Consider the following 576,716-nt stretch of genomic DNA (forward strand, 5'->3'; position numbering starts at 1 on the left):
TTATCTGATGTGTATGTACAGTACATAGAAAAAGAGAAACACCTGTTTGTTGAAAATGGACTCTGAGGAATTAGGGAGCAGAAGTTTGTAAGTTTTGATTCTCTATATAATGCTGCATTTATTTTACATCATAAGCTGATTTTCAAGTGTTTGGATAGATGGCTTTAAAGAGGAAAATATGATTGCATCTGGAACCCAGAAGTTTATATAGAAAGTTGTGTGGTATCTAGAAATTGTGTGGGACTGGACGTTAGCTGAGAATAACCCCTACCCTGACTATAAACATTGTGAATGAACATCAAATGAGATAAGCCATATGAAATTGCTTTCAGAGCATAGCTATTGAAAAACTAAGACATTTCTTATGTCTTTACCTCAAGCATCACTTATTTTCAAAGATCTTTTAGAAATTCAAAACAAAACACAAAATATTAAAGAAATGATATGCAATTTGTTTTTACCTCATGGCAATATACTGTAGACTTTTTTTTTACATGTGAACCTATATTGCATTTTTAAAATTAGATGCTAAATACTATTTCCTTATATGAAAGTAAAATATACATCCTGTATTGATAGATATTTAAATAATTTTGTTGGATTACTAAAAAATAAACGCTATGTCAGCATTCATGTCACATATACTTATTTTTATTTATTCTCGAACATCTCATTGAAGATAAAGGATACGAAACAAAAGGAAAGACTCATGCAAGAGGATATGTTATTAAAGATATGGGCTAATTTTATTTATAACTATGGGATAAAATTTTACATCAGACAATCCGGGAATCAACTGTTAGGGTAAAGTCATTTCAAAATTGTAAGAGACAATCCACCTTGGCTTCTGCATCTATTTTTTACAAATATTTTGTTTATTTATTTGAGAGAGAAAGATATATATATAGAGAGAGAATACATGAGCAGAGTGAGGGGCAGAGGGAGAAGCAGAATCTGTGCTGAGCATAGAGTCCAAAGTGGGGCTTGATCCTGGGACTACAGGATCATGACCTGAGCTGAAGGCAGACGCTTAATGACTGAGCCACCCAGGCGTCCTTGGCTTCTGCATCTAGGAAGATGAGGTAGACAACCTTTTCCCTATTTCTCTTGCCAACTAAAAGCATTGGACACTTTATGTACACAAAATAAATGTTAGATGACTCTGAATGATGAAGAACGGAAGGTAGACTGGCTAAGGACATTAGAACCTAGACTTTGTTTTGTCTCATGTATCTGAGATTGGGCATTAGAGAAACTGGCAACCTGGAAATGCCAGTGGACACAGACTAAAAAAACCCCAAGATAAGTCTTCAATCTCTAATCAAAAGGCCAAGAAAAGGACACCATAGTAAGAAAACTTTTAGATAATATCTGCTCTATTCCAAGCAAACACCATAGAAAAATTGCAGTGCCATCTCCTTGCATTGTCCTGGCAGCAAATACCTAGACTTCCATCCTTGCCATCAGGTAATGAGATGCTCCCACCCCACTGATGAAGTGTCAGTGAGCTGAGTGGGGAAGACACACACACACACACACACACACACACACACACACACACACCCCAGCCCTGCCTCCCACAATGTCAGTGGAAATAACATGGAATGACTGGACTTCCACACTTCCCCCTTGCTAGTGTCAGAGGAAGCCAAGTGAAAGCCAGGGTTTTGACTGCTGCTAAGTAGTAAGGAGATCATCCTCTATAGTGTGAATGTAGACCACCTGGGCAACAGTAATGAAGTGAAGTGCCTTCCCCAGGTGTCAACAGAGGTCAAGTAGAAAACTTGGTATTAATGAGTGGCACCACCAGAATGGTGTTAGAGGAGACCCGCTAGAACATAAGATTTAAATAAGATCCAGACTCCATAACATCATGCTCCAAATGTCCAGAGTTCAGTTGAATATCACTCAACATATCAAGAACCAGGAAAATACCAATTAGAATAAAAAAGGTAATTAACAGAAATCAAAATTGAGATGATACAGATATTAGAATTATCTAACAAAAATTTTAAAGCAATTATCATAAATGTGTTTTAATGAGCAATTATAAACATTGTGAAACAAATGAAAAAAATCAGAAAGTCTCAGGAAAGAAATAAAAAATGTCGGAAAAGAAATAGAACATATAAAGACGAACCAAATGGAAATTTGGAACTGAGAAATATTATAACAATAAAAAAACGAACAAAACCCCCCACAAACTTAACGGATGGGCTGAATAGCAGAATGTGGACTACAGATAAAGGAATACATGAAGTTGAAGACAGCACAATAGAAGTTATTTAATCTGAATAACAACAACAACAACAAAAAACTAAAAATAATGAACAAGGCCTCAGTGGTATGTGGGACTATAAAAAAAGATCTAAGATTCATGTCATCAAAGTGCCAAAGGGAGAGAAGAGACCAGGTGAGGTTGAAAAGTATTAAAATAAATAATAGCTGAAAAGTCCCCAAGTTTGTCAAGAGACATAAACCCACAGATTAGAAAAGCTGAGCAATCGACAAAAAGGAGAAAATAAAATATTTCTGTGCCAAGACACATCACAGTCAAACTTTTGAAAGCTAAAGACAAAACAAAACAAAACAAAAACTTGAAAGTGGGAAGAGAGAAATGCTGCATTACCTATAGGGGAAAATCAATCCAAATGATAGTGGACTTCTTGTCAGAAGCAATAAAGACCAAAAAGAAAGGGCACAACATTTCAAGAGCTGAAAGAAAAGAATTACTAACCCAGAATTCTGTATTTCTTCTGCTCTTAAACAAGGGAAAGAGAAAAAAAAACACCTAAGGAGGGACAAAAAAACTGAGAAACACTTGTGAGGTTCACAGTAGAGAGGCAACAGCTTACTAAAAGACTAAAACCTAAGCATAAGACATAAAACTCTTCTCTGCCCACCCCCTACTTCACCACTACATTACTAAAGGTCTATTTTAAACAGTTACTTTTACCAAGTACATCATATCCAGCTATCAAGAAAAAAACTTATAATGCATACTAAAAGGCAAAAAACGCAATTTGAAGACAGAGCAAGCATCAGAAACAAATACAGCAGAGATGTTGGAATTATCAGATCAGAAAGTTAAAACAACTATGATTAATTTGCTAAGGGCTCTAATGGATAAAGTAGACAACATGCAAGAACAGATGGACAATGTAAGCAAAGAGAAGAAAATCCTAAGAAAGAACTAAAAAAAAAAAAAAAAAGCTAGAGAAAAAAAAAACTCACTATAATAGAAATGAAGAATGCCTTTGATGAGATTATTAGTAGATTGGATAAAGTTGAGGGAAGAATATCTGAGTTAAAGGATATATAAATAGAGTCCTTGAAAACCAAAGGAGAGAGTATAAAGATTGAAAAAACAAAACAGAATATCCAAGTATTCTATGAAAACTACATGTAACATACAGGTAATGGCAATGCCAGAAGGAGAAGAAAGACAGAAAGGAGCAAAAAAAAAAAAAAATTGACACAATAATGATTAAGATTTTCCCCAAAATTAACATCATATCCAGGAAGCTCAGAAAACACCAAGCCGGAAGGCTTTAAAAGCTGCAAGTGAGAGGGAGGGACTTAAGATGGCGGAGGACTAGGGGACCCATTTTTCAGCCGGTCCCCTGAGTCCAGTTGGGTAGGTACCAGACCAGCCTGAACATCCATGGAATCAGCCTGAGATGCAGGAAGATACATCTGGATGTCTACAAATGAACATCTCCAGTGCTGAGTATTGAGGTACGAAGCAGGGAACCATGAAACTGCGCACAGATATCGGAAGATAAGCGGAAGGTGGAGGGAGCCACCGCTTTTGGGCGCTGGGAAGCGGTAGCCACCTGCACGGGGGAGCAGGCAGACTCACGGACTGGCACCCACAAGAAAGCAGACTGAGACCGTGGGCCTGGGAACGCGCGCGACCAGACTGAAAACCGGAGCTCCGGTGTGCTCACTGGAACCAGACTGAGACCGGGAGCTCCAGCAGCGCACGGGGGTGGCTAGTGGCTGGCGGTGTTAGAAAAACAAAGGACAGAGACGTGCCAAACCTGGAAGTGAGGGATGGGATGCCAGGTGTGGGGCGCACATCCTGGGATGCTGCAGGGTTGAGCAGCACCAACAGAAACAGAGTTAAAGTGGCCAGAACATCAGTGGAGAACAGTCCTTGATCCCTCTGTTCTGAGACAGAGTCTAAGATTCGGCCACTACTGCTCTGACTCTCAGAAGAGGCACAGAAAACCGCCAGGGAAAGCTGCCAGAGAACAAAAGCCTGGAAATACAGGCTCACAGTGTGCCCATCCCCATTCCCCCTCACAGGGGACATGGAGACTGTACCCAAACAGGGTTGCCTGAGTATTGGCATGGCAGGCCCCTCCCCCAGAAAGCAGGCTGAAAAATTAAGAAGCCCACATCCCTAAGATCCCTATAAAACAAGGGCGACAGCATGGGTCCCGGTCAATAATTTGGGCTCTGGACAACCCCGCAACCTCTCCTCATCAGAATGACGAGAAGGAGAAATCCCCCCCAGCAAAGAAAAGACAATGAGTCTGTGGCCTTTGCCACAGAACTAATGGATATGGATAGAACCAAATTATCAGAAATGGAATTCAGAGTAACAATGGTCAAGATGATGTGTAGACTTGAAAAAAGTATTTATGAAAATGTTAATGAGAATATAGAATCTGTAAGGGCAGAAATGAGAGTGAATCTGGCAGAAATTAAAAATTCTATGAGCCAAATGCAGTCAAAACTAGAGGCTCTAACGGCCAGGGTGAATGAGGCAGAAGAACGTATCAGTGAATTGGAGGATGGGTTAGTAGAAGACAAAGCTAACATAGAATCTGGACTCAAAAAAATCCACGCTCAGGAATGTAGGTTACGGGAGATTACTGACTCAATGAAACGTTCCAATGTCAGAATCATCAGCATCCCCGAGGGGGTGGAGAAAAATAGAGGTCTAGAAGAGATATTTGAACAAATTGTAGCTGAAAACTTCCCTAATCTAGCAAGGGAAACAAACATTCGTGTCCAAGAGGCAGAGAGGACCCCTCCCAAGCTCAACCATGACAAACCTACACCACGTCACATCATAGTGCATTTCGCAAATATTAGATCCAAGGATACAGTATTGAAAGCGGCCAGGGCAAAGAAATTTCTCACATACCAAGGCAAATGTATCAGAATTACATCAGACCTGTCCACACAGACCTGGAATGAGAGAAAGTGTTGGGGGGGGGCATTTTTAAAGCTCTTTCAGAGAAAAACATGCAGCCAAGGATCCTTTATCCAGCAAGGCTGTCATTCAGAATTGATGGAGAAATAAAGACCTTCCAGAATTGCCGGTCATTGACCAATTTTGTAACCACAAAACCAGCCCTACAGGAGATATTAAGGGGGGTTCTATAAAGGTAAAAAGGCCCCAAGAGTGATACAGAACAGAAAGTCACAACTGATAGGAACAAAGACTTTCCTGGCAACATGGCATCATTAAAATCATATCTAATAATCAGTCTCAATGTAAATGGCCTAAATGCTCCCATAAGAAGCCACAGGGTTGCAGATTGGATAAAAAGACATGACCCATCCATTTGCTGTCTACAAGAGACTCATTTTGAACCTAAAGATACATTCAGACTGAATGTAAGGGGATGGAATGCCATCTTTCATGCCAATGGACCTCAAAAGAAAGCTGGGGTAGCAATTCTCATATCAGACAGATTGGATTTTAAACTAAAGACTATAGTTAGAGACACAGAAGGGCACTATATTATTCTTAAAGGATGTATCCAACAAGTGGATATGACAATTATAAATTATGCCCCCAACAGGGGAGAAGCAAGATACACAAGCCAACTCTTAACCACAATAATGAGACATACAGATAAAAATACACTAATAGTAGGAGACCTCAACACTCCACTATCAGCAATAGACAGATCACCTAAGCAAGAAATCAGCAAAGAAACAAGAGCTTTGAATGCCATACTCGACGAGTTGGACCTCATAGATATATATAGAACACTACACCCAAGAACCAAAGAATACTCATTCTATTCTAATGCCCATGGAACATTCTCAAGAATAGACCATGTTCTGAGACACAAAACAGGTCTCAACTGATACCAAATGACTGAAATTATTCCCTGCATATTCTCAGACCATAATGCTCTGAAATTGGAACTCAACCACAAGGAATAATTTGGAAGAAACTCAAACACTTGGAGACTAAGAACCATCCTGCTCAGGAATGATTTGATAAACCAGGAAATCAAAAATCAGTTTAAACAATTTATGGAGACCAATGAGAATGAAAACACAATGGTCCAAAACCTATGGGATAATGCAAAGGCAGTCCTAAGGGGGAAATACATAGCCAACCAAGCCTCACTCAAAAGAATAGAAAAATCTAAAATGCAGTTTTTATATTCTCACCTCAAGAAGCTGGAACAGCAACAGAGGGACAGGACTAATCCACGCACGAGGAAGCAGTTGACCAAGATTAGAGTAGAAATCAGTGAATTAGAAACCAGGAGTACAATAGAGCAGATCAACAGAACTAGAAGCTGGTTCTTTGAAAGAGTAAATAAAATTGACAGACCACTGGCAAGACTTATCCAAAAGAATAGAGAAAGGACCCAAATTAGTAAAATTATGAATGAAAAAGGAGAGGTCACAACCAACACCAATGAAATTGGAAGGATTATTAGAAACTTTTATCAACAGCTATATGCCAATAAATTAAGCAATCTGGAAGGGATGGAGGCCTTCCTGGAAACCTATAAACTACCAAGACTGAAACAGGAAGAAAATGATTTTTTAAACATGCCAATTAATTTTGAAGAGATTTAGTCAGTGATAAACAACCTTCCAAAAAAAAAAAAAAAACTCCAGGCCCGGATGGTTTTCCTGGTGAATTCTACCAAACATTCAAAGAAGAAATAATACCTATTCTCCTAAAGCTATTTCCAAAAGTAAAAACAGAAGGAAAGCTACCATACTCATTCTATGAGGCCAATAATACCTTGATCCCCAAACCAGGCAAAGACCCCATCAAAAAGGAGAATTACAGACCGATTTCCCTAATGAGTATGGATGCCAAAATCCTCAACAAGATCTTGGCTAATAGAATCCAACAGTACATTAAAAGGATTATCCATCATGATCAAGTGGGATTCATCCCTGGGATGCAAGGGTGGTTCAACATTTGCAAATCTATCAGTGTCTTAGATTTTATCCAGAAAGAAAAATTCAAAAATCATATGATTCTCTCAATAGATGCAGAAAAAGCATTTGACAAAATACAGCATCCTTTCCTGATTAAAACCCTTCAGAGTGTATGGATAGAGGGTACATTCCTCAATCTCATAAAAACCATCTATGCAAAGCCTACAGCAAATATCATTCTCAATGGGGAAAAGCTGGAAGCCTTTCCCTTAAGATCAGGCACACAACAAGGATGCCCACTCTCACCACTATTATTCAACATAGTACTAGAAGTCCTTGCAACAGCAATCAGACAACAAAAAGGGATAAAATGTATCCAAATCGGCAAAGAAGAAGTCAAACTCTCTCTCTTCTCAGATGACATGATACTCTATATGGAAAACCCAAAAGAATCCATGCCCAAGCTATTAGAAGTTATAGAGCAATTCAGTAATGTGGCGGGATACAAAATTAATGCTCAGAAATCCGTTGCATTTCTATACACAAATAACGAGACTGAAGAAAGAGAAATTAGGGAATCCATCCCATTTACAATAGTACCAAAAACCATACGTTACCTTGGAATTAACTTAACCAGAGACGTAAAGGACCTATATTCTAGAAACTATAAATCACTCTTGAAAGACATTGAAGAAGACACAAAAAGATGGAAAAATATTCCATGCTCATGGATTGGAAGAATTAACATAGTTAAAATGTCCATGCTACCCAGAGCAATTCAAACTTTGAATGCTATCCTGATCAATATACTGATGACATTTTTTAAAGAACTAGAACAAATAGTCCTTAAATTTGTATGGAACCAGAAAAGGCCCCGAATCACCAAGGAACTGTTGAAAAGGAAAAACAAAGCTGGGGGCATCACAATGCCGGATTTCAAGCTGTACTACAAAGCTGTGATCACAAAGACAGCATGGTATTGGCACAAAAATAGACACATAGACCAACTGAACAGAATAGAGAACCCAGAAATGGACCCTCAGCTCTTTGGGCAACTAATCTTTGATAAAGCAGGAAAAAACATCCAGTGAAAAAAAGACAGTCTCTTCAATAAATGGTGCTGGGAAAATTGGACAGCTATATCCAAAAGAATGAAACTTGACCACTCTCTCACACCATACACAAAGAAAAATTCCAAATGGATGAAAGACCTCAATGTGAGACAGGAATCCATCAAAATCCTAGAGGAGACCATAGGCAGCACCCTCTACGACATTGGCCAAAGCAACTTTTTTCATGACACATCTCCAAAGGCAAGAGAAACAAAAGATAAAATGAACTTGTGGGACTTCATCAAGATAAAATCTTCTGCACAGCCAAGGAAACAGTAAAAAAAACTAAGAGGCAGCCCACGGAATGGGAGAATATATTTGCAAATGGCACTATAGATAAAGGACTGGTATCCAAGATCTACAAAAAACTTCTCAAACTCACTATGCGAGAAACAAATAAACAAATCATAAAATGGGCAGAAGATATGAACAGACACTTTTCCAATGAAGACATACAAATGGCTAACAGACACTTGAAAAAATGTTCAAAACCATTAGCCATCAGGGAACTTCAAATCAAAACCACACTAACATACCACCTTACACCAGTTAGAATGGCAATAATTGACAAGGCAAGAAACAACAATTGCTGGAGAGGATGTGGAGAAAGGGGATCTCTCTTACATTGTTGGTGGGAATGCAAGTTGGTACAGCCACTCTGGAAAACAGTGGGGAGTTCCCTTAAAAAGTTATAAATTGAGCTATCCTATGATCCAGCCATTGTACTACTGGCTATTTACCCCAAAGATACAGACGTAGTGAAGAGAAGGGCCATATGCACCCCAATGTTCATAGCAGCATTGTCCACAATAGCTAAATCGTGGAAGTGACCGAGATGCCCTTCAACAGATGACTGGATTAAGAAGTTGTGGTCCATATATACAATGGAATATTACTCAGTTATCAGAAAGAATGAATTTGAACATTTTTTCAACTCTCTCTCTGTCAAATAAATAAATAAAATTTTTAAAAAACAACAAGAACAACAACAAAAACAACCAGACAATGGGATATTACTTAGCGTTGAAAAGAAATGAACTATTAAGCCCCATGAAAAGACATAGAGGAAACTTAAATGCCTATTACTAAGTGAAATAACTCAATCTGAAAAGGCTACATACTATATGATTCCAGTTATATGACATTCTGGAAAAGGCAAGAGTCTGTAGACAGTAAAAAGATCAGTGGTTGCCAGGGTTATGGCAAACCTCATTTGGCTCTCAGGCCTTCAGTTTGTGACTACAACTCTAGGGTTAGGTGTCTAATCTTGCTCTCACAGATTAGTTAGTTATACTTCTGAAACCTACACCTGACATGGGCATTGGCAGATCTGCCCAGTTCCATTTCCTGGTTGGAGTTGAGAATCGAACCTGGTGCCTGCTCCTGGGTTCCACACTGCCATGTTCTGACCATAGCAATGAGATCCAGTGTGGTGGAAAGATGGACTTGGGGTCACCTCTCAGCTGTGGCATTACTAACTAGTGGTTCCCAAGGGATATTTTGGAAAATGGAATGAGTGTGGACTTTGAAGTCACATCAAAGAAGAATCCTCTGAAGGCAATAGTCTTAAAATTATGAGTGAAAATTCATAGTTTAATGACAGGCACCTGGGAAGCTCCACTTTTATAAGGTAGTGGTAGTCATATTTAAGGCTGGGATAAATATTACATGAATTCACATGGCAAAAAGCCTCACATACCATGCATGGTAATGTAACACACAAGTTCAAGAAAAAGGTCAGTTGCTAACTAGATCCTGGTACATGAGCCCTAAATGACTACATTGCAGGAATTTGATACATTTCTGAATAGAAAGTAAATATAGTAATAAATAGTTGACAGTTTTTTAAAAAAGGGTAACTTCCAATAAATTGATACATATTTATTGAATGCCTACTATAAGCTCACGACTGTGATGATGAAAGAAATAATAAGAGGCTAACACATAGCTGAAGGTTTGGGGGGGGACGAAAAAGAATTATACATAAAGTGCTGATTAACAATTCAAGGAAATACATATGAAATACAGGAAATACATATCTATCATATGATATTTTATGGATTTTGCATGCTTTACTATATAACATGAATGTTTAAGAAATTGTAACAATTGACAACAGTCTTCTTTCTAACACAAGAGCAGAATCATTCTTTCAAATCATATGCCAGGTTGTGATATGCCTGTCAGAAGTAACACTGTTCATGAGCACCTGGTGGTTAGTTAAGTGGCCAACTCTTCAGGTCATGATCTCAGGGTCCTGGGATTTTGCCCTGCATCAGACTACCCACTCAGCAGGGAGTCTATTTGTCTCCCTCTCCCTCTGCCCCTCCCCCCATCACGTGTAAGCATTCTCTCTTTCTCTCAAATAAATAAATAAATCTTTTAAAAAAGAAGTATCACTGCTTAGTATGATCAATACTATTATTTATATTTGAGAGAAGAAAATTTTCCTTTTTATCATTGATCTCTTAAGAACACTAAAGAACACTAAATCTAATGAAATATTTGAATATTTTGACTCAAAATTAGGTATGTACCTTATTTTTATGAGTATTGTTTTTAGTGGTCATATAATATTTCATAATGTTGCTATCCCATTAATTTATTAAACTATTCCTCAATTCCTGAGAAATAGGTGGTTTCTTGTCACTCAGAGTTAAATTTTGATATAATTGCAACTGAAATATGACTGTTTAAATATAGCACAACTGAGTAGGGTTTGTGGATGAAATATAAGATGGCTCATCATTTATTATCTTTAAAAATTTAAGGGAAAAATCATGACTATATCAACAAATGACCAAAAAAGCAAATAATTAAATTTAGGAGTAAATTCTAATTCCTTTTTAAAAAAAGCTTTAAGTAAAATATGAATCAAATAAAATTATCTTGAAAATAAACACAGTTATTAGGTGGAGGTGATATGGCAATATTCCTAAAAATCTAATAAATTCAACAGAAATTGTTAAACTACTAAGAGGATAAGGTGGCTTTATGTAAGACAAAATACAGAAATAAGTATTGCTTTCCTTTTTTATCAGTATTGGACAATTAGAAACCGAAATAAGCAAAGTCATATTCAAGATAGAGTCAAAATTAGTCTGTAAAACATCTAAGAATTACTTAATAAGAGAATTAAAATTTTTATTAAAGGATGTATAATAGGAGTAAAATGAATAGATAACAATAATTCCTCATGGAAAGATGAAATAGCTTACAGGTGCCGGTTCTTCTCAAATTAATGCACAACTATAATGCAAATTTGACTAGTATTCCAAGAAATTGTTTTGGGATATAAGCAAGTTGATTTTTTTTTTTAATTTGAGACAGAGAGAGAGAGCATGTGCACAAATGGGGGAGAAGGGCAGATGGGGAGGGAGAAGCAGACTCCCAGCTGAGTAGGGGGTCCAAGTCCAGTGGAGTCTGGGCTCAATCACAGGACCCTGGGTTCATGACCTGAGCCAAAGGTAGATCCTTAACCAACTGAGCCACCCAGGCACCCCAAACAAGTGGATTCTAAGGTTTATTTGGAATAATAAAGTAAGAGTTTGAAAAAGAAGAATCATGAAGGAGGATTTTCTCTTCATGATATTAAAATATATAATTATTTAAATCAAAATAGTTGAGTAATGATACAAAAATAGATAAATAGATCAGTGGTACATTACAGAGAATGCAGAAACAATACATTTGTATATGTGAGTTTAATATTATGATAATGAAGGTATTTTAAAGAAAATAAAATTTCTCCATATTGCACACTGTTATAAAAATTATAGATGAACTGAACATCAAAATGTAGAAAAAATTATATGGTATTGTTATATTAAGGTAACTATGTATAATAGCAAAAGCATCTTAGGATCACCGTGACTTAACATAGGAAAGAGTCTTTTTTTTTAAAGATTTATTTATTTGAGAGAGAGATTGAGAGTGGGGGGTGGGGCAGAGGGAGAAGGAAAGAGAATGCCAAGCGGATTCCATGCTGAGCATGGAGCCCAACGTGCAGCTCAGTCTCATGAACCCAAGATCACAATCTGAACCAAAACCAAGATTTGGATCCTTAACCAACTAAGCCACCCAGGCATCCCAGGAAAGTGTCTTAATTAAGCAGAGTCTGAGGTGAATCTGAAGACTTCCCATGGCGGTTCCTTCCAGGTGATGATTGTTCCAATTGTTCCTGTGCAATTTGAAATATTTGGTTTTGAGGTGAGAAGAGAGGGATGGAGGGTCAGACAGGGGTATTCATGGTCAGGGGTAGAAATGACACAGACTGTATGTGTCACTTCTGCCCCCACTCCATTGGCTGACACTAGTGAGCTACTTATAACCTAATTCTAAAACGGGCTGGAAAATGTGGTAGAGCACATGGAAATTCAGTCAGCATTAAATGTCTCCATCAGAAAAGTATTACAACAAATACAGATAACACATTTTTATAAACTCAGGGTTGGAAGAATTTCTTATGATTGTCTAGGAAAAAAGCAATAAAAGGAAAAATAGATTCGACTACAAAAATGTTTAAAAGCATTAAACAGTGAAAGATAACAACAAAAAACTTAAAGGAAAGTGACAGATTAAGATATTTGTCACATACATAAATGGCAAAACATTAAAATCCCTAAAGTGCAGACTTTCTATAAGGAAAAAATGACAAACCAATAGAGAACATATCAAAGGATGTTAAAAATTCAAGTACAGATGGTCAGCCACATATGTACAAGGAAGTACATTGCAGTATTGTGGTAATGGCATAAAGATTGAAAACAATTTAATTTTTAATAGGAGTCTCACTGAATTGTATTTGTTGTATCTATACAATAGAGTACTGTGCAGTTATTAAAAGAGAATGAGGTAGGTCTCTATACTGATATAATCACATGTGTATGATACATAAATGGAAAAAAAAGAGATGTAGATCACCAGAGACAATGATTATAGAAATTAGTGATATAGACAGGTGATTGATAAATAATCTAGATAAATAAATACTGTGATACAATGAAATAGGGAAGAATAGGGACAAATTGTCAACATTGCTTTTCTCTGAAAAGTAGAGAAGGTGATATTCACTTTTGAAGTCATATAGTATTCTAAGTAGCAACTTTTTATCTTTTTGATATTTTCTGCATTGTTCAAATAAAAAAAACCCATTGATAACATTAATTAATTAATTCATTTATCCCTCCACTCGTCTACCTATCCATACATTCATCCATCTACCCACCCTTCTCCCTCCCTCACAGGACCCACCTGTGTCCCTCCCTTGCCTTCTATTATTCACTTATGCATCCATCAATCCATCCATTCATTCTATCATGTTCAAGCAACGTTCAGTCAGTACCTATTCTCTGACATTGCGTTTGCCATGCATATTACAATTAACATTGAGTTTCACTCAGCTTAGAATAAAAAGAAGGATACCCAAATGTTTTTTCCTCCTTCTAGTTGACCGTTTATTTAAAAACAAACCAACAAAACATCAAGATTCTGGCCCCAGGCTCCTTGAACACACCATCTGGCTTGGCTTCCCTAGTCTCTGGCCTTTGTCTGCCCTGTAGATGACAGATTAGTGAGGAACATCCTTTATAGTAGGAAATGGAGGTCAATAAAATTTGCACCAGGCTTTCCAATTTAGTATCATCCCAGTCAGGACATCCCAAAATAAAATTTGTTTCAAAAATAGATCTAGGAGGAGAAAAAGTCAGGATTGAAAACAAACAATTAATCCTCTTATGTCATTGATTCTGTGAGAAAACTAGATTTAAAAAAAATCAGTTTCTTGTTCAGGTGCAAAGATTCTGTTGGTAGACAAAAAGCAGAACAAAAATAGTGCGGTCAAAGAGTCCGGTGTGATAAACGATACTATAGAGCAAAACAGGAAGTTGTTTAATGGAAGAGAATAATTGACCTCAGAGCGTGAGACACAAATAGACTGTTGGATGCAAAGGTTTTTGCATTTGCAAAGCATCATATTGATGCTTTATTGATCAGAATTGGCTTGTACACTATGTATTCTTTTGTGGTGATCCATTGGCTTATCTACCAGGTAAAGAGATGGCATCCATAATGTTGAATGATAAAGCATTCCAAGGTCATTACATTACACATTAGTTTCTATCCTAATACATGTAACTTCCACAGGCACATATCTGCATGCACATGCTTGTGTGCATGCATAGGCATGTGAGATTTTGTGCAATAGGGATTTTAATTGATGTTATGAGCAATTGGACAGGAACCCCAAACCAATCTGATTTTTTTTCTTGCTATAATCTTAAAAAAGTAAGAGCTACATCACAGGAATATATATATTTTTTCTTATTTTTTTTCAAACTGTTAAGGAATGCATGTTCGAAGTGTATACGCTCAAAAGGAAAAAAAATTTTTTTTCTTGATATTCCATATGATTGGTTCGTATAGTGCTACTCTGGGATAATGTCAATCTAGAGCAGTTCCCTCTGGGAGAACTTGTCTCGATGCCAAGAAAGATTGTTAGGCTTAAAAATTGTCTTCATATAACTTAAATCCATAGTCTGATAATTCAGGCAGAACTTCTCCTTACATAAGATAAAGGAAAGTGGTGGAGGCTGCTCCCAGAAGTTTTTTTTTAATCTCCATTTCCATTTTACAGAGGAGGAAACTAACACTCAATGAGATTCTGTACCTTGTTAGAGTTAGAGCCGTGGTGGCAGAGCTGATCTCAAACCAGGTAACACCAACCCCCAAACACTTGCAAAATGTGCTCTTCACGTGAGATCCAAAAAGCTTATGTATGAGTCTGTTGACTTGCTGTCCTCTGTGATCCTAGCTGTCTGTAGCGACAGCCTCGTGTGCCCCTCAAACTCATGCAGACAGCAAGGAAATGATTCCAAGACTGAGGAACTAGGGTCCTTGGAAGAGAAGAGGGTTGTCTTGTTTTGTTAGTTGTTGTTTTCCTGGGATAGGCCCTTGTCAACACATTCAGATACATAGCGGCTGTTTCCTGGAAGTTGGTCCCTGAAAAGGCCCTGCCTTTCTACCCTTTTGTGGGGGCTGTGGGCTGAGCCTCTGCCCCATCCAAGGAGAGTGAGCTGAACAGATGGCAGCTGACACCGAGAGGGCACGTGTAGGAACACCGGCCCCAGCAGGCTTCCTGAGCTGCAATTCTGTGTCCCTCCCTTGCCAAGGCAGCTGGGGGGAGCCTGATGACTTGGCCTGGGACCAGTGGACTGGTAGCCAAAGGGCAGTAAATCAAAGTGAAAAAGAGGTGATATTTTAAAAGCAAATGACATATTTGTTTGTTTGTTTTAGAGGGCAGAAAGAAGTTATTGTAATGGCAAAATGGTAGGTGATATAAAACAACACTGTCTTAGGAGAACTTAAAGTTGTTTGTTTCTAAAAGCCTTTTCCTGAGAGTATGCTCTATTCTTATTTGGCAAGATTCCTAATGTTTCTCTAGATGAGTATGGAAAATGGGTGCATTCTGGTTTTACCTGGAAATTGGTGATCTAGTGTTAGTGAGGTTCTTATCACTTTAAAATAAATAGAATATTCTAGTTCATAATCTCCACTAGGGTATTAAAATGTTTTCTGTGTAAAATTTTTGGCCCCCAAATCTTTCTTTCTTATCCTAATTCAAGTTCTGTTTCCTCTGTCCTTGATGACTTTTTTCACCTGGACTCTCAGAGATAGAAAAATGTTTCTAAATTCTCACCTCCTGCAATCAGCTGAGAATGGCTTGGCATCCCCAGAGAAGGATGTGTGGCGAAGTCAGAACTGGGTATTAGAAAGCAATATTATAGGAACACAGATCTGGGAGTGCATTTCCACAGAACACAGAGGACATAGAGTCATTCACTTGTTTATCGTGATTGTAACTTTGTTTTTACTTATAAGTATAAATGTTTCAGAAATATAAAAAATGTATAAAGAATAATATTATGAAAACCCAGACACTTGCCACCTTGATTAAGAATTAAGGATTACACTTTAATTATGGGGGAAAAATATAATGTCACCAAAGTATGAATTGAAAGCAATATATGATAGAGTGGAAAGAATGCTAGATTTATTGTTCCTTTAAATTTACTAGTCACCTTTATTGAGCTCCTGTTTGTGCCCCGCCCTGGGGCTGCAGACATGAAAGATACCCTTGCTGACTCAGATGTGATGAGATAATCAAGGAAAAAAAGGAAAACCCATAACACAATATATACTCTTGGAAGTGCTATGGCAGATAGAAGCTCCTGGAGCTAAGGGCTACAAGGAAGGAGAATCAAGGGGCACCTGGGTGGTTCAGTTCATTAAGCATCTGCCTTTGGCTGAAGTCATGTTCCCAGAACCCTGGGATTGAGTCCCACACGGGGATCCCTGCTCAGTGGGGAGTCTGCTTTTCCCTCTCCCTCTGCCCCTCCCCCTGCTTGTGCTCCCTCTCTCTCTCTCTCTGTCAAATAAACAAATAAAATCTTAAAAAAAAGAAAAAAAGAAAAAAAAAAGGAGAATCTAATTCAGTGTGGAAGGTGGGGATAAGGATGAGTGGTCAGAAAAGGTTTCTCAGGGAGAATGATCCTTGAACTGAGTGTGGAAGTGAAGGGTTGAGCCAGGCACCCAGGACAGGAAAAGCGTGTCAGGCAGAGAAGTGCCATCTACAGACTAGGGTGCACTGGCATACAAGGGCAACTGCTAAGGCTTTGTTATCTGGGATAGACTGTGTTAAGGGCTGGGACTTGCAGGAGGGGATTTCAAATGATCACATCTGCATTTTAGAACAAGACCCTTGCTCAGAGACTAAGGTAGGGTTTACTAGCTAGAAGTGTCTGTAAATGGCTTTAGGGGTTCTGTGGATCCTTTGAAATCGTATGCAGTGGGGTAGGAGCATGTGAGCATGGGTGTGCGTTCACGTATTCATGTTTTTCCCCTTGGAAAGCCAGCTCTTTCTTTCCATCTTAAAATCCTTCGTAACTCTCACAAAGGGTAAAAATCTCAACTTAGTGGTTTTTGCCAAATAATCTTTTAAAATTTTGTGACTTAGTTTTAAAATATTAAAATAGTTAAAATATTTCTAGCACAGCTTATCAGTACTAGCACATGGTGTAAATTGAAGGTCAAGGATTCAGTACAATTATGCTTCTTATTTTTTAAATCAGCCATTTATTCTTTTTTTAAACTAGTTTTCTACTCTTAAAAATTGTAGTTTAATGAGATTATACTTTTGTGAGCTTTAAACAAAATTTCTTTATACTGAAGAAAAAGGTCCATAGTTCTTGGGTTTGAGCTTATGATATAGTTGTTTGGCCCCTTGAAGTGTTTGAAGTAGAAAGCAACATTTACGTGGAGCTTCACTATTTTGAAAGTTTTCTTGCATGTATGATTCTAAATCCTTCAACTTGAGGAATTTTTGGGGTCAGTAAGTGCGTATTGCTACTCTCATCAATTTGTAATTGAGATTAAAGAGCAGTGGTCTTAATTGATTTGCCCTGAGACCTGCTGACCTTGGAGGGACTGGAGCTAGCATTCTAATAGGAAGGGCCTGGCATGACCATTTGGGCTCAGTCCATGAGGACCTGCTACTTACCCCTCACAGACCATGGCTTACTGATTTGGTCCCCTCCTCTGTACTGGAATGTCTTTTCCAGGCCACTAGTGGCGTGCTCCACACACCCTCCTTCTGTGCAGAGCAGCAGCAGCTCTTGGCAGAGTTGGTCACTCCCACTTCTGTTCTTGCCCTTTCTCAGTCTCTGCCACTTGCAAACATCTAAATATTGGACATGTCAGGGTGTTATTTTTGAATTGCTCATACACCTACAAGCATTTGTTATTTTCTGAGCTCAAAATATCATAAATAAATACACAGTGAATAGAGAAGTGAATTATATGAAAGATCTTGGCTTTTGATTTCTGTGCCTCACCACTGCCATAATGTTGAGAGCTAAATCATTCTCAGAGAACAATTAGTGGCTGATTTTTTATTACAGTTTGGATGATGTCAATGCCAGAAGTGGTACTACAAGAGCTAGACTTAGTGAAGCCTTCAGAAACGAGTTTTTCCCCTTCAGCTAATCCCAACCTCAAGTTATGGGCCAGTTTAGGAGCCCAAATACTAGGCAGAGTTCAAAATGCTGAAATTCAGCAATTTTAAGTGCAAGTTAAGGGTAGGGGAGAGAAGCAAATGAGACCTTTTCTAAATCTTTGGGAGACTGTGTCTTCCCCTTCAAGTTAGGCAGCAGATAAGAAGCCTGGAATATACCAAGCACCATTCCAGGTGCTAACAAAATAGATCTAGTTGGAAGAGGCAGACAATGAAATAGGTACAGAGGAAAGTGGAAGGCTTTTTGGTAGATGGAAGATGGAGGGTCTCCTATCTGATGGTTCCTATTTCCCCCATGAGGCAATGTTAACATCTGATGGGGAAGGGTACGTATTTTTATAAGAGATTTGAGACAAGAGAAAGAAACAGAAGGAAGACAAAACCCCAATCCTCAATCCCCCATTTTTATTTTCATCATATGAGATGCTCAAGCTCATGAAATATTAGTGCCCATTTTTATATCAAGCAAAAATATTTGAATTTGAATCAGAACTCAAATTCTTACAATTTCACTAAGTAGGCTTTTAAATTTACTTTCTTGTTCTTAACACTCACTTATTTTCATATTTTTGTGTTCAATGAAAAAATGTAAGCACACCCCAAATTATAGTGTTATTAATTTTTTAAAAATGTAGCTTATTAAGATTTATCACATAGATGTGCTTGTCATTTATGTGTAGTAACTGGAATCCCAGTCCCTGTTCCTCTCCATTTTGGGAAGAAAAAACAATTTTATGGGTCTTAGAATGAGATTTTCATGAGAGCCAACGTGGTGTCCATACTTCTTTATGGTTGAACTGTGTGAAGAAAAAATCCATTGCATACTTTATCAGGATTAAAAAAAATCATGTTGTGTTGGAATGCCACGGTTGAGTCAGCTAAAACATGGTAGAGGACATTAGGTATGTCTTAGGAGTATTGTTTTCCCCTGTTTTGTGGAATTTGAGATGTAGAGTTGTGTTCTACAAAGTCACTGTGAACCCTAAATTAGTGAATATTGAACCATTGCTCCTAAGGGAAAATACAGGGTTGGGTTCCTGTGAGCCTTTGACTACTACATTTTTGTCAACTGATCAATACATAACTTTGTTTTATGTGTTTTTGTTTAAAGACACCTTATTTAATGTATATTGTTGATTCATTAACATAAATGAGTCAGCACTATAACTCATGACCAACAGCATTATAACTCATGCCTGAATGAATCTTCTCTAACACATGTATTTTCTCCATAAGGCACATCATAGCCTTCTTGCACTTAGGAACACTAGACAGAGCTTCAACACTATGCTTGGGAACATTTGAAATAATAAAACACCAACAATCCCAGAATTGGGAAAATGTGGCAATAGAAACTCAAGGACACTTATTTACAGTATGAAAGCTGAAAAAAGAAGGCAGAACATAGGCTTGTTTGACCTTGGTTGGGAATGTCATGTTGGATGATTCAAAATTTTTACTTCTCTGTGCATGACTGTGAATGACTATGAAAGTGCCACAAGTATTGATTTGGGGTTACAAATTAATTTTAGCAAGCATTGGTGAATTCACAAATGTGGAATCTACAAATAATGAGGACTGACTGTAATTCTTTGTCCATTGTACACAATTCAAATATTTTCCTCCAGACTGTAATTTGTCTTTTAACAATATTTATGGTGTTTTTTGTTATGCAAAAAATTTTATTTTAACTTTGTCAATTTTACTAATCTTTTTTTTTATGGTTTATGGGTTTCATCTTGTTTTGACATCTTTCCTTACTTTGGTATCAGGGAAATATTCTCATATATTGTCATCTAAAAGTTGTGTAGTTTTGCCTTTCCCATTTGGATCTTTAATTTATTAGCATTTTTTTGAGTAAAAGGTGAATAGGATTTGGATAAGTGATTTTCCAGAGTTGTTCATTAAGCAAAGATTTGGATTTGATTCATAATATAACTTCTGTTATATACCATGTTGCCATGCTTTGTTTCTAGGCTCTCTATTTTTTCCAGGTTTATTTGTGTATTCTTTCATCAGCCCTAAACTTTCAAAAATTATTATGACTTTATAATAAGTTAATATTTGGTAGGGAATATTCTTTATTCTTCCACTTTACTCTTCTTCAAAATTACATCTTACTTCTTCAAATGAATTATAAGATTTGTCAACTTCCTTGAAAAAGTTGGTTAGTATCATAATTAGAATAGCATTAGATTTACAGGTCTACTTCGGGGAATTTACCTTTGTAGAGATAGTGAGTTTTCCTGTCTGTGAACATAGTATTTTCCTTCCTAAGTCTTCTGTAATAGCCTTCAAAAAAGTAATTGTAGTTTTTCTCAATATAGATCTTACACAACATTTGGTAGATGTATTTCTAGGTACCTTATATCTTTGGTTGTACTTTGAATAAAATTTTTATGAGATGATATTCCTGATAGATTTTTGCAGGTGTATAGTAAATTATTAACCTTTCTCTAGCAAGCTTGCTGAAGAACTCACTAGTTCTAATCATTTGTCTATATATTCTCTTGGATTTTTATGTAGATAATTATTTCACCCAATAAAAATAATTTTGTTTTTTCTTCAGCAAATTATTTCTTTTTCTTATTTTATTGTGTTGTCTAGTATTTTTATTTTGGTGCAACTCTGTACCTGCACTGTAGCAACTCTGTGTCCTTAAGTGATCAACTGGAACCAAGTTTATTCTCCATTCATAGTCTGCATGAGGCTTCACTATTACCAAAGTCTGGAACACTGCCTAGTTTCATATCATGGGCAAATAGCTTAACCACTTCACTATCCTGACTGATAAAATAGGCATAATAATAGTATACTCTTGATGGGGCTGTTTTGAAGACTAAGTAAGTTAACACTTATAATACTCTTATAGCAAGAGAAATGGGGAATTTTTTTTTCTATGGGCATAATTTCAGTTATGCTAGATAAATAAGTTCTAGAGATTGCTGTGCAACATAGTGCTTATGGTTAACAATATGGTGTTGTACATGTCAAAGTTTGTTGAGGTCGGGTCTCATATTAAGTGTTCTTCACATACACACAGAACAAAATGACAAAAGGACACAACAAAAGTGGGAAGTGTTGGATATGTTTGTTACCTTGATTACGGCGATGGTATCATGGGTGTTCACATATGTCTAAATTGATCAAATTTTATACATTGAATATGTGAAGTTCTTCATGTATCAATTGTGTCTCAATAAAGCTGTTAGAAAACAACAACAAAACGTCTTATAGTGGTGCCTGAAATGTATAAAGAACTAATAGAGTTTATCAATTAGTACTACTACTACTACATAAAAATGAGATTGGCTGATAAGCTTCCTTTCTCATATTTATTTCATCTGTTTTTGTTATCAAGATTTATAAACTTCCAAAAGTGAGCCGTTTAGTTTTCATTCTCTTTCTATTTTCTTGAGTGGGTTAATGTGAAAATACGAATTATCTGTTCCTTAATCTTCTGGTAAAACTCACATTTGAAACTTTTTAGTCCTGGAAGTGTTCTGATACTGATAATTGATTCAATTCTGTAATATTTATGTCTACTCATATTTTCAATTTCTTTTTGAGTTGTATTTGGTAGTTCATATTTTCCATCCCACTTAAGTTGTCAAATTTATGGCATAAAGTTGTTCAGGGTATCCTTTTATGATGTCTTAAAGTTTATTGTATCTTTAATGACCTATTTTTTATGGTAAGAGTAAAATCTGATTAGTTATTTCAAAGAATCAGCCTTGGCTGTTATCTATTCCTCTTTTATTTCTTTAATTTTCTCCTATTTCATCATTTTTCATTTTTTTCCTTTTACTTTTTTTGAGTTAGCTGTGTTCTTTCACTAAATCCTAGAGTTGAGTGCTTAGCTCATTAATTTCCATTTTTCCTAAAATATATACTTATGCATATACATTCTTTCTAAATATTGATTTTGGGTAGCCTGCGGAATTCTACGTGTGCTTGGCTTAAAGAGTCACTAAGGATTATAATGAAAGAAGCATTCTTTTCTCACCATTTCCATCCCTAATTCACATCTTTTTTTAACAGTTTCTTTTGGTCTTTATCTTTTTTTTCTAATTCACATGTTATACTTTCATTCCTTGATATTTTAGTTTAACTGTTATTTTCTACTATGAAAGATGACTTGTCCCACATCCTCCCTCTCCCCCCATCCTTTTAACAGAACTAATGTCATCATTTTCACTAAATTGATATTCAGTGTTTGCATTATTAGATGGATATGTAAGTATTATTCACAGAAGAGCTATGAGGTATACTGTGATTACACTTCCTGTTTTGGCAATCTTTCTCCTTTTTTTTAAATTAAGACTTTAGTTATTTGAGATAGAGAGAAAGCAAGCACAGCAGGGTTTGGGGGAGGACAGAGGGAGAGGGTGAAGGAGGAGTAGACTCCTCACTGAGCAGGGAGACTGACTGGGGCTCAATCTCAGGTCCCTGAGATCATGACCTGAGATGAAGGCAGATGTTTAACCAACAAAGCCACCCAGGCCATCTGATTTTTTTCCTTCTTAAAGTTAATAACAGGTTTTTGTTTTCCTTAGTTTTCTATTTTCTTGTCGTTCCTTCCTTCTCAAGTTCTCCTCCCTAAGTTTAAATATTTTCTCACTGTGGTCATACACATCGGGTATTTGAATTTATCTCTTTCTCAGAGATAACGCTTCTAGAAATCTATGTCTGTTCCTTCTAATCTAGACTTCTTGTGCTCTATGCCTGCTATAGGGCTCTTGTCCAGGGATTTCTCTTCACTATCATGCTGGTGCCAGTGGCTTGATGATGGGTGAAAGGCAAAATGAACTTTCTCCAGCGTTCAAGCTACTAGTTTCCTGCATCCTGTATTTTCCCTTTGTTTATGCTATTATTTTGGTAAAGCATTTTCTTCAGTAGCTTCTTGAGAATGAGTGCATATTTTTCCTGATCATTTTATAGAATTCTTTAAAGTTTCTGAAATATTGTAATGTTTATCTGTCTCTATTATTCTGGATATTAAGCATAATGTGCATTGGTGCTTTTTCTTTTATTGTCCTGAGAACTTAGTAAGCCTATTCAATTTGGAAATTCATGTTGTTCAGTAGTAGGGAAATTTCTAGAATTATTTCTATGATAAAACCATCAGTTTTATTTTCTTCTTTATGTCTTTATGGTAAAACTTTTAATTAGACGTTAGAGCTTCTGAACTCATCCTGTTTTTTTTCTATATTTCTTATCCTTTCTGTCTTATTTTCCATCATCCTCTTTGTGTGTGTATGTGTACACACACATACACAAACACGCATATATGTTTACATATTTATATGTATATATTTATATATTTGTAAGTATATATTTATATATAACATATATATTTGTATGTATATGAACAAATGGGATGATGGAAAAATATGTATCACTTTCATGCTCACTTAAATATAAATATTTAATAATTTTTCTTATGATTTCTCCTTTGACCCATGAATAATTTACAAGTGTGGACTGTAATATCACCAAGAAGGCAACATATGTTGTTCACTTTCCCCATAGGAAAAATAACTAACATCTATTCATGAACAAGACACCAGTGAGAGAATCCTAGCACACAGGCATGAAGCTGAGGCACCCCCTGCACCACAGATACCAAAACAGACCACACTGGAAGGTAAGAGAAGTGGCTACCTGCTGACCACATTGCGTCTCTCCCAGGACAGCATAGCACCACATGGTGAGTTCTCTTCTGAGCCTCCAGTTTGGTGAGGAAAGAGAACCCAGGGAGAGCAACAAGCACCTCCACCATCATTGTAGGCCACTTTGTAGGAGCCCCTACTCTGATCTCAATCCATGGGGTTGTGAGAGAATCTGCAGGGTTCTACCACTGGGAATATGACTGTGATGGAGAAGTGAGGAGGGCTTGCAACAACCAGCACATGGATTTTGGCAGACCCAATTCATATCTGCAGTGACCAAGTAGTAGTCCCAACCAACGGTTCGGTTTGTCTACAGAACAAAGTTGGGGGTGCACTCTGATCAAAGAACTTATGAAGTGCAGATCTGCCTAATTTGGATCCTCAAGTCAGGAAGTTTGCCAGCCCTAGAGCTAGGTTTGCTCAAGTTCAGACAAGGTGCTAAATCATAGTCCCACCCACTGCGGAGAGTGTCTTCCATCCCCAACCAACCATAAGGGATGGTAAAAACCTCTGAAAACTGTGTGGTCCAATGGCAGTCAAGGCAAGAGAGGGGCAGAGCAAAGTTAGTAGCCCTGTTCAGCCAGGGAAACTGGGGTGTGGGTCAGCTTGAGTTAAGGAAACAAATAGAGCTTTACTGGTTTTAGAGATGCTCTTCTCACTGTGCCCAGGCTGGGAATCTAATTCAAAGTCCTGCTCATTGCTGAGTACAGCCTTCAGCCTGTCCAATCAGAGAAACTAACCAGAACATACCAGAAGCTGTGTAGCCCTTTTAACACCCCCATGTACAGTGGTGCTTGGACAGAGAACAGAGCCTATGGCTTCTCTAACTGGCAGAGCAAAACTGATGGCCTCACCCAACCAGGAAATTCAGTACACACTGATTCAGGCTCCCAAAAATCAGTCATATAGGCCCTGGGCCCTGGCCTGCTGTCCTGCCAGAGCAGGGAAGCTAATTCATAGCCTCATCTACTACTGAATATATCACCCAATCCCAATCATCTGGTAAACCTGACCAGAGAATCCAGGCAACCATAGAACCCATCCTACAGCCTCACTTGGGTAAGAAGCCAAGCCAGTAGTGCTATCCAACTGTTCTCAGCCAATGGCACATCCCCATCCCCAACCTCAGAGCTTGAATAGTTGCTTCACCCAAAATAGACCATAATAGCAGGCCTCACTTCTCCAAAGACAGTATCAGCAGACACACCTAGAAACCCAAACCGAGCTGACTCGTGAAAAACTGTCTCTGCCAAAGCTAACCTGTAAAGTGTGGAAGAGGAGTCCCATTACTCAAATGAGCAGAAACCAACATAAGAAATCAAGGATCACAAAAAATCGGGTAAGTATGACACCACCAAAGGAAACATAAAACCTTTTAAGTAAGTCTAGCGAACTACAAGAAAACACGGACAACTTAACACAATTAGAAAACAATGGCATGAATGAAAAAATACAATAAACTGAAGAATTCAGTCAAGAGTTTCAAAAGTAAACTCAGCTCTTCAGAAGAAAGAATCAGTGACCAGGAGGATAGGAGACTGGAAATTACCCAGTCAGGAGAGCAAAGAGAAAAAAGAATAAATGAGAGTAAAGAAAGTTTATGAACATTATGAAACACAATGAAAAGAAACAATATTCACATTATGGGAATTCCAGAAGGAGAAGAGAAAGAAAAAGGGACAGAAAGTATATTTAAAGCAATAGTGACTAAAACTTTCTAAACCTCGGGAAAGAAATGAACATCCCCACCCATGAGGCACAAAGGACCCCAAATAAGTTAAACCCAAACAGAAGTGTACTTTGTAGTTTCTAAAATGTGTGTGTGTGCGTGCGTGTGTGTTGGGGGGTATTGGCAATCTCTTGTTACTGATTTTTAATATTACTGAATTTTGATCAGATAATGTGATCAATATATAATTTTTTTAAAAAGATTTTTATTTATTTATTCGACAGAGATAGAGACAGCCAGCGAGAGAGCGAACACAAGCAGGGGGAGTGGGAGAGGAAGAAGCAGGCTCATAGCATAGGAGCCCGATGTGGGGCTCGATCCCATAACGCCGGGATCACGCCCTGAGCCGAAGGCAGACACTCAACCGCTGTGCCACCCAGGCGCCCCTCAATATATAATTTTTAAAATATTTATTGGATTTCCTTTTGACATGCTGTGTGTTTTTCTTAATATCTCATGTATGCTTGAAATGGAGGAATATTTTCTATTCATTGGGAGTGGTGTTTTATATGTACTTCCATTAGATCAAGCCTATTAATGGGAAGAAACACTCTGTGCTTCACTTGTGTTTTGTCATTTTGACTTATCATTTTCTGGGAGAGTTGTGTTCAGTTATCCCAGCCGCATATCCTCTTGAGCAGTCTTTTTTTAGTCCACCACTCCTTCCACCCTTAACTCCTGATCCTCTTTCTGTACAATTTTGCTTTTCAGAATGTCATATAAATGGAATCTTACACTATGAAGTCTTTGGGGTCTGGCTTCCTTCATTAAGGAAAATTCATCTAAATTGTATAGTGTTGCATGAATCAGTAGTTGTTCCTTTTTATTGCTGAGTTGTAGTAGTTGACTATGGGATGTACCATAATTTGTTTATCCAGCCACCTGTGGAAGCACATCAGGGTTTTTGCCAGTGTGTGGGTATGAATAAAGTGTTACAAATATTTACATAGAGGTTTTTAGGTGAGCATAGGTCTTTATTTTTTTATTTTTTTAAGATTTTATTTATTTATTTGACAGAGATAGAGACAGCCAGCGAGAGAGGGAACACAAGCAGGGGGAGTGGGAGAGGAAGAAGCAGGCTCATAGCGGAGGAGCCTGATGTGGGGCCCGATCCCATAACACCGGGATCACGCCCTGAGCTGAAGGCAGACGCTTAACCGCTGTGCCACCCAGGCGCCCCATGAGCATAGATCTTTAATTCATTTGGATAAATACTAAAAAGGGAGATTTCCCGGCCACATGATAAGTATATGTTTAAATTTATAAGAAATTTTTGAACTGCTTTCCAAAATGGCATGTCATTTGCATTCCCATTGATAATGAATGCGGATTCCTGTTGCTCTATATCCTTGCAGGTCTTGGCATTGTTAACTTAAAAATTTTAGCCATTCTAAATATGTGATGGTGCCTCTTTATGATTTTAATTTACCTTTCTTAATGACATTAATGTTGATCATCTTTTCATATGCTTATTTGCCAGCTGTATATTTTCTTTGGATAAATTTCTTTCCATATGTTTTGCTCACATTTTTTAAAAAAGATTTTATTTATTTATTTGACTGAGAGAGAGAGCAAGACAGAGAGTACAAGTGGGGGAATAGCAGAGGGAGCAAGAGAAGCAGGCTCCCCATTGAGCAGGGAGCCCGATGAAGGGCTCCATCTCAGGACCCTGGGATCATGACCTGAGCCGAAGGCAGATGCTTAACCTACTGAGCCATCCAGGTACCCCTGTTTTGTTCATTTTTATATGGGGGTTGTTTGTTTCTTATTGTTGAGCTTTAAGAGTTCTTTATATATTCTACAAGGGTACAAGGCCTTTATCATATATTGGATATATACATTTTTTTCCTCCAGGTCTGTGGCTTTTCTTCATTCTCCTAACAGTGTCTTCTAGAAAGCAGAAGTTTTTAGTTTTTAAAAGTCCAATTTATCCATTTTTCTTTTATGGCTCGAGTTTTTAGTGTCATACCTAAAAGTTTATCACCATACCCTAGTCACACAGATTTATTTTCCCTTCTGTTTTTTCTAGAAGCTTTAAAGTTTTAGATTTAGAATTAGGTCAATGATTTATTTTGAGTCAATTTTTGTATAAGGTGTGAAGTATGTGTCCATCTTCTTTTTTTCCCCCTTTTTTTGCACATGGATATTCAATTGTTCCAGCAACATTTGTTGAAAAGATAAAACTTTCTAAGTTTATTTGCCTTTGTACCTTAGCCAAAAAACAACTGACTATATTAGTGTGGGTACATTTCTGGGCCCTTTATTCTGTTTCATTGTTATATATCTATATCCTTTCACCAATATTATACTGTCTAGATAAATGTAGTTTTATAGTAAAAGTAGAAATCAGATACAGTGAGTCTTCTAACTTTTTCCATATAAATTTTATTTTATTTTATTATTTTTTTATTTGCCGCATAATTTTTTTTATTTTTGGCAATTTACCAAGGCCCTTTTTCTTGCCTTTTATTGTTGAAAAAAGTAGGTAACATTATCCTGTAGAATTTTCCACTTTCTGGATTTGACTTATCACTTCCTTGGTGCTGTTTGGTTTTTTTTTATTATAATAATATTTTTTATTGTATTATGTTAGTCACCATACAGTACATCCCTGGTTTTTGATGTAAAGTTCGATGATTCATTAGTTGCGTATAACACCCAGTGCACCATGCAATACGTGCCCTCCTTACTACCCATCGCCAGTCTATCCCATTCCCCCACCCCCTCCCCTCTGAAGCCCTCAGTTTGTTTCTCAGAGTCCATAGTCTCTCATGCTTCATTCCCCCTTCTGATTACCCCCCTTTCTTTATCCCTTTCTTCCCCTACTGATCTTCCAAGTTCTTATGTTCCATAGATGAGAGAAATCATATGAAAATTGTCTTTCTCTGTTTGACTTATTTCACTTAGCATCATCTCCTCCAGTGCCATCCATGTTGCAGCAAATGTTGAGAACTCGTTCTTTCTGATAGCTGAGTAATACTCCATTGTATATGTGGACCACAACTTCTTAATCCATTCATCTGTTGAAGGACATCTCGGTTCCTTCCACGATTTAGCTATTGTGGACAATGCTGCTATGAACATTGGGGCGCATATGGCCTTTCTCTTCACTATGTCTGTATCATTGGGGTAAATACCCAGTAGTGCAATGGCTGGGTAATAGGGTAGCTCAATTTTTAACTTTTTAAGGACCTCCACACTGTTTTCCAGAGTGGCTGTACCAACTTGCATTCCCACCAACAATGTAGGAGGGATCCCCTTTCTTCACATCCTCTCCAACAATTGTTGTTTCTTGCCTTGTCTATTTTTGCCCTTCTAACTGGCGTAAGGTGGTATCTTAGTGTGGTTTTGATTTGAATTTCCCTGATGGCTAATGATTTTGATTGTTTTTTCATGTGTCTGTTAGCCATTTGTATGTCTTCATTGGAAAAGTGTCTATTCATATCTTCTGCCCATTTTATGATTTGCTTATTTGTTTCTTGTGTATTGAGTTTGAGAAGTTCTTTGTAGACCTTGGATACCAGTCTTTTTTCTGTAGTGTCATTTGCAAATATATTCTCCCATTCCATGGGCTGCCTCTTAGTTTTTTTGACTGTTTCCTTGGCTGCACAGAAGCTTTTTATCTTGATGAAGTCCCACAAGTTCATTTTACCTTTTGTTTCTCTTGCCTTTGGAGATGTGTCATGAAAAAGGTTGCTGTGGCCGATGTCGTAGAGGTTGCTGCCTATGTTCTCCTCTAGGATTTTGATGGATTGCTGTCTCACATCGAGGTCTTTCATTCATTTGGAGTTTTTCTTTGTGTATGGTGTGAGAGAGTGGTCAAGTTTCATTCTTTTGCATGTAGCTGTCCAATTTCCATATAAAATTTAGAGTTAAGTCATGTATATCTCCAAAAACCTTGCTAGAATTTTGATTTGGATTACAGTACAGCTGTATATCAATTTAAGAGATAGATACCTTAAAATATTGATTCTTCCAATTCATGAACATGGTATATTTATTTATTTAGATGTTAATTTCTTTTATTTGTGTTTTATATTTTTCAGCATCCAGACCCTGCATATATTTTATTATATTTATACCTAAGTATCTCATTTTTAGTGCTATTGTAAATGGTATTTTCTGAATTTCAAATTTTGATTGTTCATTGCTATATGTAGTTCATTGCTATGTGAAAACAATTGACTTTTATATATTGACCATGTATCCTGTAACCTTGTCAAACTCACTTTTGTAGTTCAAAGAGATGTTTTGTAGATTCTTCAGGATTTTCTCAATAGACAATGGTTTTCCATTTCTAACAGTCTTCATTTCTTTGTGCAGACCCATTTCTGACCTATATTATATTCCTTCTGACTTAAGATTTCTTGTGGATTTGGACTGCTGGCAATGTATTGGACTGCTGCCCACTCCCTGCCCCCCATGTCATCTGCAGCTTCTAGGGTTTCAAACTCATTCTGCCTCTACACTTGGCTTTCAGGAATTCATTAAAATCTTCTTACTGGCTTATATAGCATCTGATAACATCTGCCCCAAGTAGGAAAACCTTGGGTCCTGTTTCCTCCTGCAAGCACCTGTCTCTTTGAGGATTTCCAGTTAGTTGTTTGCTCTTATGACCCTGGCTCTTGCCAAGGGAGATTCAAGAAAGTCATTATTTTGCAGTTTGTCCAGCATTTTTCTTATTGTCAGGGTGGGTGTGCCTTTTTCCTAGGTCTCTGAGTCTCCATGATGAATCTAGAAATTTAAAGAATCTGTTTTAAAAATGTCTACATTTTATATCTGCTTTTTTTTCTCAAATATTCTTGATTTTAAAAAATGCTGTCCTGCCTTTTGTTATTGCTTATATTCCTTTTTTAGTTTATATAAATTTAAATATATCTTTTTAATGGTGTTTTTCTGATTTTCCTATTTCCTCTCATTCCTGAGCTCTAATTCCCTTCAAGGTGGTTCCTCATGTAGTTTTGATGGTGTTTGCATGTGTGATTTTGACTATGTCACTTTGAATTTTGATTTATGGTCAGTAAGTGCTCCTCTTTCTATGGAAGATCTGGACTATGCAAGTTTTCCTAGGGAGCACTTTTATATTTGCCTTTCCTAGAATCTCAGAATTCAACTCTCCTGGACCAGTCTTCATGTTTAAGTCTCAAGCTGTGGTTCCTGCCCCCTGCAGGTGGTGTAAATTCACATCCACACATGAGATAGCCTGATGTTTTGATTTCTTGGGAACAAGTTGCTTTATCCAAGGCACCTTAGACTGAAATTTTCCTTGCTACTGCTTCTTTCTCTTTTTTTTTTCTTTTTAAGATTTTATTTATTTTATTTGACAGAAAGAGACAGAGAGAGAGAGTACAAGCAAGGGGAATAGCAGAAGGAGAGGGAGAAGCAGGTTTCTTCCCTGGGCAGGGGCTCAATCCCAAAACCCCGGGATCATGATCTGAGCTGAAAGCAAGTACTTAACAGACTGAGCCACCAGGCGCTCACTTTGTTGCTTCTTAGGACAAGTGCACAGAATTTTCTTGACTGCTCTTTAGTCTGGCCAGCCCTTCAATACATCTGGGCATTTTGCAGGTAGCACCATCCCAGCTACCTCCTTTTTTCTTCTCCTATCCTTCCCTTGGCATTAAGATCTAAGTTTTCAGGCCAAGTCTGAAATCCTTGTGGATCCTCATGGCAACAACTTCTGCACACTGTTTCAAGAGTCTTCTCTTCATTTCTTCAGCCTAGGGATTTCCATTATCCAAGGACATTGTTAACAAAAAGTGGTATTATACCCTACAGTTCTATTAGTTTGTTTTTGGAGGACCCTTCTTCACCATTGCCCCAATGTACTCACTCTGACAGTCAGTCAGCCATGTTGCTGGAAGTGGCCTGAGCGCAACTTCCAAGTGACTAGAATTCTGATGTCAGCTAAATGCAGTATCTCCCTTCAGTTTCTTTAAGAAAAAGAGCTTCATGTCAAAGCCAATTTGAACCCTCTTCCTCCTTAGTTACTTAGAATAAAGGTATAGAATTTAGTGATATTATATTTTTTCTTTTTCCTCACTTGAATGATTTGTAAATACAGTGGTTATACTTGATTCTTATTGTCCACATGGCAATGAAGTCAAGGCATTTTGCTTTATATTTGAGGAGTTTAGATTAGATCCTTAGTTTATTTGAATGCACAGGCAAACACGACCCATGCTTACTTAAGTCAACCAACTTGCTACTCACATTAAGAAAAAAGTCACCTTCCCAAGATCACCAGCAATTCCTATTGGCGAGTTTTTTTCAAGTTCCAAAATAATCAACAGTAGAGGAACATTCTGAATTAAGTGTCTTAAATTTCTGCTCTTTGGGTTTCATGAAGAAGTTGCTTTGCAGGAGTTCAAGCACGCTTGCATCCCTTGATGATGTCCTCAGGAGGGATGTGACCAATAGAGATGAAATGGAGGAGAGACAAGATATTCTTAGATCATTAAATCCTTAAGTTATTCCAGTGAAATAAAAATATAAATGTTAAATGGAAACAGTCTCCTTGGTAAGGGATTGAATTTCTTGGTATTTTACTAATTACTAACATACTTGGCTGTATATTTTTACTTTACTGACTTTCTTCCAGCAAAGGGCAGATCTCCAAAGGGAACTTGACAGGGTAAAGCAGTGTGTCTTTAATCTGTAAGATGTGGTTTATTAGGACTTCATATTATATTTCTCTGGCCCTTCAAAGCAGTTTCATCCAGCAATTAGCTTGGAGATGAGTGTCATAGACAGCATAAGAAGTGGAAAGGCTTTGCATGAAGACATGCTGCTCAGTTGGCCAGTTTTTTTCTCATCTGTAAAATAAGGTGCTCTGTTAAATTGGCTCCTAGGTTGTTTCAAGGTTAAGAAAGAACTATAGTCATAAATCAAAATTCAGAGGAATTATGGGTTTGAGGTGCTATAATTCTGGTAAGTTGATAGAATAAATTGATAAAGATTACCAAATAAAATGCCTCTGATTCCTGAAAGGGACACCAAGGAGAACTTGCCAGATCCCACTTCTGCCTGCTTTTTTTTTTTTTTTAAGATTTTATTTATTTACTTGAGAGAGACAACACAAGCGGGAGTAGGGTTGAGGGGCAGAGGGAGAGGGAGAAGCAGACTCCCCACTGAGAAGGAAGCCTGATGCAGGACTCGATCCCAGGACCCTGAGATCATGATCTGAGCTAAAGGCAGATGCTTAATTGACTGAGCCACCCAGGCACTCCTCTGCTCTTGTTTTAGAAATTCTGTTTCAAGAGTTTTAGGAAGAGGTTTAGTTACTCATTTACATATAGGCCGCTCTCCCAGGCAGTAAACTTCTGTAGGATTCAGGTCTCATTGTTTTCTTGAGTCTCAAAACTTACCACAGGTACATACTCACTGACTGAATAAATGGCAGTACTGTTTTTCTCACATTTGTACGTCCAGATCATACGTTCTAAGGTTGGTTTGGGAAACACATTCATACTCCTGATACTGGTAACTAGGGTGACTATTGTTCCTCACTGTATTTTTCAGCTCTCCCTTACCATCCTCAACCCTGACAGGCTCACATGAGCACTTCTGGCTGATCTCTACTTTCTAACCCAGATTATTAGTCATCATCATTAAAACCACATTGAAGACTTGTAATTGATTGTGCATTTGAATTGTTTCCTTGGTCCTATGTCTTGCATAGGAAGTAGAAATCTGAGTCCCTTGGGAAAGGCAGCACCACATTACATCTGAAGAAGATCAGATCCATGTGTGGGAGAAGCAGGCCAGAGTGACCAGGGCATCAGTGCCAGCATCAGTCAGGAGGCTGCTTGGCTAATGTAGCATTGCTTCCCTATTTATAAATGCTTATGTTAAATCCAAGATTCCTTAAAGATAATTTCCAAGGCATGGAAGAAAAGGAAATTTTTATTTCAAACTTACAACTTGGAATGGAAGAAATGACTAAAAAAATTTTCTCTTTACCTAGGTGGCTCATTAAAAAATATTTTGGGGGAGGCCACTAATCAAATATGGGTATGGTGTTACATTTATTAAATAACAGTGGTGAGCAAAAGGAAAAAGGTCAGTCTGATTTTACTTTGAGACATTATGAGAAGAAAAGACTGCTGGGCAGATCAAGAGAGTGATGCCAGTACTCCCTGAGCCCCTATGTGCCCCTGTGAACTCTCTCTCCATAAATGCCTCCTCTGTTGTCAGTTCTCAAGGTGCACTGATGCCTATGCACCACAAGATGGAGCCTTCAAAGCAGCTTATTTCCCAGTGCTTCCTTCCCATTTCCCCTTTTGGACAGTGACGATCTGGGTCTGTGAGTGTTTGGGAAAGCAAAACCAATACAGCAATGGGGAGACACACAGATTTGGAGGGAGTCTAGAGGATTGTTCTAGTCATTGTCATAATGAAAACTGATTGGTCTTTGGCCCTATCCTGATGAACATTGTTATCAGCATCTTCCAAGAAGATGCAAGAGACATGCTTAGCAAGTGTGTGATGACACAAAGCCAGGGAGGATAATTGGTGCATTTGGATGATATTGCAAAATTCTGAAAGTTTTCAATGGGCTGAAATCTACAAGATGAAAAGTGAACGGGGATAAGTCATTCTAACACAGCGTTACTCAGAGTGTGGTCCATGGACTACCATTCGCCAAACTGCTAGTGGCCTTTCCTTGACAAGATAAGGAGCTCCTGCCAGGGTGTCAGTGAATTTTATTACAAGACACATTGTTCAGCAAAGCCAAACAAACAAAACTTCCCTGGTGAAGGAAGTGGGGCATTGGCCTACATTCTAGCATGAACTCGTCATCTCGTGGAGGGTACGCCTGTTGAATGGCATGGGCCTGGACCGAACTGCCTCGGTCTCTTCATTTGACGGATGATTACAATCATATCTAACATAAAGGTGAGGGTTAGAAGTATCAAGCACTTATTTTTACCCACACATGGTATGTGCTCACTACATGGAAGTAAGTATGACTGTGTTTCTCCTTAACACTTCTTGGAGGAAAATACTGTTGTTACCCCTGCTTTATAGACGAAGAACTGAAGTGAATGTAAGTGAAGCTTAATCGTGTCCTGTGGTCATGCAATTCCTAGGTGCCAGAGCCAAGATTTGAAACCAAAGATTTTCCGACTCTAAATTTCAAATAAGCGCTTATCCATTATAGCACACTGCTCGTTCCTGGTTGGACTAGATGATTGGCTTTAACATTTTTTGACCAAAACTTAATTATGGTCATAATTTAGTATGCACATGCGTGCATACGTACACAGACACGTATGTATATAAATCTGAAACACAAGTTTCATGAAATAATACTTGCCCTTCGTAAGTGCAATGCACGCTGATATCTTACTCTATTTTATTTTTGTTTTATTTTTAACTTCAATTTATTTTTTAATATTTTATTTCATTTTTAAAAGAAAATTGATTTCGTGACCTGCAAATGGGCTGCAACCCACAATGTGTACTAGCAATATCAACAGACTATTTAGCTCTAAACTTCTTGATTCTTCTAGAAAACAAACAAATGAAACAAACAAAGGCCTTCCAACCCAATTGCTTTAGTCTAGAACAGAACACCTGGGCTTAGAAGTGGTTGGTTCATGTGAAGAAAGAGTAAGGATTTTAGCTTAGGTCGATATATGGAAAACACGGCAGTGTTGGGACAAAAAGCTCACTTCAAGTTTCCCTCAGGAATCCCGCATTCCCTCTTGGGTGCTGTACTTTGACAGAAATCGACAACCTGACACAGTCAAGATGAGGAAGGGTCTGAAACCATTTAAGGAGCCAGGGGTGTTTAAATCCAATTTTGAAGGAAAAGAGTCTATAAAGAGTTATTTATATATACATCTATATCTATCTATTATCTATCTATCTATCTATCTATCTATCATCATCTATCTATCTATCATCTATCTATCATCTCTCATCTATCTATCTATCTATCTATCTATCTATCTATCTATCTAGATATAAATGATAATAGATCCCTAAGTTAGTAGAATTATTTTGCAGGACTCAATAGGTCTTGGCCAGTCTGTCATTATCTCACAGAAAGCTTACTTCCATTGCATTTTTGGATTTTGGTGTCTGAAGTGAGAATCCTGCAGAATGATTGTTAGTTACTCCACTTCCCTCCTGTGAGAGGCCACGAAAAGCAGGAAACCACTCCTCCCAGGGTGAGAGGAGGAGTTCTCCAGCTTGACATTGGCAAGACTTTTGCTCAGCTTCAAACAGGTTTGCAAGGGTGGTGTCAGACTCCAGCCCAAGCTGTGCCTTGGAACAGGGACATTCCTTCGCCTAGATCCTGGCCTGGCCTTGTGGGAAAGCCCCCAGTTCCTGGTACTTTGGGTTGGTAGGAAGCACTTGCCTGGTTGTTTTCCTCCCTTGTCAGCTCTGCAGAGAGCTGATTCTCTATGTGAGTCAGGAAAGGAGGCAGTGAAAGGCTGGAACAGTCCCTCTGCAGGTTTGCAGGAGGCCTCAGGAATGCCTGGAGCTGGAAATCCCCCTGGAAGGTGGTTACAACAATAGAGGTTTGCACTGCTGCCGCTGGGGTAGGGCATTACATTGGAACAAGTAGCAGCAGATTTGTTGGTAGTTTATTCAGGAAGGAAAATTCAGGAAGGAAAGGGGAGAGGGGAGTCAAGAATGACTCAAAGGTTATGTGGTTGGGAAATTGGGGAGCAAAGTAAGGTCACCAAAACAAAGTGGAAAAACAGAAGTGGTATAAATTGTGAGGAGAAAGGATGTATACTTTTGATGGTACTGTGTGATTTAGAGTCAGAACTGTGTTTGTGAAAGTTTGAAATGAAGCTGGAGGGGTTAAAATATATTGATCTTACTGTTGAACTGTCTACTATCCAATGTTAAATTCAGACACTTGGAGCCAAATGTGATCATATTTGAGAGTGAGGTGACTCTTAACGATGTTGAAACTGCTTGGATAACATATTCATTCATTCGTTCATTCATTCATTCATCGATTCATTATCTGTTGGGATCTCAGATTAACTTTCAGGATATAATTGACACATTCATTTTTTGTGGTTCTTTATGTAGAATTAAACTAAACAGGCTAGGGGCACCTGGGTGGCTCAGTCAGTTAAGCATCTGCCTTTGGCTCAGGTTGTGATCCTGGAGTCCTGGGATGGAGCCCCACAGGGCAGGCTCCCTGCTCAGCAGGGAGTCTCCTTCAGCCTCCCCTATCCAGCCCCCCTTCTGCTCTCTTGCTCACTCTCTTTCTCTAAAATAAATAAAATCTTAAAAAAAAATAAAATAAACAGACTAATGAGGTGGTTTCTGAAAATGACTGTCTACATTTTATTTCTGATCTCTCAGGCAGATTGAGTCAAATGACACTGGTTATTCTAGATTGAGTCGTGTCAGGTGACATGGAGGGACGGCTGCTGAAGCAGAGAACGTCTTGTGCATGTGTGCTTGTGGACTAAGTGTGGAGAGATGAACTGATGGATATGATGATGATAAAAGCAGCAGTTAACATTTATCAGGCATTCCCTCTATGCTCAGCGGTATTCTAAGCACTATATATAATTATCTAATTTGATCTTCAACAACCCAATTAAATAATTACTATTAATACCTTCCTTTATAATTAAAGAAACTAAAGCACAGAGAAGCTAGTAGATTTGGCCAAGATTGCAGAGCTGGGATGGTCTGACCACCGAGCCACAGCATGAGCACTAAGTAGGAATGTATTGTTTTTGCCTGGCTTGATAAACTGACACAAGGCAACTAGAAATTCAAGAAGTAGTCAGAAGACGTGAAGAAACTTTCTTCTTTTTTTTTTTAAGATTATTTATTTATTTATTTGACAGAGAGAGAGAGCACACGCAGGGGAATAGGAGAGGGAGAAGCAGGCTCCCCGCTGAGCAGGGAGTCCAATGTGGGGCTTGATCCCAGGATCATGACCCGAGCCAAAGACAAATGTTTAATTGACTGAGCCACCCAGGAGCCCCAAGAAACTTTTCTAAGAGACACTGTTCCTTCCAGTGCCCAGCTGGCATGTGTGATCCAACACTGGGGAGAGGGACATTCTCATCTCATCCAAAGATCGTAGGCAGGCCGTGGGTTTCCAGCAGGGAAAGTCATAGCCCTTTGAGGAGCTGCCTGGGCTCAGAGAGCCAGCAGCCCCGCCTCAGGAGGAGCCTCTTTCAAGTGCTCCTATGCAGTGGATTTCCATGAGGAAGCGGGATGCACTGATTTGGGCCTGCATAGCCTTATCCTGGACTCACCTCATAAGCCCAAGGGGACCGTGGAGGAGTACAGTTAGAAGGTTTCCAAGAACTAAGTTTCTATAGCCACTCAAGTAAGGCCTCACAAGCTAGCAAATCTCAGGAAAATGCAACTTAATTGTACCCACAAGTAGGGGGGGTCTGGATGTGTGCTGAAAGAATGAAGACTATCTAAAAATAAATCTTTATTCAATTTTATTCTATTACTAAAGTTCCTAAAGCCTGTTCAGAAGAACAAATGAGAGAATACTTTCTATCGGCAAAATAAGCTCACCTTAGTTGTCAGGTATTTTTGGAAGAGCAGGAACTCTTTACAGCCTGTTTCTCTACTATGTGTATGTGCCCAGAGCCAAATGTGCCATAGTCAGTGGCACATAACAGATGCTCAACAAATGGCCATCAGCCTGAACATTTCACAGGTAAGTGGAATGTGAAATGTAGGGCTTTTTTTTTTTTTTAAGTAACCTCTACCCTCAACATGGGGGCTCAAACTCATGACCGTGAAATCGAGAGTCTCATGCTCTACCCACTGAACCAACCAGGCACTCCTGAAATGTACGTATTTCAGGGGATAAATGTAAGGTTCTCCCCTGAAGCTTTTTAGATGCTACATGAGGAAATGCTAATAGGAAACATCTGGACAGTGACCCAACAAGCAGTTATTACATAAAGATGAAAAATTCAGTCACTGTAATAAAATAGCAAATAGAGATGAGGAGACACAACACTTTTAAGCCAGAGCAGGGGGAGAGAAGGCAATAGCACATTTAAATTCTGCAGGGAAATGTCTTTGAGAGATAATTCAGGTTTTAAAGCTTTCGTCAAAAATTCCAATCTCAATTTATAGGGGGAAAAAAAGGTCCATCGACCAGGATCCCACTACTGCAACACATCAGCTACATTTAACCATGTTTTCTTACTGGACAGGTGCCCAATCAGTTTGCGTGGAACCTCTAGTCATAAAGTTCTATTTATCTTCTGAGCCAGAGTGGCCACTCCTGAGAACCAGGTTTCTCCGTGAAGATAGCAGAGCGTCTTCAGAAGGTGGTGCTGGGTGGCAGAAGCCCCTTCCTGTCTGAGGGCTCCTTGCAGCTGCCAAGGAGGGGACAGTGAGGTGCCCCACTCTTTCACTCCCCACCATTGGCAGCTGTCCTAGCCCCCTTTGAGGGAGTGGAGAAGGGAAGCTACTGATTACATTGGAAAAGATTCTCTCCTTGAGCTCAGATTAAATTAGTCCACAAATGACCCAAGGGAGCTTTCTTTTTTAAATTGTGGCAAAACAGACATTGCGCAAAATTGACCATCTTAACCATGTTTAAGTGCCCAGTGCAGTGGCATTAAATCAACTCTTGTTGTGCCACCAACACCTGTCCGTCCCCAGAACTGTTTCCATCTTGCAAAACTGGAACTGTGTCCAAGGAAGCCTTTGGTACCAGTGTCTCTTAAACTATTTTTTTTAACCAAACTTTGCTTTCTTGTTGCTTTCAAGAAATCTAGCGAGAAAGGAAGGTAGCAATATGAAATGTATTGTTTTTCATAGGTGCGGTTGTCATGTTTGGGACAAATGTGTTTGTTAAGATCCATTTTAAGGGGCGCCTGGGTGGCACAGCGGTTAAGCGTCTGCCTTCGGCTCATGGTGTGATCCCGGCATTATGGTATCGAGCCCCACATCAGGCTCCTCCGATGTGAGCCTGCTTGTTCCTCTCCCACTCCCCCTGCTTGTGTTCCCTCTCTCGCTGGCTGTCTCTATCTCTGTCGAATAAATAAATAAAATCTTAAAAAAAAAGATCCATTTTAAGCCTGCACACTTACAAATGAAGCATGACCTCTAAAAAGCCTCAAGGATACCTTTATTAAGAGCCATTCAAAATCAACCAAAGCTTCCAGGGGTTACGGTTGTGCAAATGCAACATTTCCTGTGAAAAGAACTGTGTTATACTAAAGAATTTGTCTGGTCTTTGTCCTGGGTTTCTGATTGGGGGTGGGGGGACTGACATTGTTATGCTAACGAGATGACTCACAGGAGCTCCTAGAAAGCTTCAGGATGGGGGCTGGTCACCAGAAAGATCAACCTTTTGATTAGAGGGTTGGGATTCTTAGCCACCTCACCTCCGGCAGGGAGAGGAAGGCTGAAGGTCTGATTCAATCACATTGCCAATAATTTAATCAATCCTGCCTACATAATGAAACTACAATAAATAACACTGGACATGAAACTCAGTGGAGCTTCCTGGTTGGTGAACATGGATATTCAGGGAGGGTGATGTGCCCTGACTCCACAGAATTCACAGAACTTCTTACCCAGAGCTTTATAGGTGGTATGTGTATTAGTCTGGGTTCTCCAGAGAAATTGAACCAATAGGAGATTATATATATATGTGTGTGTGTGTGTGTGTGTATATATATATATAGTGAAGTTTTCTGGAAGGACTTGGCTTACGTGATCATGGAGGCTAAGAAGTCCCAAGGTCTATAGTTAGGAAGCTGGGTACCCAGGAAAGCCAAAGGTATAGTTGCAGTCTGAGTCCAAGTCTGTCGGGAGGAGAGAAGACCCATGTCCCAGGTCGAACACAGGCAGGCAGAAAGATTGAATTCTACCTTTTTCAGCCTTTTTGTTCCATTCAGGCCTTTAACGTATTGGATGAAGTCCATTTACATGGGGAAGTGCAATCTGCTTTACTCAGTCTACCCATTAAAATGTTAATCTTATCCAGATACACCTCACAGACACACCCAGAATAATGTTTAAGCAAATATCTGGGCACCTGATGGCCCAGTCAGGTTGACACATAAAATTCATTACTACAGTAGGCAACTGTTTGCTATTGCTGCTATAATAAATTACCAGAAACTTAGTGGCTCAAAACAACATAAATTTATCATTTTACAGTTCTGGAGGTCACTAGTCCAAAATGGGTCTTTGTGGGCTAAAATCAAGGTGTCCCAGGACTGCATTCCTTCTGGAGGCTCTACGGGAGGATCAATTCCTTGCCTTTTTTTAGCTTCTAGGAGCTGCCTTCCTTCCTTGGATTGTAGGCCCTTCTTCCATCTTTAAAACATAGCATCTTCCAATCTCTCTCTGACTCTGGCTCTCCTGTCTCCCTCTTATAAGAATCCTTGTGGCGCACCTGGGTGGCTCAGTCGGTTGTGCCTGGCTCTTGGTTTCTGCTCAGGTCATGATCTCCAGGTCCAGAGAAGAGACCCATGCAGGTGCAGGGCTCTGTGCTCAACAGAGAATCTGCTTCCCCTTTCCCTCTCCCTCTGCACCCCCCACCCCACCATGCATTCTCTCAATCCCTCTCTAGAATAAATAAATACATCTTAAAAAAAAATCCTTGTGATTACACTGGGCTCACCTAGATGACCTAGGATAATCCTCCCATCTCAAAATTCTTGGTGTAATCACATTTGCAGTGTCTCTCTGGACATCTTTTGGGGGCTATTGTATCATAGCAATCAATAAATACTATTGAATTAATGAATTATTGGTATTGTCACTTAACTGGTTTCTTTATATTCAGTTTCACTGCCTTCGAGCTCAACCATATCATCAGAATGGTAACTATAAAAAATACCATGTACCTCCTCTGCTAAACTTCTTTAGTGGCTTCTCATAGGTTGTAGTATAAATCTAAACCCCATGATGGGGTAGCCCCTGCCTACCCTTCTAGCAGCCTCTCTCATTGCCTTACTATACGTATATAATGTTAAATGATATGAAATTACTGGTAATTGACCATTTTTGACACACAAAAATCGGAATTTATACAGCTCAACCTAATACCACCATTAGCCACATTGATATTCTGTGCTTCCTTGTCTCAATGCACAAAGCTTCTCTCGTTTCCATGTTTTTGCAGATGCTGTTCTCTCTTCTCCCTTCCCTGATATAACTATATCCCAAGCAAATTGCTGCAGAAATTATGAGTGAATTATGAATTTGAATTCATAATTCAAATTATGAATTATCAACTAATGTGATAAAATTGTGCATGTTTTTTTATTTGAGCTTCAGCCCACAGTACAGTTTGAGCATTGCTTTATCTCTACTGACTTGTCTTTAAATATAGTTGTGCGTCCTGAGATTACATCGGGACCCTTCCCCTCCTGTGAAGACTGGGGTCAGGCTGGTCTTTAGTAACTATGCAGAGAGCAGGAGGAGGTTGATGGAGTTTTTTTCAAGCATCTATAGATCTGTCTGGGAGCCCATTGAATTTGTAATCCTCAGAATGTGTGTATCCAGTCAAACAGGTCCTCAATAAATGTTTACCGAGTGAAGGAATAAAAATAATTTCCTTTGTCCCATTGTTTACTTAGATCGTGAACCATGACCATGTGGGTATAGTAGCTGCTTTTCAGTGGATTAAACAGCCCAGAGGCTGAGTTTGAGATTAGACTCAGCTACTAAAGGGGTGTCTGATCTCAGGAAAAAGCTCTGTCTCTCTGGGCTCAATGTCTGTATCTGTGAGACCAAGTACCTTTGTCTTGCATTATTCTTTAGTCTGCCAGCTAGTCAGTGATGTTATCTGCTGCCTGGAGCTGGGGCGGGGGAGCGTCCCTCAGCACCCTCAGTGCTGGGCTGTTGTATAACTGGATCCTGAGGAAGGTGGAAGGACTGGTGTATTTTTGGCACCTGTATGCTTTCTTTGCTTGATGGGGTTGTAAGTATAGGCTGGAATGTTTTCTGTGTACATTGCCCATTGCATCACTCCTTGTTGTGACACACCATTAAGGATCTGACTCTATTGTCTGGCCATTGCCGTTGCTGTTTTCTAAAGTCAGAACTTCAGAGCACACCAAAGCATATTACTGGAAGCTTTTCCGAATATTCACTAAACTCTAATTCTAATTCATGATCTAATTGACGTATCCTCTTTATGTTTGATACTTTGCTGGGAGCTTTCAATTATCCTGTTTAAGAATCAGAAAAGAATCCTACCAGGAGGGACTATTAGCCTCATTTTAAAACAAAGGTTTAGAGAAATTAAGGGCATTGTCGAGATTCCTTTACTAAAAGAGAAAAATTCCTGGTGCATATATGTGACTTCTTTTACAAGATGTGAAATAGACAAATAGATAAATAAGTAAATATGTTCAATACCTACCCCTCATTAAAAATATTCTTCAGAACATCCTTGGAAGATAGTTCAGAAATATATTTTTTTAAAGATTTTATTTATTTATTTGATAGAGAGAGAGAGCATAAGCAGGGGGAGCAGAGGGAGAGGGAGAAGCAGGCTTCCTGCTGAGTGGGGAGTCCAAGGAGGGCCTGGATCCCAGGACCCTGGGATCATGACTTGAGCAGAAGGCAGACACTCAAGTGACTGAGCCACCCAGGTGTCCCAGAAATTCTTCTTCGTTCTGTAGTTTGTGGGACATTCTGGACAAAGTAAAAATGAAATCATTTGTCCACCTGCATATCAATAATAATAATAATAAAAAAACCCTGGCTATTTAGAAACTACATTCTTCTAAGTAAATTAGTAATATTGTTTTAGACAGTGCCAAATGCCCCAAATGAAATAAAACAAAGTGCTGTGCTGTTCAGTGACTGGGGGAGGGTGAGCCAGTATTGGCCAGAGTGGCCTCAAAGGAGTGACATCAGAGCTGAGACTTAATTGGAAAGTCTCAGGAAGAAAAAAGCAACCCAGCATGTGCAAAGCCCTTAAAGGGGTCAGGACTAGTAGGGAGAGGTCAGGCAGAAGGCCAGCGGTGGTTTACTTGTAGTGTTCAGCACTGTCTGAAACAACGTGACTCATGAAATTACTTGTAAGCTGCCTACCATCCATATAAGAACATAAACTCTAAATGGCCAGGTCTGTTCCAGCACATAGTAGGTATGCAATAATATTGCTGAATGAAAGAAAAAATATTCTGGGTGCAGCTCCTTACTGTGCAGACTGGTTTAACAGGAGCAGCAGAGGGGAAACCAGTCCTAGGTTTCCAGCTGGCCAAGCTCTGATCTTTCTGTTGCACCATCCTGCCCCCTGCTGCTGAACTTATCAAGAGATGCCAAGTTTTTCAAATGCACCAGTTCTTTTTTTTTTTTTTTTTAAGATTTTGTTTATTTATTCGACAGAGATAGAGACAGCCAGCGAGAGAGGGAACACAAGCAGGGGGAGTGGGAGAGGAAGAAGCAGGCTCATAGCGGAGGAGCCTGATGTGGGGCTCAATCCCATAATGCCGGGATCACGCCCTGAGCCGAAGGCAGACGCTTAACCGCTGTGCCACCCAGGCGCCCCATCAAATGCACCTGTTCTTTTAGATAGAATTTCTTGATCTCTGGAATTGAAATTCTGTGGTCACCTTTGAAGGAACTTTGCTTCTTGTGTGTTCTACCTCACAGAAAAGATAATTTTGCATTGAGGAGAAAATGAAACAGATTGTGCCTTTGCCAATCTAGGCGATAAAACAATATGAGACTACCACTAAATAGCCAAAACGCCTAAATGACCCAATAAAGAAATGGGTAAAGGACTTGAACAGACATTTCCTCAAAGAAGATATACAAATGGCCAACATGGATATGAAGAGATGCTCAACACCATTAATTATCAGGAAAATGTGAATCAAAACTACAATGAGACTTCACCTCACATCTGTTGGGATGGCTATTAATTAAAAAAAAAAAAGAACAGATGTTGGTGAGGATGTGGAGAAACTGGAACCCTTGTACTCTGTTGGTGGGAATGTAAATTGGCGTAGCCACTGCAGAAAAAAAAACAGTATGGCGATTTATCAAAAAAGTAAAAATAGAACTACCATATAGGCCAGCAATCCCACTTGTGGGTATTTATCCAAAGGAATTGAAATTAGGATTGCAAAGAGATATTTGCATTCCCATGTTCACTGCAGCTTTATTCACAATAGCCAAGATATGGCAACATTCAAATGTCCATTGACAGATAAATGCAAAGAGAAAATGTGACACATACATACATAAAATGGAATATTGTTCAGCTTTAAATTTGTCACAACATGGATGAACTTGGAGGACATTATGCTAAGTAAAATGAACTGGTCAAAGAAGGGCATATAATGCATGATTCCACTTATATGAGATTACTAAAATAGTCAAGTTGATAAAAGCAGAGAACTTGATAGTGATTGTCAAGGCCTGGGGGTCTGAGTGGGGGGAATGGAGAGTTGTTGCTCAGTGGTTGCAGTTTCAGTTATGCTGGATGAATAAATTCTAGAGATCTTTGTACAACCTAGTGACTACAATGAACATATGATATGGTGTGCTTCAACATTTAAGAGGGTTAAATACTTAACATGACATCTACCCTCTTAAAAAACAAACCAACAGACAAAAACAAAGGGAAACAAGGAAACTTTGGGAGGTGATGGATATGTCTGTTCTCTTGATTGTGATGAATGTTTCACGGGTGTTTGTATATGTCCAAATTCATCCAGCTGTACCCATTAAACATGTGTAGTTCCTGGTATATCAATTATACCTCAGTAAAGCCGTTTGAAAAAACCCAGAAAATGATATAAGACCTCTGACCAGGGGTTCTGAAGGTAATGATGATGACAAGTGATCTGATACATTTGTCATCTTCTGGGGTCCCCTCGTCCTTCATCTGTGGCATTGCTCAGAGCCCATTTCTGCCTGGCCAGAATAGGTACTTACGTGGTTGTTGAGAGAATAAGTGAAAAGTAGAGATAATATGAGCATTTGGTAGTCATCTATAACAAAAAGTAACTGACTTGTGAACTCTTTGAAGTCAGACTTTTTTTTTTTTTTTGGCAGGCACATGTTTTAAATGGAGCAGCAACTCACTTGTTATGGGGACTTACCTCCACTTTGTAGTGTCTAGATGAAAACATACTTTTCAAGATAAATATTCAAAATATCAACTTCAAAATAAGGTAAAAAGCTCGTAGGCTCATATGCCAAATTATATTTATATGCCACAAAAGATTTGATTAGAAAAAGAACAAAATAGGTTCTTTTGTGGCCATAAAATTGAATTTAAAGGAAACATTTATGTATGTTGTAGTTTGTACTATTTTTTTTTTTACCAGAATGAGGGAATCTACTCACTGATCCATGATAACAGTCCTGATTCTGACCCCAGCTCTATGCTTTGTTATTGTGTGGCTTGGGAGTTATGTGAAGTGTTTGCTGTTGCTACAGGTAATGCATGTAACAATGCAAACATTGCTCTTTCCTTTGACCAGCACAAAAGAAAACCAGGTTTACTCCTAAACAGCATTGAGCAACAGGAGCCCAGTGATGCCAGGCCCTTTGCTCTGATTCTTTCCAACTGTAGCCATCTTGATTAAGACATTCGGGAGGCAACTGAGGACTTTCTACATACACTTTGGATGGTACAGGTAAAATACATGATTTTTTCTCTCCTGTTTTTTTTTTTTTTGTGGGAAATGGTAAATAAAATTTATAAAACTTTATTAGGTTTTTAAATGGGAGGATATCTTTAACTTTTATTTAAATGAGGAAGATTGCTTACTGGTGTGGAAAAGTTTGCCAATTGGGTAAAGCAGGAAAGGCCTGAGCTAAATAATTTTTAGTCTTGGTTGCTGTGGGGGAGGTGAGTGAACTAATTTTTCTTGTGTAGCGTTTTCGCAGATGTTTCTGAGATATTTTAGTTTTGAGAGGTTGTTTGGACACTTGTCCTTAAGTTCAAGAGCCTGTGGGCTAGCAGAGGACTTGGGAGTTAATCCTTAAAGCCCTGGGGATAAATTGGAGGGTGTAAGGCAGAGAAATATTATGAGTAATCTTTGTTTTTAGAAATAACAACTGACATTTATTAACTATGGAGGAAAATAGGAGAGTGGCTCATGATGGGGCAGAACTAGATATATGCCTGAAGACCACTTAGGAGGCTATCCAGATATGTCCAGATACTCTAATATGGGATGACAGAGATAAAATTAAAGAATGGGAAAAGAATATTCAGAGAACAAGATGGAGTCGGGATATATTTAGAGACAGTCCCCGAATGGGAGAAGCAGTTTAATATGGCTTCTAACGTGGAAGTTTCTAACTTGGTTTCTAATGTGGATGACATTAATTTCCCATAATCTTGCAATTGCAGTTTTTCATGTTCAATAAGTTAACATTCAGCCTGCAAACATCTTCCTAGTTTGCAGAACGGGTAGACTGGGAGGAGAAGCTTGGATGCCTCACGGCAAGATCACAGGAAGTGGAGTCAGAGCATGTAGGCCTGATCTGGTAGCCCTGGGATGTGCCTGCAGGCAAGTCCCGCAGGGCTCCTCACACTCTAAAGTGCTGCGTGAATGTTAGTTATTATCTTAGATTTTTTTTTCTTATCAGTTGAAGCGGAAGTTTGTTTTCATTTTGATTAAGTGACTAGCTGTTCTGACCGCGGTGGAGGTGGCTGGAGCAAGGAGGGTTGCACAGGGTCCACCAGGCTCAAGGCATTTGCTAGCTATGCAGGCAAGGAGCCCTTCCTACCTCGCCCAGTGCTGTGTTATATGTACATTCTCCCTAGTGAGAAGACTACAGCTGGCCCTGAGGTCTCTGCTCTGAGGTGGTGGCTCAGAATGCGTGCTCCAAGTCCTCCAACCCTGTGCAAATTATTCCACCTCCTCCTTCCTGTTTCCATCTGTAAATTGGGAACAGTAAGGGCAGGGCTGTGGAAGGCCACCACATACAGTGCTTAGCACACTGTGAACACACAATGTATAAATAGATCGATCTTCTTTGTTCTGGGTCTGACATGCTGACATCATTTGAGCAGGGAGACCCACACTCTCTGTAGCATATTTGGTGTCATCCCTACATGGGTGGCCTTCAGTGCTTTATGCGGGGCTAGAGCTGGAGCCTCCATGTGGGGAATATGAGCACATAGCGGGCTCTTGCCCTCGCCTCAGCACTGGAGACAGAGCTACTCTGCAGCCTCAGGACTTAGGATAGAGATTTGGACACTGGAGAGATTGGAGCTGATTTCGAGAGGACCACATAGTGAAGTTGTTTGAGATCGGAGTGGTAGGACTAGGTGAGCCCCATTACCCCAGAAGTTGGATCCTCAAAAGAAGGTTCTGTCAGTCTGGCCCCATAGACTGAAAACCCAGTTCAGCTAAAGCTTTTTACTGCTAAAGGTTCTTAATAAATCCCCAATCTCCTTACTTCATTTGACATATTTGAAATTAATGACATAATACTTTCATAAGAACACACACTATAACGTCACTTTCTTCCTTTTGGACAAGCAGTGTACGTATTTTAAATTTGTAATGTAGATTCTGAGGAGACTCAAAGTGACTGCTGAATTCCTTGTCATCGGCACCATAGCAATAGGTGTTTAGTTTCTGATTTATTTACTTTATTCAGTATCTCAGAATCATTTAATAGCAACGTAACATAAAAGCCAAACAGCACCCTTAGAAACATAAACACAGTGAAGACTGGGGCATGTGGAAGTATTCCCTTGGTACAAGCAAATGCTAGACAAGTTTGGGGGGCATGACTTACCTGGTCAAGTTGGACAGAAAGTGAACAGCACAGATCATCAGCTTATGAAAAAAGAAGTTATGGTGTTTCAGGTGTTAGTGTTAGAGTATATAAGGTCCGGCCAATGGATTATTTTATTCCAGGTTGGCTTACTTAGTCACAAAAGAATTTTAGTAACTAGAAAACAGAAAAAAGATCAATGACATTCTGTTGTTGCTAGAACATTCTGTGAATACACTTCTGTTTTTGATGCATGGTTGGTGAATGCCAAATTCCAGTTAATTATACATCCCGATAATAAACAAATTAATATCAGAATATCAAACATGCAATAACTGTACTCAAATAAAGGAAATACAGTAAAGTACAAATGAAAATAATTTTTGTTTTCCTTTGAGAAGGTATTTCAGAATTTTATAGCATTTCAGGGACATTAATATAAATGTAAGTAACATAAATATTACTTATCACAACAGAGTACCATAGCTAAGAAGGTATATGAGATTGGCTGTCGAGTGAATGGATGGTTCCTAACTTGTTTACAGAAAGATGAGATCCTAATACTTAATATTAAGTAATTTAAAATGAATCTTCCTAAAAAACTCAGCAGATTTTCTATTACTCAAAGGATTCAAAGCTAAGAATTTCAAATTTCTTATTTATAAGTAAAACTAGTGAATATGGGTGTAACATTTTTATGCCCATTAAGAAAATGAAGACTGATTGATGAGTGTTTCATTTTAAAGTATTTTTGTTAAGATTTTATTTACTTATGTGTGAGAGAGAGAGAGAAAGCAGAGGGAGAGGGAAAAGCTGGCTCCCCACTAAGCAGGGCCCTGGGATAATGACCCGAGCCGAAGGCAGATGCTTAACCGACTGAGCCACCCAGGCACCTTGACTGTTTTGCTTTAAATAATTGCATTCTTCACATCTGAAGTTACCTGATGTTTCAGAAATGCCTTTCCTAAAGAGCATATTGAAATGATAACATTTGCTTATGATATATAAACCGGTTACTGGGATAAGTTAAAAGAAACATTTCTGTAATATTAGGGTTGATGAAGTATCACTATTAATTTATAATTATACAGATTTCAATATTAATTGATTAAAAAAGCATTTTCATAGTAGATGTTAGACAATGGCACCTTCTTTGACATAGAAAAATAATTTTCCAAAGATCTCAGAAAGTTCTGTGCAAGGAACAAGGGACCAGGAAAACGCTTTCTATTTCTATAGGCTTTGCCCTGAATGAGCATTGCAGGCACTGGTCAATCAGGCAGGCCATACTGAGTCATCCTTCACTAAGTCCCACAACACTCAAGACACACCAGTAGTACTTACAGTCTTTTCCCCTTATCTACCACCCTGTTATTTGCCTCTTAAGTCTTACCACTCTGGTACAGAAGAAAATAAAAATCTAAAGAAAGAAGGAAGAAAGCATAATTAGTTTTCCCCTAAGGCCCAGAAGAGAAGGACCAGCCTTTAGGGTTGGGTCTGGCTGCTGTGTGGCTTCCTAAGCAGATCAGAGATTGGAAGTAGGCAAGGAGGCAGGAGGTCCAGGGCCTCTTGTTTCCTCAGCCATACTGGAAATCTAGATTTCTGAGACATGCTCACTTGCTGGGATGGGCCTCTCAAAAAGAAGTGCAGTGCAGGAGGGTGTCATTTACCTCCTTGGGTCTCCATTTCCATGTATGTGATGCAGATAAAATACCTTTCTCATAGGGTGGCTTGATATTTAAGAACCCAGTGCATTTTAAATGCCTTACAAGTGTTAGCTATTATTTTTTTGATACCCAAATCTTCATTTCCTGGCCTCAAGGCCCATCCATTTGTCTAACACATGGAAATAGCAGAAAAGGACTAATCTATAAGCAGTGATGTTGGCCATTTCATCACAAATGTGGGTAAATGCATCCCAGGAGGAGCTACTCAAGATATGCTGATGTGACAGATTTAGCAGCCATGGTGGCTTTTCCTCACAGAAATGATGACTTTCCCCAGAACATTTCAGTCCAGGTGTCCTGTGAGTGGGGCTTGGCAGCTTTCATCCCTGTCTTGGTCTTCTTTTTCTTTCTTCTTTCTTTCTTTCTTTCTTTCTTTCTTTCTTTCTTTCTTTCTTTCTTTCTTTCTTTCTTTCTTTCTTTCTTTTTCTTTCTCTCTCTCTCTCTCTCTCTTTCTTTCTTTCTGCTTGTCTTGGTATTCTTGATAGGGCTGGTCAACTCAGGGAACAGATATTGTTTGAGATTGGCAGCAGTGGTCTTCAACTTGTGGAGGCCAATTTTCTTATCATAGACTTCTTTGCCAGAAGGATTTCTCCAATTTGGTCATGACAGGGTCTGATGGTGATACTAAAATGAATGCCACTAAATGCCAGGTACCTGCCACAGTTTATGACAAGAGTGGGGGTGGAGTCTGGAGCCCTTACCCGGCCTGGGTTGAAAACAAGGACCTGCGCTTCATGGTGCAGACATAGAAAGTACCCGGGCTCTCTAAACCATAGTGTCCTTTTTATAATATGGGGAGAAGAGTAAGAGTGGCCTCAGAAGGTGATCATCAGGATTATGTGGGCATGATAAGAGACAATTCACAAAGTCCATCAACAGAAGACTTGTGGTTAAGGATTTGAGAGGAACATAGCCCTTCACTGTTACTCTCTGGGGGTGCAAAGCAGGGCTTGGAGGGTCCTGGGCTCTAAACAGTCCTGATTACTCTGGTTTGTTCAGGGCCTGTGTCTTGTTAGTTAGACACCTTCTTCATTAGTGTTGTAGGGCTGCTGTAATAAAGCACAATGGACTGGGTGGTTAAAGCAACAGAAATTTATTATCTCATAGTCTGGAGAATAGAAGTCAAAGATAAAGGTGTCAGCAGAATTGGTTCCCTCTGACCATTGTGAGGGGTAAATCTCTTCCATGTCTGGTGCCAGCTGGCAATATCTGATGTACCTTGGCTTATAGAATATCACTTCAATCTCTGCCATCATTTCCGGTGGTCCTCCTGTGTGTGTGTGTGTGTGTGTGTGTGTGTGTATCCAAATTTCCCCTTTTAATAATGATACCAGTTGTATTGGATGAGGGGCCCACCCTATCCAGTATCACTTCATCTGGACTAATTACAGCTGCAATGACCCTATTTTCAAATAAGGTCACATTCCAAGGACTGTGGTTTAGACCTTCAACAATATATGAATTTGGGGATGGGGACAGGACACAATTTCACCCATTATGCCTTCCCTTTCTTTAACAATAATCTTTGACTCTTTTCAACACAAACTTAATCAATGTTCTCCTGAAAAGTAAGGAGACAGGAAGACTTGAATCTCTATTTCAGGAGGCAGTGAGCTAACCCCAGGCTATCCTAGAGGTAGGTCAGGATGCTGCTAAAACTTAATATAGGTCCTCTGCATTCCTCTTTCCAAATCAAAGGAAAGCTCACATGTTTCAGGCTGTGCTCTCTAGGAGAGTGAGGGACCTCACCAGGCAAAGCCCCACCCCTTCTATTTCCTTCTCCACTGTGGGAAGGATTGACCAGAACAGGTGCTGGTCAGATGGAAGCCATTCAGTTTGAGAACCTCCATCTGGTGGCTGCCTTGTTCTGTCTTTCTCATTAAGAGCTATCTTAGTTCAGTTGGGTTTGCTTCTCCTGTTTGAGCCGTAATTTGTGACTGGAGGCTGGCTCCAGAGAGCTGTGGTCAATGGGCAGTAAAGAGCCAGAGCTGAGCTCAGAGCTCTTCTATCTCCTCAGATACTGGCCTCCACCCCACTTGTCTGAAAGTGAAATAAAGGGAAAAGATAAGAAATTTAATGCTGACTAATTACTTACAAAGGGCTCAAACCAGCAACTATTACAAGCCACAGAGACAAAACCACCTTATAGGACCAGGGAAAGTATGCTGAATTTGACAAAACAGAGTAGGGGTGTTCACAGGGCCTGAAGTGCACTGTGCGGAGCGCTGTCTGAGGAAAATGGCGAAGGTGAAACATTCAGGCTTATCTGGTCCTCCACACCCCCTGGTCTGACTCTCCTGGAAGTTCTGGGGAGGGGGGTAAACAGAGCTGACCAACCCTCTTGCAAGTCCTGGCTGCCTCTCTGGGCTCACCTTCAGCCTTGGGAGTTCCCTGCTTTTCTTCCAGTTGATTTGAATACTTAAATCCCTGTAGCTCAAAAGGCAATCTGACTTTTGCTTTTCCAAAGATAAATCTTAAAGGAAAAACTCTTCAATATAGGCAATTATTTTGTCTGCTTACTTCTAAATGCCTGTTTGACATATTTTGTCAAACTTCCCTTTAGTCACAGAATGTACTATTGTTATTCATCAATTAAGGGCTTTAGACTTACAGAGGGATGCCTACACTTGGCAAAAAAGAGCAGAGAACTTCCATTATATTCTGATAAAAGGGCCAATTTAATATGGGCATCAATATCTAAGGAATTTTTTTTTACAGTCTCAGATCCAAATACCCTTCAGGAATCTACAAAAAGCTCTATTTTAACAGGATAATTCAAAGCTTATCAAGGTCACAGACATTTCACTTATTAACAAGAGGCTTCCTGAGGAAAAGTAAAGCAAAAATACAGGCATGCAGGCTTCCAGAACTTTACTTTTTAACAGGTAGGATGGAGAAGGAAAAATATTCCCACTGGTTTTGAGGTAATTATTTTCAGTGCAATGGTCTTTGAATACAATAAGCAATGGGAAACTAGACCTCACTTTGTAGATTCAGGAAAAAAAAAACATTGTGTGTGGGAGAAGAGTCTATTAAAAAATCATGGATTTGAGAATGTTTCACAAAACTTCAGGGTCCTCTGAGCATTTCTGTACAATTTTTGGAAGAAATGTTTATGGTCAGTGTGATCTATTTGTGATTGCTTCATTAGATCAGGCATTGCTGAAATACCCAAACTATTTATTTTCTGTGTGTGTATGTGTGTTGGGGGTGGGGGAGGCGAAGGGAGATTTGTTTCTAGTGTAATGCATGGCAAATAGTAGGTGCTTTTCTTAGATTATTTTTGCTGTGCATAACTAAAACATGAAAAATAGACTTAAATGCATTTTCTCTCTTATTAAAAAATGTGAATATACAGTCCAGGGTTGATACGGTAGATCTATAATGCTGATACTCAGGATTCTTCTGTCTTTTCATTCTGCTGTGACTGGCTACCATTCCCAGGATCACCTTGTGGTCCAAGATGACTGCTAGAGCTCCAGCCATTGAACCACATTTCAGGACAGAAAGGGGGAAGAAGGGGAAAAAAATGAACCCCTCCTTATTAATGAGTTTTCCTGAAAGAACCATACAATACTTCTGTTTCGACCTCAGTGGTTGGAACAGTGACATTGTCATAGGTGGCTGCAACAGACATTGGGAAATATGCTTAAATCCTTTTACCAAAAATAAAGAAAAAGATGGATTTTGAGATACAAGTAGCAATCCTTGCTCTACAGATAAAAAAAATATTTGTTTAATTGGATTGGATCAATTGGCCGGAACTGGTGTACATGAGATATTTTGTTAACTGATCTTCTCTCATGAAAAACTGGGTAGGAAGCTTCTTATCATACCTTGCAGTGTGATAAGCTGGGATTTGGAGAGAGAATGCTGGTCTTGAGCACACCTCAGGCTGACCTTGACTTACTGTGGGCAAGGATGTTAGAACTCATGTTCTTTTACTCTTCAAGAAGTTGGGTGTGAACATGAATAGTGTAAGACAAATGCTTTCAAGTTCTAACAAATGAAAATCAAATGCTGTGAAGGTGAACGGGATTGATCTAACCTCTCCAGTTTCCTTCATATAGTCAGCACATGGGACAAGATCTTGGGAAGACCCCTCCTCCCTCACGAATTTGCAGAATGTTCTCATCACTCTTTAGAAACAAATTCAGTGAGCTTTAAGTGTTCTGTGTTATCTTTCCTTTCATGTTGTTTAAAGTAGTTGTCAAAGTGTTCTTGGCTATTTTTAAATAAACAAGTAAGTACACAAATAAGAACACACCCTCTCATAGGAACCTAATGACCAAAACTCGTTGAAAGGAAAACTGGCTTTGTAGTTTAGTTTAAGTCATACATGCTTATTCATAATTTCTGTTTTCAGCCTGCTAAAATCCATTTTTTAAAATAGAAAATGGAAAGAATGTCATTAGGCCCAAGAGAAATCTAAATATAACTGAAGTCAGGCACATAGTAGGTGGCTCATGACGTGAGTCTTGATGGTAGGATTCCTTTGAAACTCGCACTACTCTGCTGTAAACATTGCCTCCTTAGCCCTGTGTGGTCTTGATGGGCTGTGACTGACGGCCATCGCTATATCATGGAAGACATGTTTACTCCTTCACTTGCCAGCCCTCCATTCTCCCCTTTCTGGCTGTCTAGGCTGTCCCTTCCCTTGAGAAGGGTGGATGGTGTGAGCCCTGTGCTGGTCCTGCATGGAACATGCACACCTTACCTTTCTTTGTTGGGGTGCTAATCCCTCACCCTCATTCCCTTCCCCTGTTTGCTCATGGAAATCTCCCCTGGCCCACAGACTAATCTAATTTTCCCAGGGCAGCCTCTGTGTCTGCACAGCACACATCACACTTGTCATTACTTGTTTAGAGCTGATCTTCCCTGGGAAACCTGGATTCAGGGTCACAGGGATTGTGTCTTCTGGTTCATGGCTGTGTTCCATGCCCAGCTTGGTGCCTGACATGTAATAGGTGCTTCGTGAATACTTGTTCATTGTCTGACAGATGTAGCCCCTCCCCTCTCATTATCGCAGACAGGTTCCCAGGGCAAGGTATGCACTTGGAGCCCCTGTCCACGCCTATATAGAATGGACGTGTTGGTCCCCAAGGGCTGGTGAGATCAATTAGTTCACTCTTTCCTTATTTCAGATGAAGGAATGGTTTTAGTTTACTAGGTCTGACAAACAAATTACCACAAGCTGGGTGGTTTAGATGACAGAAAGTTATTGTTTCAACAGTTCTGGAGATTAGAAGCCCAAGATCAAGATGTCTGTAAGGGTGGTTCCTTCTGAAGGCAGAGAGAGAAGGATTGGTTCCCTGGCTTTCTCCTAGCTTCTGGTGTTTGCTGGCAATCCTTGGTGTTCCTTGGCTTGTGGAAGCATCACCCCGATCTCTGCCTTCATCTTCACGTGGTACTCTCCCTTAGGACATGTTAGTCTTCAAATTTCCCCTTTTTATGAGGACACCAGTCATATGGGTTGAAGGCCCACCCTAATGACCTCATTTTAATTTGATCATCTGCAAAGATCCTGCTTCCAAGCAAGGTCACATTCACAAGTACTGGGGGTTAAGGGACACAATTAGCACACAGCAATGACTCAGTTCATAACACATTGTCCTCTCTGTTGAAAGATAATGCTACTGACTCACCATTTTTGTAACATGGGGGTTGGGTTATTTTCCAAGGTCTAGTCTTATTTGTTGTCTTTTGTGAGCAAGAACAGTACGAGGAAAACTTGGGTTATAAATTAAGAGGTTAGTTCATTCAGGTAATGGAGCTTGTTTCCTAAGTGTGGAAAATGGTCTTCACATAGTGTTTTCAACTGATTGACATTAGACCCACTTGGCTGCATATCTACCAAGAAGCACAGTCACAAGAGTTCATTTATTTTCATGGATCAATAAACAATTATTTAGAGAAAGTGACTTTGTCAACAATTTAATTAAAGTCACCCAACCTTTGAAATGAGAAGTAATTCAAGTTTGGCCACATATTAGCTGTATGGCCCTAGGCAAGTCACTTAATTGTCTGGACCTCAGCACACTATCTGTAAAGCTCTGGTACTAGACCAGGTAACATTCAAGAACCCTTCTGGCTGGAATCTCCTTTGGATTGTGTAGTTCTTTTAGTGTTGAAAGCAGAACAGATCTTTAAGGAATTGGGATGTGCAAGGTACAAAAAGGAATCAATTGTTGAAACAGTTTTCCTATTCATGATCATCAGTAGATATGAGGTGGTTCTAGGCTCAGCATTGAAGGAAGAGGCTTGGTCCCTGCCATCATCTACTTTTATGTGCTCATTGTCTACTCCATGCAGACAGACCAGTAGACAGGACACATGTCCTCTGCTAACAGGGCACTATTCCCCTGGCCCACCCCAGTGATCATACGCTGGTGGGTTTGTAGTATCAGAATTTGCATGGGTTGACTATGTCATTTTCATCCCCCAAATAAGTAATTTTCTAAGGAGTTATTTATGTGAATGTCTGCTAACATGTTTAAGAACCTGATCAGAGTTTTAGTTACTTGTTACAACTGAGCCTTTGGGGTGTACATGCTCCTCTTTATAATCTCGGCATAAAAACTCTGGCTAATAATAACATCTTTACTATAAATAGAGATCTTTAGATGCTCTGTCCTTCTATTGTCCTGCCTCTTACAATGCTCAATGTATCTTAATCCCTTCTCTTTATTTTGTTATTAAACTGTGACCCCTGATTGTAGGGAGGATACAAAATAGACCAGATGTCTTAACCATGTTTGGATAAATCAGTCATCACCCTTCTCTTTTCCAAGAAAAATGAGACATAGCGCCTTGAGTGAGGGGCGTAGACCCTACTTTCCATTCAGTCTTTCCAAAGCAAACAGAAAAGAGGTGTAAATGCCTGTTAACTGTGCTGTGTCACTTGTGTGGGCATTCAATTTTAAGGATGCAACCATCGTTATTGTGAACAAAGAGGGAGACCAACTGTCAGTGTTTTGTCTCATTTAATATCAAGACTAAAAATAACAACCTCAGGAGAAACAATTAATTAATGAACTTAATTCTAATGTTTGAAAGGAATAAAGATTTTGATAGGAAGCCAGGGAGGCAGGCTCTCAATACAGTAATCTTTCCCTCAAATTTAAGAATTCTTCGATTTACATTTAAATAGTATCTGATTTCAGAACTTCACTTTTTGAAAAAAAAATTTTAAAAGTCTCCTTGACAACATTACAATGAGGCAAAGAATTGATTTGCAGCAACATAACAATAAAGTCAATCATCAGAGTATTTTGTCCCAATATTTTATATTCTGTGTTAGGTATCAGTCACTATGTTAGGTGTTGAACATAATACTTAAAGCAAAACAACTTTATGAGATCCAAACAACTCCACTTTTTACATGGAAAAAACATAACACAGAGTGAGTTCAATAGTCTGCTCAGGTTTGTCCAGTTAGGAAATAGTATACTCAGGATTCACGCATGGAGCAGAATCATTTGACTCAAGCCCTGAGCTCTTTCCAAATACTCTGGGGTCCTATTAACAGGGTCCTGATTTGCACACATGTTGCTGTCACACAGCTTTGCATGAATGGTAATCAGATGACTACAAAGGCCTTATTCTGATTGGATTCCTATGGCATCATTAATCTAAGCCAGGCCAGTACTGGTGGAGTTAGGAAGAAGAGGACCGGAAGCAGGTACTAATGGGCATGCAGAGATAAGGGAAACAGTTCCTCAGAGTACGTTTAGGAGGAAAAAAGTCCACATATCATTATGATAAAAGAGACAGTACAAATGCCATATGAAACTATTAAATAATGTTATTGAGAGCCTAGGGAGGGAGAGATCCTGGTCTGCAAAAGCCATTCCGCACCCCACTCTACCTATGACCACCCACGGTAGTGGGCTGTATCACTGGGGAGAAGATAAGGAAAGACCGATTTGAGGAAGAACACGTGGATGGGCCTGAAGGATGGCTAGGGTTTTGGTAAGAGGAAATTCAGGTGGGCTACAGCATTCCAAGCAGAGGGAATGGTATGAGAGAGGCATGAAAGTGTTGCTACTGTATAAGCAGAAAAAGATGCTACTGTAGAATATAGCATCACTTAGGACAAATATTTGAAAAGCAGCCCAAAGTTTGTAAGACTGGGGCCTGGGAACATTCCAGTCCAGGGATTTCAAACTCAGTCTCGTGGTTCTCTAAGGAGCCTAAGAATGGGCTTCCGTTAGTCTATGAGGTTTTATTTGAAACTCTGAGTATATGCCCATGTTTCAGTTACCTATTGCTCTGTAACAAACCACTCCAAAGTGAACTAAAATTGAAGTGACTTGAAACAATTTATTATTTCTCATGATTTTGCAATCTCAGCTGGCTCAGCCAGGAATTAGAAGTTTGCCCTAAAACTCCAACCGGGTGTTTGGGGCCCTGTCACCTATTTTCAGACTTCCTTCCTGTTTAGTGCTTGCCCTCCTGCCTAGAGTTTGAAGGAACAGCTACCCTTATCCAGAGGTTCCCCATCAAAGGCCACTTTGGGGGACATTTCCACAATTTACATTGAGCTTTCCGTTGCTGTCAAGTACAGAACTTAAACAAAAGAGAGGACATCTTGAGGATCAGTTTGGCTCAATATGAATCAGAATTTTCTTATATCTGGACTAACTCTGGACCTTGTCCTCAGCCTATGAGTCCTATTTTTGGATGAATTGAAGAAGTGGATGCATAACTGTGACTCAGGGATTCTGTAAAAGCAATTCTTCACTCCAAGGCGATGGTCTTATGATGACTTGGAATTTAAAGGTCCTGAATTAGTTGTTGCCTAACAAAATGAAGCTCTTGAGATGCAGAAAAGCCACGGAGATGTCTCGAAAGAACAGGGTACTTGATCATTGGAGGCATAGAAAATGTCCATTTCCACAGCATCATGATTAATTGGTGGGAGAGGAGTACTTTTTCACCCTGAGAGTAGGAGCAAGGAGAAGGAAGACACCACTTAGTCAATCACTCTTTGCTGCCTTAGAAGTGTTCCAGCCTATGTGCTATTTACATATTCTAAGGCGAAAAAAAAAATGAAAGAATATGTCAGACTCTTACCACTGATTAATGCTAGCAATCAGCCTTACAACATCCGCTCACTTAACAACTTTATTAGCAGCCACGGAAGTGTATGTTTGTACTTCTCTTGCATTACTTAATGACGACCTAATTTACATTGGGTCTCTTGCTTTAAACGTATTCTTCAAAGGTATGTTAGATATCAGAAGAGTCATTGTCAGCTATGTTAAAAAAAATGATGTCACGTGAGTCACAAGGAAGCGATTCCAACCAGCAGGTTCCCATTTGATTTGGCATCCGAATATAATACATCACCTTTGTTACAGACATGTAACAGTTCTGGTCATATCCAAAACTGCAAGGAAAATGTTAGAAGTCTGGAAGTAAAAACACAGGGGAGTGATTTATTTCAGGACAAGAGTTAATCTCTTTCCACTTTGGGTCCGGAAATTCATGGGCTTTGTTTCCTAGATAAGACTCCCTACAGCTCTGGCTAACAGGAATAAGGTGATGAGGCAATCCTAGGTGTGGACAGTGTTATCAATAGCCTAAGGCTAAATTTGATAGCTATTTCTGAAAACCAGTCTTGATTAAATTCATCAATGAGAATGTTTTAGATTTCTTTATAATGCTATTATCTATAGTTGCTGTATCTACTATTCTACAAGTTTAAATATGAAATGAAAACTTTAAATAAAAGAAAGCTATTTGAGTAATGGGAAAAAACTGGCTATTTTTGGTGTAAAAAATACCAGTCCCTTCTATATGACTTCCACGTTAGGGAGAAAATGTTACTGTCATTGCAGTAAATAAAAGATAAATAAGGAATCTGCACTCCAAGTTTATGGTCTATGTGATTTTCCTTGTATGAATAAGTACTTTTTTGCTTTTGCAAAATAATGAATAATGTATTATTAAATTCATATTTCCTTCTTACACAGTAAGTATATTATGGAGCAGTCACATGTGTTATGAATTGCTTGTTGGTAATAGTTATGGCTAACAATTTCTTACTTGGTGCTATGCTACTTTATCCCATTGAATCCTCAAACTAAAACTATAAGATAGATATGATGATAACCATATTGTAGATGAGGAGGTAGAAGCTTAGACTATATAATTACTCAGGACACATAGCTGGAAAGTGTACAGGTGGGGTTCAAATCCAGGTGTGTCCACTGTCGAACTATGCACTTCATCAGGGTACTCCACTGGCTTTTCGCATGGTACATTGATAACATCAGACTTGGATAAATTCCATCGAGGAGAAACTTGGTAGACATTTTCAGAAAGGAGAAATTGGAAACATTGAAATATTTTCTAAATATAGAGTGAGAAATGGCTCAGAGGAATCAAGTAATTTCTTAAAGAATATTAGTTGACAAAAATTAGTTGAAAGTGTACAAAAGTAATTCTGTATTTCATTTCTTTTACCTTGGATTTTTGCTCTGGAAATGAAATATTTTTAAATTTCTTACAAGGGTCCCAGAATGTTGTGGTTCCTTTCAAATAAAAATATCTTATATTATGGCTTCACAAAATGAGCTGCTCTGTTCTTTGGTCCAGTGAATCAAAGGAAGGACCCTAGCATTTGTTAAGCACAAGACACTGTGCTAAGCAAGTTACTTCATTTGATTCTCACAGCACACTGTGAGCTGGGTATTAGAGTAGACATTTTTCAGCTGACAAAACAGTCTTAGGAAAGTTAGGTGCCTCAACACAAGTTATATATGCTATAAGCCATAGGGCTGGTATTCCAACTCATGTCTGCCACGCCCTTCTTAGAAATAGATTTATTGTCCCTTGAAAAATGAGGGGAATGAAATAGTTTTCCCAAATAAGCAGATTCTTAATTAACTTTCTAATTCTTTTTGTTCCAATGCTTCATTCTGAAGGTTGGATATACAGTCAACGAGAATTCCAATTCAAAATCTGCAGCAAGTTTGAAGAGCTGTGTTGGTGTGTTGTTTCAAGAACTGCCAATCTAATCAACATAGCTTTTGTCTAGGAAAGTGAAGTCAGGGGCTCGAAGTGTCCAGATTTCCACTTGTGTTATCTCAGTAGACACACAGCTGCAAATCAGTAGCTACAGTCAGGTTTTTTTGATTATTCTCAACATTTCCTTCCAAATGAGGGAGAAAACTAAAAAAAGTGATGTTGAGTCTAGTCAGCACATTTTACCCATAAAGATTCAAGAAGCTGAAATGTAGGATCAATTCTGAAGGCCCAAGAGCAGGGAGGTGTTAATGACTCACCTTCCTGGGCAGATGTGCTCCTCCCTTGTCACTTTGGTTAAGGAAGACTTTGGTGACTCGTGGCATATCTCCATCCTTTGTTAATCTGGGGCGTTTGGGATTATTGAGTCACCTGCAGTGTCTTTCTTCTCCCTTAATCTGCTCAGACCCTGATCCAAGCCTTGGATAGATCCAGGATCCCTGAAGCCACCACGGAATGATCAGCAACATGACTGCTGAGTATCAGAAACTGCTGTTCCCTGGCCCTGGTCACTCCCCATTTAGGGAAGCTGGGAACTTTAGCCTCTGAGTCTAGGTTCCTCATTCCCACAAGTTAACTCCATTCACCAACCCCTTCCTTAAAATCGGTCTACACACCTACAATGTTCACCGACTTCTCTCCGAGCCTGTCTCCAGAACTTTTAGAGGCAGTTTATCTCCTGGCAAGTGTAGTATTCTGCTTCATCCTTGTCTTCAAGGATGTTAGTATGTTATGGAGCAGTCTGTTTGGACTTGGAGAGCCCCAGACTGGGTGTTGATACTCTCTGACAATGATGCAGCAATAACAGCAGAGGGCAGCAGAAAAAGCAAGGGTTTGAGCCAGAAGGACTTAACTGAAATATTGGCTCCAACATGCATTTAAATGGCCAGGGGACCCAAGACAAGTCTCAGTTTCCTCATATGTAGAATGAGAGAAATAACTGCTGTGTGGGGTTGTTGTAAGGTCACAGTCAATGCATATAAAGCACTTGGCTTAATGACTGGTATGTATTAGCCATTTAATAACTGGTAGTGTTTATCATGTCTTTCAATGAACTGTTTGGACTGTGGGAAGCAAAATGTAATTTAGACATACTTAAGCCTCTGGCATGGTTTGCAACATTGAAAACAAGGAAACTAGGACTTGAGTTCTTCTGTACCAGCCCAGGGATCTTTAGAGAATGCTTATCCTTTGGTAAGGTCACATTCTCAGCTTTCTTAGGTATTTTAAAGGTAGATTTGACAAGGGAGAAGAAATTCTCCCTCTAGTACTGTATCTGGATGGTGCAGCCAGAAAGGCCAAGAAAACCTTTGGAGCCTCCTGGAAAGTTAGATTTAGGCTGAAGAACTGGAAGGGTTGACAACTTACAGAGGTTTGTTAGACAGCAGAATAGCTTTACAAATGAAGTGCCTGAAGCCAAAACTGTTAGGTCATCTAAAATTAGACTGGAAAATGCTTGAGAGTGAGCTATGCTGGCAGGGAATTGAACAAGGTGGCCTAAGGACTTTTTCTATTTCTAATTTCTGTAAGTCTATAGAAAGATCTTTCTTTTCTGTATTTTCGAATTTATTTTTTTTTCTTTAGCCTGAGTTTTTTTTTCTCTCAGATACATTTATAAATTCTACTTACAAAGCTTAAAATTACAGCAAAAATGCCATTTCATACTGTTAAGTTTAGTCCATTTTAAATCTTGTCTTGCAAATTTCTCCTCCTACAAAGCAAAGCTGTCCCATCATGTTGCCTTATGGCCATTGCTATTTTTGAATTACATTTAGAGTAGAGTTAATCCACCTTTGATAAGGAATTTAATATCCATTGGCAGGTCAGCTTGTGACTTTATGCTGTGAATATAGCTGCAGATTATGGAGCATCTTTCATTTTAAATTATTCCCTGGGATGGAAAGCCAGTCCAAATGCAGAATACTTTGTGGTATAAAGATTAAAGCAGCAAACTTGCAGAAACAATGCTTCCGCAGTGGACAAGTCTTTCAGGATGGACTCTCACAGAGGAGTGCAATTGGTTGTGAGCATATGGAAGGGAGTTGGGTGTGAAAAAGCAAATACAAGAATGGAGAAGCAATGAGAGGGACCCAGAGAACATTAATCATGGCACTGAGGTTCAGAGCTGGGTGGGCTCAGAATCCAGTCTGGTACAGGAAGCAAATTTTGAAGATTAGAGCAAGAAATTGGACTGGGGTTTAGTAAGTAGCTGCAGTGTTAGGATCTCACCATGGCAGGAGGCAGGACCCAAGAAGCAACTGGATAATGGGCTTTGGCAATAGAAAAGGACACAAGCTGACATTTCAGTTTAGCCCGAAGTTTTATAATTGTCATGTTAGGTCACGAGCCAGTGTCAGCAGCCTGTAGGTGTAGGTAAGTGAGAATATTGGGGAGACATGCTATCGAGTGAGATTTACAGGAAGAAAGAAGGTTGCTGACTTGATAACAGCTCAAGACACAGGTCTACTTTGATTTCAGTGTCCCTTGGTTTTTAGTTTTTACTCAGATACTGGATCTTCCATCTGGGAAGTAAAATGTAAGGGAATTAAACAAACACTTCTAGAATGTCTACCATTTGAATAGGATTTGGCTGGCACTTTCATATGCTACTCCTTGAACTGTAACAGGAGCCTATGACATGTTATTTTTATTTCTATTTTATAGAAGATGGGGGGCTCAGATGGGTAAGTAATTCACCCTAGTGCAAACAATTAATAAGTGGTGGCCTTTATTTTTTTATTTTACTTTTATTATTTTTTTAATGATTTTATTTATTTATTTGACAGAGATAGAGACAGCCAGCGAGAGAGGGAACACAAGCAGGGGGAGTGGGAGAGGAAGAAGCAGGCTCATAGCGGAGGAGCCTGATGTGGGGCTCCATCCCATAACGCCGGGATCACGCCCTGAGCCGAAGGCAGACGCCTAACCGCTGTGCCACCCAGGTGCCCCAAGTGGTGGCCTTTAGATACAGTTCCAGGTCTGCACGATTCTAAAGTCCTCACTGTTTCCACTCCACCATGTTGCTTCCTATGGAGGCTGAGTGACTCTGGAGGCTGGGTTTGGCATTAAGCATTAGCTGCTGTTGACTTCCTCCCTGCCTGCATCTCCTTCTCCTTCTACTAATCACTTAAAGATCCATTCTTTCATTTTTCCTCCAATTTAAAAAAAATAGACTTCATTTTTTAGAGCAGTTTACGGTTCATGGCAAAATTGAGCAAAAGGTACAAAGACTTCCCATCACTACTGTAGTAACTACCTAACAAGGCTCCAGCATCTACAGCAGTTCTAACATTCATCCTCCTCATAGCAACCAGAGTGAACTTTCTAAAACGTAAATCAGATTACTTGGTAAGTAAACTCCAAACTCCTTACCATTGCCTAAACAGCGCTGAACAATCTGGTCTTTTTCTATTCCTCTGATGTCACCTTTGTTTACTCTCTACTTTGTTCATATTTTTCAGCCATACTGACCTCATTTCTGTCTCAGGGCCTTCGCACATGATGTCCCTTCAGTTTGGAACACATTTCTTCTTTATCTTTGCATAGCATTTTTTTGTCCTTCAGATTTAAGTTTCATCTTAAATGTCCCCTTCTTAGAGAGGACTTCTCTGAGAAACTGAGTGGCCCTTACCACTTTCTACTAAATTAACCTATTTTATCTTTTTAAAATCAGTTCTGCATCTGAAATTATCTTATTTACTATTTTTTTTCTTTCTTCTTGTTTTAGTTTCTAATGACACAGAAAATCATCCCAAAGTTAGTGGCTAAAACAACCACTTACTGAGCTCACAGTTCTTTGGGTGAGCCAACTGGACTGGGCTCAAGTGAGTGACCTTCTGGGTTAGACTGGGCTTACTCATGCATCTATGGTCAGGTAGGTAGCTCTGCTTCTGAGGGCTGGTTGCCTGTTGGCTGGGGTGACTGTGGCACCTGGACTAGGTTTGTCTCATCATCTAGTAGGCCAGCCCAGGTTTTTCATATAGTGGATAATAGGATTCTCAGAACAGAGTATACCAGTTCTCTTGAGGTTTTTGTGCTGGCATAATGTCACTTCTGCCTCATTCTATTGGTCAAAGCTGCCCAAATTCAAAGGGTGGGGAATAGACACCACCTCTTGATTTACAGATTACATTGTAATGGAGTGTGGCTATAGGGAAGGAATACATAATGGTAATAATTTTTTGCAAATAACCCACCATAGTAGTGTGTATTTGTAATTTATTTTAGGTTCTTAGCATCTGAATCCCTTTTAGAGTTTGGGAGATTACCCACCTTATGGATCTTCCTAGGGCAAGGATTATTTCTTCCTTGAGGAACCAAACAAGTTATATAATTTTTCATTTTTTCCCCCTTAAGGCACAGACACTTGCACAGGTTGGAAGTGAACAATGTAGGTCAGTAGGTTCCTGTGGAATTGGTTTTTTGGTAAGGGTGACAGCAAAGGTGACTGTTCTAGGTTGGTCTTATTTGCAGTATAGTTGTTTTCCTGGTAGAAAAGCAACAAGAATGCAAGCTGTAACACCTCAGGCTCTGTGACAGGCAGGTGATTTCCTCATCAGGCCAATTCTTTATTTTATTAATTAATTAATTAATTAATTTATTTATAGATTTTATTTATTTATTTGAGAGAGAGAGAAAGAGAGCATGCATGAGCAGAGGGGAGGGGCAGAGGGAGAGGGGAGAGAAGGGGCAGAGGGAGAGGGACAAGTAGGTTCCCCGCTGAGCAGGGAGTCTGAAGTAGGGCTGGATCCTAGGACCCCAAGACCATGACTTGAGCCAAAGGCAGATGTTTAACCGACTGAGCCACCCAGGTGGCTCATCAGGCCAGTTCTATGAAAGGTTTTGTATGTTGTTTCTGGAATCTTAAGTTTGAGCCTCATTCTTTAGACCTCTCACAGATCTTGTGAACCACTCGATATTCTTTAAAGCACTCCTTTTCTTTGTAATCCTCCAGGGTCAGATTTTGTTGCTTTCCACAAAGAGTTCTCTTCCAGCAGTTGGTATCAGGAATGGAGTTATTTTTTCTTATGTAACAGGAAGAGTTAGGTGGTTGCTAGGTTAGCCCAGCTGCTCACACAGCTATCAGGATTCTTCTATCTTCCTCCTTGGCCGTCCTTAGTGTGTGTTTTATCTTTACGTTGTTGCCTCCTGCTAGCTCCATGTATTACTTTCATGTTCCAGGCAGGAAGGGATGACACCAGTTATGTCTGTTTCTTTTATTTAAAAAAGCAAAAGTTTCTAGAAGTGCCCCTTTAGATTTTCCCTTACACTGCCTTGGCCTAAATAAGATCCCTTAGATTACCAACTTGAGAGACTGGAAGTTGAGTATCTGACTCTCTAACCCCTCTGAGGAAGGCACAAAGGGAGGAAGCTAGAGAGTGTGTGTTGAACAAAATGATGGCCAGTGCTCCTCGCATTCTTAGTCACCCTTTTTACAATGAGGGTTCCTGGAGACCAGAGGCTGTGCTTCATTCATTGCTGTCTCTCAAGTGCTTAGAACAGTGCTCAGCAATTCATTGACTGAGTGGCAATAGCTGGAGATTCTTTCTTTAAAATTTATCTCATTTTTTACTTTCATTACAGAACTACCATTTTATTCCAGGCCAATTTTTAAAGATTTGTTTATTACAGATCTGTTTTTATGTTATATTTCTCTCCCTAGTCTTTTCCATCCTCTATCTGCATTACATTCTGCTACTAGCATATCATCATGAATATTATTTTTGTCTTGTCCTTTTTTTCTTCTCAAAAATCTGTGTTAGTGTTGTAGTAAATCTCAATCTCTCAGCCTGGGATTCAACTCCTTGCATTAGCTGTCTGTTACTTCTCCTACATCAACAACTTAGTTGGTAAGCACTCACAAATCCAGATAATCTTATGGCCATCTGGTATATGCTGTCATAGCCAGTGTATGCAGAGTGACAGACTGCAGGGCTCAGACGGGGAAAGGCAGAAGGCTTCCCTGTGAAGGGAATAGGTGACATACAGGGAAGACCCTCAATATAGGATGGGCTGCCATGTCATTTTATTGAAAGGGGTAGGGGCAGTTATCATTCACTTTGAACTTGTACTTAGTCTACAATCTCATTGGTAGAACTCATATAAGGCAGGGGGTCTGAGTGGGTTAAAGCAGGACTGGGCTAGCTCAGTCCAGTAAGTGGGGTGCTTGTGCAGTCTTTTTGAGAACTGGAGCATGAACCTGGATCAAGAACAGCAGATTGAAACACAGACTGGTCCACAGGGCAGAGAGTACAGGGAAGGCTGAAGGTCAGGGGCATGTAGGTGTCCAAGGGCTCCCTGTCTAGCTGAGCAGGAACCAAGCCATTCCTAAATCCCTAGAGTGGAAAGGACCATGGAGAGTCAGCCTTTGGTCTTGTTAGTCTGAGACTGGGGAGGTTGAGTCTATAATTTGTGGGACCTCACTGTTGGCAGCCAGACCATGTTGGATCATGCAGGGAATGACCGCATTTTCCACTTGCTTTCTTTTCTCTACTTTTATAAATGTTCCACTTTTTGTTAGAAACATGTTAGAAACACTCTTTTCTGGTGTGCTTAGAAGGAGATTTTGAAAAACTATGGGGGGCAATTATGATATATCTCAATTTATTTGATAAAAAATAATTTGAACCATTTTCACAATTAAACAGTATAGACACAGATAAATTTGACATGATGTTTGTCAGGCAAAATTAAGAGTTAAATTTCAAACTTTGATTTAAATTCCAATCTATGATTATACATTCATTCATTTCATTAGGGGTGCTAAGATGCAAAAAACAGAAATAGAGAATTCTAAGACAAATCAAGGGCCACGAGAGACAATGTAATCATTATGGAAGTTGTTCATTGAAGATACATGTACTAAGAATTTAAACTGAATTCAGAAATTTCCATTTTTATAATGAGTTAAAAAGACCATGCTTGAGATTTAAAAAAAAAATTCTATAACAGGAAAGGAAAGTTCTTGATGATAGCATTTGGTGTTAAGGATTAGAATAAAACTGCTGTTTGGAGAGAATATCTAAATGTCTTCTTTCATAAGGTAAGAATGTCAACTCAGGGGTGACTGGGTGGCTCAGTCGTTAAGCGTCTGCCTTCGGCTCAGTGATCCCGGCGTTCTGGGGTCGAGCCCTGCATCAGGCTCCTTTGCTGGGAGGCTGCTTCTTCCTCTTCCACTCCCCCTGCTTGTGTTCCCTCTCTCGCTGGCTGTCTCTCTCTCTCTCTCAAATAAATAAAATCTTCAAAAAAAAAAAAAAGAGAATGTCAACTCAGTCTAAAAGAATTTCAAGGTATTTTTCTCACTTAAAAAATAACCTATATCTCTCTTAAAATAAATAAATCCTTCTGCATAGTGTACTTTTATTCAAGAATGTCTGTGTTTTCTAAGCAATATGGATCCTCCAAACATTTTAAACTAACAGTCTGATCACATGGATAGATTGAAACTTTTCAGTGTCATTGTTTCATAGCAAATTGGAATCTTCAAGCACCTAAATATTTTCCTGTGGCAGGGGCTAAGAATACATTAGGGGAGTTTACCCCAAATCATTCTTTTCACTGGCAGCTTCGAACAATTGATTTGAAATCCCAAGAACTGCTTATCAATTGAGACAGAAAATTATAAGCCTGGGTTTATTTACCTGATTATTTTAAGTAGAAACTTTGCTTTATTGTTTTGCTAATGTATTTAGGAACAATTTTGTGTACTGACTAGTCTCTTAAGCATGCCTTGGTTATACATATTTTGAAGATAACTGCATTTTCTTTCACTCATAGTGAAGTTATTCCTTTTTATGGTGAAATAAAATATATTCCTTACCACTATTTTGAGCACTCTTGAAGACTTTATGGAAGAGGTGACTGATTCCTGACAGGCAATTTTTTTAGAGAAACCCATTTTTTTTTTCATTCAGTAAATACTTACCAAATTCTGACCAAGTGACTACAACTCAATAATTTGTCCTGAATTAAAAAATAAGTTTTGTCGGGGGGTGGGGGAATGGGATAGACCGGTGATGGGTAGTAAGGAGGGCACGTATTGCATGGTGCACTGGGTGTTATATGCAACTAATGAATCATCGAGCCTTACATCGGAAACCGGGGATGTACTGCATGGTGACTAACATAATATAATAAAAAAACATTAAAAAAAATAAAAAATAAGTTTTGTCAAACCACAGAAGTGATAAGTTTTAATTTTGTATAGCTTAAATTCTTGGAATGTATAGAATTCTACTTCAATAATACTATTTCTCTGTAAGACTACAATAGACTTTAAGACATTTAAACCAGAATCATTTGAATTTTAATTTAGAGTACATTTAGATCAGTTTCATCTCATCAGCCACTAATGGGAATGTGAAATTCCAGTGCGATTTGGGAATTTTTCTGTCATCTCAACTATCTTGTCCATTTTAGGCCCTATCCATATCATAACTCTAAATACATTATTTCTTAAGTTTGCTTACTTCATTACCTGAGTAATAATCTTCACCTTTTTCACAACTCTTTCTCTCAGTGATTCAAAGACACAGATTACATCCTCTACTTGAATGCTTCTACTATCTCTCGCTTATTCTGACTTCTTTCCTAATCTTCAGTGTCATATTAATAACTGCTTTTTCAACATCACCACCTGGATGTCTTTCTATGACCTCAACTAAGTATGTTAAAATGGAATGGATTTATACAATCAGTGACTTAACATTCTCTCTTCTTATGAGAATTGTTGTTTAAGACACTATAATTTTGGAGGCTTGAAAAATTCGAGTTGCTCATTTAAATAAGTCCATGGCAGCACTTGATAAGAGCCAACTCTTATCATTTTTGCTCCTCCTGCTTCATGCAAGTTTTGCTGAACTATGCTCTGTGCTGGATTCTTTAGTTACAAAAGATTATTCATTTAAAGGATTAAATAAATTACCTATCTCCTTGTCCTCCATAATCAACCTATTGTTATGTTATTTTGGGGCTACCTCTGAAATTTTTTGGGAATAATTTCCTTCCTTTCTATTCTTATTTTCATTACTCTAAGTCAGGCTCTCAGGAACTCTTGATTTAACTATTTTTAGAGCCATCTCTCTGGTCTGTCATCACAGTCTCCTCCCTCCAAATTATCTGACTTAGCAATGTCAAGGAAGTGTGCAGTTCTGATGATGTCATTTCCCTGCTCAAAAATCTTCAGTGCATTTCCATGTTCTGTAGAATAGAATCAAAACTCCTCAGCCTGGTGCTTTTGAACCGCCACACAGATAGCCTTCAACATTAAGTAGAGAACATTACTGCAACGTAGTTAGGACACTGTACTATTTACTAATTGTGTGTCCCTTGGTAAATTACTATTCCTTTCACAACCCTAGTATTCCTACCTGGAAAAAGGGATAATAATAGTACATACCTCATAGAGCTATTGTGAGGATTGAATAAAGAATTCATTTAAAGCATTAAACACGGTGCCTGGCACAAAATAAGTAATCAATACATTTTATTATTATTATTACAGCACTGCTAGATGAGTTGATAAATAGATGTTATTGATGGAACTTGGTATCTGTTCAGTTCTACTCTATGAGTTTTACAAATGGGGACATGAGTCTACCTTAGCACTGGGAATTATGCTTTCCCACCATTTAGTTCCCATGTATTTCTCATTAGCAATTATTTCCAAATGAAGAGCTCTGCCTGTTGTGTTGTATGGAATCCATTAAAAACTGTAGCGACCACTTGCTTAACAGGATTAGTCATAAAACCCAGAAGGCCAACAGTTGGTGAATGGATAAACAAAATATGGTATATTCATACACCAGAATATTATTCAGCAATAAAAAGGAATGATACACTGATATATGCTAAAACATCACCAAACCTCAAAAACGTTATGCTAAATAAATGAAGCCAGACACAAGACTCCATATTGTATGATTCCATGTATATGAAATGTCAAGAATAGGCAAATCTTTAAAGACAGGAAGATTCCTGGATGCTCTGGGCTATGGGTGGAAGTGACAAATAACTAAATGGGGACAAAATGTCTTTCTGGGTTGATGGAAATATGTATGTATAGTTATGTAATTTAATCACATGTGTAACCATCACCACAGTCAAGACACAGGACTGTTCAATCCCCACAAAGATCTCCCTTGGGTTACCACTTCCCCACACCATTGTTACCTCTGACAACCATCAGCCTGTTCTCCATCTCTATAACATTGTCATTTCAAGAATTTTATATAAATGAAATCATAAAGTATGTGAGGCTGTTTCCATTTAATATAATTTTAGGTATCTTAGGGGTTAAGTATGCCATATTACTTTTTAATTTTCCATCTGTTTTTTAATTTTTCTATTTTCTCTTTCATGCCTCCTTGTGGGATACTTGAACAGTTTTTAGAGTTCCATTTTTATTTATCTAAATTTTTTGAGCATATCTCTTTGTTATGTTAGTGGTTGCTGTAGGTATTACATTATACATATATAATGATCAGTTTACTGATGTAGACATTTTACCAATTTAAATGTAGCAAGCTACATTTAACCTCCCCCATTTATAGTTGTTTTAATATTTCCTCTATATACACTGAAAATTATATAAGGCAATATTATACTTTTTCCTTCAACTGTCAAAAATCATTTAAAGATTCAAGAGAAGGGAAGTCTGTATTTACTCATATTTTTGGTCTTTCTGTTGCTGTTTCTTCCTTCCTGATTTTCCAAAATTCCTTCTTTTATCATTTCCTTTCTATTAGATGACTTCCTTTATCAATTCTTTTAGAGTAAGTCTGCTGATGATAAATTCTCTTAGCTTTCCTTCATGGGAGCATGTCTTGGTTACTCTTCATTCCTCAAGTATATTTTCACTGGATTAAAACTCTCATTGACAGCTGTTTTATTTTAAGACTTGAAAAATGGCTGCAATTTCCTTTTGGCCTCTCTGGTTTCTGATGAGAAATCTGCTGTCGTTCACATTGTTTTCCCCTTATAGGTGATGTGTCATTTCTCTTTTCTGTTTTCAAAATTTCTTCTTTGTCTTCAGCCTTCTGAAGTTTGATAATGAATTACCTTGGTGTGAATTTCTTTGAGTTTATTGTCTCTGGGGTTCAGTTAGCTACTTGAATCTGCAGTTTGTCTTTTGCAAAATTTTTGGAAAATTTCAAACATTATTTATGGCAATATTTTCAGCTCCATCTTCTTTCTCTTTTCCTTTTGCAACTCAGATGACCCAAATATTAGCTCTTTTATTAAAGTCCTAGAATTCCCTGAAGTTTTGTTTATTTTTCAAAAAATGTATTTTCTTTTTGTTGTTCAGATTAGGTAATTTCTATTGTTTCATCTTCAAGTTTACTGATGCTTTCTTCTGTCTTCTTTATTGTGCTGTTGAGACCATCCATTGGGCTCTTAAATTTCAATTATTATATATTTTCAGTTGTAGGATTTCCTCTTGGTTTTTCTTTATAGCTTCTATTTCTTTGCCAAGGCCTTTTATTCTTTGTTTCAAGTGTGTTTGTAATTACTTATTACATTATATTTTTATAATGGCTGCTTGAAAATTATTGTCAGATAATTCCGACCTTTTTGTTATGTTGGTGTTGGCATTCATTGACCATCTTTTTCAGTCAAGTTCAGATTTTCCTAGTTCTTGGTATGATGTGTGTGTGTGTGTGTGTTTTTTTTTTTTTTTGCATCCTAGATATTTTGGGTATTATGTTATGAGACTGTGGATCTTGTATAAAACTTGTGTTTTAGCAGATCTCCTTTGACAAAATGCTGCCAGGGGAAAGGGAGTACCCCTCTTTACTGCCATGTATGGGTGGAAGTCCAGGTTCCCCACATTGCTTCATTTGACACCCTGGGGAAGGCGGACCTCATTATTTATGGGTGGAGGTGGATTTCAGTTTTCCTGTGTGGTCTCACTGACCCTGGGGGTTGGGGTGGCCTCACTACTGCTGAATGGTGGTGAAAACTCTGGCTTTCTTTTGGGTTCCTTCTGACCCTCCTCTGACACTGCAAGGAGGGGAGCTGTGTGGATCCATTATTGCCAGGTGAGGATGGAATTGCTAGGTCTCTACTTGGTCTTCACCGATGTCATCTCAGCATGGGAAAGGGTGAGATGCCATATTGAAGCTGGGAAAGGATAGAAGTTAAGACTTTCCAAAGCAGGTGGAGGTTTCTTCCCCATGATATTTCGTTGTGTTTGGTAGCTATTATTTCTGCATTGTTAGGGTTGCCCCTTTCCTGGACTTCTGGCTAGAGAGAGCTGGCTTCTGTGGGGGCATTTTTATCTCCTTCCATTGGTGTTTCTGGGTTGCTGGCTTCTCTAGTAACCAGTCTGGATGCATCAGGCAAAAAGACAACTCGGGGAACAGATTGTCATATCATTCCTAAGATACCTAGTCCTTCTGCCTCTTTCTCTATATCTATCAGGGTATATGTTTTATATATAGTGTCCACGGTGTTGAGTTGTACTTAGCAAGAGGAATAAGAAGTGGTCCTTTGTTAAAATCCTGTAGGTTCCTGAGATTCTGTTCATTTTTTTAATAATGTTTTTTTATTATATTATGTTAGTCACCATACAGTACATCCCTGGTATCTGATGTAAAGTTCAATGATTCATCAGTTGCATATAACACCCAGTGCAACATGCAATACGTGCCCTCCTTACTACCCATCACCAGTCTATCCCATTCCCCCACCCCCTCCCCTCTGAAGCCCTCAGTTTGTTTCTCAGAGTCCATAGTCACTCATGCTTCATTCCCCCTTCTGATTATCCCCCTTTCTTCCCCCACCAATCCTCCTGTTCTTATGTTCCATAGATGAGAGAAATCATATGATAATTGCCTTTCTCTGCTTGACTTATTTCACTTAGCATTATCTCCTCCAGTGCCATCCATGTTGCAGCAAATGTTGAGAACTTGTTCTTTCTGATAGCTGAGTAATATTCCATTGTATATATGGACCACAGCTTCTTAATCCAGTCATCTGTTGAAGGGCATCTCGGCTCCTTCCACAATTTATCTATTGTGGACAATGCTGCTATGAACATTGGGGTGCATATGGCCCTTCTCTTCACTACGTCTGTATCTTTGGGGTAAATACCCAGTAGTGCAATGGCTGGGTCATAGGGTAGCTCAATGTTTAACTTTTTAAGGGATCTCCACACTGTTTTCCAGAGTGTCTGTACCAACTTGCATTCCCACCAACAATGTAGGAGGGATCCCCTTTCTCCACATCCTCTCCAACAATTGTTGTTTCTTGCCTTGTCAATTTTTGCCATTCTAACTGGTGTAAGGTGGTATCTTTGTGTGGTTTTGATTTGAATTTCCCTGATGGCTAATGATTTTGAACATTTTTTCATGTGTCTATTAGCCATTTGTATGTCATCATTGGAAAAGTGTCTGTTCATATCTTCTGCCAATTTTTTGATTTGATTATTTGTTTCTTGTGTATTGAGTTTGAGAAGTTCTTTGTAGATCTTGGATACCAGTCTTTTATCTGTAGCATCATTTGCAAATATCTTCTCCCATTCGTGGGCTGCCTCTTAGTTTTTTTGACTGTTTCCTTGGCTGTGCAGAAGCTTTTTATCTTGATGAAGTCCCACAAGTTCATTTTATCTTTTGTTTCTCTTGCCTTTGGAGATGTGTCATGAAAAAGTTTGCTTTGGCCTATGTCATAGAGGGTGCTGCCTATGGTCTCCTCTAGGATTTTGATGGATTCCTGTCTCACATCGAGGTCTTTCATCCATTTGGAGTTTATCTTTGTGTATGGTGTGAGAGAGTGGTCACGTTTCATTCTTTTGCATGTAGCTGTCCAATTTTCCCAGGACCATTTATTGAAGAGACTGTCTTTTTTTCACTGGATGTTTTTTTCTGCTTTATCAAAGATTAGTTGCCCAAAGAGCCGCGGGTTCATTTCTGGGTTCTCTATTCTGTTCCATTGGTCTATGTGTCTATTTTTGTGCCAGTACCATGCTGTCTTTGTGATCACAGCTTTGTAGTACAGCTCGAAATCCGGCATTGTGATGCCCCCAGCTTTGTTTTTCCTTTTCAACAGTTCCTTGGCGATTTGGGGCCTTTTCTGGTTCCATACAAATTTAAGGACTATTTGTTCCAGTTCTTTGAAAAATGTCCTCGGTATTTTGATCGGGATGGCATTGAAAGTGTAGATTGCTCTGGGTAGCATGGACATTTTAACTATGTTAATTCTTCCAATCCATGAGCATGGAATATTTTTCCATCTTTTTGTGTCTTCCTCAATGTCTTCAAGAGTGATTTGTAGTTTCTAGAATATAGGTTCTTTACGTCTCTGGTTAACTTAATTCCAAGGTAACGTATGGTTTTTGGTGCTATTGTAAATGGGATGGATTCCTTAATTTCTCTTTCTACAGTTTCATTATTTGCATATAGAAATGCAACTGATTTCTGAGCATTGATTTTGTATCCCGCCACATTACTGAATTGCTCTATAACTTCTAATAGCTTGGGCATGGATTCTTTTGGGTTTTCCATATAGAGTATTAGTCATCTGTGAAGACAGACATTTTGACTTCTTCTTTGCCGATTTGGATACATTTTATCCCTTTTTGTTGTCTGATTGCTGTTGCAAGGACTTCTAGTACTATGTTGAATAATATTGGTGAGAGTGGGCATCTTTGTCCTGTTCCTGATCTTCAGGGAAAGGCTTCCAGCTTTTCCCCATTGAGAATGATATTTGCTGTAGGCTTTTCATAGATGGCTTTTATGAGATTGAGGAATGTACCCTCTATTCATACACTCTAAAGGGTTTTAATCAGGAAAGGATGCTGTATTTTGTCAAATGCTTTTTCTACATCAATTGAGAGCATCATATAGTTCCTGAGTCTTTTCTTGTTGATATGATGTATCACACTGATCGATTTGCGAATGTTGAACCACACTTGCATCCCAGGGATGAATCCCACTTGATCATGATGGATAATCCTTTTAATGTACTGTTGGATTCTACTAGCCAGGATCTTGTTGAGGATTTTGGCGTCCATATTCATTAGGGAAATCGGTCTGTAATTCTCCTTTTTGATGGGGTCTTTGCCTGATTTGGGGATCAAGGTAATATTGGCCTCATAGAATGAGTTTGGTAGCTTTCCTTCTGTTTTTACTTTTGGAAATAGCTTTAGGAGAATAGGTATTATTTCTTCTTTGAATGTTTGATAGAATTCACCAGGAAAACCATCCGGGCCTGGAGTTTTGTGTTTTGGAAGGTTGTTTATCACTGACTCAATCTCTTCATAATTAATTGGCCTGTTATAAAATCAATTTCTTCCTGTTTCAGTCTTGGTAGTTTATAGGTTTCCAGGAAGGCCTCCATCCCTTCCAGATTGCTTAATTTATTGGCATATAGCTGTTGATAAAAGTTTCTAATAATCCTTCCATTTTCATTGGTGTTGGTTGTGACCTCTCCTTTTTCATTCATAATTTTTAAAATTTGGGTCCTTTCTCTATTCTTTTGGATAAGTCTTGCCAGCGGTTTGTCAATTTTATTTACTCTTTCAAAGAACCAGCTTCTAGTTCTGTTGATCTGCTCTATTGTACTCCTGGTTTCTAATTCATTGATTTCTGCTCTAATCTTGGTCAACTGCTTCCTTGTGAGTTGATTAGGCCTGTCCCTCTGTTGCTGTTCCAGCTTCTTGAGGTGAGAGTATAAAAATTGTATTTTAGATTTTTCTATTCTTTTGAGTGAGGCTTGGATGGCTATGTATTTCCCCCTTAGGACTGCCTTTGCAGTAACCCATAGGTTTTGAACCATTGTGTTTTCATTCTCATTGGTCTCCATAAATTGTTTAATTTGATTTTTGATTTCCTGGTTTATCGAGTCATTCCTGAGCAGGATGGTTCTTAGTCTCCAAGTGTTTGAGTTTCTTCCAAATTTTTCCTTGTGGTTGAGTTCCAATTTCAGAGCGTTGTGGTCTGAGAATACGCAGGGAATAATTTCAGTCGTTTGGTATCGGTTGAGACCTGTTTTGTGACCCAGAACATGGTCTATTCTTGAGAATGTTCCATGGGCATTAGAATCGAATGAGTATTCTTTGGTTCTGGGGTGTAGTGCTCTATATATATCTATGAGGTCCAACTCATCGAGTATGGCATTCAAAGCTCTTGTTTCTTTGCTGATTTCTTGCTTAGGTGATCTGTCTATTGCTGATAGTGGAGTGTTGAGGTCTCCTATTATTAGTGTATTTTTATCTATATGTCTCTTTATTGTGGGTAAGAGTTGGCTTGTGTATCTTGCTGCTCCCCTGTTGGGGGCATATATATTTATAATTGTCATATCCACTTGTTGGATACATCCTTTAAGAATAATATAGTGCCCTTCTGTGTCTCTAAAGACTATAGTCTTTAGTTTAAAATCCAGTCTGTCTGATATGAGAATTGCTACCCCAGCTTTCTTTTGAGGTCCATTGGCATGAAAGATGGTATTCCATCCCTTTACTTTCAGTCTGAATGTATCTTTAGGTTCAAAATGAGTCTCTTGTAGACAGCAAATGGATGTGTCATTTCTTTTTATCCAATCTGCAACCCTGTGGCTTCTTATGGGAGCATTTAGGCCATTTACATTGAGACTGATTATTGAGAGATATGATTTTAATGATGCCATGTTGCCAGGAAAGTCTTTGTTTCTATCAGTTGTGACTTTCTGTTCTGTATCACTCTTGGGGCCTTTTTACTTTTATAGAACCCCCCTTAATATCTCCTGTAGGGCTGGTTTCGTGGTTATGAAATTGGTCAATGACTGGCGATTCTGGAAGGTCTTTATTTCTCCATCAATTCTGAATGACAGCCTTGCTGGATAAAGGATCCTTGGCTGCATGTTTTTCTCTGAAAGAGCTTTAAAAATGCCCCCCCCCCAACCCTTTCTCTCATTCCAGGTCTGTGTGGACAGGTCTGATGTAATTCTGATACCTTTGCCTTGGTACATGAGAAATTTCTTTGCCCTGGCTGCTTTCAATACTGTATCCTTGGATCTAATATTTGCGAAATGCACTATGATGTGACGTGGCGTAGGTTTGTCATGGTTGAGCTTGGGAGGGGTCCTCTGCTTCTTGGACATGAATGTTTGTTTCCCTTGCTAGATTAGGGAAGTTTTCAGCTACAATTTGTTTGAATATCTCTTCTAGACCTCTGTTTTTCTCCACCCCCTTGGGGATGCCGATGATTCTGACATTGGAACGTTTCATTGAGTCAGTAATCTCCTGTAACCTACATTCCTGAGCGTGGATTTTTTTGAGTCCAGATTCTATGCTAGCTTTGTCTTCTCCTAACCCATCCTCCAATTCGCTGATTCGTTCTGCCTCATTCACCCTGGCCATCAGAGCCTCTAGTTTTGACTGCATTTGGCTCATAGAATTTTTAATTTCTGCCAGATTCACTCTCATTTCTGCCCTTAGAGATTCTATATTCTCATTAACATTTTCATTAATACTTTTTTCAAGTCTACACACTATCTTGACCATTGTTACTCTGAATTCCATTTCTGATAATTTGGTTCTATCCATGTCCATTAGTTCTATGGCAGAGGCCACAGACTCATTGTCTTTCTTTGCTGGGGGGGATTTCTCCTTCTCGTCATTCTGATGAGGAGAGATTGTGGTGTTGTCCAGAGCCCAAATTATTGACCGGGACCCTGGCCGTGCTCCCTTGTTTTATAGGGATCTTAGGGATGTGGGCTTCTTGATTTTCCTGCCTGCCTTCTGGGGGAGGGGCCTGCCGTGCGGATACTCAGGCAACCCTGTTTGGTTAGAGTCTCCGTGTCTCCTGCGAGGGGGGATGGGGATGGGCATATCGTGAGCCGGTCTTTCCAGGCTTTTGTTCTCTGGCGGCTTTCCCTGGCGATTTGCTGTGCCTCTTCTGAGAGTCAGAGCAGCAGTGGCCAAATCTCATCCTCTGTCTCAGAACAGAGGGATCGTGGCCCATTCTCCACTCATGTTCTGGCCACTTTAACTCTGTTTCTGTTGGTGCTGCTCAACACTGCAGTGTCCCAGGATGTGCGCTGCACACCCAGTATCCCAGCCCTCACTTCCAGGGTCGGCGCATCTCTGTCTTTTGTGTTTCTAACACCGCCAGCCGCCCCGCACGCTCCTGGAGCTCCCAGTCTCAGTCTGGTTCCAGTGAGCACACCGGAGCTCTGTTTCAGTCTGGAGGCATGCGTTCCCTGGCTCACGGTCTCAGTCTGCTCTCTTGCGGGTGCCTGTCCGTGAATCCGCCCACTCCCCCGTGCAGGTGGCTACCGCTTCCCGGCGCCCGAACTCAGCAGCTCTCTCCCCCTTCTGTTTATCTTCCGATATCTGTGTGCGGTTTCACGGCTCCCCACGTCGTATCTCAATACTCAGCGCTGGAGATGTTCATTTGTAGAGATCCAGATGTATCTTCCTGTGTCTCTGGCTGATTCCGTGGATGTTCAGGCTGGTCTGGTACCTATCCAACTTGACTCAGGGGACCGGCTGAAAAAGGGGTTCCCTACTCCTCTGCCATCGTAACTCTCCTGTTCATTTTTTTAAAAAAGACCTTATTTATTTATCTGAGAGAGAGAGAGAGAGCACACAAGCAGGGGGAGCAGCAGAGGGAGAAGGAGAAGCAGATTCCTCACTGAGGAGGGAGCCTGATGCAGGGCTTGATCCTGGGACCGTGGGATCATGACCTGAGCTGAAGGCAGACATTTAACTGACTGAGGTACTCAGATGCCCTGATTCTGTTCATTTCTTTAAAAAATCTATTTTCTCTTTATTGTTCAGGCTGGTTAATTTCTATTGTTCTATATGAAAGTTCACTGATTCTTCTGTCTTCTCCATTATGCTATTGAGACCATCTACTGGGCTGTCAAATTTTATTTATTATATATTTTCAGTTCTAAGATTCCATTTGGTTCTTTATATCTTCTTTATATCTTTCTTTGCCAAGGCTTTCTTGGTCTGGATAATAAATTTTTATCAATTAATTTGACCTCTTTTTTTTTTGCCATTCTGCTTTATTATGTAGGAGTATTGATTTGCAAGACCTACAAGGAACTTGTATAATGATAAAACAGGCAAGTAATGGGGTTTATCAAAGATATACTCTCTTCACTACAAAAAATTAAGCTTTGAAATCCCATCATAAGAAATCAAGGTAAGTTGAAAGAAAACCAAAAGTATATTCAAATTGTGGATATGTATAATTTTTTTTCTCTTAAAAAGAAAGAGTATCACCAAAAATGTACAAATAAATGTTCATAGAAGTATTATCCACAGGAACCCAAGACTGGAAACAACCCAAATGCCCTTCAACTGGTGAATGCATAAGTAAAATAAAACAAATTTTAAAAATCCATAAAATGAATTAATATTTGGCAATAACAGGGAATTAAATACTGATACATGCTACAACATGGATAAACCTTAGAAACTATGCTAAACTATGCTATAGGAGACACATATCACAAAAGACCACATATTATATGATTTCAATTATAGGAAATGTCCAGAACAGGTAAATCCTATTAAAAAATGATAAAAAATAATAGGGGGAAATTTAGTGAAAATTAGAAAGTCTTAAATATCGTTACTATATTAGTCGCAGATATCATGACAATAATCTGTGTTTACTGAAACTTCTGTTTTTTTTTTTTAAAGATTTTATTTATTTATTCGACAGTGATAGAGGCAGCCAGCGAGAGAGGGAACACAAGCAGAGGGAGTGGGAGAGGAAGAAGCAGGTTCACAGTGGAAGAGCCTGATGTGGGGCTCGATCCCAGAATACCGGGATCACGCCCTGAGCTGAAGGCAGACGCTTAACCGCTGTGCCACCCAGGCGCCCCTAAAACTTCTGTTTTTTAACTTTTTTTTAAAGTTTTTATTTATTTATTTGATGGAGAGAGAGACAGCCAGCGAGAGAGGAAACACAAGCAGGGGGAGTGAGAGAGGAAGAAGCAGGCTCCCAGCAGAGCAGGGAGCCCGATGCGGGGCTTGTTCCCAAGACCCTGGGACCAGGCCCTGAGCCGAAAGCAGACGCTTAATGACTGAGCCACCCAGGTGCCCCTGTTTTTTAACTCTTTTACCTCTATGGTAAGGGTCTCCCTGAAGTCTTCCATTCTTTTGTCAAGCCCAGGAAGTATATTTATGATTGTTGCTTTAAATTCTTCATCAGGCATGTTACTTATATCGGTTTCACTTAGATCTCTGGCGGTGACCTTATCTTGTTCTTTCATTTGGGATGAATTCCTCTGTCTTGGCATTTTGTCTAAGTCTCTACCTTCTTCTCTGTGTTAGAAAAGCCAGTTATGTTTCCTGCTTCTGAGAGTAATGCCTTTATGAAGAAGAGATCATATGTTGGCCAGGGCCTGGTGTTTCAGGGAGTGTCTCCAGAGTGTGCTGCATGCACTCTGCTGCTGTTTTGGCTGCTCTAGCCTTCAGGCCACTCATCTGCAGAGGCTCTCCTTGCCTGCAGTGGGCAGTGTTTGGTCCTTGGTCAGTATGTGGTAAGTTTTAACTGGGTATGTCTGCTTGTTAAAGGAGATCTGATACTACTTCCACTAGAACTGAAGCCCTGTAGAACTCTCTGGTGGGAAGACTCGGTGTGAGGAGGGGTTTCTGCTGGTCTTCTGGGAAAGGGGCCTGCTGCCCTGGGACTGAGGCAAGCTTTACCAAGAAGGGCAGCACCACCAGAGTGCAGGGCTGTGGGAGGTGGCCAGTGCCAGTGCTGTGCTGCTTACCTCCCACAGGTGGCGCTGTGTTCATGCTGAGGGGCAGAGTAGGAAAATGGCACCAGCCAACTTTTGTTCCTGGAGAGGCACCTCCATGCACACTGCCTCTCAGGCAAGCACTCTGAGAAGAGCAAATAATCTCCCGGCTGTGTGTCCCAGGCATATTTCAGATTGCTGTTTTCACACTCTCTGCCTCTGGGTTGTTTGCTTGCTCTATCTCCAGGAGCGATGCAGTGCACATTGGGCTCTATCCCAGCCAAGTCTGACTTTTAAAACTCCAGGCTTTAGGGATGTGGAATGGGCAGGGGCCTGTGCTGGTCTTCTGGGGGAGGGTCTCGCTGTGCTGGGATTGAAGGAAATTTGACAGAGAAGGGAAGGGCAGTCAAATGAGAACACAGCGGTGTGGGACTTGGCGTAAGCAGGCTAGGCAACCAGTTTCAGGGTTGAGCTGCTTTCCACAGGTGGCTGTGTGTTTATGCTGAGTCAGGGGAGGGAAATGGCTCCTGCTGACTCCTTTGTCCCTGGAGAGGCATCTGCCCCAAGAAGAGGGTATAATTTCCTCTCTGTGTGCTCTAGGTGTTCTCCAGATCCTTGTTTCCATGCTGTCTGCTCACCACCCCTTCCGGGGTTGTTTGCCTGCCTTCTCTCCAGGAGCAGGACAGTGCCCTTAGGGCTCTATTCCAGCCAAGCCAGCCTACTCCTACAACTCCAGTCTTCAAGCTCCCCAGCTTTGCAATGAAAATCAGCTCCTCCGGTTTTCCCAGCCCATGGTTTTGGGGAAATATTCTCCTTGAGCAATCCCCTGTGCATTCTACTCTCTTTCCTCTTTCTCTGTGACCAGGGCTCCCTCCCCTCTACAGCACCCATAATCTGTTTCTCCCCCAAACCACATCTCCACACTTCCTGCCTTCTTCGATGTGGCCTCTTCTTTCCACTTAGTTGTGGAGTTTGTCAGTCTTCAGGTTGATTTCTGGGGTATTTAGAATGATTTGATAGTTATCTAGTTGTGTTCAAGGGATGACATGAGTCTAGGGTCTTCCTACTATGCTGACATCTTAGCTCCCTTCCTATACTATATCTGTGTATATGGAAATCTTTGCTAGCTATCTCTCCCTTCCAAGAAGCATTCCGTACTACAATGTTTTGGTTAGTAAAGTGTATTTGGGCTGAGTTTGTCTCCCTGTTAGGCAGTGAGCACCATGAGGACAGAAGCTGGGCCTGTCTTATCTATCATCACATTGTAGGATCCAGCACAGATTAGGCTCTTTTGCTTGGTTCTGAAGGACTCTAGGTTACAGACAGGTCTGCCAAGGCATGGGAAAAGCTCTGTAGTTGGGGCCAGGAATGCCCAGGTTCAGCCTGGGTACTGGCAGTAAACTGTGATGGATATATGTCAGGAAAAATCAAGGGTACAGACCAAGAAATGGTCCCATCCTATAAGATAACAGCAGGTTAGTGCTGTACAGTGTGTACCAGCCTCTATCCTGCTGCTTGGCATCATTTTACATTTGTGACCCACAAAACTCAATTCAGCCTGCAAGTTTACTACACCTTGTTCAGTCACTCTTCCACTCCATTGGGTGACTATTCCACACATTCTCTCTTCTTAGATTATAGCATTTTCTCCTCACTTGCACCCTCAATGGGTAGCCTCTTACTGAAGGTTGCTGATATCAGAAAAGTCCTCAGAAAGAAGTTTTACATCCACCTGCCTCTCTGCATCCCTTCCTGTTACTAGGGAAGATCTTCCTTGCAAGCCCTGCTAAGGTCTGACTTCCATATCCCTGTTATCCCCCCAAGGACACTACTCCAGCAATTCTTCCCTCTTACCTTCTGCATCAAACTTTCCCTTTTGACTGGATCATTCTTACCAGAATGTACACACACATCCTGTACTATATCTGATATTGAATAGGAAAATCAAACCAAAATTAGCAAAACAACAACAACAACAACAAAAAAAAAACAACACACCAAAAAAACCCTCCACACTCTGGCTCAAATCCCTCTCCTTCCAGTTTTCTTTTTCTCCTATTCTAGTGAGGCTTTTACCCACTCTGTTCCACCAAAACAGCTTTTGTCAAGGTTACTGATAAACTCCACACTGCTAAAGCCTGTGCCTAATTCTCAGTAGTCCTCTGAATTGACCTATAGGCAGTACCACTTGATACAGCTCCTTGCTACCTCCTTTTTTGAAACACTAGCTTCCATTGGCTTCTAGGACACCACTCAGTTGATGCACCTTTCCCCCCCAACTCCTTTGTGGGTTCTTCCCCATCTCTGTGTCTGTTATACTTTGGAGTGCCCTAACCTCTTACCTTGGACCATTCTCTTCTCTGTTTATACTCACTTCTTAGAGTTTCTCCTCTAGACTCATCCAAATACCATCAGAACATCAGTTACTCCCAAATTTTTCCTTCAGCTTGAACTTCTAGTATACATATATCTGATTGTCAACTTGATAATTCTACTTGGATGTCTAATATGCTTTTTGAGATGATATTCACCACCATCTCCCACCCTCCAGACTGCTACTTCTGAGGTGTTCTCTAATCAATAATTTCATTCTTCCTATTACGATGGATAAAAATCTTAGTCATCCTTGATAATTCTTTTGCTCTCATCCCTCACAGCTGACTTGTAAAAATCCACATCTCATCCAGCAGCAAACGCTGTCAGTGCTACAGCAGAGATGTCCAGTATCTCACCATGCCCCCCACCTGCACAGCAACCCTTCTGGCCTGAGCCACACTCACCTCTTGTTTGGATTATTAATCACTCTCCTAATGGCCCTACCTTTATTTCTTTTTAATAATTTAACTTAACTATCTAATTTGTACCAACTTAATAGCACACAAAATCTCTGCTTCTATACAGTTTTGTTTTCCTCTCTGTTACTGACATCACAAATTAGTTCTTTATACATTTTGAGTGCAGATATGTTTCTTAACAATTATTTTTATGCATTTTTATTTTAATAAAATAAATAATAAGAAAATAAAGAGTGGAGTTACAAATCAATATTACAATATACTAGCTTTTATAAATTGCCCATTTACCTTTCCTGGAGATCTTTATTTCTTCACAGGGATTTGAGTTACTGTTTAGTGTCCTTTCATTTCAACTGGAAGGACTCCTTTTAGCATTTCTTACAGGGCAGATATAGTGATAATTAACTCCCTGAATTTTTGTTTATGTGGGAATGTCCTAATATCTAATTTTTGAAGGGTGGTTTTGCTGGATATAGAAGTCTTGGTTGACTTTTTTTCTTTCAGAACTTTGACTAGATCACCCCCTGCCTTTTGGCCTCTAGGGTTGAGCAATCAGTTGATAATCTTATTGAGGATCCCTTATATGTGAAAATTGCTTCTCTTTTGTTGCTTTTATGATTCTTTGTTTTGGCTTTTGACACTTTGATTATAATGTCTCTTGGTGTGGGTCTCTTATCTTACATGGAGCTGAGTTTCTTTAATTTGTTAATTTTTGTCTCTCATCCAATTTGCAAAGTTTTTTGGGGGCTCCTGGGTGGCTCAGTTGGTTGCGTGGCCAACTCTTGATTTCCAGGTCCTGAGATCGAGCCCTGCGTGGGATTTTATGCTCAGTGTAGAGTCTGCTTGTCCCTCTCCCTCACCTTTGACCCCTCCCCCTGGTGCACACATGCCTTGCTCATGTGTACCCCACCCCTGCACGCCCCGCTGGCACACTTGTGGTCTCTCTCTTAAATAAATAAAATCTTAAAAAATTTTTTGGGAAGTTTTCAGTCATTATTTATTCAAATAATTTCTCTGTTTCTTTCTCTCTCTTTTCTCCTTCTGGGACTCCCCAATGCATATATTCATCTGCTTGCTGTGCTACAGGTCCCTTAGGTTCAGTTTACTTTTCCTTAATTTATTTTCTTTCTGTTCCTCTTGTCTTTAAGATCTTCTGGTTCTTTCTTTTGCCTGCCCAAATCTGTTTTTGAACCACTCCAGTGAATCTTTCATGTCAGCTCTTGTGTTTTTCAGTTCCAGAATTTTTTAGTTCCTTTTTATATTTCTTTTTATTGATATTCTCATTTTGTTCATGTATCAATTTCCTCTCTTTGTTAATGTCTTTCTTTAGCTTTTTAAGCATCTTTAAGACAGTTGTTTTAAAGTCTTTGTTTAGTATCTGGACTTCCTCAGGGATAATTTCTGTTGATTTATTTTGTTCCTTTAAATGGGTTATACTTTCCTGTTTGTTTGTATGCCTTTTTTTTAAATTGTTGAAACATGGACATATGAGTACTATATTGTGATAACTCTGGAAATCAAATTCTCCCCTTCCTCCAGGGTTTGTAGGTTTTCTTTTAAATTGTTGTACAGTGTCTCTTTGCCAAAGAACAGCCTTGGTTGAAAGCTTAAGGTGTTTTCAGGTCTTTTCTGAGCCTGTGTTTTTCCCAGGGCATGCAAGGTGATTTTCTTTTCTTTTCTTTTTTTTTTTTTAAAGATTGTATTTATTTATTTGACAGAGATAGAGACAGCCAGCAAGAGAGGGAACACAAGCAGGGGGAGTGGGAGAGGAAGAAGCAGGCTCATAGCGGAGGAGCCTGATGTGGGGCTCGATCCCATAATGCCGGAATCATGCCCTGAGCCGAAGGCAGACACTTAACCACTGTGCCACTCAGGCGCCCCAACAAGGTGATTTTCTAAATCTTCCCATACACAGTTACTTCTGAATATGCCTGCTCCCAAAAACGGGAAAAGGTTAGAAAAAAAGGGGAAAAATTGCAGGTTTTTAAAAAATCCTTTAAATCCTGTTAGCCACTTTAGCCAGTGGGGGTTGCAACAATGGGCACCCACCTCTGTATGCACGTCCATCACCAAAAGCAGTAATCAGCAATTAGAACACAGAACTGCAGTATTTGGAGGACAAGGTCATTATTGCCCACCCTGGCTCTCATAAGTTGTTCCAGGAATGCAGGCTCTTGTTTCCATAGTTGTCTGCCACACAGGGCTGGAGGACAAGAGATGGGTAGTCACTACCATGCTAATGGCTGAAATAGACCAAAATTACCTACAATTTTACCAGCCAAACCCTCCCCTGGAAGCTGCAAGCATTCAAATAGACTCCAGAGTTCCAAAATAGATGCTTCAGACAGTTTCTGCCAGTATAAGTGCTGTCCAGGTGTTCAAAGTCCTAGCACTTTCAACCCCACCATCTTCCCTCTCACCTATAGCTATGTTTAGCTTCAGTTTTTTTTTTTAAAGATTTTATTTATTTGAGAGCAAGCACAAGAGAGCGAGAGAGCATGAGTGGGGAGAAGGGGCAAAGGGAGAGGGAAAAGCAGACTCCTCACTGAGCAGGGAGCCCAAAGCAGGGCTGATCCCAGGATGCTGGAATCATGACCTGAGTCAAAGGCAGAAGCTTAACTGACTGAGTCACCCAGGTGCCCCTTAACTTCAGTTTTTAACACAATATCCAAAGTAATAATCAAAGTAATACTTCACAGTAATCTTTGAAATTATTCCTCTTCTCAAAAGCATCCTTTGGGTTCTCATGTCAAAGGAGACATGTTAAAGTCAAAGTCTTTACCAAAAGGCACAGGGCCTTATATAACTTGATGTCCTACTGCTCTAGCCACCCTGGCCTTCCTATCACTTCACATACCTCCCACACACTCTACTCTTGACTTAGGACCTTTGCACTTACTTTCTCTCTAGGAACACTCTTCTCTCAGATACCTAAATACCTCCTCCCTCACCACTTTGAGGTATCTGCTCACACATAACCTTCTCAAGGAGGCCTTCCCTCACCTCCAGCACCACTCATCCTGCTTTGCTTCATTTTTCTTCATAGCACCTATCATTGTGTAACATGTTGGAAGACTTGTTTGTTCATAGTTTGTCTCTGCTGGGTAATGTAAGCTCCATGAACACAAAGATATTTTCTGTTGCATTCACTTGTGTGTGTGCCTGGTGCACAATGTGTGCATTCAATATCTGTAGAATGAATGAACAGATGAATTTATTCATTCAAGGTTGTGTGAAAAACCCCAAGTCTATAGGGCAGTGCTGCTATGGACTGAATTATGTATCCCCCAAATTTGTTATCTTGTAGCCCTAGCCCCACAGTGTAATGCTATTTGGAGATGGGTCTCTTGGGAAGTAATCAGGTAATGAGGGTGGAGCCCTCTTAATGGGATTAGTGCCCTTTTAAGACAAGACATGAAAGTTCTGTCACTCAGCTAAGCATGCAGACTCTTGCACTGTCTCGCTCCTCACCTCACCATGTGAGGACATAGTAAGAAGCTGGCTATCTGTACACCAGGAAGAATGCCTTCACCAGCAACCAAATTGGCTGGCACTTTGACCTTGAATTTCCTCGTTTCCAGAACTGTGAGAAATCAGTGTCTGTTGTTTAAGCCACCCAGTTTATGGTATCCTGTTACAGCAGCTTGAATGGACTAAGATCCCAATTTCAAAGTCCAGGATATGTGTAATGTGAGGAATGGTCTCCAAGACAGAGACCACTCAGGTTCAACATCCAGTAATTTAATTTCATCAGAAATGGATGTTCTATATGGGTTGGATGGAAATGACAACAAGTTTGTTCCATGGTAACTGCACAAAATGATTGTGCATCCTGATAAAGTCTGATATCTGCCCTGGGTTCTTTGGGTCTGCCTGAAGAGGTAAATTCTAGCAGTTAAGGCAGGTTTCTTCAGGTATATATACCTCTATAACATACTGTACTAAACACAAGCAGAGGATCATTCTTTTAGTCAATATTTATTGATTGTCTACTGTACAGAAGGTACTGAGCTGTTTCCGGAAATTCTGAGGTGATAAATAAGTAGCACTTCTGGTGCTTAATGAGCCTACTGACTAAGAAGCTACCAGTTGTAATGCAGTATGAAATGTGTAAGAGCATATAGTTTTACAGATAAGAGATTACAGTGGAAGGTATCTATTCCACCAGGGAATATCTATGTAGTGGGAAGGCAAGGGTTCAAGAAAGGTTTCTGAGGATGAACTGAGAATTGGAGGAAGAGATGAAAGGTGGATGGTGATTGGAGGGCAGGGAGTTTGGGCTAGGAGAAGGCATTCCAAGTAAAAGGAACAATATGTGCAAAAGTTTGGAGCCACATTTAAGAAGTATCAAGTAATTTAAACTAGAGTAAGACACATGGTTGAGATGAAATTAGAAAGGTGAGCTGGTGTCCGATCATAAATGGTGTGGCAGGGTAGGTGTGGGGATATTCTACCAAAGGCTGCAAGGACCATGGGAGTGTTTGGAAAGATTAACGTAGAAAAAAATAATAAGTTCCATTAATTATTAGGACATTCAGGCACTCTGCCAAACATGTAATATGTATTATTCTATTTAATCCTCACAATGACCCTATAAGTAGGTATTTCCTCAAATTTTATAGCCAGGGAAATAGGCACAGAAAAACTAAGTAAATGGCCTGAGGCCACCCATCTAAGTGGAAAAAACAGATAGGATGTGAACTGAAGTCTGACCGATTTCAAAGCATGTATGCTTAACCATTGTGCACTGGACTCCCCATGATCTGGCTACTCTGTCAATAGTGACCACATAGAATTTCACAGAATTTAGACATGTCAGACGGGTCACCTCAGAGGTCATGGCTATCAAAGCCATTAGCAGGGAAGAACCTTAAAATGAGCTGTGTCATAGAGGCTTCTGGTATTTCTTAGACTCAATATAATCAAAGTGTGATCTAATGTCAGCAGCATCAGCATAGGGGATTAGAAATTCAGGCTATCAGGCCCCACCCCACACCTACTTAGTCAGCCACTACAGTTCAGCAAGATCTCCAGGGGATTTGTGTGCAAATTCAAGCTTGAGAAACGGTGGTGTGGACTTCCCACAATGGCATGTGCTAGCGACAAGTGATGCTTGGGGCAACAGGTGCGCTCAGTCTCTCTACCCAACTGGAGTTGTGGGAGTGCAGCATGTGTTACAGGAGTTGCTTAGAAAAGGAGAGCTCCTTTGTGCTGATGCATGAAATTTTACTTTTCCTAAAAATGCCCAAAGACTTCCTTTAGTTGGCATTCCTTCACTGTTGCAAAAGAACCAAAGGATGTGAGTTCTTTATCAGACACAGATTATAGGATTCAAAATAAAGTCAACAGAAATGCCTCATTAGTCTGTAACTATTTAAGGGCAGGTTATAATGGATTCCAAACTTTTTAAATGTGCACTTTGATTTGGAGCTACGAATGCTGCCATTCATGCCAATTGGTACCCTGTAAACATAAGCTTCTTTATTGAGTCAATAGCCATGTCTTTGTGTGAACAGTGATGATTATAAATGAGGTTTGTATCAAAGTTAAACACTACTGTTTCTCTTATCTACTCCTCCCTCCCTCCATCTTTCCTTTCATTATTCAGTGACTGTCTCTCTTCTCTCCCCTCCCTCCCTTATTTATTTTTTAAAATTTTTTAATAGGTGACAAGTTAGGAAGTCAGTATTTACCAGGCACAGTGTGCCATTTCATAGTCTTTTTCTTTTTGTGATCTGTTTGGAGACAACATTTGAGAGCACATGTTTGAATATGATCCTTTTTTCCTGGAGGACCCCTTACCTTGTTTTTGTGGTTCAGAGCTGAGGGAGGAAGCCTGGTAAGAAATCTGATTAGGTGAGGTATTTTCAAATCAGATTAGACTACAGGTAGCCATTAGAGGCAGCAGGTGTCATCTGGGGACCTCATGTGTGACAAAGTCCTGAAACATGCTCAAATCTCATCATGATTAAGCAAAGCGAAAGAGTGCTGCGTATGCAGAAGCATAAAAATCACTTTGTCGCCTGGTGCCTCTCTTATTTGTCTTGTGTTATGCTGAGCAGCCAAATCGTTCACATTTACAGCCATTTTCATTAGAACTACATTGATGCAGTAATAAACGGGAGTGCTTAAATGACTACCATGAGCAAATACTGACTCAGAATTACTTATCAAAGAATGATAAAATGTCAAACTGTTTCATTTTTAGCAGCATAACAACCTTTTTTCTTTAACATAAATAAATGAGAATTTAAGGCTGTCTGAGAGAGAAAAGCTCATGAATTGGTGATCTTCTCCTGAGAAAGATACTGGGTAAGCAAGACAAGGCAAGAAAAACTCTAATTAGGAAGACTTCACAACTGTGGAGCGTGCAAGGAACTGGTTTGTTTCTGGCTCTGGTCCCCTTAAGGTGAATTCTGTCTGGTGATTAGCATCACCTTGGATTAAATTAATTGGCTGTACTCAATCCCTGGGTAGATACGCTAAGAATAAATCCAAAGACATTAGTTTCTTTGCACAAAATGAGCAGGTTACATATCCAGCAACATTGTGTGAATTATATAAATGACTTAAAACATCTTTTTCTTTAAAAGGGAAGTTTCAAGTTCTGGTAAGTATAAAACTATTTGAAATCTCTATTTTGAAAACAATCTGTGTTTAGCTAGTTGTATTTTATTTTCCATTTTATATCTAGATTACATAGTTCTATTCTATCTTTAACCATTAGAAAAAGGAATAAATATTGCTAATAATTATTATCTTTTATCCAAATATGCTAGAAACCTCCACAATTTGCTGATATTGAAGTAGGAGGGAACTTCAGTGTCAGGATATCAGGAAATTCTAGCGTATTCAAACAGGGGTAAAGGCTTTTTGTTTTTTTTTCTTCTGATTACAAGAGCACCATTTACTTATGCATTAGAGGAATTTGAGCGATCCATTAAAAAAGGAAGCTGCTTTTAATTCAACAATGCTGTGACCACCTTAGGGGAGAATTGGTGTTATTTCCTTTTTGAACTCCCACCCTCAATCCCACCACAGAGAGTTATGATAAACTGTGAAATGAATGAATTTTTCTTGTAATGTCAGAGATTTCTCTGAATTGCCACAGGGCTAACCTTATGAATATACCAGTGAGGTAGAAGTCTACTTCATTCTTTCTGAATTGCCTGAATTCCTAGTGTGCAGTAGAAAATTAAATTTAAAATATAATTAGTGAAATGACACACGTGTATCTTGTTATTCTGCAATGTGTTTCATCAAGTGAATGGTGGTAAGAAGGTACAGCCCTCTTGGTAGAGCAGGTGTTTAGCTCTGAGCAGTACAGGTATTGAAAACAATGATGGCAGAGATAAGCACAGTTATGGGTAAACCTAGTGAACCAAAAGGTGTTAAAAATATCTGCTTAATCTTAAAAAGCAATACAAGTATTCATGACAGTTCCACGGTCTGACTTTTGCCAATGAAGAGAACGCAGAGAAGAGGGGAAGATATTGGCAGCATGCTGTCAAGTCACAAGTCACTGGAAGTAGATTTCACTATAACGTGGGCTGTGGGGAAGAGATTTTGTTAACCAGGTCCTTTGCTATTTCTAGGAAAGTCAGCAGTGAGAAAAGTGGAGGGCCTTAGGAATCTTGTTTCCTTTTGTTACTTCTTTGCACCCCTACTGCTCCTTCAGCCTAACCTGCTGGGAGAAGAATTAGACCATTTCAGTCTACTTTGTTCCCTAGATATCCCCCCACCAAGAATATTACTGCCATATCCAACTTCAGAGGGCATGGAATAAACCTTATTATTTAAAAAGTATGGAAAGAGACATTTAAAAATTTCTATCCACATTCTGATCAGTTTTTAAAGCTGATTAAGAAGAGTGCACAAGTAAGACAAGTTAACTAAAAGTTGTGGACGGCTGGTAGCTCTGTTTCACAAAAAGGGACACTCTACTGTCCAGACACACTGACCATGTCTCTGGTCTTGCTCATGTCTTTGGCAGAAGCTGCACGAATCCCTGCCTTCTTCCTGGAGGGCATCTTTACCATTCTAACTCTGGCATCTCAGCTTCACACAGGCTTTCCTGTGGAAGCTGCCATTTCTTCCCACCTTCAGTGCCAATCCCTCAGGCTGGGCTATAGATCCCTCCTTGATATTCTCATGACACCCCCATTCTTCCTTAACGGTGCTACTGAATTTCTTGGTGAATTTTCCATGGGAATTGTAGGAGATACATATGATTATACCAAGACAAAGGTTGAAACACTTCTTCTGGAAGGAATCTGGCTTGCACTTTCTTTCCCAATAATGATATTGTGTACTATATGCACATAGATCCTTTTATTCGATGATAATACTGAATCTTCATCATGTTCTGTATTACATACAAAATGCCCATCTTACCACAGACTCTTAAACCTCACTTGTATGGATACAAAATACTGACACTCTAAAACTTTCCCCAATGATGTCTAGGCATTCCCAGAGATCCTTCTACCTGTAGTGAAGACCATATGAACTTATATTGTTTAGTTCTTGCTACAGCCTCCTCCTCAAGGAGCCTGGCAACCATCCTATAGGTTCTTTATAAATGCTCCTCCACCGCTGGGCATATGGCATCTTCCTAGGACATGGTACCTTCAGTTCAAGGTTGGGCAGCAGTAGGATAGCACAGTGGGGGCCACCTCTTCCCTCCAATTGTCCTTATTTTCTATGTTTTCCTTCCTGGTCCCAGCACAAAGTGTCCATTCTTTTATTTGAGGGGGGAAAAAAGCTATCCCAAGACAAACCACTTAAGCTATTAGCTTACATAACTGTGTCTTAACTTGATCACCAGGTCAATGGCTCTCCAAACAGTGAGATCCAGGCAGAAGACTACTGTAATTAAAAGCCTTGCTTTTGGGTGCCTGGGTGGCTCAGTCAGTTTAGTAACTGCCTTCGGCTCAGGTCATGATCCCAGGGTTCTGGGATCGAGCCCAACATTGGGCTCCCTGCTCAGCAGGGAGTCTGCTTCTCCCTCTGCCTCTGTCCTCGTCCCTGCTCATGCTCTCTCTTTCAAACAAACAAAGTATTAAAAAAAAAAGCTTCACTATGCATTTACATATAAATAATTTTCCAAAATTAGGTGAAAATGTGTTTCAAACACTATTAATAGAAACTATTTTAAAATAAGTATGTAAGTAAACTAACCTAAAAAGTACTTGGAGGCAAAGAATTCTGAAGTTTTTATTAAATACTGAAAAGATTCATCCCTCTTATAGTTAGTGAGGGCATAGAGATTAAGCAGCATGCTCAAGGTCAGACCATAGTTTAGTTCATCAGCTGAGGATAAGAAGAGGTGCAGTTTTGCTGACTCCATTGCAAAGGTGGATTCCCCAGCTTCTGAAGCACAAACCTGCTACAGCGCCTTTATTGTCTTAAGTACTATAATTAAACTGTTTGGGGTGGAGAGTAGGGGAGACATATCTAACTTCTAGGCTGATCTCTGAATGTATTTTCCTAAATTACACATAAAAAATTTGCAAATCATATTGGAGATATACAAAGAATCTTAGACAACAGTTTGCAAACATTTGGGTCGGTGATTTGGGCCAAATTTATAGCTGTTTTATAATGATAAACATGCCTTTTTCATGATCATACTGATCACTTTTATTTAGTTTGCTCAATTTGTCTTCAAGGCTGTAGGGCATTCTTACTCTGTTAAAAGACAATAATAATTACATTGACTTAAAATAGGAGAAAGTAGTCACAGTATGCTACAAATGAGAAGTGAACCCAGAACCAGATAAACCCTTCCATGAGCTGCTCACTTGTCAGTCAGACTCTGGCTTCACTTAGAAAGTAGAAGAGAAAAACTTCAGTGATTGGCTGAAAATGGCTCTTAAATTCCCTCCCAGTGGTTAATTTTAGAACCAGTAATGGGAGCAGTACCTCCATTTTTAGTAGTTCACAGCAATGCTGTCATTCATTCAAAATATTTAAAGCAGTGTTTCCCAAAGTAGGATTAATGGTGCATTAGATAATTTACTTGGATTTTTTATAATATATAATGGAAACATTTTACATTATCTTAATATGGCCCCTGTTTAAGAATTTACATGATACATTTCTTCTAGAATTTAATGTCAGGAAACATTTTCCTCCAGATGAACTCATTTGGTTCTACCCAACAATTTGGACTCAATAAACTCTTCCTGTCTCCCCATTTTTCCTTAACTGCCAGGACATGCAGAACCAAATGGATCAATTGCAAAACTCTCTTATTTCTTTCATAAGATGGCTTTTGATGTGTGTCTCTTTTGTTATTTTTTAATTGTTCAAAAATACCTATTAATTTTCAAGATTCACAAAATTTAGCAATGTATAAGAAACAAATATTTATCCATAGTTTAGCCACTCAGTGATAACTACCATCAACATTAGGGCTATATATACTTTTGGATTTTTTAAATTTTTTTTATTTTTATTTTTTTATTTATTCGACAGGATAGAGACAGCCAGCGAGAGAGGGAACACAAGCACGGGGAGTGGGAGAGGAAGAAGCAGGCTCATAGCGGAGGAGCCTGATGTGGGGCTCGATCCCATAACGCCGGGATCACGCCCTGAGCCAAAGGCAGACGCTTAACCGCTGTGCCACCCAGGCGCCCCTACTTTTGGATTTTTTTCCACTAGTAGAATAAATATGTATATACTGGCAATGGCAAGGCATACATATTTTATAAACTGCCTTTTCACTTAGTAATAGATTATGATCATTTTTCTGTGCCAATAAATACAGACTTATAAAGTCATGTTTAATGGTTGCATAGTTTCCCAGTCCATGGGTGTATACAATATAATTTATTTAACGACATTATTCGTGTCTTTAGATTGTTTTTATCTTTGAATTATAAATATCCTTATTTAACTCTTATGTCTTTTTATGTCACTTATGTCTTTTTATTGTAAACTCCTTAAAGTTATCATTCAAAATAGGCAAGCATAGCGAATGAATGAATGAATGAATGAATGAAATGCTAGGAATAGCCTAGATATCTAGAACTGTAATTAGACTGCAGTTGCATTATCATGTATTCTTTATAGTGCTGTCATTATTGGAGATGAATAATTTTTTTCTCCTTCTAGTTCTCGGCCAAAATGAGCGAAACTTCTTCCACTAGTTTTTCCATGTTTCATCGGACTTCTTCTGAAGGTCAAGTTCCTTCTCCTCGCCACCTGAGCATCATGCAACCTGTTGTGGCCAAAAAGATCAGTTTCTACAAGAGCGGAGACCCGCAATTTGGCGGGGTCAGGGTGGTGGTCAATCCTCGTTCCTTCAAGACATTTGATGCTTTGCTGGATAACTTGTCAAGGAAGGTGCCCTTACCTTTTGGGGTGAGGAACATCAGCACCCCTCGCGGAAGGCACAGCATCACACGTCTGGAGGAACTAGAGGACGGCCAGTCGTACCTGTGCTCCCACCGCAGGAAGGTGCAGCCAGTGGACCTTGACAAGGCCCGCCGGCGCCCACAACCCTGGCACAGCAGCCGGGCCATCAGTGCGCACTTGCACCATTCCCCCGCAACCGCCGCAGCTGCCGCAGCTGCTCCCGGCATGCTGCGCGCCCCGCGAAGGCTCTTGGTCTTTAGAAATGGCGATCCGAAGACTAGGCGTGTGGTTATTATGAACAGAAGGGTCGCGCAGAGCTTCCAGGCCTTTCTGCAGCACCTGACAGAGGTCATGCGGTTCCCGGTGACCAAGCTGTACGCCACGGATGGAAGGAAGGTGAGTGTTCCCGGGGTTTTTCATGTCTGAGCTCACGTCGTGTGGGACATGGATGGAGGCCCCAGAGCTAAAGGAAGGTTTCATGTACGTATGTGTGTGTTCCCACCCTTATGGGAGGGTGCTGGCTCACCTGGGTGGGTGGCCCCACTCTTCTCTGGTCAGAATCTGAAGAAGGCACTGCCATGAGGGGCTCTTTTAAATCTCACACTCCCTCCCCCTTTCTGCCTTCCATGAGCACCGAGTTGTATAATGTGTTGGCACAGAATGCAATCGCGATAATATTTCTTGAAAAACCATGGCCAAGAATGATATTGTTAGGTAGAGAAAGCATTTTTTCTGCCATCCTTGCTGGAGGATGGGTGGAAGAACAGGGGAGAGCTTCCCCTCATCTGTCAGCGTGTCCACCAGGCCCTTTCTCAGCTGGTTTAGGGTAGACGTTTGTCTACAGCTGGATATTTTGGTGGGGGAAGCAGAGGCAGAACTGCATACCTTTTAAAGATTTCTTTAGTTATGGTAGAAGACTGATCTCTCTTCAGTTAGTATATAGGTTGAATAAAGATGTTGGTTTTGTCACCCCCACCTTGATATTTAGTTACTTTGTATACATTATTGGTGCCTAATGAACACTTGGTGATTATCCCTTTCAAGCCTTTAAGGTTGTTGAATTGATTCTACTCACTATAAAATTAATATATGGAAAGGTGGCACTTGGCTGGCTCAGTCCAACTGACTCTTGATATCCGGGTTGTGAGTTTGGAGCCCCACGTTGGATGTAGAGATTATTTAAAAAAATAATAAAATCCTAAAAAAATTACCATATGGAAAGAACAACAACTTCATGTTGCTCATGTAAGGACCTTAAATCTTTGGTTTCTTCTAGGTTCCCAGTCTCCAGGCAGTGATCCTCAGCTCTGGAGCTGTGGTGGCAGCAGGAAGGGAGCCATTTAAAGCAGGAAATTATGACATCCAGAAGTACTTGCTTTCTGCAAGATTACCAGGAATCTCTCATCATGTATACACCAAGGGAAGTGCTAGGTCAGAAAGCAGAAAGAGTAAGTCACTTAAATATGTAGCTCTTATTTTTAGCCCTGAGTTGTGTTTTTTTTTTTTTTTTTTTTTTGCCACAACATCAAAGGAAAAAAAAGCAATCTATGCTTAAATGGCCAATTTCCTTTGTCACATGAGAGAAGTGAGGGTGTCAAAAACATTCTAAACTGGAATTGGTTATATGTATAGTTGGAAAGAGTCATAGAGATTGTATGATTTTTTTTAGATTCTTTTCAAATCAATCAATGATTAAATTGATGAGGTAAGCCTTTATTTGTGTGTGGGGGGCATATAATACCTAGATAAAAAATAAAAATACCAGCATTTCTTGATTTGGAGAGGAATTCTTTGGAATTTGTATAAGTGACATCGGGTAGTTACAGAGTTTTCTCCAAATAATACTATGCAACATCATAGCTGAGCTCAGCAGGTTAGTTGAGTGACTTCTTTAAAAAATCTCTAAGTACATATGAACTCCACTTTCTGAAGTTATTCCAGTAGAAATCACAGCCCTTGGATCCATTTTTTAATTTATTATAAGAATTCATGTAGTCAGTTCACGCTGGTTAATAATAATCTAGGTTGATAATTCCTTAGGAAATGCTACACAATATAGCATAATCCTTTGGGTAGGGGAGAAGGAGGGCTTGTTGATGCCCAAGAGTGTAGGATGGGCTGTAAATTCTCTATGCAGGCATGGTTAATCATATTATTCATTGTGCTCAATATTTTAATCTCATTATTCATTATGCACAGTTTTTTAGCTCTATGCTAAGGAGCTGATTGCCACTTATACTTAAATTTTGGTTTTTATTTAGATGTGGAATAATAAACCCTTTAAGTAGTATTAATCCCTCTACTTATTGCTAAAGCAGGTAAAACTCATCTATTATGGATATACTCGTAGATATCTATTAATGTTTCTATTTCATAGGCATTAGCTACCAAGTATCTGTTAAGCATATGGTAGTACTGTTTCACTGTGCTCATTTTACTAAATTGATTTTATTATTTTGTGTGATATGGGTTGTGAATACGGTTTTTGATGGTGTTAGGGAATCTGAGGGCTTTGTTAAATTTTACCTAAAAAAATTTTAAGTGAGGCCTTTTCATTTGTAATTTTGGTAAATGCATACAAAGAATAAGAGAAAATATTTTGAGGCTTATACTCTGAAATGTTGAAGGTATTTAATTGATGCCCAGTATATGTAAATCTATACAAACTACTAATAAGAATTTGATTGTGTTTAAGAAGCTTGAGTACTAAAGTTTTCTTTAGAGACACACAGTTATATTTTTAAATATAACTAGATATGTTGGTCTGTTGTCTAGCTCTGTTCTCTTTTGTGCCCTATATTAAATCAAGTGTACTAATTATACAAAGTGAATGCTAAATTAATAATTATTACTTGATTAATGTTGACTTCTAAATAAATTCTAAAAATGTTTTAGCTTTCATAATGTTATAGATGTCTCTCTTAGATATGCACAGGTAGGAAAATGAGTATCATTATAAATCATTACTCACTTTGCATAAGTAAGCAGCACTTAGACTCTAGTTTCAGTACTGGTAAACAAAACAACAAAACAAAATCCCACAAAAATCTTTTTATTTTTGCTAGAATCCTTAGCAATTTCTACTTCATACTTTCCTTATTAAAATTGCCTAATTAAACTCACTAAAATTAAAATTCTGTGAATCTCATTATTGAAGTAGGATTATAGGTTCTCTTTCTGAGAGTGGCTTGTAGAAATGTACCAGATACTATAGTGAATTCAAATAATCAATGAATATATAGAGGTGAGAAACATATTAATAATGTGTTACTATGAAATTCAGAAAATATGATTTTTATACTAATTATTTTTCTTTTCTTTCTTTGCTGCCTCTTCTGTTGGATATTTTATAACTTCTCTGTCTTCTGCATTTTGATGTGGGGCATCTTTTACTCTTAAAATCTTGAAAGTGAGGACACATGTGCCTTCGAGCCCAAAGTCCCAGATTTATTCTGTTTCTTCTGACAAAATACATAATAGTGATTGCTACTCAGACCATTCTTTTGCTTCTGAAAATTACTTGGCCTTAGAAAAAAATGATTCTCAGAATTTATTGATATATCCTTCTGAAGATGATATTGAGAAATCAATTATTTTTAATCAAGATGGTACCATGACAGTTGAGATGAAAGTTCGATTTAAGATCAAAGAGGAGGAAACCATAAAATGGACCACTGTCAGTAGAGCTAGTCTTTCTCATAACAATGAAAAGAGTGAGATAGGTGGTTTTCCAGGAAGAACAAATGATCGGTCTTCTGGCTTAAAAATTACAGCATGCTCATTGTCTGCAGATGTCTCATCCCTGGAGAAAGACAATAATCAAGAGGGCAGTTTGGCAGAGGACATAAACACTCAAATGACAGATCAAGAGACTGAAACTTGTGCTTCTGCTAGTTGGCAGAATGCTGCTATGGACACAAACACCATCCAGAAGACTAAGGATCAAGCAAAGCATCATTTTTATAGGCCCCCTACACCAGGACCAAGGAGAGTGAGACAAAAGAAATCTGTGAGAGGGAGTGTGACCTTGGTATCTGAAACTGAAGTTCAAGAGGAAATGATCTACAGTGAAGAGAGGGAAGACGGGGAAAACAAATCTGAGTACTGTATGTTCACACATTCTTGCAGTAAAATGTCATCAGTATCTAACAAACCAGTGCTTGTTCAGATTGATAACAATGAGCAGATGGAGTCATCTTTAGAAGGAAAAAAGGAAAGCAGGCTGCTCAAGTCAGGTGCAATATGTGCTGGTGTTGTAGAAATTACAAGTCAGAAGATGTTAGAGATGTCTCATAATAATGGCTTGCCACAGACTATATCAGAAAACTCAATTGTGGAGGAAGGTATAGTTGATAGTGTAACATCAGACAACAAAACTAGTATCAAAAACTTGAGACCTTGTGGTAACACCAGTGATAGATTCAGGCCTATTTTAGCAGATACAACTGATTCTTTAAGTAACACCTCTGGAGCAGACAGAACTATTTCTGAGACCCCAGCTTTGGTAGGGTCTTCCACTGTCACCACAAGAATCGACAGACTAATTAATGAATTTGCTCAGTGTGGTTTAACAAAATTTCCAGCAAATGAAAAGCAGATTTCATCATCTGTTGCCAGCAAAAAGAAGATGAAATCTCAGCAACAAGTGATAAATTCCAGGTATCAGGATGGGAAGATTGCAACCAAAGGACTTCTTAGTAAGAGAATAAACACAGGAGGTAGAATTGCACAGGAAATCATATTGGAGGATTCAGACTCTTCCCTTAAAGGAGGAGTACTTTGTGAGGAAGACCTCCATGTAAGTGATATGGTAATTGAATCAAATTATTGTTGTTCTGAAAGTAATCTCAATCCTGTGAATTCTAAGAATTTCCATGTAAATAAATTAAATACTCTTCAGAATCCTAAGAAGGTTCAAGGACTTTTAACCAAAAGGAAGTCCAGACCACTAAACAAAGTAAGTTTAGGAGGACCTACAAAAAGAGAAATTGGTCAAGACAGTGAAGTATTTCCCCATAATGACTTTAGGTGTTACAAAAATAATTTTGAAGATCACAATTTATTTCATGTGTTTAACTTCCTTGAGCAAAAACCCAGTGCTTTTTGTGGACCACAGGCTCAAGCAGAAATAGCATCTTGGTATTTGAGAGGAATGACCAAGAAAAGTTCAGTTTCAAATGTTAATAATTCACACATAACTTTAAAAACCCAGAAAAGACAAAAAGGGGGTAAGTTGAAATCAAGTACTATTGTAAATAAACAACATGTTACAACCAGGGCTAATTCCTTAGCTTCTTTGAAAAAAGCTGTTTTTCTTGAGGATATTAGCCATCATTCAGTTCAAAATTATATACAGAGATGGTTGCAGAGCATAAATCCGCATTCAGCTTTGCAACGTAGAAAATCGGCTCCACTATACAAAAAGGAAAGGAGTGTGGTAAGTTATAACAACAATGGTTTTGTAGGAGCTAATTCCCACACAAGTTTTGGAAAAGGAAATAATTTTGTTAGGGAAAGTAATAAATGCATAACTAAGTTAAGTACCAGTTCGACAGAAAATCTAGGCAAAAAGGTAGATAAATCTTTTGACAAAGATAACAGTGAAGAACTTTCCAAAGATCTCTGTGAGAATCAGGTTGAATCTCTGAATGATGCTTGCTTGCTTCCCTTGCATGAAAATTGTGCTTTGTCACAGTCAGCTATCAGTGATCATACTAAAATCCAAGTATGTGCTGAAAAATTAGGACCAGAGGTAAGCCTTGTTTACCAAGAAATAAACCTAGCTACAAAAAGGCACAGTGTAGAGGCTGCTATTCAAGTAGATCTTATGAAAGAAGATACTCCAAAAGACCTTTTACTAGTCTTGTTGCTTCGCCAACTGCAAGCTTTAGTTCCTAGTATTCATAAGACTCAGAATGGAATTATTCAAATGCCAGGTTCACTTGCAGATGTTCCCTTCCCTTCCTCAATATGTAAGTCATATACTGATGTCCTTCTAGCTTGGCTTTTGGTGCTAACCTTAAAGGGAAGTATAGATAGCTTCTGCCAAGGTGATGCTCACAAGACTACCAACAGAGCTTCAGAAATAATTGGATTATTGGAGGTTCTAAAGCATACTGTCATCACAGAGGAAGCTGATGATTTGAAGGCTGCTGTTGCCAATTTAGTGGAATCAACCACAAATCAATTTGGACTCACTGAGAAAGAACAAGACATGGTTCCAAGAGGATTTTCTGCAAATTGTTCCACACCCAACATCCAGAGAGTTCCTCAGTGCATTGAAAATGAAAAAACACAGAAAATCTCCTTTTTAGATGGAGGCTACTCTGCCAGTGAGGACTGTGGCCCTGGAGTCTGTGTTTCAGAGTTGACTTGTTCTTCATGTCAGATGTGCACTGTGAATAAGACCTGTCTTCCAAAAGAGACTTGTAACCTCAGTGACATTTTTTCCCCTAGTGATGGCTGTACCATTGATCAGACCTCCATGAATAAGGCTTGTTTCCTAGGAGAGATCTGTTCACTTACTGATGCTCTGTTTCCCCATCAGGCTTGTGCTCATGATGAAAACCATAATTATGAGGCATCTTGCCCAGTTGATGAGACCTACATTCCCAAGAAAGTCTGCAATACCAGTGACTTTTTCAATTCCAAAGAAAACACATGTGCTGATAATTTGGAATTGGCTGAAGAATTAGAAAGGATCAATGAAGTTCAGAAAGACCAAAATATTTTGGCAGACCCTTTGTGTAAACATGGCTTTAATATATTGTTGTCACACCAAAATGTCAGCAATTTAAGCCATTGTGTCTTTCCCATAAATGAAACTGAACCAGAAATTGATAAGGACCGTCGTTCTGTAGCTGAATTTAAAAATTGTTCATTAAAGAAATTTCAGGGTAAAAATGCATCTACATCCTCTGATAAGGAAGACTCAAAGACTTCTGAAGAACCAGGCTCAATAACCAATAGCATGACATCAAGTGAAAGAAACATTTCAGAATTGGAATCTTTTGAAGAATTAGAAAACCAGGACATTGATATCTTTCATACAAAGGTAAATGCAGGAGAGCAGGCCACTGAAGAATTGATCAAAAAAGAGTTAGAGGCTAGTGAAAATTTGGAATTGATAGAGGTCTGCAGCAGGAACATTACACAAGAAGAAAAAAGAAATGGTGTAATTTGCGAGGCAATCAGTAGGAGGCTGACACCACCACCATCTCTAGTGTTTTGCTATGATTCTAAGCAAAATACTGAAAAGGAACTCAATGAAAGAGAAACTAAAATGAGTGTAAAAATGATGGTGAAACACATGGAAATTGGAAGTTACTCAGAGTCCTCTCTTGATTTTAAAAATTGTTTCATAAAACCAGTGACTTCTGATTGGTCAGAATTTAGACTAGACAGTGAGAATGAGCAGCCATATAAAACATCCAGTGATGGCCCCAATGGCAGTGAGGAGATTGCCCAAGAGAAAGAATACAATAAAGGATTTGTTAAAAGGACAGTGGAAAAACTTTACGGTAAAAGGGAAATTATGAAATCATCTTTTTTTTCTGGGTCTGTGCACAGATCTCAGGTTTGTCCTTACAATTCTATGGAATTTCAGTGTGCCGCGAAAGTAGGTCTTTATGATTCTGAAGGTCAGTCATTTGGGTCTTCTGAACAGGTATCTAGTAGTTCATCTATGTTGCAGAAATTTCCAGATGAAGGTCAAGATAAATGTGACTTTAATGATGTGGGGGCCAGTTATCATGGGGGAGACATTGTAGGACATGACACAAAGCAAAATGATCATAACAGAATCATTAGAGACATAGAGGAAGGGGTACTGATTGATAAAGGAAAGTGGCTCCTGAAAGAAAATCACTTGTTAAGAGTATCATCTCCTGAAAATTCTGGCTTCTATGGCAATGCAGACACCACATCAGTGGATACTGTACTTAATAACAGCAGTGAGGTGCCATATTCACATTTTGGAAATTTGGCTCCAGGCTCAAACATGGCTGAGCTATCCTCTTCAGAATTGGAGGAACTGACTCAACCCCTTGAACTGAAATGCAGTTATTTTAACATGCCTCATTGTACTGACTCCGAGCCTTTTTGTGAGGATTTGCTAGATGTTCGAAGTAAAACTGGTGCCAAGGAGAAAATACCAGATCATCATGCAGGAGAGAAGGCTAGTCATAAGTCAGAAAGAGTATGCACATCAGTCACTCATGTCTTTACGTCTGCTGGTAACAAAGTCCATCCTGTCTCTGATGATACTATTAAAAACCAACCATTGCCTGGTAGTAATGTAATTCATGGTGCACTTCAAGAAGGTGACTCTCTGGATAAGCTCTATGCTATTTGTGGCCAGCATTGCCCTATACTAACTGTTACCATCCAACCTATAAATAAAGAAGACCGAGGATTTGTATATTGCAAAGATTCTGATATTGAAAATTTCTTGGGTCTCCATTTATGGATGAAAATACACCCATATTTACTATCATCAAGCAAAACCATGTTCAGAGATGAGAACAATAAAGCAAGTGGTAGAAAAGCATTTATTGATACTGCCATTGATGATACATTTGATCAGCTTTATTTTAGCAATACATTTTACTTGATGGATAAAAGAAAATTAAGAAAATTAAAAGGAATTAACTCCTTGGGCTTAGAGGAAGAAAATAATTTAAAGAAATTTCAATTATATTTAAAGAAAAAGTTTTGTGTGAATTTCTTGCACACATCATTTTTGGTTATGGACGATGTGAATTCAAATACATGGGACCCCACCAGTCAGACAAATGAAATCTTCGAAGTAGCTGATGAGAATAACAATTTACTAGATAGCAGATTTCAGAACTCATTAACAAATCTCAACCAAGTAGTAAGAGAAAATAGTGACTGTCATTTCTCCTTTGAAGCACGTGGTCAAACCTGCCTATTTTACCAAGTTGAGACATCCTTAAATATTAGCAACAGAAATGTATTAGAAATATTTTATATATTTGAGGATGAAAATCTTTTTATTTGGGAAGAGGAAAGCCAATTTGATCTTGAAAACAGTGATGGACAAGATTTGTAATTTTAATACCAGCACAGCTTTTTTAAATCAATGTGTTTTTTCCTCATAATGAGATGAAACACATGGGATGGATATAGACTAGATAACCTCTAAAAATTTTGGACTTTAAAATGAGCTTATTTTAGAAAGCATGCACTTGGGTAATCTGATTTGACTTTCATTATTCTGCTCTTCCTCATTTTTCCAAAAATTACAGACTCAGTTTTTACTCTGTTATTTTTGAAATTTCTGTGTTTTTCTTGAACATATGTAATTTCCTGGAACTGTGATTTGTTTTAGGACATCATAAAAGCCCTACGGACAGGAATTATATCTTTTTTCTCTCTTTTCATGTTGTTCACTTTAGTGCAAAATGTGTATTGGTGAATAAATGGAATAGACATAGTCTCCAACTGTACTTCATTTATTAATTTTAACTCTGATTTAATAAAGGTATGAAGGTAAGATCTCCACAACACTCTCGTAAGTTTCTTGTTCCTAATGTGTTGAATCTCGTTTCCTCAGAACATCTATCTAATGAACTCACAAGCTTTTCCAAGGGACAGGATTCACCATTTTTCCTCATGATTAGAAAAAGATGCTTTACTACTATGCTGCCTCTCCAGTACTTTGCCTAGAAATTATAATCTTTTAAACAGTAGTAAAATATCAAATCCAAATAGGTCAGAAAAAAAAAAGGAAAAACTTAAGGGATGCTCTGTGAAGAAAAAGGAGGTGGAATGGTTTAATTTGGGAAAGAAAATTTAAAATGTAAAATTCTCGAGGGAGTTAAGATGGCGGAGGAGTAGGGGACCCCTTTTTCAGCCGGTCCCCTGAGTCGAGCTGGATAGGTACCAGACCAGCCTAAATAACCACGGAATCAGCCTGAGACGCAGGATGATGCATCTGGATCTCTACAAATGAACATCTCCAGCGCTGAGTATTGAGGTACGAAGCGGGGAGCCGTGAAACCGGGCACAGATATCGGAAGATAAACGGAAGGGGGAGGGAGCCGCCGCGTTTGGGCGCCGGGAAGTGGCAGCCACCTGCACGGGGGAGCGGGCGGACTCACAGAGGGCACCCGCGAGAGAGCGGACTGAGACCGGTGAGCCGTGAAGGCGCGCCACCAGGCATCTCCCGGAACACCGGAATCCCGGTGTGCTCAGGGGATCCAGACTGAGACCGGGAACTCCCGGAGCGCGCGCGGGGCGGCTGGTGGCTGGCGGGCCACCTGCACGGGGGAGCGGGCGGACTCGTGGTCGGCACCCGCGAAACAGCAGACTGAGACCCTGAACCGGGTGCGCGCGCCACCAGGCTGCTCACGAAACTCCGGAATCGAGGTGTGCTCACCGGGCATAGACTGAGACCGGGAGACCCGGGAGCCTGCGGGGCGGCCGGTGGCTGGCGGCATTAGAAACACAAAGGACAGAGACGCGCCGGCCCTGGAAGTGAGGGCAGGGACGCCGGGTGTGGGGCGCACATCCCGGGACGCTGCAGGGTTGAGCAGCACCAACAGTAATAGAGTTAAAGTGGCCAGAACATCAGTGGAGAACGGGCCGCAATCCCTCTGTTCTGCGACAATGCAGCCTCTGCTGCTCGGACCCTCAGAAGAGGCATAGCCGGCTGCCAGGTAAAGCCGCCAGAGAACAAAAGCCTGGAAATACCGGCTCAGAGAGTGCCCATCCCCATCCTCCCTCGCAGGGGACACGGAGACTCTACCCAAACAGGGTTGCCTGAGTATCGGCGCGGCAGGCCCCTCCCCCAGAACACAGAAGGCAGGCTGAAAAATCAAGAAGCCCACAACCCAGGCGCCTGGGTGGCGCAGTCATTGAGCTCCTGTCTCCGGCTTAGGGCATGATCCCAGCGTTCCGGAAAGGAGTCCCTCATCGGGCTCCTCCGCTGGGAGCCTGCTTCTTCCTCTCTCACTCCCCTGCTTCTGTTTCGTTCTTGCTGACTGTATGTCTCCCTCTCTCAGATAAGTAAATAAATAAAATCTTTAAAGAAGAAGCCCACATCTCTAAGATCCCTATAAAACAAGGGGCACGGCCTGGGACCCAGTCAATAATTTTGGGCTCTGGAAACCCCGCAACCTCTCTTCATCAGAATGACAAGAAGGAGAAGCCCCCCCCAGCAAAGAAAAGACAGTGAGTCAGTGGCCTCTGCCACAGAAGTAACGGATATGGATGTAACCAAATTATCAGAAATGGAATTCAGAGTAACAATGGTCAAGATAATGAGTAGACTTGAGAAAAGTATTCAGGAAAATATTACTGAGAATATAGAATCCCTAAGGGCGGAAATGAGAGCGAATTTGACAGAAATTAAAAATTCTATGAGCCAAATGCAGGCAAAACTAGAGGCTCTGACGGCCAGGGTCACGGAAGCGGAGGAAAGGGTTAGTGAATTGGAGGATGGGTTAATAGAGGAAAAAATAAAAATAGAAGATGGTCTTAAAAAAATCCACGCCCACGAATGTTGGCTACGGGAAATTACTGACTCAACAAAACGATCCAATGTTAGAATCATCGGCATCCCCGAGGGGGTGGAGAAAAACAGAGGCCTAGAAGAGATATTTGAACAAATTGTAGCTGAAAACTTCCCTAATCTAGCAAGGGAAACAAAAATTCGTGTCCAAGAGGCAGAGAGGACCCCTCCCAAGCTCAACCATGACAGACCTACACCACGTCACGTCATAGTACAATTCGCAAATATGAGATCCAAGGATACAGTATTGAAAGCGGCCAGGGCAAAGAAATTTCTCACGTACCAAGGCAAAGGCATCAGAATTACGTCAGACCTGTCTACACAGACCTGGAATGAGAGAAAGGGTTGGGGGAGCATTTTTAAAGCTCTTTCAGAGAAAAACATGCAGCCAAGGATCCTTTATCCAGCAAGGCTGTCATTCAGAATTGATGGAGAAATAAAGACATTTCAGAATCGACAGTCACTAGCCAATTTCGTAACCACGAAACCAGCCCTACAGGAGGTATTACGGGGGGTTCTATAAAAGTAAAAAGGCCCCAAGAGTGATACAAAACAGAAAGTCACAGCCAATACAAACAAAGACTTTACTGACAACATGGCAGAATTAAAAGCATATCTCTCAGTACTCAGCCTGAACATTAATGGTTTAAATTCTGGCTTCAAATGCCACAGGGTTGCAGATTGGATAAAAAGAAATGACCCATCCATTTGCTGTCTACAAGAGACTCATTTCGACCCAAAGATGCATTCAGACTGAGAGTAAGGGGATGGAGTACCATCTTTCACGCAAATGGACCTCAAAAGAAAGCTGGGGTAGCAATTCTCATATCAGATAAATTGGATTTTAAACTACAGACTATAGTTAGAGATGCAGAAGGGCACTATATTATTCTTAAAGGAAGTATTCAACAAGTGGATATGACAATTATAAATATATATGCCCCCAACAGGGGAGCAGCAAGATACACAAGCCAACTCTTAACCAGAATAAAGAGACATATAGATAAAAATACATTAATAGTAGGGGACCTCAACACTCCACTCTCAGAAATAGACAGAACACCCTGGCAAAAACTAAGCAAAGAATCAAAGGCTTTGAATGCCATACTCGACGAGTTGGACCTCTTAGATATATATAGAACACTACACCCCAGAACTAAAGAATACTCATTCTATTCTAATGCCCATGGAACATTTTCAAGAATAGACCATGTTCTGGGACACAAAACAGGTCTCAGCCGATACCAAAAGATTGAAATTATCCCCTGCATATTCTCAGACCACAACGCTCTGAAATTGGAACTCAACCACAAGGAAAAATTTGGAAGAAACTCAAACACTTGGAGACTAAGAACCATCCTGCTCAGGAATGACTCGATAAACCAGGAAATCAAAAATCAAATTAAACAATTTATGGAGACCAATGAGAATGAAAATACAACAGTCCAAAACCTATGGGATACTGCAAAGGCAGTCCTAAGGGGGAAATACATAGCCATCCAAGCGTCACTCAAAAGAATAGAAACATCTAAAATGCAGTTTTTATATTCTCACCTCAAGAAGCTGGAACAGCAACAGAGGGACAGGCCTAATCCACGCACAAGGAAGCAGTTGACCAAAATTAAAGCTGAAATCAATCAAGCAGAAACCAGAAGTACAGTAGAGCAGATCAACAGGACTAGAAGCTGGTTCTTGGAGAGAATCAATAAAATTGACAGACCACTGGCAAGACTTATCCAAAAGAAAAGAGAAAAGACCCAGATTATTAAAATTATGAATGAAAAAGGAGAGGTCACGACGAACACCATTGAAATTGGAAGGATTATTAGAAATTTTTATCAACAGCTATATGGCAATAAACTAAGCAATCTGGAAGAGATGGAATCCTTCCTGGAAACCTATAAACTACCAAGATTGAAACAGGAAGAAATTGATTTCTTAAACAGGCCAATTAATTATGAAGAAATTGAGTCAGTGATAAACAACCTTCCAAATAACAAAACTCCAGGCCCGGACGGTTTTCCTCGGGAATTCTACCAAACATTCAAAGAAGAAATAATACCTATTCTCCTAAAGCTATTTCAAAAAATAGAAACAGAAGGAAAGCTACCAAACTCATTCTATGAGGCCAATATTACCTTGATCCCCAAACCAGGCAAAGACCCCCTCAAAAAGGAGAATTACAGACCGATTTCCTAATGAATATGGACGCCAAAATCCTCAACAAGATACTTGCTAATAGAATCCAACAGTTCATTAAAAGGATTATCCACCACGATCAAGTGGGATTCATACCTGGGATGCAAGCGTGGTTCAATATTCGCAAATCAATCAGCGTGATACATCATATCAACAAGAAAAGACTCAAGAACCATATGATCCTCTCAATCGATGCCGAAAAAGCATTTGACAAAATACAGCATCCTTTCCTGATTAAAACCCTTCAGAGTGTAGGAATAGAAGGTACATTTCTCAATCTCATAAAAGCCATCTATGAAAAGCCTACTGCAAATATTATTCTCAATGGGGAAAAGCTGGAAGCCTTTCCCTTAAGATCAGGAACACGACAAGGATGCCCACTCTCGCCACTATTATTCAACATAGTACTAGAAGTCCTTGCAACAGCAATCAGACGACAAAAAGGGATCAAAGGTATTCAAATCGGCAAAGAAGAAGTCAAAATGTCTCTCTTCGCAGACGACATGATACTCTATATGGAAAACCCAAAAGAAGCCACTCCCAAACTATTAGAAGTTATAGAGCAATTCAGTAACGTGGCGGGATACAAAATCAATGCTCAGAAATCAGTTGCATTTCTGTACACGAATAACGAGAACGAAGAAAGAGAAATCAGGGAATCCATCCCATTTACAATAGCACCAAAAACCATACGTTACCTTGCAATTAACTTAACCAGAGACGTAAAGGACCTTTATTCTAGAAACTATAAATCACTCTTAAAAGACATTGAGGAAGACATAAAAAGATGGAAAGATATTCCATGCTCATGGATCGGAAGAATTAACATAGTTAAAATGTCCATGCTACCCAGAGCAATCTACACTTTCAATGCTATCCCGATCAAAATACCGAGAACGTTTTTCAAAGAACTGGAACAAATAGTCCTTAAATTTGTATGGAACCAGAAAAGACCCCGAATCTCCAAGGAACTGTTGAAAAGGAAAAACAAAGCTGGGGGCATCACAATGCCAGATTTCAAGCTGTACTACAAAGCTGTGATCACAAAGACAGCATGGTACTGGCACAAAAACAGACACATAGACCAATGGAACAGAATAGAGAGCCCAGAAATGGACCCTCAGCTCTTTGGGCAACTAATATTTGATAAAGCAGGAAAAAACATCCGGTGGGAAAAAGACAGTCTCTTCAATAAATGGTGCTGGGAAAATTGGACAGCTACATGCAAAAGAATGAAACTTGACCACTATCTCACACCATACACAAAAATAAACTCCAAATGGATGAAAGACCTCGATGTGAGACAGGAATCCATCAAAATTCTAGAGGAGAACATAGGCAGCAACCTCTACGACATCGGCCAAAGCAACCTTTTTCATGACACATCCCCAAAGGCAAGAGAAACAAAAGATAAAATGAATTTATGGGACTTCATCAAGATTAAAATTTCTGCACATCCAAGGAAACAGTCAGAAAAACTAAGAGGCAGCCCACGGAATGGGAGAATATATTTGCAAATGACACTACAGATAAAGGACTGGTATCCAAGATCTACAAAGAACTTCTCAAACTCAATACACGAGAAACAAATAAACAAATCAAAAAATGGGCAGAAGATATGAACAGACACTTTTCCAATGAAGACATACAAATGGCTAACAGACACATGAAAAAATGTTCAAAATCATTAGCCATCAAGGAAATTCAAATCAAAACCACACTGAGATACCACCTTACGCCAGTTAGAATGGCAAAAATAGACAAGGCAAGAAACAACAATTGTTGGAGAGGATGTGGAGAAAGGGGATCCCTCCTACATTGTTGGTGGGAATGCAAGTTGGTACAGCCACTCTGGAAAACCGTGTGGAGGTCCCTTAAAAAGTTAAAAATTGAGCTACCCTATGATCCAGCCATTGCACTACTGGGTGTTTACCCCAAAGATACAGACGTAGTGAAGAGAAGGGCCATATGCACCCCAATGTTCATAGCAGCAATGTCCACAATAGCTAAATCGTGGAAGGAGCCGAGATGCCCTGCAACAGATGACTGGATTAAGAAGTTGTGGTCCATATATACAATGGAATATTACTCAGCAATCAGAAAGAATGAGTTCTCAACATTTGCTACAACATGGACGGCACTGGAGGAGATAATGCTTAGTGAAATAAGTCAAGCAGAGAAAGACAACTATCATATGATTTCTCTCATCTATGGAACATAAGAACTAGAATGATCAGTAGGGGAAGAAAGGGATAAAGAAAGGGGGGGTAATCAGAAGGGGGAATGAAACATGAGAGACTATGGACTATGAGAAACAAACTGAGGGCTACAGAGGGGAGGGGGGTGTGGGAATGGGATAGACCGGTGATGGGTAGTAAGGAGGGCACATATTGCATGGTGCACTGGGTGTTATACACAACTAATGAATCATCGAGCCTTGCATCGAAAACCGGGGATGTACTGTATGGTGACTAACATAATATAATAAAAAATCATTATTAAAATAAAAAAAAATAAAATGTAAAATTCTCAGAATTGAAGAACTGCTGTGAAGAGGAATTTCACATATTTTTTTATGTTCAACTGCAATGATAAAAATTTAATTAGATATAAAGAAAAACATATTGCCTAGAAGGATAAATAAATTTGATTAGACTATAAATTTCCTGTTTTGAATACTTGTATTTTGCCTGGGATTTATCCAGGGAACCTTTTAAGATTCTTTCCACTTCATGACTATATCACAGACTATATTGATGGTATAGAGACAAGTCTTCTAAAACATTGAAATCTATGTCTCTTGTCTGGAATGGACTTAAAGTAGAACAATTAATGTTTTTTGGAGCCACATATGGAGGTGCTAAAACAACTTAAATTTGGTATTGAGTAACTAAAGGTAATTACATAAAAAACAGTTTTGGTTTCAGTTTAGCATGAGTCTCAAATCCATAAAAAATTATGAGTTGCTATTTATTTTACCAGATGAAGACTTACCTCTACGTAGAGTATGCTTTTTCTTTTTTCTTTTTTTAAAGATTTTATTTATTTATTTGACAGAGAGACAGCCAGCGAGAGAAGGAACACAGGCGGGGGGGGGGGGAGTGGGAGAGGAAGAAGCAGGCTCCCAGCAGAGGAGCCCGACGTGGGGCTCCATCCCAGGACTCTGGGATCACGCCCTGAGCTGAAGGCAGATGCTTAACGACTGAGCCACCCAGGCGTCCCTAGAGTATGCTTTTTCTACATTAAATGATACACTTTTCTCATTGAAAAGTAGAGTGTGCCATGTTACGTGAGTTTCTGTAATGACCAGTGAGAATTTTATTGAAATAAAGGGCTGTAATTGTTGAGAAATGATAGAAAAGGGGGAATTAATGTTAATTTTGTGCCTACTTTATAGTAGGTCTATGGTAGTCTTACAGATCTGTTAAATGTAATCCTTCCTCATAAAGACACTGTGAGTTTGGCTTTGCTATACTCCCTTTTTATAGGTGACAGAACCTAGAGACAGGGAGGTAAAGTACTTTCATCAATGGTGCATAGTACTACTGTCAGAATTTGAACCCAGACCTTTGTGCTTGAAAATCAGTGTTATTTTTATTACACCTTTACTCTTTTTATGTGAGGAAAAAGTGGTAAAATACTTAAAAAACTGGGCAGCTGTGTGGCTCAGTCAAGTGTCTGACTCTTGATTTCAGCTCAGGTCATGATCTCAGGGTTGTGAGATTAAATAAATGACATAAATTAAAATTCTCTCTCTCCTTCTCCCTCTGCCCCTCATTCCCCCTCTATCTCTCCCTCTAAATATATGTATATACGTTACATATAAAAATATATGTATATACGTTACATATAATATATATATACTTATATTGTGTATATTTGAAAATTTTAAAAAAATTAAAAAAATTAGTGCTCTCCCCAGAGAAGAGAGAGAAGGAAATTAGTTTGGAAAGAGAATCGTATTTAGATGTATCAAGGAGGTTGGGGAAATCACAACAGCCGGGAGCTTATAGGAAAATATGCATGTAGCACGTATGGTTTTTTAGCAATTATACTACATTTGTTACATTAATACAATAACACTGCTACGTGGCCCAGATGATATTGGGAAAAGAAATTGAGAGTGACCTACGTGAATTAGAAATGCATGACTGTGTAATGTGCGTATTTAAGATGAATGGGTTCATGTGCATTGAATTCTGAGATTTGGATCCACATCTTATATCATGTTTTTATCCCAGTTCTAGCATATTGGTTGGGACATGGTAAGCACCTAGTAAATGTGTGTTGAATGGTTATCCCTTATTATCTACAAATACATATAGGGATATATGCAAAGATGCTGAGGGATAGAGCTAAGTTTTTTGTATTTTATAAAGCCATATTTCAATCATTAAAAACGTCTGTGAAAGTGATTTTTTTCTTTTAAACATTCAAATGATTTTTAACAGATTTTCACCAGGCTTGCATTAAAAAAATATCTTGTAACACCGTGAAAGAAGACTAAATGAAACTTCAGAGGAAATTTAAGAATTTTGCATAGACCTGGCTTTTTCTTTAAAGATGAAGTGCCAGAGGATTGAGGAAGGGATTCTAGCCTATTGTGCTCTGGAGAACATAGCCAACGTCAGAATCTTGAAATCCAGGTGGAATGGTGTAATTATTTTTATGCCCACAAGATGTCAGCTGCGTTACGGTTTGCCTTCAGAAGCTCAATTGCAGCGTTCAGAAAGAGACTTGCATGGCTAAAAGGGAGTGCAAAGATTGAGACAATCTCCAGGAAGTTTGGTTCTGCTTCAAAGATAACTGAAGACCCAATTGTACAGGCAGGCCGCTCTCCCCCCACCCCAGGTTTTAAACCTAGAGGGCATATCAGTACTCAGAATTGAGGAAATAGTCTGTTAGTAGCAAGGAGCTGAAGTTCAAAAGTAGAGGGCATACTAAAAAATGCAAGCTATTCAATAATCATCAGAGTTGATCCCAGGGAGGGCTGAATTTGGAGAAAGTGGGGACAACCTAGAGTCCTAACTCCAGTTGAAACTAAGTTAATGAATCATTGGTTCAGTGGGTAGGGGTGATTTTTCTATGATTTACAGATATTTTATGTCTTAACCTTTCAGTGACATAAAACATATATCCCATTTTCAAGGTTTAAACTGAAGTATCAAAGCCATGTCTCATGTTTGTAGCACATATTTTGTTAGTTTCCTCATCTGTAAAATGGGGCTACCACTTTATTTTTTATATTAAAAAAATATTTTATTTATTTGAGAGAGAGCACAAGCAGAGGGAGCTGCAGAGGGAGAAGCAGACTCCTCACTGAGCAGAGAGCCTGACATAGGGCTTGATCCCAGGACCCTGGGATCATGACCTGAACCCAAAGCAGATGCTTAACCAACTGAGCCACTCAGGCACTCCTGTGGCTACTACTTTAAAGGTCTTATCTGTAAAATAAATGTGCCACCACTTTTAGCTACCTTATAAGATTGTTGTGAGAGGATCACTTCAGAGAATGTTAGTAAAAGCTATTAGCACAGGACTTGGCACACAGTGCTTAATACATTTTAGCTGTTTTGTTTTTTATTTACAATCTATTATTTTTTTTTGGCCTTAAAAATTGAGGTATAGTTAACACACAATGTTACATTAGCTTCAGGTGCACAAGTTGGTGATTTGACAACTCTACATATTATGCTATGCTCACAAGTGTAGCTACCATCTTGTCACCATACAACGCTATTACAGTACCACTGACCATGTTCCCTATGCTGTACCTTCATCCCCGTGACTTATTCATTCCATAACTAGAAGCCTGTACCTCCCACTCCCCTTCGCCCATTTTGCCCATCCCCCCACAGCTTGTCCTCTGGCAACCACCAGTTTTTTCTCTGTGTTTATGTGTCTGTTTCTGCTGTTTTGTTTTTTAGATTCCACTTATAAGTGAAATCATATAGTATTTGTCTTTCTTTTTTTTAATAATAATATTTTTTATTATATTATGTTAGTCACCATACAGTACATCCCTAGTTTTTGAGGTAAAGTTCCATGATTCATTACTTGCGTATAACAGCCAGTGCACCATGCAATACATGCCCTCCTTAATACCCATCACCAGCCTATCCCATTCCCCCACTCCCCTCCTCTCTGAAGCCCTCAGTTTGTTTCCCAGAGTCCATGGTCTTTCATGGTTCATTCCCCCTTCTGTTTACCGCCCCCCCCACTTTCTTCTTCCCTTTCTTCTCCTACCGATCTTCCTACTTCTTATGTTCCATAAATGAGTGAAACCATATGATAATTGCCTTTCTCTGCTTGACTTTCTTTGACTAATTTTACTTAGTGTAATGCCCTATAGATGGATCAATGTTGTTGCAAATGGCAAGATCTCATTCTTTTTTATGGCTGAATACACACACACACACACATACACACGCGCGCGCACACACGCACACACACACACACCATTTCTTCTTTATCTATTGATGGATGTTTGTGTTGCTTCCATATCTTGACTATTGTAAATAATGCTGTGATAAACATAAGAGTGCATATATTTTTTGAATTAGTGTTTTTGTTTTCTTTGGTGGAATTACTGGGTCATATGGTATTTCTATTTTTAATTTTTTGAGAACTTCCATAAAGTTTTCCACAGTGGCTATACCAGTTTACATTCCCAGCAACAGTGCATGAGGGTTCACTGTACTCCACATCTTTGTCAACACTTGTTATTTCTTGTCTTCTTGATACTAGCCATTCTGACAGGTATGAGGTAATATTTCATTGTGTATGTGTGTTTTTAAAGATTTTATTTTTAAGTAATTTCTACACCCAACATGGGGCTTGAACCTAAAACCCCAAGATCAAGAGTCCCATGATGTCCCTCATTGTGGTTTTAATTTGTATTTCCCTGATGGTCAGTGATCTTGAGAATCTTTTCAAGTATTTGTTGACCATCTATATGTCTTCTTTGGAAGAATGTCTATTAAGGTCCTCTGCCCATTTTAATTTTTAATTTTAATTTAAAAATTTTTAATTTTTGGTGTTGAGTTGTATTATAAGTTCTTTATATATTTTGGACATTAGCCCCTCATTAGATCTATCATTTGCAAGTATCTTCTCCCATTCAGTGTGTTGCTTTTTCTGGTGTGTTGATGCTTTCCATTGCTGTGCAAAAGCTTTTTATTTTGGTGAGGTCCCAGTAGTTTATTTTTATGTTTGTTTCCTTTGCCTGGGGAGACATATCCAGAAAAATGTTGCTAACAGCAATGTCAAAGAGATGACTCCCTTTTTCTTTTATTGTTTTTTTTTTAAAGGAATTTTATGGTTTTCAGGTCTCACATTTAGGTCTTTAGTCTGTCTTTTAGTTTATTGTTGTGTGGTGTAAGAAAGTGGTCAGGTTTCATTCTTTTGCATGTAGCTCTCCAGTTTTCTAACACCACATAAGACCACTTGTCTTTTCCCTATGGCATATTGTTGCCTCCTTTCTTGTGGATTAATCGATCTAATTGGTGTGGGCTTATTTCTGGGCTCTCTCTTCTGTTCCATTGATTTATGTGTCTATTTTTGGGTCAGTATCATACTGTTTTGATTACTTCAGATTCGTAGTATATCTTGAAATCTGGACTTGAGATACTGCCAAATTTGTTCTTTCTCAAGATCGCTTTGGCTATTTGAGATCTTTTGTGGTTCCATACAAATTTTAGTATTATTTGTTCTAGTTCTGTGAAAAATGTTGTTGGTATTTTGATAGGGATTGCATTGAATCCATAGATTGCTTTTAGTAACATGGACATTTTAATGATATTAATTCTTCCAATCCATGAGCATGAGGTATCTTTCCATTTGTGTTTTCTTTCATTTCTTTGATCTGTGTTTTATGATTTTCAGAGAATAGGTCCTTTAGCTTCTAGGTATTTTTTTCTTTTTGGTGCAATTGTAAATGGGATTGTTTTCTTAATTTCTCTTTCTGCTAATTTGTTACTAGCATATAGAAATGCAACTGATTTTTGCATATTATCTTGTATCTTGCAACTTTATGAATTTATTCATCAGTTCTAATAGTTTTTTGTTGGAAACTAGGGTTTTCTAAATATAGTATCATGTCATCTGCAAATAGTGACAGTTTTACTTCATATTTACCAATTTGGATACCTTTTATTTATTTTTTCTTGTCTGATTGCTGCAGCTAGGACTTTCAGCACTATGTTGAATAGAAGTGGTGAGAATGTTTCCCAGAGTCCATAGTCTCTCATGGTTCATTCCCCCTTCTGTTTACCCCCCCTTTCTTCTTCCCCTTCTCCTACCGATCTTCCAACAAACTGAGGGCTTCAGAGGGGAGGAGGGTGGGGGAATGGGGCAGGCTGGTGATGGGTATTAAGGAGGGCACTATTGCATGGTGCACTGGGTGTTATACGCAAGTATTGAATCATGGAACTTTACATCGAAAACTAGGGATGTACTGTATGGTGACTAACATAATGTAATAAAAAAAAACCTCATTAAAAAAAAAGAAGTGGTGAGAATGGAGTTCCTTGTCTTATTCTTGTTCTTAGAGGAAAAGCTTTCATTTTCCACCATTGATTATGATGTTAGCTGTATGTTTGTCATTTATGGTCTTTGTCATGTTGAGGTATATTCCCTCTAAACCCACTCTGTTGAGAGTTTTCTTTTTCTTAGATTATGAATGGATATTGTATTTTGTCAAATGCTTTTTCTGCATCTATTGAGATGATCATGTGGTTTTTATCCTTCCTGTTAATTTGATGTATCATATTGATTTGTGAATATAGAACCACCCTTTTATCCCTGGAATAAATCCCACTTGATTGTGGCAAATAATTTTTTCAAATGTATTGTTGAATTTGGTTTGCTAATATTTTGTTGAGGATTTTTGCATCTATGTTTATCAGTGATACTAGCCTGTAATTTTGTTTTTGTTTTTGTAGTTGTTCTTTGTAGTGCTTTTGTCTGGTTTTGGTATCAGGGTAATGGTCGCCTTATAGGACAAATTTGGAAGTTTTCCTTCTATATTTTGGAATAGTTAGAGAAGAATAGATATTAACTCTCCTTTAAATGTTTGGTGGAATTTGCCCGTGAAACCATCTGGTCTTGGACTTTTCTTTGTAGGGAGATTTTTGAATACTGATTCAATGCCATTACTAATAATTGGTCTCTTCAAATTTTCAATTTCTCCCTGATTTGGTTTTAGGTGATTATATACTTCTTCACTATGTCTGTATCTTTGGGGTAAATACCCAGTAGTGCAATTGCTGGGTCATAGAGTAGCTCTATTTTTAACTTTTTGAGGAACCTCCCCACTGTTTTCCAAAGTAACTGTACCAACTTGCATTTCCACCAACAGTGTAAGAGGCTTCCCCTTTCTCCACATTCTCTCCAACATTTGTTGTTTCTTGCCTTGTCAATTTTTGCCATTCTAACTGGCACAAGGTGGTATCTCCATGTGGTTTTGATTTCAATTTCCCTGATGGCTAGTGATGTTGAACATTTTTTCATGTGTCTGTTAGCCATTTGTATGTCTTCATTGGAAAAGTCTCTGTTCATATCTTCTGCTCATTTTTTGATTTGATTATTTGTTTTTTGGGTGTTGAGTTTGAGAAATTCTTTATAGATCTTGAATACCAGCCTTTTATCTGTAGTGTCATTTGCAAATATCTTCTCCCATTCTGTGGGTTGCCTGTTTGTTTTGATGACTGTTTCCTTTGCTGTGCAGAAGCTTTTTATCTTGATGAAATCCCAAAAGTTCATTTTTCCTTTTGTTTCCCTTGCCTTTGGACACGTGTCACAAAAGAAGTTGCTGTGGCTGATGTCAAAGAGGTTGCAGCCTATGTTCTCCTCTATGATTTTGATGGATTCCTGTCTCACAATGAGGTCTTTGATCCATTTGGAGTTTATCTTTGTGTATGGTGTGAGAGAGTGGTCAGGTTTCATTCTTCTGTATATAGCTGTCCAATTTTCCCAGCACCATTCATTGAAGAGACTGTCTTTTTTCCACTGGATGTCTTTTCCTGCTTTGTCAAAGATTAGTTGACCATAGAGTCGAGGGTCCATTTCTGGAGTCTCTATTCTGTTCCATTGGTCTATGTGTCTGTTTTTGTGCCAGTACCATGCTGTCTTTGTGATCACAGCTTTGTAGTATAGCTTGAAATCAGGCAATGTGATGCCCCCAGCTTTGTTTTTCTTTTTCAACATTTCCTTGGCGATTTGGGGTCTCTTCTGATTCCACACAGATTTTAGGATTGTTTGTTCCAGCACTTTGAAAAATGTCATTGGGACATATTTTGATTGGGATGGTGTTGAAAGTGTAGATTGCTCGGGTAGCATAGACATTTTAACTATACTTATTCTTCCATTCCATGAGCATGGAATGTTTTTCCATCTTTTTGTGTCTTCTTCAGCGTCTTTCATCAGTGTTCTGTAGTTTCTAGAATATAGATCCTTTATCTCTCTGGTTAAGTTTATTCCAAATTATCTATGGATTTTGGTGCTATTGTAAATGGAATCAATTCCCTAATATCTCCTTCATCAGTCTCATTGTTTGTGTATAGAAATGCAACTGATTTCTGAGCATTGATTTTGTATCCTGCCACATTACTGAATTGTTGTTTGAGTTCTAGTAATTTGGGGGTGGAGTCTTTTGGGTTTTCCATATAAAGTATGTCATCTGCAAAGAGAGAGAGTTTGACTTCTTCTTTGCCTATTTGGATACCTTTTATCCCTTTTTGTTGTCTGATTGCTGTTGCTAGGACTTCTAGTACTATGTTGGACAATAATGGCGAGAGTGGACATCCTTGTCATATTCCTGATCTTAAGGGAAAGGCTCTCAGCTTTTCCCCATTGAGAATGATATTCACTGTAGGCTTTTCCTAGATGGTTTTTATGAAATTGAGGAATGTACCCTCTATCCCTACACTGTGAAGGTTTTTAATCAGGAAAGAATGCTGTATTTTGTCAAATGTTTTTTCTGCATCAATTGAGAGGATCATATGGTTCTGATCTCTTCTCTTATTAATGTGTTCTATCACACCGATTGATTTGGGAATGTTGAACCACCCTTGCATCCCAGGGATGAATCCCACTTGGTCATGATGGGTAATCCTTTTAATGTACTGTTGGATCCTATTAGCTAGGATCTTGTTGAGAATTTTGACATCCATATTCATCGGTGATATCGGTCTGTAATTCTCCTTTTTGATGGGGTCTTTGCCTGGTTTTGGGATCAAGGTAATGCTGGCCTCATAGAATGAGTTTGGTAGTTTTCCTTCTGTTTCTATTTTTTGAAACAGCTTCAGGAGAATAGGTATTATTTCTTCTTTGAATGTTTGGTAGAATTCTCCAGGGACTCCATCAGGCCCCGGACTCTTGTTTTTTTGGAGGTTTTAATCACTGCTTCAGTCTCTTCACTGGTTATCGGTCTATTTAGATAGTCAATTTCTTCCTGTTTTAGTCTTGGTAGTTTATAGGTTTCCAGGAAGGCAGCCTTTTCTTCCAGGTTGCTTAGTTTTTTGGCATATAGTTGTTGATAATAGTTTCTAATGATTATTTCTATTTCTTTGATGTTAGTTGTGATCTCTCCCCTTTCATTCATAATTTTATTAATTTGGGTCCTTTCTCTATTCTTTTGAATAAGTCTCGCCAGTGGCTTATTGATCTTATTAATTCTTTCAAAGAACCAGCTTCTAGTTTTGTTGATCTGCTCTACTATATTTCTCATTTCTAATTCATTGATCTCTGTTCTAATCTTTTTTTAAAGATTTTATTTATTTATTTGTCAGAGAGAGAGAGCGAGAGAGTGAGCACAAGCAGGGGAGAAGCCAGCAGAGGGAGAAATAGGCTTACCACTGAGCAGGGAGCCCCATGCCGGGCTTGATCCCAGAACCTGAGATCATGTCCTGAGCCGAAGACAGACGCTTCATCAACTGAGCCATCCAGGTGCCCCTCTGCTTTAATCTTAATCAGTTGTCTTTTCGTGGGTGACTGAGGCCTGTTCTTTCATTCCATCTCCAGCTGTTAAAGTGTGAATATAAGGACTGCATTTTAGATTTTTCTGTTCTTTTGAGTGAGGCTTGGATGGCTATGTATTTCCCCCTTAGGACCACCTTTGCAGTGTCCCATAGGTTTTGGACCGATGTGTTTTCTTTCTCATTGGTTTCCATAAATTGCTTAACCTCTTCTTTAATTTCCTGGTTTACCCTATTATTCTTAAGCAGGATGGTCCTTAGTTTCCAAGTGTTTCAGTTTCTTCCAATTTTTTTCTTGTGATTGAGTTCCACTTTCAAAGCATTGTGGTCTGAGAATATGCAGGGAATAATCTCAGTCTTTTAGTATCGTTTGAGACCTGTTTTGTGACCCAGTATATGGTCTATTCTGGAGAAAGTTCCATGTGCATTCGAAAAGAATGAGTATTCTATTGTTCTAGGATGGAGTGTTCTATATATATCTATGAGGTCCATCTGGTCCAGTGTGTCATTCAAAGCTCTTGTTTCTTTGTTGATTTTCTGCTTAGGTGATCTGCTTAGGTGATTAACAGTTGGCTTATGTATTTGGCCGCTCCCCTGTTGGGGGCTATAGATATTTGTAATTGTAAGGTCCTCTTGGTGGATACGCCCTTTAAGAATAATATAGTGTCCTTCTGTATCCCTAATTACAGTCTTTAGCTTAAAATATAATTTGTCTTATATGAGAATTGCTAACCCAGCTTTCTTTTGAGGTCTGTTGGCATGAAAAATGGTTCGCCATCCCTTCACTTTCAGTCTGGATCTATCTTTAGGTTCAAAGTGAGTCTCTTGTAGACAGCATACGTATGGGTCATGTCTTTTTATCCAATCTGCAACCCTGTGGTGTTTTATAGGAGCATTTAGGCCATTCACATTGAGAGTGATTATTGAGAGATATGATTTTAATGTTGTCATGTTGCCTGTGAATCCTTGTTTCTATAGATTGTCTCTGTAAATTTCTGTTCTGTATCACTCTTGGGGTCTTTCTACTTTTATAGAACTCCCCTTAATATTTCTTGTATGGCTGGTGTAGTGGTCACATATTCTTTCAGTTTCTGCTAATCTTGGAAGCTGCTTGTCTCTGTATCCATTCTGAATGACAGCCTTGCTGGACAAAGAATTCCTGGCTGGATGTTCTTCTCACTTAGTGCTATGAATATGTTTTGCCAACCCTTTCTGGCTTGCCAGGTCTCTGTAGACAGGTCTGACGTTATTCTGATGTTCCTCCCTCTGTACAAGAGGAATCTCTTCCCCCTGGCTGCTTTCAAGTTTGTTTCCTTGGATTTAAGATTTGCAAATTGTACTATTATATGTCATAGTGTTGGTCTGTTCTCATTGATCTTGGGAGGGGTCCTCTCTGCCTCTTGGACACGAATGCTTGTTTCCTTCACCAGATTAGGGAAGTTCTCAGCTACAATTTGTTCAAATATCTCTTCTAGACCTCTCTCTTTCTCCACCCCCTCGGGGATGTCGATAATTCTGACATTGGAACGTTTCATTGAGTCAGTAATCTCCTGTAGCTTTTTTTCATGAAGATGGAGTTTTTTCCCCGTGTTATCTCTCTTTCCTTCTTTTCTATCATCTCATCCTCTAACTCACTAATTCGTTCTTCTGCCTCATTTACCCTGGCAGTCAGAGCATCCAGTTTAGACTGCATTTCACTCATAGAATTCTTAATTTCCCCCAGATTTATTCTCATTTCAGCCCCTAGAGATTCTATATTTTCCTTAATATTTTTCTCAAGCCTGTACATCATCTTCATAATTGTTACTCTGAAATCCATTTCTGATGACTTGGTCATATCCATATCCATTAGTTCTGTGGCAGAGACCATATTCTCTTTCTTTTCTTTGTTGGGGGTTCCTCCTCCTTGTCATTCTGATGAGGTGTGGTTGTGGGGATGTACAGAGTCCAAATTATTGACTAGGACCCAAGCAAGATGCACCTATCTTATAGGGACCTTAGGGATGTGGGCTTCTTGTTCTTTCAACCTGCCTTCTGGGGGAGGGGCCTGCAGTGCTGATACTCAGGCAACCCTGTTTGGGCAGAATTTCCCTGCCCCCTGTGTGTGTGGGGGCAATGGGCACAGTGAGAACTGGTTTTTCTGGGCTTTTGTTCTCTAGGGGCTTTCCCTGGTGAGAGTCTTCTGAGAGTCAGAGCAGCAGTGACCGTATCTAAACCTCTTTCTCAGAACAGAGAGATCGCATTTTGCTCTTCACTGGGCTCTACAGGCCACACTGACTCCATTTCTGTCAGTGCTGCTAAAAACCTGCAGCATCCTGGTTTGTGTATGCCACAGCAGCTCTCCCAGTCCTTGCTCCCAGGGCCGGCTCATCTCTGCCCTCTGTGCTTCTAAAACCACCAGCTACCCCCCAGTTTGCGTGCACGCTCCCAAGCTCCAGAAGCTCCAGGTTTCAGTCTGGTTTCCCCACTGCTACCAGTCTGCTAGTGCAGCCCGCTCCCCAGCGCAGGAGGCTTCTGCCTTCCTGGTGCTCAGACGTGGCAGCTCCTTCCCCCTTCCATTTATCTTCTGATATCTGCCCACAGACTCTCGGCTCCCTGCTTCATACCTCGAGACCAAGTGCCAGAGATGTTCTGTTTGTAAAGATCCAGATGTATCTTCTTATATCTCAGGCTGATTTTGTGGGTGTTCAGGATGGTCTGGTAGATATCCAGCTCGATTCAGGGGAGAGGTTAAAATAGGGTCCACTACTCCTCTGCCATCATTTCCCTCCTTTTTTATTTGCATTTCTGTAATGACTTATGACATTTGCCATTCATCTGTCTTTTGTGATACAGTGTCTTTTCAAATCTTATTTTCTTTTGGGTGTTTGTAGTCCTAGGGTGGTGAGAGTTCTTCATGTATTCTGGGCACAATGTATTTTGATACGTATTTTACATATATTTTCTCCCAGTCTATAGCTTGCCTTTTCTTCTTCCTTTTCTTTTTTAAGTGGTCAGACTTTCAATGAGCAAAAGTTGTAAATTTTGGTAACATTCAATTTATGTTTTTTTTGTGTGTTATGTCTTTCAAATTCTATCTAAGAAATCCTGCCTAGCCCCATCATAAGATTTTCTTCTATGTTTTCTTTTAGGAGTTTTATAGTTATAATTCTTATTTACCTCATTGCTGAGTAGATAGCCATTGAAATAGTCTTCACCCTTATAGTTCTTGGTGAAAATAGAGAAGATAGAAAAATGCAGGAGTTGAGTCAGCTTAGTGCATAGAGCCAGTGTGCAAAAGTGTGCAACAGGGAACCATACTCATTGACCCTGCCCATTTGTGAGGCAGTCCATTATTGTCTTGGACTTTCAAATTCGTATTTTGCTACTTTAGGAGGGAGAAAGCAAAAAGAAAGGCTTTTATGGCATGATTAAAGAAACAGTTTTTTTCTATCAGTTTTATATCTCTTACTACTCAGAAGTTATTTATTTTACGGCTACTTCTAATTTCACACAATCAATCTTCTTCAAACAATCGTAGCTAAGATTAAACACTCTTTGCTTATTGCCTTGCTTGGAATAAGATTTCCAATGGTTTAATTCCAAGTATTTGTGATTTATATTTGGCTAACACACACCAAAATTAATTTCCTTATAGACACTGCTGTCATCCAGTGGCTACATAACTATGTCCTAAAGGCTCATCCCCTTTCTTTTATATTTCTTTTTATTGCTGCATATATGAATTGCAATCATTCATGTGTGTAGACAGCAACAGGCACTATTTCTCTAATTTTGTACTTCAGAATGTTAATTTTCATTTACGTAAACATTTTAGTCTTTGAAATTTACAAAGCTGATAACAGTATTTGTATATAATTCTTAAGGGAGTTATTAACCTAATTCATTCTTTCTTAACTTTCATTATTGCCTTTTTTTAAAAGATTTTATTTTTAACTAATCTCTACACCCAATGTGGGGCCCAAACTCACAACTCTGAGATCAAGAGTTGCACGCTCCATTAGCTGCATCAACTGAGTCATCCAGGTGCTCCTCATTATTGCCTTTTACTTTATTTATTTTCATTATTGCCTTTTAAGGAGATAGATTAAATAAGAAGGAATAATATTTTGTTGGGTAGAGTTGAGTTTAGAAGAACCACAATCTATTATAATGTTTAAGCTTTCTGTGCTCTAAGAACAAATTTTCCTCCTTTGAGAGTAATATTGCCCCATTGAGAATGCGTGGTATACTTGAAAGGAAAGGTAATTCAATGACAATTATGATGATAATAACTTTCCTTTATTAAGTGACTCTTTTGTACCAGACACTGTACCATGTGCTTAACAAATGTTATCTGATAATAGTTCTCATAAAAATCATGAGTGTATAATTTCTATTTTTTGAATAAAGAAACTGAGGCAGAGTTGTTACCTTATCTAAAACTGAGTTTCAAAGTATAGATCTCAAGATAATTCTGTGACCTCAAAAATCTCCTTCTACTATCTATTCCTTATAATGATGCTATTCAGATTAGTTGAAAAGTCATACTATTCTGTGGCCAGAGATACATAATTTATTGTGGCACTTAAATTTCAAACATAATGTCTTCTAGGAATGGTTCTGTCCTTCCTGTTTGGCATTCCTTGTAGGTCATCAAATAATTTTTGGTCTGTGAGTGCTTATATTTTACTGGGAAGAACAATTAGGAAGTGATTATAAGGAAATGTGGAAATAAAAAAGAATAATTCTGGAGAGAATTTTTATAACCACAGAAAACATTATTTTGTTTCTGAAAAATTTAGGCACATTTTCCCTGTATTTTGAGTATCCTAAAGAGCTCTTCATGTATAGTATGCAATTCATCATTTAAAGTTCTATTTTTTTCCTTTCACGTATTTGCCCATTTAAAAAGGTGAAAATAGTATGGTATACGATAAAAATCAAATAGTATAGGCAAATATAAAATGAAAAGTTAGACTTTCTCCAGGTCCAGCTGCTAAACTCTACTCAAAGAGGTCTTCAGTTTTTCCCCTAAATTTTATATACATATGTCACCATATATATATGTATACCTATGGATATCCTTTTTATTTATAAAATTGAGATTACAGTATTCAAATTGTGCCATATTTTGCTTTAGTTGTGCTTTTAAAATCATTGCATTGTGTAGCGTTTCATTGTGGCTATTTTGTGATTTGTCTCATTCTGTATTAAAACATATATAGTTATGTCCAAATATTCACTCTTCCAGGAATCTTGAAGAATGTCCTTAGTACACATAGTTTGGCATCTTTGTGAGTATATTTGTATAGTAAATTATAGCAGTAAACCTCTTAGATGAAAGGGTATGTGTTGTAAATTTTCATAGATTTTGCCAAATTGCCCTTCAAAAAGGGTTTAGGGAAGTACACTGATGCCAAACAGTATGGGAAGGCCCACTGTCACAGCTCTAGATATTCTAAAACTAAAGATTTTTCCAATCTTATAGGTGAACAATAATGTTTTGTTTTGATTTGCCTATCTTTAATTATAAGGGAGGGTGAGCATATTTTCTGTTTCTTTGCTACTTCCGTGTGTGTGTGTGTGTGTGTGTGTGTGTGTGTGTGTATTTTAATGAATTGCTAAATTCATATTGTCTATTTTTCTATTGTGAAATTCATGTTTAGCTTTGTTTTATTGATTGTATGAGCTATTTGCAAATGAAAGATCTTAGTTCTTTTTCATCTGTGTGGCTTCCCCCCTCTCAACTTTATCAGTTTCAGTATGGCTTTTACAAGTTTTTATTTGATGTTTAAAACAATTAATTGTATTGAGGCATTTATATAAACAACATGCATGCATTTTAAGTCTACAGTGTGATGAGTTTTGACACTTGAACTTACCCTATAACTATCATTATATTAATAAAAATATAGAATAATTATATCATTCCAGATAGTTTCTTCATACTGTTTGCAGATAATTCTGTCACTTCTGGCCTTAGGAAAGAATTTATTTGCTTTTTGTTACTGCAAGTAAGTTTGTCTTTCATAAAAGTTCTTATGTGGAATCATATAGTGTATACTCTTTTGTGACTAGGATTTTGATCAGCATGAAGCTCAATATTGACTGAAATTTTTGTACCTGTAGTTTATGCCTTTTAGTTGCTGAGTTGTATGTATTTATCTAACACAAGTTGCTTATGTAGTTACTTTTTGCATTAGTTTCCTAGAGCTACTGTAACAAATTATGATAGACAGGGTGGCTTGAAAAAACAGGAATTTATTCTTTCATAGCTCTGGGGGCTAGAAGTCTGAACTCAAGATATTGGGAGTGTCATGCTCTATCTGATGGCTCTAGGGAAAAAGTTTTCCTTGCCTATTCTTAGTTTTTGATGGTTGAAGGCAGTCCTTGACATTCTTTTATTTGTAACTGGACATTTCTAAGCTTTGCCTGGCATTCTTCCTTCTTCTCCGTCTCTGTCTCTTTATCTCTTTTCCTCTTTTTATAAAAACACCAGTCATAATTAACTAAACCTACCCTAATCAAGTGTGACTTCATCTTAATTATAACTGCAATGACTGTTTCCAAATAAGGTCGCATTCATAGATACCAGGAATAAGGACTTCAACATATATTTTTGGGGACACAATTCAACCCACAACAGTTCTCTGGTCCTAGAAAAATTATGTCCTTCACATGAGGGAAATGCATTTACCACACTCCAAAATTCCCTAAGTATTAACCATTCCAGAGTCAACTTTAAGTATAAAATATCATCTAAATGTAATCATCTCAAGAAGTTTGAAATTTCATCTTCGATTTCATTTAAGTCAGGAGTGGGTGAGACACTGGGTATAATCTGTTCTGGGCCAAAATTACTCTCCATCCACAGACCTGTCAAACTAGAAAAGAAGTTATCTGCTTCTAAAATGCAGTGGAGCAGGTATAGATAGATGCTCCCATTCCCAAAGGGAGAAATTAGAAGGAAAAATGGGGTCAAATCCCCAAGCAGGTCTGAAATCCAGCAGGGCAAATTCCATTAGATTTCAAAGCCTGAGAATAATCCTCTGTGGCTTACTGCTTTGTTCTCTGGGCCCTAGTAGGGAAGTAGCCCCATCTTCTTGGCCCCAGGATGGGGGTGTTGTGCTAGGGCAGTTATTCCATCCACTTTGGCCCTCAGAATCATTCTGTTTATTTCATTCCATCTCTGTCCTTTTCATCTGCTGGAATAAAATTACTGAAAAACTTGCTGGTCTTCTGTGGATGTAATGGGAATTCACATCATTAGGCACAAGAGTACCCTATAGAGTCTTCCTAGATGACTAATTTTTACTCCTGGCTTCTGCTGAGATAGTTGATTGGATCCATAAATCACATGCCTGATCTCTTTAGCAAACAGTTTTCCTGCTACATCCTAGGCTCTGTTTATAGAACATGGTATCTAGATAGGTTGAGAATTTTCCAAATTATTAAGTGCAAAATCCTTTTTGCTTAACAAGTCCTGCCTTGGTTTATCTCTCTCCTCTTGAATTTGACCATAAGCAGCAAGGGAAAACCAGGCCACACCTTCTACATTTTGATTGGAAATCTCGTCAGCTAAATTTCCAAGTTCATCATTCCAAGTTCTGTTTCTGCTACTGAGTAATACAGCACAATTCAGCCAAGTTCTCTGCCAGCTTCAAAATAAGAATACCCTTTACTCCAGTTTTCAATAACATGTTTCTCATTTCTGTCATTTTCAGTAATAAGTTTCTATCATGAATGGCTATTTAATTTTCCCAAGTGCTTTTTTTGGTCTAATGAGGTGGACAGATACATGTTCTCCTATTCTGTTAATATGATGATTACATTGATTGATTTCCAAATGTTAAAAAGCTTTGAGTTCTGGGATAAATCTGCAGGTTGTGGTTGACTTGATTTCCTAATTTTTTTTTGAGAATATTTTCATTTACATTCATGACAGTTATTGCTTTGTAGTTTTCTTATTATGCCTTTGTTTGTTTTTGGTATTAAAGTAATGCTTATCTTACATCATGAGTTGGGAACTATTTCAAAAGGTTTGTGTAGGATTGGTATTTTTTTAAATAAAGTTTTGGTAGAAAATTCACCATTTTGGCCTGCAGTTCTTTGTGAAAAGAAATTAACCATAAATTTATTATTTTTTGGAATATATAGGACTATTCAAATTGTATAGTTGTTCTATATCTGATATGGTATTTGAGTCTTTCTTCAAGTTATATATCCATTCCCTGCATCCTGTTTTTCTCCAGTCCATTTACTTACCCCTTCAGCCTACTCTTTTTCAAATTGGGGTCTAATGGGATATAAAGATTAAGAAGGTTTTTAGATTTTTATCTCCTCACCTTTTCTCTCCCATAATGTTGCTCAACAAGCTGAGTTAGGTGCCCTACAAATTCCTAAAATCTGTGTTACTCTTCTCTCGGCTTCTACTTTACAGAGATTATAGCATGAGTTTCTGTACCTTCTTTGTTTAATTTCTGCTATTTTTTTGCCAGTTTTTTAAATTAAAAAGTTATTTTTCATGTTTGTTTTGGTAGTTTCTCTGTGATCTGGTCTCTCTTCTCCAAAAATCTTACAATAAGAATGTTCTGATTTTTTCCCCTTTTTGTATGTTGGCCTTAGTACCTCATATAGATTATAAACTGACAGAGGACAAAGACATCATTTTATGTTTTCCATCTATTCCTCCCCATGACATCAGACACCTAGTAATGATTCAATGACTTGTTGGCTATTGATTGAAGTGTAAGTTATAAACTTAAAGATGAATCTTGGCTCATGATCTTTACATTCTACTCCAGCTTTTACAACATCCCCTTCCAAGGTTAAGGTTTTAATGATTTAAAGAGGTGTAAAGACCTACGGTAAACTGACATCATATTTCATTATTTTCTTTTTTATTTCTATTCCTATACTTTTTATCCTTTTTCATCTTAGTTGTTGGAAAATGCAATTTCTTTCCCTATTGATTTGGTCCTTGTACATTTAGCAAGTATTGATTCTCCCCTGAACTGTTTTTGCTTGCATTTCTAAGAGAGTAGAAGCTGAAGAGCTTTATTTCATTTTATTCAAATAAGCACTAACATACTAGTCTACAAAACACAGCTAGAATTTTCCTAGTTCTTTAGTTTGTAATTGCAATTTAACTATTTTTGCCATTGTTAAAGATAGCGTATTTTCCTCTTTCAGTTTTTAAAAATGAGGTTTTTATTTACTAACTGATTGTCTACCAGGATGATTGGTAGCCTAACTTGGTTTTTTGCCATGTGTTAGAAAAATAAAGTAGAATTCCCTGTTTCAAAGTAGATTTTTAAACACATGCATTAATTTAACATATATTCATTGTACCATATAAATAAAACTTAAATTTAGGATTTCATTACTATTTGAATGATCAAAATGGGAAATAAACTTTAGTTTATTTATTTATCTTTTTAAATTTTTTTTATTACATTATGTTAGTCACCATACAGTACATCCCTGGTTTCTGATGCAAGGTTTGATGATTCATTAGTTGTGTATAACACCCAGTGCACCATGCAATATGTGCCCTCCTTACTACCCATCACCAGTCTATCCCATTCCCCCACCCCCCTCCCCTCTGAAGCCCTCAGTTTATAACTTTAGTTTGGACATGGGAGAGAGAAAACCACAATTTAAAGAACAGAATGTAATTTAAATCCATAGTTCTGACGTTTTTGCCTCATATTCTTACTTCTTTTATATAATCGAGTATATTCCCTAATTTCACATTATTGCACTTTTCTCTTTGATCAACTCTTGATGTTTTTTTCCAGAGAAACCTAACAAAGTTAAATTGAAATCCTAGGAAGTAATATCATACCACTATCAGTGTGCTATAATGTTTAGTTAATCTCAGTTATATTCACCATGAGCCTATATTTTTTAGCACTGTTTATTTGTTGCTGGGATACAAAATTTATTTAACATTTGTGGAACTCAGTTACTTCATCTATTGATGAAGGATACTTAAAACAATAAGTGTAGAAATTGCCAGATGACTTCTCAAATCCCTTCTAATTTATCTGATTCCATTTTTTATGATTATATAAATTATTACATAATTTTTTACTTTGGAAAATAAATATCTAAACTCAGAAGATCTTAAAATGTATAATTCTGAATGCACATATTACATGGCAGAGCTAACAATATTGGAAATATATTGCCAAAATACAGGGAACTTTAGAGAAGTTATATAGCAACTCTCTTGGAGTCCAAGCATGACCAAGTATAACAGGATAATTGTATGTCTTTAACTTTATTATTAAAGATCTAGGAAATATTCTCACAGTTACATTGTAGGACATAGTAATTTTATTGGGTATTTTAAAAACCAAGTCTAAATCTTGTGTGATAGTACTTGCCAAAGGAGATGGCAAAGAGTAAGTTATGTCTTTCTGAACTCTCCTGGCTTTATGATGACCAGCTCTTCTGAGTCTTCTGTTTTTATAAGTTGCTTTAATGCTGTGTGTTATTTGTGCTTCTGTAGGTGGTAACTGGAAAGTTTCCATAATCACCGGTGACTTTCCAAATTCAGGGACCAGCTCACAGGTTTATATTATACTGTATGGACAACATAGAAGTTCAGCTCCTATATATCTTTATGGAACAGATGGATCTCAATTTCAGAATGGCCATGAAGACATATTTACTGTAAGTAATAAAACTGAGTGAAACCTGTTAATATAAGTGATACAGGTAGTTGGTACTTTGGAATGAATGCAATCTATCAAATTGGTGCTTTCCGTTATAACACCCACCACGTGTCCTGTAGAAGATCAATCAAAAGTAATTCGGCAGTTTTTGTTCATCCAGATTATACACAAGTAAAACTGCAATATGGTAAGAGACAATAGCTGGAGAGAAATACTAGATGGCCAGCTTCTGTTGTTTCTGTACTTGTGGCTGTCAGGAGCAAGGGCTTATGCCTTTTTGGCTGGGGCTCAAACAGATCAGGGTCAAAGTCAAAGTTGCAAAGGAAAAAGTACAATTATCAAATAAAGGAGAGCAATGAAGTCATAATTAAATTATTAGTTCATTACTAGACACACTGAGATCAAGATAAGGGAGAAACAGAGGCAGCAGGGGAGACCAGTATCAGACCAGTTGTTAAACTAAAGTCAGAAAGATTAGCAACCAAAGAAAAGATTTGAAATGAGTCAAGCACTTTGCACTTTATAGGTATTTAATAATATCTGTTGAATGAATGATTGGATGCATAGAGAGATTATTTTAGACTGGGTAGAAATAGAGAATAAAATCACAATCAGAAAAGAGTATCCTTAGGTATCTCAAATCATTATAGAATACTCATTTCCATGTGGTCCTGGGTGTTTGGTTTACTACAATCTGTGTACTCAGGTGACAGATGTCACGGGAGAGGCTGAATCATTTGGAACCAAACTAATAGTTTAGTTTGAACTATCCTTTCCATAGTTTCTATAGAGTCAATATTTAAAGAAACTCTTTCTTGTGTTGAAAGGCACTACAAGTAAAAAATGAAGATTTTATTATTATTTCGCATGTGTAAGAAATAGTTTTAGAAGTGACTACACCAAAAGAGTCTAAGTTGTTTCTGTTGTTGTTCTGCTATTATATTATTTCATGTGTACTTTTAAATCAAGTTATACATATGGTGTATTCAGGTAAATTATTCCGAATTCTGTAGTAACAAAGGAACAACTTTAACTCTTCATTCCTGTTTTCTTCTCCACAGGAAACCATTTTCATAGTTTGATGCTTCTTTCTTTCTCAGCACTGCCACCTACATTTCAGCTCTTTCTGTTGTCTTGTTCTTTCTTTCTTTCTTCTTTCTTTCTTTTTCTTTCTTTCTTTCCAAATGTTAAAAAGCTTTGAGTTCTTTCTTTCTTTCTTTCTTTCTTTCTTTCTTTCTTTCTTTCTTTCTTTCTTTCTTTCTTTCTTTCTTTCTTTCTTTCTTTCTTTCTTTCTTTCTTCTTTCTTTGTCTTTCTTTCTTTCCAAATGTTAAAAAGCTTTGAGTTCTTTCTTTCTTTCTTTCTTTCTTTCTTTCTTTCTTTCTTTCTTTTCTTTTTTCTTTCTTTCTTTCTTTCTTTCTTTCTTTCTTTCTTTCTTTTCTTTTTCTTCTTTCTTTCTTTCTTTCTTTCTTTCTTTCTTTCTTTCTTTCTTTCTTAGATTTTATTTATTTATTTGACAGAGATAGAGACAGCCAGCAAGAGAGGGAACACAAGCAGGGGGAGTGGGAGAGGAAGAAACAGGCTCCCAGAGGAGGAGCCTGATGTGGGGTTCGATCCCAGAACGCCGGGATCACGCCGTGAGGCAGACGCTTAACGACGGAGCCGCCCAGGCGCCCCTTGTTCTTTCTTTCTTGAGCCCTAGGACCTATACATTTGCATCTTGTTTGAAGAAGTGATGGCTTCTTTAAGTTTAGTAACTTGTTGATTTTGATCATAGTTTTCACTCATTCTGATGAATTGGTTTCTTGTAAGTATTCTTAGGTTCTTTTGCTTTTCCTTCTTTCCTTTTTCCTTATAGTTTTGTTGAACAGATATTTTCTCTTTCATTGTGGTAAAATCCAGAAAATAAAATTTACCATTTTAACCATTTAAAAGCTTGTCATTTAGTGGGAGGTAGTATATTCACAAGGTTGTTCAACCACTACCTAGTTCCAGAACATTTTAGTTACTCCAAAAGGAAACCTCATAATACAGCCTCTTCATTTCCTTTCCCCCAGCCCCTAGCAACCTCTTATCTACTTTCTGATTTTAAGGATTTGCCAATTCTGGATATTTCATGTAAATAGAATCATATATGGCCTTTTGTGTCTGTCCTCTTTCACTTAGCGTAATGTTTTCAGTGTTCATCCACGTTATAGCATGTATTAGTACTTCTTTCCTTTTTATGGCTGAGTAATATTTAATTGTATGGAAACACCACATTTTGTTTATGAATTCATCTGTTGTTGGATATTTGGGTTGTTTCTACCCTTTGGCTGTTGTGAATAGTGCTGCTATGAACATTTGTGTGTAAGTAATTTTTTATTTAACACCCGTTTTCATTTCTTTTGAGTATATATGTACTTAAAAGTGGAAATTCTGGGTCATATGGTAATTCTATGTTTAATGTTTTGAGGAACAGCCAAACTGTTTTTCACAGTGGCTCTATTATTTTATATTTCACCAGCAAAGTATGAGTGTTTCATTCTCCACATTCTCACTAACATTGTCGATTAGAAAAATTCTAGTTAAACCTCATGGGTAGGTGTGAAGTGGGATCTTATTTTCATTTTGATTTACATCTTCATAATTAATGATATTGAGTATCACTTTATGTACTGTATGCTATTTGTATATCTTTGGAAAAATATCTATTCAAATGCTTAATCCATTTTTAATGAGGTTGTTTTTCTTTTGTTGTTGAGTTGTAAGAGTTCTTTATATATTCTGAATACTAGACCCTCATCAAAAATAAGATTTGCAAATATTTTCTCTTATATTGTAGGTTGTCTTTTCACTCTTTTGGTAGTCTCCTTTGATGCTTAAGAATTTTAATTTTTAATAAATTTTTTAATTTAAATTCAATTTAGTTAACACATAATGTTTTATTAGTTTCCAGGGTAGAATTTAGTGATTCATCAGTTGCGTGTAACGCCCAGTGCTCATTACATCAAGTGCCCTCTTTATTTATTTTATTTTATTTAAAAAATTTTTTTTATTATGTTTCAAGTGCCCTCTTTAATGTCCATTACCCAAGAACCTCATCCCTCCACCCAAATCCCCTCCAGCAACCCTCAGTTAGTTCCTTGTAGTTAAGAGTCTCTTATGGTTTACCTCCCTCTCTGTTTTTATTTTTCCTTCCCTTCTCTATGTTCATCTGTTTCATTTCTTAAATTCCACATATGAGTGAAATCATATGGTATTTGTATTTCTCTGACTGACTGATTTCACTTGGCATAATACCCTCTAGTCCCATCCATGTCATTGTAAATTGATTTCTGCTCTAATCTTTATTATTTCTCTTCTCCTGCTGGGTTTAGGCTTTATTTTCTATTCTTTCTCCAGCTCCTTTAGGTAAAAGGTTAGTTTGTATATTTGAGACTTCTCTTGCTTCTTGAGCAAGGCCTGTATTGCTATATACTTCCCTCCTAGGATTGCCTTTGCTACATCCCAAAGGTTTTGAACTCTCATGTTTTCATTTTCATTTGCTTCCATGTATTTTTAAAATTATTTTTAAATTTCCTGGTTGACCCATTCATTCTTCAGTAGGATGTTCTTTAACCTCCATGTATTTGTGGTCTTTCCAAAATTTTTTTTGTGGTTAACTTGAAATTTCATAACATTGTGGTCTGAAAATATGTGTGGTATGATTTCAATATTTTTTTACTGGTTGAGTCCCGATTTGTGACCCCGAATGTGATCTGTTATGGAGAATGTTCCATGTGTACTTAAGAAGAACGTGTATTCTGCTGCTTTAGGATGAAATGCTCTGAATATATCTGTGAAGTCCATCTGTTCCAGGGTGTCATTGAAAGCTTTTGTTTCCTTGTTGATCTTCTGCTTAGAGGATCTGTCCATTGCTGTGTGTGGGGTGTTACTATCTTTACTGTTATTGTATTATTATCAATGAGTTTCTTTAATTTTGTTATTAATTGATTTATATATTAGGTGCTCCCAAGTTAGGGGCATAAATATTTACAGTTGTTAGATCTTCTTGTTGGATAGACCCCTTTAACATGACATAGTGTTCTTCTTCATCTCTTATTACAGTCTTTGGTTTAAAATAAAGTTTGTCTGATACAAGGATGGCTACCCCAGCTTTCTTTTGATATCCATCACTATGATAAATAGTTCTCCACCCTCTTACTTTTAATCTGAAGGTGTTTTTGGGTCTAAAATCACCTTTAAGCAGTATATTTGATGGGTCTTTTTTCTTTTATCCATTTTGATAGCCTATGTCTTTTGATTTGGGCTTGATTCCATTTACATTCAGAGTAATTATAGAAAGATATGAATTTAGTGCCATTGTATTACCTGTAAAGTCACAGTTTATGTAGATCGTGTCTGTTTCTTTCTAGTCGGTGTTAGTTTTGATCTCTCTCTCTCTGCTCAAAGGGTCCCCTTTAATATTTCTTGCAGGGCTGATTTAGTATTCATGAATTCCTTTAGTTTTTGTCTTGGAAGCTCTTTTTCTTTCCTTCTATTCCGAATGATAGCCTTGCTGGTTAAAGTATTTTTGGCTGCATATTTACCCCATTTACCATGTCGAATATATCATGTCAGTCCTACTGGCTTGCCAGGTCTCTGTGGACAGGTCTGCTGCTAGTCTTATGTGTCTACCATTGTAGATTAAAGACCTCTTGTCCCAAAGTACTTTCAGGATTTTCTCTTTATCTTTGAAATTTGCAAGCTTCACTATTATGTGTTGAGGTGACCTTTTTTGTTGATTTTTGAGGGGAGTTCTCTGTGCCTCTTGGACTTGAATGTCTGTTTCCTCCCCCAGATTAGGGAAATTCTCAGCTGTAATTTGTTCAAATAAGCCTTCTGCCCTCTTTTCCAGCTCTTCCTCTTCTGGGACTCCTATAATATAGATATTATTTCCCTTTATGGAATCGCTGAGTTCTCTAAGTCTACCTTCATAATCTAATAGTTTTTTTCCCCTCTTTTTTTCAGCTTTATTATTTTCCATAATTTTATCTTCTGTATCACTGATTTGCTCTTCTCCTTTGTTCATCCTCATTTTTATGGCCTCCACTTGGGACTGCATCTTGGTTATAGCATTTTTAATTTTGGCCTGACTAGATTTTAGTTCTTTTATCTCTACAGGAAGGGATTCTCTAGTATCTTCTATGCCTTTTTTCATGCCCAGCTAGCACATTAAAATTGTTGTTTTAGGGGCGCCTGGGTGGTGCAGTCATTAAGCGTCTGCCTCCGGCTCAGGGCATGATCCCAGTGGTCTGGGATCGAGCCCCACGTCAGGCTCCTCCCCTAGGAGCCTGCTACTTCCTCTCCCACTCCCTCTGCTTGTGTTCCCTCTCTCGCTGGCTGTCTCTCTCTGTCAAATAAATAAATAAAATCTTTAAAAAAATTGTTGCTTTAAATTCTAGTTCAGACATCTTGTATCCATATTGACTAAATCCCTGGCTACAGGTACTATCTCCTGTTCTTTCTTTTGGGATGAATTTCTCTGTCTTGTCATTTTTTTCCAGAAAAAAAAGTGGGGGAGAAAAAAGAAAAAAGAAAAAGCAAAACAAAAACAACAATCACAACAGTAACAGAAAACTTCAGGAAGTGTTTCTGGTGTATGCTGTATACATTCTGCTGTTGTTTTGTCTGCTCATTCCCACTGGTCTGTCTTCTACAGAGTTCATCCTTGCTTATAGTGGGAGTGTTTGGACCTTTAACTAGGTGTGCTTTGATTTGTTTGCTAAGATAAGCCTGGAAAAGAATAAAGAAGAAAAGAAGGAAAAAAAAGTAAGGAAAGAAGAAAAGAAAAAAGAAAGGAAGAAAGGAAGAAAGGAAGAAAGAAAGAAGCCAAGAAAGAAAGAAGCCTGATCTTAAAAATAAGAGAAAGAAATCAGCCAACAAATGAACAAAAAATTACAAGCCCGATACCAAATACATACATACATACATATATGTGAATGATTAAAAAATAAAAAAATAAGAAATAGAAAAATTAAAAATCAAAAATTAAAAAAATTAAGGGGAAAAAAAAAGGAAATAAGCCAGGTCCTATTTCCATAAGAAGCTGATGTCTTGGGCCACTTTTTAATTACTAGACTTGATACATGTGGGGGGGTCTGCATTCGTCCTCTGAGTGAGAGGCCTGCTGGGCTAGCTCACAAACCGATTTGCCCTTGTAAAATGACCCTGCCAGGCACAGGGGGTGGGGTTTGATGTAGCGTTCTCCAGCTTCCACTGGAGGCAATGTGTTTCTGAAGTCCTCCTGTGTTGGTGGGTGGGGGGAGGGAGGGGTGGTGGAGGAGGAATATGGCATCGCCCCACCCTCTGGTCCCTGGGTACAGGAATTCCTGGTCACCACTGTTCAGGAGGAAAAGTGAACAATCTGTGTCTCGGGCTTTAGTCACTTCCCTGCCTTTAACCTGTCTGTTTCCTGACCATTGGTGCACCTGGCACCACAGATCTCCTGTATTTTATCTGTGGCCCGTGTCTCAGATTAAAAACTCCCAAGTTTTACAGGGTTTTGCAAGATGTGGACCCCTGCCCCTCTCCCAGAGGAAAGTGTCATAGTGTGCCCAGCACTGCCTTGTCCCAGAAGAGCAGTTGCATAGTGCGCACAAGGTGGCTAGAGTTTATTGTGACGCACATGGAAAAGCTGCAACCAGGTTCTGCCACCTGCGTGACTCAGTCCGTGACTCTGTTCTGTCCCAGAAAAGCAGTTGCACAGAAGCTTGAATCCATTGTTGCAGACAGTTAAAAGCAGTGGCCAGGTTATTTGCAGTCTGCCCGTGTCTCCGCTTTCTGCTCAGTTCTGTCCCAGAAAAGCAGCCACTCTGCGTGCGCTTGGTGGTTTAAGCTTATTGTGGCTTACAGTGAAAAGCTGCTACAAGGTTATCTGCCCTCTGTGCACACCTCTGTCTCTGCCGTTGAACACTGCTCAATGGCTTCCAGCTGGCCTTTTGTCCGTGGAGAGGCAAAATATGCTCTTCCAAATGTACTCAGGGAAGGGGAGTGATCTCTCCCAGTGTGACCCAGGGGACCTCTTCACTGAAGCTTATTCTGTGATCTCTACCTGCTCTCCTCTTTCCTGCTCTCTCCCTCTCCCTCACTTTGCTCTGTGAAAAGGGTTCCCTCCCCTTCGTGGCTCCATGACTTTCCTCTCCCCCAGTTTACGCCTTGGAAACTTGGATCTGCCATGCTGTCTCCTTCCAACTGTGCAGATTGTTTTCTTAATCCTCAGATCCTATTTATAATTTTTCAAAATAGTTGGATGTTGATCTGTCTGTGTTCAAGGCATGAGGCAAGCTCAGGGCCCCTCTACTACTCCACCATCTTAAATCCTCCCTCTATACCACCTCTTCTTTATCCATTCATCTATTGATGGACACTTGGGCTACTTCCATGTCTTGATTATTGTAAATAATGTTGCTGTAAATGTAGGGGTGCATATATCTTTTCAAATTAATGTTTTGGTATTCTTTGGGTAAACACCCAGTAGTAGAATTGCTGTATTGTATGATAATTCTATTTTTAAATTTTTAAAAGATTTTATTTATTTGAGATAGATTGGAAGAGCACAGAGGGAGAATGAGAGGGAGAAGCTGACTCCCCACTGAGCAGAGAGCCTGATGCAGGGCTTGATCCCAGGACCCTGAGCTGAAGGCAGATGCTTAACTGATGGAGCCACCCAGGCACTGCTCTGTTTTTAATTTTGAGGAACCTTCATCCTGTTTTCTATAGTGGCTGTCCCAATTTATGTTCCCATCAACAGTGCGTGAAGGTTTCTTATCCTTGTCAAAACTCGTTATTTGTGTTTTTCATTTTAGCCATTCTGATAGGTGTAAAGTGATATTGTGATTTTAATTTACAATTCCATGATGATTAGTGATGTTGAGGACTTTTTTATGTGTCTGTTGGCCATCATTATGTTTTCTTTGGAAAATGTCTATTCAGGTCTTCTGACCATTTTAAAATAAGATTATTTGTTTTTTTTTTTTTTTTTTGGTGTTGAGTTGTGTAAGTTCTTTATATATTTTGAATATTAACATTATCATATATGTTATTTGTAAATATCTTCTCCCATTCAGTAGGCTTCCTTTTTGTTTTGTTGATAGTTTACTTTGCTGTGCAGAACCTTTTTATTATGGTCTAATTCTAATAGTTTATTTTTGCATTTGTTTCCCTTGTCTGAGAAGAGCTATCTAGAAGAATTTTCCTATGGCCAATGGCAGAGAAATTACTCCCTGTATTTTCTTTGAGGAGATTTGTGGTTTCAGGTTTCACATATAGGTTCCTAATCCATATTTATTTATTTGATAGAGAGACAGCCAGCGAGAGAGGGAACACAAGCAGAGGAGGTGGGAGAGGAAGAAGCAGGCTCCCAGCAGAGCAGGGAGCCTGATGTGGTGCTTGATCCCAGGACTCTGGGATCACGCCCTGAGCTGAAGGCAGACGCTTAACGACTGAGCCACCCAGGCGCCCCAGCTTCCTAATCCATTTTGAGTTTATTTTTGTGTATGGTGGAAGAAAGCAGTCTAATTTCATACTTTTGAATGTAGCCATCCATTTTCCCCAACACCATTTGTTTAAGAGACTGTCTTTCTTCATTTTATATTCTTGCTTCCTTTTCTGTAGATTAATTGACATATAATTCTGGCTTTATTTCTGGGCTGTCTCTTCTGTTTTGTTGATCTTTGTGTATATTTTTTTGTGCCAGTACCACGCTGCTTTGATTACCACAGCTTTGTAATTTGTCTTAGAATCTGGGATTGAGATTCCAGCTTTGTTCTTTCTCAAGACTGCTTTGGCTATTCACAGTCTTTTGTTCCAAACAAATTTTAGTATTATTGTAGTTTGGGAGAAAAATGTTGTTGGTTACCCAAAAACAGGGTCTGTTGGTTGCAGCATTAAGTTCACTTACATTTAAAGTAATCACCAATAGGTATGTACTTACTGTCATTTTGCCCATTGTTTCCTTGTTGTTTTTGTAGTTTTTCTGTGTTCCGTTTTTCTTTTCTTGCTCTCTTTCCTTGTGTTTTGATGACTTTCTTTAGTGCTGTATTTGGATTCCTTTCTATTTATTTTTTTGTGTGTCTACTATGGGTTTTTGTTTGTAGTTACTATGAAGTTTATATGTAACATCCTAGGTATATAGTTGTCTATTTAAGTTGATGTTTATGTAAGTTCAAACATTTTCTTAAAGCACTATATTCTCCCCACTGCCTTACTATTATTATAGATATATAGTTGTGGGTATATATAATTGATTTTTACTACTTTTTTCTTTTAACCTATATAGTGGCTTTATAAGTGGTTGATCTAGTACCTTTATTATATGTTTGCTTTTCTTTTCTGCTTAAAGAAGTCCCTTTAACCCTTCTTGTAAGACTGGTTTAGTGGTGAAGACTTGTAAGACTGGTTTAGAGGTGACTCCCTTACCTTTTGTTTATCTGGGAAACTCTTATTTCTCTTTCAATTCTGAATGATAACCTTGCTAGGTAGAGTATTCTTGATTGTAGGGCTTTTCTTTTCAGCACTTTGAATATATCAGTTCACTCCCTTATGGCCTAAAATGTGTCTAGTAAAAATTCAGCTGATAGTCCTATGGGGGTTCCCTTGTTATGTTACTAGTTTCTTTTCTCTTGCTGCTTTTAAGATTCTCTCTTTATCTTTAATTTTTGACATTTTAATTATTATGTATCTTGGTGTGGACCTCTTTGTGTTCATCTTGGGGCTCCCTGTATCTCCTGGACCTGGGTGTCTGTTTCCTTCCTCAGATTCAGCTGTTATTTCTTCAAATAAGTCATCTGCCCTTTTCTCTTTCTTTTTCTAAGACATCTGTAGTGCAAATGTTAGTACACTTGATGTTTTCCCAGAGGTCCCTTAAAATATCCTCCTTTCTTTCTTTTTTCTTTCTTTCTTTCTTTCTTTCTTTCTTTCTTTCTTTCTTTCCTTTTCTTTCTTTCTTTCTTTTTCTTCTCTTTTTTATTATGTTTGGTTAGCCAAAATATAATACATCATTAGTTTTTGATAGTGTTCAGTGATTCATTAGTTGTGTATAACACCCAGTGCTCATCACAACAGGTGCCCTCCTTAATACCCATCACCCAGTTACCCCATTCCCACATCTCCCTCCCTTCTGTAACCCTCAGTTTGGTTTCTGGAGTCCAGAGTCTTTCATGGTTTGTTTGTCTCCCTCTCTGATTTCTTCCCATTCAGTCTTCCCTTCCTTCCCCTGTGGTCCTCTTCACTATTCCTTATGTTCCACAGATGAGTGAAACCATATGATAATTGTCTTTCTCTGCTTGACTTATTTCACTTTGCATACTCTCCAGATCCACCCATGTCGATGCAAATGGTAGGTCTTCATCTTTTAAAAAATTATTTTTTTCTTTCTGTTGTTCATCTTGGGTGATTTCTACTATCCTGTCTTTCAGGTCACTGATTTGTTCTTCTGCATCATCTAATCTGCTTTTGATTCCCTCTAGTGCATTTTTTAATTTCAGTTATTTATTCTTTAGCTCTGATTGGTTCCTTTCTAAATTTTCTGTCTTATTATAGAAGTTCTCACTATGTTAATCCATTTTTCTCCTGAGTTCAGTGAGCATCTTTATGACTATTACTTGGAACTCTTTCTCAGGTAGATTGCTTATTTCAGTTTTGTTTTGCTCCTTTTCTGAGGTTTTATCTTGTTATTTCATATGTAACATATTCCTCCATCACCTCCTTTTGCCTGACTCTGTTTCTATATATTAGGTACATGAGCTATGTCTCCTGGTCTTGAAGGAGTAGCCTTATGTAGAAGGTGTCCTGTGGGGCTTAGAAGTGCAATACCCCCTGGTTACCAGAAATAGGTGCTCCAAGGGTATCTCCCGCATGTGCTGTGTGTGTACCCTTTTGCACAGCTGGGACATGACTGCTGTGGGCACACTGGCGGGTTGGACTGGCCTTTGGCATGGGTGGCTGAGAGGCCTGGAAACAGCTGCTGTGAGCATACTGGTCAGTGGGATCCACTTTGTGGGGGTTATGGTCCTAGCTGAGGCTACCTGTCAGGGGAGATGAGGCAAAAGGCTCTTTGGAAGGGCATCTGCCAGGGGTTGCAGTTTGAGTGTGGTGGGTCTGCAGGAGAATGCCAGGGAGGGTGAGTAGTGCTAGTAAGGTAGATGGATAGTGTTAGAAATGGTGCCCATCAGGCCTGGATCTGCTAGTAGAAGAAGTATAAGAAAAATAGCACCAATCAGTGGTGCTGTTTCTGGAGAATGTTCCTACAGATCCCTACCTCTGTGGCACAGGCTCTAAAATTAGTCAATAAATATCTTTTACTTATGGTCCAGGCACTTTTTATCTGCTGCCTTTGTGCTGGGTCTTAGAGTAAGTGAGATTGGGCATCAGTATTTTAAGAGCAGAGTCTTGGTTTCTCCAGATTTCCCAGAGTTAAGCCCTATTGATATTCAAAGCTGAACATTATAGGGGCTTGTTTTCCTGGTGCAGGTCCCCAGGGCAGGGGTGCCTGATGTGGGGCTTGATCCTCTTATTCCTCAGGGATGACTTCCATGTTTGTGATATCCTTCCCATATGTAGGTCCCCACCAGGGATGTGGGTTGGCTAGACTGTCTCTGCCACTTCTATCCATCTTGATGTGGCTTTTTCTTTATGTATTTGGTTGTGGGAGAGCTGTTCTACTAGTCTTCAGGTCATTCTCAGAGTTGTTTTGGTGTGACCATGGGAGGAGGTGAGCTCAGGATCTTACTAGTCTGCTGTCTTGATTTTATCTCTATTTCCATACTAAAGGCTGCTGCTTGAGGGTCTGGTTTCCAATCAGTCTGAAAGTAGGTGCCAATTGAGATCCCTCCCTTTGGAGGACTGACAGTTCTTGGGACAGCCTCAACAACTGGAACCTATAAAGAATAAGTCAGGCTGCTTACACAGTCAGAAAGGTCCAAGAGACAACCAAGTACTAGGACAAGGTTGAATGATAAGGTTCAGTTCCTATACAAGGGCATTCTCTCAAGATTGGAATAGGTGGCTGTTTTACTTTATATATAGAAATAAACATAGAGAATCAAGTAAAATGAAGAAACAGAGGAAAATATTTTAAAAGAAAGAACAAAACAACTTGCTACATATAAAGGAACCTCCATAGGATTATCAGTGGATTTGTCAGCAAAAATATTGCTGGCTAGAAGGGAGTGGCATGATATATTCAAAGTGCTAAAGGGAAAAAGCTTGCAACCAAGAATGTGAACTAGAAGATTATCTTTTAGACTTGAAGAGAGATACAGAGTTTTCCAGATAAGCAAAAACTAAAGAGTTCGTCTTCACTAAACTGGCCTCATAAGAAATGTTAAAGGGACTTCTTTAAGCTGAAAGGAAAGGGTGATCATTAGTAAGAAGAAAACATCTGAAAGTAAAAAATGTCTCTGGTTAAAGTAAATCTATAGTAAATGTAGTGGCTTAAGTACTTACAAAGCTAGTAAAAAGATCAAGAGACAAAAGCAGTAAAAATTACTATAACTATAATAATTATTTAAGGGACACACAAAAAAAGATGTGAAATGTGACATCAAAAACATAAAACTTGGAAAGGGGAGTAAAAATGTAGTTTTAGAATGTATTTAAACTTAAACTGCTATCAACTTAAAATAGACTTTTATATATACAGGCTGTTATATGTGAGCCCCATGGTAACCACAAAGCAAAAATCTATCGTAAATACACAAAAGATAATAAGAAAAGAAATTAAGCATAACATTAAAGAAAGTCATCATACCACAAGGGAAGTGATCTAGAGAAGAAAGGAACAGAGAGGAACTATGGAAATAGCTAGAAAACAGTGAACAAAATGGCAGTAATTCATACCTATCAATAATTACTTTAAATGGAAATGGACTAAATGTTCCAATTGAAAAACATAGGATGGCTGAATGGATAAAAATCAAGACCGTTCTATATGCTGTCTACAAGGGACTCACTTCAGATCTAAACACGCACAGACTAAAAGTGAAGTAATAGAAAAAGATATTTCATACAAATAGAAACCAAAAGAAAGCTGGGATAGCTATACTATCAGACAAAATAGACTTTAAACAAAGACTATAATAAAAGACAGAGATGAGCATTATATAATGATAAAGGGGTCAATCCCAGAAGAAGATATAACATTTGTAAATATTCATGGACCCAACACATGAGCACCTAAATATATAAAGCAAATACTAATAGACCTAAAGGGAGAAATTGATGGCAGTATAATAATAGTAGGTGCCTTTAATTTCCTGCTTATGTCAATGTTTAGATCTTTTAGACAAAAAATTAATAAGGAAATATTGGCCTTAAATGACACAGTAGACCAGATGGACTTAATAGATAAATACAGATTATTTCATCCTAATGCAGCAGAATACACATTCTTCTCAAGTGCACATGGAATATTCTGCAGGATAGAATATTCTGCAGAATAGGGCGCCTGAGTGCCTCAGTTGGTTAAGCATCTGCCTTCAGCTCAGGTCATGATCCTGGAGTCCTGGGATCGAACCCCACATCAGCTCCCTGCTCAGCAGGGGGTCTGCTTCTCCCGTTGCCCCTCACACTGCTCTTATGCTCTCTCTCTCTCAAATAAATAAATAAACTCTTTTTAAAAAAGAATATTCTGCAGGATAGGAATAGTCTTCAGGCCACCAAACAGGTCTCAATGAATCTAAGAAGATTAAAATCATATCAAGCATCTTCACTTACCACAATAATATGAAATCAGAAATCAACTAGAAGATAAAAATCTGGAAAAATCACAAATATGTGGAGATTAAATAACAAGCTAGTGAATAAGGAATGGGTCAGTGAAAGGAGAAATAAAGAAAAATATCTTGGGACAAATGTAAATGGATATACAACATACCAAAATCTATGGTAAGAGCAGTAGCTGTTCTAATAGGTAAATTTATAGCAATACAGGTCTATCTTAAGAAACAAGAAAAATCTCATATAAACAATTTAACTTTACACCTAAAGAAACTAGAAAAAGAAGAATAAAGTCCAAACTTAGTAGAAGGAAGGAAATAAAGATCAGAGGCAAAATGTATGAAATAGAGATTAAATATACAATAGAAAAGATCAGTGAAACCAAGAGCTGGTTCTTTGACAAGATAAAATTAAAAAACATTGGTGAGACACACTGAGAAAAAGAGAGATGGCTCAAATAAAATCAGAAATGAGAGAGGAAAAGTTAAAACTGATATAAAAAGAAAAAAGAAAAGAAAAGAAAAAGGATCACCAGAGATTACTGTGGACAATAATACACCAATAAATTGGACAGCCTATAAGAAATGGATAAATTTCTAGAAATATACAACCTTCTAAGACTGAGTCATGAAGAAATAGATAATCTGAATAGACTGATTATTGGTAGGAGATTGAATCAGTAATCAAAAACTCCCAGCAAACAGAAGTCCAGTAATAGATGACTTCATAGGTGGATTCTACCAAGCACTTAAAGGAGAATTAACGCATGTCCTTCTCAAAATATTCCAAAAAATTGAAGAACAAGAGTTGCTTCCAAACTTATTTTTCAAGGTCAGCATTACCCTGATACCAAAACCAGATCAAGGAACCACACACACACACAAAAAGAAAATTACAGGCCAGTATCATTGATGAATATTGATGCAAAAATCCTCAACAAAATATTAGCAAAACAAATTGAATAATACATTAAAATGATCATGCAACATGATCACGTGGGATTTATTCCAGGGATACAAGGGTGTTTCAACATCTGTAAATTAATCAACATGATATACCACATTAACAAAATGAAGGATGAAAATCATGTTCATCTCAATAGACACAGAATTTTTTTGACAAAGTTCAACAGTCATTTATCATAAAAACTCAACAAAGTGGTTATAGAGGGGATATACCTCAACATAATAAAGGCCATATAGGACAAATCCATAGCTAACATCATACTCAGTGGTGAAAAGCTGAAATCTTTTCCTTTAAGATCAGGAATAAGATGATAATGTCCGTTCTTTCTTGTCATTTTTATTCAACATAGTATTAGAAGTCCTAGCCAGGGCAATTAGGCAAGACAAAGATATAAAAGTCACTTAAATTGTAAAGGAAAAAGTAAAACTGTCACTATTTGTGGATTACATGTTTTCATATATAGTAAACCCCTAAGAATCCACCAAAAAATTGTTAGAACTAATAACAAATTCAGTAAAGTTTCAGAGTACAAAACCAATATACGAAAATCTGTTGTGTTTTTATACATTGACAGTGAACTATAAGAAAGAGACACTAAGAAAACAATCCCAGTTACAATTGTATCAGGAAGAATAAAATACCTAGGAATAAATTTAATCAAGGAGGTGAAATTCCTGTACACTGAAAACTAGAAGAGAGTGATGAAAAATATTGAAGACATAAATAAATAGGAAGATACTCCATGCTTATGGATTAGAAGAATTAATATTGTTAAAATGTCCATATTAGCTAAAGCAATCTATGTATTAAATGCTTCCTTCTGAAAATTTATGGCATTTTTCACAGAAATAGATCAATCCTATAATTTGTATGAAACCACAAAGATCCCAAGTTGCCAAACCAATTCTGAGAAAGAACAAATTTGGAGGTATCACAATCCCAGATTTGAGTATACACTACAATAGCACCAAAAATCATACCTTATCTCGGAATTAATTTAACCAGAGAGGTAAAGGATCTATATTCTAGAAACTACAAATCACTCTTGAAAGACATGAAGAAGACACAAAAAATGGAAAAATATTCCATGCTTATGGATCGGAAGAATAAACATAGTTAAAACGTCTATGCTACCCAGAGCAATCTACACTTTCAATGCCATCCCGATCAAAATACCAATGGCATTTTTCAAAGAACTGGAACAAACAGCCCTTGAATTTCTGTGGAACTGGAAAAGGCCCCGACTTGCCAAGAAATTGTTGAAAAGGAAACACAAAGTTGGGGCATCACGTTGCTGGATTTCAAGCTATACTACAAAGCTGTGATCACCAAGACAGCATGGTACTGCCACAAAAACAGACACATAGACCAATGGAACAGAATAGAGAACCCCAAAATGGACCCTTGGCTCTATGGTCAACTAATCTTTGACAAAGCAGGAAAAACATCTGGTGGAAAAAAGACAGTCTCTTCAATAAATGGTGCTGGGAAAATTGGACAGCTACATGCAAAAGAATGAAACTTGACCACTCTCTCACACCATACACAAAAATAAACTCCGAATGGATGAAAGGCCTCGATGTGAGACAGGAATCCTTCAAAATCCTAGAGGAGAACATAGGCTGCAACCTCTTTGACATCGGCCACAGCAACTTCTTTCATGACACGTCTCCAAAGGCAAGGGAAAAAAAGAAAAAATGAACTCGTGGGACTTCATCAAGATAAAAATTTTCTGCACAGCCAAGGAAACAGTCATCAAAGCAAAGAGGCAACCCACAGAATGGGAGAAGATATTTGCAAATGACATTACAGATAAAAGGCTGGTATCCAAGATCTATAAAGAACTTCTCAAACTCAATACATGAGAAACAAATCAAAAAGTGGGCAGAAGATATGAACAGACACTTTTCCAATGAAGACATACAAATGGCTAACAGACACATGAAAAAATGTTCAACATCACTAGCCATCAGGGAAATTCAAATCAAAACCACATGGAGACCAACATTCTAACCTTATGCCAGTTAGAATGGTAAAAATTGACAAGGCAAGAAACAACAAATGTTGGAGAGGTTGTGGAGAAAGGGTGGATCCCTCTTACATTCTTGGTGGGAATGCAAGTTGGTATAGCCACTTTGGGAAACAGTGTGGAGGTTGCTCAAAAGGTTAAAAATAGAGCTACCCTATGACCCAGCAATGCACTACTGGGTATTTACCACAAAGATACAGACATAGTGAAGAGAAGGGCCATATGCACCCCAATGTTCATAGCAGCATTGTCCACAATAACTAAACTGTGGAAGGAGCTGAGATGCCCTTCTACAGATGAATGGATAAAGAAGATGTGGTCCATATATACAATAGAATATTACTCAGCCAGCAGAAAGAATGATTACCCAACATTTGCAGCAACATGGATGGGACTGGAGGAGATTATGCTTAGTGAAATAAGCCAAGCAGAGAAAGGCAATTATCATATGGTTTCACTCATTTGTGGAACATAAGGAATAGCAGGGAGATCGGTAGGAGAAGGAAGGGATGAATGGGGGGGTAAACAGAGGGGGAATGAAGCATGAGAGACTGACTCTGGGAAACAAACTGAGGGCTTCAGAGGGGAGAGGGGTGGGGGATTGGGATAGACTGGTGATGGATATTAAGGAGGGCACATATTGTGATGAGCACTGGGTATTATATGCAAATAATGAATCATGGAGCACTACATCAAAAACTAAGGATGTACTGTATGGTGACTAACATAACATAAATTATTATAAAAAATGAATATACACTACACACCTCTAGTAATCAAAACAGTATGGTATCAACATAAAACAGACACATAGATCAATGGAACAGAATAGAGAACTTATAAAGAAACCCATGCATATATAGTCAATTCATGATAAATGGAGGCAAGAATATACAACAAATAAATGGTGTTGGGGAAACTGGACAGCCACATGCAAAATAATGGAACTGGACCACCATGTTACACCATACACAAAAATTAGCTCAAAATCAATTAAAGTCTTGAATGTAGTATCTGCAACTGTAAAACTCCTGAAGAAAACATAGGTGGTAGCCTTTTGACATTAATCTTGGCTGACTCCAAAGGCAAGGGCAAGAAAAGCAAAAATAAACAAGCGGTAGTACATCAAACTAAAATCTTCTGTAGGAAGGAGACCATCAACAAAATAAAAAGACAACTTACTGAATAGGAGAAGATATTTCCAAATCATATATCTAGGAAAGGGTTAATATACAAAATATATAATTAACTCCCATAATTCAATATCAGAGAAATAATCTGATTAGAAATGGATAGATCTGAATAGACATTTTCCCAAAGAAGATATATAAATGTCCAACAAGCACACGTAAAGATGCTTAACATCACTAATCATGAGGGAAATGCAAATAAAAACCATGTGATATCACTTCTCACCTGTTACCAAAAAGATAAGGAATAATAAGTTGGCAAGAAGAGGAGAAAAGAGAATCCTTGTGCACTGTTGGTGGTGATATAAATTGGTACAATTACTGTGGAAAACACTATGGAGATTTCTAAAAAAAAAAATAATAGAAATACCATATGATCCAGCAATTCCAATTCTGGAATCAAAAAATGTGAAAATATTATTTCAAAAAGATATATGTACTCCTGTGTTCATTGCAGCATTATTTCAATAGCAAAGATATGGAACTAATCTAAGCATCCATTGATGGATGAATGGATAAAGATGTGGTATAAATACACAATGGACTACTACTCAGTCATAAAAAAGAATGACATCTTGACACTTGTGGCCATGTAAGTGTACCTTGAGGATATTATACTAAGTGAAGTAAGTCAGAGAAAGACAAATACCATATGATTTCACTTATATGCAGAATCTAAAAAAAAACCCACAAGGAAACAAAACAAAACTAGTAGATATCCAGAACTGGTAGTTGCCAGGTGGAAGGAGAGTTGAGGGTATAAATAAGTAACAGGGATGTAGTATTACAGCATTGCTGTAGTCAGTAATGTTGTATTGCACATTTGAAAGTTGCCAAGAGAGTAAATCTTAAAAGTTCTCATCACAGGAAAAAAATTGCGAAACTTTGCGTGGTGACAGATGGTAACTAGACTTATTGTGGTGACCATTTCATAGGTTACACAAATATCACATCATATACATGAATCTAATATAATGTTATATGTCAATTATAGCTCAATAAAAAAGAACGTTATATATTAATGATAAAGTATTTGGTAGAATTTACCAATGAAACCATCTGTTCTAGGCCTTTTTTTATTGGGAAGTTTTTGACTACTGCTTCAATCTCTTTACTTTTTATAGGCCTATTCAGAATTTCTGTTTTTTCCTGAGTCAGTTTTGATAATTTGTGTGTTTCTAAGATTCATACATTTCATATAGGTTAACTAATTTTTTGGCCTACAATTATTCATGATATTCTTTTTTTATAATCCTTTTTCTTTCTGTAAGTTTAGCGGTAATGTCTCTATTTTCATTTCTGATTTTAGGAGTTGGAGTATTCTTTCTTTTTTCTTTAGAGTAGCTAAATATTTGTCAATTTTGGTGTTTTTGAAGAACCAACTTTTGATTTCATTGATTTTATTTACTATTTTCTATTTTATCTCCATTCTAATATTTATTATTTCCTTTTTTTCTGCTAGCTTTGCATTTAGTTTACTCTTCTTTTTCTAGTTCCTAACATTGTATAGCTATATTAATTATTTGAGATCTTCTTTATTCTTTTTCCTCTTCCTCTTTCTCTCCTCCCCATCTGTTTTCTCTTCCCACCTCCTTTTTCCTTCCCTCTCTTCCCTTTCTTCTTCCTCCTTTTCCGCCCCCTCCCCCTTTTTCCTTCTTTTTGCTTAGAGTCTCTGGATTAATTAGGTCAGAATCTCCAAAGAAGTTTTTTTCTCACAGTAAGCTTGCCAACTTAGCTGATGGGTACCCATCTGAAATGATTTCCTTTTTAAGTACATTCAAACTTTAAGGAATTACAGCTAAAATTTCCCTCTAAGCTCTGCTTTCACTTTATTCCCTATATTTTAATGTAATTATTATTTTTCATTAATCTCAAGTTCTTTTTTAATTTCCTTTGCAATTTCTTTAACTTATTGGTTGCTTAAGAGTATGTTGTTTAATTTACACATAGTTGCGGATTTTCAATTTTTCCTTCTTGTGGTGATTTCTAGTTTTATTCCATTGTAGTTAGAAACTATTCTCTTTGTGATTTCAGTCTTATTTAATTTTCAAAACTTTTTTTGTGGTATACAGTCTGCCCTGGAGAATGAATGTTCCATGTGTACTTGAGAGAACTGTATTCTGCTTTTGTTGAGTGGAATGTTCTATAAATATCTGTTATATCTAGTTGGTCTATAATATTGTTCAAGTCCTTAATTTCCTTATTGATCTTCTGTCTAGTTAGTCTACACATCATGCAGAGTGATGTATTGAAATTTCTAACCATTATTGTAGACTATTTCTCTATTCAGTTTTGTCAATTTTTGTTTCATATGTTTTGGCACTTTGTCATGAGATATATACATGTTTATAATTATTATATTTCTTGATGGTTAACCCCTTTATTGATATATAATGTCCTAATATGAGAGCTATTTTTAAATAGATTTTGTGAGATTACTTTGAAAAGACATTTTCTTGGTTCTTTTCTAGATCATGATGGGAGATATTGGAACACTCTTTAAGATTCGTATTGGTCATACTAACTCTGGACCCTCCCCTTCCTGGCACTGTAAAGAGGTAAAGACACATCAACACTCCTGTCCTTTGCAAAACCCTCTGCAAATTCTGTTCAGGAATCAAACCTCAAAGAGGCATTTCACACCTGTTGCAAATTGATGGAATCAAACCTAGATCTTTTTAGTCAGTATGTTTGTCAAAACAACAGTATCATACGCCCTTATTAATAATTTAATTCCTAATTTATTGAGGGAAGCACCTCAAGTAAATAATCCTTTTACCTCTTTGCAAAGAAAAGAAAGTACTTGGGACTCTGGATAAACTCCCATTACTTCTTCTTTTTATTTTAGTTTTAACTATTTTATTATTATTTTTATTAAGTAGAGTTGAAACACAGTGTTACATTAGTTTCAGGTGTACAACATCGTGTTCTGACAATTACATTGCTTCTTGATATGGTTGCACTATTGATGAAAATGTGACTAGGTGAATGTTATCTGTTTTGAAAGGATTGTAAAAATAGACCATTTGTGTTGGTGAAATAATAATCTGCTAGACTTGAATGCCAGCTCTCAAATTTGGTCTATTCATGCTAAGCAAATAATGCCACTTGAATACATTTAGTAGCAAAAAAAAGGCTTACGTTTTCTAAATTATTCAGAATTAAAAATTTTACTTAGTACCATAGTTGCCAACAAACGCTCTTCAACATTGAAAATCAAAAATCTTGTTATCCATTTTTGTGTATGGTGTATTTCCATCTTTTGTCATTTCAAAATAAATGAACTTATGTAAGCAAGTTCTCAAAATGCAAAGAACATCTTGTCAATCTCTGATATTCTTGGCAGACTTGTTCTACAGTTTTGTAATATGTGAGAAAATTAATGAAAAATTTGTGGAAGATAAGTAATCCCTTAAAAATGCTTTTATTCTGTTAGCAGATAAATAGATATATGTATATATATATAGTTGTTAATAATGCCATCTTTGGGACGCCTGGTGGCTCAGTTGGTTAAGCATGTGCTTTCCGCTCTGGTCATGATCTCAGGGTCCTGGGATCGAGTCCATGTGGGGCTCTCTGCTCAGTGGGTGCCTGCTTCTCCTTCTGCTCCTTCCCCTGAGAATATGCTCTCTCTCTCTCACTAGCTTTCTCTCAAATAAAATCTAAAAAAAAAAATAATGCCATCTTCTTTGCATTGAAGTCACAAAAGATCCTGAAGGAAATTGAAAAATGAAACTCACTTTATGAAAATATGAATGTAGAAGTTAGATTACTGCTTTTCTTCTATATGGCATAATCCTCTCTTTTATGCTATATAGAGTTTTTGAAGTATGCTATTCAAATTGATACTTAAGTGATCATATATAACATCTTTTACTTTTTTCTCTCCTAGTAAGTTAATTTATGAAAATTATCATTAATACTCCTGCAACCTGATTTGATTGAAAACCAATAAGCAATATTATATTCATTATACATATATGTTCAGCTGGGATGTTGAGACAGTGGTTAAGTGATCTGACAAGATTTTGTAATATTGCAGAGGAAAGACAAAAAAATTGGCTGAACATTCCTGTTGTCTGTCTTTGTATGACAATTACTGTCATTGAAAGGCAACTTGTTTGCCTGAGTTTTACCTCACCTGTCTTTGAGTACCAATGAAGAAGAGAGGTGTTCTTGATTCAAAGGTTTATTCTAGGTAGATGAGGCACTTATATAATTTACTAATTTTGCCAAGTTAAGTTGCTAGATAATGTGTTAGGTATTTTCTGTTCAATTCTTATAGTTTAGAAGTTTAAAATTTAAAATTTAAAGTAAGCCAATTTGTGCCTATAACTTGAAGGGATTTGAATTAAAACATTTAGTCCATTATAGCAATAATGATACAATGTTTCCAGAGTCCATAAAATAATTGCATTACTTTTAGGACTTTAATCTTGGTTCTTTCAAGTTTAGTTAAGAAGATTACAAAATAAAAAGTTCCAAATGACGATTTATTTTGTATTTCTCAAGTAATTTGGCTTGGGCTTTACTTAAAATAACCAAATCAAATAGCAATGCCAGCAGTCTTGTAAACCAATGATAATCTGTGTTTCTCAGGAAACCTTTCTAAAAGTGTGATTGTACCAAAATCACACATGGTATGAATTATTGAATGCAAATTTCTGGGCCTTACAAAATCTACAGAATTAGTATGTTTAGGGATTGAAAATCTATCTTTATAACAACCTCATTTCTTAAACACATTAAAATAGAAAATCTCTGATTAAGGCATTTTAAAGATTATAAGATTAACAGATAAAATAACACTCACTGAAGCTTTTAAAACAATAATAGTACCCTACTCATGAAAGACAGATTTTAGAATCAGGAATCTTAGTTTCTACTTTCTGATGATTTTTAGAATTCATCTGATCCTAACAGAATTTATTAACATCTTTGTTTAACTCCAGGGTAAATGGAATAGAAAGAATATGGCATAAGAGATACCCAAATAAATAATTATTGCTTAAATTTCATTCATTGCTGAGGACCCACAGAAAAAATACTGTATAAGTTTGATTCTGTAGTGCATGAAATCTAAGCTCATGTTAACATTTTATAAAATCATTTTGAAATAAAAAATGTATTTACTAAGAGATTAGAACAGGGAAGTAATAGATTTTTGAAAATTGTGAATCTCTTTCTAAATAGGAAAATATTGACACTTAGAAAATTTGGGGAGGAAATTGGTATTTTTAGCATTTCAATATAGAGAAGTTAGAAATAGAAAAATTTCAAAATAAAGAAAAGAAATGTCATTGTACTTGAGATGGCAATAAAAGAAGAAATTTTCTTGTCAAGTATTCAACAACTTGTATTTAAAAAGAAGTATCATGATATTCTATGAGCTAAGTGTCAGGCTTGGACAAAAACTTTTATTTGACTCTTTGATAAAGTATTCTAACATGTTTTACAAGAAATACTGTTGCTTTGTAGATACAATTGTGGAACATGAATTCTGGAAAAAAGTTTTATATACCTGTTCAACGATGGTTGGCACGAGATCAAGAGGATGGGGAAATCTGTCGAGAATTTCCTGTTTTAAACAAAGGACAACCCATGCTTCCAGGTAGGGAAGATCCAACTCCAGGAAGCACAAATAAAACTTGTTTGCCTAAATGCTTAAGGACAGGGAACTTGATAAATACATGGTGAGTAAACAAATAAATGAACAAATAATGAGTAAGCAACTGCTCATTTTTTACCAATTATCTCTTCTGATGTGAAAGCTGCATCTAAATATTTTGTAGTTGTTTCATGTACTGGCATTCAGGAATATGTTTTTGTCTACAATTAACCTTGCAGAGAGGTCAAATGAGATTCCTCTATTTTTGTTTTAAGATTTTATGTATTTATTTAGAGAGAGACAGAGCACAAGCAGGGGGAGGGACAGAGGGAGAGGGACAAGCAGACACCCCGCTGAATGGGGAGCCCCATGTGGGGTTCTGTCCTGGGACCCTGGGATCATGAGCTGAATTGAAGTCAGACACTTAACCAACTGAGCCACCCAGGTGCCCCTGAAATGTCTCTTAATCAAAACAAGAAATTAATTTTTAGAAGGTCATGAGACAGTTGAGTGCCCAACGAAGAAGTTATTCCATGGCTAAGAAATGCAAGTCAGTGTACACTTTAGCCACCAGGTTCTACCTTAGTTTTGAAAGGTAGGAAATGAAAACAGAACTGCTCAGGAAATGAAAACAGAACTGCTCAATGACTTTTTAAGCATTTGGCCAAAAGCAGAGGTGTATTCAAGCCTTATGTAAATATGGCTGAGAAATAGGTTAGTGAGTCACTTGTACTGCGTAGTTCAGGGTGACTCTGTAAGGGTGCTCTTGTGTTGGCTGGCCTCTGCTTTGGAAGAGAATAGAAGAATAAGAAAAAGGTACATAAGAATTATTAAATGGGTAATTTACAAAAATAAATTTTTCTTCTATCCAGAATATTTCTTACCCAAAATGTGATATCTTAGTTTTCTAAAGCAATAAATGGTAATAAATCTTATGTGAAGATTAAGAAGAGTTCCACAATGTCATATAATCTGATATTAGGCTTAGGTACATAATAACTTGTGTAACTTTTTTAGGGAAAGTAAAACATTTGCAGAAGCTGATGATTCCATTGTGACTTTTTAACTAAGGTGTAATAAACTCTCTGTTAATTTTCTGAAGTTGAAATATTTTGATATATTTGAATAGTTCCATTTGCAGAAAAGTGAAGGCTTGTATGAGCATTGTTCTCACCATTCATAAGCATTTTTATCACCCTTTATAAGCATTCTTCTCAACATTCTTCCTCATCAGCCTATTTGCTTCACCCAAAATGAGACATTGGCCAGGCACCCTGTTCCTACCCCACTGTTAGTCAGGATGCAGAGGTTATTTTTTGCTTTTTTGTGTCTTATTTTAACTGTAAAATTCTGTTCAAAGGATGCATATTCTTCAAATACATATTAATTTTTCTTGCTTTGTTTGTAGTACTTGGTACTTAAGGTTTATTAATAAACATTTTCCCCCAGTTTCTTCCCCCAGTTGGAGAAACCTCTTATATGTTATCTCTGTGCTATCTGTACCCTCTCATGTACTCTTAATAAACTTGGTAAGCTTTTAGTTATCTAAATCTCATTAGTAGATATAACAAATGATAGCTGATCTTAGCCATACTTTTGTTTAATATTCTAGCAAAGATTGGTGCTATGTTGAAGTGATGTTATTGTAGATAAGTGACAGCTTTCTCTGGTGACAGAGACATCAGTTCTAGGTGGTATAAACAAGGAAATGCTCGATTAGTGTCTTTTTTGCTATATTGAGTACCTTTGAGTCCATAAAGAATTAGGGCAGTATTTGTCATTTTTTTTTAAAGAGAGAGAGAGAGTGGGAGGGGGCAGGGAGAGGCAGAGGAAGAGAGAGACTCTTAAGCAGGCTCTGTGCCCAGCCTGGAGCCTGACTCAGGGCTCCATCTCACAACTCTGAGATCATGACCTGAACTGAAATCAAGAGTTGGACACTTAACCCACTGAGCCACCCAAGCACCTCAGGACAGTATTTGTCATTTAAGGTAAAAAGAAGTCTTAAAGTGTTTGCCTGATTAACCAGTATACTATCATATATACCTGAAAAAAATATGTTTTATAATTATGGAATTATTTTCCTACAGTGGGTAAGGGTTACTAAGATAACCAGAGCAAAAAAATGGACTTTCTCAGGCTAGTGAGGTATTTCTTTTTAACTTTAATTTAATTTTTTTTATTATTATTTTTTTAAGATTTTATTTATTTATTTGACAGAGGGAGAGATAGCCAGTGAGAGAGGGAACACAAGCAGGGGGAGTGGGAGAGGAAGAAGCAGGCTCCCAGCAGAGGAGTCTGATGCGGCGCTTGATCCCAGGACCCTGGGACCACGCTCTGAGCCGAAGGCAGACGCTTAACGACTGAGCCACCCAGGCACCCCTAATTTTAATTTTTTAATTGTGATAACAAACACATAACAAAATTGACTGTCTTAACATATGTAAGTGTACATTTCAGGAGTGTTAAGTATATTCCCATTGTTTTGCAACAGATCTTTAGGACTTTTATCATCTTCCCAAACTGAAATTTTATTTCTTCTTTTGTGAATTTTGGCAGATTGTCTATTTCAGGCAATTGGTCCACTTTACCTAGGTCATCAAATTTGTGAACATAGAGTTGTTCATAGCATTCCTTTAGTATAATTTTAAGTTTCCATGGGATCTGTAGTGACATTCCCTCTTTGATTTCTGGTATTACTAATTTGTGTCCTCTCTCTTTTTTTCTCAACTAGCCTGGCTAGAGGCTTATTGATTTTATCAATCTTTTTGAATAACTTTTAGTTTCATTGATTTTCCTCTCTTGATTTCTTATTTTTGATTTCATTGATTTCTGCTCTAAGTCTTATTTCTTTATTTCTTGTCTACTTTGAATTTAATTTGCTCTTCTTTTTCCAGTTTCCCAGGGTGGAAACTTAGGTGATTGATTTTAGACTTTTCTTCTTTTCTAATGTAGGCATTCAATGTTATAAATCCCTTAGCATTGCTTTTGCTCCATCCCACAAGTTTTGATAAATTGTGTTTTTATTTCAGTTAAGTTCAAAATATTTTAGAATTTTGCTTCAGATTACTTCTTTGACCCATGTGTTATTTAGAAGTGTGTTATTTGATCTCCATGCATAATGGAATTTTTCAGTTATCTTTCTGTTACTGATGTCTAGCTTAATTCCACTGTGGCCTGAGAGAAGACATTGTATGATTTCTGTTCTTTTAAAGCTGTTAAGGTTTGTTTTATGGCCCAGACTGTGATCTATCTGGGTAAATGTCCCATGTGAGTGTGGGGAAAAATGTGTGTTCTGCTGTTGTTGGATGAAGTAATCTATAGATGTGAATTATAAACCATTGATCCACAGTGTTATTGAGTTCACTTATGTTCTTATTGATTTTCTGCTTGCTTGATCTGTCCATTTCTGTGAGAGGGGTGTTGAAGGCTCCAACTATGATAGTGGATTCATCTATTATTCCTTGCAATTCTATTACATATTCTACATGAGTTTTTGCCTCATGTAGTCTGATGCTCTGTTGTTAAGCATATACACATGAAGTATTATCATGTCTTCTTGGAGAACTGACCTTTTTATCATTATGTAATGCCTTTCTTTATACAGGATAGCTTTCCCTGCTTTAATATCTGCTGTGACTGAAATTAATACAGCTATTCCTGCTTTCTTTTGATTAGTTTAATATGGTATATTTTTCTCTGTTCATTTACTTTTAATTGATGTGTATCTTTATATTAAAAGTAGGTTTCTTATAGATAAAATAAAGTTGGGTCTTATTTTTTAATCCACTCAGACAATTTTTTAATTGGTTCATTTAGACCATTGATGTCCAAAGTGATTGTCGATATAATTGGATTAATATATACCATATTTGCTGTTTTCTATTTGCTTCTTTTATTCTTTGTTCCTGTTTTTGTCTTTCACTCTTATTCTGTTTTTGTGATTTTATTTTATTTTTTAAAGATTTTATTCATTTATTTGACAGAACATAAGCAGGAGGAATGGCCGGCAGAGGGAGAGGGAGAAGCAGGCTCCCTACTGAGCAAGGAGCTCCACATGGGGCTCGATAGGTCTCCATCCCAGGACCCTGGGATCATGACCTGAGCCAATGGCAGACATTTAACTGACGGAGCCACCCAGGCGCCCTGTTTTTGTAATTTTAAGAGAGTATTCAATTGAGAACATCATTCCATTTTCTTTCCTTTCTCAGCCTATCAGTTATACTTTAAAAAAAAACTTTATTAAACTTTATTTAATGGCTGCTCTACAGTTTCAAGTATACATTTACAGCTAATCCAAGTCCACTTTCAAATAACTATATCTCTTCATGGGTAATGTGAGTACCTTATAATAACAAATAATTCTTTTCTTCTATATCTTGTATCATTGCTTTATTTTTTATATATAATAACACACAAGCATATATTATGTATACATACATAAACATATATAAATAAATGCATTGATGCTATTATTATTTTAAATAAGCATATGTTAAATGAGTTAAGAATAAGAAAAATAAAAGTTTTTGTTTTATCTTCATTTATTGCTTCTTTGATTGTCTTTCTTTCTTTACATAGGTCTGAATTTCTGACCTATATTATTTTCCTTCTTTTTTAAGAACAGCTTTTAACAATTTCTGCAAGGCAGGTCTACTGGCAACAAATTTTCTCAATTTTTGTTTGTCTGAGAAAGTTTGTATTTCTCCTTCACTGTAGATAATTTCACAGGGTAGAGAATTCTACCTCGGTGTTTTTTTCTCTTAATACTTTTAATATTTCACTCTTTTCTTGCTTGCATGGTTGCTGAGAACTCAGATGTAATTCTTATCTTTGTTTCTTTATAAATAAGGTTTTTTTTTTCTTTATTTCTTCAGGATTTTTTTCCTTTATCTTTGGTTTCTTGTAGTTTGAAAATGATAAGCCTAAAGTAGTTAAAAATTTTTTTATTTTGGCATTTACCCTTCTTGGTGTCCTCTGAGCTTCCTGGATCTTTAGTTTGATGTCTGACATTAGTTTGGGGAAATTTTTAGTCATTATTGTTTCAAATATTTCTTTTGTTCCTTTCTTTCTTTTTTCTCCTGGTATTCGCATTGTGTGTACATTACACCTTTTGTAGTTTCCCAGAGTCCTTGTTTTTCAGTCTTTGTTCTCTTTGCTTTTCAGTTTTGGAGGACTCTATTGATATATATTTGGAGGACTCTATTGAGATATCTATTGATTGATAAGCTCAGAGATTCTTTACTTATCAGTGTAGCATCTAATAAGCCCATCAAAGGCATTCTTTGCTTTTGTTATAATGTTTTTTTAATTTTTAAATTTATTTTATTTATATTTTTTATTTTTTTAAAAGATTTTACTTATTTATTTAAGAGAGAGAGAGAGCACAAGTGGGGGGAGCTGCAGGCAGAGAGAGAGGGAGAAGCAGGCTCCCCGCAGAGCAGGGAGCCCAACACAGGGCTCGATCCTAGGACCCTGGGAATCATGACCTGAACCAAAGGCAGTTGCTTAACTAACTGAGCCACCCCGGATAATTTTTTTTTAAATTTATTTTTAAAGAGTGTGTGTGTGTGTGTGTGTGTGTGTGTGTGCACAAGTGAGGTGAGGGGCAGAGGGAGAGAATCTTCAAGCAGACTCCCTACTGAGTGCAGAACCTGATGTGGGGCTCGATCCCATGACCCATGAGATCATGACCTGAGCCAAAACCAAGAGTTGGATGCTTAACTGAGTCACTCAGTTTCCCCTGTTACAATGTTTTTTATTTCTAGCATTTCTTTTTGATTCTTTCTTAGGAATCCCATCTTTCTGCTTACATTGTCCATTTGTTCTTGCATGTTATCTATGTAATCTATTAGAGTCTTTGGCATATTAATCATAGTTATTTTAAATTTTCAGTCTGATAATTTCAAGTGCCCTGCCATGTCTGCTTCTGATGCTTGCTCTTTCTCTTCAAATTGTGTTTTTTGCCTTTTAATATGCCTTATAATTTTTTCTTGATAGCTGGCATGATGTACCAGACAAAAGGAAATATAGTCAATAGGCCTTTAGTAATACAGTGGTGAGGCATGGGGGGAGGGAAGGGTTTAATAGTCTTAGAATTAGGTTTCAGTCTTTTAGTGACTCTATGCCTTTGTACCTTGAACTTCATAACTATTTCTTAGTTTTTTTCCTTCTTTCTTAGATGGGACAGGATGGCTGAGTTGGGTATTTCCCTTCCCTGTGCTCAGTCAGGCTCCATTAATACCCTAGCGGGTTAGGATCTGGTTAATTTGTTTCTCAAGAGGGCAGGACTTATTAAGAACGTAGCGAGGGCACTGGTGTAGTTAAAAATGCTTCCCTCTGCCAGAATTAGGGAGCAAATTTTCTCCCATATTTACTGTGAGAACCTAGGCGAGCTCCTGAAGGCAAAACTTACAAAAGTGCAGGGGCTCCTATGATTAAGAACTCCCCCTGGAGTTTTTACCTCTCAGACGGCAATGAACCTCCAACAATTTGTTAATTATAGTTCAGAATTTCCTGTGCCAGCAGTGGTTGCCATGGCAGTTTCTTTTCTTTCTTCCTTTCTTCCTTCCTTTCTTTCTTCCTTCCTCCCTCCCTCTCTCCCTTCCTTCTTTCCTTCCTTCCTTCCTTCCTTCCTTCCTTCCTTCCTTCCTTTCTTTTTAAAAGATTTTATTTATTTTAGAGAGAACATGAGCAGGGAGGGGCAGAGAGGTAGGGAGAAAGAATCTGAAGTGGACTTTGTATTGAGCATGGAGCCCAATGCAGGCTTGATCCCAACCGGGAGATCATGACCTGAGCTGAAACCAAGAGTGAGACGCTTAATCGACTAAGCCACCCAGGTACCCCTCCATGGCAATTTCTATTCATGAGTCTCTGCTACCATCTAAGCTGTGACTCCTTCTTTGTGCATCTGTCTCTCCAATCTTGGGGGCTGTAGCTTGCCCTGGGTCCTTATCTCTTTTATGGATTCAAAAAGAGTTGTCGATTTTTTAGTCTGTTCAGCTTTTTGCTTGTTAGGCTGGAGTGGTACCTTTGAAGCTTCTTGCATGTGGAACAAGGACCAGAGCTGAAACTCTATACCCATTAAACAGTAATTCCCTCTCCTTCATTCACTCACCATTTGGCAATCAACTTTCTACTTTTTATTTTCTATGATTTTGACTACTTTAGAATCATGAGTGGAACATATATTTACCAATTTGTAATTGGCTTATTTCACTTAGCATAGTATTCTTGTGGTTCATCCATGTTGTACTATGTAACAGAATTTCCTTCTTTCTTAAGGTCACAACATGTTCTTTTTGCTCCTCTGACTAGATAATTTCAAATCACCTACTTGTCTTCAAATTCACGGATTCTTTTTCTGGTCAAGTTTACTTGTTAAATCTGCTTAATGAATTTTTCAGTTTGGTTAACTTCAGCTCCAGAAGTTCTGTTTGGTTCTTCACAGTTTCTGCCTCTTTTTTGATATTCTCATTTTGTGCATCGTTTTCCTGATGTTATTTAGTTGTAATTCTGTGTTCTCTTTTAGGTCATTTTTTATCTTTAAGATGAGTATTTGAACTCATTGTCAGGTTATTCATAGATCTCCATTTCTTTATCATTGATCTTTTTTTTTTATTTAATTTGTTCCTTTTATTGGGCCAAATATTTTTTTTTTGGCTTCATACTCTTTCTTCTCTCCTTCAGCTATGTGACATGAGTATCAGATTTTTATTGTTGTTCCACAGGTCTCGGAGGCTCTGTTTATTCATTTATTATTTTTTTAAAGATATTTTTCTCTTTTGTTAAGTTGGATAATTTCTATTTACTCTTTCTTCAAGTTCAGTAATGTTGTCTTCTGTCCTTCTCATTCTCTGGACCCTATTCAGTAAGTTTTAAAATTTGCTTATGGTGTTTGTTGAGATCTAAGATTTCCATTTGGTCTTTTTTAAGTTTTCTTTTGTTGATACTCTCTATATTTCCATTGATTTTGAGAGTGCATGATTGTTTACAGTAGCATTTGTATCATAGTTGCTGTAAAGATTTTGTCAGATAATTCCAGTACTTCGTATCATTTTGAAGTTGATATCTCTTCTTCATTGTCTTTTCCCATATGATTTGAAATTTTCCTGGTTCTTCATATGCTGAATAATTTTGAATTATATCCTGGATATTTTACATATTATTATTTGAGACACTGGATGTTATTTAAATCCTGTGGAGAATGTTTATATTTTTGTTTTAACAGGCAGTTGACCATTGGTTAGTTTGTCAGGCCACAAATTCCAACTGTCATCTGTGGGCTGTGGTTCCATTGTCAGTTTAGTTTTAAAAGACTTTGCAGTGCTATTCAGATTTGTCCCACCTGTATACTATTCATTGGTGAATCTGAGGCCTACATGAAGGTTTATCTATTAGTTTAGATCTCAAAGTCTTTGGTATTCATGCATCTTTAGCTTAGGGATTAGCCCAGGAGTTAATAAAGAGCTTTCTGTGTTTGCCTTTCTTCCCTCTATGAACCTCTTTGGTACTTTCCAGTTCCCTGGTTCCTGTTTTTGGTCTTTTAATGATTAGCTGATGCTTTAGTTTACCTGTTTTGCTGTACATTTCTGTAGTCTTCCTGTGTCCAGGGCTAAGTAATGGTAGAACAGAGAGAGTAAAGGAAACAATTGCGATTGACCCCACCCTATTAAAGCCCAGATCCTGTGAACAGAGGCTGAAGTTCTCCCTGAGAGTGTGGGTTCCTGTTTGCTTCTGTGCCTAGGCACTGGGATGTGAGAGAATGGGGAAATGAAAGGGCAAAAAAAAAAAATGTAGAATATCTGTACTGTCTCCAAGTGTTAGGAATTTTCTTTCCTGCTTCTTAAGCCTGAGCAAGAGGGCTCTCCTGAGCTCCCTGTGTCTGAGCTTCAGTACCTATTTCCAGGTTTCTGGTGAACTGAGTTCAGGGTGGAAGATACCAGAGGACAAAAAAAGAGGACACTGCCACTTCTTGGTACCTCCAAATCTGATCTTCTTTCCCAATCCCCCCAGTACATCAGCATTTTCCTACAGCTGTTCTATGCATTTCATCAAGATTTTATAGCTGTATTCAGTGGGAGAGACTGGGTAGAGTATGTTACTGCATTTTAACTGGAACTGGAACTCTTGATTAGATGTAAGTAATTTTTCTATCATATGAATAATTCTTGTCATATAAAGCTTAGTTTTCTTTTTTTGTCAGTGACAGTATATGAAGTGCATGTGGCAACAGGTGAGCGTTGGAATGCTGGAACAGTAGCAAGTGTGTACATTTCTATCTATGGGGAAAAGGGAGATTCAGGATCCAGACAACTAATTCGATCAAAGAGTTCCTTCAGCTTTTTAAGAGGACAAGTAAGTGACAAAATCTCTTGTCTGATTTTTTTTAATGTGGTAAAAAAATAAAATAAAAATTTACTACAGTCATAACTATGTTTAAGTGTTTTTAAGTTCACTAGTGTTAAATATATTCACAGTATTGTGCAACAGATATCTAGAAATTTTTCATCTTGCAAAACTAAACCTCTGTACTCATTAAAGAACTCCATATTTCCCCCTCCCCTCAGCCCTTGCCAATCACCATTCTATTTTCTGTTTCTATAAATTTGACTTCTTCAGATAACTCATATAATTGGAATCCTACAATAATTGTCTTTTTGTGACTGACTTATTCCATTTAGCATAATGTCCTCAATATTCATCCACGGTGTACAGTGTGGTAGGATTTCCTTCCTTTTTAAGGCTGGATAATATTTTATTGTACATATGTACCACATTTTTTGATCCATTTATCCACTGATGGAAATTTTGGTTGTTTCAAACTCTTGCCTATTGTGAATAATGTAATAGGTGTGCAAATATCTCTTCAGTACCCTTCATTCAATTCTTTTGAATATATGCTTAGAAGCAGGACTGCTGGATTGTATGGAACTTCTTTTTTTAATTTTTTGAGGAATTGGCATAGTGTTTTCATAGCAAATGCAACATTTTACAGTCTCACCATCAATACACAAGGGTTCCAGTTTCTTCACATCCTTGCTAACACTTATTTTCTGTTTTTATTTAAAAAATTTCTTACAGTAACCATCCTAATGGGTGTGAGGTGATGGCTCATCGTGGTTTTGATTTGCATCTCTCCATTCTTAAATGTCATTTTCACATCTTTTAGACATTTGTCTATTTCTTGTTGAGTTGTAGTTCTTTATGTACTCTGGATTTATTTCTTACCACAAGTATGATTTGTAAATATTTTCTTCCATTCTGGAAGTTGTCTTTTCATTCCTTTAATTGTATCCTTTGATGCTTAGAAATTTTTAATTGATGTAGTCTCCTTTGTCTATTGTGCTTTTTTCTTTTTCTATGCTTTTGGTGTCGTATCCAAGACATCTTTGCCAAATCCAGTGTTCCCAAGGTTTATCCCTATTTTTTTTCCCTAGGAGTTTTTAGTTTTGATTATTCTGTTTAGATTTTAAATCCATTTTGAGTTAATTTTTGTATATGCTATAAAGTAAGGGTCTCGTTCTTTTGCATGTGGATATCTAGGTTCATCAACAGTATATTGAAGAGATTTCTTTTCCCTGTTAAATGGTCTTGACACCTTTGTCAAAGATGATTTGGCCATATATATGCGGGTTTATTTCTGGGCTCCCTGCTCTATCCTATTTGTGTATATTTCTGTCTTTATGTTAGTACTGTGCTGTTTTAATTACTATAGCTTTGTAATATGTATTGAGATTAGGAAGTGTGAAATCTCTAAGTTTGTTCTTTTTTAAAGATTGTTTTACTATTCAGCATCCCTCGAGATTCCATGTGAATTATAGGTTGCATTTTTCTACTTATGCAAAAACACCTTTGGGATTTTGAAAAAATAAATGTTTTCTTAAAATTGAAGAATAGTTGACATACAATGTTATAGTACCTTTGGGTGTACAACATAGTGATTTGACAATTCTATGCATTGCCATTGGGATTTTGATAGGGATTGTGTTGAATCTGTAGATGCTTTGGTAGTATTGACAACAATATTGTCTATCCATTTACTTTTGTCTGCTTTTATTTATTTCAGCAATTTTTTAAATTGAAGTATAATCGATATACAACATCCTATTAAGTTCAGGTGTACATAATGAAACTCAATATTTTTAATACAATATGAAATAATCCCCATGTTAAATCTAGTTACCATCTGTCACCATACAAAGTTATTATATTACTGATTATATTCCCTAGGCTGTGCATTATATCCCAATGACTTACTTGTTTCATAACTGGAAGTTTGTATCACTTAATCTCCTTCACATATTTCACCTCTCCACCCCAATCCCTCACCCTTCTGGTAACTAGTAGTTTGTTTCTGGTATCCATGAGTCTGTTTCTGTTTTGTATGTTCATTTGTTTTGTTCTTTAGATTCTACAAATAAGTGAAATAATATAGCATTTCTCTTTCTCTGTCTAACTTATTTCATTTTGCATAATATACTCTAGTTGTATTCATGTTGTTTCAAATGCAAAATTTTATTCTATTTTATGGCTCAGTAATATTCCATTGTGTGTGTGTATATATACCCCACATCTTCTTTATCCATTCATCTATCAATGGACACTTAGGTTGCTTTCATATCTGGGCTATTATAAATAATGCTGTAATTAACATAGGGATACACATATCTTTTTGAATTGGTGTTTTCATTTTCTTCAGATAAATACCCAGAAGTGGAATTATTGGATCATATGGTAATCCTTTTTCAAATTTTTTGAGAATCCTTTTTACTGTTTTCCACAGTGGAAAACAGTACATTTCCAGTACATTTCCACCAATAGTGTACGAGGTTACCCTTTTCTTCACATCCTTGACAACACTTGTTATTTCTTATCTTTTGGATAATAGCCACTCTGACAGCCACGAGGTGATACATCATTGTGGTTTTGAATTGGATTTTCCTGATGGCTAGTGATCTTGAGCATCTTTTCATGTGTTTGTTGGCCATGTGTATGTCTTCTTTGGAATAATGTGTATTCAAGTCCTCTACCCATTTTTAAATCAAGTTACTTGTTTTTGATACTGAGTTGTATAAGTTCTTTATATATTTTGGATATTAACCTCTCTTTGGATGTATAACTTACAAATATCTTCTACCATTCAGTAGGTTGCTTTTTTGTTTTGTTGATGGTTTCACTCGTGTAAAAGCTTTTTATTTTGATATAGTTCCAATAGTTTAATTTTACTTTTGTTTCCTTTGCCTTCGGAGACATATCTAGAGAAATGTTGCTATGGCCGATATCAGAAACTACTGCCTGTGTTCTCTTCTAGTTGTTGTTATTGTTGTTGTTTTGTATAGTTTTAGGTCTCACATTTAGGTCTTTAGTCCATTTTGAGTTTATTTTTGTGTATGGTGTTAGAAAGTGGTCCAGTTTCATTCTTTTGCATGTAGCTATCAGGTATTAACTCTTCTTTAAATGGTATAATTCACCCGTGAAGCCATCTGGTCCTGGACTTTTTTTTTTTTTTTTTTGGTTGGGGGAGGGTACTTTTTAAAATTACTGATTCAGTGTAATTACTTATAATTGGTATATTCAGATTTTCTGCTTTTTGTGATTCACTCTTAAAATGTTTGTGTTTCTAGGAATTTATCTATTTGTTCTAGCTTTTCCAGTTTGTTGACATTATCTACATATGTCATAAATTATATCTTTATATATTGTAAAACCACTAACATAGTTTTTTATACTTTCGTCTTTTAGTTCTATATAGTAAAGTGGTCCTAGGCACCAAAATTATAATAGTAAAAGTTGCTGTACATTGTCTGTGTATTTACCTTCACTGGGAGAATATGTTTTTGTATGGCTTTGTGTTGCTGTCTGGTGTTCTTTTTTCCAACTTGAAGGAATACCTTTAGCATTTCTTGTAGGACAACCTGGTGGTAATGAATTTCCTCAGTTTTTGTTTTATCTGGAAAAATCTTAATTTCTTTCTTTTTTTTTGAAAGACAGTGAACATCTGATATAAAATTCTTGGTTAGCAGATTTTTCTTTCAGCGGTTCCAATACATTATACATTGTCATCTAGCTTGCATGATTTCTGCTCCAGAATCCACTCAAGAACTTGTAAATGCTTGCTAGTACACCATGAGTCATTTTTCTTTGTTGCTTTCAAGATTTTCTCTTTGTCTTTAACTTTTGACAATTTGATTTTAATGGATCTTGTTTGGGTCTCTTCAGGTTTATCTTAAAATTCATTGGTCATCTTGAATTCGTATGTCCATTTCTCTTAGATTTGTTGTTTTTGGCAATTCTTCAGATAAGCTGTTTGCCCCTTTCTCTCTTTTTTCTTCTTCTGTGATTCTCATAATGCATATACTGATCTGCTTGTGGTGTTCCATAAATCCCTTCTGTTCTCTTCACTTTTCTTCATTGTTTTCCTTTTTTTCTCCAATTTTGATGATTTCAAATGATTTGTCTTCAAGGTTGCTTTTTTTTCTTCTGCCTGATCAAGTCAGTTATCCAAATCATTTAATGAATTTGATTCAGTTATTGTATGTAGGAGCTACAGAATTTCTATTTGGTGCTCTTTTTGTTTATTTTTTTTAAATTTAAATTTTGTTAGTTAACATACAGTGTATTTGGTGCTTTCTTATTTCCATCTTTTGTTGATATTCTCATTTTGTTCATGCATCAGTTTTTGCTTTTGTTAAGTTGACTTTCAGTGTTATTTTTTTTAAGCTTACTGAACATATTTGACACAGTTTTAATTTATTTCTCAGAAAGTTCAGAGATCTTCATTTCCTTAGGGTTGGTTTCTCTAATTTATTTTGTTTCTTTGATTGGGCTGTGTTTCCCTCTTTATATGTCTTGTGATCTTTTGTTGAGATTTGGCATTTGAAAAAATAACTATCGCGCCTAATCTTAAAGGACTGCATTGTGAGGGGAAGACCCTCACCAATGAAGCTGGTTAGAGTTTTCAGGGCCTCTCATACTTTTTTGGCTATGTATCCTCTCTGGGCTTGTATATGTGCTTTTAACTGTCTTAATTTCCCTAAGCTTCTTGCTCCTGTTTCTTCTCCTGTGCTCATATTCTCTTGCACTCCACCCCATGTCTGCCTGCTATATACTTCACAATCTCTGTAGCTCTGACTTGCCACAGTCCTCTTCTCTGTTTTTGTTGTCTTCCAAACTCTGCTGCCATTAGTACTTGAGTTAAGTGAGAGAGAAATCAGTTCTTTGGGCAGCCCCCAGAAAAGCCAGAATTTTGTATACATTGTGTACTCTTTTGTTTTTGCCCCAAAAGAGGATCCAGGATATGGAAAGTTTCTTCTCAATTACAGCACACTATGCCAAGTAGGGCATGCAAAAGGTCATAAACTTCCCTACCTCTTTTGATGGAATTCCTTTTTTATTATGCATTGGAGTAGGTACTGCAGCTTCTCATCTAGTGTCCAGAATTTGCACAGATGTATTCTAGCCCCATATATTATTGTTAAAATGGTATCTCCCCTGGGGAGTGAGGGCTTGGTTTTGCCTGGTCCACTGTCTTACTGAAGTCATTTTCTATTGTCTGATTTTAAATCTACCTTTATGTTGTTAAATGACATTTACTGTATATAACAACTTTCATTGTCAAATGTGGAAACTGAATATGTAACATTATTTTTACTATTACCTGTATTAATTATATTTAACTGAGTAAAGCATAAAAGGCTCAATATATTTTAATTATTTCAATTCTTTTTGATGACCCAAATAATTTTTAAATGAGTATGTCAGGATATTTTAATTACATGTGTCCTTTCTTTTTCTTAGAATTCTCTATATCAATGATCATAAATATCATAACTCATAATTTTCTCTGCTATTATTTTTTTTGCACAGAAAGTCCTCCTTTTCTAGCAGATGTGTTTCATAGATAAAGAGAGGACAATGTTACCCATTAATCTGTACACAGACAACATTTTTCTTTGTAAATGAATGTAAATGGCTTTATCTGTTATTTATATTCTTTATAGTCCACTTATGTAGAGGCAGAGTGGTTGCAAAGGAAAGTAGTATTATGATATATCAGAGGAACTGATCTCTAATCCTTGTTCTGTGCCTCACTCTTCTTTTTGTGGAATGAATTTTTTTCTCACTGAGTGACTTCTAAGAATAAAACAAAATGTATCTGAAAATATTTCAAAAAGTTTAAGTCACTACATAAATGAAAATATTATTTTTGTTTCTGGATGATTTTTCAACTGATATGCTACATCATATATTTTTCTTACATTTTAACCTATATCATTATCTTAGATTTTATCAAAAGAACTTTGTGCTCCTTACTTTTGCCCATATTCTGAATACATAAACCTTTGGAGCACAAACATGAATAATTTTTATTGTAGCAGCACATTGGGACTTCAGATACATGTTCTAAATTTCCAATTATTTTCGCATCAATATCCTAAAATTACTTTAGAAACATTGTATTTGACAATGGCCCATAAACATTGCTTTAAAAATTTCATTCTAAGGCAGGTAAGAGTTGGTTGTATTTAAAGGAATGAAAAAAATTTAGTATATTTTGTAATTATTACATTTATGTTATTATTATTATTTAAAACATACATTTGTAAAGTCCCCAAATTTATGTTTTCAAAATGACATGGCCAACAAAAATGAGTGGAGTATATTAGAAATCTTATTATGTTCTACCAATTAACATTGTTTTACCTTTACATTCTTAATTTAGATTTATTGAATGACCCTAATTCTTTTCCTAATCAATTTTTAGTGTATCTTAATATATAATCTTATTAAAAATCAGACTCATAGTCCAGATCTAACTATACCCTTTTGATTTGTTACAGACAGCCACCTTCTCCCTAGAAGCTGTGCACCTTGGGAATTTGTATAAGATTGTCATAGGCCATGATGGGCTTGGCCCAGGTAAGAGTCTTACATAAGTAGATAGTCAAGGTTTGATTCCACTGTATTCGTGTAAAACCCTAAAATTTAGTTAATAATTACAGGAAATTTATAAGAAATTCATCTTTAAGTATGACTATCCGAAATTAGAGATAATGCTAAGTGAAATAAGTCAAGCAGAGAAAGACAATTATCATATAATTTCTCTCATCTATGGAACATAAGAACTAGGAAGATCGGTAGGGGAAGAAAGAGATAAAGAAAGGGGGGGTAATCAGAAGGGGGAATGAAGCATGAGAGACTATGGACTATGAGAAACAAACTGAGGGCTTCAGAGGGGAGGGGGGTGGGGGAATGGGATAGACTGGTGATGGGTAGTAAGGAGGGCACATATTGCATGGTGCACTGGGTGTTATACACAACTAATGAATCATCGAACTTTACATCGAAACCAGGGATGTACAGTATGGTGACTAACATAATATAATAAAAAAACATTAAAATAAAAAAAATAAAATATTGAACACAAATATTCTTTAAATTTTAAGTAGATGTGTATTTTCTTTTCTTTTCTTTCTCTCTTTCTTTCTTTCTTTCTTTCTTTCTTTCTTCCTTCCTTCCTTCCTTCCTTCTTTCTTTCTTTCTTCTTTCTTTTTCTTTTTGGATGTAAGCTTGTCCAAATGCATGCTCTGCCTAGAATGCTAGCATGAGTGATGCATAGAAATTGGGGGAATTTGGGATTTATATGCTGTGGCATGTGGCAGCATTCTAACATGCTACTTGTGGGTATAGCAGCAGTGTCTGCTGGCAGTGACATTCCATGAAGTACTAGCAATAGTGCCAACAGTGGCATATTAAGGAGACTGTCTTGGCAGCAAGTTCTCAGCTGTGTTTTCTGCTGCTATTTTGTTTATGCTTCTTTCTCAAGTTCCCCATCAGTTCAGTGAGATAACCTACATCTTCCCAATAAGTTCATTTTTGGCTACTGTGTAAAACAAACATAAGATAAAATTCTTCAACAAAAGATAGGAGTACTAAAGTGTGCATACCACGAAAAGGATAAAAAACTAAAAAGCATCAAACAAGAGGATAAACTCTTTCACTAAAAAGTATCAATACATAATTGTCAAAGTGTTAAAAACAAAGTTTTCTTACCAATATATACTAAAAATATGTTTCAATAATGAATGAGAAAATGAGCAAGGTGAGAAAACTCATTCAAAGGAAGTTACATGAAACTGAAAAATATATTCCTATAATCAGTGAAAACAAAAAGAATGATGGGTGAAATTGATAAATTAAATTAAAAATGCGGCTAATGCCCTAAGATAGTAAAAACATACCTGTGATGTTGTCTTCTCTCTTGGATGTAATTCGGTTATATTTTGACCAGATTCAAATCTTTTGCAGTTTATTTTCTATCAGTTGATGGCTAATTTTATAGTCTGGGCCCTAATCCATAGTAAATACTATGTTAAATAGCATTATGCTTCTGCAGGGAGTCAGATGACTCTCAGGCAGCCTTGTTAGACCATGCTCTAGTACAACAGTAATAGGACAAGTTCATGTGCACAAGCTAACACATGCAGCTAATTCAATTTTATAAATATTTTTGGTGGATCTACTATGTATAAAGTGCTGTACTTAGTACTTTCTATAGTAAATACAAGGATGACTAAGATGGAATGCCTGCCCTTTAGTCCACCAAGAACTAGCAAGATGATTTTAAATCCTAAAAGTTTGGGACAACATTTTGCTTTCTGATTCTAGTTGAAAGTCCTGTCTTTTTCCCTCCAAATTCTCATTTTCCTAGTTTATCTAAATAGAATCTAAGTAAATGAGATATCATTGCTGTGACATAATGAAGAGAATACTAGAATCTTAGCCAGCAACACAAATTTGAATTCAGACCCTGTCAGTTGTTGACTTTTTGATCCTGAGCAAATCACTTAACCTCTCTGAGTTTCTGTTCATATTCTATAAATGAGATGAATACTTCGTATAGTTATTGTGACAATTATGTGAAGTTGTTTATAAATGGCAAAGCAGGGGGCACCTGGCTTACCCTGTTGGTAGAGCGTGTGACTCTTGGTCTTGGGGTTGTGAGTTTGAGCCCCACATTGGATACAGAGATTACTTAAAAATAAAATCTTAAAAAAAAAAAAAAGAATGACAAAGCAGTGTACATTCAACAGTGAATTATCAATAGTCATTAGAACTTTTTATTTTATTATTTTATTTTTTTTACTATTTATTTATATAAAAAATATTTTTTATTATATTATGTTAGTCACCATACAGTACATCCCTGGTTTTTGATATAAAGTTCGATGATTCATTAGTTGCGTATAACACCCAGTGCACCATGAAATAAGTGCCCTCCCCACCACTCATCACCAGCCTATCCCATTCCCCCACCCGCCCCCCTCTGAAGCCCTCAGTTTGTTTCTCAGAGTCGATAGTCTCTCATGCTTCATTCCCCCTTCGCATTACCCCCCCTTTCTTTATCCCTTTCTTCCCCTACCGATCTTCCTAGTTCTTATGTTCCATAGATGAGAGAATCCATATGATAATTGTCTTTCTTTGCTTAACTTATTTCACTTGGCATTATCTCCTCCAGTGCCGTCCATGTTGCAGCAAATGTTGAGAAATCGTTCTTTTTTTTTTTTTTAATGATTTTTTATTATATTATGTTAGTCACCATACAGTACATCCCCGGTTTCCGATGTAAGGCTCGATGACTCATTAGTTGCGTATAACACCCAGTGCACCATGCAATACGTGCCCTCCTTACTACCCATCACCGGTCTATCCCATTCCCCCACCCCCCTCCCCTCTGAAGTCCTCAGTTTGTTTCTCATAGTCCATAGTCTCTCATGTTTCATTCCCCCTTCTGATTTCCCCCCCTTTCTTTATCCCTTTCTTCCCCTACCGATCATCCTAGTTCTTATGTTCCATAGATGAGAGAAATCATATGATAGTTGTCTTTCTCTGCTTGACTTATTTCACTTAGCATTATCTCCTCCAGTGCCGTCCATGTTGTAGCAAATGTTGAGAACTCGTTCTTTCTGATAGCTGAGTAATATTCCATCGTATATATGGACCACAACTTCTTAATCCAGTCATCTGTTGAAGGGCATCTCGGCTCCTTCCACAATTTAGCTATTGTGGACATTGCTGCTATGAACATTGGGGTGCATATGGCCCTTCTCTTCACTACGTCTGTATCTTTGGGGTAAATACCCAGTAGTGCAATGGCTGGGTCATAGGGTAGCTCAATTTTTAACTTTTTGAGGGACCTCCACACGGTTTTCCAGAGTGGCTGTACCAACTTGCATTCCCACCAACAATGTAGGAGGGATCCCCTTTCTCCACATCCTCTCCAACAATTGTTGTTTCTTGCCTTGTCTATTTTTGCCATTCTAACTGGCGTAAGGTGGTATCTCAGTGTGGTTTTGATTTGAATTTCCTTGATGGCTAATGATTTTGAACATTTTTTCATGTGTCTGTTAGCCATTTTTATGTCTTCATTGGAAAAGTGTCTGTTCATATCTTCTGCCCATTTTTTGATTTGTTTATTTGTTTCTCGTGTATTGAGTTTGAGAAGTTCTTTGTAGATCTTGGATACCAGTCCTTTATCTGTAGTGTCATTTGCAAATATATTCTCCCATTCCGTGGGCTGCCTCTTAGTTTTTCTGACTGTTTCCTTGGATGTGCAGAAACTTTTAATCTTGATGAAGTCCCATAAGTTCATTTTATCTTTTGTTTCTCTTGCCTTTGGGGATGTGTCATGAGAAAGGTTGCTTTGGCCGATGTCGTAGAGGTTGTTGCCTATGTTCTCCTCTAGAATTTTGATGGATTCCTGTCTCACATCGAGGTCTTTCATCCATTTGGAGTTTATTTTTGTGTATGGTGTGAGATAGTGGTCAAGTTTCATTCTCTTGCATGTAGCTGTCCAATTTTCCCAGCACCATTTGTTGAAGAGACTGTCTTTTTCCCACCGGATGTTTTTTCCTGCTTTATCAAATATTAGTTGCCCAAAGAGCCGAGGGTCCATTTCTGGGCTCTCTATTCTGTTCCATTGGTCTATGTGTCTGTTTTTGTGCCAGTACCATGCTGTTTTTGTGATCACAGCTTTGTAGTACAGCTCGAAATCCGACATTGTGATGCCCCCAGCTTTGTTTTTCCTTTTCAACAGTTCCTTGGAGATTTGGGGCCTTGAGAAATCGTTCTTTTTGATAGCTGAGTAATATTCCATTGTATATATGGACCACATCTTCTTAATCCAGTCATCTGTTGAAGGGCATCTTGGCTCCTTCCACGATTTAGCTATTGTGGACAATGCTGCTATGAACACCGGGGTGCATATGGCCTTTCTCTTCACTACCATCTTAACTCCTCTTCCAGTATGTTGTTTTGTAAAATTAACCTATTTTCTTCCATTTCTACATTTTCCCTGCATATATTTTAAGAAGGAAATGAAAAAAATCCTCTTATAATCTTGCCTCCTTCAACTCCTCTCCACCTCTTTATTTTTAAAATCAGCAGATATTTATCTAAGAACACTTTTAGGAATTGGTGGTAATGGAAATGGCCAGGGCAAGTAGGTTATGTTTACCACTGGTTAAAAAGAAAAAGGGTGGGGGTAGCCAGCATTTACTTCTTTACCTTGTTGTGCTACTTCCCTTGGTTTCAGTCAGCCAACATTCATTGAATCTTTGCTGCATGCGACTTATAGTCCTTGTTTTAGGAGTGGAAAAGTGTCCCTTCCATATGTCCACTTCTCTTCCACCACCCTGGATATTTGTCTTTATATAGTGTGGTGTTAATTCTGTAGGGAAATAGAACTTCAGTGTCTACCAAACCTCTGACCAAAGGTGGTTAAGCTGTAGGTCATTGTTTGGTTGGTTTTTTAACCTAAAAAAGTACTGTTATTTTTAACTTATGTCCATTTTATAATTTACAAACTAATAACATGCGAAGAATACTTTCTGAAATAGTTTCAAACTACTTCATTATTACTCTTACAAATTTTTCTCTCAGAAGGTCTTATTCAGAATCTCTTCAAAGAGTCATTATTTGTTTTTAGGAGGTGAAGAACATTAAAGTTACTGAAGAAATTCTAGTAGACCTGTGTTGCAGAGAAGTTTGGCAAAACTTATTGGGTAACTGGGTAAATTACCATTTCTTTTAATAACAGAGGGTGAGGATCTCAGTGGTTAAAATTTACTAGTAACCAAATAGTCTCCATTTCTCTTAACTCTCAGTCCTTTTGATAACATGTCAGAGGGAGACTCTACAGGATAAAAAGGACATTATTTGATTAAAAATGATAAATTTTTTAAAAAATGTGGTAGCATTTTGTAGCAGAGAGAAGTTTAAACACAGGAAAAAATGTTGGAGGGGTAATGCACAAAAACAAAGGCATATTTGTTTAAGTACCCTACATTATGTGAATATAATTTCCCCTTTTGTTAAGACTACAAACTACACTGTATAAATACGTGTATTGCATATTTGCAAACTGCTATGCTTCTTTATATGTGAGACTTAACTTACCACAAAGCATTTTGAAATCATATTACATTATTTTGGGTATTTGGTAGGAAATTTGCTTTTCTAACATAATAATTTCTATTTAATGTAGTTAATACAATATTTTTGAGGAAGTTGCTGAATAAATCATCTAAAAATGTACCTGTGAATATTTTTGGAGGAAGTACAGGCGTGTTTTGAAGATATTTCAATCTCTATACCACTTCAATAAAGTGAATATCATGATAAAGTTAGTCAAATGAATTTTTTGTTTTCCCAGTGCATATAAAAATTATGTTTACATCAAACTGTAGTCTTTTAAGTGCATGATAGCATTATTTCTGAAAAATGTATATACCTTAATTAAAAAATACTTTATTGCTAAAAAATATCAGGCATCATCTGAGCTTTCAGTAAGTTGTAATCTTTTTGCTAGTAGAGGGTCTTACCTCAATGTTGATGGCTGCTGACTGACCAGGATAGTGGTTGCTGAAGGCTGGCAGCTATGGCAATTAAAAAAAAAATAAGACAATGAAGTTTACCACATCAATTGACTCTTTCACAACCGATTTCTTTGTAGGATGCAGTGCTGTGAGATAGCATTTTTCCCACAGTAGAACTTCTTTCAAAATTGAAGCCAGTCCTTTCAAATAGAGTTGCTGCTTAATCAACTAATTTTATGTAATATTCTAAATCCTTTGTTGTCATTTCAACAATCTTCAAAGTATCCTCCCCGGGAGTAGATTCCAACTCAAGAAACCACTTGTTTTGTTCATCCATGAGCAGCAGCTCCTCATCTGTAAAAGTTTTGTCATGAGATTGCAGTGATTCAGTCACAGATTCAGGTTCTACTTCTTATTCTATTTCTCTTACAGTTTCCATCCCATGTGCAGTTACGTCCTCCACTGAAATCTTAAACCCCTTAGAGTCAGCCATGAGGGTTAGAATCAACTTCTTCCAAACTCCTGTTAATGTTGATATTTTGACCTCTTCCCATGAATTGCAAATGTTCTTAATGGCATCTAGAATGGTGAATGCTTTCCAGATTTCCAATTTACTTTATCCAGATTTTCAGATGAATCACTATCTATGGCAGCTATAGCCTTATGACATGTATTTTGAAAATAACACTTAGAAGTTAAAAGTACTCTTTGATCCATGGCCTGCAGAATGGGCATTGTGTTAGGCAGCATGAAAACAACATTAACCTTATTGTACATCTCCATCAGGGCTCTTGGGTAACCAGGTACATTGTATTATACATTGTGCATTACTGTAATATATTGCAGTAATATTTTGAAAGGAATCTTTTTTTTTCTTCCTGAGCATATCTCAGTAGTGGGGGTTTAATTTGTAAAAAAAAAAATGTATCTGTGAAACACAATAAAGTGAAGCACAATAAAATGAGGTATGCTTATAATGCTTAATATAGAAAGTATTTTCAGTTAATGTGAAGATATACCAGTTAATACTTTATTAAATTAGTAGAGATACCCTAAAAAAATGTCCACTTTCACCCCTTTTATTCAACAAGTAATGGAAGTCTTGGCCAGATCAATTAGTCAAGAAAATAAATAAAAGGCATCCAAATTGGAAAGGAAGAAATAAAACTGTCACTATTTGCAGATAACATAATACTGTATGTAGAAACCCCTACAGACTCCACCAAAAAATTATTAGAATTAATAAACAAATTCAGTAAAATGCAGGATGTAAAATCCATATACAAAATTCTGTTGCATTTCTATACACTAATAAGAAAGTTTCAGAAAAAGAAGTTAAGAAAACAATCCCATTTACATTTGCATCAAAAAGAATGAAATACCTAGGAATTAATTTAACCAAGGAGGTGAAAGACCTGTACACTGAAAATCAAGACATTGATGAAAGAAATTGAAGAAGACACAAATAAATGGGAAGATATTCTATGTTCATGGATTGGAAGAATTAATATTGTTAAAATATTCATACTATCCAAAACAATCTACAGATTCAGTGCAATCTCTATGAAAATTCCAATGGCATTTTTTACGGAAATAGAACAAAGAATCCTAAAATTTGCATGGATCCTTGAAGGACCTGAATAGCTAAAGTAATCTTGAGAGAGAACAAAGAACCAAGTGAACATCACATTTCCTGATTTTAAACTATAATACAAAACTACAGTAATGAAAACATTATGGTGTTGACATAAATGAAGCAGAATAGAGAGCCCAGCAATAAAGCCACATGTATATGGTCAAATAATTTACAACAAAGGAGCCAAGAATATACAATGTGGAAAGGATAGTCTCTTCAATAAATGGTGTTAGAAAAAGTGAACAGCCACATGCAAAAAAATAAAACTGCACTACTATGTTATACCCCACACAAGAATTAACTCAAAATGGATTAAAGACTTAAATATGTAAGACTTGAAACTATAAAACTTCTAACAGAAAACATAGGTGGTGAGCTTCTTAACATCATTCTGGCAAAGATTTTTTGGATTTGACATCAAAAGCAAAAACATCCAAAATAAAAAATAAACAAGTAGGATTACATCAAACTAAAAAGCTTCTACACAACAAAGGAAATTATCAAAAAAATGAAAAGATAACCTACAGTGTGGAAAAAATATTTGTAAATCACATATCTGATAAGTGGTTAATGTCCAAAATATATAAGAAACTTGTACAACTTAATAGCAAAAACAAAAACCAAAAAAACAAAAACCCTATACAATACAGTTAAAAAATGGGCAGAGGATCTGAAAAGATGTTTTTCCAAAGAAGTCATCCAGATGTCCAACAGGTACATGAAAAGGTGCTCAACATCAGTAATCATCAGGGAAATGCAAATCAAAACCACATTGGGTATTACCCTACACTGTTAGAATAGCTATCATCAAAAAGGCAAGAGATAACAAATGCAGGAAGGGATGGATAGGGAACCTTTATGCACTGTTGTGAGAATGTAAATTGGTACAGGTACTGTGGAAAGCAGTATAGAAGTTCCTCACAAAATGAAAATAGAACTACCATATGATCCAGCAATCCCACTTCTGTGCATATATTCAAAGGAAATGAATTCACTATCTCATAAACATAGATGCACTTGCATCTTCATTGCAGCATTGTTCACAGTAGCCAATACATGGAAACCACCTGTGTGTCCATCAGCAGATTAATAGGTAAAGAATTGTGGTCTATATATAGAATGAACATTATTCTGCTCTAAAGAAGAAGAAAATCCTGCCATTTGTGACAATATGAGTGAAGTTTGAGGACATTATGCTGAGCAAAAAAAGACAAAGACGAATACTGTATGATCTTATATGTGGAATATTAAAAAGCTGAACTCATAGAAACAATAGATTGGTGGTCGCTGGGGGCTGGGCAGTGGGGGAAAAGAGGAGATGTGATCAAAAGGTACAAGCTTCCAGTTATAAGAGGAGAAAGTTCTGGGGATCTAATGTATAGCATGGTAACATTAGTTAATAATACTATATTAATAATTGAAATTTTCTATGAGACTAGATTTTAAATGTTCTCACCATAATGACAACAGCAACAACAACAACAACAAATGTAATTTTTAAAAAAAGATTGTATTTATTTATTTGACAGAGAGAGAGAGAGAGCCAGCGAGAGGGGAACACAAGCAGGGGGAGTGGGAGAGGAAGAAGCAGGCTCCCAGCAGAGCAGGGAGCCTGATGCAGGGCTTGATCCCAGGACCCTGGGATCACGCCCTGAGCTGAAGGCATACACTTAATGATGGAACCGCCCAGGCGCCCCCAAAGAATGTAATTATGTGGTGTGAAGGATGTGTTAACCAACCTTATTTTGGTAATTATGTAGCAATATATACAATTTTCAAATCAATAAGTTGTATACCTTAAATTTATAAATTATTTTATGTCAATTATAACTCAATAAAGTTGGAAAAACAAGTTATGTAAAAAATAAAGAAAAATTTGGGGAAAATGGGAGAAAGAAAATAATGAAGACAAAAACGGAAATCAAAGACTGAAAATAGAAAAACAGAATTGATGTCACTTATATGAATGGATTCCTAAGGGAAAAAAGTACAAACTCTCACACTGTAAACCAACACTGAAAAGTCCAATAAAAGAAGAAAATAAATGCTGAAATAAGATATAGTGAATATAATACAAAAACATCAGATAAAAGTTTTGAGGCTATTATATACAGTTTTGGATAAATAAATCTAAAGCTCTGCATGAACTGGTTGATATTTAAGACAAATTGACTGAAGAAATTTAGCCTAAGAAATTATGAATGACCCAAGAAGATAAATTTGACCCAATATTGATTTAAAAAAAGTAGAAAATAACAGTAATCAATAATATTAAACATTTTTAGAAGGCTAATCTCTTTCCCAAACCTCTGTTTCTATTTGGATTTATCAGTGTCCACGAAGCAGGCATTTTCAGTGCCATATAAAATGTTCCAGACTATGGAATTGGAAACTTCTAAAAGGACTTAATGATACCGAAACTTGAAAATGTACAAAATATAGAACTATGATTTAGTGCTTACATTGTTCTGTATTATGTTTCCAGTATGAATAAGAATGCCTACAGACCTCAGAGGACCAATTCTAAAGGAGTTATCTTTTTGTTTGCATATTCATGTTTTATAATGAAAATTCAAGCAACTATTTTTATTTGATAATTTTTCCACATTTGTTTAGAAGTATTTGCTATGGTCTGAATGTTTGTGGCCCCCCTAAATTAGTACATTGAAATCTTAGTAGTTGGGGCCCGTGGGAGGTGGAGCCTTGAGGAATGCTCTTATAAAAGTGGTTCAGAGAGAGAATCCTAGTGCCTTTCTCCTTGTGAGGATACAGTGAGAAGGTGCGGGCTATAAACCATGAAAAGAGTCCTCACCAGGTGGCTATGCTAGTTCCTTTATCTTGGACTACTCAGCCTCCTGAACTGAGAGATGAATTTCTGTTATTTATAAGCTAGCCAGTTTGTGGTATTTTGTTATAGCAGTCCAAGCAGACTAAGACAATATTTTAATTTGACAGTTAAATTTCTCATTTCCCTTTCCTCCAAATATTCTAATAAAATTGACAATCCTGAGGATTTTCACAGGTGTACAATGTCATGTGTCCCACATGTGTTTGTATTGTGTTTGTATTGCCCAGAAGAACAGTTGTAGATTAGGCTTACTGATAAATGCATGCCCAGATATCCTAAGTTAAATGTGTACAAAATGAATCAAGAAGTATGATAAAAAAGTAGGAAGATTGGTAGGAGAAGAAAGGGAAGAAGAAAGTGGGGGGGGTAAACAGAAGGGGGAATGAACCATGAGAGACTACGGACTCTAGGAAACAAACTGAGGGCTTCAGAGGGGAGGGTGGTGGGGGAATGGGATAGGCTGCTGATGGGTAGTAAGGAGGGCACGTATTGCATGGTGCACTGGGTGTTATACGCAAGTAATGAATCATGGGACTTTTAAAAATAAATAAATAAATAAACAAACAAATAAATAAATATGAAAAAAAAGAAGTATAATAAAGGAATAATACAAAACAACTAAGTAGAGTTCATACCAAGAAATTGAAGGGTAGTTCAGTATTAGAAAATCTGTTAATAAAATACATCACCTCAGAAGGTTGAAGTAGAAAAATTGTTAACAGTCCAATAATACTATTATTAAAAGTTCTTAGAAAATTTGGAACAGAAAAAATATTTTAAAATAAATTAACTCAAAACAACCACTTAATAATGAAATTCATTCAAGTTTGATATATAATAAGGATTTCCTCATTATGAATATAGTCATTCTTTGGAAAGCCTTATGTTTCCTAAAACAATTATAATTTTGGAAAGGAGAAGACAGAATTATTGCTTACAGGTGACAGAATGTCTGTTAAAATGCAAGGAGTATCAATTAAAAAAATAAAAGAAATATAATTTATAGAGTGAGTAGAAATTAAATCAATATACAATAACTTGAATCTGGTTTTCTTATATAGGAAATATAAGGTATAAAAGATCTTAGAGTGGCAGCAAAAATATGTATATAATATTTATAATATAGGTAATAATTAGCACCAACAATAAAAAGCACATGCACATCTGACTTACTAGACTGGCCTTGTCTGAAATCCATACTGAAACAGGAGGTTCTAGGCAAGAAAGTTTAAGTTATAGGTCCTGTGCCTGTTTCAGATTAGGTTAATCTATTTTATTCCTTAACAAATTTTTTACCAATGATCTCAGCTAGCTGTGTAATCCATTTTTCGGTGGTTGTACTCCAACAGCATTGTGCTTTGGGTGTTTTTGTTTTGTTTGTTTGTTTTTGGGTTTTTTTGGTGAGAGAGGTGAAGGTTTTGTGTGTCGGCATATTTAGTTCAGGTCCTAGCTGTCTGTCTGTGGTGCATTGGCAGTAAAGGGATGTTAGAATTTTGATGAACCAAAGTGCACCAGGTCTGTCCATTTGGTTAGGCAAAAACAATCTGCAGTGAGATTCATTTTACATAAGATCTCAGACTACAATGGAGATAATTTGCTGTAATGTTTCTTACAGAAAGATTATTGTTTACTCCAAAATCAAGTGGAGCATCACAAGTGAGGAAATAAAAGAGTTGGGGAAAGGAGGAGATAATAACACAGATATACCTAATTTTGATCGAGTTATCATAGGCTTAGAGTATAAAATCTGAAATACAGGGTAGGATAATTGACTTAAAGTAAGTCCTGAGACAGCTGACTTCCTTTTTCTATCCCTTGCTGATTAAGCTAGTCACTAAAGACCACATGTTATATGATTCCATTTGTGTGAAATCTGCACAATAGGCAAATATTTCAAAATGAGAAAGTAGATTAGTGGTTGCCTAAGTCTAGGAGAGAGTAGGGGGTGATGGTTGGCAGTGACAGTGAATAAGTACAAAGTTTCTTTTGGGGATGATGAAATTGTACTGATTTTGAGTTATGATGATGGTTGCACAAATATAGATATATTACAAACCACTGAATCCATTTAAACAGGTGAACTTTATGTACGTAAATTATTTCTCAATAAATCTGTTAAAATTATAATGTTACTAACCTGGAACAGTTAAAAGTATATAATAGACTAGCATTTAGGAAAAGATTAGCAAGGAAGACTCACATGAAAATGCATTAAAGATGACAATTCTAAAACATAGTTTAGTGAATGTCACAATAATAGGCAGACAGATAAATAAGTGACAGAATAAGGCCTGAAGTAGATTTTAAGTGTATTTAATAGACAAAATAATCAATGGATATTAAAAAAGCAATTCAAAATGACCCCAAATAAATTTTTATTATTCAGAACTAAAAAGTAAAAAATTTAACTATAAGCTATATTTTTAATTAAACTTTTTGAATATAGTTGACACAAAATGTTACATTAATTTCAGGTGTAACAACATAGTGATTTGACAAGTTTAAGCATTATGCTATGTTCACCAGAAGTGTAGCTACCATCTGTCCCATTACATTGCTATTATAATATTATTGACTGTATACCTTATGCTGTGCCCTTTATTCCTGTGATGTATTCATTTCATAACTGGAAACCTGTACCTCCTTCTTCTCTTTTTTTTATTTTTTTTTAATTTTTATTTATTCGACAGAGATGGAGACAGCCAGTGAGAGAGGGAACAGAAGCAGGGGGAGTGGGAGGGGAAGAAGCAGGCTCATAGCGGAGGAGCCTGATGTGGGGCTCAATCCCATAACGCCGGGATCACGCCCTGAGCCGAAGGCAGACGCTTAACCGCTGTGCCACCCAGGCGCCCCTACCTCCTTCTTCTCTTCACCCATTTTGCCTAAACCCCTTCTCCCCTCCCTCTGGAAACCACCAGTTTGTTCTCTGTACATATAGGTCTGATTTTGCTTTCTGTTTGTTTACTCATTTTTTTAATTTCACTTATGAGTGAAATCATATTTTATTTGTTTTTCTCAGTCTGACTTATTTCAGTTAGCATAATACCCTCTAGGTCTATCCATGTTGTCTCAAATGGCACAATCTCATCCTTTTTTATGGCAGTGTAATATTCGTGTGTGTGTGTGCGTGTGTGTGTGTGCGTGTGTTTACACATACCATACCGCATCTTCCTTATCCATTTGTCTGTTGGTGTGTACTTAGGTTGCTTCTATATCTTGGCTATTGTAAATAATGCTATAATAAACATAGGCATGCATATATCTTTTAGAATTAGTATTTTCATTTTCTCTGGGTAAATACCCAAAAGGGGAATTACTGGATCATATGGTATTTCTATTTTTAATTTTTTGATAAGCCTCCTTACTATTTTCCACAGTGGCTACACAAATTTACATCCCTGCCAACAGTGCACAAGGGTTCTCTTTTCTCCACATCCTCTCTGACACTTGTTATTTCTTGTCATTTTGATTTTAGCCATTCTGACTGGTGTAAGGTGATATGTCATTGTGGTTAACCTTTTTATTTTCAGGTAATTATAGAATGGCATGCAGTTATACAAAATAACTCAGAGAGATTCTCTATATCTTTTACCCAGTTCCCCCCAATGGTAACATCTTGCAAAGGTATAGTACAACATCATTATCAGAATATTGATATTTACACAGTCAAGACAGAGAAGATTACCATTGCTACAATGATTTGTCATGTCTCCTTTTTGTAGCCACATCTACTTCTCTTCCTCTATTTCTTCCTCAAATTCCCAATTCTTAACCCCTAGCAACCACTAATCTGTACTACATACCTAGAAGTCCTCATTTCAATTCTCATTTCAGTGTTACATCAATGAAGTCATACATTATACACTCAGTTGGGATTGGCTTTTTTACTCTGTATTTCCTAGTGATTGATTCAAGTTGTATGTGTCAGCAGTTTGTTTCTTTTTATTCTTGACTAGTATTCCATGGAATGGATTTCCCTCAGTTTGTTTAACCATTCACCCATTGAAGAACATCTGGATTGTTTCCAGTTTTGGGTTATGATGAATGAAACTGCCATGTACATATGTGTACAGATTTTTATGTGAACATAAGTTTTCATTTCTCTGTGATCAGTGCCCAAGAATGCAATTGATTGGGTCTTATGGAATTGTATGTTTAGTTTCATAAGAAATTGCTGGACTTTTCCACAGTGTGAATACCATTCTGTATTCACACCAGCAATATAGGTGTGATCAATTTTCTCAGCATCCTTGTCTGTATTTGGTGTTTTGCTGCTTTTTTTCTTTTTGCCATTCTGATGGGTGTGTAGTGATTTATCATTTTTATTTCAATCTGTATTTTTATGAAAATAATGATGAACATATTTTTATGTGCTTTGGTGAAATTGTCTTAATGTTCTTTGCCTCTTTTGTAATGGATTTTTTTAGTGTTAAAATTTAAGAGTTTTCTTAGATATTGTAGATACTAGTCCTTTGTTGGGTATATTGTTTGCAAATATTTTCTCTTAGTTTGTAGCTTGTCATTCCACCCTCTTACTAAGGTCATTTGCAGAATGAATTTTTAGTCTTGATGAGATTCAGTTTATTCATTTTTCTTTTTTATGGATTGTAGTTTTGGGGTTAAGTTGAAGAACTTTGCCTAATCCTAGATCACAAACTTTATTTCTTATTTTTTCTAAAAGTTTTATAGTTTCACATTCACATTTAATTCTATGAATTATTTTGAGATTTTAGATAAAGTGTGAGATGTAGGTTGAAGTTAATTTACTTTTACCTATGAATGTCTAATTACTCCAACACCAATTTTTGAAAAGCCTAGCCTGCCTCCACTGAATTGTTTTTATACCTTTATCATAAAGTAGTTGAGCATATTGATGTGGGATTATTTCTGGATTCTCTATTCTGTTCCATTTTTGTGTCTGTCCTGCCAATACCACAGTATCTTGAGAGCTATTTACTAGGCCTTAATATCAGGTACACTGATTCCTCTGATTTGAGTATTTTTAAAACTCTTTTAGCTGTTTTAAGGCTTGTCCTTTTCTATATAAATTTTAGAAAAGCTTATCCATATCTACAATAAAACTTGCTGAGATTTTGATGGGAACTGTATCAAACCTAGAGATTAATTTGGCGAGAATTGATACTTTTACTATGTTGGGACTGCAATCCATGAATGTAGTATGGGTATGTCTCTTCATTTGTTTACGTATTCTTTGATTTCTTTCCTCAGCATTTTTTAATTTTCAGCATACAGATTCTGGACATGTTTTGTTAAGTTTGTATCTAAATAATCTCTAGAGTGATTTTAAGTGGTATTATGGTCTAAATTTCAATTTCCACATGTTCATTGCTAATATATAGAAATGTGATCTATTTTGTGTGGTGATTTGTCTTATATTGAAGACCTTATTCAACTCACATTTTAGTTCTGGAATTTATTATTATTATTATTATTATTATTAGTAGTAGTAGTAGTAGTAGTAGTAGTAGTAGTAGATTTTTGGAATTTTATCCATAGATAGTGATGCCATTTGCAAATAGGAGAAAGCACTGCGAACTGGGGCTAGTCAGCACTCCACTATCTCCCATCACTGGTGTCAGTGAGTTCTGGTGGGGGCTGAGAGTCCACCCCTACCCAGCATCATGAGGTGTAATGAGGTAGGACAATATGGAGTCATTGACATTCTACTTTCTCTGTGCCCTAGTCATCAGTGAAGCCCAGTGAGTGACCTGAGCTTCTCCTCCTATCCAACACCAACAAGGCAGAATGAGGTGGTGGAATTGGGACTCGTTGGTACTCTTCAGACTCCCCCTCCTTTCTGTGGGGCCCACTGTGTAGCTGAGCTTCTGTCCTTACCCCACAACAGCAAAGGATGTGACTCAGGCCCATCCATCCTTCCCCTCCCTATGGAAGCAGAGGGTCACACCAGGGTATTACTCTCCATAGAGGTAGTAAGGTGCTGTAAATGCCTGACTTATTTTTGTGGGAAGGTATCAGTGGGCAGAAGAAGGAGGTGAACTTCTATCCAGTTGTCTGCAGTGAGTCAATGCCCCATTTCTGCCTGGGTGGTGTCAGGAGTTGAATGTATAGACCCACACACAACTTATGCTATACATCAACAGAGCGGACTGCCTGCTAATAAGAATATTAAATGGGACTCAGAGTCTCACAATATTATATCCAAAATGTCTAGGATATATTAAAAAATCACTTATCATATAAAGAACTTGGAAAAAATGGCCAAAAAGTAAATATTTACTATTATACAAAGAAATATAATATTTAAAATTTAACCTTTTTTTCTTATCAAATTTTGTAAAATTTTAGTTAACCCACAAGGTTAGTTTATGGTGTGTAGAAAACAACCCCTAAATTTCAGCGAATTGCAGTGATATCTATTTCTTGTTTACATTGTCTTTTGGCTGATCTTGGCTCCCCTTGACTGTTCTTGTAAATAATATGTTTTTATAAGGTACTTTTAAACTCATTACTAATTAAATCTATTAACTTATAAAGCATTTTAAAAATCAATTCCTTGGGGCGCCTGGGTGGCTCAGTTGGTTGAGCATCCGACTCTTAGTTTCAGCTCAGGTCCTGATCTCACGGTTGTGGTATCGAGCCCTGCATCAGGCTCTGTGCACAGTGAGGAGTCAGCTTGAGATTCTCTCTCCCTCTCCCTCCACCCCTCCCATTCATGCTCTCTCTCTGTGAAATGGATAAATAAATCAAATCAATTCCTTATCATCTCCAAGAGTTTTCTTTACAGATTTGCAGCTCTTAAAACCCATTTCAGAATTCTGGTAACATTTTAATTTTCCTTGAAGGAGACAAGAATTTTTTTTTTTTGGTAAAATTTAAAAATGAAATAAAGCATTTTGGGGATGACATTTTAGGCATGGGGAATGGCAAATATAAAGGAACAGCATATGTAAATTATGAATATTAATTATCTATGGCAGTGGTTTTCAAAGTGTTGTTCCTGAATTTCAAAGTATGGTTCCTGGATCATCAGCACTGTCTGGGATCTCATTAAAATTCCATTCTTGGTTTCTTTGATAGAATGACCAATCATTCTGGTTTGCCTGGGGATGTCCTGGTTTTAGCACTGAAAATCCTGCATCCTGGGAAATCCCTTTCTCCAGGGCGAATTGGGACAGTTAGTCACCTTAGATTGCTTATCCCAGGCCTATTACATCAGAAACTCTATGTGGCGCCCAGCAATCTGTGTTTTTATAGTCTCTCTTGGTAGTTCTGATGCATGCTAAAGCTGGAGGATCACTGATGTAGGGAACTATGAGGAGTTTGGTATGGTTCCATAATGGGAGTATGTAATAAGGGATAAAATTAAAAAGTAAGCAGAATGGGGCACCTGGGTGGCTCAGTTGGTTAAGTGTCTGCCTTAGGCTCAGGTCATGATCCCAGGGTCCTGGGATCAAGCCCCACGTTGGGCTCCTTGCTCAGTGGGGAGCCTGCTTCTCCATCTCCCTCTGCCCCCCACTCATGCTCTCTCTCTTACTCTCTATCTCAAATAAATAAATAAAAATCTTAAAAAAAAAGTAAGCAGAGGCCAAGCAGTGAAGGCCCTTGTATGTTTTGTTAGAGTTTCATCCTATAGCTGGTAAGTATTAACTCATAAACTCAAGGATTTTTAGTTAGAAGAGTATAGATTTTGTGCTAGCTCTTTGTATAGATGAAACTACTATGTCTGGTTAAAGTATTCCATTTTATCTATAAATAAAATTAAATTATATTTTAACCAACTCCAGTTTGAAAATTAATATGAAATCAAATATTTAAAAGAGTACTATCTTCATGTATACTAGCTCAGTCTGTGTGCTTCAACAGAGTTTCTGAATGTTCATCAAAATATCTACTTGCTTCAAATTTGAACTTTAATTAATTTTATGTGTATGTTTTAGAAATAGGAGTATTGCTAACTCAATAGATATAATTTTTTGGAAGATGTTAGGTCCAGGAATATAAATGCAGTTTATGAAATCAAGAGAAATTGCAGAATTGTTCTGTTTTCAGGTACTTGGAAAATCATATTGAAGTAGATATCGTAAAACATGAAGCCTTAAAATATGTTGTGCTTTTGGTACATGTATAAGAATTATTTTTAAATGCTTCTTATAGCTTAGTTCTCATATTCTGCTTTATTTGAAGTATTAAACCTTTATGGTGTACAAAGCTTTTATGTATATTTGGAAGCTAGGACCTCTTCAAAACTTCAAGTAATACCTGGACCATACATATTCACACCACATTATTCTTTCTTTAATTTGTGTTTAGGAAATGGCTGGTTTCTTGATGATGTTATAATCAAGGATCCCATAACTAATCATGAATATACCTTCTTCTGTCACAGGTTTGTAGATGTGCTTTTACATTGAAAAAATTCATTTCATATTAGTTCCAAGTTATTGTATTTTGGAGAAACGGATAGCTTATTCAATTATTCCTAGTCACTAATACTTTGTTGGGTAACTTTTTTGAAGATTAACTTTGGGGGATTCTGATTCTATTTAGAAAGTTATACATTATGTTTATCATCATTCTTGATGATATAAGTTTAAATATTTCCTGGTAAATTAAAGTAGATTTAGTCATATTTAAAAATCTACCTTAATTTACCAAGAAAGATTTAAAAAATATGATTTTATATATCATTAATGAGAAAGAAATTCTCTGGCAAGAAAACTGATTCCCTGTGGTCCCAAATTAAGATCAAATATAATACATGTACAAAATAAATGTTGCATGTGGCTTTTTATATGATGAAGACATTGCTGAGCCAGTGTCACTAGGCATTGAGTTTTGGGTTATTCTTCCAATAGTGGTGATAGATTTGCTCTTTCTTTCATTACTTGCCTGTCTCTTTCCCCATGGGACCAATAATAGCCATTTATGAAATAACTGACTATAGTTCGAACTGTGGTTAATGGCTAGAAAGACAGGATAACATAACTGGTCCGGTGGATGTAAGATCTATGACCTGGGCAGGCTAACTGACTAATCTACCTGTGGATTAGGGAAAGGCATGTTTCACCCTGAACCTGATAGCAGCTTCTCCATCCTCCCTTGTACCTCGTACCTATCTCATGGTCATTTCAAGCATTTCCTTTTCCGTTTTCTGCTCTGCTCTTACCAACAAGATACCTATTACTTTTTTAGTTCCTGTTAGCCATTATTCCTGAGTTGGCTTCATAATTGCCAGTGGTTGGTGTAAATATAAAGCCACAATATTCTTGATACACTTTTCTTTCCACAGATGGTTGGATCAAGGGGAAGATGATGGTAGGATTGCCAGAGAACTGTATGCCACGGATAATAGTATCATCTTTGCAAGTGAGTGTCGTATATTGGAAAATTCTCTTTTATGACGATAAAGTATGATTCTGCTGAAATTAATGATTTTCTCTTTCTTTTATACCCTCAGGGCAGAAGCTAGAACTTAATAGAAAAGAAACAGTAAGATTTTACTTTTCGTCTTGAATTGTTTGGTACAAATGGTGTCCAAATAACTATTTGATGTGTTAAAACAAAAACAGTATATAATGTTTAGTAAGCAGTGTTTCTTAGTAATTTCTTTGTCTTATGTTGTTGTTTTTGGTTTTGTTTTGTTTTTATATTTAGTGGGCTGCAGAAAGATGGAAGTTTATGAAAGGAAATACTCTTCAGTTCTACAACAGGCTCACTGGAGGGTTTGTCCGTCTGCATCCAGATGGCACAGTTGATGCAGTTGGAGAGAAGACAGACAAATACGGTAAAATCATTTGGTAAAGCAAGTGGTGCTGTGGCAGTTTTGGGAACTGGAGGAAGTCATATCTAGACCTTCTTTAATTTGCAGTTTTTTTCTTCTTTTCACATGGTTTTACACCAGTATTAAGTCATTTAAATAATTCACTATCTGCATTAATACAAATAATCAATAGATGACAGGCTTTAAATATGGGCCAACAATGTCATTATGCAAAACAGTACACCATGAAAAACCTTACATTTGCTCTTAATTGAAGAATAAATTGTAGGCAATTAACATTGTTAATAAAAATCAGCAATTGTAGGTCTTGAATGGTATGGCCATTTAAGGAATTAAGTTGGTTCTACTAAATATTTGTTTAAAACACTGTGTTAAATAATTTGAGGCCACAAAAATAACTAAGACATTATTCTGAATTCCAGAGGGTCACAACTTAATGAAGAGGACAAACACATACAATTCCAATAATTTTTTTTAAATTTTTTTTGTAGCTAGTGTCATAATAAAGGTATAGAGGAAAAACTAGGCAAAGAAAAAACTAGATTTGATGTTTAGTGAAGCCATGACTATAAGAATTAATGAAGAAGGGGTAAACTGACAATGGTAGATTTTTTATTATAAACCCAAACCTCTCTTTTTGAAAATTTAGTATTTAAACAAAATTTACCAGCTGCATCTGCGAATATAAGTTTGCTGTACTTTGTTAGAAACTGTTGTTCAAATAGCCTCTAAGATGTGCTGGAGATAATTAACCTATAGCATTTCCTCAAAATGTAACCTCCTCTACCTTATGTTAGAGATCCCAAGGAATAATCTATTTTTCTCCTCTACGAAAACATGTAGGAGTCTAAGAATATTTCCTAGTAGCTTCTCTTTCCAAAATTAATCTATTCCTTAGACATTTTCTTTACCTGTTGGTTCCCGTTTGGGATGATTTACCTACTTAGATTAGTCAAAATGGTCCTATATATTCTATTGCCTCGGGCTGGTGCTCTTTTTCCTCATTGAGTATAGTGGGTTGTATTTCCAAATGTGGTCAGAAATATATCTCCTATTTATAATCAGAAACTGTGAAGGATCTAAGTTTTACCCTATTTTTAAAAAACATGAGAGCACAGTCAAAGACCAAGACCATTCATTTCCCACAGCAAATGCAGCAGCCAGAGCAATATCTTGCTTGGTTCCTCAAGTCCCAATCCTACAATATCCTGAGGTGAGGGCCTGATAGTACCTGCATATGTGGATGGGTGCATTAAAGGGAGAAATATCCAAATTAGGAAACTCTGATTTTATATATGGTAGCCCATCCTTCCTTTCAGATACAGAGAAGAAACAGAGAGCACTTATCTTTATTCTGGAATATAAGCAAATCTTCTCCAGGCAAGGGAAAGAAAAGCCTTTACCTTTATTCCCCTGCAGGAGTGGGGGGAGAAGAGAGAGAGAGAGAGGAGGGAGAAAAAAAGAGAGAGATGGAGGGAGAGAGAAAAAGAAAGAAAGGAAAAAAGGGAAGGAGGGAGGTGGTAGGGAGAGATCTCTCTGCTTTATTATGATGGACTGTTTTCTTATACAAAAATTTTGTAAGTGCATTTACTCAGAGGGCTGGACTATGCAGGAAAATGACAAATGTAGGGAGACAAATGTTGTCTTCTAAAACCCATCACAAGCTAGTTTGTAAAGGGAAATTGCCACTCCTACATCAACAAGTGGAATTCATTTCCTTACTCCTTGCTGGGTCAACCCTTTCCACACGTTTTGACTAACAGAATGCAGATGAATCAACACTATAACTTCTAAAATCTGTATCTTCTACCATTGTCTCTTGGATTAATCCTTCTTGGAGGCCCACCCTCATGCTGTGAAGAAGCCCAGACAGCCATACTGCGGCTTCCAGGGAAAGAACTGATGCTCTGAAAACCCCAACTGAGTTCTTGCCCTATAGCCAAATATATGAGTTCCTGTGCAGATCAAACTCACTGGTAGATATCAAAAGAGAAACTTTTTATCCATAAGCATTTCTAGCATCTTAATATGCTAGTCCTTTAATATATAAAATAGAATGAGCAGTCATTAAAAGGGAGGTGCAGGATAGTATGAGTAATTTTCCTTGGCTTAATTGACATTTTTGCAACAGGAGGTCTTTTATGTGTGATAATTACTTGCAGGATTATTTCCTGATGTTATGCTCAGTGCCCCATAAATTCACACTCCTGAATCAGTTTTCACGTGCCTGAAAAGTGTTGTGGTGAACAATGCTGACCCACAGACATCTTTTCAGGAAAATATTTTAAGAACATGTCTCTGAGATCTGTTTGCTTGTAATTTTCACTCTACAAAACAATGTTGTTTTTATCACCATGAGACAATACTTCTATTTAGTTATCAAGCTGGTTGTAAATTTAGCTATTTCCATATGTAGAGAGTTAGAATGCTCATTTCTCTGAGAGCTACTGAACCGTTTATTGGCAATACTGGACCTAAAAGCACCACACAGCATGAGAAGATCTTTGAAATATCACAGGGAGCTTCATTTTAAGATGATAAGCTCTTAGGTATTAAAACCAATACTATGCTAACATTGATAATGACAATCATAAACAAATCTTCCAGGCTTTAGTGTAGGATCTTAGAACTAAAAAGAAGGAAAAGACAGCCAAAGCAACTCAATTTTAACCCTTGATAGTTACTTTATGTCAGGGTCATTTTCACAACTTCCCATCCTCCAAAATTTTAAAAGATTTACTATAAAATATAGATTCCCATAGTTTTCTCATTTTATAGTAGTTTTTCAAGACAAAAATTCATAATCTAAATTCAGATTTATTTGACTTATATTCTAACAGGATTAAGCATGCATTTTAAAAACATATGATATATCACTGGAAGTTTCTAATATGTCTTCTGTATTGTCGCTAAGGATCTAGGTCAATAGTTGTACAGTAGTCTCCCCTTATCCCTGGTTGCACTTTCCACAGTTTCAGTTACTTCTAGTCAACTGTGCTGTGGAAGCAGATGATCCTTCTGACATGTTTTCAGAAGGTCAGTAGTAGCCTAACACTACATCACAATGCCTAAGTCATTCATCTCACTTCATTTCATCATGTACGCATTTTATCATCTGATATCATCACCAGAAGAAGGGCGAGTAGAATACAATAAGATATTTTGAGAGAGACCATGCTCAACTTTTATTAGAGTATGTTATTATAATTGTTCTAGTTTATTATTAGTTATTAATCTTTTACTGTGTTTAATTCATAAATTTTATTATAGATATTTATGCAAAGGAAAAAAGATATATAGGGTTTGGTACCATCTGTGGGCTCAGACATCTACTGGAGGTCTTGCAGTGTTTCCTCTGTAGATAAGGAGGAACTATTCTATCAGGTTTTGAGATGGATTTTTGGGTTTTGTTTTTGAAGTATTCATTTGGTAACATGTAAGGCTGGTGCATATGGAAGAGGTGACTACATTCTTTAGTGTGGGGGTTTTAAAATATATCCATGAGAGACTATGGACTATGAGAAACAAACTGAGGGCCTCAGAGGGGAGGGGGGTGGGGGAATGGGATAGACTGGTGATGGGTAGTAAGGAGGGCACGTATTGCATGGTGCACTGGGTGTTATACGCAACTAATGAGTCATCAAACTTTATATCGGAAACCGCGGAAGTACTGTATGGTGACTAACATAATATAATAAAAAATCATTAAAAAAAGAAATATGCATCAATTCAAAAAAAAATTAAATATATCCACAAATTACATGACACTGGGCTGGATCAAGGGACTTCTAACAAATAGAATATGGTAGAAGTGACTGTGTGTGACTTTTGAGACTAGGTAATAAAAGGCATTATAGATTTTTCCTGGTACTCTTCTTGGATCACTCACTCCGGGGGGAGGCCAACTGCCATGTCATAAGGACATCCAAGCAGCCCTATGGAGAGGCTAACTTGGAAAGGAACAGAAGCCTCTTACTAACAGCCATGTGAGTGATCCATCTTATGAGAGTATCCTCCAGCACCAGTGAAACCTTTGGATGACAACAGCCCCAACCAATAGCTTGAGTGTAATCTCATGGGAGATCTTGACCCAGAGTTACCCAGATAAGTTGCTCCCAAATTTTTGACCTGCTGAAATTGTAAGGTAACAAACATTTGTTCTAACCTGCAAAAGGTTTGGAGTAATATTTTACACAGCAATAGATCACTAATATACCAGTTCAGTCACTGTTCTGTACGAGAGATGCTTCTGTATATTCTCACTCTGGACACTATGATGGAGTTCATCTTCTTTTCACATTAAGTGATGGACAGGAATGGAAAGAGCAGCATCTGTCCTATCTCTAATCTGAATCCTCATCTTCTTTCTTGCATTGCTGATTCATTTCTACATTTTGTACTGGTGCACTGGGTAGTCCTGTATATTCAGTGCCATTTTTCTACACTGAAAACTATAAAACATTTTTGAAAGAAATTAAAGACCTCAATAGGTGGAAAGACATCCTGTGTTTATGGATTGGAAGACTTAATATTGTTAAGATCATGGTACTTCCCAAAATGATCTACAGATTTGATTCAATCCCTATCAAAATGTCTTTTCTACAGAAATGAAAAAACTAATCCTAAATTTTATATGGAATTGCAAGGAACCCTGAACAGCCAAAACAATATTAAAAAAGAACAAAGTTGGAGTACCCACATTTCCTGATCTGACAAATTACTATAAAGCTACAGTAATCAAAATGGTGTGGTACCAGCATAAATATTGACATACAGATCAGTGGAATAGTACTTTGTGTTTTTTATGAGATGGTCAGTCAGGTACAAAAGGAAATACAGGAGAGGCTCAGAAAAACAAAGTTCATTATACTCACAGGTCCTAAAGACAGAAGGCATAATATGTCATGCAGGATCACATAGAAAAACACTAGGGAGATCAGGAGACAGAAGATAGGAGGGAGAGAGCATTTAGGCCAGGAACTTTTACTAGGATTTCCACAGGAAAGGCAAGGCAGGGCAGGGGAAACAGTTTATGATTGGTCTGAATAATAGTGAGTTTTGGATTATAGAGATGAACTCTAGTTGCCTGGTACTTGGCTCTTGGATGATTAAGGAGTAGTGCCTCCTGGGGTACATGGGCCAGAAAGAGGAGGTATGTTTCTGGATTGGTTAGTTTGCATATTAAAGGTATGCTGTAGTCTGTGTCTTTTACTATCTCTAAGAATTTAGCTTAAGGTGAAGCAAGTCTCTCTCCCAGCCAGGAAAATTTTTTAAGATGTCAAATCATAATAATATACAGAAAAATTATATGCAATGCAAATAGAATTGGCAGTATAGAAATAAACCTGCATATCTATGGTCAACTGATTTTTGACAAGGGTGCCAAGACCTTCAATTGGAAAAGTCCGTTTCTTTTCCCCGGTCTTCAATTGGGGAAAGGCTGAACCTGGAGTGTATAAGTGAATAGTCTGTTCAATAAATGGTGCTGGGACAGCTGGATATCCAAATATAAAAGAATGGAGCTGGACCCTTACCTCATACTGTATACAAAATTCAACTCAAATGGACCAAAGTAAGATCTAAAGCTATAAAACTCTTAGAAGAAAACATAGGTGTAAATGTGCACATCCTTGGAATAGTCAATGTTTTTTTAGATATGACATCAAAAGCACAGGCAACAAAGAAAAACATAGGTTGGATATCATCACATTAAAAACTCTTGTGCATCAAAGGTTACTATCAAGATGGAAAGGTAACCCCCCAAATGGGGGAAGTACTTGCAAATCCTATGTCTGATAAGGATCTAGTATCCAGAGTATATAAAAAGCTCTTAAAATTCAACAATAAGATGAACAACCAAATTAAAAAATGAGCAAAAAGAACCTGAATAGACATTTATCCGAAGAAGATATACGAATGGCCAACAAATACATGAAAAGATGTTCAGTGTCTTAGTATTAGAAAAATGCAAATCAGTATATGAGATAGTACTTCACACCCACTAGGATGGCTGTAATGAAAACAACAGAAAATAAACCTAAATATGAGACTTGAAGCTGCAAAATTCCTAGAAGAAAATATAGGCAGTAATTTCTTTGACATCAGTCATAGAAACATTTTTTTAGATGTGTCTCCTCAGGCAAAGGAAACAAAAGCAAAATTAAACTGTTGGGACCACACCAAAATAAAAAGCTTTTGCACAGCAAAAGAAATCATCAACAAAACAAAAAGGCAACCTACTGAATGGGAGAAGATATTTGCAAATGATATATTTGATAAGGGGGTAATATCCAAAATATGTAAAGAACTTCTACAACTTCAAAGCCAAAAGCCAAATAAATAATTTGATTAAAAATAGGCAAGGACCTGAATAGACATTTTTCCACAGAAGATATACAGATGGCCAACACACACATGAAAAGATGCTCAACATCACTAATCATCAGAGAAATGCAAATTAAAACCATGATAAGATATCACTTTACACCTGTCAGATGGCTAAAATAAAAAACACGAGAACTAACAACTGTTGGTGAGGATGTGGAGAAAAAGGAACTCTTGCGCACTGTTGATGGGAATGCAAATTGTGACAGCCACTGTGGAAAACAGTATGAAGATTCCTTAAAAAATTAAAAATAGAATTACCGTATAATCTAGTATTTCCACTACTATTTACCCAAAGAAAATGAAAACACTCATTTGAAAAGATATATGCTCTGCTATGTTTATTGCAGCATTATTTACAATAACCAAGACATGGAAGTAACCCAAGTGTTCATCCATAGATGAACGGATAATGAAGAGGTGATACACACACACACACACGCTGAATATTATTCAGCCATAAAAAAGAATATCTTGCCATTTGCAACAATATGGGTGGACCTAGAGGATATAAGTGAAATAAGTCAGTCAGAGAAAAGACACATATCATATGATTTCACTCATATGTGGATTTAAGGAACCAAACAAAGAGACACAAAAAATAAACTCTTAAATACAGAGAACAAACTGGTGATTGCCAGAGGGGAGGTGGTGGGGAGATGGTATAATAGACAAAGGGGATCAAGAGTACACTTATCTTGAGAACTGAGAAATGTATAGAATTTTTGAATCATTATATTGTACACCTGAAATTAATATAACACTGTATGTTAATTTTACTTGAATAAAAAATTAAAAACTATGTAATTGTTATTACAAAATTCTCATCCGATAATTCCAAACAAATACACAAATAACAGAAAATAACAAGTGCTTGTGAGGATGTGGAGATATCAGAACCCTCAGACATTGCCAGTGGGTATGTAAAATGGTCAACTGCTTTGGAAAACAATTTGGCAATTCATCAATAAGTTAAACATAGAATTACCATGTGACCTAGCAATTGGACTTTTTGAGAACTGAGAATAAAAATGTGTATATGAATGTTTATAGCACTATTCACAATAGCCAAAAGATGGAAACAACCCAAATGTCCATCAGCTGATGAGTGGATAAACAAATGTGATACATCCATATAAGAGCATATTATTCAGCCATGAAAAGTAATGAAGTACTGATTCATGCTATCATATGGACTGTGAAAACATTGTGTTAAGTGAAAGAAGCCAGATACAAAAGATCACATATTATATGATCTAGAATATCTAATATATTATAGACTATCTAATATATCTGATACCTAGAATATATAATATCTAGAATAGGCAAATTTATAGAGATAGAAAGTAGATTAATAGTTGCCGGAGGTGGGGCAAAGAGGGGTTGACTGCTTAATGGCTGGCAGGTTTCTTTTGGGATGATTACTTGTACAACATTGTGAATGCACTACATGCCACTGAATTGTACACTTTAAAATGGTTAAAATGGTGAATTTTATGTTATAGTATTTTACTATGGTTTAAAAAAAAAAAACTATCATGAGCCCCTGTCCACTACGCAAGAGTATGGGTATAATTCACACTTGTAATTGTTATGGATTTATATATTAACAGTTTCTAACAAAAAGGCAGTGAAGTGTTTTGATAAAGGGACAGCTCTGTCCGATTCTCACAAAGGCATTGTTTCACTTGCCAGTCTGGTTGAATGGAGCTTATTACAAACAAACATGTATAACAGAAAGATGTAAAGGGACAAACTGAGCCCTTCCTGTCAGGAATATACAGTTTTATCATGACTTGAACTAGCTTTATATAAAGGAAATTAGGACTGGAGTAAGTTTTAGGGAGTAGAGCTCTAGCACCTTGCCCTAGAACTTTGTCTTTTTGCTCTTCCCTACTGAAATGGAAGATCTGGCATTTGGAAGTTTGGAGGTGTGTATATGCAGAGAACATTTTGTCACGAGACAGTTTCTCCCTGTATCTCTCACATTTCTATATGATCTGGGTCTCCTGTGCAAAGCTATCTACAGCCACTTTAAGAATGTCTGTATAAAGAGATATTGCAAGATAAAGAACTTCTCCCTTCCTGAAGAACTTCAGGGATAGTAAAGTCTCTCTCCTTTCCTCAGAGAACATTTGTTTTCTACTTAAGATAATATCTTTCTGTGGGCAAAGATTGGACAGGTTTGCTAGCAGCCCCTATTAAGATTAGGGCTTTCTAAAACTTGAAATTCTGCAGGTGTGATCCTAAGTCACAGTGTGTACAGTAGCATTTACCTAGCCCCACTCTTCATTGCCCTGATGGGACTCAGGGATCAGGGGAAACAGTATGAACCTGCAGTTTCTGCTGCCTGCTGTGCTGGGTCTAATTGTTTACATCTGGCTGGGCTTGCTGTGTCCTCACTGACTAAATTCACGGAAGTATGGCTGGCTGATTTAATGGCTGCCTGCTGCTTAGGGACTGCTTCTCTAGATCTAGAAGCACTAGATCATAAGAAAGGACCATAAGAAGATCAGAGTTTAACTTGAGCCCCTAATTTTTCTTGAATCTGAGTCATAGATTCCTGGGTTTCCAGGGATTTTAGAGGAGGCACAGATAGAACATGCAAGCATGTGCCATCTGGCCACCCCAAATGGCTGCCCAGTGCAAAAAAGACCTTGCCTTTATAGGATTCTCCCAATATCAGGGGGCCGTTGATGGTGTTACAAGAATGCTAATCTAGTGTGACAGATACTAGAGCAACTATTTTGATTCCTGCATTGTTAGAAGGAGAAATGGCAATGACAACAGAGGAGGGCCTGCAGTTCTGCCACCATGGTGACTCACATGAGCAATAAATCACATACTAACTTCACCTGGTGAATGCAGGTGAAAGAGTGAAACCAGAAGAGAGAAAGCCGACAATGTTCCTGTCTCCTCCGAGTAACTTCTAGCAGCTGCACTTGAGCTGAGAGTGGGAGGAGCTTTGAAATTCCAGACAGTGACTTGAGATTTTAATACTCAAACTATATCACAAAATGTTTATCAGAACTGATATTTATGTTTTTTCTTTTAAATTAACTTTAAATTATTTAATCATTACAAAAGAAATCCTGAAGGATTGTTAAAATTACATTAAATCTATATATTACATTAAATCTATATATTAACTTGGAAAGAATTGATGTCTTCATAGTACTCAGATTTTTCCTTTAGGAATTTGTCCTATATTTATTCATTCAAAACGTCATACCTATATTTAAATTTTTTTCTCTCTCTACATAGGTATTACATTGTCTTTTTAGTGTTATTATGAGGCTTTGGTTGCTATTGCAAATAAGCCCCCTTTCCATTACAAATAACATATACAGAAAAATATAGAAATCTACAGTTTTTATGTTTTATTTATTCAGTATTTAATTAATGACTGCTATTTGTCAGGCACTGATCTAGATACATATTTATTTTGAATCTTACCACTTCACTTCACTCTAATTAAAGAGTTTTTTCAGGTATTACAGATATAATAAATTTACTACTTCCCAATAATCAAATCTATTGTTTTGATTTCAAGCACCTTTCCACTGGCAAGAACATCCTTAAGAAGATAAAATAACGGTAATATTGGCATTCTCATTTTGTGATTAATATGAATGGAATGTCTTTATTGTTTATTAAGAATTGGGTATTTGAAGAGGCGTTGATAAATAATACCACTTTCTTCTCCTCCTGTATAGACAGGCAATTACAAAATAAGATACAAAACACAGACAAATGGAAATCAAGATCTCAGCATTATTACTGATGGAGTCAAGTGAGGATATTGTCTCTATATCTGAGCTCAAAGGACTTGCTAACTCTCCCCAAATGAGAAAAGATTACCTACACAAGTATAGACAGTATTGAGCAACTACAGGCTCCCTTATGGGGCTGCCCCTTATAAGTGACAACATAGCAGAAAGGACCTTCTGTGTAGGTGGCCCATTTGGGGACAGAAAGGGCCTAAGCTGCAATACCTAGCTCCTTTCAAAGCACCAATCCAAGGGTTGCACTGTATTCTATGGTATGGGGTACAAGGGAGTGTGAGAGTCATCACAGAGAAAGTAGGTTCCCCCTTATATATGATGTGATTATTGATTTTTAAGTACTTGTCCTTTAGAGTGATGGGAAAGTAAATTTTCTAATTTTACTAAGAACCCTATTTAAATGATTTTAAAATGAATGTTAAATGTTATTATATTTCTCTTTGGCATCTATGGATTCATGATACAGTTTTTCATATTAGACTTAGAGTTAATTTGTGTTACTTGAATAAATATATTTTTAAAAAATAATATTTCTTTAAAAAATTTTTTATTATGTTATGTTAGTCACCATACAGTACATAATTACATTTTCATGTAGTGTTCCATGATTCATTGTTTGCGTTTAACACCCAGTGCTCCATTCAGTATGTGCCCTCCTTAATATCCATCACCAGGCTAGCCCATCCCCCCACCACCCTCCCCTCTGAAACCCTCAGATTGTTTCCCAGAGTCCATAGTCTCATGGTTCATTCCCCCTTCTGTTTACCCCCCCTTCATTCTTCCCCTCCTTCTCCTACCAATCTCCCTGCTATTTCTCATGTTCCACAAATGAGTGAAACCATATGATAATTGTCTTTCTCTGCTTGGCTTATTTCACTAAGCATAATCTCCTCCAGTCCCATCCACGTTGCTGCAAATGTTGTGTAATCGTTCTTTCTGATGGCTGAGTAATATTCCATTGTATATATGGAACACATCTTCTTTATCCATTCATCTGTTGAAGGACATCTCGGCTCCTTCCACAGTTTAGCTATTGTGGATAATGCTGCTATGAACATTGGGGTGCATATGGCCTTTCTCTTCAGTACATCTGTATCTTAGGGGTAAATTCCCAGTAGTGCGATTGCTGGGTCATAGGGTAGCTCAATTTTTAACTTTTTGAGGGACCTCCACACTGTTTTCCAAAGTGGCTGTACCAACTTGCATTCCCACCAACAGTGTAAGAGGGTTCCCCTTTCTCCACATTCTCTCCAACATTTGTTGTTTCCTGCCTTGTCAATTTTTGCCATTCTAACTGGTATAAGGTGGTATCTCAATGTGGTTTTGATTTGAATTTCCCTGATGACTAGTGATGTTGAACATTTTTTCATGTGTCTGTTAGCCATTCGTATGTCTTCATTGGAAAAATGTCTCTTCATATCTTCTGCCCATTTTTTGATTTGATTATTTGTTTCTCATGTATTGAGTTTGAGAAGTTCTTTGTAGAACTTGGATACCAGCCTTTTATCTATAGTTTCATTTGCAAATATCTTCTCCCATTCTGTGGGTTGTCTCTTTGTTTTGATGAATGTTTCATTTGCTGTGCAGACTTTTTATCTTGATGAAGTCCCACAAGTTCATTTTTTCTTTTGTTTCCCTTGCCTTTGGAGACGTGTCATTAAAGAAGTTGCTGTGGCCAATGTCGAAGAGGTTACAGCCTATGTTCTTCTCTATGATTTTGATGGATTCCTGTCTCACAATGAGGTCTTTCATCCATTTGGAGTTTGTCTTTGTGTATGGTGTGAGAGAGTGGTCAAGTTTCATTCTTTTGCATGTAGCTGTCCAATTTTCCCAGCACCATTTATTGAAGAGACTGTCTTTTTTCCACTGGACGTTTTTTCCTGCTTTGTCAAAGATTAGTTGACCGTAGAGCCAAAGTTCCATTTCTGGGCTGTCTATTCTGTTCCATTGGTCTATGTGTCTGTTTTTGTGGCAGTACCATGCTGTCTTGGTGATCAGAGCTTTGTAGTATAGCCTGAAATCAGGAAATGTGATGCCCCCAGCTTTGTTTTTCTTTTTCAACATTTCCTTGGCGATTAGGGATCTTTTCTGGTTCTACACAAATCTTAGGCTTGTTTGTTCCAGCTCTTTGAAAAATGTCATTGGTATTTTGATTGGATGACACGGAAAGTGTACATTGCTTGGGGTAGCATAGACATTTTAACTATATTTATTTTTCCAATCCATGAGCATGGAATATTTTTCCACCTTTTTGTGTCTTCTTCAATGTCTTTAATCAGGAGGTCATTTTCAGTGTCCTAGCATGAAACACATAGTGATTGAGGAAACCTGAGCCATACCTGAGGAATAAGCATGACAAAGCTTATTCTGTAGTTTCTAGATTATAGATCATTTACCTGTCCGGTTAAGTTGATTCCAAAATATCTTATGGTTTTTGGTGCTATCGTAAATGGAATCGATTCCCTAACTTCTCTTTCTTCAGTCTCATTGTTCGTGTATAGAAATGCAACTGATTTCTGAGCATTGATTTTGTATCCTGCCACATTACTGAATTGTTGTATGAGTTCTAGTAATTTGGGGGTGGAGTCTTTTGGGTTTTCCATATAAAGTATCATGTCTTCTGCAAAGAGAGAGAGTTTGACTTCTTTGCCAATTTGAATACATTTTATTCTTTTTTGTTTTCTGATTGCTGTTGCTAGGACTTCTAGTAGTATGTTGAACAATAACGGTGAGAGTGGGCATCATTGTCAAGTTCCTGATCTTAAGGGAAAGGCTCTCAGCTTTTCCCCATTGAGAATGATATTCACTGTGAGCTTTTCCTAGATGGTTTTTATGAAATTGAGGAAATTACCCTCCATCCCTACACTCTGAAGGGTTTTAATCAGGAAAGGATGCTGTATTTTGTCAAATGCTTTTTCTGCATCAATTGAGAGGATCATATGGTTCTTGTCTCTTCTCTTTAAGTTAATGTGATCTACCACACTGATTGATTTGCGAATGTTGAACCACTCTTGCATCCCAGGGATGAATCCCACTTGGTCATGATGGATAATCCTTTTAATGTACTGTTGGATCCTATTAGCTAGGATCTTGTTGAGAATTTTGGCATCCATATTCATCAGGGATATTTGTCTGTAATTCTCCTTTTTGATGAGGTCTTTGCCTGGTTTTGGGATCAAGGTAATGCTGGTCTCATAGAATGAGTTTGGTAGTTTTCCTTCTGTTTCTATTTTTATTAATTATTAAATTTATTAATTTGGGTCCTTTCTCTATTCTTTTGAATAATTCTGGCCAGTGGCTTATCGGTCTTATTAATTCTTTCAAAGAACCAGCTTCTAGTTTTGTTGTTCTGCTCTACTGTGCTCTTGGTTTCTAATTCATTGATCTCTGCTCTAATCTTAATCCACTGTCTTCTTGTGTGTGGGTTAGTCCTATTTTTCTGTTCCAGCTCCAGCTTCTTGAGGTGAGCATGTAAAAACTGCATTTTAGATTTTTGTATTCTTTTTTTTTAAAAGACTTTATTTATTTATTTGACAGAGAGAGAGACAGCCAGCGAGAGAGGGAACACAAGCAGGGGGAGTGGGAGAGGAAGAAGCAGGCTCCCAGTGAAGGAGCCTGATGGGGGGCTCGATCCCAGGACTCCGGGATCACACCCTGAGCTGAAGGCAGATGCTTAATGACTGAGCCACCCAGGCGCCCCAAGATTTTTGTATTCTTTTGAGTGAGGCTTGGATGGCTTTGTATTTTCCCCTTAGGACCACCTTTGCAGTGTCCCATAGGTTTTGGACTGATGTGTTTTCATTCTCATAAATTTCTTAAGTTCTTCTTTAGTTCCCTGGTTTACCCAATCATTCTTAAGCAGGATGGTTTTTAGTTCTCAAGTGTTTGAGTTTTGTCCAAATTTTTCCTTGTGATTGAGTTCCAGTTTCAAAGCATTGTGGTCTGAGAATATGCAGGGAATAATTTCAGTCTTTTGGTATCAGTTGAGACCTGTTTCATGACCCAGAATATGGTCTATTCTGGTGAATGTTCCATGTGCATTTAAAAAGAATGAGTATTCTGTTGTTCTAGGCTGTAGTGTTCTGTATATATCTATGAGGTCCATCTTTCCAGTATGTCATTCAAAGCTCTTGTTTCTTTGTTGATTTTCTGCTTAGGTGATCTGTCTGTTGCTGAGAGTGGATTGTTGAGGTCCCCTACTATTAATGTATTATTATCTATATGTCTCTTTATTCTGGTTAAGAGTTGGCTTGTATATCTGGCTGCTCACCTGTTGGGGGGCATAGATATGTTAGATCCTCTTGTTGGATACGCCCTTTAAGAATACTATAGTGTCCTTCTGTATCTCTATCAACAGTCTTTAGTTTAAAATCTAATCTGTCTGATATGAGAATTGCTACCCCACCTTTATTTTGAGGTCCATTGGTGTGAAAAATGGTTCTCCATCCCTTAACTTTCAGTCTGAATGTATCTTTAGGTTCAAAATGAGTCTCTTGTAGACAGCATATGGATGGGTCATGTCTTTTTATTTAATCTGCGACCATGTGTCATTATGGGTGCATTTAGGCCATTCACATTGAGAGTGATTATTGAGAGAGATGATTTTAATGATGTCGTGTTGCCTGTGAAGTATTTGTTCTATAGATTGTAAATTCTGTTCTGTATCTCTCTTGGGATCTTTTTACTTTTATAGAACCCCCCCTTTTTTTTAAGATTTCATTTATTTATTTGACAGAGAGAGACAGCCAGCGAGAGAGGGAACACAAGCAGAGGGAGTGGGAGAGGAAGAAGCAGGCTCCTAGAGGAGGAGCCTGACGTGGGGCTCAATCCAGGACCATGGGATCATGCCCTGAGCCGAAGGTAGACACTTAACGACTGTGCCACCCAGGTGCCCCTATAACCCCCGAAGGTAGACACTTAACGACTGTGCCACCCAGGTGCCCCTATAACCCCCTTTAATATTTCTTGTAGGGCTGGTGTAGTGTTCACATATTCTTTCAGTTTCTGCCGGTCTTGGAAGCTCCGTGTCTCTTCATCCATTCTGAATGACAGCCTTGCTGGATAAAGAATCCTTGCTGCATGTTCTTCTCACTTAGTGCTCTGAATATATGTCTTGCCAGCTTTTTCTGGCTTGCCAGGTCTCTGTAGACAGGTCTGATGTTATTCTGATGTTCCTCCCTCTGTATGTGAGGAATCTCTTCACCTTGGCTGCTTTCAAGATTGTTTCCTTGTATGTAAGATTCTTGAACTGTACTATTATGTGATGTGGTGTCAGTCTGTCCTCATTGATCTTGGGAGGGGTCCTCTCTGCCTCTTGGACACAAATGCTTGTTTCCTTCAGCAGATTAGGGAAGTTCTTAGCTACAATTTGTTCAAATATCTCTTCTAGACCTCTCTCTTTCTCCACCCCCTTGGGGATGCCGATGATTCTGACATTGGAATGTTTCATTGAATCAGTAATCTCCTGTAGTCTTTTTTCTTGAAATTGGGGTTTTTAAAGCCATGTTTCTTCTCTTTCTTTCTTTTCTATCATATCATCCTCTAACTCACTAATTTGCTCTTCCGTCTCGTTTACCCTGGCCATGAGGGCATCCAGTTTAGACTGCATTTGATTCATAGCATTCTTAATTTCCATGAGATTTGTTCTCATTTCCACCCTTAGAGATTCTATATTTTTGTTAATGTTTTCTTGAAGCCTACACATCATCTTGACCATTGTTAGTCTGAAATCCATTTCTGACAATTTGGTTATATCCATATCCATTAGTTCTGTGGCAGAGGCCACAGTCTGTTTCTTTCCTTTGTTGGGGGTTCCTACTCCTTGTCATTTTGATGAGGTGTGGTTGCAGGGATGTACAGAGCCCAAAGTATTGACTAGGACCCATGCAAGATGCACTTGTTTTATAGGGACCTTAGAGACGTGGGCTTCTTGTTCTTTCAGCCTGCCTTCTGGAGGAGGGGTCTGCTGTGCTGATACTCAGGAACACTGTTTGGGTAGATTTGCCCTGTTGAGGGGAGGAGTATGGGCACAGTGAGAACTGGTTTTTCTGGGCTTTTGTTCTCTCATGGCTTTCCCTGGCAGCTTTCTGTGACTCTTCAGAGGGTCAGAGCAGCAGTGACCATATCCAAACCTCTGTCTCAGAACAGAGAGATCGCAGTCTGCTCTTCACTGAGCTCTCCAGGCCACTCTAACTCTGTTTCTGTCAGTGCTGCTAAAAATCCGCAAGTCCCAGGTTGTGTGCCCTAGAGCCGCTCTCCCAGTCTTCACTCCCAGGGCCAGCACCTCTTTGCCCTTTGTGCTTATAAAACCGCCAGCTGCCCTGATTCCCAGGTGCGCTCCAGAGCTCTGGTTTTCAGACTTGTCACATGCACTCCCAAGCTCCCGTTTTCAGTCTGGTTTCCGCTCCTGGTTTTAGTCTGGTTTCCTGGCGGCTACCTGTCTGAGTCTGGCCTGCTCCCCAGCGCAGGAGGCTACTGCTTCCCGCTGCCTGAGTGTGGCTTCTCCCTCCCCCTTCTGTTCATCTTCCTATATCTGTGCACAGATTCACAGCTCCCCACTTCATACCTCAATACCCAGAGCCGGAGGTGTTCATCTGTAGAGATCCAGATGTATCTTCTTACATCTCAGGCTGATTTTGTGGGTGTTCAGTGTGGTCTGGTAGATATCCAGCTTGATTCAGGGGACCAGCTGAAATAGGGTCCCCTACTCCTCTGCCATCTGTTCTCCTCCTAAAAATAATATTTCTATTCTTATGTTAAACTCTGCTTACTTATGGTAGATAACTCTTTAATTCTGTAATTTAAATGAGATTTCTAATTTTTTTCTTTTTTAGAAATTATAAATTCTGTTCACAGGAGAGATCCATTTAATGCAAACACACACACAGATACACATATATACATACACTTATTTAGTACTGGTGCTTGTCTAGATGCTGGAGATATTACAGGAGTGAAACATAAAATTTGTGCCCACTTAAAGTTTACATTCCAATGAGATTGGTGTGTCTACTTTGGGAGGAGTGAGGAATCTTTTCAACTTTGATTTTACTGATTCTTTTTACTCTTCAGATTTATTGAGGCAATTGACATGAAACATTGTGTAAGTTTAGGTATACAACATTATGATTTGATAAATGTATATATTACAAAATGATTACCTCAATAAGGTTAGTTAGCACATCTGTCTCTTCATATAATTGCAATTTTTTTTGTTGTGAGAATATTCAAGATCTAATCTCTTACCAACTTCCAAATATATATTACAGTATTGTTAATAACAGTCCCTATGCTATATATTAGAGCCTCAGAACTCACTCATCTTATAACTGGAGATTTGTACACTTTGACCAGCATTACCTCATTTATCCCACCTGTCAGCCCTAGCAATTGTCATTCTACTCTGTTTCTATGAGTTTGCTTTTTTTTTCTTTTGTAGTTTCAAGTCTTTATTTAATTTAGTTAAGATACAGTGTTATATTAGTTTCAGGTATAGAATTTAGTGATTCATCATTTTCATACAATACCCAGTGCTTATCACAAGTGCCCTCCTTAATACCCATCACCTATTTAACCCATTTCCCTTGCCCACTTGCCTTCCAGCAACCCTTAGTTTGTTCTCTGTAGTTAAGAGTCAGCTTTTTGAAAAAATTTTTGATTCTACATGTAAGTGAGATCACATAGTATTTGGCTTTCTCTGTCTGACTTAATTCACTTAGCTTAATGCGCTCAAGGTCTACCCATGTTGTCACAAATGGCAGAATTTCATTCTTTTTAATGGCTGAAAAATATTCATATATGTCTATATCTATATATCATATTTCCTTATCCATTCATTCATTGAGGGATAGTTAGATTTTTTCCATTTCCTGGCTAATATGAATGAACATAGGAATACAAATAGTTCTTTGAGATTATGATTTCATATTCTTTAGATATGTACTCAGAATTATATTGCTGGATCATATAGTAGTTTAATTTCTAAAGGAGACTTTGTTGTGTTTGTCACAGTGGCTGACCAATTTACCTTGTCCTTCTGATAATAGCCATCTCAAATGGTGTGAGGTGGTATCTCATTGAAGTTCTGATTTGCATTTCCCTGATGATTGATGTAGAGCATCTTTTCATGCACTTATTGGCCATTTGTATATCTTCTTTGGAAAAATATCTCTTCTAGTGTTCTGCCCATTTTAAAATTGATTTTATTTTGTCATTGTGGTGTTTAAGTTCCTTATATATTTTGGGAAAAACTCCCTCATCAGATAATAGTTTACAAATATTTTTCCCATTCTGTAGGTTGCCTTTTTATTTTGTTGATTGTTTCCTTTGTTGTGTGAAAGACTTTTAAGTTTGATGTAGTCTCTCTTGTTGATTTTTTTGTTGTTGTTGCTTGTGCTTTTGGTGTCATATCCAAAAAATCATTGCCAAGACCAATGTTAAGGAGATATTTCCCTACTGTTCTTCAAAGAGTTTTGTGGTTTCAGGTATTACATTTATATTCTTAATCCAATTCAAGTTAATTTTGGTGTAAGCTAGGGGTCCTGTACCATTCTTTTGTGTGTGGATATCCAGTTTTCTAGCTCCGTTTATTGAAGAGACTATCCTTTCTGCATTGTTTCCTTGACCCCCTTGTCAAATATTAGTTGACCGTATATGTGTGGTCTTATATCTGGGCTCTCTATGCTGTTCCATTGGTTTAGGTGTTTGTTTTAATGCCTGTACCATACATTTTGATTACTATAGCTCTGTAATATAGTGTAATGTTAGGAAGTATGGTTTTTTTCCCCTCAAGAGAGAATGAATTTGAAGAATTTCTAGGAGATAAAATTGGCAGGTATTCATCATTTATTGGTAAAGGATTATTAAGGGAAAAGGTTATTCTTAGGTTTCTGGTTTGGGTGGTTAAGTTGTTGATGGGGGTCACTGACTAAGGTAGGAAATACAGAAGATTTAGGAGGAGTAGATTGGAAGCTAAGAATATGTGGAAAGTTATGAGCTCTAGTTTGTATATATTGAGTTTGAAGTACATGCGAGTTATCCAGTTGTTTATGTTAAACAGTAAATCATATATGTGAGCTGATGTTGAGGGAGATTGAGTGGTTGAGGTGTTGATTTTGGGATTTATCACTTTATGGATTATTAAAATAAACTTTTCAGGGAGCCAGTGAAGAGTGAGAAGGTTAATCACCTGAGCACAGAACCATATGCATAAAGAGGACAACTGAGAATGAAGTAGGAAACTGAGAAGGAAGTTAGTATGGTGGGAGATTGTGAAGTTTCAAAAGATGCCTGCAGGTTCAAATGGAATAGAGAGGCAAAATGAAATAAGGACTGAAATGCTTTTGTTGGATTTTGGCAATTAGAGTTTGTTTTGATATGAGTGTGATTAGATCCAGTGGATGTTAGAATTAGCCAGGAACTTTAAAATTACAAAGATTTACCCCTTGTTTTTAAAGACAGGAATGTTTTAGAGACAATGTTCATTGAGAGTTTTTATGTAGGTTACAGCTGAAAAATATTGCCTGCACATAGTAGGTGCTTAATAACCAGTGTTTGAATGAATGATTGAACTCTCTATTACTAGAACCAGAACTAGAATCATACATCTAGATTTAGGTGTGAAGTTAGATTGAGACATTCTTGTTTTTTAAGTTAGGTCTCTATTGCTCTGATCTTCCCTCTTAGAACCACGTTTGCTGAAAACCCAAAATTTTGATAGGTAGTATTTCTGCTTTCATTTGTCTCTAGTTATTTTTTTAATTTCTTCTTTGATTTCTTTGATTATACATTGGTTAATGCATTGCTTCAGTAACATATTGTTTAATCATCACAGTTTTGTGGATTTTCCAGTTTTCTTCTTATAATTGATTTTTTAGTTTTATATCATCATAGTCGGAGAAGATACTTGATATGATTTTATTATTGAGACTTGTTTTGTGGCCTAACATGTGATCTGTACTAGGTAATGTTTCATGTACACTTGAGAAAACTATGTATTCTGTTGATCTTGAATGGAATGTCTGTATATGTCTATTATGTCCATCTGTTTTAATGTATTGTTTAAGGCCAGTGTTTCCTTATTGATTTTTTATTTAGATCTATCCATTGATATAAATCAGGTGTTAAAGTTCCTTCCTATTATTGTAGTCTGTCAGTTTCTCCCTTTAGATCTGTTAATATTAGCCTTATATATATTTATATATTGGCATTCTAGTGAGTTCAATGTTTTGCCTATATTTTGTGCTTTCTGTAAAATAAAACACTCAATATGTATTCCTTTATATCTGGTTTGTTTGACTTATCATTTTTTGAGAATTACCTATTAGTAAAAGGAAAAATGGTCTTTATTTCTTATTGTTACAAGAGTGGATTCCGAAAATTTGTTGTTTGTAAGTACTAAAGGAAGGATTATTGGTGTTGGAAAGTGCACTAGGCTAAGATCTGAGGTCCTGGGTTCAATTTCCATTCTGTGACTAGGCAGGGATCTTGGGAAAGTACCTTACCTCTCTGAGTCTTGATTTCCCTATTTGCAAAATAAGAATAGTTGTGTGTGTGTGTGTGTGTGTGTGTGTGTGTGTGTGTGTGTGTAGTACCTATTACATAGGCTATGGGGATCTAATTAACTCATTTAAAGAATATTTCCTGAGCAGTTACTATGTTCTAGGCACTGCTCCAAGTGCAGTTATATAGCCATATACAGAGTAGGCAAAAATTCATGCCTTCAAGAAGCATAAACTATAAGGTAAAGAGGTATGTAAAAGTATATTGAAAACAATCAAATATATGATGACATCATCATACAAACTAGTCACTAATGCTCAAATCATATGTATTATATAAATAATGTATTTATAATGCATTATTATATTATAATGTGTTATTTGGTTTTACCCAAGTCCCTGAGATTTAGAGAATGGAAATGGTTTTTTATACCAGGATAATTTATCATCCAGGAATCAGTTCCATCAGGTGTTATTTTTGGGGGTTGTCTCAGGTGTTTACCAATTAGCATGGAGAGACATTAGGGATTTTCATGGAAATCCCAGCAAATTGCCAAGCAACTTGTAGATAACCAAAGGTTATTGGCATTCTACCTTTTGACTAATTCAAAAACATTTAACTGAGAGATATCATAAAATATTTATTAGGATTGAAGAAGAAAAACACACTTTAAAAGCATGAATTATTTGCTAATACTGAAAATATTTTCCAGGTCTCTTTGATGTTATTTTCAACAAAGGAAATTTATGCATTTTCCAAAGTCATGAAATGAGACATCTTTCTCTTGCTGTTGACAACAACAATGTCACTGGAATGGTATGCTGTAATTTTCCTTTTTGTCATATATCAATAGTATTGTATCCACATATAATCTATTTTTATAAGATCAAATTGTATTTCCTTTGGCTTTCACTTTCACCATTTTCATTATTCTGTTTTGTCTAAGTTTTGAGATTCTGATGTATAAATGGTCCTGAATTTCAGCAATTAAAATTTAGACAAGAAAAAGTAGACCACTGTCCTGATAACATTCAAAATATTAACTAAGCCTCCAAAAGGAGATGATTTAATTTCTCAAAGGCCCTTTCAGGGAGCATATTATTAGGGGAAAATAATAATAATTTCACCTAAGTACACTTTGTATTGCTTGGTTTAGGTTTGAAAAGTAGCTTTTAATATATAAAGTAGTTTAAAAAATATATGCATGCTTTTTATTTTGAAAAATGAGACAGCATAGGATAACTGTCATGCACTGTTCCAAATGCTTAATAGGTGTTATAACATTTAGTCTTCATATCTACCCTCTGAGAGAATCCATTATTATCCCTATTTAACAGAAGAAGAACCTGACAGGTAGATGCATTGAGTTGCCCAAGGTCACATAGGTAGTAAATGTGAAAGCAGGAATTGAACACAGGCATTCTGATTCTAGCATTCATGCTACAGCTTCCTCATACAATGTTATATAATATTACATGATTATTTTTTAAGATTTTATTTATTTATTTATTTATTTATTTATTTATTTATTTATTTATTTTAGAGAGAGCATGAGTAGAGGGAGAAGAGGGAGAGGGACAAGCAAACTCTACACCGAGTGCAGAGCTCCTTGCAGGGCCCGATCCCCCGACCCTGAGGTCACGACCTGAACTGAAACCAAGAGTTGGAGGCTCAACCAGCTGAGACACATAGGCACCCCAATATTACATGATTTTTGACTCATAGCATGTTATTTAATTTAAGGGAAAATAATAATTATTGAAAAAAAGCTTATGTAATTTGTAGGCCTGAAATTCAGGCTAAGTGATAATCAGTCAACTTTTCTTCATAAAGCCTTTTCTCCTCTGGTCTGGACTTAGCAAGTCATCCTGTGCTATACTTTGTAGCATATTCTTCTCAGTTAGTACAAGGTCCTAGTCATAGTAAGTGCTTATAAATATGAATGTAGTAGATATGGAATCTACTCAATTAAGTCAAGAGTTTGAGAAATGTCCCATTACTCTATTTTTCTAAAATCAAATTAAATCTACTTCCAAGCCCCTATCCTACTAGGTTGGTGAGAGTTTCTGTATTAGTTATTATGAGACTCACCTTGTTATACACAAGATTTCTCCTCGTTTGGGGGGGTCTTAGAATATCTGGTAACAGCCCTCTTAGCTTCAAGTCCACACCAGTCACTGCTAATGTACTTATCAAACATCAGATGATTTCTTTAAAGATGAATAGCCTTGTCGCTTACCTGCCATCCTTATACAAGAGCATTTTGCCGAGTTTGGTAGCCTTTGTGTCATGGGTTAAGCCATTCAAGGCCATCAATGAGTCCTTCCTTTTCAGGCTCAAGTACCTCCCCAAGGTAATGATGGGAAATGGGGGTAAAATCTCAAATAGTACCTTGAACCAGGAATGTTTCCTTGTAGCATAACCTCCTCATTTGTTTAGCTTTTTGTAAGTAAAACCTAGTAATGCATGTCTGTTAATTTTAGCTTTTAGTCTAAAATAATCCTGGGTTAGGAGGATACAAATAAAGACATGAAAAATAAACAACAATAAAATACATATTAACAACTCAGAATATCCTGCCACTGAAGTTTTTTTGTTGTTACCCAATACTCTACCATGGGTTCTGAGAAATCAAGAGAAGAAAGTCTTGGAACAAAACATTGGAAATCAGGCTAGAGAATCGAAACAATTAAATTACAAAAGCATGTCATAGATAATACAAAGATTTTATAGAGTGGAGTAGACCTGTACATACATATAATGTCCAAACATTTTAAATTTAATTATTTTCTATTGCTAATTCAGAGTTTTTTTTGTTTTTTTGTTTTTTGTTTTCCTTTTAGGCTAGTGGTGGAGCCTGCACTGAGCTGCGGGTGCTGTATCAGCCCAACCGCTGTGCACTTCTTGAGTCAGCACTGGTTCCTGGTCACATAGTTACTTTTGATCATCATGGCAAAACAGCTGCTGAATCATCCGTGGGCTATGCAGACCTTTCAAAAGAATTTGTGGTTTTTGTCAAGGTAAAATGGTGGAAAGTCATTAAAGTGTATATTGCTAAATACCTACTTTCTTTTGCTCTGTTGAGGAATACTCTTGAGTTGAGTCATTAAGGAGTAATCAGATCTCTTCCCACTAATGCCACTCTTCCTACAGGTGGCATTGATGCCTATTGCCATTCTATTTACCCAAACTTTGAAAAGCAATAGGGATCTTAGCTTTAGCAGCACTGAAACTGGTAGGAGTAATATCCTGAATTCAATTGAATTTGGAGGTTAAAACTATAAATGGTATAAATGTGGGAATTCTAAATAAAAATTTATAGACTCTGACGTTGGGAGTCAAATTTATATATTTAACTTTTCTAACAATTAGAATATTTACAATCTTTGAGTGTTGTATGTGTGTGATCATTTTTGCTTCTTTCTTTATAGTATGTGTCTGTGAATTTATCTTAAAAATATTATTGTTATCATAATAATATAGTAAGTATATGAGATTGCCTATTTTGTGCCAAGCACTTCACCGAGAGCTTTACCACATACAAAACTGTATTTAATCATCCTAGAAGTACTGACAGATATTATCTGTATTTTAAACATGAAGAAAAGATTTTCAGAGAAATTAAAAATCTGACTAGTATAACGTAACTAGTAAATGGTAGATCATGATTCAAATCAAAGTCAGTTTGTCTTCAAAACTTTTTATACTTACTATATAATAAACACTTCATTACATTTATTATTTTTTCCTGAAACAACATGATTTTTAATGCTTGCATAATACCCTAACATAAAGTATATGATTATGTATATGTGTTTATTTATTTATTTAATCACTGGATGTTTAATCTTAATATCTTCATTTTACCACTCTATATATGTTACTGCAAAATATACTTGACATATGTCTTTGGCCAATATTTTATCATTTTCTAAGTTAGATGATTTGAAATAGAATTTAAGAGTCAGAATATGAAGGCTTTAAGACTATGGGAACATACTGACAAATTTCTTTCCAGAAATGTACTAATTTCCATCCTGTGAAAGTTAAACCAACTCTGAAGTTAGAGGGGACAGTTTACATGACCACCTTCACTTCTGACACAAATTTCAGAGTTCCAGGGTCCTTGAAACCACTATCAAGTTTTGATAACTTAATAGAATAACTCAGAACTCACTGGAGTTGTCATATTCATGGTTATGGTTTATCACAGAGAAAGGATACAGGTTATAGTCAGCTAAGGGAAGAGACACATAGGGCAGAATTCAAGAAAAGTACCAAAGGGTGCAACTTCTAGTTGTCCTCTCCCCATAGAGTCAGGACAGCTTTAGTTTCTCAGCATTGATATGTGACAATATGCATGGAGTTTTGTCAACCAGAAAGCTCACCTGAGCCTTGGTGCCCAGTCTTTATTGGGGTTCAATCATATAAGGAGTCCATGTGGATGATCTCAGTCTCCAGCCTCTCGGGAGGTCAGCTGACACCTTGTGACTCAAAGCTGCCACCCGAAATCACATTTTTACTATGTGGCTGGCCCAAGTCCATCAAGCAAACAAAAACTCATATCAAACTTGACAATCCAAAGGTTTAGAGATTACATTTTAGAATCTGAAGGCTTTTAAAAGCCAGACATCTGTGGGTAAAGTTCATTTCTTTCTTTTTTTAAATTGAAGTATAATTAACATACAGTGTACATTAGTTTCAGGTATGCAATGTAATGAGTTAACAATTCTATACATTTCTCTGTGCTCATCAAAATAAGTGTGCTCTTAATTCTCTTTATTTCACCCATCCCCCTACCCAATTCTTCTCTGGCAACAACCAGTTTGTTCTCTGTATTTAAGAGTCTGTTTTTTTGTTTCTCTCTTTTTTCCCTTAATTTCTTTACTACCCAATTCCTTTAGCAGTGTAGGAGAGTGCACATCTTGTTGACCTTAGTGTTGAGCATGGTCCTTAAAAAAAACTATGACAATTTTTAGAGTAATAAACTACTGTGAATTACCTTTTTTGATGTTTATTTGCCATTTGTATTTTGTATTCTGCGACTTCTAAATTTATGTATTTTATCTATTTCTCTAGTGTTGCTGTATTCTAATAAAACTTCAAGAATTTTTTACATCTTCTTCTTAAGTTATTGATTGCCTAGGATTTACTTAAATATACCTTCGTTATATTTGATAACTCTTTTCATTCAGTCAGTCCTACATATATACATTGAACTAATATCCATATGGTGCATCCATAATCAGGTACACTTGTACACTATTTTTCTTCCACTTTGTATTACTATTATAATTATTTGTTTATATTGATTGTAAAGTTCTTAAGATAAATGTTTGTGTTTTGTATTTTTTTTAAATATCTATAGCATCTGATGGTGACTCTTACACTCTCAATAACTAATGATTGATGTAAATTATAATGAGTCAGCCAGAGAACCTCCTTTTATTTTGTTTAGTTTTGCATAGCAGTTAGATTATTTACTTCCTTATTTTGCTTACTTTTAGCCAACAAGTTTCTGATAAGATTCTGATCACTACGACTTCTGTAAGAGAATGAACTCTACTGCCATCTTCTTTTAGCAAAACATGAGCTTGTTATTTACTGCCTTCTGTTCTGTTTGTTGTTCTGAAGGGTGTGTTCCTCGACAGTGCTGTGGTTCTACTTGCTACGAGCCTGTGCCAAGCCCTGTGTCTCCAGCCTGATGGGAGCTGCACTGGAGTGGGAAGCCAGTCTGAAAAATCCTACTGGAAAGTGCATAAAATCAGCTCTGGTATTTGCATGTTCGAAAGTGTGAAAAACACACGGATGTATCTGAGGATTAGGGACGGCCGGTGTGATGGAACAGTAAGCATCTGCTTGTATTTTTCTCAGCAAATGTTTAAGACATTTGCCAATGATAGATATGAGAATGGCACTTTCTGAGAGTTTCGTTTTTTTAATTTTAACCTATAAACATTTTGGAAATTGGATGTTATATGATGGTCTCCCATGACTTATTAAAAAGTAGGAGGGCAGCCACATGCTTGGTATGATTAGAGAAGGATTCTGACCCTTTAGACATTGCTTCTGGAATGTAATGCACACACAAATCACCTGGGAATTGTATTATAAAGCAGATTCTTTTTTTTCTTTTTTTAAAATTTTTATTTTTTACTTACTTATTCTTTATAATAATTTTTTATTATGTTACGTTAGTCACCATACAGTATATCCTTAGTTTTTGATGTAATGTTCCATAATTCATTATTTGCGTATAACACCCATTGCACCATGCAATATATGCTCTCCTTAATACCCATCACAGGCCTATCCCAATCCCCCAACACCCTCCCCTCTGAAGCCCTCAGTTTGTTTCCCAGAGTCCACAGTCTCTCATAGTTCATTGCCCTTTCTGTTTACCACCCCCTTCATTCTTCCCTTCCTTCTACCGATCTTCCTACTTTTTATGTTCCATAAATGAGTGAAACCATATAATTGTCTTTCTCTGCTTGACTTATTTCACTTAGCAAAATCTCCTCCCGTAGTGTACATGTTGCTGCAAAAGCTGTGTAATCGTTCTTTCTGATGGCTGAGTAATATTCCATTGTATATATGGACCACAGCTTCTTAATCCAGTCATCTGTTGAAGGGCATCTCGGTTCCTTCCACGATTTAGCGATTGTGGACAATGCTGCTATGAACATTGGGGTGCATAGGGCCCTTCTCTTCACTACGTCTGTATCTTTGGGGTACATACCCAGTAGTGCAATGGCTGGGTCATAGGGTAGCTCAATGTTTAACTTTTTAAGGGACCTCCACACTGTTTTCCAGAGTGGCTGTACCAACTTGCATTCCCACCAACAGTGTAAGAGGGATCCCCTTTCTCCACATCCTCTCCAACAATTGTTGTTTCCTGCCTTGTCAATTTTTGCCATTCTAACTGGTGTCAGGTGTATCTCAAGATGGTTTTGATTTGAATTTCCCTGATGGCTAATGATTTTGAACATTTTTTCATGTGTCTGTTAGCCATTTGTATGTCTTCATTGGAAAAGTATCTGTTCATATCTTCTGCCCATTTTTTGATTTGTTTATTTGTTTCTCACGTATTGAGTTTGAGAAGTTCTTTGTAGATCTTGGATACTAGTCTTTTATCTGTAGTGTCATTTGCAAATATATTCTCCCATTCCGTGGGCTGCCTCTTAGTTTTTTTGACTGTTTCCTTGGCTGTGCAGGAGCTTTTTATCTTGATGAAGTCCCACAAGTTCATTTTTCCTTTTGTTTCTCTTGCCTTTGGAGGTGTGTCATGAAAAAAGTTACTGTAGCCAATGTCAAAGAGGTTGCTGCCTATGTTCCCCTCTATGATTTTGATGGATTCCTGTCTCACATCGAAGTCTTTCATCCATTTGGAGTTTATCTTTGTGTGTGATGTGAGAGAGTGGTCAAGTTTCATTCTTTTGGATATAGCTGTCCAATTTTCCCAGCACCATTTATTGAAGAGACTGTCTTTTTTCCACTGGATGTTTTTTCCTGCTTTGTCAAAGATTAGCTGACCATAGAGCCGAGGGTCCATTTCTGGAGTCTCTATTCTGTTCCATTCGTCTATGTGTCTGTTTTTGTGCCAGTACCATGCTGTCTTGGTGATCACAGCTTTGTAGTGTAACTTGAAATCCGGCAACGTGATGCGCCCAGCTTTGTTTTTCCTTTTCAACAATTCCTTGGGGATTCTGGGCCTTTTCTGGTTCCACACAAATTTAAGGGCTGTTTGTTCCAGTTCTTTGAAAAATGTCATTGATATTTTGATCCGGATGGCATTGAAAGTGTAGATTTCTCTGGGCAGCATAGACATTTTAACTGTTTATTCTTCCGATCCATGAGCATGGAATATTTTTCCATCTTTTTGTGTCTTCTTCAGTGTCTTTCAAGAGTGATTTGTAGTTTCTAGAATATAGATCCTTTTACGTCTCTGGTTAAGTTAACTCTGAGAAAATGTATGATTTTTGGTGCTATCGTAAATGGAATCGATTCTCTAACTTCTCTTTCTTCTGTCTCATTGTTCATTTGTAGAAATGCAACTGATTTCTGAGCATTGATTTTGTATCCCGCCACCTTACTGAATTGCTCTTTAAGTTCTAGGAGTTTGGGGGTGGAGTCTTTTGGGTTTTCTATATAGAGTATCATGTCATCTGTGAAGAGAGACAGTTTGACTTCTTCTTTGCCAATTTGGATACCTTTTATCCCTTTTTGTTGTCTGATTGCTGTTGCAAGGACTTCTAGTACTATGTTGAATAATAATGGCGAGAGTGGGCATCCTTGTCGTGTTCCTGATCTTAAGGGAAAGGCTTTCAGCTTTTCCCCATTGAGAATGATATTTGCTGTAGGCTTTTCATAGATGGTTTTTATGAGATTGAGGAATGTACCCTCTATCCCTACACTCTGAAGGGTTTTAATCAGGAAAGGATGCTGTATTTTGTCAAATGCTTTTTCTGCATCAGTTGAAAGGATCATATGGTTCTTGTCTCGTCTCTTTAAGTTAATGTGATCTGTCACACTGATCGATTTGTGAGTGTTGAACCACCCTTGCATCCCAGGGTTGAATCCCACTTGGTCATGATGGATAATCTTTTTAATGTGCTGTTGGATACTATTATGTAGGATCTTGTTGAGAATTTTGGCATCCATATTCATCAGGCATATCAGTCTGTAATTCTCCTTTGCCTGGTTTTGGGATCAAGGTAATCCTGGCCTCATAGAATGAGTTTGGTAGTTTGCCTTTTGTTTCTATTTTTTGAAACAGCTTCAGGAAAATAGGTATTATTTCTTCTTTGAATGTTTGGTAGAATTCCCCAGGGATTGCATCAAGCCCTGGACTCTTGTTTTTTGGGAAGTTTTTATCACTACTTCCAACTCTTCATGATTAATCAGTCTGTTTAGATAATCGATTTCTTCCTGTTTCAGTCTTGGTAGTTTATTGGTTTCTGGGAATGCACCCAATTCTGCCAGGTTGTTTAATTTATTGGCATATAGTTGTTGATAATAGTTTCTAATGAGCCTTCCTATTTCCTTGATGTTACTCGTGATCTCTCTCCTTTCATTCATAATTTTATTAATTTGAGTCCCCTCTGTATTCTTTTGTATAAGTCTGGCCAGTGGCTTATCAATCTTATTAATTCTTTCAAAGGACCAGCTTCTAGTTTTGTTGATCTGCTCTACTGTGCTCCTGGTTTCTAATTCATTGATCTCTGCTCTAATCTTCATCAGTTGTCTTCTTGTGTGTGGGTTAGGCCTGTTCTTCTGTTCCAGCTCCAGCTTCTTCTTCTTTTTTTTTAAAATTTATTTATTTGTTTATTTATTTTAATTTTTTTTATTATATTATGTTAGTCACCTTACAGTACATCCCTGGTTTCTGATGTAAAGTTCAATGATTCACTAGTTGCGTATAACACCCAGTGCACCATGCAATACATGCCCTCCTTACTACCCATCACCAGTCTATCCCATTCCCCTCCCCCCTCCCCTCTGAAGTCCTCAGTTTCCAGCTCCAGCTTCTTAAGGTGAAAATATAAAAACTGCATTTTAGATTTTTCTATTCTTTTGAGTGAGGCTTGGATGGCTATGTATTTTCCCCTTAGGACTGCCTTTGCAGTGTCCCATAGGTTTTGGACTGATGTGTTTTCATTCTCATTGGTCTCCATAAATTGCTTAAGTTCTTCTTTAGTTCCCTGGTTTACCCAATCATTCTTAAACAGGATGGTTCTTAGTTTCCAAGTGTTTGAGTTTCTTCCAAATTTTTCCTTGTGATTGAGTTCCAGTTTCAAAGCATTGTGGTCTGAGAATATGCAGGGAATAATCTCAGTCTTTTGGTATCAGTTGAGACCTGTTTCGTGACCCAGTATATAGTCTCTTCTGGTGAAAGTTCCATGTGCATTTAAAAAGAATGAGTATTCTGTTGTTCTAGGGTGTAGTGTTCTGTATATATCTATGAGGTCATCTGGTCCAGTATGTCATTCAAAGCTCTTGTTTCTTTGTTGATTTTCTGCTTAGGTGATCTGTCTATTGCTGAGAGCAGACTGTTGAGGAGCAGCTAGATACACAAGCCAACTCTTAACCAGAATAAAGAGACATATAGATAATATGCCTATGCCCCTGGACTGTGAACGAGTTTTATATAATTAACCAGTGTTTCCTGTGGGCAGTTCTTGTTAAGAAGAACAAAGTGCTATGGTATATTTCAAAATGGTTCATTTCCCCTCCCCCTGCCAGAAGCACAAGGAAATTCTTCTCTGATACTCACTGTGGGACCCTGGTTGAGCTCTTGGAGATAAAGTCATAAAAATATAGGGACCTGTCTATGACTGGAATCCCCTGGAGTATTAAATAAATCTTTAAATAAAATAAAATATCCCAAACTCCTCAATAAGGCCTGACATTTGATAGGTGCTCAACAAATAATAAATAAGAAGTTGAAATATCACTTGGTGGTGATGAGTAGGAGGTGTCCTTCTGCAAAGAAACCAGATGGGGGAAAGGCGCATTAGATGTTGTTTTAGCTTGCAGTGGTATGAGCGTGCATCAATATGCCAACATGGCTTTGTCCAGTTGGTTTTTGTTCTTTTTTTTTTTTAAAAATATGAGAGACTATGGACTCTGAGAAACAAACTGAGGGCTTCAGAGGGGAGAGGGGTGGGGGAATGGGATAAACTGGTGATGGGTAGTAAGGAGGGCACGTATTGCATGGTGCACTGGGTGTTATACACAACTAATGAATCATCGAACTTTACATCAAAAACCAGGGATGTACTGTATGGTGACTAACATAATATAATAAAAAAACATTAAAATAAAAAAACAAAAAGATCTTATTTATTTATTTGAAAGAGAGAGTGAGAGAGAGAGAGAGTATGACCAGGGGGAGGGCCAGAGGGTGAAGCAGGGAGCCTGACCTGGGGTTCAATCCCAGGACCCTGAGATCATGACCTGAGACCCAGGAAGACACTTGACTGGCTGAGCCACCCAGGTGCCCCTGGTATTTATTGTTGATATGTAGGAAGGCATACAGAGTACAACATGACCCTTTTACATCCAGAACCCACATATTTTCTTTTATTCCCCATCTCCATTTCATTAATCAGTTTGTATTTGGGTTAGGGATAAAACAGAGATTTTTATTTTTTTTAAGTTTTTAAAGTTTTAATTTTCATTCCAGTTAGTTAACATATAGTTTTACATTAGTTGTAGGTGTACAATATAGTGATTCAATAATTCCATACATCACCTGGTGCTCATCATGAAAAGTGCATGACTTAATTCCTGTCACCTATTTAACCCATCCCCCCATCTACCGCCCCTCTGGTAACCCTGTCTCTTCTTTCTAATTAAGAGTCTACAACAGATTTTTAAATGAAAGAAGAAAAAAGGGAATAAAGTACTCTCTAAAGGTTTACTGTTTTGAAATTTAGTTATATTAAATTTTATTTTCATTCTTTTCACAAATTGTATTTAACGGAGAGTTAAAAAAGGGATATTATTCTTCAGGTGTTTACGTCTATTGGAGGGAACAAATATGCACAATCAGTGATCTAGATTACAAACACAAAATAGTAATCCAATTCAAGTTATGGTTTATATGAGAGCTGCAGGAGAGGTAGGTTGATTTGAGCAGGGTAGGTAAGTCAGGAGAAATTTCTTGTATAGGAGAGGAAAAATATCTTTTTCCAATACCTTTCTAAGTTCTCAATTGGGACCCCTGGAACAAAGGACAGACAATGAGAAAAGCGTACATATTTATTTAATATAAGTTATACATGACACAGGATTCTCTTTAAGGAAATGAAGACTGGAAGGAGTAGTTAAATCAGGATGTTTTAATGCTAGTTTTGATGAAGATTGGAGAGTTGTAGAAAAATGAGATAAGACCAAATAGAGTATGAGCTAAGTGTAGTAAACTGGGGGAAACAGCAAGGCCTATTTATTCAAGTTCCTCTCAGCATCCTTCTGTCTTTGGTGATAAGGATGCTCTTTTCCTAGTGGTATAAGAAGGGCAGCTCTCACATGAGAATCTTATGACCTGCTTCAGGGGAAGGTCAGAAAATCCTTCCTGCCCTGCCATTTTACAGATTCTTTCAGTTTGAAATTTCGGTATTCTAATGTACATATTTTGCAGTAGTGTGTCTTGAACCCCATTACCTAGAACAGTGAATTTACAGGAAATAATTCCATTTTCATTATCAAAAGAGAGAGGGAAAGATATTATATGAACAAATTATAAGTTTAGAAATTGGTAAAAAAGAGAATTTTTAAAAAAAGAATTAACAAACATTTATTGAGTTCTTACTGAAAGGCAGAAAATATATCTACTGCTAATGCTACAGTCCATATAATAAGACATGCCCCCTGCCCTCAGAGAACTTGCAATCTAGAAGAGGGAAAAAAGAATGCAAACAGATCATTATACCACAGTGTGAAAGTGCATTAATGGAGGTTAAGTATCAAGTTCCATGTAGAAAAGGAGAGATGTTTGGGAACGGGTTTTTGTGTGAGTCATGGGTAGTTGCTTGAGAGTCATGGGTAGTTGCTTGAGATCCGTAATGTAAAATATCATCCATTTTTAATAGGATATTTATTTTAAGTTTGGGGAGATTGTGGGCTGGTAATAATATTGAAGTTCATAAATCTGGCCTCTATATAAGAGATGGGCTAGTTTATGGAGAACCTAAAGTCTACATAAATAACAATGGGAAATATGAAATATTTTTAATATTAAAATATATGAAATAGTTTGACTCAAAAGCCCACAGTTTGCCCTAAAGTACACTAGTAGTTCTAGCATGTTCCAGTATGCTTAGTTGAGTTGATTGGGTTTTTTTTTTCAGCCAAAATAATGCTTTTTATATATCTTGGTGTCTGTTCAGCTCAAAGATTAGTTCTTAATAGCTCAGTAATAAGTCATGGTTTCCTTTTTTCCCTTTCTCTTCCTGCATCCTTGGATGGTACCTGGGTGTGAAACTTTAGAAAAAAAGCCATGAAGAAAGGCCACTGGACATATATTCTTCTTCAATCCCACACTGCTCTCTCTGCAATGTGGCTGATTTGGTTTATCCTTGGACATCTCAATATTACATAATTTCAAATGAGGCTCATATTGTAGTCTGAACATTTTGGGCAATATCATGGAGCTTGAGATACTATCTGGTTTGGTCTCAAGATTTCCAACCCTGTTGCCAAGTTGTACCAAGTTCAGCCCTCTCCCAGGTCACTAGTCTTCTCAGAACCTGCCATTGGGGTATGAGGTAACTTTTGGATCCCCTGATGTCTCCATGTGAGCTGTGGATAAGATAAGCTGTATCAGTGTCTTCTAAGATTCCTCCCTCAGACATTTTTTTAAATGTTTTTTTTATTATATTATGTTAGTCACCATATAGTACATCCCTGGTTTTTGATGTAAAGTTCCATGATTCATTACTTGCGTATAACACCCAGTGCACCATGCAATATGTGCCCTCCTTACTACCCATCACCAGCCTATCCCATTCCCCCACCCCCCTCCCCTCTGAAGCCCTCAGTTTGTTTCTCAGAGTCCATAGTCTCTCATGCTTCATTCCCCTCAGACATTTTTAATTCACGTTCTGGGTGGCATCACGTTACTCTGGTACTGAATATTGGATGCTCAAAGGGAAATTTGTAAAATTTCCTGGGATAATACCTCCATTCTTGAGATTCTCCCCTAAAGTATATGAATATTTTGCTGCCCCTTATTTCTTTGCTATACCAAGAATAACCCCAAATGGGGTTTGCATAAGGGTATCCAGTCTCTCTTTAGCCCATTTACCCTGGGCTCCTCTTTCTAGTATCAGATGGGCTTTTCTTTTTCTTGTGGGGTAAAAATTTCTACTGTGCCGCACATGGTATCTACCTTTTCAGTAGCTACATAATTTAAACTCTGTGGTGTCTGGCTCTTCAGTCTTGGCTCTAGGTATATAAAGTCCAATTTTGGAATTTCTTTTAGCAACTATTTTATCTTTCAATGAAGCTTGGTTTTGCAAACTTCTGATTTCTTATTTGGTATAAATTTCTTAAAACCCTTCTATTTGGAAACTCAAAGTTGAGCAAAGATTTATTTGTTCTGGGCTGGATTCTACTTACCCATGACACAATGAGCATATTGATCCAGTAGGTGGGAGAGTCTTTTAACAATTATCAAGGAAAACATTGGTTTAATAATCCACAAATATCCTCACTTCAGTTAGTGGTTGTAGTGATACAGGCATGAGGTTGTATGGGTCTGAAGTTTGGGAAGTAACTATGAAACTAAAATTTGAGTGAAATTTGATAGATATTATTGTGGATTGGTTAGTGGGTCTTAATGGCTGGTTGAATACTGATGGTGAAAATAAAATTTAAAAAGCCTCAACAAACAAAAGAAAGAGGAGAATTTTTCTCAATTTGATAAAGAATATCTACAAAAAAACTTATAGCTAATATCATACATAATGGTGAGAAACTGGATACTTTTCCCCTAAGGTCAGGAATAAGGCAAGGATATCCATTGTCACCACATCTATTTAATATTGTGTTGGAAGTTCTGGCTAATTCAATAAGACAAGAAAAGGAAACAACCTGTACAGATTAGGAAGGAATAAATAAAATTGTCTTTGTTTTCAGATGACATAATAGGTTATGTAAAAAAACCTCAAAGAATCAACAAAAAGCTCTGGAACTAATAAGTGATTATAGCAAGCCTGCAGTATATAAGATTACTATACAAAATTCAATTGATTCCTTAAATACTAGCAATGAACAATCAGAATTTGAAATTAAAAACACAACATCAGTTACATTAGCGCCAAAAGAAGAAGAAATGCTTAGGGATAAAACTAACAAAATATATACATAAGATCTATGTGTGGAAAAATATAAAACTCTGATGAAAGACATCAAGGAGATTTTCAATTAATGGACAAATATTCCATATTCATGGGTTGGAAGATTGAATGTTGTTAGTCCTTCCCAGTTTAGTCTATAGATTCAACACAAGCTCAATCAAAATATCAGCAAGCTATTTTATGGGTATCAACAAACTGATTCTAAAGCTTATATGGCAAGGCAAAAGACCCAGAATAGCCAATAAAATACTAAAGAAGAACAAAGTTGGAGGACTGACACTACCCAACTTCAAGGCTTACTGTAAAGCTGCAGTTCTCAAGACTGTGTGATTTTGGTTGAAGAATAGACAGATCAATGGAACAGAATAGAGCGCTTAGCAATAGACCCACATAAATACAGTCAATTTATCTTTGATATACAAACAAAGGCATTTCAATGGAGAAATGACTGCTTTTCAATAAATGGTGCTGGAACAATTGGATGTCCAAATGCCTAAATAAATAAATAAATAAATAAATAAATAAGAAATCTAGACACAGACTTTATACCTTTCACAAAATTGAACCTGCACATGAATGTTTATATCAGCTTTATTCATAATCACCAACTGGAAGCAACCAAGATGTCCTTCAGTAGTTAAAAAGATAAACTGTGGTACATCCGTACAATGGTTATTATTCAGTAATAAAAGTAAATGAACTATCAAGCCATGAAAAGACATTGAGAAAACTTATGTACATATTACTAAGTTTAAGATGCCAATATAAAAAGAGTACATAGTATACGATTCTAATTATATGACATTTTGGAAAATGTAAAACTATGAAGACAGTAAAATGATCAGTGGTTGCGAGAGGTTTGAGGGGAGTATGGAAGGGTTGAATAAGTAAAGCACAGGCAATCTTTAAGGCAATAAAATTATTGTGTATGCTACTATAATGGTAAGATACATTTTACATTTGTCAAAACACAAAGCACTGTATAGCACAGTGAGTGAAACTTAATGTGTGCAAATTAAAAAATAATCATTTAGGACGTTTGGGAATCCCAGGAAAAAATGAAGACTATGACAAAAAAATCTTAACTGTATTAAAAATATATGAAACAACCTTTATGAAGGTGATGGGAGAAAAGGTACTGACCTAAGAATCTTTGGAAATGAGTGGAGTAGATAAGACTAAAAGCAAATGGGAACTGCACATAAGCACTGTACTCTAGTTGATAAAGTTGCTCCCCTTGGGAGTTTGGTTAACAGTCTAATACTACTACAAATGTATATTGGAATGAAACATAATGGATGACAGATAATGGGAACCAAATTTCTCACTGTTGGAGTGGGAGTTTACAGATAAGCAAGGGGAGGAAGCTAGAGTGATCCATTTGTAATCCATTAGAATTGGAGATATTAGTATGAGCTCATGTTTAGCTTAATATAAATGTGAATGACTGTATATAGAAATATTTACAAATATGCATATACATGAATTAGTATAAATGTATATTTTTTTGCTCTGCTAGATGAGAAGGCCTAGAAACAACAACACCCCAGTAATAACAAGATCTAGTGCTCAGATCTTGGTCTATAATAACGTTCTCTAATAAAAGGATCCAGGGCTCCTTAGATAAATGGCTGATTCTAGGACTGGGGCAAGAAATATACAAAATGAATCTAGAGCATCTTGTAGTGCCAGAAAATAAGAAAGTGTTCAAAACAGCCAACACACACACACAACACACACACACACACACACACACACACACGGAACAATTTGAGCAACAGAATAAAGTAGTATGGGATTATAACCCTAAGTACAAAATAAATATTCATGAGCCCATAATAACCTACATAAATGATTGAATAAATAAATAAATGGGGGAAAAGAGATGAATCTCCTATGTAGAATTCCAGATAAATTATGTAAAATACTCTGCCTTCAAGGAAGTGAAGCATAACTCCTGCCTGTATGTAGGGGCTGCACATAGTGACTTCCTCCCAAAGAATAGAGTATGGAAAGGGGGACATGTAAAAATAGTGACCTTGCAGTAGAAAAGTCTGATGGACACTACCTTAGCCATGTGATTAAAGTCAACATCAGGAGCGATAAGTCATGTTGGAAACATGCATCCTTGATTTGATGTGCTGAAATTTGCACCTTTTCCTATGGTCTTCCAACCAATATCTCATACCCCTAGTCTAATCATAAGGAAGACATCAGACATATTCCAATAGTGAATATCCTGCAAAATACCTGACCAGTACTCCTCAAAACTGTCAAGGTCATCAAAACAAGGAAAATATAACAACTCCCACAACCAAGAAGATCCTGGACACATGGTGCCTAATATAGTGTATCCTGGATGGGATTCTGGACAGAAAAATGATATTAGTTTAAAATTAAGGCAATATCAATAAAGTATTAGTTAATAATTTATCAACATTGGTTCATTAGTTATAACAAACGTATCATAATAATGCAATATGTTAATAGGAAAAAGTAGGTGCAGATATATGGGAAACTCTGTACTGTCTTCTCACTTTTTCTGTAAATCTAAAACTGATGTAAAATATAAATTCTAGAAATAATAATTAAAGGGAGCTCCAGGGGTGCATACTTGAAGAACAGGCAAAAATTAAGATTCTGCTAATCATTGATAGAAAACTGCAAAAGGTTATGTAACTGATTGGGTAGATAATGAATATTAATGAGGGGCATTAAAGGGGTATTAAATAAATTATCTGAAGATAATTTAAGATCTGCCTCTATCACTCCTCTAATTAAAATCCCCCAGTGGCTCCCATGGTCTAAGATAAGGCTAGACTTTCTATGTTGCATACAAACTGATCCTACCTTGCTGGATTCACTTTCCTCTCTCTGTTGCTCAAGAATATCAAGAAGCTTGTTCATATACATACCATACTGCTTGTTGTCTCTTGGCCTTTGTTCATGCTGCCCCATGCCTGAAATTCCTTACCTCCCACCCTTCACTTTCCTCTACTTAGCTTAGTTCTTATTTAGCCCTCAACTCAGCTTCACCTTTTCCAGAAAGACCTTCCTGATTCTCTGGAATTTAATTTATTTTTTCCTCTCTAAACCCAAGGAATCCATCTCTATCCTATTGGCCTTACATATTATTATTATTATTATTATTAGTAGTAGTAGTATGTATGTATGGTTATGTGTTCTACTTGGTTATGAACAAATCAAAGCCAGAGTTTTATTGTACCCATAACAAGAACAGAAGAGTCATATTTGTATTGTGAGAGAGAAATAGACAACAGGCACTTGGTTCTCACCTAAAAGAAGCTCAAATTGAGGGTAAGATCGGAATATAATTATCTTTTACAAATAAAAAAATAGTTGCTTTGAAAATTTTAATTCATTTTCACAAAACTTATTTTTTAGAACTCCTAAATCTTGTAAGAAGACTTTTTAAAGCACTAAAAGGTGAAAAAGGTGAATTATTTTCTAATATTAGATGATATATGTCTTTAAAAAGGAGATATATGATTTTGATGATCTGAAGGGTATGTAGATTATGCCTAGGTATTGGTTGTGACCTCTCCCGTTCATTCATAATTTTATTAATTTGGGTAATTTCTCTATTCTTTTGAATAAGTCTGGCCAGTGGCTTAGCGATCTTATTTATTCTTTCAAAGAACCACCTTCTAGTTCTGTTGATCTGCTCTACTGTGCTCCTGGTTTCCAATTCATTGATCTCTGCTCTAATCTGGATCAATTGTTTTCTTGTGCGTGGGTTAGGCCTGTTCTTCTGTTCCAGCTCCAGCTTCTTAAGGTGAGAATATAAAAATTGCATTTTAGATTTTTCTATTCTTTTGAGTGAGGCTTGGATGGCTATGTATTTTCCCCTTAGGACTGCCTTTGCAGTGTCCTATAGGTTATGTACCATTGTGTTTTCATTCTCGTTGGTCTCCATAAATTGTTTAAAATGATTTTTAATTTCCTGGTTTACCCAATCATTCTTGAGCAGGATGGTTCTTAGTTTCCAAGTGTTTGAGTTTCTTCCAAATTTTTCCTTGTGATTGAGTTCCAGTTTCAAAGCATTGTGGTCTGAGAATATGCAGGGAATAATCTCAGTCTTTTGGTATCGGTTGAGACCTGTTTTGTGACCCAGTATATGGTCTCTTCTGGAGAAAGTTCCATGTGCATTTGAAAAGAATGAGTATTCTGTTGTTCTAGGGTATAGTGTTCTGTATATATCTATGAGGTCATCTGGTGCAGTCTGTCATTCAAAGCTCTTGTTTCTTTGTTGATTTTCTGCTTAGGTGATCTGTCTATTGCTGAGAGCGGACTGTTGAGGTCCCCTTCTATTAACATATTATTATCTATATTTCTCTTTATTCTGGTTAAGAGTTGGCTTGTGTATCTAGCTGCTCCTCTGTTGGGGGCATAGATATTTATAATTGTCATATCCACTTGTTGGATACATCCTTTAGCAATAATATAGTGTCCTTCTGTATCTCTATCAACAGTCTTTAGTTTAAAATCTAATCTGTCTGATATGAGAATTGCTACCCCAGCTTTCTTTTGAAGTCCATTGGCATGAACAATGGTTTTCTATCCCTTCATTTCAGTCTGGATGTATCTTTAGGTTCAAGATGAGTCTCTTATAGACAGCAAATGGATGGGTCATGTCTTATTATCCAATCTGCAATCCTGTGGCATTTATGGAAGCATTTAGGCTGTTCACATTGAAAGTGATTATTTAGAGATATGATTTTAATGATGTCATGTTGCCTGTGAAGTCTTTGTTTCTATAGATTGTAAATTTCTGTTCTGTATCACTCTTGGGGCCTTTTTACTTTTATAGAACCCCCCTTAATATCTCCTGTAGGGCTGGTTTGGTGATTACGAATTCGTTCAGTTATAATCAACACCAATGAAATAGGAAGAATCATTAGAAACTTTTATCAACAGCTTTATGCCAATAAATTAAACAACTTGGAAGAAATGGATGCCTTCCTGGAAACCTATAACGTACCAAGACTGAAACAGGAAGAAATTGATTATTTAAACAGACCGATTAATTATGAAGAGATTGAAGCAGTGATCAAAAACCTCCCCAAAAGCAAGAGTCCAGGGCCTGATGGATTCCCCAGGGAATTCTACCAAACATTCAAGGAAGAAATAATAGCTATTCTCCTGAAGCTGTTTCAAAAAATAGAAACAGAAGGAAAACTACGAAACTCATTCTATGAAGCCAGTATTACCTTGTTCCCCAAACCAGTCAAAGACCCCATCAAAAAGGAGAATTACAACCAATATCCCTGATGAATATGGAAGCCAAAATTCTCAACAAGATCCTCGCTAATAGGATCCAACAGTACATTAAAAGGAATTAACTTAACCAGAGATGTAAAGGATCTATATTATAGAAACTACAAATCACTCTTGAAAGACATTGAAGAGGACACAAAAAGATGGAGAAATATTCCATGCTCATGGATCGGAAGAATAAACATAGTTAAAATGTCCATGCTACCCAGGGCAATCTACACTTTCAATGCCATCCGGATCAAAATACCAATGACATTTTTCAAAGAACTGGAACAAACAGCCCTTAAATTTGTGTGGAACCAGAAAAGGCCCAGAATCCCTAAGGAAATGTTGAAAAGGAAGAACAAAGCTGGGCGCATCACGTTGCTGGATTTCAAGCTATACTACAAAGCTGTGATCACCAAGACAGCATGGTACTGGCACAAAAACAGACACATAGACCAATGGAACAGAATAGAGAACCCAGAAATGGACCCTCGGCTCTTTTGACAAATAATCTTTGACAAAGCCAGAAAAAACATCCAGTGGAAAAAAGACAGTCTCTTCAATAAATGGTGCTGGGAAAATTGGACAGCTACATCCAAAAGAATGAAACTTGACCACTCTCTCACACCATACATAAAGATAAACTCCAAATGGATGAAAGACCTCGATGTGAGACAGGAATCCATCAAAATCCTAGAGGAGAACATAGGCAGCAACCTCTATGACATTGGCCACAGCAACTTTTTTCATGACACATCTCCAAAAGCAAGAGAAACAAAAGATAAAATGAACTTGTGGGACTTCATCAAGATGAAAAGCTTCTGCACAGCCAAAGAAACAGTTAAAAAAACTAAGAGGCAGCCCATGGAATGGGAGAAGATATTTGCAAATGACACTTCAGATAAAAGACTGGTATCCAAGATCTACAAAGAACTTCTCAAACTCAATACACAAGAAACAAATAAACAAATCAAAAAGTGGGCAGAAGATATGAACAGACACTTTTCCAATGAGGACATACAAATGGCTAACAGACACATGAAAAAATGTTCAAAATCACTAGCCATCAGGGAAATTCAAATCAAAACCACAATAAGATACCACCTTATGTCAGTTAGAATGGCAAAAATTGACAAGGCAAGAAACAACAAATGTTGGAGAGGATGTGGAGAAAGGGGATCCCTCCTACACTGTTGGTGGGAATGCAAGTTGGTACAGCCACCTTGGAAAACAGTGTGGAGGTCGCATAAAAGTTAAAAATTGAGCTACCCTATGATCCAGCCATTGCACTACTGGGTATCTACCCCAAAGATACAGACGTAGTGAAGAGAAGGGCCCTATGCACCCCAATGTTCATAGCAGCAATGTCCACAATAGCTAAATCGTGGAAGGAGCCGAGATGCCCTTCAAGAGATGACTGGATTAAGAATTTGTGGTCCATATATACAATGGAATATTACTCAGCTATCAGAAAGAACGATTTCTCAATTTTTGCTGCAACATGGACGGCACTGGAGGAGATAATACTAAGTAAAATAAGTCAAGCAGAGAAAGACAATTATCATATGGTTTCTCTCATCTATGGAACATAAGAAGTAGAAAGATCGGTAGGAGAAGAAAGAGGTAAAGAAAGGGGGGGGTAATCAGAAGGGGGAATGAAGCATGAGAGACTATGGACTCTGAGAAACAAACTGAGGGCTTCAGAGGGGAGAGGGGTGGGGGAATGGGATAGGCTGGTGATGGGTAGTAAGGAGGGCACGTATTGCATGGTGCACTGGGTGTTATACGCAACTAATGAATCATTGAACTTTACATCAAAAACTAGGGATATACTGTAGTATGGTGACTAACATAATATAATAAAAATATTATTAAAAAATAAAATATACATTTGTAATTAAAAAAATAAAGAAAGGAAATTAAAAAAAAATTTAAAAATAAAAAAATAAAAGGATTATCCATCATGACCAAGTGGGATTCATCCCTGGGATGCAAGGGTGGTTCAACACTCGCAAATTGATCAATGTGATAGATCATATCAACAAGAAAAGAGTCAAGAACAATATGATCCTTTCAATTGATGCAGAAAAAGCATTTGACAAAATACAGCATCCTTTCCTGATTAAAACCCTTCAGAGTGCAGGGATAGAGGGTACACTCCTCAATCTCATAAAAACCATCTATGGAAAGCCTACAGCAAATATCATTCTCAATGGGGAAAAGCTGAAAGCCTATCCCTTAAGATCAGGAACACGACAAGGATGCCCACTCTCGCCATTATTATTCAACATAGTACTAGAAGTCCTTGCAACAGCAATCAGACAACAAAAAGGAATAAAATGTATTCAAATCGGCAAAGAAGAAGTCAAACTGTCTCTCTTCACAGATGACATGATACTCTATATAGAAAACCCAAAAGACTCCACCCCCAAACTCCTAGAACTTAAAGAGCAATTCAGTAAGGTGGCGGGATACAAAATCAATGCTCAGAAATCAGTTGCATTTCTATACACAAACAATGAGACTGAAGGAAAAGAAATTAGGGAATCCATTCCATTTACAATAGCACCAAAAACCATGTATCATGGAGCACTACATCAAAAACTAATGATGTACTGTAGCAGTTCAATAAAGTCTCAAAGGAGTTTTTTTTTTTTTTAAAAGATTATGCCTAGGCACTTAATCTTGAATGTTTTGTTACACAGTCTTTGAGTAATTTATATGGGATGTCTATTAACTGGTTAAAATTCAATTGAGAGGGCTGCCTCAGTGGCTTAGTTGTTTAAGCTTCTGCCTTCAGCTTAGATCATGATCTCAGGGTCCTGGGATGAGCCCTGCATGTCTGGCTTCCTGCTCAGCAGGAAGTCAGCTTCTCCCTCTTTCCTTGCCCTCCCTCCCACTTGTGCACACACACACTCTCTCTTTCAAATAAATAAAATCTTTAAAAAAATTTCATTTCAGAAAATGTGGAATAGCACAGAAAATTGGTGTATATTTAAATGTAAATGGACTTATTGGTGAGAATTGCCCTCTTTTTCATTATCTTAGAGTATTTTTCAAAAGGAAAATTTCACATATTAGTATTCTCTTTTCACCTATAGAGGTTAGTAACTCTGAAATGAAATACAGAGCATACACTGCAGTCTCCTTAGTTGAATCTCCCCTGTTACTCAGAGCCTTTTGTCCAGGGCATACACCCTTGCCTCAGCCAAACACATGGTCTCTGTTTCTGGGTCTTATGGAACACAGTGAAGTGCCTAGTTCAATATATGTAAAAAGGTTCTGAATTTGTCATGAAGATTTGAAAATGAAGCAAAATTATATTCTTGTGAAGTAACTGGTTTTAAATTCTGCCCTTTGGTGTTTGCTCATATTTATGCAATCATATTATATTATCACAGGGTACAGGAGATACTGACTGTCATTTTAAAATTAAGAAGAACTTGGAAAATGCATCTATAAGCCTGGAATCCATGAAAATCCCAGGATTGTTTGTTGGACTTCAGCCAGATGGACAGGCAAAACCAGTTATTTATACTAAGAATGGGAATGTTTTCTTCTATCCACAGGTCATCAAATGTACGTTTACTTTGAGATACTTCCATTTTTGTTTGCTTTGTAATGCTTTTGTGTCTGGTAATTTCATCACATTTTTACTAAGCAAATCTCTGCTATTGGCCTTTGTTGTTGTTGTTGTTGTTTTAGAAGCAGTGGAAAAGATTAGAAAGATAATTTATCCCAAAGTTTCAAATGTTTATGTTAGATATAGAGTTTTTACTATATTAAGCTTCTTTATAGTTTTAAAATTTGTTTGTGCATTTGTATACGTGTGTGTACGTGTGTGTATTTTGTTATTTAATGATATTTCCATATACGCTGAAATATTCTCAGTTTCATTGCTATTAATTTTTAATATTTACAGTATAAAATGAGATAGAAAAAAGGTCATTATAAATGGGATTTAAATTTGAAATAGGATTTGGAAAAAAAGTATAAGGATAGGACAGAAATGTGAATATTTTGAAACTGATTTCTCTCATATCTAGTATCAGATTCTCTAGCCAATTGTAGTGAGGGTCTGTAGGCTAAACAATTTAAGCTTAGAATATATTTGCTTGAACACAAAGGTTAATGAGGTAACTCCATTGTGTTCTTGTTATCTTCGAGTTTATCTAATTTTTGTTATCTAATTTTTGCCTGATGTAGTCCCCTGGACTTTGGCTTAATCAAAATCTAGATTACTTTTTTAGTCACTCTCTTATTTAATGTCTCTTTGCTTATCAAAATCTACCTTTACTTTATATATATAACATTATATATATCCATAGTATATCCATATATATATATATACACACACATATAATATCTTACATATATATATATATATATATATATATATATATATATATATATATATATATATATATATAGAATCCTACTGAAGATTGTTTAAATAAGAGCTTGATTTAACATGATGATATATCTGGCCACGTTCTTTGCTCTATCTGCCTCAATTCCTTCTCAGCCTTTAGGTGCCATATTTAAAATTTTGCAAATTGTTGGATTAGTAAACCTTAACTTACTGTCATCCGTACCACCACTCCCTCCACCCTCTGTTTTTCCACAGACTGGCACAGAGTGGCACTCCTACTCAACAAAGTGGGTATGCCATCTGTCTCCGGCACACTGCAGGGAAACAGATGACTTGAAAGCAGGAAGATACAGGGTGGAGTAGAAGAAAAAGCTGTGAGAAATAGCTATCAGGGGACAGCAACCATGCTGGAAAAGCACAGGAAGAAAGGAGAACTAATACAAAGGAAGGAGCAGTGAAGAAAAAATGAGAAAGCAGAGAATAGCAATAATTAGAAAAAAAGATGAGTAGAAGAAAAAAGAATTTGTGGCAATACATAAGAGAGAGAGAGAGAGAGAGTAAAAGGCCATGTTTGTCAACCTCAGGTATTAGTACCAATAGTAAATAAGTCATTCTTTTTTTACAGGCATTAAAATATAGTTCTGTTACTAGAGCATGGATCATTTGAGTTTTCTTCTCAATTTACCAGTTGTATGATCTTAGTTAAGCCAACTAACATCAGAGAGCTTTGGTTTCTGTGTCTGTGTAACTGGGAAAACAGTAATACCTGCCCTATCTCCCCAGTGTAGCTGGTGGGGATCAAGCAAGTAAATGTATAAGAAAGTTCTTGTTTCAGTAATAATACCTAACATTTGTAGGCAATTATTTTATGCCAGACACTGAGAAACATGGGTTCTATCATTTAATCTCACTTTTGAAAATAGATAAATTACTTCTTATGGTCTTTTGAAACTTCACTTTTATTATTTGATAGTGTGTTTAAAAAAAAATTGAATATCCCCAGTGATTGTGAATTAACTTTAAGAGCTTATAGCCAGTAGGGCTGAGACTAAGTCTTCTAATGATAGATTGATAGATGTCTGTAATCTGTTCATATAATTTCTTTTTCCCCTTTATCATTTTTATTATATAAATAATTCATGTAATGGTGGAAAATTTTGAAAACATACTCGTGGAAATCTGTCTAGAGATAATAACTATTTACATTTTGATGTACATTTTTTCATGACTTTTTTCTATGGAAGTGTGTGTGTTATATATTTATCTATCTTCATGTCTAGGTATACTAAAAGTATATATATTTATATATTTGTTTTAATTTTAATTAATTAATTAATTTGAGAGGTTAAGAGAGAGAGCACAGGCAGGGGGTACGGCAGAGGGAGAAGGAGAAGCAGGCTCCTCTCTGAGCAAGAAGCCTGATGTGGGACTTGATCCCAGGACCCTGGGATCATGACCTGAGCCAAAGGCAAATGCTTAACCAACTGGGACACCCAGGCACCCCTACAAGCATATTTTAACAAAATATAGAACTTCAGTCCTAAATATAAAAAGCAATTTTGTATGCTTTTTTACTTAAAAAACAAATGATTTTCATCAATACTCAGATTTACACCATATTTTCAATTTTATTACTGCATTTACCACAAATTATTTAACCAATCCCTTAATGTTGGCTATTTTATTGTGTGTGTTTTGTTGTTGTTGTTGTTTTTGTTGTTGTTGTTGTAGTTGTGGTTGGGGTGGTCATTCATGTACATACATTTTTTTTACATGGATCTGAAATTTTTTTCCTAGCATAAATTACCAGAAGTGAAAGTGTTCCCTCAATTTCAATAACAATAGACTTCTTAAATCTGGATGTGCCATAGTGACTCTAGCAGTCTCAGAAATGAGAAGCGTATTTTGGCACTAGTTGTTAATTCTGTGAGGAATTGCCCAGAAGCTACTATTTGTCCTGGCTATGGGGAGGTTCCTCTTGGCCTGACTTTGGGCTACTGTTTATCAATCTGAGATCTTGCAAGTTGTCCTTATTAGATGCAAATTCCTGTGATCAACAAGCTGTTCCTATCTGGGTTAACCCATGAGGATAATCACGGTATTTTGTCTGTTAGATTATGGAAGTTCCAAGTGAGTACTAGACATTCATTGCAAGTATCTCTTTCACTGAAAGACAATGAATGGGAAGATTTTCGAACATACTGTAAAGCTATAGATGTCAGCTCTATAAAGAGTGTTACCCCTGAGGGCTTATTCCAAAGGATTACAGACTTTCAAATTAAAAGGAAATTTAAAATTCTTAGCTACATACCTTCTCACTGATTATTTTCTTTTTCTTTTTTTTTTTTTTTAAGATTTTATTTATTTATTCGACAGAGATAGAGACAGCCAGTGAGAGAGGGAACACAAGCAGGGGGAGTGGGAGAGGAAGAAGCAGGCTCATAGCGGAAAAACCTGATGTGGGGCTTGATCCCAGATCGCCGGGATCACGCCCTGAGCCGAAGGCAGACGCTTAACCGCTGTGCCACCCAGGCACCCCTCTCACTGATTATTTTCAATCTGTAAAAATGACTACACCACCACTTTGCGTTGATGTGATGTTTTAGCCCAGTACGTTTTGTACAGCTCATTATGTATCTGTCATTGTATGAGAATTCAAGAGCTCGGATAGAGACATGGAAAGTGAGGGGTAAGATTCTGTCTCTCATGGATTCAGTAGGAAGAAATAATTAATAGAATTAAAGGCAGAGAACCCATTTTGTAGGAAGTGGCGTTATTATATATGAGACACTTGTTGATATGGCCTTCAATCAAAAATCCTTGGAACATTACTATAAGTCAGCTGATCTCTTGTGGCCTTGGCTGACATATTAAGGGTTTAGCTTATCTTGAGGTAGTGTGTTCTATATGTTACCTGTTAGTATTCTCAGAATCTTGGAAAAAGTTGACACTGAAAGTTTGCCTAGTAGTTCTCTCTCCCTGCTGTTATAGACACCCAGATTGACCAAGAAGATCTCATTAATATAGGGAATCTCATCACCAGTATCATAAATGTCAACATTTGTACAGAAGTAGACTATTCCATGAAATGTTAACCCTAAAGATATTATTGCTAAATATACTGAGGCAACTTCCTGTTTTAATGCTGGAGATACTGCTTTGGAAATTTTATTGAAGCATCATGAATCCTAGGAATTCTGAGGAAAGGTATGAAAGCACTAACATTTATTTAAAATACACTTTCTAGTAATACTTCCCTGTTTTCACAAGACACGTACCATGATGTTTAAGAAATCCATGTATACACCACTTGCTCTTTGGCTTCCACATCAAGTTTGTATTTTCCCCACCCAGGACTGTAATGAAAAGTGTAGCTGCAGAATTGTTTGCAACAACTCCTTTATGGGATTTATTTTGACTCTAGTTGATCATTAGGCTGTGAACATTTCAACAACAACAACAACAAAAAGCACAAAGAATTGTTTCTGTACAAAGGCTCATGTTTGCTGTATTGATACGCACCATTGAAAATTCTGTTTTGTGTGACTATTTGTCTTTACTTTTATCCACATTTTCTCTTACTTTTCTGGGTAGTACTGAATTTCCTGCCAGATTGGGTAAACAAAGGTGTAACAAAAGATTTAGAGAACAGTGTGAGATAATGGAAAATATATTGATCTTTTCCACATACTCAATACTCTGGTTCCTGCACAGAACTCCTAAAACCCTTGTAAATTCCTAAGTGATAAGAGCATGACAAGCGTCTTTTGTTCTAATGAGATGACTCTGGGTGGGCCCCTGGAAGACCAAGCCATGATTCAAAGCTTGGTATTTTTTTTTATTTTTAATTTTTTTAAATGATTTTTGATTATATTATGTTAGTCACCATACAGTACATCCCTGGTTTCTGATGTAAGGCTCGGTGATTCATTAGTTGTGTATAACACCCAGTGCACCATGCAATACGTGCCCTCCTTACTACCCATCACTGGTCTATCCCATTCCCCCACCCCCCTCCCCTCTGAGGCCCTCAGTTTGTTTCTCATAGTCCATAGTCTCTCATGTTTCATTCCCCCTTCTGATTACCCCCCCTTTCTTTATCCCTTTCTTCCCCTACCGATCATCCTAGTTCTTATGTTCCATAGATGAGAGAAATCATATGATAGTTGTCTTTCTCTGCTTGACTTATTTCACTTAGCATTATCTCCTCCAGTGCCGTCCATGTTGTAGCAAATGTTGAGAACTCGTTCTTTCTGATAGCTGAGTAATATTCCATTTTATATATGGACCACAACTTCTTAATCCAGTCATCTGTTGAAGGGCTTCTCGGCTCCTTCCACGATTTAGCTATTGTGGACATTGCTGCTATGAACATTGGGGTGCATATGGCCCTTCTCTTCACTACGTCTGTATCTTTGGGGTAAACACCCAGTAGTGCAATGGCTGGGTCATAGGGTAGCTCAATTTTTAACTTTTTAAGGGACCTCCACACTGTTTTCCAGAGTGGCTGTACCAACTTGCATTCCCACCAACAATGTAGGAGGGATCCCCTTTCTCCACATCCTCTCCAACAATTGTTGTCTCTTGCCTTGTCTATTTTTGCCTTCAGAGTGTAGGAATAGAAGGTACATTTCTCAATCTCATAAAAGCCATCTATGAAAAGCCTACTGCAAATATTATTCCCAATGGGGAAAAGCTGGAAGCCTTTCCCTTAAGATCAGGAACTCGACAAGGATGCCCACTCTCACCACTATTATTCAACATAGTACTAGAAGTCCTTGCAACAGCAATCAGACGACAAAAAGGGATCAAAGGTATTCAAATCGGCAAAGAAGAAGTCAAAATGTCTCTCTTCGCAGATGACATGATACTCTATATGGAAAACCCAAAAGAAGCCACTCCCAAAGTTTGGTATTTTTAACTCCATTTTTCTATCCTTCAGAGACAGGAGAAAAGCTCGGCACAGAGTTAAAGATTGATCATGCCTGTGAGGGAGCCTCCATAAAATCCCAATAATATGGGGTTTGGGGAGCTTCTAGGTCAGTGAACACATTTACATACTGGAAGGGTGAGGTACCCTAACTCAATGGGGACAGAAGTGCCTGCACTCAGGGCTCTCCTAGACCTCCCCTTATGTATCTTTTCATCTGACCTTTATTGATATGCTTTGTTATATCTTTTAATAAACTGACAAACATAAGTAAGTATTTCCTTGAGTTCTGTGAGCTGCTCCAGCAAATTAACTGAACTTGAGGAGGGGTTCTGGGAATCTTCAATTTACAGGTGATTGGTCAGAAGCACTGTTAACAACCTGGATTTGGGATTAGCATCTGAAGAGAGGGATGGTCTTGTGGAACTGAGTCCTTAACCTGTGGGATCTGATGCTATCTCCAGGTAGATAGTGTCAGAATTGAATTAAATTATAGGACACTCAGCTGGCGTTGCACAGCTGTTTGATATGGCAAAAGCTCCTACACATTTGGTGATCAGAAGTGTCAGAAGTGAAGTATTCTGTGTGAATGCAAAGGAAACACAGGAGGAAAGAAAGAATAGGTTTTTCTAACTCAAACACATAAAAATGTCTTGCTTAAGTAGGGCTTGTCTTTGAGCTAAACTTGCTGACACTCTTCTTCCAAACCTTTCCATTTAAAGTATGTGAAACTCTTGCACCCGATATTAAGCAGAAAACTAACAAATTATTAGGTCCTGTTATTTCTCATAACAATGAAAAATAAGCCACCCAAATGGATTTTCAGTAAGTTTGGAGTTCTTATGACATCTATGAGAACTTAACATCTTATATGATGTTCAGTTGAAAGAATACAACCCAACCTCTTTTGAAGCTTTGTCTATTAACGTTGGCCTTCTGATGACTAGCATGGACTTTAAGTGCTTCCCTGAGGTCCCTCCTGTCTACTGAGTTACAAGCTATCCTGTGGCATTTGTTGAAACTTTCCTAATCATTGAGTACTAAATAGTAATGTTGGTTCCCATTATATTCCCGGGATGCAGTGCAGTGCCTGGCTCAGAGTAGGTTTTTGAACAAATAAATGATGTAGCATAAAATGAGTGAGAGTTTGTGTTAGGAATGTTTGGGTTTTATTTTCATGTGCTAGCAGTATGTCCCAATTAGATTAATTAACATCTCTGAACCTCTGTTTTGTCATCTGTAAATGAGAATAAAAGCATTGCATTACAGTAAGAACTTTTAGTGTGAATCTGTGAACATTTTGAAATTGAGTAAACATATTTTGAGTAAGTAAATTGTGGGCAAATATATATAAGTGTGCAGTTGAAGTGGGAAGAAGCTCATGACCCTTAGTTTTCAAAGGTACCAATGACTCAAAGTTAAGGAACGCTATGTTAGTTTTGTGAAGAGCAGCAGAATGTTTACTTAAAAGTTTATAGTAGTTCTCCAAATCACTTCATTGTTTTTAGAATCTTGTCTAACCAGACTACACACACACACACACACACACACACACACACACACACGATAGGTTGAGCCTGCCCTATATCAAGAACAACAACAAATATCCCCTTAAAACTGTTGAGAGTTTTCAGTTGTTTGTATTTCAATACAGATATAGAGGAGCCTGGCTCTGTAGGTTTCTTTGTTTTGTTTTAAACAACATTAACTTTTCTTTATAGTTTTCAGGAAGGTAGAGTTGAAATTGTCAGGCACTCTTAGCAATAAAGGGACTTCGATAGGGAAAGAGATCATTGTAGGAAGAGCATAGTAAGGTTGCATTTCAGGAGACTTGAGTAGAGAGCTTTCTGTGGGGAAGTTACCTATTGTCCCCAAGCATGTACCCCTGAATCATGGCTCTGTTCTCCTTAGAGGCACCAGCACTTGATATAAGTATATTTATACACTGGTTGGTCTGACAAGGCTCACAATCACATGGAGGTCACTGCTCTGCCCTGCCTGTGATGACAAAATCTTGTTGACTGGGTTCACTCACCTAACAGCTAGAAGCTTGAAAGTGCAGCAGGGTAGAGAGGCAAGGATATTTCACTCATAGGCTGAGACTGGACTACCAGTTATCCACATCCTGCTTAGGCCTCTTGCTAGTTGTGTCCTCTGACAGCACTTGTATCAAATGTCCATTCTCTATAAAATGAGAATGAAGGGTATCTTAAATCAGTGCTGGTGTGTGAATTACATGAGTTAATATATATAAAATGATTATAATAGTGCCTAGTACTCAGTAGGTGCTATACAAGTATTTGTGGTTATGATTATTAAAGAAAGGAAGAGTTCCTCATGGTGAAATTTTTTTCAGCAAGATTTCTTAAAGACTTCTTTTTGAAGAACAGTTTAAGGTTCACAGAAAAATTGAGAGGTAAGTATAGAGATTTCCCATTATATCTCCTGCCCCACAAGTGCATAGCATTCCCCATCAAAATTCCCCACCAGATGGACATTTATTAAAATCGATGAACTTACATTGACACATCATAATTATTCAGAGGTTGTAGGTAACATTTTGGTTCACTTTTAGTATTGCACATTCTGTGGGTTTGGACAAATGTATAATAGCATATATCCAGTATCTAAAAATATTTTAATTGACCTAAAAGTCCTTACATTAATTGATTTTAAAAAATTTATTTTATTATGTTATGTTAGTCATACAATACATCCTTAGTGTTTGATGTAGTGTTTGCTTATACCACCCAGTGCTCCATGCAATACATGCCCTCCTTAATATCCATCACTGGCCTATTCCAATCCCCCACCTCGCTCCCCTCGGAAGCCCTCAGTTTGTTTTCCAGAGTCCATAGTCTCTCGTAGTTGATTCCCCCTTCTGTTTACCTCCCCTTCATTCTTCCCTTCCTTCTCCTACCGATCTCCCTGCTATTCCTCATGTTCCATAAATGAGTGAAACCATATGATAATTGTCTTTCTCTGCTTGGCTTGTTTCACTAAGCATAATCTCCTCCAGTCCCATCCATGTTGCTGCAAATGTTGTGTAATCGTTCTTTGTGATGGCTGAATAATATTCCATTGTATATATGGACCACATCTTCTTTATCCATTCATCTGTTGAAGGGCATCTCAGCTCCTACCATGATTTAGCTATTGTGGACAATGCTGCTATGAACATTGGGGTGCATATGGCCCTTCTCGTCACTACATCTGTATCTTTGTGGTAAATTCCCAGTAGTGCGATTGCTGGGTCATAGGGTAGCTCAATTTTTAACTTTTTGAGGGACCTCCACACTGTTTTCCAAAGTGGCTGTACCAACTTGCATTCCCACCAACAGTGTAAGAGGGATCCCTTTTCTCCACATCCTCTCTAGCATTTGTTGTTTCCTGCCTTGTCAATTTTTGCCATTCTAACTGGCATAAGGTAGTATCTCAAGGTGGTTTTGATTTGAATTTCCCTGATGGCTAGTGATGTTGAACATTTTTTCATATGTCTGTTAGCGATTTGTATGACTTCATTGGAAAAGTGTCTGTTCATATCTTCTGCCCAGTTTTTGCTTTGATTATTCATTTCTCATGTATTGAGTTTGAGAAGTTCCTTATTCATCTTGGATACCAGCCTTTTACCTATAGTTTCATTTGCAAATATCTTCTCCCATTCTGTGGGTTGTCTCTTTGTTTTGATGACTGTTTCCTTGGCTGTGCAGAAATTTTTATCTTGATGAAGTCCCACAAGTTCATTTTTTCTTTTGTTTCCCTTGCCTTTGGAGACATGTCATAAAAGAAGTTGCTGTGGCCGATGTCATAGAGTTTGCTGCCTATGTTCTCCTCTAGGATTTTGATGGATTCCTGTCTCACATCGAGGTCCTTCATCCATTTGGAGTTTGTCTTTGTGTATGGTGTGAGAGAGTGGTCAAGTTTCATTCTTTTGCATATAGCTGTCCAATTTTCCCAGCACCATTTATTGAAGAGACTGTCTTTTTTCCACTGGACGTTTTTTCCTGCTTTGTCAAAGATTAGTTGACCATAGAGCAGAGGGTCCATTTCTGGGTTGTCTATTCTGTTCCATTGGTCTATGTGTCTGTTTTTGTGGCAGTACCATGCTGTCTTTGTGATCACAGCTTTGTAGTGTAGTTTGAAATCAGGCAATGTAATGTCCCCAGCTTTGTTTTCCTTTTCAACATTTCCTTGGCGATTTGGGGTCTTTTCCGATTCCACACAAATTTTAGTTCCCAGCTCTTTGAAGAATGTCATTGGTATTTTGATCAGGATGGTGTTGAAAGTGTACATTGCTCAGGGTAACATAGACATTTGAACTATGTTTATTCTTCTGATCCATGCATATGGAATGTTTTTCCATCTTTTTGTGTCTTCTTCAGTGTCTTTCGTCAGTGTTCTGTAGTTTCTAGAATATAAATCCTTTACCTCTCTGGTTAAGTTAATTCCGAGATATTATATGACTTTTGGTGCTATTGTAAATGGAATCGATTCCCTAACTTCTCTTTCTTCAGTCTCATTGTTCGTGTATAGAAATGCAACTGATTTCTGAGCATTGATTTTGTATCCTACCACATTACTGAATTATTGTATGAGTTCTAGTAATTTGGGGGTGGAGTCTTTTGGGTTTTCCATATACAGTAACATGTTATCTGCAGAGAGGGACAGTTTGACTTCTTCTTTGCCAATTTGAATACCTTTTATTCCTTTTTGTTGTCTGATTGCTGTTGCAAGGACTTCTAGTAGTATGTTGAATAATAACGGCAAGAGTGGGCATCCTTGTCGTGTCCCTGATCTTAAGGGAAAGGCTCTCAGCTTTTCCCCATTGAGAATGATATTCACTGTAGGCTTCTCATAGATGGTTTTTATGAAATTGAGGAATGTACCCTCTATCCCTATACTCTGAAGGGTTTTAATCAGGAAAGGATGCTGTATTTTGTCAAATGCTTTTTCTGCATCAATTGAAAGGATCATATGGTTCTTGTCCCTTCTCTTTAAGTTAATGTGATCTAACACACCGATTTATTTGCAAATGTTGGACCACCCTTGTATCCCAGGGATGAATCCCACTTGGTTGTGATGGATAATCATTTTAATGTATGGTTGGACCCTATTAGCTAGGATCTTTTTGAGAATTTTGTTATCCATATTCATCCGGGAAATTGGTCTGTAATTCTCCTTTTTAATGGGGTCTTTGCCTGGTGACTGGCCTCATAGAATGAGTTTGGTAGTTTTCCTTTTGTTTCTATTTTTTGAAACAGCTTCAGAAGAATAGGTACTATTTTTTCTTTGAATGTTTGGTAGAATTCCCCTGGGAATCCATCAGGCCCTGGACTCTTGTTTTTGGGAAGGCTTTTGATCACTGCTTCAATCTCTTCATAATTATTCTGATTGTTTAAATAATCAATTTCTTCCTGTTTCAGACTTGTAGTTTATAGGCTTCTGGGAAGGCATCCATTTCTTCCATGTTGTTTAATTTATTGTTGTTAATAGTTTCTGATGATTGTTTCTAATCCTTGATGTTCATCATGATCTCTCCCCTTTCATTCATAATTTTATTAATTTGGGTCCTTTCTCTATTCTTTTGAATAAGTCTGGCCAGTGGCTTATCAATCTTATTTATTCTTTCAAAGAACCACCTTCTAGTTCTTTTGATCTGCTCTACTGTGCTCCTGGTTTCCAATTCATTGATCTCTGCTCTAATCTGGATCAACTGCTTTCTCGTTCGTGGGTTAGGCCTGTTCTTCTGTTCCAGCTCCAGCTTCTTAAGGTTAGAATATAAAAATTGCATTTTAGATTTTTCTATTCTTTTGAGTGAGGCTTGGATGGCTATGTATTTTCCCCTTAGGACTGCCTTTGCAGTGTCCCATAGGTTTTGGACTGATGTGTTTTCATTCTCATTGGTTTCCATAAATTGGTTACATTCTTCTTTAATTCCTTGTTTTACCCAATGATTCTTAAGCACAATGATTCTTAATTTCCAAGTGTTTGAGTTTCTTCCAAATTTTTCCTTGTGATTGAGTTCCAGTTTCAAAGCATTGTGGTCTGAGAATATGAAGGGAATAATCTCAGTCTTTTGGCATCAGTTGAGACCTGTTTTGTGACCCAGTATATGGTCTCTTCTGGTGAAAGTTCCATGTGCATTTAAAAAGAATGGGTATTCTGTTGTTCTAGGGTATAGTGTTCTGTATATATCTATGAGGTCCATCTGGTGCAGTATGTCATTCAAAGCTCTTGTTTCTTTGTTGATTTTCTTTTTTTATTATTATTATTTTTTTTAGTTTAATAATGATTTTTTATTATATTATGTTAGTCACCATACAGTACATCCCCGGTTTTCGATGTTCTTTGTTGATTTTCTGCTTAGGTGATCTGTCTATTGCTGAGAGCGGACTGTTGAGGTCCCCTACTATTAACATATTATTATCTATATGTCTCTTTATTCTGGTTAAGAGTTGGCTTGTGTATCTAGCTGCTCCTCTGTTGGGGGCACAGATATTTATAATTGTCATATCCACTTGTTGGATACATCCTTTATCAATAATATAGTGTCCTTCTGTATCTCTATCAATAGTCTTTAGTTTAAAATCTAATCTGTCTGATATGAGAATTGCTACCCCAGCTTTCTTTTTAAAGTCCATTGGCATGAACAATGGTTTTCTATCCCTTCATTTCAGTCTGGATGTATCTTTAGGTTCATGATGAGTCTCTTGTAGACAGCAAATGGATGGGCCATGTCTTATTATCTAATCCGCTACCCTGTGGCATTTTATGGGAGCATTTAGGCTGTTCACATTGGGAGTGATTATTGAGAGATAAGATTTTAATGATGTCATGTTGTCTGTGAAGTCTTTGTTTCTATAGATTGTAAATTTCTGTTCTGTATCACTCTAGGGGCCTTTTTACTTTTATAGAACCCCCCTTAATATCTCCTGTAGGGCTGGTTTGGTGGTTACAAATTTGATCAGATTCTTCCCATCCTGGAAGGGACTTTTCTCTCCATCAATTCTGAATGACAGCCTTGCTGGGTAAAGGATCCTTGGCTGCATGTTCTTCTCGGATAGAGCTTTAAAAATACCCTGCCAACCCTTCCTCGCTTGCCAGGTCTGTGTAGACAGGTCTGACATTATTCTGATATTTTTACCTCTGTACATGACAAATCTTTTCACCCTGGCCGTTTCAATACTGCATCCTTGGATCTAATATTTGCAAATTGCACTATGAGGTGGTGTGGTGTACTTTTGCCACGGTTGACCTTGGGAGGGGTCCTCTCTGCCTCTTGGACATGAATTCTTGTTTTCTTTGTCAGATTAGGGAAGTTTTCAGCTACAATTTGTTCAAGTATCTCTTTTAGACCTCTCTCTTTCTCCACCCCCTTGGGGATGCCGATGATTCTGACATTGGAATGAGAATTTCATTGGGTCAGTAATCTCCCATAATCTACATTCTTGAGATTGGATTTTTTTGTGCCAAGTTTCTGTTTTAACTTTCTCTTCTACCATCCCATCCTCCAATTCTCTAATTCATTCTTCTGGCTCATTTACCCTGGCCATCAGAGCATCTAGTTTTGACTGCATTTGATTCATAGCATTTTTCATTTCTGCCAGATTAGCTCTCACTTCTCCCCTTAGAGATTCTATATTCTCGTTAATATTTTTGTTAATATTTTTTTCAAGTCTACACACCATCTTGACCATTGTTACTCTGAACTCCATTTCTGACAATTTGGTTATATGCATATCCATCAGTTCTGTGGCGGAGGCCACAGACTCATTATCTTTTCTTTGCTGGGGGGGGGGATTTCTCCTCCTCGTCATTCTGATGAGGGGAGGTTGTGGGGTTGCCCAGAGCCCAAATTATTGACCAGGACCTAGGTAGTGTGCACTTGTTTTATAGGGACCGTAGGGATGTGGGCTTCTTGCTTTTTTAGCCTGTGTTCTGGCGGAGGGGCCTGCTGCGCTGATACTCAGGCAACCCTGTTTGGGTAGGGTCACCCTGTCCCCTGCAAAGGGGGATGGGGTTGGGCACAATGTGAGCTGGTATTTCCAGGCTTTTGTTCTCTGGAGGCTTTCCCTGGTTTTTTTTCTGTGACTCTTCTGAGAGTCAGAGCAGCAGTGGCCATATCCTAGCTTCTGTCTCAGAACAGAGAGATCGCAGTCCACTCTCCACTGAGCTCTCTTGGCTACTTTAACTCTGTTTCTGTAGGTGCTGCCAAAAAGCCTGCAGCATCCTGGGTTATGTGCCCCACAGCCAGTGACCCAGCCCTCACTTCCAGGGCTGGCACGTCTCTGTCCTTTGTGCTTCTGACAACGCCGGCTGAGCCCCATTCCCGTGCATGCTCCCGAGCTCCCTGTTTCAGTGTGGTTCACGCAAGCTCCACAGTGCCGGTTTTCAGTCTGGTCACATGTGTGCTCCCGAGCTCTTGGTTTCAGTTTAGTTCAACTGTGTGCTCCGGAGCTCTGGTTGTCAGTCTGGATGCGCGCGTTCCTGGGCTTACAGTCCCAGTCTGCTTTCTCGGAGGTGCCAGTTTGTCAGCCCGCTCCCCAGTGCAGGTGGCTACTGCTTCCCTGCACTGAGTGTGGCGGCTCCCTCCCCCTTTTATCTTCTGATATCTGTGCGAGGATTCACAGCTCTCCGCTTCAAACCTCAATACTCAGCGCTGAAGATGTTCATTTGTAGCGATCCAGATGTATCTTCCTGCGTCTCAGGCTGATACCATGGGTTTTCATGATGGTCTGGTTCATATCCAGCTCAACTCGGGGGACCAGCTGAAAAAGGGTTCACCTACTCCTCCGCCATCTTTTATCCCTCTGTCCAAAGCCATGCGTTATACATTTATTTGTTCTTATGCTTATGGCAGTGCCTGGGAGAGAGTTTATGTTCTCTTTGTGAATCCTGGATTTCTGCATTATTTGTAAATAATGTAATCCCTTAATTATGGGTCCCTTAATGGACTATAAAAAATGGATGGTGAATTATATTTAGGAATCTTTTTTATTATTTCCTCTTTAAGTGTTCATTTACCCTCAGTGGAGATATTTCTAGTTATTTCTGATCTTCCTTTTAAAATTTTAAAGTTCCTTTATTAGCATCAATCTCTAGTGTCTAAGCATTGCATTGTAAATAAGCCATATGGAAAAACTTATGTTTACATAAGGAGTTTGGTGTTTAAAAGATTATTATTTTCTGAAATTATATAATATCAAATAATTATAAGGAGTTATATGTATAATATATATTTTTGTGATAATATGTATATATAACAATATGATCATGGGCAGTTCAGTTCTTCAGACACCAGTGTTGTATAGTCATTGCCATCACTCTATATGATTAAGTGTTGCTGATTTCTGTTAACTTATGAGATCATTATGCCGTCTCATGCCAACATGTATTTTATGGGTCATCTTAAATTATTGACTGCAATTATGGTATTAAGAAGTAGCTGCTATTATTTATTATTGTATAAAAGCAGACATCTATATAATTTTTTGATGCGGATGAGGTTTCTAACTATGTCTGAACCCTAAGAATGAAACACAAACAACTTAAACTGTGAAATCCTAAACACAAATAGCACTCATCAGCTATAAAATTAGAATCATTATTCAGGTAGGCTGGAGATATCTATTCCTGAACAAAATACCAAAACACTTGCTTCTAAATGAAAGGCAGAAAAATGGCTAATATATTCTTCATTTATATGTATATGTATATTTCTTTGATTTTCATATTTCGGTAAGGTAACATAAAGTGTTGTTTGAGTGATGTTTTAGTCAGTTTCCCTTTCTGAGGAAGGCAAAGTACCAGATTATCAAAGGAGTTTCTGTTTAGAATGTATAAGAAAAACATCTTGAATAAGTTATTTGATTCATACTGTGGTGTTAAATTATTGCTTGGATTTACAAAGCAGTGAATAGATTTTATAGGAATACCATTCATGCCAGCCTGCTGCTAAGAATAAAAAGTCATTTTCTGGTAACTATGTAATGTAGAGTGAAAAGATTTGACTAGGCATTGAAATGGAGACAATAGCAAAACTTAAACTTGCATAGCTGAACATATGGTGAGTTTTCTGAGAAGAAACAAGTGATTTTGAGAGGATCACATCTTTTAAAATCTTAATTTCAGTTGGCAGAGAAAACCCAATGGGTATGTCAGCAACGCCCAGCCAAGAGGAGGAAAAAATCCATGAGTCAAAAAACCAGCAAGAAACACTACCAGAATCTGAGGCCAAGTGTTCCTTACTTTCTTCAGCTGCAAGTAAGCAACAGTCCCCCCCCCCCCCTTCTTTTGGTTTGTCTGCACTGCTTCTTTGTGGCCACCTCAGGAAAAACATCAAATTATTTTTAAAATATAGGATATATTATTGCCCATGAATTTGCTTTTAAGCTGTTACCTTCCTTTTTATGCTTTGGTTTTATATTGCAAAGAATACATGTATGGGGCGCCTGGGTGGCTCTGTTGGTTGAGCATCCGACTCTTGATTTCAGCTCAGGTCATGAACTCAGGGTGGTGAGATTGAGCCCCATGAGGGGCTCAGCAGGGAGTCTGCTTGAGATTCTTTCCCTCTGTCCCTCCCCTTCCTTGTGCTCACATGCTTGCTCTCTCTCTTAAATAAATAAATCTTAAAAAAAGAACACATATATTTTAAAATGTGTTTATTTCTTTACCTTGAATTCAATGATTCTAGAACAATGACTTGGTAAGAAGAAATTATTAAATTATGACATCATGTTTGGACTATCACATACAAAATATTTTACGAATGTTTTTTATGAATAACAGCAAATTCTCACCAAGGTCTAAGTAACAACAAAAAATAATCTCTATTTCTCTGATGTAGAAATTGAGGCATGAATAAAGTACTGTAGTCCTCAGAGGTTTGAATTTTTAGTTTTTATCTCTTAGTCTGTTTGATCATTTTCTTGCTCTTAAATGTATTACTTTCTCTCTGGGAAGTGTAATGAATGATATCTAACAAATTCTGTACATCAGAATCTAGTAATCTTTGGGTAAAATGAAATATTGGACCACAGCCTCTGGACCTTTTTTGAAAAAAAAAACATTTTGAGAGACAGATAAATTATAATGTTTCTTTTTAAAAAGTGCTTTTTGGAAATTAGTAATTGGGTATGCTCTCTTTTCTTTCAGATAGTAACAAAAAATAGATGTCTCTTGCTGACAACCTTATGATACTATCACATCAACCAGAGGGAAGAGAAATTAGCCTTTTGATTCTTGCTGCATTGGACCAGGCCCAGTTTTATATTTTCATGGACCAGTATGACAAATCACACTGCATGAGAAACATGTGCTTAGTTAAAATTTTTCACAGAAGGAAAACTCAAACTTGTGTCAGGAAGTAATGGCACCTAAATCTGGGATGGCCACCTCAAGTAAAATTTGACTTGGTGGAAAATAACATACTAACTGAAATTCCTAGAAATAGATACTTTTTGTGAGTAACAACATGATGAAGAGGAAATCTTCTATATATCCCATGAGTATTTGTTCTGGTAAAAACATCTTAAAAATGTTACCATTGTTAAATGTTTTAAAATTTAAGGTGTACCATATATTGATTTAATATGTTTATATATTGCGCTATGTAATATATATGTAATATCAGTGCACCTCTATCACATCACATAATTATATTTCTTTTTTGTAATGGGAATAATTGAGATCTAGTCTCTTAGCAAGTTTGATGTTTATAATACAATATTGTCACCTATAATCACTATACTCTACATTAGATCTTTAGGTCTTATTTACCTACTAGTTGCAAGTTTGTACCCTTAAACATCTCTTCTATTCTGACCCCTGACCCTCAAGCCCTTGGTAACCACCATCTGGCTTTCTGTTTTTATAAGTTAAGCTTTTTTTTTAGATTCCACATATAAATGGTATTGTTTGGTATTTGTCTTTGTCTGACTTATCTCACTTATCATAACTTTCTCAGGGTCCATCCATGTTGTTGGAAATGATAGGATTTCCTTCTTTCCCATGGCTTTCACATCTCCTTTATCTATTCATCTGTTGATGGGCACCTAGATTGTTTCCATATCTTGGGTACTATGAAAATGCTGCAATAAACATGTAAGTGCATATATCTCTTCAATATCCTGTTTTAATTTCCTTTGGATACTTACTGAGAAGTGGAGTTGCTGAAAAATATGGTAGTTCTATTTTCAATTTTTTGACAAATCTCTGTACTGTTTGCTACAGTGGTGCTACCAATTTAAACATTCCCACCAAGAGTGCATGAGGGTTCCCTTTTCTCCATATCTTCGCCAATACTTATCTCTTGTCTTCTTGATGATAGCCATCCTCACTGGTATGAGGTGCTATCTCATGGTCTTGATTTGCACTTTCTTGGTGATGAGTGATATTGAGCATTTTTATGTACCTGTTGGGCATTTGGGTATCTTTTCTGGAAGAAATGTCTATTTATTCTTCTTTCCCTTTTGTAATTAGATTGTTTTTCTGTTATTGAGTTGTATTATTTCTTTATGTGTTTTGGATTTTAACCCCATTTTTTTTATATCATTGTTACATTTTTAAGGACTAGAAAGTGTAAGTTTTAGAATGAGGCTGGAAAGAAAAATGATAAAATTAGACCTCATGATAAATATAAACCTTTTCAAATCATTCTTTCATGTAATAAATTATGAAATATGCATTCTGTGCCTACTAAATATCAGATGTAAAGAAATACAGTGATGGGTAAAATGGGCTTGGTCTTTGACTTCTTGAAGTTTACACTCTAGTGAGCCAGATAAATATTAACCACACAAAAATAAAAGGTTAAAAACTGATAAATGAGATATGGGGAACATTCAGGGCATGCTAGGCAAAAATAAAATTTAAGTTATTAATTCATTATAGAAAGACTTGTAAGTCCTTTGTTTTGTTTTAAATTTTTATTTAAATTCTAATTAGTTAACATACAGTGTAATATCAGGTTCAGGTATACAATATATTGATTCAGCATGTCCATATGATACCTGGTGCTCATCATAACAAGTGCACTCCTCTGATAAAGGGCTAGTATGCAAAATATATAAATAACTTATGAAACTCAACACCCCCAAAAGGAATGATACAATTAAAAAATGGGCAGAAGACATGAGTAAACATTTTTCCAAAGAAGACATACAGATGGACAACAGACACATAAAAAGATGCTCAACATCATTCATTATCAGGGAAATACAAATCAAACTACAATGAAACATAACCTCATATCTTGTCAGAATAGCTAAAATCAACAACACAAAAGATGATAGGACATGAAATCCTGGAAATTCAGATGATAAAGCTTTCCTAATACAAATGCCATCTACAAAGTCTCCATGATTTGTTCAAATGTTGCCTTCTATGTAGTAGAAATGGCTTTTATACATCTATGACTTTAGATGGAAAAAATATTCACATATGAATATTACCTAGAAGGGTCCCATTCATTCATCAGTAATTAGATCATGACCCTCTTTAGTTGTCTTTTACCTCTCAAACATCTGTAGTAGTTAAAAGTTGTTTCTTGTCAGAAATACCTTCCTCTTGGTTTTGCAATATAGCTGTCATGCTAGATAGATTTGCATTACATTAGCTATTCCTATTAAAATATATATTAATTGAAAAATACTTTAGAAAATTATTTCATATTTTTAAAATATCAAAAACTATCAGCTCATGAGGTTATGTTTGTCAATCTACTTTCAGGATAGGGCAAGATATATATAGTTGGGGGATTAGGTATTATAGATAAAATAAACCTGTTCTCTGTATTCAAAAGCTTGGTTTATTAAAAAAAAGGTGGATGTTTTTCTCATCAAGAGACAAAGATTTAGAAATTATAAATTACATATACAATAAATAGTGCTTTGGTAGTAGTAAATAGAGGTGTAGGGCCATTCTATTTGCAAGCTCTTCCTTTAGGGCTAAGTTGAATTTTAATATTAATTTTGTTAGGAAAATGGGGTTTGAGGAAGAAATTTAACGTTTTACAAAAATAGAATAGAATAATGAATTTCAATGTGCCCACTTGCCCAGCTTCAACAACTTTCAACATAAGACTAATTTTTTTAAAATATTTATTTATTTTAGAGAGAGAGAGCATGAGCAGGAGGGAGAGAGGGAGAAGGAGAGAGAAACTGAAGCATACTCTGTGCTGCACATGGAGCCCGACATGGGGCTTGATTCCAGGACCCTGAGGTCATAACCCAAGCTGAAACCAACTGTGCCACCCAGGCACCATGTGACTTCTTATTTTTATGAATGAGAAAACTGAGGCCCAGGAAGATGAATGTGGTTGAAGTCTCACCTCTAGATTGAGGGGAACATACTCTGTCCACAGGAATTTGAGCATTGCAGTGTGGCAGCCATACCAGTCCTTAATCTGCTGGTGGTGGTGTCTCACTGCTGTTGCTAAGCAAGGCCTAATCTGTGCCAAAGTCTCAGCCATATCATATACGTTCTTTAAACCTATTTAGATGCCAACACTTTAAAAAGCAAACAAAAAAATATTTGGGCAAAGAAAATGTGAAATCTGTTACCAAGTTGAGGTCTTCCTTAGAAGCAGTCATAGTAAATTAAGTTTATTCTGAAAAAAAAATGTAAAACACATAAAGGAAAAAGTTAAAATTATATCATTTTATTACTCTCCAAAAAGCGGTTTAGATACATACATATATACACATATAGGTTTTGTTGGGTACAGTTTTGTAATCTGCTTTTCAGCTAATAGGATATAGTAAGGATTTCATAACATTACTTATATAAAATAATTTAATAGCTGTAAACAATCCACTGTATAGATGTCCTATACCATATTTACCTAGTTTCTTATTATGGAACATTTTTTCAAAAATTTTTAAGTATAACTTGCAATGGGCACTCATCTGTATTTTGTGTTATTTCTTTAGAATAGAAATTATAAATAGAATTAGCAGTTAATGGCTTATATTAATTGTTCTTCCTCTTGTGATCTTAGTGTTTTTTTTTTTTTAAAGATTTTATTTATTCGATAGAGATAGAGACAGCCAGTGAGAGAGGGAACACAAGCAGGGGGAGTGGGAGAGGAAGAAGCAGGCTCATAGTGGAGGAGCCTGACGTGGGGCTCGATCCCAGAATGCCGGGATCACGCCCTGAGCCGAAGGCAGACGCTTAACCGCTGTGCCACCCAGGCGCCCCTTAGTGTTTGTTTTTTAATATTAAATAAGCATTCAGCATCTAGAAAGAAGTATAGGTTTATTCTTTTGTGCTCATGCTATTGTAGTAAGTCACAATGGTGGTGTAAATTTTCATTTATCATAGAATGAGGTTTTGAAGGGACTTTCGACCTGGCAAAAGCAATGTAGAAGTTCACGTAGAGGATGCAGAAATAAGACACGCAATTTTAAGTAATCCTAATCAGTTGAAAGTACCTCTCTTTGTTGAGAAGAAAACCTACCCCTCATAAACTCTTCTGAGCCATAAAAAGTCAACAACCTGTCCTATAAAATAAACCTTGATGTTTCTTCTGAGTATATTCTAATTTCTTTTTAGTATATTCTTCTTAATATATAAATATACTAAAAAGTGGATTCTTAGTGTTTCCTTTTAGTATATCCTCTTCTATTTGAAATATACATTTTTAATAGTTTCTCCTAATATATGTTCTCTAAATTCTTTACCTTTATGAATATTTCCTTTAAAGTGTGATTCTCCAAGTAGGAGCCTATCTTTTTGTATAGTCTGAATAGTTAGAATAATGGTATTCCTTTAATGTGGACTCCATGCATCTGTTAATATGGTCTTGGCTTGGAGTACATGTTGTAGGCATTGTTATTGCACTCTTGGTATATATTAAGATCATTAGGATGTTGTATTCAGATCCTTTCACTGAAAAATATATAACTGATTTTTTGAATCAAAAAGCAGACCTTTACTTTGATACCAGTTAGTTTTTATCTTCTTGATACTGGTCCAACATTCTAACATGTTGAAATAGTTTTGATTATTTGATCTTGTTTTCTGTTAGCTATCCCCACCAGCTTTGTGCTTCTGTGCTTTCTATAAATGCCTATTATACCTTAAGTCAAGAAACTGATAAATTTGTGAATAAAATAAGACTATTCATGTTAATTTGGTAAAATAGATATTTTTACATTGCAAGATACCTATAGAGAAGATGCTTAACTTATTTTTTTCCAGATGATTTTGGGGTTAAATAATAGCCACTTTTCTGATACCACCAAATATTGATGGACATTTGTTTTCAATATTCATGTTAATTTGGTAAAATAGATATTTTTACATTGCAAGATACCTATAGAGAAGATGCTTAACTTATTTTTTTCCAGATGATTTTGGGGTTAAATAATAGCCACTTTTCTGATACCACCAAATATTGATGGACATTTGTTTTCAATTTCTGCTTTACATTTTAGTATAAATCAGCATTCTCAAATGCTGTCTTGAAAAAGTACACAAACGTTTACACCATTTGTCTTTTTATGCCCATGTTCTCTGATGGTGATTCATGTTTTTGGTGGACCTCAACTTTGATCAATCCATGAACCATTTGAATCAGCTAATTTGTTATTTATTTCTGTGAGTGATTTTTTTCTTTCTCTAGAGCTTCAAAAGATCGACAGTACAATGGTAGCTTAGCTTTTTTTTTTTTTTTCCTTTTGGCTGAGTCAACCTGAGTGGTACTTAATTAAAATGTTCTGTCACCCATATGAAGCTCATTTTTAGTCATCTGAATACATTTTAGGTACTGTAAATTTTATTCAGGGAGACCCTGATAGAGTCTGTTGATTAATCCAGAGTTGCCCTCAGATATTCTCCCAGCCTGGAATATTTTAAACCTCTAGTCACAATAACAACTGCTTTTATGGTTCTCAAATGGATACATTTATGGCCTGAGACTAATGGACTTTGGTTTATTTCCAAAAGATCAGGGCATTAGATGGAATTCATATTTAATTGATGGCAGCATGAACTTTGATACATTATCCTATATTATAGATTATAACATTCTGTCATCAATATTTGTAACATGAATGCACACCAGCGATGTGCCATGTTTGTGCAAATGTGTTGTTTGTGAAAATGTTAGAGAATGAAGAAGAGGTTTTAGAAACCATTAGTTTTCAGATTAAATCAGACAAACTACACATATGCACACATACACACATGTGCATGCATGTGTATGTACTTGCATATAGACATCAAAAAGCTTAAACCAAGTAAAGGTGGTCTATTGACCATGTTCCAGGCTTTGGTTGTTCACTATTCAGTGTTCATTGTTTGTCCTCTGGCCTTCCTGTCTCAGTCCTCCCTGCTACATATGGCTCACCCTGTTTCACATGGATCTTTCTAATACTCAGATCATATCACCACCGTACTTGAGAATATTGACTGCCTCCCTATTGCCTACACAAGGGTGTGCCATCTCCCTTCCAACTTGCCCAGTACCTTTCATGATCTCACTGTTTCTCCTTTTCTCCCATAATATCTCATGTGATGTCATGTTCAGCCACTTATCACCTTGCACAGCTCTTCATTATGCCTGCTATTTTATTTTTTTTTAATTCTTTTTTAAAAGATTTTATTTATTTGACAGAGATAGAGACAGCCAGCGAGAGAGGGAACACAAGCAGGGGGAGTGGGAAAGGAAGAAGCAGGCTCATAGCGGAGGAGCCTGATGTGGGGCTCGATCCTGGAATGCTGGGATCACGCCCTGAGCCGAAGGCGGACGCTTTAACCGCTGTGCCACCCAGGCGCCCCAATTGCCTGCTATTTTAAGCCTCTGTACATACTGGGTATGCTGTTCCCTCTATCTGGAATGCCCTTCCCTTCTGCTTTCCACAAAATTCTGATTCATCCTTTTGCCTTCCTCAATGAAGACTTTCCTGCCCCCCCCCACAGTTAATTACACCTTATTCTGCTACATCTGAAATTTCTAGTACTTTTGTTGTCTGTGAATGGGTCTGCATGTTTGAAATCCAAATATTTATGTCTGTCTTCCCTGCCAAGTAGTGTGTATCTCTGAGGTGAGACTCTCATTGATTTCATTTATCTTTCAAACTTAATCTGTGCCATTAATTTTTAGAGAGCAATGAACCTAACACAGTACCCAGGAAATAACAGGAACTAAATAAAATTTTCTTGAATTGAGTAAAAATGGTCCTTCTAGATGACTCAAATATTTATTAGATATTGAGTAAATGATTAGCATCCTAAACTACTAACCTAGATCGCTAATTACTTTCTGGCACTCATAGATATGCTACAGTGTTTTCGTCAGCAGAGATCTGACTGCCCTCTTGTCTAGAGTCTGAAAAAATTCCAGTGTGTTTGTGAGGTTCCTGATCATGCTTGACTGGAAATAGCAGGCAGGGCATTTAAGTGTTCACCTACAATGTTTGAGTTTTGAAAATCAGATTGTGTCATAACATTTTGTTGGACGAATTTTTGTGCTCATTTCCAGGTCAGCTACCTTTAATATTACATCCAGCATCGCATGGGACTCAAACCTGGTTTGCCTAACTTTGACATCTTTGCTACCGCCTGTGTAATTCTGGACCAAATATTTAACCTCTGAGTCCCAGTTTCTCCACTTGGTTAGTAAGGGACAGTATCTCAGAACTAGTAAGAGGATTGAATAAGGTTGACATGATAATAAAATTAAGTTTTTAGGACAGCGTTTAGCACAGAATAAAATGTGTTCTGGTGAGCTGTGTTTAGATACACCCATCCAGCTTGGAGTACAGAGGCTTTGGAGTCAGACATTCCATCATTTACTTATTATAGGATTTGGGCATATTATTTAACCTCTGCTTCTTTTCCTTATCTTAAAATGGGTATCATAACTTGACTTACCTCATAGAGTGAGAAATGAATATGAAGCATCCAACACAGAGCCTAGCTTGTAGTAGGAGCTTAATAAATGGTGATTATTATTATGATTGGAAGAAAAATGGCTGCTGTTACAGAAATTGCCCAAGAAAGTAAAGAGATGGCAACTCTAAAAAATGAAGGCCACTTCTTTCTTAGTATTTACAATTTTCTGTATAATTTTTATTTTAAAATTTGTTCATTATGGCAGGATATAATTACAATAGACCCTCTTTGTCTGCAGGGGATATGTTCTAAGACCCCCAGCAATGCCTGAAACCACAGATAGTACCAAACCCTATACATGTGATTTTTTAAAAAAGATTTTATTTATTTATTTGACAGAGAGACAGCCATCGAGAGAGGGAACACAAGCAGGGGGAGCGGGAGAGGAAGAAGCAGGCTCCTAGCGGAGGAGCCTGATGTGGGGCTCGATCCCAGAGCACCGGGATCACGCCCTGAGCCGAAGGCAGACGCTTAATGACTGCACCACCCAGGCGCCCCGTGACTTTTTTCCTATACATATATACCTATGATGATTAAGTTTAACCTGTAAATTAGGTACAGTAAGAGATTAATAACAATAATAGAATAATTATACAAATATACTATAATTAATAAATTTACATGAATGTCATCTCTCTTTCTCTGAAAATATCTTATTGTGCTGTACTCACCATACTCACCCTTCTTCTTGTGATGGTGTGAGATGATAAAATGCCCATGTGATGAGATTGAGTAATGTGAGTGACGTAGGCATTGTGACCTAGTGTTAGGCTACTATTGACCATATGACCAGACATCTACTTTCTGACTTTAGTTGACCTCGGGTAACTGAAGCCATGGGAAAGCAAAACTACAGATGATGGGGACTACTGGAGTTATTTGCTGGGTTTGTTGTCATCATTGTTGATACTGTGTTGGTAAGATCCTGGGTGCTGCCTTGGGTTGCCTATGGTTTCAAACCACAGAACTAAAGGTAGGAAGAGCCAAAGAAGTCATGGCTTCAAGGAACTTTTAACCATTTGTCATAAGAAAATTGATTTCATTACTTAAGTCTGGGATGGTTCTACATGGAAATTTCAGCTAAGAATTAGTCCAAACAGCAGTGCAGAATAGCTTGGGAGAGGCTGTCAGCACTGCATGCCACAACATCTTCTTAGGTGAGGAAACAGGTTTTAAAGACAGTGGAAAGAAGACAGCAATTTTAGTTGGGGACTTCACTTCATGAGCCTCTCTTATAAATGTGGAGTGGCCATCTGGGAACTGCTGGCTGATAGGGGCTGCCTTGTGAAACACTGCTGCTGCAAAGTCCCCGTGCTCACAGACTAACCTGCTCTAAGCACCTCAGAAACCATTTGCATTTGTGAAATTCTACCTTTAGCTTTAAATCCTTTCATTGCCCTCTGTAATAGGTTTTTTTTTTTTTTTCAGAAAAATCTCAGAAAATTTTTTATTTCAGAAAAAATCTCATTGCCATTTTTACATTTCATTTGAAAAGGTTTTAATTCTACTTTTGTTGTTGTTGTTGTTATTTTACACTGTAGCAGTTCTGCCTAAAAATTCCGTAAGCCAGGCAGGCAACTTTATGAAGAATCTGTGGAGACAGAACTGCAAATTCTAGCACACATCCATGTTGTAGTGTTGAGGACAAGTGAAAGATTGCCAGGTATTTCAGATGTTTATTGTGCTAATTTAATTTACTTCAGTAGTTCAGTTTCAGTTGACCAGAACCTTGCTGTGAGGAGACAAGCACAAATCAACTCCCTGGAGTTGAGCCGTTCAGTGGTTCAATGCTTCCCTGCCCTGCCCCTCCCCTCCTCTGTTTTGATGTCCTTGGGCTCCATGTGACAAAGGATTCTGTCAGCCTAATGTTGCATCTGATCTGCCACTAATGCCTTTTTCCCCCCCATCGAAGAAATCAGACCTTTCCAAGGAAGTAAGACTCTTCTCTTGGAAGATGAATGGAAGGTGTTAGTGCTGACGGGAAATACAGGGACTCAAGCCAATGTCACACTCCGGGTGTATGGAGATGAAGGAGTCCGTGGACCGATAAGTCTTAGCAAGGAAAGCCCAGAGCAGCTTTTCCTTCCAAGACAGGAGGATGAGTTTCGGGTAAACAATATTGGCAGTAATACTGTTTTTGAACATCCCAAATTTATTTCTGTAATACAGAGGGGTGTGGTTGTGTGTGTGTGTGTGTGTGTGTATGTGTGTTTGTGTAGGAATGGGTGTGTCCTATGTAAAATAAATCTCTGGTCTCCTAAAATCCCCACAAGTTATCCTAATGCCTATTGTAATCATCTGAGGAAACATTTTTTTCTTCACATATCTTATACAAGCAAAGAAAGCTATAGAAGAAAATTGCTTTCTTTAAAGGCAATTAGTTTTAGGCCATTGGTTTGAAACTGGCCCCATAAACCATCGACCTCAACTCAAATTATAACCAGATTATAAGCCATTTAAAAATTCTTCTGGTAATGAAAACCTTATTTTGTATACTGCATATACAAGTATATGAGATGTTGCTCAGCTAAGCAGTATGTGTGTGAGATCATTTTCTTGGCATCTTCAGATGCCATACTTTGAAGCTCTGCCCATGCCCATTTGAATATCTCTCTTCTTAGCATCAGAGAACATGGGGCTGAATTATTTTGAGTATCACTGGTTGCCTCTCCTAGTTCCTCAGGGCTTTGGACAAATTTCAATTAGGACAATTACATTCCACTTCACTAACTCACCCCAGCCCCACAGATTGCACTGTTAAACAGCAGTTGTTCTCCTTGGAGAATATCCCTTTTGTATCCTAACACTGCATAGAGAATAGCAAATGATTGAGGCCAACTCGAGTCACCAGGAAGCCAAGGCCGTTTGAGGCTGCAGTGCTTAGCAAACAATAATCCCAAAGTGGTTTCCACATCTTCAGACCTGAGTCTGCCATTCCACTTTTACAATCATTAATCTTGTAGTGAAGAAAAGCAGTCATGCAGTCATGAAGGAGCACATTGGCTCAATGCACAGGCAGTCATACCTCATACAACATATGCATTTCAAAAGATTATTTGAAGACAATTGTTTAGAACTCAGAGGCTTGTATGGTTCCATCCCTAGGCTACTCCACAAAAGTCTATTATTACCCATAATGTACCTGTGGCGTGTGTATGTATGTGCTGGCAAATCGTGTCAATGTTTTTCTGGAAACATTTACTCAGAATTCAGTCTTAGAATGAATGGTATAGATTCTCAGTCTTGATTGCACATTCAGTCACCTGGGAGCTGTAAAAACTACTGATGCCTGGTTCCACCTCCAGAGATTCTGGTTTATTTTGTTTAGGGAGCAGCCTGGACATTGAGGGTTTTAGAAGCTCCCTAAGTGATTCCAAAGTGCAACCAAGTCTGAGAATCCCAGTTATAGTATTAGACTGTAACTCTGGTGAGCTGGATTAGAGACCTAGCTTACCATATATTCACCATGTGACCTTGGCTATGTCAGTTATTTTCTCCAGGCCAGCATTATTTTTACATATAGAATGGAAGCAATGATATGGTTTTTTTTCCCCTAAATTTCAGGGTAGTCTGAAATTTATAAGAGAGAGAAAATATATATACATTTTAAAAATTCTATTGACATATAAGAAATGCAGTAAATTGGTGAAGAACAGAGGCCTTGGAATTATGGAGACCAGGTTGAAAGTCAGATTGACCACTCATTAGTTCTGTGACCGTGAACAGATTGCTTATCCTCATTAATCTTTAATTTCCTTCTTAGTAAGGAGTGAGAGGCAGGTAATAATACTAACTTAAAAGGCTATTTGTAAAAAAATGTTTGGGAATGTGTGCCTCACACACTGCCCCTGGTAGATGGGAAGTGCTCTACTAACTACAGATGTTGCAGTTACCAAGGACTCTCTCTCTCCTGGTCAATAGCAACAGCATGTTTTCTTCTAGCTTCTAGCTTCTATTTACTGTGAAGTGAGAGCAGGGACTTACCCAGATCCAAACTACTACTTCAGTGTCAAGAGACTCAGGGATGGCTATGAACACCCCCTAGGAGTCTAAGGCCTTGTAAACATGACCAGCAACGTGGGCATCAGCTGGAAGCTGGTTAGACATGAGGAATCTTAGTCCCCACCTCAGATCTACTGAGTCAGAATCTGTATTTTAACATGATTCCCAGGTAATCTGTGTATACACAGATAATGTTTGAGAAGTACTGGTCTAGGGTTTTAAGGAATAATGGGCCTCTTGGTAGTCTGAAAACCTTAAATCAGGATGAGGCAGCTCATACCTATACTCTCTCACTTTTGTGGGCATTGACTCCCTTGTTCTTCACTGACATCACCTGCAACTTCTGTATTAGTCTTTTATTCTCTTTTCCTGCTTCCCAATCCCAAAGTGAACACTTAATTTTTTTTTGAGGACGGTGTGGCATTTTTGATCGAACAGGCTTCGGTCAGAATTTTACTTTTGGACCTGTGTATCCTGCTATGTATCCTTAGATAAATTACTTAGTCTCTTTGAGTCTTTAAAGAGCTTTACTCTTCACAGAGCTATGTACAGATTGGAAGAGACCATATATGCCAAGCACTTGCTCCCTGGCTGGCACATAGCTGAGCTCATTGCATGGTAGTTATATTCTCCAGAAATAACAGGAAGACAGTCATGAAGTCATGTATGCTATAACCTGACTGTTCAGTTAGCCCTTTATTTTTTCACTTAGAATGTGTGGAGAGAGAAAGTTAACACTTCCAAAGAGATATCTAATGGCTGGCTTAACTTTTGGAGAGAAACTAGGCCCGCAGTGCAGGATAACTTCTTACTTCCTCTAGTGGGAAGAGCTAGCTTCTGTGTTCTGCCACCAAGATCAGCTCTGGGATTAGAAAGTGAGGAGAAGTGTTGTGGGGGATTAACAGCCTCTTTTCCTCTCTCCCAGTCAATGCCAGCATAGTCCTTCTTGACCTGGTGATATAATAGCTCCATCAGCTAGTTGGTCTAGATGCTACAGTTTACGGGGGAAAGTAGTTGTGGTGGTGGACCCTTAAAAAAAGAATTTCTGGGGCATCTGGGTGTCTCAGTTGGTTGAAGTGACTGACTCTTGATTTCGGCTCAGGTCATGATGTCAGGGTCACGGGACTGAGCTCTGTGTCGGGCTCTGCGCTTAGTACAGAGGCTGCTTGTCCCTCTTCCACAGCTCCTCACCCTGCTCCCTCTCTCTCTCTCTCTCTCTCTCACTCTAAAATAAATAAATAAAACTTTTAAGAAGGAGAATTTCTAAGTGTGGGAAATGGGTATGCAAGAGGAATTTTGATGGCTTCTGGGTCACTTGACTATCCCAGCTCTTTAGGGGTAGTTTATAGGTAGACAATGATATAAGTCAACTATAATATCCAAGTTCCTTTATATATTCATATCTGTAGTCTGTGGAGATAGAGGAGTACCTATAGTAGAAATAATGATTATGGATATTATTTAAGCTATTAAATAGCAAAATGGTATATTGCCTTTTTTTAATCCTCACAGTTCAATGTCCTGGACATATCTTATTACACTGAAAATGTCTGCTTATAAATCTATCTCCCTTACCAGACTGTAAATTTTTCTATGATAGGAACTATGCCATCATGTTTATATTTGTATAACTTGTAGCCTTGCATAATGCTTACATTACTGTGCTAAATAAATATTTCTTTAGTTAAACTGAAAATTGTATGCAATAGACATTATGTCCATCCAACATATAAAGAAATTGAGATTCAGAGTTGTACAATACCATATTTTATTCAGGTTGCAATAGCCAGGATACCAATTGAGCTCAAAATGATTCCCAAGCCTGTTCTTTATAATGCTACCTGGATTAACAAATACTCTTGGGACATTTCAAAAACTAACCAAGTATACATACTCTGTGGGCAGGTTTGTTTCTTGTCCTTGAACTTTGAACATCTATGTTGTAGTTTATAATCAAACGAGCGGATTTTCAGAGTAAAAGCAAGTTCTAGATTCACGATACTTTTCCCTAAGCTTGTAGAAATAGCTATATTTAGCTTTGATGAAAATTGCTTTTTTTTTCTTTTTAAAATAAGAGCCCATCTTTGGGCGCAGCTCAGAAGATGTTGGCTTCCAGTGAGAAATGTGTGGTAATCAGAGAGCTGAGCATATGTATGTTCTTTATCTTATTCTTTCATCTGACTCCTTCTGCATATTTTTAGTCAAGTCTCGTGATTTTTCTATTTCATATTCTGTCTGTGGAGTCCACTAGTGGCTTCATTGCTAGACTCTGAGAGGTTCCCTTAGAGCTTTCCAGTTATTAGCAACAACAAAAAAATGCACTTAGTAAGAAGAAGAAAATGAATTTTTTAATGTGCTTAATTTTAAACACTCTGCTAATTGTTTCTTCATTACATGTCATTCAGGTTGAAATAAGAATCATCGGAAAAATATGTAAGATCAGGCTAGGACATGCTGGCACTAGCGAGCAGCCTGAGTGGAGCTTACAGAGGGTAATGGTTTTTATTTTGTGTTTAATATTACTCTATTATGAAAAGAAGGAAGCAGGTTTTTTGAAGCAATGAGAAAGATAACATATTTTCCTAATTATTGTAAATAATGTGAACACAATTTTTGTGTTATAACATTCTAAACAAATAGGGTTCATCTTTGTGAAGTTCTTAAAAATAGCATTTTTATAGTTATATTTAAAAAGGTAATCTGTGTTCATGGAAGAAGATCTGAAGAATATAGTCAGGTATAAGAAAAAAATGAGTTGTTATTTATTGATCATTTGATGACCACTGGGGTTGTTCACTTTCTTCCAGTCTTCTGTATGAATCATTTTCTTGAACTCACTTTCTTTCTCTGTACATACACCTACATACACACACACATGTTTATATATAAATATATGCTATATATTTATACATATAAATACATATAAAGATATGAATATATTATATGCACATTTACACATACACATATATACACACATTTATATATAGTTCTCCCTTTAATGAAATTGAATCATACTATGTATGTATTTTGGGATCCTGCCTTTTCTTTATTTTTTATTTTTTATTTAATCATGGCAATAACAATAGCAATAATAATGTGTTTGCTAAGTTCTTACCATATGCTATATGCCTTATGAATACAACCATATTTTTGTTACCTAAACAACTCTTTGATTTAGGTACCATGAGTATCCATTTGTATAGATGAGAAAACAGAGGCTCAATAAACTTGAATGATTTAGCTAAGATAACTTAGTAAAGGTCTTATTGTGTGTTAGACTCCAAGGATGGAGAACTTTTTAAAATTAAAATTCTATTTGAGTATAGTTGATATATATAGAGTTACTGAGATCTTAAGCACTATCATTGGGCCTTAAGTTTCTTTTAAAAAATAAATGGCAATTAAAATTTTCTAAAAGCCATGAGATTTCTGTATGGAAGCATAATTATTGTGGACTCAGACGCTGTGGTTTGATTTCTAGAACATCTCTGCTTTCTAGCTTTAAATACCATGTCTGTCACTGATTCCTTTATAGTACATGGTATGTTACCTTAACATGTTTGAGGTTTAAAAAATTTTAATAAGTTTGATAGAATCTAGCAAATTTATCATTTTTCCATTTAAAATGTTTCTTAATTCTTATCTGTGATTTTTGTTATTGTATCCTTGATTGTATAATGAAAGTAAATGAAAAAATGTTAAATTTGCTGAAATGCATATTGCAGCATTTCTTACCACTTAACTAATACAATGAAAACTAGTATTCTAGTACAAGAACAGATAAGTATGTTCCAGTCAGTTAGACAAGAGGTACTTTCTGAGCACCTAATAAATGCCCTCTGTTAAGTAAATGCTGTAGAGAATGGAAAGAAACTATATGTTGGCTTTAAAGTTTCTCTATTCAGAAGCATTCAGAGGTTTCAAAGGAGAGACAGAAAGTGACCCTTTAGGAAGATGCAACACCCATGGAACTTGCAAAGTTTAGCAAAAATATAAATTCTGTACTTGTGAGTTACTGGGAAAGACGAGTCAGACGTTTTTGGAAGGAGCTCCCCGATAAGACTTCCCTTATCGGGCTATAGTCACTAGCACAGCTTTGCTTTCTCTGGGGCCTTTAAGTGAGAAGAGTATTCAGAGGGGTAGCAATATCACTATGTGATGATCCTCCAACAAGTATGGAAAACAGCCCCGAGACGGGCTCTCTGAGGAGGGAGTGCTCGGTCCTCAGAACCAAAGGAGGCATCGTCCGTCTTTGGGGTGGAGGCATAGGTTTCTATGAATATATTAGTCAAATCAGCAAATGAATTGAGCAACTAGAACTATGATTAAATTACCAAAGTGTTGGGGAATAAGGGACTTTTTCTATGGCTTAATTTTAAATTTTTTTTCATTTTAAATTAATTTCAAATTTATAAAAATATTATCAGAATGGAATAAAAACCAAAGTTTACCCAGAACCCAGTTAACATTGTACCCCATTTGTTTCATCATTCTCTGTTAAAATATCTGTGTGTGTGTGTGTGTGCGCGCGTGCGTATACCTGTGCATATTTCTCAATCATTTGAGAGATAGTTACAGATATGCTGCCCGTTGCCCATTAATTTTTTCAATGTTTATCTCCCCAAAACAAGGATTCAATCCAATGGTGAATTATGTTTAGTTGTCATGTTTCCTTAATCTCCTTCAATGTGGAAAGATTCTTCTGCCTTTCCTTGTCTGTCATAACCTTGATATATTTGAAGAGTACAGGCCCATTACTTTGTAAAATGTTTTCAGTTTGTGTTTGTCATGATTAGATTCAAATTATTCATTTTTGGCAGAAATTCCGCAGAAGGGATGGTATGTTCCATTCAGCCTCATATTTAGAGGAACATAGTATCATTTCTTTCCCTGCCTGGTGATGTTCCCTTGGAGCAGTTGACTAGCGTGGTGTCTAGCACAATCCTTCAATATAAAATCCTACGTATTTTGTACTTATTAATTAATGATTAATCAGTAGTATTCTTGGGGGAGACACTTTGTTCTCATAAAATTTTCACCTGCTAATTTTAGCATCTATTGATGATCCTTGCCAGAATCAATTATTGCTAGAACGCCTGTCAAATGGGGGATTTTCTGATTATGTCATTATTTCTCCATTTATTATCTGTCATTCTACTACAAGGTAGAACTTTCTTTTCTCCCCCACCTAAAAATTTTATTTAATTTGTACAAGCATGAACTTAATGGATTCTTGTTTTGTTTGATAGGTTTAATCTGTTTTTATCATCCTTTATTTTGATGCTAAAATCATCCTACATTTGTCTAGTGGGAGACCATTCAAGCTCCTATTTTCTACTTCCTTTCCTGTCACCATCCATACTCTGAGTACTTCTTTACTTTTCTGGCACAAAAAGATATTTCAGGCTCATCTAATACTTTCTCCTCTCTAGCCCTGGTTTCTTTTAGTGGATGATGACATTTCAGAACTAGTGTTTGTGCGAGACACACAGAGAAGTTACTTTCCCCTCTAATGCCCACCTCAGCCCAGGGGCCCCTTCTGGTGTGAGAGCCTGACCATGCTTCTGCTTTCACAAGATGCTCCCAGGAAATACTCCTGTGGTGAAATGAGTTCGTGAGACACTGACTTTTTCATTCTTCTCTTGGAAATTTGCGTCGCATGTAACTGTAGTGAAGGCTCTGAAATGCCCTGTGGTAAAGAAAACTGTTTAACAGCATTTCCAAACTAAAATCACCATGGGACCCATATTTTCAGGTAAAATCTATTAACATTCCTTGAAATGAATATTGTGCAGTACTATAGAGATTTGAGGCATTTTGGGGACAATGGAGGAAAAAGGTATGACCAGGAGGCAGCAGCAGTATGGCACACAAATTTTATTGTGTGAGCCCTTGATAGGTTTGCATGGCGGGAAAGCCCCTCACAGCAGGAGTCTGTGCAGAGCCTAGGGTGTGGGTTGCTACTCAGTGGGGAAGGAGGGTAAAAGAACTCCCAGAGGAGAGCAAGATCTGAGGAGAGAGGGCTTATGTGTCTAGGTTTATGCGTCTAGCAGCACAGTGGGGAGTCTCTATCACAGAGCTCCAAAGGGTGGCCACAGCAGCTTGGGGCCTCATCACCACAAGGCCCTATATTATCAATAGGTAACAGCTTTTGGGCAAGGGTTTTATGGGTTATGCAAAGCAGGCAGGATCTAAATGGCTAAAGACTTGCTTGTTTGGGCTATCTTTTGTGTTTGTGTGTGTGTGTGTGTGTGTGTGTGTGTGTGGTAATCATGTGGCTATTTTTAAACTTAGAAAATTTGAGTTTGCCACCAGCAGGTTTTTGAGCTAATGAGTCTTAGCCTGCAGTGAAGAAATGAACAATCTAGGGATCAATATACAGAGACCATCTTTGACTGAGTGATATAACAATTGCACACTGAGTTGTATGACTTATGTTTGGATGAATCCAATCATAGTTAATAATAAATAGGGGTCTATAATTTGTATGATTTAGAAAATGACTAGCCAATGTGCTAATCCACTCTTTTGAAATCTCCAAGCTACAGAGAATTCTGGAAGAGGTGATCAATGTGAAATCCTAAGGAACTGATTTTAACCTAAAAGCAGCTAGGTAAATTATTGGATTATGATGGCACATTTAAGAGGAAATGGTGAACTCACTATAGATCTGGCCTTAGCTGTTGCCATGATACAAACTAGAATAAACGATAGGTTCTGCTTTCAGTCTGGTGGAGAAGCAAGATCAAGTAGCAATCATAAAATAATTAGAGGGCAGTTAAATGTCCAACTGTACAGAGGCCCTAAAAGCCATGGATTTCCAGTAAGAAAAATATGTGCCCTAGAGGACATGGGAGGTTTTGTGAACAAGAGGCCCCTGAAGAGTGGAGATGGTTGAGTAAGGGCAGAGCAGGGAGAGATGGTTAGTGGAAAGGTATTTGGAGATTGCTTATTTCAGGTATCAGTGCTGCACATGGATGATCATGAAATATTGCATAACTACATGTATATGTTAAAGACTTTTCCCCAATGAGAGGGAAAGTATCTATTTGCAAAGCTGAAGTATTTTGTGTTTGTATGGTCTTTAAATAGCTTGGATTTTGTCAGACACAAGTTGCTTGACCTAGTTTAGGTAGTCAGTCGATGAATGCATTGACCTACAGATCTTTCATCATCATGTCTTGTGTTCCTACTCATGCATGTGCAAAGAATTCTGTGTGCATGACTACCATCTTCTATCTGATAATTAAACTCTAGCCATTATCTGTTTTATCAGTATTTCACAATTGCAATGGAAGTTTATCCCTACGCAACATAAAGTTTTATTCAACGGCATGCATTGCCCAGTGAAACAATTTAGAAATCTTTGTATCTTCTGTATATTCCTCTTAATCAATATTTCCCTCTCCTTAAAGGACTTTTCCCTTTTTCTTACCAGTACTAGTATAGTCCTAGTTAAATTAACTCTATATTTTAGGACAGATCAGGACCAAGGCAATTTTCCTTTTATATTTCAATGTGTCTGAGCGGGAGGAAAGGAGTGACAGGTCTGTCTTTTCTGGACTTTGGTGCTAAAATAAATAATAACAGAGATGCCTAAAGGCATATACAATTGTACTTATATTTAAGGACTTCATGAAATACTGTTAGAGCACCCACTACATGCAAGGGGCTCTGCCAGAAGTTTGAGCAAGTCCACCTGACTAAGATGTAGTACTGTTCTTTAAAAAGTTTATTCCATAATTAACCCAACTGTAACGAGATTGTGGTTTTCTTCTTCTTAGAGTTTTAATTTTAATTGTCACATCTATCTGAGTGAAAATGCTTCTCTCACTGCATTTGTCTTCCAAAAGATTTATTGAAGGAGCTAAATTGATTTCTCCCACCTCTCAGGTTCTGAACAGAAAGGTTGGGTAACCTGACTGAGGTGTTATAACCTCAGTGTTGAACTCTGATATGTTGATTCAGACATTGTAAATACCACTGTATGTCTGTTTTAGTCAGCTATTTTTAGCACATGTATTTAACTACTTAGTTGAAATATCTTAAAGTAATCCAGGAATTTTAGGTTTCTAACAAACCAAGAGTAAGTTTTTATGTTAATGTTTTCTTGTGAAATAACTAATATTTGCTGCTGTAAATCAGCAGGGGGAGCTCAGCAAATGAACTTTAGTTTCTATTGAGGCCATTCCTAAAATTGTTTTTATTCATTTAGAAAATTAAGACAAATGCTGAAGATTTTATATGATAAAGATACTGTCATTCCTTAAGCAGTTTGTTTTAAAAGGAAATGAGAATATGTTCCATTGAAAAAATATTTTTGGAAACTCACCCTTTTTCTTTTCCCACATTTATCCTAAAATGAGGTTTGGTTTTGAAGCTTAATATTAGTGCATTTTTTTTCTCAGCTATACTGACATTTTTATAGTACTCACATTTGGCAGCTCTGTATCAGAGCTAAAGCAAAAGTTGGGGCTTTGGGTCTTTTTAGTATAGGTAGAAGTAAAGTAGATGATGCCTCAATCTGAAAGTCAAAGAGAAATACTGTTTAAAAAAAAAATCCCATCATAATCAAAGGGTATCTTCTGTGGACTGAGAAATCTGAAAGTCCGCCATTATTGGGTGTATGCCATGAAGGTTTTCCCCCTTGATAAGGATGCACTGTTTATAGCCAGTAGTTTCTGGTGATGAACAATGAGAGCACTTATAGGATACTATTGTTTGGGGAAGCCAGTGCTTTTAGCAAGTGTTTGTTGAAATTATTCCTGTTGTCCCAAGTTAAAATGGGTGAAAACATGATTTTTTGCTCAACATTTAGATTTTTAGCAGGGATTGCCTGCCCCATTTCATGATGCTCTAGCAGTTTGGGCTGTTAGTTTTGTGGTAGATTTTTATATCATTCCGAGTATGAAAGTATTTTTTTCCCCTTGATCATACTTTAGGTACCTTTTTGGAGGTCTGACTTGCTATCTCAGCCATTAATAATTAATGCACATTAACCAGCTGTGCTATTTAGCTTCCAAAATACTGGTGTAAAATATTAAGCCAAGTCACTAGATTGATTCCAGGTAACAGATAGCTTAACCTCCAAATAGGATGGCTATAACTAAACATAATCATATACTAATTAACTTTGAAAATTGAAAAAATAAAAATAATTTATTTTAGGAAATACTATCATGTAAAACTAATAATTATTTTTGAATCTTGGGTTTTCTATTTTTTATTCTCTGGAATTGACTTTGACTATTTAAAATTGAAGTAAGAAATCTTAGATGTGGAGTCCAAAGACTTGAAAGATGTTTAATTTCTAAAAAGTCTTTTGTTTGCTCTTTCACTGAGTTTTGCCTGTTGTAATATAGGGCTCAGAAATACTTACCCTGACTATCTCATGAGCTATGAATATCAAGTGAAAAAATGAGGCAAAGCTTAATCAGAGCTTTTCATTCCACACCCAGCTTGCTTCTCCCTCAGTCTTACTCATCTGAGTAGATGGTGTCACCATCCACCTGGTTGTTCAAACCAGAACTCTACACATCTTGCTGGATTGTTTTATTTCTTTAGCTTCCAGAATCCAATCCCTGAAAAATCCCCTATTGCTTCTGTTGCTAAAATGTATCTTGAGCTTGTCTATTTTTCTACATCTTATTATTATCACTTTAGTCCATGCTGCCATATTTTCTCTCCTCTTCACTGCAGAAATCTTCTAAAATAGCCTTCCAACTTCTTCTCTTTTCCCCCTGATACCCATTTTCCAAAGAGCAGCCAAAATGAGCTTTATTTTTTTAATAATAATATTTTTTATTATGTTATGTTAGTCACCATACAGTACATCCCTAGTTTTTGATGTAAAGTTCCATGATTCATTACTTGCGTATAACACCCAGTGCACCATGCAAAATGAGCTTTTAGAAACATCAAATCCTCTGATCCCCCTGTTTAATCTGGCTATTGCCTCCCTCTATGACCCCTTTTCAGACCACTCTGCTCTTGCTCATTATGATCAAGCCATATTGTTCTGCCTCAGAGTGGCCTTTGCCACAGTCCAGGGTAAGCCCCAGTTGTCCTCAGTCATATGAGCCTGATTTATTTTCTCTATGACACATCACTTATCTGATTTTTTAATCGCTGTCCCCGAGATTTTTTAATCTCGCTGTCCACGAGAAACTGAGCAACATAAGAACAGAACTTCGTGTTATTCAATGTTACAACCCTAACTACTTGAATAGTACCTACAGCGTAGTAGATGTTGGATAAATATTTGTGGAATGAATGAATTAATAAAACACATTTTGGGTTTATGCAACAAATATTTATAATGCATGTGAAATCCTTTGTAGATTTTAAGTGCGAAATGAAGGGAAGTCATATAATCTTGCTTGGTTTTTAAGGAATGGGAAATAATCTTGTATTGCTGTGCATTGGCATGTGTAAGGGGCAGATGAAGAAACAAAGCCTGGAGAGTGTCAGAGGCTTGGCCAATTCTCACAGAGTTAGTAGTAGCCCAGTCAAGGCCAAAGGCGCTTCTCCTGACTCTTGGCCGCTGTTCTCTCTCTAAGTGTTAGGCTACCTCTGCAGCGTGTGCTACATCTGTGACTTGGGTAAATTGACTCAAATAAAATAGGAGCTCTCTTGACCCTTCTTGATTCTTCTGTGCCTTTGAATTGAAGTGGGTAATAGGTTTAGGCATATTTGTTGTTATTTTTATACTACTTCTGGATAAGATATGATAAATTGATATGAGCTCCAGGCAGTCCTGAGGTGAGCTAAACTCAATAAGAAATTACTTTCTTTATTTTTTAATGTTTAAAGCATCTTGTAAATATTTCCAGTTCTTTTCCATTTTTAGTTAGTTCTTCACTTCAGGGTTCTAGAAAGAGCCACAGAAGAGAAAGAGCAAGTTCTAAAATGCAGTAAGAAAAATTTTTTTTTTTGAGGATTTTCTAGTTCAGTGAACAGCAGGAAGCACCAGCTTTCTCTTCTCACAAAATCTCCAGTCAAATGTTTAATCTCAAAAGACTCTGGCAGTTTATAGAAACATCCTAAAAGTTGTACCAGCTTATTTGAACCAAAGATAATTCATGTATTTGATGGTCCCTCAGTCAGTTGTAAATACCATAGTTGATCCTTCTTGTACAGTCCTTGTAACAAATAGGGTGTTATCACAAGGAACAGTACCAGAAATAAGGAGGCTTAGAGTTAAGCTTCACTTTGTGTCTGATTTGCAAGAACACTTAAAGTTCTTCTTTGAGAACACATTTAAACCTGAGTCTATTTTCATATTTCCAACTCCAAAAGGGAAATACTAGTGACTGACATCAGTACTTGCTCCCCTGCCCCCAGGACCAGATCTAATATAATACCATAAACACTTCAAGCACCCAAAAAGTATGTTAGTGACTATTTGCTTTTTTTTTGAAGAAGCATTGTCTAAATTGAATATGTAGTAAGAGTAGAAGTATTACACATTGTTTGTTTTATAGAACGAAGGTTTATGACACTTCAGAGTATGATTTCTAGAAGCATTTTTCTTAACTTCTCTCATCCTAATACATCTTTATTTTGTTTCCAGGGGCCAGCAGACAACTACCCACAAGTTTAGTTCTCAGAAAGGGTTGACACTGGTTGTATGTCATTTCTCCTCCAAGAAAAGATAAGATTAAATTTAGGGTTACATAATATATGTGAAGAGTATTTCATAAAACAAAGTAAAATGTAAATATAGATGGTGGTAATTTTTGTTGGTTATGACTTACATTTAATTTCAATCCTGACAGGCCAGAAAGAACGATATGGTGCTTGGGAAGGGAGTAGCTTATCTGTCTGCCCTCATGATCCAGTGTGTCCCAGCCACAGTGGTTGGCCCTACCCCCACCCCACCTGGACCTGACTCTTACTCCACTGGGTGTCCTGGTTGGCATTAAAGATAGGTATGGAGGACAGGTAGGGAAAAGGCTACTGGGCCATCTCTGAAGGGCTGAATAAATATGACTTTAGTGGAAGAGGTAAACCTGTGGAGAGGTTAGGGCAGTCCTGGTTGTTTTAGGGAAATGGGTGTCTTTTTTCTTCTGTGCTCCTGCCTGGTGTTACAGAGGACCAGATTGGGAACCACCTCAGAGAAAGCATGCAAGGATTATATAAGTTTCTACTTATCCAGGAGACTAGAAGTACTGGGGAGCTTTATTGGAAGGAAGGATGAGTGAAAGAGGGGGTGAGAGGATAGCTTTGGAATTCTCTCCAAGTTAGGGATTGTGATTTTTGTGTATGGACCTCTTGACTGATGAGCTAGAAAATTCAAGGTAGGGCCCTGAAGAGAGGAAGCAGGAGAAGCTACTTTAGATTGGCTTAGGAGAGGAGAGGTAAAGGAGACCTTTATCTGTCTTCCCAAATAATCCTGGTCAGCTCATCCAAGTAGAACAGGAGTCAGGGATTTAGAATAGAAATCTCTTTCTGATAATAACGAGCATTTGGCTGAAGTTTTCCTTATGCAGTCTTAGGAGGATGTTAGAGAGGAGGAACCACAAATAACCCCAGATAACAGTTAAGAACTCCAATCTCTAAGATCTGTGATTAATTGTGATCCTCCTTGTCCTAGCACTACCTGCACCACTAAACATTTATTGAGTACTCAGGGTACAGATCATCACTTTTAATGTTCATACATAACAAGGTAGATGATATTATGATCCCAGTTGAGGATGTTGAGCTTTTTGAATTGACAATAAGCAATTTCCTATATCATGGAGCTAGCACATGGATTTGGAAAGAAGTGGTCTGACTCTTAGGCACATGTACCACTCTCTTACTGCCAACTGGGCAAATCAGATGTTCCAAATGAATATGTCTTTCAATATTCCTAGATATAGTAACCCACACTTGAGAAAGCTCTGCTTTGGAAAATAACTTTCTATTTCTCTTTTCTACGAGGTAATTTTATCTCACTTTATTACATAAAGCACTCTGGCTCTAAAACATTCATTCTTCAACCTGGCAAGACAGAAGTATGCCAGTTTTGCAAATGAGAACCTGAGGACACCAGGTCATGTAGAACTTCTACCCATGGTCATAAACTTAAGAAGTAACAGGGCCAGGACATAAATGGAGGTCTTGTGATCCAAGCTCAGGTTTGTCCCACTTAACATATGTCTTTCACCATGTTCTGCTGTTACCTACTACATGATTGAGCTTATGTGTTGTGATCATCCAGGAATTTTGACCATTATATTTTCATAATTAAACTTTATTACTCATATTAATACTTTAATAATTTAAAAATTATTTTATTACTTTAATAATAGAAAAAATGGTGACAATAAAAACAGAAACAAACACAACTGGAAATAAGATCTATGGACGTATGTATCTCTCCTTATTTACCTAACTCATTCTGTTTAATTATTGAATTATCTATTATCAGAATTATTGAAATATCTATTATCTATTATCCTTCTATCCCGGGATTTTTTGACCTTAGCACTTTGACATTTGGGGCTGGAGGATTATTTGTTGTGGGGTCTGTCCTATGCATTGTAGAATGTTTACATCCGTGGCCTCTTTACACTAGATACCAGTAACTCCTTCCCCAACCCCCAATTGTGACAACCAAAAATGTCTCCAGATGCTGCCACATGTGCCTGGGAGAGCAAAATCTCACCCAGTCAAGAACCACTGCTGTAACTCTATATTGCTTAACAAAACAAAACAAATTAATGTAGATTTGTTGTTTTTTATGTTGTGGCATCATTACTTTGAAGGTAAATGAAACTCATTCAGAGCCCTTACCTGCAAAGGCTTTTCAGTGGAGTTAGTGGGATTGCGCTCAATTAAGTAATATGATTAAGACTCTCTCAACAGTGGGTACTTCTAAGGATGAGGGATGGTCGTGGCGCCTCAGAAACCAGAGGCTTCTTGCCAGTTCCACAGAGAGTTTAGTGTAGAGGAAGAGCTTGTTGGAGTTTGAGGTAGTATGATTTTGTAAAAACCTTATGCTTCTTGGGGAAGGTTTCAAATACAGAATCCAGAAGACTCCCATTCACCTGCTTATGGCCCTTGTTTATCTGAAGCATCCACTAGTTCCCATCTGAAATTGTTCTTATTGCATCCCAATCTTCACATTATCTTTAATCCCCACAGAACCTAGTTTCTTTTTAATAAGTGTTTATTGAAAAAAAAGTATTTGTCGATAATGCTGCTTTAATGTAGTCTTTTGTTATTTAAATATTTTGGTTCATACTTCACATATAATCTATATACTCTCCTTGATGGTAGAGGGTTTTTTGTTAAACTCCCACCCATAGCCAGTGCAGTGCTGTGATTATCACTGTAAGAAATGTCACTGTGAGGAGGCCAAGGGTCTGTGTGCCACTTCTTGGGGTCATCTGCATACAAACACGTGGGGGAGCTGAAACTCCCTTGCACCGTTGGTTAGCTCTTTTTGTAGTTCTGTTTGCTTGCTCTTTTGAGGAGCATGTTCCTTTATATAGTTCAGGAAGTAACATCTTTTTGTCCAGAATGAAGAAAAAATATCATAATGGGATTTAGGAAGGGAAATAAAAACATTAAACATCATTTCTCACTTGCTAGGACTTTAGCAACAAGATGGCTCAAAATACGGATCCCCATCTGGGGGATGTGGGCTACCCTTCTTTTATTCATCCACCACTCCTGTCTGTTCAATTGCCAAGTAAACAACCCAGCCTCAGAATTTCAGGACCACTGGGGCAACTGAAGTTTTAAAACTTCAGACCAATGGCAAAAATAATTTTATTTGAGCATTGTATCTGCTTTGGGTTAAAAAGCATATGAATCTTCATGACTGGTCTCTATCTCTTAGTATTCCTGAATTTTCCATCTTATTGTTATAAATGTAAAGCATGATATAGTTCAGAGAGAGGGACATTTCCAAATTTAGTGGAATATGTTATATTAATCGCTTTTATATTTATTGATATATTCATATATAAATATGGCTAATGTAAACATGAATTATTTGTTCAGGTTATAAAAAGTTTTGCAGATTTCTTACATATAATCTCATCTAATCTTCACAACAACCTGTGAGCTATTTTATGGATGAAAAAACTGATACTTAAAGTGGTTATGTAAATTTCACATGGTCAAATGAGAAATGGTAAATGAGTTGTAAAATGGTAGATCTAGATTTTGGTCCCAGTTTTTCTGTCTCCAAATCCAGTGTTCTTTTCATGGTCTCTTGCCTGGAGAGTAAAGACACAATCAGGCATTAGTGACAGATGTACTGATTTAGTCTTATTACTTATGTTGACAAATACCCATTTCACTTAGTTGTTTATTTAATCACTCGTTTTTTGAATGAGTTGTGAAAGCTTGTGGAAGAACTAAGACAAATAGGACATGGTCCCTTCCGTCAAGTCAATCAAATATTAGGTGTTAAGTCATAGTCATGAATGGGTAGGTTGCCATGCATCACAAAGTAGGATCGTCTAACCCGGACCAGGGACTCACAGAAGGCTTCTCAGAAGAGGCTCTATCTGAGCCATGTAATGCAGGATGGGCAGATTCAGCAGGTAATAAATCAAATGAAAGCTCTTCTATGCAGAGACACAAGTGTGCACAGAAACTCTGGGGTGAGAAGGAATGTGGCCAGTTGCGGAATCATAACAGATTAGTATGACTGGATTTGGGATGTGAGGGAGAACTCTCCATCAAGTTCAGCAGGGCCCGATTATGAACTGCTCATCATGCTGAGGATTTTGGATTTTATGCTATAGGTAGGACTATTGAAAAAGTTGTGAGCAGTAGACACAATGATCAGATCTCTATTTTAGAATACTTTCTGTTGAAACAGCTGAAAAGCAGGGTTTGAAGGTAGCCAAAATGGCAGCCATCAGGTTATGTGAGGATAAGCCACCTGGGAAATGGTGGGTCCTGCTCCCAAGGCTAGGATACAGAGGAAATTCAGGAGGTCAGAGACTTATTTATAAGATGAGCTAGCATCTTCAAAGGAAGGGGGCACTTCATCTACTGTGATTGGAGGAAAGGCAGGCAATTGTGACATTCCTTCTGGAAGTCCTTTGCTGAGATGTTAGGGGGAAGATAAAGTGAAGAGAGCCTTCTTGTGAAATGGTCACCAAAGAGCAAGAGCCAGTGAGGAGTCTGTTGAGAGTTCACCAGGTTGGGAGGCAGAGGCAACTCGCCGCTGCCTGCTGGGAAGTGAGGCACTTTGGCTTCGGCAGCTGAGGGCTACTCATGGCCTAGACTATTGACATGCATTTAAAAGACATTAGCAATTTTCAAAATTCTGGGGTGTGCCTGCCTTGGTGACTAAAATGAACACAAACTCTCTTTTGGATTTCCTCCTATTGATTACTTCTTTAGCAACTGCTATGGTGAAATTGAGGGCTTTGAATCAGACGGAGTCCATTTCAAATCTCCAAACCTCCATTTTCTTTTTAAAAAATTTTTTTTATTATATTATGTTAGTCACCATACAGTACATCCCTGGTTTCTGATGTAAAGTTCGATGATTCATTAGTTGCGTATAACACCCAGTGCACCATGCAATACGTGCCCTCCTTACTACCCATCACCAGTCTGTCCCATTCCCCCACCCCCACCCCTCTGAAGCCCTCAGTTTGTTTCTCAGAGTCCATTTTCTTATCTATAAAATTATAAGAATTTTTCCAATCTAATTGGTGATAGTTAAAAGAGATAATTAAAGCAAACACCTAGCATAATAACTGGCAAATAATAAGCAACAGCCGTTACAACTACTATTACTACTACTACTACTACTACTACTACTACTACTACCAAGAAAAACAAATGTCAGAGTAAAAAGTACACTTTAGCAATCCCTGAGGTGTATTTTGAAGCTCTGTGAGAATTGGAAATCACACAATTTGGTCATTGTTTCTTCTAAATCCAGGTGACCATGCAACACAGGAAGAGCAAGAAGACCCTAGATTTTACAGCAAATGCATGGTTCTCTCAAATGCAAGCTGAGGGGGATGTTGTCTGTGAGCTTCCTATAGTACAAGAAGGACAATCCATTTTTCCATGTGTGTTATTAATTTTTAGTACCATATGTTGTGTACACAAATTGTTTTATAGTTGCTTAATTAAATTTGCTTCTGAACTATTTAGTTACAGAATATTTTTTCTACTTTTTTATTATTTATTCATTTTAAAGATTTTATTTATTAGATAGAGAGAAAGAGAGAGCATGCATGCACAAGAGGTGGGGGGAAGAGTGAGAAGGAGATTCCCCACTGAGCAGAGCAGGATTCGGCGCTCTATCTCTCATCGCAGGACCCCGGGATCATGACCTGAGCCGAAGGCAGACGCTTAACTGACTGAGCCACCCAGACACCCCTATTTTTTCTACTTCTAAGAAGGTTGTTTACCCACTGAGAAGTGAGTTTTTCTGTTTCACAGCATGGGTCCCTGGTGGAGCTGGGATTAAATGTAATCTCAAAGAGGTTTGTATCGTTCAGTATGGTTCGACTACAGTCACGGGGGCTGAGGCTATGAGAAAGACATAATGTCAGGTCTGGGCCTCATCTGGCTCTGCCTCGGGCTAGTTGGCCACCTCATGCCATCACCTAATTTTTGATGTATTTCCTCACTGATACTTACATCAGTTTAAACTTTAAGCGTCATGTAAAATAACATTGCCACCCTTGCCACTAAAATACTAAGCACGAAATATCCTCCTAGGTCATACATAGAACAGGCTTTTTTTTTTTTTTAAGATTTATTTATTTATTTGAGGGACAGAGAGAGAGAAAGAGCAGTGGAGTGGTGCAGAGAGAGAGAGTCTTAAGCAGACTCCGTACTGAGTGTGGAGCCTGATGTGGGGCTCCATCTCACAACCCGAGATCACATTCCGAGCTGAAATCGAGTCAGACACTTAACTAATTAAGCCACCCAGGAGCCGCAATAGCCTTTAAAAAAAAATCTTTTATTTCTCTTTTTGAAAAAGCTACAAATCTTCTAGGCACGAATTCATGGTATAAAAATGCCCATTCATAATTAAAGTTAAAAATTGAAAAAAAAGTTAAAAGTCTCTCAATAGTTACAGAAAGTCCAGATTAGAGGAATTCTCATAAACTGCTTTTTACTGTAGCTTAACCCATGGATCTGGTTCCTGTTTGTACTAATTCCCAGATAATATATTTCCTTTTTTTTCTCTCCCCTTTGCTTTGCCAGTAGTGAGGTACCATGTTGATGTCCATACTGGGCAACTGAAGCGAGCAGAAACAGAGTCTGAAATTTCCCTGTGTCTCTGTGGAGAGAGGGGAGACTCTGGTCTTAGACTGCTGGACAAATCTAACATGCCAGTAAAATTTCAAAGAGGACAGGTGAGTCCGCACAAATAACTTGCCCATGTGTTTAGCAATCTCCCTGAAAGTGGACACTTCTATTTGAAAATTGAAGGGTGCTTGACACCCTTCAAGTTTTTTTTAGGACATCTGTAACACAAGATTTCCTGACCAAACTTCCTAATATCCTTTGTTTTAGAATTTCTTGAAAGAAAAATGGGACACACTATACTAGCAGTGAATAATAGAACAAAGGAAATTATATTAAAAATTAGTGGTAGTATAAGAAAAAAAATGAGATGATGTCAGGGAAAAAATATATATGAACATTCCCTGTTAGGACTGAAAAGTACAAAGTGTTATTCTAAAAGGTCAGGTCGTAGAGGGCCATTATAGTACATTTCACATAGGAACATAATAGCCTTTCTTTAAAACATCTTGACTGGAACCAACTAGATTATTTTCACACCTTAAGCCCTTCACTATTCCCTTTTGTCCTGCATATATATAAATATGAGTCTTTCTATATATTAGATGTTTGAGGAGTGACGGTGAGGTATATAATCAACTCAGTTAATTTTTAATGTTATTTTGTTATATATAGAAAGAAAGTAATATTTGGGGTCTGTAACTAAAAGTAGGGATTATGTAACCCTAGAATATATTTTTAAGAAAGAAAGCTCTCAAACCAGTTTAAGAGTGCTATTTCTCAAATTTTTTTTTGTAGTTGGAGTTCATGAATTATTTTGAAACAGAGATCTTAAAGATCACCTAAATTTGTATTGACACCGCAGATTACATAAATGCTTTCATCAGAATGAAGAAGAAAGCTGGATCTGCTTTGGATAAGGGAATAAGCAAAATTGTGCCTGATTTTTGCCATCACAAGTGAATTATTTTGAGTAGAAACAAAGTTTTAGATGTCATGATCTTATTACTGTTATTACACCAAGTGATCAGTGATGTTATCCCCTAAGGAATCCTCCTAGCTTTCCATCAGTCCCAGATTCTTTCACCCTGCCATTTCATGATATATATGAGGGTAGAGACTCCATCTTTCCTGGTTGTCTGCTAGTTGGTCCATTGGTGTGTAGCATCAGGTGAGGTTACATGCTAAGATTTCACAAATCATCTTCTGGTTAATCTTCAGTTCATTACCAGAGAACAGGGAGGGTGCGTTATAGATGAAATTAAAATTGGGCTGGAGGCATAATTGCAATCAATGTATAGACAAGAGTAAAAATGTTGCTTTACTAGTATCTTTTAATGTTCAGAATCAGAGATATAAAGTATTTTTCTTTCCTGGCTCATTTCACATTTTTCTATTATTTTCTTCAATGCATGGAATATAATGGGAATGCCAAATGATTTCAAGAGTTTTGCAGTTGAGAAACTGTGACAACAACCTTTTAGTTTATTACCAGAATGATTTCACACCAGCCACAGCTCACAACCTTAGCCAGTGATTGGGCTGGTTATTGTCATTTTTCTCTACACAGTGTCCAGTGGTATAATCAAAATGCAGTGACATATTAATAGACCTAATTTAATTCTATCTTCCAAACTCAAGTTACTTGAAGAAACAAGAAGTAACCAGGAAGCTTATTTAGGCAATCTTTCTGGACCTTGAAGTATCATAGTTCGGATTTGCTTCAAAGCAGACCATAAGACAAAGACTGGGGTACAAGTAATATATTTGGGAGGTGATCCCAGTAACTACCTTCAGAGTGAAGGAGTTGGGAAGATGAGGCAGGAAAGGGAAAAAAAGCCATATAGGGACATTAAGGAGCTGGAACTCCTTCTTGCTAGGAACCTTGAGAAATCCTGCAGAACACCCTCAAACCTTTCTCACAAGAGGGAAGCCTGCAGGAAAGAGGCAGTGAGACCTAGAGGGTTGAGAAAGAAAGCTGCCAGCATGCCTAAATTACCTACCAAAGCAGAAGGTGAACTCAAAAAGGGACTTGGAAGAGAGGGAGTGGGGCATCAAGCACATCAAACTACAACAGGTGATGTGGATGGCGAAATTGTGCCTTGTAGAGGCACCCTGGGAATTCAGGCACACCCGAGAACATGTACGATCATCATCTTGTTTGCAGAAATATCACTGGACTAGCAATGTTTTGAGTTTGGCTTAAAAATTCACATGAAAAACATGGAATCAATAGTTAACATCCAGGTAGTACATCTTCAAATACAGAATTGAAATTTAACCTGGTAACAATGTAGGCAGCTATTAAGACAGCGTATCCTATATAGGAAATACGAGCAATACTGGGTTTGCATTTTTACCACAAAGTACGGTAACAGTGGCTAATAGTCAACTGTCATTTCTGGGAACATGGCAGACTTAATTAGATTCATGACCCTTTCCTTAGGTAATTTTAGGTGCTTATTCTCAGCAACAATCTATGAGGAAGTAATGTGTGAAGGAGTTCTTTTTATTCCAACCAGTAGCATTTACTTTAGGTCCTACAGCTCTCTAGAAATGTCAGTGAGTTTTTGACGTGACAAAGTAACTCTATTTAGGAATGAAGATTCCAGGATGCTCTTTCACAACAAACCCAAGAATATGCTCTATATATTATTTACAGAGGAAAGTATAGGAGAGGATTTGTTGAAGCATAGAAAGAAGGAAGGAAGGAAGGAAGGAAGGAAGGAAGGAAGGAAGGAAGGAAGGAAGGGAGGGAGGGAGGGAGGGAGGGAGGGAGGGAGGAAAAATTTGTTCCTACATGCCTCAAAATATATCAACACCCATGGAAACTAAATACTTTGCATATTAGGGCTCATGGTTTTCAACATGTCCACCTACTAAACTTTGTCACAGAAGCAGGAATCTGAGTAAGAGAAAAGCCACGAACTGGCAGCCTTTGTATTAGGGTTTATTTCTTATGCTGGATACTGTTATAAACAGAGAAAATAAAACTGCAAGAGAAAGAAGCACAGAAAAGTATTTTGAATAGATAAAAGTAATTTGCTTATTTTTCTTTCTTTCTTACCCCTTTTGATGCTAACTGTGGTAACATTATCTCTTTTAAAGTATTGGGCTGCTTCTGTCAGTCTTTGGGCTATTATTATTGCCTGCATTTATCATGTGCTGGACTCCTTTTATTTCGGTGGGGTTTGTCTCTGTCTCCTGCACCAGATAGATACATTTCAAGTGGAAGCAGTGTCACTTGGAAAACTGCAGAAGGTGCTGTTGCGCTGTGAGGCCAGTGAGGAATCCCAGTACTGGTATTGTGAGAAGGTCGTGGTCAGAGAACCTGCTACTGCATCTGAATCTGTCTTCACCTGTGAAAGGTAGTGCTGGTCCCTGTGGTACTTCAAAGAGTGTGTTGCAAAGTGGATAATGCAGTATGTGTGTGAGTGTATGTGTGTTTTAGATGCATGTGTATTTTTGTGTCATTAACTCAGTATTCCACATCATCTTCACTCATTGATTGCTTGAATAAATAATCTATTGCTAAGCATTGTAAAGAAATCTTATAATTTCTTATTATTTCAATGTGTTATATATCACAAGAAGATCAGATGCTTAATACTGGAAAATTTTACATCAGTCATGGGAATATTTGTTTAAATGTTGGTTTCTTTAGATTACTTAAAATTATAGTGTTATAACAATTTCATAAGGGAATTAAGCAAGAATTTAAGCAAGAACTCTCAGAATAGAACCTAAGAAAGATAAAGGTTAAAATCTAGATAACTTGGGCTTTCCGTTGAGCTCCATGACATACAACATTGTGAAAATTTAAGGAATACAATGTGTTATTTTGATACATTCATATCTTATAATATGGTTGCCTTTGTAGCAATATTTACACATTATATAATTATAGTACAATATTGTCTATATTCATTATACTGTGCACTAGATCTCAATGGCCTATTTACTACTCCTTGCAAGTTTGTACTCTTAAACACCATCAGTCTTACCCTCCCATTCCCCATCCTTCGGCAACCATTTCTGACTTGGCCCTATTGCCTCCAAGTTTAAGCCTTGTTGTCTAGACCCTTGCTGAGTCCTCTCAAGAAGCTCCCAGCTTCAGCCATCTAGGCTCTAATGCTTATTGTTGCTTGGTTCTCACCCCAGGGAAAGTATGGGCTCCAGACCTGTGAATGGGATTGAATTAGAATGGGGTTCTACACAAAAGCCCAATCTACCATGGACATGGAGTAAGAAACTTGGGACTCTATTTTGAAATTTTGAATCCTCAATGTTGGGGCCCTACAGCCGTCTTTCCAAATAGATAATCAACAGGAAATGAGGCAAAAAAATATAGACAAAAATGGCACTGGAAAATGCAAGCATACAGATTTGGAGATGTCAAAACAATTACAACTTTAATTACTAAGCAAAAAGTAGAGCAGAAAATAATGAGTCAATTCAACTAAAAATCCTAAATGCATGGCACTAAAAACCACCAGCCAGAGATGACTGGGGGTGACAGTAACTGAGAAGCAGTGGGAACCACAGTAGGCTCTTCCACTTTTCTGCCTTTTTAGCCCTTAAATTCAGTCAATTCTTTTTCCTAGTACCTGTTTAACTCATCCCTTCTTTTCTGTTCTCACTTCCTCTATTCCTGTTGTGTTCTTGACTAAATTATTGCAGTAGCCTTTGGACTGTCTTGATTCCTCCTTCTCCAGTCCTCCCTGCTCACCACTTTCTAGCTAATTTGACTCTGTGCTAAGTGGGCAGCGTCTAGCTTATCTGACTCGACATTTACAAACATCATTCTGACTTTAGCTTATCTTTTCTTTCAATTTTCTTCTGCTTTCTTTTTATTATGTTATATTAGTCACCTATTAGTTTTTGATGTAGTGTTCCATGATTGATTGATTGCTTATAACACCCAGCGCTCATTGGAACACGTGCCCTCCTTAATACCCATCACCGGACTAACCCATCCCCCACCTCCTCCCTTCTGAAACCCTCAGTTTGTTTCCTGGAGTCCATAGTCTCTCATGGTTCGTCTCCCCCTCTGATTTCAACCCCTTCATTTTTCCCTTCCTTCTCCTAATGTCCTCCATGCTATTCCTTATGTTCCACATGTAAGTGAAACCATATGATAATTGTCTTTCTCTGCTGGACTTATTTCACTTAGCATATTCCCCTCCAGTTCCTTCATTTCAATGCAAATGGTGGATATTCATCCTTTCTGATGGCTGAGTAACATTCCATTGTATATATGGACTACATCTGCTTTATACATTCATCTGTTGAAGGGCATCTTGCCTCCTTCCACAGTTTGGCTATTGTGGACATTGCTGCTATGAACATTGGGGTACACGTGCCCCTTCTTTTCACTACATCTGTATCTTTCAGGTAAATACCCAGTAGTGAAATTGCTGGGTCACAGGGTAGCTCTATTTTTAACTTTTTGAGGGACCTTCACACTGTTTTCCAAAGTGGCTGTACCAATTTACATTCCCACCAACAGTGTAAGAGAGTTCGCCTTTCTCCACAACCTCTCCACCATTTGTTTCCTGCCTTGTTAATTTTTGCCATTCTAATTGGTGTAAGGTGGTATCTCAATGTGGTTTTGATTTGAATTTCCCTGATTGCTAATGATGTTGAACATTTTTTCATGTGTCTGTTGGCCATTTGTATGTCTTCTTTGGAGAAGCAACTGTTCATGTCTTCTGCCCATTTTTTGACTTGGTTATTTGTTTTTTAGGTGTTGAGTTTGAGAAGTTCTTTATAGATCTTGGATACTAGCCCTTTACCTGAAGTATCATTGGCAAACATCTTCTCCCATTCTGTGGGTTGCCTCTTTTGGTCTTTTTGAAGAATAAATTCTTTAGTATTTTGTTGTATAATTTTGTCCTAAAAATTTTCAAGAAAAAAAAAAATGGGGAAAATATTGTTCCCTTGTTCCTAGGAACTATTTTAATTGCACCATTTCCCCGTTCAAAAATTTTCATTAATCTCTATTGCATACCATAAACCAAATAATCTATGATCTTTCCATTGAAGACTTTGACTCCATTACCCCTTTCCAATTTGTTTTTTAATTGTCCTCTCTCAGGACCTTAGTGAAATTAGACAATCTATTATTGCCAGAATAAGTTCTGTCCCTTGGAGTGTGCTATACTTCACTCAAGAATGCCCTTCCTTACTCTACTATTCTTCCTTTAAGTTCCCGTTCAAATTCTGCTGCTAGCATGAGCTAATTGGCCCAACTGGAAATACTTCTCCTTCTCCCAGTGCTTTCTCTGAACTTAGCATAACACAGAACCCCCATTGGCTAAGTGACAAGTCATGCTGAAGAGGACTGGGCATCCCCTCCCAGCCTCTCCCACCCACAGCACGCAGTCATCTTTGGGGCAGAGGGGAAGCTGTATTTTATTCCTTACAACAGAAGAGGTAGGGAGTGATTCATCAAGAGTTTTCTTTTTAGGTTCTTAGGTTCTGATACATTTTGTCACATTAATATAGTTTATTTTTTTAATGTGAAATTTTCTTGGGATTCTTTAGATTTATTCATCACCCTGTTCATGCCTACATGTACCTACCATGACAGTGGTGCTGACTAGCTTCCCTGCCACCATTACCCCCACTGCCTCTCCCATCACTCCCTGCACTACCTTCACTCATGTCTGCACTAAGCCAACATGGCCTTGTCTGGAAAGAACATAAGTGATGGCTTAATTTAGTTTCAATGGATTGAGGCTGAAAAATTTTAATTACAAAATACATTAAGTGACCAAAAGTAATATAACAGATATGCACTGTCCTGACACAGCGAATGTTAATATTTGTTGTTCTGCACATAGTAATAGGTCCTGAAGAAATGGTAGCCAATGCTCATTCACACAATACCCTGATGAGGAAAGTAAGTTGCAAAAAGCATTCCTTCCTATCTGTGGGTATAAAGAAATGAAGAAGATCCTGCCTTCTCAGTTCTTAAAGAAGCAGAAGAGTAGTGGCCCCAGAAATAGAACTTGGCACAGCAGGTTCCTTTCTACAACAGAGGACCACTCAGAAGCTGTTGGTGGTTGCTTCTGTGCGATCAGTGCCTTCTCTCTGCATGTGAAAGGTCAAGGACAACTTACTGTAAGTAAGGCAGGTGTGAGTCTGGATGGCCTCTCTGATAGGAAAGGAGAGCCATGCTGCACACAGGAGCCAGACAGACCTCTGTCTGGACTCTGCCTATCTTCTTCTCAGATCTGATGGGGAGCTGGCCAAGGTGGGGTGCTGGGTGCATTCATGACGGCTAATGAGTTCTGGGGTGTAGGCAGCAGAAATGCTCAAGTATATACATCACAGGGGAAAAGGAAAGAAAATCTCAGTATGCTCCTTGATGCTTCCTTATGGGGCAAGAATTTACAGCACAGCTGAATTAGGACAGAGAAAAAGACCACCAAGTGTTCATTCCTTTTATAAGTTAAGCGGGAAAAAGTGAAATATAAAGCACAGCTACAGGAAGAGGACGCTTTTGTGCATCACAGATGCTTCCTGTGAGGATTCGCATCTCCTTTTCTTTTTTCTTTTCTCCTCTTCAATTCAACACCCACATCCTTATGGTTTTATTTTATTTCTATACCTGAAGATTTTATTTTTCTGCTTTTTGTGCATTTAATATAGATAGAGTACGCACCACTGAATTTCTAACACTTACACATGAAGTTTGGCTATTCGAGGTTTGGAGCAAGCAGAATTTGTATGTAAAGCAGGCAAGCATTCATCCGACTATGAATTGAAGTCAATACTCTTATTTACTATTTGTATTAGTTTCCCATGACTGCCATAACAAATCACCATGAGCTTGGTGGCTTAAAACAAGAGAAATTTATTCTCTCATAGTTCTGGAGGCCAGAAGTCTGAAACTCGGGTATCAGCAAGGTGGTGCTCCCTCTCAAGTCTCTGGGGAGCGATCTTTCCCTGTCTCTTCTAGTGCGTCTGGTGGTTGGATGGCGCCCCGCAGTATTTGGTGTGCAGCTGCATCTCTCCAGTGTCTGCCTCTGCTGTCCCATGGCTGTGCTTCTCCTTTATGTATGTGTCTCTGTGTCATTTCTCCTCTTCTTACACAGACCCTAGTCATTAGACTAGGCTCACCCCACTTTACATCTGCAAAGAGCTTGTTTTCAAATAAGGTCACATTCTGAGGTTGTATGTGAACGTGAATATTTGGGGGACACTCTTAAATCCAGTACACTATTTGAGGGGGTCTCACAGTGTACTATCCACTACAAGGTTTATCAGCATTAATATTATTAATATTAGCAAATTAGAGATTTCTAGAGATTTCTAGACTTTTCTGTATGTTACCAAACTTGTACACATTGTATACATGTGTGTACTGTGTGTTCACTTTTAATAATGAGATCCTGAAAAAACGTTAATATCTACCTTTTAAAAGACACAATATCATTTATGAATATATTTGTTAACCCACTTCACCCAGGAAGGTCTAGATTCACAGATGGTTAATAGCAAAATTCTTCAGCCTGAGGACAAGGAGGGCCAAGAACCTCTCAGTGTTGCCTTCCATTACTCCTGACTGGTTTGGGGCATTAGCTTATGCGAGCAGCTTATTTGAAATAAAGATCCACCTAATGGCACTTCTAAATAGAAGGTGATTTATGGATGAGAAATTGAAAAGTTAAATACAAATAAATGATGTTTTAAAAAACTATGTAACTTGACTTGTCAAGGCAGAACAGCATGACCTGCTTTGTCCTCCCAAAACCAAATCGTGGTCAGATAGGTGGAGTGAGCCTGAGTCATATTATCCTAAGGAAGAAGGACAAGCCGCTGCACAGTGTTCCTTAGAGTTGATATTGCAACTAATACTTTTAAACTGTTCCAGCCTCATTTCTATTCAATATTCTTTACTTTTTTTCTTTTTTTTTTTAAAGAAAGGTTGAGATCATTTCCTTTGTGTAAAAATGGAAGGACGAAGAATTTTAAAAATCACTACTATGGACAGAATAGACTATCAGCAAGTCCTGGGTACTTTTTATACATGGAATGCCACCTCCACTTAAGGTCCATGCTCCCCATTTCATAATCCTCAACATCTTCTTACTAATTTTTTAAGAGTTTATTTATCTGACAGAGAACAGAGACAGAGACAGCCAGGGAGAGAGGGAATACAAGCAGGGGGAGTGGGAGAGGAAGAAGCAGGCTCCCAGCGGAGGAGCCTGATGTGGGGCTTGATCCCAGAACGCCGGGATCACGCCCTAAGCCAAAGGCAGACTCTTAACGACTGAGCCACCCAGGCGCCCCTCTTCTTACTAATTGTTAAAAAGAGGGTCTGTTTCTCCATCAAAATAAGTGTGAACCCCATAGGCACGTGAGGCAGGCATTTGAGCAGAGCAGGTAAGAGGCCTTCCTCACACCCTTGGGATAGCACCCTTGGCAACTGATTCCAGCCCTGAACAGCCTAGGGTAGACCTGGCTCTTCTCTGCTCCCAGTCCACCCTCAGTGCTCCTCTCCACTGGTGCTATCCCGCCGGAGTTCACCAACTCCCGATCCTCTCCGGGCGCCTGGAGTCTGGTGTGCTCTCACCCTGTTGACTTGTGAATTAACAAGAAGTTGTGTCCCCTCTGCTAGGGAGGCATTCCTAAACCTTCAGGTTGGGCCAACTGTCCGTTCTGTACCTTTACCAAAGCACATAATGTTAACTCAGCACTTATTATCTGTAATTGTATTTATGTGCTTATGTCTCTTTGACTTTTCCCGGCTCTCAACAAGACATTCCTCAAGGTCAGGCTGATGTTTTCTTTTTCTACTTTCAGCCCCATGTATCCCAGAATATAATAGCTTAAAATTACACGTGTATTCAACTGAACTGAAGGGCGTATAGTAATGAAGACACCATAAGCCCTAAGGGAAATCACATTAAATGAAGGATTTAGAATTAGAACACGAAATCTAAAAGGTTTAAATATGTCTTAGTCTCACTAAGACATGTATAAACAAAATTATCACTTAATATTAATTTGAAGTATTAATACAATACCAAAGAGTGATTCTTAGAATGAGCACAGGAGTTAAAAAAAAAAAGTTTAACATTCCACTGGTTTTTATGCCAATAAATGGCTTATTTGTCTCAGGATATCTCAGTCTTGAAAAACTGAAGTTACTGGCTGATCAGCCACAATAGGGACTTTTCTGCCCTCAATATCTGGCAGAGAAGGGTACATTTTCTGTGTTTTCCTCTCTGTGGCTTCAGGCACTGGCAGGGCTGCATTTGATGCAAGAGGTTCTTAAACAGAAGCAAGATTAATGATCACCTCTCAACCATTCCATTGTTCTCATTCACAAAGCGTTTTCCTCACTTAACTGCTTCATGCCAGCTCTGGTGCTTATTCCAAAGAAATCACATATGAAGGTCCATACCCTTAGAAGGTGGAAATCAAAAACTTCAGTGTCCATAGGACAAACTGATAGTAAAATGTTGTAGGTGCTCAGGAAGTGTATGCTACATTTGGCAAATCTGTGAATAAATCATAAACTAAGTCATATACAGAGCTGGACTTAATTTGTGGTGAGGGTCAGGAAAGGAACCAGGGCAACCCAGTTGAAACAGCACTCATCTTTTGCATAACCATAGTAGACAAGGCAAGTGTTACACTCAGGCCAGCTATGTGTAAGGTTAACGTTAGTTTGTGGTGCCAGATGTAAAACGAATTGACCCCTCCTGTCTCCCCATCAATCTTTTAGGCTTCTCTTCCAATTCCCCCTAATAAAGCACATTTTGCTCCCTTCCTTAGACATTCTCTAGGAACATTAATACTCTATTACCTCACACATCTTAGCATTCTATTGTTTCCTCTGCTTAGTGAAATCCTTAGCCTTCAAGGCCCAGGATAAAATGCTATCCATGCCATGAAGCTTTGTCTGCTTGCCCAAACAGAAGTGAGTTATCTTTACTCTCTTTAAAATTCTCTGGTGCTTTCCTTAGACCTCTACGCACCACTCACCACACCGTGTCATACGCCGTCACTGTTTATGGATGATAAACTTCTTAAAGGTAGGGTCTTATAGATTTGTTTTTATTGTCCAACATGGTTTCTCGTTCCAAGTACAGACTTGGCCAATACTTAAAGAAGGAAGGAAGGAAGGAAGGAAGGAAGGAAGGAAGGAAGGAAGGAAGGAAGGAAGGAAAGAAGGAGTGGCAGCAAGGGAGGGGGAGAGAAAGGGAGGGAAGGAAAGATTAATAAAGAGCAATGGGAGAAACCTTAGAGGTCACCTCATCTTTGCATGAATTCCCTCTATAACATGCTCAGGTGTGTTGGTAAAAATTGTTTATGCTTTTCTTTATTTTGAAAATAATTCATCTTATATACAAATGGTTTTATTTTCCTTTCCTGGGAAATGGGGGGGGTGATGAATAATACAGATAAGAAAGGATGCTAAAATTTTGATAAAATGCAGAAATGTAAAATGCTATTTTTATAGGGAGAAACTAATAAAAATTATCATGACACAGTGAGCAATCATTTAACTTTACTGATTTTTTTTTCCTAAAAGAGGCCACTCTTAATCATTTCTTGCTATTCTGAGCATGTATTTGTGCTGCTGAAGATTTCTGTGCTCTTTTTGTCAGTTTGAGCCATTCCTCAGTATGGAAGTGACAAGTAGTGATGGTGGGAAACTGACAGAATGAGGCGCAGGGATGAGTCTTGCTCATTTTTTGGGATGGGGGTGGAGACTTAGAACCTTCATACAAGCATTTAGTATTTCTTCTGCCATTTTTAATATGAATGAGTGGTTGCCATATCTAAAATGTATCTCAGATGAAATCTAATCAATGTCACCTTTTTAGGCCCCTTCCCCACCAAAAACAGCCTATATATTTGGGGGCAAGATCACTCAAACACATTCCATGGTTGTCTACTTTGACCTTAAAAGACTAGACCAACTTTATTTTGTTTCTGTGTTTGTATTTCCTCGTTAGCCCAGTGAAAAGGAACCCCCGGGTGATCTAGGGTTTTGAAGCATGTTTCTGTCGGAAACTGCATAATGTGTATGGCGATCTTGGGCAAGCAGTCTCCTCCTGCTTACTTTTTTATTCTATTTATTTAATATCACCATGCTCCTCTCAAGCCATACTGCTCCAATACTTTTCTTTTGTTCACTGGATTTGGGGGAATTTTGATGTCCTCATGCAAAACCATGGTTCACAACCTCAACAACTAACTAGTCTTGGCTGATTCTCTCAGTTTCTTTTGCAGCTCATTCTAAGATAGAAATTAAAGGATGGGTGTGGACACAGGCTTAGGCAGGTAGATAGAGGCATATATACAGCAGAAAATATGTGTGTGCTGCAAATAACTATCATCTATAGCAACTAAGATCTATCCTGTTCCATTAATTAGAAGTGGTTCATGAGTAAACATCTAATGGTACTATAAAAATATTTTTAAAAAAATTCATAGAAATTATGGCCACTCTGGAATTGAGGGTTTATCAACTTGTCTTGATGATTTTACCTTAAGAAATCTGAACCTGGAGCAATCTAGAGGGAGTTATTTTTAGTAGCTATCTAGTACTCAGAAGTCTCCATGGCTTTCAGGGCCACAACCTTGCATTAGCCCAGTATCTTCTAAAAAAAGGGAAATCATAGTAGGGAACTTCCATAAATGGACTAAACAAAAGACAAGATGAGAGTTTGATTTTTAAAATTTCAATTGGTCAGTCAATAAACTCTAGTTTGGTTGCAAGGGTGAGGAATTCACTAAGGTTTATGTTAAAAGGGCAACTTTGAAGGTGACTCTCATAGAACCGAGCTTTAAGAAATAAAGCTAGACATTATAAATTAGAGAGTCATCAGAGAGCCAGTCACTCTCTTTGGATTTCAAAGGTGTCTCTTCATTGAAAATCTCTATTCTTTTCTCTATACACTAGCTTCTCTTCGTACACAGGTTTTCTCTCCCATATCTTTGGCTTGCAGCTAGCTTTGCACTCCAAAATACCACCCGGCCTTAACAATAGAGGTACTGTGAAATCTCCATGAGCAGTGCCATCTGATCACAGTTTCTACATCTCTCACGTCAAGATATTAAGACTGATTGACCAAGCATGGATCAGGTGTCCACATCTGCCCCAATCAGCTAGGACGAGAGGCAGGTCCTCTGATACAAACCTTATTGTTCAATAACCTACCTCTCTGTGGCACACTTGCAAAGCACAGGTGGAAGTGGTTAGAAGGAAATGGGATCTCTCAAAGCTTTTGAAAAATGGAGAGATGAACTGTCCTGAGAGCTGAGTAGAACAGCATGAGCTGACATGGTTCACCTTTATACCCCATCTGTTAGCATCATCTGGTGATTTCAAGGCCAGCATGGTGGAGTGTAAGTCCCATAGCTCCACCTCTGAGTCACTTGACATTCTCAGATCCAATGACCTCCCCTTCAGTGACCTTCACACGGGGTCGCCCACCCTGTCCCCAAGTCTTTCCCAGCAGCCTCCTGTGCTTCAGCCATGTGGAACTTTGTCTCTGCACCCTTGCCAATGCTATTTTTTTCTCCCTGTGATACCCTTTCCAATCTCTCGTTTACCAGTCAGACATCTCCTTACCTACTGTCCAAAATTTGGATCAAGTGTCACCTCCTTGTTGACATTTGTTTGCTCTTTATTCCTTTGTACTTCCTCATTCTTGCCATTCAGAGCTGGTTAGTCTCCTTTTCTGTTCCTACAATATCTATACGTATTTCTTACATCACCTACAACTCTGTACATTTATATCTTTACTCATCTATTTCCTCATTTTACACTGAAAGCACTTCCAGCTCAGGTTTCCTGTCTCTACTGTTCTTCCTGTATCCCAGCACTTAGCAAAGGGCTTTGCACACAGAAGGCACTTTCTAAATGTTTATTGAATAGGTGGGTGGATGGATGGAAGGAATGAAAGGGTGTTTGAATGTGGGATAACAATAACTGTGGTTATTGTGATAAAATAGTAACATTTATGTACCATGTGACTACTCATTTCAAGTTCACAGCAGCTCTGTGAGGCAAATAATTTAGTCAAGGAAACAAAGCTTCAAGAGGGTAATATCCCAAAGCTGAAACTGATAACGTCGGTTTTCTAAGTTCAGCCTTGGCTTTTTCTACAAAATGGAGCTTCTAACACAGAAGTTTGGCTGATGTAGAGGGAAACTGCCAGGATGAACTATTACTTAGCATAAGCACATTTTCCAAAGTGGTAATTTTTTCATCAAGTTTTAAGGTAGAACCACTATTTTTGGAGCCACTGAAGAAGAGATATTAAAGGAAGTCATGTGAAAGCAAGACAGTGACCTCTGTAGAGGATGTCTTAAAATGAAGGAACTCATTCTTCTGTGCCAATGGATGGTCAACACTTCTAGCCAGGCCCAGATATCAGGCTCAAAGTCTTAGACCAGCCCTTGCCTTCATTACAACTCGGTAGGGCAGTGCTCTGCTGGAGGCCCAGGTGCATTTACGAGTGTTAGTGACTGATAAACCTGGAGAGGTAGATGGTTAGCAGGTTTAGCAGTTTGTGTGTTTCATTCTTCAAGCCACAGTTATGATATCATTCTTACCACATTCATGAGTTCGCAGTAGATTGGATTGTTTGACTTCATAAAAAGCTATTTTTATAGTTACCTTTTAATGTTCAAAATTAGTGCAGAATTGAGCTTATTGTAAAAATTGAGAAAAGCAAAAATTAATTTTTTCTTCTTTTTTCTTCTCTCTTTTTTCTTTTTTTCCTCAGATGGCTTCCCTTTATGTCTCAGGGCATAATTCATTCAGAAATTGAACTTTATCTTCAAGGTGAGGATTAATGAAATCTTTAGTAGAAGAAAATACAAGGTGATTTTTTAAATGTTTTATTTAAGTTCCATTTGGTTAACATACAGTATAATATTAGTTTCAGGTGTACAATATAGTGATTCAACATTTCCATACATCACTTGGTGCTCATCATAGCAAGGGCGCTCCTTAATCCCCACCACCTATTTACCCCATTTCCCCACCCACCACCTCTGTGGTAACCATCAGTTTGTTCTCTATTGCTAAGAGTCTGTTTCTTGGTTTGTCTCTCTCTTTCTTTATGGAAACAACCCGAGTGTCCATCAACTGATGAATAAATAAAGTAGATGTGAGATATATATATATATATATATATATATATATATATATATGTGTGTGTGTGTGTGTGTGTGTGTGTGTGTGTATATACACATACATACATACATATACACACAATGGAATATTACAAAATGATTTTGATACAACCTGTTGTCATGGAACATTCCCCAGTTGCTCCCAGAATGTCCCTTTTGATAGTTTACCCTTTGCATCAGATTTATCATTATTCCTCACAGTGAGAATAAAAGCATATGTAAAGATGTGTCTTGGCAACATTATATGCCCTACTGTAGGTTAAAAATAAACCTAAGGATTTGCTACCATTAAAGAGGGTTTTTTTTTAAAGATTTTATTTATTCATTTGAGAGAGAGAGAGAGTACAAGTGTGGGGGCAGAGGAGCAGAGGGAGACATAGACTCCCTGTGGAGCAGGGAGCCCAATGTAGGGCTTGATCCCAGGCCCCTGAGGTCCTGACCGGAGCCAAAGGCAGACACTTAACCAACTGAGCCACCCAAGCACCCCATGCTACCATTAAAGAGTTAACTTACATTTCTTTTTCTCCCACTTATAATGTCATCAGGCAGATCTATTATTAACTGCACTTCACTTTTATTTTTGCAGAAATGCAAATAAATCATCAACCTAAAATACAAGAGGAAGCAAATGGTAAATGTTGTTGCCACTTTTCATCTTCTAATCATCTGAAATGATCTATTTCTGTTTCAAGATTACCTGCCTTATACATTTTTTAGTATATTCTTACTGAGTTTAAACTATTGATCCAAAAATATTTAAAATGAGTATAGGAATAGGCATTATATTATGGTTTGATTTATAAGAAACAAACATAAGCAACTTTAGCCCCAAATGTTTTTCCCTTTAATAATTTAAATATATGGGTGAAGTAATCATTTTCCAAATGATTAATTTCTTTTAATTGTCCTTTTCTTTTAAAAACAAATTTTGCATATTGGTTCTCAGTTTTCTTTTTAAGTCTTTTGAGGTTAGCTTTTTCTATTAGATGTTCTTCAAATCAACCTGCAATCGTTATTAATATATTTACATTTTAATGCTGATCTGAATGAGATGGATAAATACAAATTACTAATATGCATACCAAGTTAACAAACCTTTATGTTCCCCAAAATGTTTGTACTGTGTGGCAATTTGAAACTAGGAAAGGGTTAATGCTAACATTTTTTTTATATTCCTGTATTGATTAGGATGTGGCCACTGAGACACAAATATTATGTCCATTCTGATAACCAGCATTTGCATTTATTATATTAGAAATTGTATTTTGGATTATATTTTACTTTTTGTTTTTTAGTTATGTGTAGGGGAAAAGCTGTGCTTGTGTCAGACTGTAATGTAATTTTACTACTGTTCTAGAATCTCTTAGTGATTTTAAGGGACCTCAAAAGTTCTATGTCTTATAGTAAGCCTGTAAATGATAAACTTGAAATGACACTCTAAGTAGAAAAATTAACCATTAATCTCAGGTCTTGGTGTATATATGAATAATACAGGCTAATAGTTTTAAAAAAAATATTCTATTTATCTATCAGAGAGAGAAGGGAGAGAGAGTGAATGCAGAAGGAGGGGGAGCAGTAGGCAGAGGGAGAAGCAGGCTCCCCACTGAGCAAGGAGCCTGACCTGGGACCCAATCCCAGGACCCTGTGATCATGACCTGAGCTGAGGGCAGATGCTTAACCGACTGAGCCATCCAGGTGTCCCTAGGCTAATAGTGTTGAACTAAAGATTTTAAATAAGGATGAAAATGTTGACAGTCCTTTGTTAATAATATTAACCATGTAATCAACATTAGTGATACCAAATATAAGGAAGTTGCATTATATAGCAGACATGTTTACCAAGGAGTTTGGCAGATACACTTTTTTAGTATAATTTGATTAAATAAATTATTTTAAAATGTTTTCTTATAATTAATCATTTCTATGGTTTTAGCTTATTTTAATGGTCTCATTGAAATGTCTTTATTTTTTATAGTGCAAATGCAGATTAATCACAGACCTTAGTTCATGGGACACTATCCTTATTTGTCTGTGAATGGTTCTCTTTTATTTCATTTTTAAATTCTGAAGAATGTGATCTTTAATATTTCCTGGGATCTGATTCTAGAAATACATTAGTAGTTTTATAGTTGTATGAATAAGCTAGTTTATGGTGTGGAAAAAACCTTGGGAAGTTAAGTAGTCTAATCTGATGAGACAGTGTTACATTGTGGTTAAGAGTGTTGAAGAACAAATGTGAGTCTTAAATTTTGAATGTACATGAAACATGTTTATGTAATTCATGCCCTTCTGTATAGCTGCAGTGGGATGAAAGTAGACCAAGATGTTGTTTCAGTTTAATGGTAGAAAGGAAAAGAAGGAATCAGCTGAGTTAATTTAATTTCATTTTGAGGCGATTAACAATAAATACAATTATGTGCCATCATTAACTCCAGGCCGTGTTTAATGAATTCCCACAATTATTTAAGACATGTTTCCCAAACCTGACACCTTATAAACATAAATATTTATAATTCATACAGGTGAAATCATTTATCATAGTAAAACTGCATTTCTGAGTTAGGCTGAACTTGGCCATGGATAATATTTTAATGTACATTGCTGGATTGAATTATCTAACAATTATCAATGCCTTTTGTATAATGCTTATAGCTAGTCATTATGGTAAGCTTGCTGTTAAATTCTAATAAATTCATATTAATTCTATAATAATAAATACATTAAATTAATTCTAATTCTAATTAATTTTTACATACTCTTTGAATGCTCTGTGAAGACAGCCATATCATATATGAATAATGACACATTTTCTTATCCTAAGATGCTATCTAGGTCCATGGTACAATATGGAATAGAAGCAGTAATGGCAACATTAATTGTGAACTCATATAGCATTTACTACGTAGGGTCTAAGTGTTTTAGATATATTTATTTAATCCTTGCAATAACCCATGAGATAGATAGTATCATTCCATTTACAGATGATGAAACTAAAGGACATGCTCTTTCTTTCTTTCTTTCTTTCTTTCTTTCTTTCTTTCTTTCTTTCTTCTTTCTTTCTTTCTTTCTTTCTTTCTTTCTTTTCCTTCCTTCCTTCCTTCCTTCCTTCCTTCCTTCCTTCCTTCCTTCCTTCCTTTCTTTCTTCTTTCTTTTTCTCATATAAGGTCACACAGGTGGCAGATAGCAGATCTGGAATTTGAATCCAAATAGTCTGACTCCAGAGTCCATACTGTTCTTTAAAGGAACTTCTTCTAACTGTCCCTAGTCATTAGGAATGTGTGTGTAATTATATATGTGTATATATCATCTGTGCCTTTGGATTTATTTTGTTGTATTGTTTTTCTAGATGATTAGGCTGTATTTTTTGATCTTTGGCTTTTAACCTTTTTCCAGATGCAAGTGAAAGGATGTATTTAATTTATTATTGTTATTATCCTTAGTAATCCTTTTTCACTTAGAACCTTTGTAGAAACAAATCAAGTTTCTGTGAGGCTTCCTTTGCTGATGAGTATTTGGAGCCCAATCTTTCATTAAGGGTGTAGACCCTCTTTTCTTACTTTAGAAGTCTCAGGTCCAACTCCCAGCCTTATGTGGCTGCAGCCTCCCATCTCCTGGCCAGGGTATTGACATTTGACATTTACCACAAGCACAACTCCAGCCTTCCAGAGTGCTGACTACTCACCACTTCTGCAGATGGCCCCTTTATTATTATTATTATTATTATTAATTTTATTAATTATTATTATTATTTGGCAGTGGGGAATTTTTCTTACTTTCTTGGAAATAAAATAATGTACCAAAAAGTTTGCTTTTGTTTTTCAATTTTCCCAGAATTTAGTTGTATTATGGTGACAGGGCTTTAAAAATATCATCGCAAGAAACTGGCCAAAGTATGGAAAACTTAAGTCACACAGTAGTAAATGAAAGAACTGGTATTAGAATTCAGCTCTTAAACATTACACAAAACAGTTTCACTTTAAAGGGCTGAGCTTCCTGCATGCTCTCAAGGGTTTCTGACTTGAGGGACTGTAAAATTCTTGAGCACTTAGGTATTTATTTATAGGAAATGCCAACTCTTTGTAGCATGATTGTTAGCAACTTGGTGGATTATCTGGAGTAAAGATTATTAAAATATTTTCTCTTTCTCAATTCTATTTTCTATATATGATTGCAGGTCTCACTATCCATAGTGTCTGCTCTAGGAAAGAAAGTAAAATTTAATTATTAATTCAACACAATTAACAATAAAACTCTTTCAAAACAGTATCGTGCATTCCAAATCAAGTGTAGATGGCTTTGAATTGCCCCCTGCTCTGATCATTTATGGCACATTGTTTTTGTAGTTGTGTGGATAAAGAAGTGATCACCTGCCTCTGTGTCGGAACCTTCTACTTTTTTGGTCAGTCTCATCTCTTGGATGGGAAGACATGCTGTGGGTACCTGGGAACCTGGGTGGGCCTGAGGAGTTGGTGTCCCAGATAAGTGCCCGTGATGTGTGCAGCTGAGATGCCAGAGAAACTCTCTCTGGGATTGCCTCATCAATCCCAACATACATTGCTTGAAACTTGGTTAACAATTCCAGTGCGGCTAAATGGGAAAAGAGAAGTCAATGTGGGGACAAGTTTGGAACCAGAAGGAAGAAGGTGAGCGCATGGGAATTCTCATCAGAGACCAGATATTTCCCGTGATTGCTGTTTGACATGGGTCTGCCAGGAAGAGTTAAGTGAGCAACCAGGGAAACACCTCAGTACTTCTCACACCCTCTGCTTGGCTTTTGCCTCATTTTCTCCTGACAGTAAATGGTCAGTGTTCGGATAGTCATTTATGCTGCATCGATTCTAGAATATTAGTTCATATTTTTTCCTGATTGACACAAAATACCCATAATTCAACATAGTAACTGAATATAGTGGATTTGACACTAAAACAACAGTATGATCTCAGTATCTTCAGAATATTCAACAAGATCTGCAGACACATTGCCACAAAGAGCCTACTCTCAACCAATTTCTATTTGGAGATAATTCACAAAAAGCATAGTACAGTTAGTGGTGAAATAGGATTAATCAAACAGCTCTTACTTAGTCTGAGTCAAGGTTTCTCAACCTTGAGACTACTGACATTTTGGGCTGGATAATTCTATGTTGTGGGGATTGTCAAGTATACCATATTTAGCAGCATCCTTGAACCTCTACCCACTAGATACTAATAGCACTTAGCCATCAGTTGTGACCATGAGAAATGTCTTCAGATTTCACCAAATGTTTCCTGGGCGGGGAAGTGACCCCCAGTTGAGAACCACTGACCTAGAGAATGGTGATTCTGTTGGAAAAGGGGGCTGAGGAGTTGGGATGCGCAAGTCTGGAAAGGTAGATGTGGCAAACTGTATTTGCTAAAATGCTGTAACTATATTTCCTGTCCCATGTACTCTTCCAGAACCTTGCCAATTCCCCATCAAAAGGTGGAATCAACTTGGGCAGACCTTTAAGACTGCCTCAACTAATAATGTGGAACAGAATTTATGCCATGTGATGTTTCCGCCATATACTAGTAGGTCAAAGATGTGATAGTGCTTCTGCCTGGCCCTCTCTCTGGGGATGTTTGTTCTTGGAGCCCAGCTATGATGATATGAACAAGCCCAGACCACATAGACAGGTCTACATGGAGAGGCACAAAGCCTGTTTCCCCAAGCCCTGCCTGAGCTTGCAGCCAGCAGCCAGCAGCCAGCAGCCAACACTAACCTGCCACTCCCATGAGAGAGCAATCTTGAACACAGATCCTCTGTCTGCTGTTGAGCCACCCCTGCTGATGCTGTATAGAGCAGAGACTAACTTTCTCTGCCAAGTCTGGCCGAGATTGCAGATTCATTGGCCAAAGAATTAATTATTGTTGACTAAAGCCATTCAGTTTTCCGATGGTCTATTACATAGCAATAGATAACCACAGCAGTAGAAATGGTAGAGGGTAGTTCATGTAGACTGCATATGTAGGTCAAGACTTGAATTCTATAATTGAGGATCATGACTGGTTATCCTAATTGTGCCAGTGATGTGGGTCTGAAGGTAGGTTTAGACCTAAGTGGTTGCTTGGAAGCCAGAGCATGAAGTCCTTGAGAGTTGTTATCAAATATTCAGAGAAGCAAGCTAAGGTTTCTAGCCGTGGTAAGGTGGATGATCAGTAGAGGCATGGAGAGATTTAGCAGCAAGTGTGAAGGTTAAACTTGAGGGGAATTTGGGATGAGGACAAGGCAGAAGTACCACTGATGAGAATCTGGCATCCAGGTTGAGGATGGTCACAGGGAACCTGGGACACCCCGCAGGAGCTTGCCATTTAGCCACCATGCTACTCCCCCCCGTCAAGAATCAAGATTTGAAGTGGAGTTGAATATACTAAACAGAGAGGCAGAGGATTCACAGTAAACTGAAGTAAAGAGTCATTATCCTAACTTATCAGCGATATACAACAAGTTCCAACATGCAGGGAGGCTCCGGAACATCCTGGTTAATAGTGCACATTGTAAATCTAGACTGCACCACTTATTCACTGCATGGCTTGGGGAAGTCACTGAATTTCTCTGTGCCTTGGTTCTTTCTTAGAAAATGGAGACGATAATAGAAACCATTAGAGTTGCTGTGAGGATTAGGTAAAAATAATATCTGTAAAACATTTAACCAGGGCCTGTACACCTCACATATCCAATCAGTGGTAATGTCTAAACTTCGTTTTCCCTTGTGGTAAAAGATGTGAAGGGTCTTGAGTACCCAGCGGCAGTCCCACTGCACAAGCATTTGGGCTGGAGCAGGCAACATGCCCCACGGCCAAGAAATGTCTCTATTGCAGCTTCTTCTCTATTCAGCCCTGTAAACATGCCACACACAGTAATAAATAATAAACAAAACCATAGAAATGACAAACCATTTACCCTAAACCAATATCAATATAAAATATATAATAGATTCACTTCTGATAGTGTTTTATGCTTGTTTTCCAGACTTAAAGTGAGGAAAATTGAGTATTGTTTGAAACCATTTTATTCCAGGAAGCATAACTGTTTCTAATTCTATGTCAAATTTATCCTAACTCCTGTGGTAGTGAGCACATTTCTCTGTTGCTTTGTGTGTGTAATAGGATTAATGATATTTGTCTATTGGAAGAATAAAAATATTTGTAAAGTACTGAAAAAAAATTAAAAAACTCATGATCCTCTTATGAGGTTGTATTTTGAAGGATTTGTGAGTTTATATACATAGAATTATTTGGAGATAAAATTATTAAAAAATTAGGATAAAGTAATAATTTGTTTTGTTTATAATATCTTTGCCAAATCTCATTGAGATATATTTACATGCCCTTCAAAATTTAGGTGATACAAGGTCATATTGTTTCTATTATCTTTGTGCTAATAACAAGACCAATTATGAGGCAAATGACAGTGTCCTTGTCCTGTGTACAAAAAATGACCCTAATGATGCATAATCAGAAGCACTTATTCTTTGTTGAGAAATAGTTATATATTGTGCTAAAGCATTCTTAATGCCTTGCATATCCTTTCTCACACATGCAGTCTTTATTTTTCAAAATCTCTTAATGAATCCCCAAACACTTTATGACTCTGTACAAAGTATTGTACTAGACCCTGGGGATACAGAGACATGTGAGACCTGAACTTGCCCTTTGAGGGGCTTACAGTCTGCATGGGTAAATAAGGATCTGAGGGCCAGAGAGATGGAACTTGTTTGTATCCCGGGGTTGAAGTGTGTGCAGGGTCCAACAGAGATATGGAGAGAAGGGTTCCTTCTAGTTACTGGAAGGAATGATTCTTGGAGGAAGTGACTTTCAGGCAAAGCCCTGGAGGTAGGAAAAAGCCCTTCAAGGTAGCTGAAGGACGGTGTGTGAGTAACTGTGTGAGAGAGATTTCAGAGGGGCCAGAGGCTGCTTTGAAAGGGTGCTGTTGGCAGGGGGTATCAATGTTGTGAACAGAGCTAAGCATTTGACAGGCATGGCAATCTATGAGCAATGTTAAAATATTGCCCTGAATAGAAAGATGGAGAAAGTTGTATTTGCTTCGACCTCTCTCAAGGAGCAGAGGGAATGAGGGTAGAAGGAATTCTTGGATTCATCACCTAGAGTCTGGGGGAGCCTCACAGAGCTTTGTGAGAGAGTGGATCTGGTTAACTTTAGGGCTTTTGTTCCCGAGTTGCCTGCAGCTCTCCTCTGTCTTTCCTTGCCACATGCTCAACCTCTCCACCAAGTAAGAGCCAGGCACATGCTTCATGATGCATAGTGGTATTGTTCTTCTGAGTCTGTTTTAATCTACCTGTGATTGCGATCAGAGCAGTGGGAGGTTGCAATTTGCAGAGGTGCATTAAGTCTTGTCACTCTCACTGCATCGTATTGTGTCCTGGTCCTTTAATATAAGTGGCATGGGAATGTGCCTACTACCTGGTGCATCATCAGGCAAAGCATGCCTGTCCCATAGTTTTTACTGTGCATTATGATGACTTAATGTGCTTTGTGGAGTTTTTTTCCTCAGTATGCTGAACTAACAATTACATGGTCAGAGCTTAATTTACATGCATCCTCCTTACATTTCTTTGAGTATTCAGTGGGTAGTTGCCAAGTAACTGAAAATGTGTCTAGACACAGATGTTTCTATATTCAACAACGGGGTAAGTTTTCTGAGCTGCAAAGGCAAATGTGTGTAACCCCTGTAACAGAATACACAAAATAAGGTAAAGATAAATTTTAAGATCTAAGTAAGGGCTATTGAACTTTACTAGCTATAGGGATTTTGCTTACCAACATAATGCACTCGTGCTTTCCTAAAAATAAACCACCAATTAATAAGAAAACTTTGGAAAGGAAACAGTTAACAGTAGACCTACAATCTATTTTTTTTCCCTTTTCATGGGAAGTGAAGGAGATGCCTCAGTCAAATCTCCCTGCATACATGCTAAGAATAAGATCTCCTGGTAGAAACACTAATGGTATTTATAAGTGAAAGATAACAGAGAACTTTTACCTGTGAAATGCTTTCAGCAGCTCTTCCCGTTTTCCCTTGCTTTACGAGAAACCACCCAAAACTTAGTGGCTCAAAACAGTAACTGATTACTGTCTTTCACCTTTCAGTTGGTCGATGTGGGTCGGCCAGGTGATTCTTGCTCAGAAACTTTCGTGATTTTAGTCTGATAGTACTCCATTTGCACAGACATCTTAAGCTATGGCTGGCTGTTTTTCCAAGATGAGTCACCCATGCCACTGGTTGATGACACCGGCAGCTCAGCTTGAGTTAACTTCCTATATGAAGCCTTCCCATATGCCTTAGGTTTTCACAGCACAACTCCTGTTGTCCGAGAGGGAGTATCTTGAGAGAGTGTTCTAACAGACCCAGACCAACCTAGACTCAGAAGTCCCAGAATGTCACTTTGCTGCATAATATTGGCCGAGGGCAGCCCAGATTTGATCAGGGAAAATAGACTCTACCTCGTAATAGAGAGGTAAAATGGTCACTTTGCAAAAGAGCAAGTGGGTTGGGAGATCTCAATAAGGCCTTTAAATAATGCAGTCTGCCATAGCAGAATATGCCTGGTCTGTCTAGATTGTCTGTTGTAAATCAACCTGGTATTTATGGAGTGATGGAGGCATGAGTGGAGACTGGGATGTAAACTAGGAAATCAATGGGGTTTGATAGCTGTGCTTGAATTGTTTAAATCTCACATGACTTAAGTCCATGTTCTCATGGAGGCTGGAGAGGACACTTTTGAGTTATATCGATCATACAGAGCAGGAGTCAGCAAAGTTTTATGATGAAGGGATAGATAAAATGCATACAGGCCATATGGTCTCTGTTGCAACTACCCAACTCTGCTGTTGTAGCACAAGAGCACCCATAGAAAATACATAAACAAATGAGTGTGGCTGTGTTCCAGTGAAACTAATTACAAAAACAGGTGGCAGGCTGGATTTGGTCAATGGGCCATTATTTGCCAACCCCTGGTCTGTGATCTCTCCAAAGGAAGAATGCTTAGCCTATGGCTTGCTAGTGAGTGATCAGTAAATTTGGTATTAGGTAAGATTTATAAACTGTCAAGTCTGTTTTCATAATTTGACTCACATGGTCCCATAGAGAGCCTGTTGAATATCTATCACATGCTTGTACATAATATAGACACTAATGCTTGTAAATCAGCTGGTCAACAAATATTAATTGAATTCCAGTTGTTGGCATAGCATCATATCCTGAAATTCAGGATTTTCTAGTTCAGTTTTATATATACTGATTGCACTTAGCTATATAAGAATAGCAAATACAGAACACATACTTTCCATTGGTGAAGTGGAAGCTGCTGTTAAAACTTACTTTATTAATAAAGAGAAATTTAAATTTATTGTTGGGTTATTTGGAGATCATGGAGTATATCTAGACTACTTTTAAATATTTTTAACACAAAAGAAAAATAAGCCTCCTAGGACGTAGTCTCCAAGAAGAGCTTTCTTTTTTCTGTAGCAGGATTTCTTCAAATGGAGGCTAACTATTATAGTGTCTTTCCAAATTTAAGCTTTGAGAGCCAATGAAAAGAGAATAAAATGGGACAGTCTAAGGTGGATTCTCAGCAATGGCTTATTATATAGTCACATTTTTTTTAAACCTTTAAAACACTGGTAAATACAAGATAAAATTCAGATTTCAATTACATGGGAGCTTTGAGCTAATAGAAGTGATTTTCTAAAGGGGTTAGCAGATTACAGTATTTTGGGGGTATAACTCCTGGGGTTGAACAGACAGCAGCTATAAGGAAAGAAAGAAAAGAGACACTTAGAATATCTGAACTCATGTTCTTTGATTTTTTTTTTTTTGGTAAAGGTAGTTTCACAATAGAAAATTAGAGAACTAGAAACTTGTAATTGTGACACACAATAAGAGATATAAAAACTATAAACATATTTTTAGCTCTGATAAGCTGTTTTGCAGGATAGTGGAACTTTGAAATATAGACTCAGATTGTACCTCTATGATATTTTCTACAAATGTTTCTAACTATTTCATATTATAGTGAGATATTTTTAGAGAACTTAAATTATCATATTTTAGAAGTATACCATAGGAAATACTGGTATAATTATTTTTTCCAGTGCTAGTAAGGAAAATTATGCCAAGAATAATGACAATTTAAAAAATCACCACAGAAAACATTTCATTGGTTATTCCACTTTTAAATCTCATGTTGTGTGACATGGTAATTTCAAAAGGAAAGAACATAAGAATATTATATAAATCACTGGCTCATTGCTATTTGTCTCTGTTGTAGTAAACAAGATATCCAAACCAACATGCAAACTCATTTGCGTCCCTCTCCCCATGATATCATGGTACAAAAAGCCCAGGGCAGGCCCAGGTGGCTGGGGAAGGAAATAGAGATGAGATAGAAAAGAAGATCTAAGAACAGGAAAAGAGATACTTTAACTTGTTGAATTATGCATCAAAGCACAGGTGGAAGGCTTTCTATAAGAATTAATATCATGATAGGATTCTCAGTGAGATTATAGTTTGAAATTTTCATGTTTTCTAATTTTCCCACTGAAAATGAGCTGAAATTCCTCAAAGTAAACTTGCTACAGGGTGGAAATCGTAGAGTGCACCCCTCTGAGTTGTGTCCTTCCTTTGGCATTTTGGTACTGAGGCTTAATTAAGTTCCATCTTTAGTAACAGATGCAACATTATACAAAGCCTAATTGATGCAAGTCTTGTCAAACTGATTAGAGATGTTCCAGTGATCTTTGTGGCTGGATTGGGAGCTGGGGAAAGGGGCGTTACGTACAAAAAGGAAAGATAACCTGAGTGGGGGACTTACTGAGAATTCAGATATTCAGAATGGTCTTCATCCCCTTTTGAAAATGTAATAAATACTCAAGGAAGTATGTGTTTATGGAGGCTTTGAAAATAATAATAAAGACATCTTTGAATTGCCCTTGTAATCCAGGGATCAGTTGTAATGAGTAGAGAGTTCTAGCAGGCAGGACTCTATCCTTTGTTACTCTTGACTACGTGGTCTGGGCTCACGTGGAGAGGGTTTTGCTGCTTTGGGGTTGATGGTGTCATTTTCCAAAGTGCACCAAATAATTAAATCAATGCCATCTGTACTTGTTTTCCCAACTAAGCCTATCACAGAACAAGTTGTGGATCTTCTTAAAAGATATTTTCTGTTATGTTCTGCTTGTCTCAACCTTCCTGTGCTTCCAGAATCTCTGTGGCAGAAGCTCGATGATCCATTGTGCTTACACGACACATGGTCTTCCTCTGTTTCAAATACCTCTTTTCTTCATCTTCCCCCTCCCAAACCCTCCCAATTCTGCTAGGCTCTACATACAATATTTTACTCCTTACTTGTTGGTTCATTCCAACACTTAGGGGACTCCAGAAATTTTTTTAAAAGAATTTTTAGCTCTTTTTACTTTGTGTTTGGGTTTTCCACATCCTCACCGTGATTCTGCTAGGATCACCAAACTATTACCAGCCCCAGCTTGCCAAGGCTATTCCCTAGTGCAGATAATACCTTAATGTCAGGTTATCAATATGTCTGTCATCAGTTCCCACCCAACGATTTGACAGTGATGTCTGAATAAACTCCTAAATCTTCCAGCCAAATACCTAGTACTAAATGCTTCCAATTCAGTGTTTTTCCCCAAAATATCTGCTATCCTAAAAAGCTTACTGCTTATTTGCTTTGTAATTAAAATGATCTATTATTTCCAAGGCTTTTCCACATGCTAGCTTCCAAAAGGGAGTCCATGATTAGCAGTTATTTTAATACTTTTTGATTTCACAAATTATTCATTTCCTAAGTAGATTAGGTAGAATCTCTCATTTCCTAATATTAATATAGTTTTCTTCCACAATTTCATATAAATTCCTTTTTCCTTTGCAGAAGGAGATTGGAAGGTGACCATTGTCACTGGGGATCTTGAAAATGCTGGCACCACGGCGACAGTATCCCTTTATGTCTATGGAGAAACAACATGTTCAGGTCCTATTATTTTGGGATCTGGGAAATATCAGCTATTTAATCCTAACAGTGCAGATATATTCAAGGTAAAATTGATACGCTATAACTTGCTTGCTAAGATTATTATGATTTACATTCCCTAAGATGGAATAGAAATTCTTTGTTTTTTAAAATGTTTTTTTATTGTATTATGTTAGTCACCATACAGTACATCCCTGGTTTCTGATGTAAAGTTCGATGATTCATTAGTTGAGTATAACACCCAGTGCACCACACAATACGTGCCCTCCTTATTACCCATCACCAGCCTATCCCATTCCCCCACCCCCTCCCCTCTGAAGCCCTCAGTTTGTTTCTCAGAGTCCATAGTCTCTCATGCTTCATTCCCCCTTCTGATTACCCCCCCCTTTCTTTATCCCTTTCTTCCCCTACCGATCTTCCTAGTTCTTATGTTCCATAGATGAGAGAAATCATATGATAATTGTCTTTCTCTGCTTGACTTATTTCACAAACCCTTCTGTTCTTACCAAGGTTCATCATTTTCATTTGAACGAATGCTTTTCAGATTTTTGAAAGTCTTTGATTAAGTTCCAGAGTTCTTGAAAATTTGATTTTAATGATTTTTGCCACTGCTTTTATGGAGAGCCTAGTACATCATTCCAGAAGTCCTGTGCTATTCCTTTTTATCTTTATCATATTTTGTTCTATTTTATTGAAATTTCTATCCCTCTATGAAATCTTCTATTTGTGGCTGTGATTTTTACTATCTGCTATAGAGAAGTAGGATCTAGCCTAATGTAAATGTGACTTTGAGCCTATGATATGTCATGTGACTACATCCATGAAACTTAAGAGCCATCAGCCAAGTGGTGTTAAGACATTGACTACCTTATTATTGTCAGGATAGCAAAAATCTTTCTTTTATATAACTGGTCCATGTTGTATGTGACAATGTGGGTGGCTGTGATGTTTTCTTAATGCAATCATAGGTCTTGAAAGAGAACTTGATAGTAAGTGGTATAGAGATGATTCCAGCACCAAAAAAGGGCCTGCAAATTGATGTCAAGCTCTGTAGTAATTTAATTTTGGTAGCTACCCTCCAGAGATTATGGAGTCAGCCCTGTAGGAGCACTGGGAATGTCATAGAGAACCAGGCTGAAGGAAATGATTCATACCCCCAAAATGACCAAATCAAAAATCAGAGCAGAGTCTGTTATAGCAGGAAGTTTGAAGACTGGAGGCAGAGAAGAATTCCTATACCACAGGGGATGGACCTCATTTAGTTGCTAACTCTTGAATCTTATCCATTGACTGACATAGATTAGACACTCAAGAATATCTGTTGAAAGCATGAAAATTTAATAAAAATGACTTTGCTGAAATTCATTTAATATTTGCTGCTTTCTCTTGGGACATTCATTGTTGATTTTCCCTTGCGATCATTTGCATCTTGGAGACATCATTAAGGCATCCCATGTATCTTATATGGTTATTATTTACTTATAAACCTGCCTGGAGATTTAGCTGAGCTTTTTTATTGCATTCTTGCAAATTGAAACACTAAATAGTATTCTCTGTTGCTTGGGTAAGGTTGGTAGCTAAGCCCTTCACTCCTAGAAAGTGTTTTCCTACTTCTAGTTTACTATTGCATGAAGTCCATTCATTTTGTAGATGAATAGGTTTAATATTTATTATGAGCTCATAGGGCACTTTCACAACCATTTGAAAATCCTTTATGTTCCTAGAATTGAAAGCATAATCCATTTTTTTCCTTTTTAAGAACAATTTATATCAACAGGAATTAGAAGATCTATATTTGAACTCCAATTCTGACCTTTACTATCTAAGGAAATATGGATAAATCACTTAAAATTTCTAAGCTTGAATTTCCTCCTTTGTAAAATGGGTACAATAATGCCTTATGAAGTTACTGTAGAGATTGAAAGAGTTAAAAATTAAAATGCTTTATAGAAACACTTCTCTTTATCAGAGGCAGACTTTTATGTTCCTGCCCACAAACTGAGGTTGTTTTCCTGATGGGGTAGGATATAAGAAAATTCTTCAGATGAATGAGGGCAGGAAGGCAGCGAGGCAGATGGTTGGTAGGTGGCTCTTGCTGGCATGGGAGGGTCTGCGTAGAAAAATGTCTGGAGGCTGGAGTAGGAGGAAGAAGGAGAGGGAGCCAAGACTAGGTTGGCTGGGCTAGAGTAAGGCAGTGAGTATGTAAGGAATAACAGGAACGTTTATCTTGGGCCTTTTCAGTGTTGAAAGGTTAGATATTCATGTGGAGCTACAAATTATTACCCGTTAGCTAAATGGATGCCAGCATGTCATTTTGGTTTTGGCACAACTTTGTATGACTTTCTTCTTTTTATTTTTCTATTCTTATCTCCTCCTCCTCTCCATCCCCAACCCTCTCCTTGCTCTCACTCCCTCCCTATTTGTTTGTTTCTTTCTTTCTTTTGGTGGACTGGAAACTTGGAGTTTGGTAATATTTCACATTGACTCCATTTGGCAGTTTAGGAATTGCAAACTTAAGCAGTGCCCTGCTGACATAATTGGCTTTCCTGTGGACAAAAGTCCCTAAAAACAATTTAACTTGATCTTTTTCCTCAAAAAGTTGAAGTATTTTATAATGACATCTACATTTGGAGCACCAAATTTTCACATATGAATTCTTATCCAAAAAAGCCAATAGAGTTGCTTAAATATAGAATAAACTACAGAAACCAAAACCTCAATACAGAATAAACTACAGAAAGCAGATAAGTTTTCAGAAGGAGCAAATTTTCTTAGAAAGGCTAAGAATTAAAACAAAGTGATTATTGGTTCCAGATAACAATCATTACTTATTTATTGGAGGATTACCAAAAGAATATGGCATGGTCCACTCCTTAGAAGCCAAAAACCTTTGTGGGCAGAAAAGTAAAAGGGCAAATGTTGGAGAGGATGTGGAGAAAGGGGATCCCTCTTACATTGTGGTGGGAATGCAAGTTGGTAAAGCCACTTTGGAAAACAGTGTGGAGGTCCCTCAAAAAGTTAAAAATTGAGCTACCCTATGATCCAGCAATTGCAATACTGGGTATTTACCCCAAAGATACAGATGTAGTGAAGAGAAGGGCCATATACACCCCAATGTTCATAGCAGCATTGTCCAAAATAGCCAAACTGTGGAAGGAGGCAAGATGCCCTTAAACAGATGAATGAATAAAGAAGATGTGGTCCATATATACAATGGAATATTACTCAGCCATCAGAAAGAACAATTACACAACGTTTGCAGCAACATGGATGGGACTGGAGGAGATTATGCTAAGTGAAATAAGTAAAGCAGAGAAAGACAATTATCATATGGTTTCACATATTTATGGAACATAAGAAATAGGAAGATTGGTAGGAGGAGAAAGGGAAGAAGGAAGGGGGTAAAGAGAAGGGGGAATGAACCATGATAGACTATGGACTCTGAGAAACAAACTGAGGGCTTCAGAGGGGAGGAGGGTGGGGGATTGGGATAGGCAGGTGTTAGGTATTAAGGAGGGCATGTATTGCATGGTGCACTGGGTGTTATACGTAAGTAATAAATCATGTAACTTTACATCAAAAACTAAGGATGTACTGTATGGTGACTAACATAACACAATAAAAAATTATTATAAAAAAAAAGAAAAGTAAAAGGGCATTTGCTGATGTCTGCTCTGAGCTAGATGTTAGATATTTAGCTGAAACATGAAAGAAAAATCCCTTTCTCTAGCCCCTCTCTCTTGACCTGTTGAAATTCTCTTTTTTGCAAAGACCAAATTGTCTGTGGTCTTGATCACAGCCTCTTCCATTTTCCAAGATTGTGTTCCATCATCCATCCTTACTCTTCCATCCATCTCCAGGATGACTCTAGTTAATCCTTGCCTTCAATCTGTCAAGTATGCTTATGTCCTTCCTACTCTAAAAATAGCCTCAATCTACTCTTACATTACCGAAATATCTCCTTCTCTTCTTCGCAGATCTTTTTAAAATACTATTTTTTTAAATAATTTTTTTTGTTATATTAGTCACCATACAGTACATCCCCAGTTTTTGATGCAATCAATGTTCCATGATTCATTGTTTGTGTATAACACCCAGTGCACCGTGCAATATGTGCCCTCCTTAATACCCATCACCAGCCTATCCCATTCCTCCCACCCCCTTCCCTCTGAAGCCCTCAGTTTGTTTCTCAGAGTCCATAGTCTATCATGGTTCATTCCCCCTTCTCTTTACCCCCCTTCATTCTTCCCTTCTTTCTCCTACTGATCTTCCTACATCTTATGTTCCATAAATGAGTGAAACCATATGATAATTGTCTTTCTCTGCTTGACTTATTTCACTTAGCATAATCTCCTCCAGTCCTGACCATGTTGCTGCAAATGTTGGGTTATCATTCTTTTTGATCGCTGAGTAATATTCCACTGTATATATGGACCACATCTTCTTAATCCAGTCATCTGTTGAAGGGCATCTCAGCTCCTTCCACAATTTAGCTATTGTGGACAATGCTGCTATGAACATTGGGGTGCATATGGCCCTTCTCTTCACTATGTCTGTATCTTTGGGGTAAATATCCAGTACTGCAATTGCTGGATCATAGAGTAGATTAATTTTTAACTTTTTAAGGGACCTCCATACTGTTTTCCACAGTGGTTGTACCAACTTGCATTCCCACTAACAGTGTAAGAGGGATCCCCTTTCTCCACATCCTCTCCAACATTTGTTGTTTCCTGCCTTGTCAATTTTTGCCATTCTAACTGGTGTAAGGTGGTATCTCAATGTGGTTTTGATTTGAATTTCCCTGAGGGCTAATGACGTTGAACCTTTTTTCATGTGTCTGTTAGCCATTTGTATGTCTTCGTTGGAAAAGTGTCTGTTCATATCTTCTGCCCATTTTTTGATTTGTTTATTTGTTTCCTGTGTATTGAGTTTGAGAAGTTCTTTGTAGATCTTGGATACTAATCTTTTATCTGTAGTGTCATTTGCAAATATCTTGTCCCATTCCATGGGCTGCCTCTTAGTTTTTTTGACTGTTTCCTTGGTTGCACAGAAGCTTTTTTTTTTTCATATTTTTTTTCAATTAATTTTTATTGTACTGATCTCTAGAAGAAAGAAAATCTACTGCTTTCAATGTTAGACAAGTTTCTGGTAACATTTAAAAAAATAGAAACTTATTGCACATACTATTAAACGATAGTATGTGCAGAAGCTTTTTATCTAATGAAGTCTGACAAGTTCATTTTTTCTTTTGTTTCTCTTGCCTTTGGAGATGTGTCATGAAAAAAGTTGCTGTGGCCGATGTCAAAGAGGTTGCAGCCTATGCTCTCCTCTAGGATTTTGATGGATTCCTGTCTCACATCAAGGTCTTTCATCCATTTGGAGTTTGTCTTTGTGTATGGTGTGAAAGAGTGGTCAAATTTCATTCTTTTGCATATAGTTGTCCAATTTTCCCAGCACCATTCATTGAAGAGACTGTCTTTTTTCCACTGGATGTTTTTTCCTGCTTTGTCAACGATTAGTGACCATAGAGCCGAGGGTCCATTTCTTGGTTCTCTATTCTGTTCCATTGGTCTATGTGTCTGTTTTTGTGCCAGTACCATGCTGTCTTGGTGATCACAGCTTTGTAGTATAGCTTGAAATCCGGCAACGTGATGCCCCCAGCTTTGCTTTTCCTTTTCAACAATTCCTTGGCGATTTGGGGCCTTTTCTGGTTCCACACAAATTTAATGGCTGTTTGTTCCAGTTCTTTGAAGAATGTCATTGGTATTTTGATCAGGATGGCATTGAAAGTGTAGGTTGCTCTGGGTAGCATAGACATTTTAACTATGTTTATTTTTCTGATCCATGAGCATGGAATATTTTTCCATCTTTTTGTGTCTTCCTCAATGTCTTTCAAGAGTGATTTGTAGTTTCTAGAATATAGGTCCTTTACGTCTTTGGTTATGTTAATTCCGAGATAACGTATGATTTTTGGTGCTATTTTAAATGGAATGGATTCCCTAATTTCTCTTTCTTCAGTCTCATTGTTTGTGTATAGAAATGCAACTGATTTCTGAGCATTGATTTTGTATCCCGCCACCTTACTGAATTGCTCTTTAAGTTCTAGGAGTTTGGGGGTGGAGTCTTTTGGGTTTTCTATATAGAGTATAATGTCATCTGTGACGAGAGACTGTTTGACTTCTTTGCCAACTTGGATACATTTTATCCCTTTTTGTTGTCTGATTGCTGTCGCAAGGACTTCTAGTACTATGTTGAATAATAACAACGACAGTGGGCATCCTTGTTGTGTTCCTGATCTTAAGGGAAAGGCTTTCAGCTTTTCCCCGTTGAGAATGATATTCGGTGTAGGCTTTTCATAGATGGTTTTCATGAAATTGAGGAATGTACCCTCTATCCCTACACTCTGAAGGGTTTTAATCAGGAAAGGATGCTGTATTTTGTCAAATGCTTTTTCTGCATCAATGGAGAGGATCATATGGTTCTTGACTCTTTTCTTGTTGATATGATCTATCACACTGATCAATTTGCAAATGTTGAACCACCCTTGCATCCCAGGGATGAATCCCACTTGGTCATGATGGATAATCATTTTAATGTGCTGTTGGATCCTATTAGCTAGGATCTTGTTGAGAATTTTGGCATCCATATTCATCAGGGAAATTGGTCTGTAATTCTCCTTTTTGATGGGGTCTTTGCCTGGTTTGGGGATCAAGGTAACACTGGCCTCATATAATGAGCTTGGTAGTTTTCCTTCTGTTTCTATTTTTTGAAACAGCTTCAGAAGAATAGGTATTATTTCTTCTTTGAGTGTTAGGTAGAATTCCCCTACAGAATCCCTCAGGCCCTGGACTCTTGTTTTTGGGGAGGTTTTTGATCACTGCTTAATCTCTTCATAATTAATCAGTCTGTTTAAATAATCAATTTCTTCCTGTTTCAGTCTTGGTAATTTATAGGTTTCCAGGAAGGCATCCATTTCTTCCAGGTTGTTTAATTTATTGACATAAAGCTATTGATAAAAGTTTCTAAGGATCCTTCCTATTTCATTGGTGTTGGTCGTGATCTTTCCCCTTTCATTCATAATTTTATTAATTTGGGTCCTTTCTTTATTCTTTTGAATAAGTCTGGCCAGTGGCTTATCAATCTTATTTATTCTTTCAAAAAACCAGCTTTTAGTTCTGTTGATCTGCTCTACTGTGCTCCTGGTTTCTAATTCATTGATCTCTGCTCTAATCTTGATCACCTGCCTTCTTGTGCGTGGGTTAGGCCTGTTCCTCTGTTCCAGCTCCAGCTTCTTGAGGTGAGAATATAAAAACTGCATTTTAGATTTTTCTATTCTCTTGAGTGAGGTTTGGATAGCTATGTATTTTCCTCTTAGGACCGCCTTTGCAGGTCCTAAGGTCCCATAGGTTTTGGACTGAAGTGTTTTCATTTTCATTGGTCTCCAAAAATTGTTTAAACTGATTTTTAATTTCCTGGTTTACTCAATCATTCTTGAGCAGGATGGTTCTTAGTTTCCAAGTGTTTGAGTTTCTTCCAAATTTTTCCTTGTGATTGAGTTCCAGTTTCAAAGCATTGTGGTCTGAGAATATGCAGGGAATAATCTCGGTCTTTTGGTATCAGTTGAGACCTGTTTTGTGACCCAGTAGATGGTCTATTCTGGAGAAAGTTCCATGTGCATTCAAAAAAAAGGAGTATTCTGTTGTTTTACGTTGTAGTGTTCTGTATATATCTATGAGGTCCATCTGGTGCAGTATGTCATTCAAAGCTCTTGTTTCTTTGTTGATTTTTTGCTTAGGTGATCTCTCTATTGCTGAGAGTGGAGTGTTGAGGTCCCCTACTCTTAACATATTATTATCTATATGTCTCTTTATTATAGTTAAGAGTTGCCTTGTGTATCTAGCTGCTCCCCTGTTGGGGACATAGATATTTATTTATAATTGTCATATCCACTTGTTGGATACATCCTTTAACAATAACATAGTGTCCTTCTGTATCTCTAACAACAGTCTTTAGTTTAAAATCTAATCTGTGTGATATGAGAATTGCTACGAATGGCATGAAAATGGTTTTCCATGTCTTCACTTTCAGTCTGGATGTATCTTTAGTTTCAAGATGAGTCTCTTGTAGACAGCAAATGAATGGGTCATATCTTTTTATCCAATCTGCAACCCTATGGCATTTTATGGGAGCATTTAGGCTGTTCACATTGGGAGTGATTATTGAGAGATATGATTTTAATGATGTCATGTTGCCTGTGAAGTCTTTGTTTCTATAGATTGTAAATTTCTGTTCTGTATCACTCTTGGGGCCTTTTTTTTTACTTTTATAGAACCCCCCCCTCTCATGTAGGGCTGGTTTTGGTGGTTATAAATTCCTTCAGTTTTTGCCAATCCTGGAAGGTCCTTATCTCTCTATCAATTCTGAATGACAGCCTTTCTGGATAAAGGATCCTTGGCTGCATGTTCTTCTCAGATAGAGCTTTGAAAATACCCTGCCAACCCTTCCTAGCCTACCAGGTCTCTGTAGACAGGTCTGACGTTATTCTGATATTTTTCCCTCTGTACATAACGATTTTCTTCCCCTGGTCATTTTCAATACTGTATCCTTGGATCTAATATTTGTTAATTGCACTATAACGTGACGTGGTGTAGGTCTGTTCTCATTGTGCTTGGGAGGGGTCCTCTCTGCCTCTTAGATACGAATGCTTGTTTCGTTTGTCAGATTAGGGAAGTTTTCAGCTACAATTTGTTCAAGTATCTCTTTTAGACCTCTCTCTTTCTCCACCCCCTTGGGGATGCCGATGATTCTGACATTGGAATGAGAATTTTATTGGGTCAGTAATCTCCCATAATCTACATTCTTGAGATTGGATTTTTTTGTGCCAAGTTTCTGTTTTAACTTTCTCTTCTACCATCCCATCCTCCAATTCACTAATTCATTCTTCTGCCTCGTTTACCCTGGCCATCAGACCATCTAGTTTTGACTGCCTTTGATTCATAGCATTTTTAATTTCTGCCAGATTCTCTCTCATTTCTGTCTTTAGAGATTCTATATTCTCGTTAATATTTTTGTTAATATTTTTTTCAAGCCTACACATCATCTTGACCATTGTTACTCTAAACTCCATTTCTGACAATTTGGTTATATGCATATCCATCAGTTTTGTGGCAGAGGGCACAGACTCATTATCTTTTCTTTGCTGGGGGGGTTTCTCCTCCTCGTCATTCTGATGAGGAGAGGTTGCGGGGATGCCCAGAGCCCAAATTATTGACCAGGACCCAGGCAATGTACACTTGTTTTATAGGGACCTTAGGGATGTGGGCTTCTTGCTTTTTCAGCCTTCCTTCTGGGGAAGGGGCCTGCTGTGCTGATACTCAGGCAACCCTGCTTGGGTAGAGTCACCCTGTCCCCTGCAAGGGATGATGAGGATGGGCACAATGTGAGCTGGTATTTCCCAGCTTTTGTTCTCTGGCGACTTTCCCTGGCGCTTTTCTGTGACTCTTCTGAGAGTCAAAGCAGCAGTGGCCATATCCTAGCCTCTGTCTCAAAACAGAGAGATCGCAGTCTGCTCTCCACTGAGCTCTCTTGGCCACTTTAACTCTGTTTCTGTCGGTGCCGCTAAAAACCCTGCAGTGTCCTCTGTTGTGTGCCCCATAGCCAGTGTCCCAACCCTCACTTCCAGGGCCGGCACATCTCTGTCCTTTGTGCTTCTAACACTGCCAGCCGCCCCTGGTTCCCGCGAGCACTCCTGAGCTCCCTGTTTCAGTGCGGTTCATGTGCGCTCCGGAGTGCCGGTTTTCAGTCTGGTTGAGCACATGCTCCTGAGCTCCCGGTTTCATTCCAGTTCCAGCGAGCACTCTGGAGCTCCAGTTTTCAGTGTAGTCGTGTGTGCGCACTTCCGAGCTCTCGGTTTCAGTCTAGTTTGAGTGTGTGCTCTGGAGCTCTGGTTTTCAGTTTGGACGCACTCCTGCTCCCGAGCTCCCGGTTTTAGTCTGGTTCCAGTTAGCGCTCTGGTGCTTCGGTTTTTAGTCTGTTAGTAGGCGCGTTCCCCGGCTCACTGTGTCAGTCTGCTCTCTCGTGGGTGCCAGTCCTCGAGTCAGGCCTGCTCCCCAGTGCAAGTGGCTACTGCTTCCTGGTGCTCAAGCATGTCGGCTCCCTCCCCCTTTTGTTTATCTACCAATATCTGTGGGTGGATTCATGGCTCCCTGCTTCGTACCTCAATATTCAGCGCTGGAGATGTTCATTTGTAGAGATCCAGATGTATCTTCCTGTGTCTTGGGCTGATTCTTTGGGTTTCCAGGATGGTCTGGTAGATATCCAGCTCAACTCAGGGGACCAGCTGAGAAAGGGGTCCCCTACTTCTCCGCCGTCTTTTCTCCTTCTTGCAGAAAGTGGTCGCTTTTCTGTTCATAGAGTTTCTGCTACTCTTTTCTTTGTTCTCTAGTTGCATTCATAAGTATTCAGAATGGTTTGGTAGCTCTCTAGCTGAATTCCTGGGACCAGATGAACTTTAGGTCTCCTGCTCCTCCACCATCTTGGAACTGGAAGCCTGAAATACTAATTTATCCTTGTTGTTTCACCTCCTTTTCTTTCCATTCTCTCTTAAATCTCTTGTGGTTTGGAATTCTCAGCCATCATTCTATTTAAGCCATGTTTTCTAGGATCAGCAGTGAAGTCCTAATTATCCCCCCAGTTGTTATGCTGGGTTTGTGGTCAAGGAATTATTGAGTAGGTGGGTGGGTGGTGGTGTGATAGGTGTGGGTGCTGGGATCTAGATCACCTACATTCAAAGTCTAGCTCTTTGATCAGCCCATTTGTGGGAAGTTATTTAAAATTTTATGCTCTGTAAAGTAAGCAAAAATAATTGCACCTATCTAAGGTAGTTGTGAGGATTAAATGGAGTACATAAAATCAGTGTAAAGTGTTTAGCATGGAGGGGGAAACATAGAAAAAACTCAGAAATTTTGAAATATTTTTATTGTATTTGGAACGAAATGGACTAAAGAGTTTCAAGAATGAATAGGTGACTGTTATCAGTGTGTCCCCTGAAGATATTAAAATCCTAAATTCTGGTACTTGTGAATGTGTCCTTATTTAGAAATAGGGTCTTTGCACATGTAATTAAGATCTAAATTAACATTAGGTCAAGGGCTCAGCTTTGATGCAATATGACTGGTGTCTTAATAAGAGAGGATCAGAGAGGGAGAACACCATGTGGTGACAGAGGCAGAGAGTGAAGTGATGGAGCTGTAAGCAAGAGGACGCCAAGAATCAATGACCACTACCAGAATCTAGAGAGGCCAAGAAATAATCTATTTAGAGTCTTAGAGGGATCATGGCTTTGCCAACACCTTGATTTCAGACTCTAGCCTCCATAATGATGAGATAATACATTCTGTTTTCTTCAGCCACCCAGTTTGTGGTACTTTGCTACAGAAGCCCTAGAAAACTAAAGCAGTGATCAACAGTCAGATGCTTCACAAGAATGGAGAATGAAAATGGAAAGAAGATGATGAATTTGCCAACAAAGAGGATATTAGTGTCTTTCAAGAGAGCTGTTTTACTGATCTTACTGAGAAAGATTACAGGGAATTAAAAGAGTCTATCGTGATATGAAGAGAAATGGCGGCTCTAGATATGGAGCCACTTTTCCCTTAAGTTTATCAGATGAAGAGAGAAATACATGGTTTGATAGAGGATGCAACATGATAAAGAATAGGACTCTTCAAAAACAGAATTGTCTATTTTTGAGTGGGAAAGAGAAGACAATGGAGAGCTCTTTTTGTATATAAGACTGCTGAAGAAAAATGTTGTAAGCTTTAGAGTCAGATCCCTTAAAAGACAAGGGAATGTATTGATTTATCTACTAGCAAGAACATAGTTGGAAGAAGAGATTTTATAAAGAAAGAGGACACCACTTCATAATCTTTGAGACTAGAAACTAGGATAAGAAATAAATATAATAACAAATGTTAAGATAGAAATAAGGTGTGTTCAGTATAGCTCTAACACTTGTTTTACAAATGTGAATTTGTTCCAACATGATCCATATATTAAGGAAAAATTTGAGTATGGTCGAAATTCCACATTTGCTTATTATGTGCATTTCATCCATAAGAAACACCAGGTAAATTCAGTAAACTCTGCCCACCCCAACAAGGTCACGACTATAAAAACCATACCTACACACCTCAAACATCTACCAGCTATCTTGGTTCACTCTGTGTGTGTATGTGTGTGTGTGTTATAAGTAAGTTACATCTGTCCACATCTGGTGTTAACATTTGCCTTCCAATTTCCAATAACCCTTATACTACTCGGCAAAAACTCACAAACTGCAATTCTTTCCACATCTCTTCCACAAGTAAACTTGATATCCAGTGCTACATTTATTGTAGTATTTATGAATTCCTTAACCATCAATATGTGTAAAACTTGCTACCATTTTGTTAGGTTTCTCTCTTTTTTTATACCACTGATAAAGTTTTTGATTGTTGTTTCCCAACCTCCCTCTTTCCTACAAATCTTGTGGTTTTTATTATACAATTTTGTGTTGTGGTGATTTTTTTTTAATGAAACTGACGTCATTGCATTTTTTTAATATCATTAGGTCTATTATCCATTTTTTCCCTCTAATTTAAAAAAAATATTTCTTTTTTAAAAATACAAGTATAATTAATATACAATGTTATATTAGTTTCAAGTGCACAGTATAATGATTCAACAATTCTATATGTTACTCAGTGCTCATTATGATAAGTGTACTCTTAATCCCCATCACCTATTTCACCCATCCTCCCACCCACCTCCCCTCTGGCAACCACCAGTTTTTTCTCCGTACTTGAGTCTGTTTTTTTGTTTGTCTCTTTTTCCGTTGTTCATTTTTCTTTTTGTTTCTTTTAAGTTCTACATATGAGTAAAATTATATGTTTTTTTTTTCTCTGATTGATTTATTTCACTTAGCATTATACCATCTGGATCCATCCACGTTGCTGCAAATGGCAAGATGTCATTCTTTTTTATGTTTGAATAATATTCCATTGTTTTGTTCCCTGGAATTTTATTATTAAAATATTCACAAATTATATCATGCAGGTTAGGCCTATTGGTAAATTGAGTTTATAGCTCAAGTGATTTTCAGACATAAGACAGCAGAGGAAAAAGATCATCATGCTCACATGATTTATTTTGGGGGCATTAAAATTCTTACTGCATATTGAGTTGCATGAATTTGAAGTGGTTTGGTTTCAGAATATTTTAATTATCAAAATTTATACAGGAAACTTTCTTCATCTTTTTGGTTGTCATTTAAGGAAGTAAAAGTAAATTATAAAGTTGTCTTTATCCTGTTTTCACAATATTACATATACTTGGATATCTATATTGGTTTCTATTTTTATCCTCATGTTCTCTTAAAATATACAATCTTAGCTTGTGTACTATTTCATACATCACTTTTTCTATAGACCATGGTAGCAAAAGTTATTAATATTTTCTGTATAGTTATTTTATTCAGATTTTTTTGCACTTGGTTCCCCCTACATTAGCAAAATCTATAAATAATAAGATTATGAAAATAAATACCTGCACATTTTGAGATTGTGCTAATTGGTTAGAAAAAAAATTTTATGACGGGATTCAACAAGACCTTGGTGATGTTATTTGCTACTGTTACATAAACATAAAATAACGGAAAACTATGAAGTGATTAATTTTAATGTCATATAAATTTGGTAATGACTTTTATTTTTAATTAAAAAAGAAATAAATGTTAATTATCCAAACATATTCATTCAAAAACATTTATTAAGATATTCTTTGCCAAATACCAAAATGCCAAAATGGTTAGTTTCTCTTTAAAATTTATAGATATTTATAATATATCTACATATTTATAATTAAAGTGGGTTTCTTATAAACAGTGTATATAGTCAAGTATTGCTTTTTTACTTTCACCAGTAATCTGTCATTTAACTATGTTTAGACCATTCATATTAAAGTGATTATTTATATAATTGGAATAAAATATACCATCTTGCTAATTGTTTTCTATTTCTTCTTTCTTTCTTTCTTTCTTTCTTTCTTTCTTTCTTTCTTTCTTTCTTTCTTTCTTTCTTTCTTTCTTTCTTTCTTTCTTTCTTCTCTTTCTCTCTCCCTCCTGCCCTCGCTCCCTTTCTCCCTTCATTCCTTTTTGTGCCTTCTGCCTTTAATTGAACTTTTAAAATTAATCAGTTTTAACTCCTCTATTGATATCATTTACACTTCTTTTTTTCAACTTAGTGGTTGTCCCATGGTTTACAAATATCTGTTTTAAAATAATCTTAGCCTCCCTTTAAATAATATAATACCACTTCATGTGGGGCATAAGGATCTTAGAATAGTCCTAATTTCTACCTCCCATTTCTCGTACCATTGCTATCATACATTTTACTTTTACATATGTATAAATATACAACATATAATTACTGCTTTGCTTTAAACATAAATAGTATGTTATTTTTTAGAGAATTAAAAAAAACATTTTATTTTACCTTATTCTTTTTCTGATATTCTTCATTTTTCTGTGTAGATCAAAGCTTCTGGCCTATTCATAATCTGAAGGGCTCCCTTCAGTACTGCCTTCGAGTAGTCTGTTAACAATGAATTCCCTCAGTTTTTGTTCTTCTGAGAAAGTCTTTGTTTCTTCTTCATTTTAAAATGATATTTTCACTGGGTATAGAATTCTTCATTACCAGGGTTTTTTCTTTTAGTTCTGGAAGATGTCACTCCACTGTTTTATTGCTTGCATATATTATGACAAGAAGTTTGCTATGATTCTTATCCTTTCTGCAGTTCATGTGTCTTTTTTCTCTGCCTTGAAGATTTTGTCTGTCTTTGGTTTGATTTACAACATTTTGAATATTATGTGCCTAGGCATGGTGGTGGTGGTAGCAGTGGTGTGTATGTGTGTTAGTGTTTATCCTGCTTTTTGAGCTTTTTGGATCTGTGGTTTGGTTTCTGCATCTAATTTTGAAAATTTTCAACTATTACCTTTTTCAAATATTTCTCAGACCCTGTTGTTTTTCTTCTCTTTCTGGGGTTCCAGTTGTATATCTTTAAGACTGTTTGTTTGATATTGTCCTACAGCTGTTGGGTTCTCTGGTTTTTTTTTTTTTCTTTTTTTCCCCCTCTTTGTATCTATTCTACTATTTTACCTATCTAAAAATTCATTGATTCTTTCCTAGGCCATGTTGAATCTACTGATGAACCTTCAAAAAATTTTTTTCATGTCTATTACTATGTTTTTAATTTCTAGAATTTGCTTTAGCTCTTTCTTGTATTTTTCTAATTGTTCTATCTAATCTTGTATGTTGTCTGCATCTCCTATTAGAGACTTAACATATTTTCATAATGACATTAAATTCTTTGTCTGCTAGTTTCAATGTCTATGTCATATCTGAGTCTGGTTTTGATTATTGCTTTGTCTTTTCAGATTGTGGTTTTCCTGTCTTTTTCCATGCCTTGTTTTTTTTTTTTTTTTTTTTGAAACTACGTATGTTGTATAGAATAGAAGGCACTAGGGTCAGTATTTTTCATGCTTGCAGGTAAATACACCTTCCTGTGCTCAGCACTTAGTGTAAGAATTTGTGCTAATGTGACCAGTAGTTGGGTTGGGATTAAAGACTGCTGTTGTTATGGTTATATTTAGTGTATCATAGTCTTCAGATTCCTTTAAGAACACCTGTGTTTAGGACATTCCCTAATTTGTCAGAGAGGTTTTCTCAATGTTTGTTTCCCAATTGACTTGAGCACTCCTACTTGGATTTGGCCCTTCTGATCTGCCCATTGCTGCTCTCCCAGCTGTATTCCAGTTATTTTTACTGAACATTTGTTAATGTGGGGATGAGAGGGTGGCAAAGAGGTATATATGTTCTCTGACATTCTGATTAAGCCTCTGTCTTGGGTGGGCATTATGAACATGGGTCTGGAGTTATGGCCTTTACAAATATTCCTGACCTTCTCCAGATATAGTGGGTCTAGGACATATTCCTGCTCCACCTCCAAGGCCAGAGATTTGTTTTCTTCATGTTTCTCTGCCCAAGCTGCAGTGGGTTTCCACCAGTGTCCTCAGGTGACTGTTTTTTTTGCTCTTCCTTCTGCAGATTAAAATTTCTCTTCAAAGGGGAGATAGGAAAAATAGGTCTGGGCAGAATTTCAGCAGTGACTGCTATTTCTCCTTCTAGCCAGACCAGGAGGGAATCTTTCTTAATGTTCTCCCTAATCTTCCCTGCAAATGCCTGGTGGGGTTTCTAGAGGAATAGTCTGCAAGTAGGTGCAAAATTTGTGATAGTTCACACCTAGACTAGGTGAATTACTATACTGACTTATAGGAGATCTGTTGGCATCTGCCCCAGATAAGCAAATATTTCGGTCCTGTGTCTACCTGCAAAAACCTGTCTCTCTCTCAATTTGGGGTTAGTTTTTTTTTTTTTACCTGAAACCTAGTTTTCAAGAAAAGTCATTAACTTACAGTGTACCCAGGTTTTTCTTTGTTGTAAAGGTGAGAGTGATACCATCTTTCCCAACGCTCTACATCTCTAAGCTTAACCTAGGAGTGTGTGTGCCTGAGTGTGTGAGTGTGTGTGTGTGTGTGTGTGTGTAGATAGGTAGATTTATTTCCTTTTGTAAGATTGTTTTTGGAATTGCCATAAATAAAGAGCTAAAATTCTGTATAAAAATTTAAAATGTATAAAGGCTCAATAACCAGTTGGGAAAATAAAATATTACTCAGAAACATAAGTCTACATGCTCCATCTTCTCTGAGAAGAGAATAAATGTCTTAGACTGTAGCAAAAGAAATTAAAGTAATATTTAAGAAAGAACTTCTAAATAATAAAGGTAGAATAGCCTTGGAATAATATTTATTATGTTTTCTTCTTCTGTGACTATATTAAATAATGGCTGGAGCATTTTTGTATGTCCTGATTTAAAGATTTTATGTATTTATTTGAGAGAGAATAAGCATGTGTGCATGAGCAGGGGGATGAGCAGAGGGAGAGGGACAAGCAGACTCTGTGCTGAGCATGGAGCTGGATGTGGGGTTCAGTCTCATGACCTTAAGATCATAATGTGACCTGAATTCAAGAGTTGGACACTCAACTAAATGAGTCACCTAGGTGTCCCTTAGTATGCCCTGATTTAGATGAAACCAACCTGTCAGTAAGAGAATTTAACTTTTGAATTACAAATAGACTGCTTAATCATGATATTCAATAGACCATATTAGACATTTAAAACATAAGCTTTTTAATTAGAAAAAAATGAGAAATACCTTCAAATATTCATTTGGAGTCAGGAGACTAGAAAGTTCTTAGGAAGGATAGAGTTAAATCTAAACAAAATGTTTCATCCAGTTCCTCAAAAACCATTGTAGAAAGACCAAATTGTTTCTTCCTCAGAAGATAGGGTCTCCAAAGGATATTATTCATTTCAGTGTAGTTCAGCAAGTGTTTATAGAACACACACAATATTTTCAACACTGTGCTAAGACCTCTGATAGGTATAGAACTATAAAATAAGGAACAATCAAATTGAAGAGAAGGGACATGTGCACATGAAACAGGTAAGATGCCAGAAATTTTATGACTTCGTGCCCCATTAAGCAGTATAGATAAAAAAATGCTTTAGGCACTCAGAGAAAGGATCTACAATTATCCCTCGGGACTTGCTAAAGCAAAATCTTTTATAGCTCTTGACTAGTGGACCTTTCAACTGGGATCATGGTATGCTGGAAGTGTCATTCTATAAAAACAGGGTAGCTTACTAAGCTTAAGGGAGACAAGAAATTTGCCTCTCTTTGGATTCATAGTTCATTTTTTTTCTCTGTGCTTCTTTGTGCTTCTCAAATATAGCATGAGCAACCCCAGACTCAGCAGCAATTATCCCTTTGCTGAATATTCCCTACATTTTCTTAAACTTACCAAGCAACTAAAATTTCAAAGTATCGTTTTAAAAAATCTCACTGAAAACTTTGGCTTAGTTTTCAGTCTAATCAGAAGTCAGCTTTCAAATTAGTTTTCATAGCTACTTTGGGAATCAATGTGATACATGCACTGGGAATCTGTATAAATATGTTCCTTATTGTCTCATGGAGAGAATTAGAGAGAAATACTTGGGCAGAATTTTAGATTATTAATAAGACAATTAGATATCATAGGTAAACATAGAAAAATGAGATGATAAATACTACCCTGTAACACCAATTGTCATAAGGGGCCTCTTAAGGACCATGAAATTATCCTGACCCTATAAGTTAATGGATTTGATGTAACATAAGGACTCACCTAAGAAAACTAAAGGTCGAGAAGAATGAAATTACACAGTATTATCCCCCAAATGCTGTTCAGAAAAGTCTGTCTTTGAATAATTTTCTTAAAAGAATTGTTTACTATACTATTATGAAATGATTTCCAGGATGTGTTATATAATGAAAAAAGGTAGAGAAAAATGGCTATGCTACCATTTATTTAAGAAAAGGGATGTTATATGAATATGTGGTGTTCTCAACTTTTCCTCTAGAGGTTCAAAAATAAAATAAAATCAATGATAGATCAAGATGAAATGGACCAATTCCATGAAAGACACAATTTGCCAAAACTTATACAAAAGGAAATAGACCATCTGAATAAATTATGTCTGTTAAAGAAATTTAATCAATTCATAACCTTCCAAAATAAAAGGCAACATGTCCAGATGGGTTCATTGGTGAATTCTACCTTTAAGGAAGAAATGATACCAATTCTCTACAATTTCTTTCAGAAAATAGAAGCAGAAGGAATACTTACTAACTCATTTTATGAGGTCGGCATTACCATAGTACCAAAACCAGACAAAGACGCCACAAGAAAAGAAGACTACAGATCAATATCTCTTATGAATACAGATGCAAAGGTCCTCAACAAAATATTAGCAAATTAAATTCAACAATCTGTAAAAAGATTTATATACCATTACCAAGTAGGATTTATTGTGGGTATTCAAAAATCAATTAATGTAATCCATTACATCAACAGAGTAAACAACAACTACATCAACAGAGTAAACAACTACATCAACAGAGTAAACAACAACATCAGCTACAACAACATATGATCATATCAGTAGATGCAGAAAAAGGATTCAACCAAATTCAACACAGATTCATGATAAATACTCTCAGTAAACTAGGAATAGAGGAGAATTTACTCAGTTCGATAAAAATATCTACCAAAAATATATATAGCTGACACTATACTTCATGGTGAGAAACTTGCAATTTTCTCACTAAGATCAGGTATGAAGCAAGGATATCTCTTCTCACTACTGTTTTTCAATATCATCCTGGAAACCCTAGCTAATGCAAATAGACAAGGAAATGAAATAAAAGGTATACGGGTTGGGAAGGAACAAACAAAACTATCTCTGTTCATATATAACATAATCATCTATGTGGAAAATCTAAAACAATCAGTAAAAGAAGTCCTGGAACTAATAAATGGGTATAGCAAGTTTTCAGGATATAAGGTTAATGTACAAAAGTTAATCCCTTTTCTACATATCAGCAGTGAACAAATGGGATTTGAAATTAAAAAGCACAGTACGATTTACATTAGCACCCCTCAAAAATGAAATACTTAGGTATAAATCTAACAAAAGTTGTACCAGATTTATAGAAGTAAAAGTATAAACCTCTAATGAATGAAATTAAAGAACTAAATCCATGGAGAGATATTCCATGTTCATGGATAGAAAGACTCAATATTGTCAAGATGTCAGTTCTTCCCAACTTGAATTACAGATTCAGTGCAATACCAATAAAATTCCCACAAGTTATTTTATGGATATTGATAAACTGATTCTAAAGTTTGTATGGAGAGGCAAAAGACTCAGAATAGCCAAGACAGTATTGAAGGAAAAGAACAAAGTTGGAAGACTGACACTACCTGACTTCAAGAATTACTGTAAAACTAAAGTAATTATGATGGGGTAATATTGGTAAAAGAATAGACAAATACATCAGTATAACAGAATAGAAAGCCTAGAAACAGACTATCATAAATATCATAAAGATCTTTGACAAAGGATCAAATGAAGGAAAGATGATCTTTTCAATAAATGGTGCTGTCACAACTGGACATCCATATGCAAAAAATTGAATATAGACATAGACCTTATCCCCTTCACAAGAATTAACTCAAAATGAATCATAGTATATAAAACACAAAGCTATGAAACTCCTAGAAGGTAACATAGGAAAAAATTTAGATGACCTTGAGTTTGGCAATGACTTTTTAGATACAAGACAAAGGCATGATTCATGAAAGAAATAATGGATAAACTAGACTTAACTAAAATTAGAAACTTCTGCTCTGCAAAAGACAGTGTCAAGATAATGAGAAGAAAAGCCACAATCTGGGAGAAAATATTTGCAAGGACACATCTGATAAAGAACTGTTAACCAAAATATGTGAAGAACCCTTAAAACTTGACAATAGGAAAACAAACAACTGATTAAAAATTGAGCCAAAGGACAGACACCTCACCAAAGAAGATATACAGATGGCAAATAAGCATATGAAAAGATGCTTCACATCATATGTCATCAGGTAAATGCAAATTAAAGCAATGAGATCCCACTACATATTTATTAGAATGGCCCAAATTTGGAACACTTATAACACCAAATGATGGTGACGATGTGGAGCAACAGGCATTCTCATACATTGCTGGTGGGAATGCAAAATAGTACAGCTACTTCAGAGGACAGTTTAGCAGTTTCTTACCATACACTCCAGCATTTGCACTCTTTGGTATTTACCCCAAACAGTTGAAAACATGTGCACACAAAAACATGCACATAGGTGTTTATAGCAATTTTACCCATAATTGCCAAAACTTAGAAGCAACCTAGATGCCCTTCAGTAGGTGAATGGAAAAACAACAGGTAGTACATTTAGACAACGGAATATTATTCAACACTAAGAGGAAATGAACTATTAAGCCATGAAAAGACGTGGAGGAAACTTAAATGCATCTTACTGAGTGAAAGAAGCCAATCTGAAAAGGCTGCATACTATATAATTCCAATGATATGACACTCTGGAAAAGTCAAAACTATGGAGACAGTAAAAAGATCAGTGGTTTCCAGGGTTTGAGTAGTGAGAAGGAGTGAATAGAGCACAGAGGATATTAGGGCAGTGAAAATACTCTATATGATATCATATCGTGGGTACATGTTATTATATATTTCTCCAAACCCATAGAATATACAACACCAAGAGTGAACTGTAATGTAAACTATGGATTTTGGGTAAATATGACCAGTTGATGTAGGGTCATTGATTCTAATAAATGTACCACCCTGATGGGGGTTGCTAATAATGGGGAAGGCTCTGCATGTGTTGGGGCAAACGGTGTATGGGAAATCTCTGTACCTTCTTCCTCAATTTTGTTGTGAACCTTAAACTTCTATGAAAAGAATCTTGATTAAAAAAAAAGAAATAAAATGAATGGCACTTTTACATTTATAACTTGAATCCTCTTATGCTGAATAGCTTTACCAATTGTATATCATACCCAGTGAAACTGTGCCAAGTTAATTGAACTTTGTTCCAAAGAGTGGCTAAGTTCATACAACTGGAAAATACAAGAAACCTGGTTCTACCCTTGGTGTTTTGGTCCATACATTAGTTATGACATCAGTGGCAATGACACCGGCTGCATGCTCATGTAGTGGAAATGTTTTTCATTTCCCTAGATTTTTTTTTCACGTCTGCAGGTGCCACATAAGGCAAATGAAAGTTGTCAATGATTTCCAGGCTGCTAGAGAATCCAGCCATTATATAACGCATCTGAAACTTTGTGAATGATGGGTCCTTATGGGCACCTCATCAAGTGTTTCCCTGAAGCCTCCAGGATATATGCTGGGTGCTAAAAGACAAACTCTGATTCTTCTGAGTGGAGGCTATTCTGCTCTTGTGCAGAATGTCTGTGTCTAATACAAAAATAGAAGAAGATAATGAATGTACAGGCTTTGTTTTGTTTTTTTTTGTTAACATAGCATCAACTAGAAAGCATAAAGATGGACATTCTCTCAATGTATAATCATAGATATTTATCTTAGTTACGGCTGATTAAAAAATACAAAAAGCCATCTCTTATTATAAGGTTTGGCTGGATACTTCTTAGCAAAAATGTGTAACTGTTTTCTTTGTTTTGTTGTGTTTTTTGTGTTTTGTGTGTTGTGTATGTGTGTGCACGCGTGTGTGTTTGGCAAGCAGAACGGCACTGTTTTAAAATTTCAAGTAGAGTTCTCATTTTTTTCACTTGCACATTTGTCCCATGAACACAATCCCTAAAGTTCTACACCTTGCTATAGGCAAACATATGTGCTTTAAGAACTTATACAATCAGGCTTACAATTTATTTGGTGATAATTTTGAAGACAGAATTGAAATATTAGCCAACATAGAAACACAAAGAATGGTTCATATAATCCTCTCCATTTCCTTCCCTGTATTTTCACTAAAAATGTTCTTTGTTTTCAAAAATTTTTTTGCCAATAATGAGTGAGGAAGAACATTTAGTATCTTGAGAGGAAATGGATAGTTCTCATCACCCTGAGAAAATCCTGTTGTTAAGGTTACTGAGTGCTGATTTTGTGGTGCTGGAAATAAATGGGAGTGAATCAATTTAGGTTACCTTTTTCTTTAAAGTCTGATGTGCCACAGAATTAGGTTTCTGAGAGAAAAATGAGCAAAATAAACAGGTCTTTGGTGGCAGAGATGTCTCATTCTTATTTGCATGATAGAGTGTCAAAATTGATATTTATTGACTGCCTGCAAGGGGCCAAGTTAGTTTGAGGTATTCTACATATGTCATTTAATTAAAATCTCCCCATCTGCTGTGATGTAGGCTGCAAATGAACACACTTGAGAGAGCAACGGGCACACACCTCTGTGTGTCCAGGTCTGTCAGACTCCACCAGTCTTTATTGTGCATATTGCTCATCGGGTCAGAGACTGAGATACATTAGCAGATCTCAAAGAACTTGGCAGAAAGGTGTCACTTTTCCTTCAAAGAGCAAAATCTTCTGAAATGCATGTTTTATTAATGATACGAGATGATATTTTCCTCTTTTTAGTCAGAAGTTATCATGGTAGTTACATGGCTAGTGAATTATCTTGCTAAAATGTGTCTCAACCATCTTATTTAGTCCATTCACTCCTTGACTGCATGAGTATAAATACATGATGTATGGATTTCTGATACTTGTCTGTTCATTTGTTTGGATTTGAGCTTATCCCTTAACTTAGAGAGGTACCTGGGTATAGTGCGCTTGTATTAGTCAGGGTTCTCCAGAGAAACTGAACCAACAGGTTGTGTATTCATATACACAGAGAGAGAGAGAGGGAGAGAGAGAGAGGTTTTAAGGAATTGGCTCATGGAGATGGAAGTCCAAAATCCGCAGGGTTAGCCAGCAAGCTGGAGACCCAGGAAAGAGCCAGTGTTGCAGTCTAAATCCAAAGGCAGTCTATTGGCAGAATTCTTTCTTGCTCTGGGGAAATCATCCTTTGCTCTGTTCAGGCCTTCAACTGATTAGATAAGGTCCAACCATATGATGGAGGACAATCTGTTTTACTTGGGTCCATTCTTTAAATTTTGATCTCATCCAAATCACCTTCCCAGATACATCGAGAATAATATTTGACCAAGTATCTGGGTACCATGACTTGTCAAGGTGACATATAAATTAATCATCATAAGCCCTGAAACTCCTTCTTCAACAACCAAAGAGAAACTTATAGGATATGGAGCTCATTGAGGTACAGTAAAGTTCTCTGACTCTCAGATTCAGGAGTAGCAAAATGTTGGCCACTTAATAATCCTTCAAGAAGCCCTTTTCCTCAGTAAACTGGGGTTTACTGCATGGAGGTTTACTCCATTCCACTAACTAGACTGACTTGCCCACAGCTCTCTGAAAGTTTCCTTAGGATGAAAGAAGATGTCATTGCTTTAGCTCCTTATCCAGCATCCCACAGCTGCCAAGAGTGTGAAGGATAGGCCTATCTGCATCCCTCACATCTTCTACAGATTTACCATCAGCCTAAGCTTTGGAAGGTTTTGATTTAATACTGAGGTTTGTAACTTACAGGAGGGTCATGATCTTGATCTGAGAGCGCTTGATTATGTAGTGGATTAAGAAAGCTAGTTGATCATTACCAATCATTTTTTCCCCATCATTAGGATTCTTAATAAATCAGGAAGATGTGAGCAAAGCTCTCTTTTCTGTATTTTTCACATGGATTCATTCTTTCACCATTTCTTTCTTAAAAATCTTATTCCTCCCTGAGAATAACCCTGTAGAACTTGAGAGGGTCTGATGTACAGACATTGATATACACTTGCTTATCTATTTGTCCTTCTTTTCTACCTGAAAACTGTCTGTTGCGTTATCAGAATAGTCCTTCATGGCCACACCCCATTCAACTTAGATCAGCTTCCAAACTTCACCAAAGTTTGTAAATTCTTCCTATCTACCAATATTGTTTATCTTATTGCATAAAAATTTAATAAATATCATTTTATAATGCTAACAAAGAAGAGAAGCTGTTTCTGAGGCTAAAAGCTCTAATTCTAGCAAATATTTGAATAGTTCTAAGTTTATACAGATGATTTCACTTGGCACTTCAACCTTCATTTCTTAAGAGTTTACCTACATCTTCCTGTCTTTATTTTTAAACTCTGGGCAATCATGTTTGCTTCTTTCTTGCCTTTACCTAGAAGCAATGTGGGCTTATACAAGGTCGAATTTGCTTTTACTAACTTGGAGATCTTTCTGAAGTTTAGAAGTACACACACCCTGTTAACACCTATGTTAACATAAATAACCAACTCATATTCTTACTCATACATTCTCTTTCTTCATTCTGCAATGCAGAACTTGGATCAGGATCAGTGTGAGTTATGTGTATACTTTCTAAAGAGGCCTCATTCTCACAGGACATCAAAATAGCCTGGGAAGATAGTATCAGCAATAGGGGTTCAGTGGGAGAGATGGAGTCTACTGCCGGCATTTGAATTACGTAAAAGACAGATTCATGCAGTATGTAAGTCGTAGGTGACTGTGTTGTTCATAAAAGCCTTAAATTCAAACATATTCTTTGTATTTATTTCAACCTTATGCCAGAAAGACATGCTGTACATAAAGATGACTGTTTCTTTCACAGCCATTGTACTGAAAAAGAAATAAAAGTCTATGTTATTTGGTGGCCTCGCTAGGGAAAAAATAGCCCTCTCTTCTAGAGCAGACTGTGCAACATACCTTGATACCGAGAACTGCATGCATGACATTTGCAGCAGTTAGGCCGATATTGGAAATTAAGTAGCAACTTCAGCTGTATTACTTAAGGTGGGAACAAGAAAGTCATTTGTGATGCAGTGTGATAGCAAGAGCATTTTCTTCCGAATTGCAGTGTGAAAGAGAAAGCTGAAAAACGTTTGACAGTATTCCAGTTGGCAAACGGTAGCATTTTAATAAGTCAATACTGCTGAGGGTGCAATGCAAAAGCTCATCTGAAAGTGAAATAAATTGATGGAAGCTCAGACCAATGAACACTATCACCGTTCTAAACAGCGTGTACATATGTGTTTGGAGCACATACATGAGTAACCTTTCAAAATAACGCACACTTCTGACCATATGCTCTAGTGAATGCCGTTAAAATCCCTGCCACAGTTTTCAAAATGAAATAAACAAAATTTACATTTGTCATCAGCATGGACTTATAATTATCTTGGGATAAGACAGATATGAAGCAATATTTTAAAATGACTTTTATGCTGCAATGCCTGGCTTTTTGTAAGGCAATCACTATGATGATTGTTTTGATCTCAGTGCAAAGATTATTAGGAGGCATGGTTTTTGAATCTTTGTAATACTTAATCCTGTACTTTGGGCAATTATTTCCTTACATATAGTACCTGATCACTTTCTAAATAGATTTTTTAAAGTTTCATTATTCTATCTTTTGCTTTTCGCCATTATCATTACTGTTATTATCACAATTATTATTATCAAATGATTGCAGTGTTGTTTCCAGGAATGTTCCAATCCCTTTCACAGGCATGAAGCCTCTTAAAAGTCACCATATATTGATTTACTTTTTCCCTTCTATTGGAAAACAGTTGGAAATAAATCGACTGTTATCTATTGTTCCCAAGTAAGTCTCACCAATCTATGTGTTCCTTTCTCAGAAAAATAAATTTTACATTATTGCAACAAAGGAAACATGTAATGCTTGCACTGTTCCTGTGGAAAAATCTCTGTTCAAACACTATGCTGCTTATGGCTTAATGTGGCTACTGGAGAAAAGAGAGGGATCTGTCCACCATGACACAGAAAATTCAGTTTCTATCTGCCACTCATAGAAAATGGCATGAAGTGTGGCACTGTCCCAACTTTCTTGCCTTGAAGCAGAACCAAATCTTTGTTTCCTCCACCCCACCGAGTAAGAGGTTCAAATCTGCGCACCTACGTGAACAAAAGAACAAATGCACACATCGAGGTTAAAACACAGGGCTTGTCTTAGTCCATTTGGGCTGCCATAAGGAAGCGCCACAGATCAGGTGGCTTATACACATCAGAAATTTATTTCTCCCAGTTCTGGAGGCTGGAAGTCTGATGTCAGGGTGCTTGTATGGTTGGGTAGAGGTGAGAGACCTCTGCCAGGTTGCTGAGTGCCAACTTGTCTCATGTGGCAGAAAAAGGATGAGGGCATTCTGGACTTGCTTTTATAATGCACTAATCCCACTTGTGAGGGCTTTACCTTCATGACCTTATGACTTCCCAAAGGCACACCTCCTACAACCATCACATTGGAGGGTTAGCATTTCAACACGTAAATCTGGGGGGACATAACAGTGGGAATCTCTAAAGGCTGTGAAATGTAGTGTTGTGTACATAATAAAGAGATAGGAGAATAAATCCTTGTCAAATGGTCTGTAGGTCTCTTGCTACCCTGAAATGCCCTTTTCCTCATTTATTTTAAAAGAACCAAAATAATATCTCACTTAGAGAAGGGAAATCCCAGCCCTGATTTTGACAAGCAAATAATATACGTGGTTCTCTCTATTTTGCTTTGCTGTGATATGTAGATGTGCAGTTTTCCTTGCAATTGTTACTGCTGCCAACCTAAGCCTGACCTTGCTTTTCCACCATAGTACTTTTATAGCATCCTTATTACAGGGCCCTCCTGCCAGGCTTTTCCCTTACTTGATGTCCCCAGACCCACCTTCAGCAAATGATCATCAACACCTCTGACAATCTTAACAAAACAGGCCATTCCTTGATGCCTTGGCTACTGTAAGTCAATATTTCCTTCATCTCCATGGCTCCCTCTTGCAGTACTCATCACCTCGGAGTCTAATGGTTTTGAGATCTGAGTCTGTGTCTGAGCTGTGTGCTCTCTGAGAGAAGGAGTTTTATGTGTCTTACACATTGTTGCTTCCTCAGCATTAGGCAACAGCCAGACTGGGGCCCTCAGATATCTTTGAAGTAGATAAACTTGAGAGTGATAGTGAGTTCTAAACACATATGCCTCAGATATCCCCAGCCATTGTTTATTTTTTTTTTGAACTGGTAGAATGCAAGAATTCAGAAAGTTAGGGATGAGGAACACTCTAAAGTTTCCAGGTTTCAGATGATCCAAGTTTTTAATTTGATCTTGACATTTTTCATGGAACTCAGGATTCCATAGATAAACCCAAACAGAAAGCTCACTTATAACATTTTCCCTCTGTTCACAGTATCCAGCAAAGGCTCAGCTTCTGATTGTTCCTCACCAAAGACCTGAATCGTACTCTTGAGGAGGGAGCTCAGTTATAATTGCATAAAAACATTTTATTAAAAAACAATATTTGTGGAGTCAGTTTCAAGCACAGTTTGTATCCTCATGTCTAAAACTTGTCTGTAAATTACAGAGTGGGCACAACTGTTTTATATCAAGACCAAGAGAAGAATTTAAATGCCATCAATACCATGAAAAATGTGTACCTTTGCCAGGCTTTTATTCCTTATAAAATGCACATATTTCCTGCCAGCTATATTGGCTCCAACCATATAATAACACACAGATTAACGTTCAAACATCTCATCCTCATGCCTGGCTTCTCAATAATCAACCTTAGAAACATCCATAAGGGCATTTAAATCTTCACTTCCACTTGTTTTCCTTTGTCTATTTAGTATATGTTAATTTGACATCTCAAGCATAAGAGTAGATTCTCATTTACATGATTCTAGGTACTTCTCTTCCTTCCTCTCCCTCTCTCCTTTACATTTCTTTACATCTATCTATCATCTATCACCTATCTATCTATCTATCTATCATCTATCTATCTACCTAATCTATCTAATCATCACCTATCTGTCATTTATCTGTCTACCACTTATCGGTTGAATTGGAAAGTAAAGGACACAGAAATGATATTTCTCAATAATTCTCCAAAGACTCAAACTATAGTTATTTCAGTTTCTTAAATGCCTGTGGGAAGTCATTCTTACTAATCCATCTGGCCAACAGATTTTATTGGTATCAACACTTCTGTGCCACAAGTCAAAATTGAGTTTTTTTTTTTTTGTTTTCTCTGAGATTCTTATTGTGGCAATGATGAGGGGCTATGAGGGGGAAATCCAGTCCAATTTCTATAGCTTGCAGGCCAGGAAAGGAAGCCACAGTTTGAGTGTGAAAGTGAAGCCTTACATACTGAACTTTAATTACAGTCATCCTCCCATTCCCCTTATCCATGGTTTTGCCTTCTGTGGTCTCAGTTTTACCCATGGTCAACCATGAGCAGAGAGCAGATGATCAACTGGTCAGTAATAGCCAGTGCTATGTCACAGTTCCTGTGTCCTTCACCTGACTTGATCTTGTCATGTAGATGATCTGTCACCTCACATCATCACAAGAAGAGGGGTGAGTATAGTACAATAAGTTATTTAGAGAGAGTCCGTATTCACATAACTTTTATTACAGTATATTGTTATAATTGTTCTATTTTATTATTAGTTATTGTTGTTAATCTCTTACTGCCCTAATTTATAAACTAAACTTGATCATAGATGTGTCTGTATAGGAAAAAACATCATAATTTAAGATTTAGCATTATCCGTGGTTTCAGGCATCCACAGGGGTCTTGGAACAGATCCCCGTGGATAAGGGTGTGATTGACTGTGCCTCTAAATTGTTTCCAGCACTTTTCTAGGACTGGTAACGTGGGCATTCAAATCAGTATCTTCCTTGTTCCCATGGAATATATTTCACTCTTCTTTACCTGGACCCAGATAATGAGTTAACTGATAGCAACCTAGCATGCTGAGAAAAGAGCTCCAGACTTCACGTCTGTCACCTCATTTGGGGGGATTGAGTTTCATGAATAGCCTTCCTGTGTACTGCAGGGGGCCACTGACTCAGTGCCTTGCTGCTCCCTGAAGACTTCTCTGTCTTTAGCTCCTCAAGAAGCTCAGTCTCTGACCCAAGACAGAGTGGCTTCTATTTCACTCACGCAGTCTACTTTTGGTGTCACCATGACTGTGTTTTACTGTTTAAGTATGCCCCAGTGTAGTGACAGCATTTACAAACACGGTTAACCTTTGCTCCAAATGCGAAAAGAAATATGGTGCCATGGTAAAACCAGGCCACTGTCCAGAGAGCACCAGAGGATTGGAATGGATGCTGTCAAACCTCTTTGACTTAGACAAAATGGCAAAAACATTCCAATTCAGCAGATGAAAAGAGCATTTTAATTTCATCAGTTGTAACACTGTTTAATCATTTGGTCTTGCACATGATTAGTATTACCTAATTCCCTGGAAAATACTATAGAATATTTGAGAGCTGGTCCTCAGAGGTACAATCACACACATGTACTCAAGCATATGATATTCACACACATTTATTTGACAAAGCACAGGTTGTATCTCCACGGGGGTGGTTATGTAGGAGTTGATGGGGGGAAGGAAGAAAGGAGGAAACATTGGTTTACTCATGTGAGGCACCAGTTATGTTTGTGTTTCTACTTTGTTTTGTTTTGTCTTGTTCTCCTATGTGGATCAGTTTCACCTCTTGAGATAGAGTTGCCCAGCTAGGTTAGTGTGCTGTGGGGTGGAAAGTACGTGCACTAGAAAATCCAGTCATCTTGAGTTAAAATTCTTGCTTGAAATTTAAGGGTGATAGGGCTTTGGGCAAATGACATCGCCTCTCTGAAGCTCGGTTTACTCTTTTGCAAAATGGAGATAATTATGTATACCTCATAAGGTTGCTGTAAGGATTTAAAATAACATAGGTGAAGTGTTTGGCAGAAAATCTCCTTTCCTCAACATGTTCTCATCACTGGTTTTATTAGACCAGATAAACATCTTGAATCTTGACTTGATATTGATTATAAGACTGGACTAGTTTTAAGTGAAAACTCCAAAATTCTTATTGTAATTCTGAAAAAATTCTCCAAGAAGTTCATGGAACATTAAGAATGAAGAGGGCCTTTAAGTGGCAGCCACCTAGATTGAATGAACGCTCCAATAAATCAAAGTAAACAAAACAAAACAAAAGCAACAATGCAAACAAACAACCCAAAATAACTCTGAGTAACTGTGTTGTCCTTTGGAAGTATTTCAGATTATGGCACCCATATATCATGGGGTGGATGGTGGTTTCTCTATGGAGAACAAAGTGCATGATAGATATTCATTAGAACATAAAACCTGGTGTGTTTTCTTAGAGTTCACCAAGGAAGTTCTGTGGCAAATAGGCACTGTAATCGGACTCTCTGTATGTTGCTGGGAGGAATGAATGAGTGAATGAATGAATGAATGAATGAATTTAGCTTCCCAATTTGTCCCATGAAGTAAAAGCCCTGGTTATTGTGTTTTCAAAGCTCTCTCTCTCAGGTGTGCTGGTTACTTAACCCTCTTTTATTTGGTAGAATTTTGACTTTGTTAAGCTGACATTTGATACTGCTCAAATTGTTTCAGCTATTTGTTCTCTTTGGAGAGGTTTACCATTGATCATGAAATGATCGTGCCCATGGGCCCATTGAAAACAGTGGAAACACTGCCTAAAAAACAACCTCAGCATATGATCTAGCCTTCTTTTTTTAGTGTAGGTAATTTGACAGACACACACAGTTCTGCCCTCCTCCAACCCACTACCATGGAATCCTCTCCTTTGTGACCAAATTATTCTTTTATAAGTCACTTGGCTTATGGAAGAACTATTTTCAAAATATTCTATGACATAATTGTTGAGTGGCTCTAAGTCTTAGAAAAGCTTATTTTCTAGTTTTCAAGTTAAAATCAAACTTTAAAACTCTCTTCTTCAAAGGGGCTTTCAGAGGTGATAGAGGTATTTATCACCTTGATTTTAGTGATGGCTTCATGGGCATATGGATATGCCCAAACCCATCAAATTGTGTACATTAAATATGTACAGTTTTTTGCATATCAGTTGTATCTATATAAAGCTGTTAAAAATAAATTAGAAACTCTCTTCTTGTACTTTTATTAAATTAAGTTAAAAAATAAGCTATTAACCATTATTTAATTTCCACATCAAATAAAAAAAGGGGTTCACTCTTGGTATTCTAGCCTATGGATATGTTTAGTGCTGATTTGTTATACTCCAGACAATATAGTTTGATAACAATATTCCTAACATAAGATGTAATTATTGAAGTTGATTCCAAGGAAGTCTGGAATTTTCTTCATGGTCTGGGATGGTCCATTTGTAGGCCTCCTAATCTCGAGATGGGTAGACTAGATAGCATTGCAAGCCGTTTTTCAGTCCTGTAATTCTTATAGTATTTTCACAACAAACGTGTGTGTGTGTGTGTGTGTGTGAGAGAGAGAGAGAGAGTGAGAGAGAGAGGGAAGAATATCAGCTCTAACTTTTTAAGTTTTAAAAATAGATGCCTGCTTTGAAGTTCTATTTGTTAATGTTAATATTTTCCAGAAAGATAGTTCATATTTGGCTCAGTTGTAAGTAATTATTATAATGGGGATTAACTTATGTCTAGACATGAACATTTGCCTTTGCTCCTAGTGGGATTATTACTTCAGAAATTTTAATACGATATGACTATGAACCTGTAGCATACTGATATATCCCAATGTGACCACAACATTGTCTCGGTGTTACAGATCTCTTGTCTACTAGCTTTGAGATGGCTGCCGAGGCTTAACTCTGTCTTTCACAGGTGTAAATGTGAAACCTTGGGGGATTTGGCTTACAAAGAAAGATAGAGTCTTCAAAATAAAACCCTTACTCTCCAATTATAAACAAAACCAAAGAGAGAACGGAGGAAAGTATTTAGTAAAGTCACTGTGACCCCATAGAGCTTTCCTTGACAAACTTAAATTTGAAAGTTGTTTTAAAATGCATAAAGGGCCAAAATTAAGAACAAATGAAAACAAACAGCAGGAGCTTTCAAAGAGGTCTTTGTAAAGCTAAAGCCTTACATAACTAGAGACGTGAGGAAAATGCTGAGGCCTTTAAAAGCCAGGAAGAAGAGAAGATGATGGGATAGACTCCCTGCTTGGGCCAAATGAATAATGTGAACAAAAACCAGGGAAAAGAGGAACTACCAAACTATGACAGGATTTCAATGAGAATAATCTCTAACCTGGAAATATAAAGGCAAATCAGGGAGAATTCCAGTACAAGAAATTAAAGATGTGGTTAAAATAAAGATGGGACAGGGGCGCCTGGGTGGTGCAGCCGTTAAGCGTCTGCCTTCTGCTCAGGGCATGATCCCGGCGTTCTGGGATCGAGCCCCACATCAGGCTCCTCCACTGTGAGCCTGCTTCTTCCTCTCCCACTCCCCCTGCTTGTGTTCCCTCTCTCACTGGCTGTCTCTCTATGTCAAATTAATAAATAAAATCTTTAAAAATATAAAGATGGGACATAGAATGTGCCTCCAAATATATTCAGAATCCTTTTTCATTTCCATTTCCAACACCCTAGTCAAGATCCCCATGTTCTGTCACTCAGATGAAACATTTGGCTCTTACATGGTCCCTTTGCTTCCACGTTAATTCCCTTGCAATCCTGCCTTTGCAGAGCAGTCAGGGAAATTTTTTAAAACCAAAAACCAGATCATGTTATGTCCTGCTTACCGTCCCGCCCCTGATGGATGGTACCTCTCTACTTCTTTATCCGTCACCCATTCTGTGCTTCTCCTGAGAACAAAAGCCCATGGAACTTCTTTCTGCTCAAAGCTTGAACAATCAAACTCATTCCCACTTTAGGACCTTTAAGAGATCATGGTAGCTGTTCCTTCTACATGCAATGCTTTCTCTGCTAAAATCCACCAGCTGAGTATCTTCACGTCATCCACACCTCTGCCTGAATATCACTTTCTCAGGAAGGCCTTCCCCAGACATCTTATGTAGAATGGTCACCCATTTGTCTGTGTAGGGACTAAGCACCTCATTGCTTTTCCCTCATTTGTGTCTATTGTCTCTCTCACCCCATTAGAAGGTCTATTTGTAGGTACCCTATCTATTTTATTCATCACTGTGTCTCCCCAGTGCCTAGAACGGTGCCTAGTATGTAATAGACTTTCAGTGGAAGGATTACATGACTGACTGACTCAACGTATGAAAGATTAAGAGCTGGGGGAAATCAGGGATGCCTGGGTGGCTCAGTCAGTTAAGCATCTGCCTTTGGCTCAGGTCATGATCTCAGGGTCCTGGGATTGAGCCTAGCGACAGGCTCCCTGTTCAGTGGGGAGTCTGCTTCTCCCTCCCCCTCCAGCCCTTATTTGTGCTCTCTGCTTTCTCTCGTGTGCTTTCTCTCAAATAAATAAATAAAATCTTAAAAAAAAAAAGAACTGGGGAAAATCAAAGACAAAGGAGCTTGATGCAAGTTAGGGTTGTTGTCCAGGGGATACTATTGGAAGAGGTGGGGTTAGGTTGGAACTTTGCCCAGGGCTTGGAAGGGTGGAAGAGAGACCTGGGCACATACTCTGGGCCAGGGGATTGGTAGACGGGGATAGCCCCTGGCCTTTGGAAGCTGGTGAAGAATGAACCAGCCTAGAAAAGAACTTGCATGGCAGGAAGTGGTAGGGAATGAGACTGAACAGAGTGGGGTCCAATTAATAGCAGGAGGGTTTGCACACTACACAGAAATATCAGTGACCGGAAAATAGAGTATATTCTGTGTCTGTGCATGTTGTGTGCAAAATGAAACTATGTTTAATACAGAGAATGTTCTGTCACAACTAATTTTCTAAATGATTTCCTCACTTACTACAAACATTTTTGCTGTTGTTAAATGATTCTAGACACCCTCATTATTACATCTGTTAATTCTGCTGATGTTCACACAGACGTAAAGTAAAACATTTTTCTTTAAAACTAATACTCTTCGTTTTAACTTATTAGTCTTGGGTTGTAGTATTACAAAATTCCACTTGCAGAGAAGGTCATAATTAATATGTGGTCTATTTCATTTTATTTTCACAAAAGAACCATGAAAGACATTTCATAATTGGGAAATGTGACAGTTTCTCACAGAGCTTATATTTCCTATCGTAAAGCTTGACCAACCTAAATGCTTACAACCAGAGTTTCTCTATAGAATAAGAAAAACAACAGCAACAACAAAAGCATACAAATAAAAACTCTAAATCATTTTTAACATTGCAAAGACTCATTATGTTAACAATTGTTTAGGTCACTTTCTCATGCCAAGGTCATCTTAAACTGCCTCTGTCAGGATTGAACTTGACTGACAGTTTTGAACCAAATGTGCACTGGAGGCCTTCATTCGTAGTTTGCATGCTTCCTATGCAACCTTGGACTAGCTACTTTAGCTCAATTTCCTCAACTGTGAAATGGATTCAATAAACAGTGTCTTTGTGAAAATGCATACTGTAGCTGAAATAAGCCGTATGCTAATGATGGCCTGTTCTGACAGGAGCTTCCCTGTCCTCTCACTTCTATCAACACTGAGAAATGCTATTTTATAAAAATCCCTCAGATTTATTTAGACTGAGACTTTTTGTTCAGAATGGCATCTATCTCACAACAAACACATGAAGACTCAGTAACAGTGAAAACTTTCAACATGGAGAACTAAGAATAACAACAGACCCCTTGATGCAGAAGGGCATCTAAATGGAGCTGAGTCAGAATGACAGGCTCAGCTTTACTTAAGGAGAGCAGCTGCCCAAGGAGAGGTAATGAGGCATGGGGTAGTATACCTGCATAGAGTCTTAGGGTGCACGCTCACTGGAAAGGCCAGCTACCAGTCTTTACCCCTATGGAACTACTCTGAGAGGCCAATTACTATTTGCTCTGCTTTTTCTTGAAGTCCTAGGCCGTTTTCTGCCACTATCCCAGAACAAGGCAGATACTGCAAATCCCAGGAACTATAGAGCAAAAAGTGGAAGGAAATTGTCAGTCATAGACTGCATTCTGTGGGGTGGAGTCCTTAGGAACCAAATCCTGGAGATGGGCCCGGCAGGCTGCAGGGAGCAGTGGGTGCTCACCGCATCTGAATGTTACAGATAAGGCGGGGTTGTGGTGTGGCAGGATCAGGACAGTGCAGTGCCCTCCTGAAGGGCCCAGAGCACGTTTTGGAGATTGGTGTCCTCACAGGAGGAAAAGAAGTCATTGTCTCCAGGAATCCACAAGATGAAGCATCAAGTTGAGAGATAGAGCTGGAAGTGTCTTAGAAGCAAAAACGCCACCGTAGATGAACATTCATATATAAATCAGAGGAGTGTGAAATAGCACCACCTAAGAGTGATCACCAGAAGCGATCCCCCAGAATGAAAAGAGAGAAAATGGAGAAAAGAAGGCAGGGGTAGAGGATCAAGAACACAAAGTAAACCAAGGTGTTTTGGAAAAAGAAACAAGAGAATAAGTAATAATTAGTCATAAAAAATAATGGAACAAACTTTCTAGAGTTATGGAAAGACTATCATATGTAAATGAAAGGGCTCATCGGGTTCTACACAAAATCAATGGAAAGGGACCCACATCCAGATACACCTTGGCAGCTTTTTGGAATGCTAAGAAAACCCTGCAGGTATCTGCACAAAAAAATAGATGCTGCCAAACCACACGAATAATTCACATAAACATATTGACACCAATTTCAGTAGACTTACATTGTCTGAAAGAAATTTTAGTAGTTATGGGCTTGATGCCATATTCTGCTTTACTGTGTAAGGGAGGCCAATTTAACACTTTCAAAACTACCTTCTGATTTGTGGAAAGGGGGTAGAGATATTTACTTCTTATGTTGGTTGTGGGCATGAAGCTATCAGCATCAGTGGCCTTGTGGTTGATAAAATTTCAGACTCTAGGAAAGGTAGGGAGAGTAACTTCATGTGTTAAATTGGAAATATTAGTATGAACTCATGACCTTAAAAAGTTGCATATTTTCTAGTCTGCCATCACTAATCGTCCCTACAGCGGCCACACTTCCATCCACCTGCAACTCTTATGTATCCCAGAGTGTCCATATTTTGTCTCTAATAATGCACACCACTAAAAAGAACCAGACTAACTGGGCACGAAATTGTCCTATGTCATTGAGCAAAAAAACCAAAACCAAAAAAAACCCCAAAACAAAGCAAAACAAAACAAAACAAAACAAAATCAAACCAAAACAAACAAACACAACCCAAAACACCAAACCAGAATTGGTCTGGAATATCTTTTTGTTGTCTGGAATCCCAGTGGTAACTTCAAAAATGTCAAGGGCAGTGCTGAAGGACAGAAGAGCAAATTAAAGGGACTTGTACGAGCTAAGCTGGAAGTACCATCTTCATAATAGTGATAATAATCATAATAGTTAATTGAAACAAGTGGTGACTGTGAACAGCTATGAATTAGTAATTATATTCAAAAGAGAAAAGTGAATGTAAAATGTAAAAAATGTAGATGTAATACAAAGAAGGGCATATATAATAGTGTATGTTTAATTATTTATTGATTTTAATAAATAAAGGAGTGTTAATAAATGGGATGCATGTAAAGCCCCGTGCCATGTGAAATTTTAATAAATTCACTTCTATAAAAGATGTAAACAATCTGCAAAATGCAACAGAAAAAATTACCCAGAGAGTAGCATATTTGAGAGTAGCAGGAATCATCTTTCAATATATCCACTATGATTTTGGGTAATTCTGATGTTATTCAGCATAGTTTTTATTACCCGGAATATAAAAGAAAGAAATTGGAAAAAATGAATCATTAACAATTTAAATCGTGAGTAAATTCCAACTCTCCTACGTTTTGCAAATTGTTTATATCTTCTATAGATGCAAATGTATTAAAATTAAAACTGCACATTTATTTTATGGGTATCTTGAATATATGAGTATTTTGTTTCTTATTTTAATTATGTATCTATTTATAAGCACAAAAATGTATGTATTTCTGTGTGGGAAGGAAGAAAAAATACAGAGAATTGTGAGTAATTCAAGTAATCCAGGAAAAAGTAGGTATTATGCCAAGGTGAGGAAGGTCTCCCTTTGCCCCACTGACATCAGAATAGCCAACTGAAGCAGCCAGTCACCATGTACTCCCAAATGCGCATTAGCCAAATGCCTGGAGAAATCATTATGCAGAAAAATTCTCTCATCTCCTAAGAGATGAGCCCTCCAGAGGGTCTTTCTAAGTGTAACAAAACGCCGGTAAAGTACATGTTTTTTTGGCCTTTTTGTTGTCATATAATTATAGCTTCACAAGAAGTTGCAAAGAACATTCAGAGAGATCCCATGCACCCAGTTTCCTTCCCTGGATCCATCCTACATAGTTACAGTTCAATATGAAATCAAGACTTTGACATTGGTACAATCTGTGTGTATAGTTACATGTTGTTTTATCAGATGTATAGATTCATATAACCACAGTCATGCATGACATAGAACTGTTATATCCCCCAAAGATCTCCCTTGTGTCATTTCCTTAGAGTCTCAGATCCCACTCACACACATGTACCACCACCATTCCTGGAAAAATACTGTTCTTTTTATAATCTCTATTACCTTGTCATCTTGAGAATGTTATATAATTGGAACAATATGGCTACATTAGGTTTTTGTTTTCCATTTAGCACAATGCCCTTGAGATCCATCCAAGTTGTTGTCTGTATCAGTAGTTCATTCCTTTTTATGGCTGAGTTGTAGTCCATGTAAGCTATTCTACCATTGATGAAACTGGAACCTAAATACAGAAATGGTTACAATCTTCTTATATTTGTCCAAAATGTATCAAAATTTATGAGGAAATCCAGGAAAAATATCTCTGCTGTTAGAATAAGTCGAAGATCCATGGCATGGGACAATGGCTTCAAACCTTAATCACACAACCCTTTTTATAAAGATGTTGGCATTTGTTTCCCAGCAGAATTCACTCACTGTCAAAAATAACAGATGGCATGGAGCACCTGGGTAGCTCAGTTGGTTGAGTGTCTGACTCTTGATCTCATCTCAGGTCTTGATCCTTAGGGTCCTGGGTTCAGGTTCTATGTTGGGCTCCACGCTGGTAGCGGAACCTACTTTTAAAAAAAGAAAACGGATGACATAATAAGGTAAAAGCCATTTTTTTTCATTCGTTCAGGCTTCATTAATTGAATTGCATAATATTACTAAATTTTTTAAAAAACAGCAATTTCATAGTATGAGTAAGAACTTTTTTTTCCCCTAGTTACTGGGGTTCAGATATTTACCAGGAGTATGTCATAGCAAATTATCATAATTTTGCAAATTATCATCAATTTTTTTCATCCAGCAAAATTTTGATAGAAAGCAAAGAGAATGAAGGAAATATATGAAAATTTAAAAATATCAAAATTAAATTATTTATTCAACAACTGTTATATTCATTTTTACATACCAAATGTTTGTATGTACTAAGGATACAGAAAGGAAGACAGAGCTTAGGTCTTCAAAGAGTTAAGAGTCCAGTAGGGAAGATAAAGTCAACAACCGAAAAATACCAAATCCTTAAGTTTTCTCAAGAAATTGAGACTAGGGTCTGTAATGTACCCACACTTAGTTTACAGGTAGTAGCTTCTAAGTCTTTAGAGACTCTGGGTAGCCAGTTGTGTGAGGAGCTGTTTACTCTGACAGATAAAGTCAGTGTCAGGGACTGGGGACTGGGAAAACCTAGTCACATCTGAGATAATGAGGTTCTTTAAACATTTTAAGATTGATTAGACCAGGGTTTTTGAACTTGGCTGGTGACTGACTGGCATCAAGAATAAAAAATAAGGCATTCTTTGATTCAGGCACTCCTGTCTAGCTTCAGAAGGAAGCCTAAATATTCTAGGACATAAAGATCCCCCACATTTTTTTTTAAATCTATCATTTACTAATTAAGCCAGGAAAGATTTCTTTTCCAGTTCTTTCAAGAGGAGGGGCATATGTTACAATACAGAAAATGCCAGGGGGCAGGGCTTTGGGGAAAGTACTCACCAGTGGTAGCCTATGAAAAATTATAAGAGAATCACGGCTTCCTGTTTTTTTTGGGGGGGGATGCTTTGGGACTGATTAACATCAAGAATTTTTGACTAGGACATGTAGAGAGGAAAAGCATATCATTTTCATTGTCATGTTGTACAATATAGCAAATTGTTTCTGCTTATGGTTTTGGATACTTGCTTGTTTTTAGTGGTGTTGCTTACTTTCTCTTAAAAATTTACCCTGACAGTTTTCAGTGTTTCTAACATATTAGAGCCCAACTTTCCAGTCTATACTTCCACATTCCTATTCTGAGCTTTTAAGCCATAATGTTCTTTTGAAATATGGTGTTTTATTTGTGATAAATATGTAAAATGAGATATCCTGTATAGATTGATATATTGAATGGAAATGAAATGCACCCAGATGGGATTTCAGTGATCACAAAGCTAATTTGTGTTCCAGTATGTTTTTTTTCCAAACTATGAAAGTGTTTTTATTTTTTTTATTTTATATATTTTTTAAAGATTTTATTTATTTATTTGACAGAGAGAGACAGCCAGCGAGAGAGGGAACACAAGCAGGGGGAGTGGGAGAGGAAGAATCAGGCTTTTAGTGAAGGAGCCTGATGTGGGCACGAACCCAGAATGCCGGGATCACGCCCTGAGCCGAAGGCAGATGCTTAACCACTGCGCCACCCAGGCGCCCCAAACTATGAAAGTGTTTTTAAACAGAAAAAAGAGACTTTGTAGAACATGAAATTTGCTTCTAGAATAGAATTGTTTTTAAAAAATAACTTTGTTGCCATTTATTGAAAAAATACTGAGGTTTGCATGAGGTTAGCATCTCCAAGTTAGAAAAATCCAACTGGTCAGTAACTACATATGCAAAAATGTCTGGATTAAGATCTACATCTAAAAGTAGATACCTGATGGTAGCTATATTTGTGGCGAGCACAGCATAGCATATAAAGGAGTTGAATCACTATATCAACTATACTGAAGTAAAAAAAATTTTTAAATTTTGTTACAAAATTTTTCTTCAAACAAACAAAAAACCCCAAAACTAGATACCTGCAGAGGGAATATTTTTTCCATAAACTTATTGTATGAATATTCACAGTCCATCAGTCATATTGTTTTCCTAGACAATACAGGTTATTCCTTCATGGTTCTGTAACTGAACATTCTCTAATAGGCTATACAGCTTTTAACATACAAAAGCCTTCATCTTTGGGAAGGTAGGATATGCATTGTATTGTGTAGTTTGCAAAGGGAATATTTTTTTCAAGTTCATTTTTCATCTTCGAGAATCTTTTCTGCTATTTTTTGCATGAATATTTTCATTGACAAATGAAAAATGTCCTTTCTTGTGATAATCCTCAAATTCTTTCTTGAGTACCCCTCAAATTACTACCTAATTTTCCCGACTATTTCAATCAAGGGAGTTCCAAGTAAAGGCATGGTCTGAACACAAGGTACAGTACAAGTCCTGGTTATTCTTTAGAGAACTCTCCAAACCTCTCTACCCTGTTCTCTGAGATCTGCATGGACTGTCAATCTATGAATTATAACATGCTTTCACAAGATTATCTAATTTGGTGCTTACAAAAACCCTCTTTTTACAAAGAGAAACTTGAGACTCAGGGATAGGAAATGACCAGCCTTGAGCCTGGTTTTCCGATGACAAGCTCTGTGTTTTCTTCTCATGCTCTGCTTCCGAGGACCGGACTCCGATCTAGTTAGGCCAACCCCATAGTCATCCCTGGGATGCTGCTGGCTGGTGAGGACATCTTGGGTGGAGAGGACTGATCTCCCTTGGCTTGTCTCCTTCTCCCATCTGCCCAGCTCATTGCTGGCGGGTCAAAGGCACTGAGAAAGAATACTTTTATAATTGAAGTAAATGGACTTTAGTTTCCTTCTCCCCACTCTATTCTTCACCTACTTCCTTCCATCTCCTTTTAGTAATAATAATATTACTAAAATCACCACTATTCATTAAGAACCTAATAATGTGTTTATTTGACCAATTTTTGCTAATTAATGTGTCCCTTATCCTCACAGTCTCCCAGTAAAGTGAAATTTGATTACTGCATTTTGTAAATGAGGAAACCGAAGTTTAGAGAGAAGATATCACTTCTTCAAGATCCCAGTGCCTGAGGGTCTCAGTGTCTGCGTTTGTAGTGGATCCATCTGCCGTGGAACCCGTGTGCTTATGTATGATGCTAGACATCTCCGGCCAAGGAGTTGCTCCTGGTCTATTTCTTTTCTTTTTTTAATTTTTTAAAAAGATTTTATTTATTTATTTGACAGAGATAGAGACAGCCAGCGAGATAGGGAATACAAGCAGGGGGAGTGGGAGAGGAAGAAGCAGGCTCCTACCGGAGGAGCTTGATGTGGGGCTCGATCTCATAACGCCGGGATCATGCCCTGAGCCGAAGGCAAATGCTTAACCGCTGTGCCACCCAGGCGCCCCCTGGTCCATTTCTTGGCAGCAGCATCTGCTTTTATGAAGTACCTAAAAGGATACTATCTTCCATGCAGACAGAGAGAATAAAACCCAGACTTGTGAAATTTCAGGAATAATAAGCTCAGACTCAAGAAGTACATTGACTCTTACTGGTTTCGCTCATAGCATTTTCTTTCTTCTCTCCTCCACGGACATGGTGCTCAGTCTTCCAAGTCCAGGTTCCTTGCTACCTGCCCTGCTTGTACTGAACCATCTCATACTTTTCTTATACTCCCACTTTATTTCTCACTTTGAATGGATCAGATTAGCAGTTCACATGATTGTGAGAGCTCCGTTTTTCCCCTGTTCATATATGCTTACTTAGAGCAGTGTTTGTCTGTAATAAAAATTTGTTAAATGTTAATTTCCTTAGTCCAAATTAAAGATGTTCTTGGGACTAGTATATATGATAAACAGAATTATCCAAAACATGTGGATATATACATAGTGGTTTATTTTCTTACTTAAATTCAGTGTAGACTTAATCCATTTTTGTTAATAATTTCAGGTACCCAAATGAAACATTTCAAATCACAATTTTTTAAATCTTCATGTTCTGGTTATGTAGTGGAAGTTTATTGATATCATTATAATTTCAATATGTGACATTACAACAATGAGAATGGATCATATTTCTTCTGCCTTCTCTTTCTGACCCTCTATCTCTCAATCCATATGCCTCTTTGGTCTTCAGGTTGAAGATAATTTTATTTTAATCTGTGACTGTATACTATTTTAAGCATAATTCCCCTTCTGGAGAATAACTGAGGAATGATGTTGTCCATCTGTATGATAAAAAGCCATCCTACGTTATGAAGTAACTGTGTGTGTGTGTGTGTGTGTGTGTGTGAGAGAGAGAGAGAGAGAGAGAGAGTGTGTGTGTTTTCAAGTGTAGAAGTTAAATGCAGAAAACTAAAAACAGTTATGTGCAAGAATAATTTCTTGGCATATTGCATTTGTACTTTATTAAAGCTGAAGTGACCCAAGTTGACTATATTAAGACAGAACAAAGAGTTCCAAATCAGTTTGGCTAACATGTTAGAAGTAAATTGGGAGCAATCTATAGCACTAGCCAGACTGTGGTACAGTCATTTGGTTCTGATTTTAATTGGCCAACCCATGCATGCATGGTGTGTGCGTAATGATTTCATTTCTTGACCATGGCACCATTTAGGTTTTGTTGACAAATATCTGCTTTTGCCAGCAGGGTTAGATATAAGCCTTATCAATTTCAATTTCATGTATCATGGCCAAATACTAGTTTAATTTCCTTCTATGAATGCTGGACCCTGTCTTCAGATTAATCTTGTTTTTACATTAGGCAGATTTAGGCATTTTCTATTTAGCACATAATTCTGATTGATAAAATGATGTCTGCTAATACTTACTGAGTGCTATGGAACTTCATAAGGTTGGTACTATTATAGTGTTCAGATGGGGAAACTGAAGGTTAGAAGAGTGGGTATACTTGCTGACATTTACACAACCAGCAAGGGCAAAGGAACTTTCAACTCCAGATCTCATTTCAAAAACCAGGGTTTTAGCCACCACACAATTTTGCTTTTGAACCCGTTTTGGGATGTGGCCTCTATTTTCATTCCTGTGTCCTATTGTCTGCAGCTCCATTCTGTAGGAGGTTAGTTACAAAGCACCAATATTAAGATTTTCTACGTGATAGTATTTTTATAACCACTTTGTTCCAGAGATAATAGGAGGGGTCCAATTATTTAGCTCAACTCTGTTGAACTCTGTGCATCGTGACTAAAAGGCATTTTGGCTAAAGGGCAGAATTCATTCACAACAATTATCACCAGTGCAGCAACCCAAAATTATATTACCAATAAAAAATATTTTAGTAGAAAAAAACGTGGCAGGTCTGCGTAAACTCTGAAGGAATAACTTCCATTGGCACCGTGAATGCTTATGATAATACCACAGAGGAGAAAAGAAGTTGAGTAGAGGGAGACAAAATACCAGAAGGCAGATAACATTGTTTCTACTTATGGTGTCACATAGTATGCAATTTAAAATAGGGAGTAGCCTGATTTATTTAGGTGGGCCTAATCTAAATCATATGAGCCCCTAAAAGCAAACATCATTCTCCTGCTGGTAGCAGAGGGAAAGAAAGATCCCAAGCATGAGAAGGGTTCAGAGCACCCTTTATTGGCTTGGAGGTGAAGGAACTACACAAAGGAAGAGGAACCTCAGTTCTAAATCCACAAGGAACTGGATTCTGCCACCAACTTGAATGAGCCTGGAAGCAGAATTCTCCTCAAAGCCTCCAGAGAAGAGCCCAGCCCAGCCCACACCTTGAGTTCAGCTTGTGAGGCCCTGAGCAGAGAACCCGGCTGAGCCACATAGTGTCTGGATTTCTGACCCACAGAATCAAGAGGCAATAAAGGTCCTTGTTTGCAATAAAAAACTAACGTAGTATATAAATGATCAATTTTTTCATATGACCCCTGTAAGAATTTTTAAAAGAGAAATATTGCAGGGCGCCTGGGTGGCTCAGTCGGTTAAGCATCTGCCTTCGGCTCAGTTCATGATCCCGGGTCCTCAGATGGAGCCCCACACTGAGCCCCACATCAGGCTCCCTGCTCAGTGGGGAGTCTGCTTCTCCCTCTGCCTCTGTCTGCCGCTCCCCCTGCTTGTTCTCTCTCTCTCAAATAAATAAAATCTTTAAAAAAGAGAGAGAGAAATATTGCTCATTCTGAATAGTGAATGATACCTGAGAATATTTATTATGCCAGGTAATTAATTAGTTGTTCGGGGAGGTGAAAAGGGGTATAAGGCAGAATTACTTGTTAATCATATTACCAACACTGCTGCAAAGTCATAGTCTTTTCCCATGCCACTCTGTTTCAGGGCTACCTGGTTGGCCCTAGTTTAAAATCCAGAAGCATATATGGTTTCTTTTCCTTAGGATCTCACTTTAATGGGAATATCCAATCTATTATAGACATCAGAGAATTAGATTGTCTTCTTCAGGTCTAACTACCAAATAAATAGTGTATATCAATATTATAATAAAACATTTATTTTGCAAGGTAATAATAAATTGCTAAAAAAAACATGTAGTCAAAACTAGCTGGATTTAATCTATTGGTTTTTCCATGGTCAGTGGATTCATGCTTTGCCATATGTAACAGCATTTCACAGTGTTACAAGTAAACAGTTGTAAGGAAAATTAGTAAGGAGTGCATGTGGGGTATTGAATTCAAAATTGAATATATATTTTTAAAGATTTTATTTATTCATTTGAGAGAGAGAGAGAGACAAAGAGAGTACAACGAGAGTACAAGCAGGGGGAGAGGCAGAGGGTGAGGAGAAAGCAGACTTCCCACTGAGCTGGGAGCCAGATGCAGGGCTCGATTCCAGGGCCTGGAGATCATGACCTGAGCTGAAGGCAGACATTCAACCATCTGAGCCACAGAGGCCCCCCTGAATATGAATTTTTGTGTTGAAAAATCAAATCAGAAATGTGGGGACTTTTATTTCCCTTTTCCCTTTTTTGTTGCAGATTAATCTTAAAGATATTGGTGAAATCTATAAAGTACGCATTGGACATGACAACAGTGGAAATGATCCCGCATGGTATCTGGAAGAAATTAGGCTTGAAAATATAGACACATGTGAGCTGTTTTGTCTAGCTATTGACTCCTGGATAGCTGAGAATGAAAATGGTGGAGATCTATGGAAAGAAATGCCTATTGCAAGAATTAATAAAGCACCTTTACCAGGTATATAATTTCCTTTCCTTTGTATATGTATTAAAAATTAAAACAATTGAGATGATGTAGAATGGAGATTGACAACCTTTTTCTGGAAACGGCCAGACACTAAAAAATTACGGTTTGTGGGCCATAAAATCTATCCAAACAACTCAGCTTTGCCAGGGTTGTGAGACATCTGCTATAGATAATATGTAAACTAACAGTGTAGCTGCATTCCAATAAAACTTCCTTTGTGGACACTGAACCTGGAATTTCATGTAAATTTCATTTGTTAAGAAATAGGATTCTACTTTTAATTGTTTTTTTTTTTAACCATTAAGAAAGGTAAAAAGCATTTTTAGCTCCTGTGCTGTATAAAAACATGTGCTGGTAGATTTCACCCACAGGCCACAGCTTGCCTACTCCTGACTTAGAATATTAGGCTTTAGGGTTAGCACTTGTATGGCTGTTCAAAGGTGAAAATGTATATGCAAGGATGTATGTGTGTTATCAATTCGTCTTTCTCTAGACAGTTTTGCTAGCCATTTAAATGAGGCTTTCCTCTTGTTTCCCTATATTAACAAATGTCAGCAATCATGAATTTGGGAGCACCTGAATTCCTTACTCAGTTTCGTTTCTTTTGCCTAAAAGTGAACTCACACATTGCTTTACTTGTCTCTCCATCCATTTCCTGCATCTCTCTGACAACCACCTTATTTTTGCCTCCACTGCTGTAGTGAAAATGTTCCCTCTCAATGGATGCTGATGGCTGTTTTGTTCCAAAATTAAATGATTGTGTGTGTGTGTTTTCTTGGTGTCCTAGACCTGTCTACTATATTTGTCACTGTTGATCCCTCATTTGACGAGGAAACGATTTCTAGAGGCTCTGGAACCAGACTCAGTGCATTAGTCTGGGCTTAGTGGTGTGTTTAGCTGTGTCACCCTGGGCAAGCTATTTAGCCTTTCTATCACTGGCTCCACTTGGTTCTCTTTCCTTGAACATATGGATTTAAATGCTTGATTCTTCCCTGCCCTTTTGAGCCTCTCTCTAACTTCTGCTGTTAACTCTACAGAGAGGTGTAATACTTCATCTTCAGCCATGTCCTCTTCCTTGCCTTGAGCCCCAGTGTTCCATTTGATGATTCACCACCTCATCATGTCTAATAACCATCCATGGTCTACTTAGCCATTTCACACAAGTAAAGGAAAACACATGTATACAAACAGGTATTAGGTGCCAAGTGTCTGCCGGGAGTACAGAGAACCAGGGAATAGAAAGATGACTCAGAAAGGGCTTCCATTCCCCAGAAATTATTTAGTTTTGTGGTTTCAGTTCTTATTTTAGCTGCAATGACTCCCCGCTTTCTGCCTTGTCATCAGTTTCTTCTCTTCAACTTTGTTACAAGTCTTCACTCCGGAGCTCACTGATGCTTTGAACCCACCACAACTCCATCAGAAGTCACCACCCTTGCCCCTCCACTTCAGCCTATTTCCTTTAAGACTACATGGAGAGTCTGGTCTTTCTATACCAAATTCACATTGATTAGCCTCTCTCCAACAGGGGCCTGTTTTACGTATTCTCAATCCCTATTAGATTGATGCACAGCACAGGACACATGGGCTGTGTGCTGTAGAAATACTTGTAGATTAATTCAGATATAGAAAAAACAAGATTTAGGATAATAGCAGCTTAATGAAAGGAGAAATATTTAATACTAATTCTTTATATTTGTATATATTTTCACAGTTTATGAAAGCATTTCCTCATGGAAAATCTCATTTAATACATAAATCTCTAGACCCTAACAGTTTTAGTTGCCCTATAGTCATGCGAGGATGACAGTAGTATCCAGGAATGTCAGAATGAAATGGAAAAGATAAAAGGGTCCTAAGAAATTGAGAATTACATGTCAGTACCTGTGATGAACATAGATGCAGAAATCCTCAACAACATATTAGCAGACTAAATTCAACAATACATTAAAAGAATCATACACCATGATCAAGTGGAGATTTATTTCAGGGGTGCACGGATGGTTCAACACCTACAAATCAGTTAATATGAGATGCCACTTTAACAAAATGAAGGATAAAAATCATATGATCATCTCAATAAATGCAGGAAAAGCATTTGACAAAATTCAGCAGCCATTTATGATAAAAACTCAGAAAAGTGGGTATAGAGGGAATGTACTTCAACATAATAAAGGCATGAATGACAAACTCACAGCTAACATGCTCAGGGTTGAAAAGTTAAAAGATCAGGAATAAGACAAGGATGCCCACTCCCACCATTTTTATTCAACATAGTACTGGAAGCTCTAGCCAGAGCAATTAGGCAAGAAAAAGAAATAAAAGGCATACAAATTGGAAAGGAAGAAGCAAAACTGTCACTGTTTGCAGCTGACATATTATATATAGGAAATCCTAAAACTCCATCAGAAAACTATTAAGACTAATAAATGACTTAGGTAAAGTTGCAGGATACGAAGTCAACACACAAAAAACCTGTTGCATTTTTTTTACACTAATCACAAACTATCAGAAAGAGAAATTAAGAAAGCAATCCTATTTACAATTGCATTGAAAAGAATAAAATACATAGGAATAAATTTAACCAAGGGAGAGAAAAACCTGCATATGGAAACCTATTAGACATTAATGAAAGAAATTGAAGACACTAATAAATGGAAAGATATTCCAGTGCCAAAGCTTTCTTGAGGAAGAAGAACAAAGCTGGAGGTATTTCACTCCCTGATTTCAAACTATATTACGAAACAATCAAAACAGTCTGGTATTAGCATTAAAAAAGACCCATAGATCAATGGAACAAAATAGAGAGCCCAGAAGTAAACCCACATATATGTGGTCAATGAATTTATGACAGAGGAGCCAAGAATATACAGTAGGGAAAGGACAATCTCTTCAATAAATGGTGCTGGGAAAACTGGACAGCTACATGTAAAAGAACAAAACTGGACCACTATCTAACACCATACACAAAAATTAACTCAAAACGGATTAAATACTTGAACATAAGAATAAAAACCGTAGGAACGCCTGGGTGGCTCAGTTGGTTAAGTGTCTGCCTTCAGCTCAGGTCATGATCCCAGGGTCCTGGGACTGAGTCCCACATCAGACACCCTGCTCAGTGGGGAGCCTGCTTCTCTCTCTGCCTGCAGCTTCCCCTGCTTGTGCTCTCTCTCTGACAAGTAAATAAATAAAATCTTTAAAAAAAGACTTAAAACCATAAAATTCCTAGAAGAAAATGTAGGAGGTAAGCTCCTTATCATAGATCTTCATGATTTCTTTTTTAATCTGACATTGAAAGCAAAAACAACAAAAACAAGTGAGATTACATCAAATTAAAAAGCTTCTACACAAAAAAGGAAACCAGCAACAAAATGAAAAAGCAACTTACTGAATGGGTGAAAATAATTGCAAATCATATATTTGACGAAGGGCTAGTAATCTAAAATATATAAAGAACTCATACAATTTAATAGGAAAAAACAATCTAATTAAAAAATGGGCAGATCCAAATAGATACTTCCTAAAGAAGTAATGTATGGAACTGATAGTAGCTACACTTGTGATGAGCATAACATATGTATAACCTTGTCAAATCATTACCCATTGTACACCTGAAACTAATGTACATTGTGTGTCAACTATACGCCAAAAAAAAGACAGTCATATGGCCAACCAGTACATGAAAAGATGCTCAAATCATAATCATCAGGGAAATGCAAATCAAAACCAATGAGATACCACCTCACATCTGTTAGAATGGATATGATCAAAAAGGCAAGACATAACAAGTGTTGGTGAGGATGTGGAGAAAAGGGAGCCCTTGTGCATTCCCAGTGTTGGTGAGAATGTAAATTGGTGCAGGCACTGTGGAAACAGTATGGAAGTTCCTCAAAAAATTAAAAATAGAACTACCATATGATCCAGCTATTTCACTTCTGGGTATTCATCCAGAGAAAATGAAAACACTAATTTGGAAAGATATAAGGACCCCCAAGTTTATTGCAGCATTATTTACAATAGCCAAGATAGGGTAACAACCTAAGTGACCCTCCATGGATGAATAGATAAAGAAATTTTGGCTTTTATATATATTTAATATAAATATAATTATAATATATATACCAAATAATTATATATATTATAATTATATATACCAAAGTTATATATATTATACTATATATATGGCATATAATTATATGTACTAGTGCATATTATGCCATAGTATATACAATTTTGCTATATAAATAAAATTATGTTTATATACTTATAGAATTATTTGGTATAATATGTACAATTTTGGTATTTTGTATATGTATAGATGTATATGTATATATGTATATGTGTATGTATATGTGTGTGTATATATATATATAGATACACATATATAAATGAAGTATTATTGAGCCATAGAAAAGAATGAAATCTTACCAGTTGTGACAACATGGATGGACCTCGAGGGCATTTTGGCAAGTGACATAAGTCAGACAGAGAAAGGCAAATACTGTATGATCTCTTTTGTATGTGGAATCTAAAAACAAAAAACAAACAAAAAAACCCAAGCTCATAGATACAGAGAACATATTGGTGGTTGCAAGAGGTAGAGATGGGGATAGAAGAAATGGGGAACTGTTTTTTTTTCCCTTACTTTAAATAAATTGAAAAATAAATTTTTAAAAAAACTCAGCATGTTCTGTTGCATAAATCATTTTAAACTGATGTAGGAATGTTAGAAACTGATTTAGGAATGTTAGAAATACAGAGTATATATGAGGAAAAATTAGAGCTGATATCCAGCAGTTGGGGAAAAGATTTAGAATCCTACTAGTCACCCTGTTGCTAACATCTGTCAAGAATCCATTCTGCTTTTAAAAACGACGTATAGGGGCACCTGGGTGGCTCAGTCCATTAAGCATCCACGTCTTGATTTTTGGCTCAGGTCATGATCTCATGATCTTGTGAGATTGAGCCCCATGTCGATGCTGGGTGTGGAGCCAGCTCAAGGTTCTCTCTCTCCCTCTCCCTCTGCCCCTCACCCTGCCTCTCCCCCCACCCAAAATAATGTATAGAAGGATTTTGAAATCCATGGTACCAATAAGAGACAGAAGAAATCATATTGACCTGCTATATTAGTTATATCTCAATTTATATTGTTTTAAAAAGCTGCATTTTACCCTTCCTTCTCCCTTCCTTCTCCTACCGATCTTCCTATTTCTTATGTTCCATAGATGAGTGAAACCATATGATAATTGTCTTTCTCTGCTTGACTTATTTCACTTAGCATAATCTCCAGTCCTGCCCATGTTGCTGCAAATGTTGTATAATCGTTCCTTCTGATGGCTGAGTAATATTCCATTGTATATATAGAAGAATGAAGGGGGGGATAAACAGAAGGGGGAATGAACCATGAGAGACTGTGGACATCTGGGAAACAAACTGAGGGCTTCAGAGGGGAGGGGGGTGGGGGATTGGGATAGGCCGGGAGGGCACATATTGCATGGTGCACTGGGTGTTATATGCAAATAATGAATCATGGAACACTGCATCAAAAACGGGAGGTACTGTATGGTGACTAATATAACAAAACAAAATTATTAAAAAAATAAAAAGCTGCATTTAAAAAAACGAACTTTATTTAAACTCTATTTGACAATTATTTTGCATTTCTTCCAATTGCTTCCTCTTTGACATTTGCACAGTTTGTTACATGTAAAAAAAAAAGTGGAAAGCAATTGTATGGGTTTTTTAAAAAAATCCAAGATACAAAAGAAACTCCATTGTGCTTTAAATGAACTATTGATTTTGGGTTCATTTAACTTGAGCAGCAATAAAGACTCAGCATGTCTCCCCTGCATCATTCTGTTCATCCTTTTCCCAAACTAGCTAATGAAACTTTATCCATTAGCATTTCCCGTTTAAAGGGCTAATTTCTTCGCTGAAGCGCATGAGCCATTTCTACAACATTTTCTCCTCCAAAATAATATAATGTAATACATGATTCCTAGAGTTAATCTGATCTAGTCATTTTTTTCCAGTTCTGACAAATCCATCTAGCTGCCCCTTTCTCAGTTTGATTATTTGCTCATTTAGGGGAAAATCAATTAAATAAGAAAACAAGAAGACAATGACACCTCAATGCTCAGATTTAACTAGGGATCAAAACCTACTGGTGAGCAAGAAGCAGTCCAGGCATGCTGAGTATTGCTTTTGGAAAGTCATTCTTGGTGCCAAGAGGTTCATTTACTATTCTTGTGACATCAAGGAAAGCCACAGCAGAATCAAACCACTGAATTGATGCTTCTCTGGTTTGGGTTTGAAAGGAAGACTGAGAAGGGGTTGACCTTCAATATTTTGGGATTGTCTGTTCATCTGTCAAAATATTCTGAAGCTGGCCCAGGGAAGAGCACAAAGAATGATTGTAGAGGAACTTCTTTTTAAAATGAAGCTATTAATACTTAGGTTTGTCAGGCTGGATAGAGTCCTAGGGACACTTGAGGGTTATATATTTTTTTAATTTAGTAGCACAAAAAGAGTGCTTTTCCTTGCAGTTGGCACTTACACTCTGAGCCAATTAATTTTGTGACTTTGGCTCTTCTTTTCAAAAGATTACTGGAATGTTTTCAAAAGAAAAGGTTTTTTTTTTTTTTTTTTTTTTTTTTTTTTTAGACTATTAGTCTATAAATCGTCACTCTTTGGGGGCTGAGCTGGATTGCTGGCGGGATCAGAACAATCTTCTCTTGGAGAGCAGCACTGCCAAACTGAGCCTGTTCACATGCATGGTTTCCACACCTTCCTCCAATTTGCTCACCATCTGCCATGTTTGTGGGAAGAGGCACCAAGAGGAGCTGATCATCATTGCTTGATTGTCCTTAACGATCTTTAGTTAATGGCCTGCTAGGCATGCCCAGGACTGATAAGAATGCCTACTCAGCTAACAGTGGCCTCTTCACAGGTTCTAGCTCCAGGCTTTCTTCAGGGGAGACCCATGATAATGGGAGGAGAGGTTTGGGGCCACAACTGTGGCCAAAGAAATGTTTGATACTAGGGTTTGGTAAGCCTGAGGAAGCATGGTTCACTTCCAAACAAGAAATAACTCTCAGGGAATGTAAGAAAGTACCATCATAATAGAAATGCAACTGCTTTAAAATATTTGTATTTATCAGATTTTAATTAGTGAGAAAATAAGTGTCTTTCTGAGCACTTGCGGATAACCTACAGCAAGTTTTGGATGGCTGAGCTAAGTTTGAAAAAACAAGCCAACTTTCTGTAATGCTTTAGCCTTTACCACAATACCCATGCTCTAAGGGAAAATGTGGGCTCTAGAGACAGAGACACTTTCATTGGTGAGACATCTGACACTTAGAGAAGCAGAGCCTGACTTCCAAACCTTGGCCTCAATCACAGGCTTTGTGAACTGGGGCAAGTTACACAAGTTTTCTCGGTCTCAGTCAGTCTGTCTGTGAAATGGAACATATAATACCTATGATTAGAGTGATTGCCATATAATTCATCATTCAAACCAGGACATTTCTGAGAGAGAAAAAAGGCTCTGTTAGTGCATGAGAACAATGAGCATCAATTGCGACCATTCCAAGGGAAAGTAGAAATGGGGTCACCCATTGGGTTTTCATCAGGAGAGTATGAATATGGTATTTGTCACAGAAGAGGAACTCAATTCACACTAAATTAATTTCTTTGTTTTCTCCCTTCAACTTGTCTTTCCCTCCTGCTTCCTTCATACCATTTAGCTGGTATCATGATGGGATGGCAAACACAAAGAACAATTTGGGATTAGGACAGGCTATTACTCTCAACCCCACAGCCAGAATGACCTTCTTAAAATATCGATCGGATATGTCACTCCTTTGCTTATGACCCTCCAAGGTTTCCCAACATACTAAAAGCCAAAGTTATCATTATTCCGACAAAGCCTGCTCACCCAGACTCCATTGTCAGTGTTCCTTGATGGGGCCAGGCAAGCTGTCCCTTCAGCCCTATATTCTGTCGGTGGGCCTGTGCCTCCCCCAGGCCTTTGCATGGCCAACTCCTTCACCTTCAGTCAGGTTTCTGGTCCCAGGGACCTTCTCAGCGAGGCCGTCCTGGAGACCCTCGATAAAACACGAAGAAATTCTACTCCCTTCCCACCCTGGCACTTCTCTCTACAGCTCAGAGGTATTTCTTTTTCAGCAATAAGATAAATATTTTCAAACAAGGGGCACATGAAGATTCAGTCCTAAACCGCCAATGTACGGTGGTCTCAGGCCACAAACCTTCAGTGCAGACTGAAGTGTCTGCACGTGTTTAACATGGAATCTCATTTGCCATCTGTTTCTGAGATCAGATTTCTCTGGGCAGTTTGTATCAACATGAGCACACCACGATGAGTGCTGAGAAAGCTTAATTCTTGGTGACCTGAGAGAAAGCACTAAACGGTCCATTAATTAAATCAAATTAAAGCTTCAGCCAAGGGGTTTGTCTTGGGGAAGTTCAGCTGTGCTGCCTGGAGAACTCTACAGGTGCCAGAGCCAATGCTCCTCCTCCCTGAGGTGGTACAGGCAGCCCTCCGTGCTCACCAGCACCACAGGTGCCTTGTGCAGGTAGGAGCTGCCTCGCATGGGGAGGAATGCAGAAGGCCCTGGCAGGGCAAAGTCATTCAGCACTACCTAGGAACATTTGAGCATGATGACTAACAACATGGCACCAGGAAGTTCCCCCAAATGTAGATAATTACATTTCGTTTTTCTGATTAGGAAATTCTTCAGAAACACACACACACATGCAACTTACATTCCCTAAAAATACTGTGTGCACTTTGACAGAGATGGGGGCACAAATGCGAGGTTCATGGCCTTCTAAACTTTTTTCCTTAGACTCCATGATTATTTGTTTATAAAATCCAAGTTGATAGACCTGAGATGTTTTGAGAGTTTGTCTCCCAGGATGGAGAAAAGGGCACTGAGAGATCATGGCCCCAGGGCCATGGGCTAGTTGGAGAGATTTGGGAGACCAGCTGCTCCAGAGACCATTTGATGCCACCGTCTCTAAATTGGAGAACTATATATTTAGAAGGGCTGGGGTGTACAGTCTTCCAGTAAGGACCCTACTTAAGATTTAAGGTCCCGTGAGTTTCACTGAAGTAGTCTTGTATTTATGCTCAACTCAAGACATGGAGTGTGTGTGTGTGTGTGTGTGTGTGTGTGTGTGTGTATGTCCATCTACACATATTTGCACAGAAGCATGTCTCTCTAGGGTAAGTCCCAAAATTTCACCACCCAATGAAACAATGGAAGTAGGCAACTTTGGGGATACAGCTGGAAGAATAATATTTTTGTATGACTCTATTATTTATTTGATAGATGGGGAATTTTTTTGGCAGCATATTGAGAACTCCTGGATGGTTTGGGTCAAAAGAGAATAACATCACTGGGCCATACCACACAAGGGAGTTGAGGCAACATTTCAAATGAGCTCACTTAGGAGGAGCTTCTAGCACGAGTCTGGGAGGGAGGGCTTGACAAAGCCAGTTCCCTGCCCCCTTCCCTTTCTGCAGTCACTTCCTCGGACTGCTGGTACTCCTCAGACCCTCCAGGGTGAGAGTCTGGGAGGCCAAAGTCTCCCGTCCACTCACTCCTACACACCAAGATCACAGATCAAGGAGACAAAGCCAAAGGGCCAGAAACAAGTGGACCCTGAAAGAAACTGGGGAATGAGAGCAAAGTTGGGAGCAAAAGGGCCTGGGAATGCAGCCTTGGTTTAAAGCACAGTTCTGGGTGCAGAGCAGCCATGGCACATTCTAGATGATTCATACTTGAGCGGTTTGGGGGACAATCAGCAGAGATCAGTGCACAGCACTTTTTGATAGAAGGGTGGATTAATAAGCATTCATTTATTCAGTACTGTTCAGTAAACATTTACATGTACTGGGAGGTGGGGGTTCAAAACTGAACAAAATGTGAGCCCTGCACTCACAGCCCGTGAGGTTTAGGAGGGGAGATGAAGATGCCCAGTACACAGGTACGTGCACTCCTGGGGGGTTGTGTTCGGCGCAAGGGCAGACATGGTTTGGACCACAGACAAATCTGTGAATGCAGCCAACTGCTTGATAGAGCATTGATGATCTCAGGTGACTTTCATAGCAGAATCACCCAATATTCTTTCATGATTTATTCAAAATCATCCTAAATTGAAAAGATTGCTTCCCTTTAGGCGATTTCTCTGGCAGTAGCTGTTTTAATGTAGGAGGAAAGTGTCCTGGTTCAACTATTTTATTATGACATTCTAATACTAATGAATGGCAGACTGTGGGAAAAGGCAGCAGCCTGCTTCTTCCTGTGTTTACTTCTGGGGATGACTTTATTTGGTCATTCATCAGTATTTCTTCAGTTCAGTTGGTTAGTGGTGGTCCTTTCTTCCTGAACAATACACTGGCCCCCCATGACCCTATGGACTCCATTTAGTTCTGCAAAGAAACTTCTTTTTTTTTTAAGATTTTATTTATTTATTTGGCAGAGAGAGAGGGAGCACAAGCAGGGGGAGCAGCAGGCAGAGGGAGAGGGAGAAGTAGGCTCCTCATGAGCAGAGAGCCTGATGTAGGGCTCGATCTCAGGACCCTGGGATCATGACCTGAGCCGAAGGCAGATGCTTAATTGACTGAGCCACCCAGGTGCCCCTGTAAATAAACTTCTGGTGCCTAAATATTTAAAACATTCCATTTCAGTAGCTTTGTGAAAAGGCTGCCTCATCACCATACACTTTGATTATATGGTACCTTGGGTAATCAAGAAATGGGCTACCAAGGGAAAGAAAAACTTCTTGGCATGATAAAATATTAAGAGGTGATCCTTTGAATGGAATTCAGATTAAAATTACAGGACTGTACTAAATATATTTTGTAAACAGTGAATTGGATTCAATTCCTTTACATGTTCATTCGAAAATCAGGCAGGTATAGGTTTGAGACAATTTTTCTGGATATCCTCCAGGTTACTCCTTCTGCATTGTTTTTATCATCATGTCATGGATTTGAATCTTCACAATCACAACTTTGAGGGGTACAAAAATATAACTTTTTTCATGCTCCATAGCTGATTAAAATCACACCCTTTGTAAAGAAACTTTTTGGGGTGATAGAAATATTCTCTATCTTGATGGTGGTGGTAGTTACAGGACTTGTAAACATTTCCCAAAATTCATCACATTGTATAACTTAAAAGAGTGAATTTTGCCACATGTAAATAATATCTCTACAAACCTGATGTAAAAATAATCCAAGCCCCTATTTCCATGGATGATGGAAATCTTAATCATTGTAACTCAAAATAAGCTCAGTCACTTCCAATATAAAGCTTAGTTTCTTTTGGTCAAAAATTGGTCTATTCAGAATTCTCATTTTCTCCCATCCCTACTCCATGTCACCCTCAGTTCCTGGATGTCACATTCAACTGTGAAGAGGACCCTCGGTGTGGCTATCTCTGAGGCATCTCATTCTATTTCCTCTTTAGGTATCACCTCCTCCCTCTTCTGCCAAAGGAAACACAGGTCCTACCATGGCTTTATTTTCCCTCTCCTAAACTTCCAGTGAAAAATCACATTTGAGGAATTTTTTTCACCCCCCCAGGCCATGTGACATTTTTAATATATTTTTGTGGCTAAGAAATTATATATATATATATATATATATATATATATATATATATATATATATATATATATCCCTATGAAGGACAAATATATATATTTTTAACTCTATACTTGCTGTAGTAAGCAGAGACTAAAAAATCCAAGATTTCTTGAACGGAAATCTTAAGGATACTATTTATGGAGATGTTAATGCTTGGAGTTGATGCTGATAAATCATCATTAACAAATGCTTGGCACAGATTCTAGCCTAAGATGATGTCTGAGGGGACAAAAAAAACAACCTGCAGGTGAAAATTTGAGAGATTTTTGTGTCACTCGTGAGGTGATGTTAAATCTTATTATGTAGGCTACAAGTTTGTCGGCCCAAAGAATGCTGAGCTTTGATAGCGATATGTGTGCTACGCATTCCTTGAAAGATGGGAAAAGTTTTGAAATGACTATAAGAATCGGTAAATATAAGGATGAGAGAGTTGAAGGTGATGACATTGAGAACACAAGTGAAATAAATGCCCTTCCCCCCAATGGTGAAAATATATAGTTTGGCTATGAACTGAATTGGATGACAGTTGTGGCAAACAGGCAGACAAGCAATGTTATTATTGGGTGCTTATGGCAGACTTCGTCAGCGTGAGTAAGGCTCACGGCAGCTGAGGCTCCTAATTGTCCAAAAGAAAAATTTAGCATCAACTATGGTAAAAAGAACATTAAAAAATTGGGGACAAAATATCTAATATTTATGGATAACCTAAAGCAACAAGTTAACTCTTTCAATACTTTTAGCTAATTCATGGTGAGAGATGTATATTAGTAACTACTTAAAATCTGGTGCTCTAAGAATAGTTATTTGTGGCCAGAATGATTGATTAGTAATACTTGTCTTTGAATATGTTCGAGTAAAATGATCTCTTCCATTCTGTATAACACCCATGTCTAGAAACCCAGCCTTGAATTTTTCAAGTATTTGAGGTAAATATAAATTTTCTTCTAACTCACATTTTTTACTTTCTGTTGCCCTCCCTCAGGATTTCACCTCCCTGTGTGTGGGGGGTCCCTCTCTTAGAGATAATTTGTTAGCCTTCTACATTTTTACAACAATGCAGGTCATTTAGCTAGAACATATGCTCTGCCTTTGAATCAACAACATCGAGACCTGACTTTCATGCCCAAGGAGAGAGACTGAACAAAGAATTCTGAGATCTTCACTTGCCAAGACTTGTTTAAAACACATAATATTTTAGGGTGCATCTATACAACATGTTAACTAGGCATTCTTTAAAGTCTCCCTTTATATTAAAGGAAGAATTTTGTATTGCCTTAAGGATCATGAAAAAGTTTGGACTTAGAATCTGTTGTTATGAATTTAGCATTAAAAAAGCCTACATGCTTTTGTTGAAGAACTATAGCAAATTCTTAGTGAATTATGTAATACTGTACAATTGAAGTTGAGTCAATGTTAAAGATTTCAGCCAAATGTCTGTTTCTCTGGGTGGGATTATATGTATTCTTTCAATTTCCAATTCAAACTATGTAATCTTTTGATGTGGTTTGAGAATAAAATTTAGTGCTCAACTATGATACCCACTTTGTTCTAAATACACGGTACATTTAATTCTCCTTGAATTTTAGATGGCAAGTGATTCTTTTTTTTTTTTTGGTGCTTGTGCACTAAACTTAATTTATAACAGCTTCTGGGAATACAATGTAGAGAAATATTTAAGTTGTGTGTAGGTAGCAGGCAAGGTGCATGATTTGATCATGGGACAATGGGTACATTGGTTGTACATTGTGTACAGTGACTTAGGGAGCACGGAGTGTTGTTCTTTATGCCCTAAGTATATGATCTCTGTCCTAAATAATTTTTGATATGTCCTTTTTTAGACCTTTAACAATTAATGTATTTACTTTAGATGTGTTTTAATATTTTAAATGTCTTCATTTTTTTTAAAGTTGTAAACAAGTTCACTCTTCCTCTGAAACAACGAAAAAATTCTCAGTAAACAGAAGCAAGTCTTCACTATTGACACCTCCAATCATGCCTGTCCACATACTTGTTTTCATGAAGAATTCTAACATAAGTTTTGGCTTAATTCAGTTCAGGCAGTTACCCATGTTGTAAGACCAGATCTTCTTTATAGGAAGTTTAAAAGATTTCTTTGGTTGTCCTAAATTCATGAGAAGTGTTCTAATTTTCTGCTTAAGCTCAGCTGGGTTTCACTCTGGGGTATTTTAGAATATGTAAGACTGCTCAAAGAGACTGATTTATTTTCTCTGCTTACACCATTTCCCAGTATACCACATTTGTCTTTTTAAAGGTCAGGCACGATGGAAACAGGCAATGTTTCTCACTTACCTTGTTTTCTTAGTTGTTGGATTTTCATGTCTGAGTTCTTGGGAAAATGTTAATGTGAATTTCTATAAATGCAACTGTTCAATTGCACAGAGTATGAGTTAAAAAGCATTCTAGGACTTGGAATAAAAAGTACTCATTGTGTCCAAGATATTATTCATATTAGTTGTACCAGCAAGAGCAATCTCATTTCTAATTAGTGACTTTGACCAGTGTCTCAAAAATTGCCTTAATTCTAAGGTCAGATATGGTGGATTATAATTTGCTGGTACCTCCCTGGTCTCTTTTTAAAAAACTTAAATTTGTATCTCTCTAAGATCTTTGTATTTTTCTCCTCTCTCAAGAATGCTATTAAAAATCCCCATTATTGGCGTAGTGATCTCTGAGAAGTAGCAGCATGAATGACCAGCTGCGATGAGAACAGCCAAACTTTGGGGGGAAAGTTGCCACTTTCATCTAATGAAGAGAGAGGAGAGGTTTTTTTTAAATACAACTTTTCATAATAACTATGAAAGTATAGTGGTTAATGAAAGTGCATAATTGCTAACAATAATTATTTTGAAATTGTAGTTTGGGGAATAGTTGAGTCTTATGAATGAGGTAAACATGGGATAGCCGAGAGTCTGTTTGAATGGGGTCTGCATTAGGAAAAGAGCTGGGACCAACCACCATGGAGAAACTCATGTTAGCTACATTAGGCAACATTCTGATTGTTTTTCTGGGTATCTAATACATTCAGAGAGAAAATAAAAATGAGAAAGATAATATCGGATTTCTGACATTTCAGTGGTCATTTATGAGATCTACACGTACACGGGCAGGAAGCCAGGTGCAGAGACAGAGTCTAACGTGCTTATCAACCTCATTGGCATCAGAGGAGATTCAGGGAACCGAAGGCTTCATCAATCCCAAAATAACAAAGTCAAGTTTCGGCGTGGACAGGTAATAGAAAGATATTTATCAATTCCTACCTACCATCCTTTCTCTAATTTTTTTAAACTAAAAAGACAGAAAATTTCAGATCTGCTCATTTGATACCAATTAGGAAGTACGGGGAGGTGTGGGCACTTCTGGGTGCGCGTCGTATTGTCCGGGGCTGAGTGGAGGTAGGCTTAACCAGGAACAGCACAACCATAAGTAACTTCCACTTTTTTTCTGCGATTAAAAACAAACAAAAGCCAGAAACAAAACAACCGAGATTATACCTCCAGCTAGGGCACTCTGGCTCGTAACAAAGTAACTATCTTGCTGACAGCTAGAAACATTTGATAAATACCTTTCAATATTGGTTTTAAACTCATGATTCGGAAGAATAAACATAGTTAAAATGTCCATGCTACCCAGAGCAATATACACTTTCAATGCCATCCCGATCAAAATACCAATGACATTTTTCAAAGAACTGGAACAAATAGCCCTTAAATTTGTGTGGAATCAGAAAAGGCCCCGAATCGCCAAGGAGTTGTTGAAAAGGAAAAACAAAGCTGAGGGCATCACGTTGCCTGATTTCAAGCTATACTACAAAGATGTGATCACAAAGAAAGCATGGTACTGGCACAAAAACAGACATATAGACCAATGGAACAGAATAGAGAACCCAGAAATAGACCGTCGGCTCTTTGGGCAACTAATCTTTGACAAAACAGGAAAAAACATCCAGTGGAAAAAAGACAGTCTCTTCAATAAATGGTGCTGGGGAAATTGGACAGCCACATACAAAAGAATGAAACTTGACCACTCTCTCACATCATACACAAAGATAAACTCCAAATGGATGAAAGACCTTGATGTGAGAAAGGAATCCATCAAAATCCTAGAGGAGAACATAGGCAGCAACCTCTTTGACATCGGCCACAGCAACTTTTTTCATGACACATCTCCAAAGGCAAAAGAAACACAAGAAAAAATTAATTTGTGGGACTTCATCAAGATAAAAAGCACAGCCAAGGAAACAGTCAAAAAAACTAAGAGGCAGCCCACGGAATGGGAGAAGATATTTGCAAAAGACACTACATATAAAAGACTGGTATCCAAGTTCTACAAAGAACTTCTCAAACTCAATACACGAGAAACAAATAAACAAATCAAAAAATGGGCAGAAGATATGAACAGACACTTTTCCAATGGAGACATACAAATGGCTAACAGACACATGAAAAAATGTTCAAAATCATTAGCCATCAAGGAAATTCAAATCAAAACCACATTGAGATACCACCTTACGCCAGTTAGAACGGCAAAAATTGACAAGGCAGGAAACAACAAATGTTGGAGAGGATGTGGAGAAAAGGGATCCCTCTTACACTATTGGTGGGAATGCAAGTTGGTACAGCCACTTTGGAAATCAGTGTGGAGGTCCCTCAAAAAGTTAAAAATTGAGCTACCCTATGATCCAGCAATTGCACTACCGGGTATTTACCCCAAAGATACAGACGTAGAGAAGAGAAGGGCCATATACACCCCAATGTTCATAGCAGCATTGTCCACAATAGCTAAATTGTGGAAAGAGCAGAGATGCCCTTCAACGGATGACTGGATTACGAAGATGTGGTCCATATATACAATGGAATATTACTCAGCCATCAGAAAGAACGATTACACAACATTTGCAGCAACATGGACAGGACTGGAGGAGATTATGCTAAGTGAAATAAGTCAAGCAGAGAAAGACAGTTATCATATGGCTTCACTCATATACTCAACATAAGAAATAGCAGGAAGATCAGTAGGAGAAGGAAGGGAAGAATGAAGGGGGGTAAACAGAAGGGGGAATGAACCAAGAGAGACTATGGACTCTGGGAAACAAACTGAGGGCTTCAGAGGGGCGGGGGTTGGGGGACTGGGATAGGTCGGTGATGGGTATTAAGATGGGCACATATTGCATCACGCACTGGGAGTTATGTGCAAATAATGAATCATGGAACATTACATCAGAAACTAAGGGTATACTGTATGGTGACTAACATAACATAATCAAAATTATTATAAAAAATAAAATAAAATAAAATAAATTTCATTAAAAAATAAAATGAATTATGAGAGACCAAAGAAAAATTAAAATAAAATAAAATTGGTTTTAAAGGCATTGGATGGCTGCCAATGCAGTTAGGGTGTGAGGGTCCAAAATCCGGGAGAGAAAGGAAGTGTGGAGGAGAAGCTGGTATTCAGTATCACTTTCTATCATTTGTAAGCAGAAGCTTAAAAGCAAGAAGCCAATCAGGGTGGCCATGGAGAGCCCCAGATGCGGTGCAAAGATTTAGAAGGTCTCAGAGAGCTGGGGTTCAATCTGGAGCCAGCAGTAAAGAAAGGCCTGAACAAACTTCCACTTGCAAACAAAGTAGGACCTTCATGTGAGTTCTCCCAAAGCAGAGCCTGGGACAGGTCTTAGGGGTGGTTAATGGGGAGGGGTGGAGGTTATCCTTCGAAGCCTCATGAAGGCATGAATGTAGAGGAAAGAAAGAGGAGGAGCCAAGGTAAGTATGCATTCTAAAGGTCACCTCGGTTGACAGAAAGGACTTCCAGGACCTCCGCTGACAGATTGGGCACCAAGGACAGTCAGTGGTAGCTAAAGCAGTCAAGGAGGAAGGAGCACAGTCCTGGGGCTATTCACTCGCAGCCCTGCCCCGAGGCTCCCTCCATCCGCAGCCCCAATGCGCAGCAGGCACCCAGAGAGCCAAGGCAAGACCTCTACACAGAAAATGACAAAATATTATTGGGAAATTTTTTTTAAAAAAGTCATAAATTAGTAGAGATACACTATGTTCCTGGATTGGAAGATTCAATACTATAAAGTGCTCACTTTTCTCCTAAACTGCAGTTTCGATGCAATCGCAATCAAAATCCCATACATTTTTTTCATGGAAATTGGCAATCTAATTCTAAAATTTATGTGGAAGGGCAACAAGTCAAATACACCCAAAATAATCGGGAAGATTATTAAGAGAAAAACAAAGCTGGAGGACTCATACTACCAGATATTGAGATCTATTGTAAAGTTAAAGTAATTAAGACAGCACTCATTGGTACAAGGCAAGACAGACAGAACAAAGAAACAGAATAGAGCCAGAAAAAGTTCCACGTGTCTTGATGTGCAGCAGCAGAGAAAGGCAGCAAATTGGTTATCAATTATGATATCCAAGAAATTATGAGCACTAAACCCCAAAATCAATTTCGTACAAATTTAGGTCTAAAATGCGAAAGGTAAAACAATCACGTATTTAGAAGAGACTATAAGAGAAAAACCTTCGTGATCTTGGGGGTAGGTTAGGATTTAAAAAAAACACTTTTAATGGTGGTAAAATACACATATTATGAATGTTACCACTTTAACAATTTTTAAGTGTACAGTTCAATGGCATTGAGCACATTCATTTGCATTGTTGTGCGACTATCGCCAGCATCCAGCTCCAGAACTTTTCATCTTGCAGAACTGAAACTATACCCATTAAACAATAAATCCCATTCTCCTCTCTATTCCCCAACCCAGCCCCTGGCAACCACCATTCTGCTTTCTGTCTCTGTGACTTTGACTCATTTATGAAACTCTTCTAAATGGAATCAAAGGGCATTTGTCTTTTCAAGACTGACTTATTTAACTCAGCACAATGTCTTCAAGGTTCATCTGTGTTGTAACATATGTCAGAATTTCCTTTTTTTAAAGGGTGAATAATATTCCATTATGTGTATAGACAAGGTTTTGTCCATCCATTCATTTGTATGAATGCAATTGGATAGCTTCCACTTTTGGCTATAGCAGCATTGTGAGCAAAACAAAGAAACCACTAAACATAAAGGAAAAAAGATAAATTTACACCGTTTTAATTAAGACTTCTCTTCCTTAAGGTACCATGAAGAGAGTAAAAAAAGGCAAATCACAAAGTGGGAGAAGATGTTGTAAAATATATCCTGGCAAAGGACTTGTTTCCAAACTACATACAGAACACCAACAGATCAACAAGAAAACAGATAACCCAATTTAAAACACGGCATGACACTTGAATATGTCCTTTCTAAAAAGAGGAGATCCAGATAGCCAATAAACATGAAAAGTGTACCCAACTTTGTTAGTAATCAGGAAAATACTATGAAAACCATAATCAAGGGTCACTGTGCATAATCGGATGCCATAAACTTGAAAAGAATGACAATACCAAGTACTGAGTAGCTGTGGAGCACCTTGACCTCTCACACACTGAGCACACACAGTGTGCAGTGGTATAAGCATTTTGGAAAAGTAGACTATCTACTAATGCTCTATAACCCAGTAGTTCCCCATCAGAAATGTACACAAATACACACAAAAAGGCATGTCAAGAATGTTCTGAGCAGTGTTATTTGTAATACCCCAAATCCAGAAAAATTGTTGTTCATAAGTAGTAGAATGGATAAATAATGTGAAATAATATTCAGTAATGAAAATGAACAAAACATTGTTAAGCAAAGCAACATGGGTATATTCCACAAAGGTTGAGTAGGATAAGCCAGGCAGAAAGAACATGCTGTATGATTCTGTTTATGGTCCTAGACCTGGCAAAGTTAATTAAAAGTCAGGATAGTGCTTACCACTGGGGGCGATTATGACTGTGATGGGCCATAGAGGGGTCTTGGGGTGCTCTTAATGTTGTATCATTTGCATGGATGTGTGTATACAGTGTGTTGTATATTTTAATTTGTAGACTACATATCTAGTTAATAGTTTATTTTAAAACTTCATTTGTATATGCATGCACATATAGCTATTGCAATGCATAGTTGATTTAGAAATGAAAGCTACTGAGAGGCAGACACCAATGGTGGAGAGCGTACATTCTGGAGGCAGACTGCTGGGGACTGAGTCCTGGCTTGGTCCTTCATTAGACGTTGACCTTGGGTGAGTAACTGAACTCTGTATGTCTCCATCTCTTCAACTGTAAAATAAGACAATGAGTAGTACTTACTTCATGGGTTGTTCTGAGGATTAAATATATGAAAAACACTTAGAAGTGTTTGTGTATATTGAGGGCAATATCAACTATTATTATCACTACTAATGGTAGACTTAAATGTTATGATTACATTTTGAAAATCTTTTTCAGATTTATTTAGACTGTATTAAAGAAGGAAAAAATTATGTTACTTGCTTGTATTTGTCTCACAAGGCATAGTGTAGGACTGCATATAAAATAGTAAGTGGAAAATTTTTATAGTATAGTAATAATTATAACATAGCAAAAAATAGCAATATAATGCTGAACTGATATAGTACTAATAATGCTATTTTTTTCCTAGAGAAAGGAAATGTCCTAATGGTCATTTGGTTTTATTTTGTTATCACACAGGTTGATATTTTTTCCATTGAGGCAGTGTCTCTGGGAAAACTGAAGAAAGTTATGATTAGTCATGATGGGACAGGTCCAGGTAAGATGTGCTTTTTTGGTAAAAAAAAATCTGTTTTGAAAATTTATTAAGAGCAGCAAAAAAGGCAGGTGAAAGAAAAAAATAAATATATAGGTCATGTAAAGTTGAGATGAGGAAATAGTTTTCTTTTTTTTAAGATTTTATTTATTTGTTTATTTATATACAATGGAATATTACTCAGCCATCAGAAAGAATGATTACACAACATTTGCAGCAACATGGACGGGACTGGAGGAGATTATGCTAAATGAAATAAGTCAAGCAGAGAAAGACAGTTATCATATGGTTTCACTCATTTATGGAACATAAGAAATAGGAAGATCGGTAGGAGAAGGAAGGGAAGAATGAAGGGGGGGTAAACAGAAGGGGGAATGAACCATGAAAGACTGTGGACTCTGGGAAACAAACTGAGGGCTTCAGAGGGGAGGGGGGTGGGGGATTGGGATAGGCCAGTGATGGGTATTAAGGAGGGCACATATTGCATGGTGCACTGGGTTTTATATGCAAATAATGAATCATGGAACATTGCATCAAAAACTGGGGATGTGCTATATGGTGACTAATATAACAAAATAAAAATTATAAAAATAAAATAAAAGTGAAAAAAAAGAGTCAGCAGGAGGAGGGGCAGAGGGAGAGAGAGAATCTCAAGCAGACTCCCCACTGAATGCAGAGCCCAATGGGGGCTCTATCTCAAGACCCTGAGATCATTACCTGAGCTGAAATTAAGAGTCGGACGCTTAACTGACTGAGCCACTGAAAATAATTTTCTTTTAAGAAACTATATAGTTAGATGAAATTTTGTCACGTTAGGTTTATTATTTGACTTAAAAAGCTCACTGCCATGTTACTGTGAAGGAAATTTCCCAAGAAGACAAAAACTTTATTGTGTGTGTGTGTGCCTGCACACAAAATTTCCAGACCTACTAGACAGTGTTCAAGATTGCATCTCTCATGTTTCCTGCAGATGTGTTTCTCCTGGGTCCCCCACCGCGCACTCTTCAGCAAACCAGCAACTTGAGAATCATTTTTGATTCCTCCTTTTCCTCCCTGCCTTCTGCCCTTCCACATCTCTTAACCAAGCCCTGTCAATTCTACTTCATTAATACCTTCTTCACTCCCTCCTGTAGAGCCATTCATTTCAAACTTATGTGTTTGTCTCTAGAACCTGTATTCTTTACTGCAACAATGCAGCTACACATCACAACTTATATCATCGTACCGAAACCATTTATTACATTTATTTCTATACTCCTTTTTTAATCTTCTGCTTGATTTTGAGCTTTTGAAGTCTGGTATTATATTTTATTAATCTTGACTCTCTTTCCTAGTATAGTGCTTAGTAGTATGGAAGTTTAATTAATGACCATTTATTGAACGAAAGGATTTAAATCAGTGAAACAATTTTGAGTAAAATCCTTGAAAAGGATTTAGGAGAGCTTAAAATAGCCTTTGCAAGAGAGAAGCATGTTTATTCTGGATGTGAACCAAAGAGAAAGGAGGAAGAAAAGGGAAGGTAGCAGTGTGTGGAAAGAATGGACACGTGGTAAAATGAGTTGAGACTCATAGAGGGGAAATTACTAGAAAAAGACAGAAAAAAGAAATTGAATGGAAAGACACAGTATGCTGCCTTCTCTACGTGGTGTCACTGCAGAGGGGTATGACTTTTGCATTATTTTCATGATGGATGGAAACTGGCATCGTCCTGACTTTATGCCAAGTCTCTGCTGCAAACAGTGCGGGGATTTGCAGAGCAGCCAAGAGTCGAGACTGGAGACTGGGACATGGATCAGAACAGAGCAGTTAGCAGAAATTCCTGGCTTCATCAGGCTGTCGTTTCAGAAAATTATTTTGAGACTCCTCTTGGAGATGAGCGAAGGAAGCCCCGAATACTGAAAGGGCCAATGTCAAGGGACTATAGAAACGAGTCAGAGCACAGCAATCACAGGGGACCGTTTCTGGTGAAAGGAAGCAGAGTCAGGGAATTCTATGAAGAGGCAAGCCACGCACGTGAAGTCTGCTATGTCATTACCAAGGCTGGTTGATACAAAGAATAAAAATGACAGAAGGAAAAAGGAAAGAAACATTGTGATTTTAAATATGTTGAAGGAGCTAAATGACTCACATAGAAAATGCTTTGGGCCGAGGATGCAACAAACTTCTAAATATCAATTTTTTTTCCCAGTGAAACATTGAAGAACAAAACCTGTGTGGGTATGGGAAAGACTTCAGCTAAATCCTCAAGGCTTTTTTTCCTTTCTCATTTGAAAACAGAGAATCTGCTTACCACATGATTCTTTTAACTTGAATTCAGTTGTATCTGTAGATATTTACCCTCAAACAGAATAATATAGAAAGCTTCAGGAAAGCCCTACCTTTTTAGCAAAGTTTGTAAAACTCAGAGTATTCAGGAATGAAATATCTGTCTTAAACAAAATAGACTCGTGGTTCCACCCCAGAGATTCTGATCCAGTAGGTATTGAGTTATCAGAAATATGCTTTAAAAATATATTTTATAATATAAATATATAATATATAAATATATAATATATAAAATAATACTACATATATATATGGGCAGTTTAAGGGATTCTGGTTCATGTGGTCCTCAAAGCAGTCATTAACAAGCACTGCTTTCTGATGTCAGAGTTCTTTGCTGAGGGGCTGCTATGTCCCAGGCATTTTGCCAGAGGCTGGGCATTCAAATGTGAAGAAGAAGCAGGTGTTCCCTGCCCTCACAGGCAGGACCTAGTAGGGGCAGACACGTATGAAATAAGCAAGTATAATAACATACGATTCATAGTCTGAAAGTGACCCTCGGAGTGTTATTGGACATATGGCAAGGGTACTTAGCATAGTTCAGAAGAACATGAAGTTCTCTGAGAAAAGATGAAAACATGGTAGGCTTGGGATGAGAGCTAGGTTTGGGTGGGATACTTGGAAATCGTGATGGTTTTCTCTGACTGATGGGATGAGACGACCTGAAATTCAATTTTGGGAAATTGAAAGGACAGGCATACCTCCAAGATATTGCAGGTTCCGTTTCAGACCACTGCAATAAAGCCAATATTGCAATGCAGTGAGTCAAATGAATTCTTTGGTTTCCCAGTGAATATGAAAGTTCTGTTTACAGTATACCGTAGTCTATTAAGTGTGCAATAGCATTATGTCTAAGAAAACAATGTATGAACCCTAATTAAAAATACCTTATGCTAAAAAATGCTAACCATCATTTGAACTTGCACTGAGTAGTAGTTGCTGGTCACAGATCACCATAACAAATATTATAATAATCAAAAAGTTTGAAATATTGTAAGAATTACCAAAAGGTGATACAGAGACACAAAGTGAGCAAATGCTGTTGGGAAAATGGTGCAGATAGACCTGCCCCATGCAGGGCTGCCACAAATCTTCAATTTGTAAAAACTGCAGTATCCTCGAAGTGCAATAAAGCAAAGCACAATAAAATGAGGTATGTCTGTAATTACTTTAACATTCTTTTTAAATTATCTAAACTCTCCTTCCTATATGTTGCACACTCTTTTCATTCAAATAAAAAATACCATGATAGTTAGGGTATCTAGGGTATGTTTTCTTTTCTTTTCTTTTCAAAATGTGGATGATATAAATTCAATAACCACCATGCAAGTTAATCCCAGAACATTACTGATACCAGTGCTCCTACCTGTGCTCACTGCACCCATCCTCTCCCCCACGGTAGACATCCTGAATTTTTTATCCTTTCTTGGTATTATTATCGTTGCTTAAAAAAAAATGAAGAAGAAGGCTCTATTAGTTATGTGGGCATCTGAAAATTCTTCTGATAATTTTTGTGCTTTGTAAAAATAGTGACAAGTTGTATGGAATCTTACATGACTTGATTTTTTTTTTCACTCAAAATTATGTTTCCAAGATTCATCCACTTTCTTGTGTGGTGCTGTAGATAATGTTTTCATGACCATAATATTCTATTGCATGATTACACATAATGAAATTATTCATCTCTTGTTAATGAGTGATTGTGTCGTTTCCAGTCTGGCTGTCACAGACTGAAGTGAACATTCTTGTGCGCATCCCCTGGTGCATGGAAGCCAGAGTTCCTCCAGGGTGGTGGTTCCCGGATGGGGTGATTGTGCCTCCCCCAGGGACACTTGGCGATGTTTGGAGATTTGTTTTGGTTGGCACACTGGGAAGGAGGTGCTACCGGTATCTGATGGGTAGAGGCCTGGGATGCTGCTAGTCATCTTACAATTCACGGGAGAGCCCCACAACCAAGAATTGTCAGTCCCAATGTCTCAATGGTGCTGAGGCTGAGAAACGCTGCTCCAGGCTAAATCCATAGAAGTTAATTTCTGGGCCCAAAACTATGGAGTCTATTCAGCTTTATAAAATAACCTGCTTTTTCAAAAGTGATTTTACTAAGTTTTACTCTTACGGTGTATAAGAATTTCTATTGTGTCACAGTCTCACAAACCCCTGGTACACTTAATTTAAGGGTATAATATGGTATCTCACTCTGATCTTAATTTACATTTCCCTGATTCCTGAGAAGCATGAGCTTTCTTTTCTTTTCTTTTCTTTTTTTCTTTTCTTTTCTTTTCTTTTTCTTTTTTTTCTTTTCTTTTTTTTCTTTCCTTCTTTCTTTCTTTTTTTTGGTCTATTGAATTTCCTTTTCTGTGGAAATAAATGTTCTTATCTATAACATTTATGGTAAAGGCAATGGATGTCTAGTAAAAAATGTTCAGAAAGGGTTTTAAAAAGACAGAAGCTGGTTTCCCACTCAGGTAACAGTTCCAAAGTGAGCAGTTATGATGGGTGTTCTCTAGCCAGGCATCGGGCCCCAGGGTTCTTGCATCTTGTTATTATACCACCATCTAGCCATCTAGACCTCTTCCCCTGAGTGGGCAGAGCTGGTCACAGCACATAGAAAGGAGAGAAAATCCCTGGCAACAGTTTCTTTCAAGCAAGTGAGGTAGAAACTGCCCACACTACTTCCGGTCACATCCCATTACTGAGAAATTAGTCATACAGTTATCTCCAGCTGCAATGCCATCTGGGAAATGTGGCTCTAACATTGCAGTGATTGAAGAAGGGGACAGCAACTAGCAGTTACTACCACAATATCTTGTGCAGTGTGGTGTATATTTTGATAAACTGAAATTCCTAATTTTATGTCTTTTGATTTAATAATATGGTATTTTTTCTAATGATCAGTTTTTCTATTTTAAGAAAGCCTTCTCTACACCTGGGGTAAAGAAGGAAGGAAGGAAGGAAGGAAGGAAGGAAGGAAGGAAGGAAGGAAGGAAGGAAGGAAGGAAAGAAAGAGAAAATAAAGTCTTATCTTGAACATTTAGATATTTGATCCACCTGTAGTTGATTTCTGTGTATGACATAAGGATGTAGTCCATTTTACTTTTTCCCACATGGATAACCAGTTGTAATGTCATGATTTATCATCTACTCTGTCTTTTCCTGTGTGCTCTACAAAGTTGCTTTTGTCAGATATAGGGCAGTTCTTACTTTGCATGGTTTCCTGTATGCACAAATTTAGTGACAATGATTTAAATAATTGTTCAGCATGTTCAACAACATGGTTCAAATTTCAGTTATCATGGCATGCTAACTGTAACTGCATAAAGTGCAAACTTCACTGACACATCCTTAGTCCACAGATCACTGTGCACATAACAGACGCACATCCTGATCGGTGACCAATCACTTTACATCTTTCACAGTCTGTTACACAGTTCATGCACAGCCAGCAAAGCCTGTAGCTATATTGACTCCTTGTCTCTCAGACATTTACTAAAATGCACAATTCAAAGATACAAGCACATCAAAGAAATAAAAGTGAGAATGCTGGGATGGAAGTTGAAATCAAACATAAATGGAGTTAGTTATAGAAAAAAATATCTGACTGTGGGAATGTTGCCACTGTCACCATTGGAGAGAGTTTAGATAAACAGTCCAAGGAACCTAGAGAAGGGACCTTATGATCATGAATGAGGGTGACAAAAAGGATGAACATGTCCAGGAAAAATGGAGAAAGCTGATGGAAACTTAGAAAGGAGTTAGACAATTTGCAAGGGCATAGAAAAGAAGCTTGCTCTTTTTTTCACTGTTCATTAATTTTTAAAATTTAAATTCAATTAATTAGCATATAGGTATTATTACTTTCAGTGATTCATCAGTCTTATGTAATACCCAGTGCTCATTACATCACGTGCTTTCCTTAATGTCCATCACCCTGTCACCCCATCCTCCCCCCTCCTCCCCTCCAGCAGCCCTCAGTTTGTTTCCTGTGATTAAGAGTCTCTTATGGTTTGTCTCCCTCTCTAATTTCATCTTGTTTTATTTTTCCCTCCCTTCCCCCATGATCCTCTGTTTTGTTTCTTGAATTCCACATGAGTGAGATCATATGGTACTTATCTTTCTCTGAATGACTTATTTTGCTTAGCATAATACCCTCTAGTTCCATCCACATCATTGCGAATGGCAAGATTTCATTTTTTGATGGCAGAATAGTATTCCATTGTATATATACACCACATCTTCTTTATCCATTCATCTGTCAATGGACCTCTGGGTTCTTTCCATAGGTTGGCTATTGTGGGCATTGCTGCTATAAACATTGGGGTGCAGGTGCCCCTTCAGATCACTACATTTGTATTTGGGATAAATGCCTAGTAGTGCAATTGTTGGGTTGTAAGATAGCTTTATTTTCAACTTTTTGAGGAACCTCCATACTGTTTTTCAGAGTGTCTGTAACAGCTTACATTCCTGCCAACAGTGTAAGAGGGTTCCCCTTTCTCCGCATCCTTACCAACATCTGCCCTTTCCTGACTTGTGAATTTTAGCCATTCTGACTAGTGTGAGATGGTATCTCATGATTTTGATTTGTATTTCCCTGATGACGAGTGATGTTGAGCCTTTTTTTCATGTGTCTGTTGGCCATTTGTATGTCTGCTTTGGAGAAATGTCTGTTCGAGTCTTCTGCCCATTTCTTAATTAGATTATTTGTTCTTTGGGTGTTGAGTTTGATAAGTTCTTTATAGATTTTGGATACTAGCCCTTTATCTGATAAGACATTTGCAAATCTCTTCTCCCATTCCTTTGGTTGTCTTTTGGTTTTGTTGACTGTTTCCTGTGCTGTGCAAAAGCTTTTTGTCTTGATGAAGTCCCAATGGTTCATTTTTGCCTTTGTTTCCCTTGCCTTTGGAGACTTGACTAGAAGAAGTTGCTGCAGCCAAGGTCACAGAGTTTACTGCCTGTGTTTCCCTATAGGATTTTGATGGACTCCTGTCTCACATTTGGGTCTTTCAGTCATTTTGGCTCTATTGCATGGTGTAAGAAAATGGTCCTTGTTTCATTCTTCTACATGTATCTGTCCAATTTTCCCAACACCATTTATTGAAGAGACTGTCCTTTTTCCATTGGATATTCTTTCCTGCTTTTTCAAAGATTAGTTGACCATAGAGTTGAGGGTCCATTTCTGCGTTCTCTATTCTGTTCCATTGATCTATGTGTCTGTTTTTGTGCCAGTACCATACTGTCTTGATAATTACAACTTTATAATAGAGCTTGAAGTCCAGAATTGTGATGCCACCAGCTTTGGTTTTCTTTTTCAACATTCCTTTTGCTATTTGGGATCAAAAAGACGCTTTCTCTTTATTGTAAATGATGTGATAAGAGAAAGAAGGCCAGCACCATTCAGACTACTCTTGATAAGCTTTTTTTTTAACAAAGAAATATACCTTTTAATTCTCACTGTTTCTAATGTTTTTCAATTACAGTGTACTAAGTATTAGGTTTGATATTTTTTTCATTTTCTTATACATTTATAACTGACAGTAACTAATATTTTGGCAAAAATATTTAACAAGTGAACAGTCATAATTTTCTTCATTGTTGAAGATGGTATTCCCAGCGAACAGTCCTTCATACACTTCTGCACTGAGGGCAAAGCACAGACTGCTCATTATGAGTTTGCCTAGATGTGCAGGTCAATTCTGAGTCCTTTCTCTGGTTCCGTCAGTCAATTTATCTATGCCAGCACCAATTCTGTATTGTCTTAATTAGTACGGGTTTATAACAAATGTTGGTAATTGGAAGGATGATTCACCTACCGTACTCTATCTAATTCAGAAGTGCCTGGGAGATTCTTGGGCTTCATATATCCATATACGTTTTATCATTTGCTTGTCAATTTTCTTGTAAAATCTTACAGTGGATTTGATTTAATTATATTCAAACTTTAGATTAGTTTGAGAGGAACTGACATTTCTATAATTTCTTCACTCTCTGGAATATGGAATTGTTCTTTATTTATTTATGTCTTCTTTGCTGTTATGCTTAATTTAGATAATTTTTCTTTTTTGTTTTTTTTTTTTAAGATTTATTTATTTTAGAGAGAGAGAGAGTGCCAGAGTATGTGGGGGGCAGGGAAAGAGGAAAGGAAAAGAGTGAATCCCAAGCACACTCCCTGCTGAGCACAGAGCCTGAGGTGGGGGGCCTTGATCCCACTACCCATGAGATCCATGAGATCATGACCTGAGTCAAAATCAAGAGTTAGACCCTTAACCTTACTGAGCCACCCAGGCGCCGCAATAATTTTTCTATAGATTATACCGTATCTGTTTTAGATTTACCCCTACACTCCTAAATTTTTATAGCAATTCAACAAGATTGGTTTTGTTGAACTATGCTTCTTAACACTTCTTTTCTGGTCAATAGAAATGTAATGGATTTTTATATATTTATTATGTAATCATTTTTTCTCATCTCTCACTCTCTTCTGCAACTTCTTGGGGTTCTTAATTTAGAAAGTCACATTACACATGAATGATGACAGTTCTGTTTCTTCTTTCCCAACATTTAGTACTTTTCATTCTCCTTCCTTCCTCTGTTTCTCTTTCCTCTTTATCTAATTGCATTGACAAATGTAGTAATCAGTGATAACTTCTAGATTTTCACCATTAAAAGTGATGATTATTGTGACTATACATCATGATTTAAATCTATCAACCTTCTATAAATAATGCACTGAAACGTATTTATGGGAATTTATTTCTTTTTGTTCTTGGCCCTTAAATACTTTTAAAAGAATTTAGAGAGTTTGTCCCTGATAGGGAATATTCTCTTTTCCTCTGCTTCTACTACTCTGAATAATTAGGTCATTCACTCACACTTTCATTTCTTCCCTGGTATAATTTGGAAGTGCATATTTTGGACCCAAATTTTGAACATTTGGACAGTCTATGAATAAAATCACAACAGTAGTATATTTTATGCTAAAGAACCTTTTCTCCTTTGTCCATTTAAACAGGTAATGGATGGTTTCTTGAGAGTATTGTTGTTAAGTCTGAAGAGGAAAATGGCAATCAAGAAGTCCTGTTTCCATGCAACCGGTATGCTGTCACTTAATTCCTCATTATGCAGAATTATGCTCCCCTCTGTCCAGTCCATTTCAGCCGTGTCATCAGCAAGCACCACCCCTGGCCCTGCCCCTCCATCTGGTCGCATCACCCCTTTCTTTAATACTAGAGCTGAAGGCCTCTCTCCTCAGCAAGCTGTTCCTTACAGCACTAGAAATTCTCTCTTTATTTGTACTATTTAATATTTTTCTCTTCTGGAATAAGAATGCTGAAATGGAAAGAAAACTGGATTAGGACTTAGAAAACTTGTTCTCAGTGTGTTTCTCAAATATTTGCTGTGCTCCTGCTGGTTCTGCAAATGTGGGTGCTACTGTCAACTTCCCAGACGGTCAATTCCCTCATATGTAAAATGGGAAGAATACCTGTTCCTCCTGACTCATTGGACTCATTTAAAATCAAATGAAGTTATGTATATGAGCTGTGAGCTCTAAAGCATTATTCTAATGTAGTCCAGATAAAATATGAGTTAGGAGAATAAAGTTGCAAGGGCAGCCTGTAACTCCTGGGCCATTTATAGGTGTATCACACTCTCTGATCCTCAGTTTTCAGAATTTTATAATGAGAATGTTTAAATCAGATGTCCCCCCTTTTTTAGGGTTGTTATGAATCGATATCAAATACATCCTAAAACAAAGTGCACTACGAATAGAAATTACAAAACTGATTTCCTTCTGTTATTAATTAATCTATAGAATATACTGATTCATTCATTCAGTCATTGTGTAAATAGAAATTGATGACCTATCATTTCAAGAAATAGAGTAGATGAAGAGATCCATTGATAAGGCATATCGTCCTTGCCTGAAAGGACTAGTGGATGCCCATGTGTGAATAAGCATTAATGTCCTCAGCGCCATGACAGAGACCTATGTGAGAGCCCAGGTGTCAGGGTGGATATCTATGTGATTGCACACTCCTTAAGCCTAAAGAACTCAGGCACTGTGTTTATTCATTTGTTCATCTGTTTCTTCATGCAGAAACATTGCATTCCTCCCACGGGTTGGGCCCTATGCCAAGTCTTGGATATACAGAGATAAAAAAAAATGAAGCATCCTTGTCTGGAAGGAGCTCCCACTTAATGCTGGGATAAGGCAGGAGGGTTGTGGTACTAAATAAAGCCAGAGAGCTGAGTGTGCTCTGAGTTTAGCAGGTGTTTTGGCATCACTGTCTCCTAAAGTGTTGTATGCTCTTTCAGACACAGAGAAACAAGGCAGTTGACTGAGTGGATTCTACCTTACAATAGTTGGTTCTAGTAAATATCGATTCTTTTGAAACGTAATAAGGAGTTGCATTCTGTATGAACAAAATGCGTAACTCTTCTCTGATCTTCTGTTTGTTTGTTTTCTAAATACACATCCGTTTAAAATGCACATGCATCATAGTAGTTGTTGCCATTGTGTAACATTCAAGCTCTAGAGAGAAACCCTATATTTTTATTTTTTACAAGAATTTATTTTTTTATTAATGGGGAATGAAAAGAGCAATGATTGAAGTTTCTCAGAACTGGCTTTGAATTACGCTCCTTCACTGACTAGTGCTGTGAGTCTCAGTTTATTCTTATGTAAAATAGCAATAATAACACCTATCTGGCAGGGTTGTTTGAAGACTTCACACAGCGTACATAAAGTAACTGCAAAAGTGCTTTGCAATTATTAGAAGCTCCATGATGAGAAATGTTATTGCTGTGGAAGCAATTTTGAATTAAAGAAATCTTTAGATACAATGCCATATGTGCAAAGGTAGAAAAGCTCACTTTTATTTCTAGATCATATGTTGAGTAATTAGAAGTCTCCAAATAGTTTACTAACTTTTATTTATTTATTTTTTAAAGATTTATTTATTTATTTGAGAAAGAGAGAGAGAGCATGGCGGGGGAGTGGGGAGGAGCGTCGAGAGAGGGAGAGAGTAACTTTAACAGACTTCTGTGCTGAGAGCAGAGCCCCATGAGGGTCTCAATCCCATGGCCCTGAGATCATAACTTGAGCTGAAATCAAGAGTAAGGCGCTTAACTGACTGCAGTACCCAGGTGCCCCATTAACTTTTATTTTTAAAAATCTAGATATGCACAGTCCAATATGGTAGCTCCTAACTACATACAGCTAATACATGTAAATTAATTAAAATAAAATGAAATTAAAAATTCAGTTCCTGGGTTATACTAGCTACATTTCAAGCACTCAGTAACCACAGATGGTTAGAGGCTACTCTATCAGGCAGCATATATACAACATTTGGTTCTATATCACATCTAGATATTTGATACCATATGAAGTTACATTTAATATTATGCAACATAGTTTTATTGCCCTGTATACTATGGTAACTATGGAATAACATAAGGAGCAAATAAAAGAGTTTTATTTTTATAAATTTGCCACATTTTAAAAATGAAGAATCATCCAGAACAGGTGATAATAGTCATATTCTCTTCAGAGCTGAAATTAATCTTACTGGCAATGCAAAGGAGTAGAAGTCAAAAGGGAGGTGACTTCTTTCTTTAGGCCCTGCCAACATTTTGGAATAATGACAGACCTTAGAAGTTGGATATGTAAGAAACAAAATGATATGAATGAAAAGGCTTAAATGTTTTATTGCATTAAAATACATCATATTTAATATAGCACACGGATGTACCATTGCACTGTTACCATCAACTGAACTATGAGAGTATTAACAGGGTTTCTCTTTTTTACTCTCTTTGTGGGCCCTAGGTTACATGTGTAAGAAAAGAAGGACATTTTCGGGGCACCTGGGTGGCACAGCGGTTAAGCGTCTGCCTTCGGCTCAGGGCGTGATCCTGGCGTTATGGGATCGAGCCCCACGTCAGGCTCTTCTGCTATGAGCCTGCTTCTTCCTCTCCCACTCCCCCTGCTTGTGTTCCCTCTCTCGCTGGCTGTCTCTATCTCTGTCAAATAAATAAATAAAATCTTTAAAAAAAAAAAAGAAAAGGACATTTTCTTACTATTATTTCCTTAAAGGTGAAGACACCATAATAACATTTAGTCTTGTGCCTCAATGACAATGAGAAAAATGTCACCTAAAGAGATTAAATGATGTGCACAAGTTATAGACAAGTTAGTCAGGTCTCTCGGTCCTTTGGACACTCTCGGGAATTTTAATTTAGTGTCTATCAATCTATCATTCCCATTTTATCACTAGGGTTTTGTGCGTTATCCTCTAAGGAAGAAGTCCCTGTGCAAATTACTGAGTTCAGTATAAAACTGATTTGTTGGAAATTCTACTGAGATTTGGAGTGTTTAGAAGACACAGGTTTTGCTAGTTTCTCCAGCATACCTTAGCCATTTAGACTCAAGTCGCCTTCTACTTATGAGAAAAGAAAAGGTCTCTGGAGAGGAAATTGTTTAGGACTTTATTGAGGAATAAGAAAAGCAAACATAGAGGGCATTTACCCTGTTGTGGGCTCTCTAAGATTTACACATCTGTATTCTACTTGGCGGGGAGAAAATTAAGGAGTGCCCATTGCTAGCATGGAGTGCACTCCTACTAGGAATGGCTCCACGTGGAGCAGAGCTTTGCACAGCAGCTCATGTGATCCTCACAGCTGACCTCCAGGAGGCTCTGTGATACTTGTGGTTCACAGATGAGGAAGCTGAGGAACACAGAGATGAAGTTTCTTATCCGACTGTGATTAGTGGAATCAGCATTCAGATGGAGGTGGGTGTCGTCCTAGAACTGCACCTTCCGGATGTGGGAGCGGCTAGCTGTATGTCTGCTGAACTGTGCCTATTCCGAACTCAGAGGTGATGCAGGTGTGAGGTACATATCAGATATCAAAGATGTAGAAAGAATACGGGTACAACCGTATTAGTCTGTTTGGGCTGCTATAACAAAACACCATAGGCTGGGTGGCTTCTAAACAACAAAGATTTCTTTCTCACAGTTCTGGAGGCTGGAAGCCCAGGATCAGGGTGCCGGCAGGACTGGGTTCCGACAAAGGCCCTCTACAAGCTGCAAACTGCCTACTTGCTGTGTTCTCATGCGTGGAAGAAGAGAGGGATCTCTCTGGAGCCTCATTTATAAAAGCATTAATCCCATTCAGGAGGGACCTCATGATTTGAAGCACCTCCCAGAAAATTCCAACATATGAATTTGGGCAGGGGGTGGAGGGAACAAACATTCACATCTTTTCTATTTATTAAAATGAAATATACTAAACGTAATTTCACCTTTTTAATTTTTACTGTTTATATATACATGCCTTGTGTTATATTTCTCTTGAAGAGCGCTGTTCTAGAATCTGAGGTTTGAGCTGCCCTCTACACCTGCCAGTCACACAAAAGGAGAAACATAAAGGCTTCCACTAAGGAAACCCCAAATGAGAAATTTTTACTGATTTTATGACATATTAGAATATTTGTAATGTGATCATAAGATGTTCCTAAAATCCAGCATTTTCAGATGAATCAATGTCACCTTGCAACTAAGGTATAAGACAAAGTTTTGCTAAAGTTGTACTCCTAAAGGACATTTGGTGTAGCTTGAAATCTTAACTACTTCTTAAAATTTCTGTGGTTCTCCCTGAAGGCCTCTTTAAATCCTTTCTGTATTTTGTTTTCAACTCTAAGTAATGTGCCTTTAAATTCTCTCTCATATTAATTATCTTCTCTCTTCCCATGGCAGATGGCTAGATGAGTACCAAGATGATGGCAGGACTGAACGAGAATTGTTCGCAGAAAGTAGCTACCATGCAGGAGAGACTGAGTCTGTGGCCTCCTGATGGGGCCAACGTGTATCTGTCATTTCAGGTGCCTTCAAAAGGCTCTTGATCTGATGGTGATAGTGTGTTTGCCCTCCCCTCACACTGAAGCAAACACCTGGGGAGGGTCAGCATGTACTGGACCCATCTTTTTCTTTTGAGAACTTCAATAGCTGGGAGAAGAATCAGCCAACAACTGACCAAGATTATTCTATGATAGCTGGGGTAGGGACACGCATTGTTTCTTCTTAGGGGTGAAATAGGTGAAGGGGATTAAGAATACACTTACGATGAGCACTGAAGAATGTATAGAATTGTTGAATCACTATGTTGTACACCTGAAACTAATATAGCACTGTATGTTAACTATACTGGAATTAAATTAAAAAACACTGTTAATCAGAGAAAGACAATTATCAGATGGTTTCATATATGTGGAATATAAGAAACATAGGGGAAGGGATGGAAAACTGAATGGGAAGTCATCAGAGGGGGAGCCAAGCCATGAAAAACTTTTAACTATAGGAAACAAACAGAGGGTTGCTGGAGGGGAGCTGCATGGGGGGATGGGGTTACAGGGTGATGGGCATTAAGGAGGGCACATGATGTGATGAATGCTGGGTATTACACGCAACTGATAAATCATTGAACACTACATCTAAAACTAAGTATGTACTTCATGTTGGCTAATTGAATTTAAATTAGAAAAATAAAAATCAAAGTACACTGGTATGAGAAAAAATATTATTTCTTCTTCTCATTCCTTTTTCAGAAAATCTGACACCTGCTGTTTACTGAAATATTTGGGTGACTTTAGTAGAAGTTAACTGAAGAGGTACAAAATATTTGATTACTGTAAAATACTTTTATACAACATATGTTAATTTTGTTTTTATTTATTTATTTATTTTTTTAAAGATTTTATTTATTTATTTGACAGAGAGAGACAGCCAGTGAGAGAGGGAACACAAGCAGGGGGAGTGGGAGAGGAAGAAGCAGGCTCCCAGTGGAGGAGCCTGATGCAGGGCTTGATCCCAGAACGCCAGGATCATGCCCTGAGCCAAAGGCAGAGGCTTAATGACTGAGCCCCCCAGGTGCCACAACATATGTTAGTTTTAAAGCAGAAGTCTTATTCTAGATAATGGCATGTCTCTCTTAATATTGGTGGCAATATAAAGAAGAAAATGTAAAAAGAAAACAATTGGGTTAAATCATATTCTCACTGCACTTCACGCTGAATCTCATTGACTTGGTCTTTTGGGAGCTGGTTGCTGGGGCTATGGGGGACAGCCACCTCGTGCCATGTTGGGGACACATATGGAGGCAGACATCTTCTGTCCATTTGTTGCTTTCCTCAATTAGCCTCAAATACTTGTCAACTCAGTGCCATCAGCAGCATCTTCTAACCCTTCAAACTGGCACATGAGATACGACCCATCTGCCAAGGATGAGGGCATGGCCTGGCTTTGATATGAAAGACTTGTGTTTGAATCTCAGTTCTGCTGCTGTGAAGAGAATAGTATCGTCACATTTTGCAGATGAGGATGCTGAGACTTGGAGAGGTTTGCCTAAGCTCAGGGAATGAAATAAATAGGATAGCAGAGTTTGAACACAGTGGTCTTGCTCCACAGTCCCTATGCATACACACAGTGACCCTGTACCTACTGCCTTCCTCTCCATGTTTTCAGATATCCCGTGAGATCACACAGATGGTCCCAAGCAGTCAAATTTTGCATACCACCTTCCTGTTTTCGTCATATGCAGGTGACACCTGTACCCTTATATACTTAACATTTTTTTTCTTTAAACTCTCTTTAAATCAGGTTGTTTGGGGCTGAAGGGAACTTAGCCTCATTGTAAATTATATTCACAATATCCATGAAATCATTGATGTTGTCAAGTTTTTTCCCTAAAACACATTAAGAACAATGTATATGCAACAAAAATTTTAAGTTAGTCTGTATGTTCCCTAAAATTATATAAATTCCCAGTGGTCCTGGCATATTAGTGAACAGTAAATAATGTTTCAATAAATAGAAGCCATCCTTGTCATGGTTTACCTGTTACCAATCCATGACAAAAGACGAATCCAATCCTTAGAAATGCTACATTTTACATCTAAGTTTGAAAACACACCGAGAATAGAGCTTTAGTGATTTGAGGTTAAAAGTAATTTTTTTTTCCTAAAGTAGTCAACAGACCACCTTCAGGGTAGGAAGAGTTGATATGGTAAAGTGTGATGAACCGCATTTAGCCCTTGATAATGCTTATTGCGTGGTGTCTGGCATGAAGCAGATAGTGAATAAACACAGTCATTTATTAAGCAGAGTTGTTAAGGATCTCTTGCGTGCCAGACACAGAGTCAGGCACTGGGGATAAACTGGCAAACAGCTCAGTCATTTTCCCTGCCCTCAGAGGGGCTTCTGTCAGAGTGGGGAACGGAGTGAATAATGCATAATTAAACATAGATCAGTACTGCTTGTTGCTAAATTGCAAGCTCATTGGAGGTAGAGATCATTTTGTGCTTCTCTGTATATTTAGTTCTTGGCATGCTGCCTGACTCAGTAAGTGCTCTGTGTCTATTAAATGCATGAATCATCCCTGCCTTAAATTTCAATACACCTTTTAAGTGATTAGAATATTAAATTATACCCGATTCAGCTCATATTTGTACGGAATAAATACTCACAAATAATTACACTCTATTCCTCTATTTTTACAAACTTCTCTACAACAGTATGTTTCGATACTGAACATAAACCTGTCCCTTTGCCCCCACCACACAGATTGAAGTTGGATGTGTCCCAATTCTATCCGGCTGCATATTTACGGTCCTTCTCCTGAGAGGGGAGGTGGTGTAAATATGAATTTGATCCATTTTGTGTTGATTCTCATTTATCTCATTACCATAGCCCTCATTTTCTCAGACATGGTCCAGATTCTGGGACTTCCTCCGTCTAACCTCTTTATATAATAGATACACCCTGAAAACTGGGAAAAGGAGAGAGAAAGCGTGTTTATTTCTGAGTTTGCTGAAAAGACAAAAATGAACAGAGTACATAGTACAAAGAAAGCAAATACACTCTTACAGTAAAGGTTTGGTGGAAAGAAATGTCTTTTTCCCATGGAGAGAATACACGGAAACCTTCCATGTGTATCCCTTGGAAATACTGAAGAATGGAAAACAAGTGCAAACACAAAGGCCAAAACCAGAATGTGGCTCATTTCGTGGGGTACCACAATCGTCTAGCACAATCCTGGCACATTCTCGTGTGTTCCTTATTTCTTGGGCAAAGTCGGGGGGGGGAGCACTTTATCTGATGGGATGAATCTTATATTTTAGCCAGCAAATTATAGTAATAGTTCCATGATGACGTGGACGGCCTTCAGGTTCTAAGGTGTTTTCATATAAACTTGTCAAGCAGACTCAGGTGAATATTTAAGTGATGCATTTGTTTTGTTTTTTTGTTTATTTATTTATTTATTTATTTATTTATTTATTTTTAAAGATTTTATTTATTTATTTGACAGAGAGAGAGACAGTCAGCGAGAGAGGGAACACAAGCAGGGAGAGTGGGAGAGGAAGAAGCAGGCTCCCAGTGGAGGACCCTGATGTGGGGCTCGATCCCAGGACTCTGGGATCATGCCCTGAGCCGGAGGCAGATGCTTAACGACTGCGCCACCCAGGCGCCCCAGTGATGCATTTGTTATACCAAAGGATAATGCAACTTCTTTGTGACTCTAGGTGATATAGTATCTTGGAGAGCTAAGTTAATTGTTGTTTAATAAGGGAAAGAAGCTTTCCAGAAAGTCTACCAGCTACACAGCAAAGTAGGTCCTCCTTCATGCTGATGTTTTTTAAAAGGAGATTCATTTTAATTCCCTCAAGGCAATGGAATAAAGTATACTAACCAAAGGCCCTCAAGTTCGGAAATTAATCTTGATTCTCTACCACAATGAGTCTGAAGTGCCAGGAATATAACATCAGCTTCCTGGCTTTTTCTGTGCTTCTGTGACAGACTGCAGAGCACCAATTAAACTGATTACTAAGTTTATAAATATGAAAAAAATGGTTATAAAGTAAACATGAATATTTGCAAGCTCAGCCATATCAATTGGTTGAAACCTTGCAAATACACCATTGTCTGGACCTTTACCCACGTTGTTTTGTTTGCTTAAAAGGTACTTCCCTTTTTGCCTGGAAAACTCCTACTCAACTTCTAAGACCAAACTTGACGTTCTCATCATCAGTCAGCATTAAGGAATCCCATCCTTAGTGTCCATATTACTTTGTCCTGCCTCTCTAATTGTAATTATCATTTCTATAGTGGCCATGGGCCTTAGTTTACAAACTCAGAAGTGTGACAAGTAGGATACTTTTTATTTCCTATACAACAACTTAATGTCTTACTCCAACTCTCCATCACACAGACTGGTAGAAAATCCCTTCTTAAGCATAATTGTGGCTTGTTCTCCTTCCCAAGGGGCATCAGAATCCTACAGGCAAATGCTCCATTTGGAAAGAGAAGAAAATACTTCTCTTACCAGTCTACCATTGTTCCCACTGAGGAATGTTCTCTCTCTGCTTCTGGGCCACTCATGAAGTTCTAGAATTTGTGGCAAGTCTGGAAACCTGAGTGCCTCAGGTCCCCCCTTCCTAGGCTGCTGGGTGACCCTCTCTTGGGAAGATCCCCTCAGGGTCTCTCCTTACCCCATGATGACAAATCCCATAGGGATCCCATGGCTTGGGGCTCACAGGCTTTTCTTTCTGGTAAAGAAAAATCTCTTCTCTTTACTGTGTCCCTTCTCAAAAACTCTCCCTTTCTCCTTCTGTAGCGCAACCAGTGTAAGCTCATTTACACATTTGGGCTTTTATAGAAGATAAGACTGTTACCAATATGAACATGGTGATAGTACAGAAAAGAAGCTTTCTCCTCTGTTCTTACTCAAATTAACAAAGAGAATGAAATATACAATCTCTAATTTCAGTGAAAACATGAGAGAGTGAAATTCTGCCCAAAGCAGATAACACAGGAACTTGAAGGGCCAAGCAGTGGCAAATTTTAGAAAGTGCCACAAAAATCCACTTGCAAAGAGTGCACACCCTCCTAAGAAGTAAAAATGCTATATTTTAAAATTTATTACCACTAGAGCAGGCACGTATATGAAGCCTAGCAGATAAAGAGGAAGGCTGAGATCAAGCAGAGGCTGTGTAGGGAATGTCACTTCCACTAAGCTTCGAAACATTTCCACAAATAATTTGCCAAAGAAAATGGATGGTTCACCGTAAAATCAAATCTAAGCCTTAAATAAAAATAAAGAAGCACTGAGGAGTAATAACAGATGGCAGACATAGAGTACAAGGCCTTCAGACACTGGAATTGTTGATGCACATTATAAAAACATCTATAGTACTATATTTAAAAATAAGCCACACGCTTGAAAATATCTGCCTAAATGGAAAATATAAAATTAACCTAGCATATTGAAAAACACCAACAAAATAAGCCTTGTAGAAATTTAAAAATACGGTGCCTAAAATTTAAATCTCAGTGTCTGGGTTTAACAGCAAAGTAGGCTCAGGTGAAAAGAGAATTCGTTAACTGGAGTATAGGCCAGAAGGAATTTCTGGGATGTAGCAGAGAAGAACAAAGAGGTGATATGTATGAATGAGAGGTTAGTAGACTTTGACAATAAAATAAGTTCTAATATGTCTAATTAAATTTCTAAAGAGAACACAAATAATGTGATGGAAGCAATACTTGGAGAGATAATGGTTGATAAGTTTCCAGAAAAGTTGAAAGATACCATTTCACAGATACCTCACCTTCCAGAAGACCAATAAATCTTAAACAGACTACATGAAAAGAAATCCGCATCTAAGAAAAAATGGTAAAAACTGCCTACTACCAGAAACATTCAGAACATTCAACAAGCAGCCTGAGAGTAAAGTTGACCTTTGAAGAAACAGAAGGTAAACTCACAGATGATGTCTCAAGAGCAACAAAGCAAAGCAGAGAGTGGAAGTATATCCTCAGAATTTTGAAAAATTATAATGGCAATCTAGAAGTCTCTACCCAGGGAAAATATATTTCCAGAATGAGGGCAAAATGAGGATATTTTCAAACACAAAACACACACACACACATTTTAAGAGCTGGCCACTAGTTCTTCTCTAAGGGAACTTCTAAAGCAGGTATTTGAGGCAGAAGAAACGTGACCCTACATGGAAGGACTGACATGTTAGGAGGAATGATGATGGTTGGTCCTAGGAAGTGGCTAATATGTAGGCAAATCTAAAATAACACTGCATGCGTATGGTGATACTGAGTTCAAAATAAAATGAGATACAATTTAAATTGGAAACAATATGTAATATGTAAGTCTATATGTGGGGAGGGGAAAAGCCCTTGTATTATCTAGAAGGAAGATAAAGGTATTAGATTAAATATGTGTGTTTGAACTTTTAAACAAGTATATGTGAGATTAAAAGTTTTAATATACCAGGAAGATATTATAATTTTAAATTAGTATATCCCTAATAATATAGACTCAAATTATATGAAACAAAAATAAACATAAGCACAAGTATATATATATATATATATATATATATATATATATATATATATATATTAGCATCAGGAGATTTTTAGCACACACCTCTCCTGGTAATTGAGAGAATAAGTAGGGAAAAAAAGATACAAAGGATTTAAGTGACACAATTAGCAAAAGACCTAATAGACAAATACAAAACGCTGCATCCAACAAATGCCAAATGCACACTGTCTTCAGATATACATAGAAGATCATAGAAGATCATAAATGCTGAGCTTGTGTTGGGCCATAAAACAACAATAAAACTGAATGAACCACACATCAATAACATGGATGAATTTCATAAACATAATGAGCAAAATAAACAAGAAACACAAATATATAAATGCAATCCCATTTCAAAAACCAGCACATATTTCATATGTAATGTTTAATTCATATATATATATATATATATATAGTTGTTTTTATAAAAGTCTGGAAATTACTACCAAAAAGTCAGGAAAAATGGTGGGGGCTAGTCCAGGAGGGGCTTCCAGACAACTGGCAGCGTTCTTTTTATGGACCTTTTTTATGATGGTTGCATGAATGTTGATTTTATAATCACTCTTTACAAGGTTCGTATGTGCTTTTGTGATAAAATATGCATAACATAGAATTTACCATGTTAACCATTTTTAGATGTACAGTTCAGTGGCATTAAGCACATTCGCAATGTCATACAACCAACACTGTTATTCATTTCTAGAACTTTTTTTATCACTGCAAATAAAAACTCTGTACCCATTTTTGAACTTATAAGTAAAATAGGCAGTTATTTTTACAGGCAAATGGGTTTATTCAGGAATAGCAGAGAAGTTGCAGTTGAGGACATGCAAGCTATGGCAAGTCATAAGAAAGTGGGGAAATCAAAGGAGAAGAAGATTACTTTATAGAGAAAAGGAGAAATCTGGGCCCCGCTGCTTTGAATGAAATCCACTGGAGGGAAGTGAGAGTTCAGGGTAGTGAAGGTTTCTCATTGGCTGAGTTGTGCTATTTTCTTATTGGCTGAGCTTGTCGCTGGGTCAGGAGAAATTCTCCCTTCCTCCTTTTGAAGTAATAAAGTAGGTTTCTTCCTTGCTGGTAATGCAAGGTACATCTCTTCCTGCTGGGGTCTGCAATGGACAAGGGGTAGAATATGAGAGTTCCTGCTTCTGGCCTCTTAGCTCCATTTTAAATGAGGTTTCCTTTATTCAATTTCCCACCGTTAAGTAATCTTTCCCCGTTCCTCCCTTCCCCCAGCTCCTGGTACCTCTGGTCTACTTTCTGTCTCTGTGAATTTGCCTATTCTGGACAGACAAGAGATTAGTTAAAAATGTTTAAATAGTTGCCAATAGCAGGACAGAGGTAGGGTTGGAAAGAATGGAAGATGAGGGTAGGAAAGTCTTTTCATGCTATTTGATTGTGTTGAATCACCGAATTTATAGCCTATTTAAAAAGTTAAGAATGAATAAAGAAATGAATGATTAAAAATGAATAGGGAGTATCCTAACTACTCACATAGACAAAGGCTAGATTCTTGGAGAACTTCAATCTTCCTCCGTCCCAAACTTCTGGGGGCCGAGATTTACCTACTCTGACCTGCTGCTCGAAAGGAGGGGAGGGAGAGGGAGTAAATGAAAGTAGTCGGGAATTAATAGCTCACAACTGTTCCTGTGGTATTAGTCTATTCCTCCCACTTGACAATGAATTCCTTGGGAGCAGAAATTCTCATCTTCATCTCTGTGTCCTTAAGCACAGTGACTGGGTCAACGCAGGCACAATAAAATCATTATTTCCTTATTACAAGTTAAATATATTTAGGAATAACGGAGATTAATAAGAAGGGTAAGAAAATTGAAATACTTTAGAAAATCCATCTTGTTTTCTTTTTCTCCAATAGTTTTTGTGATTCTGTTTTAGCCCAATAAGATATTCTTAGAAAAGAGATTTTAGAAGTATCTTGCTTAGCCACGTGTCACAGTTAATAGAAAGGGACAGGTTCCTCAGAAAGACTCAGGAGGCTAAGAATGTATCTTGAAGTGACAATTCCAGAAGTTGAGGGTCAGAGTGTACTGAGAACATGCAAGGATTTCCTTAGAATATTCGGAAACTTTAAAATTGGTTGGTGAAAGTCTTGCAATATCTTTCCTGAGGTATTTGGCCAACACAGAATCCACGAAAACACAATCTAATTTCTTGAAATGACACACATATTAGTAATATTACTATGCTATACTATACAATATACTGAATAGTATATTGAGGAAAAAAGACTCAGGGTAAGCCCATAAAGTGTCCATTCCCCTTAAAAATAAAACTGTCAGTTATTTAACATCAAAATGGGTTTGTTTGGAGAAAGCAGAGATTTCCAATTTGGGACAAGCAAGCTACAGCAAAACCATAGGCAAGTCAACAGAAAAAGGAGAACACTCTTCTATGGAGAAAAGGGGGTGTGGGCAGTGATGAGGGCTCTTATACACAAAAAGTCCATTGGAGTAACCTGGGAGTTTGAAATGTAATGGTTTTTCGGCGGCTGAGTTATGACATTCTCTCATGGGCTCTATTGCCCAGGGAGAAGGAAACCTTTCTTCTTCCTGGAAGCTAGTGTGGACTCACCAAGTACCTCTCTTCCTGTTGGGTCTGCCTTGGCACGGGAGTGGTAGGGTGTTAGAGCTCCCCCTGCTGGCCTCCTGGCTCCATTTTAAATGAGGTTTCCTTTCATTAAATTTTGCAAAACTTTCCGAGTTATTTTACTACCAATCTCCCCATTGTCATAATTTTTTTGACTCTCTAATTTATTTTACTGCTAATCTCCCTGTCAGAATTGATGATTCTTGGCTTCCTTAATTTTAGCAATAAAATTGGTGGTTGTTGAGAAGTCAGCTTTAAGCATGACACAGTCATTTGAATGTTTCACAGATATTTATAATTTCAGCAGATTGCCTAACTTAAAAATTTCTCCCCCTTTTACTTGAGTTTTGTGGTATGACGAAGGATGGTGTGTTAAATTCCTAGAGCCCTTTGTTAATACTTAGTGGGTTTGGGCTGCCCAGCACCCATTTTCCCTTTCTAAGACACCCATTCTAATTTTAAGGAATTAGCTCTTCTTAACACCCACGGATCATAGGCCTCATGCCCCTGTGTTTCCCTCAGCTGGGCTCAAGCTTGTGACCCAAGCAAAGCTAATGCTTGGACTTTGAATCTTCAGTTGCCAAAGAGACCAGAAACTGTTGGGATTTCAGCCCAAGGCGGCCAAGACTCCCCAGGACCAGAGAACTTGTGGTGGAGTGTCTGCTTGAGCAGAGCCAGCTGCCTGGGTCCCTCCACCACTCCCAGGCTGGTCTCTTCAAATAAATTCCCACAACCAATTAAGTGTCCAGCATGGGTTCCTCTTTCTCTGCAACTGAAGTATTCTAAAAAATACACCCAACTTATTATTATTATTATTAGGGGTTTTTTTTGATGCAGTGTTCATTGATTCATTTTTCCTTTCTTTATTTTTCTTCTACCTTGAGCTCTTTTCTGTAGGTCAACTCCTCACTCCAAGACTTGCAATTGCTGGTTCCTCCTCCCATCCCCTTCATTTAACTTGGGCCATTAATGAGTATGCTGGCGAAGACAATGCTTTAGAATCAAAACCCTTAGACAAAAGAGGTAGTGGTTTTTGGCTTGTTATTTTGTATTACCTTGATGATGCTGTAGACATAGACAAAGACCATTCAAAGGAGAAAAGTAAAGTCTGTTTATTCAGAGCTTCCTATAGCAAGAGAGCCAGCCACCTTGCTTGCCTTTGGCAGAGACAATGGAGAGGTGGAGCTTTAAGGTGGAAAAAAGGGAAGCTTCAGGTTTGCCCTGACTGGGGACTGTTGACCTGGGGAAGCGGCAGGGGGCTCACTAGAAGCTCACATTCTATGCCACTGGTTAGGGATGTGGTTATTGGGCTTTTCCTGGTTGCAAGAAGGGACAAAAATTAAGGAAGCTGGTGGTCATTGATCAAGTCCTGACCGTTTGTGGCCATTGCTGCGTACTGGTGGTTGGCTTCAGGGCTGGCTGCTGGGGGGGGGGGGTGTGGTTCTGAGTCTGAGTTCTCCTGTCATATATATACTCTGCCTATTGTCTGATTGTTTATCCAGTCTCTCAATTAGTGCTTGAGTTTGTGTTTTAGGTTTTATTTATATTTAAGACACTTCCTAGCTGCTGTTATGTCCCAAACTTTCATTTCCATATCCAACGCAAAAGAAAGGAAATGCTAAGAAATAAAATTCTTTGCCCCAAGTCACCCCCTGAAAAACAGAAGTTCTAGTTTCTGATCACATGATATTTTCTGTTTTGTTTTAATGCATGAAGATTTTCTTTCAGTTTCCCTCTGTGATATCTAAATGCAGGTGGTCAGAGCCTGCCCATAAAGAGATTTTTAAATTCCTTTTGAATCACATCTTCTGCCTCTGAATACATTTTTAAAAAAGAGTCTGCAAGAGAGCCCGAGTCAGAGTTTTCTTCCCTGTGTGATTCTGATCAAGATATTATTCCCAAACGTCACTGTACATCAGAATAAGCCAGGAAGGTTGTTTTAAATGCAGACCCCCCGGGGCTCACCACAGACTTCATGCACCAGACTGTCTGGAGGGGGGATCGGAGCTTTTTTTGATGCTTTGCTTGTTTGTGTACAAGAAGCGCCTGGAGTGATTCTTAATGCCGTCTGGCAGGTACTAAGGACCGGGCTGGCGCTTGGAAAGCACTGAATTAGGAATTCCACCACTACATGTTGCTGAGACGGAGGCTGTCACATCATTTATCCGTTTTTTTAAATGTTGTGTTTGACAGCGTGCGCACATTTCCATTTGCGTTTTCTGAGGTTTAGCGATTCTGAGGCTCAGGTGATTTTCCGACGGGCCCCTGTGGTATCTTTTTCATTCTATTTGGAGGTAGGGACAGGTTAAGGCAGGCCATATCGGTCCGGCTGTTACTTTTGGCCTTGAACACCTTGCCAAATTTCCTGAACCCAGAGCAAATGTGAAGAACAAGTCTTCCCAATGTTACAAAGTTCAAGAGCGAGCAGCCAGCACCGCAGAATCCTAACGTGACTACGTGTAACATCTCACAGTTAATTTAACGAAAGGAGTGGCTCTATCAATTTAACCACAGTGCTTAAAATAGCTCACTCTAGATTCTTTTCAAGCCTGGCAGTACAAAAAGACAGAAAAAGTTCCATACTGTGTCAGACAGTAAGTCACCTGCCTCTTCCAGAGTTGTTCTTGACTGCATGGTAATTAGAATTCCCTTCCAAATACTCCTGACAGAGCTTCACACAGACAGAGCGAAATGAAACCCAGCCAGGTGGGGACTCTCTTCCCCTTGGAGGTTTGCCTCCGAGCGACGCACTCCCAGGGCCTCTGGACCTTCCAGAGGATTGCCGACTGTAAAGAAACTCACCTCCTGTGGGTGTCAGCTTTTCAGTGGTTTCCCTGACTGTCACAGGCCACGGATTCTAGAAATACCACCGGTCTTTTCAGGATGCCCATGGTGACCTCTTAGCCTCCTGAGCCCCAGATGCTAGTGCCCTGAGGAACAGTGTCAGCAAAGGATGCGCCTCAGCCAGCCAGCCAGCCAAACACTCCTTCAACGTGGCTCTGTGTATTCGTCCAATCGTTCTTCGTGCAACAGGCCTCACAGGGTTGGTTTCAGGGCGGTGCTCCTGAGCTGGATCTGGGAACACGAGTGGGGCCTGGTCCTGCCCCAAGTTGCTCAGAGTGTATCGGGGGTTTGGGTCACACACGCTGGTAGCATGATGTACGTATTCTGATGGGAGGTGACATCAAGCTGCCTGCAGAGATGTCACCCTGCACCTGTGATGGCAAAGGGTGTTGGGCTGAGGAACCCTCTCTACAAGAGTCCAGGGTTCTCCATCACAGTGCGACACCTGCTCTCTCAATCTGGGCCTTTAACTAATCACAGACTCAAATAACAGTGTGAACGTGGTTACTTGGTTTTTACAAATTGGAGCGGACTGAGTCACTCACTGGCATTTAGGTTATTACACAGCAGGCCCTGTTCTAAAAGATTTGCCTGAAGTATCTTATTTCACATATTTTCCAAGAGACGTACGCTGTTGCCTAAAGTAAAGAGGACAACAAGGCACAGATTAAGGAACTTATCCAGCCAATACTGCCGTGGGCTGGCATAGATCTGGGATTCAAAGCCAGGCCATTTGCTTCCAGTGCCTGAGCCCTGGACGACTCCACTCCCTGGAGGTACGTGACTTCCCATGGGCTACAGACCCAATGGTTTCATCTTTTATTCCAGGCAGTCTTGCCCCATCTTCCTCTTTAGTGATCTTGAACTAATTTTCTATGTTTTGTCCTGAGGCCAATGTGAGCTAAATCCTTCTTGAACATGTTGTGTCTTTTCTTTCTTGTGCCAGGCAAGTTCCTCCAATCAACATGTGAAGCTCCCTCTTTCATCTTTAAACTCCATATTTTCAAATCACACCTGTCTTTCAAAATCTGACTTTCTGTCTTAATATCCCTTCAAGTGAAGCATTCAGTGTCCCTGGATATATCTAGCATTTAAAACATTGGCCTTCAGTTTTCCCTGTAAATCTTCAGATGAATCATATTATATAAAGCAGGGCGATTGCAGAAATATGGACATTTTTCCTTAAAGCTGATGTAAAGAACTATCACACAGAGTTAAAAAAAAAAAAAAAAACTCGATCAAATGTTTGAGGAAAGTAAGCCATTTCAACTTGCATTCTATCGTGATGTGATCTTTAGCATAAAGTGCTAAATGTCATCTTTTTAAGCAATAGTGATCTTTATCACCAGTGCATGTTAGCATAGGTGGTACAAAACATAACTGACATTTCTGAAAAACTATATAGAAGTACCTGAAACTCCCAATGTAACCATATTAAATGTTGCCACAAAGAGAAAGAATAGATTTTGGGAAATCACCTTTTTAGCATACTCTCTAAAATCTTTGCACTTGTTAAAGTTGTGTTTCTTCTCTTAGGATTTCAAGTTTCCTTAATATTTCCCTTAACATTAAATTGGATCTTGATTAATTCTTTTAAAAGCTACTCTTTTTACAAATTCTTTTAAAGATTTATTTATTTATTTGAGAGAGAGAGAGAGACAGCGGGAGGAGGGGCAGAGGAAGAGAGAGAGAAACAGAGCTCCTGTGAGCTGCACTTGGGGCTCTATCCCAAGACTCAGAGATCATGACCTGAGCCGAAATCAAGAATCAGTCCCTGACTGAGCCACCCTTGGCACCCCCAAAACTACCCTGAATATAGCATTGTAGAGTTACCGTTAGATGACAAGAAAGGTATTTTGAGATTTATAGGTCAAAAAAAATAATCTTTGTAATTAACAAGTATCTCTTTCCTCCTATAAATTATTCGAATGAATTAAATCATGACCAAGCTATTAATCACATTGTTAACATTTCTTAATAAAAATACATGCCTCTAACTACTCAAATCCTATCCAGCAGTGTGGCTTTTGTGGGCAGAAAGAGCAATGGTTAGGGCTTTAATACCAGCTTGACCACTTTCCATTTGGAGGACACCAGCCAAGCGAGTTGTCTTTCCCCCATCTCCTCATCTGCAGAATGGGGATAATAATCACACTCATCATATAGAACAGTGACTGCCATACAGTAAGCACCCAATACCTGGTAACTATTATGACTATGTATATTACGCAGGGAGTCTTTTTTCCAATAGGATATTTTTCTCTGTTGTAATGAATTGGACACCTGCTGAGGTGAAATAACCTGAATATATGAATTTTTCTTTCATCTTCTTAAAAAATATTTTATTTATTTATTTGAGACAGAGAGTGAGTGAGATCGAGAGCACAAGCCAGAGGAGGGGCAGAGGGAGAAGAAGGAGCAGACTCCTTGCTGAGCCCAGTGTAGGACCCCATCCTAGAGCTCTGGGATCATGACCTGAGTTGAAGGTAGATACTTAACCGACTGAGTCACCCAGGCACCCATTTTCTTTCATCTTCTTAAGCAATTACTGAGGTTTATTCTTCCACAGGCTCAAAGCAGTTAATTGTCCTAAGGAAGAACACAGTGAGCCCCACATTGGCTGCTCTGTTCCTTCAGATGGCAATGATTGTGTGAATTTGTTTGTTTCCCCTGTTTGAGGAGATTGGGGAGGCAGTGGGGAGTCTGCTCAGTCTCCCCACCTTAATCCAGGTTCTCCAGCATCACAGATAGAAACTGCCTGATGTACAAGCACATTCACATACTCAGAAAGTCGTTGATCACCACTTGTGTGTTCATTCATGGGGAAAGACATTCCAAATGCTGTTAGGATATGAAGTTAAACAAGGTTCGGAAAAGCCATCCGGCCCTGTTTTATCTGGATCCTGCTGCTTTCCCTCACTTCACTTCATCCTTACCACTTGTTTCTGGGGCTCTAAAAATGTGCTTGCCTCGTATAGCCAGGGAAGTCTTGTGTCTGGATTGACCACCCCATCAGAGACTCACAACCGAAACCACTGGGATGTCATTGACGGCTCACCCCCCGCCAAAGTGCAATACCTCTGCAAAATGCACTCAGTGAGATGCTACAAGTTAGACCCCCGTCATCTTTTTTAAAGATTTTATTTATTTATTTATTTATTTATTTATTTATTTATTTATTTATTTATTTATTTATAAGAGAGAGGGAGAGAAGAGAGAGAGAGAGAGAGAGTGAGCACACAAGCAGGGAGAGCGGCAGGCAGAGGCAGAAGCAGGGAGCCAATGTGGGACTGGATCCCAGGACCCTGGGATCATGACCTGAGCTGAAGACAGGTGCTTAATTGACTGAGCCACCCAGGTGTCCCTAGATCTCCATTAAAGTATGATGATTTTAAGCAGGGGGCATGGTTTCAACAATGGCCTACAACCTGTTTTGCGTGGCCTGAAAGCGAAGAACAGTTCTTAGACTTTTTAAAAGGGCAGTTAAACAAACAAATAAATAAATAAAAACAAATGAAGACTATGTGATAGAGACCATACATGGCCTGTGAAGTTTAAAAGACTTGCTTTCTGGCTCCTTCCAGAAAAAGCTTGCCGACTCCTGATTTGAAGTTTCAAGAACAAGTACAAATGAGTACATGATTTTAATTTAAAATAAGCTTAAGAAAAGTAATAAGGAGATAGTGCGGTCCAGTGGTAGAGCTGAGAGCCCCAGAGTGACCTCACCCGGGTCGTGTTATGAACCTGCTCGGGGTCTCCGACCAGGCATGTCACCTATCCAGACAGCATCTTAAAACAGCTAGAAACAATCTATTTTCAAATGTGAATATGTTATTTCTGATTCTTTTTTAATTCCCTGAGCTTCCTCTAACCTGCTTTGCCTGAGGTTTCTTGAAATGTGTAACCATTCACCCTGATATATTCATCTGAAAATAACACAGTGAAAGTGATTCATTAATGATATTGATTCTGGTCATCTCTGAACATTATTTAGAATCTCTATGAATACTCAGACTTTTGAGAATAAACAAATGTTTTCTGTAAATCACCCATAGGACAGAGCACCAACCAAATTATATCTTTCTTTAAATATTCCAAATTATACAGTTTCCAAGTTTTTATAAATACATTTAATTAGAATGGCATTAAATGCCAAGAATGAAATGAGGAAATATCTTCTCCATTCATATTCCCAGATTCATTTCTTTTCAAGGGCTGCCCTTTCACACACTTTATGTTTCTATGCTTCGCACTACAAATGGATTCAAATGACAAGAATCTGCATTCTGTGACAACCAGGTACACATTCATCAAAGCACATAGACTCTGACCACATTGCTGCTGACCGTGCATATTTGAGGGACCAGGGAATTTTGAAAGGATATGAAAAAATCCGCAGAGAAAATGATAAATAAAGAATTAATTTGTGAATTAATGGACAAAATCTATAGTAAGAAGAGAACAATTACAATTAAGGAATATGAGTTAGGAATATAACTTATTTTTTAAAAATCTACCTTAAAATTTATCAGTTTTATGTCATATTACTACTCATAAAATACAGATTATTTTCCCTGAATTCATCAGAAGTCTCTTGGTTTTATCTAACAATTGTGGTATAGATTGGTAATGTCTGTTTGTTTGTTTTTGCAAACTCACCTCCAACTTATGTGGGAGAATCTGCTATCTCTGCTGTCCCACTGACCGACAAGCTCTAGTGTCTCATCTGCTGAGGACAAGCTACACTTTTCAGGCAACTCAAAAAATTCCATTTCGTCTCTGAGATGGTTGGGTTGGTGTGAACAATGTTGTCTCTGACACTCAAGACTTATTTTTTAAAGAGTCAGATTCATCTATCTATCTATCTATCTATCTATCTATCTATCTATCTATCATCTATCTATCTATCATCTATCATCATCTATTTATTTATTTTGGCATTGTCTTTTACAGAACAGAACAGAAGCTTTTAATTTTAACCAATTCCAAATTACCAATTCATTCTTTCACAGATCATGCCTCTTGTATTGCATCTAAAAAGACATGATCAAACCCAAGGTCATCTATATTTTCTCCTTTTTTATCTTCTAGGAGTTTTATAAACTTATGTTTTACAGTTAGGTTCATGATCCATTCTGAATTCATTTTTTGTGTTGGGTGTCAGGTCTGTATCTAGATTCATTTCTTTGCACCATTTCTTGAAAAGACTACCTTTTCTAAATTTACTTTTGTGGGTGGAGTGTACAATTTGACGAATTTTGACAAATGTATATAGTTGTGTAAATACTACCATGACTGAAATATAGAGTATTTCTATCATTGCAAAATGTTCCCTGCGTCCCTTTGGAGTCGATCTCTACCACTACTTTCAACACCTGAAAATTTCTGTCCATATAGTTTTGCTTTTTGGAGAGTGTCTTATAAGTGGAATCATAATGTGAAGCTTTTGTGTCTGGTTCACCTAGTATAACGCTTTTGAGATTCATTCATATGGTTGTATGTATCATAGTTACTTGGTTTTCTCTGTTAACTCATATTCCATTGAATAGAAGTACCACGATTTGTTTATGCATTCACCAGTTGATGAACATTTGGGTTGTTTTCAGTTTGAGACTATTCTTAATAAAGATCTTCTAAACATCTGTACACAGGTCTTTGTGTGGGGATCTCATTTTTCTTGGGTTAATCTCTAGGGGTGGGATTGCTTGGTCATATAACTACCTATTTAACATACAAGGAATTACTAAACTGTTTTCAAGTGTGGCTGGACCATTTTGTCTTCTCCTTACTTGTGTATGAGAATTCAACTCACTCCACCTTCTTGCTACCACTTGGTACTGTCAAGTTTTATATTTTAATCATTCTAGTGTGTGTAGTGGTATCTCAACATGTTTTAATCTGCATTTCCTTAGAAAGAAATGATAATAAACATCTTTTCAGATGTTAATATTTCATCTAGATCTCTTCTTTGGTGGTGTGTCTGTTCGAATACTTCTATGTTCTCATTAGGTTGAGAGTCATTTAAAATACTTTTCCTCATTTTCCTAAAGTTGACCAAGACCAGGATGTATTTCTCTCTCTACATCTAGGATATTTCTTATGAGCTTAAAATTGGGAATACTCTTTCCTCCCTCTACCTCCACTCCCCCCCCCCGCCCCCACCGGGATTACAGAAAACTGGAAGGCTCCTTGGTAATGTGGTTGGTAATATGAAGACCTGTATTCCTAGTCCCATTACATCCAGAGTGGTGTATTTTCCATTCTTTACATAATCCTTCCTCAGTGAGCAAGGATTATTCACCCCCTTGGTGGGTGATATGTTGAGAGAATGACATTCTCTGCTTCCTGTTAGGAGGTCCGGCTTCCCAGTGGACAGTTTCTCTCCCTTTCTTGTCTACACATGGGCTCAATTTTTTTTTGCTGCCTTCCCTGTAGGATGGAAAATAGGGACCCGGCCTGGAGTCTGCCTTATAGAAACCGCTCTCGCCTCTCCTTTCTCAGTCCCTGCTCTCTTGACTCAGTAATGAGAGACAGACAGCAATTGATTATCTTGGCAGCTGGCTCGGAAGGGGCTGCATTGTAGCCCAGAGGCCCCATGGGTGAGTCTCAGGTTCCTATCTCATGCTGGCACCATAGCTAAGGCATATTGTTCGTTCCATTTTACCAAGTGTAAAGCTCCTATCTGATATCTGAGTCTTCTTCTCATTTTATTTGGAACACACTGGGGGGAGAGGTGTGACTGTGTTACTGGATCCCGATCATCTCGATATACAGTATTAAGTGCATGCACTGTTTATGGGGTGTCTTCCTTGCTCCCTCCCTTGCAGTGATTTTGTATATATTTACCAGGTACTGACCATGATCCAGGTATTGAAGCAATAGAGCTTTGGGAGTTTATGTGCCTGATTTTGGAAGATTAAAATATACTCATATGGGGAAAGGGAGGAAATCTCTATATTGCAGTTTCCTCAGAGCATCTTTCTTTATCTGTGTCACATCTATTTCCTTTACTCTGCCTTTGAGTAAAAATAGAAGATTTTTTTCAACCTTTCATCTCTTGAATGCTTAGTCTCTGCTACTTCTCAAAATGTATCCTTCACAAAAAGCAACCGAAAATATTGAATGTAAGGATAATTTTATCCAGAATCTTTTACCTTGATATAATGTTTGCAAACATTATCACCATTAGCTTTTCAGGTCTTACAGATGACACCCTTTTCTGTTGAGTACACTGTGGTTAGTTAGCACATTGCTAGCACCACAGTTATATGTGCTTTTAAACAATTGAGTTCATTTGAATGAACTGCTACAATTAGACATTAAAAATCTTCCAAATGAAATACTGAAAAAATTGATTACACTTGCCATTTGAAAAAAGTTAAGTTGGAATCTGTTTCCATTTTTGGTGTAACCTTTTCTCCTTCAAAATTTTTTCAACTTTGCAAGCCCTTCTAAATTAGAAGGCTAATGAATCATTAAGTCTGGAAGCCCTCCATGCTGACAGACATTCAACGACATTTACCCACCTGCCAGGAAGAGGTGGATTGTATGGGTTAAGGCAGCTGAAGACTCCACGGAAGCTCAAGAATGTAAGAGAACACAAGTTGTTGATGGTGGAAGAGGAAGAAGCCATCACCTCCTCGTCATGAGTTCAGCCATGACAGGGTGTTCTTCCTGGAGCAACAGGTGAGTTCCTTGAGAGACACTAAAAGATGTTCTTTGTGTATTAAACTGTGGAAATCCAACAGAAAGGAAGGGGCCATTTGAAAGAAGGTTGTGGTGTGCTTTGGATTCATGCAGTCTGTGTGTCTTCTGTGGATTTTAAAATTAAAACCAAGATTGTGTGCATGTGTGTTTTAACTTGGTAACATAGTTGATGGGCTGTTTTATGGAGCAGATGGTCAACACCATGGTATTTATTTGGCCCTGCTTCAGGATCTTTGAGTCATCTACTTGGAACTGCACCTGTGGTCTTCTCATGGCTGCAATCCTCTTCCTTACCAGATGCCAGCTGTAGGTCGCCTGCACACAAAAGGCTTCAGTGGCCACTTCTTTTTGCCCTTTCCTCTCATCCCCTGCCCAACGTCACTTCTTAAGCCCATCACCCTGCCACATATTCTTTGTCAATAGTACATATTGACTGGATTGTTTATTGGCTCGCTCTCCCACTATCACATGGACTTCAGAAAAGCAGTGGGTTTTGCCCTGTTTATCACAGAATCCTCAGGGCCTAGACTACAGCCTGGCACAGAGTAGGATCCCATAAATATGTGATGCAGGATTGCATACGAGGTGACTAGCAACTAAAGTTGATCAGACCAGATAGATTGTTCTCCAACTGGGATTTCTTTATCCTTAAATTATGGATAGCTTTTAACTGAGCCTAATATTTTATGAAGAAATAAAATGGGGCTAAATATTCCCATGGTTAAAAGCCTAAAGTAACAGCCTTTGTCAGGGCCCTCATTCTGAGACCCCTGTCAGTCTGCACCTGCCACTGCTGACCACCAGTCGTTGGCAAAACAGGAGACCAAGACTCCATGACAGAACCTTCACTGCATATAGAAATTTGGTCTGTTCTTTGTGTGGCCAGAAAAGATTTTCTTCTTCTGAGATGAGTGACAAAGCTGACAGGGAAGGGCCCCTCCATGGAGGTGGACTTAGTCCAGAGCGGTGTGGCAGATAGAGGCCTCTCTCATCTAGCTGTGACTGAGAAATGCTTTCTCAATTACGCCCCACTCCCATGCCCCCTCAGCCATGAGAGAGTGATTGTGAGTAGGATGTGCTCCTCCCTCAGAGTGCTGGAAGTCTCCTAAATGGCTGCAGGTTGTTTCATGGGCTGTTTGTCATCTAAAATGTAGGAAGCCTGAGAATTTCATGAAACAGAATGGACAGAGAACATGATGAGATTTCACCAGCCTCACAGCTCTCTGGTCAGAAATGTCTGCTTCAGTTCTGTTCCACTGAATCATCCTTCACGGGAGACAGTTCAGCAAACTGTGATCATTTGCTTTTCTTTTGTCTTCATGGCGTTGCATTTACTCCACATCTGTACTTGGATAGACACCTCCTAGGCCAGTTGGAAATACTTCTCATCCTTCCAGATATATGAGGAGAAGAGGTCCATTTCTTCCTTGTGCATATGTGATCTTCCCAGAACATTAGTATTTTTTTTTAAAGATTTTATTTATTCATTCAACAGAGATAGAGACAGCCAGCGAGAAAGGGAACACAAGCAGGGGGAGTGGGAGAGGAAGAAGCAGGCTCACAGCAGAAGAGCCTGATGTGGGGCTCGATCCCATAACGCCGGGATCATGCCCTGAGCTGAAGGCAGACGCTTAACCGCTGTGCCACCCAGGCGCCCCCAGAACATTAGTATTTTTGAAGTGATTTTTTTAAATTTGAAGTTTTATTTTCTAAATTGTGATGTTTTATCAACTTTTAAATACTATACAATGATCAGAACAGCAGGGCACAACATTAAGAAGTTGATGTTTTGTGGAAACATTCTAGTTAGAAAGATTTGACGATAGATATCACATTGTTACTAGTCTTTCTTACTGTCTTTGTCAATAAAGATTTTATGTAAACTAGAGCATTCATTTCTGAAGAAAACTGGGAGGACTCAGCATATCCTGGTTTTTTACTGGAGGATAATACCAATGTCATGATGAGCAGAATAGGCTTAATTCGGACGGGGAGCAAGTTGCTGGCGTGATAAAATAGAATATATCCCCAAGACAATAGTGATTAGAAGAAGGGGTAAATTGGATAAAATTTTTGAAAGCTCAATTATGAAAAGAAGTTTGATGTGTTCTGAGTGGTAAGGACGAAATATATAGCCAAGTAATGAAACAATTAACAACTAGCTGGAGGCCAAAACTCTGATGAATTTAACTAAAATAGTGAAGCATTAAAAATCTGTTTATCTAAGAACATCTTAAAATTAGTGACTAGGAGGGAAGTTTAGTTGCAAATGTATCTCTGTTGTGTATGTATGTGGTGAAAATTGTCAAGTAACTGAAAACTGTGACTTTGGGAAGTCAAGTTAAAAAAAAAGGTCATTTGACAGCAATCCAAACAATCAACTCAACAAAATATTCTTTCAAATGACTTCCAGGTAATTTTCAATATTGTGTGCAATGCTTGCAGCTACATCTTTTTATGAAAGAGGGGAAAATATATCCATGAAGACATTGCCATCCAAAATCCCTTTTATGAGTAGGAACTGGAAACCGGGGAATGGTTGTTAGGTTGCAAGACATTCCCCACTGTGAATAGGCTGATTTGCAAGATTCATTTTCCTAAACCAAGAGATTTCATATATATATATATATATATATATATATATATATATATATATATATATATATATATATATATATTTGTTTTGTTTTCCTGGAAGGTCCAATGTGATATTGAGATGTAGGTTGAGAGCTGAGTCTAATGCTGTGAAAAACATGGCCTCTAATGGGTTTGTAAAAGTCATGGTAATGAAGTCATGTTTACCTTTAAATAAGAATCAGATTCATGGGAGAGAATACAGAGCATTCAATCTGAATGCTCCAGTTATATCCATGTATGGGTTTGCAAAGTTACCTTTTCAATTTGCAGTCTGTATTATAAAAGCTACTTTGTTATTTTTATAATTCTTTCTTAAATTTCCAAAACTCCAAGGTTTTTGAGTGCTGGAACGCCTGTTAACAAAACATGTAATCTCTAATCAGAGAATACTGATCAGTTCTGTAGTAAGAATTCTTATACCATGTGAGTTCCAGAAATCCTCCTTCAGTGTGCTCTGGGCCAGACTTCCCTGCAACCACAGAAGGTTGGCTAGGCAGAATGAAGCAATGAACAAACGCTTAACTTCATTCTTTGTAAGGGAGTTATTCTTCCTAAAACTCACGGTGATGGTGCTAAGAATGAGCTGCTCTCAGCTCTATAACTTGTTGTCCAGGTGGCCTTGATAAATCATTACCTCTCTCCAAGACCGATGTTTTCCTCTACAAAATGTGACTAATATTGTCCATCTCTTTGAACTAATGGCAAGGATGAAATGAGATAATGTATGTAAAATTGTTCTTAAATATGAAAATAATAATAATAATAACGATAGTAACCATAAAATAGTTCATTTTTATTTCTTGATTTTGTCATGAGATCAGGTGCACCTCTCTCTGGGCATAGCTAGTGACAGCATTGGTTGACAATCAAAGGCTTTAGTAACTGTTCCTTTTTGGAGCACAAATGGTTAATATTGCTTTATTTTCAGCTCTACTCTTGATCACAAACATTTTGGTAACATCCAACAATAGGGATGCACACTGGGTAGCCTAAATTCAACTGCTTTATAGGGGACGGAAGTTCTGAGAACAAATTTTCTAAAGACTTATGACCACTGTTATGTTATCACCACAGTGGGGTCACCATGGGTGAGATGGAATTAGATGAAACTCTCTGTATTCTACAGATGATCAAGCTTTTATTTTTTTAAATAATGGGCTAAAACTGAGAGATCCAACTGTATGCAGTACATATAAATGTTTAATTGATCATAATGATACGATTAACAGTAGTCTGTTAATTATTCAATATATGGATTATTCCCAAATTATAAAAGCAGCCTTTAAAGTATTTAATAACTTTTTGCACAAAAGTGAAACTTCAATGACATTATCAGAATTTCTGGTCTTGAAATTGCAGGAATTAGGAAGGGTGTTAGAGTATATTTAGTATGTGACTCCAAATCTACACCATTGAAGATTTATTAAAGAGGGAATGTCTTCCTGGAGCTGATTACTACTAAAATTGTCCAGTCTTTGGCCACATTGCCAGATCTTTTAGGAGACATCTAGAATTAATGGACTCATCACTATTATCCTGGAGACACTTTGTCTTCTTGGGAGACATGATGACATGGAGTCACAGGCGGGGTGAATAATGATACTTCAGAACCATTTGGAATCCTCTGGTCCAGACGCAGTGAAAGCAATTGAGCCACTTACAAAAATCTGTGAATCTTCCTGGAAGTCGTGATGTCATCTCTGTTAACCAGCTCTGCAATTTTTAAAATCCACAATTGCACTGGAGCATTCCTGTAAAGGGGAGACAAAGGTGGCCTAATGGGTAGCTTTCTCTTTAGTGCATGTCTGAAGACCTGGACTATCTTTAATAATCCTTCAGGCTTGTTTTAGTTTCTTCCTGCAATGCAAAAGCCAAAGTGTCCAGATGGCTTGTTGCACTGGTAAGAAACTTAAGTCTTGTGAACCACTTAATGTCTAACAAATTGGCTTTCCCAGAGATTTTAATTAAAAAGGGGGGGGGGCTTAATTGGATAAAATAGTTAAATACATCTCGTCAACAAGTTTCTACAATCTGTCTATAAAAAACAACAGCAGCAACAGTAACGCCCATCACAGAGGGAACCCACTGCCGTCCTCTGCTCAACTTCTTTAAGTATCGCATAAACCAATAGAGGTTAATGCCACAAGTACAAAGCAAAGGACGAATGGCCGTATTTTCCGTCAGCATTCTGCAGAAAGGCAGAGGCCTCCGGCTGGACTCCTGGTGGCTGACTCCATGGAAACCAGACACACAATCTTCTCTTTGACTTGAGTGATTTCACCCACACTTTATCCTTTTTATTTTTTCATTGCTGGTGTCTGGGCAGGTGGACGTCTTTTGGTGAGTCACCTTTTATAATGCCTCAATTCTATGAAAAAAAATTCATGGAATTCAATTCCAAAAGCTCAAAGTGGTATTATTTAGTTATACTCACCTTCACAAATATTAACCAATCAAAGTCCTATAGATCGACAACGAGCAGCAGTTTCCTAATAGCAGTTAATATTAGTGGGTGAGCTCATTGCTCTTGTCACAAATATTCTATCCCACACCCAACTGCAGGGGGCATATCTTCAGAGCATTCTGCTCCCCCAGATACAAAATACCCCACAGACCTCCTTTGCTATCTTGTCTCACGAGTCTAGCACATGTTTTTAAAGGCTAGCCAATCACAAAATTGGTAAAGAAATCATTTTTGTTCAAATTGTTCTGATCAGAAACAATCAACTATGAACAGTAACTGCACTGCCTGAAGGTTGATTGGTTGGTTGGCTGGGGGTGGGGGGAGAGGTCAGACTGACTAGGGTGTAAATATTAATTTTCCTACTTGTGATTGAACTTCAATTTCCTCATTTGGAAGATGAGTTTAATAGTCGCTGATTTTCAGGGCTAATAGGATTAAATGAAGCCTAGTTGTAACTACTTAGCATGATATTTGTTATATAGTATGCAGGGTATTCCAGAAGCTGAAACTGTGAATATACTTCAGTCTTTGCAGCCCTTCCATACTCTGCTGTAGATTGCATCAGGTGTGTGGGAGACCCAGCTGTGAGGCCTCACAGCCCTCAACCTCTTTTCACATAGAAAAGGAACGTATAAAACACAAGGTGAACTTTGACTGTCGCTGGAGGTTCTCTCCTAACAGAAATGGGGATCTGGTCAAAGAATTTTCTGTGGAGAAAGGACCAGAACATTTTATCAGGTAAAAAAAAAAAAGGGGGAAGGCAGAAACAGTGTCAGCTAGGTGTTAAAAGTAAGTCAACAGAGCTCTACATTTTATTCACCCCCCCTTTTGATATCCGCTTATGTGACATTTTCATAATTATTTTGAAAATGTGGCACTTTTCCAGTGTTAATATTGTATCGAAGTTCAATTTTCACATAATTCCAAGAGTGAAAAATTCTATGATGGTCTTACTCATAAGAGACAGCATGTATTATTCTAAAGTATAAGCCATTGTTAAAATTTTATATTTAATACTCTGTGCCCTGGATTGATGATACAAGTGACAAGTATTTAGTATAATCCAGTGATGAGTTACTTTATCATTAAGGGTGTTTACATAACTTTCACGTGTTCTTGTTTCTAAAATACATTAGAAGTACTTAGTTATGTTATTTGCCTATATTTGAGAAAAATTTTATAACCGAATTGAAAGAAAAATAAGTTTTGCCAGTTCTCTCAATCGCCTACATTTATGTATAAAATTGATTGTTAAGATGTATTAAGAAATTAGAATAGCCCAGGGCCTGTATGGTTTTTCCCCCCTGACATCAACAGGCTGTATATGGATTGACCTGATGAACAAAACACAGGGAGAAAATGAGTGCTGTTTTTTAAACAGAATTTCACTTAACACCCATTGTTTTTTTGGTTTATGTTTTTTAATCATCATACTCATTTTTCCAAATGGTAAGTCTTTGCATTTATTTTAATTAAGGATGTCAACAGGTCTCTGTTTTTTTCTTTTTTTTTTTTGTAAAGATTTTATTTATTTATTTGACAGAGATAGAAACAGCTAGCGAGAGAGGGAACACAAGCAGGAGGAGTGGGAGAAGAAGAAGCAGGCTCATAGTGGAGGAGCCTGATGTGGGGCTCGATCCCATAATGCCGGGATCACGCCCTGAGCCGAAGGCAGACGCCCAACCGCTGTGCCACCCAGGCACCCCTCTGTTTTTTTCTTGAATACACTCTTTCAGCTTTTAGAATAAAATGCTTTGCTTTTGAGTATTCTTTGCAAGTTTACAAAATACTTTCATACATATTAAAATTTTTAGGCCTGACAATAACCTTGAGTGTTGGGAATTAGCATAATTTAGTAGAAGAGAAAACTCAATCTTGGAGAGGTGAAGACCTGTCAAAGGTCATATACTTTGTAAGAGTTTGGGCTAGAAACTAAATCATGAATTCCATAGAGAATTATCAGTATTGAATTTTCTGTTAAGACATTTTTATCTCACACTAACAGAAACTAACAAAAAATACATTTTTTCTGGGGCACCTGGGTGGCTCAGTGTGTTAAGAGTCTGCCTTAGGCTTGGGTCATGATCCCAGGGTCCTGGATTGGAGCCCAGCATTGGGATCCCTGCTCAGCTGGGAGCCTGCTTCTACTTTTGCCTCTGCATGTCACTCCCCTGCTCTAGTGCTACCCTTGCTTGTGTTCTCTCCCCCTTTCTCTCTGTCAAATAAATAAATAAAATCTTTAAAAAAGTAAGAAAATAAACATGTACTAAAAAATATATATTTTTTCTGATGATAGTAAATCTCCTTCTTCCCAAATTTTTAGTGTTTTAATTAGACTTTCTCTTAAGACACAAGACAATAAATAGGATTTATCTATATGCTTTTTTCCCCCCACCTACAGAGAACTGGTGTAGAATATGGCTAAAAGTAAGGACTCTGACAAGAACACAAGGTGTGAATCCTGGCTCTACCACCTATGGACTGTGTGACCTTGGACAAGTGCTTGACTGCTCTGTGCCTCAATTTCCTTATTTGAAAAGTTGGGATGATAATGATGTTTATGAAACTAGATTAAATAGTTTAAAATTTACAAAATACTTGAAACTGTTCATAGCACAGTAGTAAGCATTCTATGTGTTACTAAATAGAACAATAGCATTTCCCATATTCTATGAATCCCTTTAAAATAGATTTGTACTCCATCCTTCTACAAAAATATTATTTTGAAGATCATTAATGAACATCAGTGACCAAGTCTATTAGGACTTTTTTTTTATCTATTCAAATTCTATTATCATTCAAATATTGGGTTATTTGTCTTTTTATTATTAATTGTAGGAGTTTTTTTTATAAAATGTATTTTGAATATGTATTCCTTAGGGGATATTTTCCTCCCAAGCAGTGAGTTGTCTTTTCACTTCCTTGATGGAGTGTCTTGAAGTGCAAAAGCATTTTATTTCTTATCGATTTTAAAATATTTGTTGATTTTTTTCCTCACTTGTATTTTTTGTGTCAAACCTCAGCAGGAATAGCTTAATCCAACATCATGAAGATTTATTCCTGTGTTTTAAGAGTCCTATATTTTAGATCTTACATGTAGGCTTGTGATCCTTTTTGAGTTAATTTTTATGTCTAGTGTGAAGCAGTTGCCCCAGTACCATTTGTTGAAGAAACTAGTCCTCTCCCACTGAATTTTCTTGACACTTTGGTTAAAAATCTCTGACCATAAATGCTAGAGTTTATTCCTGGGATCTGAGTTTTATTCCATATGTCCATCCTTATGCCAGGACCACACTGCCATGATTACTTAGCTTTGTAGCAACTTTTGGAATCAGGATTTGAAATTCTCACTTTGTACTTCTTTTTAAATTTTTTCCATGTAACTGATTATTTTTTATTGAGGTATAATTGACATACTATGTATTAGTTGCAAATGATTTGACACTGTATACATTGCAAATGGACACCATAATAAGTCCAGTTACCATCTGTCACCTTACAAAGTTATTACAATATTATTAACTATATTCCCCATGCTTCACATTACATTCCCATGATTTATACCTGGAAATTTGTACTTAATACTGTTCACCTATTTTGGATATTAACCCCTTATTGGATATATGATTTATAACCATATCCTTCCATTCAGTAGGTTGCTTTTTTTGTTTTGTTGACTTTTCCTTTGCTGTGCAGATGAGATTTCATTTGTTAATTTTGCATTTGTTTCCCTTGTCTTTGGACTCAGATCCAAAAAACAAAAGCAAAAACAAAAAAAAAAAAACCAAAACCAAAAACAAAACAAGACAAAAAAACAAAAACAAAAACCAAAAAACAAAACCATTGCTAAGACCAATGTCAAGAAGCTTATTGCCTATGTTTCTTCTAGGAATTTTATTGTTTCAGGTCTTACATTCAAGTATTTAATCCATTTTGAGTTAATTTTTTATAAGGTGTAAGATAGTTGTACAGTTTTGTTCTTTTGCATGTAGCTGTCCAGTTTTCTCAACACCATTTATTGAAGAGGCTGTCCTTTCCCTATTGCATATTTTTGCCTCCTTTGTCAAAAGTTAATTGACTAGATGCATGGGTTTATTTCTGAGATCTCTATTCTGTTTTGTTGATCAGTGTGTCTGTTTGTATGCCAACAGCATACCATCTTGATTGCTGTAGTTTTTGTAGTATAGTTTGAAATCAGGGAGCATGATACCTCCAGCTTTGTTCTTCTTTCTCAAGATTGCTTTGGCTATGTGGGGTCTTTTGTGGTTCCATATGAACTTTAGAATTATTTGTTCTAGTGCTGTGAAAATGTCATTAGAATTTTGATGGGGAATACATTGGATCTATATATTTTTTGAGGAGTATGGACATTTTAACAATATTAATTCATTTAATCCATAAACAGAATATCTTCCCATTTATTTGTTTCTACTTCAGTTTCTTTCATCAATGTCTTATTGCTTTCACCTCTTTGATTAAATTTATTCCTAGGTATTCTATTCTTTTTGGTGTGATTATAAGTGAGATTATTTTCTTGATTTCTCTTTCTGATAGTTCATTATTAGCATATAGAAACAAAACAACTTTTTGTGTATTAATTTTGTATCCTGCAACTTTAGTGAATTCATTTATTAGTTCTTACAGTTAGTGGAATCGAGGGTTTTCTATATACAATATTATGTCACCTGTGAATAGTGACAGTTTTACTTCTTTCTTTCAAATTTGTATAATTTTCTTTTTCTTGCCTAATTGCTGTGGCTAACACTTTTAGTACTAAGCTGAATAAAAGTAGGGACAGTGGCATCCTTGTTTTGTTCTTGAGTTCAGAAAAAAACAACTTCAGCTTTTCATTGTTGAGTATATTAGCTGTGGATTTGTCATATATGGCTTTTATTATGTTGAGATACATTCCCTCTATACCCATTTTATTAAGTTTTTATCATTAATTGTTAATAAATTTGTCAAGTGCTTTTTCCACATCTATTGAGATGATCACATGATTTTTATCCTTCATTTTATTAAAGTATATCATATTGATTGTTTTGTGGCTGTCGAGTCATCTTTCCATCCCTTGAATAAATCCCACTTGATCATAGTGTACGATCCTTTTAATGTATTGTTTGATTCAGTTTGCTCATATTTTGCTGGGGATTTTTACATCTATGTTTATCATGGATATTGGCCTGTAATTTTCTTTTTTCTTTTCTTTTCTTTTCTTCTTCTTTTCTTTTTTTCTTTTCCTTTCCTTTCTTTCCTTTCCTTCCCTTTCCTTTCCTTTCCTTTCCTTTCCTTTCCTTTCCTTTCCTTTCCTTTCCTGCCTTGCCTTTTTCCTTTCCTTTCCTTTCCTTTCCTTTCCTTTCCTTTCCTTTCCTTTCCTTTCCTTTCCTTTCCTTTCCTTTCCTTTCCTCCTTTCTCTTCAGTGTCAGTAATACAAGGATAGGAATCTCATTTAGCACCTACTTTCAGGCTAATTGAAAGCCAGATGCTCAATCAGCAGCTTTTAAAGTATGCAAATATATCCAGTCTTTATATTTATATGTAATATTTATATTTATATATCTACAGGGACTGTAATCATAATCCATGCTGGCCTTCAGAACAGAAGATCCAAAGATGCCCCCTGGGTGACAGTTGCAAAATTTGGGGGTCCAAATGAGTGTATAAGCTCTCCTCTGGGAAGTCTTGTTGAGCTGTATCAAGGCCAAGGGGTAAAACAAGGATTATTGCTCACATCACTGCTCACATTACCTGCTCACATTCCTTGGGAATGCCTCCTTCACCTCTAGATGCGTGGAAAATCTAAAGCTTGCCCTCAGGCTGAAGCTCCAGGCTAAGTAAATAAATATAATTATATATATATATATATATATATATATTTTTTTTTTTTTTTTTTTTTTACAGGAAGACTGGGGTTGTGTTTAAGTCCACTGTCTGTGCTATGCCTGAGTGTGGTGGCCTACTAAGAACTGTCATTCCAATTGTGACAATCCTGTGGAGCTCTGGAACACCACTTCTCTTGGCCACCAGAGCCAGGTGATCAAGGCGGTGTTCTCTGTATTTCACCTACCTGCTGGCTTTAGTAAGTTAGCTGGAGAATGTAGAGGGCAGTGGCATGCTTGATGGTTTCAGAAGGGTAGCAGGAAAATGCCCTTACTGCGCATGCCCGTGGCTCCAGTAATACCCCTGGAGATTGCTTTGCCTGTGCATACATGCCAGCTTTAGGCTGGGAGCAGAAGAATGCCTTGACCACTTGTGTTACCATCCCCTATGCCCTTTTGCTCTTGCTCACCCAGCCAGGGAGTGGGAGGCAGCCACTGCAACTGCCCTTGCTCTGCTTGCTTCAGCAAGCACTGTGATCACTCACTTCTGCCCATCCCAGCAAAGTGGTAGGAGTGTGCCACATCTGAAGTCTGGAGGGTGGGGTAGGGTTTTTTGGCAAGACCATGTCTCTGCCTCTCCTACCCATCTGGATGTGGCTATTCTTTCTTTTGTTGTGGAGAGTAGTTTATCTTGATTTCAGATCTTCTTCAGAGGGAAATGATGTATATGTAGCTGCAAATTGGGTATGTCTGGGAGGAAATGATTTCAGGAACTTCCTGTTCTGCCATCTTGGAACTCATGCCCTATTAGAAGTTTTCAGTCTTTATCTTCTTATTCCTCTATAAGCAATCCAAATACTATAGATCATCTACTCTTTCATGGAACAGTTTCTTTAGTTGGTACTACTTTTCACATGATTTTTATATTCTTTTGTTTGTCCTCCTACATTTCTTACATCTCCTCAGAGTTTCTATTTCTGTTCCTCAGCTAGAGGTATTCTTTTTGGTTAATTTTGTGTGTTCTGTCTTGGATATCCCACTCTCACCTCTGGGGAAATAAAGGCAAATCCATATATTTGACCCAGACTTCATTTCATGCTAAGATCTGTAGCTGCCTATTGAAAAGGTTCACTGATATTCTGCCAACATCTTGAGCCTACCATATATCTCTATCTCCATCTGTCTATCTGGTATCTATCTATAATATGTCTATCTAATCTTTGCATTATAGATTTGTTTCTCTGCATGTCTTCCTTACATTTATTAATTGTATTAACACATACAGACTTTTGCTCTGGATTTTCTCATCTTTAAAAATGAAGAACTGAAACTTAGTCATCTCTACATCTCTTACAGCATTAAAATTCAGGGAGTCCATGCAATAATATAAAAATAATATGTATAATTTAGGAAAAAATGGAATCATGTGATTTATTTCAATGAATTTGTTTAAAGCCAATGGTAAAGATAAACACTTAAATGAAGTATGAGGGGAAGATATTATATACAAAGGAACAAAGATAGGAATGACATCAGACTTCTTGTTTGAAACAATGCAAGCAAAAAGACAGTGAAACACCATCATTAAAATACTTAAAGGAAAATAAAACTTGTCAATTTAGTATTCTATACTAGGTGAAAATACATTTTAAAATGAAATTAAAGTAAAAACTCTTTCAGATACATGAAAAGTGAAAGAACTCTACCCACAGACCTGTAAGAAATGTAGAGGGAATTCCTTAACAAAGAAGGAAATGATATCCTATAAGAATATAGATCTATGCAGAGAAATGAAGAGTATGGGAAATGATAAATTTGTAAGTAGATATTCTTGTGATAGTAGTTCTGGAGAAGCTTTTAAATAATAAGATTAATAATGTTTCAACACTGAATAGAACAAAGAACTACTTTTCTTATGATTATGAGTAGTGAAAAATAAAAAGATTATTAATCTCATGAAAAGGGATTTTTAAAAAATTGAAGTATAAATGACATACAATGTTATATTAGTTTCAGGTGTGTGGCCTATTAATTCAACAATTTTATATGTTACTCAGTGCTCACCATGATAACTGTAGTTTGAACACCAGACTAAGCACCAAACCAGATTTTGTTTAATTCCACTTTTAAAGTGAACTCGGTGGCATTTTATTTTCCTGACAGTATTTATCTCATATTTAGGATTTCTTTTTGTACTTACTCTCTTTGTTTTTCATACTTGTCTGTTTTTTCTCTAGATTCTATTTTTTTTTCTTTTGCCTCTTGCCTCAGCCTTTTCATTTATTTTTTCCACCTTCAGTTTTCGCATTCAGTCTGTCTACATGGTTTCCTTCTTGGTTAGCATGAAATTTTGGAAACTATCTTTTCTTTTCCTAAAACTAGTCAAAAATTCAGCAAACTTAAAAGAAGACTGAGAGGTGGCATAAATACATTTGCAAGTATACAATATAAAATATAATATTGAATATTCAGACATATTTATTGGGCACTACAATCTACTATTTTAAGTATTTGGAATACCTCAGTGAATAAAACAAAGTAAGTTCCATGTCCTCCTTTATCTTATATTTTAGTGGGAGGAGACGGACAATCAATAAGAAATATGATAAATTAGAATTTTTAAGCTTACAGTAAAAGATGATACAAATTATAGAAAAAATTAAAGTAGGGGAAAATATGAGGTAAAAGTTGGAATAAAAAATGAGGTGGTCAAGTCATGCTTCACTGAAAAAATGAAATTTAAGGGAAGGTTTGGAGGTATTTTCAGGCAGTGGTGTGGTTCAATAAGAGACAGAGGCCACATATCAATAGTACATCAAGAGCGTTCAAAGAACATCATGACCAGGATGACTAGAGTACAGAGATCTGGGGTGGGAGACCCAGGATAGAAGGTCAGAGAAGGAATGGGGACCTGATAGTGTAGAGCTTTATAGACCACTTGAAAGACTTTTATATTTATCTGAGTCAGATGGGAGCCATTCCCAAATTTTAGGCAGAGAAGTAACATGATCTGACATATTTTAAAAGGACCACTCTGTCAACTATATTGAGAATAGATTTTAAGATATAAGAGAACAAGAGTAAAACCAGGTAAGACTTTTGTAGTCATTTAGGCAAGAGATGGTGGTGCAGACCCCATGGTTGCAAGACAGGTGGTGATAAATGATTGGATTCTGGGTTTATTTTGAGAGTAGACTCAATGAAACTGGTTAATTGATTACCTGTGGGGTGTGAGAGAAAGAGGGGAGTCAATGATGATGCTGAGATTCATTTACACAATTGGACACACACCTGAGATGGAGAACATTTGGAATTAATTGTGAGATTTCTCTCAGGCATACAAGTGAAGATACTGAGTGTTAATCTACTTCCACAGACAATATTTCAGGGGAGAAGTCCAGGCTGAAAATTTAAATTTGGAAATTATCAGCATATAGCTATTATATAAAGCCAGAGAGAGACTAGATGGAGTCACCAAGAGAGTAAGTGTAGATGAAAAGAAGATACCCAAAAACCAAACCTATAAACCTCTACCATTAAGAGGTTGGAGAGAGGGTGGCTCAGTCAGTTAAGTGACTGTCTTCAGCTCAGGTCATGATCCCAAGGTCCTAGGATCGAGTCCCTCATTGGGCTCCTTGCTCAGCAGGGAGCCTACTTCTCACTCTGCCTGCTCTGCCTACTGCTCCCCCTGCTTGTGCATGTTCTCTCTCTCTCTCTCTCTCTCTGACAAATAAATAAATAAAATCTTTAAAAAAATGTTGGAGAGAAAGGGAAGAGTCTACAAAGAAAACTGAAGAAGAACAACCGTAAGATCATTTTCTTTATGCTTCTACATTTAATATTTGCAAACGGGATTTAAGCCATCTGTAAAAAACCATCTTGCTTCAGGTTTCATGTTGGACCAGAGCCCCTCTTATAGAGCCATGCAGTTTTGATGACACCACACGGGACTCCTAGCACTGTGTTCCATGGGATCCCTAAAACACACCCTTCACCACAGTACCCTGTGGGAACAGTCATGGAGGCTACGACATGGACAGCTGAGAGATGGGCTGTTCATCAGAGGTGAGAATCAAGCCCATTCATATTAGCTCCATGGACTGCAACTTGTTTAACTCTTTGAGCCACAATTTCTTCATTTGTAAAATGGAGATGATAATCCTACCACATGGTGTTGATGAAAGGATTAAACTAATCCATGAATCAGTGAATTAATCTACGCCAAGTCACATTCAAAAGAGTAATCATTCAGTTAATCGACATGTCCTTTTCTGGGCACTGTGGGAGATGCTGAGCCATTGGTGTGACCTGGAGCAATCTGTCCCCTCCTTCATGGCGCATACATCCTCTTCAGAGAGACAAATGATAAGCAGAAAACTGAAAGTGTGATCAAGGAAACAAACAAGGGGTTAAGCTGGAATAAAGAGAAGGGGAAGCAGCCTTCATGGAGAGGTCTGAAAGGGCTTTGAAGTGATATTTAAGTCGCAATATAAAGGCTGAGGAGGTTCGGATGTGGGGAGCTGGGGCAAGGCAGGAGGGTAAGTTGTGACAAGTTGTCTACTCTGAGTCTGGCTTTCTAAATTGACTGACAGTTAGGGGATTTTCCCTAAATGTCACAGTCTGCAGACTCTGTGTTTTGTCTCCTCTCCTTTGAGGCTTCTCCGAGCATTGTGTTTCCATGCCTCACACTCGTCTTGGGACTCTTTCTCTCCTGCTGCCCCCTACCTTTTCCTCTCTGTTCTGGACTCTGAACAAGGCAAACTAGGACACTATGCATAACTCACAAGTGCTGTTTTTTTGTTTTTAAAGATTTTACTCTTAGCATGGCTTCCTGATTTAGTTTGGATGAGAGGGGATTTGGAGGATGGAGGAATTATTGGAAGAATAACAGCCAAGGAGGCCATGACCTGGGCTTGATGGGTCGTGCCCTATGCCAGATACATTTACATATTCCTTTTTGTTTAATTTTCATAGCAATCCCATGAAGTGATATTAATAATACTTCCTCAACATGAGGAAATTTTAGGATGGAATAATTAAGTTACTTGTCCTAAATCACACAACTATTATGTAGCACAAGGACTCAAACCCATGGTGATCTAATGTTGTCCTACTGCTCATGTCATTGTGATCTCTTTGTTTGCACTTGGATATTCGTGTGGCAAGTGAAGGGTTTGTGAGCCATAGGGAAATGCAAGGGGTCTTAAATTCATTAACTCCTCTATCTACTGATCACTTATGGGTTGTTGACGGGAAAATTATAATATTAAGTGTTCTATGTTCCAGACATTATTATAATTATCTTGTTTAATTTCATTTAATCTTTGGTGTAGGATATATTATTTTTTAAAAAGATTTATTTTTTTGAGAGAGGGAGAGACAGAGATAGCAACCAAGATAGCGAGACAGAGCATGAGCAGGAAGGAAAGGGAGAAGCAGGTTCCCGCTGAGCAGGGAGCCCAACCTGGGGCTTGACCCCAGGACCCTGGGATCATGACCTGAGCCAAAGGCAGATGCTTAGCTGACTGAGCCACCCAGGCACCCCAATGTAGGATATATTACCTCTATTTTACAGGTTAAGAAACTAACACTCAGGTTTCCCATGTTAACAGTGCTTGCTACGGTGGTTGGATTTGAATCCTGGCAGTTTGAAGATATACGCATAGAGGCTATAGGGTTTTCATGCTTATACAGAAAATGTTCCACTGTCAAATATCAAAGTAAAGATGGTATTGGGTCTTCACTGAGTCTACCATATCTCCCATACTGGTTCTTTTAAAGGGAATGCCTACATTTATACATGTGCATGTGTGTATAAGTTACAGATATTGTTTGGTGACTACAATCAAAATTGTTTTTTGGTTTTTTTCTGAGCTGATAAGTTTCTTTCTCAATGTTCAAGATTAATCGGTTAGCCTGCATCATTTGAATTGCCTTTATTTATTTATTTATTTTTAAGTTTTTATTTTAATTTTAATTAGTTAACATACAGTGTTATATTGGTGTCAGGTGTACAATATACTGATTCAACAATTCCATACATCAACAGGTGCTCAACACAAGGGCACTCCTTAATCCCCATCACCTATATCACCCATCCTCCACCCCCTCCCCTCTTCAAAGAAGATATCCAGATGGCCAACAAACATATGAAAAGATGTTCATCACCACTTACCATCAGGGAATGCAAATCAAAACCACAGCGAAACATCACCTTACACCTGTCAGAATGGCTAAAATCAACAACACAAGAAACAACAGGTGTTGGTGAGAATGTGGAGAAATAGGAACACTGGTGCACTGTTGGTGGGAATGCAAACTGGTGCAGCCACAGTGGAAAAAGTACAGAGGTTCCTCAAAAAGTTAAAAATAGAACTACTCTCCCATCCAGCAATCTCACTACTGGGTATTTACCCAAGGAATACAAAAACACTAATTCAAAGGGATACATGTACCGTATGTTTAAAGCATTATTTACAATAGCCAAATTATAGAAACAGTCCAAGTGTCTGTTGATTGATGAATGGATAAAGAAGTAGTGTATATGTGTGTATACACACACACACACACACACACACATGTATATAAGTCAGCCATAAAAAGAATAAAATCTTGCTATTTGCAATAACATGGGTGGGTCTAGAAGGTATAAGCAAAATAAGTCAGAGAACAACAAATACCATGTGATTTTACTCGTATGTAGAATTTAAGAAACAAAACAAATGAGCAAAATGAATTGCTTATTTACTTTAAGTAAAAACCTATGATCTTTTTAAGTAACTTATTTCTGAAGGTAGGTTTATTTGGGGGGGAAGCTGTTCATTGTTTCCTTGCAGGTAATAATGATAGGTGATGGGGAAGGTCATGGAACTAGCTTCAATGTGGACGTGGTAACAGTTCAGGAGTCTGAAGATACTGCCATTGAATAGGTATTCGCACTTTGAAACTGGCTGGACACTTAGGCGCTTTTGAGCCTGTTTCTGAACTGAAGGCTAGAAATTCATTATCATGAAATTGTTAAGAATATGAGAAGAAGACTGTGTAGAACTAAGGATTGTTGGATAAAAGAGGTGTGGTATATATCTACAACAGAATACTATTCGGCCATAAAAAGAATGAAATCTTGCCATTTGCAAGAACATGGATGGAGTTAGAGGGTATAATGTTAAGCAAAAGAAGTCAGTCAGAGAAAGACAGATACCATATGATTTTACTCAAATGTGGAATTTGAGAAACAAAGCAAATGAACAAAGACAAAAGGGAGAGAGAGAGAGAAACCAAGAAACAGACTCTTAAGTATAGAGGACAAACTGATGGTTACCAGAGGGGAGGTTGGTGGGGAGATGGGTGAAAGTGATGGTGGGGATTAAGGAGGGCATTTGTTGTGATGAGCACCAGATGTTGTATAGAAGTGTTGAATCATTATATTGTACACCTGAAACTACTATTACGCTGCATGTTAACTAGCATTAAAATTTTTAAAAAGGGGGAAAAAAACTTGCCTTCAATGGCTATATGTACAGTTATTCATCTAATCATTCTTAAGGGGCCAGGTAGGTTTATTTATGCAAGGGTTCATATTTTTTAAAATTTATAATCTTGATTTTTTAGAGTAGTTTTAGATTCACAGCCAAACTGAGTGAAAAGTACAGAGTTCTCATTACTCCCTATTTCCTACATGCAAAATCTCCCCCAATATCAACAGCCCACACCATAGTAGGACATTTTGACAAATAAAGAACCTACAATGACATAGAAATGCCCAAAGCCCACAGTTTAAATTACGGGTCACTCTTGGTGTTGTACATTCTGTAGGTTTGGACAAGTATATAATGACCTGTATTCGCCATGGTAGCATCATATAGAATAGTTTCACTGTCCTAAAAATCCTCTGTGCTCTGCCTGTTCATTCTTCCCCCTTCCTCCCCTTGGCCCAACTCCTGGCAGCCAGTGCTCTTTTAACCATCTCTGCAGTTTTTCCTTTGCCAGAATGTGACATAATTGGAATCATATGGTATATAGCTGTTTCAGATTGGCTTTTCATTTAGTAATATGCATTTAAGTTTCTTCCATGTCGTTTCATGGCTTGATAGCTCATTTCTTTTAAGCACTGAATAATATTCCATTGTCTAGATATACCACAGTGAATTATCCATTCATCTACTGAAGGACATCTCAGTTGCTTCCAAGCTTTGGCAATTACAAATAAAGCTGCTATAAACATCTATGTGCAAGTTTTTGTGTAGACATACATTTTCAGTTCATTTGGGTAAAAACCAAGAGTGCAAATGCTGGAACATATGGTAAGAGTAGGTTTAGTTTTGTAAGAAACTTCCAAACTGTCTTCCAAAGTGACTGTACCATTTTGCATGCCCTCCAGCAATGAATGAGGGATTCTGTTGCTCCACATCCTCACCAGCATCCGGTGTTAAGCAGCTTTTGGGATTTTAGCCATTCTGATAGGTGTGTAGTGGTATCTCACTGTTGTTTCAATTTGCATTTCCCTGATGACATAGGATGTAGAGCATATTTTCACATGCTTATTTGCCATCTGTATATATTCTTTTGTGAAGTGTCTGTTAAGGTCTTTGGCCCATTTTTAATAGAATTGTTTATTTCTTATTGCTGAGTTTTAAGAGTTCTTTGTATATTTGGGTAACAGTCCTTTATTAGATATCTCTTCTACAAATCTTTTCTCCCAGTCTGTGGCTTTTCTTCTCATTCTCTTGACATTGTCTTTCACAGAGAAAACTTTTAAACTTTAACGAAGTCCATTTTATCAATGATTTCTTTAAGGGATATTACCTTTCTTATTGTGTCTAAAAAGTCATTGCCATATCCAAGGTCATTTATAGTTTCTTCTATGCTATCTTCTAGGAGTTTTATAGTTTTGCATTTTACATTTAGTTTTATGATTTATTTTGAGTTCATTTTTGTGAAGAGGGTAAGGTGTATGTCTAGATTTTTAAATTTATTTTATTTTATTTTTTGCATGTAAATTCACTCGGTCTGGCACCTTGTCAAAGAAAAGACTTCCTTTGTTGCTTTTGCTCTTTTGTCCAAAATCAGTTGACTATATATTGGTCTCTTTCTGGGCTTTCTCTTCTGTTCCATTATCTACTTCTCTATTCTTTCACCAGTACCATACTGTCTTGATTACTGTAGCTTTACAGAGAGTCTTCAAGTCAGATTGTGTAAATCCCATAACTTTGTTCTTCTCCTTTAATATTGTGTTAGCTATTCTGGGTCTTTTGCCTCCCCAGATTAACTTTAGACTCAATTTGTGAATATCCACAGAATATCTTGCTGGGGTTATGATTAGAACTGTGTTGAGCCTGTAGATCAGGACAGGAAGAACTAATAACTTGAAAACATTGAGTCTTCCTATTTGTGAGCACGAAATAACTCTCCATTGATTTAGTTCTTCTTTCGTAGTTTTCCTCACACAGATCTTATATATATTTTGTTAGATTTTTATCTAAGTATTTCATTTTGGGGGATACCAATATAAATGCTAAAATGTTTTTAATTGCAAATTCTACTTGTTTATTGCTGGCATATAGGAAAGTGGTTGACTTTTGTGTGTTAACTTTGTATCCTACAGCCTTATTATAATCACTTGTTAGTTCCAGAGTTGTTTTGTTGATTCTTTTAGATTTTCTACATAGACCATTATGTCATCTATGAACAAAGACAGTTTTATTTCTTCCTGCCCAATCTGTATACCTGTTATTTCTTCTTCTTATCTATTTGCATTAGCTAGAACTTCCATATGATGTTGAAAAGTAGTGGAGAGAGGTGAAATCCTTGCCTTGTACCTGATCTTAGCGGGAAAGCTTCAAGTTTCTCACCACTTTATATGATGTTAGTTGTAGAGTTTTTGTTGATATTCTTTATCAAGTTGAGACAGTTCCCTTTTATTGCTAGTTTGCTCAAAATTTTTATCATGACTGGGTGTTTGGATTTGTTATATGCCTTTTAAAAAATCTACTGATATGATCATGTAGTTTTTCTTCTTTAGCTTGTGATGGATTAAATTCATTTATTTTCAATTAATCCCAGACTTGAATACCTGAGATGAATCCCACTTGATCATTACATATGACCAAATATGTTATTGCTATTACTATTTTGAATAAATTGTAATCTGTTAGATGACCTATGAAAAAGAAAAATTAAAGCTTTTATTTACTTTTACTTATTCCTTTTCTGATGCCTTTCCTTTCTTCATGTAGGTCTGAATTTCTTACTTATAAAATAATATTTATAATTTTCCTTGGTATTTCTTAATATATTTTCTGTATAGTTTCCAAAACTTCTTTTAACATTTCTTGCAAGGTGGGTCTACTGGCATCAAGTTTTTTCAATATTTATTTTCTCAGAAAGTATTTCTTCTTCACTTTTAAAGGATAATCTTTCAGGGTTTACAATTCTAGGTTGGTGGATTTTTCTCTCACTACTTTAAATATTTTGTTCCACCCTTTTCTTGCCTGAATGGTTTCTGGGGAAAAGTTAGGTGTAATATTTCTTTTGCTCTTCTGTAGGTAACATGTGTTTTCCACTGATTTCTTTCAGGACTTTTTCTTTATATTTGATTTTCTGAAGTTTGAATATGGTATGCCTGCATGCAGCTTGTTTGTTTTGCCATTTATCCTGCTTGGTGTTCTCTGAGTTCTCTGAGCTTCTTGGACCCGTGGTTTGGTATCTAGCATTAATTTGGAAACAAATCTCAGTCATTATTGCTTCAAATATTTATTTTGATCTTTTCTCCCTTTCTTCTCCTTCTCATATTCACACTAGAGGTATATTTCATCTTTTTTAGTTGTCAAACAATTTTTGGATTTTCTGTTTTTTGGGTTGTTTTTGTTTTTATTTTTTAGAGAGGGAGAGAGACAGAATGGGAGTAGTGGAGGGGACAGAGGAAGAGGGAGAATCTTAAGCAGGCTCCAAGCCCAGGGCGAGCCTGACTTGGAACTTGATCTCAGGACCCCAAGATCCTGACCACAGCCAAGATCAAGAGTCAGACGCTTAACCAACTGAGCCACCCAGACACCCCTTGGATTTTCTGTATTATATTTTCCAGTCCCTTTTCTGCTTTTGAAAGTTTCTATTGATATATCTTTAAGCCTAGTGATTCTTTCCTCAGCTGAGTCTAGTTTACTAATAAGACCATCGAAGGCATTCTTCATTTTTATACACTGTTTTGGATCACCAGCATTCGTTTTTTATTATTTCATAGAATTTTCATTTCTACTTATGCATCTGTTCTTGCTTATTGTCTACTTCCATATTAAAGCCCTTGGCATTGTAATCATAGGTTTAAAAAATTTTTCAGTCTGATAATTTCAACATTCCTGCCATGGCTGACTTTGGTTCTGATGCTTTTGAAGTTCTTCAAACTGTTTTTGCCTTTTAGTGTGCTTTGTAATTTTTTGTTGAAAAGTAAACATGATTTACTCCTATAAATAGGCCTTTAGTAATGTGGATGAGGATTTTTCTCAGCTTTTCACTGTGAAAACCTGGTAGAGCTCTTAGAGTTACCTCTGTTACCTCTAACTCACAAAGGTGTTGGCTTCCCTTTACATGACTGGAACCTGGGACTTCCAGGCTTGTCCACACTGAGCGTCCAGCAATTTAACCATTACAGTTCAGGTTTGCCTCCCCTGGCACTGGTTCTCACACAGATTTCTGTTCATAAGTTTCTGTTTTGGTAAATTGTGATTCTCTGTGTCTGCCTTCTTTCTAATTTCTGGGGCAGCAGATTGCCATATGAACTCTCTTCTCTAATGGATCTAATAAATGTTTATTTTTCAGTTTGTTTAGCTTTTTGCTTATTGCTAAATGGAATGACACTTCTAAGCTCCTTATGCCCTGGACCAGAAATCTGAAGTAATTTATACATTTTGAGAAGGGTCCTTTGTAAGTAAACTTTCTCATATAACAATAAATGTTACTGTTAATAGCTGTAAACCAAAAACCTATCACAGAATTCTTATTAATTTCTGATTAAATTATAGCTCATCAAAATCTTTATATTCTAAAGAGTAAATGACAGATCATTAATGGAAACAGATTATAGTCATGCTGAATTAGTTCTTTGAATGGAGCTGAGCAGACTTTAATAGGTCACTTAGTAGTTAATAATGGATAGCTAATTTGTTTAGGTATATTAACAAAGTTTATTTTCATTTATCTTTTGCTCACTGAATGGACCAGAAGAAGGAGGACTCACTTGATCTTAAGAATAATCAGGCTTTCTGTGCTTTGAAAATGGAATCACATCAGAGTTTTCAGTATGTTGTCAAGATTCACTGTCTTTCAACTCTCTTTTCTTAACAGTTTGTTAATCAGTTAAACCAACAGCCTTTAAGTTGGGAATTATAATCAGAAGAGGATTAAAGTCTTGGACTGTATTTTGGTGGGGAGAGAAAGCCATGGGAAAGACTTGGAATTTCTTGATAACTGCACAAGTGTTTTGTACATGATCGAGTTGAACTAGGGGCCAATTGCACCACATTTCCTTGCATGGTTTTAAAATACTCACTGAGGCAGAACTGTGCTTGGATACCAAGGCAACAAGTTGTATAAAAGTTAATAAGATCAATAGTATTTTTTTCATAAGCACAGAGGATTTCTAAGCGAAATGGTAGGGTTTTTCCCCTATTGAGCATTTTTGGAAGTTACTTTTAGGGATAATTCATGTCCTTTAACAAATAGTTCTTAAAGAAAAGAGTTAAAATAACTTGACAACAAGATACAACTATCCAGAAAAGTTTAAGTGTCTAGGAATGCTCAAGTTTCAAATCCTTTCAGCAATGAAAGCAATACAAGTACGGTAGTGATCTGGGTAAGTTGTTGCCATAGGTACAAATGTAACCTGCAAATATAGCTTTGTTTAGACTTTCTAGTGTTCAGTCCTTGGTCCTTGCCTCCTAAGACTTGCTCCCATGCTTTCTCCTTTCCTTTTTTCTCTTATTTGTTGAACATTTTAAAGGAAAAGATTCATTTGGAATCCACCTGAGCTTAAAATCAAGGAGCACTCCCCAGGCTTATGGAAACAAACATCATGGATATGGGTTGAACACAGAACAGATATGATGTCATCCACTTGATCTTTTATGGACACTTGAATCTCAAAGACATGGCCCTACAAATCTCAGAAAATGGAGCACAGACCAAGGGATGCAGCCTTTGCTTATTAATTCAATATCATGTGTGAATGTTTGAGAACACTCCTGACTCTTGGAGAAATCGTAATTAATTTACAGATATTGTCACGCTGTTGAGAAATAGTGTCTGTTAATACTTAACTGTCACTTCTAGTTTCTTCTCCTTTCTCTACCAAACATGTATTTTTGTATCACTGTTTTGCCTTAAATTTCTTTTGACCCACAGCTGTCTTCATGGCTCCAAATAACTACTTTATTTTATTTAAATTTAATTAGCCAACATATAGTACATCATTAGTTTTTGATGTAATGTTAATGATTCATTAGTTGCATAACACCCAGTGCTCATCACATCATGTGCCCTCCTTAATGCCCATCACCCAGTTACCCCATTCCCCTACGCACCTCCCTTTCTGCAACCCTCAGTTCAAATAACTATTTTAAATTAAATTATACTTTTAACTCAAATTAGTGCAATAGCACCTGGAAAAATCATTTGTAGAAGAACACTCCCTTAGTGACCAGGGGTCTGAGCCCTTGGACATCTTAGATTTTAATGATGAGATGTCTTATTTCAATTCTATTCACATATAATTACTGGAGAGAGAGTAAGACACTTTCTAAACTCAATTTTTTAGAAACAGAGTTTTTGCCCATAGTGAGAAATAGGAGTGATGGAAAGAATGAACTAATTACTGGTTTTATAACTTTGTCCTATCCTTCTTGTATTGACCAGCAATTAGGGTTCTTCACAGATCATTGACTTTTGTTTCAAGTAAACAAAGTCCTGTCAGTTCTGGACATCAAGGACCAAAATTTATTTTACATTACCAAGTAATAACTGGCCAGAATTATCTGCATTGTGAGGTTTATTAAATACTCTTTATGGAGCAGTGCTTGGGCTTAGAAGTTAAGCGATTGAATGTACAAATATACTCTTTGGGTAGACAGATATATAGTTATTGCTAATACTTAGGATAGTTTACAAGATTCTCAGGTTTCAAAGGTTTTCAACAAGTAGACTGTATAAAAATCACTTGGGGTACTTGTTCAAATACAGATTACTGGACCCTGCATCCTGGAATCTGCATATTTTTAAGCAAATGCAATTCTTAAATACACTTGTTCTTGGAACTTGGGCCTTTTGAGGTCAACTTTAAATTAATATATGTTCTGTCTTCTTGTTCCTATACTACCTGGCAGTTCTGAAGCAGAAATAATCAAAATTCTCCACTGTTTAAATCTGAGACTTGTTTTTGTAAATAACTTTTCTCAGAATATAAGAATAATTATAATATAGCCCCTATTTTTAAAATTTTTATTAAGTAGGGGGAGGGAAAATGGCAGAAGGGTAGGGGACCCTCGTTTCATCTGGTCCCTTGAATTCAACTAGATATCTATCTAATCATTCTGAACACCTGTGAATTCAACCTGAGACCTAAGAAAGGGATTGCCGCAATTCTACAAATAGAAAATCGACCACTTTTTGCAAGGTAAGAGGTGTGGAGAAGTGAATTTGAAGGGACATATCAGAAGATAAACTATGGGGGGGTGGGGGGAAGACTCTGGAAGCCAGCACCAGGAAGTGATATAGCAGCAGATCACAAAATTGGAACTTTTAGAAGTCTGCTCCTGTGAGGGAAGTACCTGCTTGAAAAGTGCTCAGGTGGTGAAGTGGGGCAAAATTCTAGCTGGGACAGAGTGGTCTCACAATCCCTAGGGTCAGAGAAAGAGTGGGGGTGCCTGAGTGCAGCAGGTTCCAAAGCATTGGAGCAGAGAAGTCGGCTACAATTAGCAAGCCCCGGAGTGGCCTCTCAGCTAGGTGTTGCCATAAACAGTGAACCCCTGCATGACCCACAACCACTCTCCAAGCAGGGGCCCAGGAAGCAGCAAAACTGCTGCGGGACCCTGCTTCTTCCCCAGGGAGGAGAGTGGAAGGGTGTGCCCATGATTGGCCAACTGCTACTGGAGCAGGAGCCAAGAAAGGAGCAGGGCCACAGTGAGACTCCCCTCCGTGCCCTGGGAGCATTGGTGCGGGTGTGGACTGCAGGAGTCTGTGGAGTTTGGCACACACCAAAGGGATTGGTTCTTTTTCCATGAGGGTGAACTGAAAAATGGGGGCCACGATGATTCAGCTCCAGGGCTGGAGATTGGGGCACCGCCATTTTTATTTATTTGCTTTTTTCATCCTCTAAAGTGAAAAAGGCTTCAGGGAACAAGAGCCACATACAGCAACCTGAAGCAGCTTATTCTGAGCCCAGCCCCCTGGCAAAGGGCAGTGCAAATCTGCCCAGGCAAAGACACCAGAGAATCAATGCAACAGGCCCCTCCCCCAGAAGACCAGCAGGATCCTCAGGCAAATACTAAATTTATGAATCACACAGAACTGTAAAACTACTGCACTAAGGGAATATAGTATATAGAATTCAAGGTTTTTTTTCTCACGAGATTTTAGTCTTTCAGTTTAAATTTTTCCTTTTCTTTTTTCTTCTCTTTCCATTTCAAATAGTTTCTTATTTTATCAACTCCTTGTTTTTAAGACTTTTTAAAATTTTCATTTTTACATTTATATTTTATAGATATAGTCTTCGTTTTTGGCTTCCTTTCACTGTATTCAATTTTATTTTTGTATATATATGTTTTTCTTTACAATTTTGGGATTTAGTGTCTTCTAACAAACAGACCAAAATATACCAGAACCAAGGGGATCACCCTGCTTTGTCCACATGTGAGATTATATTCTGTCTTTTCCCCCTTTGTTTTGTTTGTTTGTTTGTTCATTTGTTTCTTTTCTTTTCTTTTTTGCTTTTTGACTTCTTTGGATTTGTCTAGTGTGTATTTAACTTGGATTGTGGTTGATATTTTTTATTTTGTTCTCTCATTCATCTATTCTTCTCTGGACAAAAAATTAGTAGAACAAATGAATGAAACTAGAAGCTGGTTCTTTGAAAGAGTTAATAAGATTAAAAAAAAAAAAAACCCTAGCCAGACTTATCAAAAAGAAAAGAGAAACAGGACCCAAATTAATAAAATCATGAATGAAAGAGGAGAGATCATAACGAACACCAAGGAAATACAAACAATTTTAAGAACATATGAACAACTATATGCTAATAAATTGGGCAATCTGGAAGAAATGGATGCATTCCTGGAAACTTATAACTGAAACAGGGAGAAATAGAAAACCTGAAGAGATGAATAACCAGGAACGAAATTGAAGCAGTAATCAAAAACCTCTCAAAAAACAAGAGTCCAGGGCCAGATGGCTTCCCAGGGGAATTCTACCAAACATTTAAAGAAGAAATAATACCTGGATTTAGGTATAGAATACCTAGGTATAGAATACCTAGGTATAGAATACTGAAGCTGTTTCAAAAAATAGAAATGGAAGGAAAACTTCCAAACTCATTCTATGAGGCCAACATTACCTTGACCCCAAAACCAGACAAAGACCCCCATCAAAAAGGAGAATTACAGAAAATATCCCTGATGACCATGGGTGCCAAAATACTCACCAAAATACTAGTCAATAGGATCTAACAGAACATTAAAAAGATAACTCATTGTGACCAAGTGGGATTTATTCCTGGGCGGCAAGGTGGTTCAACATCTGCAAATCAATCAACATGATACATCACATTAATAAAAGACAAGACAACAACCATATGATCCTCTCAATTGATGCAGAAAAAGCATTTGACAAAATACAGCATCCTTTCTTGGTTAAAACTCTCCACAGTGTAGGGATAAAGGGAACATACCTCAATATCATAAAAGTCATCTGTGAAAAGTCCACAGCAAATATCTTCTCAGGTCAGATACACAACAAGGATGCCCACTCTCACCACTGTTGTTCAACATAGTACTAGAAGTCCTAGCTTCAGCAATCAGAAAATAAAGAGAAGTAAAACGTATTCAAATTGGCAAAGAAGTAGTTAAACTCTCACTCTTTGCAGATGACATATACTTTATATGGAAAACCCAAAAAACTCCACCCCAAAATTGCTAGAACTCATACAGGAATTCAGCAATATGGCAGGATACAAAATCAATGCACAGAAATCACTTGCATTTCTATACACTAAGAATGATACAGAAAAAAGAGAAATTAAGGAATCAATCCCATAATTGCACCAAAACCCATTAGAAATAAACCTAGGAATAAACCTAACTAAAGAGGTAAAGTATGTGTACTTTAAAAACTACAGAACACATATGATAGAAATTGAGAAAGACACACACACACAAAATGGAAAAACATTCCATGTTCATGAATTGGAAGAACAAATGCTGTTAAAATGTCTATGCTACCCAGAGCAATCTACACTTTCAATGCAATCCCTATCAAAATACCATTGGCATTTTTTACATAGCTGGAACAAATAATCCTAAAATTTGTATATAACCAGAAAAGACCCTGAATAGCCAAAGGAATGTTGAAAAAGGAAATCAAAGCTGCTGGCATCGCAATGCCAGACCTCAAGCTACATTACAAAGCTGTAATCATCAAGACAGTATGGTACTGGCACAAAAACAGACACATAGATCAATGGAACAGAATAGAGAACCCAGAAATGGATCCTCAACTCTATGGTCAACTAATCTTTGACAAAGCAGGAAAAAACATCCAATGGAAAAATGGACAGTCTCTTCGATAAATGGTGTTGGGAAAATTGGGCAGCTACATGTAGAAGAATGAAACTGGACCATTTTCTTACACCAGACAGAAAATAAATTCAAAATGGATGGAAGACCTAAATGTGACCAGGAGTCCATCCAAATCCTACAGGAGAACACAAGCAGAAACCTCTGTGACCTCAGCCGCAGCAGCTTCTTAGTAGACATGTTTCCAAAGGCAAGGGAAACAAAAGCAAAAATGAACTATAGTGACTTCATCAGGATAAAAAAGCTTTTGCACCACAAAGGAAATAATCAAAAAATTAAAAGGCAACCTACGGAATGGGAGAAGATATTCACAAATGACATATCAGATAAAGGGCTAGTATCCAAAATCTATAAGGAATTTATCAAACTCAACACCCCCCTGCAAAAAATAAATCCAGTCAAGAAATGGGCAGAAGACACAAGAAGACATTTCTCCAAAGCAGACATACAATTGGCCAACAGACACATGAAAAAATGCTCCACATCACTTGCCATCAGGGAAATACAAATTAAAACCACAATGTGATATTACCTCACACGAGTCAGAGTAGCTAAAATTAACAAGTCAAGAAACAAATTTTGGCAAGGATGTGGAGAAAGGGGAACCCCCTTACACTGCTGGTGGAAATGCAAACTGGTACAGCCACTCTGGAAAACAGTTCCTCAAAATGTTAAAAATAGAGCTACCCTATGACCCAGCAATTGCACTACTAGGTATCTACCCCAAAGATACGATGTAGTGATCCAAAGGGGCACCCGCACCCCAATGCTTATAGCAGCAATGTCCACAATAGCCAAACTGTGGAAAGAGCCCAGATGTCCATTGACAGATGAATGAATAAAGAAGATGTGGTGTGTGTGTGTGTGTGTGTGTGTGTGTGTGTGTGTATAATGCAACCATCAAAAATTGAAATCTTGCCATTTGCAATGACATGGATGGAACTAGAAAGTATTATGCTGAGTGAAATAAGTCAATCAGAGAAAGACAACTATCATATGGTTTCACTCATATGTGGAATATAAGAAAGAGTGCAGAAGATCATAGGGGAGGGAATGGAAAATGGAATGGAAAGAAATCAGAGAGGGAGACAAACCATGAGAGACTCTTAACTATCAGAAAGAAACTGAGGGTTGCTGGAGGGTAGGGGGATGGGGTAACTGGATGATGGGCATTAGGGAGGGCACGTGAGTGACGAGCCCTAGGTGTTTTATGCAACTGATGAGTCACTGGACTCTACCTCTGAAACTAATGATGTTCTATGTGGGCTAATTGAATTTCAGTAAAAAAAAAAATCTTTATGAAGTATATACACATTTTTTATTATTAATTTACTTAAAACTTCCACTGATCTATTAATATATTATTTTTGCCAATTGGCAATTAATGAAACCATGAAGAAATTATTATATTGTTTTTCTTTTTTTAAAGATTTTTATTTATTTATTTATTTGACAGAGATAGAGACAGCCAGCAAGAGAGGGAACACAAGCAGGGGGAGTGGGAGAGGAAGAAGCAGGCTTCCAGCGGAGGAGCCTCATGTGGGGCTCGATCTCAGAACGCCAGGATCACGCCCTGAGCCGAAGGCAGACGCTTAACGACTGAGCCACCCAGGCACCCCTATATTGTTTTTCAAAGGATGAACTTAGAAACACTGATCAATCATTAAGTCTTAGGTTCCTGAAGTGCAGTAAAACTAGCTTCAAGAACCAGAACTGATTTAAGACAGTCAACTATCTAAATTCTAGTTTCATTTATCAATATCTTTTTAAAATTAATTTTTTAAATTGATGTATACTTGACACACAATGCTAAATTACTCTCAGGCATACAACATAGTGATTTTTTTTAAAGATTTTATTTATTTGACAGAGGGAGACACAGCGAGAGAGGGAACACAAGCAGGGGGAGTGGGAGAGGGGGAAGCAGGCTTCCCTCTGAGCAGGGAGCCTGATGTGGGGATCGATCATGACCTGAGTCGAAGGCAGACACTTAATGACTGAGCCACCCAGGGGCCCCTAATTTGCTAATTTTATACATTATGCTGTGCTCACCACAAGTGTAGCTATCATCTGTCACCACACAACACTATTACAATACCATTGACTGTGCTCCCTATGCAGTGCCTTTTGTCCTTGTGACCTATTCGTTCTATAACTAGAAGCCTGTACTCCCACTCCCCTTCACCTGTTTCATCCATTCCTGTACCCCTGATTGCTCTAGCAACCACCAGTTTGTTCTCTGTATTTATAAGCCTGCTTCTGTTGTTGGTCTGCTTGCTCATTTGTTTGTTTGATCAATGACTTTTTGATTAAGCAACAAGGTAGTGAGTTCATCTGGAATCTGAAACAATGGAAATGAGATTGATGAATCTTACATGATTAAGACAAATATAATATGCCTCCAGCTATTGTCAAAGGTTTCTTTTAATAAGGCATGAGATTTTCTTTTTGCTCTGAACCTCATTTCCCAGGGGGAAAAACATGTTTTGTCTGCACCTGAATATAGAGCAGGAAATTCCACATGGTTCCTTTCATTTGGCCCAGACCAGTAGTCTAATGTTTTCTAAAGAACGAAGATGATTATTCTGTAATAACTGAGTTCTCTCCTGGTGCTCAAAGAACTTCATAAGTGACCATGGAATGCACTTAAGTTCAGCAACCAAGATGGGGAAAGTCCTCCTCATGGAAATCTTAACAGCTCCTATTTAAGAACCTTCAAAATTTGTGGCTTTTATAATGTGGAGGCAGAGGTTGCTGGGATCATATTCACAAATTTAAGTCATATTAATTGGAATTAAGGGAATATTTGCCAACAGATTTATGAAAAAAATTATAGTGACAAAAAATATTGAGAGCAGTTTCTGTGTTCTTTTTCCCAGAAGGAAAGATCAACATACTTCAGATAGGAGCAAATCTGTTCAGTCCCCACCCCTTACTCCAGCCCTGTTTACGCAAGTTGGAAACTGGGTTTGTGTAAGTCTTTTGTTCTTTTTTCTCCAGGTTTATTGAGGTATAATTGAAAAACAAAATCACATATATCCAAAGTTTATAACATGATGATTTGATATACATATACATTTTATGTTTGCGTAAAAAATATCAGAACTTTCCATCTGCCCTGTTCATCTCCAGACCTGGGTTATTCAATACAGCAGCCAGTAGCCACATGTGGCTACTTACATTTAATTTAATTAATATTGAATTAAATTGAAAATTCAGTTTTTCATTGTACCGGCCACAGTTCAAGTGCTCAGTAGCCACCTAGCACAGAATATTGAACATTTCTATTATTGCAAAAAGTTCTAGCATAGCTCTGCTCTAGAGTCATAGCCAATCCTTTGGCTCAACAAATGGCTTGTATCTGAAAGAACATGAGAAAGTAAGAACCTGCTCAAAGTGTCTCACAAGATTCCATTGGTAACTATGCAGTAATTTGGCAAACAAGTTGATAAAATAGTGGTAGCATGAAATTGGCCTTTCTGGGAGCATTTATACCATGAAAAAAGTCTCAAATCAGGGTTTTATTTTTGTTTCTGTTTTATTTTGTTTTGTTTCTGAGAGCTAGTTTACTTGCAAGCTGCTGCCTGACAATGTTCGTGTCAAGCACTTACTAGAAAAAGAAGACCCAAGCAGTTGATAACCTTACTAGGGAGCTGTTTGGGTGATGTCATTAAGAAAGCCCACAAACTTCATACTGGTGGAATTTACATATCAGAGTAATATAGATCAATGGAAGAAGATAAGGAGTCACAGTGCCCAGAGAGATGGGGTTATAGATGTTCTGTTTTGTAAACTGTCTTAATAGTTCATATCCCACTTTTAAGTTACATATATCACTATGCTAAAATAATACTCTTGAAAGCATTATCCAATATCAATATAACACAAACCACATATGTATTTTAAAGTTTTCTAGTTCTTATGATAAACAGCTAAAAATAATTTAATAATATATTTTATTTAACTTAATACATCCAAATTATTATTTCAGCATATAATCATATTAAATAGTATTGAGCTATTTAACACTAATTTTTTTCACACAGACTGCAAGTTTTTGTATTTATGGTACATCTTAATTCAGACTAACCACATTTCAAGTGCTCATTAGCCACACATAACTAGTATTCAACAACATAGCTCTAAGAAAAATGATAAAAACAGTTTCATAACTGACCAGATAGGCTTCGTAGACCTTGGAGGGTGATTGGATACAAGGGACATACTTTTGGAATAGAAAGAAGCCAAAGGGAAGGACTTGGGAGGTGTTCTTCAATGGGAACCTCATTCCTTCCCATGACTTAAGCTCCACCTTTGCGCAGAATTCTCCCATCTTCAGGTCTGACTACACTTCTGCATCCTGCATGAGGAATAGTTTAGGTGTGCAACCAGAATCACAGTCTTTACCTGCAGAACTCCTCCTTACTACAATCCTGGCAAACATAAAGGCTGGAAACCCGAGGTGCCATGGAATCTTCCCTCCTGCCACATGCAAGAGCAGATCTCCCACTCCCTGACTGCCAACCTGGAGGCTGTGGCAACTTGGAAGACAACAAATTTCCATTAGTAGCTTCCACAGCATTAGCTCATAATCATTCCCTCAGATATTGGCTAATCAGATATTTATGAAGAAACTCTTGAGGTAAAACATGGCTCCTGTCTTCTGTGGGCTCAATCTTTTTGAAAAGAGAAGACATGAACCCCTTTGCTAACACGATATTAAAACATGAAAAACAGTAGTTTTATAGTAAAAATATCTCCAAGTAGTTTTGATTTATATTTTTTATGATAGATGAGGCTGAGCATCTTTTCATAAAGATCCATTTTCGTTTTTGAAACTGTACAGTTACATTTCAGCCCATTTATCTATAACACGATTGACCTTTTCTCCTTTATTTTTCGATACTCTGTATATTTAAGGGATATCAACTTTACCTTTACCTTCTGTCTTCCTTCCCCTACTCCATGGCACATTTTTTTGTACTCAGTCCAACTGCTCCTCTTTGGAAAACCATTACTAACTGCATTTCCACCTGGGACTAGACAAGGCAAGTCTTGTATGACTTACAGAACCTACCTGCCATATCTGTATAATTTCCCTTAACACATGATATTGTACTGTTCTTATGTGTCTCTCTCCTTCACCCCATCCCTGGCACCACACTCCGTCCTGGCATGCTGTAGACAATCTGCATATTTGGTGCATGGATCAGTGAACAGAGGCCAGTTCCTTTGGAAAGCTTTGCCAGATATTCCCAGGCAGATCTTTTTTTTTTTAATTAAAGATTTTTTATTATATTATGTTAGTCACCATACAGTACATCCCCGATTTCCGATGTAAAGCTCGATGATTCATTAGTTGCGTATAACACCCAGTGCTCCATGCAATACGTGCCCTCCTTACTACCCATCACCGGTCTATCCCAATCCCCCACCCCCCTCCCCTCTGAGGCCCTCAGTTTGTTTATCATAGTCCATAGTCTCTCATGTTTCATTCCCCCTTCTGATTACCCCCCCCTTTCTTTATCCCTTTCTTCCCCTACCAATCATCCTAGTTCTTATGTTCCATAGATGAGAGAAATCATATGATAATTGTCTTTCTCTGCTTGACTTATTTCACTTAGCATTATCTCCTCCAGTGCCGTCCATGTTGCAGCAAATGTTGAGAATTCGTTCTTTCTGATGGCTGAGTAATATTCCATTGTATATATGGACCACAACTTCTTAATATAGTCATCTGTTGCAGGGCATCTCGGCTCCTTCCACGATTTAGCTATTGTGGACATTGCTGCTATGAACATTGGGGTGCATATGGCCCTTCTCTTCACTACGTCTGTATCTTTGGGGTAAATACCCAAGAGTGCAATGGCTGGATCATAGGGTAGCTCAATTTTTAACTTTTTAAGGGACCTCCACACTGTTTTCCAGAGTGGCTGTACCAACTTGCATTCCCACCAACAATGTAGGAGGGATCCCCTTTCTCCACATCCTCTCCAACAATTGTTGTTTCTTGTCCCAAGCAGATCTTACTCCACATTCCTCTGGGGCTCCCCTTTGATGCCTATAATATGTGGTATGTTCCTCCACTTGTATTTTCACCTATCAAATTCTTTCCAGCAATATACATTCTCTTTATGCTCAGTTCTGTACTCTGTGAGGACAGGGATCCTTCTTTTAATTGCACCCTCATCTTTGGTCTGCAGAGTCATTTCAAAGTTTCAACAAGAAACATGTTTAAGTCACTTCAGATATGCATAAAACAGGATCCATGGAAAGGAATGTTTCATAATAACCAAGATTACGCAGTTTTAGGTCTGCTCATAATGGCACCATGCCTGAACACAGCAGGCCACCTCATTAGCTTTCTCACCAATCTTAGCTCCCTCATCAGCAGGGATGCATTGGAAATAGACCATTTCTAATCTGCCAGTCATTTTTCTCCTTTCAACTCCAAACTACTTCTCTTCTATCAACTCATAGCATTGTGTCTTGTTTTTGAGTAGTGTTCTGAAAAAAATGTTTTTCAAGCAAATGTAAAATTTGAAATTATATTTTCTGCCAAAAGGAATCTCATATATTGAATGGGCTCCTTCATAAAGAAACCAAGAATGGGACATTAAGGCTCCCCTTTTGGCATTCATGGGGGGGATTTTGGAGCTCATAAATCCCTTCAGCAAAGTTTACACCTCTAAAAATATTATTATTTTATTTATTTATTTATTTATTTATTTATTTATTTATTTATTTTTAAAGATTTTATTTATTTATTCAACAGAGATAGAGACAGCCAGCGAGAGAAGGAACACAGCACGGGGAGTGGGAGATGAAGCAGGCTCATAGCGGAGGAGCCTGATGTGGGGCTCGATCCCATAACGCTGGGATCACGCCCTGAGCCGAAGGCAGACGCTCAACCGCTGTGCCACCCAGGCGCCCCTGCACCTCTAAAAATATTGGTATAAGAGGTGTCCTGAACCCAGCCTACTGAGGCTGCCCCCCTGATCACTATTTCCCTGTCTGCATGTCAGACACAGTCACACAAGGTATTGAAACGAACAAACAACAGAAGAAACTGAATGACCTAAGGAAGAGACACAACTCCATTTTAAAGCTATATATGATATTTGTGAGGAGTATAACTTCTGTTTCAGAACCTTGAATTATTCACTACAGCCCTAGAAACATATGGGTTGGTGTTTTTTTTAATGTTATGTTAAGAGCTTTACCTAACAGCATATTTAGTGTTTGTACCTACTGTTGTACGAAAGCTATCAAAATGAAGGTTGCTAGTTAACACTGAAAATCTGTCATGACCTTTATGGGTTTTATTCACTTTACAATTCATAGCAAATCAAGACATTATTTTTCTCTTCTAGACATGTACCCTTCCAGGCACTATCCCTCTTCAACAGTCACATTAATTCTAGATTTAACCTCCCCTCCGATTAGAGATTATCTTTTTCATTCTAACTTTGTCAAGACTAGACAAAATGGCTTTTTTCTCATTAGCATTATGCTCTTTTTGGCATTTTAGAAGTATTTTAAGTAATGACTGCATAAAATGTCATAATATTTGGAATTGAGCTCTTTCATTATATCATTCAATATGAAAAGCTTATGAAAAGAGCTGCAAGAAGACTTTAAAAATAAATATCTTAGAGACATTTTTCCCCATCACCTGCGAACCAAAATACTTGGGGCATCTTATTTGCCCTTAGCTCCTCCCCCTCCGCCATTCGGACCTCCTCCCCCAACCAGCCGCCTCCCCTGTGGCACACATCCAGTGTAAATCTGGCTTTGTTTTAAACTCTTGTTTTGACTGAGTTGATTAAAAATCACTTTGTGGTTTTTACCAATCTAAGATATCCTGAAAAGAGAGGATGTAATGCTGGGAATTAGATACATGGTCATATAATTCAAAGAGCTTTCTCTTAACGTGCCAGATTATACCAGAAAAAGACTGAAAACCTCACAATAGGCTTGCCACTGATTTTTTCCCCAATAGTGAATTGCCACTGTTTCTTCTTCTTTTTTTTTTTCAAAATTATACCCAGACAGGAAGATGACTGAATGTACTGTTCCAGAGCAATAGAATCACCTCAAGGCAGAGAATGTAACAGTGTTCCCCACCCCCAGTCACCCCTCAACCTATTGCCTTTTTCTGGTTCTGGAGGCTGTGGCAACTTTGAAGAGAACAAATTTCCATTAGTAGCTTCCACAGCATTAGCTCCTAATCATTCCCTCAGATATTGGCTAGTCACGTATTTATCAACATGCTCTTGAGGTAAAACATGGCTCCTGTCTTCTGTGGGCTCAAGCCTTTTGGAAAGAGAAGACACAGACCCCTTTGCCAACATGATATTAAAACATGAAAAACAGTAGTTTTTTAATAAAAATATCTCCACGTAGTTTTGATTTATATTTTTTATGATAGGTGAGACGGAGCGTTTTTCATGAAGATCCATTTTCATTTTTGAAACTGTACAGTTTCAGCCCATTTATCTATAACACTGTTGACCTTTTCTCCTTTATTTTTCGATACTCTGTGTATTTAAGGGATATTAACCTTTTTGTAAGTTATATTTTTCCTCGCTTCCATTTAAAATTCTTAAAATTATTTTTACAACAGTGTGATTATTTAAACTATATTTTATTGCTACTTAAATACTATAAATTTGGTTGTATATCCATGGGACAACATGGATAAACCTCGGGGGCATTATGCTAACTGAAATGCATCAGATAGAGAAAGACAAATACTCTGTGATCTCATTTATTTGCAGAAACATACACTGGATTCATAGAAACAGAAAACAGATTGGTGGTTCTCTGAAATGGAGTTGGGGGGAATGAGTGAAGGTGGTCGAAAAACTTCCAGTTGTAAGATAAATAAGTCCTGAGGATGTAATGCTCAGCATGGTGACCATAGTCACCTATACTGCAGTGTATATTTGAAAGTTGCTAAGAAGTAGATCTTAAAAGTTGTCATCACAGTAGGACCTGGCTGGCGCAACCAGTGAAGCATGTTACTCTTGATCTCGGAGTCATGAGTTCAAGCCCCATGTTGGGGACAGAAATCACTTATAAAAATAATAAAATGCATTTTGAAAAGTTCTCACCACAAGAAAAAAATCTGTAAGTGAGGTGATGGATGTTAACTAAACTTAATGAGTTACTCATTAATGTTATGAAATATATACGAATACCACATTATGTTGTATACGTTTAACTAATACAATGTTATATTCCAGTTATAACTGAATACAACAGGCAGAAAAGAAACACATACGATCTGGGGTACAATTTTTCTTGATCTTAAGCAAGGTTTAGATACTTATGTTCCTGAGAATAAGAAGACTTATTATTTCTCTTCTGTGCTAGTGTTTCTTTTAAATTAAGCTTCAAAAAAATAAATAATAAAATTTGGCCTCAACCAACATGAGGCAAGTTATTCTAAAAACTTACAATTTGCTGTCAGTATTAAAGAGTCCTTGAAGTCATTGCCAAGGGAGGTGACCTGGTGAAGGTAGAGCTTTGGGGTGCGGGGCAGAATGAAGGGAAATGGGATGGACAGGCCAGGTGGGAGCAAGTCCCCTTCTCCCGAAGGCTCAGGAAGCTCGTGCCCAGAGTGACTGTCCCATGGCTTGACATTGGCTTCACTGCAGACTCTCACTTAATTTGTAGAGAGCTAATTTTCCTATGGTCTGAGCAGCAATTATGTTGGATCATTGCTTCACCAGAAAAGAAGCAGCTTAAGAGTTATTAACACACTTTAGTCCAGTATTTGTGAAACTGAAGCTGTCTGGCAAGTTGGGTTGTGTTACATGGAGAATGGTGGCTGTTGACAGACAAGGCTTGGGTGCAGCTACTGGAAAGTGACATGCCATCAGGGGCTGGTTGAAAGCACTGTGTCTGGGTACCAGTTTTGTTGCTTCATAGCTGTGTTGCTTTGCGAAGTCACCTCACATCACTAAATCTGATTTTTTGTATCTATAAAATGGAATGCTCTTTGCTATGTCATTTGGCAGGACTGCTCCTATCAAGTAGGGTAATGAGTTGAAAATTCCATTTAAATTAAAAGGTGGTATGTAAGTATGCATTGACTTTGTGGCATGAGGCCAAGGGACCCAGGTACCTCCTCCCCCAAGTAAAATCCACCCTGCCCTCAGAGTTCTTCACTACCGACCAAGGAAATCAGGGACCAGGGCTTCCTATGTCATGGCCCAGCCCATGCTAGTGAGAGAATGACATTGGTTAGGAAATTTCTCTCCACTGTACTTGTCAGAGTCCAATCAGGGAGCTCAACCATCACTGACTCTACTGTGGTAGAATGCTGGAGGAAGAGGAGGCACTGACTTAGGCAGAGTGTGGCTGGGCCAAGTCTTCCAATCCTGCCCCTATCCTGGAGCCTGGCGTAATGTTCATTTGCCACTGTCCTGCCCTTGAGCCCACACTCTGCTGCCTCTTGGGGGTAGGTAAGCTGATCCTGAAATTCAAAGTCAGCATGGGCATAGGCTGCAGTCTAGAACCTTGATTCTTCCTCTTCCTTTCCCTTCCCCTCTCCCCCACAATCCTCTAAGATCTGACAGCTTTTCCTCTAGAATATCATGCTCAAAAGGACAACACTGCCTTGTGAGTAATGGTCTGGCTGTTCTCCTAAAGGGGGATACACTGAGCATCTTCTGGAAACCACCTGCCACTGGTGACAGTTACTGTTTTATTCAAAATACAAAAGAGTTGATATTCTGCCCTCTTCACATATTATAAAGTTATTCCCCCTTCTCTTTCCTGTATCTTCTGGAAAGGATTTACTCCTACTCTGTTCCTTCCTTTATTGAAAACTGGAGCACAATACAGTCAGTGGATTAGAGGTGACATTCCTTTGGGTCTTATCAAGTTACCCTCTCAACAGAATAGGGAAGAAACATACATTTAATATCCAAAAAATATCTTTCTCTGTTTCCCTCTTTCTGACTACACACACACACACACACACACACGATTGTATGTGTGTGCATGTCTTCTTTTTGTTTTCTTCCTATGGGAAATTGAACATTTTGCTTTCTGTAAGAATAAGGCCCTTATAAATTCTTTCCCTTTTATGTGGCTTCAGTTAACTTCCCAATAACATAAATTCCCTTCTCTCTTGTCAGCCGCTGCCCATTGCTGGTTTAAGTGCAGTGTTTTAGTTATAAATACAGTTGACCCTTGAAGCATGCAAGGGTTGGGACGCTGACCCACACACAACTGAAAATCTATGTATAACTTTTGACTTCCCCAAAACTTAACTACTAATAGCCTACTATTGACTAGAAACCTTACCAATATCATCAACAGTTGATTACCACATATTTTGTATGTTACATGTATTATAACACATATTCTTACAGTAAAGTAAGCTAGAGAAAAGAAGATGTTATTAAGAAATCATAAGGAAGAGAAAATACATTTACAGAACTGTACTGTAAAAATCCAAGTATAAATAGAACCGTGCAAGTTCAAACACTTGTTGTTCAAGGGGCAACTGTGTTTTTTGCTAAACTTCTAAGCTGTCATTTTCATTTCTTTATTTTGGTTGTATGTAATGCCACTGTGGAAAAGACCATCTGGCTTTTCTTTTGGCTTAAAAACTGAGAAGACCCACCCCAGAAGGGAGCTTCTGAGCTCAAACTGCCCCCTGACCAGGCTGGGATCAAGGACTGTCTTGTGTCAGTAAATGGAAATGCTTTACCTATAAACTAAAGTTTGAGGAAGAAAATGATGAAATCCAGGTGTTTTCATATTTCTGTTTAAATAAGCTTTAGTTAAGGAGCTAGCTAAGTGTTTTGTGGCAGTGAAGCCCAGGGATTCTGTGGTCATCTTTGGAAAGAGGCATAAAGTAAGAGACCAAATGTTTTTTTTTTTTTTCAGTTTTACTGAGACATAGTTGACATACCTTAGTGTATAAGTTTAAGGTGTACAGCATGATGGCTTGATTTATATATAATGTATAATTATTACCACCACTGGTTCAGCCAACACCAAAAATCTCACATAGATACAATAAAAACAAAGAAGGAAAAAATCTCCTTTGACAAGAACTCTTAGGATTTACTTTTTTAATGACTTTCCTGTATATCATACTGCAGTGTTAGTCCTCATGTTGTACATTACATTCCCAGTATTTACTTATCTTCTTATGGGAAGGTTACACTTTTTGACCACCTTCCTATAATTCCCCATCCCATCATCCTTCACCTCTGGTAACCACAAATCTGATCTCTTTTTCTATGAGTTTGTTTTTGTTTTTTAAAAGATTTCATGTGTTAATGAAATCATTCAGTATTTGTCTTTCTCTGCCTGACTTATTTCACTTAGCATAATATCTTTAATGTCCATCCATGTTGTCCCAAAGGGTAGGATTTCCTTATTTAAAAAAAAATGACCAAATAATATTCCATTAGATATAGAAGATAGACAGGTAGATGATAGATAGATAGATAGATAGATAGATAGATAGATAGATAGATGATAGATAGATACATATCATAGCTTCTTTATATATTCATCCATTAATGGATATGTTTCCAAATCTAGGTTATTATAAATAATGAACATGAGGTTGCAGATATCTTTTCAAGTTAGTGTTTTCATTTTCTTGGATATATTCCCAGAAGCAGAATTGCTGGATTATTTTTTATTGTTTTACTTGTACTTTTATTTTTAATGTTTTAAGGATTCTTCTCTTTCCATGGTGGTTGTAACAATTTACAGTCCCACCAACAGTGCACAAGGGCTCCCTTTCCTCCACATCCGCACCAGCACCCTATATCTCTTGTCCTTTTGATGATTGCCATTCTTCCAAGCCTGAGGTGATATCTTATTGTGGTTTTAATTTACATTTTCCAAATCACTAGTGATATTGAGCACCTTTTGGTGGACCTGATGGCTTTTCATACCTCTTATTTGGAGAAATATCTGTTCAGAGACTTTGCCCATTTTTGTAATTGGGTTATTTGATTTTTTGCTATTAAGTTGTAGGAATTCTTTATAAATTTTATATGTTAACCCCAGATATGGCTTGCAAATATTTTTCACATTCCATAAGTTGTCTTCTCACTTTGTTGATCATTTCTTTTGCTGTGCAGTTTTTTTTAGTTTGTTTTCCCACTTGTTTATTTTTTATTTGGTTGGTTGTGTTTTTGGTGTCATATCCAAAAAATCATTCTGAAGACCCACATGAAATGACTTTATTCCTTTTTTGGGGGCACAGTGTTGTGGTTTCAGGTCTTACACTTAAGTTTTTAATCCATTTCAAGTCAATTTTTATGAGTGGCATGTAATATGGGTTCAGCTTCATTCTGTTACATTTGAATATCCAATTATCCCAGCACCATCTATTGAAAAGACTGTCTTTTTTCCATTGAGTATTCTTGGTTTCCTTGTTAAATATTAGTTGACCATATGAATAAACCATGGAATCAATCTGAAAGCAGAGTCCCACCAGGTTTCAGGAGAAATGCAATGCTAAGCAGCTTAAGGGAAGGGTGTTCAAAACCCCGGATACACAGGATTTCCCAGAATCTGGCACATTAGATTTCCATAGGGGAACATAGCCCAGGTGAAGATGACAGCCGGTAATAACCCTCAACAGACCACATAAAGAAAGTGGGTCATGTTAGAAGGGAATAAATATCATAAACACCAGAATTAACCCTCCTGGAAATGAACATTCTGACATTATAAAGTAATTATACTTGAAGTGAGTATAAGATAAAAGAAAGAAAAATACCCTCATGAATAAATTGGGAAGTATCTTAGAAATAGGTTGATTTAAAACAAGACGAAGCAGAATTACAAGAAATAAAAATGTACTCACTGAAATCAAGACAACATGCCCGGAAGATAGAGCTGAAGAAATCATGAGAATGCAGCACAGTGCTGAACACATTCTTACCAACATGCAATGAAGTAAGCAATCAAAAGCAAGAAAAAGACAAATAAATGGAGAATAGTTCTAAAACTCATGCATGGATATTTAAAAGCATGCATAAATAATTTATGGATTCACAACATAATGGACATTATAAAGTCTTCAGAAGTAAACAAGAAAAAACACAAATCTTTTGAGTTGCAGCAAAATTTCCTTTGAAGTAAATAAGTTGTCTTATTTCAAAAGAAGATTAAAAATGAATGATCTCATCATTCAAAAAAACAGGGGAAAAAACATAAACTTGAGGAAAAGTGGAGAAAAGAAATAAAGAAAAAAAGCAGAAAATAATTTTTAAAATCTCAGAAATGATAAATAGCATCAATAAAATCAAAAGCTAGCTCTGTGAAGGAATTAATAAAATAGACTTCTGGCAAGAAAAAAACGGGAGAAACTACATTAATTTATATAAAACATGTATATAAAAGTTTTATGAAATTATATACAACATATATATTTATATCTCTGTGTGAACATGTATACATTTATATAAACCTGAGTGTAAAATCCTAAATTAAATATTTACCAACTGAATATAGGAATGGTGCCAATATGTTGCAAACACGATGGCTCTATTCCAGCAACCCTGCATGGTTTAACATCAGAAAAACTTGAAGATATTACATGACCAGATGAAAAGCCATCTCCACATATCTGTAGGACCAGAATATGCTGATGGGACACCCATCACTTCTGTCATACCCCAGTTGACAATTCACCTCTGTCCCACTCATTTCTAAATTCCTCTGTTGGGAAGATGTAGGAAAAAGGAATGAATTTCATGATATCCTTTGGGGATTATTTGACAAAGGGAGAACATGTATTTTAGGACAGTCTATTGGAAGCTCCTAATTCCTGACAGGTCATCTTGTAGCTAGAGAGAGAAAGCTAAGAAGCTCTAGGTTCAAGAAGAATATTTAATGTAGTTTCCTGTATTAGGTTCTTGGATATCTATAGAATCTATTTCCCATGATAAGTAGGCCATTGTGCTGTAGGAATAAAAGCCAATATTGAGAGAATTTAGGATTCTGTCTGTAGCATTTAGAACAATCTTTTGTCTCATTTGGTTGACAGTGAGGGCAGTTGACGTGTTGGGTTGCTAGAACATTAGTGTCAAACAGAACCTTCTCTTACTTTAAATAACTATCTCAAAAGGTGCTGAAACCATCTGGATCAAATTAACCATGCACTAATGCCAAAAAAAGAAAAAAAGAAATCCTAGAAAACTAAGAATACAGGTTGAGAAAATCTATAATAAACAATAATAAAGGAAAAATTAAAAGAATATACGTCAGAAGTAAAATTGTCTTTATTCACAGACAATATGATTATCTACATAGAAAGTCCAAAAGAATTATATATGAGTAAGATTTAGAAATCACATTGGGTTAAAGATTAGCATATAAAGATCAACTATATTCCTATATGCTAGCAATCACTAATTATAAAATATAATAAATGAGAAGAAAAAAAATCAAGCTACGGGGATAAATCCAACAAAATGTGGAGAAGAAAAGAAAGCTACTGAAAAACAGAAAATTGTGATTAAATATATGGAGAGCAATACCATATTCATGGATTAGATAACTTAATAATTACCTTAATCTAAGTAATTCATTTGCATTTGAATAAAAAACCAAAAGATCCATATGCCTATCTTCCTCTCTTTTCATCGCTTTCTCCCTCTCTCTCTCTTTCCTTCCTTCTTTCCTTCTTTATTTTCATGGAATTTGGCCAATTCTCAAATTCATGTGAAATAATAGAAGACCAAGAATAGTCAAGACAATATGGGAGAACATCTGGGAAAACCCTCCTATATACCAATGTGCATTATAAAGCTTAGTAATTAAGATCATGTAGTACAGACACAGGTGAAATAAAATAGAACAAGGCAAAATAAAGGACCCAGAAATAAATCCAGGAATATGACAGAGTGCCATCACAAATACGTGATTGTGGACACAATTTTTTTTAAAGATTTTATTTATTTATTGGACAGAGAGAGACAGCAAGAGAGGGAACACAAGAAAGGGGAGTGTGAGAGGGAGAAGCAGGCTTCCCGCGGAGCAGGGAGCCCACTGAGCAGGGAGCCCGATGTGGGGCTCGATCCCAGAACCCTGGGATCATGACCTGAGCTGGAAGCAGACGCTTAACGGCTGAGCCACCCAGGTGTCCCATGGACACAATTATGATGAGCAGATAACTGCCTAGCAATATTGAGCAAGATAAAATCTGATCTCTACCTAATGAAAATAAACTCCAGTTCTGTGAAATTGTGAAAAATAAAACTTTATAAGTGATAGAAAAAAATATAAGTGAACACTTTTATTTCAAAGTAAAAAAAAGATATTTAATCAATATGCAAAGATTTAAAAATTTAACCATATTAACACTTAAAATTTCTGTAAAATAAAATACACTATATTTGAATTAAAATAGAAGTCTTGAGAGAAAATGCCTATAATTCATATGGATAAAATATTATATAAAGATTAAACTAATGCAATTCATACAGCAAATGAGATATTAATATCCAGGTTAAGAAAACAAAAACCCCCATAGATAAATGGCTAACAGGCACGAACAGGTAATTCACGAAAGGGGAAAGCCAAAGGTGGGGACTGAAATTTATGTTTTAGTTTTGATAGTAATCGATAAATCGTATAGATCAGAGGGAGAAAATGAGAAAGGGAAATGAGGGTGACAGGAAAGACATGTTCCAGTAACTGTCATTGTAAACTAGATTAGTTAGGAGATGAAGTGAGCCCAATACAACTGAGTAATGGTTAATTGGGAAAAAAATTAAGAAAGTTAGTGATGTGAATGAGCAGATGTCGTGGGATGGCAGGAGCAGCAGTCTGTGTTTGGGCCTACAGAAACAGTGAAGTCTTATGGTTGAAGATTTCAGAGGTTGGAGGACTCTGATGAAAACTAAGCTCAGAGTTTGTCCTTGAAGGCGGGAAGAGGAGGTGAGTGAAGACCGTTGGGCTGGAGGTCAAGTGGTTGTGGATGGAACCACCAAACCCTGAGATTGCTAGAATGGGAGACAGGTTAGGCATAAAGAAAGTAGTGCTTAAAACTTTTACCATCTTACGTATTCCAAAACTGTTCTGTTACACTGATAGACAAAAAAACAAAACAACAACAACAACAAAAAAAAAACACCCAAAAACTAACATGAACTAGCACTGGAAATGTAAGAATGTAAAATCTTTGCAGATTGAATTTAACAAGTACCTTTTTCTTCATGCATTGACCTCCACATTAATATAACTAAGAAATCTAATTGAGACAAAGAATTGTTCTACTTGCCTCCAGGATAGAAAGAAAAGGAGGAGTGTCAGCCTCCTTATTGGAATGCGATAGAATGTTGGTAGTAGTTCCACTGCTCTCACCCTAAGGTGAGTGGATCTTCACACATTTTCTTTTTGTCCTTTACAAACTGCTTGATTACTAATTGAGCTTGTACTGTTTTCCTGTTCTGTTGCTTCTGAAGAAAAATACCTCCAGGAAAAACATGACGTTTCTTCCCTCTCATATATCCTGCTGGTGATAAGATGAAGTGGTTCCCCAAGTTTGGGTTTCCTTTCATACCCTTTGCATGCTTGTTCTCAGCTACTGCAACTTAAAATCAATTCTAAATCATTCTCTGTGACCCTATGAGCTCATGCAGGCTGAATGCTGAGTATTTAGAGGCTGTAATAATTGATGGGGCTTCTAGTTCTCCTTGAAAATACACTGCCTGTCTTCCTCCACAAGCGATCATGTGTCACCTTACTTAGTTATGTATGTCCTGACAACCGACAAGCAATGATATGCTTAGTGGAACTTTAAACAGAGCATGGAGGCTTCTGAAAACACAGTTTATCATTGACAGTGGCAGTGCTTAAAAGTCCTAAGTACCTCTCATAGAAGTGGAGGTGAGAGTCCCTGACTGAAGCTCAGGGTCCCCACATTCCCATCCTCGCTTGCCTCCAACCAGCATTATACCCACGAACAACTCATTGAGAGTCCCTGTGCTTTCGTCTCTTCACCTATAAAAGATTCTCCCCACCCCCCGAATCTATCAATGATTCTCAAAGGTCTCAGTTAAACATGGTAGGATGATTTGGGCTGTATCGATGTAAGTTTAAGAAGTTAAGGAAACCAATACAAGTTCAATGCACACAAAAATATTCACAAGCTGCAAAAAAACAAAACAAGACAAAACAAAAAACGCCACTCATTTTAAATCAACTGGTGTATTATTAGTATTATGGCTTTTCTTCAGCATCTCCAATTTTCTTGTTCCTTAATTTTCAGCTGATGTTTTCAGAGTTGGAGCAGTGTAGCCTGGCAAGCTGGAGTAGTTTCAAAAAAGACACAGTGTTTTAAAATGTAACATAATTACCTGTAGGCTGACCACACCACTTTGTGATATGTTAAATGTATTAGGAACATTTAACAAGGAGTTACTATTTTAACCTCCTTCATTATTTTAGAGTAATTCCATATTATTCTCCAGCAGTAACACATGTGATCATTTTCAAAGCAGAATTTAATTTCTAAAACAATGAAACAAAACCAACATATTAAAATAGAACTGAATTCATACAGAATTTAATCTGTTAAGTGTCTAATTCTTATTATTACTATTTTTAAAGGAAATCTTAGCCTCTCTTTAAGAAAACCAAAAATACTAGGTTCACTAGTAGAGTTTTATGTAGTATTATTTAAACTTATTACAATAAACCCCTGTTTCTCAAAGAAAGTGTGTGGGTGTGCGCGTGAGTGAGTGTGTGTGTGTGTGTGTGTGTGTGTGTGTGTGTAGTCCCAAAGAGGTATAGACACTTCAGGAATCATATAAATTAGGAGATTTAGGTTATATTCTTAGTTAGTTGATGCTAAGATTTCCAAACATGGGAATTCTCAATGGCTTTCCTTAGCAGAAATATCTGTTCACTGAAGAAAGAATAATGGGCATTCCTTGGGTTCACTTTTGAATATTGAATCAGGCAGGGAGAAGCATGGAGAAAATGGCTGAAATTTTCAAGCTGCTTTTTTACTTTCCAGAATTTCACACTTGAGATAGCCTGCACTTTGAATTTTGAAATATGATAAAATGAATTCTTTCCTCCCCAAAAGACCATTATTTCCATGTCTTTGATTTCCTTTCTTTTCTTTTCTTTTTTTTCCAATTTATAAGTGATTTAGATTACTAAGATTGGAGTCCAAAATGCAGACTAGTTACTCCTCACTCAACACATGCCACTGCTTGAAGTCATTCATTTGATATAACTTCAGGATTCACACTTTGTCTCAACCTTCTTGAATATTATAAAAATAAATAAAAATATTTGCCGGACCTATTTAGTATTTAGAAAAAAAATCCCAGGGTGCCTGAGTGGCTCAGTGGCTAAGTGTCTGCCTTTGGCTCAGTTCATGATCGTGGGGTCCCTGGGATGGAGCTCCTCCTTGAGCTTCCTGCTTAGCTAGGAGTCTGCTTCTCCCTTTCCTTCTGCTCCTCCCCCCTCACTCCCTGGTGCCTTGGCACTCATGAGCTCTCTCTCTCTCTCTGTCTCAAGTAAATGAAATCTTAAGAAAAAAAAAGAAAGAAAAAATTGCAGTGTATCTATAATCAGAACCCAACACTGAATTAAATAACTAATTTTTTTAAAGTAGAGACAACAAATCAGGTTGTTTTTCAAAGTTATTTTTTGAAATGTGATGTTTTAAAATGACTAGAAATGTTGCTTGAATTATCTAGTTAGAATGTTAAGGTCAAAATATAATTAAAAAGAAAAAAAAGAAGAAACCTCCCACAGTGATCAGAACACACCATGGGCTAGAACATATACTTTGTATTCCCCATAGTGTCTTGAATCTTCTCAGCACTGAGAAAGTTTGTCATATGAATTAAATCTTCACCTGCTATTTCATTATGCATGTTAATATGCATCCAAAGATAAGGAATAAGGGGGGGGAGTAGAATCTCATTTTCCTGCAGAATTATCTTTCAATCACTTCACATAAAAAAGACAAATAAAACACTAGCTGAAAGTTTTTGTAGCTGTGACACGTGAAGGTCTTCTTCCCTCTTCTATAACTCTGTATCTTCATTTCACAGTTCCTCTGCTTTAATTCTGGTTGGCATATTGAATATCAATGTAAGAAGATGTTTAGACAAAGGATTGACTCAACAGCTCAAAGAACTTTGAGATGTCATCATATTTTTGCAAACGTCCAGGAACATGGAAAAGGAAAGGGATATGTGGCTAGAGGTAAGTAAAATATGTTTTCATTGTATGTCATCTAAGCACGCCTTTTGAATTGTCCGTTCACATCAGAGAATTTTGGTCAGTTTCTGTCTCTGGAGAGTGTGATTTCTCTCCAGTTAAACAACACACAGAAAACCTGCTTGTCTACGTTGGTTACTTGGGGAAGTGCTGTCCCATGTGAGCAAAATATATTGCTATGAATGCAAGGTGAAATATTGAAATGACTATGCCCCTCTGCTTTTAGACTCTAACTTAATATTCAAGGACTCTGTGGGGCTCTCAGGTCCAATGGTACAGTCACACACCTAGGGATCACAAACAAAGTGTATATCACAAGCATTTTTTTAAAAAAATGTGATTAATTTTGAAACGTGTACATTTATTTTTGCCAGCAAATTTTGACTCATCTAGTTCTTGGCATTCACCTTCAGGATTTTGGCAGATAATGTTATTTTCTATCAAAAGAAGAGATATTTCCATTTTCTGGCCATGCGTATTTTGAAAATTAAAGACTTAATTGTTTACCATCTAATGTAAAGACTAATTTTCCCTATTAGGATTTCCATTGAATGGGGTCAGTGACAGACACTGACTACCATTCGACTCTATGTTAACATCATAGAATTTTTAGGGAAGCCCACGTAAAATCTGGCTTCTTACATGTTTTGATTTTTCTAAGTTGTTTCTTTTGTCTGGCTTCTTTCAAATTTGTCATGATGCATATATTTGTGCTGTAAGACCATCTTCTATTAAAAAAATGGAAAGGAATTGTCCTAATTGTCCAAGATATATAAATGTATCCAGTGATGTTGTGCAGAATGGATTTTGACTTAATCAAAAGAGGTGGTTATTTTTCGCTCACAAAGTGTAAGTCCCAAGTTAGGTGGCCCAGGTATTGTGTGGTGGCTCCATGGTGTCACTGGATTTTCAATCCCTTTAGTTCTCAGTGCCACCGTCTTTAGGGTGAGAGCCATAGTCTCATGCTCTGAAGAACATTGCTGGTGCTTGGTTTTCACCTGCTTCAAGCAAGAATAAGGGCATAGGAAAAGGGGAAAAGTTGGTTTATGAGAGTGATCTGCTCTTGTTAAGAGCTTACCTAGCCGCAACAGCCTCTCTCCCCTAGTGACTTGTGATCATATCTCTTGAGCCAGAACTATGTCCTGTGACAATCCCCAAGTTGCAAAGGAGGCCAGAGAATATAAATATTTGGCTGGGCATATGCTGTCATAAGCAAAATCAGGGAATATGAGAATTGTATTAGGTAATTAAGAGTCTTTGACACATCCAGAAGCACTAAATTAATTTAGAATTAGTAATCAATAGAGTCTATCAGTGGATGCATTTTCATATACCTTTTATCTTTTGGAATAAAGATCTAAGTAAAGAGGCAGTGATGATAACAATACTACAGCCATGTAATAGCCCTCTTGCTGATGAAGAAACTGAGTGTCAAATGGGAAAATAAGCCAACAACACATCTAGCCACATGCTCTCATCTGGACCATTGGCACCTTCCAATTAGCAAGACTGTTCTGTACCCTTGATGCACCCGAGATGGCAAAGCAACTGACTGAAATGTGAAACTGACCACTGAAGGTTACGTCCACCCAAACTTCTGATAGTTTCACCAAATTAAACTGCCTGACTTTGTTGCAGAGTTGGTTTTTCATTTGTTTTGATTTTTTGGGGTAACTTCTTTGAATTATTATTTCCATTAGAATGTTAAAGGTGTATTTTCTGAGAAAGCATCATAATATTCCCAGGAAAGAAACATACTTTCTGCCATGTATTTTGACCAGGTAACTGGTTCCTGGTGGGACTGGTATGAAGAAAGGATAGACCTCTACTTTCTCTCATGTATTCATGTATAACTGGGTCAGCCAGCTGTCCAAGAAATATTTCCCAGAAGTTGTAATTCCACTGAAAGTCTTAATCACTCTTGTTCATTAGACCTCAATATTTCTTTGATTTAGCTAGAAAAAAAAAGTTACAGTTTCCATGAAAAGAGCACATTTCTAATTATAGCCTAAATTCACCTAACTGTCCAGGACTACTGAAAACTTTCAAGACACATTAGATAAAGCACATAAATAAAAATTTTACAGGATTTTTTTCCAAATCAGTGTGTTCGATATTACACAAGTTAGTTTAAACCTATTTCATCAAACTGTTTTATAAAATATTGATTTTGTTGTGTACATCACCTCATAAACTATTTAATATTTTCTACATCTTAATGAATATAAGCTTATTTATACTCAAAATGAGAAACAAATTTCCACATGTGAGGTAATACAGTTTTCGAATTCTTTGGGGGAAGGGAGCAAAAAGAGTGAAAATAACCAAGCCAGGCAAGCTGCTTATTCTTTCCGCCTGTTTCCTCCTGGATCATGCCTCCTTCCCAGGGTGTGGTGAGAGAACTGTGAAGCAGCATGCTCAGCAGAGGGACCGGCACAAAACAAGTACCTGACAGCCTTTAACTCCCTTACTCTTCCTACACAGCCCTCCATAATTTGTCCAGGTTTCTGACCCCACCTCTATTTTCTTCCCCACTCAACTCTTCCCTTTAACCCAACCAAATTCCTGACGCCTTGTCAACATGCCATGCACATTGTCAATGCTACCCATCACTTCAATGCCTATTGTCCTCTCTATGATGCAGAATGCATTTATCTCTCAGGGACCTTGCAAGCCCTGCTTCCTCCAAAGCCCTGTTCTGTGCTGCACAAACCCATTTTACCTTTCTCTGCACTCTGCTACTGCAAATGTCCTTACCACTCATTTTAACACTTAAATCTGGTCATGAGTTACACAGAGCTTTGAGCATATCTGATGCAATATGGAGGGGGAAAACCATTACATAACACAGTTCCCTCTGCATCACCAACCATAGACAATATTGACACCTATGAATAATGATTATTTCAAAGCTTAGAAATAGTCACCCTGCTGTGATAAAAGATGAGGAAACAAGTAGGGCCAATTCCAAACAATTCTTAGACACCTGCAGAGTGAGACTTCAGCTAAACTCTGACACTATCCATTCAGAGACAGCATCAGATTCCACAGGTTAAGGGTTCAGTCACACAATACTGCCCCAAGCCCTCGCTTTGGAGGCCAGTCTTAAGCCCCCCACTTTGCCTGTGCTTCTGACCATTGGCTACAGATTGGAGGTTCCAGTGACCTCCTCCTTAGGTTCTTTTAATGTGCTAGAGTGGCTCACAGAACTCCGGGAAACACTTTGGTTCACCAGTTTATTAAAGGTTGTGATAAAGGATACAAATCAACAGCCAGAGGAAGGCATACGTAGGGTGAGGTAGGTGAAAAGGCATGAAGCTTCTGTGCCCTCTCCAGGAGCACCACGCTTCTGACATCACCATTGGGTTTACCAACTCAGATGTTCTGAGAACCTGGTCCTTTCAGGTTTTTATGGAGGCTTCATTACATAGTCATGATTGACTAAGGGACTAGCCATTGGCTGATTCAACCTCCAGCCCCTCTCCCCTCCCTAGAGGTCTGGGGACTTCTAATTCACATGATTGGTTGATCCTCCTGGCAACCAGCCCCAGCCCTTAATGGAGGGTGAAGGGGATTGGTTTCCAAAAGTTACCTTCATTAACATGACAAAAGACACCTTTAATGCCTTCCTTTTGGGAAAGTCCAAGGGTTTTAGGAGTAGTGGTGAGGAACTGAATAAAGACCATATACATAATATATTTTGGTCATCTGAATAACCAAATATATATTTTTTATAAATCACAATCTGACAGGCCATGTAGTCCCTTGCCAAGTGATAGTCCCCGTAGTTGTGTCAGACTGAGTGTGATTCTGCTGCATGGAAAATTAAAAATTTGAAAAATAGCCCAGGGAATTCCAGTTTCTGGTTCCACATGTAGGGAGCTTGGAAGTCACCACCCTGTCCCAGTAAAAGGTTGAACAAACTGAAAGACAAATAATATGTCTTAGGTCTGTAAGAGAAGTGAGGTCACAGGGCAAAAGGCTGTCCCCAAATATTAGAGAGAGCAAGAAGCAAAAACAGAGATTTGCAACTAATCAGAGCAAACACCAGGAGCCGAAATCTCTCCAGGAACTGGAGCAGGGTAAGAAAAGTCAAACTGTACTTGAGGAATTACTGGAGGCTCAGAGTAGACAAGTCTGAGAGCTAAAAACTCCAAAAGGACCTAGGCGTGGAGGGAAGGGAAGGGGAAATTTTGTGAGTTTTACCTCCAGGACCTTGACCAGGTTCCCACAGTAGGTATGAGGAAAAAAATCTCATGTTCTGGCCTGAAGAAGGGTAAAGGGGGAACCATTTCTGAAATACATAAGAGCACTCCGTTCTCCCTAACAAGAGCAAGCCTAAGGAGAAACTATTTAACCAGAGCCTGCCTGTTGGGGTTGCATTAGAGCCTAACTGAGCTGGCAGAAAGGAAAAATTATCAACTCCAGCCAGCTCTAGCCATCCTGTCCCACCTGAGTGGAGCAGGGGGGTAACTGAGAAATACTTATGAAATGTACCCAATTAAAAAATGTGCCAAAGACCTTAACAGACACCTCATGGAAGAAGATACACAGATGGCAAATAAGCATATGAAAATACACTTCACATCATAGGTCATCAGGGAAATTCAAATTAAAATAACAATGAGATACCATTATACACCTATTGGAAGGGCCGAAATCTACAACACTGACAAAAGCCAATGCTGGTGAGGGCCTGGAGCAGTGGGAACTCCACTCATTGCTGGTGGGAATGCAAAATGGTCTGGTCACTTTGGAAGACAGTTCAGTGGTTTCTTACAAAATTGAACACGTTCTTACATATCACAGGATCCAGCAGTTGTGCCCTTGATACTTAACCAAAGGAGCTGAAAACTTATATACACACAAAGCCCTGCACATAGACGTTTATAACAGCTCCATTTGTAATTGCTAAAACATGGAAGCAGCCAAGATGTCCTTCAGCAGGTGAGTTAATAAATGAGCTATGGTACATCCAGACAATGAAATTATTCAGGACTAAAAAGAAATGAACTATCAAACCATGAAAAGATTTGGAGGAAACTTCTATGTGTATTGTTAAATGAAAGTCTTATTACTAATCTATAATTCATTATGATTCCAACCATTAGACATTCTGGAAAAAGCAAAACTAGAGATAGTAAAAATATCAGTGGTTGCCAGGCACTGGGTAGGGTAGGGGAGAATGGGATGAATAGGTGGAACAGAGAGGATTTTTAGGGCAATGAAGCTACTCTCTCTGATACTATAATGTTGGATACATGTCATTATACATTTGTCCACGCCCACAGAATATACAACACCAAGAGTTAACCCTAATATAAACTATGAAATTTGGGTGATAATGATTGCCAATAAGGTTCGTCAATTGTAAAAACTATACAATCTGGCGGGGGATGTTGATGGTGGGGGAGCCTGGGGAAGTGGGGGACGGGAGGGGGATATGGAAAATCGCTATGCTTCCTTTCAATTTTTCTGTGAACTTGTAACCACTCTACAAGAAATAAAGTCTTAAAAAATGACCCATATTTGGTAGGTTTACTTTTAAAAGCATTCATTTAAACATATATTAGCTTTTTAAAGAGAATTTGAAAAGTTTGACGGAAACAGTATAAGGAAACATGGCATTCGATCTCTCCCCAAGTTTGTGTGATGTGCTGTTTTAACCCAGGCAGATGAAAAGTCATAATCAAGAGATGTGGAGGAAAACCTGTGGTCAGAGGAACATTTGGAACTACTGCTCAGGCATTTGGGTCCATAGAAAAAACCAGAATTGTCTAAGAAAATTTATTTTGCAACATTCTGCCAAGTCCCAAATGCCAGAGAATCTTGGCAGACTCTGGTAATTCAGTGTATCTGCTCTGAATCATTTTCCAGAGACCGGGCTTTGCAATGTTACACGTAACAGTGTTGAAAGGAAGCAAAACTGCTCAGATATCATCCTATTTTAGAAACAATGCCAACAACCAAATATGCTTTGAGTTCTACTATGGAAAGATTCTTGTTAATAATGCCTTTTTATTCTGTTTAGGTTTTTTGTCATTTTACAGTTGCATATTGAGGGCACAGTGCTATAGGGGAAGTTTCTTTCCTATGACCTGGCTATGTTTGGAGAGAGGAATTAAACTACATAAGATACTCTCCATATTACATATTAATTTGTTACATTTAAATGGATATATGTAACATATCACTGATGGAGCAAAGCTTTTGGATAATGTTCTGCATTTCATTCTTCTATGATATTTCTTATTGACAATGAAAGGATGGTTATTTCTCTAGTCAATGTGGTAGACCTTCACACAGATGAAACTCATGATTTCATAGGCAGGGGTTGAAAATCTAAATGATGGAATAAATTGCAAATTTTGCAGGGGAGCTGCAGAGGGAGAGAGAGAGAATCTTAAGCATGGAGGAGGATGTGGGGCTCAATCTCATAACCCTGAGATCATGACCTGAGTTGAAATCAAGAGTCAGACACAACCTACTGAGCCACCCAAGTGCCCCATAAACTGCAATTTTTATACCGGAACAAAATCTTTAAAAATATGACTTTGTAATTTTAGAGTTAATTTGGAGATGTCTTGTGAAGTTGGGTCCTACTATATATGCTTTTATTGAAAATAATTTATGACATTCTCAATAAAGTGGCTCATCCCCTGACCAATGACAATGCTTATGCAAAACCACAAATACACAATTTTCTCCAGGACTATTTTTCAGATATAGGACCTGGTCTCTTTGAGAGTAACTGATTCCATTTTGAGCATTTTGAGAAAGCATCTAGAGGTGTCAGGAATATCTTATTATTGCTAATAAGAAAAGATACTTAAGAAAATGTCTAGGATAATGTTGAAAGGACAAAGAACCATCTTAAAGCTTCTATTTGTAGTCAAGATTGAATATTTGAGTCACATCAAGTTACTACCATTAATTATAACAAGTTCCATCTATGTCTATGAAAGTCAAGCAGAGAAAGACAATTATCATATAGCTTCACTCATTTATGGAACATAAAAAATAGGAAGATTGGTAGGAGAAGGAAGGGAAGAATGAAGGGGGGTAAACAGAAGGGGGAATGAACCACGAGAGACTATGGACTCTGGGAAACAAACTGAGGGCTTCAGAGGGCAGGGGGGTGGGGGATTGGGATAGGCCGGTGATGGGTATTAAGGAGGGCACATATTGCATAGTGCACTGGGTGTTATACGCAAACAATGAATCATGGAACATTACATCAAAATGTAGGGGTGTACTGTATGGTGACTAACATAACATAATAAAAAATTATTATAAAAAAAAAGAAACACCATAGATTCATAAAGATATTCAAAGAAAGAAAAGTTAAAAATGAAGTATATGAGAACTACTTTTAATACCATTGAAGGAAATATCATAAGACATATTTATTTTAATGAACTTGAGATGGCAAGACATTGGGGGCACCTGGGTGGCTCAGTTGGTTAAATGTCTGCCTTCAGTTCAGGTCATGATCCCAGGGACCTGGGATAGAGTCCTGCATTGGGCTCCCTGCTCTGTGGGAAGACTGCTTCTCCCTCTTGCTCTGCCTCACTCTCTCTGCCTCTCATGAATAAATAAATAAAATCTTAAAAAAAAAAGAGATGGATGGCAAGACACTGGAAATTTACAGTGGGCTGAATAGTTGTAGAAAAATATGGGGTTTTCCTAAGAATAAAAAGAACAGGTGACCACTTGTGGCCAACACTGTAACAGGGTGGAAGAGGTACTACTGTGATGGTAAGCTGATAGATTAGCCGCTTGCCCAAATAAAAACTGTACAAATAAATCACTGTAAAGATGCCTTCTCTCTCATCTCCTGGGAGATAAAATCTCAGAATAACTTTACTAATTTTAACAAAATACCAATTAGACATACATAGATTTGCAGAATTGTTAACAGATCAGGTCAATATAAGATATTGATGTCGCAATGGATTACAAAACCTGAAGGCTCATCATTTTAGAGAATGGTTGCACTTAACAGAAACTAAACCCCGTGGGAGGGACTTTAAGTATTCCATGGATGTAAAACTGAAGCTGATCTATGCAATGAGGATCCAGCTTGAAGGCCATAAACAAGGCAGAGAACTTGCAAAGCAATTTGGTAAGATTGTTGTAGGCTGAGGAAGATACAGAGCCACAATAGTCCTGAGATGGCAGAGAAATAAATACCAAGGGGCAGGATGCAGTGGCGGGTCCCTGGGAGGCAATGCTGCATGGTCGCTCCAAGCCCAAGTTTGTCAACCAGCCATCCGCTCGCTTCACCCCCAGGAGTTCTCAGGTCTTTTCTCTTGTCTTCTTTGATCAGAAGCCTTTCTGAATTCTTCAGGAGACGGATTTTCCAGCTGCTGCTCCCTAGGTAGGCTTCTTATAGGATAGCTATCATAGACTACTTTGGAATTTGGGAAAGCAGGCAAAACAGGATCCCTTGTGTCTGGAGGAATTATGAGCATGTTTAACAGCTTACCACCTTGTAGGCTGGCTGGCTTATACCAGTTCCAGAAAGACAAGGGTAAAAGGGCAAAGGATTTTACAATGACAGGACCTGGAGTGTGTGTCATTTCTGCTTCTCTAGGCAGTAACTTAATATCTTGGTGACTTACTTTGTTCATTGGTGAAATGGGTTGGCTGGTATATTTTACAGAATTATTGTGAGATTAAGGAGAGAACATACATGGGGCTGCCTGGCATTCTAGGAGTGGTGGTAGAATCTGAACAAAATCTCACCACTTTATCATGGGAAGTCCTGTAAAGGCATGAAATGAGAAGCAGAGGCCACACTGGCATTTGTGTCTTCTGTCCTTCCTCTCGTCCGTGGTCCGTGCATCCTTACTACTGTTCCCCAATCCCACCCCTACCATAGTTACCATTTCTGGCTTCTCTTTACCCACCCATCTTTTTTATTAGAAATCCAGGAAGATTACTATTATAACACTGTCACTAACAATGATTACCATTTGTTTACTGAGTGCCCACTGTGTGCCAGGAATTGTGCTAGATACTTTACACACATTATTTTATTTTATTGTCATAATCCCCACAAGGTGACTGTAATTATCCCTGTTTTACAGATGAAACAAGGCCGAAGAGGAAACTTCGAAAAAGCTTTATAGTGTCTAAAGGTTAGGGGCGCCTGGGTGGCACAGCGGTTAAGCGTCTGCCTTTGGCTCAGGGCGTGATCCCAGCGTTATGGGATCGAGCCCCACATCAGGCTCCTCCGCTATGAGCCTGCTTCTTCCTCTTCCACTCCCCCTGCTTGTGTTCCCTCTCTCTCTGGCTGTCTCTATCTCTGTCGAATAAATAAATAAAATCTTAAAAAAAAAAAAGGCTATATAATGACCATGCTGGGTTTCCAGCGGCAGTCTGACTCCAAAACACTTGTCTTTTGCTGCTACACTCCTCGTGAGAATGGTATGCAGAACATGATAGCACAGCCTTTTTCAAACTTTTGGTCAAAGCCACTATAAAGGAGTGAAATAATAAATATATTAGAGTACATCCTATATAGTATTATTCTATAAAAATATTTATTTATGGGTGTATGTGTGTGTGAATAAGATCACAATATAAAATGGATTCTCATGGTTGTCATAGCAAATGGTGTTTGAAAGTCTCTGCTACTATATTTGCCAGCAATATCACTCATTCTCCATAGAAGGATCTATACAACCAAAGGGTTGTGCCATGATCCAACGCATTATGGGAAGAAAATGTTAGAATCTCTATTGTACCTATTTGTTTTTTTAGTGTAAAAAAAATAAGAAAGAAATGTTTTCATCCGTGTTTCATAAAATATGCAAGGTTAGAAGAAATCAGGAATTTTATTATGTGTTTTAACTAAATGAAGTTTGCAAAATGACAGGTACCTAGAAAAGAATCCTGCAGAGAAACCATGGACAAAAGATAAAGTAATAATGTTGGGCACGGTGGAAAATAGCCTCATTGGCATGCCTCCTGTACCTGGTGTTTCATGGCTGTGCTATAGGTAAGGACAAATGGAAATTTGACAGGATGTTAAGCAAAGGAAAAAAAAAAACCCAAAAAACAAATTATCAAGACGACTGTTTAGAATACGGATTTGCATTCACTATCCTTTTTTTATTATAATAATATTTTTTATTATATTATGTTAGTCACCATACAGTACATCCCTGGTTTTTGACGTAAAGTTCGATGATTCATTAGTTGCGTGTAACACCCAGTGCACCATGCAATACATGCCCTCCTTACTACCCACCACCAGTCTATCCCATTCCCCCACCCTTCTCCCCTCTGAAGCCCTCAGTTTGTTTCTCAGAGTCCATAGTCTCTCATGCTTCATTCCCCTATCCTTAACAATAAAAAATTTTCTTAAAATATATATGATATCCTCAGATAGCAGCAAATGTGGTATGAAATCATGCTATAACAATGTGCAAGGCATTTAAAAACTGAACAAATAGGTTATGAAAAACAAATGTTTACATATTTTTACCAAGTTCAAATTATTTCATACACAATCCACTTGGAGAAATTTTATGCTAAAGTTTTAAAAGTTTGAGATTTTACTAATAGGGGAAGACAAACAGCCACATCCTGTTGGAGAAATATTCATTCTTCCTATTATAGCAATAAAAGTGGCTGAAGTCACAAATGGATTAAAAACCTGGAGGCAAAGTAAAGTGTATTCCTTTGTGAATAAATAAATACTCACATTATCGAGGTAGGTAGAGAAAATATTGCTTAAAATTGAAAAAGCAGGTATTAGAATAAATTATGCAGTTTTGGACAAATGCTAACTATACAGTTAGTTGCAAGTACACAGATGTTTCTACCATATCAGAGCTGTGGTATTTAATAGCCTATGAATCAATTATAAAATGTAAGAAAAACCACTTTTTGTGTGGATTGCTAAAGGAGAGAGGTAACAGAGACATTGTTAAGAAGTGAATGATCCTTTTAATGAAAAAATTATATTTTATGGAAAAGATGTAGAAGTATAATCACTAATGAAGCAATTGCTTTGACTGTAATAAAAAAGGATGTCAGGATAAGGTTACAGAGCTAGAACCTCTCACAATATTTTTTCACTGAATTATTCATAGGCAAGTTATTATAGTAAAGAAGCTGCAGCCAGGAACGCACAAAGTTCTACAGGCCAACATCTAGATCTATACAGTTAAATATTAAAATAAGACGTGATAGAATATTGACAGTATTTTGTAACGAAATGGGAAATGATCATTAAGTATTTTAAATACATGATTCACATTATTTCATGGCAAAGCAGCTAAAAGAGTTGTTGAACTTAAAGACGTTACTTTTTCAGGGTGTGATCCCGGTGTTCTGGGATTGAGCCCCACATCAGGCTCCTCTGCTATGAGCCTGCTTCTTCCTCTCCCACTCCCCCTGCTTGTGTTCCCTCTCTCGCTGGCTGTCTTTCTCTCTGTCAAATAAATAAATAAAATCTTTAAAATAAATAAATAAATAAAGATGTTACTTTTTAAATAAAATGAAATTCCATATTTGTAGGCATTTTTTATAATTTGATTAGTATTACGTTACTAAGCACCAACTTTTAAAAATATTAAATGCATTTAATCACTCTTTAAAGATTCAAATGATTTTTTTAAAAATGCATAAGATTTTACTACTTTTCAAAAAAAACCCATGCCATAGAAAGAGAATTTTTAAAATGGTTCTCTGAAAATATTTCCTCCATCATAATATTAGTTGCCAGAAACAGTGTTTGTGCTATCATAAAAATAATTGTGAATATAGGGGCGCCTGGGTAGCACAGTGGTTAAGCATCTGCCTTCGGCTCAGGGCGTGATCCCAGCGTTCTGGGTTCAAGCCCCACATCAGGCTCCTCCACTAGGAGCCTGCTTCTTCCTCTCCCACTCCCCCTGCTTGTGTTCCCTCTCTCTCTCGCTGGCTGTCTCTCTCTGTCAAATAAATAAATAAAATCTTAAAAAAAATAATTGTGAATATAGACTTAGAAAAATTGGAAACTGTTTTCTAACATCTATAAAAACTTCAAATGAATAATAGCAGTGGATATTCATTCTCTTTGTTAAAATGTAAATTGAACACCTCTGTTAGTTTATAAGAACAACTGATTGACATAATCGGTAGCTGAATTTCAACAACAACAAAAAATCTTTGCAGTGAGTGAATGGCACTGAAAAATCAGTATCAAAGTCCAGTTAGTACAAACAATGATGTCTTTCCTCCCTTTGGATTTACACATAATTTTGTGAAGAGTCTTTCTCAGCTATGATGGTCATCATACCCACGTACTAAAATAAATCCAAATGGAAACCAGCACTTCAAAATGATGTAAAAATAAATATTGAAAGTGTTGAACCAAGTGTATTATTCATAATAATTCTAGCTACAAATATTTTGGTCTATTTCAAATAAACCAAAAATGCTAGTCTTGACAATGTAGAGCTTTATTGCTTGTGCATTGTCCCAGCATGGGAGTCCTAGGTCAGTAGGCCACTTTCTTCAATGTGGTGATTTAAGGAGCCCAGACTTCTATTGCTTGGATCCACCATCCCCTATGGCTCTGCATCTATATATCCAGTTATTGGAAACATAAAACAGGAAAACATTGTTCCTTAAAAGCTTTATCCTGGAAGTGGCACATCCATTGAATGAAAAGTTATTGTAGAACAGGATACTCATGTTTTTTCAAAGCATTATACACAATTTATTAATTGTAGTGTTTTGCAACAGACTAGTCTGGTAAGATTCCATCTTCGCCAAGTGATCATGATTGATGTTACCAATCATAGGACAAATGAGGTATGTGTATTCTCACGGAATGCAATGGAAAGCACATATCACCTCTATGGTACTCCTGTCAAAATTTCTAACCTGAATCTAATCATGGGGGAAAAAATCAGATAAATCCAAATTGTAAGACATGTTATAAAACTAGTCTGGACTCCAAAAATGTCACTATCACCAAAGACACGAAATGGTGGAAAGGACCATTTTAGATTAAAAGAGACCAAAGCAACATGGCAACCAAAGAGTCCCTGACTGGATACTGGATGTAAAAGATACCGAAGATTTATAAATGATGTTTTGGGATAATTTCAAAAATTTAAGTATGCACTGCATATTAGGTAATATTGTATCAATGTCAAGTATCCTGAATATGAAAATAGTATTGTGTTTATGTAGAAAAATGCTAGGAGATATGTACTTGGATATTTAAAGGTGAAGTATCATGATGTTTGCCAGGTTTTTTTTAATTGTTACCAAAAAGTATGTGCATATATATGCATATATGTGTGTGTGTCTGTGTATCTATCTGGGAAAAAAAAGATATAGCTCACGTTGTAAAATGTTACAATTAGTGAATGTCCATAAAAGATTCACAAGTGTTCACTGTAGTCGTCTTTCCATTTTCTATAGATCTGAAAATTCAAAGGAAAATGGGAGAGTAAAAGTATGTGTCACTTTCTTGACACATTTGCATAATGGTTAATTTCATTATTACTGTTGGCCTTTATAAAATGCAAAGTCATACTTGCAATTACAGCTAAACCTTCTGTTTACAAATATAAATTAACTTAAAAGCCTCAGGCAAGGAAGCTGTAATATTAGAGAGAGAGAGAGAGAGAGAGAGAGAGGAGGAAAAAGAAAGATAAATTTTAGTTAAACCAGTATTGTCCAGACAGATATAAAAAATATAGGAAGGTGAACAAAATGTAACTAATATAAAATAACATTTCTATGGTGTTTCGAATCTTGACATTCAGCAGATCAGCTGTGATTTAAAAATGACTTTGCATTTTTGGACTGAAAGCTTAAGGAAGTTGCCCAAAAGCAACAGTGTATGCCCCATGAAGCCAGCCTACCTAAGAAAATCTGGGCACACATAATCTAGTGTTTATAAAGAAAAAAGGAGTATTCGTAACCACTAAAAATAGTAGTAAACAAGTCATCCAGTTTTTATTTTGTTTCATTTTTATTACATTAAAAATGAGTTTGCATATAGGCTTTCCTTTTCTGTAGCTTTGGCTCAAAGCCAAGGACATGGAGGAAGAGCTAGCCTTTCTAGACACCATGTGGGTAGGTAAGAAAATGTGGCAGCGTGCTTGCCCATCCAAGTGTCTCCCCAGTTCTTTCTGACATCAGGTACCTCATTGGCTGAACAAGCCAACCTTGCAGAAGCTTCTCTAGAACACTTGATTTTAAGCGTTACTTGGTCACATCTCTAGTTTGGAGATTAGGGATTTCAATTTTATTTCTGTTTACCATTTGATATCAATAGCATTTCTTAACTAAACACACTTTAAAAATCTGTAAGTTTTTTTTTACCATAAATGACTGTTATTTAATGATCATTTTAAAAATTCAATGCCCCAAAAAAATAAAGAAGAAGAAAGAATCAAGAAGAGTGTTTACTACAAAGGGAGGAAATTTTGACCACAGAATGTGTGGCACTGCAGATGAGATCATCTGAGACACAAAGAAGGAGTCTCTGTGGCCCATGAAAACTCCATTTTTATATGTTCATTTGGGAGAATGTTGATGAGTGATACTACTCAGAGCTGGCTGGCCAACGAGCTTCAGAGTCAGGATGTTGGTGAAGTTGCGTAGAGAACGTGTTCATGGCATTCTGTTCTACAATGGGTTCACACAAGCATTGTTAAAATATTTCTGACAGGCTGCCTAAGGATCATGTGCTATCCAACTATATGTTATCATCTAGAAAACATGCTCAATGGGAAGTACTGTCCTGCATGAGAAAGGTTAATGCTGCATGATTGGAAGGGAAGACCACCTTCCCAGACCACATTAATTGGAGGTTGACAGTGATGACCTCCCTAACCATCTATACCACCTCCTTTTCATTTGGAAGAAAGTAGAAATTCTTCATGGTGAATTTTCTTCGTTTCACTCATATTATTCTAGAGCAGGTAAGTAATCTATAACTCGTCACACTGAAGGGGTGTTTTATGCTTTAAACAGAAATCTAAACTAGAATATTAATATTTGACTTTGGGTCTTGGGAAGCATTGAAAAATGATGGTATGTAAAGTCGGAAAAGAATACTTGATGGAATAACTCAGTCCGTACATCCTCACAGTAAAGATTCTCACATCTATGTGGTAGTTTGGGAGGAAGCAAGCATAATGGGCTCATTATTGTATTTTGAAAAAAAATAACTGAAAATAAATATTTCCCAGTATTAATTCTGGATTCAGGAAGTAATATGTACTAATATTTGGGCTTCTTTTTCAGTGTTTGCATGAATTATGACATTAATAATGACATTAAGGTTTTTTCCATTAAGTTATTTTTTGACAACTGTGCTTTACTTGACCAGAGTTCATACAGGGTTGCAGTCTGCATAAAGACATCTTCCATTTGAGGAACGTGATCATTCTTATAAAATAAAACTCAAATATTCCAGCATGAGGGCGTATTTGGAAAGGAGAGGTCAGGAGAAACTCCAGAAGACAATATTATTAATGTACCTTTGTACGTCCCAGCCTACTTAGCATGTAATTTCTTTAACAAAAACAATTAAAAATAATTTACTTAAAACAATAGTTTAATAGGTGCAGAAGAATTATCTTTTAAAAAAAGAGTCTTTAAAAAAGTATCTTGTTAGTAATATTTTAAGAAAAGATTCAAGAAATTGGTAGCGTTTTCCTTTTTTCATTTCTTCTTGGTTCCTGGATATTGATGTTTGGACTGACATTGCAGTAAACCCGTAAAGAGTGTGGTGCTTTATTGAAATCTCAGATCTTGAAAAATCACAAAGTGTATAAAGTACCTATGAAGACGCAGTAATTTCTCTTTGAACAACTAAATCAACAGCTTAAAATAGCATAGACACTATATATTCATAAGGCAATAAACAATTCACAAAACAAATAGGTCTGTTGATATGAAAGAAAAACCAGAAGTTCTTTAAAAAGCATAACTAAGGGGCTCCTGGGTGGCTCAGTCAGTGAAGTGTCTGACTCTTGATTTTGGTTCAGGTCATTATCTCAGGGTCCTGGGACTAAGCTCCACATTGGGGCTCTGTGCTCAGCAAAGAGTCTTCTTGAGATTCTCTCTCTCCTTCTGCCCTTCCCCCCACTTGCACACATGTGCTCTCTCTCTCTCTCTCTCTCAATAAATAAATAAAATATTTTGAAAAAGTAAAATATGGGCTCTGGGGTGGTTCAGTCAGCTGAGCATCCGACTCTTGGTCTCGGCTCAGGTCATAATCTTGCTGTCAGGAGCGAGCCCCTTGTGGGGCTCTGAGCTCAGCATGGAGTCTGCTTCAGATATTCTTTCCCTCTCCCTCCCACTCACTCTCTCTCAAATAAATAAATAAAATCTTTAAAAAATAAAATAAATAAAAAGCATATATAAGAAAAAATAAAAGTTAAATAAAACTTGATATGAAAATAACTGGTAATATTAGGAAAAAAAACCTAAGAAAAAATTTGCAGCTAACACTAAAGTAATACTATAAAAATTTAACCTCCCAATTTATTGAATTAATTTGCTCCTGGTCCAATACAATGGCTTGCAATTGTTTTTTGTTTTTGTTTTTGCTTTAGACTATGGACTATTTAATTAGGAGCACTTGCATCACAGTTCCCACTTTCCAAGGGAAAAGGAGTTAGAGATAATACTTAGCATCAGAGTACAAATAATTTTTTTCAGAAATTACTTATGTATACACTTGAGCAGCAGGGATAAGGCACTTGAACTACAGATTATATGTATTTAAGACTAATTATTGGAAAATCAAAGGTTAAAATATTGCTGATGAAAGTTGACATTGCTTCCATTGGTGAAATTTAAATGAATAATGGTCTAGATTGATTAAATTAAAATGACTGAGTATATCATTAAAAAATAAAACCCTGACCAACGTAAGACAATTTTGACAATCCCTTGAGTATCCTTCTCCACAAATCTGTTAGAAATGCACTGTCTTTGTATGCTCTAACAAATCAAATGAACATCTACAGATCAATAAATATTTTTACATGTTCCCACCTAAACTAACACTTTAATTTATGAATAATTACATTTAAGATGTACCTTTGATATGGTCAGTGAGTTTGTTCAGTATAACATCGACATATAGAAGGAGAAAAAAATGAGAGCAGATAACATTTTAATTCTATTGCTTCAGCTTGGGTCCTGTAAGAAGCAGACCCCAAATGGGATCAGCAGTGCAAGAGAATTTTTAAGGGAGGGAACAGGAGAAGGTGAGGACAGGCTTCAGACTGCAATGCAGGAAGGAGGTAGGAGGGAAGCTTTGGACCCAAAAAGACTCAAATTGCTGCAGAGTTCCGAGAAAGATTGGGCCAGGCCAATATGGAACCCTCAGGCTAGTTACCACTTGACCCCTCAGCAGAATGGGATGGCCTTGCTCCTGTACCATTCCCATTCATAGCTAGAACAGCCAGCACAAGTGTGACTTCAGAGCTTAGCAATGGATCCAGCAACTGGGGCCATCAGACAACTACATCCCCTTAGCAGGAGTCCCGAGCGCTACATTTTGATATGGTCAATGAGTTTGTTCAGTATAACAAAGTTTAAACTTTGCCTCACACAGATCGACTTCTCCATGTAATTTTGGAGCTAACTTCTCCATGGTTCTGTAGGCCTCTTTTCTTAAAGGGAAATGTAGAAGTCAGAGCTAAGCAGGAGCAACTACAACCCCCATTGCTGTGGTTGGTCTGGGGGCTACAACTAGTTCTCATTCTTGCCATCCCACAACCGTTCTGACTTTTTCTTACCCTTCATTATCCACTTGACAGGTCTTGTTGACTTACCTGGTGATATCGCCAAAACCTTCCATCTTCAAGGTTCTGAGCCCTTGGCATTATACCCTTTTCAAGCCAAAGTTGTTGCTCATGTTCATTCATAGCTACCATGGGACAACCCAGGGGCATCCAACTAGACAATCCTACTCCCATGTGTAAGAGCAGCCTTCTTTCTCCTGCAGAGGTTGGTAACTCCTGCCACATGATGACTCCTTTCTTGCCTACTGGACCCTGGGCACAAAGAGTCCAAATTTCCTTGGCATCAGCCATACTTGAAGTTGAGTAGAACCCTTGATTTGTCCCCTTGTAAGAGTATGTCCCTCTGAGGACCAGAACCTCCAGCACAGAGTTATTGAAATGGAAAGCACAACAACCCCCAGTGGGTAATTGGGAGAGACAGTGAGTAGACCTACATATCCTCCCTATTGAGAAACAAACATATGGAAGTTTCTGATTTAATGCATATAACATACTGTAAACAATGTTGCCCCATCCTTTCAAAATGTTACCTTTGAGCTGGCACTTAGCTCTCTTTAAGAAGACTGTTCCAGTATTCTGTGAAGCTCACTGCTTCCAGGTGGTGTAGTATGTGGTATGACTGTGGTTCTATGACCACAGGCCCATGGTCACCTCTTTTGCTGTGAAGAGGATACCCTGGATGAATTCTATGTTGTGTGGGCTTCTATTCCTGTGATCAGGCCTCATATAAGCACCAGATAGTGGTGTTGACTGAAGATTAGCACCAGGCAACCCAAACCCATACCCTTAATAGGTCTTGAAGTGTTTGAGAATAAATTGCTTCCCTTCCAGAGCAGGAAGTGCCTAACATAGGTGGTTTGTCCAGTGACAGGTTGAGTAATTATTTCGTATCAGGGACTTAGCTTAAGTCTCTCTTGCTGGCAATTGGACATTTAGAGGCAGCAGTAGCTAGTTCAGCCTTGGTAAGTGGGAGTCCATGCCTTTGGGTTCATAACCAACCTCCATCTCTACCAACACAGAAGCCACCCTGCTTATGTGTTCATTGTGGTACTTATGCTAATTCTAAGGTACCAATGACAAAGGCTGGCTGCAGCCAAGTTACTCTATCATCTTGTCTACTTGGCTCTTCAATGACTCTTCTCTGGAGGATGTTTCCTGCAGGGTGTTAAGATATGATAGAAAAATCTTTACTCTTTTTTTTAATGATTTTTTATTATATTATGTTAGTCACCATACAGTACATCCCCGGTTTCCGATGTAAAGTTCGATGATTCATTAGTTGAGTATAACACCCAGTGCACCATGCAATACGTGCCCTCCTTATTACCCATCACCAGTCTATCCCATTCCCCCACCCCCCTCCCCTCAGTTTGTTTCTCATAGTCCATAGTCTCTCATGCTTCATTCGCCCTTCTGATTACTCCCCTTTCTTTATCCCTTTCTTCCCCTACCGATCATCCTAGTTCTTATATTCCATAGATGAGAGAAATCATATGATAATTGTCTTTCTCTGCTTGACTTATTTCACTTAGCATTATCTCCTCCAGTGCTGTCCCTGTTGCAGCAAATGTTGAGAATTCATTTTTTTCTGATAGCTGAGTAATATTCCATTGTATATATGGACCACAACTTAATCCAGTCATCTGTTGAAGGGCATCTCGGCTCCTTCCATGATTTAGCTATTGTGGACAATGCTGCTATGAACATTGGGGTGCATATGGCCCTCCTCTTCACTACGTCTGTATCTTTGGGGTAAAAAAACCAGTAGTGCAATGGCTGGATCATAGGGTAGCTCAATTTTTAACTTTTTAAGGGACCTCCACACTGTTTTCCAGAGTGCCTGTACCAAATTGCATTCCCACCAACAATGTAGGAGGGATCCCCTTTCTCCACATCCTCTCCAACAATTGTTTCTTGCCTTGTCAATTTTTGCCATTCTAACTGGTGTAAGGTGGTATCTCAGTGTGGTTTTGATTTGAATTTCCCTGATGGCTAATGATTTTGAACATTTTTTCATGTGTCTGTTAGCCATTTGTATGTCTTCATTGGAAAAGTGTCTGTTCATATCTTCTGCCCATTTTTTGATTTGTTTATTTGTTTCTCGTGTATTGAGTTTGGGAAGTTCTTTGTAGAACTTGAATACAAGTCCTTTATCTGTAGTGTCATTTGCAAATATCTTCTCCCATTCCGTGGGCTGCCTCTTAGTTTTTTTGACTGTTTCCTTGGCTGTGCAGAAGCTTTTTATCTTGATGAAGTCCCATAAGTTCATTTTATCTTTTGTTTCTCTTGCCTTTGGAGATGTGTCATGAAAAAGGTTGCTTTGGCCGATGTCGTAGAGGTTGCTGCCTATGTTCTCCTCTAGAATTTTGATGGTTTCCTGTCTCACATCGAGGTCTTTCATCCATTTGGAGTTTATTTTTGTGTATGGTGTGAGGGAGTGGTCAAGTTTCATTCTTCTGCATGTAGCTGTCCAATTTTCCCAGCACCATTTATTGAAGAGACTGTCTTTTTTTCACTGTCTTTTTCCCACCAGATGTTTTTTTCTGCTTTATCAAATATTAGTTGCCCAAAGAGCCGAGGGTCCATTTCTGAGTTCTCTATTTTGTTCCATTGGTCTATGTGTCTGTTTTTGTGCCAGTACCATGCTGTCTTTGTGATCACAGCTTTGTAGTACAGCTCGAAATCCGGCATTGTGATGCCCCCAGCTTTGTTTTTCCTTTTCAATAGTTCCTTGGAGATTTGGGGCCTTTTCTGTTTCCATACAAATTTAAGGACTATTTGTTCCAGTTCTTTGAAAAATGTCCGAAAAATCTTTACTCATAGTGCTCAGTCTTGTAGAAGAAATGGCCAAGCTCAGTTTAGGGATAGGTCCCTTATGCATGTGGGGACAAGCCTAAATTGATGGAGACTTCATTACTACTAGAGAGAGGAACCTTGAAAGACTGTGGAGAGGAAAAAATCTGAACTGGAGAGCTTCAAAAAGTGCTCCTGGCTATTCACTTTGAATGGAAGAAGGTCTCAAGAGTGTGCTCACTCTTGTATGTCTGTCTATGTCTCCATCCAGACCTCCTTATCTCAGACATGCCATTACCTTTCCTTTCCCTTGAGACCAGGCCACTGGCCACTACCCAGTCATCTGGATGTGTTTTTCCCTTGGACTACTTCTTCTTCCATAGTAGTGAAGTCTCCATCAATTTAGGCTTGTCCCCACATGCATAAGGGACCTATCCTTAAACTGAGCTTGGCCATTTATTCTTCTGCATTAGTAGTCATGTGGGAACCCTCACTTCTCAATAGCTATAGGTGTGAGCTGGGGGAGGACACTGATAAGTCCATGGTGGGTCTCATAAGCATCTGGGCTAACTGCTCAAGAAGCTTACTCACATTCTTTTATCCCTCTCTGACTCAATCCCAGATGTACCAGATCCATCTCCTCTCTGAACATTTTATTTCTTTCTCTACCATCTGACAGGGCACTCAGGCATCTTTGGTTTGCTTGGCATTGACCATCAACCTCTACTAGGCTTCTAAAGCATTCTAGCAGTGATTTTTTCCATTCTATTGGTCCTTTCCAGGGTATTAAGTCCCATGTCCCAAGAAAGTGTCTCCACATCAATAAATTCTTGTTTATGTAGTTCCAGCTTCCTTTATCAAAATTCTCAAAAATTCAATCCCAGATGTACCCCCTGGTCATGCTATTGTTATTGTTGTTTCAGTTGTCCTACACTTGTATAGAGAAATGAGGTGAATGTTTTCCAGGGTGTCACTTAAGAAAAAATTTCCTCAATTTATAGTCTGATCAGTTTCAGGTATAAAGGAAAGATTTCTATTTCCAAAGGATCCTTTAGGAGTGACACTCTCAGAGAAATAAATTATATACATATATTTGTATTTAGGTTCCCTAAATGAATAAACCTGTTGCCTTTGGGCAGGATTCATCCCTTACCTAATGTTCTACTTGGCATATATCTACGATCAAAGAAATCTATTCGCCTGAAATCATTAACGCAATGGTATGTATAACCCTTGATAGAATGTCTCACTGAAAATCATGAGAGAAAAGGAAATGACCCTCAAGTGTGACTTACTATTAGGAAATATGGATCATTAAACAGAGCATTAAGTATGGGCAAGAACATGTGTTGTTAATTTAGAACTTCATAGACAGGTCAGGTGCAGGTGGGATTCCTGCACGGAACTGATTTTCTGAAGCCTCAAATACCATTGTTCTAGGAGGGAAATAAGGAACCCCAACATCCTGTCCCAGGATTGTCACTGAGAATGGTCCCCAGTGTAATCTTACTGAGCATGATTTTTAGGTCATTAGCTCTCTTCAAGACAATATAAGTTTTCATCATTTACCCAGCAAGCTACTCCCCACACATCCACACATTTGGACCTGCATATGTTTTTTTACCAGGGAAGGATTAGGAAACATCTGATGACAGGATAGACATGATTTTCCATGTATTCTACTCTGGACACCTCGCTAATGTAGATTGTATAAATTATGCTGAGACAGTGAGTGAACTTGGCTCAAATCCTCATCTTATTTACTATGTTTTTGACCACTCCCAGTACATCTTCTCTTAGTTTGTGTCTGCCAGAAAGCATGCACAAAACTAGGATTATCTGCAAGAAATTTATTGAAAGAAGGAGCAGGAAAAAATTAGATTGCTTTCACCCCCCACTTCAGGTATGACCCATCTGGAAGGAGAGCAGGAAAGTAGGGGATTGGCTAGGAAGCATCTTGACTATAGTGTAGCCTCCAGAAATTTTTGGTCAAGCTGATAGAGAGCTCATGAGCCCCCAAACTGCCCCTTGGAGGAGACAGATTTCAGCTGGGCAGCAGCAAGGCCATCAGGCAAATTTACAGCTTTCTGTGGGATATGTGAGCAATATTTTCATGGCTGCCACATCAACTATTAAAATAAAAATTGATGAGAATCATTATTCTGTAGTGGAACAAAGCTGGATTTGAATCCTTGCTCTTTAACCTTGGACTAGTTTTTGAACTTCCCTAAGTTTCAATATTTTTCATTTGTAAATATGGAGATCATAATAACTATGTCACAGTGTTGGGAGTGAGTATAAAATGTGATGGTTCTGTAAAACCCTTAGCATGGCACCTGGTTTGTAAATGTAAGTTCCTTTGAGTATAAGGATATGAGAGACTTCTGCATTGTCTGACCAGATGGCTATTTTCTACTTCTGCTATAAACTGCAAAATTCAGTTATTAAACAAAAAGAAAGCCTTTTCTTATTGTATGTATGAAGAATAGATATAGATTCACTTAATATTGGTTAAAATAGCAGGTAAAGTATTACTGATGCCATAGGAATGAAGACAACTTTTTCTGGTTAAATATCAGTTTGGTATCTGTAACTTAATAGTAAAAATAAATTTAACCATAATAACTCTTATGACAAATAAGAAATGGGGTATACTATATTTTCTGGAGTTTCTTACTAACTACCTCTTTCAAAAATTACAACCCACCTCTCCCAACTCTCAAAATAATGTTCAGTTGAAACAATGACTTTGTCATGGATGAGTAATTAATTATGGCTTAATGGTTAATTTCAGACATTACAGAGTTTCATACTTCTTACTGCGAATTTAATATGAGATTGTAGATTTACTTGTTTTTATCTTTGGCCTAGATTTTTGGATTACCATGAATGAGAGTTCTAATATTTACTTGAAAATGTTTCACTTAAGTTAGGTTAATCATTTAAAGAATATTCAGATTTGAAAATTTTATATTATCAGTAATTACTCTATGGAAATAAATCCCTGCATACTGAGAAAAATTAAAAAGCTAAGAAGGTAAGCATGGTGTATAAAATATTACTTTAGTAATAATTGTATTATGGAAAATATTATGAGAATTCATTCAAAGCAATGACTGATTGTGTCCACTGGTGTCTAGTGACTAGGAATTATTAGATCAAAATCTGAGGTTTATGATAGGCTTCTTTTGAATTATGTTGTATGGAAAAAAGTTGAATAGAATTCACACAGGTTAGATTTTTCTAAGTGAAGAGTCTTCCAGACTGATAAAAACAAACAAACAAACAAACAAACAAAAAAACCAATTAGTTGTTTTTATTGGTTTAAAGAAAGAGGAGAATAACTCTGGTGTAAAAAGTGAAATTATTCATACTATACTATTCTATTTATTATCTCTCTCTTTGAGGCTCACTTGGAGAAGCTAAAGTCCTGAAGAGAGGAACGAGACCATCACTAAACATTTTCCTCTCCCCATTCCAGATTTCATTTCTAGGTGCTCTGTGACTAGCAAACTACACTGGATTCATACGGCAGATTGGGTGGATGAAGAAAAGTTGAATTAGATGCCAAATTTGTCATTGTCCCTCTGGTCTTTGGCACTCCCCAATGGTGTAGTGGTTGGCAATAAAGGATTGAACTTCCTGTTTCTCCCTTCCAGCTGGTTTCTTTCATGTCACCCACACATTCACCCATGTGTCTGTGGCAGAATCAACCCAGGATAAAGAGATTGATTCTCCATGTCATTTTACAGTTACTGCATAGGTATTATGATCAGGTGTTTCACAATATTTGTGGAACCTTTGAATCAGATTCAATTAATCCTGTAATTATTAGTAAACATCCCACATCACCTCTCCATCTTAAGGTCCATCTATTTTACTACTTTTGTTATCTGCTTATGTCCCAAATAAGAGGATCCTGTAACACATTTCTCACCACATCTAACCTTCTGCTCCTTCAGTGCCTCCTCATGGAGCAAATTGTAGTACTGAAGATAGCCACAAGGTGCTGAGATACTGATCTCTTTGGTTTCAAGAAGCATGGGGCAGTCTTTAGGCTGGTACTACCTTGGTATGAGCCAGCGTTGTGCATTTGTTCCAATATGCTGCACAAATTCTGATGTGCTCTATGTGGAAAAGGTGTGGGACAGCATGGTGCTAGACTTGTCTAGACACTTCTTCCCTGCCTCCCCTAGAACTTGGCCCCATCACTTTCTTACTCTCCCTGTCTCTGATTTTCAGTGTCTGCACCATGTCCTCTGCCTCCAGGCACAGCACAACTAGGACTTCCCAGTCTAACATCCTAATATGAAAATGGACACATAAAGATGCTGCTACCTCTTTGTAATAGCATAAATTACTAATAACATCAAAGAAAAAGAAAACCTCCATATTCAATTAAAATAGGAAACCTCTGTAAACTCAATCCACAATAATTAAGGAAGGATGGTCATAAGCAGAAAGGGAGGCCAGCAGAAGTTGAGAGGGAAGAGGTCTGAGGCTGGAGAGCTCAGACAAAATTCCCTGAGCATAATTCTCCACTCGGTTTTCCAAAGCATGTGTCATACTCTACAAGAAAATAACTAAAAAAAAAAAAAATACATTTGTTTTTCAAAGCAATGGGACCTTGGTGCACAAACTGGCTGTGGGGTTTTCCTGAGACTCATTTTGACAGGGAAGATTGAAGAAGAAATGAGGCAGATGCCATATTTGTAGGAAATGGTAGGAGGAGTGTCTCTGTATAGGGAGCAGCTGTGGCATTACTGGCCATTGTAGCCCAGACACCTCATCCACTCACACAAGTGTGTATCATAAGAAACTTTGCTGTGCTCCAGGGAGATTTCCTAGGAGGCTTCAACTTGAAGCCTTTGAAAGCCCTGGACCCTTCCTTATTGGAACTGCCCACTACAACTGGCCCAGGAAAAACTTTCTTCTTCAAAACTCTACTTGGAACAGAAAGCACCAACAGATTTTTTTTTAAAGGAAGAGAGAAAAGGAATAGAAAAAACAAACCAAAGATAAAGAACACTTAGAAAAATGTTGGAAGAGAGTAGTGAAAATTTTGCCCAAGTGGGTTTTTATGAATTCGAAAACTTGATGAAGCAAATTGGTGATAAAATGGATCCAGAGAAAAGATATATTACAGTTACATGGCTTGGAGAAGAGATCAGGAACTTTGACCCCGAGCTGCACTGCTACCTATGATTAAGAAACCACCCTGGGGAAAAAGCCACCCTGAGCAGAGCTATTGTTCCTGGGTCCAGACCCAGGCCTATGCTTGGTCCCCGCCAGGAGAATAAATACCCCATGTCCTTCATCATGACACCCATGTTGCTGGTCACCCATGGTGCTGCTGCAGAAATCCATACATTACTGTACTTGCTAACAGAAATAGCATAAGTGACATGGATGTCACCTCTGCCTCCCAGTGCTCATGAGAGTGCACCTGCTTTATCAAATCTAAATCACATCTGGAACTGTAGCTACAAGTGTCTGAAAAATGGAGACTTCAGCTTTTCAGTCACTGCAACACAGGGAAACAGAAGGAGAGCAGGTAGGAGCAACCTGCCACACCCATTAGAAAATACTTAAAGGGAATACAAATGCAAATCATATAATCAATGAAATTTAGGTTGTGTAATAGAGAAAAGGGAGCTGATATCATGTAAATGTAATGATTTCATCTCTGCTCATATTGGGTAATAGATATTTAATATATAGTTTCTTCAAATCATGAACCACATAGAAAATACTTTTATAAAAAAAGAGAAAATATTTCTATACTAAACACAGCATATAGGTGAGCCCCCACTTCCATGCTATTACTAATGGCACACCTATAAGCCACCATACAGCATGCTGTGTGATATACCCATTGAGAAGCCCTGGTCTAAAGAATAAGAGAATTAAGTGTGAAATGTACTTTGTGAATTTTTATCACAATTAAATTAAATTATAAATTAAAATACCTTAGGTATTTATTCTACACATATACCTTCTCATGTGTAAAATGACACATTTATACAGATATTCATTGAAGCATTATTTGCAATGGCAAAGCTTAGAACCAATATTTATCTATACAGGGGGAAAGTAAAATAAATTATAAAATATCCATAATATCCATATATCCATAATATAGATTATATATCCATATAATATATCCAAATACAGATAATAATATGCAGTAGTTAAAAGTATGAAACTTTTCTGCGTATCAATGCAGAATGGTTTCTGAGATGCACACAGAGTAAAAGCAGTAATATGAAATTAATCTATATTTTAAAAAAAGATACATCAGTGTGCGTGTGTGTGTGTGTGTGTGTGTGTGTTTGAAGTCTGTTCTAGTGATCCTTCATCTGCCCCTGCAGGTGTGCTCTCCACCCTTCTCTACCCTGCTGTCTGTTCTGGGAGATTGACCTGTACAGTCTACACCAGCGCGTTCACCTGCAATCTGGGTTCCTGTTGGCCTCTACAGATAGGAAACACAGAGAAGAGACTGGAGGGAAGAAGGACAGGAACCCAAGGTCTGTATCACCCCCTCCTATCTTCCTCCCTGTGGATGCCAATGGATTAGTTGTGGGGATTCACGACTGTTTATTTAGTTTTAAGACCTAAGTCAGTTTTTAGATTGGAGGCCCAACTGAGTTAGGACTCTCTACATGGTAATTCTTCTCCCAAACCTTCTCTAGAGGGACCTTAGCCATTTATCAGGGTGATTGCCCTAGGAAAAAGGAAATGCATAGATTTTCTAAGGATTATTATTACTGGGTATAAATTGTTGCTAATATCCAGAGACTGGAAATACCCCTTCAATACACTGATCAAAGTGGGAACTTCTGGAAGTCACATGATGGATGGAGTGCTGGCTTGAGTTTGTCCCAGAGAGAGTCCAGTAGGAGTGGAGACCCATCCTGTGGTTACTTCCTCAAATCCCCAAACATATAATGGGAATAGATATGCTTAGTAACAAGATAGTAAACCAAAGGTAATACAACACTCCTAAGGAAACGAGAGCTTTTGCTGCCTTCAACAAATTGAGAGGTGCAGGAGTAGTTATTCCTACCATATCACCATTTAATTTGCCTTTTCAGACAATACAAAACCAGATGGATCATGGGGAAAGAGTCTATATTGCTGCAAACCTTACCAGGTGATGATGCAATCACATCTGTGATTCCAGATGTTATTTCTTTATTGCAGAAATAAACATAGCCCCTGATACCTATTTACTATCACTGTATTTTCCCCACTGATATCAGGATAGATTATCAGCAACAGTTTGTCTTCATATGGCAAAGATAAAAGGAAAACCTTCATCAACAACTCTGCTCTTTGTCATTGGATTGCATAAGGCTGTGCTGACCAGTTGACCACTAGTAATGTAGCTGGTGCAATTATAGATGTGCTGTAAGAATAACATATATACCAGATTTTCAAGACTGAGTATGAAAACATTTTTAAATGTTATTGATATTTTTATATTGGTCACATATTGAAATACTATTTTGTTATATTGGGCTAAGTAAAATATATTAAACTAATTTTATTTTTACTCTTTAATTGGGGTACCAGAAAATATTAAGGGGTAAATATGGCTTGTATTTCCTGTTTATATTATATTTCTATTTTTTTTCCTCTGGGGGAGAGTGAGCAAGAGTGTGGGGGGCGGGCAAAGGGATAAGGAGAGAAAGAATCTTAAGCAAGCTCCACCCCCAGCACAGAGTCTGATGCTGGGCTCAATCTCAAGACTTAGATCATGACCTGAGCCAAAATCAAGAGTCACACACTTAACCAACAGAGCTACCTGGAGGTGGGGGGAGCTCTGTTCATATTATATTTCTATTGGACAATGTCTGTCTAGAGGAAACTAGATTGTATTGGTAACCAACAGCACAACATAAATGTCCATTAAATTGATGAAATTAAAATAATGACCTAGTAAGAAGGAAGTAGGGCATCTCTGATGCCTTTGTAAGTTTTACATATCTTGGGGAGTAAATGATTCAGGGACCGGCCACACCAGTGAAGATTCTGAGGTTCAGGAGTCTTTGTGATATCTCTCCTAAAGTGAGAAATACACTGGTGCATCTTGCATTGAACACCGTATATAAAGAAATACAATATTTGGAGGCCCCTTTTGGATTTTAGAGGCAACACGTCCCATATTTGGGCATGCTGTTTTGACCTACTTATCTGGTAACCAATAAGACTGATAATCTTAAGTAAGACCAAGGGTGAAGCCAACCAAGCAAGCAACAAAGAAATTTTTAAAGGCTCAGCAGTAGGTCCCGTTGCCCTGCCTCATGGGACTTATGTCACAATAGACCCCGTGATCTTAGAGGGTCTGTTGCAAGCCCCAGAAAGGGAATCAGTGTGAGTCTCCTGGGCTCTGGAGAGAGTAGTAGAAGTATTTCTACTACTGAGAATTATTCTTCTGAAATGGCTCTCATAGATTGTTGCTGTACCTAATAGAAAATGCACGCTCAACCACAGTATATCAAAGAACTGGCTGGCATGAAGTGGGTGTTATACAATCTAACTGTTCATAAATATTGATATACTCCAAACATTCCATTATAAAACAACATAAGTAAAGAGTGCTGGCCAGTTACTCAGGTTCCCAGGTTACTTATTCCTAATCATTTGCCATTTTCCCTATCAGCCCAATTCCATGGCCTCATGGACATCATCCAATGTCCCAGTGACCAATTAACTGTGAAGAAAAAGCACAGGCCTAGTCTTCTTGTCTGTGGCACTTCTGCTCTGCTCTGGGGTGGCCCTGAAGGCAGCCATTGAAGGAAATCTCAGTGGCTACAACCTTAAATTGAAAACATTGTGTGAAATGAGAGATGACTTCAAGTACAAATATATACTAATTCATGAGCACTGGTGTATGGGCTGGCAGGTTGGATGTGGACTGAAAATAAAACAAGACGGGATAGTTGTTGAAAAGGTGGTCTGAAGGAGGGGTATACAGATGGAACATTGGGAATTTCCTGGGCCATGGAAATATTCAGAACGCAGGTTAGTGTGCCCCACGACCTTTTTCAACAAATCTTCTAATCAGTAGGACTATGTGCAAAGGAAGCATAGTGGTGGGGATGGAGGACAGGGATAGGCTCAACAAAATGGACTTTGTCTCACCAAAATTTATCTGGCTGTTCTGACTGTAGAACACAATTTGTAAACAGGCAAGGCCAACACTGAGATGCTGTGTATGATCAGCCCCTGCAGAGTCCCCTTCTGGCAGGTTGACTGCATCTGACCTGTTCCATCAACCAACTGATGACCTTCAGAAGCTTCAGGGGTGGCTATAGAAAAAGGGGTATAACAGCTATGTTTATGTTACCTGTTTCTTCTATCTTCTCTTTATCCCACTAACTTATGTAAAGTACATTAGTGATGGCTAATGTTTTGAGTTTTAGGGAGAAATGGTTCAAATTGATATCACTCTGTGATTACACACTCTGTGTGTCTTCTGTGTAGGGATACAAACGTTTCACTGGACAGAAAGATAACTCTGGTGGCTAAAGGACACAGGGTTGGCTACGCTGGAAACCTTCCATTTGTACCTCTAGATCCATTTTCCACCTCTCCATAGTATTCTCTCCCCATTAGTCTGGCCTGTATGGACCATATTGCTGAACACTCTTGCTTTCTTCAATTGGGTTTAGTAAACATGAAGCACTAGAGCAATGCATTGTTAAAGGTTTTTTGTTTGTTTGTTTGTTTGTTTGTTTGTTTTTAAGGTGAGGAAGCAGTGTCCTTATGGAGTTTAAGTTTATTTAACTTTTAAAAAAGTTATTATTCTTTATTTTTTATTCTTTCTTTCTTTCTTTATATTATTTTAAAAATTTTAATTCTAGCATACTCAACATACAGTGTTAGTTTCAGGTGTGCAATACTTCAACACTTCCATACATTCCTCAGTGCTCATCATGGTAAATGTTCTTTTAATCCTCTTCACTTATTTCACCCATACCCCACCCCCCTCCCCTCCGGTAATCACCAGTTTGTTCTCTATAAGTCAAGAGTTTGTTTTTTCGTTTATTGGTTTGTTACTTTTTTTTATTCAATAATTTTATTAAAATGTTACCATTTGCCATGGTTTCAGAGACTATAGTGATTAATAATAATGATCATAATAATAACCCTAGATAGGTTTTTTTTGAAAAATAATTTTTATTCTGTTATATTAGTCACCATACAGTATATCCCCATTTTTTGATGCAATGTTCCATGATTCATTATTTGCGTATAACACCCAATGCACCATGCAATATGTGCCCTCCTTAATACCCATCACCGGCCTATCCCAATCCCCCACACCCCTCTCCTCTGAAGACCTCAATTTATTTCCCAGAGTCCACAGTCTCTCATGGTTCATTCCCCCTTCTGTTTACCCCCCCTTCATTCTTCCCTTCCTTCTCCTACCGATCTTCCTATTTCTTATGTTCCATAAATGAGTGAAACCATATGATAATTGTCTTTCTCTGCTTGACTTATTTCACTTAGCATTATCTCCTCCAGTCCCGTCCATGTTGCTGCAAATGTTAGGTAATCGTTCTTTCTGATGGCTGAGGTATATTCCATTGTATATATGGACCACATCTTCTTAATCCAGTCATCTGTTGAAGGGCATCTCGGCTCCTTCCACGATTTAGCTATTGTGGACAATGCTGCTATGAACATTGGGGTGTATATGGCCCTCCTCTTCACTACATCTGTATCTTTGGGGTAAATACCCAGTCGTGCAATGGCTGGATCATAGGGTAGCTCAATTTTTAACTTTTTAAGGGACCTCCACACTGTTTTCCAAAGTGGCTGTACCAACTTGCATTCCCACCAACAGTGTAAGAGGGATCCCCTTTCTCCACATCCTCTCCAACATTTGTTGTTTCCTGCCTTGTCAATTTTTGCCATTCTAACTAGTGTAAGGTGGTATTTCAAGGTGGTTTTGATTTGAATTTCCCTGATGGCTAATGATGTTGAACATTTTTTCATGTGTCTGTTAGCCATTTGTATGTCTTCATTGGAAAAGTGTCTGTTCATATCTTCTGCCCATTTTTTTGATTTGATTATTTGTTTCTCATGTATTGAGTTTGAGTTGTTATTTGTAGAACTTGGATACCAGTCTTTTATATGTAGTGTCATTTGCAAATATCTTCTCCCACTCCGTGGGCTGCCTCTTAGTTTTTTTGACTGTTTTTGGCTGTGCAGAAGGTTTTTATCTTGATGAAGTCCCACAAGTTCATTTTATCTTTTGTTTCTCTTGCCTTTGGAGATGTGTCATGAAAAAAGTTGCTGTGGGCGATGTCAAAGAGGTTGCTGCCTATGTTCTCCTCTAGGATTTTGATGGATTCCTGTCTCACACCAAGGTCTTTCATTTGTTGGGAGTTTATCTTTGTGTATGGTGTGAGAGAGTGGTCAAGTTTCTGTTTCTTTTTTTTTTTAAAGATTTTATTTATTCATTTGACAGAGATAGAGACAGCCAGCGAGAGAGGGAACACAAGCAGGGGGAGTGGGAGAGGAAGAAGCAGGCCCCCAGCGGAGGAGCCTGATGTGGGGCTTGATCCCAGAACGCCAGGATCACGCCCTGAGCCGAAGGCAGATGCTCAACCACTGAGCCACCCAGGCGCCCCATGTTTCTGGTTTCTTTTTTCTTTTTTCATATGTTGTTTTTTAAATTCCACATCTGAGTGAAATTGTATGGTATTTGTCTTTCTCCAACTTATTTTGCTTAATATTATACTCTCTAGATCCATCTACGGCAAGATTTCATTCATTTTTATAGCTGAATAATATTCCAGTGTGTGTGTGTGTGTGTGTGTGTGTGTGTGTGTGTGTGTGTGTGTGTAGGCTGCTTCCATAATTCAGCTATTGTAAATAATTCTGCAATGAATACAGGGGTGCATATATCTTTTCAAATTAGTGTTTTTGTATTCTTTGGGTAAAACCCCAGTAGTGGAATTACTGGATCAAATACCTTTTTTAAATTTTTTTATTTTTTGAGGAACCTCCATACTGTTTTCCACAATGGCTGCACAGGTTTGCATTCCCACCAAGAGTACATGAGGGTTTCTTTTTCTCCACGTCCTTGCCAACATCTGTTGTTTCTTTTGTTGTTGATTTTAGCCATCTTGAAAGGTGTGAGGTGATATCTGATTGTGGTTTTGATCTGCATTTGCCTGATGATGAGTGTTGTTGAGCATCTTTTCATGTGTCTGTTGGCCATCTGGATGTCTTCTTTGGAGAAATGTCTGTTCATGTCTTCTACACATTTTTAATTAGATTATTTGGCTTTTTTGGTGTTGAGTTGTATGAATGAAGTTTACATTTTAGCAGGTGAAACAAAAAATAAACAAACAGGAATATAAAATAATGTCAAGCAGTACAGTGAAAAAACATAAACAGATGGGGACTTATCAAGAAGCCTATCTCAGACATGTTGGTCAGACAAGACCTTGCTGAGGGAATTTGGTTTGAATATGGACCTTAATAAAATGAGAGGTGGTTCCAGAGAAGATCTGGGGAAGAGTATCCAGGCAGAGAAATGTACACCTGGGGTGTTGCTAGATGAAGGAGAAGAAAATGGAGAGATGTAAGAGATAAGTTTGGAGCAGTAGAGGTTCAGATTGTGCAGAGCTTTGGAAAGCCTCATATGTATCTTAAGTGGACTTGGACTGTAGAAGGAAGTCAAAAGGAGGTTAGTGAACGAGAGAGTAGTATAATCTAATTTACATGAAAAATATCACCCTGGCTGCCACCTAGAGAATTGGCTGGAGGGGGCCAGAGTGGAAAAATAAATTGGCTACTGCAATACTCTTGCTGTGAGCTGGTGTCTGCTTAGAGTAATATGGAAACAGGGAAAGTGGGAAGAGTTGTTTGGATTGGGGAAATACTTTAAAGGTAGGGTTGATAGGTCAATAGGCTATGCTTTCAGAATGGATGTGGAGTTGGATACAAAGAATTTGATAACTAGGGTATGGCCTCAACATCTAGGCTCACAGTAATGCCATTAATTAAAATAGGGAAGATGGGAAGGAGGTTTGTGGGTGGAAGGAAATGGAGAATTCTGCTTTGGACCCCTTTAAGTTTGAGATTGCCATTTTCCAAGTAGAGTATATTAGAAAGGCAGTTGGGGATAATCAACTTTGATACTCAAGGGAAAGTCTGGAATAAAAGTATAAGTTTGAGGTACATTAGTATATAGGTGAATTTTAAAGCCAAATACTGGCTGAAGAAACCTAGGAAATTTCTTCAGATAAAAACAGGAAATGGCTGAGGTTTGAGATATGAGTCATGCCAATATTTAGCCTTTAGGAAGATGAAGCGGTAGCAGCAAAGAAGAGAAGAGATGAACAATGAATTCAGAAGGAAATAGCATGGTATCCTGAAACCCAAGTGAAAAAATTGTCTTTAGTTAGAGGAAATGATCGATTGTGCCAAATAGTCATGACAAATGGAGTCTGGGAATTAGCCATACAATTTGGCAAGATGTAGGTCGTTGTTGATCTTGACAAGAAATTACAATATAGTGGTGGTACCAAAAGTCTAAGTCAGAGTGAAGTTAGAAGCAAATGGGAAGTAATCAGGTGCCACATCTGGTAAGAAAAATTCTTTGAGGGAGCACCTGGGTGGCTCAGTTGGTTGGGCATCTGCCTTCAGCTCAGGTCATGATCTCAGTGTCCTGGGATTGAGCCCCACATCAGGCTCTCTGCTCATCAGTGAGTCTGCTGCTCCCTCCCCTTCTCCCTCTGTGATCTCTCTGGCTCTCACTCTCTCTCAAATAAATAAATAAAATCTTTACAAAAAAGAAAAAGAAAAATTCTTTGAGGAATTTTGATATTAAAGGGAACAGAGAAATGGGCTAGTAACTGGCAGAATCTACGGTTTTACAAAGAATTTTTAAGGGGAAATATTAAATGTGGTTGAAAATTACAACTAGAAAGTGGATAGAAAGTAGTTAGCCAGCATATAGTACATCCTAAGTTTTTGTTGTAGTGTTCAACAATTCATTAGTTCTGTATAACACCCAGTGCTCATCACAACACGTACCCTCCTTAATACCCATGACCTGGGCACCTCATCCCCCTACTCCCCTCCCTTCAGTAACCTTCAGTTTGTTTCCCGGAGTCCAGAATCTCTCATGGTTTGTTTCTCTCTCTGATCTCTTCTCATTCAGTTTTCCCTCCCTTCCCCTGTGGTCTTCTGCTCTATTCCTTATGTTCCACCTATGCATGAAACCATATGATAATTGTCTTTCTTTACTTATTTCACTTAGCATAATCCCCTCCAGTTCCATTCATGTTGGTGCAAATGGTGGGTATTCATCCTTTCTGATGGCTGAGTAACATTCCATTGTACTATATGCTGGCTAACTGAACATACTAAAAAAAAATAAAAATAAATTAAAACATCACATGTAAAAAAAGAAAAAGAAAAAAGTAGTTAGAAATATTTTGTGTAGTAGATAATGAGGTTCAGATTGGAAAGGGAAGGAAATAAGACCAGGAAGTGGTTTACTGGTAAAATGGAAACACTTCTGAGGGGGAATAATCAATGCGAGCTGGAAAGACAGACGAGGTTGATCAACGTCAGCTGTGTAACATTGTCCTTTAGATTCAGATGACATTGGCTGGAATCCCCATTCTGGTGCCATGAAAGCCTCATTCCTCCCATTGCCTCTGCAGATTTGGTGCTAAAAGCAGAGACTTTGGCCTCTCAGTCTCCAGGCTTCCTGGAGCCCCACCAGTTTAATGGGTGGGCCATTCACTTTGTGTATGCTGCCCCTGTTCCTTCCCTGTCAAACCAGAAGTGGATTTACTAATTTTCTACTGCCTCTACATGAGGAACCATATGGAAGAGGCCTCATATAAAGCAGACTTTATAGGAGTTCACATCACAGAACACAAATCACTTAAAATGTAGTGTTTGACCGAAGCTGTTTTGAAAAATTCTCTCTCTACCAACTCAGGCTCCAGCCACCTGCTATAAAACATAGCACTCTCCTTGTCTGTCTGGTCTCCCTTGACTTTTCCTCTCTGATTCCTGTTTATCCCATATTACTGAAGGTTTAATCTAATTTAGTTTCCTTTTCTCCCGTCAAACCATATCCTGAGGACTTGTCTGCCACTCCAGATCAGTTTTAATAGCATTTTCTTAAACAAAGACAATTCCCTCCTTTCTAAAATTTCTGGCTCCAGTTGTTATGGCCATCTTCCCATTGGGATACCTGATGGGGGTGGGGGGGCTACTGCAAGTTCACCTTTGATGTGAAGCTGTTTTGGAGTGAGGTTCTTGGAGTGCTCCTGGGAGTTATTACTAACTGTGATGTTTTGAGGATTTGTGAAGTTAGAATGTTGGTTGTGTGTCCATGTGGATGTTAAAATTAATCCATCTGGACCATAACATGGGGATGAAGAGACAGACAGCAGAAAGGGCCAAAGTCACCGAAAACCTGCCGCTCAGATGATAGTAATGAGCTGTCAGTTAGGAGCTGAATTGTGTTTTCCCCAAATTCATATGTTGAAGCCCTAGCACCCTGACACCTCCAAATGTGACTGTTTTTCGAGATAGGGCATTTAATGAGGTAATTAAGTTAAAATGAAGCCATTAGGGTGGGCCCTGGTCCAATAAGCAAACTGGTTCTTCACCTTGCTGTGTTCAGGACACACCTTCCAATATGGGAATTCATGGTGGCAAAGCTGAAGGATGTAAAAAGTAAACACCACTTTCAAAAAAGAAATTATAGAAAATGGAAAAAAAATATTTCTACAGTTGTTTTACTATTCACTTTGTGCTCCAAACCCACGTGGCTCTGTGTTAATAGAACTGCTGAGAGTCGTGGCTTGGCCCCATTGTAGATACAGTCAGAGGTTTTTCTTATGTGTCTCATAATCTGCAGCCAGTTTTTCCCTACTCTGAGTTGTGTCTCAGGATCCCCCAGCTTCCATCTCCTCCTGACAAAGGTCACCTGGGGCAAGTGTCCTCATTTTTAGAAAAACAAATTATATGCATTGGTAAAATCTTGGAGGCACTCATGAGGGTTTTAAGGACCATAAGTACCACTCCAGCACACTAATTATAAACTACTGGTATTGAAATGTGAGACAAAATGAATGCACTCATCCATAGGGCTGTGGCTGAAATCCTCACTTAAAGGGATCCCTATAGGTGGAAATGAAGAACCTTTGCTGTTAACTGCCTTGGTGTTTCTTTATTGATCTTTCTACAAATTCTAACAACAACCACAACAACACCCACAAACCATCACATGTGCATATAAGAATTCACTCTCCCATCAAAGACATTTTAGTATCCCTGTGTTGTTTTGTTTTTTGCTCCTGATCAGTTGAACACCTTCACTCTGTGTGCAGGTGACCTGGCAGGTGAAGACAGGTACCTGTTAAACAAGGGTGTGTTGGAGGTCATCTGTCATCTGGAGGTTACCCAGGGATAGGGAGGAGTGATAATACCTTTGCCTTTCCCTGCCAGCAAGGCTTCATGGTGAAAGTAGTGATGGATAAACTGGTAGGGAGGTGAGGCTCCTTGGCTGGATCAACAAAGATAGTACTGTTTGGTAATAGTCAAGGGGAGCTGTCCTTGCCAAGGGAACTACTGGACTAAAAATAGCTTTTTTTTTTTAATGTTTTAGTGTGTGTGTGTGTGTGTGTGTGTGTGTGTGTGTGTAATACTGTAAAAAATGCTTTGGGTTACATTGGTTCATATATTTAAAATTTTTATTCTTTAAAAAATTAACCACTATGGTAAAATATACTTGAAGAGCTTGCGTGACTATTTTCTTATAGATACACCCCCAAATTACATATTCAGGACTGACATTATTATTTCAGATGATATATTATTTAAACAAAATGGATGTACACTCAAAGCAGGAACTTTCTTACTCTAAGCAAAAGTTCTGGGTCCTCCTGGGGTTCAGAATGAGTTATCCAGGACGCGTTCCTCTTACAGGGTTTCTGTGTGCATCTGATTTATCTAATGTGCCTGTCTAGATTCAGTTATATTATGGATTAGTACAGTTTTTACTAAAATCAGTCATGTCAAACATGCTGTCCTTACATTTACTTAATTAGTTGTCCGGTCAGTTAAAATGGTTGCATTCAATCATTTCTAGATATTGAGCTTATCACCCTTTGACTTTATTTCTGCTTTTCTCCAGCACAAAATGATACTGACTATGACACCTTAAATAAATTCTTGTCCTTAAATTCTTAACCTTAAATTCTTCTTGTCCAACCCACTAAATGTGGGGACAGGACCAAAATACAAGGGCTATCTCATTGTTAACTCATGTTTTCTACAACTGTTCATGGAACATAACAGAGGTGATATCTGCTAATATCTGATTGTCCTCAAGTGCTAGGTAAAGTCGACAGATCAAAAACCACCAAACATCAATGCAAGTAAACATATGTGCACCTTTTTACTCACATATAATGATATCATTTTCACATACCTTTTCTCTGCCACCAAGCTGTTCTTTTCTATATTGCTGGCATTCTTAAATCATCCAAGTTCAAGTTCCAACTTCCCATAGACATCTAACAGGGCATGATCCATCTCTGACCTCAGTGACTCATTTCTCTCTTCTGCTGATACCTAATTTCTCACCAGACTGACTGACTTTTGTGCACTGAAACCACAGCTGGTACCCTGTGCTAACTCCCTCTTTGCTAAACTACTTAACAAAGATGTCACTGGTCCACACAGCATCATTGTGAGAATTAGAGGAAGGTGTCATTTCTTCAAGTATTTTACTTCCACTTGTAGAAACTGCAGTACGAATATACAATTACAAATCACTGATGACTGTTGTGTAAAGGTGGCTCCCAGAATAATGCAGTTCCCTGCCTGAATGCCCAGTATCCATTCCTCCAGCACAATGTCACATTAGTTTCACGTGTACAACATAGTGACTCAACCACGCTATACATTATGCTATGCTCACCACACATGTAGCTACCATCTGTCACCATACAATGCTAGTACAATACCATTAACTATATTCCCTATGCTATCTATAGCTTTCATTCCCGTGACTTATTCAGTCCATAACTGGAAGCCTGTATCTCCCACTCGCCTTCATCCATTTTGCCCATCTCTGCACTCCCTTCCCCCTGGCAACTACCAGTTTGTTCTTTTGCATTTATGGGCTTGTTTCTGTTTTTGTGTTTATTCATATATATTTTTTTACAATCTACATATAGATCATATGGTATTCGTCTTTCTCTGACTTATTTCACTTAGCATAGTTCCCTTTAGGTCTCCTAGAGACCTCTTTATTTTTATGTATGTATTTATTTATTTATTAATAAAATTATTTACTTAAGATTTTATTTATTTGAGAGAGAGCGAGCAAGCATGTGAGTGCATATGAGAGAGAGAGAGAGATCGACAGTGAGAGAGAGAGAGAGAGAGAGAGCAGGAAAAGGGGCTGAGAGAAAAGCATACCCCCTGCTGAACAGGGAGCCCTACATGGGCTAGATCTCAGGACCTTTGGGTTAGGACCCAAGCCAAAGGCACTTAACTGAGTGAACCACCCAGGTGCTCCTAGATACCTCCTTTTAAATCCTGATTACAAAAGTAATATTGGACAAATAGAGAAATTGTAAAGCATAATGAACATAAAAATACAATGCCACTACCCAGAAATAATCACATAGCTAAGGGATTATTTTGGTCAACTGATGAACTCTAAGTTGCTCAAGTAAGAGGACTTTTATCAAAAGAAAACAATAAGAAATTTCACAAAAGAGGTAAAAAAAAAATAGGAACAGAAACAAGAAAGTCAGGATCAACTCTGAGGCTCTATTCCATCGGTACACTGTTCTCAGCAGAGGAGCTTTGCAGTAGTTCTGATTCCCTATTATTTTCTTCTCTACCTGGACTTGACTGCAGCATTATATAACTTACTCTCTGCCATCTCTTAATTCATATCTTCAATAAAACATTTGAATAGTTCATTCAGCCCAGGGTTGGTCATGCTTGGGTCAGAGATTCGCTACTATCCCAATCTTAAGAAAAATTGTGTTTAGATTTTGGTTGCAATTGCATTAAACTTTTAAATTAACTTAGAGATTACTAGTAATTTTAGAATGCTGACTTACATAGTGGAGAAACATGATATGTCCAGCTATTTTGTCAAATAGTTCTTTTTTTATATTTTAGTAATTTTGAATTTCCACATCATTTTAATTCCTAAGTATTTTCTACTTGTTATTGCTTTTATAAACAGAATGATTTCCAAATATACTTTCAAACTTATTTTTGATGATATATTCAATAATTATAAATTTGCACATATTTTTCAAGCAAGACTTGTTCTAAAAATTAAGTACTTGCCTTTTTTGTTTCCTCTTTGAAGATGTTGGGAAGGTATAGGAAGTCTTACTTGTCTAAAACTGACCAACTGATGGAATGCTAATCAGAGATTGTCCCACCACAGTTCATTAGATCAATGACTGGGGCTCTACTATCTATTACATAATCGCCTTGATAGCCAACTAGGATCTCTGCATTTCTTGTTCAGAGATTCTGTCTTTACTATGTCCAACATTAGGGATACCATTTGCTCCTTGTGGCAGCTTCTTCATGATTCCTGATGACTGGGCCTCTAATCTTTTGATACACTCTATATGCTCAAGATAATGTCTTACATCTGCCTGAGTGTGCCCTTCATAGCATCAAAACTGGTTGTATCCCCCCAACCGGCCTGCTCTACACCAGCACACAAACACTGTCATTCAGAGTCAATCCCCTCTCTAATTTCAGGCTTTCTCATGCTCATGGTTACCAGAGAGTTGATTATGCTTTTGGGGTCTTTATTGAAATTTTAAAATTAACCAATTGGTTACACATCACACTTTGGTAGTGCTCTGAAGGGTGTGGCTGATTATGTGTTCTTGATTCTTTATTGACTTCAATGATGCAACAATAAAGCATAATGAGGAAGCCCTAGTAAAATAGGATGCATTTTGATTTGATTTATTGATGTCAATCCTAATTCGGTGGTGACATGCTGCATAAGGTAGGATTTGGAAAGAATCAGGAAGAAGCATGAAGGCAAGCAGCTGGACAATCACAAAGCCACATTCATTTCAAAAGTGAAGAAATGATTTCTATGTGTCACTGCATGGTCTTTCCTTTAAAATATTTGCTAACCAACAGACTCATTCCTTTAATACAGGCAATTTCCTAAATGAAAACAACTATTTATTCACCCACATAAAATACTAGGTTTTTGGAAACAACAGGAGGAAAACCCAAAGCCACAACAGTAGTTTCAAAGGCATCAATTGTAATGTTCCCTCAAATTACCTTGTCAAGCTCTTAGACTGATCAGCCTTTGAAATAACAGAAGTTAAACACTTAGTACGGTTTGAAATGGAAACAAAACCATAATTCCTTGCTTCTTTGTAGTTGGTGAGTGTGTACAGTATTCTACTGCAAAACACAAGTCAAATCTTGCAGTAAAATATTGTGTTTGACTCATGCAGAGCAACAGGCTAATGATAAAGAGTTCCCAAGCTTGGCCTGGCTACTCAAGCTATGAATAGAGTAGCTAAGGACACCCTTCCCAAAGGGTCTGAGAAGTCTACGACTTCTTGCCTCCTATGGAATGGGATGTGCTCTGCAAAGCTGTCAGAAGACCTATTTCCCAGCTTTATCTCTTAGCACATATGTAAACTTGGGCAACTCATTGAACCCCATCAAACTTGATATTTTTTTTACCTGTAACACAGTGGTAAAAACACCTGTCTTATAGGCTTGTGAATGATTACTGCAAATAAATCAGTATGACTAGGTCATGGGGTGATTTTGTGGCAGTGAAGAGCAAGGAAGCCAGAACAGAAGGAAAAGATTCCATTATTGAAGGCCACACAAAATCACAGTAGGGACTAATTCTGCAGGATTTGTATTAGTTGAAGGTTTGTGATTGAACTGAATATATTTATTTTCATAACTAATTCTTAATTAATCTTTTGATGTGTTTATTACATCCCCAAGCAAACAGCATCTTTAGGTGTCCTGAAGGAAAGTCAACACCCTTTTCTAAAGAGGGCCTGTTTCAATTAGAACCTGCCACCTCTTGTGAAGGCACTGCTTAATAACCTTGCAAACAAGGAAATAAATCACAAGGAAGTAAAAAATTAAACAAATGTGATAAAAAATAAAAATAGTAACACTGAGATGAATAATGCACAAAGTACATGTGGTCCAATTCATCATATGTATCAATGGAAGACCAAAACTTGTATTTTGCAATCTAGAACTGTACTTTACAGCCTAATAGCCACATGTGACTATCAACTTGCAATGTGACCGGTCTAGACCAACCTGTGCTTTAATTGTAAAATACACCACAGATTTCAAACACTTCATGTGAAACAAAAATGTAAAAATCTCTCATTAACATTCTTTTTTTTTTCAAAGATTTTATTCATTCATTTGAGAGAGAGAGCATAAGCAGAGAGGCAGAGGCAGAGGGAGAAGCAGACTCCCCTCTTAGCAGGGAGCCCAACATGGGGCTCAACCCCAGAACCTGAAATCATGACCTGAGCCACCCAGGCGCTCCTCATTAACATTCATATATTGACTACAATGATAATATTTTAGGGTAGTATTAAATAAAATGTATTATTACAATTAATTTCACTTTTTTCTTTTACCTTTGTAGTAGAGAAACTAGAAAATGATAAAACTGTGCATGTGGCACATATTCCATTTTGATCAGAAAGCATTATGTTAGATCATTCTGGAATAATACTAGAAACAGAGCATCACAGTATCAGGACTTTCTCCTTCGGTACCTCCTGAAGAACGATTAAAGCTGCTTGAAAACAGACGTTATGGTTATCTTTATGCTTCTCGGAGCAAATGCTGTACATATTGATGGCTATGAGTGTACACATGGCCATTGTGCTTGCGCTTTAAAAAAAGAGAAAGTTGGCAAATCACCGTGGCAACTTGTGATGTCCCTGCCAAAGCTTGAGCCCTGAGATGACCTTTGTAGTTTGCTGTGATCAGAGCTTTTGGGCAGCAGTGTTGGTACCAAAAGCCTCTCTTCAGAGACCACAGGGTTGTGAGACAGCAGTGCCCACAGATAGAAGTAAAAGGGCCGTGAATAAAGGGGGTCAGTACATCACGGAAGCACATAATGGGAAATCTGCCATTGCCATCGAGTCAAACCTTAAATCATTTGCATTCTCTTATTTCTTGTGTTTGTGTTTTGCCCCTACTTATATATTTTTGGAGGACAGGAACTGTACACGGACCCAGCATCGTGTTCCATCTAGGCAGGAGTTTGACAGATTCTTTGCAGTGATAAAGCTCTTAGCATGAATCGACTTGCTTTTTTACAGTTGTGCTAATGACATGCACTACCACACAAGGTGCTTATTTTTAAAATTATTTTAGCTGCTAAATCTCAGCATTAAAGATTTTACATGTGATGGGAAAACATACCACTTGTGTATTCTTATTAGATGATCTGTGAATTGTAAAATTATTTCTAACTGGAAGAGAGCAGGAGGTGGTTTCCTGTGAAAATTAAGCTTAGTGCCACCCCAGTTCAATGCATTTTTACTTTTTGTGAGCTTGTAAGAGATTATTACCATAATTCTAAATTGGCTGCTATATGTTCCAGACATATAATCCCAAAGAGGTAATACACTGAGATTCCAGAAATGCCTTTTGACAAAAATGTCTGCCACATTGGTTGACACACTAAAAATGAAATGAATCATCTAAGCGTGTGAGGATGCTGAAGATAATCCTCTGATTACATCAAAATTGCTGTGCAAGTACCGCCATAGTAAGCAGATTAGACTCTGATCCATTTGCCCTGGTAATAAAGAAAAAGAGAAAGGAGAAAAATAAATAAATAAATAAACCCTCTTTGAAGGTTTACAAGCTGGTATCTAAGACTATCTTGTTGTTTTTCTTTGTAAGAATAGAAAGAAAACCTCTTTATCAGTTGTTAAATGTTGAAACTGGTAGGATAATGAAACAAACAGTGAACATTAGTCTTTAGGCTCACCTGCCAATTTCACCGTCACCCTCCTGTGAAAGATGTACACTTTAGGCCAGTTGGTAAATTTAAAAGTGATTTTAAAGACCTCACTCACTGGCTGGTGGGTCACAATAGCAGGCACATACTCAGGACTGGAACTTTGTAATTAACTCCTGGCACAGGACCCTCCACGAAAGCCGGGGATGATACAAAGCCATGATCAAAGAAGAGAGCTACTGGAGCAATAATAATAATTCAACCCTGAAGGTTTTCACAGCTGGCGTGTCAATTTGGCATGGCTGTTCCCTGGAGCTGTTAAGTATGTCAGATTTTCTCATGACAAACACAGAAGGGAGGGTCTCACTGCCAGTGTGTTCTGGTCTGAAGAGCTTAATGATAATCACTCTGGGTTCTGTGCCTGCCCCACAGGCGCTATTAGCTAATTGTCCGGAAAGCCCTTTGCAATGAATATACTCAGAGCCAAAATTTCGATACACAGGCTTCAGTTTGATGGAATGTCAAGAGTATTCAATATTAGCCTAATAATACCAGGCATAAAATAATGTACATTTATGCATTAAGTATTTAGGCATACGATCATCCTTCAGACTCACGGAAGTTTGTTTTTTTCTCCCTCAGGATTGTCACCTCACAAGAGGCACTTTTCTTCAAAATGTCATCATTAATATTGTCATTTCCAATAAAAATACAATTTTTAGCAGTCTTTAACCATTGGATATATGCTTATGGACTTGATGTTCCTCTGACATTAAAAAACACAGTAAGCTATGGGATGCCTAGGTGGCTCAGTTGGTTACGTGTCTACCTTCAGCTCAGGTCATGATCCCAGGGTCGTCAGATCAAGTCCCACATGGGGCTCCTTGCTCAGCTGGGAGCGTGCTTCACCCTCTGCCTGCCGCTCTCCTTGCTTGTGCTCGCTCTCTCTCTGACAAATAACTAAATAAAATCTTTAAAAAAAAGTTTTTTAAAAAGACGGTAAGCTAATCTAGATGGGGTCTGGACCACATGGCTGGGAAGCTGTGCAGGGGGTTTGCAATAGAATTTCTGGACTCCCAATCTAGTGTGTATCTCACTTCGAATTAGAGCCATAGCAAAGATGAAACAACACTCTAACCAAGGGTTCATATCAGTGTGCCCACAACCAGGGCATATTAAGCCATGGATGTCAGGATGCCCATTGTGACGTGGCCCAGTATTGACTCACAGCATGTCTGGGGACCAGAGCCTAATGGTTTGTGCTTCTCCAGTGTCATTCCAGAATGGAGGATGAGTTCAGGGCTGCTTCAGCTTCAGCATTTCATTGCCTCCAAAATAGAATATGCCCATCTGGGAGAACCTGATGTGATGAAGAGCAAAGGAACCAGCACAGAATAATAATAAAGCCACAGGGTTCTTGCCAGAGGCAGACCAATGCTTCAAGGCTTTGCATTTGTACACTCATAGAGGCAATTTATATCTTAGCCATTTAGCAACGACTGCATTGTCTTTTCCAGCCGCGTTCTCTTTCAGGACAAAAATTGTATAATTGAAACAATGGGTATTTTACCACAGCCCTAACATGAATACTAGATCTTTATCTTAAGGGGTTTTCTCCCTGTATCTACTTGGGGCTTAATCTCACAGAGTGTGGGTGGAGACAGTGGAACTGTGCCAGAGGATGTTGAAAATGAAACTGGGACATTTGGTAAGGAACTTCACAATTCCAGTTTGTGCGGCTACTGCAGAGGAAGTGCAGCCTTTGGGGTCTGAGCCTGGATCTGAGAGCCATACGCGTGAGCTATGGGCAAGACACTTACCCTGCCAGAGCATCAGTTTACACATCTGTGAATCAGCATTGTAATAATGTCTATTTCTGAGGATCCTGTGAGCCAAGGGGTATAAACATGCTGGGTAAATTGGCACACACTCCTCAAATATTAGCTACCCCCAATGTCTATTATCTCAAATCCAGGAATTATGGGACCAATTAGTGGGAAAGGTTATAATCTAGTAAGGTCAAAATTTGGAACTGGAGCTTGGAGGACTCAGTACCTATTGATACAGACTCACAAAGTGGATTGTTAAGAAAATGTTCAGTTATTTGGTATAAGATACTAAAGAAAATACTATTTTTCAACAATTTGATTCTCTTCAAGAAAAGCTCTTTAAGGGAGGCACTTACATTTCTTAAAGGAACAGTCACCTGAAATTGAGGCAGATCATTTTTGCCTGAACCTAATAAGCATTTTAATATTATAGGAAAAGTCAAAATTTATCTTTGGTCTCCAACATAAGCATGTGTAGCTTTATTTTGATGTCTGTTTTCATTGCACAAATCATTCAAAACATAACCTATGTGTTCTTTGAAATTTTTTCCAATCACATACTTGATTGATGTCATAGGCTTGTAAGTGGTTTATTAGTATGTCTGCATTCCAGTATATACAACTCAGAGGCTGGAACACTGGAGCTCCTTAGAAAAGTTACTCATCTCACTCACATCACAATAACTGCATAACAAACCTTTGTGTCTGTCTCCTTTCACTCCGCATGATGTTCTCATCTATGTTGCGGTTAGTTCAAATACAGTTACAGTGCTCTATCTGAATTCCGTTTCCATTGTATAGATACACAACATTTTACTTATCCATTCATCAGTTTGTTGATATTTTCTGTGATTTATTTATATAGAAGTTTTCTTGTGGACATAGGTTTTCAATTCTTCTGGGTATATAGCTGGGACTTGCCCCTTGGCACACACCTGTCAAGTCAAAGGGTAACTATACCACAGGAATATGAGGAACGACCAGACTGTTTTCCACAGTGGCTGCATCAATTTACATGTTCTATAAGTTACAAGGGTTCCAATTTCTCCACATCCTCACCAATACTTGTTCTTATCTTTTTAAAAATTTTTTCCCATCCTATTGTAGTTTTGAGTTACACTGATGGCTGATGATGTTGAACATCTTTTTTACGTGCATATTGGCCATTTGTATATCTTCTTTGGAGAAATGTCTACTCAGCTCCTTTGCCTATTTCTTAATCAGATGGTTTGTTTTTCATTGACTTGAAAGATTTCTTTATATATTCTGAATATAAGTCCTTTCTCAGATATATGATCTGCAAATATTTCCTCCTATTCTATGGGTCATAATTTCATATCTAGATAGTTGCATTTACATCATAAAAGCTTTTAATTCTGATGATACCCACTTTTTAAGTTTTTGCTTTTGTATCTTGTGCTTTTGGTGTTACATCTAACAAACATCTTAGTCTTCTCCTAAGAGATTTTATAGTGTTAGCTCTTATATTTAGGTCTTTTATTCATTTCAGTTAATTTTTTAATATGGTATGAGGTAGAGGTCCAGCTTCATTATTTTGCATATCGATATCCCATTAACCCAGCACCGTTTGTTGAAAGACTTTTCTCATTGCATTGTCTTGCCCTATCAATTATCAATTGATTGTAAATGTGAGGATTTATTCCCAGGCTCATAATTCTATTCCATTAATTTTTATGTCTATCCTTATTCTAGTTTCACATTGTTTTGATTATTGTAGCTTCATAGTTTTGAATTTGGGAAATATGAGTCCTCTAACTTTGTTGTTCTTCAAGATTTGTTTGGCTATTCTGGGTCCCCTGAATTTGTATAGGAATTTTAAGATCAGCTTGCCAATTTCTGCAAGCCAACTGGGATTTTGATAGAAATTGTGTTAAAATTTTAGATCATTTTGGGGAGTATTGCCATCTTAACAATATTAGGTTTTCTGATTCACAAACAAGGTTGTCTTTCCATTTACCTAGATTTGTTTTATTTTTTTTAACAATATTTGGCATTTTTCAAAGTGCAAGTTTTGCATTTATTTTGTTAAATTTATTCCTAAGTATTTTATAATCTTGATATTGCTGCAAATATAATTGTTTTCTAAATTTCATTTTTGTATTGTTCATTTTAAGTGGATATAAATATGATTTTTTTATATTGATCTTTGGTCCTACAATCTTGATAAACTTATTTATTAGTTCTAATAATTTTTTATCAAGATGAAATTCATGTAAGATTTTTAAAGTGTACAATTCAATGGCATTTACTATATTCACAGTGTTGTGTGACTACTACCTATGTTTAGTTCCAAAATATTTTTGTTCACCACAAATAAAGCCTTGTGTCCCATGAGGAGTCACACCCTAGTCCCATCTACCCACAGCACCTGGCAACCACCAGTCAGCCTTCCCTTTCTATGGATTTACCTATTGTGAGTGTTTTATATAAATAGAAACAACTGGCCATATGTATATATGAGTTTATTTTTGGACTTCCAATTCTACTTTGACTATGCCTATTTTTATCCCAGGACTATTCACTATTTTGATTACTAAAGTTTTGTAGTAAGTTTTTAAATCAGAAAGTGTGAGCTTTCCAACTGTTCGTCTTAAGGTTGTGTTGACTGTTTAAGCCCCTTACAATTCCATATGGATTTGAGGATCAGTTTTTGCATTTCTGCAAAAGAAAAAAAAAGCCATTGGAATTTTGATAGGGATTACATTGAATCTGTAGATTGCCTTGGGCAGTATTGTTGTTTTCATAATATTAAGTATTCCAGTCCATTAAAACAGGAAGTCTTTCCATTTATTCAGATCTTTTTAATTTTCTTTCAGAAATGTTATGTAGTTTTCAGTGTACAAATCTTTCACCTCATTGGTTAAGTTTATTCCTGAGTATTTTACTCTTTTTCATGCTATTGTAAATGAAATTATTTTCTTAATTTCCATTTCAGATTGTGCATTGTTAATATATAGAAATGTAACTGATTTTTGTGTGTTGATTTTACATCCTATCACTTCGCTGAATTCATTTATTAGCCTGAATAGTTTGTTTGGTTTGTTTTTGCTTTTTTGGCATGAATTCATTTGAGATTTTTACATGAAGAATCATGTCATCAGTGAATAAAAATAGTTTAATTTCTTCCTTTCCAATTTGGATGGCTTTTATTTCTTTTTCTTGCTTAATTTTTCTGGCTATGACCTCTAGTGCAATGTGAATAGCAGTAGTAAAAGTAGGTATCCTTGTCTTATTCCTGATTTTAGTGCAGAAACTTTCAATCTTTTACCATTGAGCATTGTTTTGGCTGTTAGTTATTCATATATTGATTTTATTATGTTGAGGAAAGTTCCTCTAGTCCTAGTTTTCTGAGATTTGTTTTTTGTTTTTAAATGAAAGGGTACTGGATTTTGTCAACTGTTTTTTCTCTATCAGTTTAAATGATCACTTTTTTCTTCATTCTGTTAATTATGTAGTATATTACATAGTTTTCATGTTGAGCCACCTCTGAATTTCTGGGAAAAATCCCTCTTGGTCATGGCATATAATCATTTTATTATGATATTGGATTCAGCTTACAGTATCTTTTGAGGATTTTAAAATCTATAGTCATAAGGCATATTAATCTACAGTTTTCTTGTGGTATCTTTGGCTTTGGTATCAGGGTAATTCTGGTCTTATAGCATGAGTTAGGAACTGGTCCCTCCTTTTCTATTTTTGTTTATTTGTGTTTTTTTGGAAAATTTAAGAAGGATCTGTGGATTGGAGTTAATTCTTCTTTAAGTAGTTGATAGAATTTATCAGTAAAGCCTTTTGGTCCAGGACATTTTTTTACTGAGATTTTTTATTGGTGACCCATCCTCTGTTTTTAGTTATTTACTTAGTATTACTGCAAGGATTACAACCAACATCCTAATTTATAACAATCTAGTTTGAATTGATATCAATTTAGCTTAAATAGCATGCAAAAACAGCATCTAAATATTCTATCCTCTTATGTTGTGATTATGATGCATAACCACAAATTACCCTTTTATACATTGTGTATAAGGCAGGGACAACAGAGTGTGGCAAAGGCAAATAAAAATGCCACAAAACTTTCTTACTGCTCTGTATTGTCTTTTTCTCAATTCATCATTTGCTGGGTTTCTGTGAACCTTTGACAAAGTTGATTTTGACAATTTTGCTTGATGTTTTGAGATTTCTGTGAAGAAATGGGCCGTTTGCACTATCTCATCTGCATTTCCCTGACATCACTCCTCTAATAGTTTTTTTAACTTGGATGCCTTACAATTCTATATATACATTTGTGTTCTTCACAAATAGAGATTTTACCTCTCCCTTTCCAACCTGGATGTCACTTTATTTTTCCCTTACCAGATTGCCCTGGTTAAATCCCCAGTGCAAAATTGACTAGAACTACTGAGAACAGATATCCTTATTTTGTTCCTGATCTTAGGGGCAAGCTTTCGGTCTCACTATTAGTTATGCTGCTTGATATGGTTTTTCATAGCTGTACTTTACCAGTTTGAGGAAGTTCTCTTTTATTTATTCCTAGTTTATTTAGTTTTTTGTTTGTTTTGTTTTGGTTTAATCAAGAAAGGGTGTTGCATTTTGTCAAATGCTTTTTTTTTTTGTCACATACTGAGTTGATCATATGGCTTTTCTCCTTTTTGTTTCTATTGAAATGGTGTATTTTGTTAATTGATTTTCAAATATTAAACCAAGTTTGCATTCCTGTAATAAATCCCATTTGGTCATGGCATATACTTCTATCTATATATTGCTGGATTTGGTTAGATAACATTTTGTTGATAATTTTGCACCTATATTAATAAAGGAGATTCTGTAGTTTCATTTTCTTGAGGTATCTTTGTCTGGTTTTTGTATCAGGGTAATACTGGCCTTATAGAATGGGTTGGGAAGTAATTCCTTCTCTTCTAATTTATTTAAAGAGCTTGTGAAGTATAGATGTTTATTCTTTAAATGTTTGGTATAACTCATTAGTAAGGCTGTTTGGGCCTGGAGTTTTCTTTGTCGGTAGTTTTAAACAATTTATTTATTGCTAACTCAATCTTTACTTACAGATCTGTTTAGATTTTCTATTTCTTGAGTCTTGATAGTTTGTGTTTCTCTAGGAATTTGTCAATTTCATTAAAGCTATCCAATTTGTTGGTATATAGTTGTTCATAATAATGTCTTATCATTCTTTTTGTTCCTGTAAAGTCATTTCTTTCTTATTCCTGATATTTATAATTTAAGTGTTCAGTCTTATTTATTTTAGTATATTCATGTGCTCAGACTACCATAACAAAATACCATAGACTGGATAGCTTAAACAGCAGAAATTTATTTTCTAACGGTTCTGGAGGCTAGGAAGTCCAAGACCAAGACCAAGGTGCTGGCTGATTCAGCTTCTGGTAAGAACTCCCCTGCTGGCTTGTAGACAGTCACCTTCTTGTTGTGTGCTCACATGGGTTTTCCTCACTATGTGCATTTCCTCACTATATGCATCAGAGAACAAGCTCTCTGTTGCCTTTTCTTACAAGAACATGAATCCTGTTGGATCAAGGCCCCACCATCATGACCTCATTTAACCTTAATTGTTTCCTAAAACCCTATCTCCAAATATAGCCACACTGGTGGTTAGTGCTTCAAAATATGAATTTTAAGGGGACACAAATATTCTGTCCAAAACATTCCACAGAGCCCTCCAAAATTCATGTCCTTCTCACATACAAAATACACCCATCCCATTCCAATAACCCCCAAAGTCTTAACTCATTCCAGTATCAACTCTAAGGCTTTATCTAAATATCATCTAAATCAGATATGGGTGGGACTCTGGGTATAATCCATCTTGAGGTATAATTTCTCTCCATCTGTGAAACTATGAAACCAGACAAGTTATGTACTTCCCAAATACAATGGTGGTTTGGCATACTATAGACATTCCCTTTCCAAAGGAGAGAAATTGGAAGGTGGAAAGGGGTGGGCTTTGTTAGCTCTAAGCAAGTCCAAAACTTAGCAAGGCAAATTCCATTAGATTGTGAGCCTTGAAAATAATCCTCTTCAGTTCGATGCTCTGCCCTCTGGCTCACGGGTGTGGCAGTGTCACCCCCAAGACTGCAGGGCAGCCCTGACCCTTCAGCTCTTCAGGGGATCCATGCCCCCTTGTGCTCTTGGAGGAACACACGCACATGACTTGTTGTGAGGATTCTGCCCTGAGACACTGGGCAAGGGTATGCTTTCTCCCTCAAACCAGAGGGGTGGCCGTACCCTTTGAAATGGAGGAAGGGTGGCCGTACCCTTTGAAATGGGCCTGTGGCGGAAGTGGAAGCTTCAGTGATCTCTGAATCATTATAAAGATGGGGCCTGAACTGATAGGATTTGTGTCCTTAAAACAGGAGCCAGAAGAGAGCTCTTTCTTTCTCTCTTCCTGCGCAGGAACCAAATAAAAGCCATTTGAAGACAAAGCAAGAAGATAGCTGTCTGTAAGGCAGAAAGAAAGCTCTCACCAGAAACCAAATTGGCCAGAACCTTGATCTTGGACTTTTAGCCTTCAGAACTGTGAGAAATAAATGTCTATTGTCTAAGCCATTCATTTAACCTCTCTAAAATTTTGTCATTCTTGGTTATCTTTTCAAAGAACCAACTTTTGTTTATGTTACTTTTCTGTATTGTTTTGACTCTTTTACCCTTATGCCCATTTATTTCACAAGCATTTTTCAAGTGCTAGCCTCTATTCTAAGATTCTAGGAATATAGATGAAATCATTTTTCTTGCCCTCATGGAGTTACAATGTCTTCTGCATTATTCTTAAATTTTAGTGTGAATAAATATCTTCCTGTAAAGTTACTCAAAAATGAATATCACTAAACCAAATATAAATAAATTATATTTTATTAGCTCTAGGCTAGTACCTAGCTCAGGTGTTAAGCCATGTAACGATAATTAGGTATTTATGGTGCACTCATTTATGAACCATACACTGAGATTTATAACTCTAGTGGGTGAATCACATATGAGAAGACATACTTAGGGTACAGTGAGGAGGAGCTGTGGCAAAAGCATGCAGAGGTGACTGGGAATGATAGAAACACAGGAGAACAACAGGGTTTAGAGGTCAAGTCGGGGGTGAACAAGGAAAGCCATCAGAAGGAAATGACAACTGAGCTAAATTTTAAAAGCATAAATAAGTCTTAACCAGTTAAAAAGATTGGGGAAGGGAAAGCTATCCCAGCTGGGGAGGAGGCCAGAATAAGCAAAGATAGGGAGTGGGACATAGCCTCATCCATGCAGGGAACTGTAGGCACTCTGATATCAGTGGAGAGCGTAAAGTGACATCGCTGTATGAAAGGCTTGCTTAGTTATGCTTTCTTTTCATCAGACATCAGTTATAATAATCCCCATCTGGATTTAGTTGGGCTGTCATTCTCTGAAGAAAAACTGTGTGGATTTAGGGTTTATTTATTTATTTATTTATAGATTTATAGATTTATTTATTTATTTATTAGACAGAGACAGCCAGCGAGAGAGGGAACACAAGCAGGGGTAGTGGGAGAGGAAGAAGCAGGAAGACTAGTGGAAGAGCCTGATGTGGGGCTGGATCCCGAAACGCCGGGATCACGCCCTGAGCTGAAGGCAGACGCTTAACGACTGCACCACCCAGGCGCCCCTGGATTTAGGTTTTCAGTTCATTTTGACTAGGTCGAAATACCATCATCAAGGCATTGCCGTTCTGGTAGAATTTACTTACTAAGGGATCCAACTGGTTTATTAGATTAGTAGACTCGGCACATCAGTGATTGGTTTTCAAGGTATATGAACAGGCAGGTGGTGGTGATTATATTAAACTTGACATCTATGCCAGTCAATTAATTATTGGCAAAAGCAAACACAGGTGCTTTGAGATAAGGGACAATATATTTTCTGTCCTCTTAACCAGAAGAATATTATATGTACATGTGGATGATAAATGGGAAGTAGTAGAATGGACAATGACTGTATAAAACCAAAAATGAAATAAAATAAAATAGAGTCCATAATTCTTGATACGTGTATTGGAAACAAAATAATTTCTGGTATTATAAAAAATTTTTCTATAAATACCTGTATTCTGTACATTTATATTTATAGTAGAAACATTTTTTAAACCAGATTAACTTGCTTTACAACTCATCTTCTTGATTGCTCACTTAAAATGATCCTGCTACTTCAGTCATGGAACTTTCTTTTCTGAAATTTTTGTTAGGCCTGTAGAATTAATGTGGAAGCCAGAATTATTAATTTAGTGAAATTTCCTATCACACCCAGCTCTCCAAGGAGATTTAAAATTCTTTTCTTCATTGGATTTGAAGGTTGTTCTTAACAGTAAAAGATAGGCCAGTGGGAAGTTATTAGGGGAAAAAAATAGCATTGCAAAGCCAGGTTAAGCGAAGAGCAAGATGTTCTTTTCCCCTTGCGCCATGGCATGACCTCTCCATGGAATGAGACTTTACTCCTGCAATCTCAGGGGTAGAGAAAGCCCTTAGATACCTCATCAACCAGAGCATTTCTTTCTTCATTTGTTTCTGGCTTTACTTTTAGGTTGATGTTTTGAGTCACATGAGACTATTGGCACTTAGGGTAGCATGTACCCAGTGTAACTACTTGTTATCTTCAATTTGGTCTGCTCAGATAGCTCTTGAACAGAGAGCAAGTCAAGGGAGCCTAGGATCCCCTTTCTAGAAACTCTTCCCAAATGCCAATGAATACTCAGTGGCTGAAGGTGCAGTTCTGAAAACCAGCCCCTTCTCTTCATCACATACATCATGTTTTTGAGATAAAATGCTAAAAAGTCAAGCTGTGCTTTTACATGATGATATTTAAAATTATATAAAATAGGGAGCTGTCACCCAATGAGCATTGTTAGGAGTGTACCACTGCTACTTTCAGTACTTTTTCTTTTCTTTTCTTTTCTTTTCTTTTCTTTTCTTTTCTTTTCTTTTCTTTTCTTTTCTTTCTTCTTTTCTTTCTTTCTTTCTTTCTTTCTTTCTTTCTTTCTTTCTTTCTCTTTTTTCTTTTTTTCTTTCTTTCTTTTTTCACATCTCAAGAGTAAAGTGTAATAGATTTCAATATCTTTTTTGGGTTTTCAATACTTTTTCTTAAGCTTGAAATGCAAAGTCTACACTTGTGTGGCATTAGGCTTTTCTAGATCTCTGTTTCCCTAACTATAAAATGAGTTAGTTGGACAAATGGTGTCTACTTTTCTTTTCAGTTATAAAATTCAGCAATTTATCTTACAACATCCAAAAATTGCCCTAGCGAAGATAACAATTATTTATGTCGCATTACTTATGGATCATTTCTAGATATAATCTGTGAGTAGTGCTGGCAGATGCTGTGTCATTCCCAACGCTCCACAAAATCTGCAGCCAGCTGAAATGGGGTGCACCATGGAGCAGGTTTTAATTTGCTTAGTACATTTTCATTAAAATAAGAAAAGTGATCCTGAAGAAATTGCCTTAATTATCTCTCTCTGAAAACCTTGAATAATGCTCTAATATTAATCTGCTTCTAATTTTAGAATCCTCAAAATGGACCACTTAATAAATACTTATCACCTGAATACAAATGCTGAAGATGTGTTCAGGGGAGTTACAGGAGACCACACTCAGGATAGGTGATCAGTCAAAAGGATTATGGGATCATGGTCAACTGTCCAACTTTTGTGGATCTCAGATGTCTCATCCTTTTATAAGTGGGCTTCAATTTAAAATATTCCATACTCGATTCTCAGATTACCAATGTTGTGAGACCTTAGTTTGAATGGACATACTCTCTAATTTATTCTCTAGTGGAATCAATCTACTCTTTCAAAGTTTCTCAGTGACTGAAAGGAACAGGTAGGTCAGAACAAACAGCTGAGTTACAACAGAAGAAAGAAAAAAGAAAAAAGCACTCAGTGCTTCCACCAGAAGTAATATGTTGTTCTAGTGAAATAAATATTCACTGAAAATAAAAAGTAAGTTTTATTAAGAACTTAAATGCAATCAGTAATTCTGAACTTAACACTCCCTTTAAAGTATGTGTGTAGAGCCAGAAATCTCAGATGGTGTGAATAATTACAAGATAATTGTGAACATTTGGACACTTACTGTGAGCTAGAGCTTTTGTTAGCACTTTGCATGAGTCTTCTCTGGTCCTCCTCACAAAGACACCATGAGGTAGACATTATCTCTTTCTTAACTGGGATAACTGAGACCGAGAGATGTTAATAGCTTCCATAGGGTCACATGTTATTGACCATACTTGTTCTACTCACGAGGACCATTATTCTTCTTTACCTTCTTTGACTATATGTGATTTCATCATGCCAACCCATGGAAAATTCCACCTGCAGCACCTCTGGTAGTTGTCCACACAAACACATGCATGCACACACCCCCACACCATCACATGCAGTGAGGGACCCTCATGGAGGTGTCACAGCCAGATACACAGCTGGAAACATAAGCAATAACATCTTTTCAAGATAAATAAATTCCACATATAGCATTGTAATTAATATGAGTACTTTAATCTTCAGTGAGATTCAGCCTCAAAGTTGTAAAGAATTTTATGTGTCATCAAATCACATGGCAAATTGAGCATGATGGGAAGGTCCTGGATTTGTTGTCGCTCAACCCTCTCACTGAAAATTGAAATAAACAAGGTCAAGAGGTACATGACACTCCATTTAGGACCAGACCAATGAACGGTGTGTTTACTTTATGATGACTACTGTACTCGCTCCAGGGAGGGAAGCCAAGCTTCCATCCCTACTGGACAGCCTCTACGGTCAGGTGTCAGGTCTTCAACTCTCATTGGGAGAAGGGTGCTCAGCAAGAGGAAAAGTGGATGATACTTTTGCAGGTTTCCTGACTTTTGCTTATATTTCTTTTCTTTGAATCGGTGCGGGGTGTGGGGGGTGGGGTTGCATGAACACATTAATGTACTATTTTAGGCAAATTATTTCCTCCCAGAATCAAATAGTTTTTCTGCCATTGATCATTTTCTCAGCATATACCTTACATTTCTTGGTGGCTGTAACATGGAAGAAGTGACCAGGCAATTTGCCTTAGGAGGACAGTGCTTTGTCTCCATGCTCTGCCTCTTCCAACTTGCTCTTAGTACGCTCCCCACAGACCTTTAATTTTCTTAGCCGAAGGCATCATTCTTTCTCTCACTCTCCCACTTATTCACCCTCTCCTGATATTTCTCTCATCCTCTTTCCTTTCTCTCCCTGCTCACTTACTCAGGTAGTCACTGCAGCTCTGTGTCTTGGCTTCGGGCAGTAGGAGCTGTTAGGAACACAGATTGCTCGGAGAGGTGCCCCAGTTCCATTCCACCTTGGCCACTGAACCGTTCTCTGCCACCTTTTTTTTTAATTTATAAAACAAACATGAAAACCTCCTAGAGCTTTTGTTCCAACGTTCTAGAGCTTTTGTGAAGATGGGCGCTATAAAACACCCAGGACAGCAACCAGCATTGCCCAGAATTTAGTTGAGTTGGTTGTCATTATCACCACCTTCAGCCACATCCACGCTCAGTGTAAGAGACAGATGCAGGGGATGCCTTGGTGGCTCAGTCGGTTAGGTGTCTGCCTTCTGCTCAGGTCATGATCCTAGAGTCCTGAGATTGAGTCCCGTGTCAGGCTCCCTGCTCAGCAGAGAGTCTGTTTCTCTCCCTCTCCTTCTGCCCTGCCCCCTCAAATCAATAAATAAAATCTTAAAAGAGAGAGAGAGAGAGAGAGAGAGAGAGAGAGAAAGAAAGAGACTGATGCAGTCCTGAAAAGTTACAGAGAAGAATTTAAGTTTGGTGCCTCAGTGTTCTCATTCACAAATTGAAGGTGATAATTACCATCTATATCAGGAGCTATTTTTAGTGCTTGTGTTGCACCAACTTACATTTTCCTCACTTCTGAAGGTTAATGAATTCTTCAAAATTGTTGCCACATTCTTTAGGAAAGAGTCCACTGTTCCATTAATTAAAATAAAGCTCCACTGACTTAAGTGAGACCATACTCCTTCAAAAGGTAAGTGTCTCATCTCCAAAGGCAAGAGAAACAAAAGATAAAATGAACTTATGGGACTTCATCAAGATAAAAATCTTGATTTTTATCTCTGCACAGCCAAGGAAACAGTCAAAAAAACTAAGAGGCAGCCCACGGAATGGGAGAATATATTTGCAAATGACACTACAGATAAAGGACTGGTATGCAAGATCTACAAAGAACTTCTCAAACTCAATACACGAGAAACAAATAAATCAAAAAATGGGCAGAAGATATGAACAGACACTTTTCCAATGAAGACATACAAATGGCTAACAGACACATGAAAAAATGTTCAAAATCATTAGCCATCAGGGAAATTCAAATCAAAACCACACTGAGATACCACCTTATGCCAGTTAGAATGGCAAAAATAGACAAGGCAAGAAACAACAATTGTTGGAGAGGATGTGGAGAAAGGGGATCCCTCCTACATTGCTGGTGGGAATGCAAGTTGGTACAGCCACTCTGGAAAACCGTGTGGAGGTCCCTTAAAAAGTTAAAAATTGAGCTACCCTATGATCCAGCCATTGCACTACTGGGTGTTTACCCCAAAGATACAGATGTAGTGAAGAGGAGGGCCATATGCACCCCAATGTTCATAGCAGCATTGTCCACAATAGCTAAATCGTGGAAGGAGCCGAGATGCCCTTCAACAGATGACTGGATTAAGAAGTTGTGGTCCATATATACAATGGAATATTACTCAGCTATCAGAAAAAACAAATTCTCAACATTTGCTGCAACATGGACGGCATTGGAGGAGATAATGCTAAGTGAAATAAGTCAAGCAGGGAAAGACAATTATCATATAATTTCTCTCATCTATGGAACATAAGAATTAGGATGATCAGTAGGGGAAGAAAGGGATAAAGAAAGGGGGGTGATCAGAAGGGGAAATGAAGCATGAGAGACTATGGACTATGAGAAACAAACTGAGGGCCTCAGAGGGGAGGGGCGTGGGGGAATGGGATAGACCAGTGATGGGTAGTAAGGAGGGCACGTATTGCATGGTGCACTGGGTGTTATACGCAACTAATGAATCATCGAACTTTACATCGGAAACCGGGGATGTACTGTATGGTGACTAACATAATATAATAAAAAAATCATTAAAAAAAAAAGGTAAGTGTTTGCCTCCCTGATTCCTGAGAGGATATTTGGAAAATGACCTTGGACTCTTTAGAAGCATCTAAGTCCCAGAAGGACACATCTTGAGTTAAGTAGTCACCTTGCCCTGATGGTCACTGGTACTTCTAAATTCAAAAAGCGATTCCTCTCTTGAAGATAATATGTTGCCTTTGAGAAAGATAGTTTGCACATCTGAGCATAGTTCCTTTCCTGATATGTTATAACTGGTTAGAATTAGGTGACATTAAGGCCAGCTAGGGAACGCACAGTGAATAACAGACTGACCAACGTATGCCAACTTAGTAGATGAAACTCTGTGGGACACAAATGGTATTTCCTCCCCCTTGTCCCATCTTGACAGACACCTTTGTTTCCCTCCTCAGAAAGGCCTCAGTTTATTCCAGGAGTACTGGCCCCCAGCCTGCAAACTATAGAGTGATAACAAATGGAAGTCAACCCCAAACCTTAGGAGATCAATTCCAAGGACAACTACAGGATACAGGGGCACTGTCAGGATAGGGAGTTTCTAGTCAGAAAAGTTTTGACAAGAACATTGCTGTGACTCCCTTTCTTTCTTCCTCCTTCCTTCTTTCCCTCCCTTCCTTCCCTTCCTTCCTTCCTTCCTTCCTTCCTTCCTTCCTTCCTTCCTGTGTGTAAGTGTGTGTGTGTGTTTAGCTTTGAATTTCTTTTGACTGTCTGGCTAATTTGAAATGAATGCCAGTGTAAGGATGTTAACCCTTGGGGTTTTATCTTTAGAGACATCAGGATCTCAGGTGGCAGCAATACCTATGGATGTGTTTCCAAATCCCTGTTCCATCAGACATGTCAACCTGGTTGGCAGTTGCTGATGAAAGACATGACTGGAATCTGAAGACAGGTTTTAGTTTAAAGCCTGTTGTACTTCAGAGGGAGGGAGCCTGGAAAAACCTTGCCTTCCACACTATCCAGGCCCATAAGCTTTAAATACCACTTGATGGGTTTAAATTTCAATCTCTTGCTGCTCATCTGGAATCTTCCTCACACTTCAGTGGGCCCTCCTGTGTAGGTCAGGTGCCCCTGGAAGGTAGAGCTGTGCTCTCAAATGGGAGGGGGGCGTCAGGGACACACCCTGGGTGCTGATGTGACCCTGAGGCTCAGGCTGGGAAGGCTGGGAGCAGAGGAGGAGGCCGTAATGAGCTGCACACTCTCCTTGCTCTGTCATTACCAGGACTTTGAAATAATCCTTTCCCTTCAAGAAATCCTGACTTGTGCTGGCATTGTCATCAGATTTATATTTGACAGAAGTAAAACGACTGAGTTCTTCCTTTGTGCCAGGTGCTCTTCTGAGCACTTTGTATGCTTTGAGCGTTTAATCTGTAAAACAATGACATAATTCAAGCACTATTAATATCCTCTTTTTGTAATGAGGGAACTCGGGTACAATTAAGTTAAATAACTTACTCCAAGTGGTAAAGAATGAATAGAAGGTAAAAAACCCAAAATTTGAACCTCAACCCTAAGCCCAACCCGAACCCAAACCGACTGTGTCCAGAAACCTCACTTCTAACCGCTATGCTATAATGAACAGTTACATGCTCATTAATATTATTTGGAAACTAGTGAAAGCATTCAATAGGAAACAAAATAGGTAGGGATTAGTAGAAAGTGAAAAATAAGATAATTTCATTAAATAGACTGATGAATTCAGCAAATGACCAAATATTATGGTTTTGAGCTAGTACGTGAAGAAGATAACCAAAAGGTGTAATTATTATTTATGCTTAAATTCCACACAGTTTTCAAGTAGAAAGATGCTCTAGTAGGATTAGAAGAAAAAGCGTTTGTGATGGTAACAAAAATGGGATTTTAATTTTGAAAGCTACATTGACAATCTTAAAAAATGTTCTTTTTTCTCCTAAGACTTTATCTTGCCTCAAAGATGCTAGCAAACAGCATCTATATTTTACCATTGAAATAAAGTGCTGTCAAAATATTAAATTAGTTATATAACAATCTAACTACCGAGAATACAAATATTAGGTCTGTTGCACCCCAAAGACTAGCAAGGTGCAAAGGAAAATGGAAAACATCAACATTCAAAATGATTTCCCATGAACTGAAAGCTCATTTAGAAAATGATAGATTCTTTCCCCTTGTGAGCCGAACACCAGCTGTAGGTCAATGGATATTAAATTTAACGTGCAGTTTTATATTCAAACACAGTAACAATGGAAATCAAATCTGGTATCCACAAGAGGCGATATAAATAAGACAAAGAGACAGTAGAAGTGTGCATTTCTGGGATTCTGTCCATCCCCAGGATTTTGCCCCAACAACATTTAGAGCAGGCCCTCACATGTCACATAGATGCTTAATACCTACTTGTTGACTGAATGCAGAAAGAAATCATCCCAGCTGATCTCTATGTTTGAGCAGGTCCAGAAGATAGACTTCAAGATATTGATGATCTATACCACACACTTAGTTAAGCTGCATCTTCAAAGAGCATATGGAGAGGATAATGTACTTTTTATGTGTTTGGGTTTTTTTTTCTCAACTGACAGAGACATAAGTTGCTTCAACTCATTAAAGAATCTAAACATGTTAAAAATCACTCCTTGATAAAAAACTTCTCTCCAAAATAAGATTTGTTCAGGAATAGTGATTGGACTCTAAATTTACATCTATGTAAATTGACCAGATTACTTAAGATGATAAAATTTCCAATGGAAAGGGAAAAAAGGAAGTAATGCAGCAAGCCGTGGCTTTTTCTGGTGTTTGTTCCTTTATCACAGTAGAGGGTCACTGCAGCGCGTATCTACTTGGTGGTATGTCACTGCTAACTCAATTCAATCAGCATTACTCTGTTCCTTCTGCCACATGGACTGAATAATAAACTTTACTGTGTGTCTAAAGTTGGGCTGATTGCTTCATAGAAATATGTGACAGGAATATAACATCAAATCACTCTCTTGCCTACCTCCTTTCTTTGGACTCCTTTGTCCTCAGAATAAAACCTTAGATTTGTGGTAGTGACTTCTGAGACCCTCCATGCATATTCTCCTAACTAATGGTACTATATCATCTCCTATCAATTTCCTTCTCGATCACTAAGCTTCAGTCAATACCATTTTGCTCACAATATTAGGTTCTTTTTCTTTTCACTTGTCACAATTTATAATCATATATCTATTTGCATGTTCTTTTGCTCAGTGTCTTTTCCTTCAGTTGGTAAGGAAGAGGAACTTTTAGGGTGTGTGCTTGTTAAATAAAGGAAGAAATGACTCCTGACTTTAAGGACACTTGGAATGCAGTGGGGACACAAAACAAACCAGAGAATTATATAAAAGGACAACCTTCTCTGACTGCATTGTGAACATTATGGAAGTTAAGCACAATGGGTGATCTGAACTGGAGTATTTGAAGCAGTTTTTTTTTTAAAGATTTATTTATTTTAGAGGAAGAGAGAGACCATGAGCGAGGGGAGGAGCAGAGGGAGATAGAATCCCAAGCAGACTCCCCACTGAGCACAAAGCCCATGTGGGGTTTGATCTCAGGACCCTGAGATCTTGACCTAAGCCAATATCAGGAGCCACCCAGGCATCCCTTGAAGCAGGTTTTGAACAGAATTAAGCCTGAATGGATGAAACCAAACTGGTGGGGAGGGGCATTTTAGTGGGGAAACAGCTCAAGGTAAGGATGAGAATTGCCTGTGAAGGAGAAAGAAGAGCCCACCAAAGCAGAAAAATTGTGTTAGAACTGATTAATCCCTTGGCCCCCAGAGCTCTTATGACAGATGTTGTTTCTGAGCCCTTGCCTTTGCCCAGAATATGGACCACAGCACAGGTCTGATGGAGTTTAAGTTGTACACAATTCCCAGAATCCGTTAACTCCTCTTCTGAGGATCTGGATAAATTTGGCAGAAGGGTTTGAAAAGGAGCTCAACACGTTGCTCATATTCACCTACATCTGCCTCTTCTCTTCCTGTCCCCCCCCCCCAAAAAAAAATAGAAACTGTGTTATCTCAAATTCATGAGACAATCAATGAGGTTCAGTTGGCTTCATTAATGATGCACTAAATCATAAATCACACACACACAAAAATTTGGAGTCGAAGGTGCTGATTGTTGAGACATCCCCCAAAGTTTGTTTTCATTCTTTATCAAGTTCATTGGCTTCATTCTTGTCCCACATGACTTACCTCTGGCTGAAGTTAATACGACTAATTCCTTCACTCAACCTTTGGCTTACATAAAACAATTTAATGACTATGTGCACATTTTGAGAACCAGCAACAGTAGGAGTTAGCAATTTAGGTGTTTAGATTAAATTAAATGTGGATGGGCATTTATTTGTTCAAAAATAAATATTCCTTGATGCTGAACTCTACTATGTGATTAATATCTTAGTGGAAATTAATTTTTCAGATTTTTTTTGTGAGAAAAAGAACTTTGGAGCAGCTGAGCACGTGGTTCATGTGAAGGAAATGGAGAAGACCCCTCGACTCTAGAAAGGAAGACAAACATAGGGCCCTCACATGAACGCTGTGCCCACTTGACTCACCATGGAGGCAATCACTTTAAATGGGATGTTGTGTTAAAGGAGCACCTGAAAGGCAATGTTTGGACCATTAGACACAAGCAAGGTTGGCACCCAATGGCTCCCTGTCTCAGAGTTTGTATTGCTGCAGACAGAGGTGCTGCTCTGAGACGTGGCAGCCCTAACGTCAAGAAGCACCTTCTCAGGGTCCTTTCATACCTGCCCTGTGGATGGGCATGGATCACAGTCCCATTCTCTACCTTTGAAATCATTCGTGTCCAAGGTTTGAAGTTGGGTTCTCTAGGTCACACATCCCGAGTAAACTAGTCCCTCCAGGTGGTGTTCAAAGACACTCATTCAGTCTTGGCCAAGCCTCATTTTACTGTGAGGATACTAGTCTCAGAGGGACAACTGTCCAGATTCTGTCAGCATCCACCAAGGCACCACAGGGGCTTATGGGGGTCCTTCCTGTGTGCCAGGCTCCGGGTGAGCCCAGGGATGAAGGATGAGCAGACAGAGCCCCCTTCCGCAGCCAGAAACATGCACGCTTCGGACTCTGGGCCCAAGGCTCCTGCATAAACCAAGTCTAGGATAAGGAATCCCCCTAGAGAAAGAGATAACTTATTTGACATGTTGTTCAAAGTGGCTGGTTTTAAAATAAATCAGTCTGCTTTACATGAACAAACTGTTTAAGACCAGAGTCAAACCAGTACTTTTATGATTTAATACCTTTTTTTTCCCTGAATGCTTTAAATTTTGTGAGTTCTCTCAAAGTTCAAGCTATTGCTCATTATTCTGAAAAAGGGAACAAATTCTTAGAATGTATTCAAAGTCCTTTTAATAAATATAACTATTGCAAAGGTTTGTCATCTTGGCTGTCCTAAACTGAAGTGTCTTGTAATACATAGAAAGTTTATGGGTAGGCCATGAGCTATACAGTGTTGCCTTTTTCTTTGGGTTATATCTTTGGATAAATATATTCCCTCTCCCCCTTTTCCCCTTAATATGTATTTTCTCCCCTCAGCCTAAAATGTTTTTAATTCATCACAAGTGTTTCTCCTGAGTTATTTCCATGTATGTCATACCTACTTGAGAATTACTAAAATAGTCATTCTAGAACATACTTGTTTATGTATCACCCCCCACTTCCAAAAAAGCTTATGATCTTTAAAAAAAAACAAACTTTAATACATCACTATATAATGCAAGAAATAACCTCCTAAATATGAATAAAAACTACAAATCTCTCTTCCTTACGTCTTAACAAAAAAGACTAAAATGTATTCTCCCCCCCTCAAAAAAAAAATAATGGCACAGAAACATTTATTTTTCTTTGCTCCTCAAATTTGTCTTTTAGTAGTTGAGAGCAGATGAAATCTTTTATCACTATATTTAGACGTCAACCAGGCAGGTCGGTGCCATGGCAACTGCTGCGCGAAGAAATGTTAGCAAGGGAGGCGCAGGCGTGCTCTGAGGAGGTGCTTACTTAGTGCCACTCAAGGGAGATGATCTAAGATACTGTCTGGCCAAGGCTACGTGCCCCGCTGCTCTTGGACTCCTGCAACCAGGGGAGGTAGGCCATCTGAGCACCACTGTTGCTCGTACTGTGGAAGTCCAAGAATGGCTGAAGGATGGATGCAAATAAGCCTCTGATCACTAGTAACTCTCCCTTGTCCTTAAGACTTCTCCTCACCTCGAGTCCGAGGATTATTCTAGGTGCTCACTTTATACCCAGATACCAATAAAATAAGTTCATTGCCATACATTTGTATTCCATGTTTTTCCTGCACTCCTATCGGAGGGTAAGAATGCATGCAGGCAACAGAGTCTTACTGAGAGCTTATCTTTTGCCCAGTACTGTTTGAAGCACTAGGCATAAAGAAATGATAGAATAGGCAGGGTCATCCTCTTCTCAAAGCTTAAATTTCCTGGGAGAAAGATGGGTGATAAATTACAATCATAAATAAGACTAGCACACGTATAATAGATATTCATTTAAAACATCACATGTGTAAGTGATGTGAGGACTACCACGTGAGGCAGTCTTCACACAAGGGGGATGGGTCGATGGATGGAGAACCCAGGGAAGGCTGCTCTGAAAGATGGACACTTGAGTTGAGACTTGAATGATGGGAAGACTAGCCACCGAAGCCCCAGAGGATGAGCTTCCAGGGGAGGGCAGGTACAAAGGCTGTTCAGAGATAACAGCCCCACTATATTGTAGGAACAATATAGTGTGGTGGGAGAGCAGTGTGGGCCAGGCTGATACCAAATTGCACTTGTCTAATCTACCACCCACATGCTCTTCAGAAGCACTCATAGCTTCAAGCACCCCTCAGACAGAGGTGGGAGTGTCTAGGAAGGGGTCTCCCCTGAGATCCAAAAAGAAAAGAGCTGGGGCCGCTACAATGACTGCTTATGCCAGTGCCAGGGTGACAATAGCAGAGCTCTTTGTTCATGCCTTTCTTGTATGGCAGTCTTCCTTCCCTAGGACTCAGTTGGAGCATGTGGTGACCACACCTGTAGACAAGCTGAAGAGTAGGCAACATGCTTGGCTTCAAGTTGTCCTTCCCTCTCAGGGATCCTTAGCCTCTGGCACCTCTGCTTCCTCTTCCTTTGAGGTGAACCCTTTCTTTCTTTTCCAGGAGCCTCTCTTGTTTCTCATGTGATGGTACCCCTTACCAGTTTTCCACAGGTACAGAGAGGCCTAAATTTGAGAAGTTAGGGTTCAACTTGGGTTCAAGTTGGTTCTTTACCTGAGAGTGCTTACTTACCTGTCACTCTGTCTTGGTTATTCTCTCTCCCCAACACTATTGAGAAATGTGCCTTATATAGGTGAGTTACATGGACTGGGCCACAGAGTCCTGTGATGCTTCATGAAAAGGAAAGGAAAGTCAGTGGTTTTCCTTTCCTGAGTGTGAGGGCTTTCTCTTCTTGTTGGATTACAGCAGGATTCACAGTGATCTGGGCAGCTCTACACTATCACTGTTGCTAGTAGAACAAGCTTAAGAAAAATAAAGGAGTCTTAGAAAATGCAAAGGCCTATGGGAGTTAGTATCTTAGACTAGCCACACTGCTCTACTCTCCACGCTTTAGTGAGGAATATGAATTAGAAACCAAAGAACTGATTTTCTTTAAAAAGAGGATAAGGCATGTGGGCAGGGCATATAAGAAGCTATAGTTGCGTAAATATGTTATGCAGTTTAAAAATTAATTTGTTTTGTTTCATATGAACTTGCTATTCAGAAGGAGGAAATGGACCTTCCTCTTTGAGATACTGACCCTTAAACTAGTGAGAAAATTTATTATTTCTCACATTTAATAGGAACTGTAGAGAGAGTCAGGACATTTGGCAACCTACTCAAGAAATATTATGAGAAACCTACCAAGCAGAAAACACTATGCTAAGATTTTATAGTGGCTGAGCTCAAGCAAGGCCAAAGTACCATTGCTTGTTTATTCACTTAATGCACATTTATTGATTACTTCTGATGACTGGTATTCAGTTCATAGCTGTGTTAATCACACTTTCTCCCAGGGTTTCTTGTGAGAAATAAATGAGATAAAGTTACTTAACAATACTTGTTAACTGGTACGAAGTTAGTAAATAATTATTTTCCTACCCTTTTCCAACCTTTTCAAGATAACATGCTATACTCTTTGCTTGATGTTTATGACTCCTAAAAAACAAAAACAAGGCAAAACACCTCCAACACCTATCTAGGATTATTTTCTATGAGTTTTATGTCTGGAACTCTTATTACAAAAATGGCATGTTAGTCTGCCAGGGCTGCCATAACAAATTACTACACACCGGGTGGCTTAAACAACAGAAATGAATTGTCTCACGGTTGTGGAGTTAGATGTCCTAGAGCAAGGTGTCAGCAGAGTTGGTTTCTTCTAAGAGCTGTGAGGGATGGATCTGTTCCAGGCCACTTTCCTTGGTTTGTGGAAAGCTGTCTTCACATTCACATGGCGTTATCCATCTATACAACCAAATTTCCCCTTCCTATAAGGACACCAGTCATACTGGACTCAAGTCCACACTAATCATCTCATCTTAACTGGAGTAATTATATCTGCAACAATGCTGTTTCCAAATAAGGTCACATTCTGAGGCACTGGAGTTAGGACTTGGACATAAGAATTGGAAGGAGCAGGGAAGAGGGACAATTCAACTCATAACAAGTGGTATTGCTTTATTTTGAGTATCTGAGCCCACCCTCTTCTGTTCTCTCTTTTGCTCTTTCTTCTCTCCTAAAGTCTTTCTATTGAAAGTTCTCACATCCTTCAAGTCTGATTCAATGCTCACCTCCCCCATGTAGCTCTTCCTGATTTCTCTAGCTAGAGTGGAATTAATTTTTTGAGTACTATATTTAGTTATTTTACTTTATTTTTTAAACAATTTTATTTATTCTAGTACTTATTTTCTATATCATTAATATATGGTACTATTCAATCAATAAATACTTCAAATGAATGAAGGTATTTGTGGAGATTTCTTCTTCCCAAAAGGCTATAAAGTCTCAAAATGAGGGATCATCTTTATACTTATTTTTATAATATATGTTTTTAACACAGATCCTTGTATGCAGGGTGGCTTAACAGAGAAAATGCTCAAGTGGGAAAAGAGACAGATTATTACGGAAAAAAACCCCAAAGGATGACACTTCCTTGATAGACCTTTGATGGTACGGAGACTAGTTCTTCACCTTGTTAGCTTTGAAAACTGATTCCAACAGCAAATGGAGAGTGGTTTCATCTTTAAGATAAACACATGCATGAGGTTGATGGATAAAATCAGACCATCGATTTATTAATTCACAGTGAGAAATGAACTGTCATAAACACTGAAGGGCAATGTCTCTTGGTTAGTTCTTTGTGGGAAGTCAGATATAATCAGAAGTTTGCTGGATGAGCATGGAGTCAGATCAAGGGAAAATCGATAAGTGATTTGAATATTTAATAGTATCAGACTAAGATAGTCTGATGCATTAATCTCCACAGTTGTGATTATCTTGCCAGTGGAATAACATACTTGAGTTTAGTGGCTTAGCACACAGGTACTACAAATGTTTGGATAATCTTGGGCTATTCTTTCTCTTTGTGTAAAGTGATTACCCTGTTTTATAATCTTCTTGGATGATAACTTCCTTTTAATGTCCAAACAAAAACACTTTATGGCTCCCATATGGTGTGAGTATAAAAAAAAAAATCAGTCATTTCTCAAATATTTCTGAGAATTTATTGTCCTTGTTATCATTTATTATCTCTAATTTCAAACTCCTGCTCCTAGAACCCCCTGCCCAGTCACTTCTTACCAACTTACTACTATCTCTATGTTTTATCTCTCACTCATATTACTGAGTTCCAACACCTGTATATAACTTTCTCTTTAGTTTCCAGAAAAAGAAGAACACCTAACTGTCCTAGTTAAGTAGTTTTCTGGAAATGCACATCATAAGATAATTTCAAAACAGGAAAGGGGGGGGAAGCTAACCAGCCTGACCAGCTATCACTCCTCCCAAAGATTATTTGACATGGTCCATCATAGACCGTCCCTCAGTCATAATTTCTGCACCACCATGTTGTTGCAACTCCTATCCTACTCTATTAAGAGATCTCTATCTTCTCTCCTTGCTCCCAAACTCCTAAGCTACTTCCAAGCCTACATGTATAAACAATAGCAAAATCTTTTATTAAAAAAATACATATACTTATATATCTTATTTTTGCACTTAGCTTTTTTCTAAAAATTTTTCATATTGTTGCACAATCTGAATGGGTAATTTTAATGATTATCTAGTTGTTCACTGGTTTTTGACCAAAATATACATATATATATTACTTTGGTGACTCCATATACTTTCCTACTGTTTAGATACAAGAAGAGCACCATTTATTTTAATAATAAAAGATGGCATATATAAGTATTAATAAAATGGCTGCTGAAGCATTCTCATTAAAAATAATGAAAATTAAATTTTAAAAATCCCCTTTTTTTATAATCATACTATCATCTTCAGAAAATGTGTATTAAATGCCTACTATGTGCCAAACACTGAGGTAGATCTTAATATACAATAGAGAACAAAAAAATATATATAGCCATATTCTCAAATATGAATTAAATAAAATAATTATATGAATGAATATACAATTACAAGTGAAGTTAGTACTCTGAAGAAAAGAAACGTGGTCTTTGAGGGGCATTAAACAATAGCATCTAGCCTAGGCTGGGCATCAGGGAGGGCGAAGTCACATTACCACTGATCAGTGGACATGGCAGGCCAGAAGGTAGAGAGGGAGGAGGGGGCAGAGGCACAGTCTTCCAGGCAAAGGAGGTGTCCAGTCAGTTAGGATAACAGAAGATGTCCAGTGTCGTTGGAGAGCAGAGGGTAAAGAGGGGAATGGTGTGAAACACATGATGAGGCTGGAAAGAAAGACAGAAGAGTCCAGACCATGCAGGAATTTAGAGGATTGTTAAAATTCAGATTTAAATTTTGGAAAAAAAAAAAGTCACTCTGGCTGTAGTGTGGAGAATGAACCGGAAGTGGCCAGAGTCTGCACCAGAAAACAGTCTAATCAAGAGATGATAAATGCTGTAACTAAGAGCCACTCTCAGTTGAAGAAGAGAGAGAGGGGAGAATTTGAGAATCATGAAGGGAAGAATAGCAATAGGAATCACTGATGGATTGGATATTAGCACTAAAAGAGGGAAAAGCTACAAATGTGACTTGCATGCCTGAAAAGATGGAAGTGGGCTACACTGAAATAGGAAACCCTAGAAAAAGAGCAGGCTTGGAGGCTAAAGTCATGAGTTCAGTTTTGGTCATGTTGAGTTTGGGTGCCTTTGAGATACTCAAGCCTACTTGTTAATAGTGGTTGGATATGCTCCCTGGAACTCAAGAGAGACCTGGGCTCTCTCAATATTTGGTTTGAAGATGTATTTAAGGGTGGATGAGTTTGTCCTGGGAAGAGAGTACAATGTGAAAAGAGCAAAGGGCATGAAGTATTAGCATTTAATGGCTGTGGAGAGGAGTGTGTGCTTAGAAAGGGGGATGAGCAGGAGAGTGGGTGCCCCATTAAGTGGAGGAAGGGAAAATGAGCCTGATAGAACAGAAAGGAATGGAGCCAATTAGAAGGGACCATTCACTCAGGAAGCTTTCTATGAAGTAGGAGAAGAGTAAAAGATAAGGGTGTAGACAGGGAAGTGTAATGAAGAAAGGTTTTTGTTGAGGGAGTTTAAATGCTGATGGCAATAATGGGGTGGATCCATGTGGGTGATTACATTAGACAGAAGGGATAATTGGTAATTTCAGTTTCCTTAAGACCAAAACACTGGCACAGGGGTTAACTTTGGATAGGGAGTGGGGCACGGCTGAGAAAAACAGGAAGAAAAGAAAATGGATGTTTCTAGACACAGGCAGTCTGGATAGGTTTGGACGTTAAAGGGTATTCCAAATGATGGCTTCCACTTTTTCTGTAGAAGGTTTAATCTTTGCCTGGTGAAGGGATGGTTGGGTGGAGTTGTAGATTGGAGGAAAGTAGAGAAATGTCAAAGTGATCATTGGAGATGAATATGATGAAAAGAGGGAAAAGGCAGTTTAGGGTGGTGACAAATCTGTCTCTGAAATGGAGGGACATGCAATTGAAGTTGGATAAGAAGGACACAAAGAGAGTTAGGAACATGGTGATTGGAACATGATTGGAACATGGAGAAGGCATCCTCGGAGGCCCACTGGAGCTCTGGGAAGAATGTGGTATACTTGGGGTGGATCAAGGTCAGGTGGTGACAAAGTCCTGGCTGTGACTTTGAGAGAGTATGGCTGAAGCAGAGGGAAGAAAATCTTATAACAGGAGGAGGTCTGGGAACTAAGAGACTGAGATATTGGATGGGTCATCTTAGTTGAGACTGAAGAGCAACTCAGTTTCTCGTCTCAATCTGTCTCTTAGATCTAAATCCTGGAAAAATAACTTATGGAACCTAAAAGGCATATAAGAATGTGTTCCTAATCAAAAGAGAAGCCTTTTCCTGAAGATAAATTTTATTTGCATCCTGAGAAGTTTGTTCCCTGATGCCCAATATGTGGTGTCTTTTCCAACACCAATCCTCCAATTCTCAGACAATAGCTATTATGGACTGAATGTCTGTGTTCCCTCCAAATTCATATGTTGAAGCCCCAACCCCCAGTGGATGGAGTTTCTCTCTCTCTCAATCTCTCTCCCTCTCCTTCTCCACACATGCATGGAATAAGGTCCTATGAAGACATAGGAAGAAGATGGCTGTTAGAAACCAGGAAGAGAGCTCTCACCACTTTGATTTTGAACTCCCAGCTGGCACTTTGATCTTGAACTCTCAGCCTCCAGAACTGTAAGAAAATAAATTGTTATGGCAGCTCAATGTTGTTGGCAGCCTATGTTGTTATGGCAGCTCAAACAGACGAATATACCAACTATCCAGAGTGAATGCAGACCCCATAAATTAACGAGCTTAGTTCCACAAGACTGCCCTTACTTCAGAGACCAGTTGCAAGTTCTAAGTCCCCAGGGTCCCTGCACTTCTGTCTAACCTGCCTATAAATTCAGGGGTTCACAAGACCCCTCTACAGCTTTGCTAATTTGTTAGAATGACTCATGGAATTCAGGAAAACACTTACTTACATTTACTGGTTGATTATAAAGGATACAATACAGGAACAGCCAAATCAAAGAGATGCATAGGGCAACATATGGGAGTGAAGAAGGGAGGCACAGAGCTTCTGTGCCTTCCTTGGCTAAGCCATCCTCTCAGCACCTTGATGTGTTCACCAGCCCAGAAGCTCTCTGAACCCCACTGTCTAAGGTGTTTCTATGAAGGTTCAATTATATAGGCATGATGATTAAATCAGTGGCCATTGGTTATTGAACTCAATCTTTAGCTCCTCTCTCCTCCCAGCGGTCAGTTGTGGGAGGGGGTAAGAACTGAAAGGTCCAACCTTCTAACCATACCTTGGTCTTTCTGGCAACCAGCCCATCCAGAAGCTGTTTTGGAGCCTTCAAGAGTCACTTCATTAGCATAACTCAGGTATGGTTGAAAGGGGTTTATTATGAATGACTAAAGAAGCTCTTATCCACTGAAGAAATTCCCAGGGTTTTAGGAGTTCTGTACCAGGAAGCAGGCACAAAGACCAAATATATGTTTGCTTATATATTTATATTAAGTGAATAAGTCCCATAGAGCATAGAAATAAATAAATAAAAGCAAATGGCTACTTTTTTTCTGTTACTTTTCAAAATGTTATCAATTGAGGTGTTTTGAGTTAATATGTACAGAAGATGTTCACTAATTTTTATTTTATGTTACTTAATTAAACGTGATATCTACTTGTGCATACACTTGTATACATCACTTCTTATAACAATTGCTTAGTTTTCTGTGCTCAAGGATAAGCTGATGTTAGGCGTGATTGTCATGAAGAGACCCCTTGTTTCACCTGGTTGCAGTGTCTGGGCAACCACAGACAAATCCTTGGCATAGCAGAAATTATTCAAGGGCCCCCATTTAATTTTGAAATTCCTTAAATAAGGTGAGAAGTCACCACAGTAAAAATGCTTCAAATTGGTAAAGTGTCTTTGGACTTCCTGCCTGATGCCTTTAGAACATAATAGTTCTTAGAGATCATGCCTCTATTTTTTTAATTTGGTTTTATGGATAATGCAAAAAAAAAATCTTTAAGTGATTTTTTCAAGGTGCTCTAAGGTTTCAAAGGGAGCTTAGCTGTTTTTTTTTTTTTTTTTTTAGAGAGTGGTAAATTTGTGAAGGGATATTAGGGTAGCTATACATTATATATTTGAGAGAGAAATCTGTTATAAATGAGTACAACAGTATTTGCTTCTTTAGTTATTGGGAACAGCCTTTTTAAAAAAGTCAAGGAAGGGGTCTTAGTTTATTGTTAAGCTTAATCAAATACTTTTGTAGATGAGAAAATTTGGCCCAATGAGACTAGACTAGATTACAGTTTAGGCTGGGCTACTCCAAACTTGCACTCCATTCTCTCTCCAGAATAGCAAACGGGCTTCCAAGTCACAAATCAACACAAAGATATGATAAGCTGTCATCCCCTGATTCTTATTTCCTCCACCTTATATTTCACTAGCAAACTTCCCAGACAGAATTATTTTTTTAATAGATGATGTGTGGCTTGTGGATTAAATTGTGCTGTTTGACAGAGCTCAGTGTTTCTACATTTGGTATTTTGATTATGAATATTTCTTCCAGGAGGTGTTGTGACACAGTGGCAAGCAAGCTGCCCTGAAGTCACACAGACAGAAAGCCCTGCACTGGTGGGATAATTATGAGCTCTGCAGTCAACTGGAGAAGCCCTTAAAGTCTTGACTTGGTAGCCACGTGACACTGGGCAAGTCATTTAACCTCTTTGAGACTTAACTGATGTATCTGTCCAATGAGAAATAACACTTAACTTATAGGGTTATGGAAGGACTAAATGTAGTTCACTGTTGGTGGGTGCAACCACTGTGGAAAACAGGATGGAGGTGCTTCCGAAAATTAAAAATAGAACTACCCTATGGTCCAGCAATTCCACTACTGGGCATTTACCCAAAGAAAAAAAATGTTAATTTGAAAAGATACACGCACCCCATGTTTATGGCAGCATTATTTACAATAACCAAGATATGGAAGCAACCCAAGTGCCCATAGATAGATGAAGGGATAGAGAAGATGTGGTGTATATATACACAATGGAATATGACTCAGCCATAAAAAAGAATGAAATTTTGCCATTTGTGACAATAAAGATGGACCTAGGTGGTATAATGCTAAGTAAAGTAAGTCAGTCAAAGAAAGACAAATACCATATGATTTCACTCATATGTCAAATTTAAGAAAAACAATGAACAACAAAAAAAGAGACAAACAAAAAAATAGGGTGCCTGAATGGCTCAGTCAGTTAAGCATCTGCCTTTGGATCAGGTCATGAACCCAGGAGTCCCACATTGGGGTACTTGCTCAGCAGGGAGTCTGCTTCTCCCTCTGCCCCTCTCTGCCCTCACTCGTGCTCTCTCTCATTCTTCTCTCTCTTTCAAATAAATAAATCAAAAAATTTTTTGAAAAGAGACCAAAAAAAAAAAAAAAAAAACCACAGAGAACTGGTGGTTGTCAGAGAGAAGCAGGTAGGAGGATGGGTGAAATAGGTAAAGGGAATTAAGAGTATGTTTACCTTGATGAGCATTGAGAAATGTGTAATTGTTGAATCATTACATTGTACATCTGAACCTAATATATCACCATATGTTAATTACACTTGAATTAAAAAATTAAAAATAAATGTCATGTCTAGCACAGTAATAGATGCTTAATAATTAGAAATGCTTTGTGTAGTATCTCTATTTTATGTGTTGCTTATCAGATTTGTGAATTTGGGCAAACTGTTTACCTCTGAGTCTCTGTATGCTCACTGGCCAGACAGAGAAAATCAAATCAGCCTCACAGGGATGTGAGGATTAAAAGATAAAAACAGGTACAGAGTGACATTCAATACATATTTGTTCATTTTTTCTCTTTTTCTTTCTCCTGACAATAATTTGTTCTGATTAATCTGAGCCTGTGAACTGTTTAGATTAAAATATAGATTAGCAAAACTTCATGGCAAGGGTGTTTGTGTCCTCATCTGCCTGGACACTGTAAAAGTAAAAACAACTAATGCACTGAGTTGTGGTTTTCTTGGTTTGGAAAGCACCTCTTCTAGGGGACTTCTGCTGAGAGGTTCTTGCATTCAGAACAAGTTTCTTTCATCATGGAAACTCCAGATCTGCGCAGTGTTGGTCAAGCACACCCCTCTTAGAAAGGCTTACAGACCCAGATGTATAAAATGGTTTTAACACAAGCTGTCAGGTTTATCTCACAAAGAGAGGAGGTTGGAATTTATGACTCAGTTTTAGTTGGAGTCAGCGGTTTCTCCTAGAATGAAAGTTTTGTCTTGCTTCTCTCAGGGTAAGTGCAGAGGAGGATTTCATCATTGCTAACCAGGACACAACCTCTGGCAGGTGGACACATTCAGGGTAGAAGAAGTAGTCTCTGTGCCTTTGCAAACGTTGAATGTGAAAAGGGGGCAAGGCCTTGACTAGCATTTGAAAAGGTTGACCGTGAGAGAGGGATCCAGGAACACAAAGGCACTGCTGCTTCTGGCTCAGACCTGCTCTGAAACAGAACAGAATATTCCCTGGTTACACTAAAAAATCACAAGTGGTTTGTTTTTTCTTTTGAAAAACAATCACTCCTGCAACCATTATCAGTTTGTTAATATCTTTCTAAAACAGTTTTGGAAGAGAAGTGGTCTAGCCAGGCATTTTTGTTGCCATTGCTGTTCGAAAATATCATAGCTGTTTCCATTTTATAACAAACAGAAGAGCTTGGACTGGACTCAGCATAACAGGCAAAGCTGGAGTCAGCAGAACTTGATTTTTATTTCCAATTTTGGAGCTTAATTATTGAAAGAACTTGGGAAAAGAGATAATAGAGTCATCCCAACAATAACAAAACTTAGATTCTCTGAGCTATAGCAACTGAGAGCAATGTGAGATCTAATTGGATGATCCATGCATGTGAAGCTTATCACAGGACCCAGCATCACGCACAGACGAGACCCTGCTTCTTGTCTTGTTTAATTAGGAAACTCGATTGGAAATTGAAGTCTGGGAATTTATTAGATCCATTTAATATTGTTCTCAAAAAGTCCCAGTGTGATCCAATTGCAAACAGCAATATTCTTACCTTTTACAGATTTTATGATTATTTATATTATAAGAAAAAAAGAAAACATTTTGATACTTACTCTGCATTATAGCCATAGGACAATAATGTGGTCTGCTAGTGTTTGTTAGTATGTGCATTGTTATCTAATTTTTGATTATCTAACCTTAATTTTATTACTTTTTTTTAAAGGACGTGAATCATTGTCATCTGCTTATACCAAATTAAGTCATTCACAATGTGCTATTAAAAATCTTGAATAAGTCTTAATAGTTTAAAAAGTAATTTTTAACAACAATGGATATTACAAACTTTGATACAAAGTATTTTGTGAACTACAGAAACACAAAGGGCTTTTGCTCACTTTATCACAAAATCAAGAAAGGAAAAGTTGCATTTTATTGTATACAATTGTATCTCATTATAATTTAAGTAATTGGCTTGGTATTAGAAGTATCTGATTAAATCAGACACATCCAAAACAGTGAGAGCAATAATTATGTAAATGAAGCATAAATAATTAAAAATGAAAAATAGTTAGTGTCTAGATCTAAAGCTTTTCAAAACATTGTGTGTGTTCTAGAACCAGCTCATTATGCAGAGCAGTGTCTGGGAGGGTAAAGTTAAGTAGAAAGTCGTGTTGTAGAATTTTCAGTTTAGTCTTGATCTAAATGATACTCAACTGCTTAACCACAAATGAATACATATGCTCATTATCATTTAGATCCTGTTTTGCCAAGACATTAATTTGGATTTCAATCTCCTTTTCAATTAGAAATCCAGGAAAACAGAAATGTAAGTGCCTTGTCACTAAGACACCAATATAAGAAATCAGGTGAGGCATATGTCACCACCACCAATATTGTGTCAGGTCATTTAAATCTAGTCGTATGTTGGCTGTTAATACATATGTGAGAATTGCCTTTTCCAGGGAAGCCTTTTTATGTTTTCCTGTGCTATTCAAAAATGGAAATATGTTTAGAGTACATTATCCAGTCAAAATACACATTTTAATTTATTTTAACTTCTTTTTGGTCCTTAAGTTACTTTCTGGTATAAGTTTAGCCCCAAAAGAAACATAGAAGTTTTCAAAAATAGCTCATTTTCCCTAAATGACTTCTTTCTGCTTTGAGGTAGAAGCAATATAAACACTGGAAAATATACTTTGTTGGGTGTTATGTTGCCCAGATAAGTCCTTGATTGAAAAAAAGTGAAATGTATTTCCTTTTCCTGAAATTTTTTTGGCTATCAGAGTTTTTATAGTGAAGACAATGTTATCTTACATTTATTATATTCTTCCTTATATAATTTGGTCAAAAAGTGTATGGAGGGGTGTGTGGGTGGCTCAGTCGGTGAAGCATATGACTTGATTTCAGCTCAGGTCATGATCTCAGGGTTGTGAGATCAAGGCCTCTGTGGGGCTCCGTACTGGGCATGGAGCCTACTTGAGAGTCTTTCCTTCTCCCTCTGCCCCTCCCCCATCTCTCTAATTAAAAAAAAAAAAGAAGAAGAAGAAGAGGAATAAAGAAACAAAGTATATGGAAAATATGCCTAATGGTTCAAGGAGAACCAGCACAAGAATGTGAAAAATTTGGGCTAAATATATCTTATTTGGGGGAATGTCTGCTTTCAGATACCTGGAGTAGAAGAAATATTTTTCTATATTCCTGTCACTAAGTAGAACAAAAAACTCTAGACATTATATGTATAACAAACATAAGAAGATTCTAAAAGGTGGAGAGAAGTTTGACTGGGGACATTGAGACTTGATGAAGACGAACATGAAGATGAATTCTCTGCCTTTTCTTTTGTCTCATATGTCCCAGACTGAATACTGGAAATGCCAATGGACACAGACTAAAAATAATAACAAAATAAAATAAAAGGAAATAAATAAAATAAAATAATAAAATCTTGTTTTCTTTGGTCACATGGCCAGGAAAAGGAAAGTGTACAAAGACAGAAAATCCTCTAGGCAATAACTGTTTTACTCTAGCCAAGACCACAGGAAAAAAAAAATGTGCCACTCTCCTACACTTCTTACCAAAGACTGAATGGAAAGCCTAGATATTCACACTCTCCAGACTATAAAATGATACCTCAACCTCTTTAGACAGGGTGATATCAGAAAAGAATGAGTAGGAAGTCAAAACTTTGGCCTCTGGGGCACCTGGGTGGCTCAGTCAGTTAAGCATCTGCCTTTAGCTCAGGTCATGATCCCAGGATCTTGAGATCAAGTCCTGCATTGTGCCTGCTTTTCCTTCTGCCCACTGCTCCCCCTGCTTGTTCTCTCTCTGTCTTTTTCTCTCTGATAAATAAATAAATAAAATCTTTAAAAAAAAACACAAAAAACAAAACTTTTGCCTCTCTTGGGTGGTAATGAGACCCCCCTCCTTCCATGGGATGTTAGTGTAGACCATATGAGGATCCTGAACTTCCATCTCATCCAGTAGCAATGAGGTGCTTTTCTACTTCCTCCCTGAGGTGACATCAGAGGAGGAGGAGTAGAGAGTCAGAGCTTTCACCGGAAATAAAGGAATGGGGTATCACTGCAGATACTACATCAAAAGTGTAATAAGAGAATATTATGTACAAGTCTAGACACGTGAATTTGACAACTTAGATGTGATGGACCAAGTCCTCAAAAAACATGTATTACAACTCACCCAATTTGAACTAGGTAATTTGAAAAGCTTTGTCCCTATTAAAGAAATTGTATTTGGAATTAAAGACCATCCAAAAAAAGATATCGCCAGGTCAAATAGTTTCACTAGAGAATTGATTTAAAGAATTGTGAAAGATTAAAAGGAGAATTAGCACCAGTGTTACACAATATCTTCCAGAAAATAGAAGAGGAACATTTGCCAATTCATTTTATGAAGGTAGTTTTATCTTGATGCCAAAACCAAAGACAGCACAAAACAAATAAAAAAAAAAATACCAATAGCACTCATGAATATAGATGCAAACATCCCTAATAAAATATTAGTAAATATAATTTGACAATATGTAGAAAGAAATTTACATCTTAACAAAATGGCATTTATTTGAAGAATATAAGGCGGGTTCAATATTCAAAGATTAATAATGCAGTCTCCATATTAACATAAGAAAATCACATAATTCTATCAATTGATGAAGGAAATCATTTGACAAAATTCAACACCTATTCATATTTAAAATATCAGAAAACTAGGAACAGATGAGAAATTCTCCATTGACAAAAAAAAATCCAAACACCCCCTATAACTAACATGATATTTAATGATGAAAAATTGAATGCTTTCTCCCTAAGCAGGAGAAACAAGTAACAAGCAAGGATGACCAGTTTCATTACTAACATTCAATATAGTATTAGAAGTGCTAAGCACTTCAATAAGACAAGAGAAAGGAATAAAGGTATATAATTTAGAAAGAAAAGGGGGGAAACCTTCCCTATTCACAGAGAGCATGATCATATATATAAAAAATCCCAAGAACTCTACCAAAAGAAAGAAAAAACCTTTTAGAACTAATAATTGAATTAAGCCACATCATGGAATTCATGATCCATACAAAAATATCAATTGCATGTCTATATACTAGCAATGAACACATGGACTCTGAAATAAAAATACAATACTGCTTACACTCTCTCCCAGAAGAGTGGGAAACTCTACTTAATACAGATATCAATTCTCCTTAAGTTGATATACAGGTTTAATGCATTTCTATTGAATTCATAGCAATTTTTTTGATATAGAAAAGATTATTCAAAAATAATTAATGGTAAGGCAAAGGAACTAGAATAGCTAAAAACAATTTTGAAAAAAATAAACTGTGAGCCATCAGTCTACCCAGTTTTAAGACTTATTATACAGTTTGAGTAATCAGGACTGGGTGGCATTGGTGGAGCAGCAGATACCTCAAACAATGCAACAGATTAGACAATCCAGAAATAGCCCCACACACATATGCCCAACTTATTTTTAGCAGGAGTGCCAAAGTGATTCAGTGGAGGAAGGAAAGCCTTTTTGACAAATGGCATTGAAGTTTTGTCATCCATAAGCAAAAAAATAATGGTAAACTTCAACCTACACTTAATACCTTATACCAAAAATAACTCAACATGGATCATATATTTAAAAGCAAAATATAAAATTATAATATGTTTAGGGGCACCTGGGTGACTTCAGTCAGTTAAGTGTCTGCCTTCAGCTCAGGTCATGATCTCAGGATCCTGGGATCCAGCCCCCTGTGGGACTCTCTCTGCTCAGCGGGAAATCTGCTTCTCCCTCCCTCTCCCCTCTTCCCTCCTCTTCCCCCTACCCCTCCCCTTGCTCATGCTCCCTCACTCTCTCAAATAAATTAATAAAATCTTAAAAAAAAAACCCTCCTCTAATATGTTTAGAAGAAAAGAAAACATAGAAGAAAAACTTCAGGACCTTTGTTTCACTAGAGTTCTCAAACATGAAAAACATAACTCAAAAAGAAAAAAAAAAAGATAAATTGGGCTTCATCAAGTTCAAAACTTCTGCTCTGCAAAATACCCTCTTAAGATGATGAAAAGATAAACTACAGATTATGAAAAAAATATTTGCAAGCCATGTCTGTTAAAGGAATCATATGTAGACTATAAAAGAACTCTCAAAACACAGCAGTAAAAAACAAAGAACAAACAAATCCAATTAAAAAATGGGCAAACAGCATGAAGGGACACTTCACTGAAGAAGATATATGGAGAGCAATAAGGGCATAAAAGATATTCATCATCACTAGCAATTAGACTACAATGAGATATCACTACACACCCACTGGAACAACTAAAATAAAAAAAAAAAACAGCAACAATACCAAATGCTGGTGAGGATGCAGAGAGACAGTATCTCTCATACATTGCTGGTAGGAATGCAAAATGGTGCAGCCATGTTGGAAATTAGTTTGAAAGTTTGTTAAAAACACTAAACACTCTTAACATGTGACCCAACAATTCCCCTTCTGGACATTTATCTAACACAAACTAAAAATGTTCTAAAATAGGTGAATGGTTAAGCAAACCCACACCATGGAATACTCCTGTGCAGTACAAAGGAGTGCACACAAATAAAGAGAAATGGAACAACCCGGGTAAATCTCAAGGATATTATGCCAAGTGAAAAAAATCCAATATAGAAAAAGCCACCCTGTAATTTCCCATGTGATTTCATTTGTATAATATTCTCACAATTACAAAATATAGAGATGGAGAAATTTTTCATGGCAGGGGTTAAGGTTGACGGGGGTAGGGAGGTGAGTATGACTACAAAAGGGAACCCCATGGGAGAACTTTGCCAGGACGAAAAATTGTGTATCTCACTGCAGTGTGGTTACACAAATCTACACATGCAACACCATGACAGAACCATCCACACACTTCGTTCCAGTGTCAGTTCCCCAGTTTTTAGACTGTGCTCTATGTAGCAGGTAACGAGTGGGGGCAACTGGGTGGAGGTATGTAGTTCCTCTCTGTGCTATCTTTGTGATTTCCTATGAACCTATATTTACTTCAAAAACAAGAAGCTTAAAAAAAATCCTAATATGTCTCTGATGGTCTGTAGAACTCGCTGTCTGTATGATGCCCCGTGTGGCAGAATCAAGGACTCCTTTAAAGTATATGTGATTTTTTTATTGAAAGACTTGTCCATCGGGTGATAATTTGGGTCACTGCCTTCTAGGTTCTTTTCTCTTTGACTTGGGAACAATCAAAGAAGTCCTATTGGAGCTAAAAAGTTTGCAAAGCAGCATCTGTGTTTCTTCATAATTTTAAAATGCAGAATAAAGTAACAATGGATACTTTTAGTTGTTCTATAAATAAAACACGTCCTCTTTCTTTTAATGGAGACAGATGGATTGAGTTCCCCGCAGAGTGGCCATTAAAGGAAGCACTGTCTGGTTCATATATATCTAGTAGCATAGAATATGGTAAATGATTCTGAAGCTAATGTCTGTCATCTAATTTTTTTTTCAAAGTAGCACATTTTTGGTATATATAAAAATTCCCGAAAGCCATTTATTAATCCTAGATTTAATTCTAATTAAACCAGAATTTATTTAGTTTTTGTTTTAGAATTAGTATATCTAGAGCAAGTTCATTTTTTACACACTTCAAGCTTTTCACATAATGCATAGCTAAATGTTATTTGGCAAGTCACTCTAGTTTCACATCCTTCAACATCCTTTGGTGATACTTTCCTGTGCCAGGGGTGTGCGGATCATAGAACGAAGAAAGACCTTCTGGATCATCTGGTCCAGAGGGCTCAAACTGGCAGCCAGTAAGTGTTCTCTCTTGGAGCATGACTGTTTTTTTAATGGGATTTGAATGTCTTTGGATGGGACACAAGATATCCCCAATCAGCCACAGCCCAACCCACCTCTCTGGGTCGCCTCCAGAACCTTCCCACAATGCATTCCTTGCTTGGAATTTGAGTGTGGAACTCCTCCTCCTTGTTTAGTGTTCCCATGGATGAAAAAACAGAGCCCAAATGGGATATTCAGTTATTTTGTCATGGTCACATGGCTAATTCTTTGCAGAGCTAGGTCTACATCCATATCTCAGTCTCCTTGTCCCCCCACTTATTCCACTGTCTTATACACCCAGCAAGCATTTAAGAAAAATTAAAATAAAATAAGATAAAATAAAAAAACCGGTCCTAAGAGACATCTAGAAATCCCACATGCACAGAAGAATTTCTCTGTGTGCCCCAAAATGCTCAACGGAGCAGCCCAGAAGGAGACTGTGTGATCTCTTATTTCCTCGCGTGGACCAGACCCCACTGCAGGAAACAACACTCTTCCCTGCCAGCTTCCTCCCACCCCCATCCCCTGTCCAAATTGATTTTGTGCTTCCTGTTTTTCTGTGCTTGACAAAGAGAGCAAAAGTAACATGCTGTCAATGGACAGTTGCCAAAAAAGCAGAGTGGCCTTTAAAAAAAAATCACTTGCTTCAAATTTCCAACTGCAGTTCAAAATCGCTTTCCAAGCAGACACTGCATTATGCTAATAATATGCTAAATCATTACGGTCTTCCTATTTGTCTATTGATTGTTTAAGTAGAATGTTATGACAGGGAAGTTTTGGTGCTAGGAGTATCGACCGCCTTCAATGTGTTCTTAAGCAGGCAACTCTGGTGTATACATTACACTAAGTCTGATAAATTGCACATCATAAGTCATTTCATCTTGATGTTGCACTGGGACAGTCTTTTGGGAACTTTAACATTCTCAAAACATTGAGAAAATATAGAACATATAAAAATGATATTAATAATTACTTATTATTTATTGAGGGGCTTCTCTGAGACAGGAATAATGCTAGGCATTTTACCTGTATCATTTCTAATACATCACTGCTACTTATAAGGACTACTGTCTTCTTTGCACATTTGGCGGAACTGAGACTCAATGGTGAGGTCATTCTGCTAACCTCTCTTGGCCATTAATGTCTATTATCAGGATTTGAACATAGATCCATCTGAATTGAAGTTCGTGCTCTTATAAAAATGTCCAAATATTACTTAATCGTTTTTTGTCTTTGAGCTCTGGGAGATCGGACATATAGTTAGATGTTTTGGGTTTCAAACTTCTACTAAGCCAGTTCTTCTACTGGTGACAAGGTGAGGGACATTGTGGGGGGGGTGCAGTGAGCACAGCACAGCAGGGGCCCTTTGTGAAGTAATAACATACATAATTCAGACACACACTTGGCACCACCCAGAACCCAGTGCACATTTACTGTCCATGTGGTGACAGTCTCCAGGAAAGCTGGAAGAGGTGAGGTTTGAGGGGAAACGGGGAGACTGGATTTAGAAGGAGAATTTTGACCCCTAGGAAACAGAATTTTCAAAAACAAGGATCAGGGCACCTGGGTGGCTCAGTCGATTAAGCATCTGCCCTCAGCTCTGGTCTTGGTCCCAGGGTCTGGGAATCGAGTCCTACATTGGGCTCCTTGATCATCAGGGAGTCTGCTTCTCCCTCTGCCCCCCACCCTCAGCTCATGCTCTTTCTCACTCTCTCTCTCAAATAAATAAATAAATAAATAAATAAATAAATAAATAAATAAAATCTTTAAAACAAAAACAAGGATCATTTTAAAAGGCTGAATTACAGAATGGTTTTCAAGTGGATATCCATGGAGATGTCGTAACACACAGGAGGCTGGAGAAAGGGACAAGTTGAAGAGGAGAGAGAATTGAAATGGTGGCACTTGGGGAGCCAACCCACTTGGAGCAGAGCAGGGCTTGTTGCCCTGTGTACAATAGAGATAATGTAGACAATTTGTCCTTTAAACCGAGTACTCTGGGGAGAAAAAAAGCTCTGAAATCAGAGTTAAATTGGCTTGAAATATTTGGAAACTAATCAAGGATTATATAAAGACAGATACACAATTGTTTATTTTACTTTAACTTCAGAATTTTGGAAAGATTTCTATTTCTTGACTATATAGTTCTCTCTCTCGCTCTCTCTTCTCTCTCTCTTTCTTTCTCTGGAAGTAGGATTCTGTGACACTACCACTCATCCTGACTATGAACTTCCTTCTAAATTTTACCTTCTGAGCAGAGTACAGCTTAATATAACCATTTGCTAATTCTCCATTCAGACATTACATGGACTAACTTTCTGTCAGACAAAGGGAGAGCTATTATATTCCACCAAGTAATTAATAACAACATTCTTTCTGTCAACGGGGACTAGTAATTTTCTTGCTGCCTTTCTAGAATACTATTCTTTGAGCTTTGAAAATCCACTCTTGTTTTCATGATTTTTTTCATCTTTAATAACTTTTTCTTATCCCCTCTTCTTTCATTAATCCTTCTTATGCATGGCTCATTCGTTCTGAATGTGAGACTGCTCTCTTTCTTGCTTCTACCACAAACTGTTCTTTTACTGAGCTTTGGGCTCTGCTCAAAGTCTTCCAAAATACTGTTTCCTCTTCTCTCCTTTTTTCCTTAAAACATTATTTACTTAAAGCATTTAGAAATGAGATTGTAAGATTTTTTTCCCCAGAATTGACTCTCATCAGCTGTTTTCCCTGGAGAACAATGTGCCATCAAAAATTAGACAGAAAAATCCAGCATGGTTTTTATTTCAGTTCAAGAAACATTTGTTGCACGCCTCCTACTTACTAAGTCATGTGCACGGTACATAGAATCGCATGGTTCAATAAACAGTCAATGCCCTCCTGTCTGGCATTTTTAGGGTCACTCTCCATAACCTTCCTCCTGACTCCTTTCCCCTCTCAGCACATAAACTTCCCTCTCTTCTTCTAAAAGAAAAGAAAACAAATATGCCCTGAACATTTCCAGCTCCACTCCTTCCACTCCAGTCCAATGTTCTAATTCTTTCTGCTTTTACTTAAAAAAAAAAAAATATATATATATATATACACATATATACGTGTATATGTGTGTGTGTGTATATCCCTATCACTAAAAACCCACTGCAATAATTCACCTTGTATTTGTACATGTCTGTTTGTAAATCTGTTTTCCTTACCAGACTGAGCCCCATGAGGACAAGAGCGGGTTTTACTTATTAGGTTAAATCATGCAAAATTGCTATTTAAATTGCCACTAACTGTTTTAACTTAAAAAAAAGTAGCAATTCTGGTTCAACCTACTCCTCTGTATCCTTAGCACCAAATACAGTATGTAACACAAGAGTTAGGTTTAATAAATACTGAATAGCTATGAATTAACACATGAAACATTCATGCTTTATGGACTTATTAAATGGTTGCTACAAACTTTTAACTCACATCTATAGCTTAGAATTGATCTCCCCTTAAATGATTTGTTCTCTAAAGCTTCAAGCATCAAAATATACTTTATTGGAAGAAACAGTTACCTGTATACTTATAGAATCTAAATATTATAATATATATATTCATATACATATACCAAAAGTGTACATGAAGCCATATTTGGGTTCCTGAAATAAGACATATTTAATTTGTAATGGTTATTATATTACAATCATTAAAGTCATAGTGAAAATCTGAAATTCATGTACCTCTTTGTGACAGTTGTTTCAATTTGTATTTGCACATGTTGCTTTAAAATGAAAAGATGATGTCTTCTTTTAAAGGCAAATTTCCAAGTTATATTAGAATAGCAACTTGTGTGGTTTTTTTTCTTTCTTTCTTTCTTTTTTAAGATTTTTATTTATTTATTTATTTGACAGAGAGAGACAGCAAAAGAGGGAACACAAGCAAGGGGAGTGTGAGAGGGAGAAGCAGGCTTCCCGCTGAGCAGAGAGCCTGATGCGGGGCTTGATCCCAAGACCCTGGATCATGACCTGAGGTGAAGGCAGACGCTTAAGGGCTGAGCCACCCAGGCACCCCCTGTGTTTGTTTGGTGTTTTTTAATCTTATCACATGTCAGTGTTTAAGTGTCGGTTGACCCTGATCTCTAGCCATTTTCCTGATTTGGGGAGTTGAGTTCATCTTAAAACTTTCATCTTCAGAACCAGTAGAGACACAGGGACTTCTCTCTAATCAGAAGCAAGTCTTGAAAAAGGCAGAAAGGCATTCCATCTTTCATTCTTTCTAGGAAATGCGTTTCCTATTTTCTTTGAATTAGTAATGCTGTCCCAGTTCTTTTTTCAATGGCTTGATCATGATTCTGGATGTTTTTGTTGTTGTTCTCATGTTGCTGTTGTTGTTGTTTGGGGTTTGTTTGTTTGTTTGCTTTTTTTTCCTCAGTAAAAATGGCATCACATTATCTTCTTTATCAGCAAAACACATGTATCCTTTAAGTAAGCTAAAAGAGTTGAAAGAAAATAGATCCAACCCAGATCTCAGGAGACATGGGCAGCTTTTAATGTCAGGAAGAAAAATTATCACCCAGGCGTAGAAGCCAAAGTCTTCCCCTGGAATTCCACTCATGCTCACCCCAGAAATCCTGGGAAGTGTGATAGGAGAACTTTCCCTACTGTGCATCCCCCTGGGGGGCAGGACACATTCAGGTGGATTTGTTTGTCCATTTTCTGTGAAAGGCTGTGGGAAGCAGTGTACAGTTCCAGCAAAAGAATTCGAATAAGAGAAAAGAAAATTATTAGTCATAAACTGTGTCATACATACCTGTACATACCCACTTATATACAATGTAGGGTATAATGAGGTAACTCAGATAAGAATCAAAGTTCTGCTTTGGCAAGGAATGTCCCAAGGACCATGCTAAAGTTGAAAAAATGCTTGTCGTTGTGCAAATTCCACATTAACAAAAGGTACAGTTATTCTTTTTGAGACATTTCAAAATGAAGGATGAACTCAACTTTCCCAAGGGTAAAATGTTTATGTAAAATTGTATGTTGGAGGAAATAAGGAGTTTGAAGCTAAATGAGGAGGATTAGAGTTGAACACGATGACTTTGGGCAAATGGTTTGGGTCTTGGACTATGGCTTCCTCAAATGGAAATGGAAATAAGAATTCTTGCATCTCAGGATTACTGTAAACATTGAAAGCATTGAACATTTGAAAATGTTTTGTAAACGAAAATGTGAAACAAATGTTAACTATCCTAACTTCTGCTTTCTGGGGAAGGAGTTAGCAATCCATGTATCATTGCCTGGCCCTTAGAACTTTATCTTCTCACTGGACCTGGAAAGAAGGTGAGGCAAAGCAGGAAGACTGGGGCTGCAGAGTCAGAAAGACCTTAGTTTGAGCCCTGGTTCCATTACTGACAAGTGGGGGTAATCCTTGGGAAGTTACTCATTGGGAGGACAAAAGGCAGCATGCGTAGCTAAGTGACATGGCTCTGTGTTTTGAACTTCATCTCTATCACTTAGCAGTCTTTGAATCTTAGGCAAGTTGTCCAACCTCAATTGCTACTTGCATCAAATGGGGATAATGAAGTATATTTCTCATAGTGCTGAAAAGAATCATAATAATGATGTATAATATTTGTTAGTTTGTATTTTGAGAATGTGAATTATTCAGAACATGGACAAGCAGACCCTTGAGTCACACTGAGATGGCCTGAGAACTCTAAGTATCTGCTTAAAGCCAGCATTCAGAGAAGGAAGCTTGATAAGCTTTTCAAGTCAATGCTACTTACTTTTCTTTCTTTGCTTTGGCTATGAATTAGATATTACAGCACTCCATCTGAAGGAAACCCATAGAAGAGAGCTCAGTTATGTTTCTGAAGTGAATAAATAAGTTTGATCTTCAAAACTCACCAGACAATCTGGTGTATAGGGAACTTGGGAGAAGGCCTTTTAGCAAATACGCAGACTTCTAATCTCCTCCATATGTGAGAAAAGCAAGCTGTCACATGAAGGGTCAAATGTGTCCACGAGGCTCATGAGACTAATTCTCATACTACATGGGCTGCCTACGAAATGGGCATAAAAAAGATTAAGGCTTTTAAAGATACTCTCCTCCAGACTCCTAGCTATAGATTGTCTTCAACGACCCCTGTAATTACTTGAATAGAGCACATAGAACACAAGGCAGAAGTTTCAGGATTATAAACCCTGCAGATTCTTCTCAGTATCCAAGAAGAAGGCAGCAGATTCAGTTTTATTCACACAACAGAATAGAAAGTCAGTTAGCTCTCAACTCTCAACTCTGCTATTTGGGGCCCACAGAGCCTATTTTACATTATCATGATGGAGAGATGCCCCAGACCCCAGCCCAGGCAAGGGTCACCTGGTGACAAGCAGCAACACCCAGCTCTGATTGGCAAGGATAGTGCACAAACCATTTTGTAGCAAAAAGAACTAGAGCTGCAAGCCATCCCCTGGCTATAGATTTACTTCTTTTTTTCACATTCTCTTTGTTACTAAAACCCAAGAGAGATGTTGGATGCCTAGCTGAAACTCATTATGACTAGAAGTCTGTGCCATGAGGACAGCTCTCTCTCTCTCCCTTTAACACGGAGAGCCAGGAATCTCTCAATGCATGTGGCCTAGCCAATTTTTCTCTTTACAGAAATAAAGTTATAATAATAATAAAATAAGTGGTTATTATTATTCATAGAAACTGTATAGTTTGAAAAGCCCTCTTCTATATAGTAGCTCATGTATTTCTCACAACAATCCCAGTGAATAAAAGTTATGCATTATAGAGGAGAAACGTTTAGCTGAACTCCCCAGATAAGGAATTCTTGGTCAGCTGTCCACAGTTATCACATATTTTGAAGGATATGGTCTCATAGAATTCTCCAGGCAAAGAAAAAGTCTAACACTATGTGATGCTTGGATTCCAAATTCCCTATAATCTTTCATGCTGATGGATAGGGCTAGACTAGATGAACCTTCAGTCTTTCTTCTTTTAAACCTCTTTTCCCTTATCTTACCCTTATTCCCCTTGATCATGGGAAGGTAAAGTCACCTGTTCTCAAGTGTGAAGAGGCCACAGATAAATCTTAGATCACTGGTTACACAGAAGATAAATTGTAAGAGATGAAAATATTTCAAAATAGAAGTATGGCATCTAAACAAGACCATGAAAGAAATAGATCATCCAGTGTCAGCAATTCCACACAAAGTCAAGAACTGCATTCTCTGTCCCAAAGTGCCACCTCTAGTGTCTCTGTCCAATACTCATTGGCAGCAATCTATCTCAGCAATTTCCACAGAAATGGGATGGAGGAGATTTTGACCTTCTTCACCCATGAAAGATCCTAATGATGCTAATGCCACACCCAAAAAAGGTGACCACCAAATTATCAGAAAATCTTCTCTGCTTCCCTCAAAGTCCAGTTTTCAGAACTTGTCTTTGCTTGTTTGTATTCATGTTGTATCAATTTGACTTTGCCCCAACTCACCTCTTAAAGGTGTGCTTCTGATTAGGGTATGAAACACAGATAAGAAACCTTTATTACCTCAGTAGAAACAGGAGTAACCCAGATAAAACTATGAACATGTTTTCTACAGAGCTAGCAAGAAATGGTGCACACAATGAACCCTGATATGCTGAAAAACAGAAAGAAATAAGCTCGTATTTGATCAGCACCAAACAATGGCAGCTTCCATAAATGAGGCAAGATACCTAAATATTGATGTGGTCAGGCAGAATTGGTTAGCTCTATATAGAGAGGTATTTCAGAAATGAGGAAAAATCAGCTGAACCTTAGATCACAGTATAGGCTGGCAACACTAATAGCAACTATGTATGGTAATGGATGTTAACTGGACTTATTGTGGTGATCGTTTCACAGTATATACAAATGCAGAATCAGTATGTTGTACACCTGAAACTAATATTATGTTGTATGTCAATTATGTCTCAATAAAAAAATATAACCCAATTAGGTGTCAAGTTGAAAACATTTTAAAAAAAGAAATTTTCTAATTTTTGATAAAAATTATAGATGCATAGAACCAAGAAACCAAAAATAATTGCAAAAGAGACAGACAGACAGAAAGAACCCTATGCAGTTTGCTGAAATACAAAAACAATAAAAAAAAGGTGGTTACTTTCAAGTAGCAAGAGGAAATGACACATTCATAGAGATAATCAACAATAAGAATTATAACTGATTTCTAGTTAGAAACAATGTAAATCGGATGATAATGGAATGGCATCTTTAAAATGTTAAAGGAAAAAGTAATTAACAACCCAGAATTCTGTTCTATTATTCAGGGAAAATATCCTTCAAACGTTAAGGTACAATAGTGACATTTTCAAATAAATGAAGGCTGTGAGAATTGTCATCAGCACACCTGCACTTTAAATATTTCAGATGGAAAGAAATTATACCATAAGGAATCTTGACTCTATAGGAAGAAATGTATATATGTATCTATATAAACATAAAAGACTTTTCTCTGTCTCTCTCTCTCATTTTTGTTTTTGTTTTTTAGGGAGAGAGGGAGAACATGCATGTACATAGGAGTGGGAAGAGGCAGAGGAAGAGGGAGAGGGAGAGAGAGAGAATCTCAAGCAGTCTCCATGCTCAGTGCGGAGCCCAATGTGGGGCTTGATCTCAAGACCCTGAGATCATGACCTTAGCTGAAATCAAGAGTCAGACACTTAACTGACTGAGCCACCCAGGTACCCTGGTAGAGCTCATATTTATTTATTTATTAAGAGTGAAATAGAAAACATAGACATTGGTCAAACATTAAGAAGAAAGTAATTATAAACACTTTTATGCCACTAAATTTTACAGGTTGCATAGAATAGACAAATTCCTTGAGAGACAAAATTATCAAAACTGACATACAAAGAAATAGAAAATGTGAATAGCTCTCTATCTATTAAATAAACTTAATTTATAATTAGAAACCTTTTCATAAAGAAAACTCTGAACCCAAATGACTACCTTGAATAATAGAAATTTTAGACAAAGTCTTTTGAAAACAGAGAGGTTATTGCTTCCTAACTCATTTAATGATTTTATCACAACCCTAAAAGAAAAACCTGACAAGGAGCATTACAAAAAGGAAATTAAAGACCAAGATTTATAATGAACCTAGACATATAGAACCTTTAATAAGTATTAGCTAATTAAATCTAGCAATATATAAAAAGGATAATACATTATGTTTAAATAGGGTTTAGCAGGGAGTGCAAGATTGACTTAAAAGTGAAACATCCATCCATGTTATTCACCACATTAACATAATAAAAGACAAATTATGTAATCATCTAAAGAGAAGAAAAAGCATTTGACAGAATGAAAGTTCCATTCATCCTACAAGTTTTCAATAAACTATAAATAAAAGAAACCTTGTCATTTTGATAATGGGCATGATAAAAGCCTACAGCTAACATTATACCTAATGGTAAAGACCATATTTTCTTCCCTGTATTAGTCCGGGCTCTCCAAAGAAATAGAAGCAATATATATATATATATTTAAAATATATATATGTTAAATATATATATTTAACATATATATATTTAATATTTAAAATATATATTAAATATATATATTTAAAATATATATAATATATTAAATATATATTTAAAAACTAGTAAAAGTAAAGTAAAAAGTAACATAAAAGTAAAAAAAGTAGTGTACTTAAGTTAAAAAGTACAAGAAAAGAAACTCAATAAAAATTGGCAAATGAGGGGCGCCACAGTGGCTCAGTTGGCTAAATGTCCAACTCCTGATTTTAGTTCAGGTCACGATGTCAGGGTCATAAGATCAAGGCCGGTGACCTGCTCCACACTCAGAATGGAGTCTCCTTACAATTTTCTCCCTTTGCCCCTCCTCCCCCACACATGCATTCTCTAATTAATTAACTAGTTAATTAATTAATTTTTAAAAATGGTAAAAGATTCAAATAGAGTAGAGAAGATCTCTAAATGGCCAATAAGCATATCAAAATGTGCTCAATATCATTAGTCATGAAGGAAAGGCACATTGAAACCACAAGGAGATATCATTCCATCCCAACAGAACGATTAATTAAAAAGGCTAAAATTCCTAAATGTGGTCATTAGAACTCCTGTATTGCTGGTGTGAGTATACCATGTGCAATCATTTTGCAAAACAATTTGCCAGATTCTTGGAAAATTAAATCCAGAACTTTCCTATGACAAAGTGGTATCACGTGCCCATATTTTCAAGAAGAGACTTGTCTAATGATGTTCATAGTGGCTTTATTCATAATTTCCTAAAACTGAAAATACCATAAATGTCCATCAACAGGAGAATGGAGAGATGCATAACAACATATTCATACAATGGAATATTTCTCAATAAGAGAAAGGACCAACAGCAAGTACATGGATGCCCTGCAAAAACATCATGCTGTGCAAATCAAGATGCTTAGAGAGAGTACATGCTGTAGGATTCCATCCATGTGAAGTTTAAAGAACGGGTAAGACTTATTTGTAGTGACAGAAGAACAGTGGTTGCCTCTTATTGGGGAGATGTTTAGTGGATAGAGGGACAAAGGACTTTCTAGGTTGATAGTTAAAATGTAAAACACAGCTTTTTCCTTCCTATGTAGGGAAACCCAGTCTTCCTTACTACGTGATTCTTCCCTGTGTATCTCCTTTACTACTCAAATAAAATTCTACTTCTGGTTGTCAAACGTGTGGAGGTTTTTCCCCTCAAGAAGTGATTCTCTGACAGACCAGCTGGGAGTCCTACAATTTAATTCAATTCTGAAGCATCTATCTGGAGATAGTATAAATCTCACCGGTAAAGTGCTCAATCCCACAACATTGTCCCCCCCCCCCCCCCCGGCCACATACACACACATTTACGTAATGCCTGTGTTTCTGACCAATTGGGTATAGATCAGAGCTTCCAATGATCTACTCTTTGGGTTCAATTAATTTTCTAGAGCAGCTTACAGAACTCAGGGAAACACATTTACAAGTTTATTAAAGGATGCGATAGAGGACACATTAGAAGAGCCAGATGAAGAGATACATAAGGAGAGGTCTGGGAGGTTCCTGAGCATAACAGCTTCTGTCCCTGTGGGGTTGGGGTGCATCACCCTTCCAGCGTGGATGTGTTCACTCACCTTGAATCTCTTTAAACCTTGTATTGTTGGGATTGTTGTAGAGGCTTCTTCACATAGGCATGATAAATTATTACCTCCATTCCCAACTCTGCTCCCCTCCCTGGAGGATTGGGAGTGAAAATACCAAGTTTCTAATCATTGCTTGAGCTTTCTGGTGGCCAGCCTACATCCAGGTGCCCTCCAGGAGCCCACTCAGGGTTTTCTCATTAGGAGCAAAAGATGCTTCCAGTGCTCTTATCACTTAGGAATTTACAATGGTTTTAGGAGCCGTGTGCCAGGAACAGGGGCAGAGACCAGTATGTATACTTTCTACGATCTCACAATGGTCTATATCTCAATCACAGTGTGAGTTACACAGTGCATACATTCATCAAAACTCATGGAACTGTAAAATTAAGATCTATGCATTTCACTGTGCAGTAAATTATGCTGAAATTAAAGAAAAAGAAAAAATACCCTTAGATCACATAGTAGGCCAGAAACCCACTCTTATCTCTATTATCTTGAGTTATACTCAACTGGATCAACCAACAAAATCCAGATGGAGTTGAGCAATGTGTCCTGGATTTTAACCCTGTTCATAAAATAGAATAACAATAATCTAAGTTGCTTAAATTTCCTATCATCTGATAAGTTTTTCGTCAAATAGAATTAATTCATTCTTTGACTCCCTCTGATTAATTTGGAGAAATGAATGTTACAAGCCATGGACAAAGCTTTTCCTCTCTCATATTTTCCTTTTGCTCAGCTCTGGCCAATGGATTCCATTCTAAATCCTGGTGCAATCTGAGGTGTCTGGCTCAGTAGCTGAAATTTGGGTCAGCTTCCACTTGAATTTTCCAGTTTCTTTTGTGCCTTCAAAGGTAGAATATGCCATGGCGCCTGAGTGTCTCAGTCGGCTAAGTGTCTGCCTTTGGCTTAGGTCATGATCCTAGAGTCCTGGGATTGAGTCCTGCATCAGGCTCCCTGCTCAGCAGGGGGTCGTCTTCTCCCTCTGCCCCTCCCCCTTGCTTGTGATCTCTCTCTCTCATGCTCTCTCTCTCTCAATTAAATAAATAAAATCTTTTTTAAAAAAGTAGAATAAGCCAATGATAAGATAATTACATTTCCATTGTTCCAGTTTCAGGAGCTAGGTGAACACTGCAGTAGATTACAGCTACCACTCCACAACTACAAGATGTCAGAAGCTTCAAATCCCAGAGCCTAATGCGACCTCTGCAGTAGCCAGTATCCCAGGTGCATAAAAGAACTTTATAGAGACCCCTGGGTGGCTCAGTCAGGTAAGCATCTAACTCTTGATTTTGGTTCCGGTCATGATCTCAGACTCCTGAGATCTAGCCCTGAGTTGGTCTCCATGTTGAGAATGAAACCTGTTTGTGATTTTCTCTCCCTCTCCCTCTGGCCCCCTCCCCTGCCACTGCCTGTGCTCTCCCTCTCTCTTAAAAAAAAAAAAGCCTATATAGTAGTGTCTCCCCAGCACAGGGCTATTCCCAGAAGCCAAACCATGCTGCCTTCTAGAGTTCTGTTCCACGATTAACTGTCCAGGACAATGAAGGCAGTGTTGGTAGAAGGAGGTGCACGGAGAAAAGGGAAAGAGAAAAAGAGAAAGGAATTTTCCTTTCTGTTTATCCCAGTTATCAAGACACTATCATCAGTGCATTTGGGGAAGTTTCCCATAAACAGGTTAACTGAAAAAAATATTCCCACAACTGTGCAGACTGCTTCATCTGAGGAGAGTGTCTTCAGAAACACTGTTTTTTTCTGACAAATTTTAGCAATTTTAAATGCAGGCAACACTAGCCCTCCAGTCTTCCCCAAGGCCTTCTTATTCTCCTTACCATCCTTAATAAATATTTAAAGAACACTTTTTTAACCTCTCTCTTTAGCTTCTGCTTTCTGATACCTTAATCCTGAGTTGAAAAAGAACTCTGGTCTAGAACACTCTTTATTCCTGTGAGCATCTGTAAGAGAAACGTCTCCAAAACACACCAGGGTTTTGCATTTCCTGGGAAAGGAGAGAGAAAGGAAAAGCAAACAGTGTTTCACTCATCAATGTTCAAAAGGCCCAACCGGAGGCTCTCCTTGGGATCTCCTATTCTGAAACAAGCCTGCCTGGCCCCAGAGGGATCTCTCTTTCTGCTGCAACTAGATGGAATGTGCATACCCTGTAGTCCACCAGGCTGCAACCTCAGGCATCTACAGTAAGGCTGCCTTAGCCCACCTGTGAATCAGCTTCCTTCCCAAAGCTTTCCTCTCCTGAACAAAAGTGTGCCAATTAGTCTCACAGCTGCCTTTGTAGCTTGGGGTTCCCGAGGGACCCAGCCTCTGGTTTGCTGAGAGATGCCAGATTTGTCATCAGGAAAAGGGATTTAGGAAAAACGCAGGGTCCCAGATCCTGGATGGGCTAACATGGCCACGGCACAGTATGTTCCTGGGAAAAATTAACACAATAGGGCAGTGAAGGCAAAAGTATATGCTTTATTATCAAACCACAGCTTGAGCCTCAAATTTCTATCTGGAAGCTTCCCCTTGTGAGTCTGGTGGAATCTAAGTAGATCGGGGAGGGCAAATTCATGGCCTGTGTGCTCTGCAGCCCCATGAGACACCCCTTGCCAACACTGATAATCCATCACGGCCTCAGAATCCTTCCCCAAGTAACATTGTGGTACAGCAGAGGAAAGCTGTTTACAGCTTTACACTAGATGGAGAGACCATCTAGGATGCCTGTTCCTTAGGCTCTTTTTCCTGGTCTTTGTTCCTTCTTGTTCTAAGGTGGGCAGGAGTGGTAATGAAGGAGATCTCTGAGAGGCACACTAAACCCCTTTATAATCCTAGAAGAGAATTATTAAATTTTTTTAAAAATTAGAGATACAAAAGCCTTGGGACCCATCAAAATAGGTTTTCAGGTAGAAATGAGACTTTCTCATGTTTTATCTCAAACTGTGGCCTCAGAGCTCCTGACACATGTCAGATCTCCAACAAAGGATCATGGTGGGAGAGGGGAAGGGATTAGAGTTTCCACTCCTGTGAGGACGGATAACTAATAGTACATATTTGCACTGTCATTACCGTAGTAAAAATGATTGTTTTTATCTTTATTTTATAGATTAGGAGACTGAGGCTGAGGAGGCACACTTACCATCTTGAGGTCACAGAGCCAGTGAGAGTAGGAGTTTAATTGGAAAGTGCCTGTGACACCAGTCCCTTGCTTCACCCCATTCCTAGATAATCCCCTCGACAAAATGACTAGGAGTCAATAATATCTGTGGGTCTGGGGCACCTGGGTGGTTCAGTCAGTTAAGCATCCAACTCTGGATTTCTGTTGAGGTCATGATCTCAGGGTCGTGAGGCTGAGCTCCACTTTAGGCTCTGAGCTCAGTGCGTGGAGTCCTTGGGATTCTCTCTCCCTCTGTCCCTCCCTCTGCTCTCTCTCCCTCTCTTTCTTTCTCTCTCTCTCTAAAATAAATTACCTTACCACCCCACTCAACCCCAAGAACAGGTGCTCGGAGCTCTATGATAAAAGATTAATCATTTTAGAACAATTGTTATTTACAATAGACATTTTTTAAAATCAAAACATGCCTGAAAAGAATACGCATCTTCTATCACTCCTATCTGAGCACTGTACCTGTCTGTCAGGTGGCTCTTCTCTGGCACAAGTGACTCAGCTTTAGGAAAGCACAGCTACCCACTTGAGAAGGAAGGAGACTGTCTCCTATAAAAAGGAGCTGGCTTTGCAGCTAGACAGAAAGAGCTTTCCCCTCACTCCCATGTACTGAAAGTCTGCCCTCTCTTAGGCGGTCATGGACCAGCATAGGGTAGATGTGACTCATGCATTCCACTAAGTCAAGAAGACAAGGTTTGAGCTCTGTTTCCCATGGTAGGGGAGTGGTTAGTCCTCCTAGAAAAACGAGGGGCTATTCAGAAGACACATTTCTAGCTTATTACCTGAGTTTAACCTGTTTTTATGATGTTTCCCAGCTAAAGGGCAAACAAATCTTATTTTTATATTGATTTACTTGTCAGAAAGTTCATTATGAACACTGAAACGCCTGAAATTCAAGAAAAACAAACAAAACAAAACATGGTTTTTTCCATTATTGATAAAAATGAGGAGCTGACTCTGGTGCTGAAATCATTCTTAAGTCCCAGGAGGCAAAAGACCTGGACACAGTGTGACAGTATGAAATTCAAGTGTATGTTAGTGGAAGCGGTGACTATCTGGGAAAGAGAGCTCCTCCGAACCTCTGCACGTCTTGGGACCATTCACACCCTTCCAAAGACCAACGATGAGTGTTGGTAAGTCTGTCATAATAAGGAAATTAGCATCTTGCACACAGATACCATCATTCTCTTCATTTTCTGATTCATTTATTTTTTTTAACTATGCTCTTTTTAAAATTTTATTCATTTATTTGTCAGAGAGAGAGAGCACAAGCAGGGGGAGCAGGAGGCGGAGGGAGAAGCAGGCTCCCCGCCGAGCAAGGAGCCCAATGTGGGACTCGATCCCAGGACCCTGGGATCATGACCTGAGCCAAAGGCAGAAGCTTAACCCACAGGGCCACCCAGGCATCCCTCATTTTCTTATTTAAAGAAAATCTTGGTAATGCTTGATATTTATGCCAGCTACTTTTTTCTTTTTTTAAGAAACAGAGTATTGGCTACTGAAGTAGCTACCTGAGTATAGGGAAAAGACCAGGCTGAGTAAAAAGGACAAGGTTTTGATTGGCAAGATAAGATATTGTGGTGATGGTGAGGGTTCACACTGATCCGTTAGAGTTAATTGTTTGTGTTTTTTAATATCTGCTCTAGTGGCACGAGTCCTGTTCTGTTCTTAATTCCTGAGCTGTTGTTGTGATAGTCTGTGAGAAGTTTCTGGGGCTATTTTCTTGGTTTCCCTCCCTCATCAAATTGCTAATCAGTTCCCAAATCTTTCAAGATTGTCTTCCCTAACGAGCAATGTTTACCCTGACAACCACATTTGAAGCCCATCTCCCCCACAATAGATTAGGAAGGAAGACAGACACAAAGGCTAGTGAAGAGCTTCTCACCCTGCTAGAGATATTTTTAAGTGTCAAAACTCCAGTGGACAAACTACTGGAGAAAGAGGCGAGGAAGGAACATAAGGAATGTGGTGGGGGTTTGATGGAGGCCAAGGAAGAGTGCAAACGGTATTAGGACAGGACCAGGGTCTGACGCCCGAGGATGAAAAGCAAGATAACGAACACTTGCCCAGCTTTTGTCAGAATGAGTTGTATTAATTATTATGATCAGGACAGCCTATGGAATCACATTTCTTTTTTCTTGTTGATATGCTTATAGTACTCCAGAAGAGAGATTTTAATTTGAAATTTATTGCCATCCTTTTACTATCAGATTATGAGAAGTAATCTCACATTTCCAGACTGCAAAGGGAGATGAGTTTGAGCAACATGACAAAATGCAAAGCATTTACTCTATTTTATCCTTTTCTGTCACTGGTCTTCCTGTGTTCCCAGAGCAACAATAATAAAAAGTAAAATATCTGAGTATGGTGGATATTTTCTTAAATTCCAGTTCCAACTATGTCACTTTCTGGCTCAAAAGCCTTCACAGTACTATCCAAATCCCTTTATATAGGGCTCAGACTTCCCTTTTGAATTTTTCTTTTATATCCAAACTAGACGACTTCGTGATTTCTCATGTTTACTCCTCCCCCACGCTATCCATCAACCTTCCTCTGTCAAAATCCTGCTAATTCTTTAAGGTTCACCTCCAAGACACTTTGTGATTCCCTCTCCTGGATGTAAACTCTTCCTCTTTCTGTCCCCTTAGAACATTTTCCAGTGTCTCCGTGTGTGCACGCTTCATCTACTCTGCCTTGCTGCGGTTCAGTTATAAATTATTTGTGTACTGGCTCAACCCATGTCTGAGTGTACATATCTTCCTAGGGGAAATGTGGGTGTTTTCATTATGTGGTGCCCTCCTCAGGCCCTACAGATTGTACACTACAAATTGTACAACTTTGGTGACACCAAATACCTGTTTTCTGACTGCATTTGTCAAATCATGACTGGGTGGGGACCTCATCGCTCTATTGACCCCCACTTCAAAGTTAATATGTGTCAGTTGATAACTTGGAAAGCGCATCTCTCAACGTTTAAAGAAGAGAATGTGACCTCTGAGAGAAGACACAAGACATCCTGGCACCCATCTATATGGTGCAGTCACAAATCTGACCCAGCCAAGACCTCAACTTTTTTTTCAAGATTTGTTTATTTTTTTTAGATAGAGAGAGGGAGAGAGAGTGCACAAGCTGGGGGGAAAGGCAGAAGGGGAGGAAGAGAGAATCTCAGACTCCCCGTTGTGTGCAGAGCCTGACAAGGGGCTCGATCTCATGACCCCAAAAATCACTGCCTGAAACGAAGAGTCAATGGCTTAACCCACTGAGCCACCCAGGTGCCCTCCAAGATCTCAACTTTTAATGCTCTGACTTCTGTATATTTTAATAGCCCTACCTCTTTCTATTTTAAAGGCTGAGGCAGTCTGCATTAAAACAAAAAATCTGGGACAACTAGAGAGAATTGAGTTCAGGCATAACGGTAAATGGCTTGGTACATTCTCCTTAAGGAAAATGTAACTGAATTGGAGCTATCCCAGATATCTATCAGTGTCTTTTATATTCAAAGATACTGCCACTGACTCTGTTGCTAAATATGTGGGCGAGGAAGGCTGGAAAGACCAGTGTGAGCAGCTGTCCTTTCTAGTGCATTTGAATTAAGGCTGTTCTTTCCTTAGCAGCTGTGGATGCTGTTTGCTGAGCTTGTTGCTATTTTTGATCCTGGTTTCTTCAAAAAAGAAGACAAAGAAAAGAAAGAAAGGGAAAGTCACACCATCTCTGGTAGTCCTCCTGTCCAGCTGCGCTCCATCCATTTTCCTGAGGCTCAGGACTATAAAGCAGCATATACTCCTAGGTTTTCTGTTCCCAATTTTCAGTTCACTTTATTGTTATTCCTATGTACTGAACCCGCGGTCATACATTAGCCTCACATCTGGAGCATCAGAGAAGTTGCAAGCAGTGTTTCAGTAGAGCTGGTTCACTGGCTGCTTTCCAGAGATTCAGTTTTTTTGTTTGCATCTAGCGATTCATTAATGGGTATTGGGTCCCCAGTGACACTGGTTAAACTGCCCAGAATGATGCATGTGAAATTTGAGGGGAATCCAAGCCTCCACACCACATGACTTTAAATCCCCTGGTCCTGTCAGAATTTAGACCTCCTGTAGCTTGACACTTCATTTTACCCACCAGCTTCTCCACAGGCCTGGCCATCCCCTTGATTGGTGCCCTGAGATCTGCTTATTGGACATCTGGTCCAATCTGTTCCCCAAAGCAGAGTGTGATGACTGCTCCTGGATCTTAATTGGTGAAGAAATCTCTGGCTTTTTGCTGATGAATATGCAATATCTATTGCCCACGAGTTTACTCTCCATCTTTGTGACTGACCAACAGGACACAATTTCTTGCATAATCTCTAGGCTCTAGACGTTTATGCCCCTGGCCTACATTCACTGACATTTAAGACCATACACTTCTACCCACCAGGATCCTCATGTCACTAGAATACTCTGTTCATTTGAGCCCACTACCCCTTAGCCAGGCAGCTCAAATCTTCCCTGATGTGACCTCCTCTGCATGCAGCCTCAATATTCTTCCCATCTACTAGGGATGTCCTAGGGGAAAGCAAAGACTCTATGGTATCTCCCTCTATACAGCACTCAATAGAAACCATTCTAAAATATTCAAATACGACTTACGAACTATGATCCTCCAAAGTCAATCCTAGTTCTCCTCTTCATGGTGAAAGGCACCGTGGCCTCAAGGTCACAAGCACGGTGCTAGAGCCTTGTGACCTGGGTTCATCATCCAGCTCTGTACCTTGAAGCTTATGACCTTTGAAAGCTATTTTCTCCTTCAATTAAGTTATCAGGACAATGAGCATAACAATGGTATTTACATCATCCAGTTGCTATGAGACATAATGATTTATAATATGTGCAACTTATATAAATAAATATAAATTAATTAAGCTATGGAAAATTATCATTCATGTAAATAATTTTGTGTACAGCTTGTAAAAATCTGTAAGTTCTACCAAATCCATAGTTTTGCAACGTGTTTTAACTGGTCAGGATTTGGCCAGACCAGAAGAGTTGATGGATGAGTTGCTTTAATCAGTTTTTTATTATCCACCCTTCCCTTTCTGATTGTGATTTCAAAGAAATCCTTATCTTTCTTCAGCAGCTTAAAGGTCATGGGAAAAATATGAGACTATATAGGCATCCTCTTCTACCCATGATTTTAAAATATTAGGGTAGACTGTCTAACTTTGGAAACCAATATCTGTATATATATTAGTGTTCACTAAAATATTAGCATGCAGAAAGCCATACATTTCAATCAAATTTCACTGAACGTTTATAAATGCACTTAAATATGCTTGAGTCTACTGGTTTTTTTTTTCATGTGTTTTGTCATAAGTCAAATCAATGAATTACATGTCAGCATCTCTCCTTGGAATGGTGGTAGAAAAGTATATTTCTTACACTTTATGAACACAAATCAACTAGGCTGTCATGATCACTTAGGCCAAGAAAACAACCACTCATGTTTATTAAATGCCAGAACTATGCTGAAATGTTAATGAAGAATGAGCTGATTCTGTGCAAGTGAGAGAAATACAAAGTGCCATTCTTTGGGATTCATATTGGTATGTGTATTAGCAGAAAGTTAGTTTAGTGAAACTGCATAATGAAATGAGTGAAGATCTAGGAGATGAACATCATGGAGCTAGTTGCCTTTTGACCGAATTCATGGACCTTCCCACTGCAACTGGGAAAAAAGCCCTTGAGAAGAGAAAATACAGTTAGTGGTAAGAATTCAAAATAGAAATCTGGAATTGTTACATGCTTACCAAAATCGCAAATATATTCAATGAGTCCAAAGCCTGAAGGTGATGGTGTGAGCTCTCTTCTTTAAGTCTGATCTACTCTGTAATCTCTGTTTTTCTCAGAAAAAGTAAAATCTCCCATTACTTGCTGTCTTACCTGGCCAGAGCATCAAGATCTACATCATTAGGCTCTAACAGCATTCTTTAATAGCATTTCACTCTGGGAGAAGAAGGAAACATTTAAATGTAGAAATTGGTCTTGTGTTGCCTCATGTTGTTAATTTGATGTGATTCACGAAGCTGCTGTTTGGACTGTACTTTAAATGAGATCAAAACTCACCTTCAGAGTTTTGAGACTTGTCCTCATAACCCCCACCATCACCACTAAATAACTTTCTAAAACAATCTGTAAGCTTTATGCTATGGCTTTTGGCGTGGGGTCTGGGGAGAATAATAAATACCTCTCAAGCAGGATTTCTCTATAAGCCTCAGGCTGTGGTAAGAATAAATACACAGAGATTCTTTATCTATATCTGGATGGTTAGCATATTAAAATATTTTGTCACTTAAGTATTTTTCTCCTATAGCTCCTATAGCTATGGCTGATTTTTTTTTTAAGTATTAATTATAGAAGTCCAAGGAGAAAATACAGTCCCTTCTTCACAACACAAATTTGTTTTGTCTTGAAGTGGAAACATCTTATACTTTGTATATTCTTTTTTAATTAAGTTTTTTATTTTAATTCTAGTATAGTTAACATATAGTGCTATATTAGTTTCAGGTGCACAATATAGTGATTCAACAATTCCATACATTACAGCAAGTGCACTCCTTAATCCCCATCAACTATTTCAACCATCCCGCCACCCACCTCCCCTCTGTTCTGTTTGTTCTCTATAATTAAGAGTCCACTCTCTGTCTTTTTTCCTTGTTTTTCTTTTTGTTTCTTAAATTCCACATATGAGTGAGATCATATGATATATGTCTTTCTCTGACCTATTTCACTTAGCATAATATATTCTAGTTCCACTCATGTTGTTGCAAATGGCAAGACTTCATTCTTTTTATGGCTGAATAATATTCCATTGTATACACATACTACTTGTTCATCTATTCATCTATCAATGGACATTTGGGCTGCTTCCATATGATAGATCTATCAGAGCCTCAAAGAATGGGAAGGAATTCTGCAAACAGAAAGGGATGCTACAATCAGAAGAAAAGGTATTGGAAAATGTGTTAGGAAACCAAAAATGATGGCTACCATAGTTTGGCACACTTGACTTTAACTTTCTCTGCAGGGATAGCCTACAGATAGGACCCATGATTCCAACAGACAAAATGTGATGCTACTACTAATGATTACTCCCCTCCCTGTCTGACGAGACACCACCATTTCCTTAGGACAAGGGTGTTCTTTAGTCATTGTCCCTTATACAAGCCTCCCACGCTCCTCTCTGCATGTGTAAGGGTGGGTGCAGCTTTCCTGTCAAAGGGCAGAAGTAGATCTCAGAGGTGAGCTGGGAAAAAACAGAGTGGCTATCAAGAAACAGGTTATACAATTATTAGAACACAAGCTTTAGTGTCAGAGAGATACAGGTTCAAATGTCAGCTTGACAATGCATTGGCTTTTGACCCCAACTTTTCTGAGCCTCAGCTTCTACCTCATTGAGTTCCTCTTAGGATTTACTGAAATAACATATGTAAAATATAGGGCGTAACACGTGGTGACAAGCCACCATTGTTATCAAGGACATTATTATTATTATTTATTATTATTATTATTACTATTAATTTCCTCTGCTTCTCAAACTGGAAATGAAGAGTAACAATTTGGAATGGTGGGACCTGTGAAGAACGTGACGTTACAATAATATACACATTATTATGTATGTGCACAAAACTCTCTCATACAAGAACTCTGTACTCTCTCATTTAGTCTTCAAAGCCCCCGCTGAGTTAGATGTCATTAATATCCAGTTTTCAGGGGACAAAGATGAAGCTCAGTGGGATTGTGATTTTATCAGGTCACATAACTGGTAAAGTCACAGAGACAGGATTCAAACATGGGTTTTCTGACTCCAAGTTCTGTTCTCTCTTAATTATACCACACTGTAAAGACCTATTTTTCTGAGAGCCCAGCATGTGCCTGAGTATGGCCTTGCTAATCAGATGGCATAATGGGTAAGGACAGTGGCCCAGAACACCCTGAGAATTCTTATTAGGTTACGAAGGTTTGGACTGTTTTTGCCAGGGATCGTCTCAGAAGGTGATAATAGCTGGCAAGCTGTGACTTGTTTGAGGGAAAAAAGGTAAGAAAAGTTAAGAAGAAGGAGGAGAAGCTGAGTGAAAGAAAGAACAAGCCGAAGATTGGGATGGGGAAAATAAAATCTGCCTGATTAGGACTAGTAGGAAACCAGTGTTATTTTTTAAAACTTCTTGCACTTTTTGGTAAAAGAAAACAATTTATCCTTGCCCAATGGCAACACTTACTAGTTAAAGAATTCAAGAAAGAGAAAAAGAAATAATAATGTCCATTTAACGGATAAATCGAATTAACTTTTCTCTTTGATCTTTAAGATTTTGAACCTTTGGAAGGGGATACCCTAAGGGACTTCTGTAAATGCTGACTTATTTTGCTCACTTAGTTTATTCCCTTTCTCATTCAAAATCCCCAAATTTTAGCTTATATATCCGATTATTCAAATATCACCCTGTAAAACACTTTATCCAATATTGACATCAGGACTTAATTTTTAATTATTACCCTAAACCCAATTTTCACCTTCCTCCAGTTCTCTCTGATATTCTCACCCTCTTTTAGGGAAGAGTTCTGAAGGTCTCTTGAAGACAGCAGCAAATATGTATTTATCAAACATACACACTTGAGCTTTGAAAAGTGTCCAAGGAGGTATCTATGAGATGAAATCACAAACCTGTCTTCTGGACTCATTATTTTTATTTATTTAATTTATCTTTATGTATTTATTTAATTAATTTTTTATTCTGTGCCATTCTCTTCCCTACATACACAGGCGAAAGTCAGACTATAAATGTATGAACCAAAGAAATGTTATATAGATTTTACTTATTCATTGCACCCAACAATATTGTGCTCAGAAGAACACATATATATTGTCTCCAAGGTGGGACAATTTCACTCTAATATAGAAGAGAGATACTACATACACTGTTTTAAAACAAATATAAGCTAAAAGTGAATGTTTGATTTTGTTAGCAGGGTAATACTGACCACAAAGAATGAATTAGGAATTGTTCTGTTTTTTGGGGGAGGTTTTGAGAAGTATTAGTATTAATTCTTCTTTAAAACTTTGATAGAATTCACTTGTGAAGCCATCAAGCCCTGGGCTTTTCTTTTTTTTAACATTTTTTGATTACTGATTCAATCTGTTTATTCATTGCAAGTCTATTTAGATATTCTATTTCTTTTTTAGTCAGTTTTGGAAAGTTTGTGTAGTTTGTGTCTTTCTCCTAAATTGTCCGTTTCATTTTTCTCTCATCCACAGAAGAAAAAGAGCTAAAGAAACTGGAAATTAACTACTCTTCTTAGATCCACCAGAGAACTGAGGTCACAGGGCAAACTGCTGTCCTGTGGCCCTAGAGACAGACTAGCAATGCAGAGAATCACAACTTAGTGGAGTGGAAGCTCAGGGGCAGAAACCACCAGGAACCAGTTCCAGGATAGGAAATCTAAGCCATAACTGAGAGACTGCTGGGGGCTCCAAGTGAAAGTTAAGAATTCTGAGGGGACCTAGTCATAAGAGACCCCTATACTTTTTTAAGTTTTGTCTCCAGGAGCTCTACCAGTTTATCACAGTGAAGACTGGAGAAAAATCCCCTCATACTTCTGGTAAGGGGAAGAAAAAAGGAACTATTTTGAAATGTGCTGGAACCTTCTATTCCTGAAAAGGCTTGTCCTCAAGAGAAACCTTCACCAGAGCCTCAACTATTGGGGTTTTATTAAAGCCTTACTCCCCAGGGGATAGGAAACACCCAACTCCATCACTGTCTCGTCTTCCTGCCTTATCCAGAGGGGAAAGCAAAACAAAACAAAGCAGAGAAGCACTTGTGAATATCATACCTGAAGGTCACAGGGTCACAAAAAGACTGAGACCAAATCACAGGACAATAGAAACTGAAAAAAAACTTAAATATATGTTTCCATAGAAGTATCTTTTGTTTCAAGGATCCAAACTCCATTCAAATCTGCTCAATTAAAACAAGAAAGTCTTCTTTTGAAGGAAGCAGACTGGTCTTACAAGAACCCAGGGTCCGGGGAAAAAACAAAACAGACTCTGAGGACACAGACGTCACGTGGCCTGTCACGTGTCTCTCCTCTCTGACTCCAGGCCTCCCTCCATCCCAGCCTCGTCATCCTCCTGGCTGTAATGCCGGTATGCTAAGGGCCCTCTTGCCTCAAAGCACTGAAGCAGGGTAATGTTCCTTCCCAAATATCACAGCTCACTGCTTCCCCATTCAGGCTTTTGCTCAATGTCACCTGTCATAGATGCCCTCCTTGAAGCCTGCTATAAAATAACACTTACTCTGTTTCTTGTACCTATCTGCTTTACCCTACTTTATCTTCGCTCATAGCACTTACCAACACCTCAACTTGTATATGCCTTAATGTTTATTTATTTTCTCTTTCCCCTCTAGACTTGTCCATGGAAAGCTCTTAGTAAATATTTGTAGAATAATTAGATAAATAAATGGATGAGTGAAGAACAGATACAAGTAGGCTTTAGGGACCAGCCTCTATGCTTCTCCTGTCTCTTGGTTTCTTAGCTTCTCTCTGTGTGTTTGCTTCATTTTTCTTCTTCTGCCAATCAGCTTCTGACTCTCTGTTCCCTTCTTACACTGGGGACACATGACCTAATCACAGACACCTGCCCTGCTTTGCTGATAGCTCTACTCAAGTGTTTATCTCCAACTTCTACTTCCCTCTCTGTCTCTTTGTTGAGGGACAATATTTGTCCAGCAGGAGATTTCCTTAGTTCGTTTCATTTTCCTGGGTGTTTTGTTGTTGTTGTTGTTGTTTTCCTGCAGGGGGTGGTGAGAGTGGAGAAGGGTGAGTTAAGTATCACAGATGCTGTTACCTACTTCTTGCACATTGGCATTCTTCTAGGAAGGACTTTAGGAAGTGGAAAGCAGGCATTTGAAATATATTTTTTCAAGGTAAGACCTCAGGGGAAAAAAAGCAGGGAAAGGAATAGTATTTATTTGTTGAGCCCCTGCTAATTGCTGAATGCTGTGCTCAACACAAAAATGCATATCATTCAACATTTTGTTAAGCTAGATAAGTCTTTTTTCTTTTCACAGAAAGATGAACCTATCATCATAGAACATTAGACTAGAAAAGGTGGAATGAAGATGTAAACCCCAAAATCAGTGTGTGTTCCCTTCTGACATTTTTTAAAAGATTTTATTTATTTGAGAGAGAGAGATCCTGGAAGGAGGGGGGCAGACTTGATCCCCAGACTCTGAGATCATGACCTGAGCTGAAGGCAGACACCTAACTGACTGATATTTTACCTTTGGGTGGGGTCTGCTCTACAGGGGTAAAAGATATAAGAAAGGGCTTTATAAAGGAAGAAGCATTTGCAAGGTGGTAGGCTTGGCATTGCCAGATATGAGAGACAAGGATCGCTAATGGAGAATAGAAGGAGCAAGTGGACACATGAAGAAAGGGGAGAGGTAGCAGCCTGATTTGCCTGGAACACAGAGGGGAGGGAGGGAGAAATGGGGCTGGAAAGTCATTTGGAATCAGATCATGTCAGGCTAAAGACTTTGAATATTATGGACCTCATGCAGCTGGTAGTTATGCATTTCCAAGAAACAGAACAGTTCAAAATTTGTAGCATACATTTTAGAAAGTGAGATTTTCTATTATAACTCTCAAAGTAGATAGGCTGTATTAGTTTTCCTGAGTTGCTATAACAAAACACCACAGACTGATGGCTTAAACAATATAAATTTATTTTTCACAGTTCTGAAGGCTGGGAAGTCCAAGATCAAGGCACTAGCTGATTAAGTTCTTGATGAGGACTCTTTTGGGGCTTGTAGGCTGCTGCTTGCTTGCTGTACCCCTACATGGCTTTTCCTCAGTGCACATGCATGGAGGAAGAGAGAGAGATGGGGTGGGGGTAAGGGAGGGAGAGGGAGGGGTGAAGAGAGGGAGAGAGAGAGAGAGGGAAAGAGAGAATGAATGCTCTCTGGAATCTCTTCTTGTAAGGGCACTGATCCCATTGAACCATGACCCCACCCTTATGGTCATGATCGCCCCTTATTACCTCCCAAGACTCTGCCTCCAAATATCACACTGGGGACTTGGGGTTCACCACATGAATTTTGAAGGAACACAAACATTCAGTTCACAACCTAGGCCAATCCAAATAAAATAAGAAAATACAATTAATATATAAAGACAGTTTTAGGCTTCCTGCTGAGTATGTTTCCTGCATGAATCAAATTGCCCTACGAAGGGAGCTGGCACCAGATGAAGCAGACGTGGGAATTTACACTCAGCATCCAACACTGAAGGGGCTCTTCTTTATAGTGTTGTTCAGTTTTAACTTTTCGAGTGGTGCTTTCTGCATGTACAAAATGTGAACCGCTGCTCAAACCTGAAATGTTCCTCTTCAAGCTGTCCTCCTGGCCTCAGTGTCACCCCCAAATCCTCTTTGATCGCCTCTTCTGACTGCCATCCAAGAGGTTTACGAACCAGGAAGAAAGCCTATGGCTCAAGAACTATCTCCTTTATAGCAAACATAAAGCAGGGATTTTCTCTTGTCCTGAAATATCCAAATAATCCATCCCCCAAAAGTGAAATAATAAATCTCTCACCTGGGCTCTTTGCTTTGCTTTTATCTTCAGCTTTACTTCTCAATCATCTCGACCTGGCACCACTGGTTCAAAATCAGAAAATAATCTGTGTTGGAATGAAATACGGAAGGAAAGGGAAGAGACTGAGCATTTTCGAAACAGCCCTGCACCAGATATCCCATCAGATACTTTATATGCATTTCATTTAAAAGCTCGAAAACCCTGCAACCAGTGTATTGCCCTCTTACTACACAGATAGAAAAACCGAGGCTCAGAAAGATTTAATTGTTTGTGGAACTCAATCACTGGACAATCAGGGAGCCAGCTGAGAAACTAGGGTCTCACGTGCCAGCATTGATGCTACCCATGCTGCTGCCCATAAAGCTTTAATGTTGAAATCTGCAGGATTTTGGTCACTTGAAATAGGGCAGAGTCTCTTAACAAGCCTTAGCAAAGCTTTAAATCCTTCCTAGGTCAGAAGACCAAAACTCCTGCTTTATATATCCCTCATCTAGAGGAAGAGCAGGATTGTCGTGGGGGCTTCACCAAGCCCCCTACTCATCACCTCTTATCACCAAGATGTACCCAACACTCATGAGCACATTTTGGCCCCTCCAGGGACCCTAAAGTTGTCCAACCAAGGGCCATTTACCCTCTCTCTGGCATAATGCTTCTGTGTATTCCTTTGGCATTCTGCTGCCATGCAGTCTTAGACAGCAACCGGTGATTTTTTCCAGTGTGACTAAAAATCGCAATTTAGTTCATCTTCAGGGCATGAGCAGGCTGATTGAGTTTCAGATAAAGTGGGGATTAGTCCTTACAATTAGTGAGAATGTTTCCTAACTGCCTCTTGGATTTATGCTGGGCTGTACCTGAGGCAAGCATGTGTTCTTTCTCACCCACGCAGGTGATTGACGGAGTGTGATGTCGATGAGCTCCTTGTCATGAGGCTTTGCCAGTGAATCTGATCTTATGTTTTTCCAACATTTATTCTCCATGTACTTCTCTTTTTTTCTAGTAAATGCTAATTGTATTTACCAGATTTCTTCACATGAAATTATGAGAGTCCCATAATTATTTATGAAGAATATCAAAACAACACATTAATAACATTGTGAGTTTAAAGCTCTTTAATATGTAATCCATTCATGTGCAATACTAAGTACTTCGCCAAAATAATGTGTAAATAAAGAACAAATACAGACTTGTGCTGTGAGTTTGTGGGCTGTGTATATTTTTTGATACATGCAAGTTAGCTCCTATTCAATTCTTTGAATTAAGACCCTGTCCTTCCACCCAATAGCTCATGGTCCATGTGACTTTTAATAAGATGACATGGGAGAGTAACGATCAGATGTGGGCATACATTTTTTTCCCTCCAAAAAATCTTTCACTTGATCTATATGGAGAAACACAGCGATGCATTAAATTAATAATGTTAATAGCTGAACTGGAATGGACATTTGTTGAAAGGCCTTTCTTTCTTCTCTTTCTGTAAATTCCCAGCTGTGTCCTTTGGATGGGATTGCCCTCATGCCCCACTGAAGGGGTGAGCCTTGGCTTAGCTCCATTGCTGTGTTCCATCACTCTGGGGTTTTCTATGGATGAACATGTGTTACAATTTGGGCCAATAATACTGAGATGCTTACTGAGGGACCTCTGGAGAAGAAACTGCCTCTTTCTTCATTGGAGGCTACCAGAAAGAGGTAGTTTCTTTCTCTGCATAGTGTGCTATAGATTTAAGGTCCGAACTGCAGCTATGATACTACCAGGAAAGGAGTTTGTCCAGAGATAATGAGCACACACAGAGGAAGCCAATGCTGAGGAAATGCAGAGAAAGAAAGCCCAAGCTTAACGACAGAGACCTCTGGATTAAGCCTCTCTTGAAGCTAGGTTTAGTATGATTTAATTACATTAACCAGCATATTATTCAATTTGCTCGAATCAGTTTGCATCATGCTTTCTGTTTCTGGCAACCAAAGCATGCTAATGGCTGCAATCTTCTAATTATCTAAGAAAGATCATAAGTATACTCCATTTTAGCAGTAATTTTCCCAAGGTTTCTCTTTCTCTTTGGATATTTCTATGTCATAAAGGCCTTAACTCCTTCTCCAAATTTTCATAAATAATTTAGCCAAGATACTCTATGGAGTTCCTCACTTGCCTCTTAAAGGAGTTGGAGAGTCATTCAAGAAGAACCTATGGAACACATACTATGTGACAACCGTCCTCTCTTCAAAGAGTGCTTCCAACTTTATCTGTTTTTACTATTTGATGTCAACATAATTTATTTTAAATAAACTATTATGCAGTTAAATATATAAACCACTGGTTTAGTCTAAACTCCTCATCTTAAAGATTGCAAAATTGAGCCTAAAATAAGCTAATGATTTGTCCAAGATTTCATGGCAAATTTCAGACTTAAAGAAAATTCCTGGATTCTTAATCTACAGTCCAGTGGTCTTTCATTACACTTTACTGCCTCCTCACATTGATTAGCACCACCTTTGCTAATAATTATGATTTTATTGTTTTATCCCAGGCTTTAATTATCCAAATTACTTTGGTCTGCAAAAATTGAATCAGAAAGCTAACAAGAACTGACTTCCTTATGAAATTTCTAGCACTTCCTATTTTCAGACAGGCTAGAAATACTCTGTGAACAGCCTTTCTTATAAGATTTGGCATCTGCCTCATGCTATGATCAGAAAGAAAAAGTATAGAGGTTGGAGAAAATTAACTAGAAAAATGAACCTGAAAAGTCTTAGTTTTACATACACATGGGAGCTTTCAAATGTCAGATCCAGATCCTGATAAGGCCCAAGCTCTCTTGAGGTTTCCTTGTAAACCAAATGTTTGTCCCGACTTGTCTTATCTTCACAGTAGTTATTTGCTTAATACAAAGTCTATATGTTGCGATGATGCTAATTTCAGAATTGAAATAAAACCTTTTTGTTTTTAAAAATCGGATTCAGGAGTGATTATTGACTGACCATGTTCCATAGGCTCTACTGTATTTCCCAACAGAAAACCATACAGTCCTTTTGGAGTTTTATCTTTGTTTCTCCGTGTCCCAAAAAGTAATCATTCAAGTGGTTCCTGAGAGAATCTAAGTAGGCAAATAATGATATAATATTAGTTCTTCAGAAATGTAATTTCCTGGGGCACCTAGGTGGCTCAGTCGTTGAGTGTCTGACTTCCGCTCAGGTCATGATCCCAGGGTTCTGGGATCAAGCCCCACATCAGGCTCCCTGCTCAGCCGGAAGCCTGCTTCTCCCTCTACCACTTCCCCTGCTGGTGTTCCCTCTCTCGCTGTGTCTCTCTGTCCAATAAATAAATAAAAGCTTTTTAAAAAAATAAATATAATTTCCTTTTGTACTGTTACAGTAGGGCCTGGAATGGATTTTAACTCTAATCCCAGGAGTATAGTCTGGTTATTTGGTATCAGTATTCATGATCCTAAACCACTTCATTGTGACCAGTTATGTGCTTGTTTCATCACTGTGACATTCCATTAATTGTGTGTAATATTAATTATTTTTCATACCATATTTGATTTTCAGACATACATAAGCCCTAACTAATCTGTTTTCCACTACTGAAAAAGAATACTTTCCTTTTGTGGCAGTATTACTTCTGGGGGTGGGGGAGCTAGCCTTCACCACACCTGTCTGTCTGATCACTGTGCTCATCCACTGTGGAGCAAACACATGGGGAATGTATTTTGACCTTTAAACCCTTTCAAATACGTTGTTTTTATTTTGATCAAGTACTGAGGGTGCCAACTGCCCTCTCCGATTTTAAAGATTGTGCTTGGGAATTATGCTTCTAGGCTTTTCAACAGGAGAGCAATTCCCAAGTTGCTTATGTGAATGGAGTGCTGGGAAGACCAACTGAATGAATAACTAGAAAGGATTTGTCTGAAAAGGGAACAGAAGGCACACGCTGAAGAATGGGGTATCCAATTCTAACAAAGAAAAAGGGGATTTCTCTATCTGCTTTCTAAAATTTCTAACACTTCATATATATATATATATATATATATATATATATATATATATATATATATATATATACAGGAAATTCTGATTAGGTAGGTACATAGTCACATATGTGTATACATATTTAACTGAGATACTTTTAATAAATAAATTGCTCCAAAAAAATCCATGTAAGTCAGGAAACAAATAGGATAATTTAAAATTCATTAGGGTAAAAAAAATCTACAGAGGAATAAGAAAGTATTTTTATACTTACAGGTATTTATTGGGTTAATTCTGATAACTTTGATCCTGTCTCCTTTGGCTATCATTACTCTAGAAGAAAGTTGTTACCTCTGTTGTCCATAACATTTAGATGATGGGTAGGATGCCACAAGGTATTGAGTTTTGTTCAATTGAATCTTTCCAACAATACACACTTGAATACACCACTTTGGATATATTATAGTTGTTACCAATATAATAAAAAATGAATACTATTCAAGGTTTCTTAACGGTGAAATTTTGTCAATAATTTGTTCTATGGTATGGGCACCTTCAGTGATTTTTAGTGTGCTTTCAGCACAAGCTAGGTAGCATACTTGAGTTGTTTTTAAAATCTCAGAATACAAGTCCATTTCACTCATTGGTTTCATCTGACTTACTCACTTCTTTGGAAAGCATAACCATAGTCAAATGCTATTTTTTTAAGAGTTGACAAGCCCTTTCATTGGTGGCCAAGAGCAAGAAATTCTGCCCTGATAACCCAGGGGACTCCAATTAATGGGCTAGCTGCATGGTGGTCAATACAGTGTTCCTGAGTGAAGATCATCGTCCTCTTCTCCACATTCTGCATCTCTTCCAGGTCTTTACACCTATGTTTCTGACACACTTGGAAGCATAACTAAGGATGACTTGACAAGAGCACGTTGGTATAAGCAGGTACCTCCAGGGCTTCAGCTAATTTTGATTATCAGTAGGATTCTTTTCAGGGTTCAAGAGCAACACAACATCCAGGAGTCTAGAGTTTGTCTCTATTCCTTCTGTTGACCCTAGAACCATGGCAGTAACAATTCTGGACTTCCCTCACTCCCACTATGGCCAGATCCTCTTCCTCCCCATGAAGTATTTCCTGTACCTACGCCTATCGCCTATGCAAAAAACATCAATCCCTATTTTCTTGAATCAGAGAAATCAGTTGACTCCCCCCAAGCAAGAAACCTAATCCTACCTTGCAAAAAAACAAAGTCCAACTGACCTCTGTGCCCTCAGACTCAGTGACATCCAGGCCTCAACCAGAACTGGAACCTGTGTGAATAAAGCACAAATCCACTTTGTGTATAACTTGCCTATCCAAAAACACACTTGTGTCAAATACACAATGGGACATTTGCTCAGGAATTAAGTCCAGGAATTTTGAGTTCTTGGGGAGGCTTTAAATTCCATTGCAAGTCTCTTGCATGGTTAAATGAACCAAGTGTCCCATCTGAATCTGCCTTCTGAGAATTATTTCATGAGAGTCCACAATTCTTTTTGTTCTTATTCCTGTGTGAGGCAGACAGTTAGGCTTAACCTTTATAAATTTAGAAAATAAAAACTGCGTTGGAGTAGAGAAATTATCTTGCTAGGCTTTTTATGTTATTTAATTTAATTATTCACATCAATCTTCGGTACATTTTGAATGTATTTATATCATTCCTTAAGATTTGCCCAATGTCCAAAATAATATCTATATATTTTGGTGGATGTTTTACTCACTAAAGTCTGTTTATCACCACCTTAAAAAATTTGTCATGATTCAATTTAATTCAATTGAATTCAAATTCTTCTGGGATTGTTTATGTAAAAGATTATCACATCTTTATTCTTCCTGACAAGTGGTTTATTATGTTTCCACAATTTATCCATAACATACACTAGAGCATTTTGGAAGCATCAGAACCATTACAACATTAAATGCCTATTATAATTCTGGAAAAGTGTTGGGTGTTTTTGCTTATTTACTTATTTATTTTGGTTTGGGTCTTTTTTTTTAACGTATGTAAGCTTAAATATGAGAGAAAAGATAATTATTCCAGCATTTCCTATTTTAATTTTTATGTTTAGTCATATCTTTTTATCAGAACAATTAAGAAGAATTTAAATCTACATATAATTTATGAAGAAGTTAAGTTGAAATGTAAAGCCACTGGGTTTTTCAATTATTTCCAGTTTTATTAGACAAACAATAGGGAGTTCCTATTTCCACTACCTTCCACACCTTCATATTTTCTGAGGCATACATGAATCACCTGTTTGCTATAATACTCTTTCTCAAGGAACTTGGAAACTTAATTAGGAAAAAGGAAATCAGCAGCCTCTGGAGCAAGGCCCAGTACCCTCAGACTTCAAAGGGAGCTCCTGATGCCAAAGTGATTTGGGAGGAGGAGATGAGAGGTGAGCATGGGGTCTCTGGGCACATCAGGACCTGCTTTCTACATTCTCTTTGTATGATGGAAGCCCAGGGAGCCAATCTACAGGAGGATTGACGGTAGTGAGGAGCAAGCACCATGCAACAGAATTCACTCATATCAGTACCAGAAACATATATAACGACTAAGATTTAGTAGACCCATTTTTCACTAGCCATCTCGAGTTTATTCCATTTAGATTCATGGTTTTGAAAATTCTCTTGTCCCTATATCCTTATCTATTCATAAAATTGCTATTTCATGCCTCTTTACTCTGAGAAATTCTGCTAACTTTGCATGAAATGCACTTCCCTCCTCTGCTTGCCTGATGAATTCCTACTAATTCTTTAGCAACCTTCATCAAACATCATCTCCTCTGCAAAGCCATCCCTGATTCCAGAGGGTTAATTATACATTACTATGAATCCCGATTCTATCTTATATGTATCACTAATACATTTTTCATCCTATGTTACTGGTATGTATGTGTGTTTGCCATATTTGACTTAAAGCTTTTGAAAGAATGATGCATATATCCTCACTTCTTATGCTCATCTATCAGGGGCCAGGTTACCACACACATTAAACCTGGCCCCTGGTAAATAGATGATAGATAGATAG

The 576,716-nt window shown here is 37.8% G+C and overlaps 1 protein-coding gene and 1 non-coding gene across 2 annotated transcripts; one reads left to right on the forward strand and one right to left on the reverse strand.

The window, feature by feature from the left end:
• The first annotated feature begins 46,264 nt into the window (after positions 1–46,264).
• On the forward strand, positions 46,265–391,797 carry RP1 (RP1 axonemal microtubule associated). Its single transcript, XM_044390380.3, has 30 exons — positions 46,265–46,334; positions 95,786–96,424; positions 97,305–97,476; positions 132,237–132,400; positions 152,797–152,883; positions 155,804–155,936; positions 165,136–165,287; positions 171,773–171,851; positions 190,585–190,660; positions 191,564–191,640; positions 191,732–191,763; positions 191,929–192,058; positions 213,437–213,540; positions 215,568–215,744; positions 218,359–218,571; positions 236,270–236,447; positions 252,302–252,433; positions 262,980–263,176; positions 267,475–267,561; positions 281,976–282,108; positions 283,259–283,410; positions 286,514–286,668; positions 298,060–298,118; positions 299,058–299,102; positions 311,398–311,561; positions 357,020–357,239; positions 372,017–372,171; positions 377,547–377,625; positions 386,951–387,032; positions 391,701–391,797. Exons 1-30 carry the CDS (start codon positions 46,326–46,328, stop codon positions 391,795–391,797), a joined length of 4,179 nt encoding a protein of 1,392 aa, XP_044246315.3. The 5' UTR covers positions 46,265–46,325.
• Positions 391,798–482,595: 90,798 nt separating this feature from the next.
• On the reverse strand, positions 482,596–482,676 carry LOC113268174 (small nucleolar RNA SNORD115). The gene has a single exon (XR_003321037.1). It is a non-coding gene; the product is annotated as a small nucleolar RNA SNORD115 (small nucleolar RNA).
• Between the last annotated feature and the right edge of the window lie 94,040 nt (positions 482,677–576,716).

Source organism: Ursus arctos, unplaced genomic scaffold, assembly GCF_023065955.2.
Source record: "Ursus arctos isolate Adak ecotype North America unplaced genomic scaffold, UrsArc2.0 scaffold_6, whole genome shotgun sequence".
NCBI classification, from domain to species: Eukaryota; Metazoa; Chordata; class Mammalia; order Carnivora; family Ursidae; genus Ursus; species Ursus arctos.

Bases quoted from the DNA above. Each gene is read 5' to 3' on its own strand.
- RP1 (XM_044390380.3), top strand. The intron at 191,641-191,731 runs GTGAGTGTCGTA...TTATACCCTCAG, and splicing joins TAATAGTATCATCTTTGCAA to GGCAGAAGCTAGAACTTAAT. The intron at 357,240-372,016 runs GTATATAATTTC...CTGACATTTCAG, and splicing joins TAATAAAGCACCTTTACCAG to TGGTCATTTATGAGATCTAC.